General features: G+C 43.0%; 2 protein-coding genes across 2 annotated transcripts; one reads left to right on the plus strand and one right to left on the minus strand.

Moving 5' to 3' along the window:
- Positions 1–62,486: 62,486 nt before the first annotated feature.
- LOC115074896 (protein unc-13 homolog A-like) lies at positions 62,487–84,792 on the minus strand. The gene is made up of 7 exons (XM_029574855.1): positions 84,672–84,792; positions 84,044–84,096; positions 83,309–83,338; positions 76,438–76,537; positions 65,083–65,200; positions 64,079–64,202; positions 62,487–62,573 (listed from the first exon to the last, which is right to left on the minus strand). The coding sequence occupies exons 1-7, from the start codon at positions 84,758–84,760 to the stop codon at positions 62,542–62,544; spliced, it is 546 nt and encodes a 181-aa protein (XP_029430715.1). The 5' UTR covers positions 84,761–84,792; the 3' UTR covers positions 62,487–62,541.
- A 60,389-nt stretch (positions 84,793–145,181) lies between these two features.
- On the plus strand, positions 145,182–485,678 carry WDR72 (WD repeat domain 72). The gene is made up of 20 exons (XM_029574500.1): positions 145,182–145,287; positions 186,997–187,161; positions 201,912–202,018; positions 221,920–221,998; positions 236,946–237,117; positions 238,494–238,570; positions 241,500–241,619; positions 242,776–242,921; positions 249,822–249,918; positions 256,189–256,330; positions 261,358–261,579; positions 269,416–269,636; positions 289,199–289,394; positions 317,154–317,359; positions 367,334–367,524; positions 375,782–375,873; positions 382,155–382,237; positions 383,047–383,236; positions 470,959–471,063; positions 485,090–485,678. The coding sequence occupies exons 2-20, from the start codon at positions 187,009–187,011 to the stop codon at positions 485,143–485,145; spliced, it is 2,655 nt and encodes an 884-aa protein (XP_029430360.1). The 5' UTR covers positions 145,182–145,287; positions 186,997–187,008; the 3' UTR covers positions 485,146–485,678.
- The last annotated feature ends 19,646 nt before the right edge of the window (positions 485,679–505,324 follow it).

Below are 505,324 nucleotides of genomic sequence, written 5' to 3' on the forward strand. Positions count from 1 at the left end.
ATTGTCAATATCCCCAACAGAGAAGCTCCTGGGTCCCCCGTTGACCCAGTTCTGAGTCCCTACATTGTTATGCGTGTCCACAGAAAGTGTAAATTGAAACTGGGCGGTGTTTTTTGGACCTGGAGCCCTTCCCTTCTCTGGAAATTGGGCAGACAGCAGTTCTTCACAGAAATAATAGTCAAAACTGTAACGGCAATCAGACAAAATCTTAAGACCTGATTCCAAACAGTTCCTGACATTTGCCAACCTTCGCTGGAAAAGACAGTTAATCTCTGAAATCAAATCAGAGTTTTGTCCTAACACTATAAGGTCCCTTAAATCTGCAGTATTTATTTGGTTCAGTAATTGTTCTAGAACATTAAAAAGTGTTCGTAATTAGTCCAACCAGACACACTATGAAAAACCTGGTCACCGGGAGTAGTGTTAGACTTACACATGATCCTAGTATTAACAGCAAAAAGGACACGTATTCTTTTTGTCACTTTCTGAATATGTCTTAACACTCTAGAAAACAATCATTAATCCCAACCCCAATAAAATGTTACAATTACATAATAGGGATGTGAATCGTGTCCTCGATCGTCTTAACGATCGATTTCGGCTGGGAGGGGGAGGGAATCGTATTGTTGCCGTTAGGGGGGGTAAAATATCGTGAAAAATCGTTAAAAATCGTGAAAAATCGAAAAATCGAAAAACCGGCACATTAAAACCCCCTAAAACCCACCCCCGACCCTTTAAATTAAATCCCCCACCCTCCCGAACCCCCCCCCCAAATAACTTAAATAACCTGCGGGTCCAGCGGCGGTCCGGAACGGCAGCGGTCCGGAACGGGCTCCTGCTCTGAATCTTGTCGTCTTCAGCCGGCGCCATTTTCCAAAATGGCGCCGAAAAATGGCGGCGGCCATAGACGAAAAAGATTGGACGGCAGGAGGTCCTTCCGGACCCCCGCTGGACTTTTGGCAAGTCTCGTGGGGGTCAGGAGGCCCCCCACAAGCTGGCCAAAAGTTCCTGGAGGTCCAGCGGGGGTCAGGGAGCGATTTCCCGCTGCGAATCGTTTTCGTACGGAAAATGGCGCCGGCAGGAGATCGACTGCAGGAGGTCGTTCAGCGAGGCGCCGGAACCCTCGCTGAACGACCTCCTGCAGTCGATCTCCTGCCGGCGCCATTTTCCGTACGAAAACGATTCGCGGCAGGAAATCGCTCCCTGACCCCCGCTGGACCTCCAGGAACTTTTGGCCAGCTTGTGGGGGGCCTCCTGACCCCCACGAGACTTGCCAAAAGTCCAGCGGGGGTCCGGAAGGACCTCCTGCCGTCCAATCTTTTTCGTCTATGGCCGCCGCCATTTTTCGGCGCCATTTTGGAAAATGGCGCCGGCTGAAGACGACAAGATTCAGAGCAGGAGCCCGTTCCGGACCGCTGCCGTTCCGGACCACCGCTGGACCCGCAGGTTATTTAAGTTATTTGGGGGGGGGTTCGGGAGGGTGGGGGATTTAATTTAAAGGGTCGGGGGTGGGTTTTAGGGGGTTTTAGTGTGCCGGCTCACGATTCTAACGATTTATAACGATAAATCGTTAGAATCTGTATTGTATTGTGTTCCATAACGGTTTAAGACGATATTAAAATTATCGGACGATAATTTTAATCGTCCTAAAACGATTCACATCCCTATTACATAATATGTATATAATCCTGTCGTAAGATGCCATATGTACGCAGTGGCCGTATGGGGTTATATTATGTCATAATGTCATTATTATTATGTCATAATAAACAATATTGCAAAAGCAAAACTAAGTTTACTCTCCCTTGCCTTTCCCCCTTGCCCTCTACTCTCCCGGTCTCCCCCGCCCCTTCTCCTTCTCTCCCCTGAAAGGAACCTTGGAAACAATTTAAATTATCTCTCTGCCTGCATAGTTTTTATTTTTAAGAAATTGTTGTATATTGTCCTCGTTACCTCCCGTTCATTATAGTTCCTATTCGTATTTCGCACTGCTGCACTATCCTTTCCAGCTGCTCTCGCCCCTTCCACCCACTCTCCCCTGCTCTCGCCTGCTCCCCCTCATCCCCTACCGTGTTCATTGTATTTTCTGCCTTTCCAAGTTGTTTGTAAACCGGCCTGATGTGCTCCACGAATGTCGGTATATTAAAAGTGTAAAATAAACAAATAAACAAATAAATAAATACATAAATATATGGATAATGAATCAGCAAAAATAATTAATATAAAAAATGAACAAAATATCACAGAAAGCCTTATATAAATCAATATAGATAAATAGGATTATATTAATACAGTAAGAAATAAAGATATTATTATACAATGAACACTTCCCTCATAAATCTTCCTTCTACAAGCCATGCCCTTAGGAAGGCTGTGAGGCCGGGGATCCCAAAAGAACCAGCTGTTTTGCTCTTTGCTCTTTTAGATCATTCAAAGAAAATGGACCAATGCAATTCCTTCTTATATATCTTATTTTTCTCTGACTTTAGTCCAGTGCCTATAAGTTAAGTGTTTCAATCTGCACTTTAACAAAAGGTCTACAAACAGGAAGGTATTTCAGTACTAGTCTTTGATCTTCCCAGTTAAGAGAGACACCAAATGTCTTTTGAGGTAATTTTAACTCATTATCAGCTCAATGGTGAAAGGAAGTTTCAGGAATGAAGGGGGAAACAAAGATGGTGATAGTGTCATTACAATTCTTGTACTTAAATTATGGGTAATATATATATTGATTCACAATCAATTATTGGGGCCTGTTCTGATCCATTTCTCTCTTCACTTTAGAAAGTCTTCCAGGGATCTAGCTAGCTGCCTAAAATTATCTTCTCACATGGGGGTACTTTTCACCCGCAGACTTTAGCCTGAATTTTCAGAAGGGATTTATGTGTATAAATTTCCTTTGAAAATTTGTGGATGTGCATCCAACTGGCACCAATATCTACTTACAAAAATTACACCTGACTCAGGCACCGCTGTGACTTTGTGCATATACACTTACGTGTGCACTTTCACAAATCTAAAGTTTGTACATAAGGTTCTGTCCCCGCCCCAATTCCACCCTTAAAACACTTCCTTATAGCGTATGTAATAAAATTGCTTTTTTTGTATACTTTAAGGTACACATCCCCATAGGCAATTTCCAAAACGTCATGTACATGCATAAAACTGATTTAGGAATATAAATCCTCTTGAAAATTACTCCCTTAGGGCTTGATTTTAAAAAGCACTTTCACTCTTAACATTCGGTTTTATACATGTAAATGCACTCTACCCGTATAAGTGGGCTTTTGAAAATTGCTACAATATATGCTGTTGAACTGAGATGGCTTTTTAAAATTGCTATGACAGTATGTTACACTTACGTGTTTAACTCCTTTTAAAATTACCTCATGTCTATTGATATATCACACCTTTCCCCTGCCAACGGGCTGTATAATATTACATTGTCTTCCATGCATGCATTGGTGAGTGAGGGATACAACTCTTTCTTTTCCTTTTACTCCCTCTTTGTGTGCCAGTGATATTAACAGGCCATTGGGATTGCACTCTCTTCACCTTATGCAGGTCGGTATCCTTCTGTTTTGCTGAGTAATTACAGAAGCAAAAATGCAAACACTGAGATTCTGATTTGAGGGTGCTAGTGCTTTCCATGTAAGGTGTTTTCATTGGCGTATTCCTATCTTTTCTTCCATCTCCCTATTGTGGCTTATGCAATATAAAATGCAAGTCTATGAGGGCTTATGGATCCCTATACAACAGCAGCTTTGATGTGGGTACCTTTGTTTTGGGTGTGCCTTACATCTTAAAATCTCTGCTTTCCTTTCCACAGTGAGCTCAAATGATCTCCAGCCCAGCTGTTCTGTCATGAATTCCATACATAACAAATAGCTGAACATAAAATTATGCTTCATAGTGCAAATTCTGGTCAAAACTATTACAAACTTCTGAAAATGTTTCTACATAGAGATAAAAGAAAACAGCCCTGTCAGAATTCTGTCAAACATGCAAATTAATAATCTATAAAAAAAAATCCAAAAAGTAAAACTGGTATTATAATAGACCTTCAATGTGCAACAAATTCTGATTATTATAGTTTTTCGGGTTGGAGGAAAGGCCTGGCAATTTCCATTTGCACCATTAAGCTTCCAGCTCTGTTGGAACAGGGGCTTGGATCTAGCACTAATAGTCTTCATTTGCAGCTATATGGGTTTTTTTTTTTAAATCTTATTTTAAATCCCCTCCCCCCACTAATTTCAACAACAGTTCTCAGCTAGATGCCATGCAATCATGGGCCCTAAATCTGGTCACTGGGTGTCACTATCGTGTGATGAGTGGGATTCTCTGCAGCTATGAGCATGATTGATCCTAAAGGGGTACACGCCAGCTGCCTGCCTGATTGCAAAAGAAAATATGGCTGCAGTCTCTAGCTCTCAAGAATGCTCCGAATATTCCTTTGGGGTACTATCAACTAGGGGTGGTACCTCAAAAAGATATCATTACATTTTGACTATTGTTTCCAGGGTGGGCCATTCTGTGTCCACTCCCAGACAGTTTTTTGTTTTGTTTAATAAAAAAAGCACACACATGTAGAACCCACCCCTAACCCTTCCCCTTTATTAAACAATTCAACCCAGACCACACAAGCCCCCATCAACCCACTCTCACCAAAACGTCACTGGTGGTCTGACTTTCCACTCTTAGTGCCAATGAGTAGCTCCTGTCAGATGATGGGGCAAAGGGCAGCTGGTACCATTTTGAATAATGGCAACCATCAGGCCCAGGAGGTTAGTCTAGCCGGGGGCTGTGAACATCAGGGACATTTTGGTGAGTCTAGGGCTTAGAAACATAGAAACATAGAAATGACGGCAGAAGAAGACCAAACGGCCCATCCAGTCTGCCCAGCAAGCTTCACACATTTTTTTTTCTCATACTTATCCGTTTCTCTTAGCTCTTTGGTTCTATTTCCCTTCCACCCCCACCATTGATGTAGAGAGCAGTGATGGAGCTGCATCCAAGTGAAATATCAAGCTTGATTAGTTAGGGGTAGTAATCGCCGCAATAAGCAAGCTACACCCATGCTTATTTGTTTTACTAAGACTATGTTATTCAGCCCTTATTGGTTGTTTTTCTTCTCCCCTGCCGTTGAAGCAGAGAGCTATGCTGGATATGCGTGAAGTATCAGTTTTTCTTCTCTCCTGCCGTTGAAGCAGAGAGCTATGCTGGATATGCGTGACGTATCAGTTTTTCTTCTCCCCTGCCGTTGAAGCAGAGAACTGTGCTGGATATGCGTGAAGTATCAGTTTTTCTTCTCCCCTGCCATTGAAGCAGAGAGCTGTGCTGGATATGCGTGAAGTATCAGTTTTTCTTCTCCCCTGCCGTTGAAGCAGAGAGCTGTGCTGGATATGCATTGAAAGTGAAGTATCAGGCTTATTTGGTTTGGGGTAGTAACCGCCGTAACAAGCCAGCTACTCCCCGCTTTGTGAGTGCAAATCCTTTTTTCCACAATTCCTCTTGCTGTTGAAGCTTAGAGCGATGTTGGAGTCACAGTAGCCATGTGTATGTTTATTGAATAAGGGTATTATCTCCATGCAGTAGCCGTCATTCTGGCGAGCCACCCACTCTTCATTGACGGCCTCTTGACTTTATGGATCCACAGTGTTTCCACAGTTAGGAGCATTGACAAGGGTAGTTGAGGTTAAATAGTTTAATAAGGGGGAAGGGTTGGGGGCTCTACATGCGTTTTTGCTTTTTTTATTATTATTATTAAATGGTGCATTTAAAAAAAAATGTTTTGAGGGGTTTTTTTCTCTCATTTAAGATGCACAAAATGCAATGAAATAGGAAATATCATCCATATTTCTTATTCCGTTGCAAACGAATGCCCACCCCCATGATCAACTAGGCACCTAATATATAGGGGTTTACCATTCTCTGGAAATACCTACAGTACCTGAATATAATGTGCTTTGAAGTGCCGAAAAGTGGAATATAAAACAAACAAATAAATAAATCATGTGGTTAACTTATCCCTGCCTGAAATGTCCCCAGTATGCCCCTTTCTTACTAAGCAAAATCTTAGCCAGATAAGCAAGGGGGATATTAAAAACTTCCCACATAGCCGGATAACTTTTGAGTTATCCATCCAGCTAAATGGCTTTGAATATTGAACTCACTATATTTTGAGTGCATAAGTCATGGTTAATGCGCACAAAACATGATTTAGGAGTACAAACCATGGGCCGGATTTTATAAATTATCGCGATCGCGTACTTTTGTTTGCACACCAGGCGCGAACAAGAGTACGCGGGATTTTAATAGATACGTGCGTAGTCGCGCGTATCCATTAAAATCCGGGGTCGGCGCGCGCAAGGCTGCCCAAAATCGGCAGCCTGCACGCGCCGAGCCGCGCAGCCTGCCTCCGTTCCCTCCGAGGCCCCCCCCCCCCGCACCTTCCCTTCCCTAACCCACCCCCCGGCCCTATCTAAACCCCCCCTACCTTTCTCGGCAAAGTTACGCCTGCTGGAAGCAGGCGTAACTTTGTGCGTGCCGGCTGGCTGCCCTGCTCCGAGTTCCGGTCCTGGGGGCTGGTCCGGAGGCCGCGGCCACGCCGCCAAAATGCCCCCGGGCCGAAACCATGCCATTGGTGCCGCCCCCGAAATGCCACATCATGCGCAACATGCCACCGAAACGCCGCGACACGCCCCCCCGACATGCCCCGGGATTTACGCGCGTCCCGGGGCTTGCGCGCGCCGCCGAGCCTATGCAAAATAGGCTTGGCGCGCGCAGGGGGGGTTTGGGGTAGGTTTTCGGGGGGTACGCGCGTACCCCTTTGAAAATCTACCCGCATGTGTGCAGACATCACGAGTTCTGCACATAAAAGTTGTACTCCTGAAAGTTTGGAAAAAAACATGTTAGGAGCACAACATGAACTGGGGCAGAAAAAAGTCGTCCACACAAAGGGGCAGATTTTTAAAAAGTACGCCCGCGCGTACTTTTGTTCACACACCAGGCATGAACAAGAGTACGCCGGATTTTAATAGATACGTGCATAGCCGCGCGTATCCTTTAAAATCCGGGGTCGGCGTGTGCAAGGCTGTGCAAAATCGGCAGCCGAGCCACACAGCCTGCCTCCGTTCCCTCCGAGCCACTCCGAAATCAGAGCGGCCTCGGAGGGAACTTTCCTTCCAACCCCCCCCCCCCCCCCCGCACCTTCCCAGCCCTATCTAAACCCCCCTACCTTTATTGCAAAAGTTATGCCTGCCTGAGGCAGGCGTAACTCGCGCGCACCGGCTGGCCGCCCAGTGCGTGATTCCCCAGCCCGGGAGCAGTTTCGGAGGCCTCGCCATGCCCCCGAAACGCCCCGGGCTGGAACCATGCCCGTGGCCCCACACCCGGATGACGTGCTGCTGCAACACACCCCCGACACGCCCCCCCCCCCCCAGGAAAGCCCCGGGACTTATGCGTGTCCCGGGGCTTGCGCACGCCGCCGAGCCTATTCAACATAGGCTCGGTGCACGCAGGGGGAGCTTGGGGCAGGTTTTCGGGGGTACGCAAGTATCTTACATGCGTACCCCTTTGAAAATCTGCCCCAAAATGAGTTAGGAGTGTAAACTGGCTAATAAAGTTGTATGCAAAAACACACATCATATTTAATGTGCATAAACACCAAATACAAAACCCTGACACCACAAACTCAGGTTCTATGCCATAGACTAACACTAGCCCTGGAAACTTTATTCCTCAGAGCAGGAGTTAAATTTCCAGAATTAATAAAAGCAGGTGATGCAGTATCCTCTCCACCGAGGATACATCTCCAGGGGCATCTGCCAAGAAGGGAAGGGTTAAGACAGCTATTGTAGTTTATGATTCAGTCATTAGGAATATAGACAGCTGGGTGACTGGTGGATATGAGAATTGCTTGGTAACTTGCCTGCCTGGTGCAAAAGCAAGTTTGCTTACCATAAATATATATCCTAGAGGAAAGGCGAGACAGGGAGATATGATAAAGACATTTCAATATCTCAAAGGTTTCCATGCACAAGAGGCAAGCCTCTTTTTGTGGAAAAGGCTCTAGAAAGAGGGGTCATGGGATGAGGGTGAGGAGCAGACTCAGGAGTAATCTAAGAAAATACTTTACAGAAAGGATGGTGGATATGTGGAATGTCCTCCAAATGGAAAGGTGAAGAAAAAAATGACATCTGAATTCAAGAAAGCATGGGAAAAATACAGGGAATCTCTAAGAAAGTGATATGAATTATAAAGCCATTGTGATCTTTAAATGGAATGACGGTATATAAACAAACAAATAAATAAATAAATAAAGCAAAATTTAATTGGGCAAATGGGCAGCCTAGCTAGATCATATGGTCTTTTTCTGCCATTATGTTTCTATGTTAATAAAGCAGCTGACTTATTTTCCATTTTATTAATGTGTCTAAGATTTTATTTATTATGAAGTGCATTTAAAAAAAAAAAAATGCTGAGCACCTGACCTATTTACAGTTCAGGTAAATATTTGCCAAAATGTGGCAGTCTAGATTTAGGATGCCTAGATCTGAGCACTTAAACTTAAGCCAGCTAGCAATGAAAATCTTGGGATGTAAATTTATCTTCAACAGCAACATTCAGAACTCAGCACTGGAGCAGGAAGGAGATAAGCACTCCTCCCCCTCCTGATTCTGGGCTGAAGGGTAAGATAGGCTACAGGTTGGGAAGGAAGTTGGGGGTAAGAAGAGGGCTCAGAGTTAAGGGATTTAAAAAAATAATCTTTGGAAGACATGATCAAACTTTCAGATGATAATTTTTAAACATCAGGGCTATAAGGGGAAGGACTAGGAGCAAGATTGGGTGGTCAGGAAGCTCTGTGCCAGCCAGATTTAGGTCTAGTGCTGAAAAGTAGAAAAGGAAGAGTAGCCTAGTGGTTAGAACAGCAGGCTGTGAATCAGGGAAGATAGAATTCAAATCCTGATGACACTCCTTGTGACCTTGAGCAAGTCATATCACCTTCCAGGGCCTGATTTACTAAGCGTGGTTCCCATAGACATGAGAATGGGAAAAATGCCTTGGTGAATCAGGCACAGATTGCAAGCCCTCTGGTGGCAGAGACCCAACTTGAATTTAATCTGCTTTGAAGGGACTAACTGGTCAGAAAAGGTAGAATATAAATAAAAAAATAAAATCATGCCATTTTTTCCTAAAGCCATCCCTTTTTTTAATACTTTAATTTAGGATTCTTTTCGAAATTAGACACCTACATTTAGGTGATTAGCTTGAGGAAATTTTCTAAGAGGCTAATTTTGGCACATTACTCCTTTGAAAATGGATTCTTGTGTATTTGCTAGTTGAGGGTTAAAGGAAGTTGAGTTAGTCATGGTTGTACATGTTACAATTAGTGTGGAATTTGTAGCCACTTCTCTTCAGATGTCTCCAAGGTAATTGCAATATTCAAACTGTGAAAGGAGAGTTGGGTATCTTGAGTTCTTCCATCCTCCACAACTCACCTCTTAGAAAGAGGGAGGGTGGTAAAATGCCTTGGAGGTTAAAGGTATCACATCAAGATTTATTTTTAAGATCCCAGTCAGATACCTCTTGAGATTAAACACTATTGAGAAATTAAAGTGCAAATTCCCCCTCTTTACTGTGTTACTGTGAGACTGCACCTTGAATTCTGTGTACAATTCTGGTCGCTGCATCTCAAAAAAGATATAGTTGCGATGCATCGTCATCGCCACCACTTGTTTCTGGCCCTGTAGTTTTGGAGGTGAGGGAAGGGGAGGCAGAATCATGCCAGACAAAATGCAGACACCCAAAAGCAGCAGGGGGACAGAAGTCTCGACTAACACTTAGCGTTGACAAGGTAGCGCAGTCACTGTTTGCTTCTGATTCAGATGAGGAATCTTCTTGTGTGGGATTCTCATCAGAAACGGAAGAAGTAATAGCTGACGAATCTTCGGTAGAATCAGTTAGTCCTGTCTTAGCCTCCACAAATGTGCAGCAGGGGAGAGATGAAAGTGATAATGAGGAGGAGGAAGAGCAGTCAGCACAGGCACAGAGGGTGACTGAGGCCCCCACTGGCATTGCTTCTCAGGGTGCACCCACTACCTCAGCTCCAGTGCCAGCATCCAGCCTCAAGGTGTTAGAGAGGGGAGGATCACGAAAGACATCTGCGATCTGGAGACACTTTAAAGTGACGGAAGACCCGCGTTATGCTTGGTGTAAATACTGTGCCAGGGATATTAGCAGAGGCAAGCAAATGGGACATCTATCTAATTTTGGCATGAACCATCATATGAAGAGGCAACACCCAAAAAGATTACTGCCATCTGGGGATGGTGGCAGTTCCAGTCAGGGGACCCCTTCCAACCAATGTGCAGTGGTAGGAAAGCAGTAGAGTCAGCCCACACCATCATCCCCTTCTAGCAGTCAGGTGGCAGGCCAGCAACCCCCTGACATGTGGCAGAAGCGACAATCCACCATGGAGGAAATGGGGTGGAGTGCGGTAACGCTATCCCGAGATAGGAGGCAGGCAGCCTCAAAAGTTGTAACCAGGACCATTGGGGAAATGATTGCCCTTGATGACCAGCCCTTGCAGTTAGTGGAGAATGTGGGTTTCAAGCATTTTTTGAAGGTCGTACTTCCAAATTACAAAATCCCCTGCAGAACCACATTTAGTAGAAAGATCATCCCCAGCCTGTACAAGCAGTGTCGCAGTCGCATGCAAGCACTGCTAGCTAAGGCAGAGGGAAGAGTGCATTTCACCTGCAATATCTGGACCGGCATGAATGCTGCACACTCTTACCTCTCTCTGACAGCACACTGGTGGGACATGGCTGAGGCAGGGGCAGCCAGCAGCTCTATTACTGAAGAAGTATCAGGGTGGAGGTGGGCTTTACTGCACACCCACCTGACGGACCAGGCCCATACCGCAGCCAATATTCTAGCATGCATCAGACAGATGCTGGAGGGCTGGCAACTACACCAGCGAGACAGGAAAACGCAGGCAGGGTTCTTTGTCACAGACAATGGTGCAAACATGGGTAAGGCAATAACCGATGGGCGCTTTAAGAACATCCAATGTTTTGCACACACTCTGCACCTGGTAGTGAAGTCCAATGACAAAGAGAATGAATACCTGCATAGGTTAATACAGAAGTGCAGGAACAGAGCAGCACATTTCCACAGAAGTGTCAAGGCGGGGCAGGTTCTCCGACAAAAGCAGACTGATTTGGATATGCCTCACAAGCGTCTCATTCAAGACATTGCCACCTGGTGGAATTCCACCTTTATGATGCTGGAGAGGTTACTGGAGCTGCAGACACCCCTTCATGAACTTTCTGGCACAATGGACATAGGTGTGCAGAATCCCTTAGGGCATCATGATTGGTTAGTCATGAGTCAGCTGGTAAAAATCCTGCAGCCCTTCAAGGATGTCATGGAGGAGCTGAGTTCCAGAAGTGCCACCTTGGCTTACATCATCCCTATAGTTAATTTCCTGGATGAACATTTGGAGGCCTTTAAACGGGAAGAAGGAATGACAGTTGAGGTGCTGCATTGTCTGGACGTTTTGCAGCAGCAGGTGAAAGACAGATTAAGGCCTTTAACAGACAACCGCACATACATGCTCGCCTCAATCTGTGATCCCCGTGTGAAACGGAAACTCGCCCTACAGTCCAATTGTCTGTCATTTGTGAAGGAGCTGCTGTTAGCAAAAGTCCGTGAACAGGAGCACCATAGGCGGAGACAGATTAGGCTTGAAGCAGAGGTGGAAACAGCAGGCACGTCAGAGAGTTGTGCTGCTAGCCCAAGCAGGAGCAGCACTGTGTCAGCGACAGATAGTACCTCCTCCTCCACGTCAGAACGCCCAAAGCATGTTGCCCATAAAGATTCATCAATTGTGCAACGGGCGAGAGAGAAAGCAGCTGGCATGAGTGACTCTGAGCCCGCCCAAGCAAAGGAGACACTAGCACAGCTGTCAGTGACACGGTATCTCTCAGAGTCGATAGAGAAAATGCAGACAGATCCACTGGCATATTGGGCACACAAGTCCACTGTCTGGCCACACCTAGCCAAAGTGGCTCAGCGATATCTGTCATGTCCACCAACCAGTGTGCCCAGTGAACGTGTCTTTTCAATGACAGGGGATATCATGAGCCCTTACCGCTCAAGGCTGGCACCAGAGTTGATGGAAATGCTAGTGTTTTTGAAAGTAAACCTGCCTTTGCTTGGGTTTCCAAATTTTCCCTGTGAATGGCAAGATGAATAAAAGCAATTCAAAGCCTTGCAGCAGCTCCAACTGCCTCCTATGCTCCAGATAATATAAGTACTGAAGCACATGTTCCTGACCTCAAATGCTGTGCCTGACCATCCACTGTCCAGGCCTTATGTTCCTACAAGTGTTTGACCTCGATTGCTGTGCCTGTCAGTCCAGGCCTTATGTTCCTAGGTGGGATTGACTTCTGTCCTCGACTGCTTTGTCTGTCTGTCCAGGCCTTATGTCCAGTCCTAATGGCTGAACCCTCGTTGCAAAGGGAAACCTCAGTCTCTGGCAATTAAAACTAGTATTCCTTCACAGCATTAATCCTTAAATAAAACAAAGAGTTTTTTTTAGTTTCAGGGCAGAGAAGAGAACTTCCTTCGTCTTGCTTATTAAGTCATGATCTGTTTGCAAATGATTTAATCTGAACAATTTGAACCATTATACACTCTAGTGGCCAATCCATTCCAAGCGAGTCCTTTCCTGCTCTTGGGAAAGGGAACTCTCCCGGTGTTGCAGCCTATCTCTTATGACCTGTTGACCCATGTTGAACCGCTGTTCACATGGCACCCTGATCCCTGTCGCCACGCTTTGAAGGCTCGTGCTCCACTCTAGGGGCCAACCCATTCTAAGGAAGTCCTTTCCTGCTCTTGGGAAAGGGAACTCTCCCCGGTGTTGCAGCCTATCTCTTAGGACCTGTTGACCCATGTTGAACCGCTGTTCACATGGCACCCTGCTCCCTGTTGCCACGCTTTGAAGGCTCGTGCTCCACTCTAGGGGCCAACCCATTCCAAGGAAGTCCTTTCCTGCTTTTGGGAAAGGGAACTCTCCCCGGTGTTGCAGCCTATCTCTTAGGACCTGTTGACCCATGTTTAACCGCTGTTTAAGGGCGAACCCATTCTAGGGAGCCCTTTCCTGCTCATAGGAAAGGGAACTCTCCCCAGGTGTAGCCTGCCTGTTTCTACCCTCTGACCTATGTTGCACCGCTGTTCACATTCACCCTCCTCTGTTCTCTTATATATTCTCCCCAGGTGTAGCCTGCCTGTTTCTACCCTCTGACCCATGTTGAACCGCTGTTCCATTTTGAAATCAGCCTCTTTCTATGCAAAGCTGTACTCTGACTGCTTTCCAGCCTACCTATCTTTTGTCAAGGATATTCTCACACTACAGTCCTTGGGAATCCCGGGTGTAGCCAGCCTGATTTTAAAAGACCAGCGAGAGCCCACTGGACCCCAATGGAAACCCCCCACTTTAGGGGCGAACCCATTCTAGGGAGCCCTTTCCTGCTCATAGGAAAGGGAACTCTCCCTGGGTGTAGCCTGCCTGTTTCTACCCTCTGACCTATGTTGCACCGCTGTTCACATTCACCCTCCTCTGTCTCGGCCTTGAAAACTCTTGTTTGTATATCAGCTACATCCACCAGATTGTAAAAGACCAGCGAGAGCTCACTGGACACCAATGGAAAAACCCCACTCTAGGGGCGAACCCATTCTAGGGAGCCCTTTCCTGCTCATAGGAAAGGGAACTCTCCCCAGGGCTCTTGTTTGAATATTTGCTACTACCACCACAATCGGCACCCGCAGATGCTCCACTCCACCCAGGCATAGTTCATCATGTTTCAGGTCCCAGCACTCATGTTAGACTCCCTGGTCCCTTTTTCAAGATGGGTTGGGTGCACAGCATGGACAGTTGACAGTCCCACCACATGCTGAGCCTCGTTTTGTCTTGCCTCCTTGTCTTTCCCTTATCAAACCACAGGGAACTGACTACCTTGGCTCTGCCAGCCTGTCTTGCCCCTATCAACTTTCTGCCACTCTGCCTTGCTGCCAATCACCAGATGACTCAATCAACTCCTTGTGGTGTTATTGCCACTATCATGGTTCTTCAGTGTGGTTATGCTTGCTATGTTCCCCCTTCATTGTGCTGTAGGATGTCAATGCCACTTGTTTTACCGCTTTGCCTGTCATGCTGCCTTCGAGGGTTCATGCATCTGTTATCAGTGCTCTCTATTGAAGCTGTGGTGTGTTTTTGACACTCTTGCTGCACTCTTGCCACTTCTGGTACCCCTTTGCACCTTTACAGTGCCTTAGGCTATTCATGCCACTTTGGTGCCACTTTGCCATAGTCTAAGTACCTTGGAGCTCTTTTGTTGTTGTGATGATTGCTCCCCAGAAGTTTCATGAAAATTGATAATAAAACCCCAATTCTGCAGCCAAAAATAGGCTGGAAATCCTTCCCCCATTGACTTTAATGGGAACCGGAAAACAAATTCACATATCAACGTATCGGGGGCGCCATAGGTCCGAATGCAACGGAAATGACCCCCGACGAATACGTATCATGAATGCAACGAAAATGTTTTGGCCACACATCCCTACAATACAAAACAATTTTTGCAAGAAACTTAACTACATCTCTGAGAAGTGCAATAAAGCTTTCTGCCAATAATAGCCATGTTAAAATGAGAAATGTAATGAGTACTATTTTCCTAACTTATATGCATGCAATTAATATGGGCTATTATTGTATGTTAGTTTTTAAAATTTATATACCACTAATTTCCAAACAAATGGCTCAATGCGGTTTACAATAGTACATCCATATAAACAATCATAATGAAATGTAAACATCTTATAAAATATAAACATTAAAACTAATTAAATGTTTTCATAAAATAAAGTCTTCAATTTTTTTCTAAAAAGCTTCACATCCCTTTCCAATCACAACTTTAATGGCAATCCATAGTGTAGGTGCAACATTTGAGAAAGCCCTATTGCATGACATTTGTGACTTAGATTCTTGCACGGGAGGAATCGCCAACAAATTATCTGAATTTGAGCTTAGTTGCTTTAAGGGAATGCATTTTTTAAATATATTTGCTAAAGAGCAGAGTTCTCCTAAACTTAGCTTAAAAACAATTAGTACTTTATATTGAGTACACGATTTTACAGGCAACCAATGTAATTGGTATGAAACTGGACTAATCTGGCCAGTACATTTGAGACCCTTCAAAATCCATGCTGCTGTATGCTGAATTAACTGTAATGCTCTTATACTTGAGCTAAACAACAAAAACACTATTACAGTAATCTATTTGATTAAACAAGATTGCCTATACAATTGACCGAAAAAGACTCAGTTAAATATTTTAGTGGCATCAGCATTTTAAGATTAAAAAAGCATTTTTAACAATCTGTCTTAGGTGCAGTTTAAAAGTTAATTGCGAGTCTAGCATCACCCCTAGATTCCTGGCCTCAGTTACCAAAAGTTAGAGTTACATATACCATTTCCTGAGCAATACATTTCTTCCCTATCCAAAGCAAAGAGTTTGGGGGTTTTTTTTAATATGCAATGCTAAGTGATTATTACCAAGCCATGCAATAATTGTCCATTTCATCACAGTTTAGTACAACAGCACAAGAAAAGGAAAACAGAATTATTTCATAGAATACTTGCACAAATTTCTATACTATACTGCACACATAAGAACATTTTTTAGTATATAATCCACAAAAGCTTAGAGGGAACATTGATTATGATCCTGGCTATTGCTCTCTTTCCCACAGATCTACATCAGCACTGAATTAGGACTGTTAGCCATAGTGAATCAGAGTTGAATGCCTTGCCTCTCATGCTGCCTTCAAGGGTTCATGCTAATGTTCTTGGTGCCCTCTCTTAAAGCCTTTGAGTGCTCTTCCTACCACTGCTGCTTCTTTGTTCCTCTCATGGTGTCTGTAATGTATGTGGACTATTGCTGCTGTGATGACGATGATGCAGCCTATGGGATGAACACCATAGGCTAGGCTGGAGAGAGTCTGAACTAGGGCTTCACCTATAACAGTCCCTCTCCTCGCAGGTTGAGCCCTTGAATTCTGGGGTCAGCAGGACTTAGGCGCTAGCTTCTACAGGAATAATGTAGGCATAGATCCAGGGCCAGACAAGGGTCAAAGGCAGGTGGATAGCAAGGAGGGTCAGAGTTCAGGCAAGGGGTCAGAATCAGGCAGCAAGAGTAGTCAGTATCCAGGCAAAGGTCAAATTCAAGAGTCAGTCTGCAGGGAAGACAAGGAAGGACTGGAAGCAGGACAGGTAAGAAGGCAAGTGGAGCTCGATAAGATGAGACAATGCAGGCTGGAGAGACGAGGCAAGGCAGGAAGCAGGACACAGAAACCAGGAATGCAGGAGAAGCAACAGCCATTGCACCAGGAATGCAGGAGAAGCAACAGCCATTGCACCAGGAATGCAGGAGACCCTTTGCTGAGGTGAAGTGAGGTAGTCCAGACATCCCTTATATAGGGCTAAGGCCGCTGATGTCATCTATGGGCACTGCAGCCTTTCACGCCACGGGCCCTTCAAAGATGATGTTGTCGGGCGTGCACGGCTATGGGGGTTGGCCAGAAGAGGCTGTCATGGTGGCATCCTGCCATGTGTGCGAGGGTCAGTGGCATCCCACAGTGGATGTGAGGCCCAGCTGATAGCAATATCAGGGGTGAGTGCACTGGCTTGCAGAGATGACCCACAAGCCGCCAAACATAACAGTGCCTTGGAGAATGCCTGCCACTGCTGGTGCCCTGCCTTAGGCTATTCATGCAACTTTTGGTGTCACTTTGCCAAAGTCTAGTACCTTAGAGTTCCCCCCCCCCACCCCCCACTTCTGATGAGGTCTTCCCACAAGTTTAAATTAGAGAACCTCAGTTTAGGAGCCCCAGGTAGGCTGCAGTGCTTCCCTCATTAACTTTAATGGTAAAAGAATGAATGAATAAAATGAACAAGAGATTTTTTTTCTCATTTGAAACTAATGAACCAAATGGAGGTATTTGTGACCTGGCTTGGCCATTGTCGGAGACAAGATGCTGGGCTCAATGGACCTTGGACTGACCCAGCATGGCAATTCTTATGTTCATACTATGAGAAATGATGTGTCTGCCTCTTGAGAAAAGTGCCACACAGGACTAGCTGAACAGTAGTTTGAGAAAGGCAGATGCAAATATTGTAATATTTTACTTTACAGAGCACTAAAAGATTGTCAAACTTAACGGCATGAAGGCCTTATATAGCATTAATATTGCAAACTAAACATCACTGTAAGCACACACTTCAGTTGTAGTGTAATTCTACTTTTGAGAGATGGCTGTGGAGGGATATAATAGAGGTCTTTAAGATCATGAGAGGTCTTGAACAAGTAGAAGTTAGTGTAGCTGGGTTCAAAAAAGGTTTGGATAAGTTCTTGGAGGAGTAGTCCATTAATGGCTATTAATCAAGTTTACTTAGGGAATAGCCACTGCTATTAATTGCATCAGTAGCAAGGGATCTTCTTAGTGTTTGGGTAATTGCCAGGTTCTTGTGGCCTGGTTTGGCCTCTGTTGGAAACAGGATGCTGGGCTTGATGGACCCTTGGTCTGACCCAGCATGGCAATTTCTTATGTCCTTAATCATTTTCCTGAACATTTACAAAACAGATTCTCCATTTCTTCCTTTTACCACAGATCCTTAATAACTGTACTAGTCAACACAGAGCATAAACATTCATAAAGAAAAACAAAAGAAATGCCATATGCATTTTTTGAACTATCATCATCTACCTTTTTTTCTGACAATCTTTTGATGGGCCACTGATAGCTAAATAAAAAAAAAATGACAATATCTCTTTCCAGATAAATTATATAACACAGACGTTTACTGACCTTTGCTTACATATAGCAGTTGAGTTGACCTAGAACGTCTCCTTCAGCTACACATAGAAAATCAATCTTTGTCACATACAAGAGAAAAAAGGCAGTAAAAAAATCAATGACCAAAACCAACAGGATGATTAATCTAACTTTATTAGACAGATCAATTGTAATTTTTTTTATTACGGTATGCTTTTTCAACACAATGAAAGATATTTGTCTTGTTGCTGAAATAAAACTAATGCAAAAAGTAGGAATTGGGAGTACTGAAGAAAAATGGGTACCATGCTAAGACTTGCATCGCAAACTACTATTGAAACATTTTAATTACTGTAGTTTGAATGCTTTGTTTCTTATATTTTTGAGTGCTGTCAAAATTGCAATACAGTAGAATTACGTTTCATTTCCAGTTCTAGGAAAATATTACAAGCACAATATTGTACACCAAGGAACATAATTCATATTTTGTTATTTTAAGTTCTATTTAATGAACCAGTCTACATTTGCTGCTTTACAGAGAAACATAGAATATGATTGTTAAGATTCGCAAACACAGGTAGGCCCCACAAGCCACAGTACTCACCCCCAGTGCTGGTCAAACATCCACGCCACCATGTGTCTCCTGTTGGCCCCAACGCAGCTTAGCCCCAGTGAGGCAGGAATGCCACTGTATCCAGGATCCCACGCCACCACGCCACCATACCCAGCCTTCCCATAGGCACGCACACGCATGTGCGTACAGTGGCAGGAATCCCTGAGCGACACCTCCAGATGACATCAGCCTTGGACTATTTAAGCCAAGGCCCCACATCAGTTCCTCACCTCAGCAACAAGTCTCCTGCTTTGCAGTATGTGTTGCCAGCATTACAGAGATCCTGCGACTTCGGTTTGCCTTCTCCAGCCTTGCCTTGCCTTATTCTATAGAGATGTGAATCGTGTCCTCGATCGTCTTAACGATCGATTTCGTCTGGGAGGGGGAGGGAATCGTATTGTTGCCGTTTGGGTGGGTAAAGTATCGTGAAAATAGTTAAAATCGTGAGCCGGCACACTAAAACCCACTAAAACCCACCCCGACCCTTTAAATTAAATCCCCCACCCTCCCGAACCCCCCCCCCCAAATGCTTTAAATTACCTGGGGATCCAGCGGCGGTCCGGAAAGGCGGCGGTCCGAAACGGCCTCCTGCTATTGAATCGTGTTGTCTTCAGCCGGCGCCATTTTGCAAAATGGCCACCGCAAAATGGCGGCGGCCATAGACCAACACGATTCGACTGCAGGAGGTCGTTCCAGACCCCCGCTGGACTTTTGGCAAGTCTTGTGGGGGTCAGGAGGCCCCCCCAAGCTGGCCAAAAGTTCCTGGGGGTCCAGCGGGGGTCTGGGAGCGATTTCCTGCCGCAAATCGTTTTCCGTATGGAAAATGGCGCCGGCAGGAGATCGCTCCCAGACCCCCGCTGGACCCCCAGGAACTTTTGGCCAGCTTGGGGGGGCCTCCTGACCCCCACAAGACTTGCCAAAAGTCCAGCGGGGTCTGGAACGACCTCCTGCAGTCGAATCGTGTTGGTCTATGGCCGCCGCCATTTTGCGGCGGCCATTTTGCAAAATGGCGCCGGCTGAAGACAACACGATTCAATAGCAGGAGGCCGTTTCGGACCGCCGCTCTACCCAGGGTAATTTAAGGCATTTGGGGGGGGGTTCGGGAGGGGGGGGGATTTAATTTAAAGGGTCGGGGGTGGGTTTTAGGGGGTTTTAGTGTGCCGGTTTTCCTGCCCTCCCCCTTCCCCTGATTTAGCTACGGACCACCGCTGGACCCCAGGGTAATTTAAGGCATTTGGGGGGGGGTTCGGGAGGGTGGGGGATTTAATTTAAAGGGTCGGGGGTGGGTTTTAGGGGGTTTTAGTGTGCCGGTTTTCCTGCCCTCCCCCTTCCCCCGATTTACGATTTTTTGACGATAAATCGGGGGAATTGGTATTGTATCGTGGCCCTAATGGTTTTTGACGATTTAAAATATATCGGACGATATTTTAAATCGTCAAAAACCGATTCACATCCCTATATTCTACTCTCCTTGTCTTCTCTGGCTTCTTTCATCCAGTCCACCTAATCTCCAGCTTTTTCTCATCCATCTCATCCAGTGTCTTCATTTTTTCTTCATATTCCAATTCTTGACCTTCTGCTTGGACCTGCCGACATTTTGTCTGCCTCCTAGACCCGAGCACACCTGTTAACAGCCTGCCCCAACCTTGACTTGTCTCTGACTGTGTCTGCTTGCTGCATGTCCTAACCTTGGTGTGCTTTTGGACTCTTGCTCTTGTCTCTGCCCTAGGGACCTGCTTAAGATCTGCTGGCCACCAGGGACTCAACCTGCAGGAGAGGCAGCTAGTATAGGTGAAGCTCCATTCTGTTGGGCTACATGGCGTGGCCTGGTAGGTTCATCTACAAGGCTGTATCAACTACACCACAGCACCAAGGGCTCATGCTAACCTTTACAATGATAGCAGACAAGGACCACCTGCCCAAATTACTACCTGTTGCAATGTCATATACCCTAAGGCTTTCCTTCATTTATTTGAAATCAAGGATTATCTGTGCTTATGATTTTTTTTTTTTTTGGCTTTCATCATTTCCACTGTGAGGCTAATCCATGCATCTACCATCCTCTGTAAGGAGTAATATTTTATGATTTTACTGTTAAAGCTACCCCCATGTAGTCTCCTATGATGACATCTTGTTCTAGAAAATCCTATCTTTGGAAAAGATATGTTTTGTTTGCATTATTATAACCTTGCAGTCAGAGCCAGATTTAGAGAGACAGGTGCCCAGGGTTCCAAATTCTGAACATGCCCAAACAATAGGTCTCCCCTGCTGCTCTCTGACTTCCAGGGGCAAAACTCCCTCATCCCAGTCTTCTGCTTTTGGGAGTTATAATCTTAAATTTGGCCCTGCTTGAGGTATTTGGATGTGTCTATCGTATTTCCTCCCTTTTCTTCCCTGGAGTATTCATATTTAGGTCTTTTAATCTGACAGGACTTCTATTTTAGGCCGAGCACAATTGGATAGTCTTTTTCTGGTCCTCCTCCACTCTGTCTATATCCTGTTGTAGTAAGGATTCCAGAATTGAGCGTAATACTCCAAATGAGTTCTCATTAATGTTCTGTATTAGTTATGCCTCTTGCTATGCATCGTATTTTCACATTGTCTCTGGCCACCACCATGAGACACTGTTTTGTTACCTGGAGATAATCAGAAATCATCACTCCAAGACCTCTCTACTGACTGGTGCACAACAATATCTTACCTTCCACACCTTGGATTTCTTCATCCCAAAATGCATGACATAGCACTTTTTGCATATAAATCTTAATTGCCAACGATGGAGTGCTTTTTAAAATAGCTTAGATCACTCCTCATTTAGACAACTACCTCAGGAGTCCATTTGGTTGCAGGTCTTAGTGTCATCTACAAGTGGATCAACTTTTTCTACTAACCTCTCTGCAACATCCCTCACAAAAATATTAAACAGAACTGCCCCACAACAAATCCCTGAGACAAACTGATGATAACCCATCCTTTCTTCTAGGGGTTGAAATCATAGTTGGACAAATCCTTTTGAATATTGCCCTCAAGTTCAGGACTTAGCCAGACAAGTTATCCGGATATGTTTTAGGCAAATAAGTCATTATTCAAACTAAAACTTTGACTTTGAGTTATATGTGGAAGTTTTGAAATATTGGGAAGCCATATTTCCAAAATCATTACTTTTTTCCTTCAAGGATTCAGATTCTGAATGACTTTTAAATGAAAGACGTTCTTATTTCCATCATATATTTGCAGACCATTAGGTTTTGTCTGTGACTAAGCTAAATGAGAAGAGAGGGGAGGGGCTGGGGGGAGGGACATAAGGGTCAAGTAAGCTGTAGGCTCAAGTTCTTGTTTGTTAGCTTTTGTCTGCATATGCTTGAACATTTCTCTGACTGATACAATTGACTTGTCATTTGCTGAAAATTAATAAAACAGATTTAAATATAAAAAAAAGAAAAAAAAAGTGGTGTTCCAGACAGCATGAATATCAGCTATGTTTAGTCAAATAATTCTAAATGTCTTCAGAGCAGGATTAAAGTTATCTAGGAGCTATATTCAGATTATATAGCTGGTTAAGTAGCTGAATTACAAAAAAGAAAACACAGTATAATCTACCAGGGCTGTCGTCAGAATAATACTCTGGGATTATAATACTTTGGCCTAGCAATGCTGGACGTCACAAAGAGTTGATTGTTTGTCCCAAGTTCCCAGATACCATGAGGGATGGGGAGAAGGTAGATGGGGTAGGAGGGTTTGGCAAAGGTTTGCAAGAGGGTGAGCTTAAGGAGAAGGTCTGGAATCAAAATTTATTTTCGGAAATTTTTTTTTTGGGTGGGAGGGGCCTCAGGCACTATGGCTCCATATTATTTTTTCATTTGTAAGTGGGCTGGGGGATCAGCATGCCAAACTCATTAGGATTTTTTTCCTAGTTCAGTTACTTAACCAGCTATATAATTTGACTATAGATGGTTCAGCATAAACAGGCCGATACAGAAAGAAACGCGGGAGACCGGGCAAGCGCCCGCTCTCCCAGTGCGCGTTCAGGCCAGTGCCCTGGGTGCACGATCCAGTAAAGAAAAATATGCTAATTAGGGCCCACGGTAAAAGGAGGCGCTAGGGACACTAGCGCGTCCCTAGCACCTCCTTTTTGACAGGAGCGGTGGCTGTCAGTCGGTTTGACAGCAGATGCTCAATTTTTCCGGCGTCGGTTCTCGAGCCTGCTGACAGCCACGGGTTCGGAAACTGGATGCCGGCAAAATTGAGCATCTGGTTTTCAACCCACGAGCCGTGGGCTGATTTTAAATTTTTTTATAATTATTTTTTACTTTTGGGACCTCCGACTTAATATCTGCCAGCACTTTCCCAGTGCTGGCAGAAATTAATGCCTACCTTTGGGTAGGCGCTAATTTCTGAAAGTAAAATGTGCGGGTGCAACTGGGTATATAATGAAGCATTTGGACCTGCCCTTCTTAGTGCTGTAGAATGCATTAACTGACTAATTTCTGTGTGCATGAGCCTCATTATCTTTTTACAGACATGCAAAGGCATTTTTGTGGCATCCATTCTCAATAGAAAGAGGAAGGGAAACCACACACTGAGCATGCTCAGAATGGGATATCAGAACAGCATAAACACAAGAAGCCAAAGTGCTCACCTATATTTTCATCTCCACATCCTCTCATTTACATACTCTCTGAAAAAATGTATTCACTCCACCTCTACAGAAATCAATGGGAAATCTCCCAGCTCTCATAGACATGGGAAAAATAAATTCTGCTAATTACAGTCAGAAACTCAATAGATAATGCATAAGCAACTGCTGGCATGCAAGGCCAGTATATGTTTCAAATGAAAAAATAAACATGTTTCCAGTTACATAATCTTTCTTCTGCATCCTTCACTCACAGCTGTTCTTTCCAGGAAGGGGCAATATTCATGGAACACCAGTCATACACCTTTCCCTTACATATACTAGGCAGTCCTTTGTCCCTGAATTGGTGTCATTACCTCGCAATCCTCTTCCATAGAGGCCAGCAAGGTTAGCATCACTGGTTACTGGAGCCTTATCTATCACAAACAAAGGGTTCTACCACTGCATCACCTACATCCACAGCAGTTATGTCATAATACAGGATGTTCTGTATTCATCCATTTCACTCCAGTAAGCAACTTCAACATCCCAGCCATCAAACATACTGGATGGTATGTTGCCTTTCACGTTAGGCTGCCCTGCATATCTCCTGCTGTCACTGCTTTGAGCAGGGATGCATGCCCATACTCATCAATGTAATCATACCATATTCCATACTGCAACAGACCAAGGGTACATCAAGGGTACATCAAGCCCAGCATCCTGTGTCCAAGAGTGGCCAATCCAATTCACAAGTACCTGGCATGTACTCAGACATTAAATAGATCCCAGGCTACTATTCCTTATAGATTAATAGCAGTTTATGGACTTCTCTCTCTAGGAACTTATCCAAACCTTTTTCAAAACCAGTTACACTAACTCTGTAATCACATTCTCTGGCAATGAATTCCAGAGCTTAACTATGCGTTGAGTGAAAAATAATTTTCTCCGATTTGTTTTAAACGAGCTACTTGCTAACTTCATGAAGTGCCCCCTAGTCCTACTATTTGAGAGAGTAAATAACTGATTTACATTAACCTGTTCAAGTCCTTTCATGATTTTGTAGATCTCTATCATATCCCCCCTGAGCCTTCTCTTTTCCAAGCTGAACAGCCTTAACCTCTTTAGTCTTTCCTCATAGGGCAGCCATTCCATGCCCCTTATTTTGGTTGCCCTTCTCTGTACTTTCTCCAGTGCAAGTACATCTTTTTTGAGATGCGACGACCAGAATTGCACACAGAACTCAAGGTGCAGTCTCACCATGGAGCGATACAGAGGCATTATGACATTTTCCGTTTTATTCACCATTCCCTTTCTAATAATTCCCAACATTCTGTTTGCTTTTTTAACTGCCGCAGCACACTGAGCCGACGATTTCAATGTGTTATCTACTATGACACCTACAGGCCGATACAGTAAAGTTCGCGGGAGAGCGGGCAAGCACCCGCTCTCCCGGCGCGCACACAGGCAAGTCTCCTGTGCGTGACACAGTAAAACAAAATATTTAAATTAGGGCCCGTGGTAAAAAAAAGGCGCTAGGGACACTAGTGCGTCCCTAGCACCTCTTTTTGGACAGGAGCGGTGGCTGTCAATGGGTTTGACAGCCGATGCTCAATTTTGCCGGCGTCGGTTCTCGAGCCCGCTGACAGCCACGGGTTCAGAAACCGTACGCCGGCAAAATTGAGCATCTGGTTTTCAACCCGCGAGCCGTGGGCTGATTTTAAATTTTTTTTTTTTATTTTTAACTTTTTGGACCTCCGACTTAATATCGCCATGATATTAAGTCAGAGGGTGCACAGAAAAGCAGTTTTTACTGCTTTTCTGTTGTGCACTTCCCTGGCGCCGGCAGAAATTAATGCATACCTTTGGGTAGGCGCTAATTTCTTAAAGTAAAATGTGTGGCTTGGCTGCACATTTTACTTACTGTATCACACGGGAATGACTAATAGGGCCATCAACATGCATTTACATGTTGCAGGTGCTATTAGTCTGGGGGGGGGGGGGGGGGGGGGGGGTGGACACGCGTTTTCAATGCGCTATTACCCCTTACTGAATAAGGGGTAAAGCTAGCGCGTCGAAAACACGCGTCCAAATGCGGGTTAACAGTGTGCACTGTACTGTATCGGCCTGCTAGATCTCTTTACATCATATAACTATAGCATGGGTTATTTTTCCCTCTATGCATGGGTTATTTTTCCCTCTATAGCATGGGTTATTTTTCCCTCTATGCATCACCTTGCACTTGTCCACGTTAAATTTCATTTGCATGTAGTCTCCCATGGGAAATAATGAGAGCTATGGGGGTAAAAGGAAGATCAGCCAGACTTACCTTTGCTCTGAGCAGGGAGTAGGAATAATAAGGGTAGAGGATCTGGGAAGCTGTGTACCTAAGATGAGTAAATAAGCCCTTGGGAGACAGAGGCAGACAGTTGCCTAAGCATGGAAACCATAAGCTGGCTCTGCCACCTATACACTCCAAACAGTTTTTTGGTTTGTTTGTTTTTTTTAATTTGGAAGCCTTATAAATAACTTTTGGGTGCTTTGAGAGCACACTGAATAGTGCCCAAGTATCCCCTTTTATGACAAGAGATATTGGGAAAAGCCTAAATATTTGGTAGAGTTGTACAAGAACACAAAAAAATGAACAAAATGACATTCATTTTCCTGACTGTGCAGCCACCAGCACCAGCCTGGACCCTCTGCTGCAAAAATTAAACGTCCCTGTGCCTGCCCAGGATGCACTTACCCCACCTTCATTTATAGTCTACTTTTTGGCACTTTCAAAGTAGGTATTTCCCTATCCCTGGAGGGCTTACATTCTAATTGCCTGATTCAGGGAGGCTTTTCTCCCATTCTGGGCCTATGGAAAAATGCCTTTGATGAATGAGGCCTCGGAGGGTGAAGTACCTTGCCTAAGGTCACAAGGAGCGGCAGTGGGATTGAACTCTGGTTTCCCTGCTTTGTACCTGATGCTCTAACCACCAGGCTAATCCTCCACGCAATCACTGCTCTTTTAGGTCTAAAAGTGATTGGAGTGATCTGCAGTTGCTAGCACCCCACCAGGTCAGCATTTTAAAATGGTGCTCGCTATACATCAAAATGGCACTGGCCTGAGGGCCAGCCAATGCCGTTTCAAAACAGTGACCTGGCAGGACAGCATCTACTGGGGATCAACTCCTGACCCATTTGGACTTTAAAGAAGTTACCGGGATTGCACCCTGCTGCTAAATCAGCACAGAAAGGGCTTTGTGAAGGGTGGGTGGGAGGGAGAGACGGGGCACAGATTTAAGCCGAGTTATTTAAAATCGGGGAGAGGAAGGCCAGTGGCAACCATCACGATTTTATTTTTAAACCATAATTGGAGGGGTTGGGGGGGGGGGGGGGGGCGGGGCGATGCCCTGGCAGGGAAGGATTTTTACCATTGTGGTAGGAGGTTGGAGAATTGGGCCATAGGCCTGCACAGTAATTTTATTTCCCCCCCCCCATACACTCGCCTCCCTCTGTTTCCCTTTCTGATTAATTATGAATTCTCCACCATACAACCACCTGCAGCCTCACTTAACCCCCCCCCCCCCCCCCCCCCCCTTTCTTTGGCCCCTTCCACACTTTCTTCCTTTTCTATCATCACAGAGCAGGAAACTGCCTATCCTCTCTTTTCCCCCAAAACTCACTATATGCTCCTCTGACCCTATCTCCTCTCTTAGCTCTTCATTTCTACCTCTCCTGCGACCGCCCCCTCCATCTGTTCACATCCTCAATTGCCCACTTGCTGTGATTGCGCCACTCCTTAAAAAAAAAAAAAGGAATCCTCGCTTGACCGGCAGGCCTAAAGTCATCCAGCTACCTTAGCAGATACATCTGAAAACCGGCTAAACTATGCCCCAGAACATCCCGGGAATGCCTCTTTTCAACCTGGCTATATTTTAACCAGATAACAACATACCCAGATAAAATTTAGCAAGATATGTGCCCAAAATATTAGAAAGTAGGCAATTAGCTGGACAACATGATTTATTTAAAGACGTGCTTTTGCAGATTGTTAATCTATCGCTAGAGCAAGGAGAGGCCCCCGCAGTCTTAAAAGATGCAGCTCTGTCCTCTGGTTCCATCTTATTATTGGCCCGTATCAAACTTGTCTTCGTTGAGGAAGGCTATAGAAAAGGCTGTGCTCCAGCAATTAGATGAGTTTTACTGAAGATGATAAAATGTATAATAAGGAGCAATTTGGCTTCCAGAAGCATTATAGTACTGAGACACTATTATTGTCTTTGCTTGATGATGTTTTTTTTTTTTTAGATCAAACTAAGACTGGAACATTGATCCGATTGGACATCATAGCTGCCTTTGACAATATTTGCCATAAACGGCTGTTAGCTAGACTGAATGCTTTTGACATTGGTCCTTCAGTGGTTTTCTTCTTTTCTAAGTCAGAGAATGCAGCAAGTTTCCTTCAAATTAGATGTATCCTAGTGGTTTTCAAATGAGGTTGGAATCCCTCAGGGGTCAGCCCTTTCTAATTTATAGTGTATATTATTATTTATTAACTTTTATTTACCGACATTCGTGATGTGTTTCACGAATGTCGGTAAATAAAAGTTAATAAATAATAATAATAAAATAATATGCAACTGCTAGGTTCTCTTTCGGCCTCATTGGGTCTGTGTTACAAAATTTATGCAAATTCTGTGCAATTTTTTATTCCAAGTAGAGAGTGTGGTGTGATCCCGACCAATATTTTATGTAGTTATTTGGAAAATATTCACAGCTGGTTACTTAAGAATAAAATGGTTTTTGAATACAGATAAAATGAGCTTTATATGGGTTTGTGGCAATAGTTTGCCAATATCAATTCAAAAAGTGATAGCAGGAAATATTATACAGAAAATAAAAGAGGAATCACGTAATCTAGGGGTTATCCTAAATTTAAATTCATCAATAAGAAGCCAAGGGAAGAAGGTAGACTGCTTAGCTTTTAAGCTTAAATTAATTCGTCATTTAACAAAATTTTACTAACTGAAGGGTTCTGATCAGTTGTTTAAACCAGTGGTTCTCAACCTTTTTTCTTTCGGGACACACTTGACAGATGGTTCTCACATGCATGACACACTGACCCATGATCGTCACGGGGCTAGATGTAAAAGTACAGTTTGCATCCACGGGAACCCCCCCTACCCACAATAATGGATGTAAAAGCAGAATTATGACATTCCCCCTACGACTCACCCTACAAAAAAGATATTCTGGTTCTGGTGTTATCTCAGTAACAGCAACTCAAACTCCTTCTACTTCCAGGCTCAATAGCCCTACTTATGAAAAGACAGCAGTTTACCACCAATGCATGTCCTCTTGAGAAAACACAACAAATAAGACTGATACAAATGCTTACATGCTAGTAAAATATCTCATCTCGGTAACAGACACAGAACTGACCTAACATACTCCCAGGATCTGTAGTAATGCACATAAACTAATCCACACACAGTTACACCTGTATTATGGAATAAACTCAAACAGAGACAACCCTATCTATGAAAAGGCAACACTTCAAATATTAAATCAGGCCCTAAAAACCAATATACCTCTTATTAGGAAAACAGAACTAGCAAGCAGGCCCTAAAAACCATACACACACACAGGCTCCCCACTCCCGTGTTCTACTTACATATATGAGCTTCTCACTCTCATAATCACTTTCTCTGTCTCACACACACACACACACACACACACACTCACCAGTCTCTCACTCCCATGCTTGTTCTCTCCACATGCACAGGCTTCTCATTCCCATAATCACTTTCTTTCTCTCTCTCACACACACACACAAACACACACCAGTCACCTGACCTCTCTCATGCATACACACACACACACACACGCACAGGCTTCCCACTCCCATATTCTCTTTCAGATATACAGGCTTCTCCCTCCCATGCTGTGTCTCACACACACCCAGGTTTCTCACTCCCATGCTCACTCTTCACATGCACAGGCTTCTCATTCCCATAATCACTTTCTCTCTGTTACACACACATCAGTCTCTCTCTCATTTCCATGCTCGCTCTCCACGTGCACAGGCTTCTCATTCCCTGAATCACATTCTCTCTCTCACATTCACACACATCAGTCTCTTTCTCTCACACACACCGTCATCTTACCAACCAGTCTCTCTCTCTCATGCATGCACACACACACAGGCTTCCCACTCCCATGCTCTCTCTCACATAATCAGGCTTCTCACTCCCATGCTTTCTTTCACACAACCCCCACCCACCCACAACACCAGGCTTCTTACGCCCATGCTTTCTCACATACCCAGATTTCTCACTTCCATGCTTTTTCTCCCTCTCAAACACACACACCAGTCACCTCCCTGACTAAGGTCTCACACTCTCACATACACATCAGTCATCTCCCTGAGCAGTCACTTTCATTGTCTCTCCCATATACACACACACATCAGCTCTCTGACCAGTTTCTCTCAATCACACACATGCTGGCTGGCTGCTTCTCTCTCTTACTTCCTCTTCCCCCCAGGCACAAATGGTAGCTGCAGCAGCCTCCTCCTCCAGCCCCCGCAGGCCAAGAAAGAAGAATCCCATCGGCCGCGGGAGGCTCATGCTGCTGTCTCCTTTCCTGTTTACCAGCTGCTTCGATTGCTCGGGGGCCGATGCTGCTGCCACCACTGCTATTTTTTCACGCGGCACTGCTCTTTCTTCTTCCTGCTCACCGCATATCACTTCCTGTTCTGGGTCACGCGGGGGAGGGGGGGGTGCGGGAAGAAGAAAAGGCAAGCCGCAGGTGTCACTGCTTCTTCTACCACCACTGCCGTTCCCACTGGGCTTGAACGTACTGATAGTCCGGCGGCAATGGCAGCAGTAAAGCAAGAGCAGCGGGAGAGACCAGGAGCACGCGACACACCTGCCGGTGCTTGGTGACACGCTGGTGTGTCGCGACACACCGGTTGAGAAGTGCTGGTTTAAACTATTGGGTTGAGTCATCTTGACTACTGTAATTCTCTTTATATAGGTCTACCTAAATATTTACAAGTCTTGCAGTTACTGTAGTTCTGAACTCAGCAATACGGTTCATTTTTTACCTTTTTGGGGGTGTAAATGTGAAACCATTTATGAAGAGTTTACACTGGTTGCCAATTGCTGAGAGGCTACAATTTAAGATATTTTTCAGTAATGCATAAGATTATTTTTGTGGAAACCCATTATTTAAAGCAAAAATATTCATGATTATTTTCTGCACGCCAACTTCATTCACCAGTCATAAAAATAATTAACAGTACCAAGTTTTAAAGATTATTCACGCCAGATAGCGTGGAAGAGAGCTCTTTCTTTGACCGCACTATCCCTGTGGAACAGTCTGCCTTTGGAATTATGAATGGAGGCGGACTATATAAAATTTAGGAAGAAAGTTAAGGCATTACTGGTTCCACAGGCACTCAGACTGACAGAGTAACAGTGTTCATAAATATTGTTTTTGATTTGTTTTGGTTTTATATTTAAATGCCTTGATATTGTATGTTTTGAACTTTAGATTTTTATGTTTTACCTATTTTATTGTATTGCGTATGTGCAATTGTAACCTGTGTTGTGGAATCGAGGAATAAAAGGCTTGCAAAATAAATAAAACTCACAAGTTACCTGGCTAAATGTCTTTGGATATTGGTCCCAAGGTTCTTTTGATGTAATTCGACCATTGCACTATAAGATTTCTTACTCCTCACTTCCAATTTAGGTCCACAAATACCCAAGGTCAAGGTGCTTCTCTTGGGAATTCAGCTAGAAAAAGCTTTGCTAAAAATAGTGAAGAAACATTTTCTCTGGTTGTCCTGTTGATGCGATTGCAAGAACACTGAACCACTTATGGTTTGCAATCATTTAAAAGGAGTTCACTGAGCGCGGGGCTCAAACCATAGTCTGAAGATAGCAATCGTTTGCAAGTGGCAGAAGCAAATAGGAGGAGAAAGCATTTTAAACGCACATTAAAAAAAAATACATCAACTGTCTTTCAAAATGCTATGGCATATCCTCCCGCTTACAAAATCTAGACAGCTACATGGCTTCCATCAAACTGAACTCCTGCCCTTACCTGTGAATGAAATCAAAGCATACAGCAAGAAGCCTTGATGTTCTTGGGTTCTATCCTTGAAAACATATGGAGATCTGCCTCAGATCCACCTCCAGCTGAAAAAGCTTTAGTTATTAGTTAACCTTCACTAAGACTGATTTAACTTCTAAAAGCTTCTCTCTCTCCTTTGACATTAGGGGGTCCTATTACTGATATTAGAATTATGACTTTCAAGGCCACGAAAATACTTTTGGATTTGGATACATGGATTTTTTTATTTCCAGAACATTAAATTGAATTTAACTCCTGCTCTTGCATCTGCATTTGAATTTATTGATGCTATGGTATTTATGGGCCTAGCCATGGGCCAGGGAGAAAGGCACTGCTGTACACCATATGAATCAGACTAAATTTTAATGATCTCCCTATTGATTCCTCATGAGGAACAATCCTTTCAACAGAAGGAGCACGAGAAGTACAGCTCACTTTCTCCTCTTGTTCATATCACCGTCGGCACCCTTTCCGTTAATAAATAAAAGGTAAGGGATTACTTGCATGGTGTGGCGAATTATCCATTGTTGATGAGTCAACGTGGAACAAGCGCACAGTAACAGAATGCATCAGTGTATCATAAATATTACAAGAATTCCATTCTTGTTCAAAGTAAATAGTTAAAAGCCTTGAAAATAGCTGCATGAAAAAAAACTGTATCAGTCGGATTTGAAAAAAAACAAGAAATTAACAGACAGGGAGGGTAATTTTGATGCTGCTCATGGGGCTGCATGCTCATTTTCAAAAGGAACGGTCTCACAGAGTTTTCTGAGAGTACATTCCTAGCTGCATGGAAGCAGGCAGAGTCAGGGCATGAAAACACACACAGACTTTTTTTTCCCTGGTACAGGTGGCTAATTTTCAAAGCGCATTTTTACATGGCTAAACATGCATCTACCTGCGTAAAAACCTGACTAGTGCCCCCCCCCCCAACCTGAAAGAGTAAAAAAGATGTGCACAAGAGTGGTCACCTCGAAAGACATCTGCTGTCTGTCCACTAAATCAAAAAAACAACTATTCTTCCACAACTTTGATGTATGTTCTGATGTTACCTGCCCAGAGCTACAGATGGAGCAGGATATAAATCTTTTAAAACAAATACAGAAAACTTACAACACTCACCTCCCTCTCGCTGAAGAATGATCAACGGCAAGAATCTGAATCATAATCTTACTCACAGAAGCCTTAATAAACTGTCTATTACACAGCAGTAAGAGGGATGTGCAGGGAAAACTTTTTTTTTTATTCATTTCTGCTGGGTTTTCTTATTCACATTTTGGGTTGTTTAATATTTATTTCAGTTTATTTTCAAACCCCAGCACCAAAACAGCTAAGTTACCTCCCCCTTTCTCCAGGCCATCTCTATAAGCCTCCCCCATCTGCACCCCCCCCCCCCCCCCCCCCAAGAGGTCTCTTGCTTCTTTCCTGGGGTCTACAAAAGTAGAAACGAGCGGCAACAATAACCCTGTCGCTCCTGCCCCAATGGATCTTGGTTTTAAAATTGGTGCCAGCTGGCCCAGAGACCATTGCCATTTTGTTGTATTAGCCTGCATTGTACAACTAAAATAGCTCTGGCCTCAGAACCAGCCCATGCCATTTTCATACCAGGACCTAGCAGGGATGGAATGAATGAGGACTACTCCTGCCTCTTTCTGCTACACAGACACCAGGAAAGGAGTGAGATGGAAGAGCTTGTGGAGAAGGTGGAGGGGCTTAATTTTTCTGTATTGGCAGTTCTCAGAGGGGAGGGGGATTGGCCTTGTTGACTGTCCAAAATGAAAATCAATGGAAAATGGCGCGGGAAAATGACATGCCCAAGAGGATAAAAAAATTATAAAATCCCCACGGGCCATCGGCAGTGAAGGGAAGGACAGCCGGCAGGCCACCGGCAGCCAAAGAATGGAGGAGACCCAGCTGGCCATCGGCAGCAAAGAATGGAAGAGGTCCAGGGGGCCTCCAGCAGAATCAAACCCACCGGCGGCTAAAGAAAGGAGGAGGCCCAGGTATACGTGAAAACCTTTTGGATTTGTTTAAATAATACGCTCATAGAGCCTTGGATCTCCCTTATTACTTTGTACTAAGGTCTAAGGTAATCTTGCCTGTTTTTCCTTATTGATTTTGAAAATGTAATTTTGTTTTTGTTACTTATGACCCTTATTTCAGTGATAAGTTATATTGCTGTCTAAAAGTTTGGAAACTTAATAAAATATAAATTAAAAAAAAATTATTTTATTAGTTTGTTTTTACTGTTATGATGTTTTATATTCTTTGATTTTATTATTTTGAGGAATAGAATTTCTATTTTTCCATTTTTGCGCTGCATATTGATTGGTTTATTGCGGTTTCCAGTTCAGTTTTTATTTACATTTTTCTGTTTATACTTTATGGTCTCTTTATTCTGTATTTGCGGAGGACCTGCATGTGTGACTGAGATGAGGTATTCTGCTAGCATGTCATTTCTGTGTAGGGATCTATAGCAGCCTGGATTGTTGTTTTCCTAATAAGATGTATATTGGTATAATATTTGCATCGTTGTCTTTACTGTTTGAGTGCTGGCAGTTAGTTCTCTTTTTGGTATTGGAGATTTACTATATTATAACTGTAATTCAGTTTATTCTGGCCTGAGGGCAAAGACCACATCCACATTACAATAATACCATAGGTACTCCGTGTGTTTATTGCAGGGTTGTGATATTTTTATCTGAGAAGACTATACTTTCAATTACCTTTTTCATGTAAAATTGGTTATTTTAAATGCTTATTTTTTTTAATGGGGTGTGGTGAGGGTGGGTATGGGGGTGTGGGCACAAGGCTGTAAAATTCACCATGGTGCTACATGCCCTTGCAGCGCCCCAGAGAGAGTTTGCCATACATAGACCTCCACCATTCACCCATCTTCCACATCTGCAGGGGAGAATGCTGGGGGAAAGGTGGGAGGCAGGGCTGAGGGCTTCTGGGAGTGTGGCAGGGCTGCCAGCTTCCTAGACACATTATCCTCTGGGAACTCTGACCCCTGCTTTCCCCCTTCTGCAGCATTTCAAATCACCAAAAGGGCCAGACTACAAAGAGACCCCCCCCCCTGCCCATCTTGATGCCTTAACCTGTGCCTCTGGGAGGGGAGGGGGGGGGGGGCGCATCATCACATCCCTTGCCTCAGGTTGCACTGATGGCACAGTTCGAACAGATCTTAAACATCACAGTTGGTCTTTACAGTTCATAGTCCTTTATCTGTGCAAGGGTCTCTTTCTTCCAAAGGGAAACACTCACCCTTGCAGGGCGTGGATACATGAGGTTACCAAGTGGATACATGAGGTTACCAAGTGGACAGAGTATCCTTGTGTGGGCAGGAAAAACCCCTCCAAGTAGTAAGAAAAATGGTAACACAGTCTCTGTACAGAGTTCCAATTTATCTGTTCCTCAGAACTTGTTCAATTTGGACTTACTCTCAGTTCTCCAAATGTCCCTCTCAAATCCTTAGATGGGAAGAATCCACTTAGAAACACACAGCTCTCAATATTCCTTCTGTCAGGGTAAGAAGAGGTCAGCAAAAAAAAAAAAAACAACCTCTTCCTCCCAGCATTTTCAACCAAAAGTCTCTTCCCAAAACTGAGTCAAAAACATCAGAAGTTCTCTACAGCAGGTCTCCACCATACCTCTGTCCTTCAAGAGGGTGCAGAAAGGCCGGCCTTCCCTGTCCTAGGCTCCCCAGAGAAAGGTTTCCCCATGACCTCTTTTCAGGCAACACCCAAGGGTTTTTTAGGCTTCTTACTACAAATTTCAGCAAAACCAAATACAATTCGGGATGCATACTCTACCAGCCAAGAGAGTAGACTGTAAGAGCAGATACCCAACTTCCTTCAAGGACATGAGACTGGCATGCCTGAGCCCCAAAAGGTAGGCCAAAAAATCCCAAAATGGCAAAGCTTCAACACCTTCTCTAATTTCCAAACTTAGGCCTGGATTTATCAAAATGCGGTAAGTATCGCAGCAATAACACATGCGATAGCAAAATGGGCGTGTCTATGTTAATGAAGGCCAGTTCTTCTTCGCAAAGAGAAGTTTCGCATATCGCGGTACTTATCGCAATGTGCGAAGTAGCTTCGCACATAGCGAAGTGACTTCGCCATCAGCGAAGTAGTTTCACGCATAGCGAAGTGACTTCACGATCAGCGAAATGTCATCGCATTGAGCGAAACGTCGTTGCGTTTCGCGATAATGTTTCCAGTATAAAAGCACACTTCCTGCACCTTCCCCTTTGAGGGTGTGTTAGTAGTTGGAGGTGTAGGAGAGGAGTGCAGTTTATTGGAGAGTGTTTCATCGATTACTGAGTGAGTTGTACTATTCCTTTGTTGTCCCTTGTGTCCCTGAACCTTTTGTCTTCTGTCATATTTGTTGGAGTGCAAGTGGTGTTTGTTCGGTCTGTCTATTTGTGTGGAGGAGTGGTGGAGTGGAGGAGGAATGGTGGAGGAGTGGTGGAGTGGTGGAGGAGTGAAGGAATGGAGGAGTGGTGGAGGAGTGGTGGGAGAGCAGAGCGGAGGGGGCATGGAAGAGAATGGAGCGTGAGAGAAGTGGAAAGAGAGGTGAGAAGAGGAGTGAGGATAGTAGAGGGAGGAGGTGGCAGGGGAATGAGAAGTAGGAGTAGAAGTAGGGCCAGGGCTAGCAGCAGGGACAGGCAGGAGGAAAGGGATAGGAGGGTGGGGGAAGGGGTTAGTCAGGTAAGAGCGGTGGGAGGAAGGGAAGAAGTCAGAGACACAGGAGAGAGAGGGGAAGGGATAGGCCAGGGCAGGATGAGTTTGGGGGGGGGGGGGGATGAAGGGAAGGGAGATGAGAGCGGGACGGAGAGTGAGGGCAGGGAAGACACCCCTCTGGGACTGGAAGTGGCACCCCCCTCACACAGCCAGCCAGCACCACGCATGAGACTGCGGGACATTCGCTTTAGCAGCCAGGAGAACGAGCTGCTGATAGCCAGTGTGCTGGAGCACTATGCGTACCTGTTTGGAAACAGAGCAGTGAAGACCAGCAAGGCAGCCAAGGTCCAGCTCTGGAAAGTTATAGCTGACACCATCACCCGGCACAGTGGCATACCACGCACATGGGAGCAGGTATCACACAGATATCGTGATGTCATCATTCGAGACCCCATCATCCCTGGAAATTGAAATCATCCTCAATAAACTTAAACCATCTTCTCACCCACTGGACATTATTCCTTCCAAACTATTACTATCGACTCCCAACACCATCTCCAAAGCATTAGCAAACATCATTAATTGTTCTTTAACCCAAGGAAAGGTCCCAGAACAACTGAAAATAGCCATTCTTAAACCATTACTAAAAAAACCTAACTTGCCAACAACAGACCCTGCTAACTTCCACCCGATAGCCAACCTGCCTCTAATCTCAAGAGTAATGGAGAGATTTGTCAACAAACAACTGTCTGATTACCTAGAGGAGAATAACATCCTCTCCCCCTCACAGTTTGGATTCAGGAAATCACAAAACACAGAAGCTCTATTAACTTCACTATCTGACACTATCCTCCTCAACCTTGAAAGAAAACAATCGTACCTCCTCGCTCTTCTTGATTTATCCGCCGCATTTGACACCGTAAATCATGAAATCCTCCTCGAGCGGCTTTCGGACATAGGAATCCAAGGAGAAGCTCATAGTTGGTTTCAATCATTCCTAGAAAATAGATACTACAAAGTCAAGATAAATAATGTAGAATCACCTCCTATCAAATCAATCAGAGGAGTACCTCAAGGTTCTTCACTCTCCCCTACCCTTTTTAACATCTACCTGCTTCCGCTCTGCCACCTACTCTCCAGCCTCAAGCTAAAACACTATATCTTCGCCGACGACATTCAGATACTTCTTCCCATCACAGAATCTCTCCAAAAAACCTGGGCGCATTGGAACAATTGCCTACTATCCATCAATTCCTTGTTATCCTGCCTCAACCTGATACTCAACACAAATAAAACAGAAATCCTCATCATCTCGCCCGACGAAAACCTCACACTCTTCAACGTCCAAAGCTCAACACAATCCATAAATCCACCTATCAACCACTCACTTTCAGTCAGAGACTTAGGGGTGCGCTTTGACAATCAATTCAACCTTAAATCTTTCATCCACAACACAACTAAGGAATGTTACTTCAAATTACAAGTATTAAAAAATCTTAAACCACTCCTTCACTTCTATGACTTCCGCTTAGTAGTCCAGTCTTTAATATTGTCCAAGTTAGACTACTGCAATTCCCTCCTGTTAGGCCTTCCGCTATCATCCATAAAACCTTTACAGATGGTACAAAACGCCGCGGCGAGGCTACTCACCAACTCCAACAGAAGAGACCACATCACTCCAATTCTGCACTACCTTCACAGGCTTCCAATAAAAGCTAGAATCACCTTCAAGACACTATCAATGATCCACAAAGATATTATGGGAATCGCCCACCTAAATCTTACCTCACAACTCCGCCTTCACACATCAAAAAGACCTATCTGATATAACTACAAAGGTTCTCTACACACTCCCCCGATTAAAACCTCGCTAGCCAAACGAGCACTCTCCACAGCCGGACCCACCCTTTGGAACTCACTTCCGCCAGATCTTCGACTCGAAACTTGCCATTTAACCTTTAAGAAAAACCTTAAAACATGGCTCTTCCGGCAAGCCTTTCTGGAATCGCAGGAACACTTCGACACAGGACAAAGAACAAAATAGCGCAATATAAAGTCCACCGCCAACCTAATACCCTCAGGACCATCAGGACCTATTGATTGTTTAAAGTAACCCTACACGTTCTCTGTTCAATACTATGTTTATTGTTTAATGTAACGACCTTATTGATTGTTTAATGTAATGCTACACGTTCTCTGTTCAATACTATGTTTATTGTTTAATGTAACGCCCCCCTGGCGATAGTTGTGTTATATGGAAACCGACTTGATTTGACATATATATATATCAAGAAAGTCGGTATATAAAAACCCTAAATAAATAAATAAATAAATAAATAAATGTCAAGGCCCAGCTGAAAGGAAAAATTGCCACACGCAGGAAGTACCAGCAGCAGACAAGTGGAGGGACAGCTTGTCCAACTGTAATAACACAAATGGAGCAGAGGTTGCTGGATCAGCTGGGCCCGGACGTGTTTGAAGGTTTGGAGCCACGGCTGGACACCTCACAAGTCGTGGCTGGTAAGTTTCCATGGTCCATAAAGGCCCACCCAGCAATTCTACACACCTACTGTGACAAACACTATGTGTTTTTGCCATTCACATGGAATGACCCAAACACAATAGTGGACGCCACACAGAAATGCCATTAGATGATCACTCTGTAATCTCACAAAGTGGTCCTCTGATGGCAAACAGCTTGACAGCTTGTTACGCCATATATACTTATGATGTTTTTATTTTCTATTCTGTTTCCACAGCTCGCCTTCAGGAACACCCGGGTCCCAGCCAGGAATTGCCAGGACCCAGCTGGCAAGGGCCATCTGTCAGCCAGCCCATCCCTCTCATGCAGCGTCACTTACAGCTCGATGCAGAGACACAGATGGAGCAGGAGGAGCTGATACCCTCACAGGAGTCCCCACCATTCACCGGCCTGAATGTCTCCATGGATATCGACACCTTCATGCAGGACACAGCTGGATGGAGAGGAAGAACCAGCAGCCCTACGCACTCCTCAGGCAGTGAGGGGATGCCAGTGTTGAGGCCCCATGGGATATCAACCCCATCTAGCCAGCCAACACTGAAATACCCCCCCCCCTGCAACCCCCCTGCAGCACCACCGGCAGCACCACTTACCCCTGCAGCACCACCGCCAGCATCACCGGCTGCACCCCCTACAGCACCACCTGAAGCTCCACCGGCAGCAGCACTGGATCGGCCCATGACAACCTCGCAGGGCCTGCGCTTGGGAGCAGAAATCCGATACCTGTGTCAGGTAATGCAGAGACAGAACAGGATCCTGCAGCATGGGATAGCTTCCAGTTCCCAGGATGTGAGCACCATAGCCTCTGCCGTCACCACCATGACCAACGTACTCAGCCACATCCTGGAGCGCATGCCCTATCAGGCATCGGAATCCTCCTCACTGGTGTCAACCCCCCACAGCAGTCCAGGACGGGGACGAGGCTGCAGGGGTCGGCCCTCCAAAACAATGCCGCCTCCAAGAGGCAAGGGCCCATGTGGCAAAGGGCCTTAAAGTTGATCCCATGGTCAAATAACCCCTTTCCTCCAGTTACTCTGTGTGGGCCCTTCACAGAGTTCCTGTGCCGTGGAGATGGAAGGAAATGGATGCGCGTGGGCCCTTCACAGAGTTCCTGTGCCGTCGAGATGGAAGGAAATGGATGCGCGTGGGCCCTTCACAGAGTTCCTGTGCCGTCGAGATGGAAGGAAACGAATCATCGTGCGCTAACCTCTTCTCATCTGCTCTAAGATCTGGCTGCCTGCTGCGGGGTGTCTCCTCCTGGGCCTCCTGCTCCCATGCTGCTGTGTCTTCACCTGCTCCATCACTGCTGCTGCTGGACCTTGTGCTTGTTCTCCTGCTGGCTGGTTGCTGGAACTCTGCTACCCTGGCTCTCTGGCTGTCCTCTTTCAGTGCACTCTTTCAACATGGACAGTCTGGGTCCTTTGCCTTTAATCACATTGTACAGCATCATAACCTTATCTCTTACCATCAGTACTGTAGCAGGGGTGCCACTTCCAGTTTCTACATGTCCTTTGTGTAACCATTATTCTGCTATATGTCTACACTGCTATGCCTGTATATGTAATTCTGCTGTTTCCATATATATTATGTACAGGTTCATAATGACAGTGCTGTTCAGTGAACAGGAATTATTGTAAGATGTGTCATCACATGTCCTTGCAGATTTTGATTACCTAAGACATTGCCGTGTATGTCAGCAGTTGAATACTACAATCTGTTAATAAAATGCACACAGCTTTAGTAACGTTTCATCATGTGTTTATGCTGTGCTTGTGGTTCATGATTGTTAAGGGTTGCACATGGTCGACATAATGCTTATGGGGCTTTCAAGCTCCTGTGTCACACTGCTGTGTACATAAAATGCCAACACTTCATATAGTGTGCAGTCACCTGCTGGGTGTCCAAGGCAATTATAAAGGACTGTCAAGGAGGGTACTCTATACAATGTGTAAGGTTGTAAATGTAAAATACAAGGGTATGTCACACATGTAGGTAATAGTGAGTGCTAGTAAGAAGGCATGCTGTGTGTCACACTGCATTGCGAGCTTTGTACACTGCCAGACACAGTGTGACAAACAGGGTGCATAGAAAAATATATACCTTGCTAGTGGTAGTACATGGCAGGTTCAATGAGTCAAACCTTCTATTTAAAAGCAAGCCAATTGTGCTGTCCATACCTTTTGGCCATGGGAGTGTGCCATCTCACTGTTCGTATGACAGTGGAATTTACAGCACATGAACTCTCTGTCAACGATCCAGTACACAAAGGGGTAGATTTTCAAAGGGGTACGCGCGTACCCCCCGAAAACCTACCCCAAACCCCCCTGCGCGTGCCGAGCCTATTTTGCATAGGCTCGGCGGCGCGCACAAGCCCCGGGACGCATGTAATTCCCGGGGCTTGCATGGAGGGGCGTGTCGGGGGCGTGCCGCGAGTGACGCGGCGTTTCGGGGGCGGGCAGCGAGTGACACGGCGTTTTGGGGGCGGCGCCGCGGGGCATGGTTTCGGCCTGGAGGCGTTCTGGGGGCTGGTCCGGAGGCCACGGCCACGCCCCCGGACCGGAACTCAGAGTGCGGCAACCGGCCCAGCGCGCGCAAAGTTACGCCTGCTGGAAGCAGGCGTAACTTTGCCGACAAAGGTAGGGGGGAGGTTTAGATAGGGCCGGGGGGGGGGGGGGGGGGGGTGTTAGGTAGGGGAAGGTGGGGGGAGGGCGAAGGAAAGTTCCCTCCCAGGCCACTCCGATTTCGGAGCGGCCTCGGAGGGAATGGAGGCAGGCTGCGCAGTTCGGAGTGCGCAGGCTGCCGATTTTGGGCCCTAGCCTTTGCCCTCATATGTTCACATAGTGAGGGCAAAGGTAGCGCCGGCGCCATTTTGAATACTGGCAATATGGCCCGAGTGCAGGAGGTCGCTCCCGGACCCCCGCTGGACTTTTGGGCAAGTCTTGTGGGGGTCAGGAGGCCCCCCCAAGCTGGCCAAAAATCCCTGGGGGTCCAGCGGGGGTCCGGGAGCAATCTCCTGCACTCGTGCCGTAGGGTGCCAGGAACCAAAATGGCGCCGATAGCCTTGCCCTTACTATGTCACAGGGGCTACCGGTGCCATTGATCAGCCCCTGTCACATGGTAGGAGCACAAGATGGCACCGGCCATCCAGTGCTCCTACTATGTGACAGGATCCGGCCAATGGCACGGATACCCTGTCACAAGGTAAGGGTAAAGGACGGCCCAGTAGCCGGAGGACGGTCCGGAGCGGGATATCGCGGGAGATCGCTCCCGGGACCCCCACTGGACCACCAGGTACCTGTAAAAATGTTTTGGGGGAGGGGGGTGGTCGGGAGGGGGCGGGGGGAAGCTAAGGGGCTACTTTTAAAGAGTCGGGGTGGGTTTTTTGTTTATCGGCTGGGCAGCCGAAACTCGGCCAGAGTCGGGCTACCCTTGTGTCTCCACTTCAATAAAGGAATTTTATAAGACTTTTGGCATCTATCCCCTTTTTTCATCCTGACTGCTATTATAGATCGCCTTCCTTTGTGTTTTTTGGGTCCTTCAGATTTCCCACTAGGCAGGGTAGGCACCTTGTGTCTGTAGGATACCATGCATCTTTAAGGCAGTGGGTCCCTTTGGGAGCAATTCACCCAGAATAATAAGGAGGAAGCTCGCATTGATTGCAGTGCATCTTTGGAAAAGAAACCCCCTCTTGTCCTGATGCTGCAGTTTTCAAAGGGACACTCCCTTGGGGGTGTGTCAGAGGTAAATCCAGCCCTGCCAATTCTAATTTGTTGATCAAGACTGTCATATTAATACATATACCTTGTTTTCAGCTGATGCCAAGAGGCAGAAAAAGATGAAGCAACTTGCCCAAGGCCACAGACTCAATTGCAGAAGGGATTCCTGAACTCACATCTTAGGGACTTTGAAATCTTAGCCCACTGTGTTTACCACTAGAATATTTCTCCTCGCTAAGAGCAGTGGGTGAGTGAAAAAGAAGTGCTTCTAGGAATTACTGCCAGTTTTGCACCAAGAAAGCCAACTCTGGAGTGGATTTCCTGATAAAACTGTTTTCCTGTTAGAAATACGACAAATGATGTGCCACATGTTCAGAGTGAAAGTCATCCAACATTTTAGAAGCCCCACGCCAAAGAACTTATCGGGCAGCTCAAAAAAATAAAAAGATATTTTAAAAACTCATCGGATTTTTCTTGTGTGTCAAATACATAGTGAAAAGTATTCATTAAAGCAATAAGTGTGCCATAATGATTTATCTGTCCAAGTATAAATTACATTAAGGTTTCTGCAGCACAGCATGTACTGTACATTGTCGACATCAGGCATCAGATTATTAAAACCAAAGTTGATGCAAGTTGAGTCTGAAACACATTATTCAATTCTGCTTTGAAGTTTCTAAATGAGCTTTGCTTTTGAGAGGGCAATTTTCAAACAAACTCAGAGGACTAAAGCATCCGCAGACTTTTGCCTGAATTTTTAAAGCCAACTTGCGTAAAAATCCATTTTGACAATTTGTGGGTTGCACCAGGGCAGGCGTAACGTTTTGCATGTACATTTATGCACATAGTATCAAAAATGGAAAATATACATGGAAATATTTCCCCACACCAATTTTGTCCCCCTGGAATGCCCAAGCACAGGGAAAAGTCCACATGTAAGTGCACTTTTCCTCCACACAACCCCCTGGGTAATTTTCAAAATACGGACTCAATCTGCGCCAGATTTTGCAGCAGGACATAGAATGTTTGGTCAGATCCTCCCTCCCTTCTCTGTGGGTAGTCTAAATTCTTTGCAGATTATGACTGCCAAAGAGAAAAGGATTCTGACCAAAGCTGATGGACTCTTTCCTGCGTGAAGAGTGTGCCGTCTTCTGTCTGCTTAAAGACACCCTCAGCTCTTCTATATAGTCACAACTATTTGATAGGAGATTTTTTAACTAGCACCCAGAAGTACTCACATTTATTCTAAGCTAGGAATGTGCATAGAAATAATGGGGTAGATTTTTAAACTTGTGCGCCCTTCCCAGCGCACACACATGAACGCGGCTATTTTATAACTCGCACATGTTATAAAATATGAGGGGCACGCACATGTGCACACAGCCCGCGACTTGCGCAGGGGGTACATTTTTAATTTACACGCGGTGACATGATGGTCCCTTTTCCCAGTTCCCTACCCATACTCCCTCCCTCTTCTCCTCTCCTCCTACCTTTTTTTTGTTTTGTTGCTTACTGCTCCATTGCAGCAGAAGCAACTTGGCCGCGCCAGCTGACTGCTGGTGTGTGCTTCCCCCGGCACAGTGGCAAATGGCTGCTGTACTGGCCGCCGCCAGCCCTGCCCCTCCCCACCCCCCTTTCTCTGGGCCTGGCACTTCAGTGCGGAACAGGGGTTATTCGTGTGGCCAGGCCTCTTTGAAAATGCACACAGTGCGCACAAGGCCCTGCCTCACGCGTAACCCCCGTGTTTTACGCACGTGGCTTATTAAAAATTCAGCCAAATGTGTTTCATTTCCGTAAGCAGGTGGGGGAGGGTCACAAAACTGTCTTTTATTAGTAGGACTCGGAGATGGTAGGACTGGTGAATGTGTTTCACATTCCCAGTGGGAAGTGTTCAGAGTTTAACAAAAAACTACAGACCCCTCGCAAACAGAGTTCCTTTTCTTCTTCTGAACGAGATATTCTTCAAGCCTCTCTAAGGCAGAGGTTGTTCTTTTGTCCTGCCTCTTGACCTGGGAAGGTGACTGGGGCCAGCAGTCAGGATGGCCAGCCTTTCAGAATTTGAGAGATTTGGCTTTGGGGGGGGGGGGGGGATCCAAATGGACCTCTGATACTTAACGAAGAACAGGGGTGGGTATAAAGGAAAAGAAAGGTGTTTCCCTACTTCTCAGTTGTCTGGGGAGATTTCATCAGTTGAGAAAAGAGTGGTGTTTCCTAGCTGAAGTCAGGAGGAGGAGGATTGCCAAGTTTGGGGAAAAGCCATCCTAGAGTTGCTGTCAGAGGAAAGCATCAAAGGCTCATCTGTCTTTAAGGAGGAGCTCCCAGTTCCAATCTACCGTTACTTAGCCAGATAAGTCAAAAAGATAAAAAACAAAAACATAATATTTAGCAGAGTAAGCAGCACTTTTTGAGACTTATCCAGCTATCTTACCTAGGCCTAGATTTATCATTTTGCTATAAAATTTGTGAAAAAAAGTGCCTGTGATTTGGGCTGCTGCTAAGAGAGAGAGAGAGAGAGAGAGAGAGAGAGAGAGACTCTTATATGGCTCTCATGAAAGTAAACAATTTATATAACTGTATGAGGGGCAATTAGTAACTTGTGGTGAGGTTTTGGGGGGCAGTTTTACATGCACATTCAGAGGTACAAACAGTACAATAGACATCAGTGAAGATTTTATGTGATTTGGAGTAATGAAAAGTACACAAAGATGAGATAAGTACATTGTACTCTCGACCTAGCGTGATAGCAGCTAGGTAGAGTGCATCAAGCTAGGTCGAGAGTACATTGTAGAAATCTCATCTTTGTGTACCTTTCATCACTCTAAATCACATAAAATCTTTACTGATGTTAACTGTGCTGTTCATACCTCTGACTGTGCATGTAAAACTGCCCCCCCAAATCCTAGCTCACCACCAAAACCTCACCCCAAGTTCAGAATAGCCCCTCTTATAGTGGTATAAAAAGTTGACCAATATGTGTGCCTCCCCAGAAGCTGGTGCTCTCTCTGTTTCTCTCTCATCTCCCTGCCCGATATGGGATTTAAAATATTTATCGCAAATCCCAGTTCATCTGTAACACACAGCTAACGCAGGCATAACGCCAGGAAAAAAAAAGTGTCATTATTTCCGGCATTAAATCCCACGATAGTGTGTTATGTTATCAAACACAACATTAAGCACCCTTCATTTTCATTTATTCTGCCCAAACTCCTCCTAAACCCCTCCCACTTGACTACATTTTTAAAATTCGCATACACATTTCGCAATGCATTATCACATGCATTATGGCACTAACACAATTTGAAAAATGACCCCCCTAGCTGGATAAGTAGTGACTTTTTATTTTTTTAACTTATTTATCAAAGTTAATTCTATATTAGCACATAACTATACATATGCATGAATGCTATAGAGTAGATCTATGCGCATTTTATAACCCGTGCATATATGATACATGAGGGTTATAAAATACATGGGTAGATCTGTTTACAGCCACATATGCATATATATGGGCTTGTGCACAGTTCTTTAAAAGTTATCCTCCCTAGATCTTGACAAACTTGTCTCCCCTCTGTTCAGGAAAACTCCGGGAACATGGGAGCTGCAAAGGCTCATGACCTCCCACATGAAACTCCGCTACAGAGAAGTTGGGGCAAGGGCTACATTTTATTTTGGAAGGGGAAGGGGTTTATTTGGGTTTCAGTTTGCATAATATTTATCTTGGTTCACTTAATTTACTGAACCAAAATAAATATTAAATTGCCTCCACCCAACACCCTGAACCATACTAACTGGCTCCATTTTTTTTTTCAGGACAGGTAGATCCAGTTCTGGTTTTATCCCACTTACTGCATGGATTTGAAGTTCTGATGCCCCTATTGCTTTCTCTATGAAAAGCAAGACTACAAGTCCATGCCATGCCATGGCTCCTAGTTTGAAAAGGGTGACAACCAGCTTGGAGGCCGAAGCTGATTTTTCATAGAGCCTCCAGCTGAAGAGCCCTAGTCTGTCGAGTCTTGGTGCCTATGGAAATCATTCCCTCTCCCTTATTTTGGTTGCCTTTCGCTATACCTTTTGCATTTCAGAAAGAGAGAACTTTTCCTTCCAAAAGGAAAAGCAGAAGGCCGAGTTGCTTCCAGAAAATATACTTAAAACATTTTAATGAGGAATAAAGAGGGCAATTTTCAAACAACTGTACCCGGATAGTTAAGCAGTTACCTGGCTACGATCCTCATCTGAAAACTCCGCTCCCTCCCTTCAGGTAAAAGTGCCCATGGGACAGCAAGAATGTAACGTTTTCCTTTGAAAATGTGGCCAGCACGCACAACAAAAGCAGGTGGAAAGTGTGCACTGGAGATTTGATAAAACAATCTCCACGTGGACATTCTCTCTCCCATCCACGCTGTCCTCACTCCCGGAGGGTGAAAGTTCATGTGCTGCTCATAGCATGCATGCTTCTACCTTCATTGGGGGAAGGGAAGCAATAATCAAAATGCATTCTGATGTGGGTAAATGCATGTTTACTTGCATAAAAAAAGCTTTGATTATGTCCCATATCAAGTCTCTTCCCCTCACTTGCCACTTCATTCACACATTTAGAAAATTAAATACCATTTTCTTTAATGACTTGAGCACAGGTACATTTCATCCCTTTTTAAATACTTAAAATAAAATATACAAACACAAAATAAAATGTATGTGCAACTTATTTATAGTAATAATCACAAATATTGTGCGAGAAAATAAGACTGTAGACACTTGCCAATTCTTGTTTCAATCCTTTTCTTTTCAATTAATACATTGTATATACCAAATCTCAGCAAACATGACATTCCTGTTTTACAAGGTTTACCAGCAAATATCACTTATTTATGACAGATTCCCTCCAGGGAGAAATGAGTGTTGCAAATGTATCACATGCATGAGCAGAGACAGTAGATTTAGTTGTCACCTACCATTCAAATATCACGGTAAAGGGAACATATAGATATATGCCATCTAAAAATAATCTTCTAGGAAAAGAAGTTGATAGTGCAGCCTCAAAGAGAGGAATATAAGAAAGAGAATGAATGATGCCTTTGCATTCCAGTGTGGGGCATTACCACTCTAGCTGATTGGGTCCCGTCTGGAACCTCTGATAGAAATCCTCAATAGTAAAGCTTGCAAACTTTTAGCAACAAGGTAAAACCGTAACATACCATCCATTATTCTAATTTTGCCTGCGCGGACTATAACATTCTCGAATGTTCTCGGTTCTATGGCATTTGTAGTTTTTTTCTGGCATTTAAATTGTGACTCCCACAGGTACATGATTCAAACCAAAAAGAATATAAACCAAGCGGGATAGATGGGTCAAATGCCCTCATAAGTATTCCGTACAGGACCTTGTTTTCCAGCAGAGACAGCTACCTCTAATCCTAGCAGACTGCAAACTAGTCTTAGATTTTATATATTTATAGCTTTTCTATACCGACATTCGTTTGCACATCACATCGGTTTACAGTGAAACAAGTGGAAAAATCAAAACATATAAATAGCATAAGATAAGAAATTACATCTCAAAAATTTCAAACTTTTCAAAATTTCAGGGTAGTTAAGGTAAGATAACCAAATAATGCTAATAAATCTGCTTCTTAGACCAAACGTATGCAAATACAACTCATGACTATTCGTTACAGAGATTTTGAAAACCAGACCTGTTTGTAGTCTTAAAGAACTGGAGACGGCCAGCCCTACATTATAGTAAAGGAACACCATGGCTCACCGCTGCTGTAGGGCATGGCCACCCCACAAAAGGCCGAGTCCAGATCTTAGTGCGGCACAATGCAAATGCTGTTATTTGCTAAGGAGCAGATCTGGGGGCATTTCCCGGAGTTTTATATTCTTTTTATTGAGCATTTATGCAGCATTTTGAACCCACAGAACTCAAAACAAAAATGGAATTGCATGCCAGAGTCAGGATAATACTTAAGCCAAGCTAAACCAGGAAAGCCAAAACATGCAGGGGGGCTTGACGTGAATGAGAGGGATGAGAAGGATGAGCTGTATAATTCTGCAAAGCCAGATGATAAGAAGCAGGTGCAATGAGGAGATGAGGAGAAAGAGAGGTCAATGCCGCAGATAAATAAAGGAGCAGACTGAAGAGGCAGCACAAAGGGAGTAGGGCGGAAGAGGCGGAGCGGTACAAGCAAGGGAAGAGGATGTGGAAGGGAAAGCTGCACTGGATAAAATGAAGTCATATGGAAGCAGCATGGAGTAGGAGGAGGAGGTCATTTCTGCTTAACATACAGTGGAATAGCAATTCAGCTGAGAATTAAAGAAGGGGTACAAAACCAGAACAACTGAAGACAAATCAGAATCAAGGAGAATGGGAAAGAAGCATGGGAAAGTGGGTGATCAGTGAGCAACAAGACAAAAGGGAGCATGGGAAGCCGCAAGACATCCGACACGGACAGCAGAGAGAAGACCGCATATGTGAGCGCGCAGGCAAGAGCAGAAGAGAGATGAGAAGAAAACGAGAGAGCAAAGTCACGGTGATATACAGAAAATGGAGAAAAAACAGCCACAATGGTAAAAGTGAGGGACACAATAAAAAAAGAAAAGAGTAGGGCAAAGCAGAAAGCAGAAGTGAAAACACAAAACACAAACAGGTTCTCCAAGCTGAAAACCTAGACAGACAGAGGGTGCAAACAATGGTGCGCCTTCAGATACCAAGCCCAAAATTCTTACTTCAGCACAAACCATGACCTAGACTTTATGCATGGGATGCCACCAGTGGTTCGTTTTATTACCTTATGCCTTTTTCTGTCACACTGAGAAACGAGCTCTTTGGGGATGCAGCGCACAATTTGTCTTGTTGAGAACAAGGCACACCTTGCAAAGATGCCCAGCTGTCATCGCCTCTGCTATCAGCATCTTGATTTCTCACAACACTGTCTGCTGAAAAGCATAATCAAAATCATAAGACAGGTTTTGCAAATAAAATACAATCATACAACTATAGGAGTATCATCTTAAAAAGTTACCACTGCAATACAGTACAAATTCAATTACTGACGCAAACTGCAAATCTGAGCAGCAGAGAAACAAATATAAAGCCACTTAGACACATCCAATGAGGATGAATGTCAAAACATTCCATTGATTTTTGGTAACATAGAATTTTTTCTTTTGCAGCGATTCTCAATTAATACAATCTATTTCGGGATCTTTGTTTTCAGTTTTTATTTTATTTTTCCTGGGAATTTCAATATTATTACAAAAAAAAAAAATCAGAGGAAAATGACTTCCCATTAATTTGCCTCCTTTCTTGCTATAACAAAGTGATTTTTTCACTGATTTTTTTTTTTTTTTAACATAGCATTGAAATTCCCGGGATAAATAAAATAAAACTGAAGATCCTGAAATATATTGAAGAGACCCACTGGGAAAAAAAACCCCAAAACTATCTGCACAGTGGAGTCCAGATTCTTCCCCCACTGCCCTAGGCAAGTTGCAATAAATTCTTTACAAAAGGGGAAAATCTCTGAGGGTCATTTCATGTCAATTATACCAACCTAGATCAGGGAAGACCATTTGTGGCACAGGCCCTTGCCCGCTTATTAACAACAAATAAGTACATTCTAGCACAAGGATAAGTGCACTTGGATATTTTGAAATAAAAGTCATTGCTCATTAGGGGGTCTGCAGACATAAGAAAAGAAATAGGAAACACCAACAATATTTCCTATTTTGTTTCATTTCATGGGTTGAAAAAAAGATGACAGAAAAAAAAATAATGGGTGGCCAGTGATATTATTCGAAATGGCGTTGGCCAGCCCTTTGCCCCATTATGTGATAGGGGCTTCCCAATGGCGCCAGTTACCCCGGTCACAAAATGGGGCAAAGGGCAGCTAGTGCCATTTTGAATAATGGCAGCCACTGGGCTGGGAATGGGAGGTCATTCCTGGGCTCCCTCTAGAGTGCCAGGGAAAGTTTGGTGACTCCTGGAGGGGCTGGGGAGGATTGCTGAAAATTTTAATAAAACAAAAGGCTGAGGTGGGTTCTGGGTTACTTAAGTTTTTTTTTTTTGTTTTTTTTTAAATGAAAAAAAAAAAGAAGAGGCACCAATGTTTTTTTGGCTACTGCCTCTATTGCTCATCCTAGGCTTGGTGTTTTTCTCATTTTGTGTCTATGGGAAAATTGCTTAGTACATCTTTATGAGCAAAGAATTCCATTATAACCATTTTGTAGTATAGTTTACTCATTTTCAAATCATGACTTTCAATATTTTTACTACTACTGAAACAACATTTAAAGCTTCTAGTTACTCATTATACTGATGAAAAGAAACTAATTAGCAAATGGTACATTTTTCCAAAACATGGATTTTTCGGGGTTATTCAAGCTAACCTGCACATTAAAATGGGATTTAATGTGCTATGCAAAATATTTTATCAAGGGCAGACTAAAAAAATTTCCATCGGTAGCCTGCCTTCAATATCAATACTGAAATTTAAAAACAAAAAATTGTAAGGTCCATGCCAGCTGTGGTAATGGACCTACAGTGAAAGAGCCAATGGCTCAAGGGACCCCATCCCACCTATCTCATGGAGGAGAGCTGAAAGAGCCAAATGGCCCAATGAAACCCTACCCCATTGAAGCACATGCACAGGGAAAAAAAAAAAAACAGTGAAAGAGCTCAGCTGGTGCCAATTTTTGGGGGTCTGTCATGCCAACTGGTCCCATCAGCTGTGCACCCAGGCGAGGCTTGAGAAAGGAAAGGAGGGAGGCGTTAAGTCTATCCAGTCATCAGCATCTTTAGCTTTGCTTCAAGGGGTGTACATTAATATGTTGGGTGGGGGGGGAGGAGGTTGAGGAAGGGAAGGAGGGAGGGGGTCCATCAAGTCATCAGCACCATTAGCTTTGCTTCAGGTGTACTACATTAATACATGGGGGGCAGGGGGGATGTCTTGCCTTGCTTATTAAGGCCTTGGGTGTAATTTTCAATAGTCCTGGTTGTGTGCAAAGTGCACAGGCTACTTTTGCCAGTGTGGATTGCAGTTCTCATATGGAAACAACCCATGTTGTATCCTTTTGAAAATAAATAAATCCCATGCATGTGCCTTAAAATCATATTCATACTTTGCACCTGCTATATGGGTGTGGGTGACCGAGTGGGAGCAAAACTTCATGCCACCAAGTTTGTACACCAGATTGATGGTATATAAATAAAATAAAAATAAATTTAAAAAAAAATTCACACTTTTAGAAATTCCATACACGTGTGCTATTTTTCTACCCAACCTAATCCCATCTACCGGAATGTCTCCTTTTAGGGGCTGAATCATTAAAGCATAATAATTTGGCTGTTACGAAGTCAGTTAATACTGAATACCTCGAAAACTGAGGTCTGGGAGTTGGATGGGTGTTTTTTTATCCAATGTGTACAATACAGTTTAACAATGGAAGGGGTATGGAGAAAGTGATTCTACAAGCGAAAAGTTTAGGTGTAGTTTTGAAACTGCTTTTTTGATGGAAGCTGTTGTAAACCAAACCTGTAAGAAAGCTTATTTACAATTGAAGAGAATTCATAAGCTGAAGCCTTACCTTCATAATGACGCAGTAAAACTATTAGTATTGTCTTTAGTACTGGGAAATTTATATTATTGCAATGGGCTGTTGGCAGGTTTACCAAGGTGTTTAGTGAATAAACTGCAATTGTATTCAGAACATGGCGGCACGTCATATATGTTGCAAAACAAGGAAGGATGGAATATCCCCACTATTAGCATTATTGCACTGGTTGCCTATGGCAGAAAAAGCAAAGTTTAAAATGATATTTTGGAATAATCTGCCAGCAGTGATTCACAGTGAGTGTAAAAATCTGAAATTTCAGAAGATGGTTAAGGAGGAAAACATCTGTTAATACCAATAATTTTTATTTTTGTATTTTTATGTTTAGTTCATTTATTTTATTTTTTATTACCTTTATTTTGTAATGGTTATTTGCTGCTATTTGCACTATATTAAAGTGTTTATTGTGTTAGAGGGTTTTGTATTTTTCTATTACATAATAAAGATTGTATTGCATTTTTTAAATTATGAATGTGATACTGTGAGAGCTGCTTTTTTGGTTTTTTTTTTAAACAAATTATAGTATATTACTCTTTTAAATAAATAAAATAACCCATGCTGCAGTGAACATGAGTTACTGTGCCATTTTTAGTGAATTGGCCCCATTGGAAATAATAGGGACAGAGGGAATTAACCGCAGTAACCTGTGTTAATTGCCCCTTAATGCAGCTAAGAGCACATGTGCTAGGGTAGCCAGGTGTACTTTTAGGTGCATTTGAGGAGACCAGTTTTCAGTCAAGCCATTTTTTTCCTGGGTAAATGGCTTTGAAAACTGCTCTCTAATTGCATAGCATGCTATTTTCAGTGTGTACAAAATGAACTTTAATGTGCAAATTAAACTATATTGCATAGCCCACTTCATTATCCTAATCTGAGCCTCCCACTTTTACAATGAAGCATCACCTGCCTTTAAGGACCCAGGGAACTGAAGATCCAACCCCAAGATCAAACCAAGGACCTTCTGTATGACAGGGTACAGCACTTACCACCTGGGCCACTGAATTAGCCTGCACTTTTCTTGTTTATGTATTATTACATTTCAAAGTAATAAGTATTTCTCTCATTGCCCCATTCAGCTACAGAATATTCTAGATAATAGGGATATAATGGTACCAGATGTGCCTCCTGTTGACACAGGTGTTGCTTGAGGTGTTGGGCAAGGAGAGACACCAATGTAAATAGGAATGTAAACTCTGCCACCTTCTTTCCTGTTAATCTGCTATTTTCCTTCCCTCTCTCTTGAAACCACTACCCTCCCCATCCACCTTCACCCTGTGAAACCTCCCTACAATCTGCTTTCCTAGGCTTTTTCTTATTTGTATCACGTTATGGTTTTTCCTTTGTTTGTTAAATATTGTATGCAAGCATATTGGTTTTCCTTACCAAGAGGGACTCTTGTATTATTTTGAAAATTTAATAAAATAGAAGGGAGGTGGAAGGGTGTGAGATGAATACCAAAGACAGATGCAGTGACAGGAATCCCTTTTACATAATTCTTTCCAACATTCCTTATGTTGGAAAGCATAAAAAGCAATTATCCGTCAAAGAAACAAATTAGGACATGAACTGCCTCATTCCTATGCTGAATTTCAGGAGTGCTAGTGATTGTTGACTTCAATAAAATGCAGTGCCACAGTGACCTCTAGAGGAGTCAAATATTGAAAGAGACTGTAACAAGATCTCTCCCTATTTTGCAAAATTCCTCTAATTACTAATTGCTCCTGGTTTTCTATATTGAATGAGACTTTCAGGCTTCCCACGAATAGTCTTAAACAGCCAAGAGCACTTACAAATATTATTCCGCGAGTAGGAGGTGAAATTAAAACAAAAGACGTCAAGTGCCACCTGGTTTGAACTCATGGACTGCACATCATGTTATTGCAGCTTGGAAAAACAAATTCTCGAGGCTATTTTTTAAAAAGCACGCTTAATAAGTTATCAGGGATATTCAGCGGGATAAATGTCCCGCTGGATATTCGTGAATAAAGTAATCTAGATTAACCTTCCTGGATAACTTTGGAAACATAACTGACTATGTTTGAATAACATCAGTTAGATGTTAAAGTTATCCGGGTATGTGTATCCAGATAACTAAGCTTAAGCGTGCAAAAAATAATGGGGGGAGTATAAACAAGTGGGCTTAATGGTCCTGTTCCCTACCCCCATCCAAGTGTGGCAAATATAGGGCCTGCCAACTTGATCCCCACCCCTCACCAAGGCTCCCAAAGTTTGAAAAACTGTTTATAAAGGGAGCGGCGGATCTCTGCCCCCCTTGTCCTCATCCCGCAATTTAGCAAACAGACTTAGCTCTGGCCCATTCCTCTTCCATCCTCCCCTCCCTTCACGTGCATTGGCCTTCACTCAGGGATGCGACTATTTCATAACCTGTGCGCATGTTATAAAATAGCCAAGCTGTGCGCGCTTGTGCGCCAAATTTTAAGTGGGTGTGCGCATATACGTTCAAATGCCACGTCTGGCATGTAAATTGGGGAATTTAAAAGGGGTGTGCATCGTCACTATTCCCAGTTTTACCAGTTCATCCCCAGTTAGCCTAGTTAAGAGAGAGGCCCTCCAAATCCCCCTATTTTAATAACCCCTATTTAATTTCATACACCCCAGTAATTTCACCCCCCCAGTATGCCCTGACCTTTAAAACCCCTCAGACCTGCCTAGTTTTCTTTCTGTTTTAACTTACACGGCATCCATAGCAGAAGCAATGTTATGTGGCAGGGGCCCTCGGCGTGCGCTGGTTCGTGTACGCATTTATGAGCACATCTCAGGTTCACGCCCTGAAATGCCCACTCCGGGAGATATGCGCGCATCCAGGCGGCTGTTATAAAATCGGCTTGGCGCACGCAAGCTCGACATATTCGCGCATCCCCCCATCGATGCACACACCAGGCTTTTAGAAAATCACCTTTGTGTGTACATCTTGTGAAACAAAAGTAAAATTACAAATATTCACAGGGACTGGTGGAGGGAGAAAAACAAAGGAGATAAAACAAAAAATGACAATATTAAAAGTGATGGAAAGAAAAGAAATTGATTGGCCATGCGCTCGCTCGCACTGCCAGGTCCCCAAGCCTGCCTAGGACATGTCCATGCGGTGAGGAACTTATCTGGAGATGTGCTCAGAGTAGATGTTGCTACTGTACCAATCAGTGCTTCATCCATAGTCCCAGCCTGCAGGAACTGCAGTAACTTTCAAAAAGTGCCGCTAGCTTTAAATGAGTTTTTATAAATACTGCGAGGTTGACATTAAAAGGGTTCGCCTGGGTAACTAAATTCTCTGGACAAAATCTGAGATTTGAATATTCCCCACCCCTGCTGGCCAGCTAAATTTTGCCAGATAACATTTCCTGCTCAAAACGTAGCCAGATAAACAGGCAGATACAATACCGTGTTATGGCTGCAGCGCATGGCTCATCCTGCAACCGGACATGTGTTTTGGATACACATCCATAACCCCCGATGCCAAACAGGGGTTAGCACGTCCAAAATGTGCATCCAATCGCGCACATAGGTAATAGCACTCATCCCATGCAAATGCATGTTGATAAGGCTATTATCTATTCTCCCCAATGCCAAAAAAAAAAAAAAAAATGTGCACCTGTTGCGCACATTTTTACTTGCCAAAATTAACGCCTGCCTGGAGTTGGCGTTCATTTTGGAGGAGCCCAACGGTGAACAGAAAGCAGAAAATACTGCTTTTCTGTATTTCCTAGACTTAATATCGTGGCGATATTAAGTCAGAAGAACTGAAAAAATTTGAAATGTCCCAAAAACAATTAAAAAAAAAAAAAAAAAAAAAAAGAGTGTGCCAGTGCTCAGGTTAGGAAAAGGGCCACAATTAACAAGCGTCCATTTTCCTGACCTGTGCACAGGTCAGGAAAACAGATGTTCTAAAAGAGAGCATCCGTTTTCCTAAGCGGCTGACAGCCACCTCTCCCGGGCGCCCGCTGCAGAGGAGGCTCTAGGGGCATGCAATTTCCCCTAGCGCCTCCTTTTTACCATGGCAGCCTATTTGCATTTTGCATTGGGTGCCCTGGAAAGGTGGATCGGCACTCATTAAGGGAGCGGGTGCTCAATCATGAGTGGCCGTTTAATGCGTGCCGATATTGCATCGGCCTGAAAAAGGAGGTGGTGATGGAGGCTTTCCGGGAGTGTGGCCAAATTTTTAGACGGTGAGAACTGTTCAGCACTACCTTGCTAAAGTTAGCTGGGTATATCTAGTCAGGAAAATATATATTCTAAAGTTAACTGGGTAAATTTAGCCAGCCATAGTCAAAGGAACCCTTATCTGGCTATGTCCTGTGGTAAAATCAGAGTATAGTTACCCAAGTAACTTTCCATCTCACCATCCCATTGAACATGTACCTCCGTGTGCCCAAAAACTCCTACAGCCATTTGTAGGGAGAAAAAAAATCTAACAGGATTCACATAAACAGACACTTTGTCAACAACAAAAAAAACAAAAACCCAAAGCAATCACACAATCAGATTCTCAATCATCTGCAGTTCCATGTATCCAGAAATTCCATGTGCGCAACTATTCTTTCAAAGAAGCAATATAGACTTATTGAAAAATGGCACACTGATACCCCTCATAGAACAAATAACTCATGGAACAGCATGTTCTCAAATACTATATTTATCGTAAAGCACTGATGCTAATATTAGATCTTGGCTGCCTGCTGTTCACCCTTTTGTAGAGCTTTATATAATATATTGCTAGGATGGGTTGGCTCAAGGCAGTCTGCTGCCTGAGTCGAGAGATGAGATAGTGCCACCCCCCTCCCCTCTCCAAGGGCCAAAGGTATGGGTCTCCCTTGGAGTCTTACCTGGGTGGGGGTGCAGGGGTCCCTTGGAGTCTGACTTTTTTGGTGTTTTGAAATGCTGAAGGAAGAGAAGAGGCAGAAGGCAGGGTTCCCAGTGTTGAGGCAGATAGAGTGTCAGGAACAATGTTTTTAGGAAGTTGGAAACCCTGCTGCACTTCCAAGAAACCTACTACCCGTCGCTCCCCTTCCCTAGCATCTTCCTCCTGGGGGAGTGGGAGAGGGTGAATGGTGGTGTATATGTCTGGCAAACTCTCTCCCACTCATACCACCCCAATACAATCTTAGGAACGTATACATAAGATGCATGAGTCAGACGAACTGAACCAAATCACTGTGAACCTGGAAGATGTAGTAGGCCAGATTGTCAAACTAAAGAGTAGCAAATCACCTGGACCAGATGGTATGCATCCTAGGGTACTGAAGGAACTAAAAAATGAAATTTCTGATCTATTAGTTAAAATTTGTAACCTAAAATCATCCATTGTATCTGAAGACTGGAGGGTGGCCAATGTAACCCCAATATTTAAAAAGGGCTCCAGGGGTGATCCGGGAAACTATAGACTAGTGAGCCTGACTTCAGTGCCAGGAAAAATAGTGGCAACTATTCTAAAAATCAAAATCATAGAGCATATAGAAAGGCATGGTATAATGGAACACAGTCAACATGGATTTACTCATGGGAAGTCTTGCCTAACCAATCTGCTTCATTTTTTTGCTACTGCTCAAACCTATGCTAATTCAACCCCTTTTTGTGTTTATTTTGATTTAATTAAAATGCATCTCTGATGGTGGCCTGTGGCTCAGTGGCAGTGCTATGCACTACTCTGTGATTGGAACTGCGTTTGATCCCTGGCTCTTGTCTTCAAATCCGCAGGAAGTTGTGATTAAAGGCTCATGGCGCCATATCCCATCCTAAAAATTGCATCTCTGAAGCCATGGACCTGCCAAGCAAACTTTACCCTTTCCAAACTTAGAATATCTCCTCAGAAACACAATGGCAAACTCTCTCCAACTGCTCCAACTTAGAGCAGCTGAAAGACACTGGCGTAAACACCCCTCCCCTGCCACAAAGACCGTTTATTACCAACTCATGCATGCATATAGAAACGCCATTCAAACAACCAAAAAAGAATACTATGCCAAGAAAATTCACCACCTCCAATTCAACCCGAAAGCACTATTCACCCTAGTCTCAAATCTGACCAAACCCAACGTGTCTTCACCCCAAGTCCCCATCACACAGACCCGATGTAATGAAATCGCCTTCTTCTTTAAAAACAAAATATCCAACATCACTGCCAAGTTTACCCCCAATACCAAAAATTCCCACAACACCAACAACATAATCCCTCCTACCCCACCTACACACACCCTCCTTTCTTCCTTTGAACCCTCCTCATCTCTAGAAATAGAGAACATTTTAAAAAAGATGAGACCTTCCTCCCACCCCTCGGAAACCATACCTACTAAACTACTACTCGCTATCCCTAAAACAATAGCCACTCCACTCTCCAAAATCGTGAACTGTTCCCTGGAACATGGCCTGGTCCCGAACTCCCTCAAACAAGCTGTGGTCAAACCCATTCTAAAAAAACCCTCCCTTGATCCCTCCAACCTATCCAACCTCCGTCCTATCTCCAATCTCCCTTTCCTCTCCAAAGTCATGGAGAAATTAGTAAACCACCGTCTCTCTGACCACCTATAACAATCCAACATTCTCCCACCTACACAATATGGATTCCGAAAACACCTCAGTACTGAATCCCTACTTCTTTCCCTTACTGATACCCTCATCAAAGGAATGGATGCCGGCAACTCCTATCTCATTGCCATGCTGGACATCTCCGCTGCCTTTGACACCGTAAATCATAACATCCTCATCAACACCCTCATTAGTATAGGAATCTCAGGTACTGCTCTTTCTTGGATTAAGTCCTTCCTCCAAAACCGTACCTGCACAGTCCTCACTGACAACTTTACATCCCCCCCTGTCAATCTCGACTGTGGCGTTCCTCAAGGTTCCTCCCTTTCCTCCACCTTATTTAACATTTACATGCTCCCCCTTACAAACCTCCTCTCCAACCTTGGTATTACACACTTCATCTACGCGGATGATGTGCAAATCCTCATCCCCTTCACAAACTCTGCACTCATCGCAATCCAAAAATGGAACACTATTCTCACCTCCATAAACCAGCTCCTCACTGACATGCACCTAGCCCTCAACCCACAAAAAACCGAACTCCTCCTCATCTCCTCTAAACATGCATCCATACCCATTCCCTCCACTCTCCATTCCCCCAATTTGCTTTCTAACACAAGAAACCTTGGTATCATACTTGATAACCAACTTACCTTCAAACCATACATCAAATCCATCCTTAGCAGTTGCTATTTCAAACTTCAAACCCTCAAAAAACTCAAACCCCTTCTCTACTTCTCTGACTTCCGTACTGTACTCCAATCCTTAATTTTCTCTAAAATTGACTACTGTAACTCTCTCCTTCTTGGACTCCCTGCCACCCACATCAAACCTCTCCAACTCCTTCAAAACGCTACCGCTCGTATCCTCACTATGTAAAAAAAAAAAGACCACATTACCCCCCACCCTCATTGATCTCCACTGGCTTCCCATTCACTCACGAATTATTTACAAGACGCTTACCCTCATCCACAAAAGTATCACCAACGAGCATTACAACTGGCTAAACCCACCTTTCCTTCCTCGTACCTCCACTAGACCTACCCGTTCATCACTCCAAGCAACCCTTATTCCTCCTTCCATAAAATCCACAAGACTCATTTCCACCACCAATAGAGCCCTTTCCCTTGCAGGCCCCTCCCTTTGGAATTCAATGCCTCTTCACCTACGCACAGAAACCTCCACTCCCACTTTCAAAAAGAATCTCAAAACCTGGCTCTTCCTCCAAGCATACCCCCAATCCTTTTCACCACCTACTAACATTCTCACCCAACCTTCATCTCTCACCAATACCCCCCTAAAATCATTTAATCCCCTCCAGGATCCACACCCTACACTTAACCCCCTTTCCCTCTAAGAACTTCAAACACTTCATTCAACCCTTACTTTAAAATAATGTGTCTGTTTTTATCTGCACTTATATAATTCCATATATAACCAGTGTACATACCATCTGCTCCTCAAATCCATGTATATATCTTATCCTTATGTATCTGTTCTCACCCTCCCCCACCCCCCCTTGTTGTATCTATCCCTCCTTCCCCAAGTTATTTAATTATCTGCTTTGTTACTGTGTTACATATTGTTCTTTGTAAAGGCCTCGCCTATATATTCCTTGTTATAAGTTACTTGTAAACCGGCACGATGTGCAAACGGTTGCCGGTATATAAAATAAAATAAATAAATAAAAAATAAATAAATGATGTCAAAACAATTGACTTGCAAAGCATTAACAGTCTACATCCTACCTCCAAAATAATTCACAGAACATCTCAATTAGATCCACATCAATCCCCCCACCCCCTTAGAGTGCTGCAAGGATCCGTACTCTAACCCTCCCTCTGCAACATCTAAAATGATCCCACGAAGCAAGCTCAGAGCCCACCAGATCGCCTGCCCCTCATATGCAGATGACAATGAACTTGTGATTCCCAACCTCTGCCAAAGAAATTAACAACCTGAATGAGTGTATCAATATCATTGCCAGGTACTTGTAACCTAGATTGGCCACTGTTGGAAACAGGACGCTGGGCTTGATGACCCCCTCGGTCTGACTCAGTATGGCAACTATGTATGTTCTCATCTTCTTAATTGGAGAACTGGTTGCTGGAAAAATATGGCCACACATTTATTACATTTCAGTTATGAAGATTAGACAATTTTCAGTTTTTAAAAGCCATTAATTCACTTTTAAAACCTATCAGTAAAACTGAGTGGGAACCCACCCAGCCTCCAGCATGTTTATTGCTGCTATCTGTGCTGGGAGATCATCATTGCTGTTTACAAGACTTGGGGAGAGAGATTTTTACAGAGGGGTTCCTCTTGAAGCTGAGCTCCCCCCACAGGGGAGCCTGGACTCTCAGAAAGGTGTTTGTGTGATTAGAACAGGGCAATTAGGATCTACAGTTTGAAATGTGAGCTTCTGGGTGCAAACAACAGGAATTTCCAGTCCAGGCTTTACATATAGAGAATATGTAATAAAGAGGATGGTGCTGAGCTGCGGTGACATCACAAGATTGCATATGCTGCTATTCTGGAATAAGCCCTCATTGTGGTAACACAAGCCACTAAAGGGCAAACATGCCTGCCCAGCTGAAAGCAGAGAAAAGCTGCCCATGGATTTATGACTGATCAAGCGCAGAAAATCTTTTAAATCTAAGCTGAAAACATTTCTGTTTGGTCAGACATATCTATGAATGCGGTCCGTTTACTGGGCTCTCGGATTTCATTTTTTTTTTTATGTCTGCTGTGATGTTTGCATGTTCTTATTATGTATGTTGTGTTTGTAAACCACCTTGGACCTCGGTACAGGTGGCATATAAATAATCAAACTGGCATTTTTCTCCACTTTTGGCTTGGCGCAAAAATTGCTCCCATCTTGCCCTAATTTTTTTCTCACTGAAAATAAGCAGGGTATTTTCATCATTCCATCTAGAGCAATTTTTTTCCTCACAGAATAAAACTTGGATACTTTGGCTTCCGTGTTCTCAGAGAATTCAAAAATTAAGATCCAGGGGGAAAAAAATGTTTGTGAATAAACCTTTAAGGCAGAGCTATGACAAAAAACAACAAAAAAAAAAAAAAAAACGACCAGGCCAAACATCATTTTTCAAGCTCTGGAAGGTAAGAGAGTTAAACACAGCTCTTCCAAGAAAACAGATCATCTCTTCCTTATATTTACAATGGTACATTCACCCTGGATGGCTATGCCAAAGTTTTGTAGCAGTAATTAGAGGACACAATCCAATAATGCTTTTTGGCAACCCATATTTCCAGGCCAGCAGGATTTATGACCAAGCACAGGGAAAGGCATGGACCAAACATCAATAGTTCAGTTTTTCCATCCACCCCAGAGAAAACACACACAGAAAAACCTGCAATTAAAGCAGCCTCCAAAATCAAGGTAAAAATAAAGTTCTTTTCCTTTGTGCTTTAAGGATTGTTTCTGTTTGCAGAGTTTAAGAGAAGCTAGGGTCAAACACAGAAGTTCCCCCTAAGCCACAAAGTGAAAAGAGATCGGAGATCAACTCTGGTCTACACCTTGCAATAGGAAGGAAGTTGGTTAGACTGGATGGGCTCTGGGACCTTCATCTGTCATCATATTCTACGTTTTTTGCTTCATCAGAATGAAATATCAAAAAGCAAACTGCAAAGTAGAGAAAATTATTAACAAGCGCAGAGAAAATGTGCCTAAGGACACAGTATTTGTGTGTCATACAAAGGGACTGAATTCTTAAACGAGGCAGCTAAATTTAAGAAATTTTCAATAGAATATAGGACCCTAAATTTCCAGACGAAATGTCACCTAAATTTAGATGTCTAAAATTAGGGGTCTAAAGGTAGAGCTGCAAGTCATTTACCTAGATTTAGGATCCTAAGCTCGGTGCCCAGATCCAAAAATCAGGGCTAAGTGCCCATCATTATTTTCCCTGTCTTACTCCGCCCCCTTTGTCACCCACTATTTTAGGAGCTCAGTCCTAGGCAATTTTTAAAGGGGTAGATTTTAATGCCTAACTCCTTTGAAATTTGACTCAAAACCAGCAAGTAAAAAGCTGCCCCTAATGTCCTCCTTAACAAAAAAACAATACAGTGAGTTCATCCTAAATTCAAGAAGTCAGAAAGTACTGACCCTATGTTACTTCCTTCCAGGAAATGAGAGTGAGAGACTTTGACACAACTTGCCATTATTCTTCAACATAATAATACTGCGGGTTTCCTGCAAGAAAATACCATGTCAGAATGCATGACAGGTGATATATGCTTCATAGATTCCAAGGTCACTGCTCCTCCGAAAAAAGGAAGCAGACACCAATAAACAAGAGAGATGAAAAGCCAGGGGAAAGCACATTTAATGGCTTAGTTCAGTGGTTCTCAACCCTGTCCTGGGGACCCCCCCTAGCCAGTCGGGTTTTCAGGATATCCACAATGAATATGCATGAGAGAAAATTTGCATGTTGTGGAGGCAGTGTATGCAAATTTTCTCTCATGCATATTCATTGTGGATATCCTGAAAACCCGACTGGCTGGGGGGGTCCCCAGGACAGGGTTGAGAACCACTGGCTTAGTTAGATCTGGGTCTCCGGCACGAACCTTCAAATGAAATGTCTAAAATATGCCTCAGAAAACATGGCTCCTTACTTTTACCTTTTTGCATTTTCTCTTAAGCATGCAGATAAAAAGACAAAAAGGTAAAATAAGGAACCGTGTCTTCTGTTGCACATATTAGGCATTTTTATAGGATACAAAAAAGAAAAGAAAGCCATAAATGTAACCCCCACCTGTGTGAGCAGAGTGCCAGTCTCTCGGGAAGGTTTCGGAGGGAATGTGGAGGGTGTGGCGGGCTGGGGGCTAAATGGACATGCAGCTATCCATAGCTGGAAGTCTCATTTACTGAGGATCTCCTCAGGATCTCTTCTGACTGCGATATTCTTGCCTTACCCCATGATTACCAGAAATACAGGACTTACCCTCAAAGTATATTTCAAACAAACCCAATGTTGCGTGCCGGTTTCACCAGAGAATAAGAATTAGATCAAGATTCACAGGTTTGCACAACTAGGCCCAGGGAGTTGCAAGAGCTTCAGACGAGATTAAAGGTGTAAGCACTTCCACAAAATGTGTTGCACTCTTCTCCTTAGTTAGGAAAACAATTGACAACACCTCCACTCCCCAGAACAGGTCCTTGGGCTGCTCCTACTTGAAGGCACACCACTCCTTAGTTGATTCTCCATGGGGAGAACTGCCTAGCAGCTTGAGGCTTTACTCTTAAGCCCCTGCAGGGCCCTCTCCATTGAGAGACTACCCTGGGCTGAACCCACTCCCTGGATGGGGCCCCGCCACAAATCCTCAGCAAGACCTCATGCACCCTACTTTATACCACGTGGCACACTTCCTCCACCGGATCTTATGCTGCAACCTTTTTTTTTTTTTTAAAGGGAAACCTCCCACATAGAACAACCACCGCTTCCTGACACAGTCAAATGCACTGTGCAAATTCACCAGAATGCACGCCATCTAGTGGACATTCACTGCACCACACGATTAAACTTCAGCATGAGAAGGCAAGGTTTGCTTTTTTTTTTCTGCAATTTAGTCACACTTTATAGAAGCATCTGGGGCACTCTTCCCCCACCCAGAATGGTTTCAGGATCTCTTTGGTGATCGAAAAAGGCTCCCTGGCGGGAGACCCGTGTATAGCTACTACAATACCACGCAACTTACCAGACAACAACGCAAAATACACATCTAATAAAATTTCATGTGTCGTCAGTGCTTTTATTGTATTGATCTCATTTCCTCTTCTGATGATTTCAGAGTGTAAAGGCCACCATTCACCAGTACCTTCCTATTGGAAACAAAAACAATCTTCTTAATTTGTTACCTTTTACAGTATTGTACAATTATTTGGCGAGTTATTAGTACAGTGTTTTACATTTTGTAATGCAGACTGTTAATGGAGAAGTAAGGAACAGAGAAAAGAAACAGGTTTCCTTTTATACCTGTTGAAACTGAAGATTTTTTTTCCTTTGGCAAAAACTGGTGTTCCTTGAGATTCCTGGAGGCACAAACTATATTTAAATATAGCCAGGTAGGTTTCTTAGTTATCCAGTCATGTGCTGCCAGATAACATGCTACTTAAACAGATATCCAGCTAAGTAGTGCTTTCATGAGCAAAAACGGATCAGCAGGCCAATCCCTTCCCTCCTCCCAAAACATAATGCAAAGGTACTGTCGGGCCATGCTATGCTCCCCCCCAACCTTTTTAAAGCCTTCAGAGGTGTCCGGCATTGTATGCTGTCTCCACCTCTTCCCCCACCCACCCGGCAAAGATGATTCATGGCACTGGCCCCTCCTGTCCCCCGATCCTCCCCATTCCCTCCCCCCAGATATCTTATTTATCTCTGCCAGGAGCAAGGGACCCTCTGCCCCATTCCTGGCACCTCCAGCTAAGTTAGCAGGATAACTCAACCCCTCTCCAGAACACCCCTTTTTTATCTGGCTAATTTATAGCCAGATAACTACTTATCTGGTCATAATTTAGCCAGATAAGTGGCTAAAGAAGCCTATTTAGCTATTTAGACTGGGTTTTTTTTAGATATCCGTCTTAATTGCTTTTGAATATGGACCTCCATATTTCTTTCAAGGGTATAATATGAAAGGCATAAACATGAGCGATGTGGTCAAAGCAATAGCAGAATATAATTTGACTCAAGGAGTCAGCTTACATCTATTGCATGCTGCACAGTTTGAAGGGGAATGGAGATGGTGCCTAGCAGAGTATCACGGAGCCAACCTTTCCTCCACAGCTCTACAGAAAGGCAGCTTTCAGTATCCTGGATTTCACTGCAAAGAGAAAGCATACCAATTAACGTCTAGTAGAATCAAAATACTTTCACCACTCAAGTGCCTGCACTCGCTCTCTTCACAAATGGCAGCCTCGTTAAGATCTAGGACACCAGATTGTTCTGCTCTAGCCTGCTTAATGGCTTTATTACATTAAAAAAAAAAAGTTAACACATATTTCCCTTGGTGAAACAGATGTGTTTGAAAGTTTTAATTTCAAATTGTTCACTTCTTTGCATCTTGCTAAAACATACGCAGGCACATCAGAAACTATTTTTTTCCTGCACTAACTACTGAAAAAAATATATGCAAAATTATTAGAAATAGCAAAGAATCTTGTCTGACTCTAATCCAGTCTTCTGAATTGGAATCAGAACTAAGCGCGTGGATTTCCCAAGCTTTTCTCCGATGATGACCTGCTGGCTATAACCTGTCAGTCTATCAGAAAGATTTTACCAGATCCCTGCCTGCGTAATCAACATGTGAAAAGGACAAGCGGTACGGGAAGGATTCACTAAAAGGTGTTTTCCATGCAGATTACATAATGGTATCATCATTGAGAAGCGGGTTTTCAGAAAGTTTAAAAATCAGCTAAACTTTAGCAGTTAGCCAGCTGACTCCGTCCCGTTTTAAAACCAGAGCTGGATGACCAGCCAACTTCAACCGGCTAAGTATGCAAGGCACACAAGTTTAGCTTGTTAAAAGATAACAATAATAATTCTGGGGGGCCCTGGAGGTGGGGGTTAGGTCAGGGGAGGAGGCGGCTAAACAGCACTGATTTTCCCTGCCAACCGACAAACTTAACTTTAGCAAATCAAAGGCAATAGCAGTCAACACTCAAGAAACCACTCCCGCTACCGGGATCACTTCTTTCATTTTTTATGAAGCATTTGTTGCCCTCATTATCTTTCCATTCTAAATCATAAAGCAAACACACACACACACGTTATCATTCTATTTTATTTATATAGTTTACATCACTAATTTAAAAAACAGTGGTTCCCCACCCCTTCTACCAAAGATTAAAAACCAAAAATGTAAGTGCCCGAGACCCTTTTCCCCCTAGCTGACATTATAAAAAAGCAAGTGCTGGGCCAGCACAAGCCTCATTCCCGATCCCCTTCTAAACAGTGATAAAACCCAGCTTATTGTCGGGAACCCTTGAAGGTCTCCCCTAAGCTGAGTCAGGAGGATGAGGGGAGACCTTTGGGGGGGACACTTGGGTTTTTATTAATTTCTGAAAGAGGATCAGGAAGGGAGTTTGGGGTGGCCTAGCACATACTTTATTTTAAAAATGTCATGTGGAAAGGGAATGTCAAGGGCACCACCATCTACTTTTGTTTTTCGTTTTGTTTTTTTTTTTCTTAATGTTTGCTGGGAAATGAGTTGAGAGGATGGGTAGGGGGGAAAAATCACAGGCTTGGTTTGGGTTTTAATTTTTTAGGATTTAATTGGTGACAGCTGTTTTTGTTTTTAATTATTCATGTTTGGTCAGCCACTTCAAAGAGTTTAACATTCAGATCCCATAGGTTTTCCCTGTCCTCAGAGGGTTAACAGTTAAAGTTTGTACCTGAGGCAGTGGAGGGTGACACTTGTCCAAGGTTGCAAGGAGTGTGAGTGGGATTTCAACCCTGGCTCACAGCCCGCTGCTCTAATCATTCGGCTACTACTCCACTCCTTTCAGTGCCAACCGACTAGAGGATCGATTTATTAACACATGTTGTTAGTGAATCACCCCATCACACATAATAGGAGCCATGGTAAATAACGTGTATTAATGAACTTTGCAGGTTACTAGACAGACCCCTAAGTTTGCTAAATCTAGCCGAGCCACTTTAGTAGCTCACCTCTGGACCATTTCCACTCTGTCTATCCTTCCAAAGGTAAGGAGTCCAGAATGGAATCCAATACTCCTATTGATGTCTAACAGCATCCTCTCACCTCCCTCTTTTCCACTAGCTACATCTTAGGGATGTGAATCGTTTTTTGACGATTTAAAATATCGTCCGATATATTTTAAATCGTCAAAAATCGTTAGGGCCACGATACAATACCAATTCCCCCGATTTATCGTCAAAAAATCGTAAATCGAGTTCACTCCATTTTCTCAACAGCCGCGGCGTTTTTTGATGAGAAAATGGAGTGAACTCGAATAACATGCTAGAAGACAAAGGCTTAGCGTGAAATTTGACGGCACATTAAAGAAAGTATTCAAAGGCATTTAAACCGGAGGCTTGCATAGTGAGCGGTGTGGAGTAAAAAAAGTGGAAGTGAAATCGTAAATTAAACTGCAAGGTTGTGTATATATATATTGGTTGGAAGAATCTGGATAAATTATACTAAACGGGGTGAACAGAGGAATTTATGAGATTGTTTAATGTACTAACACTCATATGTGCAACAGAGAGGTTCCCTATATTGAAAACGAACAAGAAAAGATTTAGTAACGATCCCCTGAGGAAACCATCCGGGTGAAACAAGAGCTTCTCGTCGGGAGCTTTAAATAGAGAACACAGGAAAGGGAGTTTTAAGCATGAAAAGAAGAAACCAAACAAGGAATGAAGTAAAATGTATAGTGCTGGTGTTTGTGTATTATAAATGTTATCTGAATAATGGATTAAATAGCCTAGATTTGAATACAAATTGATTATTATAGTATAATAAATAAATACATGTGATACATGAATTATTTTAATATGTTAGTAATAGGCATTATGTTGTATTAGAGATAGGTGCAATATTATTGGTGCAATATTACCATTTTGTGTGTGAATGTGGTATGAGTGATGAGTGTTGGTGGAATTTTAAATGTTTAGGATCTTAAATTATAAAAAGTGAATCAAATGATAAATAAAGATTGATGTTGAAATATATACAGGTATATGGTTGAAATCCCAGCACACCATATCCAGCAACTGTTCCCAATCCAGTTCTCTAGTCTCCCAGTCTTGGCCACACATACACACTTGTAGCAGATGTGCATTAGTAGGATTTTGGATGTCCACCATGAAACTCAAGAGTTGTGGTTTCATATAGTGGCACACGATTGCTACGGCAAAATTGATGACAAACCAAGAGTCATGCCCAGACTAAAAGGCACATGTTAAAAGCTCTTTGTGCACTAAAGCCGGGAGATACGCATAGAAGTTGGACCGGCACATACTGCGTGTATTTTAAATAGTATGTGAGTACGCATGCATCTCCCAGTATGTGCACAAAAATGTTTTTCTGCAGAAAAAAAAAAAAAAAGAGGTGAGGCATGGGTACGGTATGGGCGATCCTAGATTTCTCAATGAAATCTGCGTGTAAGTGCGCGCCAGGCTCCCCTACCGCGTAAATTTACTTCTGCTATGGATGGCGTGTAAGTCCTGAAACAAAAAAATCTAAAGAGGTTAGAGGGATTTTAAGGGTTGAGTCTAGCAGGGTAAAAGGTAAGCTAGTTAACTAGGGGGGTTATGAAGTCTTATTCTTTACCTGGGCAATTGGGAACAAACTGGGGAAACTGGTAATTGCTTTGGCACAAGCGTGTCTACTAAAATCCCCTGCTTATGCATTAGAGGCAGCAGTTGAGCGCACAAATGCACGTCCATATAAAATTGTGTACACGTACAGCCTATTTTATACCATGCGCGATATATGCGCCGTATAATATGGCCGCATCCTTTGACACGATCCAGCACACCCGTGTACATGTGCGCACGTGCGGATGTTTCAAAATTACCGTCCCTGTGTCCATCTGGAGGCCGTTCTTAAAATTCACGAAGGCACACACAAGCGTGAGACACAAATCAAATAATCTTGCTTTCTTCAATATAGATTACCCACCAAGTTAGGAGTAATTAATAATTTAGAATAATATACCAATTAAGCCATATTTTAGAGGATGACTAATTTTAGTCTAGTTGCTGGTCATTCATAAAGTAAAATAAGTCACCTAGTTATTAATTTAAAACCATAAGTTTAAAAGACACCAAACAAATAATGTAAAAACACTAGTAAAAATTGTAAAACTTTTAAATGGGGAAGAGTCAACATGGTTTTAGCAAGGGGAAGACTTATCTTACCAATCTTTTAGATTTTTTGAAGGTGTAAACAAACATGTAAATAAAAGTGAGCTAGTTAGTATATTTGTATTTTTAGAAGGCATTTGACAAATATCCCCCATGAGCTCAGGAAATGACTAAGTGATGGGATAGGAAGCAGTGTTCTATTATGGACTGGTAACTGGTTAAGAAGCTGGAAACAGAGGGTAGGAATAAATGGTCAGTTTTCCAAATGGAGAAAGGCTGTTGGTGGACTACCACAGAGATCACTACTGGGACCTATGCTGTTTGTCATAAATTGCTTATGCCTACTATAGTAATTCATGGTAGAGATGCTTGCTGTCTAAGCTTCTTTAATTGTTATTATCTGGACTGGAAGGAACAATACCTGTGAGGGGAGCTCCCACCTCACTCATGTTCATGTGTTTGTTTTTTTATGTTGTTCTAAAGTCTGTTCACCTCTACAGAATGTAAGGGGGTGGGACTGCCTATGGGAGAGAAAAATGTAAGCAATTAGTATCTTTTTCTGCATTTGTCCTAGCATGCACCAGAAACAAATGTATGCCAGTGTTTGTTTATACTGTTCTTACCTAATGATTTAAATTATACTTTTAAAAAACTAGCAAAAAGTGCCTGGAATTGCTTGTATGTCTATACCGGAGGGGCCTATGCTTGTGTGTATGGGTGGGTGCCTGCCTGTGGGTCTCTGTCTGTGACTGCATATGCCTGTACATGTGTCTGCCTATCCTTGGAAATGTAATGACAGAACATCACAGACAGAGCATTTTTTGGAACACTACCTGGTGCCCACCAGCATCTTGCAAGCATGTCAACAATGGCCTATCGCAGGCCATTGTTGATGTCTTCGACCTGGATGTTGGCAGCTGGAGATAATGTCAGAAGCACAGGGAAAGTAGTGCGGGCTTCAGCTTCCATCAGTTAAAGGAGTAGCAGCAAGGCAGGAAGAGGAGGAGCATCGCCTAGCTAGAATAACTGTGCACTGACAGCCCAAATATAGAGCCCCGTGCGGCCGCCATGCACCAGCGGCAAAGAGGAGACCTCTTTGCCGCTGGTGCATGGCGGCCGCACGGACCTCATCCCACCGGCCGCAGTGGACCTCATCCCACCGGCAGTGAAGACGAGGAGAGGCCTGTCTCTTCAGTTCGCCCAGCAGTGCAGAAGCTGCACATCTGCACCGTCGGGTGAACTGAACCCGTCTGTCTGTCATTGCTGCAGGCCTCAGTATTAAAATCTTGCGAGGGCAGCACTTTCTCCTGCTGATCTCACAATACATGAGATCAGAATGGAGAAATTGCTACACCTGCAAATTTTTTATACCACAGGGCCTGGAGAAGAGGAGCAGCAGGCTTCTGGAGGGACAATGGATCGACAGTGAAGGGGGTGAGAGAGAGAATGAATATGAATGAGGGTCTGTCTGAGGGTCTCTGTGCGCGAGGAGAATGAATGGGTGCATGCCTGGAGAATCTGTGTATGGGTACTATTTGATGTGTCTGTTTTGAAATATTTTATGGATACTTGGAATATTTTTATGAGCTGTAATTATTTGATGTTATTCTTTTTGCTAATTCTGTTTAATTATTCTTTATATTGGTATGGCTGCTGCTTTGGTTCTCTCGCTGTGGAGTATACTTGCCACTGTAACATCCCTCCCCCGCTCGCAGAGTTCTAAAGGGGTCTCCTTCCACCACCACCGCCCACCCCCACTTACAGGGACCTGCCCCTTGGTGTTGATTAGTGCTGGTAATGTAGCCTCTTTAAAAATAAGTTTGCGCCCACCCCTCCCTGATCTATACAATCTAGATAGATAGATGATCTAGAAAAGGGAACAACAAGTGAGGTGATCAAATTTGTCGATGACACAAAATTATTCATATTTGTTAAAATGGCAGCAGACTGCGAGTAACTGCAGAAGGATCTTGTGAGACTAGGATACTGGGAAACAATGGCAGACAAAATATAATATGGAAAAGTGCAAAGAGATTCGTATAGGGAAAAATAATCCCAATTATATATACACAATAGGGATGTGAATCGGGCTTCGGACTATTGAAAATATCGTCGATATTTTCAAAATCGTCAGAAATCGGGGGCTCCCCCAAAACGATAGGAAAACCCCATGATATTGATCGTGGGGGTTCTCTTATCATTTTGGGGGAGCCATCTTTAAAAATGGCCAGTGCCATTTTTAAAGATGGCGCTGGCCATCCAGTGCTCCCTCCATGTGACAGGGGCCGGCCAATGGCACGGATACCCTGTCACATGGTAAGGGCAAAGGCCATCGGCGCCATTTTGATTAGTGGCAGCCGACGGCCTGAGAGCGGGAGATCACTCCCGGGACCCCCACTGGACCACCAGGTTCCTGTAAAATGTTTTGGGGGGGTCGTGAGGGTGGGGGAAGCAAAGGGATTAGTTTTAAAGGGTCGGGGTAGATTTTTTGTTTATCGGCTCGGGCGCAGCCGATAAACAAAACCGCGATCGGGCCCAATGGAAAAAACCCCACATGTGAATCAGAACCGAAATCCAAACCGATTCCAGTTCCGATTCACATCTCTAATACACAATGCTGGGTTCTGTATTGGGAGTCATCACTCAGGAAAAGGACCCTGGAGTCCTTGTGGACAATACATTGAAATCCTCAGCTCGTTGCATATTGGAGGTCAAAAAATCAAATAGGAATGATCCAAAAAGGAATGGAGAAAAAAATGGAAAATGTATTACTTCTGCATCGAGCCATGGCCCCTTGAGTATTGTGTGCAGTTCTGGCTGACCCATCTTAAGAAAGACGTAGCACAACTAGAAAAGGTGCAGAGAATGGAATCTCTCTCCAATGTTGAAAGGCTGTCCAGGTGATGGCTCTTCAGGTGGAAAACAAACAGATGAGAGGGGACATTATAGAAGAATATAAAATCATGAGCGAGGTGGAATGGGTAAATAAAGGATGGTTATTTACATTTTCAAATAAAACCAAAGCAAGGAAATTCTCATGACACTAATAACCAGCAGATTCAAAAAAGATCATAGAAAGTTCAGTGTACTATCAAGCTGTGGCATCTGTTGCCATAGAAGGTGATCAAGGCAACTTGCATAGTAGGGTTTAAAAGAGGTATGGACAAGTTCCTGGAAGAAAAGTCCATAACATATTCTTAGCCAGTTAGACTAAAGAGAACTATCCTTGGGTGTGAGTAACAGAAATTAATCTACGTTATGGTATCTGCCAGGTACTTGCAACCTGGATTGGCCACTGTTGGAGACAGGATGCTGGGCTCCATGGACCTTGGTCTGACCCAGTATGGCAATTCTTAGGTACTTAGACATATTAAGGGAGTGCAGAGAGTTAATAGATAATCAAGAGAGAAAATAAAACAGGGAAGCAGGCAGGAACAAGATACGTTTTATGTGTTTTATTTCTTTTTATTGCTAGGAACAAGTTATATTGGAAAGGTGCAGATGTTCACATATACTTTATTCATTGTAAAGTTATAATCCTTGCATAATTCTCAACTGCAAAGGAAATAGGAAAGTAAATAAAAGGAGTAAGAGCACAAATAGGACATTGTGGTTTCTAAAGAAGTATCTGAAAAGGTGAGGGAAAAAAGGGTGGTATTCAAACAAGAGATCACAGAAAGGCGGGATAGAGAAATGTAAATCTCTCCAAAGTATCAATGCACAGGAGGTGGGCCTCTTTCAAGAGCAGGTTGACTCAGGAGTCGTCTAAAGAAATATTTCTTTACAAAGAGGGTGGAAGATGCATGGAAAAAAGTCTCTCCATGGAGGTGGTGGAGACAAAGACAATATCTGACCTCAAAAAAGCAAGGGATAAAACACAGAGGATCTCTGAGGGAGTGGTAGGGATTGTCGAGCTGAGCAGTTGGTGTGGATGGGCGGACGAGATAGCTCATATGTTCTTTTTTTTTTTTTGCTCTCATATTTCTAAGTAAGGTGGAGGCTGTGTGGCAGGGGCGGGGGTGGGGGGGGTGTAACAAGGGAAAGGAGGATGAAGAGAACATGGAGTGGACAGGACTAGTGGCAAAACAATGATCCCTTGGGCCCTTTGCAAGTTTTCATTTTGGGCTCCCCAAGACAACAGACGTCCCTTTCTGCCATACCCGCCCATGCCCAATGCTCTTAGTCTCCCCCATCACCACCTCACCCCAACTAGTGCTCTGATCTCTCTTCCCCCCTTTCTCCTGCTAGGGACCTTGCAACAAGTGCATTTCTCTCTCTCTTTCTCCCTCCCACACACTTCCTCCCCATTATTCTCATTCTTCTTGCCTCCTGCTCAATGTTTTCAATCTAGATTTTCTTTTTTTAGGGTGTAAAACATGCGGACAAAGGCGAGCCGGTTGATATAGTGTATTTGGATTTTCAGAAGGCATTTGACAGACAGTCGCTCATGAGAGACTCCTCAGGAAATCGGGAGATCATGGGATTAAAGGCAGTGCCCTCTTGTGGATTGGTAACTAGATAAGACAGGAAATAGGACTAAATGGTCAGTTTTCCAAACTGGAGAAAAGGTCCTTAGCGGGGTGTCCCAGGGATCCATTTTGGGACCTATGCCTTTTAGCATATTCATAAATGATCTTGAGAAAGGAATGAAAGAGGTAACCAAATTTGCAGATGACACAAAATTATTTTGAGTCCTTAAAACGGCAGCAGATTGTAAAGAACTGTAGAAGGACCTTGTGAGACTAGGAGACTGAACAAGTGCAAAGTAATGCATGTAGGAAAAAATAATCTCAACTAAGGTACAGGATACTGGATTCCATGTTAGGAGTCACCACCCAGGAAAAGGACCTCGCAATCCTCGTGGACAATACCTTGAAATCTTCGGCTCCATGTGCGGCAGTGGTCAAAATGGCAAATTGAATGTTAGGAATCTTTTGGAAAGGAATAAAGAACAAAACTGAGATCATAATGCTTTCTTTAGATCCATAGTATGACCGCACCTTAAATATTGCGTGCAATTCTGGTCGCCACACCTACAAAAAGACATAGCAGACGTAGAAAAGGTACAGAGAAGGGCGACAAAAATGATGAAGGGGATGGAAAAACTCTCATATGGAGAATAGTTACACAAATTAGGGCTCTTTAGTGTGGAAAAGAGATGACATGTATAAAATTATGAGTTGGGTGGAACAGATGAATAGGGAACTGTCATTTACCCTGTCAAACACCACTAGTACTAAGGGATACTTATTACTTCCCAAAACTAGCAACTGGCAGATTTAAACCAAATTGTAAGTAAGTTTTCATTCATCAGACAATCAAGCTACAGAATCTCTTGCAGAGGACTTTGCCAAGGCAAGTAACATAGGATTGGGCAAGTTCCTGAAGGAAATATCCATAAATAGTTATTAGCTACTGGTAGACAGGAAAGCCAGAGCTTATCCTTAGAAGTGAGAAACAAGAAACAGATCAGCTACTGGGCATCTGAGGGATACTCGTGATCTGGCCACTGTTGGAGACAGAATGCTGGGCTCGATGGACCTCACCCCAGTGCTTTCACCCTTCTCCAGCTCTGTGCTTTTACCACCCTCTTTCCCAGCCCAGTGCTCTCATCTCTCTGCCTCCCACTTCCCCTCCAACTGCGCTCCCCTCTCGCCATTCCATATTTTCACCCCTCAGCAGCCCAATGCTCCCCCCCTCTCTCTACTTCCACCCGCCATTCCATATTTTCACCCCTCAGCAGCCCAATGCTCCCCCCCCATCTCTACTTCCACCCAGTGCTCTCCTCCTGCAAGCTGGAAGAAGCCCCGCCGGGCCGCACCGACCGACTCCTCCTGCTTCTCGCTAGAATCAATCAGTTACAGGAGGTGGGGAAGCAGAAACTCAGCAGGCCTCTCTCTCTCACCTTCAATGCCTGCGTGAGACACAGGAAACAAGAGAAGAGACTGTGGGGGAGGAAACCTGAGATTATGATGCTCTTCCTGCCTGCTTTTCAGATGGCCTCCTATATGAGCCGGCTATCACCTCAGGCCTAGTGGGGGGGTCCCCTTCACTGTGGGGCTCCCTGCCCCACACATATCCATAATCACCTTTCATCCTACCTTACCCCTACATCCCTCCCCATCCAGCCACACATACTATCCTCCCAGTTTCAGACAAAATCCACCCTCACATAGCCCCCATTCCTCCATCCTCATACAGCAACTGCAAGACAAAAAAAAAAACAAACAAAAAAACCACCTAGAGCCTCTGTAATACACACATGCAGGTCATGGAGTCATAAAACATGCTCTTTGAAGCTGCCGTGCAATTCTACACTTGTTTTATATAGGGAGAGATGACTGCCGCCCTTAATCTCATTTTTTTTCCTGATAATTCTTTTTGATCTTAGGATACCATTTCATCTTGTTTGCACTACCATGGGATAGAAACAGGACTGAATCAACTGACCTGGAAAAAAAAAAATGGAGTTGTCAACCTTAAGAATCTGGCTAGAAGAAATGCTGCTCTAAATTCCTCTGTGGTATTCTGCCTGCCAAAATGCTGCCCTATGAAAGCACAACCATTTAATGGCAAAGTTGATTTTCTTTATTGAAATATATTGGAAAGATCAGGATTTCATAAAAATGTTCATTCCCCTTTTAAACACGGCATAGTCTGTGCTTTAAAAAAAAAAAAAAAAAAAAGACAGCCTACAGTACACATGAGAAAACAGCAGATGGCACCACAGCAGGCTTACAAGAGGGTTTGCAGAAAATGAATCAATCATCAGCACCGTTTCTTCCTGTTAATGAACCTACTTTATTTAATAAGTTTTTTATGCCACTAATACAAAAAAAGTATGCACAGAGTGGAGATCTGCATAATAAAACATAGCACATAACATTAAAAGTACATAAAATAGCAACCTGACAATAATCTATACCAACTATGTCAATACTAAAATAGCAAGTGCTAAGACAACATACTAAAACAACCATTCCTAAAATGAATTATAAAAAATATAAGGTATCATAGTATAAGCAACAAATATAAACAATTAGAGAAGATGACAGACATAAGTCTAACCCATGCAATATGTCCACAACTTATCATAAAAATGCAAGTAACTGTACCTGGCATAACTTATCTAAAGTGACAATTACAACATAATTTCAGTGCAGTATTAACAATGACTTTCAACAAAAAGTTGAAATGCAAAATAATTCCAAACAGAATGTTACTTACAATATATAATCTTGTTCCCATCGAGGCTTACTTCCACCTCTGGTTACAGTTGTACTTTTCAGATTGTGAACTTTCAGAACTATGTATGTGTTGTACGTGTCTAGGAGCAACATAAAAACAGTTAATAAAATGAACTCCCTATTCAACAACAGTAATTAAATATTCACTCTAACAATGCAGCTTTTAAAATCAAATTTTGCCAGTGACAAGAATACAGCTGAGCTCCAGGGATCTGTATCAAAACTTTTTCTGTAAGCATGTGTCACCCTCGCCCAGGGACTTTGTGCACGTCAACCAGTAGCAACAGACCGGTCTGAAACAGCAGTTCAGATTTGTCTGTTGTATAAACTCCCACTATGCAGCCAATAGAAACCTACACAAAAAAAAGTCTGAATGGAGTCAAAGGGTTTAAGTTTTAATTGTATTTCAAAACAAGTGCAAATGCTCAGCTTGTTACGGTGCTGACTATTAAGACACCACAGATGCCTATAGGCAGATAATTTAAATGGGTCTGCCCTTGAGTTTCCTACTGCCTAGAAGAGAGGACAGAAAAAGGGTGTAACAGAGACACTGAAATTCCTCAGGAGTTATATTTGACTCTTGTGCATTATTTATATTTCAGTGGAAAAGAAGTTCTAGAACAAGAGGTCACAAAAAGAAACTGAGGGAGCAAAATTCAGGCCCAACATTAGAAAATATTTATTCACAGAAAGGGTAGTAGAAAGTCTCCACTGAAGGTACCATAATTCAAGGAGAAAAAAAAATAGGAGAGCGTGAGAGAGAGACCCTTTATGAGGCTTTCATAGTAGTCAACTATTTATATCAGTACAGGAGGGCCAGCTAGTAATGCAAGGTGAGATTTGGGGGTCAGTTTTACATGCACAGTGAGACGTACGAACAGCACAGTACACCTCAGTGAAGATTTGACATTATTTGGAGTGAGGAAAGTCAATCTTCACTGAGGTGTACTGAGCTGTTCGTACGTCTCACTGTGCATGTAAAACTGGCTCCAAAACCCTCGACCACCACCAAAACCTCACCTCTAGTTACTAGCTGGCCCTCCTATAGCAGTATAAATAATTGATGGCTATGTGTGCCACCCCAGAGGCTCTCTCTCTCTCTCTCTCTACTCCACTCTCCTCTCCCTGCCTGAAAATGCCCAAAACAGAATTTGCGATAAATATCGCAAGTTCTGTTTCAGGCATATTGCACAGCTTAATGCCAGAAAAAAAGGGGTAGTTATTTCTGACGTTAAAACATATGCAATAGCGTAACACATGCTATTGAGCGCTGCGATAATGCCCCTCATTTTCATTGATCCTGCCCAAACCCCTCCCGAATCCCACCCCTTTGAATAATTTTTAAAAATATGCATTCGCGCCGTGCAATGTGATATTTATCACATGCGTTATCGCTGGTGTTAGGGCCCTAACACCCACAATAACACCATAATGCATTTCGATTAATGACCCTGTTAGTAAGGTCTTTGGGGTATGTCAGCCACAACTGCATTATAGTAGTAACAACATAGCAATGAGAGGATATTCACAAGTGCTATATTTCAGACTATTCTCTAATAGAGATGAGAATCGGAACCGGAATCGGTTCCGATTCACATGTGGGGGGGGGTTTTTTCATCGGGCCTGATCGCGGTTTTGTTTATCGGCTGCGCCCGAGCCGATAAACAAAAAACCCACCCCAACCCTTTAAAACTAATCCCTTTGCTTCCCCCACCCTCCCGACCCCCCAAAAAACATTTTACAGGTACCTGGTGGTCCAGTGGGGGTCCTGGAAGCGATCTCCCGCTCTCAGGCCATCGGCTGCCACTAATAAAAATGGCGCTGATGGCCTTTACCCTTACCATGTGACAGGGTATCCGTGCCATTGGCCGGCCCCTGTCACATGGAGGGAGCACTGGATGGCCGGCGCCATCTTTAAAAATGGTGCGGGCGGTTTATCCTGCCCTCCCCCAAAATGATAAGAGAACCCCACGATCAATATCGTGGGGTTTTCCTATAGTTTCGGGGGAGCCCCCGATTTTGAAAATATCGATGATATTTTCAGTCGTCTGAAGCCCGATTCACATCCCTATTCTCTAACCTCCTACCAGTCCCTTGCAATCGACCACTGATAATTTTATTGTGACCCTGGAAAACATTTCCTCTAAATATCTAAAATCCTGACTAAGCAGAAGGCACATATCTGGTTTTCAGATAGCAAGAGTGTATTTGATCATTAGGCATTTTCTAGTAGCTTCAGATAGTGTGAGACCCTAGTCTAATGAAGATCTGCATGACCTTAAAAGATCAGGATGTTAAAATGGAAGTGGAATAAATGTGAGGATAAATCAGTTAACTCTCTGCCATGAACACTATTAAGAAGGAATTCTTTTCATTTTAGCTAGCTATTTACAAAAATCACCCAAGGAAGCTTTTTAAAGATATGAATGATTTACTAAAGTCTGTCTCAACCAGATCTGTTTCAGCAGGTCCTACTAATCCTAGATTACAACTTATTTGCAAAGTGTTTTCATGATAACATTGAAACTAGACATGTGAATCAGAACCGGAATCTGATCGGTTCCGGTTCCGATTCAAAATCTTAAAATTTTTATCATCCGGCTCGATTTTTTTTTTGTTATCGGCTGCGCCCGATCCGATAACAAAAAAACCATCCCCCACCCTCCCGAACTCCCAAAAATGGTGCCGGTGATCCAGTGCTCCTACCATGTGACAGGGGCCGGCCAATGGCACGGATACCCTGTCACATGGTAAGGGCAAAGGGCCATCGGCGCCATTTTTGTTAGTGGCAGCCGATGGCCTGAGCACGGGAGATCGCTCTCCGTGCCCCCACTGGACCACCAGGTAATTTTAAAAGGTTTGGGGGGGGGGGGGGTCGGGGGGGGTTTATCGGGCCATCGGCGCCATTTGTTTTAGTGGCAGACGAAATGGCGCCGATGGCTCGAGAACGAGAGATCACGCCGGGACCCCCCACTGGACCAACAGGTAATTTAAAACATTTTGGGGGGTTTGGGAGGGTGGGGGATTTGTTTTAAAGGGTCGGGTAGGGGTTGTTTTGGTGTGCCGGTTTTCCCGCCCTCCCCCCTCCCCCGATTTTTCACGATAAATCGGGGGAATTTCTATTGTATCGCGACTAACGATTTTTGATGATTTAAAAAATATGTTTGACTTTTTATCATGCAAGAACCTATTAGTCCTATTTCAGTCAGTTTTAAACCAAACTATAATACAGAATCCTCTCTGACAGTAATACATAATGACCTGAGGAAAGAGCTCTATAGAAGCCAATTTCACTTGACTTCACAGCAGCCTTTAATATTCTCAACTAGAGGATTCTATCAGACCATCTAAATGACCCAGGGATTGAGGACTGAGCATATGTCTAGTTTAAGTCATTTCTCCATGAAAGGGAGAAACATGAGAGGTTAGGGAATAGCTAACTGGTCCCCTTGGAAACTTATTTGCAGTGTTCCATGGGAATTTGTAGTATCCCCAGGTCTTTCAATGTTTATGAAGTTATTACATAGCCTTAATATTGACTACCATATGCAAGCAGATGATGTCCAGCTGGTGACTCCATTGAACCCAAAACAAGAAGCAGCTGACAAACATTTGCTTAGCTAAAATCATAGGATGGTCCTCTCAGCACAAACTTAAGTTGCATCCACGAAAGACTGAGGGTTACCAAGCTTTTAATTTAAACACTTTGTCCAGCCCTCTTTCTGGATGGTGTGTCTTTCCAGATAGGCTTAGAGGTGAAGAGCCTTGGTGCAATTTTAGGTTTGTCTGGAAGACCAAAACTATGGCTGTAGCCAAAATGGCCCTTTTGCATCCACCAACTGCATCCATTCCTGTCTACCACCAACCTAGTTACAGTGGTCTACGCCTAGGTCTTTTCCCCAGCTAGTCTACTGTAACTCTTTACATGTTGGTTTTCCCACAGAAGCACATCTCTAGGCACCAGTTTCTACAAAACTCAGCTGCTTTGCTTGTTTCCAACTATCACCTCAGGGATCATATTACACCTATTCATTCTAGAGCCAGATTTAAGATGCTTCTTTTTGCATTTGAAGAATTCAATAGGCCTGCACTTGTCCCATGAAAATTAGTTGCAAGTCCCATCACCAAAGGAAGGGAAACACTAATCAACATTAGAAATTAAGCCTTTTCATGTGCTGTGCCTCGTCACTGGAGTCTATTCCCAAGAGAGACTTGCCTAGTTTCCAAACGTACCATTTTCAGGAAACTGTTAAGGCCTGGTTTTTTCCTATGATCTATAGCTAGGATCCTGCTTTGTGCTCTCGTCTTTGATATGGTGTTCGTTAATCTATTGAGCCTAATTATTTCAGTATTAATTCTTTGTAGTCTCATATTTCTTAGTAAGGGTGTGCAGGCCACAAGGTTTCACGTTGTGTTTTGTGGCATTTGGGGGCAAATTTCCATTTTGTGCAAGTTTTCTTCCGATTTTTTTTCATTGTTTTAGGTTTCGGATATAGTGCACACTATTAGGAACTAATGCACACTAGTCAAAAATAGTGCGCAATAAAAATGATAGGAAGAAAAAACCCACAAAATGTCATGTTTTTTCTATCATTTTGTTTTAAAAACAACATGAAACCGCATACACGTTGTCATTGTCTATGTCAGTGGTTCTCAAATCTGTCTTGGAGAACCTCCAGCCCATTAGGTTTTTCAGGATATTCACAATGAATATGCATGAGAAATTTCCATGCACTGCCTCCATAACATGCTAATTTTATTTCATGCATATTCATCGTGGATATCCAGAAAACCTGACTAGCTGGGGGTCCTCCAGTCTATGTTGTTTCAAATAAATGCCCATTTCTTAGAGGCAGAACTGTCACTAGGGATTTTAACTCTCAGGACAAGGCAGGAAGGATATTTGCATCCTCCCCCCCCCCCCCCAACCCCACTCTGATCTGTGTTCCTCCTCTCTCCCTCTGCCCCTCCATTCTGATCTCATCCTGTTTTACTCTTGCATCTCTCCTCCCTCAATTTGGATAGTAGGAGAACAGCAGCATTTTCCCTGACTTTTCATCCACTGCTGGTTTACTGTCTACACTTGCATTTCAGTCATTTTTCTGACCCCCCCCCCAAAAGCTCTGCACCATGGGTGGCTGCCCATCTCACCCACCCCTAGATACCGCTCCTCCTAGGTGGCTTGTATATAAGCGATTAACATACTACTATTTATTTAAGCTGTTTTATTCTGTGTTTTTGTTTGGACTATTTTGAATTATTCACTTTTTTTTTTATCTATGATGTTATGCTCCTTTTGGATTTGTTCATATTTATTTACTGGGCTCTGCTCTGAGCTTTGGAAGTGCAGATTATAAGATTAAATGAATGACTAAGAGAAGCCTGTGATAGTAAAACAGCAGCTAAGGAACTCTGGGAAGGGATTTTTTTTAGTTATTAACATTGCATAATTAAAACTATCCTTCAATTCATTATTTACATTGTCATTCATAACACCAAACTCACTGCAGCTCTTGTATTAAGTATATGAGGATGTTGTTTTAAAAGGAACAGTCAGGTAAGGCCCTGGAGAGAATGGGCTCATTTTGTAGTGTTAGAAACAGCACGGCCGCCGTAAACATTACTAATTGACTGCATTAAAAAAAAAACATGTGCAGTTATGTTTTTAGAAATGTAGTTTCTTTGTCAAAGAATGGCAATTTTTTTCTCTCTCTTCCGTCGTGCTCACTGTGACACTCGGGACCACACCGCACCGAACTGTTATAAAACAGTTCTGAGCTGGGTCTTCAGCCAAGGTGGGATGTGCAAAGGAGGGGGAACAATAATGGAGCCAGTAAAAATGTTGATTTCTCAGCTATCTAGATTTTAACAATCATAGGAAGAGCAATATCGAAGGAGTCATGGCCAAAAAAAAACCAAACCAGAGATATCAGTTGGCCGAGGCTAAGAAGTAAAGATTTTCTCTGTTTCCTGTGAATGGAAAAAAAAGGCCTAAATGTCACTAGCTTTGCTTTAAAGCTCATAACCTTTTGAGTAGATTAAAAAGTCACTGGTACAGTTATCCTGGATCTTCTGCAGATACTTATTTTGAGATCTGTTACTGAGGTGTCAAGTATGCAGTCTGATAGAGAACACTGACAAAATAATATTTATTCATTCCCATGTGAAATCGGGGATAGCTTGTTTTTCCCTGTATTAACAGTAAAGGAAATTCATGACTTCAGCTTCTTCTAGACTAATGATTCTATAAGTAGTAAGAAGGCTTCTCCAAGGAACTCTATCTCCTTCTAGGCAACAGCAGACTCTCAAAAATATTTTGAAATAAAAATGAAATGTATCTAGTTATGTCCTTGACCTCATTCTCTTAGAGATCAAGGACATAAAAAAACAATTTAATGAGGAAACAGCTAGGAGGGATGATAAGTTGACTCCAAATGCTTTGTTATACTTTCAGGTTACTGCTAGTATGTGGAGTTATTATCTAAAATTAATAATACCAGTAGGGAGAGGAGACTGATTGAAAATATGGAGGCTTAGAAATTTCCTTATTGGTTAAGCAACTTATTTCAAAATGTGTCTACCAACTAAACCACAAATAAACATGCAGCACTAATGCTTCAGCAGATCGAAAACATGTTCCCTTTAGAGAAAGCTTTTCATTATTTTAATGCAGTCTACATAATAAGATTTAAACTCAAGATACTGCTGCATTTACTGCAAGCTTTATTCATCTCTTGAGTTGGCACATGCCAATATAGGCTGCTGGCACATATTAATAATATTTAAACAAACATATTGAAAGCAAAAAGGTGACACAAAGTACCAAACGTCAGAAATGGAGACAGGCTTACCTGTTGCCTTATGTAGCTTTCCTTCTTTCACTTGTTGAAAAACAAACAACAAAAACATTTAATTAAAATTAGATTTGATTGCTTAATCTTAATTACTTAAGCATCTACAACAAGATACTACCCTTCAGCTATTAAAGGACATCATTTATTAATCTTTTTTTCCTTATAGACACAGATTGGAAAGAAAGTCATTTGTAAATAGACCCATAAGTTTGCAGCACATTAAAGCAATATTATTTAGGCTGCTCAGGCAAATTTCTTGGCTCTATTCATTTTACTTTTATATCTGGGTCTCCTTAATGGCCAAATACGTTTTATTTCAAATTGTGCATCTTTTTGTTATACTCAGAATGCTGCTTTTTTTGACTCCTTCCTCTGTTTGTGTTATGGTACTCTCCTACGGCACTATACATGTATCAGTGTAAGGTCTGCATGAAGTTCTGCCTAAGAAGAAAATCAGCCCAGTTCACTACAGCTGGTTACAATGCAACCAATTTGGAAAAAGGGGCTTTGAAATTAAACCACTAAGTTTCTCCTCAGCAATTAAATACAGCGCAAATCAGAATATGGCAGTCTTAATGATTTACTTAGTTGTAATTGCCAGTGGTGGTTACCTAAATATGTATTTTTTTAGTAATTCTACTTGAAAACAGATCTCCATTAGTAAAACGTCTAAGTACTTAGTAAAAACAAAAACAATAAATTAATCAAAATAAACAATAACCCTGTGCTCACCCATACATGTGGCACAGTTCATTGATTCCACCTTCTCTGGCCAGGCATGTGACCTAAGAAAAATAATATCTGGAAAGCTAGCATCCGCTTATTTGATTTATTAATATTAAATACTTAATGATCCTAAGAAGGGTGGTAAAAGCATCTGATTAGCTGCTGACTTTACTATCATTTAACAAGCACATTCGCTAATATAACAACCCTTCTAATCCTTCTGCTAGAGTCAGGGTCTCTGTCTGGCTTAACAGTAAATTTTGGCTATATGTTTTAAACGGTTTAAAAAGCTATGCTTTCTTCTCCTTAAAATAAAAACTTTGCTAAAGTTTTAACTTCCATAGGCATCTGCAGTTCACCCTCTTAATTCTGTAACTACTAAATGCCACTTAAAAGTAATACAGCTTCTTACCTCCTTGGATAATTTCGCTTTTGCTGGCAAGAAATAAGCTATAGAACAAGACGTTGCACTTCCAGTGCTCGCACAAAAATTTGCATCTCTCCCAGTGTTCTGTATTCGATTGCACTTTACTATGCTAACTACAAGAAGGGATGCAATCCTTCGAAAGCAGGCACAAGCATTTTAGCAAGCTCTGCGTTACACCCTTTATCAAAAGCTGAATTTAACTCATACCTTTCACACAGAGCAGAACCATGGCAGAGGACGTGTGTATGTGTGTTTTTCCCAGCTTGCTGAAGACGGTCAAACTTCAACAGATGCATACATTCACCCCGTCTCTCTGTCCACGCTCAGCACGAGCACTCTTCTCCGGGAATGTAATGGTTCCGCCGGCATAAAATTATCCAGACCTCCCCTTTAAAACTCCCCTTTCAGAGACTGTACCTGTGTGAGATCATTGGAGAGCTCCAGTCTGCCGAGGAGAGAGAAGGGGCGAGGTTAAAAAGTAGCGCTTTAAAAATCCAAACTACTGCTTGCACCTAGAAAGCAGCCCCTGGGCTGGCAGAGGATTACTGGCTTGTAGGAGTCGGTGGTTCCACCCCCCCCCCCCCCCCCGGTTGTTGTTTGTCTTTTGTTGTCCACTCTTATTGTTTTCTGCAGAAGCGCTTAAGGCTTGACAGAAAAACTGCAAAACTATAACATGATAGTATATCTTTATGATCAGAAAAAAAATGGGCTTTTATGGGGAAGATAAGATTGCGAAGGGGTTTTCATTATGTATATATTTTTTCATGATATCAAATGTTTAGCATAATTTTCTGAATATCATAGTTCTAGATACCTATTTTGGCCGGATTTAGACATAGGCAATATTGGTACCTGCCTCGGATGCTGAAGGTGTCCAAAAACTGAGATTCCCTCTGCGCCTCTCTGCTTTCCAGGGGGAGACGAAGAAGCCCTGATTTCTATATTTCTCTCTCATTTTCTCTACAGGTGTACACATACATACAGGTCATTAAAGGTAAGGGTATTTATTCATCTGGGGACTATATACTAAGCATTAAAATCATTCATTAACATGGGGGTTATAATAAGCAGCGCGAGCTTGTCTTGCGCTGCTGCAGGTAACATAGGCACAAGGGTCAGGGAGCTTAGAGAGGGTGGGGGATGCAGAGGCAGGCATTGGCAATGGCATTAATTTTGAATTGCTGCCTTGCCATTGGCTGCTGGGGATATGAGACCAGGTTGTGGGGGGGCGGGGGGGAGCGTTGGCAGTTGGGCAGAAACAGCGAAGCAAGCGGCAGAATTCTGCTTCTTGCTTGGTTGTCCTTCCTGTTTTTTGCCGGTCGGTTTTTACTCTTTTTAGCCGCGTGAGCGTCGTTTCGTGATTGCCGTCATGAAGAGAGTGAGGGCCAGGCAAGCAGCGGGCTCCACTGGGATGCCCCCGTCCCGATCGCGTCGGGCTGCTGGTAGCGAGGCCGCGGTCACGGGCCCGGACCTGCCACCCAGCCGGGACCCAGTAAGTTTAATTAGACCCGGCGATCTATATACTCCTGCGGCCGGCGCGGTCGGTGCGGCCCCTGCCCTCCCAGTGCGCATCATCCCCCGAGCATGCCCCTCCCCCCCATCAAGTCCGGCGAGAGCGGCCCTGAACCGGATGATTTTTAGGCACCGCTGATTCTCTTACCGGCGCCGCGCTCGTCATCCGCTTCCTCCTGCGGGGAGGCGGCCCAAGTGTTGGCCCCCATTGGCCTCGGCACGGAGGTGGAGCACATGTCCGGTGCCATTACAAATTTGCCAGCGCCACGGGAAGCTGCTGCCCGGTCGGGCGACCCGATCCTGGAGGGAGTTGATGGGGCCTCCCTGCGGGGCGACCCAGGCCCAAAAAAGCGTGGCACAACTTGTGCGAGGCGCAGGCCAGTCCCCCCTTGCGAGGCTCCCTCAGCGCGAGGGAACAAGAAGGATCGGAGGAGCAGCTCTTAAGCACTGCTGCCGGAGAGAGAGACGCAGGCTTCAGACATAAGGAGAGGGGAACTAAAGACAAGCACCCAGACAGGAACCCTTTAGAGCAGGGCCACCAGGGCAGCAGGCCACGGGATGGGGCACCTGGTGCAGGGCAACAGCCTCCCAGCTGAGGCACCCCCCGCCCAAACAGGGCTCAGCTGAGGACTACAGAGGGCAGGAGCGTTGCATCCCAGTCGCTCTAGTGGCAGATCTCATTAAACATTATATGGGACAGGGGTCGGGCGGGCTGCGCAGGCCAGTGGGTGATATAGGCGGGAGCGTTGAGAGCATTGGAGGGTGGCCTCATATGGACAGCGAATCCCCGGGGGAAGCTTTTTTCCAGGGCGAGGATTGGGTCCGAGGGGTCCCTCCAGGTCACCGCAGAGCACAGAACACCACGATGGGAGCTGCCAGGGGCTATAGGCGAGAAGGGAACTTATTAGCTGGTAAACAAGGAGCATACGGTGCAGCAAGATTTCTTTCAGGTGTTAAAGATGTGTGGTCCCAGGGTCATCGCGGCAAGAGGCATGGAGAGACCGGGAGTGTGAGGCGAGGAGGGAATTGTCCAGGCCGGGAACGATGGAAGCACAGTGATCGGTAGAGGAACTCCAGAGCAGAGACGCATCAGGAATCAGGAAGAGCGGCGCTTCGGGCGTCGGAACAGGTGCGCCGTAAAGCATTCGTGGATGTATTTAAGTTGCTGGAATGGAGGAGAGGAAGGAGAAAGACAAAAAGAAGGCTAAGAAGAAGAATAGAAGTGAGGGAACGGGTCCAAAAATATCAAAGAATATTGTGAACTGGGTCAGGGGTTTTTTACGACTCGCCAGCGTCGTTAGTCATTTTGATGCCACGCAGTACGGAGCATTTCTGTCCTATGTGGACAGCATTTTAGGAGCATTCCAAGATTATGATGGTTGGGCGTGGCTCAACTATAATGAAAAATTTAGAGATAAAATGGCCGGAAATAAGTTTATGTCGTGGGGAATCCAAGACATTCATCTGTGGTTAACACAGATGACCAACAAGGGCATCGGGACTAGCAAAAGCGGGGATCCAAGTGGGGTAGGGCGCGGCAGCACAGTAGTGTCCTCGGGCGGGGGAGTGAAGGGTAGTTCCTTTCAAGGTTCAGGATTTAACCCAAAGACTGAACATGGTGGTCAGGTCTTGGGGAACGGGTCGGACATCTGCTGGAGGTTCAACAAGCTTACGTGCTTGTTCCCTGAATGCAAGTTCAGGCATGCAGGTGTGTACCCGGCTACCAAATGTACCCAAGGACACAGTACTGCCCTTACCAAGGGCAGCAAATTGTGAAGAATTGTACCACAAGGTAGAGTCACCTATCGTGCTCTCTGCTTTGTTGATGGGTTTGCAGGGTTATCCTAATTCAAAGGTGGCTACATTGCTGAGGGAGGGGTTTAACGAAGGGTTCATCATCCCTTATATGGGTCCGAGTTCAGGGGGGAGAGCAAAAAATGCAAGGTCGGCTTATAGAATGGCTGAAGTAGTACGAGAAAAGTTGAGGGCAGAAATCTTAAAGGGAGGATCGCGGGGCCTTTTGAGGCTCGGCCTTTTGACAGGATGCATCTGTCACCATTAGTTGTCGTACTGAAGAAGGTTCTGGGCAAGTTCCGTTTGATTCTGAATTTATCGTACCCAGAAGGCTCATCGGTGAACGATTTTATTCCACGACGGGAATGCACGGTACAATACGCTTCGTTTGATGAGGCTATTGCCTTGGTGCAAGATGCAGGGGCAGGAGCATTGTTAGCCAAGACGGATATCAAATCAGCGTTTCGATTGTTACCCATACATCTGCAATGTTTCCCTTTATTGGGGTTTTATTTTGAAGATGGTTACTTCATTGATCGTTGTTTGCCCATGGGCTGCGCGGTTTTGTGCACTTTCTTCGAGGCCTTTAGCACCTTCCTTCAATGGGCTACAATGAAGTTTAACGAGTGCTCGAGCATGTTACATTACTTAGACGATTTCTTGTTCGTAGGGGAAAGCGAATCTAGCATATGCCAGCATCAGTTGACAGGTTTCTTGAAGGTAGCTAAGTCTTTAGGAGTGCCTATAGCTCAGGATAAGACTGAAGGGCCGGTCACCAGGCTAACTTTTTTGGGCATCGAATTAGATTCCATAGACATGGTGTCGCGTTTGCCAGCTGAGAAAGTAAGTCAGCTACAGGAAGTAGTGCGAACGGTCCGGGGTTCGAAAAAAGTGACCTTAAGGCAGATGCAATTGTTAATCGGTTCACTGAATTTTGCCTGCCGAGTTATACCGACGGGTCACATGTTTATCCGTCGGCTGTCAGCCCGGACCGTGGAGGTACAGGCAGGACATCATTTCATCCGTGTCACTCGGGCCGTGAAGGATGAATTGGCTGTATGGGAAAGAGTTCTAGATTCATTTAATGGGGTTTGTCTGATGCAAGAAGCAGAAGTCTCTAATGAGGATTTAGAGTTATATTCCGATGCAGCAGGAGCATGCGGCTTCGGTTTATATTTCCGAGGGAGGTGGTGTGCGGAAGTATGGCCGGAGGGATGGGTCAAAGAGGGGTTCACAAGAAACATCACATTCTTGGAGCTTTTTCCTATCATAGTAGCCTTGACGATTTGGGGGAAGGAGCTGCAGAATAAAAAACTGGTATGGTGGTGCGACAACTTAGGAGTGGTTCAGGTGATTAACAGGCAGGCCGCAAAATGTTTACAGGTATCTAGGCTGCTCAGGGAAATGGTTTTCTATGCTTACACTGGAATGTGACTATATGAGCGAGACACGTGCCGGGAAACTTGAATTTGATTGCCGATGCTCTTTCTCATTTCAAGTGGGACGTCTTCAGGGCCGAGGCTCCTCAAGCGCGTTTGCGAGGAGAGGTCTTCCCAGAGAACCTGTGACAGCTCAGCAGGACGACACCTGGGACTTGATATGACAATCATTGGCACCGGCTACGTGGAAAGCGTATCTGTCAGGTAGAGGAGCGGTTGTTCGTTTCTTGCAGACATTGGGGTGGGAAGGTGGGGAAGTAAGGGAGGGAGAGGTAGTTCAGTTTATTTTGGGGCCAAAGGGGTGGGTTACACGTTAGGGTCGGTGCGATGCCAATTGGCTGGCTTCGCCTTTTTTCAGAAACTGAGAGGTTGGAGAGATCCGCTGAATAGTTTTATGGTTTGGCGAGTCTTGAGAGGCTGGGGTAGAGGTTATGCTCAAAAGGGAGACCAGCGAAAACCTATCAGATACCAGGACCTAATAAAATTAGCGGAACAGTTGGAGGTAGTGTGTCAGTCCCAGTACGAAGTTCTGTTGTTCCGTTTAGCCTTCGCACTGGCATTCTTTGGTGCCCTGCGGGTGAGCGAAATAGTGGCCAAATACAGGACACAGGGTGACGGGCATGGTTTGCGGGCGCAAGACATTTGGGTATACGAACGTCTAGTCAAGTTGCGCATTAGGAAATCCAAAACGGATCAATTTGGCAGAGGTGGTTGGATTTCATTGGTGCATGCGCGAGATGCGGTGGTGTGTCCTGTGCAGTGTGTGCAGAATTTTGTAAGAGTATGGGCAGCAAGCAAGGGATTCTTTATAGTTCATGAGAATGGTTTGCCGCTAAGCATCTTTCAATTTGCTCAAGTGTTGCAATGGGCGGTAGAAGGGTTAGGGTGGGACACAGAGAGGTACTCGACACACTCGTTTAGGATCGGGGCAGCGACTACGGCGGCAGAGTTGGGTTGGTCCTCGAACAGGATTCAAATGCTCGGCCGTTGGAAGTCCGCGGTGTTCCGGTCATACGTACGGAAATAAGGAGATATAGGGGAGCAGCGAGCCATTACGCTTCACTAATACAGTGCTTTGCCTTGCAAACATTGACGGGGTGGATTCTATTCGAGAATGTGCTTGGGTCGTGGGCCATTCTTACGTTCATCGAGCATGGCGGCGGGCCACTAAGAGGCCTTATGGCGAAAACCTGAACCTGAATACCAGCCAATGGATCGTGCGATGGTTCGGCAAAGGGGGCATGGTGTGGGGGGGAATTGCTTTCTTTCCTCCGGGGGTGCACCACGGATTTTGATCATCCATTTAGGGGAAATGATATTGGAAAAATGTCTTGTTGCAAATTAGTGGCAATTATGCAGAAGGATTTGGGGCAAATCATGATAGATATGCGAAAGTGGGATGGTCTGATATTATAATTCGCATCAAGCATTGCCAGAGCCTTTATGGCACAACGGGGTAAAAAAGTTGAATCGACAAATTGGAAAATGGTTGGTTCAACAAAGGGGGTTTTTGGATTCAGCATGTTTGGTCATGGGAGGGGTTAGGAGGGTTCATTTTAGGTGATGGGGTGCACCTTTCGGATATTGGAATGGACTTATTCAATAATTCCCTGGAGGAAGGATTAGAGCAGCAATCTCGTTAGGAAGGGCCGCAGTGGGGGGAACAAAGGCAAAGGGTTTGCCTTTGTTTGTGGTGGAAAACCCAAGCCCTAAGTTGGAATGTTGTGTATTCAATTGTGAAGGTCATTGGAGGGGGGAGGGGAAATGCCCGTGTAGTTTGGGGCTGCTTACCCTCGCTGGTGCCATAGCGGCATAAGCTATGGGGGAGGGGGAGGGTCGAAGTAGACTTACCATTGGGACGCGGTGGTAAGCGAAGAGGAGCACAATGGAGGATGGAATGGGGGATTGCTGTTTTGATTGTTTGTATTAACAAGTTGCAGGCTCATAAGAACATAAGAAAATGCCATACTGGGTCAGACCAAGGGTCCATCAAGCCCAGCATCCTGTTTCCAACAGTGGCCAATCCAGGCCATAAGAACCTGGCAAGTACCCAAAAACTAAGTCTATTCCATGTAACCATTGCTAATGGCAGTGGCTATTCTCTAAGTGAACTTAATAGCAGGTAATGGACTTCTCCTCCAAGAACTTATCCAATCCTTTTTTAAACACAGCTATACTAACTGCACGAACCACATTCTCTGGCAACAAATTCCAGAGTTTAATTGTGCGTTGAGTAAAAAAGAACTTTCTCCGATTAGTTTTAAATGTGCCCCATGCTAACTTCATGGAGTGTCCCCTAGTCTTTCTACTATCCGAAAGAGTAAATAACAGATTCACATCTACCCGTTCTAGACCTCTCATGATTTTAAACATCTCTATCATATTCCCCCCTCAGTCGTCTCTTCTCCAAGCTGAAAAGTCCTAACCTCTTTAGTCTTTCCTCATAAGGGAGTTGTTCCATTCCCCTTATCATTTTGGTAGCCCTTCTCTGTACCTTCTCCATCGCCCTTCTCTGTACCTTCTCCATCGCCCTTCTCTGTACCTTCTCCATCGCAGTTATGTTTTAATAAACTGCGGCCTCGTTTTAAGCCATAAGGTTGTTATGTGTTTTGTGAAAGGGGGGAAAGAGGGCTTTAGAGCAGCGAGCTGCTGTCTTGCTTCCCTATGTTATAGTAAGCAGTGCGAGCTTGTCTTGCGCTGCTGCAGGTAGCATGGGCACAAGGGGCAGGGAGCTTAGAGAGGGCGGGGGGATGCGGAGGAGGGCATTGGCAACGGTAACAATTTTGAATTGCTGCCTTGCCATTGGCTGCTAGGGATATGAGACCAGGTTGTGGGGGGGGGGGGGGGGGGGGGGAGCATTGGCAGCTGGGCAGAAACAGTGAAGCAAGCGGCAGAATTCTGCTTCCCTCCCTCCCGCCCTCGAAAAACAATGTTGGAGGATTAATATTTTGCAGATATTTGTCGCAGTTTAGCGGCGGAAAACCCGAGCCCTAAGTTGGAATGTTTTGTATTCAATTGTGAAGGACAATGGAGGGGGGGAAATGCCCGTGTAGTTTGGGGCTGCTACACGGGAAGGCCTAAAGAGGAAGGGGGGGCCGATGCTTACCCTCGCTGGTGCCGTGGCGGGGTAAGCTATGGGGGGGGGGGGTCGAAGTAGACTTACCATTGGGACATGGTGGTAAGTGAAGAGGATGGCATGGGGGATTGCTGTTTTGATTGTTTGTATTAACAAGTTGCGGGCTCGCGTTATGTTTTTAATAAACTACGGCCTCGTTTTAAGCCATAAGGTTGTTATGTGTTTTGTGAAAGGGGGGAAAGAGGGCTTTAGAGCAGCGAGCTACTGTCTTGCTTCCCTATGTTACTTGCCGATTTTAAAGTCTGATGTACTAAAGGGTGAAAAACTTTTCTGCCTTGGACATTAACAGTAGGTTTTTCCACCAGCCTTATTTGCAGGGTTTGTGCTAGCTTTTTTGCTGCCCCACCCCCCATTCATTCATTCTCTGTCCCAGCCCACCAAAAATATGTCCAGCTCCCTTCAGTGATAGAAACTTTAAAAACTGACCGCTGCCGCCACCACCACCACCACCTTATAGCCTTGCACAACACCCTCTGCCCCATTCAACACACATACACAGTTAAGAGTTATGCATTTATATTTTACATGTAAAATATCAAAGTACAGTATTCTGAGGTAAGAATATTACTTACATTATGTTTATATGCACTGCTGAGATGCCAGCCAGAAATCCCTAAAAAAGATACTTGGAACCCATATGGTATTAGGCCTATTGTGATGTGTGTTGGGTGTGGGCTTGACCCTCTGAAAGCCCAAATACACTAATACACTTCCTATTAGGAGAATACCTCCACTCAGTCACACATGCAGAACATATACAGACTCTCAACAAATACAGAACAGAGCAACCATAAAGCAGAAATACAAATGCACAGACAAAAACTGAACTGGAAAGCACAAGAAGGCAGACACTCTATGCAGTGCAACAATGAAAAAACAGAACCATTACCATTTCTCAAACATCAAACAATAAAATCAAGAAATAAAATAAATACATAATCATAATTCTAAAAACATACAAATAATATTATTGAAAAACTTATTGAATAAAAGATCAAATAATTAAAAACTCATATAGAAGTTTTTTAAATGTCCCAAACAGCAGACACATCAAATAACACCTGAAAATAAAACTAAAAAGGATTTTAAAAATTCACGTTCTCCATACCTGGGAACTTTTGATTTCCAGTCACCCTGAGATTGTTGTGGATTAGTGAGAGTGGGATGCACAAATTGTCTCCTCTCTTTCTATATTTATACTCACATACACACAAGCTCATACACACATACGCTCCTTCAGAGAAACCCCAAGGCATCTCCAGATCTTCTTTGGTTGGGATCTACCAGCAGTCCCAGCCCCTCATCTTCATTTCAGCTACTGGCAGGTTGGAATCCACCTGAGGCCCCCATTCTCTCTCGCTCATACACACACAACCCAGGCAGCTTCCATTCTCTCTCTCTCACACACACACGCGGCACCCGAGGACTGCCGGCTCCTCCGGATGACATCATCTCGCCTGGCCTACTTAAGGCCAGAATGTGCATCTGTTTTGTTTACTTCTGTAAATAAAACAGACGCACATTCTTTACACACAGCATTGCTAATGCCTATTATTGCCTTTCATTGGAGTCTGCAGGGTGCAAGCTGAATCCTTTTAACTGTGGTTAAAAAATGGATTTCCATGCATTTTACTCTCTTCCTTGAGGCTGTCTCGACTTTATTACCAAATTTGGAGCTTCAGGGTGACAGCCAACACCCAAAAAAGTTGCTTTTCGTTGTACTTTGTGGTCTTTTGTTAGGTCATCACACTGAACATAAGCATGTGCGAAAGTCTGCTGCTACTTTGTATCTCCACGGCAGGCGTCAAAGGGCCAAGTGCCGGTGGGTTTTCCCTTTCAAACTTGGGTGCAACGTCTGTGGGTAAAAATAAAACCCCACGGACATTGCCCTCATAGTGGGGAGTCTGAAAACTGCCCCCTAAAAAGTCCAAATATTTTACCCATTTTGGACCTGATTCATCAATGTATTTTCCATTGACACAAAATGTAATTGTAATGACTAAAAGATAAGCAGGGAAGGATAGCAACATTAATGACTCCATCTCTTTGTGTCTAGGGAAAAAAAAAATGGGCATGATATTCTGATGTGTCTTAAGTCTCCCATTACGGGCTGGTTAAGAATCTGTCATATACATGCTGTGTAATAATGGGGTCCAGTAACCTGCAAGTTAGCAAATGAACTCTTGTCCTAGAGGCCAATGAAGAGATGTGAAAAAAGCAGTTATCACCCCACAGTGAGGTGTCCATGTGCTTAACCACAAGGGTGGGCAAGCCTGGTCTTCGAGTCCTGCAAGCCAGTTGGAATTTTAGGATATCCCTAATGAATATGCATGAAATAGATTTGCATACAACAGAGATCTCTCTCATGCATATTCATTAAGGATATCCTGAAAAACCTGACTGGTTTACATCCCTCGAGGACCCGAATTGCCCACCCCTGCACTAACAGCACTATTTACATACCTACTTTTACCTTTGCGAGTTTACCCACAAAACCCGTGCAAAATGACGCAAGACACCTCATTATCTATTAGTGCAAAGTTAGTAGTGCACAAACTGCTTTGCCAGACTGGGTCAGACAAAAAGTCCATCAAGCCCAATATCCTGTTTCCAATCCAGGTGACAAGTATCTGGCAGGATCCCAAAAGGTCGATAGACTCCTTGCTGCTTATCCCAGGGCTAAGAAAAGTTGTTTGCACCTTGGAGGTGTAGTTTGCAAGAAATCCATAGGTAAAGTAGATTCGGCCTTTACCATCTGGGATGATTTACATATCATTAACATCTCCTGATAGCTAAGCAGAGTTCAGTTTAGTACATTGACCTCACAGAGTATAAAACGTTAGGCAGAGCAGGAAGTCCAGTCCTGCCAGAGAAACTGTAGGAATGGCAGAAGAGTGTGATCTAGACAAAATATAAGGAGAGCAATGTGCATTGAGCCTTAGGCAAAGGCCTCGATTTTATTAGGAGTGTGCAGGAGAAATTTTATCTTATCATTTTTGTTTCATTTTGCTTTATTTACAATAAATAATGGCGGATTACGACATAGTCACCAAATAAAATACAAATTACACAAGGTCATCTTTTTTTTTTTTAATGGTTTAGTTCATTTTGTTGGTGCTATCATGAAAGCTGGAATCATCTGAAGAGACCAACTCTGGAGCAGGGCAGGACCACAGGGTGGAACAAGGTTGGGCTTCTGCCTAGCCAGTCCCCTCCCCCACAGCTTGAGCCCTTGGGTTTTGGAGGCCACTAGGAGTTGGCTGCAGCGGCTGGACACTGGACTAGGCTGGGAGCTGGAACTAAGTGCAGATACAGGCAGGACCGGATCCTGAACTGCAACAGAGTGCAAGTGCAGGCAGGATTGGGTAGAGAGCTGGAGCTTGAGTGCAGGTACAGACAGGACTGACTACTGAACTGGAATGGAATGCAGGTGCAGACAGGGCCGGTGCTTCCATTAGGCAAACTAGGCGGTCACCTTGAGTGCCAACATTTTGGAGGAAGTAAAGGCTTGCCAGGGCAAGGTGCAGAGTGGTGCTATGCCAGGGCCAGTACTACCAGAGAGGGTTTTGCTGGAGCCACTGCCACCAGGAGGAGGGAGCACTGGGCTAGAGCTGCCACCAATAGGTAAGTTGGAGGACAGGGATGCATAGCCCTAGGTTTGCCCACGCTGCCAAATACTCTTGCACCGGCCCTGGGTGCAGACACTACTGGATTCTGAACTGGAGCTGAGTGTAGGCAGAAATGGATTGGATACTGAACTTGAACTGAGTGCAAGTGCAAGCAAGACTGGGTGGTGAAATGGAGCTGACTGAAGGTATAGACCAGACTGGACTAGACTCAGACAGGCCTGGACTGGAAAACCTTTAACAGAGGCATCTGTTCCGGTGGAGGCTTGAAGGCACGGGTAATGCAGCAGAGATTTTATCTGCCGACCCGCAGATTGAAACAAATGTCAGGAAAAAGTGAAGGTAATCTACAATTATCCCCAGAGCTGCACGGACAATCACACTAATGCCAGCAAAACCGGTCTCCAGCCATGCGCTTTAATTTAATTCCTGCCCTGACCCAGGCACTAAAAAACCCATGACCAAAAGGCCGCACTAATTGATGCGTAGCTCCCTTCATAGAGCATGACTAGTTAATTTACCTCATTTGCATGCTTTAGCGCTAAACCAGCTATTTGTTTTTAAGCAAGTTTCTGCATGTGTTTTTCCCTTGCCGAATACGTTATTACATACGTGCGCAGGAAAACGCCTGCAGGTACGCGCACAAATCCACAGCAGCTTTAGTGCTGCTTATTACATCAGCCCCGATGCGACTCATTCTGGAGGGGCTCTGGCAGCCCACATGCAACAGCCAAGGTAACAAACAGAGCCAGCGACACACATCATACCGGCTTCTTCCTTCTCTTGCACGTGTAAATATTGAGGGAACTGGCCCATTGTGTCGACTTCATGTGTGTCTCTCTTTGTTTTAAAATTTGGAGGAGAGACTGGTGGGCTTCTCAATGGTTCCCTAGCTCTTCTTTTTTCCATCCAGGTCCTCTCTGTGGCGTGAAAAGGTTGGGGAAATTGATCTATGCAGTATATTTATGTGAGTGAATGGTTGTTTGTGAGCAGAGTGGCTGGCAGGATTGCTGCTGTGTTGAAGTGTGCCCTGGGTGGTCAGGTGTGAGGGAAGATCCCTTTCAAAGTCACGGCTGGCCAGGGAGGCATTTTGTCCAGGGCCAGCTGGATGGAAGTGGGGGAAGTTCGCCTCCAGTGATGATGCAGCCGCCGCCCAGGACTCTACCTCTGAATTAGCCTTGCTTGGGAGCAGAAGTGCAGAAGCTTGCTGGCGTCCTCAGACCTAAAGACCTGGGCGGGCAACCACCCACCCCGCTCCTCAGCCTTAGTGGAGGTTATTAATGGACGTTTTATGATAATGACTCTGCCTGCATGCCAAATATGTTTAAAGCCATGGCAGCAATATTTTATCTTCTTTTTTTTTTTTTTTTTTTTTACCAAATATCTCTTGATTATCAACTTTTACAACCATTGCTACTCTTTTTTTTTTTTTTCTCCTGCCACTATTTACTCTCAAATTAAGAACTACATATGAGCTCATGAATTTATCTCTTCCTTTTACGGAGAGAAAATAAGCCAGGGGAAGTTGCAAGTCTAGGTACAAAACAGCTGATGGGGTAGCCTATCTGCTATATCAGCGGTTCTCAACCAGTGGCCGTGAGGGCTGGAAGAGGAGGGAGCTGTTTTTACAGCTAGTTGTTCGGTGGGGGGAGGGGGGGAGAGTGAGTGAGTGAGCATATGTGTTTGTGATCGTGTGTGTGCGTGAGACAACATGTATGTAAGTGTGTGATAGAGAACCTGTATGTGTAAGTGAGAGAGAGCATGTGTATGTATGATTAAGTGCCCGTGTGTATAAAAGAAAGAGACCATGTGTGTGATTGAGAGTCTGTGTGAGAGAGAGAGGAGAAAGTTGCAAGCTACCCCCCCCCCCCCCCCTCCTAATTCACAACAATCTCAGGGCACATTTCCAGGTATGGAGAACAGAGCATATTTTAATCCTTATTATTATTGGATATGCCATTCATCAGCTGTTTTGAAATAATCTGTTCTTTGTATTAGTATGATTTTACAGTTATGGATTTTATATTTCGTGCTTTATTTTATGAGGACTGGTGATTTCTCTTTTTCCTTTCTTGCACTGCATACAGTCTCTCTGGCTTGGTGCAGTTTCTAGTTCAGTTTTGGTCTGCATGTTTCTATTTATTTATTTATTTATTTTTAATTTTTATATACCGAGGTTCTTATAGAGACTATAAATCACTCCGGTTTACATATAACGATAAACTGCCCAACAGAGATAAGGGGGCTTTACATAGAACAGTGGTACATATGGAACATTATAACTGGATGACAATTTAACATAATGATAATAAATAATATAGAATAGTTTTACTTGTAATTAATAAAATTATGTAATATAAACTGTATAATTTAAATATTTAACTTGGATATAGTGACATATTAACCATGCCAAATATAAATAATAAGATAAAATGAATTTTGAACTTAGAAATTGTAGTCCAGTTGCAGAGGAAAATATAAATAAGATTAATTTTTAGAACTCAAAGATTGTTGTCCAGTTGCAGAGACCTGAAGGTAGGACTTGGTATGGTGACCATAATTAGGGGATACTTCTTATTTGGAAGACTTTCCGTCTTGGTAGGATTGTGAGTCTGGGAAGGCTTGTTGGAAAAGAAGAGTCTTTAGCCTTTTTTTGAACTTTATGGTCTCTTTATTCTTTGTTAGGTGAGGGTCTGCACATGTGATTCAGGTGAGGTATTTCTGCTGGCGTGTAGTTTCTGGGTAGGGCTTGTTCTGTTTTCCTAACAGAAGTATTGGAGTTTTAAGGCCTGGTGTAATATTTTCCGTGTTGCCTTTTCTTAGGTAAGGTAGTTACTGTTTGAGTGCTGGAAGTTGGTGCTATTCTGGTGTGGGAGGTTTACTATTTATGTAATTTCTATTCAGAAAGAATACTTATCTTTCCCTTGTGTCATTCTTAACAATAAAAGTAATACGGGGCCTTTTTTTTTTTTTATTTCCATTGTAATTTGTAATGAGCAGTGTGTCACACGTGAGCCTTGTCCGTCAGGTGTGTCACGATAGGACAAAAGTTGAGAACCACTGGGCTAGAATATAAAACGACCCCTCCCCCTTTACATTAGTTGGCTCAGTAAGATAGAAATCCCTTGGTGCGGTCAACAGCAGCAGTGTCAAGCAGGACGCTTCTTCCCTTGGAGTCCACACATCGGCAGGACGCTTCTTCCTCGTCCCCTGGGAGGCTCAGTAGGATGCCGCTTTCCCCCTTCCCTGCTGGCCCCTGGAATTGGTAGATTAGCAGGGGTTCTTCCTCTGACCCCTGCCTGATCAGGCAATTATGCCAGCAGAGTGCGAGAAGAACACTTTTGGAAAGCACAGACGACTGGATCAGGCTAGGCTGTAGACTAACCATCTGGGCCAATATGGTAACCGGGCAATAATCCAAACACATCAGTATACAGAGTAGACCAGTGCCAGATTCTTCCTGCCTCCGAGATTATTGTGCAAATGACACCGGTGTTAAACTTTGCTCCACCCTCAAACCAAACCTGCAAAGTTTATTGTGTTTATTATTTTATTAATTTGAAGTTTATCTAGTTCCACCTATGTAAATAATCCAATTGTACAGCTAAGCATGAGAAACAAACTGTTAAAATGCCCTCCTCTTAGAATTTGACCCAATTTGTAATTCATTTAGGGATTTGATTCACCCAAATTTGAGACTGAAGAATGTATGGACAAAAGTTATCTGCATAGTGTAGCAAATAAAATTATATACAACCTTTGTTAAAAGGCCTGGGGAGGGTGGGAAGGTAACTGCTAGTACAATGGTGACTTGCTAGCCAGCCAGAGACCTGGTAGCCACCTTCCTCTATTTATGCCCCTAGTGGAGGGCATTAATGGAACTTGTATAATGATGACTCTGCCTGAGTGTCAAATATGTTTAGAGCCATGATAGCATTTTTTTTCTTTTTACCAAATATCTCTTGCATTTCAGCTTTTACAACTATTGCTACAATTGCTTCCAGCCTTGGGATCGCCAAGAGTCACTAGCGCTGCTTGGGTAGCCCATTTGGGGAAGGGAGTGTGGGAAGCAAAAGACCATAACAAAAAAAAAAAATAAATCTTGCAATGCCCCTTCAGGAGCCATTTTATCCCCTGCTTGGAATCACACAATGCAGTATGAACTTTATAATATGTCACCAACATCTGGAATTGGGCAGAGGTAGCCCACTGAGCACGCTCCCACCATTATTTCAGCTCATGCTAAGGACAAGGAACAGAAAACTATTGCCCACATTTCAGTCATGTCAGTGACTCATTTAAATATGGTCCAAAGCAGTTGAGGGGCCCAATTCCATAGGAAAAAATAACATTAGAACTCTTGTCATTCTTGATGGACTCTTGTCATTCTTGATGGACTTGCGGACGTCTGTTTTCTACAAACGCCCACAAGTCCATCAAGACAGCATAGCCTGAATGCGCTCAGTGTGTTTCCTCTGCTCTCCTGCCCTAACATCCTTTAATGTCCACTCACACCCACCATGTCCTGTTCTTTCAGCATCACCTCTCCACGCACAGTGACCAAGACCATATCTAGGCAGTAAACACAGCGGTTGTTGTTTCTCTCTAGAAATACCAACTCCCTTCTCGCCTAGGTCCAGGAAGGGCTGCCCCTTACACCTTTCTGAAGGGGGTAGGATTTGGTTTCCCATGATGTTTGGCAGATCCTGCACAGTCTTTTAGGGCTTGATTTTCAAGGCGACTTGCATACATAAAACCATGCACATAATAATGCATGCAAACTTTTATGCATATTGAGAAGAAGCGTTCCAGAGGGGTGAAGTTGTGCATACGTTTTGATTAAAAAAAAATATATATGCATGTAAGTTACCCTGCAGAAGTTACTCCCTGCTTCTGTCAGTTAATTTTACACATACTCAACCAATTACTCTAGGATTTTCAAAGCAAACTTATGTGCATCAAGGTTGCTTTAAAAATACTCAGAAAAGTCTTTACTGCTATGCGGGTTGTTATCAAAGTTATCCTCCCTAAGGCATGTTAAAAGCTTTTGGTTTTATAAAATTCCATTCCCACATGCTATGTGTTAACCTGTATTAAGTTGCTAAAGCTTATCGTTCCTTATTTTTGGCATATTCAGTTTTAGTAATAAGCGGAGCGTGATCATCCAGCAATTAAGGAGGGTAATTGTCAGCAGCCAGCAGATAGATAAAGTCCCAGCAGACTGTAGCCCGAATTTTCAAAGTGGACATGCATGTTTGCCTGTGTCCCTAGTACAAGTGAACACACATGCAAGAAAGTACTATATATATATCTTGCTGCATGTACATTTATATGCATACTTTCAAAAAGCAAAAGTATGTGCATAAAAGCTTTCTCCACCCCCGACTCGTCCCGCTGGAACACCCATCATGAGTGTGGAAAAAGGACTGCATGTAATCAAGTTGCTGGTGTACGTTTCCCTGCTCTGCCCCTCGGATAATTTTCAAAAGCTAATTTCACACATAAACCAGTGTTTGTGCACATAAATCCGTTTTTGAAATTACCCCCCTCTGGTGCAATAATTTGAACCAAATAGGTTTCACACTTGACAAAACATATTGCTCTCCTGTACGTTAACCCCATAAATGTCTCCTTAAATATTCTGGGTCAAGCATACCTATCAGGTTTTGAGCCTCTGCTACTGCAAACCACACATTTTGTATAGTTCAGGCTTGATTTATTAAGAAAGGTAACATAACACGGCATCCAGGTTTAAACATAAGAACTACCTTTATGTCCATTAACATTTGTACAAAAAGGGTTTTTGGTACAAGCATCTATATACAAGTCCCATATGCATTACATGCAGCAGGTCCAGTTCAGATTCAGAATTTTCAGGTTAGGAAGTCAATATTCAGACAGCTTACTTAACCAACGAGTATTCACAGAATCTCCTAGGTTCACTGCACCCGCTCAACAGCTCTCAAATTGCCAGGAACAAAGTGTTATTCACATCAATCCTTTTTGTAATCCCTGAGGGCTATCCTGCTCCTCAGGGGTGGGGTTGCAGGTATTACCTAGGACCTGCTGCAAACCTCATCTGGGTTGCTCAGATTCAGTTTATCAGAGCCTCCCATCCCAGACATCTGCAGAATAAAATCTAGCCAAAGATTTTTTTGCCCTTGCAGTACCCTTAACTAGGGTTGCCAACTGGCTCCAGATTTCCAGGACAGAATGAACAAGTCCTGGTTTTACCTCACTGCATGCAGGGACTTGTAGTTCTGACTTACCTATGCTTTCCTTAAGAAAACCAAAACTACAAGACCCTGCATGCTGAGGGGTAAAACCAGGGCTGGATTAACCTGGCCTGAAAATTGAGCCAGTTGGCAACCTTACCCTTAACTCTTGAATTGGAAATACCTATAGTACCTGCATGTAATCTGCTTTGATGTACAGTGTGAAGTGCCAAAATTCTAAATAAAATTGGATAAACTAAGAAATTCTTAAAGCAATTGTGAAGTTTATTTTTTTTGGCATGTGTCACATTAGTCATATTTAGAGGTGGAAGGAAACATGAGGGGTGTCATGGTTGAAGATCTTTAAATACCTCCGTTTCTTTAATAGCACTTGGGTCTAATGTTTTGGATTGTCTATGGTCCTCCGCCTGCCAGAAGTCTCCAAAGAGCTGATAATAAGCCAGGGTTGCTCTCATTCCGAATTTCTTCTGTTAGTTTGTAGCTCAGCGCCGAAGAAAAGCCCGAGGTCAGCCTAGGGTCTATCCATTGCAACAGGAAGTAATTTGGCCAGACTAGATGGGCTCACCGGTGCTTATCTAGAGTCGTGTTCTGTTTCTTTGTTTAATGTTGGTATAACAGAGGGGATGGGGAGAGGGTTTGTTTAATATGATTCATTGTTCTGTTTACTTTATTCAAGATCGACAAATTATCTTTCAGAGCAAGCACAGTGCAGCGGATTAAACAATGTTTTTGTACTCTGTGTAGAAGGCTGAGCTATTCTCCAAAGTAAAGTTGGGGAAAAGAGAACCTAATGTGTTGTGTGTTAGCTAATAGGGAACATTATTTGCAGAATGCAAAGGGCAAGCCAAGAGATGATGTGCTCTTCATGTGCAGTTTCATTCACTCCTGGCACTGAAGCCTCAAGCCAGCTCAGCCAAGGGTTATGCAGTACATTTAACTGCTACGTGGTCTATGTTTAATCTACAAATTATACAGAAAACACTCGTTTTTCCTTTTATTTTAGTACAGCTAGCTTTAAAATGTTAAGTCCCAAGTTAAGTACCCACAGTACAGATTAACAGGATAGTATGGATTTGTATTGCTAAAAAACAGAGGTCACATTTCAGAGCTTTTAGATCTCTAACTTTGAGTCAGGCGTCTAAATTGATCTCTTTGAAAACTGACTAGGGCTAAATGCCTACATTGAGGGGTCTATTTTCACTAAGCACCTAAATTTAAGTCCCTAAAATGTGGATGTCTAAGGTGGGAAGTCTCAATTTCTGGATGTCCAAAGTAATAAAGTATATAATCTAACTACAAACTGATATCATTAATATTTATGGTGGCTACTCTTGTTTTGGCACTGGAGGACCAGGTCTGCCAGCCCAGTTTGGCTTAAAAAATGCACATTGTTCTTATCAGGAAGCCTTTATTTTTCCCAGGATGCTGTTAATGAGATAAGCCCTCAGAATGAAAATTGTGTGGTGAGAGACAGGATCTGCTTCTTGTTGCAGGCTGCCCTTTGGAAACAGTGGGAAACTTGACCTTTTACCTCTCTGCTGGGAGCTGCAGCTGCAGTGACTACAGGAAGGAGAAGCAGGTGACCTGATGGCTTTTTAGTATTCCATCCGTCATTAGAGAGAGAACTGATAAGGAAGGACTGGATTAAATATCTATATTAACGCAGGGGACTAAGGGGTGATAACTAGAGTGAGATGTGAGAGAGCTTGGTCATAGACATTCAGCAGCTGGCACTGACGGGCTTCTCTGAGCAGCGGTTTCTCCCTTACCTCCATCCTCTACATACCAAAACCTGTTCTTTAAAGTTAATTTTTGAAGGCAAACACTGGTTTCTGAGGGTTTTTTTTAGCATATGGGTTCCTTGTCTTACTAATCCTAGTATATGCTTTGTAATTCTTTCCTTTTACCAGTTTTCCATGAAGCTTTTATCTCGTTCACATATGGGGGAAAAAGCCTTAGGAGGTAGTATTCAAAGGAATTACGCATGTAAATGTAGCATAATAGCATAGAAATTTTCAAAAGCCATTTACCCTCTTAAAGTGCCCTGACAGTTTAATGGCATATAGTGTAGCAATTTTCAAAAGCTCACATACAATGCATAAAGGGCATTTACATGTGTAAAACCCGGTTTTAAGCATGTGAATCCTTTTGAAAATGATCCCCTCTGTGAATTGGCCTGTTTATGTATTACGTTGCCAACACATGTATATTAGCTCAGTGAAGAAATAGTGCAGTTACATTGGGTTTAAATAGCGCAGTCATTGAGATCTTAGGCTGCCTTCATATTAGCGGTGTGAATGGAATTTTTTTTTATGTTTGTTTAGTGTTTTATTTTGTTTCATTTATTAAAAAATTAAATAAGCAGCAAAGAGAAATGACAAAAAACAAAACAAAACAAAAAACAAGGACAAAAACTGAAGGAAATGAAAAGGCCCCAGTGCTACTGAATTTTAAAAAATTACCCTCCGCAGATGTCTCTTAACCCATCTGTGGGGGTTCCAGTTTTTCAAATCGGCCAGGAGCAATCCCCTGATGCTCCTGTTTCACTGGGGCCCTTTTTCAGAATGGCACTGGCTGGCCCTGAGGCAGGTGGCATTTTGCTGTAATGCCATGTGCTGTATGGCCGTAAAACAGAATAGCACCTACCTCCGGGTCGACTGGTGTCATTTTGAAAACAGGATTTGGTGGGACAGAAGCAACTGGGGATAGCATCTACCCGATTTGGACTACTGCAACCCTGTGATGGGGTAAAAGACAATCCTGGTTGTGGGGGGAGGAGGTGAAGGTTTTTAAATACTGGCTTTACTGGGTTTTTTGCTTTTTTTTTTTTTTTTTCTTTTTGAAATGAACAGAATCAAAAAAGAAAACTTGGATTTCAGCAGATATATTTTATTTTGTTTTATAAAATAATGAAACAAACCTTTTTTTTCTCAATATTGTTTTTCATTTTGTTACAAAAAGAGTGCATACCCCTGCTGCATACAGTATGCCTTTGCAGCTCTGTAACAGGGAAGGTGGTTTGACAGAGGTGATGGGACAGTAAAAGGGCCTCTCCACTGTAAAGTTTTACTGTCTCCTCCCCTCTGTCAATCCCTCCCCTCCTCCCCTTCCCTTTGCTGAGCTCTAAGGGTATATGCAGGCAGCCTATGTCCTAGATGACTCTGTACTATTTAAATCCAGTGTAACTGTGTGCTCTTTTCTTCATTGACCTGTCACAGATGTGGGTAAATGCGCACAGACAGGGCTTAGGCATGCGCTTTTGCCCATATTTCATGTCATTTTCATTTTATTAAAATTTATTAAACGCCCTACACAAACAAGGTCTGGGCGATTTACAAAAAACATACATAATAATAAAAAAAGATAAAAAGAATTCACTTGACAAACATTGTCATTAACAAATATCATTAGGTTTCGTAGAAAGCATACCATTCACGCATGTTCAAAGAAATTCCATCAAGATGTTACAAGAATGGAAATATACCATATATCATTCCTTGGGATAGGAATCAATCTAGACGTTACAGAATTGGAACTAGGTTAATACGTCAAGCCTTACAGTGAGCCTCAGAACTTAATAAAGTTTTCACATTTCTCAAAAATACTAAAAGCGCGATGGAGTAAAGAATCTTTCAACAGCCTTTTAAACTTTTTTACATTGTCCAGAGAACGTAATTCAAATGGGATGAGATTCCATAAAGATGGAGCAACAATTGAAAAGGAGGTCTCTCTTGTGAAAAATAAACGTGCTTGTCGCACGGAGGGAACATCTCAGGTGGGCAGTTTTATAAAAATTACCCTCCCTAAGAACTTGAATGCCCATATCATATTTCCTCTTTCTCTCCTCCACATGTTTCGGGCCTTTTGCAGCAAAATCTGCACTATTCTGTTAGCACTTTTCGAGATCAAACTCTACTCGGTTTATATCTTTTTGGAAATACACTATGACCTGCAGAACGTGACACAATATTCCTAATGAGATTTCACTAATGACTTCTACAGAGGTATTAGGGCCGCCTTTTTTTTTTTTTCTACTGGTTATGCCTCTCCCTCGAGCCTGGCCAATGCTAGGCTGAATAGAAACAAAAACAAATGGGGTAGACTAGATCCTTATCTGTTGTCATTTTCCATGTTTCCCGTAAGTTTCAATGAATACAGCAGGCCTATCTCTAATAGAAGAGAAGTTTTCTTTTTTTTTTTACTTTAGCTTCCAGATTTTAAGTCAATAGCAGCTGCTGTCAGTTGGAATACATGTCTGCTCAGTTGTTATTTATGCTGGTTCTGATGCAAAAAGCATCATATAAAAAAAAAAAATTAAAAGTATTGTGGGCAGCTCTTTTCCTTCCTTCATGTTTCCCTATTGCACATCGCAAAAGTAATACACAATGGGGGTAATTTTCAAAAGGAGTTACACATGCAAATTTAACTACTATTATAGCAATTTTCAAAATCCATTTATGCGAGTAAAGTGCCCTTATGCAAGTAGATCCTATGGACAATTCAATGGCATATATTGTAGAAATTTTGAAAAGCCCACTTATTTGAGTAAAGTACATTTATTCAAGAAAAACTCAGTTTTACTCAAGTAAATGCTTTTTAAAATCAGGCCCTATGTGCAATCATGGAGCGCTGTGACTTTTCAGTTTCAAATGGGATCTAGGCATGGGTGAAGGCATGACAATGCCTTCACCCATGTGAAGTTTCAGTTCTGTCCTTGACTGGCAAACCAGATTATGCCTGATTAATGGGTGAAAACTCTGCAAGGCAGGCCCTTTGTTCATTATTTGTCATTGCAGTTGGTTTGTTAAATGTCAGACATGGTTTGTAAGTACAAATGGTGAGATAACAGGTTAGCAACACACCCTCTTAACTAACAGAGTCTCGGTCCGCTTTCCGAGTGTTTATTTTGGTATGAGAACACTTGTCTGGCTTTAGGAATGATACAGCAGATCAAGAATGCTGGATTGCACTGTATCAGAATGTGTGCGTCCTGGTAACTGCATTCTGCTATGATTAAGGGTGGAGATAAAGCACAATTCCCGTGCCCCCTTCCCCCCACCAAAATAAAAAATCTGAAATAGCAACAGCAATGGTAATGGTTCTACCACTAATATTCAGAAAGCATCTGAAAATGTTTTAGAATCTTAACTCTTCTGAAACAAATGGCAGAATACACAAACTTGCCTTTTAGCATTCCCCAAAATAACTATTGGATAAGTGCATTTGTTGGATTGGATAACATTGTCCCAAAGTTTAACTGTAGTTACAGAACATAAATATGCAAACAAGTAGAGAGAACATGCAAATGCATGGTTTCAGGAATGCTTTTCAATAGTGATTTCTAAAAAAAAGGGTGGTGCGAGTCTTACATTACATTTTGGGTGCATGCTCTGTCTCACTGTCAGGCTGATACAGTACAGTGCACTCCGGCGGAGCGCACTCTTAACCAGCGTTTGGACGGGCATTTTTGATGTGCTAGCTTCACCCCTTATTCAGTAAGGGCTCAAAAATGCGCGTCAAACCCCCTCCCCCCCCCCCCCCTGAAACTAATAGCGCCCACAACATGCAAATGCATGTTGATGGCCCTATTAGTTATTCCCGCACGATTCACTAAGTAAAATGTGCAGCCAAGCCGCACATTTTACTTTCAGAAATTAGCGCCTACCCAAAAGTAGGCGTTAATTTCTGCTGGCACCAGGAAAGTGCACAGAAAAGTAGTAAAAACTGCTTTTCTGTGCACCCTCTAACTTAATATCATAGCAATATTAAGCTGGAGGTCCTAAGTAAAAAATAATTAAAAAAAAAAAATTTATATTTAAGCCCGCGGCTCGCGGGTTGAAAACCAGACGCTCAATTTTGACGGTGTCCGGTTTCCGAACCCATGGCTGTCAGCGGGTTTGAGAACCAATGCCGGCAAAATTGAGCGTTGGCTGTCAAACTCGCTGACAGCCACTGCTCTTTTTACCGCGGGTCCTCATTTAAATACTGAATCGCGTGCACAAGAGAGTGGCCTGTGCGCGCGCCAGGATAGTGGGCGCTTGCCCGCTCTCCCGTGACTTTTACTGAATCAGCCTGAAAGTTAGAACATATTTAATCCTTAGGGGTAGATTTTCAAAGGGATACGCACATAAGAAACATGCGTACCCCCCGAAAACCTACCCCAAACCCCCCCTGCATGCGCTGAGCCTATTTTGCATAGGCTCGGCGGCGCGCGCAAGCCCCGGGACGAGCGTAAGTCCCGGGGCTTTGCAAAGGGGGCGTGTCGGGGGCATGTCAGGTGGGCGGCACAAATTTCAGGGCGGGGTAGGAGGCATGTCGGGGCGTGGTGCCGGCCCGGGGGCATGGTTGAGGCCTCTGGACCAGCCTCCGGGTTGCGTGATGGCGCACCAGCAGCATGCTGGCGCGCGCAGATTTACACCTGTTTTCGGCAGGTGTAAATCTGCCAACAAAGGTAGGGGGGGGTTTAGATAGGGCCAGGGGGGTCGGTTAGGTAGGGGAAGGGAGGGGAAGGGGAGGGGAGGTGGAAGGAAAGTTCCCTCCACTGGCCGCTCTGATTTCGGAGCAGCCTTGGAGGGAACAGGCAGCGCGCGCCGGGCTCGGCACGCGCAGATTGCACAAATGTGCACCCCCTTGCTCGCGCCGACCCCGGATTTTATAAGATACGCGCTGCTACACACGTATCTTATAAAATCCAGCGTACTTTTGTTCGCGCCTGGTGCACAAACAAAAGTACGCGCGCGCATAAATTTATAAAATCTACCCCTTAGTGTCCTGGTTACAAAGAAAAGAAAAATCTTCTGCAAGAGATTTTATTTATGACCATATTTAGGTGTCTTGAAAATTTGCCCCAGTGCCCTCAATTGTGTTGGAGAGAGACATAGGTTCTCTGCTGGTTGGTGCAGGGGTGAGTGTGCGTAGCTGCAGGGATGTGTGAATATGTTGGGAGAAGGTGTGTGTGTAGGGGGAGGGTTGACAAGGTATAGGTGTCTGTGTGTGTGTGTGTATGGGGAGGTCTGAATGACAGATGAGAATGAGAATGTGTGTGGGAGAGGTGTTAAATGTGTAGTGGGGGTGTAAATAGTGCATGTGGATGAAGGGTTGGTATGTTGTACATGGGAGGCAGGTATATGTTTGGGAGTTTATTTGAGGGTGTATATTTAGGTAGGGGGTGAGTGGCTGTGGGGGTGTATAGATGTGTGTTTGTGATTTGAAAATTGTAGGAGGTGGTGGTTTGGAAAACTTGTTTTGGTGCCATTTTTTGTCAGCTGCTTCACTTATTTTTCCTTGTCTCTGTCTGCCTGTGTTGCTCTGAGTGAAAACTTTGGAAGGGAGAAGCAGAGTGGTTTTGGAATGGCACACGCATCACCATGCTGCAGCCTGTTAACTGTTTCTCATAGATGTTTCTGGTTTTTAAATCCATCTGAGATAGTCCTTTTTTTTTTTTCTGCATACCATATTTGCATTCATTTTTGGAGAATTATTGTACCTATGGAAAGACAGACAGACAGAGACAAATTTCTTTTACAAAATTCTTTCCAACATTCCATAATGTTGGAAAGCATAAAAATATGTTTTTCAAAAAGAAGTTTGCATTTGTAATAGGCTGAACCGTCAAGTGTATTTGCACGAGACGTTTGCAAGCAAGGAGGTTCATTTCATTAATACACTAGATTGTGTTCCTCGGTTACTGTACCAGCTTAGAAATACAGACAATAGGCAGCAAACCAGGAACTAGAAAACTGGCAATCGCCAGGCTTTTCTCTAACCGCAAGACAGCTCCTCCTAGACGATAAATTGTTGCATTCCTAAAATAGAGTTCTGTACCTATTGAAACTACACCAGATATGCAGGCACGATGTAATCAATTGCTTTATTGAGCCAGCAATTCAGGCTCACAGACACCTTGATAAATGTTGGAACAGATGATTAGAACTACCACAGATCTAAAAGGAGCATTCTTTTCTGACATTTGCAGGTATTAGTTAAAATGCCTGGGGAAACTAAACTCTAAGCAGTGTAAGCAGGTTTAGGGGTGCAGGGATCTGTCTGCTACAAGACACTGCCAGCTGCTCTCCCACTTTGTGATCCTAAGTCAGGAAAAGACAATGTGTATTCTCCTGCCTCTAACATCCTGGCCACTAAGCACCAGTTTTCCCTAAAGAACGTTCTGTATCATGGGTGATTTCACACATGCCATAAACCTTAGCCTGCTTATTATATTCACACTTATGGCTAACTTACCCTGTGTCCAGGTGATATCTATGTTCACCTCTGAAGCAGGCTCCAACTGGAGAGCTGGAGAATGTGGGCAGGGGAGAGGCTTGCTTCCTGGGCTTGGTACTGGTAGAGCAGGCAGATGGTCCTGGAAGGAGATGGGCTTCTGGCTCTGGTACATGTCAGGCTGTCTGGCGCTGGCTCTCGCCCGATTCCGTGCTACTCTCTGCACCTGAGCAAGGGTCTCCACTCTCCGGTCTCCTTCCCCGGTCTCTTAGCCACACCTGGTCTTCTTCCCCTTGATAGCAGAGAGTGCTGGCCTGCTTCTGGCTCCCCTTTCACTTACAGGGTTGCTTTGTCACAGGTTCTCGCTTTCTCAGCCTTCAGGGGGTCTTTCACTTGCAGGATTGACCTCAGGGTTTTTTCTTAAACTTTGCCCCCTGCCTTATACTTTACAGCCGATGAATATGCATAATCTCATGTATAACCACGTGTTAGCTGGAGGGTCTTTTGCCATGTTACAGGTCTTCTTTCCCCTCCCCATTTCTTGGGGGGGGGGGGGGGGGAACTGTCATGTCTGTATGCCAAGCAGTCTGTCAGAGTGCTTTTCTCTGTCTCCAACTGCCTCCCCTCTCTCTTCCAAGGGTGGGGGTCTTAGTTACCTCTGGACTCTGCTTGGCTCATCATTGATTCCAGCTTATGGGCTTAAGTTGTTGTCTCTCTGTCTGTTTTGCTCCTATTGACACAGGAACATGCAAACAGGCATATCTTGATATGGTATCCTTCAGTGTATCAGGGCAAGGCCTCTTGTTTCCACTAAGACAGTGCTGATTTAATGTTCACCTGGGTAAATTCTTTCTCTTGCTGTGACAGCATTTGGGGCCTGTATACTTCTTTGGCTATTATGATTCATTTTTGGTGATTCAGTGGTAAAACATGAGATATCTCCCTACAGCAGCAGTACTTTCAAATTATCCCTTTTCACCAGTATGCACACTTGTGTTTGAGATAAACACCACTTGTAATTTATATATTTATTTATTTCATTGTATTCATAGCCCACGCCCTCCGAGGCTTGGTGTGGGTAACAACAATACAAACATAAAAATTTAAAATAAAATACAATACAATGGATAAAATAATAAAAATAAAGACTATAATAATAGGAAACCTAAATAAAATGAAATGAGAGAGAGAATTTAACAAATTAAAATAAAACTAAAAAATAAAATGAATAATATGGTATGTGAATTATAAAATAGAATAAGAACTGGTTATGGTGGATTATTGAGCATCGGGGAATGCATGTAGGAACAAATAGTGTTTATCGGCCTTTTTAAAGGCTTTCTTGTCGCTAGTGAAGCTTAAGTCTGGAGGGATGGAGTTCCATAAAATGGGGCCTGCTATGGAGAAGGCTCATTCTCTGGTAGAGACCAATCTTGTAGTTTTTGGCGAAGGAATTTGCAAAAGTCATTTATTTTTAATCCCAAGATTTCTGCATGGTGTGTAAATGTGTAGTGATGCAGAAAGCCAGGAGGTGTTGTTGCTGTAGATGAGGCTATGAATAGTTGATAAGGTTTTATATTGGTTATGCCATTTTATGGGGAGCCAATGGAGTTTATAAAGAGTGGGATTATGTGATCATAGATCCTATTATTGGAAAGCAGTCTGGCGGCTGAATTTTGTATGAGTTGTAGTGGTTTAATAGTGGATTGTGGGAGACCTAAAAAGAGCGAATTGCAGTAGTTCAAGCTAGTGAAAATAAGGGATTGGAGAATGGTACGAAAGTGAGTCAAGTCTAATATAGGATTTATGTGTTTTAATGATTTGATTTTGTGGAACGATGATTTCTGCAGGGTTTTGATATGTATGGTTAAGCTTAGTTTGGAGTCTAGTATGATACCTAGGTTATGTACTTCTTTCACGATATTAATGGTGCCGTTGTCATGTTGAATATGGGTGGGAATGTCATTGAATGGAAGGGTGCCTAGGATGAGAATTTCAGTCTTTGATACATTTAAACTTTATTGTGTGTTACCCATCTCTTTATAAAATTAATACCAGAAATTTGTGTATCTGTCCAGCTTTGTTTAGTGGGAAAGTAGAATTGAATGTTGTCAGCGTACATTCTGTATCACCTAGAGTAGGTAGGTAGGAGTTGACAAACAGGGGTTAGATATATGTTAAACAAGATGGCAGAGAGAGATGATCCTTGTGAGACTCTTGTATTCGATGTGAAAGGCATGGAGTGTGTTTTATTGACAAATATTTGTTGCATTCTGTTAGTTAGATAAGAGAACCAGTTATGGATGGACTGACCTGAAATTCCAAAGTTTGAAAGACAGGTAAGGAGTATGTTGTGGTTTATTGTGTTGAAGGCCGTGGATAGAGCTAGAAAAACCAGGGAGGCAGATTTTATAAATTAGCGCGAGCACGTACTTTTGTTCACGCACCAGGCGTGAACAAAAGTACGCTGGATTTTATAAGATACGCGCGTAGCCGTGCATATCTTATAAAATCCGGGGTCGGCGCGCACAAGGGGGTGCACATTTGTGCAACCTGCGCACGCTGGGCCCGGTGCGCGATGCCTGTTCCGTCCGAGGCTGCTCCGAAATCGGAGCGGCCTCGGAGGGAACTTTCTTTCCACCCCCCCGCACCTTCCCCTCCCTTCCCCTACCTAACCCACCCCCCGGCCCTATCTAAACCCCCCCTACCTTTTGTTGGCAGATTTAATTTAAATTTTGCATGGCTTGCGTTATCACCTGGATCTGCATTAATATGGCTGTTGATGCAAAACTTTAATTATACTTGTAGACATGTAGTTAAAGATTTTGTGCAAAAATGAATGCTAATGTACAGTTTTGCTGGGCCCAATATTTAATGATATCCAGTTATCTAAGTTATCTGAATACAACATATCCATATAACTTAGAAGGAATATTCAGTGGCATGGCTATTCGGCTGAATATAACAGGGTAAGAATAAGTTCTAGTTAGCCGGATAAGTTATATTCAGATAACTTTAGACCCGCTATCAAGCAGGTCTAACTTATTTTGTTAACTTAACCAGTTAAGGCTGAATATAGGCCCTTATCCAATGAGGATAACTGGATGAATTGCCTTGCCTCAATCCACTCATTGCTGCTCCCAAGATATCCGGCATCTATTTACTATTAGCCAAATAAATACTTAACCAGCTAAGTGGTGGCTGCTGAACGCAGTCTGATATTCAGTGGCGGCCGCTTAGCCAGATAAGTCCCTATTTATCTGACTAAACAGCGCAAACTCTCGTCCCTAATATGTAGAATTGTAGCACTTGAATGTACTATTCACGGAGGGGGAAAAGACTTGTGAATAGCATGTTAAATGCACTGCAACTATGTCATTAAAACACACACTAATGCAGACTTTTAGCATGCTTTAGAAAACAGGCTCTTATGTTTGTTTGGGGTGTGATGACTTAAAGTGCAAAACCAAAACAAGATTCCCCCAGTGAATAAACAAATATACCCAAGCCCAAAAAGTCACTGGAACAAAAGGTTTCATGATTAACAAAAGGGAAAACCTCAGACAGTCCGCTGACAACAATAGTCACTTGAAAAGTATAGTGCGACAGAGTTTTTGATTCCCACAGATTTTGTGTTGAATCTGAAGATGTGTGAGCAATTGAAAGTCAAACTTTATTTAGGAGAATTTTCAGCCTGGTCCGATTATGCCCTAATTTTCAGATTTTCCCCCATACCCACTGAGAAAATGCATTGCTGTTATCTCTTGCTTTGCATTTCCTGCCTAAGTAAGGGAAGGGAGGGGAGAGTAGGTTAGCACCAGCAGGAATGATGGACAGAGCAGTGACACAGAGGCAGGGATGAGGGGGCAAGGCTGGAAGGTGTCAGCACGGAGATGGGATGGAGGCTCCAAGGTTGGGAGGCATAATGAAGCTGTGGGGTTTGGCAATAGCAGTGTGAGGCTGGGAGGGAGCAGGTTGGGAGATGTGTGTGGGGGAGGGGGAATGAAAAGAGATGGAACTCAACCATGAGCAAGGGCACTGAGACAGAGGGTGTGTGTGTGTGTGTGTGTGTAGGTAGGTAGGTTGCAAATAAAGGCACTGGAGCTGAAGCTTAATAGCAGCTACACATGTAAGGAGGAAACAGCATCAGACTAGAGGCGGGGTAAGGGTACATGTGAGAAAAAAAAAGCAGAGGGATCAGTGAGAGAACGGAAAAGAGTGAAACACTGATTGGGAAGCAAAGGTGCCGCTTTCTTTAAAAGAGGTTTGCTGATTTGATTCGACAAATGCTCTCAGTTTTTCCTATTTGTTGCATTGTTTGTGAACTTCTTTTTACAAGAGGCTTTCAAATTTCTAGTTGTACTCACTAATATAGCAAATTACTGTACTATCAATGCCACCTAGTGGTGTAACATAGAAACATAGAAATGACGGCAGAAGAAGACCAAACGGCCCATCAAGTCTGCCCAGCAAGCTACGCACTTTATCCATTTTTTTTCCCTTTTTCTCTCTCCCACCTGTTACTATTGGCTTCCAGTACCCTCCAGCCCTAATTCCCCTCGACCCAATTTAGAGAGCAGCTCTGTATCTGCATCCAAGTGACATCCAGCTCAATTAGGGGTAGCAACCGCAGTAACACGCAGGCCACCCCCTTGCCCCATACTCTTACCCACCCCTGTTTTTATTTTTTTGTTTTGTTTTATTTATTTATTTATTTATTTATTTATTTATTTGGAAATAGCAGCCCTCCATCCTTCCGCTCCGTGAAGGTGGAACACCAACTACTGGCCACTGGCATCCCGCTCCGTGAATGCCTCTGTGGCTACTGCCGCTCCGTGCAGTGTTTGAATGCCTCTGTGGCTACTGCCGCTCCGTGCAGTGTTTGAATGCCTCCACTTTATTCACGCCTTCTAGACTTGATGGATCCACAGTGTAACATATGCTTATCTGGTAAGCACAACCTCCACAGACATCCCCTGCATAAAATCTCTCTCCTTGTAGTAAAATGACTTATTGTCATCATTTCTTTGCATCAGGGTATAGCAGGCCATTTCTTACTCTGACAAATAAATAAGATTCCTAACTGCCATTCTGTATCAGGTCTGCGCTTTTCTAGCTGAAAGCACCACTGCAACATAATAAATCAGTATTGAAGACGTGGCTCGAGTATAAGAATAGCCATCTATTGCGCAGAATTTGGCAATATGCAAAATACAGAGAGCCCTATTAGTGGTTCTAATTTTTAAATGTTTTCCTGTTTAGTTGTATTATTACAAAAACACTGGTGACTCATATATTTTCTATTATATTTACATTCCTAAAAAGCAAAATAGACCTTTGGTACATGCATGGTATTTGACCTATGGCATGCTGGGTGTGGGCTTGGCCCTCAGAAAGCCATGAATAAACTGAATTACAATTACAACATACCTAAACAGCACTAACTACCAGTACTTAAGCAGTAATAATCCTATCTTTGGAAAAGTAACACTACAAATACTGAACCAGGTCCTAAAACACCAATATACTTCCTATTAGAAAACTAGAACAATACAGGTTGTTATAGATACTTACACAGAAACTACATGCTAGCACAATACCTCACCTCAGTCACAAGGCACAACACAGACAGTCCCCAAATATAATGAGGCGATAAAGTTTAAATTAAACATGCAGACAAAAAGTAAACTGGAAACCACAAGAAGCTAGACACTGTATGCAGTGCAAAAATAGAAAAACAGAAACATCACTATTCCTCACAAAAAATCAAACAATAAAATGAAGAAATAAAAATCATCAATCATAATATTAAAACCAAAGTAATACAAATAATAAATGAAAACAACATTTAATGGTTAAAAACTCATAAAACTTTTCAAATGCTAATAAAATATTTCAAAACAGCAGATACATCAAACAGTACACAATAATTAAAACTAGTAAGGATAAACAAATTCCACAGCTTTCGATACCTGGGAATTTTTTATTTACAGATGCCCTGAGATTATCGTGCATTAGCAAAGGGAGTGCCTATGGATGTGGCCATATTGGCCATAGGCTAGCTATGGCTCTATTCAGCTTCCTTTTCTTCAGTTCTTCAGTTCCAGTGTCTTCGTTCTTCAGGTTCAGTATCTTCAGTTTCTCGTCTCCTGGTTACCTGCCTGTTCTCTTCATCCTCCTGCCCTATCTGTCCCTCCTTCCCTTCACATGGCTACCCGACACTGAACTTGGCTTGATTTCTGGATTCTCTTGACCACTGCCTGCCACTGACATCTGCCCGATCCCAGATTTCATCTATCTTACGTCATTTCTGTCCCAGCGACCTGGACGGATATCTCCACCTTCAGCAGAGGCTAACACCTAAGACCTGCTGACCCCAGCACCAAAGACTCAACCCGAGGGGGAACTTGAGCTGGAAAAAAGCAAAGCTCCAGTTGGGCCTTTGCCTCATCCTGGTCCGCCTGCCAGCGGTGGGGACCTGCAGGGTTCCTTCCTGCAGGGTTCTTCCCTGCAGGTTGTACCAACTCTACCTCAGTCCAAGAGTCCACGAACTCAACATTAAAAGTAGAAATGAAGCAAAATAAATGAAAAAAGTAAACAAAATGAAAAACAAATTAAAGTGTTTCCCATGCATATCTCTATTAAAGAGTTATTGTTTGCATAATATCATATTTTGTTTGTGGTGTTGATGCATTAGTATATATATAATCTGACCAAATTGTCAAAAGTTATCTGCTTATTAGAAGCAAACTTCCTGACCTCCAGTACTTATTGTGGAGATTAACAGGCTTTTAAGCTTTAGTATTTTGTGTTATAGTTTTTCTTCCCTATTTTTACATTCAGAACCCCATTAATCTCCTTCTAAGTCATGTTTTCTCATGTACAATTGTGCTCATAAATTTACATACCTCTGGCAGAATTTGTTAGATATGTGGCATTTTAAGAAAACAGTGATCAGACAAAACACATCTGTTATTTTTAATGTGTTTTAAATTAAACTATTATGCATCACAGAATAGCATAATCATTAAACAAACCATAGGAATAAAATGGTCCTGTTCAAAAGTTTGCAAACCCTTAGTTATTAATATTTATTTATTTTATTTATTAATGGTTTTTATATACCGCTCATCATTTGGAACATCTGATCAGTTTACAGTAAAACAGCAAAATTCAGCAACAAGCTTTACAAGTAATTTAGTGAGTAACAACGTAGGCAGTAGGAAGAAGGAGGAGAATAAGAAGAGCGAGGTGAAACGGTAGAAAGAAGGCGATAACTAACTCCGAACTATATACAAATATTTACAGCTGGTAAATGGCAAAGTGTGAGTTGTGAGTGTCACCACCCCCCATTCAACTTATGGCTTCCTGATATTCAGTCACCACCTCTCCTTCCCTCGCCACCCCCTGCCCCCTTGTACAGTTCCTACCCCACCCCACCTCCCCTATGCGCTTCATCCCCCACCCCCGCGCTACCCCCCACTTTGTCGTCTCTTGTATATAATTAATTATGTCCAACTTGGTTAACCATATGTAATCTCATTTAATAACTGTGGCACCCGTTGGCTCTACAGTAAAGTTGTCACCTTTTAACTTTCTATCCTTCCTCCATCTATCATTGTAATTTCCTTTCTCAGTTGTCTGTAAACCGACATGATGTTTTTTTTTTTACGAATGCCGGTATATAAAAGTTATAAATAAAAATAAATAAAATAAAATAATTACAAATTCAAGGGGGGTGGGGGAGGGAGTTAGGTGAAGGCTTGCCTGAAGAGCCAGGTTTTGAGGTTTTGTTTAAATTTTTTGTAGCATGATTCTTGACGTAGGGTATGAGGCACGTTGTTCCATAGAGAAGGGCCAGCAATGGATAGGGCTCGGTTTGCAGTGGACTTCAGTCTAGTTATTTTGTAAGAAGGGGTGTGAAGTGTAGCTGCATGTTGTTTTCTGAGTGGTCTACCGGATTCTTGGAAGTAGAGGTGTTCCTTGAACCATTGCATGTCATTGTTGTAGAAAGATTTATGAATGAGGGTGAGTGTTTTATATTGTATCTGTGAGGATATGGGAAGCCAGTGCAAATGATTGAGAACCGGGGTGATGTGTTGGTTCTTGAGTGCATTAGTAAGGATACGTGCAGCTGCGTTTTGTAGGATCTGTAAGGGCTGGATTGTGCTTTTTGGGAGGCCTAGTAAATGCATTGCAGTAATCGATTTTTGTTAGAATGATGGCCTGTAGTATGGTGCAAAAGTCACTGAGGTGTAGAAGGGGTTTGAGTTTTTTTAGTGTGTGTAACTTGTAAAAGCCCTCTTTAATGGTAGCGTTAATGAAATTTTTTAGATTAAAGTGAGTGTCAAGGATCACACCGAGACTGCGGACGTGCGAGGAGAATGGAGTAGGTGGTATAGATGGGGTAGGTGAAGTACGTGGAGTGTTACTGATGGGTAGAGGGTTGTTGGAGATGGTGTTAGGGGAGAAAGCGAGTAGCTCTGTTTTTACTGTGTTGAGGGCGAGAAAGTTGTCAGTGAGCAAGGAGTTGATGGAGGGGAGTGCAGATTCCCAGGTCTTGAGGGCATTCGATGGTGTGTCAGTGATAGGGATGAGAATCTGGATATCATCGGCGTATATAAAATGTGGAAAACCAAGGTTAGACAGGAGATGGCATAGAGGGAGGAGATATATATTAAATAAAGTGGAGGACAGAGAGGAGCCTTGGGGAACGCCTTGAGCTAAATTATATAATTTAGATTCATGATTTCCTATTTTTACTTTGTATTAACGGGTACTGAGAAAGGAATGAAACCAGAGGAGGGCGGACCCTGTGACCCCGATTTCCTGAAGGTGTTTGAGTAGTATATTGTGATTAACCATGTCAAAGGCGGAAGAGATGTCAAGTAGTGCAAGGATATAGGAATGACCTTTGTCTAGGGCTTTCAGGATGTAGTCAGATAGCGAGGAGAGGAGGGTTTCCGTACTATGTAGTTTCCGGAAGCCGTATTGGGAGGGAAAGAGGATGTGGTTGTCATTCAAGTAGTCCGTTAATTGGCGATTGACAATTTTTTCAACGATTTTGGCTAGGAATGGGAGGTTGGAGATGGGGCGAAAGTTAGCAGGTTCAGTAGGGTCAAGGGAGGGTTTTTTGAGGATGGGCTTGACAATGGCTTGTTTTAATTGGTTTGGGACATGTCCAATCGATAAGGATCTGTTGAGTATGAGGGAGATGGGTTTGGAGATTGTGTTTGGGATGGTGAGGAGGCTTTTTGTGGGAATGAGATCCGATGGGTGAATAGCAGGTTTGAACTTTTTCAGGATTGACTCGATTTCCATTTCGGTAGTGTTCGTAAGTGAGGCTTGGGGCAGGTGTAGGCCAAAGCTAATGGGTATTGTGGTCGGGAAAGATATCGGTAGTCAGAACAGTGTCGGTGTTAGCAGGGGGTAGGTTAGTGGGGGTGCATTTTAGAGATGTGAATCGTGTGGCCATACGTCATATGGCGCCGGCCATATGACGTATGGCCGGCGCCATTTTCCGTACGGAAAAACGATTCGACTGCAGGAGGTCGTTCCGGACCCCCGCTGGACTTTTGGCAAGTCTTGTGGGGGTCAGGAGGCCCCCCCAAGCTGGCCAAAAGTCCCTGGGGGTCCAGCGGGGGTCCGGGAGCGATCTCCTACGCTCCTGACGTCGGGGGACAAAAAAACAAAATGGCACCGTCCTGTCATATGACAGGTCAAAGGTAGCGCCGGCGCCATTTTGTTTCTACAACGCACGGAGGTCCGAGATCCGAGAGTAAAAGATCACACCGGGACCCTTCCTCTGGACCCCAGGTAATTTAAGGCATTTTGGGGGGGTTCGGGAGGGTGGGGGATTTATTTTAAAGGGTCGGGGTGGGTTTTAGGGTTGTTTTAGTGTGCCGGTTTTCCCGCCCTCCCCCTTCCCCTCCCCCTTCCCCCGATTTATGATTTTTTGACGATAAATCGGGGGAATTGTTATTGTATCGCGGCTCTAACGATTTTTGATGATTTAAAATATATCGGACGATATTTTAAATCATCAAAAAATGATTCACATCCCTAGTGCATTTAGTAGGTAGGGTTACTTGAGTAGTGGAGGGGGGTGGGGGTGTCTGAGAGGAAGAGAAGAGTGGGTGAGAAGGGAAACGTGACTTAATGTTCTGGATTTTGTCATTGAAGTAAAGAGCGAGCTTTTCACAAGTGGTCTGGTTGTCATTGTCAGGGACAGATGGGGTGTGTGTTTTGGTTAGGCTAGTGGCAAAGTCAAAGAGGACGTGCGCATTGAATTGGTATTGGTGAATTCTCTGTGCATAGAAGTCTCTTTTCATTTTATTGGCAGCTTCTCGGTAGGTGGTGAGGAGGGCTCGATATTTTGTGAGATGTAGGGTGGAAGGATTTTGGCGCCAGTTTTTTTCACTTTTGCGAAGGGTGAGTTTCAGATTCTTTAGTTCAGAAGTGTACCAGAGTTTCTTTTTGTGTTTCGCTGGGTGGATGGTACGTGATAGGAGGGGGCAAAGGTGCTCAGCTATGGTATTAGTTATGACGTACCATGAGGAGAGGGCAGTGTCTGCGTTGGTGAGGTCTAATCTGGAAAGTTCCATAGCGAAGGCCGGTATCAGGTCGTCACTTTTGCAAGGTTTGTGGTAGACGATGTTTTTTTTGGTTGGGGGGATGTTATTGTTGTTTATTACAGAACAACTGCTTTCAATGAGATGGTGGTCAGACCAGGGGATGAGAGTGCAGGTGGGTGGTTCAGTGAGGATGAGGGAGTTGGTGAAGATAAGGTCGAGGGTGTGGCCTGCCTTGTGAGTGGGGACTGTGACAGTTTGAAGGAAGCCTAATGCTGCCATGGAGTTAATTAGGGTGACACAAGAGGCTGAAGGGGGAGTGGAGTCAATGTGGAGATTGAAATCTCCAAGGATAATTGCAGGATGGTTGATGTTGATGTTTTTGGTGATGAATTCGATGATGGAGGAAGGGTTGTTTTCAAGAATTCCTGGAGGGGCATAAATAAGGCATATTTGGAGGTAGGGGGTTATTCTAGATTTGAATAATCCGATCTCCAGTTTGTGAGGAGAGGGGGTTGGGAGGTGACTTAATTGGAGACTCTTGTTTGCCGCGAGCAGGATGCCACCTCCACATTTTTTAGGGCGCGGAATGCAGAAGATGTCATATTGGTCAGTGGGGAGTTGGTTAATCAGGACAGAGTCGGAAGACTTTAGCCAAGCCTCCATGATGGCACAGATGTTGGGTCGGTCTTCAGTGAGGATGTCATTTAGTAGTATAGTTTTTTAACGGTAGATTGAGCATTAAGGAGTAGGATAGCAAAGGTGGTGAGGCCGATGAGTTGGGTGAATGGGGTGGTGATTATGGGGATTAGGGATCTGTAGGGGTGCGGTGGCAAAGGAGGTTTAGGATGGGAGGAAGGATTAAGGTGTTTAAGAATGAGGATGGGGTAAGAAGGCATGGTGAGTGTATGTTGGGGGGTGTATAAAGGTGGGAAAAAGAGAGCGGGTGGTGGTGTGTGTGGAGAGGGACAGGCTTAAGGTGAAGGGGTGAGATGGGGAGTAGAGCGTTGCTGAGAGGTGTGAGAAGTAGGAGGGAAGTGATATTAAGGTTATGGGAGAAAAAAGGGGGGATGGCCAGCAGATGGGGGGGGGGGGGGTCGAGGGTAGAAGTATTTATTGGTAATAACTCTGCTGGGAGGAAGGGTCTGCAGAGAGTGTATTGCCTCCTTTTGCATCAATGACGGCTTTCAGTTTTTTATGATAGTTGTGAATGAGGCCCTTTATTTGCTCATGTGGTAAAGCTGCCCATTCCTCTTGGCAAAAAGCCTCCAGATCCTGTAAATTCTTTGGTTGACTAGCATGAACTGCATGTTTGAATTCTCCCCAAAGTGGCTCAATGATGATGAGGTCAGGAGACTGTGATGGCCACTCCAGAACCTTCACTTTCTTCTGCTGCTGCCACTGAAGGGTTGACTTGGCCTTATGTTTCGGATCATTGTCATGTTGAAAAGTCCAAGTGCGCCCCATATGTAGCTACCTAGCTGATGAGTGCAACTTCTCCTCCATTATTTTCTGATAAGATGCTGCATTTACCCTGCCATCAATTTTGACTAAATTCCCTATACTGCTGTAGCTCACACCCCCCAAAAAAAAAACCACCTCCATGCTTCACAGTAGGGATGGTGTGCTTCTCTTTATAGTGTTTATAGTTCTGACCATAAAAAATTTTGGTCTTATCACTTCAAATGTGTTTGTTCTCAGATGTTTTGAGGCTTCTCTAGATGCTGTTTGGCATATTTCAAGTAGGCTGTTTTGTGGCATTAAGAACATAAGAAATTGCCATGCTGGGTCAGACCAAGAGTCCATCAAGCCCAGCATCCTGTTTCCAACAGAGGCCAAACCAGGCCACAAGAACCTGGCAATTACCCAAACACTAAGAAGATCCCATGTTACTGATGCAATTAACAGCAGTGTCTATTCCCTAAGGGGCAGATTTTAAAAGCCCTGCGCGCGTAAATCCAGCTGGATTTACGCGCACAGGGGACTCGTGCGCCGGTGCGCCTATGATGCATAGGCCGCCGGCGCGCGCAAAGCCCCGGGACGCAATGCCTTTTTTCTGGCAACTCTACCATGCAGCCCATTTTTGTTCAAGTATCTCCTTATTGTGCATGCTGAAACACCCACACCACTTTGTTTCAGAGAAGCCTGTATTTCAGTTGAAGTTGCTTGTGGGTTTTTCTTTGCATCCTGACAAACTTTCCTGGCAGTTTATTTCTTGGTCTTGCTGACCGTGACTTGATGTTAACAGAACACATAGTTTTCTACTTCTTGATATTTTCCCACCTTGCTCTCCCACCTTGTTCTCCCACCTTGTTTCCCCCTCCCAAACTCTTTCCACATATATTCCCTTTTCTCATGTTAATAGTTAATTGTTAGACATATCTAATTGTTAGACATATCTTCACATGTTAAGAGTGAATAAATAGACTCCTTTGTTTAAGTGCTTTACCTAAAAACACGAAGTTCTCCCACATATTATATCTGCCTACCCTCTTAGATTTATCTCTGTTAGACATTAAACTATTGTAAAGCTTGTTGTTATGTTATGTTACACTGTGAACCGAGGTGATGTTTCCAACGTGCCCCGGTATATAAAAATCCTTAAATAAATAAATAAATAAATAAGAGTTTGATCAGTAGTGATTGGCATTTTCAAATCTTTGGATATCTTTTCATATCCTTTTCCTGATTTATATAGTTAAACTACTTTTACTCATAGATCCTTTGACTGTTCTTTTGCTTTCCCCATGCTTCAGTAACCACCAAAGACAGAGCATCCCTGGATGAAATACACAAGGATTTCTCAAGAGCTAAAAAGCTCATTGACTAGTTATACACAGATACTAATTACAATCCAATAAGGCACAGGTGTGGATACCTACCCTTCATTACCATCTCAACGTGCATGTGTCAACTTGAGTGTATATTATCAGCCCAAACATTCAAGGGTATATAAACTTTTAAACAAGACCATTTTATTATTTCACTTATTGCTATGGTTTGTTTAATGATTGTGCTATTCTATGATACATTAATTTAATTTGAAACACATTAAAAATAACAGACATGTTTTGTCTGATCACTCATGTTTTCTTAAAATGCTGCACATCTTACAAATTCTGCCAGGGGTATGTAAACTTATGAGCATAACTGTATTTCCAAAAATATGATTTATTATTCTATGTTCAGGAATGCTAGTCTAGTTACCTTGGGAGAATAGACTCATTAGCTGCAGACTGATTCATGTGTTACCTAATATCAGCTGAAGGTGGTAATTCTTCAAGAGTTATTACTTTCCCATTTTGGTTCACACAGTCATAGGCTCCATGACCTTTTGTTCTAATGGCAACCAATAAGCAGTCCAGAATGTCTATTGCAGGAAAAATTAGCACTGTTTATTAATAAGGGATGAGGAGGCAGGAACTAGCTTAGGAAAGATACAGATATTCCATTTGTGTTAACAGGTAGCAAACTTGTATTAACGCATGTTCCACACTAAAACTATTATCCTGTATCCTTTCATGTATTTCATAATCAGGTCCAGAAGCCTAGCTAGTTCAGTGTACAACAATATTAAAAATACATCAAAATATACATATCCTTCACTAATGCAATCACCTTGCATGTATCACCAACATTATGAAACTTGAGAATAAGCTCAGTGAAACAGAAATTTTTTCTTTCCACTGTGGGTCTTGATAATGCTTTTAAGTGATTACTATGCAACAAATAATGAGAGGCCTATGCATTAAAGATTAGCATGGATTAAAAAATGTGCTACACACTAGTCAGAAGAATTTAGTGGGTACTCACTAAAATGAGTGTGTACCTGCATGTAAATGAAAGAAAATCATAAATAAATTAGAGTTTAGCAAATGATCAAGAAATATCATGGTGTGTTCTCCTTCATCAACTAGTGTGCGCTTGCTAAGACCGAAGTTGAGTCCTGATTGCCGAGGCCCAGGCCTAGGTCGGTCTGATGACTGGGCCTAGCTAAAGCTAGGTCCTAGTTGCCCAGGCTTAGTTCCTAGGCTAGAGACTGATGCGGGGGCCCAGCTGAAATCGGATCCCAGTTGCTGAGGCCCAAGCATAGGCCTGATGCTGGGGCCTCTCATGAGGCCATATCCTGGTCACTGAGGCCCAGGCCAGGGCTCAGCCAAGGCTAGGTCATGGTAGCCAAGGCCCAGGCATTAGGTGGCAGCCCAACTGAAGCTGGGTCCTGGTCACCTAGGTCTAGGCCTGGTGCCAGGGCCCAGGTCGAGGCTGGTTCTCAGTTGCCTGGGCCTGATATCACTGAAGTGTGTCCTCTTGGCAGAGGATGTACTTGCCGAAACACCTGCTCTCAAGACTCTGGGCCTAGGCCTTGGGCCTGGACCCCAGCAATGTAATTTGGTCTTGGCCGGACCTTGACATTGGGCCCAGGCATAGCCTTTGGACCTAGGCCTGATCCTTGGCAACTGGGAATTTTTGTGGGTTTAAGGGTCAATATAAATATCATACTGCTTCCAAGGCTTGCCTTGTACCTGAAGAAGAGACAATTAAGAAATGGATGGTGTGTATAGCTCTTAACATGCTGTGCTACAAGCTAGAAATCTCAATGTATGGTTCTTTTTTCTTTTCGGTATATCATCTCAAAAAGATAATCCCATGAAGCAGAATTTCACTTCGAAACACGGCACATGTCGGGATTGTTGGGATTATAAAAAAAAAGCTACATTTCAAAGGTAAGTTGATTATGATTTTTATTTGCAAAAAAACTTAAAAAAAAAATACAGTCATAGGACCAATGATTATTTATAAAGCAAAGAAGGTCTGAGACCGGTAGTGCTGCTTAGTATGATGGTCCACAAGTTATTGGTTATTTTCTAATTATAATGAGTCTACACTTTTGGATATTGGTTGTGTTAGAGCAGATATTTCATTGACCCCTGAGAATGTTATATAAATACACAAAATTCATTTTTTTCCATGTGCACCTCTAGTCCCTCCTCCTCATGCTGGCAGCAGCTAGGTACACTGCATGGGGACACAGTGTTTGCAGCTTCCGAGTCCCACGAGAGCTCTTAGCCATGCAGCTGACTCGGAGTTCTTTTGAGTTTTGCGCAGGAAGCCATGGCCCGTGCCTCCCAGTTAAATCACTTATTGCAATAGCTGGGCTGGAAGGGAAAAATAAAAATGGACTCTCTTGTCCCCCTACCCCCCCCCCCCCCCCCCCAGATAATTGCAAACGAAGGCTCAAGGCATCTTGAAGCAGTTAGGGCAGATTAAATGTGAGCTGGAAGCACAAAGAAGCAGAAAGAATTTGACAGGGAAAGAAAGTGATGTAATATCCTCCCTCTCCTTGCCCCCCTCTTTTCCCCATAATAGAGTATGAGCCTTGTTTTCCCTTGCTTGCCTGCATCTCAAAATAATGCCAGCGCTGTACTATTATGAGGAAAAGAAGAAAAGTGAAGTACTACCTTTTGAATTTTAATTTCTGAATTTAACCTGAGGAGAAATGATTCCTCATTCTATTTATCACATACCAGCTTGCTATAATCAAAGCAGTGACTTAATCTGCAGCACCCCTGAATACTTAGACATATGTTCAATGCTGGGCATGCCTCTAGTTTATCTTTGTTGGACAATAGCTTTGCTGACAAGAAATGCTGCATTTTTCATCAATATTTCATCATATTATACATAAGATAATGCTATAAATCCTTCGCCTTTGACAACCTTACCCTGATGTAATTTAAGTTAATGCTATTTTATTTCTTAGCATGTTGACATCTGTCAACTATACTGTTAGCGACTAATTGCTGTTGTACTTCCCTGCAGCCTGCTCTGATTTCTAATTACGTTTATAGAAAACGTTAGAGTTGTTTGTCTTTCTGACTGCCTTGGGAAGCGAGAGGCCCTTGATAAACTTGAAAAAAAAGAGTAGCTAGGCAGCTTTTCCATTAATAGACAAGGCAGATATGGGAGCGGTGAATGCATGCCGCATCCAGTCTTAATTGAACTAAAAAGTTCCTGCGAAGCCAGAACCAGAACTAGCAGGGCCATAGACTTGGAAGTGAAATTATTCAGTAGATTACACTTTTCCTTAGGGGAAGGAACTCTCTTAGAAAACTAGATAAACAAAGCTTCCTGCATAGAAAGACCAAAATGCAATTTTACATTGCCTGTGAGGGATGTAATGATTTTGTGACCAGTGAACAAAGGATCAGGTTAAAACAATTTTTATAATAGCTGCTGTTCATTATGGGTGAAAGGGAGAAGCGGGCCAAATGAAGTTTCAGATCCCCTCTTGATCAAGTCCATGTCCCAACAGAAAATTCAAATCTACAACTGCAGGTTGTTTCTCAATGAATAAAGCATTTAAGGCTATATTTTTAAAGGGGATAATTTAAAAACTGTCTGCATTAGTGCAAAATCTGGCAGTACTTTCTACCTGCAAACGTTATGCTATGAACATAAGAACATAAGAACATGCCATACTGGGTCAGACCAAGGGTCCATCAAGCCCAGCATCCTGTTTCCAACAGTGGCCAATCCAGGCCATAAGAACCTGGCAAGTACCCAAAAACTAAGTCTATTCCATGTTACCATTGCTAATGGCAGTGGCTATTCTCTAAGTGAACTTAATAGCAGGTAATGGACTTCTCCTCCAATAACTTATCCAATCCTTTTTTAAACACAGCTATACTAACTGCACTAACCACATCCTCTGGCATCAAAATCCAGAGTTTAATTGTGCGTTGAGTGAAAAAGAACATTCTCCGATTAGTTTTAAATGTGCCACACGCTAACTTCATGGAGTGCCCTCTAGTCTTTCTATTATCCGAAAGAGTAAATAACAGATTCACATCTACCCTTTCTAGACCTCTCATGATTTTAAACACCTCTATCATATCCCACCTCAGCCGTCTCTTCTCCAAGCTGAAAAGTCCTAACGATTTAGTCTTTCCTCATAGGGGAACTGTTCCATTCCCCTTATCATTTTGGTAGCCCTTCTCTGTACTTTCTCCATCGCAATTATATCTTTTTTGAGATTTGGCGACCAGAATTGTACACAGTATTCAAGGTGCGGTCTCACCATGGAGCGATACAGAGGCATTATGACATTTTACGTTTTATTCACCATTCCCTTTCTAATAATTCCCAACATTCTGTTTGCTTTTTTGACTGCCGCAGCACACTGAACCGACAGTTTCAATGTGTTATCCGCTATGACGCCTGACGCCTAGATCTCTTTCTTGGGTTGTTTATTTATTTATTTGGAGATTTTTTTATATTTTTTTATATAGCACCTAATATGTAACCTAACATTGTGTAATTATAGCATGGGTTATTTTTCCCTATATGCATCACCTTGCACTTATCCACATTAAATTTCATCTGCTATTTTGGTGCCCAATTTTCTAATCTCACAAGGTCTTCCTGCAATTTATCACAATCTGCTTGTGATTTAACTACTCTGAACAATTTTGTATCATCTGCAAATTTGATTATTTCACTCGTCGTATCTCTTTCCAGATCATTTATAAATATATTGAAAAGTAAGGGTCCCAATACAGATCCCTGAGGCACTCCACTGTCCTCTCCCTTCCACTGAGAAAATTGTCCATTTAATCCTACTCTCTGTTTCCTGTCTTTTAGCCAGTTTGCAATCCACGAAAGGACATCGCCACCTATCCCATGACTTTTTACTTTTCCTAGAAGCCTCTCATGAGGAACTTTGTCAAATACCTTCTGAAAATCCAAGTATACTACATCTACCGGTTCACCTTTATCGACATGTTTATTAACTCCTTCAAAAAAGTGAAGCAGATTTGTGAGGCAAGACTTGCCCTGGGTAAAGCCATGCTGACTTTGTTCCATTAAACCATGTCTTTCTATATGTTCTGTGATTTTGATGTTTAGAACACTTTCCACTATTTTTCCTGGCACTGAAGTCAGGCTATCCGGTCTGTAGTTTCCCAGATCGCCCCTGGAGCCCTTTTTAAATATTGGGGTTACATTAGCTATCCTCCAGTCTTCAGGTACAATGGATGATTTTAATGATACGTAACAGATAAACTTATCCAGGGTATTTAATGGCTTGTCCACGCTGGATAATTGTAGGATTATTGTTCGGCTGCCCTCCAGTTATCTGGCTAGATTAGTCAGATAATACTGAAAGTCAGGATTTTCTGGCTAACTTAGCTGGGTAATGGTACTCCAGCCTAGAATGTTCCCTGACCACCATGCACAGAGACTCTACAGGGATTTCATCTACAAATGTATCATGATAGTGTAACCCTTGCTCGGGGGGGTGGCAGGGGTTACTGTTTCCCCTAGGGCCATAAAAATATTTGTTAGTCGGGGCTGCTCTTGCCGTCCTTCCCCTTCTTTCTGCACCTCCTACTCTTTCTGTGGGGGTGAAAGGAAATCCTTTGTGGCCCAGGTGATGAAGTTTCTCCTGCTGTGTGGTATCTCTGTGGTGAGGGATTCTCTTCAGGGGCAAGCAGGCTGGACTCAGATTGGGTGTTCAAATAAAAGTTTCCTGATTATTTCCAAAATGGCAGTCACTGTCCCACAAACATTCCAAATTGCAAATTGTATTTTTCTTAAACTTTTTATTGCTTTTGCTTGTTCATGTTTATTTTACTTCTATTTTTAGTTATTATCTCCAATAATTTTTCTTTGGTAACTTGTGAACCGTTTTGGTCAATATCCAATGTGAAAGACGGTATAGAAATGTTTTTAAATAAATAAATAAATAAATCTTTTGGCACTGCTAGAGGAGAGAAGTGGTACCACAGCTGCAGGCTCCAACTTAGACCTGGCAGGGCAGTGATGCTCCAGCACTTAGAAGAATTTTGCACCAGAGGCAGTTGCCTACATTGCCTATGCCTATGCCTATGCCTAAATCTTAGCCTGGAGGGATGTATTGATGATGTGAACTTTAAATGCAGCTTCCAGTTTGCTGGCTGCTTATAACAAGAGAAAAAGCAGTTTCAGATAGCTGGAAGTTTTCTTTTAGTTATCTGAAAAAGTACTTATCCAGCAGTACTGACAAATAGCTGTTTGTTATTTTGTAGCTAAGGAAAAGAAGGTAATTTTTAGATATTTCCTGATTTTTGTTTTATTTAAAGCCAGATGAACACTATACATTATTAGTACTGATCTAAATAAATTGGATAATTTTTTCATCAGATTTGCTGTGAATTTATTCAGAGTAGAGAGGGAATTTTCTTTTAATTTGGTGAAGATCATCTAGCTCACATAGATCATGGATCTCCCAAGCATAACCAATCTGGACTGTGGAGAAGTTCATCTAAAGGAACTAACAAATCACATAGTTGGATCTTTTAATTGAGGGCCAAACCTACACTCATTACGTGAGATTAAACTAATAATTTATGCTAAAATTCTGACCAGAATTTAGAAGGCATTTAGAAAAACAATTTTTAAAATGTTCTTAAAGTGAAGCAAACAGAGATATGGGGCAGGGTAGTGGTTTTCTGTTATCATATACCAAAAGCTAATTTTCTTAATTTTTCAATGCTAATACATTTTTCTTTCATTATAATGCCATGTACTTCTGTTTCCTATAGAGTATGAGACTCTAAATGTTTTATGTAAATGTACATGTACTGATTCTGTTTTTTGACATGCAATATTGTGGGCCCAATTTTTAAAGTTAGCTGGGTATGTAACTTAGATATAACTCATCTGGCTAACTCATCGCTCTTATCCTGTTGTGATCCTGCCCGCGAGGAGCGTGGGCAGGCTCTTACCTTCTCACAGCCAGTCGGGCTGCTGACGCTGCTGCTTCTTTCTCCCTGAATCAGCTGGGGCTGTCCCCGCAGCTGCTGCCATGCGGTCGGCTCCTCTGGTCCTGCCTTCCCCCGACGTGCTGCTGCAATCCCGGGCCCTTCAGTCAGCAGGCCGTCTCTGCTGGTGCCTGCTACAGCCCGGGTCCTTGCCTGGCTGGGAAGCTGTCCCTGCCAGTGCCTGCAGCCTGCTACAGCTCTCTACTCTGCCTGCAGTTTTACCTCTCCTCCTGGGGCTGTCTTCATGGCATGGAGCCGTTCCTGCAGTCAGCCCTTCTCCTGCTTCAGTCCTTGCAGCTGGGAGCTGCTCCACTGATCTGCCTTCACCTAGCTCCAGCCCAGGGCTGCTCCACTGCTTCCCTGGCTCTCCACGTGGCTGAGGACGCCACCAGCTTCCAGCTCTTCAATCCAGCTTCCTAGGGCGCGAGCGCGCCTCTCTCATCTGTTCTTCAAGGGCCAGCCAGGTTGTGGCCCCTGCTGGCTCCTCCCTGGGCGTTTGTCCACCTCAGCTCTACAAAGGGATTTTACGTTTCAGTCTGTCTTTGCCTTCGCAAGGAGTTGGTCACTCCTGAGACCCTCGTTCAGGAGCTGCCTTGAGTTCCAGCCTTCTGCAAGGTCTAAGTGTTCCATGTTTCCAGTTGTTCCAGTCCTGATGTTCCAGTGTTCCAGTCCTGATGTTTGCTTGGTTCCTGTTCCTGCCTTGAGGTCTGATTCCTAATCCGGTATCCATGATCCAGTCCAGATATTACAAGCCTGTACCTTGATCCTGAAACTCGCCTGAAAGCTAAGTACTTTGCTTCTGAATCTCTTGAAAGAGATCACCTTGATCCAGTGTCCTCCAATGTCCTGGTACCTCGCGGCAAGCCACTCCATGGCCCGTGACCAGCCCTCGGGGCGGGCTGATTAGGGCCATCTGTGATGCAAGCCATGTACCTCGTTTCTAAGTCCCTGAGAAGTCCTTGTTCCTGATCCTGTTTCCTGCCTTGGCTGCCGGTGTGCAGCAATCCTGCCTTGGCTGCCGGTGCGCAGCAACCAGCTTCTTCCCTGTTACCTTGATGTCGGTGCCAGATCCAGTTCCTGATCCAGTCCATGTGTTCTGCCCTTCGTCTTGTCTGGCTCCTGAGCCTTCTGGTCCTGTTGTGCCCTGGAGTGGCCAACAGGTGGGATTCGTCCCTGTGCTTTGGAGCTTCCCTTCCTGCCAGCTGACGGGGCTTCGGATGTTAGTATCCCAGCATCGGAGTTCGCTTCGCCTGGATCTCTCCTGCATTCTCCTGTTCTCAGCGTGGCCCGCGACCAGCCTTCCTGGGCTGAGTAGGGCGCGCATGGGACAGGGTGGTCCGTGACTCAGTCCCGCGGGTGGTCTGAGTAGGGCGCCCTGAGGGACAGTGCCCATGTCTTCCTTCAGCCCTTGTTCCTGAGTCTACATCTGCACCCTCAGTACCTCACTTCTGAACCTACCTCAGCATCTTCCGTACCTCGCCTTTGAATCTACCTCCGCACCTTCAGTACCTTGCTTCTGAGTCTACGTCAGCACACCCAGTATCTTGTCTCTGAGTCTTCGTCTGCACTTCCAGTATCTTGTTTCTGAGTCTACGTCTGCACTCCCAGTACCTTGCCTCTGAGTCTACGTCTGCACTCCCAGTACCTTGCTTCTGAGTCTACGTCTGCACTCCCAGTACACTGCTTCTGAGTCTACGTCTGCACTTCCAGTACCCTGTTCCTGAGTCTCGTCTGAATCTATGTTCCAGCCTTCGCTGTCCTGGCCTCTGTCTGGCCTGCCGCTTCATGCCGTACCCTGCGGCAGGTCTGAAAGGGCTGGGAACGGTCGGAGGACTGTTCATAAGACCAACATTGCGTTGTTGGGTCTTCCGAAGCATGCAGGTCCGGAGGAGGGCCTGTCGCCTGGTCATCACTCCAGTCTTGCTTCTGCCCTACCCATGCTTGGGCATGCCACGCCTCCCGCATGCCCCTCTGGGGTCGAGCCGCGGTCCAAGGACACACCTCTCTCAGGAAGTGGGATCGCTCTCCTAGCGCTCCACAACATATCCAGTTCAGTATACCATACTAAATTGTAACTTAACTTTTAAAATGAAACAGTGGGATACAAATAGTGCATATTCATAATAATACATCATATATTAAGCCGAATATTGTTTCTTCATAAATTTAGTGCAATGATAGTCTAACACAGGGGTTCTCTAAACAAGAGAGATCAGGTTTTCATTATGTGTAAATTAACCTTGTTTTTAGATTACATGTATGCAACTGCATCTGATATATATTCATTGTGGATATTCTGATAACCAGTCTTATTTGCTATCCTTGCTAATAAAGCCTGATCTAACACAATAATGCTTTTCCATATAAAACAAACACTTCCAAAACTTAGCTCACTGAGACCAACTTTTGACCCAATTACATGCTAACCCTTATATCATGCCAATATTAATCTGTTTCCTACTATTGGATAGACCAAAATTATCACCCACTATGGATCACTGAGCATCAGGGCTGGTGCTTCCATTAGGTGAACTAGGCAGTTGCCGAAGAAAGGAAGAAGAGAGGGCCATGGGTGAAGCCCATCCCACCCATGGCTGAAGAGAGAAAAGAAAGCTATGGGTGGAGCCCATCCCACCCGTGGCTGAAGATAGGAAGGTCTGTGAGGGCATCCCACATGCAGCAGAAGACAATGGGGAGAGGCCTGGAACAAGAGAGCAATGGACGGGGGATGAAGGAGGAAGAGGCTGCTGCTGCTGCGCATGTGCTTGTGGGGGAAGGAGGAGAGTGAATGAAATAGTATATGGGTATGATTGAAAACATGTATGTTTGCAAGTATGTGTGGAGAAATTATGAATGAGTGTGACTGAGAGCAGATATGTTTATGATTCAAAGCATGTGTGGAGAGAGCATATTTGTGAGAGCATGTGTGCATGTAATTTGAAAGCATGTGTGGAGAGAGATGTGAATGTTCATGTGTGTGTGTGTGTGTTATTGAAAACGTTATGTTTGTTACATTGTAACCCACCCCAAACTAGGGAGGGGCGGGATATAAATACTTTTAAATAAATAAAAGAGCATGTATCTGTGGGTGAGAGAGAGAAAGGGAGGAGAAAGTTTGTGTGCAGCAAAACTATTCCATCCACCGCTAATCCATGACAATCTCAGGGCATCTGGAAATAAAAAATTCCTAGGTATGAAGAGAGGGTAATTAGTTTTAATTATTGCTTTGTCTGTTTATTTGATGTGTCTGATGTATTGGTATTTGAAAAATTAGTATGAGTTTTTATTTTTGGACGTTATTCTATTCGTCAGCTGTTTTGAAATATTTATTTTTATTAGGCTGATTTTGCTGTTATGATTAATGATTTATAATTCTTGATTTTTTTTTATATTGTATGGTAGTGATTCTGTTTTTCTATTGTTGTATTGTATACAGAGCCTGGTTTTTTTGTGGTATCACTTTTTTGTTTGCACATTTCTGTTTATTTTTTATGATTCTTTATTTTTTATTTGGTGAGAGTTTGTCTGTGTTCTGCATATGTGACAGAAGTAAGGTATTCTGCTAGCAGGTTGTTTCTGAATAGGGGTCTATAGCAGCCTGGCTTGTTCTATTTTCCTAATAGGAGGTGTATTGGTGTTTTAGGGCCTGATATAATTTTTGCAGCGTTGCCTTATGGGCTCCAATTTCTTCTTTTTAGGGTTTTCTGGTTGGCACCACATCAGTGCATATAAGATACATGCAAGTACTAATTTTATCTCAAAATACTATACTTTGTCATTTTTAATGTAAAATCTATTATTATAAATGCAATATTTTTAAAATTTTGTATCTGTGGAGGGTGCAACTGGTAGGGGAATGAAAAGTACCTGGTACCAGGTGGGGGGGGATGAGCGCTATGGTTCACTTAGGGCACCTAACACCCTTGCACTAGCCCTGCTGGGCATTTGGTCAGTCAAATCACAATACAGGCTGATATGTTCCAGCCCTTTTATCTAGTGCTATACAGTCAAATGGCATCTGGACGATTTCCCTTTGCCGGAGCCCCAAGAACAGGGAACCTAGAGAGGAAAGGAAACTGAAAGCTCATTCAGCAGGGCAGGAGAAATGAGGGAGGGAAAGAAGTTGATATGTGGAAGGACGAGGAGAGAGGAGGGGGGTAAAGGACTGAGAGAAAATGAGAGAAGAAAATCTATGAATCAGGGATGGATAGAAATGATGACAGAAAAGGACCAACCCAGCAAGCACAGTGCAGGTTACCTCCATGTTTGTCAGTTTCCCAGACGGTAAGAATCAGGGCCCTCGTTGGATGCCGTTTGAATCCAGTTTCCCTTTACCTTTGCCGTGGAAGTAGAGTGCAATGGATCTGTTTAATGTTTGTGCGCTTGCCAGGTACGTGCAGCCTGGCTTGGCTTCTGTTGGAAACAGGATGCTGGGCTTGATGGACCCTCGGTCTGACCCCTTATGGCAACTTCTTATGTTCTTAATGATTTACAGAAATAGTGGATTTTGTCCATAAAAGTTTGTTGAATCAAGTCTGTGAAGTGTTTCCTTGAAGGTTTATTTAATCAGCTGTGAGCTTTTTCCAGCCAATTTCATGCATTTCAGATCGCCTAATCTGCCATGGACCCTAAAGATATTTCCTCTATTTTATCCCATCCCAAACTATAGCCTTTCCAATTTTAAAGATCTTCTATATGATTTAGGATTCTTTTTGCCATAATCCTGTCTATGGGTTAGTACCATATTTTAGGCAGTGTGTGTCCAGAGCAAAGAGGAGCTGCAGATTAACTAGTGCTACCTTGAGTTATAGATCCGGCAGGGCTTGATTGATTGGTTATTACTCCTGCCCAGCAGACCCAGATGCTGGCTTGGACTAAGAGTGGAGTTGGGGGTGGGGTGGGGAGGAAAGAGAAAGGGAACCCTGGGACTGATGTGGAGATGGGGTTTGGAGCTTGGAGTGGAGCTAATTCCACAGCCCCTTTTGGATCTCCAGATGGGGATGTTATGCTGGAATGTATGTGCCAGAAGGGCTATGTTAGTATTTTTGGGGGATGTAAGAGATTTGTGTTAGGGGGTGGGGGAGATGAAACTCCAGTAGGGGCTAGTGCCCCTTTCCCATGAGGAGAGCACTGGCAGGCACATTTCCTACCTAAACCTTATGGGTAAAGTTAATTACAGCTCTTGAGGTGGTGTTGACATTCCAAACATTAACGCTGATCATAGTGTTTATCATAGTCCCATTCCATCAGCCTCTACACTCCCCCCACCCCATTAGTACCCCCTCTTGGCCTACCCCATATCAGAATGTGAAGGTCTAGAAGGCAGGAAGGAGACACGGGCTGCCTTAGCCTGCTGGCACCACAATCCATAATGATGCCAGCTTACATTATGCTACCCTTAACCCCACTCTTGGGGCTGCATGGGCTTTTTAATGATATGATTCAGATGAGCATTCTGTGGAACCATTTAGCAGCAAATGTGCCATGAGTCAAATTATGCTCCAAGGATGCTACAACATTTGCCTATAGAGATCTAGATTTGTCTTGACTGAAAGAAAAGAAGTAAAGCTTGTGGAAATGTGGCAATGTTATTCTTCCTCATTGAATGTCTTTTTTCCATTTTATTTATTTATTTTACTTTAACATAACACATTGGAAACTTCCATGTTACTCTTTAAAATGTGAGTCACATTCACAAGTGACCTCATCAGGCAACCCTTCCCTTCCACTTGCACCTTATGTATTTCAAGGTATTTTTGCCTCGTAGGCATGCAGTACAATAAACTCTTTTACCAACAGACAGCCAAGCTGAAATACTAAACATTTTGGCTAATAACATGGACTGTTGCAATACATTCTCTAATAGGTAAGAATTATTCTAAAAGAATAACAGCCACATTGGATTTTATGTGGGCTATGTAAACTTGGGCATCTTTCAGACCCTGTTTAGAAATTCTGCTAAGAACAAAGAAAAACAATGAAAACAACCCCAGCAATCTATTTTAATTTAACACACCTTACTAAATAATCATGTCCTTTGCAGTAGGCAGATCATAAACTCATGATGGAAGTCTAACATCCTTGAGATATTAGGGCATGGAAATTATGCACACATCTAAAATACCTAGGGGGCTTATGAAGCATAGATTTGCCTTTTAGAAGGGAAAAAATTAGTGATGGAGATTCATTAGTTTAAATGGAATCTCTCTCTATTTTCTCTTTTTCCATTAATAATATTCTTCTGATTCTAAGTTATTTGAGGTCGGCATTATTTTGTCTTGCATTACCCAGAGCCTGCGACATGATTAAGTGAAATGTAACTGGTCTCTTCCTTAGTATTGGGAGTGGGATGAGGTGAATAGCCAGGCAGCGGCAGAGGGATCAAGTTCCAGCCGACCTGGAGGGAGAGAGAGAAAGCAAATCTGAATCGAGACCTGGGTTATACAGGTCAAAGGAAAGTTGCAAGCAGACTTGAAAGTAGAGAGGGGAGGGATGGGCAGAAGTAGAAGGAGGGACTATGGTCAGGGAAAGGGATGATGATAGACAACCTGAGCAAAGGGACAGCCCAGGCAGGGGGAGAGGGAGGTGCAGGCCAGATGTTAATAATTACTGAAGCTTGAATAAGTATGCAAGCAGAACACTCTTAATATTCCTGGCATGTCACCTACACTTGCAGCGAGGAACTTGACTGGCAACTTGTTACCCCGCAGTGGTAAGAATCTAATTTTTACCCTTTTTAATTATCACTTTTGGAATGTACCTCTCTCATGCTATAGACATTCTTTGACCTTCTAAATTTGTTTGTTGCCTTCAAAGTCAGTCTCTGGATGTCACTAGGAAAACAACATGAAATACACAGTGGAAACTGTTACCTAGTACAGCATATGAAGATTTTGCTGATGCAGAATGTCATCATTATTGCTTTGCTGGTTATATAAAGTGTTAGTCATGTGATTTATTCTGTTCCCTTTCCATGCAAAAGTGTTTAATTCCACGGTTTTGTGGTGACGAGGGAAGTAATCAGAAGTCAGGTTCACACTCATGCCTCTTTTCTTTTTTGGGCAGGGAAATGAGTCCCTTTGCCTTCTGTTACTGGATAATGGGGACCAGTTGTTGCTATAGCTCTGTGGCCTTAGGTAGAGGGGGATGAGTATGCAAAGTTTGGTCTTTACTCGGAATATCCTGATGCCCATCTTGAACCTTAGATTATCTGTAGGAAAACCTGATGATTTTTCATTTTGTTTACAACTACCCCTGCTAGTAACCTGCTTGGTGTCTACTTAGGTTATGCATCATATTAGAAAATGAATATATTTGTATAATTATCTGTTTTTCTACATATATATACATATATATGACAGCATTGAGGATTATTATTTATGATGTCACTGACTAATTAAAACAGGATATTTTAGTACTGTACCTGATGCTTTCACTGTTGGCCTTATTTTATGCATCCTTTAGATCCTGCTTTGCACCCGGCTGTCTGTCCCTGATATTAGCCCTGTGCTGTCTCTAGTAAACAAAGGATTGGCGACTTATATTGCAGTCCTTACTGGTCAAAGATTTAGTCGGACATTACTTTTACTTCCAAAGGAATCGAGTAATATAGAATGGACAAAGCAATACTTAATATTTTAATTAATATAGTGCTATCAGCTGCTCAACATGCAAAGATTTTAATGTGGAAAACAGAAAGCATTAGAACTATTCACCACGTGTGAATGCAGAGAAATACTTCTTTTCACCTAAGTTTCGCTTCATACTCATAGAAGCGATGCATATAATATCATCATTTAACGTTATTTTCTGCAAATTCTTGAAAATTCACCACAGTTTGCTACCCCATTTCTCTTAGACATCATCTAAGAGGCGAGTTCCTACCCCCATGCCGACTTGTAGGTATTAGTTTGGGAGGGTCAGGAGGGGAGGAGAAAGGGAGATAGGAGGTTGCTTTTGCTTTAAAACACAGAGAAACAAGAACAACATCACTGGTTGACCAGTAAGACAGCCACGATAGTTGTAGCCATATTCCCTCTCTCACTGAGCCTTCACACACCACGTCTGTTATTTTGTCCTATTTTCAAAAAGGTATCTTCTATTATGTCTTTTTAAATCATATTTTAAATATAAAGCCCTCATTTATAAACCAGTATCCCACTGAGAATTAAAGATAGAAGAAAGTCAGAGCTTCCACTCCCTGAGTCAGCTTGGCCTAGGGAGTGATGCGGAGACAGCATTCACAGCCCCTTTGGTGGAGAGCAGGAGTCATGGTCTTTGTTGAAGGGTTACACCTGGAGTCAGGGCCCATGACTGCAAGGTTCTGAAAGTAGCTCTGGTGTATGGCTGCTGGTCCAGGAATGACCAGACTAATTAAGTTGGAGGCAGAGGACCATAAAATGGGAAAAATGCCCAGATAGTTGTGAATGAACACCCATGGCACCAGATGCCAACCCTTGTTCCAAATGAGCTGGAAATACAAGAAATAGATTGAAACTGATGGGTCAAAAAATAGAAAGAACAGCCTTTTGAACTCGGCAGTGTGTGGTATGGCTCTGGAGCCTGAAGTTGAAGTCACCTGTCCAACAGCAATGGTAAAGCTTGGTGGTGAAGATGAGAACGGTGATGGAATTCCAAAGGGCATGGGATAAACACTGCGGATCCTTGCATGCTAGAGGATGGAAATGGAAAATGGGATGTAACCTATGTTAACTTTAGGTGTAACACTTCAGCATGGGGACAGAGCAGCACTTACTACCAAAAACAACTTGCTGGATGGACTTAATGGACCATTTGGTCTTTATATGCCGTCATTTACTGTTACTATGATCTGTATTGGCCGTGAGTGGAACTGATTGGAGTCTGATACTTCCCTCCAGCCCTCAGGCCTCTGAGGATTTCTCTGTTCTCCAAGTATGCCACCTGGAGAATGAGGGAATCAAAGAAAGGCAAGAAAATATGGGGATAAAAGTAATAGTAGAACAAGTTCTTTGTTAAATCAACAAAAAAATGTAAAAGGAAACTGACAATGTAGTTGGATTGAGCTAATATTTAGCAAAATGAAAGCTTGTGTAGCTATTACTTCCCTTCCACCACACATACCTGCACATATATTTTTCCTCTCCAGTATACCTTATCTCCTACTCTGAAAGTGAACTCGCTACTTAAAAACTGCCAGGGTCCAGCTATTGCCTGAGGGAAAACCATATCGATCTCGTGAAGCACTCATTGTCCTTATTAATGTACCTATTCTACCTACTTTGTTGGCATTTAACTACTTTGAATAAAGATGTGATGTAGTTTCTTGGAAGTGCTGAGACACCAGAGTGTACCCTATGTACCACATACACAACAAAGACAGTGTGCAATATTTACACTATAAACATCAGTGTCCCAGATTAAAAAAAAAAAAAAAGACAGCAATGAATATGCTAGCAGGTAAAAAAAAAAAAAAAAGCAAAACATTGATGCAGGAGAAAAAAGTACATTTTTATTAGGTCTTTATAATTTGGTAGTTGCAGATTAGTAGATAGGCTATTGGCCAAAAAAAGGGATTGCTAAATATGAGATGGAAGGACAATTAATGTTTTTTTTTTTGTTTTCTGCCCCTTGTGTGTCTGGTCTCATCTTTGTTTACTCTTTTAGCATTGCTGTACCTAATGTAGTGTAACCAAAACACTTCCTCTTGGGTCAGCTGATTTTCATGTTCGATAAGCTGATGGTGACTTGAGGGAGCTGTATCCAAACCACCTCCTCTCTATAGAATATTGTGTTTATTATTATATTACTTTATTTTGTTTTTGTATATAACTGCTGGTTGATAACACATCTCACCCATCTTAAAAAGCCTACACTGGCTTCCCGTCAAATTCAGAATACTATTCAAAGTGCTCTCAGTAACCCACAAGGCAATACACAACCTGGCACCACTCGAGCTCACATTCCCTCTCCAACTCCACACATCTTCCAGACCAGTGAGACAAGCCTACAAAAACAACCTTCAAATTCCACCGATGAAGTCAGCATTAAGTAAAAGAGCTTTCTCCACAGCTGGGCCTAAACTCTGGAACTCTCTCCCATCAGAGCTCAGATCACTGCAATGCTCCACTACATTTAAAAAAAGGCTCAAGACTTGGTTATTCAACCAAGCTTTCCCATAACATCAACCTGCGAAATATCCCTGCCAATATCCCCTCAGTGGTAACACGCTAGAGAACTATATAGATCTTCTCTAGAAATCACATGATCTTTGGCAGTCTATTATCTTTGGCAGTCTATCATTAAAACCCAGCCTCTAGCCTATATTAGGCACCGCTCATGTTAATTATGTTATTACCCCCATATATCTTAATCCAAGTTAATTCGACCTGTTCATTGTAAGACATTTACTTGTCATTGTTGTTATTGTTTAAAATGTAAACCGAATTGATCAATAATTTTGTTATTGGAAAGTCGGTATAGAAAAATGCTAAATAAAATAAATAAATAAACACATTTAAGTGAAAACTTTTTTGGGGGTTTTTTTTTAAGTGCATGCAGAAGTTGTTGGACTTATTCAGACATTTTTAGAGTCCAGTAATTCTTTCTAAATAATAAGAGCTGGATTTAAGATATGAATGGAAAAGATATCACTACCCTGCCTCCCACTTACAGGCCGATGCAATATCCACTTGGGAAAAATGGGCGCTCATGAATGAGTGCCTGCTTTCCTAATGTGAGCCCATCCACCTCTCTCGGGCGTGTGATGCAGTAGCCTAATGAGCTGCAGCGATAAAATGAGGTTGTCCCTAGCGCTTCCTTGGCATCGGGCACCCAGGAGAAGTGGCTGTGCATGGGTTAGGAAAATAGACATTCAATTTGCGAGCGTCCATTTTCCTAACCTGTGGCTGTGAGTTAGGAAAACGAATGCTCAAGCGTCTGTTTTCCTAGCCTGACTGCTGTCAAGACTTTTTTTTTTTTTTTCATGCTGCTGCTTTCTGTGGTTCCTCTGACTTAATATCGCCACAATATTAAGTTGGAGAAACCACAGAAAAGCAGTATTTTTCTGCTTTACTGTTAAACGTTTGGGACTCCTCAAGACTTAACGCCTGCTCCGATTATTTTTTACGTAAGGGGATACTAGCTAATAGTCGCATCGCCATGGCATTTACATGTAATGAGCGCTAGTAGCTATGCACATTTTGGATGCGCTGATCCCCTTATTGTATCAGGGGTTACGGACGCACGTTAACCTGTGTGCTAGCCTGAGCGCACAGTATTGCATCGGCCTACTAATGTACATTCAAAGTTGGCTGCCTGTGCTAGCACAATGGTTCGTTTTGCAAGAGGCAAAAGTAATAAATTGGTGCCAACTGTGTAATTATTTGCATTTATTTTTATTTATTTTTACAGGCGGTCTAATCCTCCCATTTTGGTCTGAATCTAAAGATTTTTGAGTCCGCAGTGGGGATCTTAAGAAAAGAAACCAAAGAGCATTAAGAGAGTCTGACACATCCCCCCCCTCCCCCCATAGATACAGAATAGGAGAAAAGCCTCCGTGACCCATGTAATACTGCTGCAATGAGTTATGTCCTCGAGCCTCTTTTCTGGCTAAGATCAAGTATAAGGTTGCTGCTCTGACAGTCACTTTTGGGCCATTTGTCCAAGCCTGAAAAACTGTTGAATATTTATTTATTTATTTGCGTTTATTCATTGCTTGACAAGAAAACTCTAAGTGATGTACAAAACATAACAATAAGCGGAGAGGGGCGCCAGGTGCTAATGTCCCACCACTCGACCCCACATTTGTCAAAATAGAGCAGATTAAAATTCCTGTTAAAAAACAAAACAAAACAAGGTAAAGGCCCTTTCAGCTGTGGTGATTATAGAAGATGATACCCAATCTGAAAAATGATGACACCCAACATTGCCTCAGGTCTATTGTGGCCCCCTCACGGCCTCCCTTCACACCACCAAACCACGTCACGCGTATTGCGTAAATTATATCACAGGAGCAGAAGCTAGCACAAAGACTTTAACAAACAACGTTTTATTGTCATCCAGCACAAGTGAACTGTGAATGGGGTGTGGTGGTCTATAACCTGTGGATTAAAAGCTTGGATTTGGGTGGGTGGGGGAAGCTCTGATAAACCCTGCCATCTCTAATCGTTGACCCACAAAGTAAAGAGAGGGTATCTTGGCGCATTTACAAGCTAGCCATCCTGAATTCTTTAGAGATGAACATTTTCACTGCTTTGTTTTACTTTAACTGAAATCCAGGTCAAGATGGTGCGAAATCTCCCTGTCCCATTATCCACATTTTACCTGAATGAAAAGAATGCAGAGAAACTGGGGAGGGGAAGCCATCAGGCCTAGCTGGAGGGGAAGAGCTGTCAGTGGTAGATGCAGCTAGTTCCAGCCGCCACGGGATTGTGGGTGACGTGCACTGGCAGCCAGGTCACAGAAAAGAAGATAAAGGCACTTCCCAGGGCAGGGCAGGGGAGGAATGGAAGTAGAAGGGAGGATCTGGTGAAAGAGGGAAGGGAGCAGGCAGGGAGAAAGAGAGGAAGGGGTAAGGTGAGAGTGATCACTGTTTAAATATGCAAGCAAAGCTCTCTCGTGATTATTATTCATAGCATGCAAGAACTACCTACAAATAGGTGCTCAGTGGCAGCTTATTAACCTGCAAAGGTGGGGCAGAATCTTGTCTGCTCTGATAGTATTGCATTCTTGTTATCTTTTTCTTATATTTTGCTTTACTGTAATTGTTAATTGATTACTAGAAAATGATTTGTCTTATCTATGTGTCTCAACAAGTTTGTAATCTCCATGGAGCAGGGATTGTGTCTTATATACTGTATATCTATACACCACTGCATACTCCTTATAGTGCTACAGAAATATGTTGTAGTAGAATAGACAGGTTTTAATTAACCCTCTGAATTTCTTTGTTATACTTTTAGCAGTTTACCTTTGCAAGCTGATTAGAAATGCAAATTGAAGCATCACACACTGTGAGTGTTCAAAATATCAGCTTTCCTATTTCTTGCCTTTTTGCGCCATTTTTAGGGTCTTATCTGAAGATACCTGTTTGTTTTTTGGTTTTTATTTTGTATTAACAAATTGATGTCTTATATCTGTATACAGGTTTGGAATAAAAGCTGTATACTTTTTGTTTCAACCACCTCCTCCCCCACTCAGGAGTCTGAGTCTCCTCTAAAAGTATCTTGCATGAAGTTTGCAGGGAGATTTTAAGGACTAGCACAGCATTCCAGTTTTCTTACGTAAGTAATTACGTAACCAGAGGAAAAGTAATTATTTTCCCCTGGTTTATATAGGCCCAGAGTTGCAACTGCAAGCGAATCTGCATTATTTCCTGGATGCATCATCAGTATTCTGTACATTAGTCCTGTGCAGACCTTACATCTTTTGCCTCATCAAAAATATGAAGAAACAGTGTTTATCCCCCATTATCTGCTCTTAGGGGTAGATTTTAAGACCTGCGTGCGCACTGTGCGCACACATGGACACGCGATTTTATAACATGTGTGCGCAAGTGCGCACATATTATAAAATCGGGGGTCGACGCGCGCAAGGGGATGCACAATTGTGCACCTTGTGCACACCAAGCCCATGCTGAGCCGTGCTGCCTTCCTCCGTTCCCTACCCCTCACCCTATCTTCCCTTCCCCTAACTCCCCCGCCCCTCCCCCCAGCCCTGAGTTAAACTCCTCCAAAAAAAATTTGGCACAAGTCGGCAGTCGGCCGGCACACGATCCCCCGGCACAGTGGCAAATGGCCACTGTGCCAGGAGCCTCTGACCCCGCTCCCTCCCCGCCCCTTTTTGAAAGGCCCAGGACTTAGACGCATCCCGGGGCTTTACGCACGTCGCCGGGCCTTTTAAAAATAGGCCCGGCACGTAACATTTTGAAAATCCAGCCCTTAGTGCCTCGATCAGAGTATCTTTGTCATTGAATCTTCATTTTTCAATAGGGATGCAATAGGTATTTAAGGTGCAAAAATACCCCGTAGTTGTCAGTGCCCAGATATTTCATATATACAGAACACACAATAAATACTGGCACAGCATTTATCCTGTACTGACTAAGGTGCCAAGAAAAAAATACTGTGCAAACATCATAGACCATCATAGACCATATGTGCTGCTCAATGACATTGCTACACACAGAAAAGCAAAGGTGGCTACAGTTTTTCAGCTGTAATAGAGTGGAGGGCAAACAGAGATGACTAAACATGAGCTAAAAGAGAGGTTGCATGTCTTCATTGTCTTTGATCCCAGCCTTGTTTATTCTTTCAACAATAATGTATGCAATGTAGTGTAATCAAAACATTTCCTGCTTGGTGATCTGGATTTCTGCTAAATGAGTTGAAGGTGACTCAGAGGAGACAGACATACCAAAGCTACATTCGGCTGCTGTAATGTTCTGATTTTAGTCAGCAATCCACGGATTCCCGCAGGAAACCTCAGCACTTTCTGGGAGCTGCGGACAGGTTCGTACAGCAATCTGGTTACCTTTAGCATTTGTTTGTTATACCCGTAGGTATGTTTAACACACGCTTGCTTTTATCCAGTAATTTGCACTAACATTTAAAGTCCTTGAAAAATTCTGTAAATTATTGATAACTGATTTGCAACTTCAAAATCCTGAATTTTCCTTTTGAAAATATCATTTGGAAGTCCATGTGGTTTTCTAACAATATCCTGATTTTGAAACAGTAATTACAATGAAAGTCTTATTCAGAAGAATTTGTGGCTTTCCTAAACTTTTGATTATATTGTTGAAACATTCTTAATATTAGCATTCAAGAGCCTCAAGAATGTTTAAGGTTAAGTAATTTGAATTTAACTTTTCTGTTCAGCTTTAACTTATGCTTCATGCGGGACTTTTCATGCTGTTCTAGTTGTTTTCCAATGTAACCATGCATATAATTAGAATGGTTTATCATACTGGGGACAATTATCAAATAGCCTGTGGTATTGCAAGCGATGTGAGCACTTTTGTATGCATGTACCCTCTTGTAGCTAATAGCGGATGTGCATGGGAAAAGTTTTTCGTTCTTTTTTTTTTTAAATGTTTTCTTTTGATTTGGCATTTTTTTTTAAATTCTGTTTTAACACCAAATTAAAAATATATATATATATATTCTTCAGGATCTCCAGAGTAACATTTTTTACCCACTCCTGGGCTTTTTCCTATTCCCCCCACCCTCTCATGATGTCTCTTACACCTACCATGGGGTTCTGCAATGTCAGAACAGGGTAGTAGCATTGCTGGGTCCTATTTTCAAAATGGCGCTGGCTGGTCCTGAGGCTGTGACAGACTGTGGACCTTTACTAGTTGCCCAGAAAACTGCCCATATGATGTGCAAAAGACAGGAGGAGAAACTCAGCAGACCGGCCAAGAGACTCTGCTGCTCCGTGAGAGAAATCTGGAGAAAAAGGGGAATAATGGGGCGGGAAGCTCCTTGTTGGCCCAGGGAGAGAGCGAGAAGATGATGCGGGCAGGTGGCAACCAGGCTAAATAGGTTTGCAGGTTGCCAGTCCAACCCTGCATGCCCCTCTCCTCCCAGTTGAGAGGGCTGGCAGAGGAGTCCATTAGATGTCCAGCCACCCCATGTCATCTGCCTGACCCTACCTATCACATTGGAGGATGAGGGGTAAGGAACCTGATGGTGACTATGTTCTGGGGTGGGCCCTGGGCCAGGTCCTGCAGTTGTGTTCTAGCTATGTATTGAGGCCCAACAACTTAACCATTATGGAATACTGCATTTATCCTATAATGCCCTCTTTTTTTTTTTTTCTTCCATATGTTGCAAGCCACATGTTTGCTTCCACCGAATTAAAATGTTAAAATGACTCAGTCTTTTTTGGGGTCCTATCTGGATAACAAGCCATATATAAATCCAGTCATTATTTATTGCAATGCCATGATAGAAAATCAACCCGTGTATACTTTGTCCTTGTGCAGAAGTTTCAAAGGGAGTGTACGTGCCTGCACGTAAAATGTATGCATGGACCTGGGCCCAATTCAGATGGTTTGAAAATTGGCCCCTTAAAATTTCCAAATTAATACTTGCAATTTGTCATGCAGGTGCAGACTGGACTCCAGGTGCACCTCCGCAGGAGTAGGGCAGGACCACAGAGCAAGGCTTGGGTTTATTTTCTGCCTAGCCAGGTCCTGCCCCTGCAGGTTGAGCCCTTGGGTTCTGGGAGTCGGTAAGGCTTAGCTTCTTCTACAGAACATCATGGTAGGACAGGCTGGATGAGGCAGGACAGGATGGATGAAACTGGAGGGGCTGGACCAGGCAGGCAGGCACCATCAGGAACTGAGATCAGGTACAGGTTGGACATTGGGGCAAAGACAGGCTTGAAGCTGAGGATTGGATACTGGAGCAGGATGGACAGACACTAGGCTGGAAATGAGGACTAGATACTGGTCACAGGCTAGGACAGGATGCAGGCTCAGGCTGTGGAGTGGATACAGGCTCAAGCAGGGGATTGGATATAGTGTACAAGCTGAACCAGAGGTAAGGGCAAAGACTGGCAAACCAACAAGAAATTGGACAGGGTGGTGCAAGACAGGAGAATGACTTGACTAGCCAGAACAGGCAACAATGAACAGGGAAGCAGAAAAGGGCACAAGGCTGGATATGAGAACCTAGCAGGCCTGGAGGCCATAAGGTAAGGCCCAGAGGCCCAGGGGGCCAGAGAGCAAAGCAAGGAAGCCTGGGAGACCAGAGAGCAAAGCAAGGAGGCCTGGGTAGGCCACAAGGCAAGGCAGGAGGCCTGGGTAGGCTGCTAGTAAAGACAAGAATGAGAGAACAAGGTGACCAGGTCAGTATACCAAGGTGACTCGATGAAGCGACAACTAGGTAATGACAAGACTGAGGGTTGGGTGAGGTGAAACCAGTGAGGAGGTCCTTGGCAAGGCTATAGGAAAGGTTCACTGGTAGAGAGAAGACTGTGCCACAGGCTGAACCTTGGTACAGAGAGCCGGTGTAATAAGTGAAACCGTGACACCACTCTACAGAATATTTTCTATTTCTACTCTATTGGCATGCCCCCGAACCCTTACAATGTCCAGATGAGAAGCTGTTCTGACTGCAAGTGGAAGCCAGTCCAAGTTTTCTGAGTCCTGATGAGTTGCAGATTCTGAATTGCAGATTGTTTCCCAGACTGTGTCAGCAACAATTTTTGTGATGGCAATTTCCAAAATTTTAGGGCCTCATTTACTATGCATTCTTCCTATAAACACAGAATGGGAGAAAAGCTTAATAAATTGCCATGCTGGGTCAGACCAAGGGTCCATCAAGCCCAGCATCCTGTTTCCAACAGAGGCCAAACCAGGCCACAAGAACCTGGCAATTACCCAAACACTAAGAAGATCCCATACTACTGATGCAATTAATAGCAGTGGCTATTCCCTAAATAAACCTAATTAATAGCAGTTAATGGACTTCTCCTCCAAGAACTTATCCAAACCTTTTTTGAACCCAGCTACACTAACTGCACTAACCACATCCTCTGGCAACAAATTTCAGAGCTTTATTGTGTGTTGAGTGAAAAATAATTTTCTCCGATTAGTCTTAAATGTGCTACTTGCTAACTTCATGGAGTGCCCCCTAGTCCTTCTGTTATCCGAAAGTGTAAATAACCGATTCACATCTACTCATTCAAGACCTCATCATCTTAAAGACCTCTATCATATCCCCCCTCAGCCGTCTCTTCTCCAAGCTGACAGCCCTAACCTCTTCAGCCTTTCCTCATAGGGGAGCTGTTCCATCCCCTTTATCATTTTGGTTGCGCTTCTCTGTACCTTCTCCATCGCAACTACATCTTTTTTGAGATGCGGTGACCAGAATTGTACACAGTATTCAAGGTGCGGTCTCACCATGGAGTGATATAGAGGCATTATGACATTTTCCATTTTATTAACCGTTCCCTTCCTAATAATTCCTAACATTCTGTTTGCTTTTTTGACTGCTACAGCACACTGAGCCGACGATTTTAAAGTATTATCCACTATGATGCCTAGATCTTTTTCCTGGGTGGTAGCTCCTAGGTTTGGAAGGATGAGGAACTAAATCCAAATAAATCTCATATATATTCATTGATTCTCTGTACCTTCTCCATCGCAACTATATCATAAAATATATATATATATATATAAATAAATAAATGATTCTCTTCTGGACTATAATTGTTTAATATGTTGTTTAATATGCATCCTGTTATTCCTTTTTCACAATTGTTAAAAGAAGTACTATTTGAATCTTGTAAACCGTTATGATGGCTTCTCCGAATGACAGTATATAAAACTCAACAAATAAATAAATAAATTGATCCTAGATCCTACTATGCATACCTCCATCACCTAGAGACTAATGGGCTAATTATAAAAGCCCTACGTGTGCCTATACTGGGAGATACGCTCATGGCTGGGCCATGCACATGCTGTGGGCCTTTTCAAAGGTCTGCAGCCACACACGTATCTCCTGGTACATGCGGAAGAACAAGAGGAGACAAAAGGGGCGAGCCCTTGGGGGGAGAGAGAGAGATAAATCTTTTGGGAATCTTTCGGGAACAGATTTTAGTAGCCTTCTAAGGTGTAGAGTTCCCAGATAGCTTCATATCCTTGATAGACCTGGTTGGCAATTTTCAGAAAACGTTACGCCCACAAATTTTATTTTGCAAGTTTGCTTACACTAATACGCAGGCATAAAGGTATTCACGGACTTTATTCCTCCTTTTTCTGTGGGCGGCAGCAAAGGGGGAAGTAAAGGTACATGCATCGATTTGAAAATATCCTCCACGAATGTACTTTACCCCAATGACTTTTTAAATGTGGCTATAAGTGCGCACATTGTGAAGTCCACATGCCTTTTAACTACTTTCAGGAGGGCAATTTTCACACAGGACTATTTTGCTAGGGTGAGTAAGGGCTTAACCAGGTAACTACCTTTGAAATTCATTCTCCTCCTGCCCTCCTGCCTCGAAAATTAGTTCTTAGAACCAAGGGGTTCATAAGTAAAAACTACTCGTGCCCATTTCTAACTGTGACCCATGGAGATGTCAGAAAATGATGTGACCCATGTAGATGTCAGGAAATGATCCATGGAGATGTCAGAAAATGATGGGGAAGGCAATAAATATATGATTCCATTTTTTCTTCCATGCTTTAATAATGATGCAGTTCACTCACAGGAAACGGAATTGCTAAGATAAAATTGCCCTAACAATAAAGAATTTCCGATGTCTTGATTCTATCTTCCTCTTTTCATCTTGCTCCCAGCATTCCTTTCTTTATTTATTTTTCCCCATTCCCTCTTCCTTCTCTACCCTCAACTAGATGATGCTTGTAGGCAATGAAAACATCTCTGCTGGCCAATAACCGTAAGGGAGGCTTCCTCAGAGGTCGAGTGTCCCCTAGAGCAAACCCACACATGGGAACCCACCCAGCCAGTTTGAATTTTCAGGATATCCAGAATTATTGATTGATTGTTTAACTGATGGACACTTAAGGGCGGATTTTAAAAGCACTGCTCACGTAAATCCGCCCGGATTTACGCGAGCAGGGCCTTGCGCGCCGGCGTGCCTATTTTCCATAGGCCGCCGGCGCGAGCAGAGCCCCGGGACGCATGTAGGTCCCAGGGTTTTTGGAAGGGGGCGTGTTGGGGGCGGGGTCGGACGACGCTGCATTTTGGGGGCGGGACGCGGTGTTTCGGGGGCGGGCCCGGGGGCGTGGTTTCGGCCCGGGGCGTTCCAGGGGCGTGGCCGCACCCTCCAGAACCGACCCCGGGTCGGGTCTCGGCGCACCAGCAGCCCGCTGGCGTGCGTGAATTTTCATCTCCCTCCGGGAGGCGTAAATCCAAGGATAAAGGTGGGGGGGGGGGTTTAGATAGGTGGGTTAGGTAGAGGAAGGGAGGGGAAGGTGAGGGGAGGGCGAAAGAGAGTTCCCTCCTAGGCCGCTCCGATTTTGGAGCGGCCTCGGAGGGAATGGAGGCAGGCTGCGCGGCTCGGCGCACGCCGGCTGCCCAAAATCGGCAGCCTTGCGCGCGCCGATCCAGGATTTTAGAGGATACGCGCGGCTACGTGGGTATCTTATAAAATCCAGCATACTTTTGTTTGCGCCTGCTGCACAAACAAAAGTACGCAATCGCGTAGTTTTTAAAAATCTACCCCTTAATATTCCGCCTTTTGCCAAAAATTGCCCCAAAGCAGATTACAATCCAATTTAAAACAGATTTACATTTCTAGTACTGTAACAGTTATGAGGTCACTTGCACCTCTTCATCAGGTTCAGGTTCTGGCTTACTTATGGGCCTATACAGTAAAAGTCACAGGAGAGCGGGCGAACGCCTGCTCTCCCGACGCGCGCACAGGCCACTCTCCTGTGCGCGCGATTCTGTATTCAAATGAGGGTCCGCGGCAAAAGGAGGCACTAGGGACACTAGCGCGTCCCTAGCGCCTCTTTTTGGACAGGCGTCAGTTCTCAAACCCGCTGACAGCGGGTTTGAGAACTGACGCCGGCAAAATTGAGCATTCGGTTTTCAACCCGCAAGCCGCGGGCCGATTTCAAATTTTTTTTAAAACTTTTTTAAACTTTTGGGACCTCTGACTTAATTTCGCTACGATATTAAGTCGGAGGGTGCACAGAAAAGCAGTAAAAACTGCTTTTCTGTGCACATTCCCGGTGCCCGGAGAAATTAACGCCTACCTTTGAGTAGGTGCTAATTTCTGAAAGTAAAATGTGCGGCTTGGCTGCACATTTTGCTTTCTGAATTGCGCGGGAATACCTCATAGGGTCATCAACATGCATTTGCATGTTGCGGGCACTATTAGGTTCAGGGGGGGTTGGACATGCATTTTCTATGTGCTATTACCCCTTACTGAATAACAGGTAAAGCTAGCGCGTCGAAAACAGGCTTCCAATCGCGGGTTATCAGTGCGCTCCGCCTGAGCGCACTGTACTATATCGGCCTGTTAAAGGTTAATTTTAAAAGACGCGCCAATTTTATAACATTCACGCGTTGATGTATGCATGTTATAAAATTGGCTACCTGTGCAGACATGCACGCCCGATTTTATATCAGCGCGTGCAGACTCGTGTGCACAAGGGGGGGATTTTTCTTAGAAGGGCACGGCGATGTGATAGGGCATTTCCCCAGTTCCCTCCCAGTCTGCTCCAATAAAGGAGGGGACTGGTAGAGAACTTCCTTAACCCCCTACCTACCCTGTCTCCCTTTTCCCCCTCTCTGCCCCAACCTCTAAAATTCCTGTAACTACTTTTATTTTTAAAAACTTACCTGCTCTCCCGAGCAGTAGTAAGGTGCATGGGCCGGCCAGCTGCCGGCTCGTGTTTCAGCGGGACAGCACCTAATATTGCTCCCCCAGCTCGCCCTTTTTGTCTCCTCCGGTTCTTCCGCGTGTACCAGGAGATACGCCTGTGGCTGCAGACCTTTGAAAAGGCTCACAGCGTGTGCATGGCCCAGCCATGAGCGTATCTCCCAGTATAGGCACACGTAGGGCTTTTATAATTAGCCCGCTACTCTCTAGGTGATGGTATGCATATAGTAGGATCTAGGTTCAATGAATATATATGAGATTTATTTGGATTTAGTTCCTCATCCTTCCAAACCTGTGATCAAGATGAGTTACAATTCAGATTCAGTATGTAGGTCCCTGCCCCAGAGAAGCACTACAATCTAAATTGGTACCTGGTACAGTGGAGGGCAAAGAGACTTGCTGAATATCATAAGGAGCATCAGTGAGAGAAACAGGATTTTGAACCCTGGCTTCCTTGATTATCAACTTACTGCTGCAACCACTAGGCCACTTGTAGTCAAACCCATCTCATATATATTTAATTGAGGATATTCTGAAAATGAGACTGGCCCAGTGGATCCCAAGGAGAATCAGGCTGAGAGCCTCTTCCCTAAGGTATACAGCAGGAAGGTGCATTCATTTGAAACAAAAGTGTACAACATGATGAATGCTCCCATTTTTGTTTTATTTCAAACTAAAAAATTATTTAAAAAAAACAAAAAAGTATTCATTTTTCTTTTAGCTTTTTGCTAATAGTGCACCTTTTTTGCAAATAGAGCGCACAGTTTGCTAACAGAGTGCAGTTTCCCCAAAAAGAAACACTAAAAAACCACCAAAACAAAAACAACAAAGAAAAAAAATCAAAGCAAACAAACAAATGAGTATGCATATTCCTAGTATGCAGCCCTCAGCTCTCCCCAGAGTACAATCACATCAATATGCCCAAATCCCCCTGCTCTGGTAGTCAGGAGAGTCATTCAGAATGTCTGCGTCATTGGACAGCGCTGACACCAATTCATGGAATCAGACTACCAATGTTTTATTTTATATAGATTTTTAGAGCTTTCAACGGAAGCTTGTTTAACCATTTCAGCTCTCTAAAGAGTCTGTTTCTCCCTGGATTTTTTAAAAATTTATAATGGGGGGAGGGGGGGGGAGGGGCTTCACCCAGATATGATTATAGAAAAATGCAGCATCTTCTAGTACAAATAATAGGAGACTAATATTTTACTTAGTAGTCAATTCTTTACTCCCAGAAAAAAATAACAAACGCAAGTACAAAACTTGAAGAAATGTAGCATTGCTGCTTAAGCTTTGATCCATGATGCAGATGGAGAATTTCTAGCGATCAAAAGGCTCACTGCAGCAAGCTTTCTTCTTCCCTGCTCCATGAAATTAAATGAAGATAGAGAGCTGTTTTTATTAATATCAATGAATTGTTTACGCTGTTCACACAGGGCATTCAGAGATGCAGAGATCGGTCCGGTCCTGTGCTTTTGGTACATGTGTTCTGAGCTACTGCTCCTGCTGTTTTGCAGCCCCATTTTCTACTTCAGGCACAACATAAACTATTTTAATTAATATTGTGTCACCAAAAGGGATTGAAGTGGCCAATTGAATTCTGCCAAGATAGAGTCTTTTGATGAAAACATATCTTTATTGATTGTAGAAGAAGAAAATCATTCTTAAAATGAAATCCAGAGAAAAATCATATCCCTCAGAGAAAATTTCTGAGTGGCAGGCTGAGATTAACATCATAAAATTGAATTTGTGCTGCAAACCTTTGATGTAATCAGCAGCTGGGAGATGGTATTGCCCTTGCTCTGCTCTCTTTGATTGTGGTGAATTATTTGTGTGGAATGAAATAAATGTTCCTTGTGTCATTCCTTCAAGACATACAAACAAGGTGCTGCTGGATATCTCTTTCCAGTTAAACCAGAATGGCTGGGTGTACATAGGAATGTGGGTATTTACCCCCCAACAAGTGGTGATTTTCAGCCAAGTCATGCCAATTTGCCGATCGGGAACTGTTTGTCATTGGCCTGGAACATTTTTTGAATGCCCTTGCTTTTCTCATTGTAGATGGAGTAAAAAAAGATGGAGGCTGGTGCTGGCCCTGACCATATTTTTATTATTATTTTACTTTATTTTTAGAAAATTACCACTGACCTCTACTGATTAGTTCTGGCATATCTCCACATGGAGATGAATGTGTTCTCTTGTCTCATGTGAGAAGCTTTGCTTTCGGCTGTATAAATCTTAAATATGGAGATAGGGAAAGAGAAAACTGCTGCTCCAAGGCTCATTTTTGAACTTAGTTATATGGTGTGGCAGTGTTAGAATAGATAGGTCAGTGTTAGGTAGGTAATTAAGAAAACGATATCTCATGTGATTTTGCACAGGGCGCACCTTGTGATGGGCAGGTGATCTATTCATGATGTCACGTTTATCTTCCATTGCTCATGTGAGAGAGTCAAACCTATTTAAACATTTCAAAATAATCCAAGTTTGGTAGCAAAAGATTGACTCCAGCTCATGCATGTGATTTGTTGGACTTGTCGCCTTCAGCTGAGGTGTCGTGTTTGATTTTTCCATTAGGGCTCCAGTGTGTTCTTGGGATTCTGGATGGGGGAGGGGGTGGTTAAAAAGAATTTTAGCTAGAAAAATATTGATAAGCTACAACATACATGAATTTTATTAGAGAAGTTAGCTCTTTCCAGTGACGTAGATGGTTTAGTTTAAGTATATAATAAATGTGAATAGGATCTCCATTTATAAATGTTGTCATTTCAATATGATTCTATTAAAAACAAAAATAACTTTTAAGTCTAATTGAGTAAATTTTGATATGGTTTACTATTATGTATCATTTCTTCTAGCAAGATCAGTTCTTTAAGATATTTTTTTTAATATTTTGGAACTATATATTTTAGAAAAATATCTGGAAAATATGATAAGAAATAACAGTAAATAGAGGAGTTTCATATAATTCTCTTCAAAATGATGACATGGAAAGCATTAAATTAGCATCTCAAAATTGACTATCCTCATACACTGAGGAAATGTTTTTCATGAAGAGGATCATATCCTGTCTTTGCTAAGTGGAAAAACCTAGAGAACTAATTGGATTATAGATTTATCAAGCTCAAAGGTATATGAAAGGCTTCTAAGCTGGAGATTTACCATTAATCAATCATTATTAAGATCTTGATTAGCCAATGAGAAGCAATGGGAGAGTTATTTTTTTCTTTCTTTTTAATTCTGGCACTAGGAGCAAGCAGAACTGTGGCTGACAGCTTTGTTTCTTTGTTTGTTTTTTTAACCTATAAAAGTCAATGGTAAATAAGAGAAATACAGGGCTGTACTACCAAAGTTTCTGGGTGTGATGTAAAACAGTAAGGGGTATCCAAGCAAAGCACTACTAAAATCTAGTTAGAGAATTCAAAACAGAGGCTGAATTGCAAGGGACGTGGGGTAGAGAAGAAGTATTATGGACGCTCCTAAAAAAAAGGAAGAAATTGCCTCCATTTTTACTGGTGTCATCTACAGGCCTCTGACTCAAAAAGAAGAACTAGACAGAAAGCTGATCAAAGCCATCCAAAAGGTGGGAAAGAAGGGAGAAGTGCTGCTCGTTGGAGATTTTAATCTTCTGGATGTGGATTGGAGCATCCCTTCTGCTGAATCAAAAAGTAGAGAGATAGTGGTTGCCCTTCGAGGAGCTCTACTCAAACAAATGGTAATGGAACCCATGAGAGAAGGTGTAATACTCAATCTGGTGCTCACTCATGGGGATAATGTCTCTGATGTTTGGGTAAGGGTTCACCTGAGCACCAGTGATCATCAGACGGTATGGTTCAATATTTTCAATAGGATACAGAGAATTTTCACAAAGACCTGACATGAATTTCACAAATATGGACTTTGTCAAAATGGGGTCATACCTGGAGGAAAAACTGGAAGACTGGGAGAAAATGTGTGAGGTGGAACAACAAATCTATATGTTTAGAAAAGTAAACAAGAGTAAGAGGAAAAATAAACCTAACTGGTTCTCAAAGGAGGTGGCTTAAAAATCAAAGGCAAAAAGAACAGTGTTCAAGAAGTACAAATGATCCACAAAAAGGAACACAGGGAAGAATATCTGTTAAAACTGAGAGAGACAAAGAAAGAAATCAGGAAAGCAAAAGATCAAGCGGAAGAAAGGATTGCTAAAGAGATAAAGCAGGCTGTTAGCCTCACCTACAAAGGAATACCAAGCTGGAATCCCTGAAATTTACCACAGGATGGGGTAGGCGAAACTCCGTTTACAGAATAGAATGTATGGGAAGAGATAGGTAAACTAAAAGTGGACAAGGCCATGGGGCCGAATGAGGCAAATCCTAGGACACTGAGGGAACTCAGAGATGTGCTGGTGGGTTCGCTGAAGGGCCTCTTCAATAGATCCCTGGAAATGGAAGTGGGGCCATGGGATTGGAGAAGAGCGGTTGTGGTCCCATTTCACAAGAATGGTAGCAGAGAGGAGGCCGGAAGATACAGGCCACTTAGCCTTACCTCGGTGGTGGGAGGGAAAATTAATGGAGACTCTGCTAAAGGACAGGATAAAAAAGAATTTCAGACCTTATAAGTGATGAAAAGGAATTGATTTGAACAATGCAGCTAGCAGAGACTGCAGTGTACAAATCAATTCCTGATGTTAGAATTTTCATCACTTATAAGGTCTAAAATTCTTTAATGATGTCAATTTTACAATGAATATCTCTGAATGTGTCTGTAACACCCACCCTAACCCCAGCCTACTTCCTGAAAACTCACCCCGAATCAAAGTTCCCCCTTACAATGGTTCATATATTGAGTGTCAGGCTGAGCCTTATAAAAAGTCTCTCATGTCCACCCATAACATATGCATGCTGGCTAAGGAAAATTAGAGGTTATGTCCTGGCCCCCCCCCCCCCACCTCTGGAATGCCCTGTTCCTTTTCCACCTACTTTTTCTTCCTGGCTATTTAAAATTCATGTAGTTCCCTTGTGGCACACTTAAATGTGTATGTGGCCATTTTTGTGCGCCATTTTTTAAGATGGCGCCGGCCATCCATTGCTCCTACCATGTGACAGGGACCGACCAATGGCACCGGTAGCCCCTGTCACATGGTAAGGGCAAAGAGCCACTGGCACCATTTTGATTAATGGCAGCTGACGGCCCGAGAGGGGGAGATCACTCCTGGGACTCCCGCTGGACTACCAGGGATGTTCGGCAAGTTTTGGGGGGGGGGGGGGGGTCGGGCAAGTCTTGGGGGGTCAGGAGGGTGGGGGGGTTGCAATTAATTAAATTTTGAAGGGTTGGGGTGAGTTTGTTTTTTTTTGTAATGTGCCCTTTCTCCCCCCCAAAAAAACAATAAGAAAACTACACGGAATTTCTTGGGTTTTCCTATCGTTTCCTCAGCCCCCCGAAATGCAACGAAATAGGAAATATCATCTTTATTTCCTATTTCGTTGCAAATGAATACACATCCCTAATGATTACAGTATATGATGCATGCCTTATACATTAAGGGGCGGATTTTCAGCGCCCTGCTCGCCGGTAAGCCTATTTTACATAGGCCTACCGGCGCGCGCAGACCCCGGGACTCGCGTACGTCCCGGGGTTTTCGGAGGGGGGCGTGTCGGGGGCGTGTCGGGGGCGGGCCCGGTTGACGCGGCGTTTCGGGGGCGTGTCGGCCGCGTTTTGGGGGCGGGTACGGGGCGTGGCTACGGCCCGGGGGCGTGGCCGCGCCCTCCGTACCCGCCCCCAGGTCGCGGCCCGGCGCGCAGCAGGCCCGCTGGCGCGCGGGGATTTACGTCTCCCTCCGGGAGGCGTAAATCCCCCGACAAAGGTAAGGGGGGGGTGTAGACAGGGCCGGGTGGGTGGGTTAGGTAGGGGAAGGGAGGGTAAGGTGAGGGGAGGGCAAAGGAAAGTTCCCTCCGAGGCCGCTCCGATTTCGGAGCGGCCTTGGAGGGAACGGGGGGAGGCAGCGCGGCTCGGCGCGCGCAGGCTATACAAAATCGATAGCCTTGCGCGCGCCGATCCAGGATTTTAGTGGATACGCGCGGCTCCGCGCGTATCTACTAAAATCCAGCGTACTTTTGCTTGAGTCTGATGCGCAAGCAAAAGTAGGCTGTTCGCGCGCCTCTTAAAATCTACCCCCAATTGTGATTTGTTGTTTGCACCACTTTCCTTTCAAGCCTCAGAAGATTGATTTGTGTCCTTCCTTATTCTGGACATATGAGACACATATGTTCTATTCTGAGACTTATACTAGCTCCTCATTCCATGTTTCATGATATACTGAGGTTTGCTTTCCATCGAGAATGCAGTCTCAGAGATATTTTGGTATCCTCGGCTCTTCTGTCTCTATTGATTCATCTTGCTCAGCTTCTTTTTTGGGTCATAATTGTCAAGCTTGTTCTTGTTCCCTTTGGCAAAGTTTTATCATCCTAATAATCATTATCCTGATCGTCTTAACTATGAAACTGAATGATCTGCCCCTTTTTTAAAAACTTTCTTTAGATTGATTTGTTGCTCTATGCTGTGATCCAGTATTGTAACTATGTAGATATAGGTCCTTTTAAGTCTAGGTTGAAAATAGTTTTTGTATATTTGTGAATCTTCTGAAGGAAAATTTAAAAACAATTTTTCAGATTGTTTATAGCTTTTGTTCTGTATTTCATTTCTTTATATTTTTGGGATGTAGGTGGTTGTTTGGTTCCCTCTATGATCATGTGGTTTTTGGCAGTTTTTAAAATTTCCTGGAGTTAAAAGGACTTCACGTTTCTATCTTTGGCAGGGCCCCTGTGGTTATTTGTTTGGTTTACTGTATTTCAAACTATCTGCACATGGTTTGAGGTTCTGTTAAATTTGTTGCTTTGTTGGTCTTTTGGTACATGTAGTTTTATCAGTTCTGAAAACTGTTTGTATTTTAGGTTTATTTGTCCCTCCTGATATAGCATTTCTGGCAAAACATGGTCTGTTGGGGGGACTGCAAAGTGTTCTTGTGGATTACAAATTTGCTAAGTAGGATTAAAGAGAATTAAAAATGTTATTGGTTGGTCTTGGACTGGTTTTGTAATATTTTTTCTCACACCTTTTTGCCATATTTTTGGGTATTTCATAAACACATCTAGTCCCTACTTTCTCATGCTATCATGATGTTATGATGTTATGTCTGAATCTGCACGGTTCTTATACTCACGATGACGGAATGAACACATCTTTTCCTTCCTGGACATTATGGACATTACAACAATAATGTAATGTCCATATTGCTTATATTACTTCAGTTATATGTTCCAAGTTGTGTTCTAAGTTGATCTTAGTTGTTTCATAATTGATTGTACTTTATTTTAGATTATCCGTTTATTATATACGATATGTTCCTTGTAAACCGCCTCCCCGGCGATAGTTATCTCTGTTAAATGTGAACCGGAGTGATATGTATTGTATACAGGAACTTCCGGTATATAAAAACCAAAAATAAATAAATAAATAAATGATGTTCTGTAGTTGGATATTTCTGGGGAAAAGGGCTTTGGACAAGGTTACCCAATCCGTTATCATCCGTTATCAGTTTTTATAATTGCCTCCCTTCTAGGTGATGATGCTTTTAGTACCAGAAGGTGAAAGGAGACTGCTCCCAGCTTTCACAGATATATTGGCCGTTATTTTTAATTGTCATAAATGTGTAATTGTGTTTCCAGTGCTCTTATAAAATTCTTTAACAATGTAAGATTTTTTAATTCAGAGTGCAAGAAACATACATGTGTAGAGGAATTGCTGGATAATTTAGTATATTACTCAGATTGCAATGAAATATCTGTTCCATACAAATTACAGGGAAGTGCTCATTTAGGGGTAGATTTTAAAAACATACGCGCGTGCCTCTATGTGCGTGTGCTACCTGGTGCGCGCGCATGTTATAAAATCTGGGCCTGTGCGCGCCGGGGGGGGGGGGGTAGATTTGGCTAATTTATGCGCAGCGACAAGATCGGGGCCTCCCCCAGTTTCCTCCCAGTCCGCTCCTTAATTGGAGCGGACTGGGAGAGAACTTTCCTACCCCCCTACCTACCTGCCCTCCCTCCCTCTTCTCCTCTTCTCCCCGATCCCTTAAAATGGCCTACCTTTTTTTTTCTCTTTATTTCAGAGCTTACGCCAGCTCCTGAGCTAGCATAAGTTGCGCATGCCGGCACAGCAGCAAATGGCCGCTGTACCGGCTGCCTCCAGCTCCGCCCCTCCTTCCCCACCGTCTCACCCCTTTTGTGAGGCCTGGCTCTTTTGCGCGTAACAAGGGTTATGCGCGCAACTGGGCCCCTTCTAAAATGCGCGTGGCGCATGCAAGGCCCGGCCTCATGCGTAACCCCTGGATTTTACGCGAGAGGGGGGTTTGAAAATTTGGGTGATATTTAGTATTAGACTATTGATATCAGATTTCTGGTACCAATTCTGTACTTTTGGAAAGCCACATTTATCCTAAGTATGAGTTACAGGAAGACAGAGAATTTAGAAATTTTGGACTGGGGTTACCCAAATTGATTTTGACCCTCTAGAGCCAAATAATTAAAAATATTCAGGGTTTGCTAAAATATCATAGAAGGAGATATTCAGAAAATATTCAGTCCACAAAAATCATTTCTCACAGGCTGAAAAAAAGATATTTGGAGGATAAAGAAGAAGCTACAATAGGTGCTTCATTTAAACCCTCTACTCCGGCTATAGACTTGCACACAGACATCAGTTTAACCAAGTACAGATGTGCCATTTATTGATCTCTGAAAGCCCTCAGACATAAATATATTTATTCACACTTGAAGAATGTGTTAGTCACTCCAGGTATCATGCAACTCCTGTCCCTATGAAAATGATTTTGACAATTGTAAACCTTTTTATGTTTGGAAGAAAAGAAGGAAAGTTCTCTGCAACAAACCATTTTCTTTTACTCTATCACATTATGCCCCAAAAAAGGTTTAGCATTCTCCTTTATGGTTAAAAACTGATTAAAGTTTGCTGTACAAATGCTGGTTTTAAGCCACTGCCTGCCTATTGTTGTAGTTTCCATTTTTTAAAAACCCTCTTTGGCCTATCGTAATGACTAAAATCTTATCTACTACATGCACACCATTTCTCATCAAAACCTACATTTAATTTTCTTATGCATCCACATCTTTACTCCCGCTCTGTCTCTCACATATGTTCACTTTTTTGCTTTATTCATGGCAGCATCTCACATGCCGCGCCCTAGGGATGTGCAGAGGGACAGCATATGTCGCATTCGGTATTCGTATTCGTCGGGGGCAGATACGTTGCATTCTGCAAGGGGGACCCCTGATACGTTCATGCGTTCATTCTTATTCGTTTCCTGGCTAAAATTGAATTAACTTCAACCCCCCACCCTCCTGAACCCCCCAAGACTTACCAAAACTCCCTGGTGGTCCAGCGGGGGGTCCGGGAGCCATCTCCTGCACTCACACCGTTGGCTGCCGGTATTCAAAATGGCACCGATAGCCTTTGACCTTACTATGTCACAGGGGCTACCGGTGCCATTGGACGGCCCTTAGGGGTGCCTAAGGGAAGGAAGCAGGCCACTGCGCCTAAGGGAAGGAAGTAGGCCACTGTCCGTGCGCCTAAGGGAAGGAAGCAGGCCACTGTCTGTGCAGGCCACTGTCCGTGCAGGCCACTGTCTGTGGTCCTGCACAGCTCCTACTTCCTTCCCTTAGGTGCCGGTGTGCGCCTCTCTACAGGATTTAAAGGGCCAGCCACAGGAAGTGTGGCTGACTCCACCTAGGAGTGGATTTCCTGCCTAGCCCTATAAAGGGCTGTCTTCACAGTACGTCTTCGCCTTGCATCGGAGTTACTTCACTCTGGAGGCTCCTGCCTGCCAGAGCTCCGTCAGGTCTTTTTCGTGGAGCTCCTCTTCATTTCGTTTTGTCTCGTCATGTCAAGTTATGTTTGTGCCTGAGGTCCCTGTCCAGGTGTCCTGGTGTCTCGTCTTGATCTTCTGCTTCCTGATGTCCCAAGTTCCTTGGTGTCCTGCCCTTCTTGGTGTTTGCTTCAGCGCTCCTGAGCCTTCTGATACCTGTCAGGCCATGCTCTCTCGGATGACGTCTTTCCCGAGTGTGGAGTAGCCTACAGGTGGACTGATGTCCTGTGCTCCTGAGCCGTCATGTCCTGCCAGCCTTTGCGGAGCTCAGGACGACTTATGACTCCGTCGTCGAAGTTCTGCCTCGGCTGGATTCTTCCCTGCGCTCGTCCCGTTCTCGGCGTGGTCCATGACCAGCCTCCTCGGGCTGCGTAGGGTGCGCAGTGGGACAGGGTGGTCCGCGACCAGTCCCGTGGGTGGACTGTGTAGGGCGCCCTGGGAGACAGTGCCAATGTCCTTCCGCCCAGCTTCTCGTCTCGTCTGGACTTCGTCAAGTTCCTCGTCTCATCCTGGATGCCATTGCATCAATCTTAGAATCATGTTCACGTCTTGTTTTGGATGTCGTCGCATCGACCTTGGTCCGGGATGCCGTCGCATCGACCATTGGTCCGTGATGTCTTCGCATCAACCTTGGTGTCATGTCTTCAGCTACCTTGGTGTCATGTTTTGTGCCAGCCCTCGTCTCTGATGCTGTCCACATCAGCCTGGGCATCATGTCTTCGTCTGCAATGCTGTAGCATCGATCTTGGTGTCATGTCTTCGTGTCAAGGCCCTTCTGCCCTCGACCTCAGGCCAGGCCTGCTGCTCCATGCCGATCCAAGCAGCAGGTCCGAAAGGGCTCAGAATGGTAGGAGGACCATTCACATTCCAACATCTTCATGTTGTTGGCCTTGGGAGCTTGCAGGCCTGGCAGAGGGTAAGCCCGTCAGCCATGATGGAACACGCCGTCAACCCTCGGTTCGGTCCTAGATCCGTCTGGGGTCGGACTGAGGGCCAAGGGCACACTAAACACCCCCTTTCTTGACAGTCTCCATGAGGAGCGGTGTTAAATTCAACACAGACTCTGTGGTTTAGAATTAGCCCTAAATTGAGAAGGAGGAAGGAGTGTTTCTCTGGTGTTGCCTGTCAAAACCGAGACAGTGAAAGACTAAATCAGCTTGTCTCATGAGAGGTTTGGATTTAATCAGGGCCGGTGCATCCCATTAGGTGAACTAGGTGGTCGCCTAGGGTACCAACCATTAGGGGATGCCAAAGAGGCTCAATTGGCTGCAAGCAGTGCTCATCCTGTTCACGGCTGAGAAAGCACACACACGGCGGGCCACGTGGCGTCTCAGCGAATAAGGTCGGGGCGGGGAGGGTGGGCGCAAAGCCGAAGGTTCGCCTAGGGCGCCTATTACTCTTGCACCAGCCCTGGATTTAATATGTCAAGACTTTCTTTGTTCTTCATCTGTAACACTTGGTACTGGAATCTGCAGAGTGTGAGAAAAGGAGTGGTGTAGTAAATCCGAGAATAAGGTAGCCTGCCTTTTGAAAGTAACTGAGTGGAAAAAAGAATTGGATCAAATTAATTTACAGTTATCACAATTCTGAAATCTGAGGTCCCACTAATGACTAATCTAGGAAATAAGATTAAGCTCGTTTCTGCTGACTTTACAATGATTTGGTTGGAAGATAGTACATCAGTGCCTTGGGCGCAGATGAAGTAAATATACAAAGGCTTTCAAACATACCGACTGTGCCCAAAATGTCCCAAAATGCAGAGAAATGCCAGTGTTTCAGGCTTTTATGCCCTCACAGCCTGTTGTGAAAGCATTTACAAAATGGCCAATGCTTTAATAAGGAAAAAATCATATCCTTTTTACAAAATGTACAATTTTACTAGTGAATAATGAATATGACTGTTAAAATTTGACTTTAGAAGCTGTGAATATAGCAAGAAAAGAAAAGAAAGGGGCAGATGTAACAAAGTGCACTAACTTTAGCATGGCTTTTAACTTGCATTTTAATGTATATTTTTCTGCACAAACTTAACCCTGGTATGTATTAAGATTTTTATCTGTAAAAAGAATATGTGCTAAAACATGGTATAAAATCTGTGCTACATGCAAATTCCAATGTTAATGAAGTTATTATATATTACTCTTCCTTGGCGTGGGACCTACTACCATAAGGAAATTGCTGGGCAGAATGGATGGACCTTTTGGTCTTTATCTGCCATCATTACTATGTTACTATGTATGTTACTCTGTGTAGGGAACCCTTGGTTTCCCTAACCAAAAGGAGTGTACCAAATTACTGAGGAGGGTTTTTGCCTAAATAAGTGTGAATTCTTGCCCTGTAAACCCTGTAAACTGATAGGTTTGGGTTTTGCACCCCCATGTGGGAATATGCAGATGGTGTGTGCTAGCCGTTTATCATCCCTAGGTACATGTCCTCCTCATGGATTTTTAGTTAGATTTTCAAGCAGTCAGGAGCTTGCTGCTTCCTGCTGGGTAATTTTTTTTTCTAATTTATGGGAAAGGTGTAAGGCAGTTCCCATTTAGGGGTCGGCCTCCCGTTGACTCATCTATCTGCCTTTGTTTGGACTCTTTTAAGCCAATTTTTGAAATGTCCCTTTTATTGCAGTGAATTGGGACATCCCTGTATTCAAGGCTGGATGTGGGCTAATGAAGACCTGCTTGAGATATGTCTCCTAAGGAGCATACATAGTGACCAGAAGAATATTTCTTCATTAACTGGTTTGAGTCATCTCTTATGTTGGAGGCATGGAGGTTTTATTCCATCCTTCCTGCTTCTTGGTTGAGCCCATGGGTGCTGAAGCTAGCAGGTATTAGGCGAGAGTCTACAACTGGATGGCAGTCAATGGCTCAAGGCAGGCAGCAGAAAGGGAAGAATGGAATCCAAATAAGGGTCGAGGCAGACGGCAAACAGGCAGAGACAATGTACGGGCAAGGTCAGGGCAGACAGCAATCCAAACAGAGACAGAATCTGGGCAGAGGTTGGGGCAGGTGGCTGTCCAAGCAGAAAACAGAGTCCAGGTCGAGCACGAGAAGATAGCCCAAGTAAGCAAGGAGAGAGCAGGATAAGGCAAGGAAGAGATGAAAGGAAGGCAAGGATTAGGGATATGGCAGGAGAACCAAAGAGAGAGAGTACAAGAGCAGTTTTGGAACTGGAATGAGGAGGAGATGAGGCGGGTATTTGAACGAGGCAGGGCTGGAGCAAGGCATGTTCTGCAACATGGCAGTAACTAACACTAATGAAGCAAAGGGGACCTGCTGCTAAGGCAAAGTCTTGGTGTCTGATTGAGGCTTAAATGGCCCAGCCAACCTGACGTCATTGGGGAGCATCGCTGGAGGTTTCCTGCTTCAAGGCTTTTAAGGAGCAGCAGCACATGTGCTGCTGCTCCTTAAAAGCAGCACAGGGTGGCAGGAGGGGAATCGTGATATGGTGGCATTCTGAGGCCTGTTCTGGCTGAAGGTAAAGTGTGCTGGCTGAGGGATGGCTACCACGACCAGTGCGATGTTACACCAGCTTCCAGCACATGCCTCTCCTTATGCTTGTTTTTTAAGTACTTTTTTGTATTAGAGTGGATTTTCAGTATACCTCACATTTTTAGTGCAGCTTTTTTTTTTCATTGAACATGCCTTCTTTTTTACTCTTGGTCTGTACACATGGCATTAGCTTACTGAATTCTCCGGTACCACGGGTTTTATGCACATGAGTAAATTAAAACACATGCTAAAAATTAGCTCTGATGTTAGCGCAGATTTATTACATCTACCTCAAAAGGGTGCAAATAATTGAGATAAATGTGCATTATGACCAGCTTTCAGCATTGGATATGCTTTCATTTGAATAAAAAAGTAAAACAAGAAAGAGGCTAAATATGGTTGGGGGATTCAGAATAAAATTAAAAGCAGCTTTATAGTATATAACACCACCTAATCCAGGGCTTCCCAAACCTGTCCTGGGAACCCCACTGCCCGCCAAGTTTTCAGGCTAGCCACGATGAATATGCATGAGATAAATTTGCATATCATGGAGATTCAGTATATTGAAAATTATCTCATGCATATTCATCGTGGCTATCCTGAAAACCCGACTGCCTGAGGGGTACCCAGGACAGGTTTGGGAAGCTCTGACCTCTTCAATCTGATTTGAAGAACTTATTGTAATATCTTTCATACTCCACATAGATATGCTGCATTAATTCAGCTATTGCTAAAGTGTCATTTGAAAGCTTAAAAACAACAGTCATTGCATTTCTTATAAGCTGGCTGCAGGTTAAGTCATTTCCTAGCATTACAACTGAGCTTCACTATTGCTCGGGTTTAGTCCATGAAAGAGTTACGTATGCCGACGTGAGCAGAATTGATAAAGAGCATGTGAAGACAAGCTATAGGACGTGCTGTCTGGATTGCCTTGAGCAGTATTTGACTTTGCAAAGAGAGAGTCTGCCTTTTAGAAAGAACAAAATGGACTAAAAGAAATTGCTGCTAAACCAGATGACATTTTGTATTAGGGCCAAATTCATAGAGACTGTACTGCAATATGTGGTGACCACCAGATACATATCAAGAACCTACTCTAGAAGTGGGGAGGCATTTGATGTAAAGACAGGAGAACTATCAAATCTGCAGATGCACAGGATTAAAAAAAAAAAAAAATTACACAATTTCCATTTCTAAACATCATTAGATTTGTAATGCTGCTTCTTTTAATTTTTTTGTCAATATGACAAATCCCAGAATGTTCAAAAGCAAGAGTTAAAAAAAAAAAAGATGATTACAGGACTGATTGAAAGTGACGTAGAAACATGACAGCAGAAAAAGACCATTACGGCCTATTCAGTCTGCCCATCGAATGTGGGCCCACGGTGCTGATCTTCTTTCAGATCAGGTGATCATCTTAAAATGATCTTGATCTGGGAAGTGTTTTGCATACAAGGTGATGGATGGCCTTTTTTTTTTTTAATGAAGTTCTTGACTGGAATAATCACAAGAAAAGCTTATTTTATTGTACTAGATCACTGCTTTTTTTGCCTCGTGTTGGCTGCTTTATTTGCTTCAGTGTTTTATTTTGCCATCTTCGCTGTCTAGAGCTTGGAGAGGAGGATCCGCTGACTCGATGACGTGGCTGTAAATAAGGAATGCTGAAGTATTGAAGCATAACATATAGCTCAGGAACTCCTCTGGTAAATAACTAAAAAGAAAGAATGCCATCTAGAGGAGAAGGAAACATGGATACTGACCCACTGTTGACATGCACTCTTGCTTTGTTTTCACTGAGCATCAGGGCTAAAGGAATCTTCTTTAACGTATTTTTAGCACCGTCTCACTTAGTTTCATCTAACTGAAACAATCAGTGTTAGACAAAATGTTTCAAATAAGGACCTTAGCCTTAAAATAGCCTTAAGACTTATAAATATCACTGCACATGATGACTATTTGCATTAATAAAAAATAAATAAAAGTCTTACAGGTGAGGGAGTCAAGATGTTTGTGAATCAAGTGCTTCAATCTGCAACCGAGAGCATGATCTCAAGCTTATAGACAGAGTCTGTGCAGAATCAATGCAGAAGCAGATCTTGAATTCAGATCTTAAGAAAAATCCCAGGAGGTGACTTCAAGGCACGCCTTTACTGCTGGCGATGTGATCTTGGGTCAATCGCTATCTCCATGCGTCTCCAAGAACCATTTGAAAATAAGCCATTTATCTTAATCTGACTTTTGTGGTAAAAAAAAAAATTACAAATATAGGTATGCATGCATATAGATATAAACACCATTATTGTTATGTCTCACGCTGTATATACGGTACGTCTACATAATTAGGATTCTTCTTAACTTGTGAGGAGGCCCCTAGATGATTGTGCTGTTTCATTATACATTTGTGTTAATTGATTTTGGGGAAACCAACCCATGATCCCATTCCTAGTGTCCTGCAGATCATTAAACTTGATTAGGTCATCTCTCCTTCTGTTCTGTTAGAAATATGAATCTTAACTTTTTTGTAATTTAATTCTTATCCTTGGTTCGATACGAAGAGAGGCTTGTCAGGGTGTACCAATGTCTGTGTATGTGTTGCAGTTTATTTCTTTTTGTTTATCCCCCTACCCTTAAGACTTTAAAAAGACTAGACCTAGTTTAACCAAACTTGATAGGAAGCTAGATTGTTGGGGAGGCAAGGGAAGAGGAATTGTACCATTTTCGTTTTCAGACTTGGGGGCGCTTCTACAGGGCACAGGACAGGAGACAGACAAATTTTGGAATTTTGCCATGAATTGGGACAAGAACCGAGGCTGGAAAGAATATTGCTTAAAATATATATTTGCATTTTGGAAGTATTACTTCCAAGCAGTGGGCAGTGGGGCAGCATTCCTCTCAGCAAGGATACATTTTGACTCAGAAGGCTGCCTTGAAAATATATGCTAGCAGGGACAGCATACAGGGATGGTAACTTTTGAAATGGTGAGCAGACGCACATGTGTGCACGTGTGGCCTGCGCCCAGGGATGCGATCATTTTACAACATATGTGCATATATGCGCACGTATGTTATAAAATAGCCTGACTGTGTGCATGTGTGCTTGCAATTTGAAGTGGACACATGCATATCGGGTAGATTTTAAAAGCGCACATGTACACCCGATTGTATAACTTGCGCACACAGGCACACATAGGTTATAAAATCAGGGGTCGGCGCGCGCAAGGGGATGCAAAATTGTGCACCTTGCGAGTGCCGAGCCGCGCTGCCTTCTCCTGTTCCCTCCCCCCTAATCTGACCTTCCCACCCCTTCCCCTAACCTTTCCTCCCCTTAGCCCTACTCTAACTCCCTCTCAAAATTTTTATTTTACCTTTTGTGTGCACTGGCAGCCTGCTGGCATGAGATCCTCCAACACAGCGGAAATGGCCACTCTGTCGGAGGCCTCTGGCCCCGCCCCACTCCCAGACCGGCCCTTTTGTAAAGCCCCGGGACTTACATGTGTCCCGGGGCTTTACACGCATCGCTGGACCTTTTTAAAATACGCCCGGCACACGTAGATCTGGTGACGCGCGTAAATCTTTTAAAATCCGGCCCTATGTATGCAATCGCCGCTTCTACCATGTAAGGGGGGGGAATTTTAAAAGACACACGCCGACGCCATTACCAGTTTTTCCAATTTGTTCCCAGTAAGGAATAGGACTTCCAAATCCCTTTAGTTTAATAACCTCTCTTCTCCCCATTAGCCCCAACACTTAAAACCCCGCTGATCTGTCTATTTATCTTTATTTTATAACTTGCACATCATCCATAGCAGAAGAAAAGTTACGCAGCAGGGGACCCCCGGCATGCGCCTGAGTGCGTTAGTATTTATGCGCTAGTTTCAAGTTAAAATCCAGGACTGTTTAGCCAATTCCCTGTCCCTTTTTTTGAATTTTTCATTTGAGTGCATAGTGGCAAGAACGCACATATCCAGGCGGCCTTTAAAATCCGCCCAATAAGCGCCCGCCCAACTTTTGGCGCACGCTGGGCCTTTAAAATTCACCTTTATGGGGACTGTACACTAAAGCTTGGGGTGAACAGATATAGTGTGCCGTGCACAGACAGCTTAGCATGCATGTGAAACTGTTTCCCCTTTATGTTAGCTCAACCTTGATGCACTGACTAGCACATACTTGCATGCAAATTAAGTATAACCCAACTTGAGATACATAAAATATAAACAGATACTGATGATAAAAAAAAAAATCCTAACCTTTTCTCTGGCTATTGGGTTTGTGAAAAGGTCATCGTGCAATTGTAGTGGACTGTGCTTGTGGTGATTTCTCTACTGGACAGTGACCTTCCCTTCAGTGGTTTCCTATCATAGACACCAATTGGCTGGCAACTGTCATCTTAGCTGAACCCAACCTCTGGACAAACAACTAAGTCACAAAAGGCCAAATTGTATTTAAATGTGAAAATAAGAGTTTCTTCCACAAAAAATAAAACACAGGCTCAACAGTAAAGTATATAGCAGCACACAAAGAAAGACAGCAGCATTTCAATCTCCTTAAAGTTAACAGTTCATCTCCTGGCAAGTTATTTTTAATAGCATGTCCTTCACTTACTCCCTTCAGAAAGCTGAAATGAATGAAGTAATGTGCAATAGCTCTGCCTTCTTTACTCCAGTCCCTATGATGCTCCCAAGGACTCTTCAAAAAGAAGATGGGCCTTAAGCACAGGAGTAGGTTATGTTATGATAATCTCTTTCATACTGGAATAGCTCTGGATTCATAGACAGATCAATTTTACAATGTAAGCTAAACCCCACTTCCCTTAGCTGCATCACCTTATATAATCATGGTCAGAGCTGACATCATCAACTCTGAAGGGTAAAACTTCCTACTGCATGAACAAATGGGGATTATTCTCTATGGGTAGAGATTAAGGTCATTTATCCATATTGACCTGAGTGTCACACTTTTGGGGCCAGGGTCACATAACCACATTACTTGCAAATTAGTTTATAGTGGGCATGTACCAAATAGCATGGTTTGCTGCCCTCCATTTACTGTTTAATGCATGCCCGCTAAGATCTAAAATTTAGACCAGGTGTTAGATATGTGCATGTTTATGTGCATGTTTTCTCTTGACATTTCCCATGCTAACCTGCCTGATTTGAAAGGGCCAATTAGCATGGGAGAGTTCATGCCTCCCTCATTAATACTGGTCTTCCCCCTAAAAACTTAGCCGGATAAGTTGGGAGCAGGTGGGGTGAGGGGTGACCCTGGGTGGAGCACACTTATCCAGCTAGTTAGACAGTGTCACACTGATGTTTGACTGAAGAGTGGACCTAAAATTAGCTGGATAACCTTATCTGGCTTATTTCTATATTCCTGGGTATATTCAGTGGCATGCCCATATCACTGAGTTTCCCAGCATGGGGTGGATTTATCAAAATGCGGTAAGTACCGCATGCGATAGCAAAAGGGGCGTGTTTTATGCTAATATAGCATTTATCGCAATTTGCGCTATCATGGCCCATAGGTAGGTATTTGTATCCCTTGGTAGGCCCACCTAGTAACTCGAGGTGGGGATTAGGTAAGAGTGTACGGGGTTAGGGGCCACTTTGACATTCTATGTGATACCTACGAACAGAACAGTGGTCTCTTGTGAAGATTTGCTGGCCTTCGGAGTGAGGAAACTCACTCCAAGATGAGATTTGGGCAAGGTTCTCTCAAACTAGCTTGATGTTACCCAGGTAAAGAGTCCATCAGGGGTTAAGGCCCACCAACGCTGCCGGCAATCATGTTTTCCACATTATCGCCCACAGCACTTCAGGAAATAACACCACCTCTTTCCGTGGCACTATGGGGGTGATAGTGTGCGGTGTGGCCGGCTGCCCACTATCAGCCCCCAACCCTTTTTTTGCAACTTATCAATCTGCTATAAATATAGCAGAATGATGAATCTAGGGGTAAGTTAGGTGTCTCAGTTTAGGAGACAGCTTTATTTGAATATTAGATCATAGTGTTTTGTAGAAATAAGAATGGGGGCCATGTACAACTTGCCTTCCCAAGTTTGTGTAACCTCTCCTATTCATGAGGGTCACCTTTGAAGGCTGCAGAGGTGGTAAGTGACCTGCTGCAGCCCTGGGAGCAGTCTACCAGGGATTGCCAAATGGGGACCAGAAATCTTCTGAGAGACCCAAGGGGAGACTTACCAAATAACTCAATGTCCACAAGAAGGTTGGTTCCAAAAAGAGAGAAGAATTTATTTTCCAAATTCAAAACAGAATCTTCAAGTTTCATAAGCAAATAGTAATCTCTGGATTTGGTTCAAGTAGACCAAGTCAAAAGCAGTTAAAAATCTTACAGTAGGAAATTGCTTAGTCAATGAAACACAAGAACAGTTTTTGCCCCCAAGGTCTTCGGGGTAGCATCATCTCAAATAGTACAAATTCTTCTTAAGGTCTTCAGCTTGGGCTTCCCCAGCATGGTCACAAATCCCTGAGCTCTAGGGATGAGTTCCTTCTGGCTGTCTGTCTGTGATAAGCAATAGACTTCTACCATACCGCACCTCTCTCTAGGGTAGACAGCTTGGACTGTCACTACTCTTTCTCTCTATCTTCTCAGCTCATATCTGATCTGCAGTGCCTCTTCTCCCAAAACCCATCCCTTTTGGGGGAATGCACCTCCTATATTAATCATCTCTAACTACACCATCCTATCACTCAAACTTAGCTGATGCCTTATCTAAGCCCCCTCCTTACCTCTCCTTAAAGGGAAGGATACTTGCATAATGCAAGAGCTTTGCAGGCACAAAGCTCTCTGACCTGCTACCAAACTTGGGAGAGCAAGAACCCTCCTGAAAAACTTCAAAGTGACCCTAGGCAGGGTTTCATTTGTATATTTCAAAATAGATTTATCTCAGAAGAAAAGTCTCAGTTAATTTTAGTGTCCAGTTGAGAACTAGATATAAGGTCTCCACTATTTTGCCTGGGTTTCAGGTATTTTTATGAAGAGAATGTCTCAGTATAAGTAGGACAAGGGGGTATCCTGTCAAAGGCTGTGCGGCTTCATAGACAATGTAGCAGAAAAATCATTGGTGCAGAAAACTTTTCAGGCTATTGAATGCTAGGACGATATGCATTAAGCCAGGGGTCGAATACTGTGTCATAGAGGATTAAGCATCTGCATCAGAGTTCATGCGATCATATTTCAGGGAAGAAAGAAATCATAGGACAGTGAGAAACTAATATATTATTTCTAAATGATTGCATTTCAGAAAAGTGGTAAACCTTGTAAATAGTAAATTAAATAGCAACAATGTATGTTGGCTTGTGGGCCTGAAGGATGCTTGAGCATTCAGTTACATCTGCTGTAGTAAATTCTAACTGGATACTGGTAGACAGCATGTACTGCCCTACTCCTACAGCATTTTATGTTATCCTGGTCATGTCGTTCAGAGTGTGGAACAATGAGATACAATTACATTTGAGTTAATATGTATAATTTTATCTCACTGTGAAGGCTCACCGCCCGTGCTGCCCTGGGTGCCGCTCCGCTGCCTCCAGCTCAGGCCCCTCGCGAGTCCTGGATATCCCTGGAGTCCCTCAGTCGCACAGGACTCCCTTGGTTCAGGTCTCCGCAGGCCCTGGTTTTGCGGGGCTTCTGGGTTCTCTTTGAATGGAGTGGGGTTGAAGCAGTCCCCCAACCCCCAAAGATAACACAGAGAGAAAGAGGTTCCTCAAAGCAATTTTATAAAGCAGAGTAGCTGAATCTGTTACATTGGCTCCGTCCCCTCAGGAGCTGAACAAATGACCCTGCCCCCGCTCTCCAGCAGTCTAACCCCTTGACACAGGTGCTGGAGCAAAGGCACTGTTTGAGCCCCCCCGGCTCTCCAGTCCACCCGCAAACACACCTACCCTAACTTCCCTTAGGGTACAGGTTCTCTGTTTCCCTTTCCAGGCTAGGCTGTACCCCTGAGACAGCTGGAGGATTCCTCTCCCCCGGAACCTACCTCCATTTCCTCCTCCCCTCTTGCTTCCTGGCACTGGCTTTTTCTGGCCACTGCCGCTACCTAGGCACGCCCCCTTCCTCTAACTCCCCAGGCTCACCTGTGTGACTCATTAGTGTCAGAGTCTGACACCTGCTCACCTCCAGGCTCTCCCTACAGGTCAGGTGGTGGTTCTAGGAACCTGGGATTTGTAGTTCTCGCCTTCACCTGCTCCTCCTGCTGGCTGGCTCTAGTATTACTAGCCGCCATATGGTATCTTATCCATTCCTGCCTCCGGCAGCGCTGCACTCCATCACACTCACATAAGGGTTTTTATTGTTGAATAAAATATGAAGAGCAAAATAAGAATCTTATAGTTTATCATCAATGCAGATGTGAGAATGTTTTGGCAGCAGCACAGTGCAGGCCTGTAAATGTCTTGACATTCAGGAGCCAAGCCTTCTCCTGAGCATGGAAGAAGGGTTGGTTTTGTTTTCTGTAGGTTTTTTTTTTTTTATCATGCATACATTTTGTTCTACATATTTACCTGCTCTCAGGGATACCGGGGTCTGGAATGTTTATACTTCTCAGTAGTTTACTTTGCATCATATTTTCTGAATGATCCAGTAATGAGGAAAAGGATTGTGCACATAATCTGAATTCAAGCCCGGAAAGAGGATATTGCAATATTTGAGTATGATGAAAATTCATCATACCATTTATTCAAGTTTGAAGCCATAATAACACTAATGCTAATAATAATGAAAATAGGTGCAGTTTCTGGCTACTAGCCAACAACATTTTTGTTAAACTCTGAATATTCTCAATCACTGACAGTTTATCATGGTGCAATTGATCACCAACTAAGTTAAGAAGCAGGAAACAAAAAAAGAATCAAGAAGTTAAAAGATGATGGTCAAATTATGTTAAACTGTAATGTATGTTCAGAGAGATTCTATCCCATAAGTTTCATAATTGCTTTCAATCACATTAGCCCAACTCTCAGAAAAAAGGACCATTATTAAAATAACCTCATTTTGCTTTGCAAATGCTATGCAGATATTGGTTCAAATATATAATTATAGGACCCAGTATTGTAACTGTTATGTAAGGGGTGTTTAGTGTACCCTTGGGCCTCAGCCCGACCCCAGATGAATTCAGGACCGAACCGAGGGTTGACGGCGTGTTCCAGGGTTGCAAGCTCCCAAGGCCAACAACATGTGAATGGTCCTCCAACCATTCCGAGCCCTTTCTGACCTGCTGCTTGGATCGGCATGGAGCAGCAGGCCTGGCCTGAGGTCGAGGGCAGATGGAGGCATTGACACAAAGACATGACACCAAGATTGATGTGATGGCATCACAGACAAGGGTTAAAGCGAAGACATGACACCAGGGCTCATGCAACGGCATCAGAGACGAGGAACTTGAAGAAGTCCAGACGAGACGAGAAGCTGGGAAGGAAGACATTGGCACTGTCTCTCAGGGTGCCCTACACAGCCCACCTTCATGGGCGGGCCCAATAGGCTGGTCACGGACCACCCTGTCCCACTGCGCACCCTGTCCCACTGCGCACCCTATTTAGCCCGAGGAGGCTGGTCATGGACCACACTGAGAATGGGACGAGCGCAGGGAAGAATCCAGTCAAAGTGGGACTCCAACGACGAAGCCAGATGTCGCCCGAAGCACCACAAGGGCTGGCAGGACATGACGGCTCAGGAGCACAGGACACCAGTCCACTGCCGGCATCTCCCATGATGAAGCTGCGTCACCCGGAGATCCACAGCCGGCAGAACAGAAGGCTCCAGAGCACTGACAACACAGGAGCAAACCACCAAGGAAGCAGGAACATCAGGAAGCGGAGGATCAAGATGAGACACCAGGACACCTGGACGAGGACCTCAGGCACGAAGACATGATTCAAGACACAGATGAGACGAGGAGCTCCACGAAGAAGACAAAGGCCTGTCGGAGCACTGGACAGCAGGAGCTTCCAGAGACGAAGTAACTCTGATGCAAGGCAAGGTTGACTGGAAGTTGAAGTCCTTTTATAGGGCTGCAGACCGGCGACTCCCTGGGAGGAGTTTGGATGGCCCACACCTAGCTGGCCCTATAACTACAGAGGAGTGCTACGGGCCAGCCCCTAGGGAGAAGGGCTTGGCTCAAGCCAGGAAGTCCATGTAAACACAAGCAACCTCAGGCAGGCCCCAAGGACATTGAGGATTCCCAGGCCCTGGAGCAAATCCTGGATAGTTCATAGGCGAGACCCCGGCTTCGGTGTGGCCTTCAGGAAGAGGTAAGGAGCCTCCCGTAGCACCGCTACAGGAGGGTTCATAACAGCAACTTCTAAATATGTCTGTTTTATTTTTCATTGTGATGCTATTCATTCTTGCTCAATCAGACACAGAACTGTGTTTTGTTGAAAGCAATTATGAACTTTATGGGATAGAGTCTCTGAATATATATTTATTGGGGGACTTTGTCAGATTCTTCTGAAAATATAAATGCACTATATCAACTGGCTCACCTTTATCTACATGTTTGTTTATAACTTCAAAAAAATCTAAAATTTGTAAGGCAAGCCCTCCCTTAGCAAAAACTATATTGACTCTTCCCTCATTAAACAATACAAACAAAAACACCAAAGTGTTCTCCTTAAACAAATTTTTAAAATAAATGCACTCCAGAACCTGATATCAACCATCGGATTGCAACTCTAATATAAACTAGTGGAGGAAAAAGACCTCAGAATACTGGCAAGTATCATCCATTTAAAGGGCTCGCTCTGTTCCAATCATTGGTCTAAAAAACCTCCAAACAACCTTTATTTCTGAAAACTCATTTGTGTCTGTATATTTAATGTCTTTTTTCTTTTTTTTATTTGTATGCATAGAAAATTATGTGCAGGACCACCAGCAGTTCGTGTAAAACTGTCAATTTTCTAAGCAAACTGAAGCAGTTCCCCGCGAACAAGCAATGATATTTAACTTGAACTTTGTAAAAGTGAATTTAGCTGAATCACTCATGCGTAGCTTGCTGCAATATTAATCTCAATTCCTCACATTTCCTGTGAATAAAATGCCGACATTGGCCAGCGTTTCGCCAACAGGCTTCATCAGGGCATTGCGGTCTCAGAGGAAAAATCAGAACATCATCTAAAAGAATTTTTCCAAAAATTAAAGAAATGTATTGTGAACATTAAAAGCCTTAACACTGCTGCAAGTCCTCCTCATACTCACTCTTAATAAATACCTCCAGCGGTTCCATCTTGTACTGGAGCACACGGCTCTCAACTCTTCTTTGAAGGACAAAAACGCCGGTGCATGAGCATTACATTTAAACCCTTCCCTCATTAAATCATGTCTATCTATGCGGTCAGTATGAACCTATGTTCCATTATTAGCTGTATATAAAAAAGTTTAAATACATTTTTTAAGAATGGCTTCTACCACTTTGCTCAGCACCAACCTCAGGCTCACCTGTCTATAGTTTCCCAGATCACCTCTGGAGCTTTGTTTGAAAATCGATGTTAAGTTGGTCACCCTTTACTCTTGTAAGGGATAATTAGTTTTACATGGTTGATCTTATATTAAATCTGTAAATATGATCCAAGTTCATGTAAAAGAGCAGAATGTCTACATCTTTCTTGTGGTGGATAATTTTTATTATAGCAGCATATAATATACAATGGTTTTATAATTCAGTAGATAGTGTTTAAGAGTTATGAAAGCACTTGTGTCTAGCCCAGAGTTAACTTGCACATCTCGAATACATTACCAAGTAACTTACTCACTTAAAGTAGTAAATTAGCCAGTTAATCTTATGCTGATTAGGAGTGCATGAAAACATCTCAAGGACAGTCTCAGGCTCCCTCACTCTCCACTGCAACCGAGTCATCCCTCTGGAGAACCAGGCAAGGCTCCTGTCTCTGGCACAGAGGCAGATAGCTGGATCTCCAGCAAATGATCCATTAATACCATGAGGCAGCGATGGACTCAGTTTAGAGAAGCCTCTGAAAGTTGTACAGGCAAAGGACAGGAGCGAAGATTGCCTTGGCTTACAAAGGCTTGGGCTAAGATGAGATCAGCAAGTACTCTCAAAGTTAATGGAGCTGAGTTGAGCTCAGTCTGAAGTCTTGTGTGAGGCTTTATGTCTTGAGAAAAGTCTTAGGTGTCAAATTCAAAATCCAAGTCCAAAGTCTTTTCTTCATTAGGACTTTATGCATATGTATAGGATCCAAAAGTGAATATTGTTTGGAGATTATCACAGTCCACTGACATAGGATTGGTGGGCTTCTGATATGACTTCTTCTTAGCTGGTACATTTGGAAGACATTTGGTGAACAATACTGGGCCTAATAACTGGATATAAAGTTTAAGGCCATAAGCTCAGCTAGTTTGCATCCAGACTGGCAGTACCAGTAAAATTGGAAGATGATGACAGATTGCTCGATATGGAGAACAATAGCAGCTTCTTCTCCTCAGTGAAGTTCACTAGCATTCACATTAAAACTACAGAAACCATCTTGACTTCCATCTTATGTTGCTTAGGCCTTTATTCAGTTTGGTTCAGTTGCACACTCCTGTTTAAGGTGACTGGTTTATTCCTACAGTCTTCTGGAACTATGGCTGTTTCAAATGGTAGATTACAGATTTCTAGTACTAAGTAATTTCATGTTTGCGTTCATTCAGAACTGTGGGGTGAATGCCATCCACTGCCAGTGATTTGTTACTCTTTAGTTTGTCAATATAATCTATTACATCTATTACTATCTCAAAGATTTGCTTTAGTTGCTGAAAATCATCACTTGTGTGGATATGTTTCCAACATCCTCCTCATGAAAAACTGAGGCAAAGAATTCATTCAGTTTTTCTGTTTCCTTATCCTTTGTGAGTACACCTTTTACTCCTCGGTCATTTAGTGGCTCAACTGACTTACTCCGTCTTTTTGCTTTGAATGTACTTGAAAATGGGAGATCCTCAAGGAGGATCCTCAAGCTTGAGAGGCATCTAAATCATTCCCTTTGAAAACTGACTCAGGTTGAGTACCTACATTTAGCAGCATATTGTCACTAGATTTAGGTACCTGAAAAGAACGTGGCTACAGGGATGAAATTGACGTGGGGATAAAAGTTAAATCTTAGTTTTGATTGTTATTATATCAGCTTCGGCAGAGTCTAGATAACAGATTTAGATTAGGAATAGAATAAACTGGGCAAGAATACCTGGTTATGTCTCTTGCACCTGAAGCCTATAAGGGGTAGGCCTCATGAAGAATAGTAAAGAGACTTTTCATATAAGACTTTCACAGTAAGCAATAAATGATTTTCAGTCAAACTGGGATCTTTGACAAGGACTAATATGTACAACAGTGGAAATAAGCCAGCACCTTACAAAGACTGCAAAGGCTTGGGTCAAAACTGGAGGTGAAAGACATTGAATTTCAGTTTTGTAGCAGACACATCTGCAATGTGGAAAACTTCAAGGGCTGGACTATCAAGGTATGACATATCAGTAAAGGCCTTGACACATGCCTAAAGTCATTCTGCCAATTGACATGGGGAAGTAATGTGTGATACATCATCCCCACCTCACATATCCAGTGATAGAAAGTTCATCAAAACCACACTGACAACCAACCAATTGCAGAGGAATGGACCAAATACTACTTATAAGCTACCAAAATAGCCAAGCCTATAGACTAAACCGCTATAAAAAGAGAGATTTGAGAGCAAGCTTTGGAAGTCCAGACCCAATGCCCCCAGCACCAAAGAGAAGACCAGACTAGAAGCTTCTCTGAGGGACTCGGAGGAAACTACCACTGGCTATGGTGCAGGAGTACAGTCCAGAAGGGTAAGATTTAGAGGGGGGTTAGACAGGTTTTCAGATATATATAGTTGTAAGTGTGAGACACACTAACCACTCTGATAAGCAATGTAAGCAATAGTAAATCAAGTTAAGCAATACTTAAGAGTCTTTGAGTCTATGCCAATGTGTTTGTTTACTGCCTGGTAGTAGGTGCACACTGCTTGTTGTCTTATTTTCAATGGGCTACCCACAGGGCACAACTTTATATACTTATTACACATTTATGTAAGTGCCCCAGCCTTCCTCCATTGTCATAACTGTCCCATAACGACATTTTCAGCAACTAACTTAGGGGGCCTATTTTCTAAAGTTCAGTATTTCTACCATGGAGGAAACCAGCAGGGGATTTACTAAACTGGTATCAAACACTGGTTTAAAGAATTTGGTGGTGCTTTTCCACACTTAAGTTTGGGCATTCCTATCCATAGCAATGTGCTTTGAAGATTCCTCCCTATCCTGGGGCTGCCAAGGATTAAAGAGAACTGCACAGACCCAGAAAAGCCCCCACCCCAGCAAAGTGTTTCCAAAAACTTCCTGAGGGCCTAGTGGGACTCGCCTTTCCCAAGTCCCCTCTGCTGCCCTTTTCATATTAGAGAGGAGTAAAGGCGTGCCTGGGGTCAGCTGGCACAATTTAGAAAAATGGTGCCAGAAAAGCAGGAGTGAATGGTGGTGACTTCTCTTGCCACTGGACTCCTGCTCAGGATCTGGTGTAAGTGATCATAAAGATCTGAGTGAAATGGGGGGAACTTCAGGCTGAAGATCCAGGAAGGTCTTCTCAAGCTGCAGATGGACTGGGGAAACTGGTAGACTAATTGGTAAAGCTTGATATTACCAGTATGCATGTTATAAAATCCCCTGACTTACACATGTAAAAGCCAACTTACAGGGGAGTAAAATCATCTAATTGATATTAGTAAAATGTACTCGCGTATGCTTTTAAAATTAAAATATAAATACGTGAGTATATCATTTGCACATGATCATTTTGCTAAATTGCAACTTATCCGGCTAAGTGCCTTTGTCACTACTTAGATAGACAAATTTGAACTTATCCAGATAAGTAGCAGCACTTATCCAGCCATATTCCGTTTTATTAGCTAAGTAGCAGCAGGCACTACGAAGCCAAATAAGTCTGAAAAGCGCCACTTCTCTAATTCTGGATAAGTCCGAATTTGCATGGCTCGTGGTTTTTCCAGGCACGAGCATTTATGTGCGCACATGTATTTTATAACCTGAGAAATATCGTTTCGGCACAAGTTATAAAATGCAGCAGCAACTTTGTGTACGCGCGTAAATGGGCGCACGCGAACGGTTTTGAAAGTTATCCTCCCTGGTTCCTACATTTGGCGAAGACTCTGACTACATTTAGGAATCTATTTGAGGAGATGGAAAATGTTTTGAGAAATGGCACCTCTGCCTTTTGCTTACGTTCTAGACAGTAACTATTCCAGAGGAATGTTTTCAATATGTCATGTTTGAGATTCATCATCTGCTGGTGTGTCTCTAATGTTTCAGCCTGCACTGTGCTAATTCTGTCCTCCATCTCTCAAATCTACTTAGTTTGCCCATGAAGTCATTTGAAGAAAGGATCAATTTTAGCTGCCTTCTGATCGAATTTAGAGTCCATAAAAGCTGTTAATTTGCCTGTTGTCATCTTTTGCATTGCGAGTACTTACTGTGTGTACTATCTTTTCTGTCTCTTCCACCTATGCTGTGGGATTACTTTCCCTGCTCTCATAATTTTTAAGATATTCATATCTGTTTTACCTAAACATATTAGTTATTTCGAAGCAATGAAACACTAAGGAGTGAATTTTCACATGAGTTATGTGTGTAAAAGTATCATATGGCGATTTTTAAGAGCCCATTTATGTGCGCAAAATCTTTTGAGAATTCAGTGAAATTTCAAAGGAGTTACACACATAAAAGTAGAAATTTTCAAAAACCATTTATGCATGTAAAGTCCATTTATGCATGTAAACACTGTTTTATGCACATAAATCAGTTTGAAAATTACCTTCTATGTTCTTGAGTGACTTAATCTACATTCTTACTAAAAAAAAAAAATGTATAATGGCAACTGTTAAATATTTCAGATCTGTTCATCTACAATATGTGAGAGTTAGTATCTATGTTAGCCCTGGGATTTTTTTTACAGGTTTTTTCAAACCAGTAAGAATTATCTGAAAGTGTTGTTGGATATGAGCATCAGAGACCACACAGGTCCCACCTACATGATCCAATCTCAGGATAATTCTTAGATTGGTCCTGCAGGAGGAACTACAAACTACTAATACATCAGAAATAGTTGAAATCTCCATTTACCAACCTCCATGATTGTTGTTATGTGATTGTCACTAACTGGTTGTTTTACTACATATAAGTATTAGATGTGGAGAGACCTATGTACTAATCTTCATGCACCAAATGCACACATCTAACATACTTTAAATGTGTGTGCTACCTAACTTCCAATGAATTACCATGTTGGCATGCCTCCAAAAAAAGGGTTCTACATTGTTGACATCTAAGTGCACTAAGACTTAATGTACTACCATATACTAAAATTATAATATCCATAAAAATGAGGTTTAGCATGTTGTTGCAAACAGAACTTCCTATATGCTAAAGTGATTTAAGGCAGGTGCTACGAAGTGCCTGCTTTTTGATGCTCTGAGTTTAACTTCAATTTTGGTGGTGAAATTAAGCTATCAGAGCAATAGTGCTTTTGCCAGCTGCAGTTCATAATTGACTGCATGATAGCATTACAGAAGGATTCCTTTCTTAGACAAATCTTTGTGGGCAGGAGAGTGTACAGGAAACAAAGGGTATGTGTGGGTGGTTGAATTTTTAAGGAGTGTTTAGGCAGAGGACAGAGAGAAAAAAATAGATGTGAAGGGTGACATAGAGGAAGTGAAGAAGGAAGGAAAGAGGAGAGGGATAGTCAGCCTCAAGGCAGCACATCTTTCATCATCCACAGGTACTGCTTGAAGTCACGGGCCATTTTGGCCCTATTTTAAAATATTAGGGATGTGAATCGTTTTAGGACGATTAAAATTATCGTCCGATAATTTTAATATCGTCTTAAACCGTTATGGAACACAATACAATAGAGATTCTAACGATTTATCGTTATAAATCGTTAGAATCGTGAGCCGGCACACTAAAACCCCCTAAAACCCACCCCCGACCCTTTAAATTAAATCCCCCACCCTCCCGAACCCCCCCCAAATGACTTAAATAACCTGCGGGTCCAGCGGCAGTCCGGAACGGCAGCGGTCCGGAACGGGCTCCTGCTCCTGAATCTTGTTGTCTTCAGCCGGCGCCATTTTCCAAAATGGCGCCGAAAAATGGCGGCGGCCATAGACGAACACGATTGGACGGCAGGAGGTCCTTCCGGACCCCCGCTGGACTTTTGGCAAGTCTCGTGGGGGTCAGGAGGCCCCCCACAAGCTGGCCAAAAGTTCCTGGAGGTCCAGCGGGGTCAGGGAGCGATTTCCCGCCGCAAATCGTTTTCGTACGGAAAATGGCGCCGGCAGGAGATCGACTGCAGGAGGTTGTTCAGCGAGGCGCCAGAACCCTCGCTGAACGACCTCCTGCAGTCGATCTCCTGCCGGCGCCATTTTCCGTACGAAAACGATTCGCGGCGGGAAATCGCTCCCTGACCCCCGCTGGACCTCCAGGAACTTTTGGCCAGCTTGTGGGGGGCCTCCTGACCCCCACGAGACTTGCCAAAAGTCCAGCGGGGGTCCGGAAGGACCTCCTGCCGTCCAATCGTGTTCGTCTATGGCCGCCGCCATTTTTCGGCGCCATTTTGGAAAATGGCGCCGGCTGAAGACAACAAGATTCAGGAGCAGGAGCCCGTTCCGGACCGCTGCCGTTCCGGACCGCCGCTGGACCCGCAGGTTATTTAAGTCATTTGGGGGGGGTTCGGGAGGGTGGGGGATTTAATTTAAAGGGTCGGGGGGGGGTTTTTTAGGGGGTTTTAATGTGCCGGTTTTGCGATTTTTTCACGATTTTTCACGATTTTTCACGATTTTTCACGATATTTTACCCCCCCAAACGGCAACAATACGATTCCCTCCCCCTCCCAGCCGAAATCGATCGTTAAGACGATCGAGGACACGATTCACATCCCTATAAAATATTGATCCTCATACAGCTAGGTCTTATGCCATACCTGATAGGGATATGCATTCATTTAAAACAAGCGATTCAAATATAACGAATGACTTGTTTGGTTTGGTTTGAAGTGACCAAACTGAAAGTTGAGTAATTCCAAAAATATCAGAACATTTTCAGATATTTTTGGTTTCACAGATAATGCAGTTAATAAATTTCACATACTATTTTCCAAAAGGTTGAATCCTCTGTCACACTCAGCTCATTTATCTAAGAATCCCTTCCATCTCAGAACATTGGTGAAAAGTTCACCAATTTTTTCCCATTTTTCCAGCTTGCCCAAACTAGTAACATTAAAATACAGTAAAGAACAAAATATAAAACTAAAATAGAATGCAATCAGAAAAAAAGAATATACCTTAAATCAAAACAATGAACATTACAGTAATTACATATTAGCTATCAGTAGTCTGTAGCAAATAATAGAAATATTAAAACATTCTTTCCTCCTAAGCAACATAATACACAATAAATTTAACATACCAAAAATACTATTAAACAAAACAAACCACAGTACCATAAACTTAGCATGACACACAATACAGGGGTAGCAAAGCAGCCTTCCTCAGCATAACATGCAAGAGGCAGCTTGAATGCTGTTGAGGAGGAAGTATGTCCAAAAACCAGGAAGAAGGATTTAACACATTTGTTAAGCCAATTGGGGGCCTATGTACTAAGAGTGTGCTAAGCTTAGTACATTTTTTTTCTTACATTACTATTATTATCATCATCATTTGTATACCACATACAAGATGCACACACTACACAGCTCTGTACAGAGTCACATAACAGAGAGCCTGTCACAACTGAGGGTCTAGATAGGGCTGGGGAACTCTCACAGGGGCAGCACAGGACTTCAAGGGAAGGCAGAAAGGATCTTCCACCTTGTCTAGCCACCTCCCCCGCAGGTTGAGCCCTTGGGTTCTGGCAGCCAGCAGGTTTTAGTCTGAAACTGGAACTTGGAGACAAGGGCTGGACACTGAGGTGCAGGGTAGGACTGGATACTGAGGCAGGGCAGGGCTGGATTACTAAGGCAGGGAAGGACTGGAGACAAGGATATTGGCCTTGGTAGGCATGACAAGACCAGACATTGACAGGACTAAAAAGGCAGACTAGAGCAGAACTTAGACAAGGCAAAAAAAGGGTAGGAACAGACAAGGTCAATACAGAAGTTTGAAGGCAGCAAGGCTAAAGGCCCGAAGTAGGCCACAGACTAGGGTCTAGGGTACTAGAAGGATTGGAGGACACAAGGCAAGGTAAGACCTAAATGGACCACAAGGTAAGGAGTAAGACACAGGAAGGCTCAGAGGCCACAGGACTAAGCAAAGCAAAGCTGGAAGGCCCATAGGTCTCAGAATAAGACAAGGTAGAACAGGGCTAAGCAGGGAGCTGAGTACACTCAATGATAAGGCATTAGGTATTGCAAGAGGCAGGGCTAAAAAAGGCCAAGCCCTGCTGAGTCATGAGCCCATGGAGACTATGGCTGGATCGAGAACAGGTGTAGCTCCATGGGGACCTCTGGTAGCAGGGAGGCAACATAGCAGGCTGGATCCTAACAGAGTTTCTACCCCTAGGAGTTTACAGTCTAACCAAGACAGATAGACAAGACACAGAGGCAAAAAAAGAGGATTAAAGACTAACTTTCAAAGATCTGTGCATGGTCCCATATATGTGCATTTATGGACATGCGATGATCTACTATAGTATTTTATAATCTGTGTGTATCTGGTCCTCACATATATATAAAATATGCATATATCCACCACCCAACATACATGCTTATGTTTCAATACATGGGAATAATTGCAATGCATTTAAAGTGCACAGTTTACCTATTTTATAAACATGCTTACATATATTTTGCACACACACAAAAAATAACTTGTTCATGTACACCTCCGATTTACATGTGGAAGAAGCATTTTAAAATATGTGTGCATATTTGAAATTACTGACACCTCCATCGGTTCACCCAGTCAGTCTTCAGTTTATCTCGACTCTCTTAGAACTTCATTCTGAACTCTCCCCAGTTCACCCAGACCTCCCACCCAAAAATAACACAGATCAGAAGAGTCTGATATGAATTGTGCTAGTTAATTAGCAGGTGTAAACTTGCACCCTTAGAATACCCCTAAACTGCCCCTTTTTGCACAGGTAGATGTGCACACAAAACCAAAAATATGTGCACACTTTTAATCTTTATAAAATAGCAAATTTCCATCCCTGTTAAATGTAACTTTGATTCTTCTGTTTATTACTTGTTTAAAAAAGTTTATTTTCTGTTACAGTCCCCCTGTTCGATGTAAACCGACCTGATATGATATTTTACCATGAAGGTCGGTATAGAAAAATACTAAATAAATAAATAAATAAATGTATGCAAATACAAATTACTTGCACACATAACTCCACTGAAAATTAAGGCCCCGGGTTTCAAAAACATTTACTCATTTAAAACTGGGTTTAAGCCCACTTTACCCATGTAAGTGGGCTTTTGAAAATTACTACAGTATGTGCCATTGAATTGTTAATCGATCTTAACCGCATTAAGTGCACTTAATGCGAGTAAATGGCTTTTATGTGTACATGCGGAACTCCTTTGAAATTCACCTGTTTCTCATTAGAGTTAAAACAGTAAGGTCATGATAGGGAAGAATTAAACCAAGTAGCTTTTCTGTAAATTAAGTGATGAAGGGGCAGTTTTTATTGAGTGATACTGCAAGGAATTAGGCATTTTAATAGCCTACATAAGGAGAATTAGCCTATTGGAATAGGTGGGAAATAGAAATTAGCATGTCAGGCCTTAATTCTTTAACAAAAATGTAACATTTCAGAAAAATCTTGCAGGGAGCACTGGACACTTCTTTTAAATGCTCTCTTAGTGCCAGGGGAGAAACCAGTGAAAGGGAGACAACAAATTCATATAGAGAACTTAACATTTCACGCTTTAATCCTTTAACAGAAACAAACTTTTCTTAGTACACGTGCGCTATGCATAGGGACTTTTGTTTTTCAGTTTAGTTTTCCCTGGGAATTTCAATGTTATAACAAAATATATCAGTGGAAAGATGAATTTGTTAGAACAAGGAGGAGAAAAATCATTGGAAAAGTTATTTTTTCACTGATTTATTTTTTTATTGTTAAATACGCACAACATTTTTTATCACACTCTTCTTAGCGCACTGTTTGTACATAGGCACGGTACTAGGCCAATGCTGGCGCTAGTGGAAGCATCTTCCATATAATTATTTTAAAATAATTTACGTATTACTGACTGCTAATAATAATACTGGGTACAGTGATATGGACAGACCAAAATAAAGCATGAGCTACCAGGACATTCATCAGAAAACCAATCTCAAGGCACAAAGATCTTTATTCAGTTTGAAAACTAACGTTTAAAATGTAATTGCTGGTTTCAGGTTTTGCTCACTATGAAGACCACAGTTCAGGCCGTGGTACTATGGTCGGAACAAGCACCCTCCCACAGCATCACCGCTATAATGATCACAGATGATCAGCAAACCATTGTCACGGGGAGTCAAGAGGGACAGATATGTCTATGGAATCTTTCAGGAGAATTAAAGGTGCGTTGCCGTTTTTAATATAAAAACCAAGCTGTGAATAACTAAGCATTTTGTTTTACATGGCTTGACATACTACATATAGCATTGTTACAGTGTGACCTGTCCCTGTTTATGCATTCCTGGAAAGAAATACGACGAGTGAGGTAATCAAATTTGCAGATGATACAAAATTATTCAGAATAGTTAAATCACAAGCAGATTGTGATAAATTGCAAGAAGACCTTGTGAGACTGGAAAATTGGGCATCCAAATGGCAGATGAAATTTAATGTGGATAAGTGCAAGGTGATGCCTATAGGGAAAAATAACCCATGCTATAGTTAAACAATGTTAGGTTCCATATTAGGTGCTACCACCCAAGAAAGAGATCTAGGCGTCATAGTGGATAACACATTGAAATCGTCGGTTCACTGTGCTGCAGTAGTCAAAAAAGCAAACAGAATGTTGGGAATTATTAGAAAGGGAATGGTGAATAAAACAGAAAATGTCATAATGCCTCTGTATCGCTCCATGGTGAGACTGCACCTTGAATACTGTGTACAATTCTGGTCGCCGAATCTCAAAAAAGATATAATTGTGATGGAGAAGGTACAGAGAAGGGCTACCAAAATGATAAGGGGAATGGAACTGCTCCCCTATGAGGAAAGATTAAAGAGGTTAGGACATTTCAGCTTGGAGAAGAGACGGCTGAGGGGGGGATATGATAGAGGTGTTTAAAATCATGAGAGGTCTAGAACGGGTAGATGTGAATCGGTTATTTACTCTTTTGGATAATAGAAAGACTAGAGGGCACTCCATGAAGTTAGCATGTGGTACATTTAAAACTAATCGGAGAAAGTTCTTTTTCACTCAACGCACAATTAAACTCTGGAATTTGTTGCCAGAGGATGTGGTTAGTGCAGTTAGTATAGCTGTGTTTAAAAAAGGATTGGATAAGTTCTTGGAGGAGAAGTCCATTACCTGCTATTAATTAAGTTGACTTAGAAAATAGCCACTGCTATTACTAGCAACAGTAACATGGAATAGACTTAGTTTTTGGGTACTTGCCAGGTTCTTATGGCCTGGATTGGCCACTGTTGGAAACAGGATGCTGGGCTGGATGGACCCTTGGTCTGACCCAGTATGGCATGTTCTTATGTTCTTATGTTCTATAGTAAATTCCCTGGGCACCAAGGCCTTGATTCTGCAAAATATGGAAGCGTTCACAAATACCATGCCAATGAGTCAATCTATGCAGGAAAGAACCAAATATCCCCCCAATAAGCCTGGATATCTTTTCGGTGGCATTAAAAACAATGCTGTGCTGAAATATCTCCAGCTATTTGATCATTTAGGTGGCTCAAGGATTTTGCAGAATTAAGATAAAAATCATGTGCTCCTAAACATGCAGATATTGTATATTGTGCTATCAACTATCCATACAATACTCAAATACAGAAATCTGTTCATTTGGGCAACAGTTTTCAAAATATCCTGTAGATTCATCAAAAAGTCTTAAAAATGCTTGTGCTAAGTAAAAGAGGTGTGTGTAGGGAGTTACTGCTTTGCATGTTTACTACACAGGGTGAGAGAGAGACTATGTACAAGGGCCTTGTAGTAGTTAGTTATTTATATCTCTATAGGAGGCCCACATAGTAACTCAAGGTGAGGATTAAGTAGTAGTGTAGGGGTTAGGGGCCACTTTTACATGCAGAGTGAGACATACGAACAGACCAGTACACTCTTGTGAAGATTTAGTGTCTTTCAGAGTGAGTAAGCTCACACAACAATGAGATTTGTGCAATGGTCTCTCAACCTAACTTGATGGTCTCTATACTTGGGTTAGCAAGTAGCACATTTAAAACAAATCGGAGACAAGTCTTTATCACTCAATGCACAATTGAGCTCTGGAATTCATTGCTGGAGGATGTGGTTAGAGCCGTTAGTGTAGCTGGATTTAAAAAAGGTTTGAACAAATTCTTGCAGAAGTACATAAACTGCTTTTAATCAAGTTGACAAAGAAGTAAAATTTAAGACCCGCACACGCACATTGATGTACGATTTAATAACATACATGTGTATGTGCGTACATGTTATAAAATTGGCTATTCCGTGCGAACATGTGCACATGATTTTATATTGACGTGTGCAAATGCAGTCTCAAGCACGTAAGTGGGGTGAATATTAGTCAGTACGTGCAACAAAGCAATAGACATTTTCCCCAATTCGCCTCAGTAAAGGAGTGGATTTCCTAAACCCCTTAGCTAACTTGCCTGCCATTTACCCTATTAGCCCCGAGCCTTAACAAACCCCTGATTAGCCTACAAATTTTTATTTTATTACTTATATGCAATTCATAGCAGTAATAAAGTAATGTGGAAGGGGTCCTGGCATGTGCTTGTGCCCGTAACTAACTTGTGCGCTGACTTCATGGTGCAGGCCCTGCCCCATTTACAGAAAACTTTTTTTATGCACTTACTGAGAGATACACTATTGGACTTGGGCCTTTTAAAATCCACACAGCACGCGCGGGTCCTAGTCATGCGCGTATTTCCCAGTTCTGGTGCACTCAAGCCTTTGAAAATCGACCAGTTAGGGAATAGCCACTGCTATTGCTGGCATTAGTAGCATAGGATCTATTTAATGTTTGACTTGCCAGGTTGGAAACAGGATGCTAAACTTGATGACCCTTGGTCTGAACCCAGTATGGCAACTTCTTAAGAGTACTATGAGAAAGCCACATAGTTCTAGTTGTCCTGATATTTAGGACCAATTGAGTAGAAAGCATCCAACTTTTTATACAAATCAAACATTCCTGGATTTGGGTCAAAGTAGAAGCCAAATCAGTAAAAATGGGAAGAAATAGTTGTATATCATCCACATATATTTTAAAATAAGGAGAATGCTGTTCCAACAGCTGAGCCAAGGAGTAAAGATAAATATTAAATAATGTGGCTGAAAGAATGGATCCCTGAGGGACCCCAACCATGAACTCATGCCATTTGGATTCTTGCTGATCAACTTTTATTTGAAACTTCCTGTTATTTCAGAAAGAGGAAAACCATTCAATAACCTTTTCCCCAATAGCTATATCATCCAAACCACGCTTTGGTAAGTATTGTGAAACAGTATCAAATGCTGATGATAAATGTAAAAATATGGCAATCACTGGTTGCTTTCCATCCATTTCCCAAAGCAGAACATTAGTCACCGAGACCAAAAGAGCCTCAGTGCTGTTTCTTGTTTGAAACCCACACCGATGACAGTTAAGGACTTTCTGATCCTGTAAATTCCTAGTTAGTTGTTTTAAATCCAGCTTTTCTAAAACTTTACCTAGAACTGGTAAATTTGAAACATGTCAAAAGTTAGTACAGGGATCGCAAGGATCTTGCCCTGTTTTTGAGCTGGACGAATAATAGCCCTTTTAAAGGCCGTAGGGAAAAACACCTTCCAGAAATGATCTGTTCACAATGCTAACAATAGCTCTTAAAAACATGTTCTTTTCCAGCTATTAAAGACCCTACTGGGCATGGATCAAGTACACAAAAAGATTTTCTTAGGGCATATAAAGTATTTTCAACTTCAATTGAGGAAACCTCAGTCAAAGGCCTGCCACTTAATTCCTGCATTTGTTTCACTGTCATTGCTTATTTAGAGACGATGGCTATTTAACTGAAGCAAAGAGAGCTGTTACCTTAATTGAAAAATAATTTGCAAATAACTGGCAATCTGGAACATTTTGTCTACTTATAGACAAAGGTACTTTATTTAATGATCTAACTAGATGAAGGAATGTAAGAGATCTATTTGGATTAGCTTTTAATTGTTTCAAGTAGTAGTCTCTCTCTTTTTTTATCTTGCCTGATTCAAAACTTGCTCTGTATACCTTCCTTGCTTGATGGAATTGAATTGCATATTCCTGGTGAATTATTTAAAAAATATATGGATGAAGTTTTTCAGTTTTCTACAGAAAAATCTTTTCCTTTATCAAACTCTTATTATAAGCCAGATAAGAAGAGAGTAACTGGTACTCAAGACGCTCCTATTGATGTTTTGGTGTCGATGGTTCTGATGTTTCCCTTTTACTTCAAATTTGAAATCATTTTTGTGATTTCCTTTTCTGTTTCTCTCTGATAAAGAGTTGTTCATTCAGCAATATTTTAAATATATGAGCAGGGCTGGTACAAAGGGATTAGGCGGCCTAGGCACCTTCTGCCTTGTGCCGCCCCTCCCCCCTCTCTGATCGTGCCGACATCTCCCGCCCGGCCCACGGTCACAGCCCTGACTCCTCCCTCCAGGGGCGGGGACCACATGCTGCCGCTCCCCTGCCCCCCATTTAATAAAATAACCCTTCCACCCTCCTGAACTCCCCCCCAAGACTCACAGAAACCCCTGGTGGTCCAGCAGGGGGCCAGGGAGCGATCTGCTGCTCCCGAGCCATCAGCTGCCGCTAACCAAAATGGCACTGGTGGCCTTTAGCCCCTACCATGTGACAGGGGCTACTGGTGCCATTGGCTGGCCCCTGATTTTATAACAGGCATGCATATACACGCGTATGTTATAAAATTGCCACGTCCATGTGCACATGTGCTCCTGCTCGCAGGTCTTAAAATACACCTTTTTTTTGTTTCCTTGGATTGATACTTGAAAATCCTTGTTATATATCATGTATTTTGATTAAAACTCAATAAATAAATATTTTTAAAAATTGCATACTCTTGTTTTATTCTTCTGCCATTTGTGTTCAGCCCAACACATAGCTTGCTTACTAGCAATTAAACTCAAGACAAACAAAGTAACTAAGCCATTTAGTCTTTTAGTTTGTTTAAACACGTAGGTGTTAGGGATGTGCAGAAGGAAATGATACGTTGCTATTCGGTATTCGTTGCGCCGGGACCCAAATCCGTTGCATCCGTTTTCATAGGGGGAAACCCTATTCATCCATTAGTTACATTCGGTATTCGTTTTCCATTAAAGTTGGAAAAACAAAAAAAAAACAAAACATCCTAACCCTTGAAATTTAATTAACTACAACCCCCCCACCCTCCTGACCTCCTCAAGACTTGCCAAATGTCCCTGGTGGTCCAGAAGGGGTCCGGGAGTGATCTCCTGCACTTGGGCTGTCGGCTGCCAGTAATCAAAATGGCGCTGATGGCCCTTTGCCCTTACTATGTCATAGGGGCCGACCAATGGCACCGGTAGCCCCTGTGACATAGTAAGGGCAAAGGGCTGTCGGCTGCCAGTAATCAAAATGGTGCCAATGGCCCTTTGCCCTTACTATGTCACAGGGGCTACCGGTGCCATTGGTCGGCCCCTGTCACATGGTAGGAGCAATGGACGGCCGGTGCCATCTTGTGCACCTCCCATGTGACAGGGGCCGACCAATAGCACCGGTAGCCCCTGTGACATAGTAAGGGCAAAGACTATCGGTGCCATTTTGAATACTGGCAGCCGACGGCCCAAGTGCAGGAGATCACTCCCAGACCCCTTCTGGACCACGAGGGACTTTTGGCAAGTCTTGGGGGGGTCATGAGGGTGGGGGTAAATTCGATAATGATACGTTGCATTCGTGGGGGTTCGCAATACATTTCGCGAACCCATGAATGCAATGAATAGGGACCTATCCATTGCAAATTGCGCATACATTCCAAATGAATGCACATCCCTAATAGGTATAACATCATCTAAAGTCATAAAGCGGTATTAAAAGAATCAACTAAAGTATCTATTGTTTCAGTAATAACTGAATTCGCTTTCAAAGCCTGTTGGGAACAAAATTCCTCAAAGTTTAGAGGTTTACACTGCATCTTCCATGCATTAAAATCAACTTTAATGAACTGATAATTACAACCAAAAGCTAAATAAATAATGATCAGACCATAGAATAACTTCATTCTTTAAATTTTGAATCAACTCAGACCCACTAAATTCTTCAGGGACAATTAAGGTCTAATACATGGCCAACCTTATGTCTAGCACAAGAGATTTCTTAAGAAAGTTGCAAAGTGCTCAATAATAACTCCAAGTCCTCAAACAAATGTCTTGTGTACTATCAATATGAATACTAAAATCTCCTTTAACCACAGCTTTATGTTAATAAAGCTTCTTCTGCGACCGCCGCGATTGCCTCTTCGCCGCGATTGACTGCAGCCCAGGCCTGCGCAGCCGGCGCTGAAGCCCATCGGGGCAAGGCCCAACTTAAAATAAAGCACTCACCACCGGGGCTCCAGCGACGGCCACGCGGCTCACCCGATCGTCCCTCAGCTCCGCCCACCTAGGAGAAGCAGCCTACCAGCGAGCACAGACACGTCAGCAGCAGAGGTAAGCGGGGGATTTAAATCCCTGCCGCTCCTCCCGGCGTCCTCTTCTTCTGCGACCGCCGCGATTGCCTCTTCGCCGCGATTGACTGCAGCCCAGGCCTGCGCAGCCGGCGCTGAAGCCCATCGGGGCAAGGCCCAACTTAAAATAAAGCACTCACCACCGGGGCTCCAGCGACGGCCACGCGGCTCACCCGATCGTCCCTCAGCTCCGCCCACCCAGGAGAAGCAGCCTACCAGCGAGCACAGACACGTCAGCAGCAGAGGTAAGCGGGGGATTTAAATCCCTGCCGCTCCTCCCGGCGTCCTCTTCTTCTGCGACCGCCGCGATTGCCTCTTCGCCGCGATTGACTGCAGCCCAGGCCTGCGCAGCCGGCGCTGAAGCCCATCGGGGCAAGGCCCAACTTAAAATAAAGCACTCACCACCGGGGCTCCAGCGACGGCCACGCGGCTCACCCGATCGTCCCTCAGCTCCGCCCACCCAGGAGAAGCAGCCTACCAGCGAGCACAGACACGTCAGCAGCAGAGGTAAGCGGGGGATTTAAATCCCTGCCGCTCCTCCCGGCGTCCTCTTCTTCTGCGACCGCCGCGATTGCCTCTTCGCCGCGATTGACTGCAGCCCAGGCCTGCGCAGCCGGCGCTGAAGCCCATCGGGGCAAGGCCCAACTTAAAATAAAGCACTCACCACCGGGGCTCCAGCGACGGCCACGCGGCTCACCCGATCGTCCCTCAGCTCCGCCCACCCAGGAGAAGCAGCCTACCAGCGAGCACAGACACGTCAGCAGCAGAGGTAAGCGGGGGATTTAAATCCCTGCCGCTCCTCCCGGCGTCGCGCGCCGGGCGTCGCGCGCCGAAGGAGCGCGACAAAGGGGCCTGCCCCTTTGTCTCGCCCCTTAGTTGCAGCCCCGAAGGAGCCCCGATCCCTACCCCCGGAATGACCACAGACAAACCTCTGCTTAATTAACGCTTCCCATTAACGGATTTCGCAGCCCTGTTTGCAACACTCCGCCTTCCAATAAAAAGAAAAAAGAAAAGGAACAAACAGTCCCGCCTCCTGCTGATACTTTAGAATTCTTACAGCCTCTCCTCTCTCCCAAACTAACTCGCATCCATCTCATTATAGACAGCATCTACTCCCAGCTTGAGCTACTAAGATTTTTTTCTCCCTGGCTTCTCTTTCAATAACTCCCAGAAGGAATGCAAAACCAATACATCCCTATCAGACACCACCGTCTCCTTCACAACATGTCACCTGTGCAAGAACTACCAATTAGAAATCCCAGATCTCTCATTCCAATCATGATCACTCCTCTAACACAGTTCCTAGGGCTAACTATGCTCTCAGTAACACTGGTCAATGCACAATCTCTGACAAAAAAGACGCATATCCTCAATGACTATCTCTTGGACTGTAACCCTGATATCTGCGCCATTACAGAAACTTGGCTAAAAAACTCAGACATTGCTCTAATTAACCAACTACCCACTCACAAATACGATTTCTTCTCAATCCCCAGACACAAAAAAAGAGGGGGTGGCCTGCTCCTAGCCACAAAGAAAGAATTCAGACTAACACTTCATCCTATCAAGTTAAAATCTACAATTGAACTTGGATTTTTTAAATCGAATCACTTTCAAATTCTACTAGTCTACGCTCCCCCAGGAATCCTGGAAGCAGACTCCTCACCCCTTATAGAAACCATCGTGAAACACATCAACACAGATTTTCCTACCATAATTTTGGGAGATTTTAACTTACACTTTGATGCCTCTCCACACTCATCCAATTGTGAAGCATTCCTCACCGCCCTTAACGCTATGGGATTCACCCAGATTATCAACAATCCAACTCACAGAGCAGGACACACATTGGATCTTATTTTCATTAATGCTAATTTCCTCTGCTCTATTGATCCTACATGTACCCCCATTCCCTGGTCAGACCATTTCCTGATAACTACAACCCTATCCACCAAGATACAATCTTCCACTGATCAACACCTCTCCACCATTTACTTCAGGAAATCTTGTGCTTCAGAAATTCTCAGCGAGCAGCTCACCAAGGAACTCACAAACCTAGACACATCTAACCCCAATTCAGCTGTGCTATCCTGGCATAAGATCACGGAAAGGGTAGCAAACAATCTTTGCCCATCAACCTCGAAATTAATCAACCCAGCAAAAAAAGGTAACCAACCTTGGTTCACCAGCGAACTCAAACGGATAAAACAAGATCTACGCCACAAAGAAAACAGATGGCGCAAAGTCCCTTCACCGTCTAATCTTTCATCATACAAAGGAACTTTACATTTTTACAGATCATCCATCCTAAAATCAAAAAAACAATACTACGCTAATAAAATCCATGACCTACAATATGATGCAAAGGCTTTATTTTCATATGTATCACAAATCACAAAGCCAATTCCTCCATCAATACCAGATGATCATGCTCAATCCAAGGCAAATGAGTTAGCCCTGTTCTTTCAGCAGAAAATTTCAAACACTATAGCACTTCTTCCAACTAAGACCAACCCTCCTGATTCAAGCTCCTCCAACCACATACTCAAGGATACTAAATTCGACAACTTTGAATTAACTTCCACTAAAGAAATCGAAACCATTTTAAAAAGGCAGAAACCATCCAGCCACCCAACAGATAACATACCCTCCAAATTATTGCTACTCATCCCAGACACAATCTCAAAACCTCTGACTAACATCATAAATTGCTGCCTAACTCAAGGTCTGTACCCAGATAGCCTAAAAAATGCTTCCCTTAAACCCCTCTTGAAAAAACACAATTTAGACCCTAGCATTCTTGCTAATTTCCGTCCAATCTCTAATCTTCCATTCCTAGCCAAAATTACAGAAAAAGTAGTCAATACCCAGCTATCAGATTACTTAGAAGAACACAATATTCTTTCCCCTTCCCAATATGGTTTCCGCAAATCACGCAATACAGAAACCCTGCTCATCTCACTAACAGACCATATTATTATGGGAATGGACAAAGGACACTCATTTCTTCTAATCCTTCTAGACATTTCAGCAGCCTTCGACACGGTCAACCACACCATCCTCCTGGATCGTTTATCTGATATTGGCATAACTGGCTCAGTCTTCAGCTGGTTCAAGTCCTTCCTTGATAACAGAAGCTTCAGGGTCAGGATCAACAACAAAGAATCACCATCGACAAATTCTTCTCTTGGCGTGCCTCAAGGATCCTCCCTTTCTCCCACCCTTTTCAATATTTACCTCCTCCCCCTTTGTCATCTGTTAACAAGTCTCAATCTCATCCATTACATCTATGCTGACGATGTTCAGATTCTGCTCCCCATTACAGAATCCATTACTAAAGCTCTCTCACTTTGGAAAACTTGCCTTCAATCTATAAACAATCTCCTCAATAATCTAAATTTGGTCCTCAACTCCGCTAAGACTGAATTACTATTTATCTCTTCCAACCCAGACATCCATCCTCCACAAACCCATCACAGTCTCCAACTCACCCATACTCAAGTAAGAGATCTGGGAGTAATTCTAGACAACCGCCTTAATCTAAAGACTATGATCAATTCGACTACCAAAGATTGTTTCCACAGACTACAGGTGTTGAGAAGACTCAAACCTCTCCTATATCTCCACGACTTTAGAACTGTTCTGCAATCCCTAATATTTTCAAAAATAGATTATTGCAGCGCTCTTCTCACTGGCCTACCCAGCTCAACCACCAAACCTCTTCAAATGATACAGAATGCTGCTGCCAGAATTTTAACCAGTACCAACCGAAGAGATCATATTACACCAATTCTCCGAAACCTTCACTGGTTACCAGTCTACTACAGAGTCCTTCACAAATCTCTCACCCTGATACACAAGTCCATCCATAACTATTTTCATCTTGACCTTGAATTTCCCCTCAAACTCCATACATCCAACAGACCGATTAGAGAAATCCACAAAGGAGAGTTACAACCCCCTCCAACCAAAACCATTCGCCTAGTTTCGACCAGGGTCCGAGCCTTTTCTCTAGCAGGTCCAAACATTTGGAATAGCCTTCCTGCAGAACTCAGGTTGGAATCATGCCTACTAACTTTTAAAAAAAAACTTAAGACTTGGCTGTTCCGACTAGCCTTCTTGGATCCTTCAGACACACAATAATCTACCATCCTACTCACGAGCCATGGAACCATGCCTTCTTTGTGAGATGCCTCTTATCCAATACCTCCGCAATTAAACTATCTTATGACTTTTGATTTTAAGTTATGGCCCTACTCGGGCCTTTTTTACTCTATTTACTTCCAAAGCTGTAAAGCCTCCAAGTTTATAGTCCTTGTTCAATGTAACTTTCTTGCTCTCTTTCTGATTATAACTTATTGTTCTGTTTTTTGTTACAAGTTTCTATCCCTCGTTCGATGTAAACCGATCTGATATGGTATTCAACCATGAAGCTCGGTATAGAAAAATGTGAAATAAATAAATAAATAAATTTAATAATAAAGATATAAAATAATCACCTAATGATGTTAAATCTGTCCCACTCAATCCCAGATATATTAAAATAAACATCCAATCACCAAGCTTAAAAATCACATTTTCACAGCCTTGTACTGTTTTGGGGGGAAGCAATTGCAAGCCTAAATTCACTTTATAAATGCAAACCACCCCTTCCCCACATTTCACTTCTCTTTCTTGATGGAAATATTTATTACTTGGAGGACATAAAGCATTAAGCAAGATAATGTCAGAACTGCATTGAATGTGTATACTTTACCCACATATTTAAAATATATATATATGCGTGAAAGTAAAATAGGACTTACCTGCATAAGTCCCAATTTACGGGCGTAAGTTGGTTTATTTTATAATATGTGTCTGTCAATGAAATTACCTGTTGTTGCATCCGTCGGTCGCAGATGGCTGTGACTGCTCTGCCTTACCTCTTTTTCTCCCCTTTCTCTCTCTTTGGGCAAGATGGCTGTCTCCGGTGCCGAGTGCCTCAGCGTTTCCATACCAGCATGGGCATCCTCATCTGCCATGGTCACTCCCGTGGTTTATTTTTTTGTTTCCAAAATGAATGGATGGTGCTTCTGAAAATAAACCTCCAATTTTTTTTCATTTGTTTTTGGATTCATTATATCTGTAAAGCAAAAAAAAGGTCCCTTTTTTTTTCTCTGTGAGACCGAATATAGTCGTGGTGGGAATGAACACAAAAGTAGGAGGACAATGAAGGTGAAGCAGTTACTCAACTAGCCTATCCCAGCATGACTTCCTCATTTATTTTTTAACCTGAGACTGAAAGCAAAATGTAACTTTGAACAGTCACCTGTTGGATTTCCGAGAGATGCTGATTCTGAAGCTATTTCTGAGATTGGGAAAAAAGTTTAGAAAAACATTAAAATAGAAGAAAAGGTGGGCTCTTGACTCTTTTTTTGGAAAATAAGCAAACAATACATTGAGAAAGAACAAAAGAATATCAGGAAAAATCAAAGTCATCACTAATTAAAATTTAATTATGGAAACAAAAATAAGATTGGTGAAAACCATTTGACTAGTGCTCAGCTATCCTTCTAGTGCTCATTTTGAACAAGGGCTAACTGACTCTCAACCATCTGGAGAGAATTTAAAACAGGTAATTCCCTAGTCAACATTGTCTAATAATGTCAAAAAGAAGATGGGGCAGAAGTCAGCATGACTCCTTCCTAAATGCTACTGCAGCTGAGATCCAAAATAGTACCGGCTGGCTTCTCATGTTCCTTTGCCCTCACTGGTGCCATCAGGGGTTGGGGGAATGAAATTGCTTGTGCTAGCCAACCATTCACTTTAAGCTGGTTCATATGGAGGGATTTTAGATATATCTTGTGGGGGTAGCCTGATCAGTTTTCATCTTTGCTATAGAGGCTAATTTTAGTAAGCATGCAAAAAAAAAATAGTGCATCACCTGTTTAAAGCCATTTTTGTGTGCACGCAAAACCTTATTTTTTTTCATGAGTTTTTATGCATACCTCCCAAATTAGTACTTGTGGAAATAATGAATTGAGATTTAAACATAGTAACAAGTAGATGAGGGGTGGCCAGCTTTGTTTTTCAGGATATTCATAATAAACATACAAATAGATCTCATGCATATTCATTATGGATATCTTGAAAACCAGGCCAGGTATGTTCAGCAGGAGACATGTTTGTGTACGTCTAGCTAAATTTCTGGGAAAAGTTATGTATGATATTTTTGCTATTTGCCAGCTCTCTGAATATTGACCTTTCAGTTCTTAGCTAGAATATCTATCCTAAATTTTCAAGAGCAAGAAAAATATCTGAGTTTATGCTTGACCAATGAAGAATAAAACAGAAAATATCTTATTGTCTCTGTATCAAGCCAAGGAATGACCACACCATTACTGTGTGCAGTTCTGGTTGCCCCATCTCAAGAAAGACATAGAGTAACTGAAAAAAGGTGCAGAAGAAGATGGCATAAATAGTAAAGAGGATGGCACATCTCTGCTGTGATGAGAGGCTACTCAGGTTAAGGCTCTTCAGCTTGGAAAAGAGGCAGATGAGAGGGGACATGATGGGAATTTCTAAATTCATGAATGGAGCGGAACGGGTAAATAAAGGACAGTTATTTACCTTTTCAAATAATACTAAAACACGGGGACACTACCAACCAGCAGATTCAAAGAAATCATATAAAGCACCTTTTCACTTAGCTTACCATCAAGCTGTGGAATCTGTTGCCAGTGGATGTGATCAAGGTAGCTAGCATTGTGGGGTTTAAAAGAGGTCTGAATACGTTTCTGGAGGAAAAGTCCATAACACATTATCAGCCAGGTGGACTAAAGAAAACTATTGCTATCCCTGGGAATGAGTATAACAGGAGTTAGTTCTACATTGTGGGATCTGCCAGGTACTTATGACTTGGATTGGCCTCTGTCGGAAGCAGGATGCTGCTGGGCTCGAAGGACCTTGGTCTGACCCAGCATGGCAATTCTTATATTTTTATGTCATGCAGAAGCCTTTCATGAACTTGTTTGATCTCAGAGGTTTTTCATTAGTCCTTATAGAATGGAGGTCTGTTCTATAGAATGGCCTTTGATTTACGAGTTTTTTGCTAGACCATACACCACCAAATGTTATTTTATTGTTTTGTGTTGGGTTTTTATTAGATATAGTCATCAATGATCTGCAATTGTTTTGTTATGATTTTTTTTTTTAAACCTGTCTCGAGCTTCTGGGAAGGCAGGTAAATTGAAAATAAACAAATACATAAATACTGAGGTTAGACAAATGGATCTGCCTCCTCCTCCTCGCCCACAATGTTGTGCAGTGGGACTTCATCTACTTATTTATTTATTTATTTATTTATTGTTTTTGTTATACCGAGTTTCATGACAGGCATCACATCAACCCGGTTTACAATTAACAAAGTGTGTAAAACATAACATAACGTAAAACAATGTTCTCAAAAAGAACCTTGAACTTTAAATAACGTGAATCAGATAAAGGAATTGAGAAAGTTACAATAAATCAGGGAAATCAACTAGGAACTGGAAAAAGGGGAGAGATTGCACAGAGCAATATTTACATTTCAGTCTATTAATGTAATAGATTAGCATAGTGAGTAAATAAGAATATGTGAGAAACTGTGGCAATACCTCACTATGGAACGGAACATAAATAACCAAATGCATAAATACGACAGTGGTATGATAAAAGTTCAGCAGGTATTGAAGATTGTCAGTTTAAGGTTGGTTGAATTGTATTTGGTCCAGTTATTGGATAAGAGTTTGTGCTATTTAATGGAGGTATTATTCAAGGCTTGGAAATGCTTTTTTGAAAAGCCAAGTTTTTAGTCTTTTCCTAAATGTTAGAGAGCATGGCTCCTGTCTCAGATCTGGTGGGATAGAGTTCCAGAGAGTTGGACCTGCTGAAGAGAAGGCTCTGAGACTCAGAGTTGCTCTGAGACTCAGAGTTGCTTGGAGCCTCCCCCTGTTTGCGAGGACAAGTTGAAAAGAGCTGCTCATTCTTGAGTGCTTAATGCATGGTGGGGCATACACCATCAGGTCACATGGTCTTGCCCACTCTCATTTGTATTTCAAGCACCTCCTCCTCCTCTGCAATTATTTCACGTTTATAAATGTAATTTCTCACCTTAGATCTGTCATCTTCCCTTTCTGCAAAAACAGATCAAAGATCTTATTTAAGACTCCTGCCTTTTGCCAGTCCTCCCCATCACAAGCCCCTCTTTAGTTGTTCATGGCTCCATTGTATATTTTAAAGAAGGTTTTATCTCCTCTTTTTATTGACTGGGCAATTTTTTCATTCATTTGGGTCTTTTAATTGTCCTCCTTCCTCTGCCTATGTTCTTATTTTGTATGTTTTAAATGTTAGCCTCTTTGCGCTTAAAGATTACAGATGGCTAATTTTCAACAAAATATGTTCATTTCTTTGCTAGATTTCATCTAGAGCAATCCTCTTTGGTCACACCTCTTCAGTAACCTGTTTGGCAAAAGCAAGAGACTTTGCAAAACAACCATTTGTGGTTAGTGGTACAGAAAATGGGTATGTATATCTCGCATTTGGAATACTCTGCAGAAAATAAAACATTTATGATTGTTTAGTGCAGTAGAGATTACATCATGGTAAAGAATTTTAATATCCTGCAACTTTAGGGATCTGTTTTCTAAAAGGGTTTCTACCCCTTTTCTGCTGACACAATTTCATTGAAAATATTTTTCATTGAAAATAGTAATCTTAGGCTATTTAAATTTTGGACAAAAGCAACAATAATAAAGAGTTAGTAAAAGCTTGCAAGTCAGTTTCTGGCACAATTCTCAAACTGCAGTGCACATCTTTTTCCCAAAGATTTAATGGAAACAAAACTTCCATAGCAAAAATACCGCTGCACGGGCACATATGTATGGGCGTATGCTGGCTCACGCCCAGAGACGCTGCCATTATATATAACATACGCACATATATGCGTGTATGATGTAAAATTGGCTGTGTGCATGTACATGTGTGTACAAATTTATATGGACGTGCACATGTGCATGCAAATGCCGACTCTACCGTGTAATTGGAGGGATTTTATTAGATACATGTGTCGACGCAATGGCCCTTTTTCCTAGTATGCTTCCAGTTCGCCCAGTTAACAGATCGGATTTCCTAACACCCCCCCCCTTGTGTTTAGCATCCTTTTTACCCTTTTAACCCCGACCCTTAAAACCTCACTGACTCGCTTAGTTTTTTTAAATTTTCTTACACGCTGTCCATAGCAGAAGAAAAGCTACATGGTAGGGGACCCTGGTGCGTGTAAATATGCGCACATTTCAAGGTAACGTCCCAGAATGCCCATGCCCCACCCATGCTTCAGCCAGACCACATCCCACCCCTCTTATAAACTTTTTGATTTGTGCACGTACCAGGAGATACGTGTATACTTGCGTGCTTTTTAAAATCTGCACAGTGTGCACCAGCCCGAGACATACATGTATTTCCCAGCTTTGATGCACGTAGGACTTTTAAAATCCACCTTAAAATGTGTAAATAGCAAAGTGAAACTTTTTCCTGTTCCTTGAATTTAACATTTCCAAGTTGCAATTTTGTAAGTTTTTCTTGCCACTATTTTCTGTATGGATTCCCCCCTCCCCCCTTCTCTGAAAATGTAGGAAATTAAATCCTTGGCCTTGAGAAGTAGTATTTTAAAAGTGTGCCAGTAAACTGTACTGTAAGCTATTTTGGGCTCTTTTTTGTCCTATTGCTTCCCCAAGTGTTAATCTGTCCCTAAGGGATCAATGTATTAAAAGTGCAATAATCTGAGTATGTTACCATTGACAGCTTACCAAAATTATTATGGGGAAAAAACCCATCTGATATTCTGCTATGTACCATACTAATGAGATGGAATATCATTGTGTAGTATTTTAACCATATTACTGTGTGGTATCATACTTCCCAAGTGAAATCTCTCTTACACAATAAAAATGCATATGCATCATGATTTGACTAAGTGAAACCTGCAAAGTATTGCTGCAAACAACATCCCTTCTATACAATTATATAAGACAGACTTTCTCAGCTAGTTGCTATTAATGCTTTGAGGTTCAAAGGTAGAATCCCCTCCCCACACACACACACACACCTCAGCCCTCAAGATGGAGCTGCAAAGCCCCCAGTGATCAAGTTTTGGACCTCTGCCCATCAAGCTCAGCACCCCTAAGCCAAACTCATACCCTGACTAGGAAGCCTCCCCCTCTGCCCCAAGCTAGACCTGGACCTCTCCCTCCAGCCCCATTCTTCCCCCTGCCCCAATCACTCCCTATCAAGGAAGAATCCAATCCCATAAGCCAGGCCTCCCTGAACCCTTTCTCATCTCTATGGAATGAGTGTCTACATTTTGAATGGTCTCAATTTTTACCTGTAGGAGGGACATGAAAGCCCTTCTGCCAGCACTTCTGCAGCAGTGGATTGATGCCTATAGGGATGCTTCATCACTAGTGAGGGAGGTGGAGGGCTGTGAGGAAGCTCAGGAAAGGAGGGAGTGGAATTCGGCCCAAGGGGATCTTCCTGGAAGGGTTTTTTTTGGAGGTGTGGGTCTTGATTAGGAGGGGTTGGGTCTGGCTCTGACTTTCTATTCTATTCTAGTCTTGGGTCCTATTCCCCCATAAGGGAACCCAAAGATAAAATAGATCTACACAGCATAGTATTACACATACAAAAATAATATAACTAACCCTCAAATGTCCTGGGGGAATGCAAGGGCTTGATGGAATAGTCCAGGTCTGGCTCAGGGGTGGAAGTGCAGGAGTTAATTAGCGGGGGACACCACTTCACAGGGGATGGGGGATGAAATCCCCAGGCTACACGTTTTATACTAGTATGCATGCTTTTTTGCACCCTTTTTAAGGTTTTTTTTTTAACAGATGCTGAAGAGGCTTCTTTTTTAGCACATCCCACATTAAGTGGGATTTTAGCATGCATGTTAAGTGTTTGGGTCATGCTAATGCTTGCAGAAAGTTTACTGCTTATGCCTTTTCATGTCAGCACTCATGGTCACAATGTATTTGATTTATTTTATAAATTAATTTGTTGTTTATATTCAACAGCTTTTGTGCTTGCTTTGTTTTGGGGGATTTAGTTGGACAAAGAGGAAAACATACTTAGATATTGTTATCTTGCCTTCTCAAACTGTGTGAGTTATATTTAAGAACTGTGTTAATTAAGTGAAATTGCACACATTTTAAATGACTGAGACAAATGCAATGTGTTGCATTTCAAAATGTGAAATCTGTACAATTTTGGGATAAATGTACAACTAGTAATTGGCTGGGATGGTGATGTATGTTTCATCTAAAACAGTTACTTTAATGACTAACCTTTAAAAAAAAGGAAACCAATTTATCAATCGAGTGTGGAATCAATCAAAGAGGTGAGGTCATCTGTTTGGAGGGGGTGGTTGAGGGGGAAACAGTGAGGGTGATGGCTATTTTACTTTCTAACTGCCTTTGAAATGGATCCAGAAAGATGGAAGACCATCAACTCTCGCCTCTCTCATGCCCTGGCTGCCAGATGTAAGAAATTGTGATAACATTTGTCATGGGGGTAGGGACATAAGAAGGTCTTCTAAATAATCAGTGCTGCTTTCAGCTTTGGGCAGTAATGTCCTTTAATAATCAGCATGGTATCCCCTATTCTCAGTCTGTATTCTAAACAAATGTATTTGCCATATACAGTATATAATATGAAATATGTGTATGGGAATTGTGTATTGGTGTCACATCTGGTTGTCAAAGGTATTGTTGAGGAAGGAAACAGTGTAATAAAGAGCTACATTTAACTTTGGGCATTACTGTCCCCCCCCCCCCCCCCAAGGGAGTAATATATTTCTCCAATACAATGAGAAATAAAATATGCATTATGGGATAATTTTGTAAACGTGAATAAGAGCATGTTCACTGTTGCCCAATTAGTTAATTTATTTTCATTCATGTAATCTTGTCTTGATGAGATTCATAAATGTATTACAAGACTTTCACTGGATAGGATTTCACAGGAAAATCTAATTTTTATCCTAGAGTGCTATAAGACTGTGTGTTCTAGCACAATTCCTGAAAAATGATGAGGGTGGTTTACAACTTGATGACATTAATGGCAGGGCATTCAATTCTTTTGTTAAATGTACAAATAGTGTAAAGTATATAAAGTCTACAGTGCCAGCCATGGACCAATGTGACCTATGTGTAATTATGGGATGCTCTGTATCCATTACCATTTACTTTTACAATAGGTGGCAATTGGCAGCATCTATCCAACATGCATAGGCCAGATGAGGACCCAACTGGTGACAGTTATGAGGCCTTTCTTCTACTGAACAAGGCCCTTACTGCAGATTTGATCATGTCTTGCCAGATTGTTGTGGGAGACCAGGGATGTTCTAAAAAAACAACAAAAAAACAAAACAAAACAATGGTGGCAACGGGACAGCATAGCACTCGGCACAATGCCCCTCTGCCAGGCACCTGCCCCAGAAGAAAATCATTGGTGGCAGTGTGAGAGGGGCAACATGCCCCTCTATGCTCTCCCGTCTCCCTGGATCCCCTCACTCACCCACTCATTAAGGTAACGGGAGGAGGAGCTGGGTGGCTTTGCAGCACCTCCTGTGCCTCTTTTATCTCCTCCCCTGCCAGGCCAAATGTTGTGCTTTCAGCCATGTGGTTCAAAGCATGACATTCAGGCCCAGCAGGTGTGGAGAAGGAGGTGCCAGAGGCGCTGTAGAGTTGTTCATCTTTTCCTCCCTTACCTTAATGAGTGGGTGGTAAGAGGATCTGGAAGGTACAGAAGGAGTGACTTGGTGATAGGGTGGAGGGGAGGGGAAAGAACTGAATTGGGGATGGGGGATAGGAAAGAAATGAGGGAGGGAGGGAATGACCTGGGGATTGCAAGGAGAGGATAGGACAGGAGGAGGGAGTGAATGGACCAGGGGGAAAGGAAGGACTAAGTGAACTGGAGATGAGGGCAGGGGAAGGAGTGAACTGGGAATTGGGGGGGGGGGGGGAGGAGGGACAGATTGAGAATTGAGGGCAGGGGAGGGAATGAACCAGGGTTTGTGAGGGGGAGGGAACCAGGATGAGTTAGAGGATCAGGTGGGGAGAGGAAGTGAAGAGAGAGAACAAGGGGTCAAGTTTGCCTTGGAAGGGGGAATAGGGGAAAAAGAGGTGGGGGAGGCTGTGGCTTCCTTCCTTCCCTCCCCACTCCCACCCCGACTGTCATCCATAGTCATCCCTCTTTACTCCTCCTCTTCCTCATCCCAGTCTTTTATACTTCTCTTCCATCTCCAATACACCATTGCTTCCCACCTTCCAATCCCTGATTCTCCTGACCCATCTTCTCTTCCCTCTTCCATCCTTTATCTCTCTACTCCTCCTACCTAAGATTCCTCCTTCATATCCTTCTTCTGCATCTCCTCTCTTTCTGCTTCCAATTTCCTTCTCTTCCTTCCTCCCAGCCCTAATCACTAAAATCCCTTTTTCCTCTAATAAAGAACCAAATTAACTGGACACAGAAATGTCAGAAAATGACTTTATTTTTATAATGTTAAAAAAATGCATCTTTGAAATTGCAAATATATGCAAAATTATGAAAATATGCCTTAGAATGTGTTACCTTTTGCCTCGGAATCTTGAAAATTCTGCTAAAGGAAATGGGGGCTCTGCATATAAGCAGAAATTATTTCTGTGAAATTCAGACATGAAAAAAATATTGCAGTATAAATCTCCATGGGACAAAATGAATATTCCCCAGTGAGCACAAATATCTTTTTTGTGGCAAAAGATAAAATGCCAAGTCTCAAATATGTTTTGTTAGGGATGGCATAGAGTCCAACAGGATAAGAATCCTGCAGTAGACAATGCATACATGTACGATGGGGAAGAGTACATCAGTAGGGGTATACTATCATCCACCTGGATAAAATAATTAGATGGAGGATGAAATTAGGGAAACTATAAAATTTGGCAGCAAAATAATAATGGGAGATATCAATTACCCCAATATTGATTGGATAAATATAACATCAGGATATGCTAGGGAGATCAAATCCCTGGATGGAATAAATGATTATTTCATGGAGCAGTTGGTTCAGGAACTGATGAGAGGGAGATCCATTTTAGATCTAATTCTTAGTGGAATCCAGGTTTAGTGTGAAAGGTAATGGTGGTGGGGCTGCTCAGCAACAGTGATCGTAGTGCGATCAGATTTGAAGAATGTGCAGCAGGTTGGACATTGTTTAAAAATGCCATCTTAGAAGCCCAGACCAGATGTATTTAATGCATTACAGAAGGTGGAAGGAAGGCCAAATGACTGCCAGCATGGTTAAAAGGTGAGGTGAAATATGCTCTTTTAGCCAAAATATCCTATTTAAAAAATAGTAAAAAGGATCCATCTGAAGAAAATAGGAAAAAGCATAAGCATTGGCAAGTTAAATGTAAAACATTGGTAAGACAGGCTAAGAGAATATGAAAAGAAGCTGGCAGTAGAGGCAAAACATCATAATTAAAACTTTTTAAAATATATCTGAAGCAGGAAACCTGTGAGGCAGTTGGTTGAACCATAAGATGATAGAGGGGTTAAAGGGGCACACAGAGAGATAAAACCATCTCAAACACACTAAATGAATTATTTGCTTCCATGTTTACTAATGAGGATGTTGGGGAGATACCCATTCTGGAAATGGTTTCCAAGGGTGATGATTCAGATGAACTGAACCAAATCACAGTGAACCTGGAAGATGTAGTAGGGCAGATTGACAAACTGAAGAGTAGCAAATTACCCAGACCAGATAATATATATCACAGGACTTTGAAAGAACTCAAAAATGAAATTTCAGATCTATTACTAGTAATTAGTAACCTATCGTTGAAATTGTTCATTGTACCTGAAGACTGGAGGGTAGCCAATATAACCCTGATATTTAGAAAGGGCTCTAGGGTTATCTGGGAAACTATAGACCAATGATCCTGACTTCAGTGCTGGGAAAAATTGTGGAAACTATTCTAAAGAACAAGAACATATACATAGACGAGTTTTAATGGAAAACACTTAGCATGGATTTACCCAAGTCTTGCCTTACAGAACTGCTACATTTTTTTGAAAGGTCTAATAAACATATGGATAAAGGTGATCTGGTAGCTGTACAGGGGGATTTTAAAAGCCCGGCACACACAAATCCTGGGAAATATGCATATAACTGGGCCGCGCGCGCCATGAGCGCATTTTCAAAATGGCCCGGCCACACGTGTATCTCTCGGTACACCTGGAAGTGCTGGGTTTCTGAAAAGGGGCAGGGGCCAGAAAAGGGTCAACTGGGACAGCGCCACTGTCCCAGTGAAGTATGTGTCAGCAGCCGGCTGGCGCACGGAACTTATTTCTGCTCAGGAGAGCAGGTAAGTTCCGAAAAAACAAAAATTAGGTTAGTTAGTGTGGGTTTAAGGGTCGGGGTGGAGAGGGGAAAAGGGAGGAAGGTAGAGATGTATATCGCCCGAACCATTTGGTTCTGTCTTCGTTTTTGGCCCGCCGCGGTAAATTTCATTTTTCCCGTAGTTCGGGCTTTTTTTTTCAGGAGACCTGAAATTTCAGGTTAGTGCACACTAACCCGAAAAACAAATGTTTCCAAAATTTTGGAAAAATCCCGTTCGTTTTTCAGGTTCCCGAAACAGGACAAATTAGGCAATTTCATTGAAATTGCCTAATTCGTCCAAAACAAATGCACATTCCTAAAGGAAGGATAGCTAGGGGGTTAGGGAACTGGGCAAAGGACCAATTGCATTGTCACATGTTTTTAACAAAATCCCCCCCCCCTTGTGCGTGTGAGTTGGCACCCGCACGCACATGCATGTACCAATATAAAATCTGGCACGCATGTGCGTGCTGGTAGCCGATTTTATAATAAGTGCACATTGCCGTGTGCATGTTATAAAATCATTGCATCCATGTGCGTGCAACGGGAATCACGCACAGATGGATGTCTGCATGCCGCATTAAAAATTTACCCTTTAGTAGTGTTTAAGGATTTTCAGAAGGCATTTGGCAAAGTCCCCCATGAGAGATCTCTTAGAAAATTATCAAGTCATGGAATAGGAGGCAATGTGAATTACAAACTGGTAAAAAGGTAGGAAAGAGTAGGGCTAAATGTCTCTTTTTCTCAGTGGAGAAAGGTAAACAGTAGAATGCCTCAGAAATCTGTATTGGGACTGGTGCTTTTTAATAGATTTATAAATGATCTGGAAAAGGAACAATGAGTGAGGTGATCAAATTTGCAGATGACACAAAATTATTCAGAGTTGGTAAATCACAAGCAGATTGTAATAAATTTCAGGAAGACCTTGTGAGACTGGAAGACTGGGGATCCAAATGGCAGATGAAATTTAATATAGACACGTGCAAAGTGATGCACATAGGGAAAAGAAACCCACACAGGAAAAATATCTAGGCATCTCAGTGGACAATACATTGAAATCCTTGACTCACTGTGCCGCAGCGGTCAAAAAAGCAAATAGGTGACTTCCAGTTTTCCACTGATCTGAGCAGGAGGCGATTCCCTTGCACTCCCATCTATAATTGATTTTTCTTCTATCCTGGTGTTCATCAGAGCTCCTTTCTTTTTACCATGTCACAGTCTAAAAAATCAGGCAGTTGTTCTATACCTTCGATGTAGGCCGAAGTATCCTGCAAAAAGAACAAAATATGCCAGAAGATACTGGCTGACTTTGCACCTTGTGCTGAGGAGTCAGCCTCTGAGGAGACCAAACCACCAGAAAATGAGGTGGGTGACAACATGGCATATATCTCCCAACTTATGGAGCATTTTGCGGACAAAATTTCGAAGAAATCAGATGCCCGACTCAGTATTATCATTGAAAAAGTTGCCACTGTGGTTCAGTTGGTGCAGAACAATGCTAATAGAACTGGGGAGGCTGAGCACCGGATTTCTGAGGCTGAAATGTCACTTACCTCAATTAGCGCTAAGGTGGATCATCTGGATTGCTTAACAGCCACATTCACAGACAAGATTGATGATCTTGAAAACAGATCACATCATCGTAACATCAGAATAGTTGCTTTACCTGATAAAACTGAAGGTACAGACACGGTTCTTTTTTTTTTTTTTTTTCAAAATGGCTGCCTGGAGTTCTGGATTTCCCTTGCCCTAAAGGCATAGTGAAACTCGACAGAGCTCACAGATCTTTGGCGCCTATACCGGATAAGGGATTTTGCCTGCGATCTGTCATCTTCAAAGTTCATAATTTTGAGGATAAGCAGAAAATCTTAAATGCAGCAAGGGAGGTGGGATCGCTTCACTTTCACTGCATTAAAATTATATTTCCTGCTTTTTCAATGGAGTTACAGAAAAAGCGCCAGGAATTTGTTGGTGTGAAGAAAGAGCTACAACACCTAAATTTGAAGTATGCAATGACGTACCCAGCTAAGATGAAGATTTTTGTAGATGCCAAACCCTTAATATTTGATACTGTAGCAGCTGTGGAAAAATATGTCCAGACCTATTGTGGGGAAATGGCTGCTGAGGATTGACTGTGTTTCTTTCTTATAACCTCTGCTCGCGAATACACCTCTGAAATGGATGGGGGTTTTTGGGCTATTATTGCACTCTGCTTCGAATGACTGCTTGTTGCTTTCTTCCCGGTGAGCCTTCCTGGTTCCAAAACCTGGGTCCACTACAACGTTTGAGTGGTCTCTCTTTCTTTTTCTTTCTCCTGGTTTTATTCTGTGCACATGCCTTGCTGAGCAGGTGTATTCTGATCTGTCCTGCTACAGTATGGAGGAGGAATACTGGAAACTGCAGTGGTAAATCTTTATTTTTGTTGAGATATTCAAGGGAATTTTTCATGGCTGTCCAGCCTGACCCTGGGGAAGAGTGGATATTCCTGGAATTTCATTTGCTCTCACCACTTATGAGAATTTTCTATTTTTCTGGACTTCAGCTAAGCACTCTAAACTTCTTCTCCTGGACTCTGGTCTTTTGGACCTCCGACTCTCTGCATGGGCTGAAATGGATCAGGAACATAGACACTTCCCCATCTATGGGAATGCTCAACTTTCTGGTTGCACCTTCGCCAAAGAATTTAGAGAGTGGTGACAAATGGGTCTTTTCAATATTGCCCAACTTTGGGATGAAAATGGTCTTTTAACTTTTAGTGATTTACAGGAGGAGTTTGAAATACCGGCTCATGCGCTTATTAAGTACTTGTAGTTAGGAGAGGCGCTGGTAGGCCACTTCAATATCTCTGAGGCTTTGCGGGCCCTGAATAAAATGGAGATCTATTTGACAGACCCAGATGCGTCCCTCAGGGTGTAATGGCAATATATTGGGGTATTTTGCTTGGTAAATAATATGGGGTGATGACTCCCACTAATCTGATTGATCAGTGGAATATGGATCTTAATACCAAATATGATTCTAAAGTATCAAAATGTGTTTGGGAGGGGGTCATCATAGCTCTATATGCACTAAACGTACAGAACTTATGGTTAGGTTGCTACATAGAACCTATTGCACCCCGGTATTTTACTATGCTATACATTTATTTCCAGATAACAGATGTTGGAGGGGATGCAGGGAAATATGTACATACTATCATATGTGGTGGCAGTGCCAGGGAGTTCACTTTTTCTGCCAGCTTGACACACAAGAAATAGCTGAGATATTGGGTTTTCAGGTTCAAATACTGAAATTTACAGGTCTCCTTGGGAGATGGGCTGGGTCATCGATCCTGGCAAAATTCAGGCCACTAGTGGGTCAGCTTTTACTGGCGGCCCGATTCACAATCACCACTTTTTGGAAGAGTAATCCCCACGTTGATCACTGGTGCCTTCAGGTGCGGAAGTGGTGGACCTTGAGTGTCTACGATATGCACTTCAGAATGAAAGTTTTAAGTATGAGAAGATATGGGGTATTTATCTGTCCAGCAAGTCTGTGTATAATATCTCTCTCTCATTCTAGTACTGTATAGAACCAGAGGACACTGTTTGCTGTTAGTTCAATATTTATTGTATGCCAACAAAACTTTAAAATAAAGAGTTCTAAAAAAAAAAAAGCAAACAGAAGTTAGGATTTATCAGGAAAGGAATTATGAATAAAATGGTTATTGGCAAAATACCTTTATATCGCTCCGTGGTGAGAATGCACCTTGAGGACTGTGTGCAGTTCTGATTGCAGCATCTCAAAAAATATATAGTTGCACGGGAAAAGATACAGAGAAGGGTGACTAAAATGATAAAGGGACTGGAACAGAGGAAAGGCTAAAGAGATTAGGGCTATTCAGCTTGGAGAAGAGACAGCTGAGGGGGGATATGATAGAGATCTATAAATTCTTAAGAGGACTAGAACAGGTAAGTGTGGATCAGTTATTAATATTTACTCTTTCAGATAATAGAAGGACTAGAGGGCACTCCATGTAGTTAGCAAGTAGCACATTTAAAACAAATCAGAGAAAATTATTTTTCACTTAATGCAGAATTAACTCTGGAATTCATTGCTGGAGGATGTGCTTAAGGCATTTAGCATAGCTGGATTTAAAAAAGGTTTGGACCAGTTTCTGGAGAAGAAGTTCATAAACTAATGTAATAGGGGTACCCCCCCCCAAAAAAAAAAAAAAAAAAAGGAAAACAATTGTTTACCTAGGTCCTGGAACCTGGTTATAAGTCCCAGAAGCACTGGAAAGCAGGCTGATGTTGTGGGGAGCAGTAAGGGATTAGTAGCACTACCCAACTTTGTAAACAGCTCAGAATTCATAAAAGGAAAGCTGCTACCTAGGGAGCCAAGATGGCTTGGGTGCTTTCAGCCCAGTGGCATCATTACAGAGAGACAGTTTAGAATTTGCAGAGAGCTGAGCTGCAGTGCCACAGAGAGGGAGCACTATGCTAGTGCTTCTCTCCCAAAGAAAAAAAATGTGCTCAAGATACAAAATACAATCAAATACACAATGGAGGATTGTTTGAATAGTGCCTAATTATTTAAGAAGCAGCAAAGGTAAGGTTTAGCATAGGTAAATGTAATTGTAACGATAGCTGACTGCAGTAAATCAGTGTCAGCATTGATAGTTTTGATGAATGAAAAGGGTAAATATTTATGGAGATTGCTTATGACAGAAAGTGAACATTCCAGGGAGAAAACACATGAGACTCCCAGAAACTCCTCTTCCAAAGGAAAGCTTTAAGTGGAACCATTTACTCTGAGTCATCTAGTGTATTCTAAACTGGAAACATTTCTACTGGTTTTGGAGAAATTCTGAAAAAGGAATTTCTTTGGCAAAAGGGCTCAGGAGAGAACGTGGACTGAGAAAAAGATTGAATGATATTAGTGAGTACTAACCAGTGAATTTTTAAAAATGGAGTACAGTAAATCTAAAACACTTTCGGCACCTAAACAGAAAAGTGGATGATATTTCCTCAGAGAAAGAGAGAGAAAGAAGGGGAGCATAAGTACCTAAGTGAGATGAGATCCCATAATCAAGATATAAATCAGTCATACACTATTGTTCCTGATCAGCTTTAATTATGGAAAATACAATTCTCCTTTGTTTTCTATAGTTAGCTGTATTAGTTCAATAAGCTGTGATAGACATAACATTTTAGGGAACACAAATAGTAGCCAGAATAACTGTTGGAGCCAGGGAGTCAGATTTTCTTATTGATTTTTGTAAAGTTAGGTAGTAGGTGCGGAGTGACAAGAGTCAAGAGGAGTTGCCCATGCACCCAAGCAGCATACTCAAAGAATGCCAGACAAATTCAAAGAAGAGAAAAAGCTAAGGGGCCGATTTTAAATTTTGCGCACATGGGGTACATTTGTGCGCACTACCCGGCGCACACAAATGTAAACCTGATTTTATAACATGCGCACGCTGCCACAAGCATGTTATAAAATCCGGGGTTGGCGCGCGCAAGGGGGTGCACACTTGTGTATCTTGCGTGCGCCAAGCCCTAGGGGAGGCCCGATGGCTTTCCCCGTTCCCTCCAAGGCCACTCCGAAATCGGAGCGGCCTTGGAGGGAACTTTTTTTTTGGTCCCCCCCACCTTTCCCTCCCTTCCCTTATCTAACCACCCCCCAGCCCTACCTAAATCCCCCCCCCCCAACTTGTTTCGTAGAGTTATGCCTGCCTGCAGGCATAACTTGCGCACGCCGGCTCGCTAGGCCCTGACACAGGCCATTATGTCGGGGCACTCGGCCACACCCACGGACATGCTCCCAGACTGGCCACGCCCATGGCCCCGCCCCTGGACCGCCCATTTTTCGCAGCCCCGGGACATACACACATCCCGGGGCTTGAGCGCACTGCCGAGCCTATGCAAATAGGCTCAGCATGCGCAGGGGTAAGTTTTTCGGGGGTTACGCATGTATCTTATGCGCGAAACCTTTGAAAATCTACACCTAAGTGTACACACCAGAGAAACACACAGGCCTATGTGCAAATGACAACTGAGGACAGTGAAAGAAAAAGAAAAAAAATAGGAAAGTAAAACACACAAAGAGAGAGAGATAGACAGTAAAAAGAAAAGATATAAAAGAGAAACATACTTACCAAGGAAAGCTCTTGAAGACAGCATACACACTCTCTTGCAACCTAGGGAGACATAAATATAACACAAAGAATCAATTCCTAGAGTTACATTAAAGAGACAAACATAAAGTGAAACAAAAGTTGCAACTAACAGAATGTATACTTACCTAACTGTGATATTTGATAGAATCCTGGAACTCCAGAGTTCTTTACTCTGAGTTCTAGGAGTTGTAGGGTCTAGGGCAAAAGAAGGAAAAATTATAGAGTTTATTGTTATGTCTGCATTGAAAAAGTATTGTATTAATAGTAGTATTTGTTCAAAACATATGACCTTTTTACATAAAATTATTTATTTAGATGGTGCCGGCCATCCATTGCTCCTATCATGTGACAGAGGCCAGCCAATGGCACCGATAGCTCCTGTCACATGGTAAGGGCAAAGGGCCATCGGTGCCATTTTGATTACTGGCAGCCAATGGCCCGAGAGCAGGAGATAGCTCCCAGGACCCCTGCTGGACCACCAGGGACTTTCGGTAAGTTGGAACTTGCATGCATACTTTCTGATTCTGAAAAGTATTTGTGTAATAGAGAGTATAGATGAGCTTCGTTTTTTTCTACCGGGTCGTTTTTTGAGTTGGATGCTTTGAGCTAAAGTTCGTTTTTCCTCGGTTAGCCTTTGACCTACTATGTCACAGGGGCTACCGGTGCCATTGGTCAGCCCCTGTCACATGGCCATCGGCACCATCTTGTACTCCTACCATGTGACAGGGGCTGACCAATGGCACTGGTAGCCCCTGTGACATAGTAATGGCAAAGGCTATCGGTGCCATTTTGATTATTGGCAGCCGATGGCCCAAGAGCAGGAGATCGCTCCCAGGACCCCTGCTGGACCACTAGGGACTTTCGGTAAGTCTTGGGGGGTCAGTCGGGCAAGTCTTAGGGGGTCAGGAAGGTGGGGGGTTGCAATTAATTAAATTTGAAGGGTTGGGTTTTTTTTGGGGGGGGGGTTACAACCCCCTTTGTAATTTGGGGTGGGTTTCGGGCTTCGTTTCAGGAAGGTAGATGAAATAAAATCAGCGGACCGATAACGAAGGCAGAACCAAAAGGTTCAGCTGAATCACATCTCTATAAGAGATGTGCATTTGTTTATGACGGATTAGGCAATTTCAATTAAATTGCCTAATTCGTCGTGGTAGGGGACCCCGCCCCCGAAACAGATTTTCCCCGAACTATGAGAAAAATGTGTTTTTTGGGTTTGTACGGGGGGGGGGGGGCACATTTTATTTTTTTAAATAAAAAAACATCCCAAGCATTAAAATTTACAATAATACATTAAATACAACCCCCCACCATCCCGATCCCTCCCCAAGATTTACTAACATCCCTGGTGGTCCAGCGGGGTGCATCCATTGCTCCTACTATGTGACAGGGGCTGACCAATGGCACCGGTAGCCCCTGTGACATAGTATGGGCAAAGGCTATCGACGCCAATTTGATTACTGGCAGCTGACAGTGAGATCGCTCCCAGACCCCTGCTGGACCACAGGAGTGTCCCCCAAGACTTGCCAAAAGTCCCTGGTGGTCCAGCGGGGGACCGGGAGCGATCTCCTGCACTCGGGCCGTCGGCTGCCAGTAATCAAAATGGCACCGATAGCCTTTGCCCATACTATGTCACAGGGGCTACCGGTGCCATTGGTCAGCCCCTGTCACGTGGTAGGAGCAATGGATGGCGCCGATGGCCATGTGACAGGGGCTGACCAATGGCACCGGTAGCCCCTGTGACATAGTAGGTCAAAGGCTAACCGAGGAAAAATGAACTTTATCCTAAAGCGTCCGACTCAAAAAAAAAATGAAGCTCATCTCTACTCTCTATTATTTGACAAAGTTCCTCATGAGAGGCTTCTAGGAAAAGTAAAAAGTCATGGGATAGGTGGCGATGTCCTTTCGTGGATTGCAAACTGGCTAAAAGACAGGAAACAGAGAGTAGGATTAAATGGACAATTTTCTCAGTGGAAGGGAGTGGACAGTGGAGTGCCTCAGGGATCTGTATTGGGACCCTTACTTTTCAATATATTTATAAATGATCTGGAAAGAAATATGACGAGTGAGATAATCAAATTTGCAGATGACACAAAATTGTTCGGAGTAGTTAAAGCACAAGCAGATTGTGATAAATTGCAGGAAGACCTTGTGAGGCTGGAAAATTGGGCATCCAAATGGCAGATGAAATTTAATGTGGATAAGTGCAAGGTAATGCATATAGGGAAAAATAACCCATGCTATAATTACACAATGTTAGGTTCCATATTAGGTGCTACAACCCAAGAAAGAGATCTAGGTGTCATAATGGATAACACATTGAAATCGTCGGTTCAGTGTGCTGCGGCAGTCAAAAAAGCAAACAGAATGTTGGGACTTATTAGAAAGGGAATGGTGAATAAAACGGAAAATGTCATAATGCCTCTGTATCGCTCCATGGTGAGACCACACCTTGAATACTGTGTACAGTTCTGGTCGCCGCATCTCAAAAAAGATATAATTGCGATGGAGAAGGTACAGAGAAGGGCTACCAAAATGATAAGGGGAATGGAACAGCTTCCCTACGAGGAAAGACTAAAGAGGTTAGGACTTTTCAGCTTGGAGAAGAGACGACTGAGGGGGGATATGATAGAGGTGTTTAAAATCATGAGAGGTCTAGAACGGGTAGATGTGAATCGGTTATTTACTCTTTCAGATAGTAGAAAGACTAGGGGGCACTCCATGAAGTTAGCATGGGGCACATTTAAAACTAATCGGAGAAAGTTCTTTTTTACTCAACACACAATTAAACTCTGGAATTTGTTACCAGGGGATGTGGTCAGTGCACTTAGTATAGCTGTGTTTAAAAAAGGATTGGATAAGTTCTTGGAGGAGAAGTCCATTACCTGCTATTAAGTTCACTTAGAGAATAGCCACTGCCATTAGCAACAGTAACATGGAATAGGCTTAGTTTTTGGGTACTTGCCAGGTTGTTATGACCTGGATTGGCCACTGTTGGAAACAGGATGCTGGGCTTGATGGACCCTTGGTCTGACCCAGTATGGCATTTTCTTATGTTCTTATGTTCTTATTACACATATACTTTTCAGAATCAGAAAGTATGCACGCAAGTTCCAACTCTGCCCCCTCTTTCTGTCAGGAAATACCTCTCTCCATTTCACACGTAAGGATGTGTAACGTGAATTACATGTGTACTTTTATGGACACTGAGTTCGGGTCAGTTTTAGAACAGTCATTACACACTTAGGGGGTCATTTTCAAAGGAGTTACGCATGTAAATGTGACATACTATCGTAGCAATTTTCAAAAGCTATTTACTCATGTAAAGTGCACTTACTTGAGTAAATCCTATGGACAATTCAATGGCATATATTGTAGCAATTTTGAAAAGCCCACTTACTTGAGTAAAGTGTATTTACTCGAGCAAAAACCAGTAAATGCTTTTTAAAATCAGGCCCATACAGCCATGTTTTATACACATAAATGGCTTTGAAAATCAGGCTCTAAAAGGTTATTATAACCTTTAAAAACTCCACAGTTTTTTCAATTAATTGAGCAGAAAATTTGCTTGCCTCCTTGCATGGTTTGCTGGTTTTGTAGTTCCAAACCTAGAAAGAGGAACAGAAATATATTTTATTCTTTTGGACATGGTCTCTTACCCTTGCAAAAAAGATAGCCTTTTTGAGATTTTTGTTCTATTAGATGTGTCTTACATGCTGATCAGCTATACAGTTTGGGGCGGATTTTAAGAGCCCTGCTCACCTAAATCCGCCCAAATCCGGGCGGATTTAGGCGAGCAGGGCCCTGCGCGCCGGTGAGCCTATTTTACATAGGCCTACCGGCGCGCGCAGAGCCCCGGGACTCGCGTAAGTTCCGGGGTTTTCTGAGGGGGGCGTGTCGGGGGCGGGCCCGAACTGTGCGGCGTTTTTGGGGCGTGTCGGGAGCGTTCCGGGGGTGGGCCGGGGGCGTGGCTACGGCCCGGGGCGGTCTGGGGGTGTGGCCGCGCCCTCCGGACCCGCCCCCAGGTCGCGTCCCGGCGCGCTAGCGGCCCGCTGGCACGCAGGGATTTACGTCTCCCTCCGGGAGGCGTAAATCCCCCGACAAAGGTAAGGGGGGGGGTTTAGACAGGGCCGGGCGGGTGGGTTAGGTAGGGGAAGGGAGGGGAAGGTGAGGGGAGGGCAAAAGAAAGTTCCCTCCGAGGCCGCTCCGATTTCGGAGCGGCCTCGGAGGGAACGGGGGTAGGCTGCGCGGCTCAGCGCATGCCGGCTATACAGAATCCATAGCCTTGCGCGCGCCGATCCAGGATTTTAGCGGCTACGCGCGTATCTACTAAAATCCCGCGTACTTTTGCTGGCGCCTGATGCGCCAGCAAAAGTACGCCAAATCGCGCGGTTTGAAAATCTACCCCTTTGAGCTCTTCTTCACCGGGAAGCTCTACTTTCCCTTGCGGTGATATCAAACTGAGCATGCTCACTAGCTCCAAAATATCACTAAAGGAAAGCAGAAAGGCAGGTGAAGGATGCCGGGGGGGGGGGGGGGGGGGGTGTCAGTAAATTGACAGAATTGGATGCTACTCCGTGGGCTCTGCCCTTCTACATAATTTAATGGGTATTAAATAGAGCTCTTACCTTAAAGATCCCAAGTGGCAATTGAGGGGGGCCTCCAATCTCTCAGAGGGAAAATTTCAAAGCCATTTATATGGATAAATTGATGGTTTGAAAATTGCCTAGTTTAAATGTATTCAAAGGTTCATGCACTGTTTCTCAATGACGGTAACTTTCAAACTGGCATGCGGGTGCTCTTTGGTGCATGCATACACAGCCATTTTATAACAGGCACGCCTATATGCATGCCTGTTCTAAAATAGCCGGACCCCGTACATATGTGCACCCAGTTTTAGGTGGGCATTCACCTATGTGCGTAAATCCCACGTCTACCGCATAGGTTGGGGAATTATAAAAGGGCTGCACATCCACGCCATTTCCAGTTTCACCAGTTTGTCCACCAATTCACCCAGTTTAGGTCCTCCAAACCCGATTTGATAGTCTGCACTCCCCCTAGTTACCCCAGACCCTTAAATCACCACCTCAGTTATGGCTAGTTTATCATTTTTTTTTAACTTACACCTCTTCCACAGCAGAAGTAAATGTACGTACCACTGAACCTGCGCATGCACCCAGGCGCGTGAGTATTTAGGGGCACATCTCTTGGTCACACCCCAAAATGCCTATGCCCTGCCCAGACTATGCCCGCACCCTGTTCCTTTTTCAAAACGTTTGAGATGTGCATGCCCTGGGAGATACGCATGGATCTGGGCGGCTTTTACAATGTGGTCGGCGCACGCCAGCCCAACTTGTGTGTGTATCCCCCGATTGGTGCGGGCACCAGGCTTTTAAAATTCACCTTAATACTGTCAGCTGTATTTTCTGGGAGGCATTCCAGAGGGTGTGTTTGGGGCAGAAAGTAAAAGTACACATAAAAGGTGAATTTTCAAAAGGAGTCACACATGTAAATGTAACTATTATCATAGTAATTTTCAAAAGCCATTTACGCAAGTAAAGTGCCCTTGTGCGAGCAAATCCTATGGACAATTCAATGGCATACATTGTAGCAATTCTCAAAAGCCCACTTACTCAAGTAAAGTGCATTTCCTTGAGTAAAACCTGGCTTTTCATATGTAAATGCTTTTTGAAATCAGGCCTATAGATTGCACTTTCAAATGCATGTGCATAGTTTTCCAGCAAACGTACCCATGCCAGTTTTCAAAGGGAAAATACATAATATGCACTTTCCCAAAGTTGGCGCAATATCTGCTGGTAAAACGTACCTGTGAACTTTGCTCCAGTTTGAAAATTGCCTACTCTTTCTCTGGTTAGGTATTAAAGCTCTTTAAAAACTTATATTCTACAGGACACAAATTTCTGATTTTTTTTCCCCGAAGTAAAGCTCTTCCTCACATTATTAAGGTATATGAGGCCTTTTTATTGCTGCAAAGTTTTGCCGCAGGTGTTCATTGGAGTAATACAGTTAATTTCCTGTATAACTACTATATAATAAAGTATTTTCTTTCTTGTGTTTAAACTAGTAGTTAATTTTCTATCGCTGATACATTACACTTTGAAAGTAAAATTGAATTTAGTGCTTGTATTTTTCAAATGGTATACATTTTCAATGGGGATGTAAGAAATAGTGAGAAAAAAATATATATAGTATTTTATTTTTACATATTTGAGGTTTTGGTACATTTGAAACAGGTCATGCCAATTTGTCTTGCACAGGAATAGCTGGATGGTGTGCTATTTTAATGATAGAAAACTAAATCTGCCTCATGGTGGCGCTGTTTATTCTTAACACAGAATATCATGCCTGTGTCTCTCAAGAACTAGAAGCCCGATGCGGCAAAACTGCATTTATATGTGTTTCTGCATGTGCCGTTTGAGTTCCGTGAAATGAGCCATTTGCAGGAGGAGGTAGTTCCAAGGAATGATAGTTATGGTGACACATTGACAAGCCGTAATGGCGGTATACCTACAATTTGTTGTAGACTTAAGCTCGGCCTTAAAAAGTAAGGCTTACTGCTTGGCAGCAGGGTGTAATTACCAAAACAAAGAGAAACAGATACCGTATGTCATTCCCTGGTAACGACCTCAACATTTTCTTGCCCAGTTATCTGTAACAAAAAGCCACGTAAATGGTCAGACAGCACTTAAATAGAGCACTACAGAAAGACCCTGCCCCCCCCCCACCACCACCACCACCACACAGATACAACAGCAACTTGGTGTCACAAACTTATTCCAACCAATTGACTAGAAATGACAGGGAATAATGTGAGGTTATCTTTGGCAGGGAGATGTGTGTATGGAATATCACCAGTGGACAGTGCATTGAGAATGCGATGCTTCCTTATAGGCATACATCAATCTCTGTAAGTATTGTGCCTTTTTATTTAGTCATTTTTTTCCAGCATTTCAATATTTTACACTCTGTGTCACCTTTGATACCCATTCTTTATAGAAATGTATGACATTGCTCTTTGTTTCAAGTCAGCATTGGGTTTAGCAGCTTTAATTGTTCATTCATTTAACAAACTTTACTGCTAATAGAAACATGCTTACTTCCAAAGGTTTATGTGCTTATTGGGAAAATACATTTTAAAACAAATCCAGCCTGATTACACTTGCTTTTCTGTTTAGTGCAAAGTAGAGCATTCTGTCTTACTTCAAAGCACCACCTTACAAGAGCCCTCCCCCCCCCAAAAAAAAATTGCCCCCCCCTGACTACTCCTTCCCTTCCTTTCCCTCCCCCTCCCTGTCCCCTAGTTGAATACCCATGCCCTCCCATCCGTAGCCCATGAGTGGGGATCGGTGGACTGCCCCTGTTCCCCTTATGCGATTATTCACTTTTTATGTTTTAGTTCTATCTGTTGACAATGTTGTGTATCCATTGTTTTCTATTAATAAAAATTGTCAATTATAAAAAAAAAAGCACCACCTTACATCATTATATCCTAATGCCATATCTGTATTAATAAGCTCAGCTAATGAGGACCAGTCTTTTATATACTCTGCACATGAAACTGAACTTGTATAACTAAATTTGTATTGTTTTTCCAGAGGTCTTAGTTTTAGCATTACATGTACACACATGTACATGTAATGGAATCATTTGATTTGTGTCTAGGAGCTGAAACAGTAAATTCAGAAGGAGAAGAACATGAGTAGTCAAAAGCTTTATTTGAAAAATTAAAAAAAAGTAATCAGATTACTAGACAATCTGGTAAGCAGATACATTTTGGTTTAATTGTAACTGCAAAATGCTAAAATAATTTCCCTCCTCACTTACTTTCAAAATAAAATGTTATAGTTGTAAGAAAAAAAAATCAGACTGACCACTTTATTTTTCTTCCATAGACCCTTGCACAAAACAAAGCGTCATTGTAAAATTTCACTCCGGGCTCAATTATTCAAATTTGGTGCTTAGAAAATGTGTGGGGACAAGTTTTCAGCTGCTTTAGCGAATAAAAACATCCAGCTTCCCATGCTAATGCAACCGTTTGCTCAGGGGGTCAATGCCTGATAATCTATGGGTTCTTTAGAACGTGGTTGATCAGGTGATGTCGTGGCTTGTTTTTTGTTTACCAGCAAAGTATTTGCAGGCTGCTCCACAGGTGCAACATGAGTGTAGGATTTAATTATCTGTGCTGACCATAGTAGGGTCTACTCCAACATTCCAGTTCACAGTTCACCTTTGCCTCTAGGATGGGTTTAACGTGGAGCATTGGGATCACAAGTCTCAATCTAACAAATCATTGATACATCTTATTCAGATATGCTACTTAGAGCAAAGCTCTGGGATTTTAAAGTGTGTAGCTTCTCCCCATCTTATCTAAGGGAAGTATCTTCTGACTCATTCTCTACCGAATGCTTCTATTTCTTAAAATGTTCTTCCTAGTGAATCCTTCTTTTGACACCATATAGAAGGGTTTTATATTCTCCTTATTGACTGGAAACTCTCATAGATGGGATTCCATACTTCTCCCAAGAGCTCATGGCTTCACCAGGAATTTGGCATCCTCTTTCCAGCCATTTTTTCCAGTGAGTTCTCTGACTTTCAGGACAGCTCTATTCATTGCGTTGCCTTGAGTCTTCTTGCAGGGGCAATTGTTCAATGGAATAAATAAACAAATAAATAAATAAGCCTCTTTTATATAATAAACCTGCTTCACCCATTGAGCTCCAGTTCATGAATGACTGAACTGAACACATTTCCTTCTACAGTATGCTCACAATACCACTAAGGCTGAAAACAATGTTTCTGAGACATTCCGAGTGCTATAAAAGTCCTCATGTCTGAATCCTCAGGACTTTGTTCCTCTTCCAGTCATAAATACAGTCCATTAGAGCATCCTATGCTAATCACTATATCAGATTTCTGAATCTCTTCCCTTCTATAGCAAGATTTAATTTCTTACTGATTCACTAATTAGGTAAAATGGTAATTCCTTGCATCCTTATTCAGTTAATGCTGCCTCTCCTTCAATTAATACCACCTTCCTTGATTCTTCTCAGTGAGGGACTTGCTGTCTTCACTGTTATGTCAAAGCCTGTGTTTGTCTGTACTTTTGGTTCTTCTGTCAATCTTGACTAGATTGTAAGCTCCAAGAAGCAAAGATTCTAGTATATGTGTCTGCAAAGTGTGCGGACACCCGGCAGAGCTAAACAAATAATCATAAACTTCACCAATTCGAGATGGCCCCACCCTCCTGCCTTCCCTTAAGCCTTCCCAGCCCCCTACCCCCAACCACACTTATCCCTTATATATGGGACTGCAATGCAGAAAGGGGTAGAAGCAATCCTCAGTCATTTAGATCCCACCAGCTCCCAGTTAAAAATATGGCATCAGCTTCAAGGCCAGCCGGCATTTTTAAAACCAGGAGCTGGTGGATGAGGAGCAACTGGGGATTGCTGTAGCTCTTTTCTACGTTAGAGAACCATGTGGAAGAAGCGTCTCGGGGGTGGGGTGGAACAATTTCTTATTGCTTTTTTCTGTTTTTGAGGAGAGGTTAATTTAATATATATTTTAGTTCAGCAAATGCAACAAAATGAAATAAAACATTTTAACCAACCAAAACCTGATTGAGCTACCTTCCAATAATGAAAGCAAAGAAACAAAACAATATTTTTTCCATGCACATATATCAATAGAGTAGCACTGGTGGGGGTACCATATGTTACGGTCGTGGACCCTTGGATCAGTTGAGATGGTAAATGGAATCCTGTGGGAACCCACAGGAGGCGTCACAGCCAGGAGGCAGCGCTGAAGAGACTCTGAAGAGGCTTCACCACTGGAAGCCTGAGGTCACCCCAAGAGGGGCCCGTAGGGACCCGGACCTCTTGAACTTAGGTGGGACCCTATGCGATCAAGGATCCAGGAGGTGGCCGAATAGATGGACGAAGGGCGGCTGGACCCAGGTAACTGAAGAGTCTTCACCTTCGGAAGCCCGCGGCTTCCCTGGGAGGAGCCCATGAGAGCCCAAGCCACTGGGACTTAGGAGAAGCCTCTGGGCCAGCAAGTACTGGATACCTGAGGTGGTGGAAGAAGCCGAAGTCGGAGTCCAAGAGCGAAGCTGGGTCAGAAGCCAGAAGTCAGAGATCCAAACCAAAGCCAGGGATGAAAGCTGAAGACAGAGTCGTGGGACGAAGGGAGCTGGGTCTGAAGCCAGGAATCAGAAGTCAATGCCAAAACCAGGAGCAGAAGCTGAGAACGTAACCAGAAGACGAAGCCGAGTCAGATGTCAGAAGTCAGAAGTCTAAACCAAACCTGAAGCAGAGCCGAAGACGAAGTCAAGAACAAGCCAGGTCAGGAGCCAGAAGAGAGGATGATCAGGACACACTGCAGCAACTAATAACTCAGGGAAACTGAGGAACCTCGCTGCAAGGCAAAGGCTTGACCAAGCTGCAGGGTTTAAATACCCTGCAGCATGTGATGTCATCTGGAGGCCATCCCTTTGATTTCCCGTGCTGGCCCCTTTAAGAGCAGAGCCCCCGCACACCCGTGCACCTAGGGGGTGGGGCCCAGCACGTCGGGTCGGTGGCATCTCCCTCGCGAAGGGAGAGCCACGGTGGCTGCCATGTCGGGCCTGGACGGCCGAAGATGAGTCCGTGCAGGCCGGGACAGCCCTGAGGTAGGAGGAGGGACTGGGGCACAGCCCAGTCTCATAACAGTACCCCCCCTCCTATGCCCCCTCCCTGGAGGCCTGGATCTACCTGGATGATTTATTTAAATTAAATTTATTTAAATTAAATAAATAAGTGGAACTGACAAAGGAGGGATTTGTCCAGGATATGGGAAAAGGGCTCCCAGGAGTTCTCCTCCGGGCCATACCCCTCCCACAAGAGGAGGTACTCCCACCGGCGACGGTGGAACCGGACGTCCTTTACTGTATAGGTGATGTTGGTTTCGACCTCAGGGATGGTAGGTTCCAGAGGTTTACCATGAAAGGTGGAGAGCACCACAGGTTTAAGCAGTGACACATGGAACACGTTGTGGATTCTCAGGGTAGACGGCAGCAGTAACCGGTAGGAGACTGCCCCTACTCGCTCCACTACCGGGAATGGACCAATGTACCTGGGGGCTAGGCGCATAGAGGGAGTCCATAGGTGGATGTTCCTGATACTCAGCCATACTTTCTGCCCTGGGAGGAAGGAAGGAGCAGGTCATCGTGACCCGTCAGCATATCTTTTAGCCTTGGCCGCCATCAGACGAAGCTTCTCCTGGGTAGCGTTCCAGAGGTTGTGCAACTGTCATGCCGTGAGTTGGACTGCCAGATATGGAACCGTCAAAGGCAATGGCAGGGGAGGTCTTAGGGTCTTCCCATAGACCAGCTGGAACGGGGAGTGGTTGGTCGCAGAGTGCTTGTGATGATTATAAGAGAACTCTGCCCATGGTAGCAAGGAGACCCAATCATCCTGGAGGTCCCCCACGAAGGACCGGAGGAATGCTTTTAAAGTCCTATTGGTGTATTCAGCTTGCCCATTGGCCTGGGTATGGAAGGCAGTTGTTAAGTCAAGCTGCACGCCAAACTTCCTGCAAAGGGCCTTCCAGTATTTTGCAGTAAACTGTGGACCACAATCAGAGGTTATGTGCAAAGGAATGCCATGGAGGCGGAAGATGTGTTGCATAAAGAGGGTAGCTAGTTCTGGTGCCGAAGGCAATTTAGCGAGAGGCACGAAGTGAGCCATCTTCGAGAAGCAGTCAACCATGACCCAAATTACTGTCTTCCCATCTGAAACTGGCAAATCCACAATAAAGTCGGTGGAAATATGGGTCCAGGGCTCGGTAGGTATGGGCAGTGGCTGCAGAAGCCCCCAGGGGCATCCGTGCAAGGGTTTCTGCCAGGCACAGGTAGGACATGACTGGACATAGAGTCGGTCATCCCTCTTGAGCTGTGGCCACCAATAGAATTCAGACTGAAGGTCCAGAGTCCTGGCTATTCCTGGATGTCCAGCGGTCAAGGAGTCATGCACCCACGCAAAGACTCTCCGGCGGGAACGAGAGGGCACCACAGTCTTCCCCACGGGAGCCACCTCGGATGCCGCCAGAAGAACCTTGGCCGGGTCCAGGATGTACTGAGGTGGGTTGGTGATATCTTCTGTCTCTGTCGTGCGGGAGGGAACATCCGCTCGAACGTTCTTAGAGGCTGGTTGGTAACGGAGGAGAAAATTAAAATGGCTGAAGAAAAGCGACCAGCACGCCTGCCGGGGATTAAGGCGCTGGGCGTGACACAAATACTCCAAGTTTTTATGGTCTGTGTAAATGATTACTGGGTGTTGGGCCCCCTCCAACCACTGCTGCCACTCCTCGAATGCAAGTTTGATGGCCAGTAGCTCTTTATTGCCTATTCCGTAGTTCCTTTCGGCGGGGGAGAACTTGCGGGAGTAGTAGGAACACGGCAGGGTTTTACCTCCATTGGACAGCTGGCTTAGAACGTCCCCGACTGCTACGTCAGAGGCGTCGACCTCCACAATGAACTGGTGTTGCAGGTCAAGGTGGCAGAGGCAGGTGTCCTGGAGGAATGCTTCCTTCAATTCTTGGAAGGCTCGTAGGGCCGTCGGTGGCCAGTGCTTAGCGTCAGCGCCCTTTCTGGTAAGGGCCATCAGTGGAGCTACCATCTGGGAATAGTGTGGAATAAATTAGAGATGTGTATCGTTTTTCGCCCGAAGTAGGAAATTCAACGAAATTTCCTACTTCGTTGGCATTTCGTTGTCCCCGAAACCCGAAATGAATTTTCCCCGACTTTCGGGGAAAATTCGATTTTCGGGTTTGCCTGGGGAGAGGGGCACAAATTTTTTTTTTTAAATAAAAAAAACACCCCAAACCACCCCAAACATTTAAATTAGCTAATACCCCCCCCCCCCTCCGATCCCGATCCCGATCCCTATCCCTCCCTAACACTTACGAAGATCCCTGGTGGTCCAGCGGGGTCCCGGCCTCCATTTTCCCTCCGTGCCCTCCATGCCAGTGCAAGCCGCGCGCCTCAAAATGGTGCTGAATAGTGAATAGCCCGAACTACCATGTCACAGGGGCTTTCGGCGCTATTGGTCAGCCCCTGTCACATGGCCATCGGCGCCATCTTGTGCTCCTATCATGTGACAGGAGCTGACCAATGGCGCCGAAAGCCTCTGTGACATAGTATGGGCAAAGGCTATCGGCGCCATTTTGGTTACTGGCAGCCGAAAACGAAATCGCTCCCGGACCCCTGCTGGACCCCCAGGGATTATTGGCAAGCCTTGGGGGGGTCAGGAGCCCCCTCCTGACCCCCCAAGGCTTGCCAATAATCCCTGGGGATCCAGCAGGGGTCCGGGAGCGATTTCGTTTTCGGCTGCCAGTAACCAAAATGGCGCCGATAGCCTTTGCCCATACTATGTCACAGAGGCTTTCGGCGCCATTGGTCAGCTCCTGTCACATGATAGGAGCACAAGATGGCGCCGATGGCCATGTGACAGGGGCTGGCCAATAGCGCCGAAAGCCCCTGTGACATGGTAGTTCGGGCTATTCGGAGGCGCGCGGCTTGCACTGGCACGGAGGGCACGGAGGGCAAATAGAAGCCGGGACCCCGCTGGACCACCAGGGATCTTCGTAAGTCTTGGGGAGGGATCGGGATGGGGGGGGGGGTTGTATATGTATGCTTTAAAACGTTTTTAAGTGCTTGGGGTGGGTTTTTTTTTAGCTTCGATTACTGATTCGTTTTTCGGCCCCGTTTTCGGGTTTCCTCGTTTCGTTTTTCGGAAAAACGAAACGAGAAAACCCGAAATGTACCACGAAGTACTCGAACCGAAAAACGACCCAGTAGAAAAAAACGAAGCACATCTCTAGAATAAATTGCCGGTAAAAGTTGCAAACCCCAGGAACCATTGGAGTGCCTTTACTCCCAGTGGTTGTGGCCAATCTTTGATTGCCACGACCTTCACACGTCACCTAGATAGAATTTTAGATAGTGCTGGGGAGGAGCCGGCTTTCGTGGTACATGTGGGCACCAAGCCATAGGAAAATGTGGGAGGGAGGTTCTGGAAGCCAAATTTAGGCTCTTAGGTAGAAAGCTTAAATCCAGAACCTCCAGGGTAGCATTCTCTGAAATGCTCCCTGTTCCACGCGCAGGTCACCAGAGGCAGGCAGTGCTCCGGAGTCTCAATGCTTGGATGAGACGATGGTTCAAGGAAGAGGGATTCAGTTTTGTTGGGAACTGGGGAACCTTTTGGGGAAGGGGGAGTCTCTTCCGAAGGGATGGGCTCCACCTTAACCAGAGTGGAACCAGATTGCTGGCGCTAACCTTTAAAAATGAGATAGAGCAGCTTTTAAACTAGAACAAAGGGGAAAGCCGACAGTCGCTCAGCAGCGCATGGTTCGGAGAGAGGTATCTTCAAAGGATACTAATGATGCTTTAGAATTAGGGCATCCCGACAGTGAGGTTCCAATAATAAGAAAAGTAGTCCAAGTGCCTGTAACTAAAAACTCACCTGAGCTAAAAAATTCTAACATCCCTATCAATTAAAAAGCAGAATGAAAATACAAACAAAAAACCAGCTTTGAAATGTTTGTATGCTAATGCCAGAAGTCTAAGAAGTAAGATGGGAGAATTAGAATGTATAGCAGTGAATGATGACATAGACTTAATTGGCATCTCAGAGACATGGTGGAAGGAGGATAACCAATGGGACAGTGCTATACCGGGGTACAAATTATATCGCAATGACAGAGAGGAGCACCCTGGAGGCGGTGTGGCGCTTTATGTCCGGGATGGCATAGAGTCCAACAGGATAAACATCCTGCATGAGACAAAATGCAAAATTGAATATTTATGGGTAGAAATCCCTTGTGTGTCGGGGAAGACTATAGTGATAGGAGTATACTACCGTCTACCTGGTCAAGATGGTGAGACGGACAGTGAAATGCTAAGAGAAATTAGGGAAGCTAACCAAATTGGTAGTGCGGTAATAATGGGAGACTTCAATTACCCAAATATTGACTGGGTAAATGTATCATCAGGACACGCTAGAAAGATAACATTCCTGGATGGAATAAATGATAGCTTTATGGAGCAATTGGCTCAGGAACTGACGAGAGAGGGAGCAATTTTAGATCTAATTCTCAGTGGAGCACAGGACTTGGTGAGAGAGGTAACGGTGGTGGGGCCGCTTGGCAATAGTGATCATAATATGGTCAAATTTGAATTAATGACTGGAAGAGGAACAGTATGCAAATCTACGGCTCTCGTGCTAAACTTCAAAAGGGAAACTTTGATAAAATGAAAAAAAATTGTTAGAAAAAAACTGAAAGGAGCAGCTACAAAAATAAAAAATGTGCAAGAGGCGAGGTCATTGTTAAAAAATACCATTCTAGAAGCACAGTCCAGATGTATTCCACACATTAAGAAAGGTGGAAAGAAGGCAAAACGATTACCGGCATGGTTAAAAGGGGAGGTGAAAGAAGCTATTTTAGCCAAAAGATCTTCATTCAAAAATTGGAAGAAGGATCCAACAGAAGAAAATAGGATAATACATAAACGTTGGCAAGTTAAATGTAAGACATTGATAAGACAGGCTAAGAGAGAATTTGAAAAGAAGTTGGCCGTAGAGGCAAAAATTCACAGTAAAAACTTTTAAAAATATATCCGAAGCAGAAAGCCTATGATGGAGTGAGTTGGACCGTTAGATGATCGAGGGGTTTAAAGGGGCACTTAGAGAAGATAACGCCATCGTGGAAAGAATAAATGATTTCTTTGCTTCGGTGTTTACTGAAGAGGATGTTGGGGAGGTACCTTACTAGGTTGTACGCCCTCACGGAGATCCAGTTTTGTGAAGACCTTGACCCCTTGTAGCCTGTCCAGAAGTTCTGGGATCAGAGGCAACGGGTACCGATCCCGCCAGGTAATGCTGTTCAAGCCACGGTAGTCTATGCAGGGTCAAAGGGACCCGTCCTTCTTCGCCACAAAGAAGAAGCCTGCTCCAGCCGGGGGACTTGGATGAACGAATGAACCCTCGGTCCAGGATCTCCCGGATGTATGCAGACATGGCTTGTGTCTCGGGAAGGGACAATGGGTAGACCCGTCCTCATGGTGGCGTGGTACCCGAGAGCAAGTTGATTGCACAGTCGAAAGGGCTGTGCTCCGGAGGATCTCTGCTCTCTCCTTGGAAAAGACATTGCTGTAGTCCTGATAGTGGGGCGGCAATGCCAATGATGTCATCTGGAGAGGTATCTGTGGTCGCGGAACAGCTGTCAAGCAAGAGGTGAAGCACGAAGGCCCCCAGGACGTCACCTGGATGGTTTCCCAACAGATTAAGGGAGAGTGCTTCCGCAGCCAAGGTAGTCCCAGAATGACCGGGTGCATAGATCTCTCCAGGATGAGGAATGAAATCTCCTCTACATGCAAGATACCAGTGCGTAGCATGAGAGGCCTGGTACGAGTATCGATGGTCCCTGGAAGAAGTCTCCCCTTAATAGAGGACACACGGAGTGGGGGTTGTTTGGGTTGAACTGCAATCTGGAGTTTCTGGGCCAAGTCCTTGAGAATGAAGTTTCCCCCAGCTCCTGAGTCAATCAGGGCTAGCATCTTGAACTCTCCTTCGGGAAGGAGTAAGGTCGCCGGGACAGTGCACGGGGAGACAGAAGTGGTATGACCTAGGGTTAGCTCCCCGGATGGCCCTAGGTCCGAGCGATTCCTGGACACTCGCTACAGTGGGCAAGGAAATGGCCCTTGCCAGCACAATACAGGCACAGGCCCAGGGACCGACGTCTTCTCCTTTCCTCCTGAGAGATAGGCCCCTGGCCCACCTGCATGGGCTCAGGATCTGAAGCTCCCGGCGAAGCAGAGGGAGAGTACCCGCTTCAGGAAGAAGTGATTGCGGCGCTCCCGGGTCTGTGAGCAGGCCTCCTCTCTCAGAACCGGCGTTGGATCCAGCAGTCCACATGGCCCGCAAGATCAATGAGATCGTTCAAGTCATCCGGGAGATCTCTGGCTGCCAACTCGTCTTGAAGCCTTGGGGAGAGGCTTTCCAGAAAGATGCTGTGCAGGCTGTCGCTTCCCCAGTTCAATTCGGCGGGTCAGAAGCCAGAAGTCATAGATTCAAACCAAAGCCAGGGATGAAAGCTGAAGACGGAGTCGTGGGATGGAGCCGGGTCGGAAGCCAGGAGTCAGAAGTCAATGCCAAAACCAGGAGCGGAAGCTGAGAATCTAACCAGAAGACGAAGCCAAGTCAGATGCCAGAAGTCAGAAGTCTAAACCAAACCAGGAGCGGAACCGAAGACAAAGTCAAGAACAAGCCAGGTCAGGAGCCAGAAGACAGGACGATCAGGCACACTGCAGCAACTAATAACTCAGGGAAACTGAGGAACCTCATTGCAAGGCAAAGGCTTGACCAAGCTGCAGGGTTTAAATACCTTGCAGCGTGTGATGTCATCTGGAGGTCATCCCTTTGATTTCCCGCGCTGGCCCCTTTAAAAACAGAGCCCCCCTCGCGCGCACTCCTAGGCGGCGGGGCCCAGCGTGTCAGGTCGGCGGCATCTCCTTCGCGAAGGGAGAGCCGCGGTGGCAGCCATGTTGGGCCTGGATAGCTGAAGATGAGTCTGCGCGGGCCGGGCTGGCCCTGAGGTAGGAGGAGGGACTGGGGCACGGCCCGGTCCCATAACACCATAATACCTGCAGAGTCTCTTAAAGCCCATATTTTATTATCATACTGAGCCTCACTCCAGGCCAAAGACAGACCTGCTTGTACTGAACACTTTCAGGACTCATAAAAGGAAGTAATGACTGATCACAAGATAGTGTCAACAGCTATTTTAAAGCGATATCACCCCTATTCTTGACCAATTATTATTATTATTTTTATCATCATGACATCATACAGAGACACAGGAAGGGTAATTTTCAAAGCAATTTCCTTGGGTGAAATAGTGCTTTACCTGTAGACAGTGCCAGATTTATGATTCTGCCTCCCCTAGGCACTGTGGGCACTGTCATCCTCTCACCCTCCCATACTAGGACAGCAGAGCAGAAGGTCTAAGGCGTAGCCTTCTTTGCTCTGCTGTATCTGCTCCATGCTCACCTCCTTCCTTCATATCCCTGAATGACAGGAAGAGATAGACTGGATTAAGAAGCAGAGTGGCTTCTCTTTGCGCCCTGCTATGTGCTCTGGCTTCACCCCTCCTATCCCATTAAAATAAACATAGAAACATAGAAATGACGGCAGAAGAAGACCAAACGGCCCATCCAGTCTGCCCAGTAAGCTTTGCACTTTTTAATTTTATTTTTTCTCATACTTCTGTTAGTCTTGGCTCTTAGTAACCTTTTGGTTCTATTTCCCTTCCACCCCCACCATTAATGTAGAGAGCAGTATTGGAACTGCATCTAAGGGGTAGATTTTAAAAAGCATTTACTCGAGCAAAACTGGTTTTTGCTCGAGTAAATACACTTTACTCAAGTAAGTGGGCTTTTCAAAATTGCTACAATATATGCCATTGAATTGTCCATAGGATTTACTCAAGTAAGTGCACTTTACTCGAGTAAATAGCTTTTGAAAATTGCTACGATAGTATGTCACATTTACATGCGTAACTCCTTTGAAAATGACCCCCTAAGTGAATATCTAGCTTAATTAGTTAGGGGTAGTAACCGCCACAATATGCAAGCTACACTCATGCTTATTTGTTTACCCAGACTATGTAATTTAGTCCTTGTTGGTTGTTGTCTGTATATAGATCCACTTTTCTTCATTCCCCCTGCCGTTGAAAGCAGAGAGCTTTGCTGGATAGCATGAAGTATCGGACTTTCTCCTCTGCCGTTGAAGCAGAGAGCTATGCTGGATATGCGTGAATTATCGGTCTTTCTCCCCTGCCGTTGAAGCAGAGAGCTATGCTGGATATGCGTGAATTATCGGTCTTTCTCCCCTGCCGTTGAAGCAGAGAGCTATGCTGGATATGCGTGAATTATCGGTCTTTCTCCCCTGCCGTTGAAGCAGAGAGCTATGCTGGATATGCGTGAATTATCGGTCTTTCTCCTCTGCCGTTGAAGCAGAGAGCTATGCTGGACATGCGTGAATTATCGGTCTTTCTCCCCTGCCATTGAAGCAGAGAGCTATGCTGGATATGCGTGAATTATCAGTCTTTCTCCCTTGCCGTTGAAGCAGAGAGCTATGCTGGATATGCGTGAATTATCGGTCTTTCTCCCCTGCCGTTGAAGCAGAGAGGTAGTGATATTTTACACTAGTGAATGAAATATTCGTGGAACTTGAGCTGCCACAATGGAGAGTCTTCATTCAAGACTTAACATGCTGCATCTCTGATCTCTTCAGGTGAAATAAAAAATGCTTCCTCTTCATGAATGACTTATAGTACATATGTGTCCACCATTACTCCCAGCTCAATTTTCCAATGTAAGACCTAATTCATTTAGGCTCTTTTACATTCTGTATCTATATGAAACGTCCTTGGTGAATTAGACAGACCCATTATTGTTACAAGAGTAACTGTTTTCACTGGCTGTAAATCTATGGGGGTTTCGGTCTTCTTAATAATTCCAAAATGCACTGGAGAAGTGGAAACCCAGTATTGAGGAACTTTTCCTTCGCTTCCTTCTTCACTCCTTAAAGTCATTGGATCTTCTCCATGGCTTGATTCTTTTTCCAGCAGTTACTCATGTGTTTGTGTTTGGCTATTTACTTGGCATACATTACTTAAAATGACCCTTATTTGAATGATGTGTGAATTTAATAACAATTTGTGTCATCGTTTGGAAGACACACAGAGGTCCTGCTGTATTAAAGTTAAAATGACCACAGGCAAACTCATGTACATGGCCGGAAGGAGTGGAGAGAATGAGACAGGATTTAAGGAAGCTGGAAGAGTGGTCGAAGATATGGCAGCTGAGATTCAATGCCAAGAAGTGCAGAGTCATGCATATGGGGAGTGGAAATCCGAATGAACTGTATTTGATGGGGTGAGAAAGGCTGATGTGCACGGAGCAGGAGAGAGACCTTGGGGTGATGATTTCTAACGATCTGAAGTTGGCAAAACAATGTGACAAGGCAATAGCTAAAGCCAGAAGAATGCTGGGCTGCATAAAGAGAGGAATATCGAGTAGGAAAAGGGAAGTGATTATCCCCTTGTACAGGTCCTTGGTGAGGCCTCACCTGGAGTACTGTGTCAGTTCTGGAGACCGTATCTCCAAAAAGACAGAGACAAGATGGAGGCAGTCCAGAGAAGGGCGACCAAAAAGGTAGAAGGTCTTCATCGAATGACTTATGAGGAGAGATTGAAGAATCTAAATATGTACACCCTGGAGGAAAGGAGGAGCAGAAGTGATATGATACAGACTTTCAGATACTTGAAAGGTTTTAATGATCCAAAGACAATGACAAACCTTTTCCGTCGGAAAAATATCAGCAGAACCAGGGGTCACGATTTGAAGCTCCAGGGAGGAAGACTCAGAACCAATGTCAGGAAGTATTTCTTCACGGAGAGGGTGGTGGATGCTTGGAATGCCCTTCCGGAGGAAGTGGTGAAGACCAGAACTGTGAAGGACTTCAAAGGGGCGTGGGATAAACACTGTGGATCCATAAAGTCTAGAGGACATGAATGAATGTGGAAAAAGATTTGCATTCACAAAAAAGCAGGGAGTAGCTTGTTTGTTACGGCGGTTACTACACCAAACCAAATAAGCCTGATACTTCACTTTCAATGCATATCCAGCATAGCTCTCTGCTTTAACGGCAGGGGAGAAAGACTGATGCTTCACACACATCCAGCATAGCTCTCTGCTTTAATGGCAGGGGAGAAAGACTGATGCTTCACACATATCCAGCATGGCTCTCTGCTTCAACGGCAGGGGAGAAATGCTGATGCTTCACTTTCAATGCATGTCCAGCATAACTCTCTGCTTCAACGGCAGGGGGAATGAAGAAAAGAGGATCTATATACAGACAACAACCAAAAAGGACTGAATTACATAGTCTGGGAAAACAAATAAGCATGTGGGTAGCTTGCTTATTGCGGCGGTTACTACCCCTAACTAATTAAGCTAAATATTTCACATAGATGCAGTTCCAACACTGCTCTCTGCATTAATGGTGGGGGTGGAAGGGAAATAGAACCAAAAGGTTACTAAGAGCCAAGATTAACAGATAAGTATGAGAAAAATATGTGCATAGCTTGCTGGGCAGACTGGATGGGCCATTTGGTCTTCTTCTGCCGTCATTTCTATGTTTCTATGGTGGCATTTCCCTGTGCCATAGCACACATAAATAATTCAAAGTTGAATTGCACAGCTCAGCCATAGCAAACATTATATTTCAAAAGTTCTGCTATGGGAAAACAGGTTGAGATCCACATTCTAACCTCTCTCATAGTGCTGGGAAAAGGTCCTGCATGAGACATATGCAAGTAGAACCTTTTTTTTTTTTTTAAGTGTTTGCTGTGTAGTCTTGCATGATGGTTGTCATACAAACCTTTTTGAAAGGTCTTTTTGACCTCATGAGGCCTCCCTTCATAAGAAAAGAATGGTTTGGACTTACTGAAATATTTATGAAGTTGACTCAGGATCACGAATAGGGGACAAACTTTGAATCCCTAGTTGCCATCACACAAGTTCATGTTGGGCATAAGTGCATGGTGCTTTGTGCACTGCAGTTATGAGCACACACTGATGCAATCCCATCCTCTTGTGTAAGTAGATTTTACATAATTTCACAATAGCACATAAATGTTTAAGATTTGTTAATCAAGTTTAATTGATAATTTGCAGGCAGACACCTAAATGTCACTTTGAATAATTTTTTTTTTCTGCTGACATTTGTTCTTTTGTTTTAATTCCACTGTGACAGTATTACCATTGCTCATTCCGAATGACAGGGGATGGCTGGCTCCTGTGTTGTGGACAGTATCAAGATGTGCTTATTATTGATGCAAAGACTTTGGAGGTTCTTCATACATTGAAGTCTCAGTCTTCAGATTGGGTCAGTTGCATGTGCATTGTTCATTCCACAAGGATTCAAGGTATGAACTCCAGAAACCATTCACAATAGTAGAATATTGTTTTGGGGATAGAAATAAAACCAAAGATGTAAACTGTCCATCTGGCTTATCTATTGCACAGTTTGAGCCTCAAAGGAGGAAATTTTGAAATGCTTGCCTAGTTGCATGGTATGTGTGCATTTTTCTAGCATGCATCTTGCAGTTAATGTTCAAAAGGAAGCCTACTGGGGCATTTCCCCAGTAGCTACCAAAGAGCATGTCCATACAAAAGGCACATGTCCTTTGCAATTACTATTTGTGTGGATGGCTGATCTGAGACAAAATAGTGGACATACATTTGGAAATCAAATGTATATGCTCGGTTTTTCAACCCCCTGCCTCTAATTCCCCTTAGGAATGCCTGTTTTTAAACCGACTAAAATTACATAAACTGTGAAATTCTGTGTTTATTTTTATCTGGTCAGAGGAGGGAACATTTTGAACAAGCAAGTCAATTTACCCAGATAAATGGCTCTACAAATTATTCTCAAAAGGACTGGAAATATTTCCATTCTTACAGCATTCTGTTTGCAAGAAAAAGCAAGACTTATACAATATTCTACCTCACTCTGTATTTATAGTGATCAGTACAGTTGTCACTGGCACAGATTTTCCCTCTTAATAATGCATGAGAAATTTACTTTGAATGTGTATTCCCAGTATGTTGTATCACAGCACAAGCTGTTTCAGGCTTTAACAGCCTTCTGCTTACAGATGTTAAGTGACATTTTGCTTGACACTGCGGAAAACACTGCAACTATCATTTTCAAAGCAACCTGTTTTAACAAGACAGTTTTCTTTTAAGCAGCACATTTGTAATCCTTGTCCAAATGAAGGAATGGCATAGTTGACTAATAAACTTTAATGACTGCCAGATTTGATGACTCTAGGAAGAACAAAATGGCAGATGGATACATTTCTCTGTCTTTCTTATATCTCCTTTCAACATTATAGACCAAGTCTCCAATTAAGTGCCTTTGGAACAGCACCCAAAAAAGTAACCAGTTTCCTGATTAAAGGAGTAAAAAAGACCTAGAAATGTTCTGCATGTCCCCTGTCAGTATCTAGAAGCCTAGAAAATATTTATAGCTTTACAGATTGCAAATTTGCAGAAAGTAGGAGGCACTGGTGCTTCAACTCTAATATGGTCAATTCACTTTGCAATCACTTTTTCCTTGCTTATAATAGATTGACATGTAAAACTGACATATCAATTAAACATATTTTTGATGAATGCAATTACTGATGCATTCTTTTTCTAACCTACCAAAGATGCACAGAGGAGGAATCCAATACCTTGTGCCAGACTAATTAATCAAATAATGTGCATTATACAAATCTTTTGCTTCCTTTTACAGAAGATTCACTGGTAGCAATATCAATCACCGGAGATCTCAATGTCTGGGATTTATCATCATCAGTAAATAGCATACAGGTCAGTTTGTTCAAAATGGGAAACAGTTTAAAATGACTGCATATTATTTTAAACCTAAATGGTTGTGTGCATTTGTTGAGAGAGAGAGACTCTTTATAAGGCCTTCCTAGTAGTCAACTATTTATATCACTATAGGAAGGCTAGCTAGTAACTTGAAGTGAGGTTTTGGTGGTAGTATAGGGTTTTGGGGCCAGTTTTACATGCAGAGTGAGACGTAGGAACAGCACAGTAGACTGTGGTAGAGAGTCCATCACGCTATGGCGAGAGAACATTGTAGAAATCTCATCTTTGTGTGACTATTCTCACTCCAAATGATGTCAAATCTTCACTGAGGTGTACTGTGCTGTTCCTACGTCTCACTCTGCATGTAAAATTGGCCCCAAACCCTCCTCCACCACCAAAGCCTCACCTCAAGTTACTAGCTGGCCCTCCTATAGCAGTATAAATAGTTGACTACTATGTGTGCCACCCCAGAGATGCTCTCAATCTCTCTCACCTCTCGTTTTCATTAATCCTGCCCAAACCCCTCCCTGTGATGAATATCTCACGTGCTATGGCGTTATCACAGGTGTTAACGCCATAACATACTTTGACGAATGATCCTGTTAGCTGGTTAACTCATCTCCTCCCAGTTACACCCCCGGAATGCCTTTAACTCAGTACCTGATTCACTTGGGGCTAGATTTTAACAGCCCTGCGCGTGTAAATCCTCCTGGATTTACGTGCGCAGGGCACTCGTGTGCCGGTGCGCCTATTTTGCATAGGCCACCGGCGCGCGCAAAGCCCCGGGACGCGCGTAAGTCCTGGGGCTTCGTAAAAGGGGTGGGAGGGGGCCTGTCCGAGAGGGCGGTCCCGAGTCCCCCGGCACTGCGGCCTACGCCTGCTTCAAGCAGGCATAACTTGTCCAACAAAGGTAGGGGGGGGGGGTTAGGTAGGGGAAGGGAGGGGAAGGTGGGGGCACGCGGAAGGAAAATTCTCTCCGAGGCCGCTCCGATTTCGGAGTGGCCTCGGAGGGATCGGAGGCAGGCTGCGCAGCTCGGAGCATGCAGGCTGCCGATTTTGCGCAGCCTTGTGCACGCCGACCCCGGAATTTATAAGATACGCGTGGCTACGCGCTTATCTTATAAAATCCGGCGTACTTTTTAAAGATCTACCTCTAAGGGTTTTCCCCAAAGATGCAAAATGAGAGAAAAGCCTTAATGAATCTAGCCCTTAGCAGGCTAAATTATAGCCCCCTAACTTATTAGAGGGCTAGAATTTATCCAGATATGTGCCCAAATATTAATTTAGCTGGCTAACTTCTGAGTTAGCTAGCTAACTGCTTTTGAATACAGGTCTCTTGATTTTTATCCCAATGAAAGATTATCAAGCAAAGGTTCACAAGTAGCACAGTTGTCAGTTGGCCACCATATGTCCAGTGATTCAGCATCAAGTGAAGTCATTGCCTGGGCAAAAAGTGAAACCTCTAAAATATTATCAGCAATTCTTTGCGACTTTTTTCTGTCTGCATGGTGAAGAAAACTCAAACAAAATTTTCTTACTTTTTGTTATTTGTTATTTTTGAGGGGGGATATTGGCAGTTAAAGTTAACTAAAGCTCTTATGATTGAACCACTCTCATTATTATGGATGTAAGTAAACAGGGGCACTGTGCCTACTGATTCTTGCTGGGACCTGATGTGTACATTACAGGGATATGGGTGTAAAGCAGGACTATGTATTGGGCAACTGAAGAACGAACACTAATGAGATTTTTCAGACTTGGAATAGGGATATTATAAAAGCTAACAGGGCTTTGAGTTCAGTTGGGAGGTTTGATTACCTATACATTCAAATTGAAGAAACTAAAATTGCTACTAGTGACTTGCAAAATTAATTTTATCCTTTAAATTACAAAGTCTTTATTATTATTGCAGCTTCTAATACATGAAAGCATAATGCATTCAAATTAGGACTTAAGGAGTTTGTTTTATTTAATATAATGTGATTGCCAAGTTAGTCCACTGCTCATTTTGGGCTAGATTTTAAAAGCCCTGCGCGTGTAAATCCTCCCGGTCCGGGGCGGGTCCGGGGGCGTGGCAACGGTTCAGGGGCGGGCCGGGAGGGTGGTCCCGAGTCCCCTGGCACTGCGGCCTGTGCTGGGGGATGCAAGGCGGCGTGCGCAAGTTACGCCTGCTTGAAGCAGGCGTAACTTGCCCAACAAAGGTAGGGGGGGGGGGGGATTTAGGTAGGACCAGGGAGTGGGTTAGGCAAGGGAAGGGAGGGGAAGAGGGGGGATGTGGAAGGAAAGTTCCCTTCGAGGCCGCCCCAATTTTGGAGCGGCCTCGGAGGGAACAGAGGCAGGCTGCACGGCTTGGCGCATGCAGGCTGCCGATTTTGCGCAGCCTTGCCGACGCAGGATTTTATAAGATACGCATGGCTACGCGCGTATCTTATAAAATACGGCGTACTTTTTAAAGATCTACCTCTTTGTTTAGACCTAACTCGAAATCTAGCCATGAATCACAATTTGCTCTCTCTTTTTTTTTTTTTTTATCCTTCTTTTGAAATAAAAAGTCTCTATTTTTCTTCCCCCTTTCTGCTCTGGGCAAATGTCCTACTTAACCTTCAGTAGGAAGGTCCAGTGCTTTTAGATCTAAACAAAATCTGAACTTTGGAATTTTTAGTTTTGTTCTAGTGGTGTGTGATGAGTGCCCTTTGTTCTAGCTGATCCTTCTACTGACTTAGTCTGATGCTTTCCAAAGTCAGTCTTCCCCCATGCAGACAAACCATCTGGCCATGTTTCCAATTCTTGCTTTTTTCCAAGGCACTCTAGAGTTTTGTTCAGGCAACAGTAACATCTTTCCATCAAATGTTTAACAGATAATATTTGCCTGTATCCCTGCTATCTAGTTGGCCTGATGTTTGCAAGTTTTTATTTGCATGTGTAGGAGAAGCGAAATGTCTACGAAACAGAATGTAAATCGTTGGACCTCAGAAAATGCCAAGCCATCCATTTCTGCAGATATACCGAAAGACTTTTATTAGTCATTTGCTCTGACTGTTGGAAGGTATGTCCCCTTTAGCCGTTGCTTACCCTAAAGAATAGCTGGCACTCATTAACAGTTTCTAGAACTGAGTTACAGTGCTGCTTCCGTTTCTCAGCAAAAATACAGTGAAGTGCAAGGAATTTATAGTCTTGCTTCAGTGTTACTAACCATCTGAACGCCAATGAATCGCCACTAGGCATTTCACCAGTTGCAAAAAAAAGCCCTCATTTTTCATCTTCTAAATTGCTGGGAAGAGATGACAGCATGCTGAGACCTTTTGTGTCATTCTGCTTTATTGTCATTTTTTCAAAAACATTTCCAGTGGCTTATCTAATTGCCTGAATCGGGCTTTTATTTGCGCAGATAATCTTCCCCTCACCCTGATACATAGACTTGGAAAAAAGTTTGGCCTGCTGCTATGGGTGTGCATGGTAAAAAAAAAAACAAAACAACAACTTTATTTTGGGGGTTTTTTTTTTGCTTTGTTTGCTAATTATGTTTTTAATTTCATGTCTGTGTTTTAGCATGCTGTAAAACTATTGAGCACACTTTAAATCACAGAAACAAAACAAAACAAAATTGTTTTGGGTTTTTTGTGTCATTTTGAGAAATGACACAAACTGAAGCAACGAATGTTGTGATTTCCCTGTCATTTAAAAGTAACTGCACAAGTGCATCCATTGTATTTGTTTAGTTCATATGTTGATGCAGACTTTTTTGTGTATTGGATTTAATTTTATGAAACATTATTTAAGGGTTCTCTCCTGCAGATAATTTCCACTGTCTACAGAAGTCCCTTTGAGTTCTGGATTTCTTCCAGGTTTCATTTTTAAAGCAGAAGGCTGCTGTGTAACTGGCATCCTGTGATTAACATTGGCAGGGCTCTGTGAAACCGTAAGCTGACTTCTTCAACAGGGCCTTACAATTTAATTTAATAATACCCTGGGGCCCAATTCATAACTTTTGGTTTTCCCCCATTTTTTTAGGCATTGAAATCCTCTGTATTTGTAGAAAAAAATTGAATAGGGCTTTGAGTGAATAAGCTTGCATCATAAATATTAAAACAACAATCAAAATAGCAAACATAACAATGTAAAAATGTTCAAGTGTTATGTTTGGGGGTACAGTTGGCTTAATTTACTGATTTTTCCTTTCTTCTTATCATTTCTGGTTTTAGGTCTTTGATTATTGTGATTTCTCCTTGTTGTGCACAGAAGCAAGCAGTAGTGGTCAGTCCTTTGCTGGTGGAGAGTTTCTAGCTCCAAATAGACTCATCGTGTGGACAGAGAGCGGCCATGGTTCTATCTACCAGCTGCTTAACAGGTGGGCTCAGATGGAAGCCGTGGGCTTTTTTCAAAATTGAATTTTTCCCATTCTGTGCCTCTGGAAAAACAAAATTGTTTATTAAATAAGACTCAGTGGTTGAAAAATCCAGGTACAGGATGAACTGTTGGGAGGTTTATTAAAGATGAGCCCTATCTGTCACACATGATCACAACCCAGAACAAAGCCATTTTGGCACCAAAAGATGCAGCCTGTTTGGTAGCTTTTTAGTCTTTGTTTAACACAGTAGGGGGTGAAAGAATAAGATTAACCATGTAGAACTTGAGCAGCTGGCCCTAGGATTTCAAATAAGAAACCACTTGTAATTAGGAGGTGCACAGAAAATATTTTCAGTTCGGTTCGTAATTTCAGTGCAGTTGCCATTTTTAGTATTTTGTTTGGTTTAATAATTTCTCAACAGACTGCTATTGTAATGAAAATCAAAGAGGTTTACAACTTAAAATAACAGGGAATATATATTTTGTTCATTTTGGTTCCCAAATTCATTCATTGAATTTTGTAATATTGTTTCATTCATTTATGTTAAAGTCACTGGGAGAAGCAATGCATCTTATTTTGCACTCTCTCCAAGTTTCATGAAACTTGCAGGTGGGCATCACTAGCAGAGGGGACAGCAATGCAACACACCAAGCGTGGGGAAAAATAACACCAACAGTGACATGAACAGACTGACACTCTGAGAGAGAAAGCAGCACAGTGAAATCAATACCCTGACACCCCAAAATATGAGCATAGAGCAGCAACAGTGACAGAGGAGAGGGTATGACTGCAAGAACAGTGCTGTCAACTCCCCAAGACACTGGGTGTGGGGCAAGGCAACAAGAAGAGTTGCATCAACTTCCCCAGGGACAAACTGCAGAGTGATGCAGCAAGAAGTGTGGCAGCGATACAGCAAGGCCCTTAACCAAGAGAGAGGAAGAGCAGGAGGGGAGCAGTCCAGGTAGCAAAGGTGGCCTGACAATAGGGATGTGCATTCGTTCGCAACGAAATAGGAAATAGAGACGATATTTTCTATTTCGTCACGGTTCGGGGAGCGACAAAACGATAAGAAAACCCACAAAATTTCATGTGGTTTTCTTATCATTTTTGGGGAGGGGAGAAAGGGCACATTAAAAAAAAAACAACCCCAAACCCACCCCAACCCTTCAAATTTAATTAATTGCAACCTCCACCCTTCCAACCCCCCAAGACTTGCCCACCCCCCCCCCCCCCCTCCGAGACTTGCCGAATGTCCCTGGAGGTCCAGAGGGGTCCCGGGCATGATCTCCCCCTCTCAGGCCATCGGCTGTCACTAATCAAAATGGCACCGATGGCCCTTTGCCCTTACCGTGTGACAGGGGCTATCGGTGCCATTGGTCAACCCCTGTCACATGGGAGAAGCAATGGATGGCCATGCCATTTTTTAAGATGGTGCTGGCCATCCATTGCTACTACCATATGAAAGAGGCTGGACAATGGCACTGATAGCCCTGTCACATGGTAAGGGTAAAGGGCCATCGGCGCCATTTTGATTAGTGGCAACTGATGGCCTGAGAGGGGGACATTGCTCCCAAGACCCCGCTGGACCACCAGGGACTTTCAATAAGTCTTGGGGGGGGGGGGGGTCGGGCAAGTCTTCGGGGGGGGGGGGGGGGGGGGGTTGCAATTAATTAAATTTGAAGGGCTGGGTGGGTTTGGGTTTTTTTTTTTAATCTGAAGGCTTGGGGCAGGTTTAGGGCATCGTTTCGGGGGCAGACGAAATAAAATCAGCCCGAACTGCAGGAAAACAAATTTCCCGCTGTGGGTCAATAACACATCTCTACCTGACAATACAGCAAGGCACTGAACCAGAAGAGAAGCAAGGCATAAGGAGCAAGCCAAGTAGTTGCAGGAAAAGTGACAACTGGCAACAGTACAGCAAAGTAATGAGGTAAACAAATATGAGCATTATTTCATTGTAGCTGTGCACTTAGTCCTCAAGCCACTCAAATGGAAATTCAAGGAAACCCAGCAGAGGGAGCTTTATTTTAAGGAAGTAACAAAAACCCAGATGACCAGCCTCTGTCACATTCAAAAAAACAACTCAGAAACAAGTGACAAATAAAATCTTATAATTATTCAACTTCTTATTGTTTCAAAAACATTCAGCACAAAAAAATATTGAATTGTTGGCATCAGAAACAGGTGCAACCCTGTCCACTCATTAAGTAGGGCAAAGCATCATATGTTATCAGCTGCTAACTCATTAAGTCCTAAAGAGTTCTTTTACATTTTTTAAAATTTCACCTAAAATCTTCCTTCATCAATGGCATGCATTTGAATATATCTGAGTTACCTTAAGGAAGACCAAATTTTCCACCAACTTTGATGCCAGCCATGAACAGTTTATCACTAATGGTGGTTAAACTCAAGGAGAGCCTTACTGAAGGAACTTCACATTGAGATTCCACTTATGGTGTTTCTTGTATGTATGGTTCCCTGATTTGTCTGTTAAGATATACCGTACAAAAGTCAGTTTTGGACATTTATAGTCATGAACAGAAGGCATTCTGATTGGTGGGTAGAAAAGGAAATGCTGAGCCACCTTGTCCAGGTCATACAAGAGCACAGACTTGTGTGTCCAGTATGCTAATAGGTCTATGCTGACGATCTTGATGAGCTTTCTAAGGTACCACTTGACTGCAATTTATGTATGGGGCTTGTTTGCTAGGGGGAATTCTGGTCTCTGTTGCCAACTACTGAAGCTATAATCTGTAGCAGGAGAACCTGATATGTGGGGGCCACAGGGATTAGGATGATGTCTTTCATGCTTTTGCTGCTGCTTTGAGTAGAGGATGGAGTCCCCAAACTAGCATCAGCTCCCTCTGATACTAACAGGTTAAGAACATAAGAACATAAGAAATTGCCATGCTAGGTCAGACCATGGGTCCATCAAGCCCAGCATCCTATTTCCAACAGAGGCCAAACCAGGCCACAAGAACCTGGCAATTACCCAAACACTAAGATGATCCCATGCTACTGATGCAATTAATAGCAGTGGCTATTCCCTAAGTAAACTTGATTAATAGCCATTAATGGACTTCTCCTCCAAGAACTTATCCAAACCTTTTTTGAACCCAGCTACACTAACTGCACTAATCACATCCTCTGGCAACAAATTCCAGAGCTTTATTGTCCATTGAGTGAAAAAGAATTTTCTCCGATTAATCTTAAATGTGCTACTTGCTAACTTCATGGAATGCCCCCTAGTCCTTCTATTATTCGAAAGTGTAAATAACCGATTCACATCTACTCATTCAAGACCTCTCATTATCTTAAAGACCTTTTTCATATCCCCCCTCAGCTGTCTCTTCTCCAAGCTGAAGAGCCCTAACCTCTTCAGCCTTTCCTCATAGGGGAGCTGTTGCATCCCCTTTATTATTTTGGTAGCCCTTCTCTGTACATTTTCCATCACAACTATATCTTTTTTTAGATGGGGCGACCAGAATTGTACACAGTAGGTGTGGTCTCACCATGGAGCGATATATTTATTTATTTATTTTTGGTTTTTATATACCGGAAGTTCCTGTATAATATACATATCACTCCGGTTCACAGATAACAGAGATAACTATCGCCGGGATGGCGGTTTTCATGGAACATAGTAAATATAAAAAAACATAGATATAGAGGCATTATGACATTTTCCGTTTTATTAACCATTCCCTTCCTAATATTTCCTAACATTCTGTTTGCTTTTTTGACTGCTGCAGCACACTGAGCAAATGATGGAGCCTACCAGTGTTTGAAAGATGATTCTATGCTTTCCCTCTACTGATGGCCTTTCAAAGGTCAATGTATTCTGCAAAATGCTGAGTCTCCAGAATTGTAAAATGCATCCACATCTCTGATATCTTATGGGAAAACCTCTCAGGATCCTTTAGTGCTGCTGCTTAGGCTGGGGTCGAGGGTGGAACAGGAAATAAAAGGACAAGGGCATCTCTCATGCCTTTGACTGCCTACTTGACTGCTACTACTCATCTAATAACTATTTTATTTATTTATTTATTTATTTATAAGTTTTATAGACCGTCATTCAGAATATACCATCATCACGGTTTACATAAATAAATAATTAATTTAAAACATTTAATGAAATAAAACTAAATGCAATCTTAATCAATAAAACAGTTATCACAAAATAAAATAGAAATAAAACTAGATGCTCCAAACCCCCCTCAGCTACTAGATTTTAATATCCCTTTCCTCTAATTCTTTAAATCCTTCATATGATTCATCTGAATCTGAAACAAGGAGAGCTATGCTGACTTTAACTAATGTCCTCTTAATCTTCTCCGACTTCTGCTGCCACTCTCCACTGAGTCTGCCTTCTTATGCCCTTGCATAATGCCAACAATGGAAAAAGAAGCAGATAACTGCTGTTCCAGCTCCATAGTTAACCATGCATCTCTAGCAAGTTTTCCCCTCTTAAAAAATTCCCTTTTGAGCCGGGTAAGAGGGCTTCTGGATCTCATACTCTGCCTCTCATCATCGCCACTGCTATATATGCTGGCCCCAGATCTTTCTGGAGGAGTCCCTTTTACTCTCTTACTTCCATGTTTGCCTATTGTTGCCAATGACATGATAGAATTTATTAAAACAGACCACTAGTGAGTAGGGACTCTTTGTATTACAATGTTTGGTACACCCTAGCATAGACACACACAGATATCAAACCAGTCAGTCACTTTTGCTCTCAAACAGAGAAAGTGAGTGAACTGATGATGTTTGCTAAGTGACTATTTACACTAACTGCCCAATATTCAGTGCCACTTAGCCAGGGCCAACAGGAGTATAGGTAGACCAGGTGATTCAATGACAGAGTTGGAGGTCAAGATGGCATTTTTGAATGGAGTGGCAGTGAGACGAGACACAGACAAGGTACAGATGTGAGAGAACAAGAGAGAGAGAGCGAGATCACATGATGCTGTGATGTCACCGCCTATGAACTTATCAGATTAAGTGGAAGCATTTGAATATTTGGCCACATTGAACAGCTGCTGTTTAGCTGGATAAATATTTATCCAGCTAAATAGTTATCTGTCTAAATGGTGGGTAGGATGTGGACATTCAGGGGCATGGCTACTTATCCAGCGATATTCAGACTTATCCAGTTAAGTTACCTGGGTAAGTTTGACCTGTTATTAGGGATGTGAATCGTTTATCTGACGATTGAAAATATCGTCCGATATTTTCAATCTCGTCAGATATTTGGGGGGGGGGGGGGATCCCTGATATCGATAGGAAACTCCATGATTAATTTTGTGGGTTTTCTTATCATTAGGGGGGGCGGGGCGGGAAGAAAGGGCACTTAAAAGTAAACCAAAAACACAACCTGACCCTTTAAAATTAGTTCTTTAGTATCCCCCCAAACCCCCCCCCAAAACATTTTTAAGTACCTGGTGGTCCAGTAGGGGTCCCGGGAGCGTTCTCCTGCACTCGGGCCGTCGGCTGCCACTAATCAAAATGGTGCCGATGGCCCTTTGCCCTTTGCCCAAGAGCACTGGATGGCCCACGCCATTTTTAAAGATGGCTCTGGCCGTCCATTGCTCCTACCATGTGACAGGGGCTGGCCGATGGCACGGATACCCTGTCACATGCTAAGGGCAAAGGGCCATCGGCACCATTTTGTTTACTGGCAGCCAACAGCCCAAGCGTGGGAGAATGCTCCCGGGACCCCCACTGGACCACCAGGTACTTAAAATTTTTTTGGGGAGGGGTTGGGGGGGTCTGGAGGGTTGGGGGATACTAACAAACTAATGTTAAAGGGTTGGCTGTATTTTTGGGTTATCGGCTCGGCGCAGCCGATAAAAAAAAAAACCCAATGATTGGACCGCGGGAAAAATAATTTCCCGATGGTCCACGAATCCGATACCAGAACCGATTCTGGTTCCAATTCACATCTGTTATGAATAAGGTCAAAAGTTAGCTGGATAAATGTATCTGGCTATCTCTAAGTTATATGGGTATATTCAGTGGTATGACTGCACTGCTGAATATCCAGCTAATTTTCTTAGCTGGATAATATATGAATATGAACCTCTAAGAAAAAGTCTAGTGAAAACGTCATACACAAAAAATTTTCACTGGCACACTATTTTACAGAGAAACAGGAGACTGTCCCTAAGTCACTGCAGGGTACATGCTGCAAGAATCAGACCATCTTTCTGTCTTTATCTTTCCTGTGTAACAATATTAGCAATAATGGTAGATTTACCCTGATGGTACACATTTGTAACTTTCTCACTGCATGGTAGCTGCCCAAATCACAGCTAGGCATAGCATCGGCGAGTTACTCTAACAGCACATTTTGCTTTCTCCTGTAAACGCTTTTGTTATTATTTTTTTTACTTTAAGATTTGAAGCAAGGAGCTTCAGAATCTCTGCCTTCTCTCTTTGAAATCTAACATAAGAAGGACTGAACAGAATATCACTGCTCAAACTACTCTTAGTTTTATTTTCATCTAAAACAATTATGAAATCATGATCTGCACATGTCAGCTGGGATAGGCTAGTTGAAAAAATACTGAAATATAACTGTTCCTGCTCCTTCCTTGTCTCATCTCCAGAAGGCTCTGTTCTGTATGATTTCAAATCCAAAAAATATATTGGTTTGCTTCCACCATAAATTTTAATAGAACTAAATCAAATGAGCAGAAAAGGATTCAGATATTTTTGAGGACTGATCCAAACCTAACTAATAAACGACTGATTTGTCATGTTTTTCCATTTGGAGTGAAAAAAATGCATAACCCTATATGTAATTAACGCAACAACTTTTGACTGGGAGAATCTAATACTTTACAGTTTTGTTTTACTAAGATGAATATTCAAAGTTTGATTTTCTTTTCTTTTATGCAGTGGGCTTTCTAAAAGCATTTATCCTGCTGATGGAGGGATGCTTAAAGAAACTGTTACTCCTCAGTTACTCTGCTTCACCAATGTGACCAAAAATAAGGTAACATGAGAGTAATAATGAAGTATTCAAAACAGTGATTTGTATGTGGATGCATTTTTCATCTAGGTAACAAAAATAAGTCATAAATATTTAAGCACCAAATATTTGAAATCATTTTGGTTGTAATGATACACAAAATCTAATATATATATTTTTTTACTTTTCTGTATTTATATTTTTTTAAACTAAGATATATTTAAAATGGTTTAACATTTGAAGCTGGAAAATGGTCCTGTGTTGCAACTGTAATTATAATTTTTTAAAGTGTTTATAGAACTTTGCACAAAAGGGTTACATTTTAAAAATGCTAGCACACCAATATCAGGAGAGACATGCGTGGCCATGTGTGTATCTCCTGGTATGCGTGGAAGATAAAAAGGGGTGGGCCGGGTTTTGGGGGGCAGAGGCAGCCGGGAAAGCATGTCCCGGCAGCTGGCTGGCCCTCGCAACTTACTACTGCTTGGGATAGCAGGTAAGCTTAAAGGCAAAAAAAAAAAAGTAAGATAGAGGGGTTTTAGAGTTCGGGGTGGAGAAGGGAAAAGGGAGGCAGGGTAGGTAGGGGGTTAAGGAAATTCCCTCCCAGTCCGCTCCTTTATTGGAGTGAACTGGGAGAGACCTAGGGAAAGCCTCTATCACTTCTCCGCACGATTTTTACAAAATCCCCTTCCCCCTTTGTGTGTGTGAGTCAGCACCCGCGCGCACATGTGCGCGCAAATATAAAATCAGGCATGCATGTGTGTGCAGGTAGTAGATTTTAAAACATGAGCACGTTGGTGCACGCATGTAATAAAATCGGCGCGTCCATGTGCGTGCATCAGAACCGCGCGCACATAGACACTTGCGTGGTTGTTTTAAAATTTACCTTAAAATGCTTAACAGGTACCATTTTTTGCAATGACATTAAGGGAGGTTTCATCCCTCTTGTGCCACATTCAAGAGTTTGTTTTTTTTCTAGGGATCCAAAACAAAGGTGCCTACACTTGGCCACGTATCTTGGCCTCATGTATAGTTCTGTTCTTTGTTATTATGTGCAGACCTCTTTTAAATTATAAAGAGTGCATTTAGGAAATTATAAACAAGTAAATGACTGAATTGCATGTACAACTCAAGTAATTGCTCAAAATTTTACTTTGTTCAGTTTTGGAACTATAGCCCTTCTTGTATAAAAGGAGGCGATCGAGTTGCTTTCACATACTTGCTGAATTGTCAGGCTAAAATTAGATTTATATGCCCAAAATTATATCACAAAAAAAACCATGAAGGTGGAAAGCTATGGGTGTAGTCCATTTGTAGAGAATTAGTTGACACATAAACTAATGGCTTTCCTATTATGTGTTGGCATCTTGCAAGATCCATAAAGATCCTGAGCATCATAGTTTAATTTCTCTGTACAGTGAATATGTAAAATGTTGTTTTGACCAATCAACTGCACAGAAATCATGGAGCAACTATAGATAGACCTCCTCATGTTAAAATGATGACTTTTATCTTCATATAAGAGGCACTATAAGATAAGTAATTGCAATCATTGCATACTGTGAGCTGGCCTCTGCACCATAAACATTCCTCAGAGAAGTTGCAATAAGGAGATGGGCTAAGGAAAGCAGTGAAGAGGATCCTGAGGAATGAAATGGGATGTCTTTTGTGTTGTTGAGCTGGAACATTAAGTAGCAAGTTTCTAGTAGTTGCAGATTGTCTGATATTACTTAATTTTAATTAAATTTAGTATTTCTGTTCCACCTTTCGCGGCAGAGCGGATTACAGTATGATTATTAGATCAAAAGCTGAGGGATTACATTACAAAGGCTGTTTCAAGGCAAGTTGCAGAGTGGGAGGTTGGGTCAAAAGTTAGGGGGGTTACATTACCGTGAAGTAGATTATATTGAGGTACATTGCATTGAGGTAGATTAAGCTAGAAGTTAGAGGAGTTTTACAGTAATGACATTATATTTCAGTGCAAATAGGGCGTTACGTTGCTGGCAAATTGCATGCAATGTAATATATACATAAATCAAGGTCTTTATGTAGGTCAACGTTTTGAGTATCTTTGTATCCAGGTTATTGAGTGTTGTAGTTTTTATGTGATTAACCACAGGTAATCAGGAGAATACGTGTTAAAGTGCATCAGTCTGTTAGGTAAACAGCCATGTTTTTAGTTAGTGCTGGACGTCCAAATAGTCGGTCATTCTTTGCAGGTCAGGTGGAGTGCATCCCATAAATCTGGTGCTCTGGACCTCTGAATGCTCTGGACCTATTTATTGTGGTATGCAGGGGTTTTTTTTGTTTTGTTTGTTTTTATTTCATTGATGAATTGGTTTGGTTTCATTTTATATCTAAAGTATTTGTTGTGTCTATTTTTTGAGTGAATTCTATTTTTCAATAGTGTACACTAAAAACTGGCTGCCAGTCCCACCAACTAAAGGGTAGATTTTAAAAATTTGCAGGCTCTACCCGGCACACACACGGACACGCGTTTTTATAACATGTGCGCACCGGCGTGCAAGGAGGTGCACATTTGTGCAACCTGCATGCGCTGACACCCGTGGCCTTCCACAGTTCCCTCTCAGTCTACTCTAATTTAGGAGTGGCCTAGGAGGGAACTTCCCTACCCCCTATACTACCCCCTATACTAACCTTCCTACCCCTTCCCCTAACCTTCCCGCCCCTAGCCCTATCTTAACCCTCCCCAAAATCCTTGTCTTACCATTTGTCCCTGCCTCAGATAATCTTCACTGATGTCTACTGTGCTGTTTGTACCTCTGACTGTGCATGTAAAACTGCCCCCTAAAGCCTACCCCACCACCAATACCTAACCATGAGTTCATAATGCCCCCTTTTACAGCGGTATAAAAAGTTAACTTATATGTGTGCCTCCACAGGGGCTCGCTCTCCCCTCTCCCTTCCCCTTCTCTCCTCTCTCCCTTCTCTCTTCCTGGACTGCAATTTGCAATAAAAACATTTTCGGCCAGTAATGCATAACTAACGCAGGCACAACACAGTGAAAAAAGGTGTAGTTATTTCCGGCGTTAAAACCTGCATTGCTGTGTGTTACTCTATCAGACGCCACGCTAACTGACCCTCATTTCCATTTACTCCACCCAAAGTCCTCCCACTTGAATACAAATTTAAAATTTGCATATGCATTTTGCGTTGCGGTATTTATCTCATGCGTTATGGCGTTATTGCCTGTGTTAGGGCCCTAACACGATTTGATAAATGACCCTCCAAGTTTACACTATAGAATATTTTTATACTTAAGCAGGCCGATGCAATATCAGCTTGCATAAAACGGGCACTCATGACTGAGCACCCGCTCTCCCAGCACGTGCCCAGCCATCTCTCCTGGGCGCCCGATGCATTATGTAAATAAAGAGTCGCACTAAAAAGGAGGTGCTAGGGAGAATTGTGCATCCCTAGCGCCTCCTTGGCATCAGGCGTGCAGAAGAGATGGCTGTCAGTGCGGGCTTAGAAAATGGATGCTCAATACGAGCGTCCATTTTTCCCCGCCATCAGCACAAGATACCAGCAAAAGATACATGGCCTAGATGGTTTGTCTTGTGTGTCTATATTGGACGCCTTGAATTTTTTTTTCAAGACTTTTATTTTAACTTCAATTTTTCTTTTACCAGTGAGCCCTTGAGCGTGGCATAGCCTTTACACCAAACCCAGGCTGGCATAAAATTTGCTGCTTTGTAATGGACGCATTGGCCGCGCGATACATTTTTTGAATCGCAGGGATTTGCTAATAGCCTCATCTACATGGAATTTACATGTGATGAGCACTATTAGCTAAGCGCTCGACTGGTCGCGCGTTTTGGATGCGCTAATCCCCGTATTGCATCTGGGGTTATGGATGCACATCTAAAATGCTCATCCAATCACGTGTTAAACCGTGCTGCAGCACATGGTATTGCATTGGCCTGAGGGAGGCTTACAGTAATATATTATATTTTTTTTTAACTGAAAACCTTTTTACTGTGCATTCGTAGAGTAGAGCATAATGCAATTAGGTAGGAAAATTTTATAATAGCCCATGAAGGGCTGAAGTCCACATAGAGAAAGTTCATACAGGCTTCAGCCCGAATTTTCAAAGTGGACTTGTGTGTGAAAAATTAGTGGGTGTATGTGAAACCCAGTGTGGCATAAGCATGTACATCTAGTCCTGCTTGGGAACAAGTGCAAATGTGTACGCATACATTTAAGTGTATACTTTCGAAAATTGAAACGTGCACATAAATGTTTTCTTCTTCCCAACTGAATGCCTCTTTCTAATACAAAGGCATTTTCATGTGGGTGGACATATTTACCTACATAAAAATCTTTGAAAATTGTGGTCGGTATTGTTTAGGGATGTTCGCTCCAAGTTTGCCCAAGTAAAGGCTCCCGACTTCCTAACCCCCCTAGCTAGGTAGCATCCCTTATACCCTATTAGCCCTGACCCTTCAAACCCTGCTGACTAGCTCTGATTTTTTTATTTTAAAACTGACACGATATCCATAGCAGACGTTACGTGGTAGGGGAACCTGGCACGCATTTGTGCACATAAATACTTATGAGTATACCTCAGGTTACAGATCCAGAATGCCCAAGCCCAGCCACTTTTTTGACTTCCTGATTTGTCTGCATACCAGGAGATACACAAGTACTCATGCACCTTTTAAAATCCGCACTGCGCACGCCTGCCTAAAACACGTGTGTATCTCCTGGCTTTTAAAATCTACCTGTAAGGGCCTAATTGTAGGCAACAGAATGAGAATTAGAAGCCAAGATGTCAAATTTTGATCCTTTATTGGAAACTTGGAATCTTAAAACCGCCCGACTCAGGCCAAGTTTCGCCCTCTGTCTAAGGGCTGCATCAGGGGCTCTTTTGTATCATATAACATTCATGTAAATGCAGATGGAGTACAAAAAAATGAATCATTTCTGTTCAGACCCGTGAAGATACCTGTTCGTGAGTGAAGCAATCTATCACATGCAGCTCATGTGAAATCTAGTGGAAAATGATTTTTGTGACCCAATGGGTACATGTTTAAAGCGACATCTGCAAGGAGACCATTGATGCATTTTTTTGTACTCCATCTGCATTTACATGAATGTTATATGATACAAAAGAGCCCCTGATGCAGCCCTTAGACAGAGGGCGAAACTCGGCCTGAGTCGGGCGGTTTTAAGATTCCAAGTTTCCAATAAAGGATCAAAATTTGACATCTTGGCTTCTAATTCTCATTCTGTTGCCTCCACGGCGTTGGTAGACAGCCTTCCTTGTTGCTTTCTCAACCCATCACTGCTGAGGGCCTAATTGTAGAAAGTATTTACATGCTAAATTGGGTTTTAAATGTGTAAATGCACTTTACGTGTGTAAGTGGGCTTTTGAAAATTGCTACAGTATCTGCCATTGAATTGTCATAGGATATTCATTTGTAAGTGCACTTTACGTGTGTAAATGGATTTTTAAAATTGCTGATTTACATTTACATGTGTAAATACTTTTAAAATTACCTCCTTATTTTTTGTACTCTCAAAGAGCCTTATAAACACATTTAAAGGTACATTTTAAAAGCCTTGCATGCGCAAAAATGGCCAAATAAATAAATAAATGTATGCGCATAAGTGGCCTGAGCGAATTTTAAATAGCCAGGAAGGACGCACGTACATCGATGTACGGGTGCCCAGAAAATGTGGGTGGAAAAGGGGCAGGGGCAATCCAGAGGCTACATGTGCACTGACACATGTAGCCTCTAATTTTCCTCATCCACTGCTCCTTGTTAGGCACAGGAGTCAGGAGAACATGGGAGAGAGAGAGAGAAAGAGAGTGAGAGAGAGAGAGACGCTTTATAGGGCTCAGTCTGATACACTACTTATGGACCATTGTACGGGGGCACTTTGATTCAGGGTGAGTTTTTGGGAGGTGGGTCGGGGTTAGGGTGAGTGGTGTTACAGACACATTCAGAGGTATCCATTGTAAAATTCACATCATTAAAGAATTTTAGTCTCTCTTTCTCTCTCTCTCTCTCTCCCTCTCCCTCTCTCCCCTCCCCCCCGGCCCCACGTTGGACTCCTGTGCCTAACAAGTAGCAAAGTGGTGTGTATGAGAGTATTTTATAACCTACATGCATAGGTTATAAAATAGCCCATATTTTTGTGCGTGACGAGATACACATGTTTATGAGCACACGTGCGGCCCTTTTAAAATCTTTCTTATAGAATTTATAAACACCTATGAATAGAAGCCCTACTTTTGACATATTCTTTTGTTTTATTGCTATACAGAGTTTTTCATATGTCATGGGCTTTCTGAATGAAAGAAAAGAACCTTTTTATAAGATTCTTTTCTCTGGAGATGCATCTGGAAGAATTAGCTTGTGGCATATCCCTGATGTCCCCATGTCTAAGTTTGATGGTTCCCCAAAAGGTAAGAAAATTGATTTCATTTTTGCAATTTGTAGTAAGTCATTCTATTTTATTCTTAAAAAAAAACCAAACAAAAAAAAAAAACCACTTTATAAACCTCTCTATTTCATTTGAGAGGTTTGAAAGGAGAGACCATGACAGCTTCTGGATCTTACATCACTCTCTCTATATCTATCTATCTATCTATCTATCTAGGATTATAGGTATCCATAAGTTTAGTAGGTATAATCCACCTAGTGTCCAGTACCTGAAATATTTGCTATACCTGGAATGATCTACCTTGACCCAGATAGTAATATAACATAGTGGCAGAAAAAGATCCATTGGCCTACCAAGCTTGCCAGTTATCTCTGGGTAGACTGGCTGGGCCGGTGGGTGATTTTCTGCCAATATGTGCTTGCATATAATTGTCCTCAAGATTATTAGGCATAACCTATCTAGTAAGAATCCTCCCTTCCCGTCCTAAAAAAAAAAACCAAAACAAAAAAACATTGATCTAGTGTCTAGAACCTGATAGCTGTCATACCTGGAATGATTTTCCTCAAAACAAGCAAGAGCTTTACTGTAACAAATAGAATTGTGTCTTAGCTGTGCAATGGACTTTCTTAAAGGGATTCCCCTCTAAACTCTTCCCAGCATAGCAATAGGGATAGGACATGGCTGTAAGGATTCTCTTCAGCAGTATGAGTGCACAGGGGCTTTAGCTTACTTACACTATGTAGTTACAAAAAGGTAACATCCATTTTCTGCCATGCACTGAGCATATTTGAGTCTGTGCAAAGAGCAATATTCAAAGCCATTTACCCAGGTGAATAGAGATTTTACCTGGGTAAATTGGCCTCTGAAAATTGCATCCTCTGCCCTGCTAGACTGGTATGATGGACAGAGAACAATGTGTGATGATAAATGGAACTTACTCTGAAGAGAGAGCGGTGTTAAGTGGAGTGCACAAGGAACGGTGTTGGGACCGGTCCTGTTCAATATCTATGTGAGCGACATAACGGACGAAATAGAAGGTAAGGCTTGTCTGTTTGCGGATGACACTAAGATCTGCAACAGAGTGGACACACCAGAAGGAGTGGAGAGAATAAGACGGGATTTAAGGAAACTGGAAGAGTGGTCAAAGATATGGCAGCTGAGACTCAATGCCAAGAAGTGCAGAGTCATGCATATGGGGTGTGGAAATCCGAAAGAACTGTATTTGATAGAGGGCGAAGGGCTGATGTGCATGGAGCAGGAGAGAGACGTTGGGGTGATAGTGTCTAACGATCTGAAGTCGGCGAAACAATTATAAATAAATAAATAAAATGTGACAAGGCAATAGCTAAAGCCAGAAGAATGCTGGGCTGCATAGAGAGAGGAATATCGAGTAAGAAAAGAGAAGTGATTATCCCCTTGTACAGGTCCTTGGTGAGGCCTCACCTGGAGTACTGTGCTCAGTTCTGGAGACCGTATCTCCGAAGGGACACGGACAGGATGGAGGCTGTCCAGAGAAGAGCGACCAGAAAGGTGGAGGGTCTTCATCGAATGACTTATGAGGCGAGATTGAAGAATCTAAATATGTACACCCTGGAGGTAAGGAGGAGCAGAGGTGATATGATATAGACTTTCAGATACTTGAAAGGTTTTAATGATCCAAAGATAACGACAAACCTTTTCCGTTGGAAAAAAAATCAGCAGAACCAGGGGTCACGATTTAAAACTCCAGGGAAGAAGACTCAGAACCAATGTCAGGAAGTATTTCTTTACGGAGAGGGTGGTGGATGCCTGGAATGCCCTTCCGGAGGAACTGGTGAAGACCAGAACTGTGAAGGACTTCAAAGGGGCATGGGATAAACACTGTGGATCCATAAAGTCTAGAGGATGTGAACGAAGAGTGGGTGGCTCGTGGGAATGACGGCTACTACCTGGAGATAATATATCCTTATTCAATAAACATACACATGGTTAATGCGACTCCAACATTGCTGTAAACTTCAACAGCAAGAGGAAATGTGGAAAAAAGGATTTGCATTCACAAATAAAGCGGGGTGTAGCTTGCTTGTTATGGCGGTTACTACCCCAAACAAATAAGCCTGATACTTCACTTTCAATGCATACCCAGCATAGCTCTCTGCTTCAACGGCAGGGGAGAAAGACTGATACTTCATACATATCCAGCAGAGCTCTCTGCTTTAACGGCAGGGGAGAAAGACTGATACCTCATTTTCAATACATATCCAGCATAGCTCTCTGCTTCAACAGCAGGGGGGATGAAGAAAAGTGGATCTATATACAGACAACAACCAACAAGGACTGAATTACATAGTCTGGGTAAACAAATAAGCATGGGTGTAGCTTGCTTATTGCGGCGGTTACTACCCCTAACTAATTAAGCTAGATATTTCACTTAGATGCAGTTCCAACACTGCTCTCTATACTAATGGCGGGGGTGGAAGGGAAATAGAACCAAAAGGTTACTAAGGGCCAAGAGTAACAGATAAGTATGAGAAAAGAAAAAGTGTGAAAACTTGCTGGGCAGACTGGATAGGCCGTTTGGTCTTCTTCTGCTGTCATTTCTATGTTTCTATGTGATGTTCCATAGTGCACACATTTTAGCCAGTTTAGAACATGGGATTCCTGGGTTGGGGGAGGGATGGATGAGGTACGATCTTTCATTCTAGGAAGTAAAACAGCATATATATATGCTGTTTTATATGTATATATATATATATATATATATATATATGTATATTTTATATATATACAAGCCGTTAAGCCCGTTAAAACGGGCTACATTACATTTTTTTTTCAGTCCATTTTCTAACACAGCACCCTTCTACACTTTTTCTCCCTCTCTCCCCCTTCCCCTCGTTCACTCCTCCCCTTCCCTCCACTCAGTCTTACTCACCCTCTGTCTCCTACTACTTCCTTCCCCTCACTCTCACCTCCCCTCCCCTCAGTCACTCCCACCTCTCTCCCCTTCCCTCAGTCACTCCCCACCCTCTCTCAATCCCATCCCCTCCCCCTCAGCCCTCCTCTACTCCCTTTTTCTCTGCTCCACAACATCTTACCCTTCCACTTACTCACATCCCTGTCTCTCACCTCTCCCTCATTCTCCCTCTCCCCCTTCCACTTACTCACATCCCTGTCTCTCACCTCTCCCTCATTCTCCCTCTCCCCTCACTCTTCCCCACCCCCTACCTCCCTCCCACACACTCACCCACTCCTCACTCCCTCTCACTCAGTCCCTCCCCCTCCCCCTCCCTCACTCTCACTCAGTCCCTCCCTCCCTCTCACTCAGTCCCTCCCTCCCCCTCCCTCTCTCCCCCTCCCTCCCTCTCACTCAGTCCCTCCCTCAGTCCCTCCCTCCCACTCAGTCCCTCCCCCTCACTCAATCCCTCCCTCCCACTCAGTCCCTCCCTCTCACTCAGTCACTCCCTCCCTCCCTCCCTCCCACTCAGTCCGTCCCTCCCTCTCTCTCTCTCCTCCCTCCCTCTCTCTCTCTCCTCCCTCCCTCGCTACCTGCTGCCGCCGCCGCCGCCCGCTGCCGCCGCCGCTGCCACCCGACGCCGCCATGTTGGTTTTTTTTTTCTGCCGCTGCCACCCGATGCCGCCGCCGCCGCTCCCACTCGACGCCGCCATGTTGTTTTTTTTTCTGATGCTGGCTGAGACCGACGTGCTCGCCCGCACATGCGCGGTAGAGCTGCTCTCTACTGCGCATTTGCGGCACGTCGGTCAACCTTCATTTATTAGGTTGAGATATATATATATATATATATATATATATGGAATTTCCACTCCTTGGCTTGCTGCTCAAATTGTAGGTACAAAGCACACAGGGACTCTTAGTGCAGTAGCTAATTTTCTTTAAAGAGAATACTTGGGTAGCTTCTCATTGAAAATGAGCTGCAAGAACATGCTGTAAGAACATGCTGTAAAAATACCTGTGTATTTTGCCACTATGTAGGCTTTTTGAAAAATTCTCCCTTAATGAGCACTAGAAGTATGGGGTCAACTATCCCGACAGCACGCTGTAGGGTTGATGCCTGATTTTCCAACCAGAAATCTTGGTATTTCAATGTACCTTTGACAAAGCAGAGTCTCCATTATTCATCCAAATGAGCAGCTCTTCCTATTAATCTATCCCAAGGCTTCCCAAACCTCTCCTGGTGTCCTCATAGCCAGCTGGGTTTCCACAGTAAATGTGCAAGAGATAAATATCCGTACATTGAAGATAGAATATATCCAAATTTATCCCATGCATATTCATTCTAGAGATCCTGAAAACATGGCTATCACAAGAGAAGGTTTGGGAAGCTCTTCTCTGTCTTAATGGTTTCCAAACTCAGTTCCTTAGCCAGATCTCTTTTTTTCAAGATACACACAATGAATATCCATGATATGCATTTGCCTACATTTGGTCTAAGAACTAGATTAATTTAAATATTTTATTTACTATGAAGATAAACATTCTGTTCTGTTATAAGCATGATGATTGGGTATCATATTTCAATACATTTAAAACAGAGAACAGCAGTGTTTATAAAAGATAATCTCGGCCCTCCTTTTGAGAAAGTTTTGCAACAGGCACAAGATGGATAAAAAAAAGGTCTTTGAAAATATTCTTAAGAGAGACATGAAGCTTCCAATTGGACATGTCCATACAGTATTATTCTTCATGTTTGTTTGTGTATCTTTTCGGAGTCCCACTGTGTGCATTCTGTGAAAGTGGACACTTCACGTGTATAATGATGACTGTTGGCATTTTTGTAGAGATTTGAACTAGAAGAATGGTAAATACTACATGTTCAGAAAGCCTCTGTTTCAAAATGGCTGCCAAAAACAGAATATGGGAGAGGAGTGTGTGTGTGTGTGGGGGGGGGGGGGGCAGGGTTTCTTCACTACTTATATATTCTCTTCAAAAATACAATAACATGGGTGAGGGAAAAATGTGTAAAATGCTAACTTCCTATCTTCTATGGTACCTTCATATTTGAAACCTGCAAAAGACATTTTCATCCACAAAATGTTGTTCTATTTTTTCAGAGATTCCAATAGCTGTAACTTTGACTCTCCAGGACAGCTTTAATAGATATAATTCCACTTTGCAAGGCATCATTGGTCATCTTTATTCAGCTGTTACTTCCTCTCTATACATACCCAACCTTGATAAACTTGTGTGTGGCTGTGAAGATGGGAAGATAGTTATAACAATTGCTTTGCACGCTATAAGAGCAAGACTTCTAGAAGACTGTTCTTTACTGAAAGGTAAGGTTACAGTTCTGTTGAACTTTTCCCGTGCAAGTTTAAAATACAGTGTTTTAATTGATTTAAATCAAAATGTAAAGAGGATATTAAATAGGTAATTTGAACATTATTTATTCATCAGTGCCCTTCTCTTTTGCCCTATTTATTCTATGGGGACCGGCAGAGTCCTTTAAACAGAAACTTGCTTAAAGCTTATTGTAACTTAATGAATAGAAACTATTCTTATGGGTCTATGTGCTAAATGGTATTAGAATAATTAATGCAGGCATTAGCTAACGCCCACGTACATAATATGTGTATGTAAATTAGTATTACTGCTGATTCCCTTAAAGGCACATGCGAATAACCGAATATTAAAAAATGCAAATGGTCTCATTATTGTTCTGAATACTTATGAATCTTAACATGGCCCTAGTAATGCTGAAAGGTTTCTACATCTCAGGTGGTAGTTAACTTTAGCAATCGTAGTAGGCTTTGTCAACTTGTGCCTTCCTGGCTTCATCTCCCCTCCCAGCTGAAAGAGAGCATATGCCCTCCTGAAATAGAAACTATATATATATATATATATACCCTTAATATCCTCAACTCCCTCAAAAGGGATCTGGGCCTTATACCCCCCCCCCCCCTCCTTTGAATATCAATAGGGCCTTCTTGGCCCCCTTGAAAAAAACAACCTGAATATCAATGGGTGCCATCTGAGCCCTCATTGCCCCACCTTTTAAAGATATCTGGATCCTGCAGGCTCTTACACCTTGAGAACTGCATCAGAATCTTTGCTTGCAATTGGGAGCTGGTTTCCTTTTCGTTGGCAGCAGCATCAAAATCAAAAGTGGTACTTAAGTGGTACCTGCAGATGGGAAAGCCCAGCAGGATGGTCCTGGGCAGTTGCCTTCTTGCTCTCCTCTTCTTATTCTCTCTCTCTTTCTCCTCTCCTCTCCGAAATACTTGCTGCAGCATTTCCTGCTGCAATAACTAAATGCCTCCATTTCCTCCCCCACTCCCACCCCTCTTGCCCCAACAAACTGCCTCTAGCAAGTAGGTGGTTTTCATAGCTTGTTTAATCAGTGCTTAATGCATGGCCTGCAGTAGGTGATACATTTTAAGAATTAGCACATGGGTTAGTGACTTAACTTCAGTGTGCTAATTATTCATTTGCATACCCTTTTGCTGCTGTTTACCATCTGCACACTAATGCGTTAGTGGATGCCTTAACATATACGCTAGGCTTAATGTATACATTGCAACTTGTCATACACTCTAAAATGGTTTAACGTATGTACTGTTAGTGACCTTAGGTGAATTGATCCCTACTGGAGTCTTCCTCTTACTACACTTCACAAGTTAAAGCAGACATGATCCCATTGGAGTTACAAAATGAAAGAAAGCATGGTAAAAAGGTAAAACATTATAGTAATATTCAAAACCCCATCAAACTTAAGAATGATCAGAAAGTAGAGTTAGCCGAAAAAGCTCAAAACCTAGGAGTAATAATTGACATGGAACTCAGCCTTAAGCAACACATATCGCTAAAAGTTAAAGAAGGCTACGCCAAACTTATGGTCCTCAGGAGACTAAAACCCTTACTAACCCAAGCACACTTTAGAATAGTCCTACAGGCACTTATATTTGCTAGCACAGATTACTGTAACATACTATTCCTGGGATTACCGTATTCAACAATAAGACCTCTACAAATCTTACAAAACTCTGCTGCCAGAATACTTACTGGTAAAACCAAAAGAGATCACATCACTCAAACACTTGCCGAATTACACTGGCTACCAATAGAACAAAGAGTACAATATAAATCACTCTGCATGATTCACAAACTAATCAACGAAGAAAAACCTGACTGGTTAAACACAACACTACGCTTACATGTCCCCCAGAGAAATCTTAGATCAGCCAATAAAGCCCTTCTAACCATCCCTTCGGTCAAGACAGCTAGACTGACCCAAGTAAGAGAGCGAGCACTATCCTTAGCCTGTCCAATATTATGGAACACAATGGCACTCGAAAAAGATTACAGAGAGATCTAAAACTCTTAAAAAAAAGTTTAAAAACTTGGCTTTTCAAAAATGCATTTTCAGTGAGAATGGAGAATAAGAAATATAAATGAACAGGCAAATGAACTTCAACACACAGCACAAAAGTCACCAGATGCATATTTGCATATTTTCTTATTTTCTCCTGCTTAACTACTAAGATTAAAGAAATTCAGTATAAAGTACAATAATTATATGGTTACTCTAGTAACCATATAAATGGACAAGATCGATGTCACTTTTCCTTTAACTTATATTATTAAAACATGTAACCAAAACGCTATTGGCACTTTGTTAAATATTTTTACCCAAACATGAATGTATGTGCCTCTCTGTAAACCGTTGTGATGGTACACGACTAAACGACGGTATAGAAAAGTTTTAAAATAAATAAATAAATATGGTAAAACTCATATTTTAAACTGTATTGCCAACCGTGTTTCAAGATTCTTTTTCCTAGAAAAAAATGTTTTGACACAGGAAATTATTGACCTAGCAGTCTGTGCTAATTCTGGTCAGAAAATGAGACTGCTTTGCCACTTTGGTATATTCCAAATATGAAGACAGCGTATTAAACTAAGGCAGCTTGAGCGGTGAAAATGAAGCCAAAATCTCCACAGTGCCCAACATGGACTCTGAATCATTAGAAATATACAACACAATATGGGATAGATTTTCAAAAAGCGCGATTTGGCGTACTTTTGTTGGCGCATCAGGCGCCAACAAAAGTACGCTGGATTTTAGTAGATACGCGCGTAGCCGCTAAAATCCTGGATCGGCGCGCGCAAGGCTACCGATTCCGTATAGCCGGCGCGCGCCGAGCCGTGCAGCCTACCTCCGTTCCCTCCGAGGCCGCTCCGAAATCGGAGCGGCCTCGGAGAGAACTTTCTTTTGCCCTCCCCTCACCTTCCCCTCCCTTCCCCTACCTAACCCACCCCCCCGGCCCTGTCTAAACCCCCCCCTTACCTTTGTCGAGGGATTTACGCCTCCCGGAGGGAGACGTAAATCCCCGCGCGCCAGTGGGCCGCTAGCGCGCCGGGACGCAACCTGGGGGCGGGTCCAGAGGGTGCGGCCATGCCCCCAGACCGCCCCGGGCCGTAACCACGCCCCCGGACCCGCCCCCGAAACGCTACGTCCCGCCCCGAAAACACCGCGCGGATTGGGCCCACCCCCGACACGCCCCTGACACGCCCCCCTCGGAAAACCCCGGGACTTAAGTGAGTCCCGGGGCTCTGCGCGCGCCGGTAGGCCTATTGAACATAGGCGCACCGGCGCACAGGGCCCTGCTCGCGTAAATCTGGGCGGATTTACGCGAGCAGGGCTCTTAAAATCCGCCCCTATATTTTCAGATTTATTTGGCTCCTACATAAAACTTGATTTTTTAAGTAAAAATTTTATGGTTCATTTTATTAAGGGGACATTTTCAGTTATCTAGTCTAGCCTATATCCCATAGAAAGTGCACTGAAAACAAAGCCCTTTGTTTATTCACAAATCAGTATGGGTGTGGTGATTATAAGCGTTCTCATATGGCTTTGCTTAGATGCATCAAACTTTATCTCTAGGGGCCTCCTCTAAGGGTGAAAGGTATTTCATCCCCTATGCTCCTTATATCCTTGATTGTGCTGGGAATAACAAGAGTGCCAGTTTTCACCAATTGTGATGATGGTTTATAAGTATGTTGATACCTCTCCACTGGGAAGTGAACTGAGACTACCAACTCATTTTGCATGGAACAAATTTCAGATTTTAATGAGTTTCAGTGACAGTTACTACTAACCTAAGTCTTCTTTGAAATGTTATGTTAGAGGTACAAGGCTTTGTATCCCTGCACCAAACTAGTAGTAGAGGCACACCTAATCAGTCTGAGTTTCACAATAGCCAATGAATGTGCATTGGAGCCATGGATATCTATCTCATATATATTCATTATGGACAGGGCGGATGCAAAGGTATTTGGCGCCTTGCGTGAACCTACGGTTATGCTACCACCATCCCTAATTTACCTATTGGTGGCAGTGGCTCCAGCATAGAGCTCCCTTTTTCTGATGGCATTGATGGCTGGATCACAGCACTCATCTGGGCCTTGCGCTGGAGGAAGTTTTGCATCCCCAAACTTTAGGAAACTGCCTAGCTTTCATAGTGGAAGCATCGTCCCTGATTATGGATATCCTGAAAATTAGATTGGGTAGATGTGCCTCCATGTCATGGTTGGGAACCACTGTTACCAGATTATTGAAGTCAGTAAGCACGTCTAACAGTCAAAAGTTCCCTTAGTAGACAGCTTGAAGCTTATGGATCTCATTAAAGTATTTTGCCATATTTTACAGTTTTAATAATTGAGATTCTTTATCTTTTGTTAGCCCTTTATAGTCAATATTTGATATAATTAGTGTAATCTATTATAAGAAGTGATTTTATTGTTATAATTTTTGCTGATAGAATAATTTTGTGGGACCTAATCACTAATACTTGGGCTAACATTTAATATTTGTGCCAAAATTTGACTCTGTAATACACACACACTATTAGTAGGCACATCAACCTTAAAAATTTAGCTTGAATGCCCTGGATTGCAAAATTCCCCATGCAAACCAGTCCAAAGTGAAAAGGCTAGTTGGCACAGGGGATTTTATTCTCCCCAGCACTGAAGGCAACGCCTCATCCCCATGAAAGAACAATAGGGGTGGCATGCCTTGAATGGTCGGTTTTCATAGTGGAAAAAGGTAAACAGTGGAGTGCCTCAGGAATCTGTATTTGGACCGGTGCTTTTTAATATATTTATAAATGATCTGGAAAGGGGTACAATGAGTGAGGTGATCAAATCTGCCAATCAAGCAGATTGTAATAAATTGCAGGAGGACCTTGCGAGACTGGAAGATTGGGCTTCCAAATGGCACATGAAATTTAACGTGGACAAGTGGAAAGTGATGCATATAGGGAAAATAACCTTTGCTGTAGTTACACAATGTTAGGTTCTGTCTTAGGAGTTACCACCCAGGAAAGAGAGCTAGGTGTTATAGTGGATAATACATTGAAATCGTCAGCTCAGTGTGATGTGGCAGACAAAAAAGCAAACAGAATGTTAGGAATTATTAGGAAGGGAATGACAAATAAAACAGTGGATGTCATAATGCCTCTGTATTGCTCCATGGTGAGACCACATCTTGAATACTGTGTGCAATTCTGGTTGCCACATCTCAAAAAAGATACAGTTGCACTGGAGAAAGTGCAGAGAAGGGCGACCAAAATAAGAGGCATGGAATGGCTCCATTATGAGGAAAGGCTAAAGAAGTTAGGGCTGTTTAGTTTGGAGACGAGATACCTGAGGGGGGATATGATAGAGATCTACAAAATCATGAAAGGACTTGAACAGGTTAATGTAAATTGGTTATTTACTCTCTCAGATAATAAAAGGACTAGGACACACTCCATGAAGTTAGCAAATAGCTCATTTAAAACAAATTGAAGAAAATTCTTTTTCACTCAGCTTATAGTTAAGCTCTGGAATTCATTGCCAGAGAATGTGGTTATGGTAGTTAGTGTAACTGGTTTTTAAAAAAGGTTTGGATTTGTTCCTAGAGGAAAAATCCATAAACTGCTATTAATTAATAAGTAATAGCTTGAGATCTATTTAATATTTGGATACTTGCCAGGTACTTGTGACTTGGATTGGCCACTGTTGGAAACAGGATACTGGGCTTGATGGATCCTTGGTCTGACCCAGTATAGCATATATTATGTTCTTATGGCCAGCATGGCCTTATCACCTCCTTGTACACATATCCTACTCTCCTCGATATTAGTTAAGGACTTAGAGACTCAATCACATCCACTCCCCTCCCTCTGACACAAATTAAAGAGAGTCTCATCAGAAGGGTTAGAACGTTTGGGAGAAAAGAAGGGGGATTAGACCCCCATGTCCCTTGACTTGTGTTTGGGGGCTTGGGGTGGAATTTTGAGGCCACTCTGTTTACTTTTTCTTAATGTTGGGGGGGGGGGGGGCGGGAATTGGCCATGCTAATGACTTCATCTGGCACTTGGGGCTGGAGGGGGAGGCCATGTGTTCTTGTATCGAGGTTGAAGGATGAATCTGGCCATGAAGTCTTTTGTTTTTGTATGTGTGTGGGGGGGGGGGGGGGGGAGGAGAAGAGGGAGTGGGAGTGGGATTGGGCCATGCTGGTCTCTTGTTCTTGAAAATATGTGCCTATGCCAGCGGAGAAGAGGAAAGAGGCTCAGACTTGTATGTGTATGGGTGATGAGGTTGTTTGAGGAGAAATTAAATCTCCTGTGTAATCATCTCAAAATTAGTAGCTGGTTAGGATGGAGAATTTTGAGATGCAACATGCATGCTAAATGTTGACACTTGGTCCAATGCAGATGTTAATTTTCAGGCTTTAGTGGACCCATGATAGATAGATAGAGAAGAACATATCACACTATTTCTTGCGTGCTGGATACATCCCAATTTGCATATGACATTCCCTCATGTTGACATCCTCTGACCCTGGTTTAGCATGCACTGCTAGGGCCTTACTCTATAGCCCACCATTCAACTTTCCCATTAAACAGTCTTAATGTGCACACTAACCTTTCATGCATTGGCCCTATATGCTGTTTGCAACAGCCATAACACGTAAGGCTAAATTTTAGATCATCTTTCTTTAAGAGCCCAGAGGCACAACTGAAACCTAGCAGTGAACAACACTATCAATTATTAAAACTGCATTTTCTTTAACAAAGATATGCAAGAAAAGAAACTATGAGAAAAGAAACATGATTTGTGTTCCCATTGACCTTTAGAATAAACTCCTCTGGGTTCTTCCCAGAAGCTGAAATAAAATTCTAGTCGATTGAGATACATTTCCAAGGGGAGGAATGTCTGGATCTTCAGAACAACCAGTACTTGAGAAACAAAAGAAATGCTAGCTTCATTCATACAGACAAACCTTCAAATCAGTGGAACAGGAGGGAAAAAGTGAAAACATCAGACCTGAACATTTCACAAACTATATGGTGGGAAATCTGCATCCCCTAGAGGAAATAGAAAAGATTGTAACAGCTATTACCAACATCCAGGGATTCATCAAACCCAAATATATTAAATCAATAGGGATGTCTATATGTTTGAAACAAAATAGGAAATGTCAACATTATTTTCTAGCTCATTTCATTGAATTTTCAAAATGGAACAAAACAAAAACCAAGGAAATTGATTTGGTTTTCTTTTTGTTTCATTTTGAAAAAAAAAAAATTAGGGAAAAAAAATAACATCCATCGCAAGCCCATGGCCTACCTTGGGGATCCCCGTGTGGCCTGCCCGAGGCTTCCCCAGAGCTTGTCTGGAGTCTCCCCAGGGCCTTCCTGGGGCCTTGTCCAAGACCTCCCCACGGCTTCCTTGGTTCCGTCCTTGGGTCCTCCCTCCAAAAAAATAAGTGGTCCATGACCCATGATCTTCCTGTGGCCTCCAACCACCCCACTCAGTAAAAAAGGTACTGGCCCCTCCTAGCCCCCCATCCTGCCCGGGAGCCACCCCAGCCCCCACTCACCCCATCCATGAGGGTCTTGGGCAGTAAAAGGGACAGGAGGAATGCCTACTCTCCTCCTGCCCCTCAGCCATGGTGTCATCTACCATGAGACCGGCGCCAAGGTGACTGAAACGGCACCGGTCTCAGGGCATGCCAGCGCCATTTTCTTGTGCAGTTGCTTAATAAATTCAAATGCCAGAATCTGACTTTACGTTAAAAATGAGTTCTACTGGTCACTGACGCCGTTACTTTTTAAAAATTTCAGGTTCACTGCCGCACAGAGTTTTTGAGGGCCATAATAGATGTGTCACTTGTTTACTTTACCCACACACTAAATCCGACCAATTTGATCCAAACTGGCTTGTATCGGGTTGCCAGGATTCTTCTGTGATCCTCTGGGATGTGTTTACTGGAGAAATTTTACAAACCTTTATGTTCCAGTCTGGTCCAATTGTGAAATTACTAGTGCCACCCGAAGACAACAAAGTGAGTAATATGGCAAATAACATCCATTTTATCTTTTTACATTCATTTAAAAATGTCAGTTTTTATCCAGATGTGCCTTAAATCAGTAGTCTTACGTCAAGTAGATCTGCTGGGGGCAAGTCTAGAAAATCTGTACAACAGTCGTATGTTAGTCGGATATTTTTGAGCTAATAATTTTGGGATAGATATTCAGCGCTACTGAATAAGTTTTGATTTATCCTTCTATGTGGCGGTGGGAGAATATCTGCCCAGGATCAGCGGCTGCAGCTTAGCTGGATAGCTACTTATCTGGTCAAATAATTAGCCGGCTAAGTGGAGGGTGGGACAGAGGCATAACTGGAAAGTTCAGTGAGATGGATAACTTATCCGACAAACTCTGGTCACGCTGGAGGCCTGCACTAAAGTTAGCCAGATAAAATTAGCCGGCTAACTTTTAGATAGCCAGGTATATCCAGCAGCACAGCTGTGCCGCTGAATATCCCAGCTAAATTAGATGGATAAGATTATCCAGCTAACTAGCTCAGCCAGATAGCGGCTAAATATTACCCTCTTTGTTCTTTGCTAAGATAATAGGAGGATAACTTTCAAACAATGGAATACAATAGCATATATGCACCTATATAGCCATGTGTAGTTTTATCATAGTATTTGATAAGCTGGTCCATCAAGCCAAGCATCCTGTTTGGCCTCTGATGGAAACAGGATGCTTGGCTTGATGGACCCTTGGTCTGACCAGCATGGCAATTTCTTATGTTCTTATGGATGTATCCCATACACACTATCCTTGTTGCTGACTTTATTTTCTCCCTTCCCATACAACCGTTCATCCTCCTTTCCCTCCTCTCAGCCCACCTACAGCCCCTTGTAATTCCCCTCCCTTAGTCCCCTCCCTCCTCCCTCAATGCACCACCTTCCCATGTCCCCACCCCCGACAGATCCTTCAGTTCTAAATACTTGGTCTCGCATACGATGTCTATCTCTCACAATCACATTTATCTTGTAAACTTAACTATTATGTCTTGATTTATATAACCACACAAATGTATATTTTGTAAATAGATCCTTGCCATCTGTGCAATTCCTCTTTCCCCCTTCCCCCCTCCTCCTCCCCCCAATCTTTCCCTCCTGCTTCCGCACCCAAACATTTCTCCCAATGTTATCTATATTTACCAATAACTACTAGCTAAGTTTCTATATTAAGCCTCGTTTCTAATTTTTGTAGTTTTATTCATTGTTCTCTTATAAGTGCTATGTAAAGCTCTTGTTGCTGATTTTTGAAGATCTATTGTAAACCGATCTGATGTTTCTTTACGAAGTTCAGTATATAAAAGCCACAAATAAATAAATAAATAAATACATAATAAAATACACGTATCTTTACCCTGCAACATACACACATATGTAGGCTTATGCACGAATACATGCAGTGCATTGAAACCATATTACATACCGTATTTTTCGCTCCATAAGACGCACCTGACCATAAGACGCACCTAGGATTCAGAGGGGGAAAATAAAAAAAAAAAATAAAAAATTTGTGCTAAACCGGCTCTGCGTCTGGGCGTCTTATGGAGCAAATTAGGGGAGTGCATAGCTTTTTTTTTTTTCTCCCCATTTTGTTTTCGGGTCTGGGGAGGGCCATTTCGGTCCACTCCCCAGATCAGAAAACTTTTCTTTCTCTGGGAACCCCATCCCAACCCTTTAAATTAACAACCCCCACCCTCCTGATCCCCCCAAGACCTGCCGACTTAATTTACCCCAACCCCCCCCCCTCCTGACCCCCCCAAGACCTGCTGACTTAATTTACCACAACCCCCCCCAAGACCTGCCGACTTAATTTACCGCAACCCCCACCCTCCTGACCCCCCCCCCAAGACCTGCCGACTTAATTTACCGCAACCCCCCACCCTCCTGACCCCCCCCAAGACCTGCCAAACGTCCCTGGGGGTCCAGGAGCGGTCCGGGAACGATCTCCTGGGCGTGGGCCATCGGCTGCCAGTAATCAAAATGGCGCCGACGGCCCATTGCCCTCACTATGTCACTGAGACCAACCAATAGCAGCGGTCGGTCCCAGTGACATAGTGAGGGCAAAGGGCTGTCGGCGCCATTTTGATTACTGGCAGCCGACGGCCCCACACCCAGGAGATCGTTCTCGGACCCCCGCTGGACCACCAGGGACGTTTGGCAGGTCTTGGGGGGGGGGGGGTTTGCGGTAAATTAAGTCGGCAGGTCTTGGGGGGGGTCAGGAGGGTTGCGGTAAATTAAGTCGGCAGGTCGGGGGGGTCAGGAGGGTGGGGGGTTGCGGTAAATTAAGTCGGCAGGTCTTGGGGGGGTCAGGAGAGGGGGGGTGCGGTAAACTAAGTCGGCAGGTCTTGGGAGGGTCAGGAGGGTGTGGGGTTGCGGTAAACTAAGTCGGCAGGTCTTGGGGAGTCAGGAGGGTGGGGGGTTGTTAGATTTTTGTGGTTTTTTTTTTATATTCGCTCCATAAGACGCACATACATATTCCCCCCACTTTTGGGGGAAAAAAGTGCGTCTTATGGAGCGAAAAATACGGTATATCAATGCATTGAATGTGCATGCTTTTCCTGTCTTGTTTTAAAATATACATGCATATCGTTTACATGGAAAAACAAAGCAGGACTTGTCTATATTGGGATTTATGCACAAAAGTTGGCCAGTTTTAAAAGCCAGTTTTACCAGTTAGACTAGCAGTTCACCCAGACCTTTTCCAGGTCATTGAGACCTTCCTGCTTCTTCAGCCTGAATCCCCACCCCAGTTCCCCCAAAACTCCCACCAGGTCAGTACTATACAATAAAGATGTTTAATGTCATGCCAGATAATTAGTAAGTGTAAAAATATGCAAGCAAGTCTGCAAATGTTCGTGTTTAAAATTGTAGCTTGTGTTAATGTTGGCCTCGCCCCGGAATGCCCCAGACTGCACCTTTTTTTACATGCATAGATGTGCGCAAGAAAGTGAGGAGCTGAGGGAGACAGAGAGGTACATTGATGAGACATTCAGGGACATAGTAGCCAAGTCCCAAATCCAGTCTGGCAGCCCCAGTGCTGCCTTGGATCAGAAAGGTCTCCCAGTAGGAGAACATCACCCTACAGGTCCTGTAGCAAGGACCTGCTCTCCAGGTGATGTATTGTCCTCTCACTCTGAGGACAAGTCTCCCATGGCTACTGCCCAGGAGGGAAGGATTAGGCCGGCCATCATAGCTGGTGATTCGATTATTAGAAATGTAGATAGCAGGGTGGCTGGTGGACGTGAGGACCACCTGTTAACTTGCCTGCCTGGTGAGAAGGTGGCAGACCTCATGCATCACCTAGATAGGATTATAGATAGTACTGGGGAGGAGCCGGCTGTCATGGTACATGTGGGCACTAACGACATAGGAAAATGTGGGAGAGAGGTTCTGGAAGCCAAATTTAGGATTTTAGGTAGGAAGCTAAAATCCAGAACATCTAGAGTGGCATTCTCTGAAATGCTTCCTATTCCACGTGCAGGTCCCCAGAGGCAGGCAGAACTCCAGAGTTTCAATGTGTGGATGAGACGATGGTGCAGGGAAGAGGGATTCAGCTTTGTAAGGAACTGGGGAAACATTTGGGGAAAGGGGAGACTTTTCCGAAAGGATGGGCTCCACCTTAACCAGAGTGGAACCAAGCTCCTGGCACTAACTTTCAAAAAGCAGATAGAGCAGCTTTTAAACTAGAACAAGGGGGAAAGCCAACAGTCACTCAGCAGTTCATGGTTCGGAGAAATGTATCCTTGAAGGATACTAATGAAACAGGAGAGTTAAGGCATCCCAACAGAGAGGTTCCATTAAAAGCAAACATAGTCCATATGCCTATATGTAAAAAAAATCACCAAAACTAATGATTTCCGAATTATTCCAAACAACTGAAAAGCAGGTTGCTAAAACAAACAAAAAACACACTTTGAAATGCCTGTATGCCAATGCCAGAAGTCTAAGAAGTAAGATGGGAGAGTTAGAGTGTATAGCAGCAAATGATGAGATTGATATAATTGGTATCACAGAGACTTGGTGGAAGGAGGATAACCAATGGGACAGTGCTATATCAGGGTACAAATTATGTCACAATGATAGGGAGGATCAACTTGGCGGGGGTGTGGCACTTTATGTCCGGGAGGGTATAGAGTCCAACAGGATAAAGATCATACAATAGACTAAATGCTCAGTAGAATCTATATGGGTAGAAATCCCATGTGTGTTGGGTAAGAGTAAAGTGATAGGAGTATACTACTGTCCACCTGGACAAAATGGTCAGACAGATGATGAAATGCTAAGAGAAATCAGGGAAGCAAACCAATTTGGCAGTGCAATAATAATGGGAGATTTCAATTACCCCAATATTGACTGGGTAAATGTAACATCAGAACTTGCTAGAGACATAAAGTTCCTGGATGTAATAAATGATTGCTTCATGGAGCAATTGTTTCAGGAACCAACAAGAGAGGGAGCTATTTTAGATTGAATTCTTAGTGGAACGCAGGATTTGGTGAGAGAGGTAACAGTGGTGGGGCCACTTGGCAACAGTGATCATAACATGATCAAATTTAAACTAATAACTGGAAGGGGGACAATAAGTAAATCTGCAGCTCTAACACTAAACTTTCTAAAGGGAAACTTTGATAAAATGAGGAAAGTAGAAATAAACTGAAAGGTGCAGCTGCAAAGGTTAAAAGTGTTCAACAGGCTTGGACATTGTTTAAAAATACAATCCTAGAGGTGCAGTCCATATGTATTCCACACATTAAGAAAGGTGGAAGGAAGGAAAAACGATTACCGTCATGGTTAAAAGGTGAGGTGAAAGAGGCTATTTTATCCAAAAAAAATCCTTCAAAAATTGGAAGAAGGATCCATCTGAAGAAAATAGGATAAAACATAAGCATTGTCAAGTTAAGTGTAAAACATTGATAAGACAGGCGAAGAAAGAATTTGAAATGAAGTTGGCCATAGAGCAAAAACTCATAATAAAAACTTTTTAAAATATATCCAAAGCAAGAAACCGGTGAGGGAGTTGACTGGACCATTAGATGACCAAGGGGTTAAAGGGGCTCTTAGGGAAGATAAGGCCGTTGCAGAAAGACTAAATGAATTCTTTGCTTCCGTGTTTACTAATGAAGATGTTGGGGAGATACCAGTTCCGGAGATAGTTTTCAGGAGTATGAGTCAGATGAACTGAACGAAATCACTGTAAACCTGGAAGATATAGTAGGCCAGATTGACAAACTAAAGAGTAGCAAAATACCTGGACCGGATGGTATGCATCCTAGGGTTCTGAAGGAACTAAAAAATGAAATTTCTGATCTATTAGTTAAAATTTGTAACCTATCATTAAAATCATCCATTGTACCTGAAGATTGGAGGGTGGCCAATGTAACCCAAATATTTAAAAAAGGCTCCAGGGGCGATCCAGGTAACTATAGACCAGTGAGCCTGACTTCAGTGCCGGGAAAAATAGTGGAAACTATTCTCAAGATCAAAATCGTAGAGCATATAGAAAGACATGATTTAATGGAACACAGTCAACATGGATTTACCCAAGGGAAGTCTTGCCTAACAAATCTGCTTCAGTTTTTTGAAGGGGTTAATAAACATGTGGATAAAGGTGAACCGGTAGGTGTAGTGTATTTGGATTTTCAGAAGGCATATGACAAAGTCCCTCATGAGAGACTTCTACGAAAACTAAAAAGTCATGGGATAGGAGGCGATATCCTTTTGTGGATTACAAACTGGTTAAAAGACAGGAAACAGAGAGTAGGATTAAATGGTCAATTTTCTCAGTGGAAAAGGGTAAACAGTGGAGTGCCTCAGGGATCTGTACTTGGACTGGTGCTTTTCAATATATATATATAAATGATCTGGAAAGGAATACGATGAGTGAGGTTATCAAATTTGCGGATGATACAAAATTATTCAGAGTAGTTAAATAACAAACGGACTGTGATACATTACAGGAGGACCTTGCAAGACTGGAAGATTGGGCATTAAAATGGCAGATGAAATTTAATATGGACAAGTAAAAGGTGTTGCATATAGGGAAAAATAACCCTTGCTGTAGTTACAGGATGTTAGGTTTCATATTAGGAGCTACCACCCAGGAAAAAGATCTAGGCATCATAGTGGATAATACTTTAAAATTGTCGGCTCAGTGTGCTGCAGCAGTCAAAAAAGTAAACAGAATGTTAGGAATTATTAGGAAGGGAATGGTTAATAAAACGGAAAATGTCATAATGCCTCTATATTGCTCCATGGTGAGACCACACCTTGAATACTGTGCACAATTCTGGTCGCCGCATCTCAAATAAGATATAGTTGCAATGGAGAAGGTACAGAGAAGGGCAACCAAAATGATAAAGGGGATGGAACAGCTCCCCTATGAGGAAAGGCTGAAGAGGTTAGGGCTGTTCAGCTTGGAGAAGAGACGGCTGAGGGGGGATATGATAGAGGTCTTTAAGATCATGAGAGGTCTTGAACGAGTAGATGTGACTCGGTTATTTACACTTTCGAATAATAGAAGGACTAAGGGGCATTTCATGAAGTTAGCAAGTAGCACATTTAAGACTAATCGGAGAAAATTCTTTTTCACTCAATGCACAATAAAGCTCTGGAATTTGTTGCCAGAGAATGTGGTTAGTGCAGTTAGTGTAGCTGGGTTCAAAAAAGGTTTGGATAAGTTCTTGGAGGAGAAGTCCATTGACGCTATTAATCAAGTTTACTTAGGGAATAGCCACTGCTATTAATTGTATCAGTAGCATGGGATCTTCTTAGTGTTTGGGTAATTGCCAGGTTCTTGTGGCCTGGTTTGGCCTCTGTTGGAAACAGGATGCTGGGCTTGATGAACCCTTGGTCTGACCCAGCATGGCAATTTCTTATGTTCTTATGCGCGAATTTCTATTTTATAAAATATGGAATACTCAAGCAGAGACTACTTACGCGCGTACATGCTCATTTTTGCATGCGTAATGTTTTGAACATTTCAAAGTTACTTCATAAGTCACTGGGATGTTGTCAACCAGGGAGCTGGAGAGAGGGCTGCAGTGGCTGTTCTCTCTAAAGATCCAGGAGAGCAGAGTGGCTTGTTGCTTTTTTTTCTCTTCACATGAGAAAATGTGTATGGAAAGCGGCCCAGCATGGATGTGCAGGCGCCATGAGTAACCGGGCTCCTGCTACATCCGTGGGGGCGCTGCCACCGCCATGCTGAGGCCAGGCTTACCAAATGGCGGAGGGGGCGATCCCTTCTTCCCCCTCCTCTCCAGCAACAGCTGCGTCCGGCTGGCGCCATGTGCGGTGCTCCTGCCCGTCGAGTCGGGGCATGCGACTTTTGACATTGCTCCCCCCATTGGGTACAATGACATCATCAATGACATCTAACACCAGGCCACGTGATTGACCGATGGGGTGACGCAATGAAGTCAACCAAGGGGTCCGGCCTCTTCTTCCTTGGTCCCGGCGTGGCATGATTCTGCTGAGGGAGTGCCTTTTCCTCTTGGCCACAGCACTTCCTGTGTCTCTTCATGGTCAATCTGCTGCTTTTATTTAAATTGAAGCTCTGCCTTTCTTCAGGCCGTCGGGAACTCCTTAGGTTCCCACGGCTGCCTTTAAATGCCTTTCTTGCCTCATGGCTATGTGTCGCTTTCGGTTTTAAATACGGCCGCCAGCAGCAGGAGGCTCCCTCTTCCTTTTGAAAACATCGTGTCTCTCCCTCAGCATTGTGGCTGTTAGCCACTTTTATTATAGCGCAGCCTGGTGCTGCTGACTGCAGGTGTCATGCTGCTCCTCTGCATGGGCTTAAAAAAACAACCCAAAACTCAGGGCACTGTCTCAGGCATTCCTAGCCCCAGCACATTGTCGGGTCACTTCTTCTGGGCTTCCTTAAGCCACAGAACCAACAGGCAGGTTAATAATTATTTTAATTTTTCCCCATTTAAAATGTTATAAGGAATACTGCATGTTACCCTGATCCCTTTGTTCTCCTGCCCTCCTGCCCTCTGGCATTTCTGACCGGAGAGGAGCTGGAGGCCAATGGGTAAGGCGGCTGGGCCACCTCGAGGAGCTAGGGCGGGTGCAGGGAGGTCTGGGAGGGGTGCGGAAAAAGGTAGGGAAGACTCTGAAAGTCTTATCCTGTGAAGCAGGAGGGCCAGGGAGCAAAGGCACCGGGGAGAGGCAGCGGCGATTCTAGTGCTCTCAGTGCTGGGATGCCGCAGCCCACACCTGGCGCAGTTGGGTACCGGGTGGTTCTCCAACCTGAGACTGTCCTGCCATGCCTTCCTCCTCCAGCTGGAAGCAGGTGCACAAACCTCGGTCGGCTGCGTGGAACATGCCTCGGCACTTCTCGTGAGCCCTGCGTTAGGAGTGTGCGTTGCCTAAGGGAGGAGCTGTGGGTCAGACCCCCCATCCTGACCAGCTTCCTGCCCGTCTTCCGAATGCTTCCATGGAGGTCCAGCTCGTGGCACAGCCTGTACAGGAGGCTAAATGACAGTGGTTGCTCACCAAGGGATCCAGATGGTTTTGTGCATTGTTGGGGGAATAGGCCTTTTGACTTTGATTCCCGATCCATGCAGAAAGGGGCCTCGATACTCCCCAACTGCTGTCTGCTCTTCTCCGGTGTTTAGTTTTGCAACTCCCTAACTAGTTCTTCAGCAAGGGATGGTTAGTCAGTGAGTACACCTCAGGTGCATCCCGGTCTGGATGCTTTTACTTTTCATGGATAGGATTTCCTAGGGGTGAGAATCCTTTATTCAGGCACAGTCCTTGACCTTATCCCATGCTCCTAGAGCAGTGGCGCAGTTGGAAACCTTGCCTGGATCTTTTAGGGATGGAAGGACACTGGTGGCTATATGTTCTTTCCAGGGGCAATACATCTGTGTACAGTCCCATCCTTCTTGCATAAGGTGGTCGCAGAGTTTCATTTGAATCAGTCCATTTCCTTTCTGTCCCTGAAGGTCCCCTGTGTCCCTTGGATGCTGAGAGACTTGTCGTGCATTATCCCTGACATTATGGATTTAATGTCACTGAGTAGTAACACTGCCCACTGTCACGGTGCCTGGCTGTGCACTAATGTGTGTGGCGTGTACACAGAGAAGCTGCTTGTTTGTAAGCACAAAAGAGGCAGACTCCCTGGGCACTTGACTGCACAGACCCACCTAATAGTTAGGTTCAGTCTGTTAAAACTACCCACTGCCCACTGTCACAGTGCCTGACTGTGCACTATTGTGTGTGGCATGTACACAGAGAAGCTGCTTGTTTGTAAGCACAAAAGAGGCAGACTCCCTGGGCACTTGACTGCACAGACCCACCTAATAGTTAGGTTCAGTCTGTTAAAACTACCCACTGCCCACTGTCACAGTGCCTGACTGTGCACTATTGTGTGTGGCATGTACACAGAGAAGCTGCTTGTTTGTAAGCACAAAAGAGGCAGACTCCCTGGGCACTTGACTGCACAGACCCACCTAATAGTTAGGTTCAGTCTGTTAAAACTACCCACTGCCCACTGTCACAGTGCCTGACTGTGCACTATTGTGTGTGGCGTGCACACAGAAGCTGCTTGCTTGTAAGCACGAAAGAGGCAGACTCCCTGGGCACTTGACTGCACAGACACACCCAATAGTTAGGTTCAGTCTGTTAAACTGCCCAGTGAAGCCCAGTGCACAGAGAGACTAAGTAATTTGAATTTTAAAAAATCAGTTTAAAAAAGCTGGAATTTTTGTCACTCCAGAAAAATGGATGAAATTGAAAATAATATATCTCTCCAAGCCAGCCCAACACCCTAAATGGTGGTCAGTGCTAGCTGACCTAGCACAGCTTCTCTTCTCAGTCAGAGATCACCAAAATAAACAGCTTGAAAGAAACAGGACTAACTGCCTGGCCCTAGCACTGCAGCAAAACAAAGAATAATTAGCTTTTTCTTTCCTTAACTAGCTTAACTAGCCTATCTCTCAGTGCAGCCTTCTCTTACACCCAGCCCACCTCTCCACAGCATCGCTGGAAATAAGTGCGTGGCTCCTTGTGCTGATGTTTATATAGTGCTGGCTCATCAGTAAAATCGACAGAGAGCACTGAATGACAGCGCGATTGGCTGCATTCAGTGCATGTCACAAAATGTCAGCGCGGATACGCTGCATTCCGGTATCCATGCCAACTTGTCCGACCCTTTCCTGTGAGTCACTGTGACTCACAGGAAAGGGTCAGACAGGTCAGCATGGATACCGGAATGTAGGGCATGGGCGCTGCCATTTTGTGAAAATCATAGGTAGCTAGTAGCTAATGGGGGCGAAGAAAAGCGCGCGCCGCTGGGCACACCGAATTAAACAGATAATAAGTTAAATACGTGGGGAGTCGCGATGCGTTTCGCCTCCCCACGTATTTAACAGATAGGACAAATTACGTTGCGGATCGCCAATACGTCGAAAACGGATGCACACCCCTACAGTGTGCTGGGATGGAGGTCTGGGTGAAATGGGGAGGAGTTCAGGTAGAAGAACCAGGATGATCTGGCAGAGGACTGGATGAACTGGTGGAGAGATCGTAAAAGTGCTAATTTCAATATGCTGACTTGCGCATGTAAATCGGGTTTCACACAAACAAGTCCTGCTTTATTTTATGGATGAAAAATCAACCAATAACATGAAATAGAATACAAATGCTAATATTTTCCCCCCATATTTCCCTTCCCCTACATCCATAAAGACTTGAATATACATATCACCACTGAGGGACTGACGTCTGGTTCTGATATGCCTAGTCCCAAAGGAAACACATGGATGTACTCTAGGCCTCCCCCAGTACCCCTCCTAGCCCTCCCACTGAAACATCAGCAGACAAACAGACATGCTTTAGCCAACAAAAATATTTTATAAAGAATTCATGGTAAGACTCCTAGCCCTGTGGGAAATACTGTTCAAATATGGCTCCCACACCTTCAGAAATCTAGATTTCCTGCTTTATTTTAACACACAAAGTATATGCACAGATATTTTTAAAAGTGGTAAGAAAAGTACATGTGTTCGATGCCTTGAAATAATTGCTTTCAATGTGTTTGCATGTGTTCAGCATACAAGCGCCTGTATGTTGTGACTTATAAAATACTATTATAGATCTCTGCACAGCCATATTATTTGCATATATTCGACTATGCGGAGTTGTCCGAAAGTTACCCTTTAAGGATCTTTAAGAGGCAAATGTAACATTGTGCACATAATTTACACCAGTTTTCAATGTGGACCTACGCACAAGAGTCCACTTCAGAAAAAGGTCCAGGCAAAACCGTTATTCCTGCTATTTTGTGCTAAGGGTTTTAAAATCAAAAAAGTGTGCTCATAAATCTCAACCCTGCCCTGACTCCATCCCCTGAAATGCCTCTCCACTGTGAACACCGTGTATATGTGCATAATTTTACGCATGCCTCATCTGCACAAGTGTGTTTTCTGTGGGTAGAGCACTACTTTGCCCACAGAAGTTTTATTAGTGCATAGGCTTATTAGTGCAAGTTGCTAGAGCACAAAAAGAACTTCTAAGATGGGACTTTAAAAAGATTCATAATATCAAATGGAAGAAAAATCTGACATACCCTGGGGTACCACAGTCCTCTGTGAAAGCCGAGGTGGCTCATCTGAAATTTCCAGCCCTCTAAAGCTGCCTTCAGAGAGGCTTCAGTAGACTCCTTGGCCTTTAGTTTCACCAATCTATCAGGCATCCAATAAGGAAGAGACTCCTGAGGGTATCCAAATTGAAAGGTTGGAAAATATTATCATCCAATTACAAATCAAATCAATAGCAGCGTATTTTAATGATTAACCTCTGTTAACATTACACAGTTCATAAACATGTTAGATATCTCAGAGCCCATCATCTATTATTTATAATCAGAGCAAAGTTCATGCAGAGTACAAATGACTTCATTCATGTAATCCATTTGTTAAGATTCATGCTGCTCAGGCAGCGCTCGCATGGTTCCAGCCCATTGCTGAATCTCAGGGGTTTTTTTTTTTGTTTGTTTCTCTACAGCAAACTTCTAAACCCTGGTTTTCTTTCTCTCCCTTCTTTTCCCATATAGCAATAATTCTTGCACCAGACTGTCACTTTCACAGGTCCTCACAGTGACGGATTTAGACACAAACTACCTAAACTACAATTTAGGAGCTACAAAATATTTTAGAAAATACTAAATTTCATGTTTTACAATTTTTGGTAATGATATGGGACCTCTTAAACTTAACATAGCTAAGGGCCTCAGCATGTCTTATAGAACATAGAAATGATGGCAGAAAAGGACCAAGTGGTCCATCCAGTCTGAGTGCCCAGCAAGTTTATGGTAGTATCTGGCGTGCCATGTAGGCTACCCCCTTCCTTATCAGTTTCTCAGACCATAAAAATCAGGGCCCTTGTTGGTTACTGTTTGAATCCAGGTCCCTGCTTTGCTTGCTGTTAAAGCAGAGAGCAGTGTTGGAGTTGCATCAAAGTAACAGGCTTATTGGTTAAGGGTGCTAACTGCCACATCAGCAAGTTGCCCTCATGCACTCTTTTCTTCATTTTCATCCTCCATCCTTTAGGGATCCACAGTGTTTATCCCATGCCCCTTTGAATTCTTTCACAAATTTTGTCTGCACCACCTCCTCCAGAAGGGCATTCCAGGCATCTACCACCTTCTCTGTGAAGGAATATTTCCTGACATTGGTTCTGAGTTGTCCTCCCTGGAATTTCATTTCATGACCTCTAGTTCTACTGATTTCTTTCCAGTGGAAAAAGTTTGTTGAATGTGCATCACTAAAACCTTTCAGTTATCTGAAGATCTGTATCATATCTACCCTGCACCTCCTCTCTTCCAGGGTGTACATATTCAGATCCTTCAGCCTGTCTTCGTAGGTCTTTTCATGCAGACCGCACACCATTTTGGACACTCTTCTGTGGACTGCCTCCATCCTTTCTTTGTCCCTCTTGAGATATGGTCTCCAAAATTGAACACAGTATTCCAAGTGAGGCCTCACCAAGGACTTGTGCAAGGGCATCATCACCTCCTTTTTCTTACTGGTTGTTCCTCTCTCTCTGTGTAGCCCAGCATTCTTCTGGCTTTAGCTATCGCCTTGTCACATTACTTCGCCATCTTCAGATCTCCAGACACTTATACCCCAAGATCCCTTTCTTGGTCCATTCATATCAGTTTTTCACCCCCAATCGCTTACAGCTCTTTTGGATTGCTGCACCCCAAATATATGACTCTGCACTTCTTGGCATTGAATCCCAGCTGCCAAATCTTTGACCACTCCTCCAACTTTCTTAAATCCCTTTTCATTCTCTCTGCTACTTAAGGCATACCCACTCTATTGCAGTCTTAATCTGGCCTCAAGTACCTACCCTTCAACCTTTTCTGCAGAGCTGCACTAACAGTTGAATTCATTCTGACAGCTATCCTGCTACTATTCAGTCACTTTTACAACATCTGTTTCATTTCTTCTTGTGCATAGTGGAAGGCTCCCTTCTTTCATGATTCAACAGCTATGCCCAAGATTGTTTTCTGATAGGCGCCTTCTTCTTGGCACTCTTCAGTCCTTCTTTAGCTACTGAATCTACACCAAAGTAAACCAGGATCATTTTGACTACCTCCTCTGACCTATTCATAAACATAGACCTGGATAGTTAGAAAGTTGTCCATAAGGGCCTTATTTACTGAAACATTTTTCCTATTGTGCATCATGTGTTACAGTTGTGGACCCTTGGGCCGGTTGGGACAGAGGATGGTATGCTATGGATGACTACAGCAAGCGTCCCAGTCGGGAGGCGGCTCAGAAAAGAGTCAGGGAAAGTTTCGTCGCTGGAAGTCTGAGGGCCCCCTCGGAGTCCTATGCGACCAAGGACCCTAGGCAGTGGCTGAAGAGACAGACGACGGTTGGGTCCGGGCGGTTGGAGAGTCTTCACCCGGGAAGCCGGTACTCCCCCAGGAGGAGCCCGTAGGAGTCCGGCCGCTGAGACTTAGGAGATTCACCCTGGAAGCCGAAGCTCCCCCCAGGAGGAGCCTGTAGGGGCCCACCCGCTGGGACTTAGGCGAATCTTCTGGGCCAGGTCGCTCTGAGTACCTGAGGTGCGGAGGAAGCCGAGGGCGGAGTCCAGGAACGAAGCCGGGTCGGAGGCCGGGAGTCAGTGATCCAAACCAAAGCCAGGGATGAAGCAGGAGACGGAGTCAAGAACGGAGCCGGAGTCAGAACCAGAAGTCAGAAGTGAAGCCAAGCCAGGGACTGAAGCTGGAGACGAAGTCATGGGACGAAGCCAGGTCGAAAGCCAAAGGTCAGAAGTAGATACCAGAACCAGGGGACGGAGGCAGGAGACGAGTCAGGAGGCAAGCCGGGTCGAAGACAGGAAGCAATCACCAATAGGCAGCAACTAGCAGTCAGGAAACCTGATGAACCTCATTGCAAGGCACTGGAGTAGTCTGGATGCAGGGTACTTATACCCTGAGGGCGTCTGATGTCACCTATGGCAGGACTGAGGTTTTCCCCGCGCTGGCCCCTTTAAATGGAGCTCCTCCCCGCGCGCGTCAGGGGGCAGGGCCAGCCGCGCAGGACCGTCGGCATCTCTCCCGTGGAGGGAGAGACACGCTGGAGGGCCTGCAGGCCCGAGGAACCCCCAAATGGCCTGGGCCGTCCCTGAGGTAGCTGGAGGGACCGGGGCACGGCCCGGGACCGTAACATCATGTGTGTGTGTGTGGACAGGGCTTATTAAATCAGGCCCTATGTTATGGGCAGGTTGGTGACATTCTGCAAATTGAGACAAGCTGAAAAGAATTGAATGAGATCCCGGAATGGATATCTCCATTATGATCTGCCAGGTAATTCTAAGTGGCCTGGATTAGCCATTATCAGAGACGGGATGAGCCCTTGGCCTAAACCACCATGGCACTTCTTATCTTCTTAATTGATGCTGGCCATGCAGCTCATTTGTTCTTCTGCAGTCCTTGATGTTGAGTACTAAAAACTGTCCTTGTTTAAGTAATATTTTTTAAAGACTTCATTTATCTCCTTTCCCCTTCTGAAAGTTAACCTCAGTATTGTTTTGTGACCAGTCACTGAGGTACTGATGTCATCTTCCCTTGATTCCAGTGCTTTGCCTGACTAGCATGTCTAAACCCTGCTGATCCAATCAGACAGGAGATTTCATTGTTCAGCACCTGTGTCCTGAGCCACCTTTATCTTTATCTTTATTCAGAATTTATTAATCACCTATTACCTGGTTGCTAGGAAATTTACAATTTAAAAAATACATAAAATGTAAGATAGAATTGTTAAAGCATACCATGACATAGATTAAAACATACATAAGTTAGAACAGAGGTTCCCAAACCTGTCCTGGGGGACCCCCAGCTGGGTGGGTTTTCAGGATATCCAAAATGAATATGGATGAGATAGGTTTGCATACACTGCCTCAATTGCATGGAAATTTATCTCATGCATATTCATTGCAGAGATCCTGAAAACCTAACCAGCTGGGAGTCCACCAGGACAAGATTGAGAACAAGTGAGTTAGAATATAAAATGATTAAAACACAAGTTTGTATATAATAAAAAAAAATTATGCCATAAGACATCTTCCACACCACACCAATAAAAAAACTCTATGAATTAATATTCAATCAACTGCCTATTTAAATGCCAGTTGTTAAAATTCACAAGCAACATAAACAAGAACATTGTCCATAATTTGCCATTATGAGATGAAATCCAGTCAATCCCTCACCTGCTTGAAAAACAAAAGTTTATTTACAAATTGTACAGTTAAAAAGAGTGACTATAGTCTGCTAATGAAACTGCATAATTTATTTATTTATTTTATTTAACATTTTTATATACCGACATTCGTTAATAACATCACATCGGTTACATTAAACAAAAAAATGCAGCCACAAAGGCTTTACAGTGTAACTGATTAAGAAACTGGGGGAAGGGAGAAACAATAAACAGGAGCTACTGAGTGGGGGACTAAAAAATATATATATATAATATATAGTCCAGTCAATTAAATGCCTGCCTAAAAAGGAATATTTGATTGGGGTCTACCTAATCAAAAGTATACTGAACTGAGGATAAGACCATCCCTTGTCCTCAGTATTTACCATTTGTGATCTGCAGTATAATGTAATTCCTCTGGTAAACTCATAGAAACATAGAAATGATGGCAGAAAAGTCCAAATGAGCTGCCCAGCAAGCTTATGCCAGTATCTGCTGCACTGCGCAGGTTACCCCCATGCTTATCAGTTTCCCAGACCGTAAAAGTCAGGGCCCTCGGATGCTGTTTGAATCCAGTTTCCCTTAACCCTTACCGTAGAAGCAGAGGGTAATATTGGAGTTGCATCAAAAGTATCAGGCTTAGTGATTAAGGGTAGTAAAAGCCACATAAGCAAGTTACCCCCATGTTTATTTGTTTCCCAAACCGTAAAAGTCAGGGACCTCATTAGTTGCTGTCAGAATCCAATTCCCCTTTTCCCAGTGCCATTGAAGCAGAGATCAATGATGGAGTTGCATTAACAGTATCAAGGCTTATTTGTTAAGGGTAGCAGCTGCCACACCAAGTTACCCCCGGTTACCCCCATGCACTCTTTTCTTTATCAATTCTCTAGCCTTTAGGGATCCACAGTGTTTATCCCATGCCCCTTTGAATTCCTTCACTATTTTCCTCTTCACCACCTCCTCCAGAAGGGCATTCTAGGCATTCACTTGAAGAAATATTTCCTGATATTGGTTCTGAGTCATCCTCCCTGGAATTTTATTTCATGACCCTAGTTCTATTGAGTTCTTTCCAACAGAAAAGGTTTGACGATTGTGCATCATTAAAATTTTTCAGGTGTCTGAAGGTCTATATCATATCTCCCCTGAACCTCCTCTCTTCCAGGGTATGCATATTCAGATCCATCAGCCTCTTCTCATAAGTCTTCCGAAGCTGACCCCTCACCATTTTGGTCACCTCGCTTTACTTCTTTGGCAATCCTTTCTTCTGCCTGACTTTTTGCTTTCTTGATTTCTTTCTTCGTCTCCCTCAGTTTCACTAGATATCCTTCCTTGTGTTCCTCTTTTTGGTATCTTTATATTTTTTGAATGCTGTTCATTTTGCCTTTATTTTATCAGTCACTTCCTTTGAGAACCAGATCGGTTTCTTATTTCTCTTACTTTTGTTTACTTTTCTAGCATATAGATTAGTTACCTTTGTAATTGCTCTTTTTATTTTGGCTCACTGATATTTCACCACTCTCATTTTCTCAGAGTCTTCTAGTTCTACTTCCAGGTACATCCCCATTTCGTCAGTCGTATTTTTGAAATTCAAAATTCGGGTCTTTGTGTTACCCCTCAATATCCTATTTGCAATATCAAACCATATTGTTTGATGATCACTGGTGCTCAGGTGTGCACCTACCCGTTTATTAGAGACACTTGTGATTTTGAAGAAAAATTGAACATTTTTAGTTGTTGGATCAATCAAACATAGCAATGATACACATTCTTGTAAAGCATCACCAGCATTTATGACACTGCAAATCAGTTGGTATCCAATGATAAGTCATTCTATAAAAAATGAACCCTTCAGCTTGCTTATATGAGGTTCTCTGACTTATAGTTTATAGTGAGCTTTCTGGATAATAAAAATAACCCTATTGTTACACATTCTTTTAAATGCGTAAAGGATATTCTTTCAAGAGCTGATATAATTAGAGAACATATGTATAAATATTCACCTCTGAAAGAAGCATCCTGAGTTTAGATTTTCTCATCTGTTGCTTAAAAAACTAAACTTTTTGTCAATTTTCATTGGCCTATTGTACTACTATTGAATGTCTGCAAGCTAGTGAACATTTAAAGGGGCTGACTGTCCGTAATCCAGCACTACAACCCAGGAATAAGCAGTTTAGGAATCACTATTCTATGTTTTTATGTGAGTAAAAAGGTTATCCCTCTTATATGGAATACATTGCAATAAAGTCACATATCCACCAGATATTTACTTTGGGGACTTGCAGAATAAAAATGAGTAGCCTGCAAAAAAAAAAACAAAACCCCATAATATTTTTCTTTTGGCAGTATAAACCTTTTAAAATTTTATTTACCTGAATAAATATACATGGACAAATGGTAAGAGGCACACAAAAGTATTGAATAAGCACACGTTCTAAACCTGTGAACAGTTACGTCATTATCAAAACTTCAAACTTGGGCCTGGATTTATCAAAATGCGATAAGTATAGCATGCGATAGCAAAAGGGGTGTGGTTTTTGCTAATAGACAGTTTATTGCAATTTGTGCTAATTACCTATGCAAAGAGTGCAAATATTTTCAGACCTGTTGTGTTTCCTACATACAATATGAGAGAGAGAGAGAGAGTGAGAGAGAGAGAGACTAGCCATGATGTCCTCTCCCTAGATAGGTATTTGTATCCCTATGGGAGGCCCACCTAGTAACTCAAGGTGAGGTTTAGGTATTAGTGTAGGGGGTTAGGGTCACTTTGACATTCAACATGAGACATACGAACAGAACAGTGGTCTCTTGTGAAGATATGATGACCTTTGGAGTGAGTAAAATCACTCCAAGATGATATTTGTGCAAGGTTCTCTCAACCTAGCTTGATGAACACTACCTGGATAACATCAAGCTAGGTGGAAAGAATATTGCACAAATATCATCTTGGAGTGATTTTACTTGCTCCAAAGGTCATCAAATCTTCACAAGAGACCACTGTTCTGTTCGTACTCCTCACGTTGAATGTCAAAGTGGCCCCTAACCCCCTACACTAATACCTAAACCTCACCTCGAGTTACTAGGTGGGCCTCACATAGGGATACAAATACCTATCTAGGGAGAGGACATTATGGCTACTCTCTCTCTCTCTCTCTCTCTCATATCAAAACAGGCCTTTCAGGAGATATCATAAAATGCACCATACCTGGCCACCACTGGAATTAAGTCTGTACAATAGCACTTTGCAGACTGGCAAGCCCACCCTTAACTCCTCTTTTTCAAATTTGCATCGCACCATACAATATGGTGCTATCACATACATTAACGGGGCTTTTTGCTTGCAAAAACACCTTAACGCATTTTGATAAATGACCCCCTTGTTTACTTTTCATTCATGCATTTTACATAGCTATGCATAATTAATGAGAGGTTAAGGTAATTTTTCAAAGATTTTAAAATATTTATAAAGGTAATTGAATTATGAAGCTTTATGAAAGATACACTGATATAGTTAGTTTAGAAGATGTGATAATTGGTATTACTGGTCACAAGTTTCAAACTTGTGCTAATTAATCCCCTTCTATATGACTGTTGTTTGAAGCTAACTGTACTTGCCTGGCTATATTGCATTTGTTACATCAGTTAATGTAAATATTCCTACCTATTCTGTACCAGAAATGTGTAAGTTTCCTTTGGAGAGAAGTCATGTTGATCTTTTCAAATAGCTTTGGGCTACAGAATGGATGTCAAAACAGCATTTTCAATGGAACCTGACATTAACCTGAGTTTATTTTGTGTGTGTGTGTGTGTGTTCTTTTGTAGTCAAAGCTTCACCAAAGCATTTGCTGTGTATGCAGTGATCATTCTGTCGCTCTTCTGCATCTCCAGCAGCGATTATGTCTCTTGCATGCCAGGAAGCATCTTTTTCCTGTAAAGATGATAAAATGGCACCCTGTTGAAGATGTTCTAATTGTAGGGTGTGACGATGACTCTGTTTATGTCTGGGAAATTGAAACAGGTAATGATGCATTTTTACTTCTCGATTGTGATAATTCCTCACTAATATTCTTTTAATACAAAGTTATACATGGTTTTGTATTCGTTCAGTTTCTATGTTATATTGTAAAGCGCAATGCTGAATTATTGTTTTAATGTAAACCGAGGTGATGTTACTTACGTACCCCGGTATATAAAAATCTGCAAATAAATAAATAAATAAATAATGGTTTAAGTAAATACATATATATATAATATGGTCCAGATGATATATTATCGGAAAAGAAATTTAAAAATTGTTCAGAAGAAGTGCAACAATGGCTAGGCAGCCAGAAATTAGTATTCAATGTGAAAAAGGCTGTGGTTTTAAGAGTATGTCAACACAGTGGGAAAGATGATAGACAAGAAATATATTTCGGCAGAGACTATTCCTATTGTGCAAGAAGTCTGCAATTTAGGGATAATCCTAGATTCTAGATTAACAAAGAAATCACAGATACAAAAGGTGGCTAAAGCAGCGTTTGCTAGGTTATGTTTGGTTCAGCAGTTAAACCTTTTTTGGTCTGTATTGGATTTTAGGACTATGGTCTAGTCTTTGGTAAGCAGTAAAAACAGATTATTGCAATGCTTTGTACGTAGGGTTAACTCAGAAATTATTAAGGGTACTGCAGTTTGTTTTGAATGGGACATCTAGGGTACTTACAGGAACCTTGTATCATGAACATAGAACCCCAGTTCTACAGTATTTACCTTGGTTGCCAGTGGCTGAAAGAATACAGTTTAAAATATTAGTAGTCTTGTTCAAAGCATTGCATGTAGAGGAGTATCCATTATCAAATTTGATGCAGACTTATCGTAATCTTCACACCTTATGTTCTATAGATCAAAATCTATTAAGGGAACCAAGTTTTAAAGATTATGTGTATCCAGAAATGCAAACTAGAGCTTTTTTGATAATGGGACAAAAATGTGGAACAAAATAAATATTGGTAGATTTTAAAAGGTTGCGCACGGGCATAATGTGCGTGCACTACCCGGCACACGCACATGTACACCCAATTTTATAACTTGCAGGCGTACGCAAGTTATAAAATCGGAGAGCAGCACGCACAAGGGGCTGCACAATTGTGCACCTTGCATGCGCCGATCCACGCTACCTTCCCCCGTTCCCTCCCAGGCCGCTCCAAAATTGTAGCTGCCTCAGAGGGAACTTCCCTACCCCTCACCCCACCTTCCCTTCCCTTCCCCTACTTCCCCGCCCTTTCCCCCCTACCTTTTTTTTTTCTTTTTTCTATTTCAAAACTTACTTCAGCCCTGGGGCTGAAGTAAGTTGCGCGTGTTGGCTGTCTGCTGGCGCGCGATCCCAAGCACAACAGCAAATGGCCACTGTGCCTGGAGCTTCTGGCCCCGCTGTGCCCCCGGACTGGCCTCGCCCCCCTCTCCCTCTCCTTTTTTGCAAGCCCCGGGGCTTTATGCACGTGCTGATCTCTGATTTTATAACTTGCGCACGCCTGCAAGTTATTAAATTGGGTGTACATGTGCGCACGCCGGGTAGTACGTGCACATGTATGCCCGTGCGCAACCTTTTAAAATCTACCCCTGTTGCGGCAATGAAGACACATCAGGCAGGATTCATGGCAAAAAGAGCTGAACACTCCCGTGGGTCCCCCCTTTTATTGTACATACATCCATAGCATACAGATGTGCCATCACATCATTGGCTCTCTTAGCCATAGCATACAGACGTGTCATTAGACCATTGGCTCAGGAGGTGTGTACAGATCATTTCATTGGCTGCTGAAGCCTATACCATATATGTGTCTGTCTTCTGCTTGCAGCTGATTACGTGGCAGCCAGGTATCCTCTCCTTAGGCAGTGGGGTTTAATTATAAGCTAAAGCTTTAAGATGTGCTAGTCTTGCTGCACTCAGTGCAAAGGTCAGAGATAAGGAAGTGAAGATGTATTGAAATCGCTGAGTCAGCATGGTTTGCTAGCCACTGCCTCAGCTGATTCGCTACATCTCCTCCTTTCTGTTTTAATTTAAGCAGCATACAAAATATCTTTGTATCCAGGCTGAAAGCGAGGTTTCAGTATGGATATGAGATTGGGTATGCACTGAATGCAGCAGCACAGGCAAATAAGTAAGACAATTACAATTATTATAATAGGAATCACCTTTTTGAGACCAGAAATATCAGGAAGCCAGGACCATAGCCAGTCCCAGGGATAAATTGGTGTTTTGTCTGAGAGTGGTGCATCAGCAACCATGGTCTCCATCTGCTCTATGGTATGTGTGAGATTTGCTTTATAATCTGATATGTATACACAGCAATGAGATCCAATTAATGCACAAACACCGCCTTTAGCAGCCAAGATGGTGTCTATAGCTTAGCAGTTTTGTAGTACTACCTCTCTAATCTGAGAAACTTCTGTTGTGAGTAGTTTTAATGCATAGACTGTCTGATTAAATAGAGCAGTCGTCCAGTTAGCTAGGATGTGCAAGTCTCTGTAATTCATAGCTGTTCCCATTGGGGGAAACAGGCTCCTAGATATCTGAGTTTCTGGATACTTATCTATAGGACTCTTGATCGCCTCCCTTTTGTTACGGAGTCTTGCTTTAGGTAAATCTTTGACTGTGTAGTATGAGGGGAGGATGTAGCCTAGAGTGCATCTGCCTCTCCACCTGGGGGGAATGTGCTTATATGCTCTACGCCCGCATAACATCCAAACGTTCCCTATCTGGTTAGTGGACCAGTCACGGGTCTGTTTAACTTGTTGTATCATTTGGGCTGCATAATTACAAAGGTTAAATTGCCTGTCTGAGAATCGTTCTCTCTTTTCACACCTTTTTGGTTCTCCCACTGAACATCCTGAGATCAGCCAATTGCACATATAGTGGGTAAAGGTATGCAAGTATTCCGTGATATTTGTTGGGTATGCTTTTACATCATAGTATGATCTGTTCATGATTTCTTGTAATACAATTGTTCGGCTACAATATGGATATTTCCCCACCTGAAGCCCCTTACCATCCCCTGGATCATATTCTCAACACAGTGCAGCAGTCTCTTGAATACGGCTACCGATGGGTAGTATGGTATTACCAACTGGAGAGTTAACAAGATAACCTCCCTGCCAAGGGTAAGTAGTCCATCCTGAAAGATTAAATGGTACGGCGTGCATCAGTAGTCCTCCGCGGGTGTGGGTCGGCATGTGCATGCAGATCCAACAGTCTGTTCAATTCAACAGGTGCTATAATTTCTGCGTATTGGTGATGTACATGTTGTTCCTCCATAGTCCTTGTTCAGAAATCGCCACGGCAGGAGAGAGAATGCAAGATAAGAAGATGCACATCACAATTGTCAATGAATTGGCATTCAAGCAAGAAAATGCAGCAAGCAAAAAGTTCTCTGGAGTTTTTTCAAGTCCTTGCTGTTCCAAAAGCTGTGTAGATTGGCTGGATAATGCTTTGATTTGTCCCAGGTCACCTGGTGCTGCTTGTTGTGGGGAGCTCGGTCTCTGTCCTTCTGAGGGTTGTGGAGGCTCAGGGTGAAGTTTGGGTTCGGGTTCTGTAGACCTTGATGCCATGCCATCTTTCCAAGGCTTTACAGAGCGGATAGGAACCCAAAGTGGACATGTGGAAGCAAGCACTGCAGCATATCCCCATCCCCATGTTAACAAAGGGACCATGCTAGACAGGGTTAGGTAACATTCTATACAAAACGGATGGCTGTGGGTGACTAACCCTTGTCCCATAATGATTATCCACGGCTGTGGTCTGATTTGAATTTGATATATTTAGATGATTTAAAGTAAACAATACTTTGTTCAGCCAGTCCTGCTTAGGGGGAATTCCAGGGGCAATCCCTGCTTTTTATTTGTGTTTGTCAAGGGCATTCTTTAGGGTGTGGTTGGCTCACTCCACAATGGCTTGTCCTGTGGAGTTGTAGGGAATGCCAAATACGTGTTTAATGTTCCATTGTTGACAAAATTCAGCAAAGGAATGGCTGCTGTAAGCAGAGCCATTATCAGTTTTCAGAACAGAGGGTAATCCCATTATCGAGAATGTTTTTTATACAGTGATTAATTTTCATTCAGTAAATTAGCATAAATGCAAATTAATCATTTAAAGGAAAAGTCATTTGCAGTAGGCTGAACCACAAACAACAAGTATTTCAGACATTACATTAAACATATGTTACACAAGACTGACACATATTCATCCATCCTGCAAATATTCATTCATAGTCTTCTTGACATCAAGACAGACAACAGATAACACATAATTTGAACTCAAAATTCATATCAAAAAGTATCAAAAACAAAATTAGATCAAAGATCAAAAACCAAAAGGTGTTAGAAAAATGTTTGAAAAATAAAAGTTCAGAATTCTGTATAAAAATTAGAAAAAGAAAATAAAACTGAAGTTTCTTTAAGACAGGAGGACTGTAGACCTGAAAAATAAAAACTAGTATACAACAGAATTATTAAAATAGCAATATAGTGCATATGATAGGATAGCATAGTGCCTCCTGGTGGATGCACCATCATCACTTTATAGATTGCAACCAGGAACAATAAATTCAATCAATAATACTCTGAGCTTAAATTCAATGTGGAATATCAGAATACAATATCAATTAATTATTAGAATAGGAATTTAAACACGCTGTTCACTCAGCTCTGTCTGCTACACGCTAAAGCAACTGTTACTACTATTAAATGTCTTTGTCAGTAACCTCAGTTCAGTATTAAAGAAGTTTGAAAGTATTAAAATAGTTCAGTATTGAAGGTTGAGGGAAAAGAGGTTTGGATCAGCAGGAGATCTGATCTGTCTCGTGCCCCCCTTTGAAAGCTGCAACGCACAGTTGGGGCAGATAATTCAGGAAGGAAAGTTATGAAGTATATATTGTGATAAAGAAATGTATCATAGATATAACAGATACATAAATTAGGGAGAGAAACTGCAGTACTAAGTCCAGGTTTTTCTTTTCATAAGTTCTCCCTCCCCCCCCCCCCCCCCCCCCCCCCATGAGTGGCAACCAAGAGTTAACAACAGAAAGACAGAGTGAGAGGAAGGGCTAGTGTAGGAATGCAGAACAGCATTTCTCAAGAGAAAATAAACAGAGGAGAGAACTCCATTCAATGAATCAATCCTTCAAGTCTAGAGGAACTGGAAAGTGGCACTGTATAACATTAACTTAGTTAAACTAAAATCCTTATACAAGAAATGTACCAGCAAGTGATAACATAACTAGATAACATCAACCAGAGACAATAAGACTGGCAAGGATTTGCTGATCTCTTGTAAACAGATTCAATCTTAACTTACTTTGTCCTAAAATGAGTACTGCAGTAAAAATGCAAATTATGTGCACTGGCAATGCAAGCAATAGCTACAAAAATAAATCTCAGAGTAAGGGATCATCCTAAATCTGGTCCTATTTAACTTTGTCAAAGGGGACCATTTCACATTGAGTTTACACAGTGTCCTGTCCCAGTTTCACTATAGTTACAATGTAAGGCTCTGCATACACTGGATCTTTCTCTGATGGGTGGGGGAACACTGCCTGTGGGGAAATGTGCTCTAAATATGCAGGCTTCCTGCAACAGAATAGCAAGGCCCATGATAAACATTCCTTCCAGGTTTGCTTTGTCTGCTCAGTCACTTGGTTTATTCTGGTTTGCAACAGGTCATTGTACTGTCTCATTAGATCATTTCTCTCATGTTGGTACTGTTTTTGTTTGTAACGCCAATGTGATATCAGGACTGCGGCTTTACCAGAAACAGGAAACTTCTTAAAGGCCTTGGTCACACAGCGAGTGATCGCTGGAAAGGCAGTGGCAGGCGTCCCCATTGCTTGCTCTTCCAGCGTTGCAAATTGTCCCACCCCGTAAAGTTGGTCAGGGAAATATGCTCCTCCCAAGGCAGTACCAGCCATGAGGGCTTCCCTTTGATATGCTGAATCCCAGACCACATACTGAGCAGGGGTAAGGATCATACGGGACAGATCTTTCCAATCCTGGGAAATGAATTTATAGCTATTCGCAATTTCCGTTAACATCCCACGAGTATAGGTGGAATGAATGCCTGTTTCTGTGATGCTCTTTTGAAGTTCCCTTAAAATAGTATAAGGTAGTGCTGACCACTGATACTGAATCTCACCCTGGGCATTAGGCACCTCCATGATGGGAAATGCTTGAATACTTTCGAATAATTCCTCCCCTGTGAGATTTCCATTCACCTGTTCTAGATGAAACCCCATGCTGACCGCAGCACATAAATCGTTACAGGGAGCAGCAGTTTGAGATGGTAATTTACCTGGACAAATCGGTGATGCAGAATCAACGACTGTAGCAGGCAATGGCAGCTGGGGGTACAGGGAGCTGGTGGTTGGTGGGGAAGGGGCTTGTGGGTAAGGTGGAGGGAGGCTAGCTTCTTTGATTTCAGTGTCTTTAGTTTCCTGGGGTTTTTCCTCTGAGGTGGACGCAGAGGAAGCCACGGGAGCCGTGGTAGAGGACAGTGATGTCCCCAGATATTCTATCACTTCTGTGCATTTTTGCCAGAGTAACAATTGCCGTATGGGAGCATGTGGAGGCGCATGGAGACTGTTGCCTATCTTAATCCAGTCCTGGATGTACCAGCCTCTGGATACCATGGACACTGGCAGGCTATTTCACCTATCAATTTTTCTAAGTCCCCTATTCTGACTTGTGCTATTTCTCCCCTGGTGATGAAATAATGATTCTTTATTATTTTTTGCAGCTTTTTTGCATGACACGTCTGCTGAGCTGACAATTCACCTCCCATATTCACGAATGTTGGAAGCAAACTTGCTGAAATATACTTACGATTGCGGGAGTGGGTCTGCTGCTGCGGTGCGCATCTAGGCTGTTCCAGCCAAGTGAGCAGGGGCCATCACATCGGGGTCACCAGATGTTGCCGCAATGAAGACACATTAGGCAGGATTAATGGCAAAAAGGGCTGAACACTCCTGTGGGTCCCCCTTTTATTGTACATACATCCATAGCATACAGATGTGCCATCACATCATTGGCTCTCTTAGCCATAGCATACAGACATGTCATTAGACCATTGGCTCAGGAGGTGCGTACAGATCATTTCATTGGCTGCTGAAGCCTATACCATATATGTGTCTGTCTTCTGCCTGCAGCTGATTATGTGGCAGCCAGATATCCTCTCCTTAGGCAGTGGGGGTTAATAATAAGCTAAAGCTTTAAGATATGCTAGTCTTGCTGCACTCAGTGCAAAGGTCAGAGATAAGGAAGTGAAGATGTATTGAAATCGCTGAGTCAGCATGGTTTGCCAGCCACTGCCTCAGCTGATTCCCTACAAACCCCTATTTATTTTGTTCCACATTTTTGTCCCATTATCAAAAAAAGCTCGTTTGCATTTCTTGATACACATAATCTTTAAAACTTGGTCCCTTAATAGATTTTGATCTATAGAACATAAGGTGGTTTTAAAATAGGCCCATTACACGTGTAAATCCTCCGGCACCGAGAAAGTGTACAGAAAAGCAGAAAAAACTGCCTTTCTGTACACCCTCCAATTAATATCATAGCAATATTAAGTCGGGGGCACCAAAAGTAAAAAAAAAATAAAAAAATGTAAAATCTACCCACGGCCCACGGGTTGGAAGATGGACGCTCAATTTAGCCGGTGTCCGTTTTCCAAACTCGTGGCTGTCAGCGGGTTTGAGAACCGACGCCGGTAAAATTGAGCGTCAGCTGTCAAACCCGCTGACAGCCACCGCTTCTGTCAAAAAGGAGGTGCTAGGGACGCGCTAGTGTCCCTAGCGCCTCCTTTTACTGTGGGCCCTCATTTCCATAAATTTATTTACTGGATCGTGCGCTCAGGAGAGCAGGCGCTTGCCCGCTCTCCCGTGAAGTTTTCTGTATTGGCCCATAGGTAAGCCTACTCTCAGACTTCTGCTGTTCAAGGATTGGCAAAGGGAGTTGAAAGGGACAGCAGAATGTGCCACCAGGTGTGGGGTAGAGAGAAGGGAATGCCAGAAGATGGGCGAGAGGAACGATGATGCTTCAAAGAGGTGAGGTAGTGGGTTAGGGAAGACGATGATACTAAGGAGTGAGGTTGAGAGAAGGTGATGCCAGGGGATGGAAGGAAAGGGAACAGAAGGTGATGACAAGAAGTGGGAGAGATGGAATATTATGATGATATTTGTGGGGAAGAGGAGTGGAGAAAGAGGGAAGGTGATGATGCCAGGGGGTGAGACAGAGGGAAGATGATGATGATGGTGATGTTGATGCCAGGAAGTGAGAGAGAAGGCAGGTGATTCCAGGGGGTGGAGGGAAAGAGAAGGTGATTGGCATGGGGGGGGGGGGGGGGGGGGAGAAAGAGGGAAGATAATGATGATGCCAGGGGTGAAGGACAGAGTGGAGGGAGAGGGATGGTGATGATGCCAGGGGGTGGAGGCAGAGGGAAGTTGATGATACCAGATGCAGAGAGATGGAAGGTTAGGATGCTGGGGAGTGAAGGGATAGGGAAGGTCATGATGATGTAGGTGGGTAGGGGGAAGAGGTGGTGGAAAGTGATGATAATGCCTGGGGGTGGGGGAGAGAGATGGAGGGAAAGGGAAGATGATAGCAGGGAGTGGGGGAGAGGAGTAGAGGGAAAAGCATGATGATAATAGTGGGGGAGGTGCAGAAGATAGGGAGGGAGAGGGAAGGTGATGATTCCAGGGAGTGAGAGAGAGGGTAGAGGGAAAGTGAAGATAGTAAAGAAGATGCTGGGGTGAGAAGAAGAGGTGGAGGGAGAGAGGGAATGTGATGATGATGCCAGGGAATGGGAAAGGTAGAAGGAAAGGGAAGATTGTGATGATGATGATGGTGTTGCCAGGGATGAGAAGGTAGAGAGAGAAGGGGAATGAAATTCTAGAGGGTGAGGATGGATGGAGGGAGAGAGAAGGTCATGTTGATGGTGGGGTAGAAGGAGAGGGATGGTGATGATAATATGAGGGGAGGGGAAGAGATGATGGGAGAGAGAAGATAATGACGATGATGCCAGCGGGTGGGGGGTGGGGGAAGGGAAGAATATGATGATAGCAGGGGAGAGGGGTTATTATGATGGATGGGGAAAGAGGGAGGGGAGAAGGTGATGGTGCAAAGGGATGGGGGCAAGGAAAGAGAAGAGAAAGTGGTTGGTGTGCCACAAGAAAGTGAACCCTGTGCTAGGTATGCCGAGAAACAAAAACAGTTGGGAAGAACTGATGCAGAACATAAGTGACCACCGATAAACAAGGTTCTACTAAATTGTTCTATGACGGTCACCTGGTATGTATGAAGGCCTGTCTACATTAAATTTTTTGACAATTTGTAATTGCCACTTATAGCTAGTTTTGGTTGTAGCAAGCGCATGTATAATCCACATTAGTTATTTACAGCTCATACTTCATGGCTTGAATTCTATGTTATTTTATAAGTGAAGTGGGTGACTTGTTTTTGTATGCCTACAGCTCTTTTTCCCTCCCATACATTTAGCATGCCTCTCCCCCTATTCATTCAAGAGTCCTCTCCTCTATCCACTTTCTGCTCCTGCTCTAAAATCCCATTTCTTGATATTGGCCTTCTTTTAAACTCCTCGGACCAAATCTTTCTCATGGTCCTGTGTATTCATTGTTTGAGATGTCTGTGTACATTCTGTACACCTTGTGAAGGGTGCTTCATAAACACACAAATATCTTTTTTTGTAGGCACAGAATGGGAAAAGGTTATTTCCGATCAAGTCTTTCTGACTGTAAGAGGGTATTACAATCATAATGCAACACAATAGCTTAACTCAGATCCTGCCAAGTAACTGATTAGCTAATACTGCAGTGCAGAGAATACAGTAGGATATTTCTGGAAGTGATAAATAAACACATAATTTATCTACTTTAATTATTAACAAGAGAGAAATTTACAACCTTACCAGCTTCAAATTATATCATTAAATTCTGCCTTCTTCAGCACACTCACAGACTCAGCAGCCTTTTCAGTTAATTGATGATCAGTAATAATGGAAGATAATTAATTGCAAAACTCACAAATGTGTAGTCAGGAAAACTAAAGCTGAGTATGTCTGTCTAAACTGTGGTAACACAGGTGATTCAGTGTGGTTGCTGTTGATTCATAGTGGAAGAAAGTGTAGTTGTTTGTACTTTTGACAGGCTACTAGTTTTGTCCTAGATGTTTTAATGGTGTTGAATTGCAGTCAGTGAAATATGTTGTGCACTGTACACTTCTGTATCAAAGCCTCGGTGAAGCAGGACTCTAAGTGCTGACTTGTACAAACAGATCATCTCAACCATTGTCATACTTGCATTGCCATAAGCTGGGAAATGTTACAATATGCCATGGCTACATGCACAAAATATTATAGAGAATTTCCATTAATACCCCATAACAATCTGCATTACCAAGGTTTTGTGTAATGCTAGTGTTGGTTTTCACAGATGTTTGTACCAAGGGAAATACCAGTTTTTAGGTGCATTTCTTTAAGTATTAAAAAGTGCCTATGAGCATTATGGTGTCTGTCTGTTTGTATGCATGTATGAAGGCCGCGCTCCATGGATAGATATGGATGAAATTTGACAGGAGAGACACTTACTGAGGGATCTATTTATGTAAGATTTTTTTCCCATTCTGTGTCTATGGGAAAAATGCTTTGTAAACAAAGCCCTAAGAGGTAGAATTTAAAAGCGTTGCTCACGCAAAAACGGCCACATACACAAGTATACGGGCCACATGCAAGCAACGCAGATTTTAAGAATCTGCAAAGTATGAGTGCATAAGGAGGTGGAAAAGGGGCGGGGCAAGGGTGTTTCTAAGACTTAGGAGAGTAACTCCGAATTTTAAAAAAGCTGACCATGGTGCAAGTCCCTATGTTATCCGCTTAACTTTGCTGCAGGTCCTGAAGAGGAACAAGTCTAGAGATCTTGAGTTTTAGGGCTTTCAGCACAGCATGAAGGTTTGGGGTCAAGTGGGGGCTTATAACATGAAGAACCAGAGGAGTCTTGAAGACCTCATTATCAACTGGACAAACTGGTGGATTAATTGGATAAACTAGTTTTTCCTTGAGCGAGCATGTTTTAAAAGCTGCCTGCTTACATGCGTAAAAACCACTAAAGCTCTAGCGAAATATGCCAAGGACATTTACTCAAGCCACCTCTTAAGATTACATGCACATATAGCTGTGGCAGGGGGATTTTAAATGATACGCATGAACTTGCCTGCACAATATAAAATTGCAGTGTAACACTGCTTGCACGCCGATACATGCATTTATGGGTGCACACGCATTCCTTTTAAAATTAGCCAATATGAATCTATCTGGTCTAACAAATTTCAGCCAAATCTGACCATGGACAGTGGCCCTGATTGATGTTTATCAAAAGAAAAAGAGACAATAGCAGATAGGGATATGCATAGACAAAGAGGTAGATTTCCAAACAGTTACACGCATATGATACGTGTGTAACCCCTGAAAAGCTGCTCCAAGCTGCCCCTGCATGTGCCGAGCCTATCTTGCATAGGCTCGGCGGTGCGTACAAGCCCCGGGATTTTATTTATTTATTTATTTATTTTTAGATTTTTATATACCGGTGTTCCTATATGAAATAAAGATCACATCGGTTTACATTGAAACAGAACATGAAAATTGCCAAAAGGCATTACATAGAACAAGGTTATGAAACTTGGAACAGTGTAGATAAGTTCAAAATTTAACAATAACGTTGTAACATTGATGACCAAAAGATAAAGGAGAAAAAAAAAAAAAAAGACTTAAACAATTAAGTTGACAGGTCTTATTGAGCATAAAAATTATAACGTATAAGTGAGAAAGTCTCAAGTGTCCTGCAGCAAGAGATTAGATACCGAAGTAGGTAGTGGTATGGAAAATGGGGGTTTGTGAAGAAGATATGTTCTTGCTGGTTGGAGGGGAAAAAATGATGATCATGGTCCTGGAAAAACTTGGTTAAAGAGCCAGGTTTTAAGTTTTTTTTTGAATGAAGAGTGGCAGAACTCAAGCCGAATGTCTGGTGGGAGCGCATTCCATTGAATGGGGCCTGCTGTAGATATGGCACGTTTATGATGCGAGGATTTTGTTGAAGGTACATAGAGTGTGCCTTTATATGCTCCTCTGATGGGTCTAGAGGAGGAGTGAGGGCGTAGTTGGTTACATAATTGAAGAGGAGAGATATTGTGAATGGATTTATGAATTACGGTGAGTACTTTATATAGGATCCTTTGCTTTATAGGCAGCCAGTGGAGGAGCTTGAGAATGGGGGTGATGTGATCTCTTTTATTCGTATTGGTAAGGATTCTGGCTGCAGAGTTCTGTAGCATTTGGAGGGGTTTGATGGATGAATATGGAAGGCCAAAGAGAAGCGAATTGCAATAGTCGACTTTTGATAGAATAATGGCTTGTAGGACCATCCGAAAATCGTTGAAATAAAGAAGAGGCTTCAATTTTTTTAAGACTTGTAACTTATAAAAACAGTCTTTGGTGGTTGTGCTTATGAATTTTTTAAAATTGAGCTGATTGTCTAGCATGATACCTAGATCTCGAACATGTGGTGAGTGATTTAATATGGGAGTGGATGAGTTGAGTAGGTCAGCTGGGTTTAGAAGTTTGATGTTGATGTCTTGATTGATGATTAGGATCTCAGTTTTGTTGTTGTTAAGAATGAGGCAAAGGCTGGAGAGAAGATGATTGATCTGTTGCAAACAATTGTTCCAGTGAGCCAAGGTTTTTTGTAAGGATTCTGAGATTGGGATGAGTATCTGGATGTCATCCGCGTAGAGATAGTGAGTTAGGTTTAGTTTAGTAAGTAGATGACATAGAGGTAAGAGGTAAATGTTGAAGAGGGTAGGGGAAAGGGAGGAACCCTGAGGGACCCCCCGCACATGTTCCGGAGCTTCGATAAAGGGGCAGGAAGCGGGTGGGTCCGGGGGCATGGCGGCGGTCTGGGGGCGGATCCGGGGGTCAGGGGCAGTCCAGGGGAGTGGCAGAGGTTCAGGGGCGGTCCGGGGGCGGTCCTGAGTCCTCCGGCACAGCAGCCTGTGTCGGGGATGACGAGCCGGTGAGCGCAAGTTACGCCTGCCTCGGGCAGGCATAACTTCGGAAACAAAAGGTAATGGGGGGATTTAGTTAGGGCTAGGGGTGGGCTAGATAGGGGAAGGGAGGGGAAGGTGGGGGGGAATCGCAAAAAAAGTTCCCTCCAAGGCCACTGCAATTTCGGAGCGGCCTTGGAGGGAACGGGGAAAGCCATCGGGGCTCTCCTTGGGCTCGGCGGGCGCAAGGTGCACAAGTGTGCACCCCCTTGTGCGCGCCAACCCCAGATTTTATAACATGTGCGTGGCTGCGCACGCATGTTATAAAATCGGGCGTAGATTTGTTCATGCCGGGTTGCGCGAACAAATCTACGCCTGCGCATAAGTTTAAAAACCTGGCCCAAAATGTTCAACGCACAATAAAGCACTGGAATTTGTTGCCAGAGGATGTGGTTAGTGCAGTTAGTGTAGCTGGGTTCAAAAAAGGTTTAGATGGGTTCTTGGAGGAGAAGACCATTAACAGCTATTAATCAAGTTTATTTAGGGAATAGCCACTGCTATTAATTGCATCAGTGGCATGGGTAATTGTTACTGATACAATTACCCATGCTACTGATGGTTAATTGGGTGGGTAATTGCCCAGGTTCTTGTGGCCTGGTTTGGCCTCTGTTGGAAACAAGATGCTGGGCTTGATGGACCCTTGGTCTGACCCAGCATAGCAATTTCTTATGTTCTTAAGTTCTTATAATTTCAGTTGATTTGCTTCCATGATTTGCTCGATTCAAACAAAAAACATGTTTTCATTTGTGTCTTTTGTTTATTATTTCCCATTAAAATCAATGGACAAAACAAGGCATCCTATCTTGAACTCAAAAACTGGGGTTTTCTGTTTCAAGTTTGGTGGAACTTTCAGGCAGACATCATCAGTAGAAAGAAGAATACTCAAAGAGTGCAGCTAAATGGCACCAATAACGGCATGAATAGCCCAAGCCACCATGACAGGACAAAGTAGACCAAATAGAGGCATCAATAACTCAAGGTAACTGTGAAGAGCAAAGCAGAACCAAGAGTGGCAAGAACACTTCAAATCCTGGAGCCCAAACAGAGGCATCATAACCTAAGGCACTGTGAGATGGGCAAAGCAAAAATGCAGAGCAAGGCAGCAAGAAGAGTGACATCAACACCCTGAGCCATGGTTACAAAGAGAAGTGAAAGAGGCTATTTTAGCAAAATGAACTTTCAAAAGTTGGAAAAAGGATTCATCTGAAGAAAACAGGAAAAAGCATAAGCATTGACAAGTTAGATGTAAAATATTGATAATGCAGGCAAAAAGAGAATTTGAAAAGAAATTGGCTGAAAAGGCAAAAACTCATAACAAGAACTTTTAAAAATATATCTAAATAAAGAAAAACCAGTGAGAGAGTCAATTAGATGATCCAGGGTAAAAAGGACAGTTAGGGAAGACAAGGCCATAGTGGAAAGACAAAATGAATTCTTTACTGAAGAGGATTTTGAGGCGATTCCCATGCTAGAAACAGCATTTAATGGTGATTCGGTAGAACTGAAACAAATCATGCTGAACCTGGAATATATAAAAAGGCAGATTGACAAACTAAAGAGTAACAAATCACCTGGACTCCCCAGAGTTCTGAAAGAACTCAAAAATTAAATTACAGATCTATTTCTAGTAATTTGTAACCTATCATTTAAATTGTCTGTTGTACCTGAATATTGAAGGGTGGCCAATGTAACACAGATTTTTAAAAAGGGATTCAAGAATGATTGGCATTTAGCCAGATATCTAAAATTGTCTTCTGTATGTTCAGTTTTACAAGCTTGTTGTGGGAGAGGTGGTAATGGGGGTCATCATGATTGTTGAGTTTAATTATCAAAATCTCGGGGGTGGTAGCCTATGTGATTGAACGATAATAGGGGGTAGAAGAGGGAAGGGTGTAAGGCTGAAGGTTTAGCTACAGTGCCTACTACCTTTGCACCAGTCCCAGGAACAGCCAAGAACTTCCAACAACATATGGATTTCAGTGGATCTGATCTGCATGGTGTCTGAATTTTCTAAATACCTGTAAATAAATACCAGCGCGGGAGTACCCTCTCCAGCCAGCTGAAACTCACTGAGAGCCTCACAATGCCAGAAGGCATTAGCTGTTCTGACAGTGGCACCAGCAGTGAGCAATGAATGACACTGGGGGCATTGTTGCACAGATTCAGGGCATGGGCCTTTTTTTGCACGTCTTGTAACACCTCCATCTGTTTATGACATTTCCAGCTTTCTTTCAGTAGAACTGGAAATGTTTGATTGTAGAAAGTTATTGATTTCTGGTTCCTTCAAATCAGATTATCTCCCCAAGAAAATCATTTAAAAAAAGCTTTATTTCATAGTATGATAGCACTCATGATCATGGTTCCAACACCTCAGATCATGTAATAAAAGCCTGAATGAAAACCAGAGTCCCTAAGACATATATAAATAGCTATATCTTATTGTATGGGAGGAGGTAGAAGGAATAAGTAGAAACCAGTTCTCTGAGGAAGTACAGTAAAAGCTCTTAAAGTTCCCCTCAGTGCAACATCAGTAAAATACAGACAAGATGGATGAAAAAGTCAAAGTGATTTATAATTTTGTTTGTACTTGAGTTGATTATCATCGATATGATTAGGCATTCTAATCAACATTTTAGCAACAATGTTGATTTATATACTCTGTCTAAAAAATGTTTACTATCATTAATTCTTATAATTTTAGAGTTCTTCTAGACATATATAGTTCTGCACAAATAAGAATAAGATAAGCCCTACTCTGTGAATCTTACAATCTAGTCATGACTCACAGACAAGGGACTTCAGAAAATGTATCTGACATAGTAAACATGTATAAAGGGGGCTGCACTGGTGCCTGGTGTAGGTAGCACATGGATTGGGTCAGATGGGGATATCGTAAGCCAGTTGAAGGACAGGCAGAGCTCAGTGCTTTCCTCCTGCTGTTCCTCCTTCAGGTCTGGAGAGTTAAACGTCTAGGTTCTCCCCCAAGTTGTGCCCCAGAGAGCTTCTACAAGCTGGCTGGTGATTTCTCCTGGACTTCTTCTACCAGGACTATAGAAGTTGTGGGATTAGCTGGTGCTTCTCTTTCTGTTGATGACCTGTGGAAGAAAGAGAGTAGACATCTAAGTATACTAGATGTACTCATAGGTAATAAGGAATTCTGAAGAAATATTCCAACTTCAAAGGATCTTCCTACCCAGAGGGCACAGTTGTCCATGCTACCCCTCCACCTCCCTGCTGCCTCCCCTCCTCTCGCTCCCCTAGGGGGATTCAGAGCAGGCATTAGGACATGCTTTTATTTCATCCTGGGGTGGGCTGTAGGAACACTGACTCTCAGAGGGGAGAGTATTTATTAACAAAGGGCAGGCCTGGGGTGGGGGTGGGGGTCTGTGACTAGGGAGGTTATTTTACAAAATATTACTTTTTGGGGGGAAATGGCTGCCTCCAGGGGCAATGAAGGAGTGGGTGGGACAGAGGGTTCTCTAGAGACCTCTGGAGTCTTCTTTTTGGCTTCAGAAAATTGTGAATGTTATTTGCAAATAGTATGCACTGTTTTCAAATAGCTTGAGTGGGCCAAAGCCCCGTGCATGGAGCCCACAAATAACTGTGTTGCATGCTTGGCGGCCCAACTGAGTCCGACCCATGGTGCGGTTTCCCTTCCTTCTGCCACCCGGTGCGACAGTGGCATGGCCGGGGGGGGGGGGGGGGGGGGGAAGGGTAGGAGGAGTGGTCGCGGGAGGATAACTTCGTGGCTCCCTTTAAAGGACCATGACCAAGAAGCATCCGGTATCTTCCTTTCCTGGCCAGCAGGGGGAGGGGGAGCAGCGGTCGTGAGCTGATGATGTCATGGCCCATTTTATCCATGTTTGTTGATATTCCATTGTATTAAGAATGTATGCCTGTATGGTTATGGGTTAATTAGAAGTGATGGGGGTGGTAGGAGCAAGGGGAGTGGGAGGGATGTAGATGGGACAACACTACAATCACTGCTGCTAGAGTTATTGCACTATTTTCTGAATCTAAAATGAAAAAACTCAAATCTTAAAAAAACAAAAAACAACCCCCCCCCCCCCCCCCCCCCCCCCGGAAACAAAAAACACCCAAATGGAATGACACAAACTACTAAACAACATTTTTTTTTTTGTGCACATACCTACAAATTAGTGAAAAAGGAATGCCAAAAAGTTTATTGAAATACCTTGTTCTGTACTCGTGTATTTTTTAAATGGATTTTCTTCCAGACTGATGTCATAACATGAGATAATATATTATGCTTTCGTGCAACCATAACTCACATTCTGAAACTCAGCTTGATTGTCCTTATCTTTGCAAGTGAAAACACAGAGTGCATCCATGTCATATACTAAAAATATACATTGGCATCAGCCGCCTTTAAGGCAAGTGTTAATATCCAGAGTGAAATAGTCTGAGTGATCAAATGAGACAGAACATTAAGAAAATTACTTTGTTTTTCACTCACTGAAGTTTTGCTGCTGATAACATGAAGGGCTCACAAATTACACATGAAAGGCTTGGATGAATGAATATAAGTGAAGTTTATAATCGAATACTGCAGTCTATTGTCTACATGTCAAAGACTGAAGGTTTTACCTACATACATGTTGCAGTAAACCTACATTAAAATAAACTATTGCACGTAAAAAGTACGTGTATTCTTTCTGCACGTTGGTGATAGAATATGAATGCTCTTCCTGAACCCTCCCAGATCTTCGGCTGCTCTCTAGCTTCTTGAGAACGATTCAGCTTGCTCTCCTTGGTTTATACCTATGTAGTAGAATGTATCCAACAAAGTAGGGTATCTCTTTGGCTATGGCTATATGTATCTCATCAACAGCATATGCCTTTGTGTGCTTTGGCACAGATCTGAAAATCAATACTTTGAATTTAATCCTAATTGTAAAAATAAGCACTGTCTGCAATTAAACATGTGTACCACTTAATTGTAGATTTGACAAAGAGATTATTAATTTTCTATCCATACTACTTTGTTTCCTGAGCAGTTGGTATCTTATCTTTAAAAAGGTCAGTGGATAAGGATTATATGCCTCTTTTTTTGTTCTTGCTTGTGGGAGCATATGGCAGAAATATATTTTCAGACTGATTCTTACATGGTCCTTTGTAAACATTAGCAGAAGGCCCTGCTCCTTTTTGTGTTTATACACAGTTGTCCTGCTCTGTCCTGTATGTGCAAGGAGCACCAAAAATAGCAGTATAAGTAAGCGTGATTTGTGTTTTTGAAAGTTCTGTTACTGTGCTCAGCGATGGCTGATTACGCCGAGACCAAAGGCCAAGTTTGTTTCAGGGGAAAGTAGGGGCATGATAAGTAGAAAAACTGTACAGAAAGAAGAAGGAAAGGGAAATGCACCTAGTAGTGGGAAAGGATGTTGCACCGCAGGTCTCCTATCTGAAAGTGCTAAATTTAAGGATCAAACAAGCATCCCTCGGTGTTTTGGGTTTTTTTGCACAAGTTTGTGCTCGCAGGATTCTTTGTCTATGCGATTTATTTCCTCAGAGAAGTTGCCGGAAATGAAATCCTTGACCACAAGGCATACACTCTTTCACAACAGTGTAAAGGAACTGACCTGGAGCCTTTCCGAACTGCTTTTGCCCAGCACCTAAATGTGATTTTATTATTTTGCAAAAATGGGAATTATTTCCTTCAGTTTAAGTGATTAGGAAAGGAAGCCAGACATTGATAAACCCTAGAATGTCACATTGGTAGTTAAACTCTTATGACCACTTAGTTTACAATTTTTGTTTTGTATTTTTATATTTTTCATATCATTATTTTGCATTTTTACTGATTGTTACCTTAATCTAAACATATCTTTTTAATATAATAATTATGTATATGAATTTTATTTACAGTAATGGTCTCTTGCCTAGACTGATTATAATTTTTTAAAACTTTTTACATTTATTTCACAATTTTTTTCTTCTAATTTTCAAGTGTACCTAGAATTGTTAATTCTCATAAGATATCTATATTTCTTTTCCTATACAAGGTAGCATTCTAATTTATATATTTTAATGAAACTTCCCAAAGCGTGACAACTTAAACCTGGTGATTAATTCTGTATCTATGTTTTAAGTATCTGCAGAAGGTGGCCATCATTTTTTATCACTGTGACTGTGACCCCCTTTTGTTCTTGCAAATTTTCTGTGATATACAGCTCCCATCAATGTTCCTCTCCCTGTTTCTTACTCTTTCTCTCTCTGTCTTTCTCCAGGTCATTGGTCAGAATTAGATTTGAGTGAGCTAGTATGGCCCATCTGATAAATCCTGCAGTTGCTTTTTATATGCTGGAGGCTATGTTATAGCTAGGGTCAAGGTCACAGTGGTCACTGCCTTTTTAAATGCATTCTGTATAGCCTAAAGCTTTAGCCTGATTCAGAGCTCTGTTGTGGATTTATTAATGCACCTAGTAATCTTCTTTTGCAGATGCACTGCCTATGTGTGATATTAAAAGTTCCCTTTTCAGCAATGTGAAATATACTCTAATAGAATGTATGTAAAAGCAAAAGTTATATTTAATCTACGTCAGGTTGAATTTTATGATATATTTAGTTAGTTGAGTATGCTAACTCTAGGATCAAATCCCTGACCAAAGATTCAGTAACTGTGAAATGGATTTATTAGAAAGCAGGTACTAGGTTGATCTCTATAGAGTACATGTGAGTAAGACAATGAACTTCTATACTCTAATTGATAATAAATGTCAAATGATACTTCTCAGATGCACCAGGTTCTGTAAGAGATACTATTTGATTTGGCTGTCATTCATGTGAATATTGACCACTGATTTCAAGGCTTGAAATAATGAAACTGTGCAACATAATTTCATTGCCTAATGAAAGAAGCACCCACAAAAAAAAAAATAAACCTCATTATAACACTGACATCTGTATGGTTTCTAAATACGGTAGATGATTCCATTGTAGTGATCAGAGAAATTACCACAATGGAAGAGAAGATTCAGATTATTTTCTTAAATCATCCTTCTTTTAAAATCATTTGACTTTATAATTGTCGATTCATCAATAATATTTTAACCCTCTCCCCCATACTAATGTCTGTTATAGAACTTTTCAGCAACTCTCCAAAGCATCACGATCTGATCATAGCACCAATCTGGCATTAGCAAATTATACTGTGAATAAACCAATTACTGCCATGAAATGACCTATTTTAAGTTCGAGCTCTAAAGAATATTTATGCTATTATATTCCATAAATGTACTGTCTCTGTGCTTAGCATATTTAACACCTACTCTAAAAATACAACTAATGTACTTGCAGTATTTTGTAATTGTTTTTGGGGTTCTGTGAGAAACCAAGATATCATTTATACAAATATCAACAAATATGCAGCCAAATAAAATCTTGAGGTTTGTTTGTTTCAGATGTATATTTGATGGCTCTTATCGTATCTGAAAGGAGGATGTCATATCATCAAGCATTAATTGAGGGCTGCAAGACCTATTTCTCATCCAAGGGGAGTTCTTAATGTTAAAAAAAATACTCTTGATTTAGACCTTTTGTACATGAGAGGCTGCAGTTTGCCCTTCAACATTAATAGTCAGGTCAGAAACCATGTGGCTGGAGGTCTTGGCTTTTGTCATGCTTGGTAAGATAGGGTCTATTAAAGGAATAGATAGGAATTCCTGTTGAGGAGAGAAGGAGTAGGAACTGGAGGGAGAGGAGAGGAGGGGCTGGATACACAACCAATATAAGGTAAAAAAAATTTAAGTGGACAAAGATACACTATTTTGCTATAGGATCATTCATGGTTACTATATGTACAGCTTGTACTATTTATGTTTCGAGTGACAGTATTAGGAGACTATTAGTGTATTTTATGTACTAAGCATTTTTCTCAGAAATACAAAATGACTAAAACTGTTTAGTATTTCAGGCTCATAGTTTGTGTTTATTTTAATTTTAATTTAATTCAGTGCTACAACACCCCTTTATTGTAGAATTTACTCTCTTAAGATTATCAGATCTCCTGTGCAGAGAAAAATGATAAGAGATCTGAGTTGGGTTTTTTTAATTGAGTCACATCTGACTACAAATTTACATTTTTCCCAATTTTCTTATTACAAATTCAAAAAGAGCATACAGGTCATGCACTGTGATTTATAACTGAGTCATTGTAAGTAAAACAACAGCATTATGCGTGTTTTCACATTTTATTACAAGCAACATGCAACTTTTATAGGGTTCTGGTGAAAAAGGATCCACTAGCGTTCTGAAAGTTTATGCAAAATATCTGTGGGTATAGATTTTTTTGGTGGGCTGATAATAGAGAGTTCTGGAGTAAAAACTGGTGTGATAAAAGACCAACAAAAGCTGTTCTCATACATGAGCTTTCTGAAAAAGTGGCCTGACTAGTCTTGAAAGCTCCTGGACTATGACATCTTTTGTTGCTTTTTTAAAAGGTATCACAACCTAAAAACAATGGGGTACATTTTAAAAATTTGCACGATCGCGTACTTTTGTTCGCGCACTAGGCACGAACAAAAGTACGCTGGATTTTATAAGATACGCGCGTGGCCGCGCGTATCTTATAAAATCCGGGGTCGGCGCGCGCAAGGGGGTGCACATTTGTGCAACCTGCGCGTGCCGAGCCCAGCGCGCACTGCCTGTTCCCTCCGAGGCCGCTCCGATTTCGGAGCGGCCTCGGAGGGAACTTTCCTTCGCCCTCCCCCCACCTTCCCCTCCCTTCCCCTACCTAACCCAGCCCCCCCAGCCCTATCTAACCCCCCTTACCTTTGTTGGCAGATTTACACCTGCTAAAAGCAGGTGTAAATCTGCGCGTGCCAGCGGGCTGCTGGCGCGCTGTCACCCGACCCGAGGGCTGGTCCAGAGGCCTCGACCACGCCCCTGGGCCTGCGCCACGCCCACGGGCCCGCCCCGAAACGCCGGGGCCCGCCCTGAAACGCCATGTCGTTTAGGGAACGCCCCCGACACGCCCCCTCCCCGCCCCTTTTACAAAGCCCTGGGACTTGCGCGCGCCGGCGGCCTATGCAAAATAGGCGCGCCGGCGCGTGAAGGTCCTGTGCGCGTAAATCCGGCCGGATTTACGCGTGCAGGGCATTTAAAATCCGCCCCAATCTTTGTTGGTCTAATACAGTATCTCACAGCCTCCAAAATATCCTTTCTATACAATGGAGCTCTTTTGAAAAATAAGGGCCATACAATTTTTTTTCTTTAGGAAATAGTTTTAAGTGTGTACAGTGAGGATTTTATTTTAATAACAAATATCATTGCATTATATCCAAGTATTGTCTACATTAGGGCCTTTTTTCTCCCATTCTCTGTCTATTGGAGGGAAAAAGCTAAGTTAAGTTCTAATTACCTAAAGAGGAGGTAAGAGCATGTTGCTTATCAGCTTTTTCCTATGAAAGGACCTATGAGATCTTGGAAACTCATGCAGAACATCATCTATTGGTAGAGTTGCCAATTCACACCAGTTCGCCTGTACAGGTAGATCCAGACCTGGTTTTGCCCTACTGCATGAATGGAGCTGTAGTTCTGATTGTCCCATTGATTTCTCTTCGACAGTTGGAACTATAATTCCATGCATGCCATGGGGCAAAAGCAGGACCAGATCAGCCTGTTTAGTCGACTTGGACTGTTGGCAACCCTTCTTTAAGATCATTCTTTTTTTTTTAAATTTATACTTTATTAATTTTCCATGATTTTAAACATAGGTAAAGGTAACAATATATTGATCATGTGATTATAATTTCACAAAGATTATATCATAACACATATAATTATTACATAATCAACCATAATAAGGGGGGAACAAAACTCATAATAATTACACAGCATATTAGAAAACCATTATGCTACCATATTTTTACATGGAGTTAGAAGAGTAATTATTCTTTATGGACCATTTTCATTACCATTACCCTGATTTCTATCTGACAAAAAGGTTTCTAATTGGAGGGGATCCGAAAAACTAAACTTTTTCCCTTGATAGTTAATCATACAATGACAAGGATATTTAAAAAAGAAACTTGCACCCAGTGCAACTAATTTACCTTTCAGGGAAAGAAAGTGTCTCCGTCTTACGTGCGTAGAGCTAGAGACATCAGGAAATATCAAGATCCTCTGTCCACAAAATGCTATATCCTTGTTCTTAAAAAAAGCAGCAAAGATTGTATCTTTATCCAATTTCTGGACAAAAGTTACAAAGAGTGTTGACCTATTATGTATAACATCCACTGTCTCCTCTAGGAAGGTAGACACTCCCAGGGTTTCAATATCAGTCTGATCTACATTTTGTATATTATCCTTGTTCCCCTTTCTAGTTTTATCCAAATAAAAGATCTTAGATAACTGAGGTATACTATCTTCCGTATATAATAATACATATTTTAAGTATTTTTTAAACATTTCAAATGGAGATAGTAACCTAGTCTTTGGGAAATTTATAATACATAGATTTATCTTTCTTAACATGTTTTCAATGGTTTCCAGTTCTTTATGGATAGCCAAGCTATCCCTAATATGGATACCCTCTGTATCTTGTAATAATTGAACTTTCCCAGACAATATTCCTGATGTTTTCTCCAAATCAACAATCCTTTTATCCTGCTCATCAATTTTTATTATATTCGAATTTACAATTGAAGTTAAGGAGGCATTTATTTGCGAAACATTCGAGTCTAGCTTAGATATCATCCTCCATAAATCTACCATAGACACACTCTTGGGAATTTCTACAGGCTGTTGAAATAGCCTGTTTTCTCCCATAAGCATTTCATCTTTATCCTTCACAGATTCTTGTATAGATGTTAACAAACCTTCTTGGCTAGTGGTTTTGGAATTCACCAATTGCATCCCAGGAGGAGACTTTAGAATCTGTGAATTAATATTATCAAACAATGGATTTACAGGAGGTTGAGGGGGTAATGTTGGTCCCTCACCAGGACTGAGGGATACAGAAAGAATTGCTCCCTCATGTCCTCACTTGACATTCCAATCTGTTGTGAGACATGATTGTCCATCGGGCCCCAAATTGAAATTGGAGATGACGTACAAATCTTTGCCTTTCTCTTCCTTCCCATCATATAGGTTGAAAGAGATAGCAAATGTTAGCAATTCAATTATCCCAGCTGTTTAAATATAGGAAAGAACATTAATTTTTTAACAAATAAATTAAATAATACCTGACAAAGCCGCACGCCCCTTCGGCATGTGCGGCTTAGACAGCACGCCGGCGGCAGCTGCATGCTGCACTGCCTTAGATTTTAAATGGCAGTCGGCCGCTGATGATGTCACCCGGCTCCGCCCACCTAGATGAACTCACCAGCTCCAGCTGGTTCGTGGCGAGTCAGTCCTGCACAGGGTATGCCCGACGGGATGTTAACAAGCAGCTGGGCGGCTGGACTCTCCTCTCTCCTCCTCATGAGTCCCCCACTTCTCAGTCGCACTGCCTTCGATCTTAAATGGCAGTCGGCCGCTGATGATGTCACCCGGCTCTGCCTACCTAGATGAGCTCACCAGCTCCAGCTGGTTCGCGGCGAGTCAGTCCTGCACAGGGTATCCCCGATGGGATGTTAACAAGCAGCTGGGCGGCTGGACTCTCCTCTCTCCTCCTCATGAGTCCCCCACTTCTCAGTCGCACTGCCTTCGATCTTAAATGGCAGTCGGCCGCTGATGATGTCACCCGGCTCTGCCTACCTAGATGAGCTCACCAGCTCCAGCTGGTTCACGGCGAGTCAGTCCTGCACAGGGTATCCCCGATGGGATGTTAACAAGCAGCTGGGCGGCTGGACTCTACTCTCTCCTCTTCGTGAGTCCCCCACTTCTCAATCGCACTGCCTTCGATTTTAAATGGCAGTCGGCCACTGATGATGTCACCTGGTTCCGCCCACCTAGATGAGCTTACCAGCTCCAGCTGGTTCACGGCGAGTCAGTCCTGCACAGGGTATCCCCGACGGGATGTTAACAAGCAGCTGGGCGGCTGGAGTCTCCTCTCTCCTCCTCATGAGTCCCTCCCACTTTAAGATCATTCTGGTGCTAGCCCATGAAAAAGTACCATAGCCTGCAAAGAACTCAGTTTTTGTCAGGGCCAACATGTTCACCAGACCTCTGCACATCAGAATGTATGGAATTGAATGAAATGTAAGAACATAAGAACATAAGAATTTGCCATGCTGGGTCAGACCAAGGGTCCATCAAGCCCAGCATCCTGTTTCCAACAGAGGCCAAATCAGGCCACAAGAACCTGGCAATTACCCAAACACTAAAAAGATCCCATGCCACTGATGCAATTAATAGCAGTGGCTATTCCCTAAGTAAATTTGATTAATAGCCGTTAATGGACTTCTCCTCCAAGAACTTATCCAGTCCTTTTTTGAACCCAGCTACACTAACTGCACTAACCACATCCTCTGGCAACAAATTCCAGAGCTTAACTGTGCGTTGAGTGAATAAAAATGTTCTCCGATTAGTCTTAAATGTGCTACTTGCTAACTTCATGGAATGCAACCTAGTCCTTCTATTATTCGAAAGTGTAAATAACCGAGTCACATCTACTCGTTCAAGACCTCTCATGATATTAAAGACCTCTATCATATCCCCCCTCAGCTGTCTCTTCTCCAAGCTGAACAGCCCTAACCTCTTCAGCCTTTCCTCATAGGGGAGCTGTTCCACCCCCGTATGTAGCGAGGAGCATACATCATGTGGGCCTGATTCGCTCTGTGTTTCGCTTTCACTACGACCTCTATCCAACAAAATTCCTGAGCTGCTGAATAACCACCTATCAAGAGATTGCCAAAGATATTCCACCTTCTGCAGGGATCATCATTTGTTCCAGGGAAATTTACTCCTGCATATTTTGCAGAATCGCAGTCTAATTATATATCATAATAATGGATGTATTTTATTGTATTGGCAAGTTACCAAGACAATTTGAAAGAAATCTTTAAAATATATACTATTCACAATGTAATTCTATGAGTTTACATAATATTGTTTCAATATAGTCCTGAAAGTCCTCAGAGACTAGAGATGTGAATCGTGTCCTCGATCGTCTTAACGATCGATTTCGGCTGGGAGGGGGAGGGAATCGTATTGTTGCCATTTGGGTGTGTAAACTATCGTGAAAATCGTTAAAATCGTGAGCCGGCACACTAAAACCCCCTAAAACCCACCCCCGACCCTTTAAATTAAATCCCCCACCCTCCCGAACCCCCCCCCCCCCAAATGCTTTAAATTACCTGGGGATCCAGCGGTGGTCCAGAACGGCAGCGATCCGGAACGGCCTCCTCAATTGAATCCTGTTGTCTTCAGCCGGCGCCATTTTCCAAAATGGCTGCCGCAAAATGGCGGCGGCGATAGACGAAAACGATTCGACGCAGGTCATTCCGGACCCCCGCTGGACTTTTGGCAAGTCTTGTGGGGGTCAGGAGGCCCCCCCAAGCTGGCCAAAAGTTCCTGGGAGTCCAGCGGGGTTCCGGGAGCGATTTCTTGCCACGAATCGTTTTCCGTACGGAAAATGGTGCCGGCAGGAGATCGACTGCAGGAGGTTGTTCAGCGGCGGTCCGGAACCCCCGCTGAACGACCTCCTGCAGTCGATCTCCTGCCGGCGCCATTTTCCGTACGGAAAACGATTTGCGGCAAGAAATCGCTCCCGGAACCCCGCTGGACTCCCAGGAACTTTTGGCCAGCTTGGGGGGGCCTCCTGACCCCCACAAGACTTGCCAAAAGTCCAGCGGGGGTCCGGAACGACCTCCTGCGTCGAATCGTTTTCATCTATGGCCGCCGCCATCTTGCGGCGGCCATTTTGGAGAATGGCGCCGGCTGAAGACAACAGGATTCAATTGAGGGGGCCGTTCCGGACCGCCGCCGTTCTGGACCACCGCTGGATCCCCAGGTAATTTAAAGCATTTGGGGGGGTTCGGGAGGGTGGGGGATTTAATTTAAAGGGTCGGGGGTGGGTTTTAGGGGGTTTTAGTGTGCCGGTTTTCCTGCCCTCCCCCTTCCCCCGATTTACGATTTTTTAACGATAAATCGGGGGAATTGGTATTGTATCGTGGCCCTAACGATTTTTGATGATTTAAAATATATCGGACGATATTTTAAATCGTCAAAAAACGATTCACATCCCTATCAGAGACTAATTCCTGACCTCCATATGAATGAAAAGAAGGGAAGAAAATCATTATTGAACAGGTGCCCAGTTAAAGGGAATATTTTACCCATTTCTATGTACACCTGCAACTCTGGAATTCCTTAACGCTCTCTTGTTTTTCTATAGATAATTTTCAGCTTTCTGGAAAAAAAATGTAAAACTTGGCTCTTTGCAGCAAACCTTGATCAATCTCATTTTTGTCTGTTTTGTCTGTTTATATTGTGCTGTGATTATGTTTTGTTGTGAGCTGCTTTGTAGCCTTCTGCGAGAGGAAGTCTAAAAATGTGAAATAAATACGGAACATTTTTTGTTTCACATTAAAAATGAATAGGCTTGAGAAAAAGGAGTATATAAAATAATGCTGCATTTATCTTATGAAGCTTAGATGGCTAATAATCTCTGTACTTTGTATACGGAATAAAATTATAACTTAAAAGTAAGAAAGTACTCTTGAATGTTCTTTCTTCACAGGTACTTTGGAACGACATGAAACAGGAGAAATGGCAAAAGCTATTCTAACATCTTATGAAGATTCCCATGCCTTAATGGCGGATTCTGTTCTTTCTTTCTCTCAAGATGTACAAAAAATTAAAAGCCCAAATTACAAGGCGTCAAGTTCCTACAAACTTGGTACACTGTCATACAGTCTTTCACATCCAGAAAAGGCTTCTGACAAGGTAAACAAGTCCTTATTCCTAAATAAATTTAAAGAGCCTGAGTTTGTATCCAATTGCCTGATGTGCCTTTTGGAAAATGATGTTTTAAAATGCAGTATGTCAAGCACCACCTTTGTGCAGAGAATATTTAGAAGCTGCTACACATGTTCCCACTATACAGTTTGTATTTCAATGTTCACTTTTGTGCCAAATGTACTCCCTCCTCCTCTCCCAAAATGCTGATATAGAATGAGAATAACCCTTTAATGCAGCTGTAGTTAGGGTCATGGGATCACTCAGTACCCATGTCAAGTAATTGCTAAAGCTGATCAGTGTATAGCAGTTACATTTTTCAGTTTTTAGTGTTTGACGTTGTCCTTTGTTGAGAAAGCTGAAAGGCTAGCAATGTAACATACTGTGTTTCTGATGATGTGGCACTGCCCACTTAAAAGCTGTGGATAAGTAGGTACATCACAGTTGACTCCCATAACCTACAGCAGATCTAGTGAGATTACAGGAGCTGGCACTGGGATCCACAAAGGTTGTTCAGTAGGGCTTAAAGTTAAACAAGAAAATGTGTGAATATTGCATGATGACCAATTTTCCTCTCTGGTACAGATATTTGCATATTGCTATGACTATTAACCAATGACATTATATCAACCAATAGCAGGGCAGTTTTGAAAATGCTCATTGCATGCTCTGAGCTCCCTGAGACTTCAACTGAGCTTAACTGGGTCTGTTTCACTGTGGGAGAGAGAAAGACACAGGGATTTCAAGCAGGAGGTCATGAAGGTGCTCTACTATCTATGCTTCAAAAGTTATTGGAGGGGGGTGACATTCACAGACATGCTGATTTAATAAGGCCAGTAACGTGGAGGGAAACCAGATTAAAAATGGGCAACTGCAAATCTCACAGATCAGGTAAAATAAAAAAATCTTAAGTGCATATCTAAGTTTCATATATATTTTTAAGTTTGGTCTACATATGCTAAAACGTCCTGCAAAAATATAATCACTCATCTGCAGTGAATTATATTGTGAATATTATAATCCGAAATACCATCTATTTTATTAGAAATTATGATGTGTCCATATTAGTTTAGTAACACATTGGCAACACAATAAAAATATCTTAGCAATATGCTAAGGAAATAAAAGCAACATACAAATGGCATACTAATATCATGGTAAGAACATGGAAGTGTCACACTAAGAACATACTAGTGATATGCATTATGACAAGAACATTCAAGTAACATGTTAAGAATACAGCAATATGTAATGAAGATGCAACCTTTGCTCTGGCTTTAGCAGTTCCATATATATAGTTAACTCCCTCTTGGGTTACAGGTCCCTAATACAGGGGTCACAGAGTCCCAAGGCCGCACTCACTCCCAGATCTCTCACTCTTTTCATGAATTCTTTGCAGTAGCACCCAGGAAGCCAAGGTCCAGCTGGCAGGGAGAAGGACTAGCATCAGGGGCCCTAAGCTCTTGGGGATGGGAACTTTCACAGTCTCTCACTACCACACTTCCAATGGTACTCATGTAGAAAGCTTTCTTCCATCAGGTTCTCAAAAAGGAGGGTTCAGAAATCAGGCAATAAACTGGGAGCGGTATTCAAACAAAAAATATTTACTGCAACTTAAAGAATAAAATCCAAATAAGAATGGCAGAAATCATCATCATTAAAAAAAACATAAAATAACTTCCAGTATTACCGTCTCTTTGTTGATCTCCAAAATGGAATCTGTGTTTTTTTCTCAGTGATAGGGGAAAAAGATGAATACTGCTTCTCAAGATGGGCTAGGAAGGTGACGGCCAAATTAATTTCTCCCCTCAAAAAAATATGGATAAACCGCAATCAGTTCTCTTTGGCCCAATAAATCTTTGAGTACTGCAAACCCACAGGACGGGTAGACAGACATGCAGTCTCAATCCTGCTCCTTCCAGAAAGGGGAGCTTCCCTTCCAAGCTGGACAGGTCACAAAAATAACAGGCCCAGTTTTCTGTAAGACAAAAAAAATCCCTCCTCTTTGCTTCTCTCCAACAGGAAAAACCCCTCTTGATCCATGAGGGCACAAAAATAGGATTTCTCCCTGTTATCCCAAACTTTGTAGGATGTGGGGCATGCTGGGGGTCACCAGCAAACAGCTCCAAACCTCCCAAAATCAATACAACAGCCAAACAGAGAATTTGCATGTGCTCAAACCAGTTTATAAAAGGGAGCTTGACCAATGCCAAAACAAGGAGGATGGCCAGCACCTGAGGAGGATCTAAAAATGCAAAGATCTCCCAGCAGATGGAGACAGGGAAAATGTTTGGTAAGGGTGCGACTTTGGTAAGTGTTAGCTTTCCTAGAAACACTGGCAATCATTGACTTTCTAGTTTTACAATGACCGTTGTTTTCAACAGCACACCATTTCTTCAATGAATCTGTTACTCTGAGACCCAGACTCTCCTAACCGGGTCATTCACTGACATGCATTAGTGGTGGGAAGAAAAAAAAATGTTGTTTTGTTTTCATTTCAATTTTGGGGGTGGTTTTTCCCACAAATTTCATTTTGTTTAATGTTTATTTCATAGCTCTTAAAGAAAATGAAATAAACATTTAAATAATTAAAAAAAAACAAAACAAAATAGAAACAGAGCTTCCTGATGCCTCCTGCCTCCACCACTCACCCCTCCCACCTGAAAAAATGCCAGGGCCAGTATCCTCCCTGGTACCAAGGCAGGGTCCTGACACCGGACCCAGGCCCAATGCAGGGCCTGATGCCATCTGATCAGCTATCCATTAAAGAACCCTTAACCATCAGAGTATCTTAAACCAAGAGTTACACTGTCTTACTTCTAGCTCTATTACTTCCTCTGACATTGACTCTAAATTAGCCATAGTACTTTTAGAAACACTGTTTGTAATTAGCCTTGATAATCTCATAAACAATTACTTTCAATTGGGCCTGTCAGTACATAGAACATATCCAGTCAACTTATTGGAATGACTGTTTCTTTTCCACCGCTCTGTATATCCCTGCATTCCTTATTAATGATGCATCTTTTGCTGATGCCCACTTCTTTATTGTGACCCCTCTGACCCTTGGGTACTACTGTGCATATGCTCTGTGCTCTTTAAGTCTAGTTCTGTGTCTACCTTAGCACACCATCTTTATTCACTCTTTGGCGTCTTTTCTTTCTCTCTGTGCACTTGGTGTATAATTTTGTTTATAGTTGAGGTGAAGGCAGTCAAGGTACTGAGTCTTAACAACAGCACGCTACAATATGCAGGCCAAGTTCTGCACTTTAATGCATTCTACAGAAACTGACTCAAAATGAAAAAACCTGACAACATATGAGGGCCAGGTTAGGAGATTAACCACTAATGGCCTGATTTACTTTGTTTTCCCTTCCTGTGTCTATGGGGAACAAAAGTTCAGTAAATTAGGCCCCAAACAATCAGTCCAGATGGATCATGAACAAAAAAGATGGTTGGAAAGCAGGATCAGTCATGATACAGATAGTCCAGGGTAGTAAACACAGAATCCAAAAGGTTTGAATCAGAAATTCAGAATAGGTTGAGGAGAACAGTTGTTTTCACAACACGTCTTTCAGGAAGATGTGTGAGCATGGATGGGCATCCAAGAGTGTGAGCCCCTGTGTCGTGACTCAACGGACACAATCCCAAGCAAGTGCATCCAGGCATGGGCTGGCTGAAACAGGAAATTCTCCTGAGTTGGCATAAGAACACTCTTGTCTTGGAACAGGAACACTTGAAAGTCCAACACACTCCAGGAAATGAGAACCAGCAACCTATGCTGGTCTCTTGGGGTAGCCCTCCAGCTACTCAAAAGACCTTTTGGACTGCTGCTTGGAAGTGGTTTGAGCATGAGGACAGATGGAGGCTGAGGACTCTGAAGATGACTCTGGAAATGTAGGCAAGACACTGAAAACTCGCACATTATGAAGGCTCAGGACTTGAAATAAGATGGAGGCTTAGGACTTGGAAACATGATGAAGGCTCTGAGAGAGTCCAGTGCTGCTGCTTGCCCTACATAACTCCAGGGCTGGCTGCAGACCACACCAATAGAGGCGTAGACAATGGATTCAAAGACTTGGAACAAGAACTCCGAAGACCAGGGATAGAACTCAGGAACTTGGAACTCAGATTCAGACTCAGACTTTAAAACCAAGGAAGAACTTCCAAAGACTTGAACCAGCAATGAAGACTCTAAAGAATCTAGACAAGACGAAGGCTTGGAACCAGTAACAAGGCAAGGACTTGGATTCAGGAGCAAGGTAAAGACTTGGATTCAGGATCAAGATGAAGAGAACACAGGAACCAGGAGATCAGAAACATGAGGACCTTGAAAGCACTAGCAGACATTTGCGAAGGCCCTGAAGAACTGACTGAAGAGCCCTTTTATAGGACTGCAGGAAGGACGTCATCAGGAGGGGCCATTGCCATTGGCCTCTTCCCACCGTGGTCCCTTTAAATCTTAAGCAGAGGCGCGCATGAGTGCCTAGGAGAACACCAACAGGAGAGGAAGCTGGTGGTGGTCCGGTGGTGATGGCAGTATCTCCACCACATGGAACAGGTGGTGTCAAGACCGCACAGAAAGGCAGAGGCAACGTTTCCAGGCCATGCAGGAGCAAAGCGGCCCAGCAGAGTTGGAGGTACACAGGCTGCAAAGAAGATAGTAGAGTGATGGCTCACAGCTGCATGGCAGACTGGCAGCGTCTCTCCAGCTGCATAGCTCACGGAGGCATGGATGCACAGGAAAAAAGAACCTGCAGCACAGGTAGAGACAGAAGGTGAGTAAGGCTGCTCATGGGGCCTCCCACGAGTGGAATCGCAACAGAAGAATAGTCCTTCCAATGAGATTTTGACTTTAGTAGACCAACAGAAGCAATGGCGAATAGCAGATATTCTAATTTAAGTACAATGAGGGCTGCTGTATATGCTTCATTAGTAATCACTGGAATGACAGCTCCCAGTGCAGGAGGCCAGTACAGACGCATCTTTGGGGTTTTTGTTCCTTCATTTTTGGCTCAGGTCCCCAACTCTAGCAACAGAGCAGCAGTTAGAGGGCCTGCAGGCATTACCAGTCCATGATCTGTTGCACCTTTAAGGAAGCTAACTTAAATGTGAATAACTACATCCCTTGGGCTAGACATGTAAAAGTTTAAGGCCATCAAAGTGTTTGTTCACTTTTGGCAGGTAATTATTAACCTCCCTCCCATGGCCACACATACACACACACACACACACACACACACACATAGTCTCAGCCCCATCAAAATTCAGGAATGCCTGGGCTGGGTGGAAGCCTGCCCTTCAGAAGCTACAGTGATTACCACTTCTATAAAGCAGTTGCCTTACCTATAGAAGGAGCATGACAAACAGCAGAGACAGACCAGGGAGAGAGTGAAGAGGAGGGAAATAGAGTGTTTCCCAAAAAATTAAGGGTTTTATAATCATTGCCATGATGGCCCACATAGGATTGGGTAAGGAATGGGATCAGAGGGCTGGCCACAGTACCCACCCATTTTAATCTTGGGACCACCTTACCACTCCCTCCCCTCAGATTCAGTTCTGGCTACACCCCTGGAAAAGGATTACAAATTTCCACATTTCTGGTTCAAATCTGAGTTCTTCCATTGTGTCCCCTCTCTTTTCCTACATTTACACTTGTGCTTCCTGGACTCCTTCATTCTCACTCTGTTTGTGTCCCCATGATGTGCCAGCTTTGCTTTCAGTCTCTCCAGTATTCCCACTTTGCAATTCTGTATCTTCCCTCTCTTCTTCTTCTTCTCACATTGCAGCAATTTATTTATTTTATTTCATTTTTTTTAATGCTGTTCTCTCTGGTATATGGTGCCAAAATTTGGTCATTTTCAGGCAATCCACAGGCAGCTCCTTGTCAAGCCATGGAGCTTCCTGTAGGCACCTGCAAATCACAAACTAGAATTTGCAACTTTGCAGCATTTCCTTTCACTGAATCAAAGCTCACAAACAGAGTGAATAGAAAGTTATTTTTTTTCTTAACAGCTAGAAATTTTGCAAAAAAAAAAAAAATCCCTTGCTGCCATGTATTTGGGGGATCACAGGGACGCTGGATTGCCCCTTCTAAAATTATTTTATGAGAGCAGAGGATCATACATGATGAAACAAAAGTTGGCAAAAAGGCACTGAATGACAAATCGGCTGTGTTTCACTGGTCTTATTCCACCTTGTGCAAAACCTTACCGCTACTTTTCATGAAGGATTTCTTTTAGACATGAATCTCTTTTGTTAGGTTTTGTTTTTCTACCAAGATGTTCATTCTGATTTTACAAAATAGATTATTGCATCACCGGACTTTTAATCTACACTACACTTGTGCTTGAGTGGTGTGTGTGTGTCGGGGGGGGGGGGGGGAGCGAGGGGTTAGCTTCTTGCCTGGTGAATTCATTGTATGTGTCTTTGACCTTTGACCGACCTCACTCCAGTGTCTAAAGATCTTTTAGCTGACATTTACTGAAAAGTTTTATTAGAGCATTGTGCTACTGAGCGAGCATCTTGCAGGGCAGATGGTGTACAACAGGCCAGTGCCCCAAAATCTGAACCGCTCATATATTACCTCCCAAGAATGACTCTGCGAGGTTTATATTCCCCTAAATGAAAAACAAGATAAAGCCTAGCAAACTTACTTTGCTGAACTATGGAAATCAATGTGCTAGTAAATTACTAATAACAAAATAAATTTAAAAGCTTAAAGAAAGTTAAATTGTCAGATGAAACATGCATATATTGCAGATTTTTGGTTGACAATATATTTATTTATTTGTTCTTGTATTCCTCAGTTTCTTGATGGCATCGTTCAAAGTGGTTAATTAATTAGGAAATTAGTTATACTGATCAGAATTATCTTCTGCAAACAGTGCAAGGGTTTTTGTTGGAAGGCCATGTGCTCAGTGCTGAAGCATGCATGGTACCATGTCTCTGTGTATCTCTATTGCAAGATGATTGCTGTTGAGTTATTCTTGGTGTAAAGAAGTCTTTGGAAATGTACAGTGGTATGGTGTCTTAATTTGCATGCGGAGCTTGAAATGCCAGGTGTCCACCACAAGGAATTCTGGCTCCCGTCCCCATGGAAAGAACTCTTGTGAGGCCTTTCTCAGGACCCCTGGGAGCTACGAAGCTACAGGAGTATTGAAACTTCATTAAGAAACTTTCCTATCAAATTTCAGCCAAGTTCTTGCAAGAGGAGAGCCCCAGATAGGTGTGTACAACTGGACAGATTTTGTGCTTTATAAATGCTAGATCTGAATAGTATATATTTTGTCAATATGTATTGATATTTTATTTTCAAATGGTGTCTGAACTCATTTTCTCATCTTTGTAATTCTCTTTTTCTTATCAATGAGGTGCCTGGTGGAGAAATGCTAAGCATACAACCAAGCTCTTATAATGAGGGTCATGATAAAACAGTGCATGCAATGTGATTTGGAGTGAGCAAACCACACTTTTGTGTATACCACAATCCATTTCATTAGGCACAGCCCTGCTTTTGGATACAGCAAGATCTGGAATGCTTGCAAGGTGACGCATCTGGATTTCCATAATGCTGTGAAAACAACTCAGCGTATCGCAGGCTAACTTCAAAGGCTGCCTCGTACTGAGACATTTGTTATCGTGTAAATCAGAAATACAAAAGAAGAATGCTTTGATTTCATGGTACTGTGGCCATTTTAATTCCTTTATTTTAGTGCACGTGCCAGTGGGAGTGCCAGTAACAGAAGGGCCACTGTTCCTGCCTCGTGTGACAAATGCAGTTGACACAAAGATTCATATTAATGTTGTCAAGTTCCCTTGACGTATTTAAACAGATTTTAATTATTTTCAATGTCAGAATCCATGAACTATACAGCTTAATAGATCTTCAAAGCAAGCTTACTTAATGTGCGAATGTAAAACCTCTCATAAAAATCTAACTTTTATTTTGGCCTCAGTCATTGACATGGGGTATTCATCAAGTTAGCGATTTGTGTGGCAAAGTGCCATTTGAATAGTGTATTGTTAGAATACTTATGGTCCACTTGACAAGGACTCGTGCTGTAAATAGTGCAATTTGACTCCAGCTGTTAGAGTGGCTTTGACAGCAGCCAAATAGAATGGATGCTTTACTGCATCAGAGAAAAATCAATATTGGGTTTTTGCTCATAGTAACCTAATTTTTTTTTTCAGATTTATACAAGACCATGTAGAGTTTATAGGCTGGGACTTACATATTATTTTAAAGTGACTTGAACTTAATTTCAAAATCAAAATGTATGTGTTGGGGACAAATAAATAGATTCAAAATCTAAGAGGTTAATGCTTCCAGTACTGCTATTCATTTGATAAGAAATGCAATTCAATAGTGTTTGAAAGCTTTGTGATCTCTATATTCAAGGATAAGCATATATTAGGAAACTGGGCTTATGACATACAGTATATTCTCTAAGGGGTCAGTTTACCCATTTTGAGGCCAGAAAGGAAACTGACAGATAAAAATATTTGCTATTCATAGCTGGAACAGAGGCTGTGCAGGAAGCCAAATAAGGACATACAAGGAAAAAAGTGGTCGTTAAATTAAATACTTTCGGCCCACCTTGTTTTGTGTCATAGACTGCATTAGCTGATTCATTCTACTATGCATAAGGCTTATAGGGCCTTATTTTCTAAATGTATCGCACACAGTAAGGGACGTTTCGCACGCGAAATGTCCCTTTTCGCGTGCGATACAAAAATGGGAGCGGGAAGAGGAGGAGTCAGGGCGTCACCGGGGTTGACTCCCCGAAGCCGCCGCAGACGACGAAGAGGTAAGGCCCTTTTCGTGTCCTATTTCACTCCCAACAGCTACACCTCGTATGGTGGCGCTATTGGGTGCGAAACCGGCAGCGATCGCACCACGATGGTGCGATCGCTGCCGGCTAGCGCAGGGCCCACCCCCCCCATTTCGGCCCCCCGCCCCTCATTTCCTTAAGTATCGCAGGCCTGCGATACTTTAGAAAATGAGGCCCATAGTCCTTTATTAGACATGGAAACTTGCTCGGGTGAGATCTGTCCACTGTAGAAAAAGGTACGGAAACTAGATTGAGCATGCTTAGTCAGTGTGATCTAAAAGCAAGAAGCCCAAAAAATGCTTGCCCACAATTCTATCTTCATAACATCTCATTTGCATATTATTTGAAACAATTATTCATCCCAGTTCCATAGGAATCAATAGGAATAGCTCCAGCATTTTCACACCTGAAAAAAATGTATATTACAGTCAGATAAGAAACTACCAATGTCTTAGCAAGCTGCGGGCATGCAAGACCAGCAAGGGTCCAAATAAAAGAAATATTCCCATCTATTCAATCTTAATTCTGCATCCTTCACTCACAGTTGTTTTATCTATGACAGAGGAAGGATTAGAAGTAGAAAGCAGCCTAGTAATGAAAACTACAGAAAGGTTCTGCCTACTATCTTTATTCAGGTCTTTGCAAATAAGTTTTCGAGACTTTGAAAATACACTGATTAGCAGCTGAATATCCAATTTTATAGCAAAACCTAAATATCCTCTTGCTCAGAAAACTTAGCTTTCAACTGATGTTTACTAGGGATGTGAATCGTTTTTCAACGATTAAAATTATCGTCCGATAATGTTTATATCGTCTTAAATCGTTGTAGAACACGATACAATAGAAATTCTAACGATTTATCGTTAAAAATCGTTAAATCGTGTTAGTGCGCACTAACTCCCCGTTAGTGCGCACTAACTCGATTTAGTGCGCACTAACTGAAAATGATACAAATAAACACTTTCCAGGTCACTGAAGGTCAGTTAGGAATGAATATGTGTTCCTATTGGCTGGCTGCCCTCTTATCTATTGATGTTACCAAGGTTACCACTGAGGTGATGGTTGGGGGGATGGGAAATGGAACTGGAAACTAACGAACACCAACAGAAAATGAAACAAAGTGTTCACACTTCCCAGGTCAGTAAAGGTCACTTAGGAATGAATATGTATGTATGTATTCCTATTGGCTGGCTGTGCTCTTATCTATTGATGTTACCAATATGGTTGGGGGGATGTGAAATAGAAACAGTTGGAAGCTTGACAAAAAAAGTAATGTAATGATCAGCACTCACGTGCCTAGAACTTGTTTGTTTATTATTTTTGTTAGCAGGCACCTGAAATGCTAGTGCATGTTGAATTTGCCAATCACTGTGCATTTTAGAAAGGTGGTCCTGGCTGGAACTGTACACAGTTCAAATATATGTAATTGATTGTTGGTAAGTGTATTTTTTAAGTAGCCACACTGGCACCAGTATGTTTACTTTTCCTCCTACTTAACTCACTAGCTCAGCTTTGTAAGAAGGGCTTCTCTGCTTGTGTGTTGTTTTTGTTTGGTGTGAGGAGAGCAGAAACATCAGATCTTTATTCAATCTACTACAGTCATCTCTTACAGTGCCCTATCCCTATTAATACCAGGAGTGTTGTGATCTTCCTGCACACAGTGCCCTAACCCTGATACCAGTCTGAGACAGCTCCCTCCCTGCATTACTAGTGAGAGGCTGGCTTCACAGACAGGGGGGAGCTGCCTGACCCTCACTCCTGACTTCCCCCATGTCCCAGCTAGTGAATGGTGTGTGGGTGAGGGGGGGGGGGGAGGATGGTGAAGTCTGAGACAGCTCCCTCCCTGCATTACTAGTGAGAGGCTGGCTTCACAGACAGGGGGGAGCTGCCTGACCCTCACTCCTGACTTCCCCCATGTCCCAGCTAGTGAATGGTGTGTGGGTGAGGGGGGGGGGGAGGATGGTGAAGTCTGAGACAGCTCCCTCCCTGCATTACTAGTGAGAGGCTGGCTTCACAGACAGGGGGGAGCTGCCTGACCCTCACTCCTGACTTCCCCCATGTCCCAGCTAGTGAATGGTGTGTGGGTGAGGGGGGGGGGAGGATGGTGAAGTCTGAGACAGCTCCCTCCCTGCATTACTAGTGAGAGGCTGGCTTCACAGACAGGGGGGAGCTGCCTGACCCTCACTCCTGACTTCCCCCATGTCCCAGCTAGTGAATGGTGTGTGGGTGAGGGGGGGGGGGGTGGATGGTGAAGTCTGAGACAGCTCCCTCCCTGCATTACTAGTGAGAGGCTGGCTTCACAGACAGGGGGGAGCTGCCTGACCCTCACTCCTGACTTCCCCCATGTCCCAGCTAGTGAATGGTGTGTGGGTGAGGGGGGGGGGGGGTGGATGGTGAAGTCTGAGACAGCTCCCTCCCTGCATTACTAGTGAGAGGCTGGCTTCACAGACAGGGGGGAGCTGCCTGACCCTCACTCCTGACTTCCCCCATGTCCCAGCTAGTGAATGGTGTGTGGGTGAGGGGGGGGGAGGATGGTGAAGTCTGAGACAGCTCCCTCCCTGCATTACTAGTGAGAGGCTGGCTTCACAGACAGGGGGGAGCTGCCTGACCCTCACTCCTGACTTCCCCCATGTCCCAGCTAGTGAATGGTGTGTGGGGGAGGGGGGGGTGGGGGAGGATGGTGAAGTCTGAGACAGCTCCCTCCCTGCATTACTAGTGAGAGGCTGGCTTCACAGACAGGGGGGAGCTGCCTGACCCTCACTCCTGACTTCCCCCATGTCCCAGCTAGTGAATGGTGTGTGGGTGGGGGGGGGGGGGGAGGATGGTGAAGTCTGAGACAGCTCCCTCCCTGCATTACTAGTGAGAGGCTGGCTTCGCTAGACAGGGGGGAGCTGCCTGACCCTCACTCCTGACTTCCCCCATGTCCCAGCTAGTGAATGGTGTGTGGGTGAGGGGGGGGGGGAGGATGGTGAAGTCTGAGACAGCTTCCTCCCTGCATTACTAGTGAGAGGCTGGCTTCACAGACAGGGGGGAGCTGCCTGACCCTCACTCCTGACTTCCCCCATGTCCCAGCTAGTGAATGGTGTGTGGGTGAGGGGGGGGGGGTGGGAGGATGGTGAGTCTGAGACAGCTCCCTCCCTGCATTACTAGTGAGAGGCTGGCTTCACAGACAGGGGGGAGCTGCCTGACCCTCACTCCTGACTTCCCCCATGTCCCAGCTAGTGAATGGTGTGTGGGTGAGGGGGGGGGGGAGGATGGTGAAGTCTGAGACAGCTCCCTCCCTGCATTACTAGTGAGAGGCTGGCTTCACAGACAGGGGGGAGCTGCCTGACCCTCACTCCTGACTTCCCCCATGTCCCAGCTAGTGAATGGTGTGTGGGTGAGGGGGGGGGGTGGATGGTGAAGTCTGAGACAGCTCCCTCCCTGCATTACTAGTGAGAGGCTAGCTTCACAGACAGGGGGGAGCTGCCTGACCCTCACTCCTGACTTCCCCCATGTCCCAGCTAGTGAATGGTGTGTGGGTGAGGGGGGGAGGGGGAGGATGGTGAAGTCTGAGACAGCTCCCTCCCTGCATTACTAGTGAGAGGCTGGCTTCACAGACAGGGGGGAGCTGCCTGACCCTCACTCCTGACTTCCCCCATGTCCCAGCTAGTGAATGGTGTGTGGGTGAGGGGGGGGGGGAGGATGGTGAAGTCTGAGACAGCTCCCTCCCTGCATTACTAGTGAGAGGCTGGCTTCACAGACAGGGGGGAGCTGCCTGACCCTCACTCCTCCTGGGTATTGTGATCTTCCTGCACACAGTGCCCTATCCCTGATACCAGGGGTGTTGTGATCTTCCTGCATGCAGTGCCCTATCCCTATTAATACCAGGAGTGTTGTGATCTTCCTGCATGCAGTGCCCTATCCCTATTAATACCAGGAGTGTTGTGATCTTCCTGCATGCAGTGCCCTATCCCTGATATCGGGATGTGTGCAAGAAGATCACAACACCCCCGGTATCAGGAATAGGGCACTGTGTGCAGGAAGATCACAACACCCCCAGTATCAGGAATAGGGCACTGTGTGCAGGAAGATCACAACACCCCTGGTATTAGGGATAGGGCACTGTGTGCAGGAAGATCACAACACTCCTGGTATTAATAGGGATAGGGCACTGTGTGCAGGAAGATCACAATACCCCTGGTATCAGGGTTAGGGCACAAGTTCTAGTCACATTGACTGATCACATTACTTGTTTTGTCAAGCTACCAACTGTTTCCATTTCCCATCCCCCATATACTGTCAGTAGGAAACTTGGTAACATGAATAAATAAGAGGGCAGCCAATAGGAATACATATTCATTCCTAAACTGACCTTAACTGACCTGAAAAGTGTCAAATTGTATCATTTTCAGTTAGTGCGCACTAACTCCCAGTTAGTGCGCACTAACTCGATTAGTTAGTGCGCACTAATCGGAAAAAAAACGATTTTTAACGATTTTTTAACTAAAAAATCGTGCCTAAGACGATTTTCTTGCCCTGCCACACGATTTCTATCGTTAAGACGATATGGAAAACGATTCACATCCCTAATGTTTACCTCCTGGAAACCAAAGCAGTAAATAATAATCAACCCCTAAATGATGCACGTTTTAAAAAATTATTCTGGTTCATGTTTTACTATCTATTTACCGTCTCCCTTGCTTTCCTCAATAAGTAGTCAGTCCCTGCATTTGTTGGCAGTGTCTATAGCACTCCATCTGTAATGTCTGTGTAAGCTTCCTAAAAGCACTATCTTGCTGGTGACAAATGATTGTCCAGCGGTGTTAAATGACACCAAAGTCCAGTGATACCTTTCTGGTAGTAAAGGTTACCTCTGCTCATCAGGCTAATCCAGTCCTGGTTTCACTCCATTGTATGCATGGATTTAAGAATATAAGAAGTTCCATACTGAGTCAGATCAATGGTTCATTGAATCCAGGATCCTGTCTTCAACAGTAGCAAATCACTTGGAATTTCTCTGCAGAAATACGAGATGCAACATCTGCCTATCTAATAATTGTTAATGAGTCTCTTCCAGAAAATTATCAAAACCATTTTTAAATTCAGCTATATTACTTGCCTTGAATACATTTTCAAGCAACAAATTCCGCCCCAGTCCTATTATTAGTTGAAAGAGTACATAACTGTTACTTGTTAACCTGATCCATACCACTCGTGATTGTATAAACCTCTATCATATCCCATCTCAGTCATCTCCTCTTAATCCGTTTAGCCTTTTTTGCCCTAACCTGTTTAGGCTGTTTATCCTAGTACTAGGACTAGGGGACTCTACACAAAGCTAATAGTTGGCACATTTAAAACAAATTGGAGAAAGTATTTTTCACTCAGCGCACAATTAAACTATGGAATTTTTTATGAAAGCTGTTAGTGTAATTGGATTTAAAATGAGTTTCGACAAGTTCTGGGAGGAAAAGTCCATAATCACTTACAAGGGGGAATACTTACAAACACCCAACAAGGGCACAATAGATGTGCATGACTCACTTTATATGTCCTTCACAACTACACAACACTACACAGTCCATCACTCCCACAGTTACCTATCCAGCAGCACTCCATTTTGAGGATCCAGACTACACATGTATGCATATTATAGGCTCTGCTTTAATATATGGGCATTATGGCAGGACTCAGGAAACTTGGCTACCACATCCATCGTAAGTTGTAATGTAAAGAAAGTAGTGAATGATGTGTATATGTAGTTACTTGTGTACTGACTATATATTCTAGTGTTGCCCCATGCTATGAGTTGTCATTGTGGGTGTGTTACACATGCTAATGTAGACATGTTTCGGTGACGGTATATTACATTGATTAGTGGAAGAAAGAAAGAGAACTTTATATTATAAGTACGCTATACCCAGCTGTCTTGATGAAAAACAGCAGCAGAAACCTTTACAATGGAGTAAGATCTGAGATAAAGCGCAGGGCAGGATCAGATATAAGCTTAATTTAATAATGAAAATCAAATTTATCTGGCACTAAAATGCACTGTGCAGTTTCACCTGTGGCCTGATTTGTGCTCAAGCTGAGCAAGCAAAGTCATATGCTGGCTACTGTAGTCCCTAGCTACATCCCGTACATGCCTTGGAGCCAGGCTAATCGTTCAGGCCACTTACTACACCCTAGATGATATTTCAAAAAGATCTTTATGGAATTTCTTGCTACATTTGGACATTCTTAAGTATCACCATTCTACTCCAGGTCATAAGGAATAGGTGAATGAGTCCTGATTTTGTTCCTGTTTCAAATATTTTTTATATTTAATGCAATCTGATAATACTGCCTGACCTGTTTCTTATAATCTGCTGCTCTTACAGACTGATATTTTTACTCCATTTGGGAATTTTGTTTTCAGAATCTTTAATAAATAGAATTTATTCTAGACACAACTTTCCTTGATTAAGTAACTTTGAGGTCCATATTCAGTAAGCTGGCTAAGCAGTCCTTAAGTTGGCAGCATAACTTAGCTGGATAATGTTAAATGTTGGTGTTATCTGGATAGCTTTGCTCCACATTTTAACACCCCTGGACCACCCCCCAACTTATCCAGGTAATTTATTAGTTGGCTAATGACTTAGTTGGAATAATTTGATGGTCAAACAGATAGGAATGTCATAACCCCAGAGTTTGTCTGACTACGTACCAACTTAAACAATCAAGAGCTACCGCTCTGTCGCTCTGCAATTCAATAAACCTTTGAATGAATGGTATGTGTGTTGTGAATTAATTTTAATAAAGTAAATGCCTACACTGTCTGTGGTGAAAACATTTTTTTCATGTGTGTAAATTTTTTTAAAAAATGTTTTATGGAGTCAGAGAAAGGTTTCATACATAGTGTAGGTGCCCCGCACCTACACTATGTATGAAAACAGACTTCCCGAATTTAGGTTGGTGTGTCCATCTTCTTGTACGTACAAGAAGATGGACACACCAACCTAAATTCGGGAAGTCTGTTTTTTACCTTTTATTGACATTCTCATTGAGCACAAGGGAGTAACCTTTGCGGTCACGCATTTAAAAATAGCTTTGCCACGGAAGAGTTCTTCATGTGTTGCTAGGGACAACACAAGTTCATATAGAAAATTTTCAAAAAATAATTATTAAAAGTTTACCGAGGAGGAGGAGGAAGGTTGATGATTATAAGCTCACCTTACGGAGGTGCGGGGCACCTACACTATGTATGAAACCTTTCTCTGACTCCATAAAACATTTTTTAAAAAAATTTACACACATGAAAAAAATGTTTTCACCACAGACAGTGTAGGCATTTACTTTATTAAAATTAATTCACAACACACATACCATTCATTCAAAGGTTTATTGAATTGCAGAGCGACAGAGCGGTAGCTCTTGATTGTTTTTGTTTAACATAGCAGTTCGCTACAAAGGTGTAACTTTTGATATACTTTACGTACCAACTTAGCCAGACAAACCCCTTTGAATATAGACCTCTTTATTAATATGCTGTAGATCTCTTTACACTTTCTTGGATATGACTTTATGCAGTGATGTTAAATTTGCATTAGAGAAGCTAAAGCTGGTCTTTTACATTAACTGATGATTACAAGGAAGTTAAATGCCTTTTCATTAACAGCCCTTTAATGATATAATGTTGGTTCTTCTGTACCTAAGTACAGTCTGTATCAAGAACTTCATGACACTTCGAAAAATGTTTTGTTACAGAGATGCAAAAATAGTGCATCATTTAATCCATAGCAAGACATGTCATAGGCCTAAGGGATTTTGTTAGGAATAGGCATTCATTCAAAACAAATAAGAAATCCAAACTGAAAAAGCCCTTTTTTGGTTTGTTTCATTTTAAATGAATCCCTGGAGGCAGCAAAACACCTGTCAATTTTTGAGGGAAATAGTTCACACTATTTCCGAATAATATGTACTAACTGCAAATAGCATGCACTATTCAGAAATAGTATACACTATTTCCAGATAACTGAGCCAGGATATTCAGCGGCATGGCTGCACCTCTGAATAGAACCAGTTATCTGAAAGTTAGTTGAATAAATTTAGCCAGCTAACTTTAGGACAGGTGTATGGACCTACCAGAGTCAGCTGGATAAGTTATCCGACTAACTCAACTCCTCCCTGATCTACCCATTCCCTGCCCCTGAGTTATCTGGCTAAAGTGACTTATCCAGCTAAGTGGCACCTGTGGACCATAGCTGGATATTCAGTGGTGACACTTAGCCAGATAAGTCCTTTTTGAATATTGGACTCAAGGCTTTTTGTGATAACCTTAAAGTCTGTGATAGAACAGAAGGGAGCAAGAGCTCCTGAAGTTATAAAGGACCTATTTGATACACTTATTTATAAGTTATCTGTAACAATTTGAATTTAACTCACCATACACTGGAAGCTCCTTCAGAACTGGTATCCCATAATTCCTGGGTTTTGCTCTGATGAGGATCCTATCTGCTGTATTCTGAAGGAGCTGCAAGCATTGCAAAGAATTCTGGCAGTCCATGATATAAAGAGTTACAGTAATCCAACCTGCTTGTCACTAAAGTGTGAATTACTGTCGACAGCTCTTTTCTATTCAAATATGATCTTAGCTGTCTAATTTTCCATAAACAGTTAAACATTCACTTTACTACTTACAAGATCTGTACCATTCTGTAGTGACATGGTAAACTTATCATCCAATAAGACTCCCAGGTTTTTGTACCATTTTCTTTGGGTGCAACTCTTCACTATCAATAAAAAGATGGTTAACTCAATCATTATTCCACCTACTGATCCACAATAACATTTTTGGGGGGTTCAACATATTATCGCTCAACCACTCTGTCACATCCCCTAAGCAGGCACTGAACAACAATTATTACCTCAGTCTGATCTTTGATCATGCTACATATACATAACTGCATGCCATCTGCATACAGACGACTCTAGATATCATGTCATTGGACAATACTCTCTAGTGGTGCATAATACACATTAAACAGCATCAGCAAGAATATTGAACTCTGTGGAATGCTGTAAGCAAGGCTTTGACATTTGGAAGTAGCATTACCTCAACACACACTACTTGTACTATCAGATATGAATAACCTCAGCCAATCTAATACAGAGCCTCCTTTCCTAATAGTTTTTAACCTGGCAAGCAAATGGTTATGGTTGATCGTATCAAATGTGGCTGACAGTCGAAAGAATAAACAGGGTGTCTTTACCCTTGTCTTCTGCATACAAATATTATTAACCATTGTCAGCATTGGTGACTCTGTCCTAGAGCCCTGTCTGTACCCCGATTGCTCTGTATGGATTATTGATAACTCATCAATAAAACCTATCAAGAAACAGTCTGTTTCACAATTTTTCTCAGAATTGATAAGTTGGACACCAGGCAAAATTCTGCAAGGCACTAGAATCCAGTCCATTTATTTATTTATTTATTTAGAATTGGTCAAATAATAGCTTGCATCGCAACAGGGGAAAATAACCCTCTTGAAAACTTGCATTGACAATAGCCAGCAGCCAAAGCTCAATCCCTTTACTCTCTCCCTTCAACACTCCAGATGGAATTGGATGCAAAGTGGTTGCAAACCTTCTCCCCCTTCTACTTCTGCCACTTACCTAAATGCCATCCATGTTCCCTGATGCATTTCTAATGCCTTTATATTTGGTAAGATGTAATTGTCCATCTAAATCTGTCACAACCCCCTTACATATCAATTCTATTTTTTTAAATAAAATAAAAAGATTAACGTTCCCACATGTCAAATTATCTAGATGTATCTCCACTGATCTCCTTTGCATCCCTGTAAACTTATTGACAATTGAAAAAAAAAGTTTTATTTGGCAGTCTTGAGCTGAAATGAATTAATTAGTAAAATATGTCCTTTCTGCCAATTTTATTGCCTCCCTATACTGAGTAAGAAATTTCCTGCAGATTATTAGATACTGACCTACATTTACACCATTTCCTTTCCTCTTGGCAGGTTTGGCATTTCAGTAGCTGTAAACCTTTATGAAACTATTTAACCTCACCCAAGAATTTTTCTCAGGTGTTAAAGTGTCATAAATAGACCAGCAATAACCCATTCCAAATATTGACCATGTCATCAATTTTTGATACATTCATCTGAGTTTCAGAATCTGCCAATACCTCTAATAAGGTTTCTGAAGTTAAAATTTTACTATACCTCTTGGCTATTTGAACTACTGTTGATGTTGACCTACTTAACTGATATATAAAGGAAATTTAACTAGATAATGATCAGACCATGACATGGGAAATATCAAAACACGCTCTCCGTATTATTTGATGTTCCCTTTACTTAAAAACCCCATCGAATGAATGACCTTTGATATGAGTTGAAGCTTTTACCAACAGTTCCAAACCCAAATCTTCAAGATGAACTAAAAATTCCATTGCTGCTTTATCCATATTAGCAATTTTCACAAACACACCACAGTTTCAAAAATCAAGAAGTTATACAAGCAGCCAAGTCTCTTCAAATATGCTATTATTTTTTATTGTTATTGTTATAATTCCATAAAAAATGTAGAAATAAGCATTCATAATTGTAGGTAAAAATCTCATAGGGATACCATAAGAAACCACTGATTTTTAATCATTGCCCAAAAAACCCTCTTATTATTGAAAGTCACTCATCAGATGTCTATTGAATCTTATAACTTGCATCTTATTTTCTTTTATATCAAGTGTGAACTTAAACCTATCACTTATCTTTTCATAAAACTGAACTACAACATCCAGCCCTATATTCATTGTACCTCAACATACAGCAGGGCTGGTGCTTCCATTAGGCAAACTAGGTGGTCACCAAGAGCACCAAAATTTTGGGGGTGGAAAAATCCCATAGGGGGAAAGCCAAAACTGCCAAAGAAGAGAGTACTGTTCTGGAGCTGCTGCCAAAAGGTACATTTGGGATGGGAAGTGCATGACCAAAGGTTTACCTAGTAGAGATGTGAATCGTGTGATCGATCGTCTTAACAATCGATTTCGGCTGGGAGGGGGAGGGAATCGGATCGTCGCAGTTTGGGTTTTTTAAATATCGTGTAAATCATGTAAATCGAAAACCGGCACACTAAAACATCCCTAAAACCCACCCCAACCCTTTAAAATAAATCCCCCACCCTCCCGAACCCCCCCAAAATGCCTTAAATTACCTGGGGTCCAAAGGAAGGGTCCCGGTGTGATCTTTTACTCTCGGACCTCGGACCTCCGTGCGTTGTAGAAACAAAATGGCGCCGGCGCTACCTTTGACCTGTCATATGACAGGTCAAAGGTAGCGCCGGCGCCATTTTGTTTTTTTGTCCCCCGACGTCAGGAGCGTAGGAGATCGCTCCCGGACCCCCGCTGGACCCCCAGGGACTTTTGGCCAGCTTGGGGGGGCCTCCTGACCCCCACAAGACTTGCCAAAAGTCCAGCAGGGGTCCGGAACAACCTCCTGCAGTCGAATCGTTTTTCCATATGGAAAAACGATTCGCTGGAGGAGATCGCTCCCGGACCCCCGCTGGACCCCCAGGGACTTTTGGCCAGCTTGGGGGGGCCTCCTGACCCCCACAAGACTTGCCAAAAGTCCAGCGGGGGTCCAGAACGACCTCCTGCAGTCGATTAAGTCCCTGGGGGTCCAGCGGGGGTCCGGGAGCGATCTCCTACTCTCCTGACGTCGGGGGACAAAAAAACAAAATGGCGCTGGCCTGTCATATGACAGGTCAAAGGTAGCGCCGGCGCCATTTTGTTTCAACAACGCATGGAGGTCCAAGGTCCGAGAGTAAAAGATCACACCGGGACCCTTCCTCTGGACCCCAGGTAATTTAAGGCATTTTGGGGCGGTTCGGGAGGGTGGGGGATTTATTTTAAAGGGTCGGGGTGGGTTTTAGGGTTGTTTTAGTGTGCCGGTTTTTCCACCCTCCCCCTTCCCCTCCCCCTTCCCCCGATTTACGATTTTTTGACGATAAATCGGGGGAATTGTTATTGTATCGCGGCTCTAACGATTTTTGACGATTTAAAATATATCGGACGATATTTTAAATCGTCAAAAAACGATTCACATCCCTATTACCTAGGATGCAAATACTCTTGGACTGGCCCTGACATACAGCTATATTTACAAACCTGACACAGCTGTGTCACAGTAATCCCATCACCTGCTTTTCTTGACATCCACCACTTCTCCCTCCCTGCACTGCATCACACCATCAGACTGTTAGTTGTCACAACCATTGGAATTGCAGGGTAAGTCTGAGGCTTCCCCTTACACTTAACTATTGGAGCAATGGGACTGATGGAGTAGCTCAAAGAGAGACTGATCATCAGCCACCATCTTGGACATGCCCCTAAAGTCGCAGCAACAGATTTTTGGTCTCTTAAGCCTCTGAGCTGGGTTCAATCCACCATCTTACATTGTTTTTTGAACTCACAGAGCTGATGTCAATACCACAAAAAAAAAAAAAAAAACAACCCAACATCAGGACTCTTATTTTATGTTCCTCTAGGTGGCATCAAATGCATTTGAAGTCTTCATTGGCCATATGTTGGTGTTTTTGCCACTTAACTGGAATACACTTTTTGGCCAAAAGGAAGGTTTTCATAGTAGCAATTGTACATATTTACCACCAACAGAGAGAAGAGACATATCATCAAATAGTAAAATTCTGGTTTTACTGGTATAGCTAACTCTGTTTCCCAGTTTAGGAAACTTACAATATTGCTCCAGAGACTGAATACTTCTGTCAAACTTTCTTTTTCATTTAGTACAAGTTTCAGATTCTACTAATTTTACTCTAAATGCTCCTTTGGGGAAAACAGCTCTTCAAGAAATTTATATTGCATTCTTATTAATACAATATTTTCTGTAATCATATTGAGATGATTGAAAGCATTAATAAATAGGGATGTGAATCGTTTTAGGACGATTAAAATTATCGTCCGATAATTTTAATATCGTCTTAAACCGTTATGGAACACAATACAATACAGATTCTAACGATTTATCGTTATAAATCGTTAGAATCGTGAGCCGGCACACTAAAACCCCCTAAAACCCACCCCCGACCCTTTAAATTAAATCCCCCACCCTCCCGAACCCCCCCCCCCCCAATAACTTAAATAACCTGCGGGTCCAGCGGCGGTCCGGAACGGCAGCGGTCCGGAACGGGCTCCTGCTCCTGAATCTTGTCGTCTTCAGCCGGCGCCATTTCCAAAATGGCGCCGAAAAATGGTGGCGGCCATAGACGAAAAAGATTGGACGGCAGGAGGTCCTTCCGGACCCCCGCTGGACTTTTGGCAAGTCTCGTGGGGGTCAGGAGGCCCCCCACAAGCTGGCCAAAAGTTCCTGGAGGTCCAGCGGGGGTCAGGGAGCGATTTCCCGCCGCGAATCGTTTTCGTACGGAAAATGGCGCCGGCAGGAGATCGACTGCAGGAGGTCGTTCAGCGAGGGTTCCGGCGCCTCGCTGAACGACCTCCTGCAGTCGATCTCCTGCAGGGTCGGGGGTGGGTTTTAGGGGGTTTTAATGTGCCGGTTTTTCGATTTTTCGATTTTTAACGACCCGCAGGTTATTTAAGTTATTTGGGGGGGGTTCGGGAGGGTGGGGGATTTAATTTAAAGGGTCGGGGGTGGGTTTTAGGGGGTTTTAATGTGCCGGTTTTTCGATTCTAACGATTTATAACGATTTATAACGATTTTTCGATTTTTCGATTTTTAACGATTTTTAACGATTTTTCACGATATTTTACCCCCCCAAACGGCAACAATACGATTCCCTCCCCCTCCCAGCCGAAATCGATCGTTAAGACGATCGAGGACACGATTCACATCCCTATTAATAAATGGCTTAATGATCAATTGCATGTCTCTTTTTGTTTACCATTTATTTAGTTTCTCAATAGGTTCTGTAAGGCCTTCATATTGTTCTAATACTTCTCTAAATCCTGATATTGAGGTTCTGTTTTGCTCATCGGGGATTAAAATCTCTTTAATAGATTCAGATATTGCCTCCTTCAAATTCACCCTATCAAATGAAAACATACAATATCTGGTCTAAAGTTATTCAAACAAGTCACTCTGCGGGTACCTCATACTTCCCTCATATTTCTTGGAATGGTCTCTCACACCCTTCTTTTTGTATTCAGTGTGACATTAAGGGAATACCTTTCTCTCTCCACCTCTCAAGGACTTCACATTGAATTTCAAATTCCCTTTAAGTGGAAGTAGCTATGCTTTAATTTCTAACATAAGAATTGTATGGGTATTATCTCTGATAGTAAGGGAGAGTTTGGCCGTATTTACATGAAGTATATATTTTTGCTGTAAAGGTCTGCTAGTTGCCTTTCAGTTTTGTGGGGTAAAATGGGCTGTATTATATAACCAATAAGAAAGATTTCTAAGATTATAGGTCAGGTTGTAAATTCTTAGGTCATGGAGGCCTAACATTCCCATCCCAACACCTTGATTCTATCACTGCATTGATTCCTCTTAGATTCCATATATCCATTATAGGTTGTTATTTGTCATAATAAGGATTCTGATTGAAATACAGACATTCATTTTTTGAAGACTTGTTGGCATGAATGGTTCATTTCTTTTTCTAATGAAATTGCTAATGATGCCCATTTCTGTAACAGTTGTTTTGTCTTAGTAATCAGAAGAGTAGATTATCTTTGTACAGGCAATTAAGATACCTGGGGATAATTATTCCTAAGTATTTAATGGATTCACTAGCCCATTTTAAGGGGATATCACCCTCCCACATATCTTGAACTACAACTCCTAAAGGTAGTGACTCATACATCCCAAATTTTAATCAAGAAAAACAGCTGGATCTAGATATCATAGTTATAGGTTGGTTCACTGAGATTTTTTTGATCCATTACACATATTAAAATATTGGTGAAAGCTGCTAAATTGAAGGTTCCCAACCCCACGTAAATTTGTCTTATTCTATTGTGTTTTTTTCTAATGTGCTTTAACAGTGCTTTCAAAAATAAGAGGAATAAGGAAGGATAAAGTGGGCATCTCTACCTTGTACTTCGATGCAATTTAAATTCTTTGGAGATTTCACAAATTTACTTTTATAAATGCTCTGAGATCACTAAGGAGTGCTCCCAAGACCTTCAAGAAGGATCTATGGAGGCCCCAAGTTTGTACTATCTGAAATAGTTATCTCCAGTTCACTCTGTCAAAGGTTTTTTCTGCTTAAAAAGCCTATCAATATTGATGGAACGTTATGCTACTTTCAGTATGCCACTGATGCTACAAGAGAAAGTATTTTGGACAAACCCAACTTTTCTTTTTACCCCAAATTTGTTCATATACCATTGTCTCAATGAAGAAATTACAAACTTAATTTAATTGGATGCGGTTGATAGGGGTGAATGTGCAGGGAAAAGAATCTGTCTGTACTGACTTATTCAATCTCTCTGGACTGTTGGGGCGTTTACCACCCTGTCTCCTTAGTGCGAGAAACTGCCTTGGTTCCAGCATTACTTTTCTCCTGACTAATAAAACCATTGGGCTTCAGCCGTGCCCCTCCGATGATGTCAGTTGTGTGGGGGGAAGGGGTCAAGAGCCAGCGGTTGCTACCACGAAGAGGCTTGTTCTGGGAAAAGAGCCTGCCTGTACTGAGTTATTTAATCTTTCTGGACTATCGGAGTTTTCACTACCCTACATCCTTAGTGAGAGAAACTGCCCTGGTTCCAGTATTACCTTCCCACTGGCTAATCCATTGTCAGGCTTCAGCCCTGCCTCCCACTGATGTCAGCTAGGCAGGGGGGGAGGGTCAAGAGCCAGCGGTCAATGTTGGAAGTGCCACACGCACCATCCTTCAAGCACAATGAGGAGCAATGAGCTGGAAATTTTACAAATGCCAGAAATTTTACCAATGCATCCATCTAAATACTCATATTATTGTTCTATTTCTGTTATCATGAATCAAGGGGAAAATGGCAACCTCCATAGCATTGGCCACCTGCGGAGAACTCGTCGGTCATCTTGCCTAATTTCTACTCAATACTCCAGTACGGTCTCCCTCTCGTATCCGACAGATGTTTCAGTAATGATGATAAATGCTCTGGCTTTTAGAAAAAATGTACATATTATTCATGATTTAATTAACAAAAACAAACCTGATTTCTTTTGCATTACAGAATCCTGGCTTTTAAATTCTGATTTTGTTTTTCTTAACCAAATTAGTCCCCTTAGATATCTAATTGCTTCCCAACCAAGGAAGAGAGGGTAAGGCAGTGCTCTGTTGATCATTTACAGGGAGCATTGGAAGATGGCCGTTGAGGACCTGGGTGGCGATTTGCCTTATGAAATGCTAGTTCTTCATTCGAACAAATTTAGTTTATGCCTTGTATATTGTCCTCCTGCCCCATTGCATCAAGATCTCTCCCCCTTTTTTGAACAGTTGATTTCCTCCAAGGCTAATCTGAATAATATGATTTTCCTTGGAGATTTCAATTTACATATTGATCTTGATCCTATTCCAGCACACTGTTCTTTGTTTCTTGACATCCTAACTTCTCTAGGATGGGAACAACTTATCCAAGAAACGACTCATGAGCATGGTCATATCCTGGACCTTGTATCTCTTAATCAAGCCTATAACACTATTCAGTCAGTCCCATGGTCCAACCATTCCCTTATTAGTTTTCATGGCCCACTTTCCAAAGCAGCTCATATATTTGATATTTTTTCCTGTGACCCTGTTCTTTGCAGGGGCCATATTTATTTTAGCAGGAATTTTCAGATCTGATAAGAATCAGCTCTTTTAATCTAGATGATAATGATTCTGGAGTTTTCAGTTTAGAATCCATATTATCTAACACATTTGATAAAATTGCTCCATTTCGGATGAAACATAAGCCCCAGTCAAAATTTCTTCCATGGGTGACTCCTGCAGTTCAGGCATACAGACAGTGGCTTTGTATAAGTGAGCGTAAGTGGCATAAACTATGAAATGATGATTCATTAGCTCACTACAAGTCATTATTGAAATCTTAGCATTCCCTGATAAATGAGACCAAATGAGAATATTTCTCTAACCGCATTAGAGAAATTGGCTACAACCCCAAAGAACAGTTAGAATTGTGAAGAAATTGACAACCAATCCAAACAGCTTAACTACAAAATCTACCCCTGCAAAATCTATATTGATTGTGAGGTCTTCATATATCATTTTAAATCTAAGATTCAAAGACCACTTCTGGTTTTGCAGCAGTTCCTTCCTGGTATTTAAATGAGAACATCGATCACACTTCCACGTGGAATGAGTTTCAGTTCCTCCATTACTGAGATAACCCAAAACATTTTAAAATTAAATTCTTCATACTGCTCATTGAATCCTTGTAGTTTACCAATTCTTAAAACTAAAGACATCTTTGCACCAGTTCTGTGTGACTTGGTCAACCTATCTTTATCTCAAGGTAAACTTCCAACTGTATTGAAGAGAGCTACTGTAAGACCTCTTTTAAAAAAAAGCTGTGGCAGTGATCTGTCTAATCTTAACAATTATTGACCAATTTCCTCTTTGCCTTTTGGCAAAACTGATTGAAACCCTGGTCTTGATAGAGATTTCATTGAAGATTAATAGGTTCTTGACCCCCACCAGCTCGGGTTTAGAACATCTCACAGTACTGAATTGTTAATATTATCTTTGCTAGATACTTTGCGAAGAGGTCTTGACGCAAGCAACAGCTATCTTTTAGTTTCCCTACACATCTCCACAGCCTTTGACACAGTTGACCATTCCATCTTACTGTACTATTTGAAAGAATGCGGTATAGCTGGTTGTTTTGCACTGCTTCAGCTCTTTTCTTTTTCAACATACTCAGCACGTCAAGTTCAACAATCATTGTTCAAACTGGTCTGATATCATTACAGGGGTTCCACAAGGCTTGGCTTCATCAGCAATGCTTTTCAACCTTTATTTAGCTCCGCTATGTAAAAGTCTTGCCAGCCCATGCAATAGATATAAACTCTATGCTAATGATATCCAGTTCTTTATTTGTGTCCATCCATCTTGGTCAGAAACAGTTGTCAACCATCCAGAAATGGCTCTTTTACAATAAACTGGTGCTAAATATTTGCAAAACTCAATTTTTACTAATTCAGAGACTTCATTCTAAAGTTCAGCATACAACCATTACATCAGAGAATATGAGCTTTCCTGTGAGCCCCAATATAAAATATTTAGATATACTTCTTGACTCCTCTTTAACATTACATCTGCAAGTCAAATCAGTTACTAAATTGGGTTTCTACAAGCTACGAGTACTATGTGGCCTAAAACATCTGCTGGAGAAGTCTGACTTCTGGATGATTGTGCAGGCTTGTATTCTCCCCTTATTGATTATTGCTATTCCATCTACTTCGGTCTCCCTACAAAGACGCTGAAACCGATGCAGTTACTCTTGAATGCAGTGGCTTGTTGCGGTTCTGGCCGCGAGCACCGCGACCAGACCCTTACCTCTGTGTTTCTGGACCTGTTCCCGCTTTCACTGGCCTACTTCCTGTCCTGTTTGGCGGCGTCCCGGCGAGGGCCGCACCGCCAGGAAGCCTTCCATGGATGCCCTGCTCTAGGCGCACGCGCGCGCCACTTAGGCGCTTTTCTAGGCTGTTTCCCACCAGTGGTGATGCCGCCCAATTCCTGACATCAGACGCCGCGGCCTTGATAAGCCGGCCGCGGCCACCCAGTCTTTGCCTTGCAACGGGCTTACCTACCGGATCCCTGTTGCGCTGTGCCCCGGAGCGTCCTGCTTTGCTAATCGCTCCGTTCCTGCTTGCCTGCTACAGTACCTGCTTGGTTCCTGCTTGCCTGCTACAGTGCCTGCTTGGTTCCTGCCTGCCTGCTACAGTACCTGCTTGGTTCCTGCTTGCCTGCTACAGTGCCTGCTTGGTTCCTGCCTGCCTGCTACAGTACCTGCTTGGTTCCTGCTTGCCTGCTACAGTGCCTGCTTGGTTCCTGCCTGCCTGCTACAGTACCTGCTTGGTTCCTGCTTGCCTGCTACAGTGCCTGCTTGGTTCCTGCCTGCCTGCTATAGTACCTGCCTGGTTCCTGTTTACCTGCTACAGTTCCTGCCTGGTTCCAGTTCTCGAGTCTTGCTACAGTTCCTGCCTGGTTCCAGTACCCGATTCTTGCTACAGTTCCTGCCTGGTTCCAGAACCCGAGCCCCGTTACAGTACTGACTACTGTCATAGTCTGGTTCCTTTTCCCAGTCCTGATCCACTACTGCCTAAGTCCCAGCGGCCGGGCCCCTACGGGCTCCTCCCAGGGGGGCTTCAGCTTCCAAGGGTGAAGCCACCTAAGTCCCAGCGGTTGGGCTCCTACGGGCTCCTCCCGGGGGAGTACCAGCTTCCAAGGTGAAGAGCACCTCTACGTCCAGCCTGAACATCTGCCTCCTGGCCTGTGGTATACTAGAGACTTTTGAATACCTTTCCCAGTCTCCTGCAGGTCGGCCCAAGGGTCCACTAAACTGACATTCCCTAACATGGCTTGCTTAATATCTGGTAACAAGTGCAAGGACCATATTACACCAGTTTTAATTGACCTTCACTGGTTACCAAATATCCAACGGATACAGCATAAGATTGGCACTATAGTTTTCAGATTGATTTCTTCCTTAGCGTCTCCTTGGTGCAATGCACTGCTACATGTGTATTGCCCTTCTGGTCAGCTGAACTCTTCCCAGAGAGGTCTCTTGGATATTCCATCACTACAACATGCTTGGCTCAATGCGACAAGGGATTGTTCCTTTTCAGTTGCAGCCCCTATTTTCTGGAACTCTTTGCCTGTCAGACAGTTTAAAAGCATTTAAGGCTTTGCTAAAGACACTTTTGTTTAAGCAGACCTACTATTAATCTTGCCTGTCAATTCAATGTTTAAAAGCAGACTAACACGTAATATTTGATACAGAGATTTATGTTTTATGTTTCATTGTTTTGTGAGTCTCAACTTTTATGCTTGTTCTTTTGTACATCACTTGGATTTCGTTAAGCGATTCACAAATTTTAATAAAAAAAAGAAAGGGCAAGCCCCAGAGCAGGAAATTTAGTATCTTCCCCAAAATATTTAAGAAATTGCCATGCCATGCTGGGTCAGACCAAGGGTCCATCAAGCCCAGCCGTAACCTTTTCTTTTTTAAGGGAAAACCATAGAGGATTTTGCTGTATCATTGGATTTGCTTACATCTGAAGTAGGTCTTTCAGATCTGCTTCAGATTTTGTGGATATTTCTTTTGAATTTTGGAAATTCATTGGATTTCCACTGGCAGATCTGGGTGAAATTCAAAATGTATAAACTCAAACCAATCAGAAATCTGTCTTGGTTGAGTTTGGCTGCAACTTGTTTGCATGCTTCAGTTAACGGGCACGGGTGGGTGCAAGTTTAGGATGGCCATAGATTAATCAAGATATACGTCTTTGTTTTAATTTCTAAGTTACTGTAGTTTGAAGTCTTAAATAGTTATTTCTTTCACAGAAAAAAGGAGTCATTTTGTTATTATTTAGACTGTGATAAATTGTGTACTGCCACAAATGGATGTTACTTTCTAGGTCAATTTGCACTTCTGCAAACATTTCATACTACATGTAGGTAGTTTATACAAGACTTGTACTTGAGATTTCTATTGTAAATCCACTGTTGATCTGTTGGTCTGACATTGCTTTGGAAAGTGACCTTACTAGTCCCAATGGCTTGAACCTTAAAACATCTGTTAGCCCAGAGAAAGTATCACCCGATGTTGGTTTTCTTTCAATAAGCCTTGTTTCTGGCAGGCTAACTTGATACTCTTTCACATTCTGATCTTCTGTTAAATAATAAATATACAGGAAATGCAGAAATCTGTTATGTTCTGTTTTGCTGTATGATGTACTTTCTTAATCAGCAGCATTAACGCACAACTATTCCACAGCACAGATCATTATCAATCCTGTTGAAATCATTTGAATAATGAAAGCATATCTCTCCTTAAATATGTTTGTCAAGTTGCCTCATCCATATGATTTTAAAATCATATTTTTAGTTTTGAAAAGAAAAAAGAAAATTCTACTAGGTTTCAGTCTCCCAGAAGGAAATGCTCCATTGGTTACTGAGGACACCATTGTTTGCTGAAATACCAGAAAACAAAATTGTGATGTCATCAGTTATTCAACACTTTTTCTTCTGAAACCATGACACAATATTTCAGTTTCAACTGTGAAGGAGTTTTTACACTGTAAAATGATAAAGAATAGTAATGCATTATTTTAACTCAAAATGTTATTTAAAAGAAACAGTAAGAAACATATTTTCAGAATGCCCATAATATACTGTGCGGTTAGGGGTAGATTTTCAAAGGGTTACGTGCATAACCCCCGAAAACCTACCCCTCCGCGGCCGAGCAAGCCCCGGGATGTGCGTATGTCCCAGGCTTTCAAAAATGGGCGGATTGGGGGCAGGGCCGGGGACGGCGGTCCGTGGGTGGGGCCGAAGCATGGAGGCTGTCCAGAGGCGGGGCTGGGGGCGTTCCCAAGTCCTCCGGCACATCGGCCTTGCCGTAGATTCATGCACTGGCAGCCAGCCGGCGTAACTCCATCAAATAAGGTAAGGGGGGATTTAGGTAGGGCCGGGGGGGGGGGGTTTAGATAGGGGAAGGGAGGGAAAGGTGGAGGGGATAAAAAAAAAATTCCCTCCAAGGCCTCTCCGAGGGCTTTGGAGGGAACGTGGAAAGCCATCGGAGCTCCCCTTGGGCTCGGCGTGCGCAAGGTGCACAAGTGTGCACCCCCTTGTACGCACCGACCCCAGATTTTATAACATGCGTGCTGCAGCGCACGCATGTTATAAAATCAGGTGTACATTCGTGCGTGCCTGGTAGCACGCACAAATGTACCTCCCACGCGTAAAATTTAAAATCGGCCCCTTTATATTTTGGCTCCTCAGAGAGAAATGCACTTAGAGATATGTGTTGGATATGAACTTAACTGGGGAATCCACCGCAATGTAACTGCTTTTAAAACTCCTACATCTCACAACTTAGATAACTTATTTGGGATTATAAGTGTGCAAATTTTGTTTTGGTTTGCTTAGAAAGCAAACCAAAACAAATGTAAATTGAGAATTTTTTTTTAAACAAGACAATTATATTTTTGAAGAATTTTATAACATAGTAAATATGTTTGCAAATATAAGTTTTATCTATTTTTTTTCAACACATTCATGAAAAGAGGAGTAGCCTGGTAATTAAAGCAGCAGGCTGAGAACCAGGGAAACTAGTGTTCAAACCCTGCTGATGTTCCTTGTAACCTTAAGCAAGTCACTTCTTCCCTCCATTGCCTCAGGTACTAATTTAAGGGGTCATTTACTAAATGTTTTCTCCCATTTTATGTCTAAGAGAAAAATACTTAGTAATTAGTAGAGGTGTGCAGTTGTTTGCAATGAAATAGGAAAAAGCCGAAATTTCCTATTTCGTTGCATTTTGGGAAGAAAAAAACGATAGGAAACCCCCTAACATTTTTTTCCCCAAGAACTGCACATCTAACAACAACAAACAAAGCCCCCACTCCAATCCTTCAAATTTAGCTAAATGTAAAGCCCCCCACCCTCCCAATCCCCCCCCCTGGTGGTCCAGCGGGGGGGCGCGATCTCCAGCTCCCGGGGGCCATCAGCTGCCAGTATTTAAAATGGTGCCAGCGGCCCTTTGCCCTTACCATGTGACAGGGGCTACCGGTGCCTTTGGCTGGCCCCTGTCACATGGTAGGAGCATTCAAAATGGTGCTTGCAGCCCTTTGCCCTTACCATGTGACAGGGGCTACTGGTGCTATTGGCCAGCCCCTGTCACATGGTAAGGGTATAGGACTACCAGTGCCATTTTGAATACTAGCAGCTGACAGCCCACAGGAGCTGGAGATCGCTCTGAGCTCCTGGGCCCCTCACTGGACCACCAGGGATATTGAGTGAGTCTTGGGGGGATCGGGAGGGTGAGGGGGCTTTACATTTAGTTAAATTTGAAGGACTGGGGTAGGGGGGTTCATTTTTTTTAAACAAAATACAAATTTCTGATTCGGGGGTGGACCGAAATGGCCCACCTCTGAACCAAAAAATGAAGCAGCACAAAATTGTTCTTTATGCACATCACTAGTAAATAGGCCCCGAAGATTTTACTCGGGGACAGGAACAAACTTACAATACCTGAATATAATTCACCTTGATCTACCAATGAGAACATGTGAGCTAAATCTAAAATAAAAAAGAATGAAAAGTTGACTTTTTAATCATTCTTATTTTGAGATAGGTCCTTCCAGACATTTACCATCGATGGGCAAATCTGAAAATATGTGTTCTGCAGATAGCATCTTTGATGCGGTAACTCAGTGAGATGAAATGAAAGGATGGCTATCTACTTTAAAGACTATGTTCTTTCCTACTTCCTATTCTAACCTGTGCAACCCAAGGGAGAAGCCAGGAAACAACACCAGGCACCCCTTCCATTATCAGGAGGATTAAATCCAGTACATGACTGAAGGACAAATCAGGGAAAGATATCAACATAACACATAAGCCCTGTGGTGCCTTTATTAAGAAAGTGGTATTTAGCTGGTTAATTTGTGAGTTACTCTCGCTAAATGCAGACTTTTGAATATTTTGGCATCTATCTGCTATATTTCTGCTGGATAATGACTGAAGGACAAATCAGGGAAAGATATCAACATAACACATAAGCCCTGTGGTGCCTTTATTAAGAAAGTGGTATTTAGCTGGTTAATTTGTGGTTAATTTGTGAGTTACTCTCGCTAAATGCAGACTTTTGAATATTTTGGCATCTATCTGCTATATTTCTGCTGGATAATGAAAGGATGTTCTGGGAGTGTTCCTGAGTGAAGTTAAGTTAGCCAGATAAGTCATCCAACTAACTCCAATATTCAAAGTTAGCTGGCTAACTTACCCCTAGATTCATCAAAATGCTATAATATTGCTTGTGGTAAGAGAAAGGAGTGTGCTTTGCACCCACAATATTTGTATTTCATAGCTTTTGAAGGGGAGAGAGAGAGAGAGAAAGAGAGAGGAGACTATTTATAAGGGTCTTATAGTAGTCAACTATTTTATATCTCTATAGGAGAGCCAGTTTATAGCTCGATGTGAGGTGTTGGTAGTGGTTTAAGGGCCAGTTTTACATGCAGAGTGGGACCTACGAACAGCACAGTACACCTCTGTGAAGATTTAATGTCATTTGGAGTGAGGAAAGTCTCACAAACATGAGATTTCTACAACGTTCTCTCACCCTAGCTTGGACTCTATAACAGGGTATAATCAAGCTAGGTCAATATAACATAGAGAGAGAGAGACTAAAATTCTTTAATGATGTCAATTTTACCATGAATGCCTCTGAATGTATTTGTAACAACCCCCTAACCCCAACCTACCTCCCGAAAACCCACCCCAATTCAAAGTGCCCCTCTACAGTGATACATATATATATGGAGTGTCAGAGGGGCTCTTATAGAGGTTCTCTTTCACTCTCTCTCTCTCTCTCTCTGTTACGGCTGTGGCTGCTGTGCTACCGCCTCACCACCAGGGGTCCCTCTAGTGCTGACTTTCCTGACAGGCCCAGTCCATCTCCTATGTCCACTCTATGCTCTGGGTGTGCCCTCTTAACCCTGCCTGACAGTTGCCTCGGGGCTTCGGCATCGAGCTCACCTGGGCTCCCTGCTCTAGCCTGCCTTGCGCGGCCTTCGGGCCTACCCTTGCCTTGCCTTGCGCGGCCTTCGGGCCTATCCTTGCCTTGCCTTGCGCGGCCTTCGGGCCTATCCTTGCCTTGCCTTGCTTGCGCGCCTTCGGGCCTATCCTTGCCTTGCCTTGCCTTGCGCGGCCTTCGGGCCTATCCTTGCCTTACCTTGCCTTGCGCGGCCTTCGGGCCTATCCTTGCCTTGCCTTGCCTTGTCTTGCGTGGCCTTCGGGCCTATCCTTGCCTTGCCTTGCCTTGCGTGGCCTTCGGGCCTATCCTTGCCTTGTCTTGCCTTGCGTGGCCTTCGGGCCTTTCCTTTCCTTGCCTTGCCTAGTGCGGCCTTTTGGCCTTCTTCCTTGATTTCCATACCTGGCCTACGGGCCTTCCGTGTGTGTGTGTGTGCCTACGGGCCTTCTGACCTGCCTTGCCCCGCTATTGGTGTGTGGCCTACGGGCCTTCCGTGTGTGTGTGTGTGGCCTACGGGCCTTCTGACCTGCCTTGCCCCGCTATTGGTGTGGGGCCTACGGGCCTTCCGTGTGTGTGTGTGTGGCCTACGGGCCCTTCTGACCTGCCTTGCCCCGCTATTGGTGTGTGGCCTACGGGCCCTCCGTGTGTGTGTGTGTGTGGCCTACGGGCCTTCTGACCTGCCCTGCCCTGCTTACTGTGCCCTGACCCAGCCTGGACCCAGACACTGCTGACTGCCGCCTGCCCTGACCCAGCCTGTACTTGACACTGCCACTTGCCGCCTGCCCTGACCCAGCCTGTACTTAGACACTGCCACTTGCCGCCTGCCCTGACCCAGCCTGAACCCAGACTCTGATTCTTGCTGCCTGCCCTGACCCAGCCTGGTACCTGACTCTGTTCGAGCTTCCTGTCTCTCTCCACCTGGAGCCACCCTGCTGGGTGGTGTGCACGACTCCTGTCCGGAGTCCAAGCGTAACACTCTCTCCCTCCTCTCATGTTGCCTGTGCAAAATTTGTGGTTACCACGTCAGTCTTGGAAACACCCATGACCTGCCTCCTTATTCTGTGATATATGTGACCATTTTTGCATGAGCAACACTTTTAAAATCTACCTCAATGTGTCTTATGTTTTGATATATACAAAATATATTCCTTTAATGGTTATTACACTGGCAGGTGCTCTTTTAAGCTGAGCCCACTACCTATGATGTATTATGACTCTATTTTTTTTGAGTAGAGTACCTGATGGGCATGAGAAGATGTTCATTCTGTATGCAGCCATAATGTAGTCATGGGGAAAAGAAAAATATACCTATGGCCACCAGAGTCATGCACAACCTCAAAGGATTGGAGGAACTTGTTGGTCCTGATACAGCATATCTGATGAGGGGGGGGGGGGGGGGGGGGAGAGAAATGTTTACTAGGACTGAGGTTAGCTAGAAATAGAACTTCCTTCTTCCAGGCTTGAAATCTCTTCATAGTTTGAAATATGGATTGATCCAAGAGATTAAAAAAAACATCCTTGGGCTAGTTGATCTGCTGTTTGTACTTCTCCACATGTACAGAAAAAGCAAACTCTGCCACCCAAAATCACACTCTGCTCCACTACATGCTCGGCTTCATTTTGAGTAAGCTGCCTGTGCCTAGTAGGGATGAACATGGAAACAATGTTTTGTTTCATTTTCTCTTTTTTTGTTGTTGCTCTGATGTTTATTTTGGTTTGGTTGATTTACTTGAAATGAAAAGAGAAGAAAAAAAAAAAAACCAAAAGGAAAGGAAGGGGTTGGATTCACTCTCTCCCCCAGTGCTGCTGAAATTTTAAAAAATGGAAGCAGCCCCTTCCCCACTGCCCCTTGGCCTTCCTCTGTCGCCCCATCTTCTCCAGGACTCCTTTTAACCTATCTGTAGGTCAGAAGAAGTTGAAACGGGGCAGATCCCCAGTTGCTCCTGGATACTATTTTCAAAATGGCGTCAGCCGGCCCTGAGGCCTGTGCTACACTGTTCTACATCCATACTCCAGAGGTCTATACACCAGAATGCTGTCAGCATCAAGACCAGCTGGCACCATTTTGAAAAATGAAACACAGCAAAGCAGAGGCAACCAAGGATGGCGATAGTTGTTTTGCTGCCTTGCATGAACAATTGGGGCGGATTTTCAAAGGGTTACACGCGTATATTACGCGTATAACCCCGAAAACCCGCTCCTGTGCGCATCAAGCCTATTTTGCATAGGCCTGGCGACGCTTACAAGCCCCGGGATGTGCGTATGTCCCGGGGCTTGAAAAAATGGGCGGGGAGTGGGTGGGTCGGGGGCGGGCTGGGGACCGGACCGAGGCCTCCGGCACAGTGGCCGTGCCGGGGGCTCACGCGCTGGCACTTGGCAGGCATGCGCAACCTACACCTGCCCAGAGGTAGGCGCAACTTCACCAACAAAGGTCGGGGGGGTTAGATAGGGCTGGGGGGCAGGTTAGGTAGGAGAAGGGAGGGGAAGGTGGGGGGGGTGGAAGGAAAGCTCCCTCCGAGGCTGCTCTGATTTAGGAGCTGCCTCGTATGGGACAGGAAAAGCCATCGGGGCTCCCCTAGGGCTCGGCGCGCGCAAGGTGCCCAAATGTGCGCGCCAACCCCGGATTTTATAACATGTGTGCGTGTTATAAAATCGGGCGTAGATTTAAAAATCTGGCCCTTATTGTGCTGCCTTCTCCTCGCTCTGATTTTGTTTAACACTTAGTGGTAGATTTTAAGAACTTGCTGCGCGGGCGTCCATGTGCACGCGCTACCTGGCGCACACACATGGATGCCCGATTTTATAACATGCACGCGCAGGTGCATGCATGTTATAAAATAGGGGGTCTGCGCACGCAAGGGGGTGCACACTAGTGCATCTTGTGCGCGCCGATGCCCACGGCCTTCACCCGTTCCCTCCTAGGCCATTCCAATTTAGGAGCGGCCTGTGAGGGAACTTCCCTTCCCCCTACTCTATCCTTTCTACCCCTTCTCCTAAACTTACCACCCCCCTAGCCCTATTCTAACCCCCCCAATTCTTTTAACTTACTGTTTGTGCCTGCCTTGGGGCAGGCGCAGGTTGCCCGCGCTGGCACCCTGCCGGCAAGCGATTCCCTGGCACAGCTGCAAATCCTCTGGTTTTACGCGCGTAGGTGTTTTAAAATCTACCCCTTAATTTGTATTGTTTTTCCAGTAACCAGCACACAATAAAAACAGTTTGTCTCTTTTAATCTCTTTGTTTCTTACTCTTTCTTATCACACACAATTAAAAATCGTATACATTTATAATAGATTGTACATGAAAAAGCACATTCAATTTAGTCTTCTGAGGTAAAAATATTACTTACAACAACATGTATATTATATTTATATGTAGTGCTATAGTGCCAACCAGAAAACCCTATAAAAAAGTAGAAAGAGCACTTGAAACATATGCTGGTGTGGGCTTGGCCCTCTGAAAGCAATGAGTAGACTGAATTGTAGTCACAATATATAGTAAAACTACCATACCAAAAAAGCACTAACTGCCAGCATGCAAGTAGAAATAACCCTACCTATGGAAAGGCAACATTACACCAGGCCCTAAAACACCAACATACCTCCTATTAGGAAAACAGAATAAGTCAGACTGCTATAGATCCCTACACAGGAGCTACCCTTACTAAATAGAGAATAAAGAGACCATAAAGTATAAATAGAAAATTGCAGACAAAAACTGAACTAGAAACTGCAACAAAGCAGACTGCAGTGCAGCAATGAAAAAAACAGAATCATCATCATGTCTCTTAAAATAAAATCAAGAAATATAAAATATCAATCATAATAGTAAACCATACTAATGAATAAATATTTCAAAACAACTGACAGGACATCCAATAATTAAAAAGTCATATAAAATTATTAAACATTTTCCAAATACCAATAAACTATTTCAAAATAGCAGACACCTCAAATAATACCAAATAACTAACTTATGTGGCCTGGAAATGACTGGGGATCACTCCTACTCCATTCTGACTTTTAAGCAACACATGTAGAGGGTAAGATGTGCCTGAGGAGGGTGAGGAAATAGGGGAAGGCCCATGGGCTAGGTTTAATATTTTTATTTCAACTTTGCCAAGGGGGGGAGGGGTGGTTTGGTGGTGGTCATTTTGGGAGACCAGGCCAGAGCTGCATTCCAAAATGAAAAAAAAAAAAAAAAACAAAAAACCCCCCAATGAATTTCATTGGGATTTTCTTTTCATTTTGTCTTGAAATGACACATAAGGAAACAGTGCATCATTGTGTTTTTCATATTGCTTCAAAATAAATACACAGCCCTGCTGCCTAGCAACAATGCACACAGGTATTTTTTGTGCCCACACAAATTATAGTGAATTTTAAACATTGTCAGGCTGATTCAGTAAAGTCCACGAACGCCTGCTTTCCCGGCGCACGATTCACTATTCAAATTAGGTCCGGTGGTTGATCCGGGTAAAAGGAGGCGCTAGGGACACTAGTGAGTCCCTAGTGCCTCCTTTTTGACAGGAGCGGCGGCTGTCAGCAGGTTTGACAGCCGAATCTCAATTTTGCCAGCGTCGGTTCTTGAGCCCGCTGACAGCCACGGGCTCGGAAACCGGACGCCGGCAAAATTGAGCATCCGGTTTTCGACCCGACTTCCAAATTTTTTTTTTTAATTTTTTTTTTTTTTTTAACTTATTTTACTCTTCGGGACCTCAGACTTAATATCGCCATGATATTAAGTCGGAGAGTGCACAGAAAAGCAGTTTTTCTGTTTCGCGCAGGAATACCTAATAGGGCCATCAACATGCATTTGCATGTTGAGGGTGCTATTAGGTTCGGCGGGTTGGACGCGCATTTTCCGCCCCTTACTGAATAAGGGGTAAGGGAAAACGTGCGTCCAATGGCAGGTATCAGCCTGTGTGTGAGGAGTGCTTCACTCCCTCACTAAGAAGACTACCCCTTGACTTTGTAAAGAGTTAACATCTAGCATGTTGTAGGCCATCACCTCAGGTGGTTAGTATTGGTCAAGCTCTCCCTATAAAACCTGGGCTGAGCCTATGCCGAGTGTGATTGCTTCAGTTTTGGAAAGTAAGGAGGAAATGTGTCCCCAACTTCAGGCCCCATAGCCTCTTCCAGAGAGGATAGCACGTTGCCTTGCTTGCCAGTGCCCCAAGGGCCTGTAAGAAGAACTGCCCTGCAAGAGAAGAGAGTGTTTTGTGTCTTTTTGGAGAGATCTTGTGTTTTTTGATTTGTTCCAGCTCAGGAAGGAAGTCACTCCTGCCTGAAGAGAATAGAATAGGGTTCTGTTTTGCCCTGCTCCAATGGTTGCGTGCAGTTTTTGCAGTTGCCCAGAAGGGAGAAGTGAGAGTGAAGAAGTATTTTGTGTTTTCCAGTTTTGTTGGGAGGAGACCTTTTTGTCACCAATTTCCTGCCCACCTGTAGCACAGAAGAGTTTCGTATTATGGAAGTATTTGTACATTGTCCCTGAAGTCCAGCGTTAAGATCATAAGAAATTGTTGTACTGGGTCAGCCCAAGGATCTGCCCATAGGAACACCTCCTTTTTTTTATGTGGGTAAAAGTACTTGTGCTTTGAAATACCTGCATGGTTGTTTTTTTTTTATTACCAAAAGTACCCATGTAAGTCCCTAAGTTACACGGGTAGATCCTTTGAAAATTTACTCTGCTGTGTACACTAATACCAGATCTGGAGACAAAGAGGATATTATATATAAGCAGGCTATAGAGAGCCATTTGGAGCCATTCTGTATTTTACGAGTCACAACAGCATTTATTTGCATTACACTAGGAAACAAATATCTGTGTTACATCCCGCTTTTCTGGTCAAAATTCAGCAGTGTATTTTTAACCTTTTCAACAGAGCCAATGTGTTTACAATAGCCCTTTGTTCAGTGTGTGAGCTTTGTTAGTAGGATTGCTTAATGCTTAGCATAATGATTTAGCATAATTAGGATATATAGATCATAAATGTGTTAGGAGACATCAAATCATGTCATCACCTGAATATGACTGCATCATTTTAATGTGGCTCATACAGTTAATTTGAAATACCCAACAGCAAGGCATTTTGTGAGTATAAATAGAGGATATAATTTAATCACTTTGCCATAGCCATAGCCTATGTACATATCATTTCCCCATTGATTCCCTGTACATATTTTTTCCTCATGTATCTGTTCTCACCCCCCCCCCCCCCCCCTCCTTTGTCGCAATCACCCCCACCCCTCCCTCCCTTAGTTATCAACTTATTTACTCTGTTACTATTGTTTGTTACACACTGTTCCTTGTAAAGGCTTTGCCTATATATTTTTTGGTTTGTAAGTTATCTGTAAACCGGCACGATGTGCAAACGGCTGTCGGTATATAAAATTAAATAAATAAATAAATAAATAAATAAATAAATAAAAAATCTCTGTTGCTAGCACATCCAGGACATGCAGAGCACCTGGTTTAAACCTTATTAGACATTGCTCATATTCCTTAAAATACTTTTGTTTTGGATAGACTGTAAGCAGTAAAGTAGGGATGGCCAGCTCCAGTCCTCAAGAGCCACAAACAGGTCTGACTTTCAGGATATTTGCAATGAATATGCAAGGGATAGATTTCCATGCACTGCCTCCATTGTATACCAACAGTTCAGAGGAATGTTCATTACGGATATTCAAAAGTATGTGTATAATTCCAAACTGCACCCTCAAGAATGTTTCCTCATATTATGGGGAAAATTATGTGCATAGAAGTCCAGTGTATATACACATAGGACAGGCACTTTTCAAATAGCCCATTTCTGTGAGGAAAGTACTATTTTACCCATGGAAATGGCTTTTAAAATAATCTTACTGTGCACTCATAGCCAGTGTGTAGCAAATTTATGCTATGTGATTGCGGGCTATACCTTTTGGATTTTTGTAACATTGTATTATAATGTGTTGTTTATTCTTTAGTTAGCTGATGATTCACCCAACTTCATTTTGATCTCCAGGGGTTGAAAAGTGGAAGAGAAACATGCATAGCGGCTGTGCTAAAAGCAGATATACAAAAACAAAGGTTAACAAAAAAAAATATATATATAAGGTGATACTTTTTTATTAGACTATATTTACTCTTGCTTGAGACCAGTGTAAGTCTAGGCTGGAGAACTGATTCACTCCCAGTTGCACAGTTCCCATTCATTTTTAAGGAAGCAATGCAGACTCTTTGTAACCTTTGTTATACTTAAGGAAAGACAGGCAATCTAGCTGCAAGAAGTCATCTGAGCATAGAACATAAGAGGTGCCCTGATGAGGCAGATCAATGGTCCATCATCCTGACCAATGGTTCACCGAGCCCAGCATCCTGTTTCCTAAAGCAGCCAATCTGGGTCACTTGGAAGAACCTTTTCTTTTTATTCTATCACAAGAGAAATTTAACAACTGTTCGTATTCTGAAACACTACAAAAAGTGTCTTGTGCAAAAGCTGCTCTACTACGGGCCAATGCAACTTTTTCAACTAAGGCTCACGATGCTGGGCTAGCCCAGTACCTAAGTAGCAGTGCTATGCACTGCCACACAGAGGACCTTGGTTTGGTTCCCCTGGCTGACTGTGGGGATGCTGTGGAGCATTCATAGCCCCTGGAAGGAGGCAGTCTTAGTTGTTCCAAATGGCCAGACTTAGGGTTTCTAACTGCAGAGTTCCAGAAAATATATCTCCCAGCCAAAAACGTGTTACTGCGATAAGTGGAATAAGTGAATTGGGAGGGGAAATATACTAGGGTAAAAAGCTTTAGGCTCTTACAGGTATGGGCTCATGGTGCCACCATAACCTGCTTCTGCACTTAAAGGACTTAATCTAATCAAAATGGATTGCATCAGTCATTTTAGAGGTAATTTTATAACTGCCTGTATTTGTGCAAAGTTTGGGCAGTTGCCCACAGATTTTACACTAATTTTCAAATGTGTAAATGTGGGCTCATAGTGCCACTAAACATTGCTTCTAGGCTGAACTGAAAGTTCTTGTATCAGCTGGACAAAAAAAAAAAGAATCATAACACACAAACAGATCGATACTCTAAGGCCGCGGTAGAAACAGTGCGGCAGTGTCAGGCGCACCCTCGTTCCCCGCACGCACAGTTCTCTTCACCTACCACTCGATACTCTCTTCAAATTGCATGCAAATGCATGCCGCAGCTGTGAAGCCTTAGGCAAGCGTTAGGCCCGCACAACCCATTTTACTGTATAGAGCGCCTATACAGTATCCTGGGTTCGCGGGCCTAACGCTTCCCGGCCGCGCTGGTATCTGTCATTTCAAATGTCATTTCAAATGACATTTGAAATGACAGGTACCAGGAAGTGGACAGTTATGTTCCCCGATGCTCAGCAAACTTTCCCCCAGCCCCCGCTTACCTGCCCTGGCCCCGTCCGGTCTCCAGTGCAGCCCCAGTCCTGTCCCCTCCTCCCGAAGCAAAAAAAAAACCGAAAAAGTAGCAAGGCTCGGGCCTGCTACGGTATTCCCTTCTCCCTTCTCCTCTCCTCCCGATTTCGGCGCTCAAGGCGGCCGGGTGGGCGTGCATTCATCCAGGCAGAGGGAGCCAGCGGCGAAAGCGGCCTCCGGCTCCCTCTGCCTGGATGAATGCACGGCCCCCGCCGGCAGTGAATGAATGCCCGTGCGATTTCGGCGCTCAAGGCGTGATGTCACGACGCTTGACGTCACAGCATGTGACTGCCTTGAGCGCCGAAATCGCACGGGCATTCATTCACTGCCGGCGGGGGCCTTGCATTTATCCAGGCAGAGGGAGCCGGAGGCGCTTTCGCCGCCGGCTCCCTCTGCTGGATGAATGCACGCCCACCCGGCCGCCTTGAGCGCCGAAATCGGGAGGAGAGGAGAAGGGAGAAGGGACTACCGTAGCAGGCCCAAGCCTTGCTACTTTTTCGGGTTTGTTTTTTTTTTGCTTCGGGAGGAGGGGACAGGACTGGGGCTGCACCGGAGACCGGACGGGGCCTTGAGCGCCGAAATCGCACGGGCATTCATTCACTGCCGGCGGGGGCCGTGCATTCATCCAGGCAGAGGGAGCCGGAGGCTTTCGCCGCCGGCTCCCTCTGCCTGGATGAATGCACGCCCACCCGGCCGCGGCCTGGATCGAACACGCGCCCACCCGCCCGCCGGCTCCCACCACCGCCTGGATCCAACGCGCGCCCACCCGCTCGCCGGCTCCCGCCGCCGCCTGGAATGAACGGGCGCCCCATCCGCCCGCCGGCTCCCGCCGCCACCATCGATGACCGCATGCCTGGGGGATTCGGAAAGTGACAGGTATTTATACATATATATAAACAACTTACGCTGCAATGTTTTTTACACTTTACGGTTTTTACCCCCATTTTTTACACTTTATTCCTGTTTTTAATTTTCGAAACACCACACTAACACCACACTAACACCAAGTAGAGGGTAGGCGGTAAACTAACAGGTTAAGAACGCGGCAAAATAGCGGGTTACAAAGGAGATAATCTGAGCTGCTGCGGCGAATAGCCAATTCCTTCATTATACAGCTAATTCGTTCATTTACATATCATATACATGCTGCGTGCGGAAAGGGTTATGCGTCTGTTTTAAGAAGCGCTAAGGGCGCGTGAAACTGGAGACTGTATCGCTGGATCGCCTTACGCGTCCGAATTGTGCGCTCCCAGCACGTTACAGACGGGAAATCTTCAACCGCACATTACAGTATTGACCTGAAACTGCTTTATATACTCTAACAACTAGAAATATAGATGTTTCAAAATAAAGTTTGTGAACTAATGTGATTTTTTTTGCAAGGAATTTGATACATAATTCCAAAGAATAATCCCAAAATCTGAAAATTTGATTGAATTAAAATTGGACTGATATTTGTTTGGTTCAAGTTCAAACTCAAATTAATTTATATGGATGAAGGGAGCTTCATTTATAGCAAGCACAGCATATCATTATCCTAATCTAAACCTAATTTTCCTTACTGTCTAGTGTCTACCTCTCTTTTAATTCATTTGCAACTCACACCCTCACACTGCATGGCACACGAATCCCCCAGCCTGCAAATCCTGTCCTGCACCTCTCGCCTTTTCAGATATACTGCATGCTTCCATACATCTATGAATTCCCTGGACCATAGGGTATCGGAAGATGCATACTGTGTTGTGGACACTGCTACATTAGCAAGTATTATAATATTCACCCAGACTGAGCTACACAGTAGGGTGCAATGATTTTTTATTTGCTGAATTCAGTAAAACGTCCTTCTGCCATAAGTTGTTTCTAAACCCTGAATTTGGGTGATTTGAGCCCTTTGTGAATTCAAGGGACAAAAATCCAATTCACTGTCATTTTTTTAAAAATAGCTTCTGTAATCAAAGATTAAAGATAGGGATTATAGTTATTTTCTATGTTCAAACTGCACTCTCAAGTGGGATATTTTGTTGGGCTGTCTACCAATATTTTATACTCATAAACCAATTTGAAACCTGAAACACTATTTCATTATCTTTATATTCTAAGCTTATGGTGTCTGCAAAAATAGTGTCCATCTGTTCAACCGAGATTGCACCAGAGAGTGGTCAGAGAGACATAGCTGTTAAAGGTCAAAGGAACCTCTTGACCCCATGATGCTTGCCAAAGCAATTGGAGCATAGGGACTGATATACAGTTAGATACAGCTTGCTAAAGCGGTCTCCACTTTAATTGGTAATTATAGCAGGAATACACAGTAAAGTCATTGCAGAAAGAAAACAAAAAGTATCCAATATAGTAATTTATTACCAGTCAGTGGGTTTCACACACTAGGTTGTTTTACCCCTGCAGTGGTCAGAGAAAGCAAAAAGGTACTCTAACACTTAACTGAAAATGGATGCCCTGCTGCTCTCAGAGATGCATGGTGGTCAAATGATTGCCTGTGCCATTAGCTTGGTAATGTTTTCTCTATTGTAAACTCAGCTCCCCATTTTCTTCCTGTGCATCAGCTGCAGATTGAAGGCTTTCTCGTTTGTCTTCTATTTGCACTGCCAATCATCAAGCTGCTGTCCACCAGGCAGGCAATTTTTTTTTTTTTTACTATTGACAACCATCTCAACAAACCCAGGGCTCTGAGGATTTAGACCTGAATGGCCAGCACTTTCATTTACAGTTTGTCAGAAGGCATCATTTGTATATTTCTTCAGATTATGTCCTGACTATATCACAGATGTCATCAAATAGTTTTTGTGAGAATAGAGTGCTTCTAATATCTACCCGTATGTGTGGGTGTAAATTGATTTGCTTCTGTATAAAAATTTACACAGTGTGTGTATGTTGTGTATGTACATATATATACGGTAAATCAGTTTCGAGAGTATGTGTGTGTATATGTATATACACTATAAACTATTTTGCTTTATAAAAAAAATTAACACATTTGTTAGGCCGAGAAAAGTAGAGGTACCGTACAGCAAAATCTGCTCTATCTTTTTTCATTTCTTTAATCAATGAAAAAACTCTTTCTCTTCTTTTTTTTTTTTTTTTTGTTAAGTAGAAAGATATTGTAGCATTATTGCTTTCTGGCACAGAGGACAAAACTCCCTCGGAGAAAAATAAATTAGCTTTGTTTGCAGACCCAAAATGTAGCACGGTTTTCCTGTCTATGATTACTGACAGCTGAAACAGTGAGGGTCTTCCACTGGAGGAACAGAGGGAGAGAGAGAGGGGAAAGATTTTTTTTTTTGTTTTTTTTTTACCATTCTTCCTTTTGTTTGGTTAATGGTCTCATCTGGTGTTCTCAAAGTCTCCAACCTAAATAATAAGTACTTTTGCTAATTATATTTCCTCCAGGACACTGATAATGCAGGACAATACAGCTTGTTTCATTCTTTCTTGGTGCCATATATTTTTTTAATATGATATATTCATAGGGAGGGCAATTTTATAATTGTATATGTTGCAGGAAAGTCTGTGCATACTTTTTTTTTTGCACAGATTTTACTCCAGATTTTCAAAGCACTTTCATTCTTTGGATTGGGCATGAAGTCACCTGCAGAAGGTGAACTCACAAAAACATGCGCCTTAAGTCCCACATCCTCCTCTCACTCTCACCCCAAATCTTTCTGCTTTGTCGTAGGTAAACTTGTTGGATATGCAAATAGAAGATAGGCTCTGAGGAATTTTTGTAAGGATTTTGTAGTGGTCATCTTTTTGAAGAAGCTTTCGGTAACAGCTTTTGTGTGAAATCTTTCATGCAAATGATGACATTCATTCAAAAGAAAATCTCCCATTCTACTACTGTAGTGTCTATGGAAAAGGGGGAAAATAAGAATAATGGCACATTCTTGCAAAAGTAATGTGAAATTAATTACACACCTTTTTCTGAGATTGTAGAGAAACATTTGAAGATGGAAGGAATCTTTTTTCATGAACTATTCTATTTTTCTTAAATTTTGCTGGGGTGAGATAAGTAGAGATCCGCATTGTTTTGTCAGCTTAGGCCATATGGGAATTTTGTTTTTCCCAAGGATCATTTTTTCCATAGGTCCTGATTTTTGTGTTAGTGTGTGCTAACTATAGGGGTTATTTTCCAACTCATGTTATGGCCTTAGAGGTAGATTTTAAAAACATACGCTGCGCGCGTACTTTTGTTCACGCACCAGGTGCGAACAAAAGTACAACTGGATTTTCTAGATCGCACCGTAGCCGCGCGTATCTTATAAAATCCGGGGTCAGTGCGCGCAAGGGGGGAGCGGCCTCCGGGCAGTTAGTAACTTACGCGCGCCAGGCCCCGACACAGGCTGCTGTGTCGAGGCACTCGGCCATGCCCCCGGACAGCCCCAACGCCCCCCGGACATGCCCCCCAATCCCTAACGTGCCCCTGGCCACGCCCCCGACCGCCCCTTTTTGCAAGCCCCCAGGACTTCATGCATCCTGGGGCTTGCGCACGCCGCCGAGCCTATGCAAAATAGGCTTGGCGCGTGCAGGGGGTGTTTGGGGTAGGTTTTCGGGGGGTACGCACGTATCTTACACACGTGCCCCTTTGAAAATCTACCCCTTAATGTTTGTGAAAAGCACCATACTGCAATGTTAATCTGGAGGGAGGGAGAGAGAGAGCGAGAGAAAGTGAAACTGAGACTAGCTGTAAGGCCCTTCTAGTAGTTAGGTATTTATACCTCTATATGAGGCCCACACAAAGATGAGATTTGTGCAATGTTCTCTCAACCTAGCTTGATGGACGCTCAAGCTAGGTTGAGAGAACATTGTATAAATCTCATCTTTGTGTGAGTTTTCTCACTCCAAAGGTCATCAAATCTTCACAAGTGTGTACTGTTCTGTTTGTATGTCTCACTCTGCATGTCAAAATGGCCCCTAACCCCTACATTACTACCTAAACCTCACCTCGAGTTACTAGATGGGCCTCCTATAGAGATATAAATAGCTAACTACTAGAAGGGGGCCTTTAGCTACTCTCTCTCTCATGACAGAATTTACAAACAACATATCCATCTTGAGATACATATTTTGATGAGGACTTGCCTGGTGACTGAGTGATAAGTACTATGCACTGCCATGACAAGGATGTGGCTATAAGTCTTGGATTAGGCTTCGCTCCCCAGATTTGGTCAGTGCTAGAGAAGCAATGGATGTAAGTATTCACAGCTCCAGGAGGGAAGAATGTAAACCTTCACTTCAGTATTGATACCTATTGGTCAAAATTTAGGGTCACATTAGCCAGATTCTGGAAGGAGCAACAGTTTGTGGTCCTTTTTGCCCAGAACCATCATTGTAACTGATTCACTTTCCCTCTCTGAAACACCTCCTTATATTGACTCAAATAACACTACCCCTAGAAGATTTCTCTCACACCATTGTTTCAATGAATATACCAAATCCCCTTAATAAACCTTTGCCAGAGTAATCCATCACCTTAACCCACAAGTAGAGGTTAAGTGACATTCCTGAACATTTCTTCCAGGATCAAACCTCTGGTGACCAGGTTACAAAGAAAGGAAAGGGTGAGGTTGCCACCCCTCCCAAAGTCACTGCAATAAAAATTTCCCCTTCCCACATATAGCCTTCCCCATTCCCCCACTTTCCCTGTACTCCTCTTAACCCACCCATGTACATGGGTTATAGAAGAGAAATATAGATCAGGATCGATCCCAAATTGCTTCTTCCATGCCTAGACCCATTTTCAAAATGGCACCATCCCCCTCTGATGCCAGTACAGTTCTGTTATGTGTCGTATGTTGTATTGCTGTACAACAAAATGGCACCAGCCTCAGGGCCCCACAAAGTAATCATTTGCACAGGGCAGCAGAACAGAAAGCACTGATCCTGGGACCAGTTGGCATGCACAGTCACCAAGTTGCTCTTATCTAGTCTGACACCATTGACTTTATTGTGGTCATCCCTCCTTTGACCCTATCATCACCCTGTGTATCTATCCTAAGCATGCTTGAATTCAAGATTTTCAATACAAGCAGTCAAAAACTACTGAAACCTACCACACAGAGACCAAAAACCATTAGTACAATGGTAATGGTGACATTTTTTATTGTACTGTAAAAATGAAGATCAACATAAAAGTTATATAGGTGAATAACCTCTTTATATTATATTTTGACATCCCTGAGCTAACTTTTGAGAGCTCTACTTCCTTCAGTGTACAGTACAGCAAAATGAGTAGGTTAATGCAAAGGCAGAATGAAAGCTTGAATATTCAAGTAAAACACAGGTTGTATCACGAGGAGCTGTAAAGTAAAAGGGTGAGGGAAGGTGGAAAAAGAGAGGGCTGCCTTAGCTGAGTGGTGAGAAATCTGACTGAGAGACAGCAGGATTATACAGGAGAAATTGAGAAATGCTCAGGAATTCTTGTGAAAAAATAATGCTAAATCAATTGGCCATGGATTGTACAGTATATTTGTATTAGCGGGTGAAAGGTGAAAGCAATGTAGAAGGAGGGGCAAACATGTCATGTTTCCTCCATCCGGCTTTTGGTGTGAAATGTTTTCACACATCTTTTTTTTTTGCAAGGACCTGCACTTCTTAACTAACTGTCAAGTCAGACTCTTGTCCGTTTTTGTAAGTCAGATTAATCAGCTCTTTTCTCCATACTGTTCCTACTGATGTGCAGTGCTGTACTGTCATGATGCATTTAATAAATAAATCTCTTGTTTTTCTGTATAAATGAACTAAAGGTCATATTATTTTTTTACCTAAGTCTGATGCTTTCTACTGTTATTTTCAAAGGAGCAGAAATCTTATCTAAGATTTAGATTAGATAATTTCATAGTCTCTTATAGAGAGATTATCTTTGATTAATCCTGATAACTATGGCGTTTTCTTTCAATTAGCTTCTGAGATTGAAAGATGTCTCAGGTAAAAACTGATTGAATCTAAATTATTGAAGCTTTTTTCTTTTTTTGTAATGTTCCGTGGATTATCATTTGCTATTTGGGTAAACTTTTCCTTCTAGAGTACGTCTCATTCTTTCCATCTTCCCTAATAGACCGGTACTCAATTATAAATACAGACACCCATATTTTCTTTGCCACCTCTAACACTACTTTGGAAAAAGCGACCCTTTCAGATGTGGTGACCAGGTTTCCCCCCTTTCTTTTTATCTTTAATGATATGAGGAAAGGGTGCTCCTGAGAAAGGACAATTGTTTGGAAGGTAAATCAGGAAACAAGGAATTGCTGAGCATTGCAGATCAAAGATGGAATATGGAAAATTACAAACAAGGATGGGTTCCTCCATTCCTGGCATCTCTAACAATATCTTATGGTTTCAGTCCACAGCTATCATCCATTGCCCAAAGCCCGTTTACAATCCTGCCAGTAAAGACAAAATGGACCAGCAAAAGCTTCCATGTGCTTCTGTTTGATCTGGAAAAACTTCTGGAGTATCTATTATCGTCTCCAGTCCATGGCTTGAAGTCAACAAATTCCTTTCACAGCTATGGACACACGTAAAATTGGGCCAAAGCTTCCTCAACAGAGAAAGAACACTTTGTTAAAAAGAAATAAAAACAGCCAGCTCTTTGGTATCAAATGGATTGGACAAGCGAAAAATGCTTCTGAGCTTTCCATTTTCCAAAGAGAGCAATGCAGCGATGGTCTCTGGAAGAAGGTGGTGGCATCAAAAGGCATAAAAACCGAAGAGTTACAAAAAATGGCTCACCATCAGCCAGCCCCAAAAATAGATATTAATGTGATCAGCGATGCGGCAAAGCTGATCTTGTAATGTCTCTTGCCATGGGGTGTCGATAAAGAACTGGACGATCTCTGCATTAAATACTTAGATATCCTAAAGCTTCAATGTCCAGTGTCTTTTGGACTTGTATCTAAATGAGAAACATGTATCATTGATGCTACCTGGATGGAACTCATGCAAATGATGCTGCTGCAGAAGAGACACATAGTACATAATTTGTTTTCCAAAAAAGTGGATGGGACTTGTCAACTAAGTACATCAATGCCATCCAGAGCCAGACTGGAGGAATAAATTCTGAAAATGGTATGGATGGAGCAGAAAACTACTCACCATATTTATTGGGCAAGATTTTCTTTGTCAGTAGAACAATTAAAATGCCTGCAGATTCACAACAGACCAGTAAACCTAACAGGTAAGAATATTTTCACTATTTTTTTTTTCAATTTAAAATGTGAGAAAATAAAAATAAACAAATCCCTTTCAGGCATATTTAGTAAAGTCTGCAGGAGAGCGGACAAACACAAATTAGGTGGTGCGGTAGAAACAGGCAAAAGGAGGCGCTAGGGACACTAGCGCATCCATAGCGCCTCCTTTTAGCCCAGAGCGGTGGCTATCAGCGGGTTTGACAGGCCGACGCTCAATTTTGCCAGCATTGGTTCTCGAGCCCACTGACAGCCATGGGATCGGAAACCTGATGCCCGGCAAAATTGAGCGTCTGGTTTTTTGGCCCGACAGCCGCCAGCCCATTTAAACTTTTTTTTTCTTTTTTTTTTTTTAACTTTTTTTACACTTCGGGACCTCATACTTAATATCGCCATGATATTAAGTCGGAGGGTGCACAGAAAAGCAGTTTTACTGCTTTTCTGTGCACTTTCCCCGGTGTCGGCAAGAAACTAGCGCCTACCGTTGGGTAGTCGCTAATTTCTTAAGTAAAATGTGCAGCTTGGCTGCACAGTTTACCTTCTGTATCGCGCGGGCATACCTAATAGGGCCATCAACATGTTGATGGCCCTATTAGGCCAATACAGTACAGTGCACTCCGTCGAAGTGCACTGTACTGTATCGGCCTGTTTCTTAGCAAACGCAAGAGTGCGGTTAAGCTCTAAGTAAGCATTCTTCCATTCACCTAGATAGAAGCTAAATAAACTGGAAAAATAGGATTATAGTGATGTTAACACAAACTCATATGTTTTGTGAATATTTGAGACCCTTATGCTATACTGTGTTGTGTGATATCATGGAATCAGCTCTGGAAATTGCTTCTGTATTGAGCTACACTTTTTTATGATTGATATACAAAATATCGGTCTATAAAACAATATACATAAATAAATAAATTGTATTATTTCCTTGCATATAATTTGAAATTCCCATTTGAAATTAAAAGCAGAATATTCATTCTGTGTTGACCTATTCACTCTCTTATCAAAAATAAGTGCCCAGGGCTGGCCTGGTAGCTCTAGCTCAGGAGCCATGCTGCAAACTGCTATGCACAGCACCTGGGTTCAATTCTAGGGTCATGTCTTCTGCTCCCTGGGACTGTCTGGGGCAGGGATTGCTGCAAAGGCAGCACTCACATCCTCTGTGAGATGGGAGTGCCAGTCATCACACAGCACTGACACCTAGTGGCCAAATTTAAGGCTCATGATTGTAAGGCTCCAGAAGGTCGGGAGGGGATACAAAATATTTGAAAAATATTCCATGGTAGTTGCGAACAAAGGGTCACTGCTCCAGAACTCAGCTCTGGTTCTGACTAGACTGGAAGCCCAAAGGAGCAGGAAGAAACAGGTGGGCAAAAGCAATAGAGTACAACTGATAAAGATAAATATCCAGTTTGATCAACTGATTAAAAATGGTTTGGTTTATATTAAAAAAAAAAAAAAGCCCACAGTTGTAAATGTGCATCAAGAGGTAAATGAGTCAGTATTACTCTTATTCATGAAAACCAAATACCATTAATTATCTTGTTAATTTATCAAATATTCCCTTTTAAATAATATATTGCAAAGATTCATATCATTAGGGATGTGCAGACCAAAAGTTTAAGTTCATAAGTCCATAAGTCGAAAGGGGGGGTCATTTGCAGTCAATATGGACATATGGAGAATTCCATAAGTTGAGTCTATGTCCATATGTGCAAATACAAATTTAAACCCCTCACCCGCCTTAATCCCCCCCCCCCCCAAGACTTACCAAAACCCCCTGGTGGTCCAGCGGGGTCAGGACGCCATTTCTGAACTCCTTTGCAAGGAGCACGTGACGTCGGCGTCACGTCGGAGTGACGCGGATGTCACGTGATTCCCCACGCGTCCGCTCCCGGACCCTCACGGAACTTTTGGCCAGCTTGGGGAGTTTTGGTAAGTCTTGGGGGGGGGATATTAGGGGGTGAGGGTTTTAAATTTTTATTAGATCAACAGTTTGCGATTTCCAACGTCTTCAACATAGCTATGTTGATAAGTGGAAAATTCTGATCGTTTACGCCTCATCACTTTTTTAAGTTAAAAAAAAAATTGCGTTTTCCATTTAAGTTCAAAAGACTGCACACCCCTAATATTCATATAATTGTACTTTTCGATTTATGGCCCTCTGTTCACTAAAGAGTTTTTTAACACATATAATTGTGCAATTAAGAGAATAATTTGAACTATCCTGCATGTTAGTTGGCAAAATATGCAATATAAGTTACACCAGTTTTCAAAGAGTAAAATTATACATATAAATCCTTGAAAATCATCCCCATCAAAAACTATGTGGACCACAGTTAGTTGCCAAGAGAATTTACGTGCATGCTTTTTAAAATTAGGAACGTAGTATGCTTAAATATCCAACTGCACCCATCCCTGTGAAAACATCTCCTCTGTAAAAGCTACACCTATATAGTGTGTATGCATATAATTTTATGGCATGTATTAGTTTTGCAATTTCTTTCTAAAGGGTTAATTTCTGTGAGTAAAGTGTTACTTTACCTATAGAAGTCCCTTTGAAACTTACCCTGTCTATGATTTCATTAATGTGTGCTATTGGTTAAAACACATACATGTGTTAACCTTAACAATAAAAAATGGTCTTAATGCATGAAGGATATTAATGAGCTGTGCCACATGTAAATTTATGCAAAGGAGATCATTAATATTAAAACAAGTTACAGCAAATTGGTGTTAAAATGTTGTTATGTGTTAACCACCCTTAACTAACCAACAAAAACTTCACTGGGAGGAGTATTTAAGTTTTTGCACTAGCCACTGCCTACAGGGAAACTGTGTTCTCAGTCCCTCATTTTCCCTCTCCCCCCAATAAGAAATCAAGGCTTCTCCATGACAATGACCACCTTGGCAAGTACTCAAGCAACTGCTTCCCAGCTATTAATCATGCACTCTCACTCTCTTCCCTCTGGTTCCTGTGGGGCCAAGCCATCTACCTCCCATATCTATCCCCTATGAGGTCTTCTTCCACAGTATTGGAAGGAAAGGACTGCTCTTCTGTCTTGTCTTGTTGACACTGACAGGCTTATGATCTCATGCACTCTTTTGTCCGATATGATCATGCCATAGTCCCAGTGGGGAAGGATCCAGGATTGCTCCCTCCTGCCCATAACTTTCTGGAAAAATACCTTCATGGGGATGAGGAAGGGAGTGGTGGGTTCGGGTGCACTAGGACCTCAAGAGACAGGGGGAGCTCAGTCCGGAGAGTGCCTTGACTCCAGGAATGGGATAGGTAGGAGGTTTGCCCAAATGGTCATTTCTTCTTCAATTCAGTGGAGGAATTGACCCAGAAGGTTTTTTGAACTGATTCAGGGAATGGGGGGGGGGGGGGGAGTATCCCTACCTGTCATGCATATCTGTTACCTGGCAGTAACATTAGTCCACTACTGGCAGCAGTCATATATCCATAAGAACATAAGATATTCCATTCTGAATCAAACCAAAGCCCACCAAGCTGAGCATCCTGCCTCCAACAGTGGCCAGTCCAGTTCACCAGTTGATCTATTTCTTGATGCTCACTCCCAGGAATAAGCAATATCTTTCCCAAGTCTATCTGGCTAATAAGCGTTTCCTCCAGGAACATTGTCCAAACCCTTTTGAAACCTTGCTATGCTAGATGCCTTGACCAGCAACAAACTCCACAGCTTGATTGTGCGTTAATTGAAGAAATACTTTTCTGATTTATTTTAAATATACTACCTGTTAGATCCAGTTTTAAAGCCAAATTTACTAAAGGCTTAACGCCCTTTAGTGAATTGGGTATCAAAACTAGAGATGTGAATCGTGTCCTCGATCGTCTTAACGATCGATTTCGGCTGGGAGGTGGAGGGAATCGTATTGTTGCCGTTTGGGGGGTAAAATATCGTGAAAAATCGTGAAAAATCGTGAAAAATTCGAAAAAAAAAACGTAAAATCGCAAAAACCGGCACATTAAAACCCCTAAAACCCACCCCCGACCCTTTAAATTAAATCCCCACCCAAATGACTTAAATAACCTGCGGGTCCAGTGGCGGTCCGGAACGGCAGCGGTCCGGAACGGGCTCCTGCTACTGAATCTTGTTGTCTTCAGCCGGCGCCATTTTCCAAAATGGCGCCGAAAAATGGCGGCGGCCATAGACGAACACGATTGGACGGCAGGAGGTCCTTCCGGACCCCCGCTGGACTTTTGGCAAGTCTTGTGGGGGTCAGGAGGCCCCCCCCAAGCTGGCCAAAAGTTCCTGGAGGTCCAGCGGGGGTCAGGGAGCGATTTCCCGCCGCGAATCGTTTTCGTACGGAAAATGGCGCCGGCAGGAGATCGACTGCAGGAGGTCGTTCAGCGAGGGTTCCGGCGCCTCGCTGAACGACCTCCTGCAGTCGATCTCCTGCCGGCGCCATTTTCCGTACGAAAACGATTCGCGGCGGGAAATCGCTCCCTGACCCCCGCTGGACCTCCAGGAACTTTTGGCCAGCTTGGGGGGGCCTCCTGACCCCCACAAGACTTGCCAAAAGTCCAGCGAGGGTCCGGAAGGACCTCCTGCCGTCCAATCGTGTTCGTCTATGGCCGCCACCATTTTTCGGTGCCATTTTGGAAAATGGCGCCGGCTGAAGACAACAAGATTCAGTAGCAGGAGCCCGTTCCGGACCGCTGCCGTTCCGGACCGCCGCTGGACCCGCAGGTTATTTAAGTCATTGGGGGGGGGGGTTCGGGAGGGTGGGGGATTTAATTTAAAGGGTCAGGGGTGGGTTTTAGGGGGTTTTAGTGTGCCGGCTCACGATTCTAACGATTTATAACGATAAATCGTTAGAATCTCTATTGTATTGTGTTCCATAACGGTTTAAGACGATATTAAAATTATCGGACGATAATTTGAATCGTCCTAAAACGATTCACATCCCTAATCAAAACTATGGCTTAGTAAATAGGCCCCCTGTATCAGTGGCAATAATCCAGTCCACTGAGTCTGGTGAAAGAGAGAGGGAGAATTTTTATGCATATCAAATGATTCTTGAGATTTCTAAGCATTATAGTTCTCTGCATAATAAAATGTATTCTAAACATGATATTAAGGGCTATATTTATAATGAATTAAGTAATGGCCTAAACCTAGAGATTATTTATTTATTTAAAAGATTTGTTGTCTGCACTCTACATGTTTAAGAGTTGTTGTTGATGTAATGATCTGCCTTCTATTTCTCTCTGTCTTTCTAAAAAATATAGAATACATTTCCTTCTTCCCTTTTCGACACAAAAGCTGACAGACACTATTTTTACAGTAGAAAATTAAACTACCATGATAGCCCCCCCTAGAATGCTCTGCATGCATGTTTATGAAAAGCCTTTGTTGCCAAGACACCAGATCCATGGCCCCTGCAGTAGACTGTAACCAAATCCACTCACAGGAACACAATGGGCACAGGAGAGTTATGGGAAATAAAAATTAAATTAGAAAACCTTTTTCTACAAATCCATCCTTCACTTTCATCTAATAAAAGTGGAGGACAAACCTTCTCTAATGTCACTCACATAGCCTAAAGTAGGACCAGCAGTGCAAAGAGCAAAAGCACAGAACTGAAATATTTATTTTTAAAAAAATATCATCCCACTAAACATGTACATTTTGCATCCATGTCAATATAAAAAAAGTGAGCACTCAGACAGCCAAATGAAAGGTGACTACAAATTATTAATTGTTAGAGAAACTGGGTTATTTGTTTTGGTTTTGGATATCTTTGGTCGGCTCCTTTCACAATGTCCTATAAAGTGCATTCTTCAAACAGCAGCTCAGAGCAGATGCTCATAACCATTTTGATGGAACAGATAACCAGGCACTCCAAAAAATATAATCACAATAACATATTTATCCAGCCCAAAGGAAACCAGTGATTTGATTCCTGGAACATTGTTTTCCTTTGGGTATAAGAAATATATGTAACACTTCCCCCCCCCTGCTTGTACAGGGGCTTGAGAAGACCTAGGCAGAGATACCTGGAACATTTGTTTTGCTGTGATTATTCATGGTAATTTTGGATTATTGTATGCATGTATATTTTGTTTTATTGTAGGTGAATTGTATGATGTTTAAATGGATTATTATGATTTTATGATATTATCTATGTTTTAAATTGTAAACTGTCTAGATATTTGCTTGGATGAGTGGTATATCTAGTTTAATATACATAAACCTAAACAAACCAGAGACTGCTGAGCAATTTCCAACTTGGAGCAACATCTGGAAACTAGATTCTGCTAATGGTGGACAGTAGGGATGTGAATCGTGTCCTCGATCGTCTTAACGATCGATTTCGGCTGGGAGGGGGAGGGAATCGTATTGTTGCCGTTTGGGGGGGTAAAATATCGTGAAAAATCAAAAAAACGTAAAATCGCAAAACCGGCACATTAAAACCCCCTAAAACCCACCCCCGACCCTTTAAATTAAATCCCCCACCCTCCCGAACCCCCCCCCAAATGACTTAAATAACCTGCGGGTCCAGCGGCGGTCCGGAACGGCAGCGGTCCGGAACGGGCTCCTGCTACTGAATCTTGTTGTCTTCAGCCGGCGCCATTTTCCAAAATGGCGCCGAAAAATGGCGGCGGCCATAGACGAACACGATTGGACGGCAGGAGGTCCTTCCGGACCCCCGCTGGACTTTTGGCAAGTCTTGTGGGGGTCAGGAGGCCCCCCCCAAGCTGGCCAAAAGTTCCTGGAGGTCCAGCGGGGGTCAGGGAGCGATTTCCCGCCGCGAATCGTTTTCGTACGGAAAATGGCGCCGGCAGGAGATCGACTGCAGGAGGTCGTTCAGGGAGGCGCCGGAACCCTCGCTGAACGGCCTCCTGCAGTCGATCTCCTGCCGGCGCCATTTTCCGTACGAAAACGATTTGCGGCGGGAAATCGCTCCCTGACCCCTGCTGGACCTCCAGGAACTTTTGGCCAGCTTGGGGGGGGCCTCCTGACCCCCACAAGACTTGCCAAAAGTCCAGCGGGGGTCCAGAAGGACCTCCTGCCGTCCAATCGTGTTCGTCTATGGCCGCCGCCATTTTTCGGCGCCATTTTGGAAAATGGCGCCGGCTGAAGACAACAAGATTCAGTAGCAGGAGCCCGTTCCGGACCGCTGCCGTTCCGGACCGCCGCTGGACCCGCAGGTTATTTAAGTCATTGGGGGGGGGGGGTTCGGGAGGGTGGGGGATTTAATTTAAAGGGTCGGGGGTGGGTTTTAGGGGGTTTTAGTGTGCCGGCTCACGATTCTAACGATTTATAACGATAAATCGTTAGAATCTCTATTGTATTGTGTTCCATAACGGTTTAAGACGATATTAAAATTATCGGACGATAATTTTAATCGTCCTAAAACGATTCACATCCCTAGTGGACAGGCTAACCTGTAAGGCACAGGGGATCATGCTTAGTTATTACAAAAAAAGACAGTCCACACTTTGAAGGTTGTGTTCCAAAATCAAAAAGAATTTTACTGAAAGTAAAAGTAGGCAGTCCAGCACTACAGAATGCAGAAAAATAGTTCAGAAATGCAAAATTCAGCTTCTTAAACGAACTGAATAGAATATTAAATGCACATCAACTTCTAACTCTTCTAAAAGCACCTATAGCAAACAAGAAAGTCCTCTTCTTCCACTCAAAACAAATCTCAAGTATCTTGACGCTGGATGCAGTCAGGATAATTTCCTCTTCCTGAAAACTGGGGTCAGAGCATTCCTGGAGCTTCACGCTCACAAGAACAGGAAAGAGCTCCCCTCACCAGACAGATGATAATGGCAATTGTCCCTTCCGTTCTTGGAGGCCTGAAGAGAATAGCCCCTTCCATGGCTGCCTCTCCTACATGCCCCGGAGGATGTCTCCAACAACTCCTTCCAGTGACTCTGACAGCCAACCCACCTTTTAGGGAGTGGACCCTCATTATCACTCAAAATAGCAATGCCTCCCACAGAACCTCCCATTTCTCTAAAGGAGGGCCTAGCTAGCCCTAAATATACTATGATGATCATCGATATATTTTGGGAGTGCATTTTATCTGCCACAATTGTTGTTTGCTTGTTTGGGGCCTCAGGTATTTTACTAGAGCACCTAATATTATTTCCTTCCTTGTGGCTATTTTTCTATATTACTGAAGCAGGTGATATGAACACATTTGCTGCTATTATAAACAGTCTTCTTGAAGTTTGCTCCCTCTTTATAAAATATTGTTTGCCTTTAGTCATCAGAAGTTGGAGCCTGTGCGGAGCAAAGGAAAAAGCTTTGAGAATTTTACCACCTCCCTCCCTGCTTTTTATGGCCTATCACAAAACGGTGAGTACTGCAGAAACTTCTAGAACATAAATGCCATGCTGGGTCAGACCAAGGTCACTGAGCCCAGCCACCTGTCTCTGACAGTGGCCAGTCCAGGTTACAGGTACCCTACCAATCCCAAAACGTAGAGATATGTTCATGTTGCTCTCTCCCAGGGATAGCAAAGGCTTTCCATAGTCTACCTGGCTAGTAATGTATTATGAATTTTTCCTCTAGGAATTTCTCCAAATCTCTTCTAAATTCCACTATGTTAGTCCACCCCCTCTAGGTTTTCAGTTTCAAAACTGGAAAGGTAAAGACGTTATGTACTTAAAAAAAATAAATGTTGTTTATTCCTGTGCTAACAAAATACAGACACCAGCATTGGGTTTCTCAAGGCACAACATGATTTACCCTCACTGAGCGCCATTGCTTCCATATGGAAACAATGATTTCTGGACAACACATTTCAATGTGAATTCCCTTAGCTTGAAGCCATTGAGGCCAATGTAGTAAACCACAGGATTTTCCACTGCTTATTGGTTTCTTTGTTGTGGATGCAAATTAGCTCTGCCCTGACGCCACCCCCCCAGAACGCCTTTTTTTTTTTTTGTATGGGCACGAAAGCATATGTGGAATAAAACCGTGTGCATACTTTTTGTTTCCAGAGACTGGAAATTCTCTAACAAGCCATTTACACACCTACAAATGTCTTTTAGGTGTGCAAATGGCTTTGCAAATTTGTCTCATTAACTGCAATGCCATTTCTGCTTTTTGCTTATGTTGTTAAATTTGTCTTCTTAACCTTCCTCACCTATTACTACCTTTTCCTTCTCTAAAAAGCCCCTTATTAATAATTTCTCCTTGCTCCTTTCATTTCTTTTGTTTTAAGTGTCAATCAGCTGTCAAATATCTTACAATTTTCCCCATTTGCACAGTGGTTCTGCTATAGCTGAACAATAAATGATTTGAAATAAATAAATAACTTTATTATTTCCTGGATTCTTATATTCTTTTTTCGCCAGTGCAAGAATGCCTATTGTCGAGGCTGCGTCCATCCGTTTGCCTATCCTTTCATCCATACACGTTACAATTCAGCAGTTGCCACTAGAGATGTGAATCGTGTCCTCGATCGTCTTAATGATCGATTTCGGCTGGGAGGGGGAGGGAATCGTATTGTTGCCGTTTGGGTGTGAAAACTATCGAGAAAATCGTTAAAATCGTGAGCCGACACACTAAAACCCCCTAAAACCCACCCCCGACCCTTTAAATTAAATCCCCCACCCTCCCGAACCCCCCCCAAATGCTTTAAATTACCTGGGGATCCAGCGGTGGTCCAGAACGGCGGCGGTCCGGAACGGCCCCCTCAATTGAATCCTGTTGTCTTCAGCCGGCGCCATTTTGCAAAATGGCCGCCACAAAATGGCGGCGGCCATAGACAAAAACGATTCGACGCAGGAGGTCGTTCCGGACCCCCGCTGGACTTTTGGCAAGTCTTGTGGGGGTCAGGAGGCCCCCCCAAGCTGGCCAAAAGTTTCTGGGAGTCCAGCGGGGTTCAGGAAGCGATTTCTTGCCGCGAATCGTTTTCCGTACGGAAAATGGCGCCGGCAGGAGATCGACTGCAGGAGGTCGTTCAGCGGGGGTTCCGGACCGCCGCTGAACGACCTCCTGCAGTCGATCTCCTGCCGGCGCCATTTTCCGTACGGAAAATGATTCGTGGCAAGAAATCGCTTCCTGAACCCCGCTGGACTCCCAGGAACTTTTGGCCAGCTTGGGGGGGCCTCCTGACCCCCACAAGACTTGCCAAAAGTCCAGCGGGGGTCCGGAACGACCTCCTGCGTCGAATCATTTTTGTCTATGGCTGCCGCCATTTTGCGGCGGCCATTTTGCAAAATGGCGCCGGCTGAAGACAACAGGATTCAATTGAGGGGGCCGTTCCGGACCGCCGCCGTTCTGGACCACCGCTGGATCCCCAGGTAATTTAAAGCATTTGGGGGGGGGTTCGGGAGGGTGGGGGATTTAATTTAAAGGGTCGGGGGTGGGTTTTAGGGGGTTTTAGTGTGCCGGTTTTCCTGCCCTCCCCTTCCCCCGATTTACGATTTTTTAACGATAAATCGGGGGAATTGGTATTGTATCGTGGCCCTAACGATTTTTGACGATTTAAAATATATCGGACGATATTTTAAATCGTCAAAAAACGATTCACATCCCTAGTTGCCACATGGATCTGTCTGAAATTCAGCGCAGAGGATGGAGGCTAAAAGTTGTCAGGGAATTATTATTTTCATTTGAACCAGTGAAAAATTACAATTGCTTGACAACTTTTACTGTCCATTCCGCCCCCCCCCCCTCCCGGGCTCGGGTGTGCTGTCCTGTCTGCCGGCAGTCACTGGTTCGTCTCTCTGACGTTTTGCTGGCTTCTCTCTGTACCCTGCAGCCCCTTTATGGGCCTGTGTACCCCTCCACATGCCTGATCTTAATGGCCATGGCTGAGAATCGGCCATGGCGCTCGTTGCATATCCCCTGCTCTGAAAACAACTGTGCTGCTCACCTCGCCAAATCACCAGCTGTCAAACGAGAAGGGAAGGCAACCGATGGCCATCTCAGGCTCCCCAATGTATCTGTATTACCTGAGCAAGGTTGTGGTGAGGGGGGGATTTGGTGCGCCGTGTTTGAAATGCATGTTGGGCCAGCAAAGAGTAGAGCGGCAGGTTCCAGAGTACCTTCTCTTCGTGATTGCAAGACTTTTCCATGAAAATTCACGTTACCTGCCGGGCGTCTGACCGCCCAATGCGGGAGTGAGGCGGGGGAGCAGGACCTTTAAATCTGGCCTGTGACATTGTCAATTGGCGCCTGTCTCATGATATGAGCCCACGCGTGGGGGGGGGGGGGGTTGTCCCAGCCTGCAAGCCTGCCCTGCCCAACCCCCCCACCTCAATCCTTACAAAGGAGGGGGAGGAGGAGGTGGTCCCGGCCCGTGGCCTTGACATTAATGTTGGGCCACCAGGCATTCCAGCGCGTGCCCTCATAACTAAAGGAGATTAAGATATCCAAGTCCAAAAATGAAACTACACTTAAGAAACATATTTATATATTTATTTATTTTGATTTATGTTCCACCTTTCAGCCACTTTAAAACTCACTGAGGAATAAAGTTAATTGACTTGGCTCATAATAGGTAGAAGAAACCTTGTTGAATTTCATCAGATATTTGCAAGGAAATTTTAGAAAAAACAAGGCCCCAAGTTGCAAAACTCTGGGCCTCATCAGGAGGAATTGCTTTGTCTGGGAAAACCCTAACCTTACATTGAAGAAATAACTCATCTCTATGTTTGAAAAATAATTTCAAAAGCCTGACTCTATTAGGTTTGAGAGGTATCATCACAATCAAGGTAGCAGGTTTGGCTAATTCCTTATCTGATGTTTCTAAAAATGTAGTTAGATCCAAACTGTCTTCAGTTATAGCAGAACAATTTTGTAAGGCCATAATTAGGGATGTGAATAGTTTTTCAACGATTTAGATTATCGTCCCGATAAGGTTTAAATCGTCATTAATCAGAAAAGAGTGCGATACAATAGATATTCCCCCAATTTATTGTGAAAAATCGTTTTTTTTTGTTAGTGCACACTAATCGGAAAAACCGATTTTGTTTTACTAAAAAATCATGCCAAACACGATTTTCTTCTCCTGCCAGATGATTTTGATCGTTAAGACAATCGGGCACACGATTCACATCCCTAGCCACAATATCTTGCTTCTTGGTCAAGAGAAGATAAAAAGCCTTAACCACTGGAGGAAGGCTTGATCTAGAACTTTTAGAATTTCCTTCAAATACCTTCTAAACATCTCAAGCGGAGACATAAAAAGAAGTTGTGGAAAATTAATGAAACAGATTTCTACACCATGTAACATTCTCTAAATTCTTTATAATCCAACAATACTCGGTGGATTATAAAGTATTGTCCTTGTAAGAGCATCTTGCAGATTTCATACCCACTGATATTGAGACTCAGCGTTAGTCAGATGTTCTTCCATATTTTGCTTGAAGGATTCCAATGAGACCATTTTATTTTCTAAAAAACATATTTGTCCATAACCAGGACAGACTGGACCATCACAACATCACTGAGACCCTCACTTGCTCTCCAGATCTCCTCAAGCGTGAACCCAGCAAGAATCTCTAAACTAAATTCAAGCCCTCCCCTTGTATAATATATTGATGTACCTGAGTTCCAGTTGGGCTTCTTCCATTTCCAGCTAAATTGTTTCCCTGAAGAACTCCCAGGACTCTGGATTACACTGCTTTGGAGCTTCCAGAAGATGTTCCTCCAGCCATGCTCTCCACTCTGCCCATGGCAGCATTGCTCTTGCCGATGTCACCTACTGGCTATGGGGCACCCAAGGCTGCAGTGTCATGAACAGTTGCAGAATCTCCTGGAAGTATTCTCACGTCAGGGCTCAATGAAACACTATGGAGAAGTCCATTACTTGCTATTAAGTCCATTACCTGCTATTAAGTTCACTTAGAGAATAGCCACTGCCATTAGCAATGGTAACATGGAATAGACTTAGTTTTTGGGTACTTTCCAGGTTCTTATGGCCTGGATTGGCCACTGTTGGAAACAGGATGCTGGGCTTGATGGACCCTTGGTCTGACCCAGTTATTGGACAAGTCTAATATTTAGACACAGTATGGCATTTTCTTATGTTCTTATGGCCAGGAAGAGATGGGAGCCCATCTTCCCATCCCCTCAAACTCAACTGCTCAATCCCCAAACCTTCCAACGCTGGCTGTACAAACGAGTCCATGGTTCTGAAGTCGAGGAATCCCTCGGAGGTAAGGGCTGCATTCCCAACCTCCCTTTCCCTTTCCGCATTGTCTGCAAAGGCAAGTAATTTAGAGAGAGAGAATCACGGACTCGGATACCAGCAATCACAGCCACTATGCAGTTGTCATCTTGGAATCTCTGTTGGAAGAATTTATTTTATTTATTTTTATTTATTTTATTTTTTTTGCAACCTATTGCTTCTCTTCACTGACCATAAACTGATTGTACTGTACACCCTGTTAGGCAACTTGGTGGATGGAGCTATGATCATAATCATGAATATTTTCATAAATTGTAGTTTATTTCAAAGTTGCATTTATGCGCAAGCAAAAAGGAAAATAACAAGATAAAGTGTATATTACAAAAGAAATTGTAAAAATTATGGACCATAACAGGAAGCCAAAATAATACAACTTTAGAAAGAATGGTTGTGTACCTATCCTATGTTATAAAAATCATTGCCAAGTATATTAAATTTAGATTTCAGGAAAGGTTAAAAAAATATTTGCTTGTTTGTTTGTTTTTATGCTATTAATTTGTCTGCTTTTGATGCAGTACCAAGTTTTAATCTGAGGTAGTCTAATGTATTTAGGAATGATGTTTTTGGGGGTTTTAGTTTTGCAAGATGTGCAGAACTCAACAGGGGCTTCAAACTACTGGTAGAACCGACCTCCCGCTATTGCTGGTAGTTATTATGTAGCACAGTTGTTTTGGATTCTCTGTGGCATGTAAAATTAAAATCCTCAAAAATATCAGCACTGGGGATCTTGTCAGGTACTTGTGACCCAGATTGGCCAATGTTGGAAGCAGGATGATGGGCTTGATGGACCCTTGGCCCGATCAGTATGGCAATTCATATGTTCTTGTTCATTTGAGATGATCCTATAAAGAAGGTATAGATTTAAAAGTGTGCAAGTTCCTAATTGGTCACTTGTAGTATAATCTATGGCTTCCTTGCACTCAGTGCAATAAATGTATATGCTGGTGCTCACTACTGACCCCCAGGCCCTGATGACTTTTATTCTTTGATATACTATTAGGAGACCTGAAGAAAATGTGATGCACCTAGAAACATGGACCAAGGATCATAAAGCCCTTTCTGCCCTCTCAATTTGCCTCCTTTTTTTTTTTTTTTTTAAAGGAATAGACCACTGAAAATCTTTGGCTTTCTTGTCACTGGTTTTAAGTTTAGGATGTTGAGGACAAGAAAAGGAAATCATTTGTATTAAAACTGGATTTAGAGAAAGAAGTGCAGATATGTGAGCATGGGATGCATTAGGGAGGTGAAGCCGAACCATATAATACAATAAAGGTGCTGGGATCCCCCTGAGGCAATAATAATGTTAGCTGCAATGAATCTATCATATTTAGAGTATAGTTTATCAGTATAATTGTGTGATCTCCTTCTTTCACTGTCGATTACTCTATTTGACTATACTTGTATGAATCAAAACTGCTTTGTACATCCACAGACAGAAATAGATTTCGTTTTCATGACACCGAGCATGCTTCCCTGGTAAAGCTCATTTCGTGTTGGAGAGACCAATCAGTCGAGGTAAGGTACAGGACATGTTGTTTGCAATAATGCAATTACTGAAAGTGATGACACATGGCCACTGTGTAATTTTTCATTTCAGCCATATAAGTTGACAGGAAGTGATTGAAAGTCAAAACTTATAACTTTTGTACATCTTCTGTCTTTGTGATGTTTGTCTGAGAATGCTTTATGCACCTCATGAGAAGGATGTATTCTTTTATAAGCCAATTGGTGATACAAACCACTTCCGATGTGATTGTATTAAGGTCTTAGATGTAGCTAAGATGTACCATTTAAAATGTCCATAAGCTTATTGCACTCTTTTTATGAATTAAAATGAGAATTGATATTTGTCTGCCAAAATGTGAATAAAAAGGGAGCCACTTGCACAGATGCACTAAGCTGTGTAATTCACATCACAGCCATCACAATAAATCAAAATCCAGTTTAAAATTGCTACTGAAAACATAAATAGGTATGTATTTGCCAAGTTCAACTTGTGTGTTTCCTTTCATGTGTAGTCAGTTAAAGCATCAGAATTTAGTATATGGAATCAGTACCAACATTTGAAAACAGTCATCTCTATTAGAAATTCAACAGTTGAATTGCTTAGAGTATATAACCAATTAGAATATTAATCCACTAGCCCATTGCAGAGACATTCAGTTGTGGATTCAAAGTGAAATTGTAATTTTATGATGAAATACGTTTAGCTGGAAACTAATGTTTTTACCTTTGATTCTCAATGCACAAAATGTTTGACAAAAGCCTAATCCTAAGTATAAAATTATATCTGCAGAATGATCTCATCTATGTCCCCATACCAGGTGATTGAGGCAGTGCAAGCTGTTCTGCTGGCAGAAGTTCAAAGAAGAACAAAAACCTTGAGGAGAACATCAATCAGCAGTCAACCAGATCCCATGGTAAAGAAAAGGAAGAGTGAGGTACATCCTCTGCCAGAGCCTGAAAAGACAGAGGAGTTGGAGTTACAATGCATTAAGGACAGTCCTGTTAAGAGTAAGTGCACAATTTATAGGCCTTCTCTCTCATAACTTCGCCTTGTTCTTAGAACATGTTAAGAATAGCAGTTTTCAATATATTAGTCCTGGAACAGACTACTGCCTCTGTTTCTGATTTACCCTATGATCAGTTTTCACTTACCAATGTCACACTTTCACACTTTTTTCAAGGATTTCTATTATTCTAGCACTGGTTTCAAGTATTTTCTAGGGCTGATTCATAGTATTTTCTCAGCCAGTATGCAGCCACAAATCTCAACAATAATTATCAAAAACTTCAAAACCAACTAATGAGATATATTTCTGAGATAACCTGCTGCATCTCTGCTGCTGGAATAGTACATTTTTCTCTGTATTTGCACATATAGTGTTATGTGATGCAGACTTGCCTAAGGTATTTAGGTGTTTGATCTTTGCAATAAATTTGAGCTAAAAGTTTTATGTGTGAGTTAGTGAAAATGAAGTGTGCATGTTAAAACTCTATGTGGTGTGCATTGTGTTTTATTGTCTGTACATTATTAATTAATTAATTGTTGTATGTGTTTGATTTATATTTCACCTTTCATACACTTCAAACGCCTCACTAGCACAACCATGATAGTAGTGGTAAGGACTTGGTAGAGGAAGAATAAGAGCTTATGGATGTGATGCCTCTCAGGGGAGGTGGGGAGGAAGAGAAGGTATTTTTTGGGGGGGGGGTGAATGCCTCTTGGGGGCTAATGAGATGCCTTTCAGTGGGGGTGTTCCTTCTATAACAGAAAGAATAGTGTTTAAGGGCTACAGTTTGGGGGGGGGCACTTTTGGTTTAACAGATTCAGGGAGCGAGGGAATCCTCCACGCTAACTGTCCTTTTCACTTTGGAACATTCACCACGGACATTTTGGGGGCTGGCAAAAACTGAACTCCTGTTTTCTGAGGCAGATGATACATTTTTGGGCTATAGCAAGCCCACAGAAAATAGGTGAGCAGACTGCAGAGCATTACATATTGTTTCTCATGGGCCCAGTAAAGCCTCATTTACATATGATGGACACTCATTTACATGTGAGGGCATGATAATTTTGGCACAACCTTGTTATCATCTTAAGGTACTGTCTTAACATGCATGTGGGGGGTTTACCGCACAGCTGGCTTTTCTTAGCATGCAAAAGGGCCCTAAATATGCACGTTAAACTTTATTGCATAGACACCTTTATCAAAAACTAGCATGTATATATAGTCATGCTTTGTGTTGACAGTGGAACACATTTTTTTAGAATTTCTTTGAGAAAATTATATATTTTTGGAAATGAAACAAAAGTAGTCAGTTGCTTGAAATTAATGTTGATGTTAATGCACAGTAATTATTTTAATGTTCTTCTACGCCCATATGTTCTTCTCATTTGTTGAGGCCTCAACTGTTTGAGCTAATCATATCAGCAACAGTTAGGTGTGGCCAGGTTGCTGATCACCTGTTTTCCCTGATATCTGCAAGGTTAGCTTCACGAGTAACTGCTCGTTATTATATCTGATCTCATGACTTGTTTCTTGTTACAAGCAAGCTATGGAAAATGGCATATTTATTCTCAGAATGTATAGTCTTTATTTTAAGCAATTACATTAGCTATATATATTAGTGGGTATCTTTGTTCTACTATATTCTACGCATTAAAAGTTCTTCAAATTAACTAAATAAGTCCTTAATAATGTTTCCACATTTTTCTAGCCTAAAGTATGTGCACTAAAAATGCCAGTGTGGTCGGTATCAGGTTTTTTTTTTGTGTGGGCTACAGAGAGGAATAAAATAGCATGCATCCTTTCAAAAATGGCAACTACATGTGCTGTTTTCCTCCACTGACCTTAATGTCCTTCCTTTCCTCCCTCTGGAAATGTCACTTTTTAACCGAGCTAAAATTATGCACACTATGGAAACTTATATTATGTTTTACTGGGCAGAGGAGGGCAATTTACTTGGTTAGATTGCTATCTGCCCAGATAAATGGCTTTGATAATTGTTCTGTAAAAGGTAGCTTTTCATTGCCTGCCTAGTTGCAAGGTGTGTACGCACCTTGTAGCTAATTTTTAAATTGAAACTACCTGGGTTGTTTCCCTTTGACAATTTGAGGTAGCTTCTTGTAAACATGAAATTCTCAGGATATTTTAGGGGGGCCAATGTGATCTTATTTTTGATCCAGATCCATGCTTGGATGCACAATCATGTACCTGGCCTGGAAAGTAGACTATATAAGTAGAGCATCTTGCACCATCTGTGACTTTACAATTTTCAGACTAAAAGTATGATTCCATATATAGTGGCTGAAACATATGAAAGACTTATTGAGAAATGGGGGCAATTTTGAGTAGCCCATGTAGTTGCAAAGTACATGGGTACAGCACTTTAACTATGCATTCTTTGTAGCTAACTTTCCAAGGGACATTATTTGGATATCTTCTCTTTAAAAATTACATATCATAAAGTTGGTGTGAGCTATGGAGAGGCGAGGTAAAATATGTATACATTTGAAAATGCCAAGTACACATACTGTTTTGTTCCTCCACCCTAAAAATACGTAAGGAACATAAGAACATAAGAAATTGCCATGCTGGGACAGACCAAGGGTCCATCAAGCCCAGCATCCTGTTTCCAACAGAGGCCAAAAACCAGGCCACAAGAACCTGGCAATTACCCAAACACTAAGAAGAACCCATGCTACTGATGCAATTAATAGCAGTGGCTATTCCCTAAGTATAATTGATTAATAGCCATTAATGGACTTCTCCTCCAAGAACTTATCCAAACCTTTTTTGAACCCAGCTACACTAACTGCACTAACTACCTTCTCTGGCAACAAATTCCAGAGCTTTATTGTGCGTTGAGTGAAAGAATTTTCTCCGATTAGTCTTAAATGTGTTACTTGCTAACTTAATGGAATGCCCCCTAGTCCTTCTATTATTCGAAAGTGTAAATAACCGAGTCACATCTACTCGTTCAAGACCTCTCATGATCTTAAAGACCTCTATCATATCCCCCCTCAGCCGTCTCTTCTCCAAGCTGAACAGTTCTAATCTCTTCAGCCTTTCCTCATAGGGGAGCTGTTCCATCCCCTTTATCATTTTGGTTGCCCTTCTCTGTACCTTCTCCATCGCAACTATATCTTTTTTGAGATGCGGCGACCAGAATTGTACACAGTATTCAAGGTGCGGTCTCACCATGGAGCAATACAGAGGCATTATGACATTTTCCGTTCTATTAACCATTCCCTTCCTAATAATTCCTAACATTCTATTTGCTTTTTTGACTGCTGCAGCACACTGAGCCGACGATTTTAAAGTATTATCCACTATGATGCCTAGATCTTTTTCCTGGGTGGTAGCTCCTAACATGGAACCTAACATCGTGTAACTACAGCAAGGGTTATTTTTCCCTATGTGCATCACCTTGCACTTGTCCACATTAAATTTCATCTGCCATTTGGATGCCCAATCTTCCAGTCTTGCAAGGTCCTCCTGTAATGTATCACAGTCTGCCTGTGATTTAACTACTCTGAATAATTTTGTATCAGTCTGAATAATTTTGTGCTGCTAATAGCATGACTAATTGTGTCTGCCAGGGTTGTGACTCCCAAGGCCTGATTAGGAGATATGCTAGCAAAACAAGTCAGATGGGTTCCAACTGGAAATGCATCAAAGTTTCTTATGCCAATTATGTCCACCTTTCCCTCAGGTTAAGCCCTCACTTGCTGGTGGCTAGCAAAGCTTAGTAGTAGGCCCTAAACCATGACCTACGAAGATCAAATTAGCAGATATGAAGAAGTGAGAAATATGCTGGAGTCAATACAGCAAGATAAAATCTGGAAGCAGGACTCCAATGAGAGGGCCAGAAAATGAGAACCAAGGTCTGGCAACCTGCCACCTGATAGCCTGGAAATTATATATGTCCAGACAGAACAAGATGGCCAGCAGCAGAAAGTCTAGACCTAGGAGCTGGGAGAACTGACCAGATAGTCTCCAAAGCTTCAGAGGTCTGTGTTGGTAGGAGGACATAACTGCCTATCAAGACCTCACAATATTACAATCCTGATGTATACTTTTTAGGCACTCTGAGAAGGACAGTTTGCAGTAGGGCTATGCTGCCAAATTTTTTTCAGTTTTTTTTTGTTTTGTTTTTTTTTATTATTATTAAATTTGGTTAATTAAATGGTTTATTTGGGGTTTCATTTTTTTTTTTGTTTGGTTCATTTGTAAAACAAAAAAAAAGCATTAAACAAATAAATTCCCAAAACAAAAAAATCCTAACCCACCTCCCAAAAAAATATGGGATTCTGTCAAACCTGACAGGTCAAAAAACTAACCTGAGCAAGGCCTCTGGCACTGATGGCTTGGGCCCAGTGCAGAGGCTTAGCACAGGACTGGGCCTGGTACCAAAGCCTAGCCTTGGGCCAGTTCAGACTGGACCTGGTGCTAAGGGCTAGGCTCGATGCCAAGGCTTAGCCCCAGTGCCAAGACTTAGCTCAGGCTGGGCTTAGTGCTGAGGCCTAGCCCCAGCAAGACCCAATGCTGGAACCAGGCCTTAATGCAAAGCGCCAGACCAGGGCAGGGCCTTGGCCTCAAGGCCAGAATCAGGCCTTAGTGCCGGACCCTAGCATTAGGACCAGGCTTCAGTGCCAGTGCCAGGCCAAGCCTCAGCTAGGTCTGAGGTTAATCCGCAGAACTGGGCTGGACCAGGACTGGGCTACAGGGTAGGACCAACCCAGGGCTAGGCTGCAGTGCATGAACTAGGCCTCAGCACTGGGTCTGGGATTGGACTTAGGACTCAACTGTGAACACTGCCCAGCAGTAGGCTGAGGTGCTGGGCCCAGCTGGTAGCTAGGCCATGGCACTGGGCCCGGCCGGGGACTAGATCAAGGCACCAGACCTGGCATTTAGGTAGGTTGTCGCACAAGGCTATTAGAGGCCCATTTTTTAAAATTCAAAATGAAACAAATACAAAAATACTTGAAAAGTTTTGGTATTTTTGTCCAAAGCTATTTTCGTTTGTTCCATTTGGAAAGAACTGAAAATTGCCTCATTTGTTGCATTCGTTAAAAATGAATGCATATCCCTAGTTTTCAGGCAGATGAATTTTCCCAAGTAAATCAGCATTTATCTGAAAATTGTCCTCATAATTAGCAAGCAATTGTTAAATGCTTCAATAAAGTATAACAAGTGGGGAAATTGGTTTTAATTTCATTATTTATTTCATTGTGGGAGGAATATAGTTTCATTTCATTTTTTCTTTTTATGTTTTGTTTTGATTTTTCCTTTTAGTGCACACTAGATGTTTTTAACGCGCAGTAAAACGATTTCATTTTAATGCTTAAACCATCTACTACACATTAAAACCATTTAATGCACACTAAGGGGTACATTTTAAAACATAGCGCACGCGCATACATTTGTTCGCGCACCAGGCGTGAACAAAAGTACGCCGGATTTTATAAGATACGCGCGTAGCCGCGCGTATCTTATAAAATCCAGGGTCAGCGCGCGCATGGGGGTGCACATTTGTGCAACTTGCACATGCCGAGCCCTGCACGCGGTGCCCATTCCCTCCGCCTCCCCCCACCTTCCCCTCCCTTCCCCTACCTAACCCCCCCCCCGGCCCTATCTAAACCCCCCCTACCTTTGTTGCACAAGTTATGCCTGCTCGAAGCAGGCATAACTTTGCGTGCGCTGGGCCGGCTGCCGCGCGCCATGTTCCAGTCCGGGGGCTGGTCTGGAGGCCACGGCCACGCCCCCGGAAAGCCCCTGGGCTGAAACCACGCCCACAGCACCGCCCCCAGATGACATGCCGACCGCGTCACGCCCCCCAATACGCCCACCCCAAGAAAGCCCCGTGACTTACGTGCGTCCCGGGGCTTTGCGCGTGCCGGAAGCCTATGCAATATAGGCTCGGCTCACGCAGGGGCATTTTAAAAGGCTTACGCGCGTACCTTATGCTCGTAACCCTTTTAAAATCTGGCCCTAAATGTTTGTAGCACACGCTAAGGTTAGTGTGTGTTAAAAAAAAAAACCAATATACCAAGGACTAAAACAAAAATATGAAATTAACCTAAATTTTTCTTTTGTTTTTGTTTCATTTTCAAAATGGCACAAAATGAAAAACAAAAATGTCACTGTTTCTGTATGATTTTCAAGCAAAAGCATATGCCTAATGTAAAGTCAGTGGTGTGAAAACAGATGCAAGATTGAATTAAAAATCAGGAAGGGAGATGAGGTGACTACATTTAGGGAGTTGAGTTGAGATTTTAGGGAGCTTGGGTCCTGGAATATTGTTCCTTTTTCTTTCTACTTAATCCAATTCTACCTTCTTTCATTTATATCTCTTCCTCCAATAGTCTGTTCTCTTATTCTTGGTAAACATGATCACGCAAACCTTGTCAGTTCTGTCTTAAATAATAGTTTTCTGACTAAAATAAGACTTTACCATAGGGTTCAGCTGCCATTAATGCACAGCCCTTAACATTTTTATTTATTTTTACTTGATAAGCTCATATTTTACTGCAAGTTTTACAGCAGATGCACTCTGTAAATGAGACAGCTTATAAATCATACTATTAAGTTTAGATACTATAAAATTTAATGTAGCCCATGATTCCTAGTTTAATAAAAGTGTTAACAGTTTTACTCTTAAGTGAATAAATTTACTTGAGAACTTATCATTGGAACATCATTTTTTTGTCTAGAATTTTGAGACTGTCCTTGCCAATTGATGTAAACTCTTCAATTAAATAAATTGCTTTTTGTTGAAACCCAGATTCTGCTTATAAAAATGTCACCATGAAATTAATAGTTCGATTTGTGGCCTTTCATATTGAAATATGGGGTTTAAGTTTGTTTCAAAATGGTGGCTTGAAAATGAAGAAGCGATGCATTTAAAGTGATAGTGCTAACTAGAGTAATAAGCTTGCTTGCTTGCTTCTTGGCTCTAAAGCTTTCTCTTTTTGGTTGTATTCCAAGGTCTTTTTTTGTTAAATTATATATATTTTTCTGAGATTATTCATATGTTTTGATATTAAAGGTAATCTATTATTGCAGTCATAGTCCATAGTCTCAAACATTCCTCCTTCCAAGAAGTCCATGTTTCAGTTCCCATATTTTGGAATGATGGGTCTATTGGGTTCTTCTGAGGATTAGCACAGCAGTACCCTAACTTACTTAGATACAAAGCAGTAAGTGTGTGAAAGAAGGTGAAGCTTTGAAAAATGTTAAACCTTAGGATCTTTTCAGGAACGAGATAAAAATCAGAAAGGACAAGGGGACATGTTGCATATTTTTGTGTGTTTTAATTTCTGGCGAATTATCTATTGTGTTTTCTCTTAATAATGCTAAATCACAATAATGTTTTATTTGCAGAATTAACCAGAATAATGAAGTAATACCTTTAGTTAACATGATCAAAACAAGACAGCATCAGAGTGCCAAACAGCAGAATGAAACCCTTATTTTTCCTCAGAGTAACACGTGGAAAACCAATAGTAAAAGACTGATACCTACCATTAAGTGAATGCAGCACAGATGGCACACCAGTGTAAAACCTGTATTACTGAGTGACAATTCTGTTGGCCTCACATGCACAAAAAGCACATAGCAGCCATGCTGTCATGAGCATGCACTACAAGCAGAACATGATTTCATACATACATCCATACACATGTATACATAAAGCCATTTAAACATTCAGAAGTACATAAGACTTGCCATACTGGATCAGACCAAAGGTCCATCAAGCCCAGTATCCTGTTTCCAAAAGTGACCAAGCCAGGTCACAAGTACCTGGCAGGATCCCAAGGGGTAGATAGATTCCAAGCTGCTTGCTTATGCCTGGGATAAGCAGTGGATTTCTGCAATTCTACCTTAATAATGGTTAAAGTTCCTCCAGGAACTTGTCCAAACCTTTTTTAACCCAACTACACTAACAGGTTTTACCACATTCTCTGGCAACGAATTCCAGAGTTTAATTATGCATTGAGAAAAAAAATATTTTCTCTTTATTAGTTTTAAATGTACCATCTAGTTACTTCAATATGTGTGTCCCCTAGTCTTTGTACTTTTTGAAAGAGTAAACAACAGATTAAAGTTTACTTGCTCCACTCCACTCATTATTTTATAGACCTCTATCATATCTCCCCTCAGTTGTCTCTTCTAAAAAGTTGAAGAGTCCTAACCTCATTAGCCTTTCTTCATAGGGGAATCGTTCCATCCCCTTTATCATTTTGGTTACCCTTCTCTGTACCTTTTTTGTATCTTTTAATTTAATTTATTTCTTACATACCGCCATACCAGCTCCAAGGACCTGTCCATGATGGGGGAAAAAAGACCTTCAGCAGCCTGCTGTACACCACTCACCTGTGCTGCTTCCCTGGAAAGAGGCAGCACAGGTTCTACTGTAGCCATTGGACTGGTATGCTGGAAGCAGAAGGAAGAATGTGCTGGCTACTAGGGATGTGCAGAGGGACGCCATACGTTGCATTCATGATTCGGATTCGTCGGGGAGCAGATACGTTGCATTCGGCAGTATGGCGCCCTGATGCGTTAATATGGCGATTTCTATTCGTATCCCAGCTAAAATTAAAATTAACTACAACCCCCACCCTCCTGACCCCCCAAAGACTTACCAAAACTCCCTGGTGGTCCAGCGGGGAGTCCGGGAGCCATCCCCCGCACTCTCACACCATCGGTGCCGGTTTCATCATGGCGCCGATAGCCTTTGTCACAGGGGTTACAGGTGCCATTGGTCAGCCCCTGTCACATGGTCATTGGCGCCATCTTGTGCTCCTACCATGTGACAGGGGCTGACCAATGGCACCAGTAGCCCCTGTGACATAATATGGGCAAAGGCTATCGGCGCCATTTTGAGTACTGGCATCGGACGGCCGGAGTGCAGGAGGTCGCTCCGGGACCCCCGTTGGACCCTCAGGGACTTTTGGCCAGCTTGGGGGGGCCTCCTGACCCCCACAAGACTTGCCAAAAGTCCACCATGGGTCCGGGAGCGACCTCCTGCACGCCGGCCGTCCGATGCCAGTACTCAAAATGGCGCCGATAGCCTTTGCCCATATTATATCACAGGGGCTACCGGTGCCATTGGTCAGCCCCTGTCACATGGTAGGAGCACAAGATGGCGCCGATGACCATTTGACAGGGGCTGACCAATGGCACCGGTAGCCCCTGTGACAAAGGCTATCGGTGCCATGATGAAACAGGCACCGATGGTGTGAATGCGGGGGATGGCTCCCAGACCCCCCGCTGGACCACCAGGGAGTTTTGGTAAGTCTTGGGAGGGTGGGGGGTTTGTTTAAATTTTTATTTAGGTGGCCGTATAATTCGGCGAAGATTCGTGTATTCGTGGGGAATCGCGATACGTTTCACTTCCCCACGAATACTACGAATAGTGCAATATACATTGCGGATCGCCAATATGGTGAAAACAAATGCACACCCCTACTGGCTACTCCAAAACTAGCCTGACAACAAAAGCAAAGGAAACTCTATCCAGCAACTGATAATAGCACATGCAGGTTATTTACATGCTACAGTATTTTAATGTGTAAGCACAGTGCAGTGGTTCACAACCCAGTCCTCAGGACACAGCCAATCAGCCAGATTTTCAGGATATAGACAATGAATATGCATGAGATAGAGTGGGTTGAGAAACACTGGTACAAAATCTCAAGAAATGTAGGTACTGTCCTCCCTCCCTGCTACCCTCTCCCCCCAACACACACACACACACATATATATCTTACAATCTAAGGTCAAATATTTAAAATTGAGAAGAGAGTAAATACAGAGATGAACAGAAGGACCTTCCAGAGTATCTCCTCTGGGTCCTAATATTTACCCTGGAGCAAATGTTGGAGGAAAGGATGCAGCCTTGGAGCCCTGATGATGAGAGGCATGCAGGTTCACCAGCTTCTATTTTCAAGATAAGTCAGGCAATGAAAAAAAAATAATACATGGTGGTCATGGCATGAGAGTCAGTATTGGACTGCAAAGACAGCACAGTAGAGGAATTTAAAGGGTTTACGTCTATTTCACACAGCTGATATAGGTGATAAGATAAAGGATTTCTATGAAAGGTTGTGGTGTGACCTAAAGTAACTTTCTCTTTACTTGGCCTGTGTAAAATGCATTTCAGTTTGATGGGCATGCATGTGGCTATAAGAGCGATGCTCCTACTTTATTACTATTGTAGCCCCTGCCATCCGGGCACAGCACAGGGGCTCACTGGGAAGGTGAAGGGCCAGAGCAAGCCCAATAACTTCTTCCCACATAAGGGAGGGGAGGTCAGTTTTTCCAAGGCCCTTAGGGTTTCTCTATTCTGGGGTTCTTCTGCACAACAGCCCAGTCAAAGTCACAAAACATCACGCTGCATAGCAAAGTTGCTGTCCAAAATAAAATTATTTACTGGTCACCGATGGCAGGAGAAATACAATTCACAGCAGCATATAAAGAGTTAGTGCAGCACACAATCCAGAAAAAATAAAGTCTAAAAGCACAAAAGATGCTGTAGTCTCTCACATTTGCAGAATAGTAGACTTAATGGGCAGGTAAGCTCTGTGGGGAAAGAATCTTCCTCTTGGCTCTCCCCTAGTCTCTGGATGCAGCTCTTTCTCCTTCTCTCTGGAATTTCTCACGTCTCAAAATCAGATGACCTTCTGGCTGATTCTTTTTGGTCAGTCAGCAACCCCTCAGGACCTTTCTCTGAACTCCCACAAAGGACAAGCTCTTTTTTTTCCTCTCCAAATCTCTGAAGTACTCTTTGGACAAATATGGAATAGGAACTTACACCTCTTCCTTAAGTCTTTACCACCAGCTACCGGTCATGCCTTAAAGAACCCAAGAATCGTCCTCTCACTCCTGGATACCCAGTCCTGGGAGAGTGACCTAGGGTCCCAGTCACTCTCTCAGGACAGGATACTCCTTCAAGCACACCCCTTGGAGAGATGCACCCACCAGCAGCTTTCTGTGGAGAACGGCACCCTAAAACTCCACCTGTGCTCGCTCATTTGAAATCCAAAGAAACGCACTTATGAATTGAGACACTTTAGTATGTGTTTGACAGATCATGCTGTCTATGGAGTTTTTTGTGATTGTAATCTTTTGTATGTAGGCAAAACAACAAGATCATTTAAGGCTGGATTTTCAAAAGGTTACGTGCGCCGGGCCTATTTTCAAAAGGCCAAGCAACTCGCGTAAAGCCCCAGGACGCGTGTAAGTCCCGGGGCTTTACAAAAGGGGCAGGGAGTGGGCGGGGCGGAGTGGTCCGGGGCGGGGCCAGAGGCCTCTGAAACACAACGGCCATTGCCGCTATGTCGAGGGATCGCGTGCCAGCAGCCAGTCCAATGGCTACAGAGAACCACTCACCTGTGCTGCCTCTTTCCAGGGAAGCAGCACAGGTGAGTGGTGTACAGCAGGCTGCTGAAGGTCTTTTTTCCCCATTATGGACAGGTTGAATGAAAAGATACAAAAAAGGTACAGAGAAGGGTAACCAAAATGATAAAGGGGATGGAACGATTCCCCTATGAAGAAAGGCTAAAGAGGTTAGGACTCTTCAACTTTTTAGAAGAGACGGCTGAGGAGAGATATGATGCATGCGCATGTTATAAAACTGGGCGCACATGTGCGCGCACATGTAGGCCGCTCGCACATGTCATAAAATCTACCTCTTAAAGCGCATGTACTAGAGCCCAAGAGCTGTATAAGAACACAGAAAAAGGAAACTCCAATTGTTCTGCATTGTATGGATAAAAAAACTTGAATTTTCATCATTATTTTTTTTGGGTAATAGATAGGGTTAAATGTGATGGAGGAGGCAGAGATCGCCGCTTTTTGACCCAACTTGAGCAGAAGTGGATAGTTCATTTAAACACGGTTCAGCCTCATGGATTAAATTCAGCTCTAGAGTAGTTTTCTTTCTATGCTAGGAATTAGCACAAGCAGATCAGTGGCGTATTTTAAATTATTAATCAAGTGATTTTGTTTTCTTGGAAACACTTAAGATTGGGATATGGTGTTTAATTGTTGACCATTGGGTTTGTCTTGAATTAAACACCATATCCCATTCTTAAGTGTTTCCAAGAAAACAAAATCACTTGATTAATAATTTAAAATACGCCACTTTTTTTAAAAGGGTTACGCGCGTAATCCTTTAAAACCCCTCCTGCACGCACCGAGCCTATTTTGCATAGGTCCAGCGACACGCGCAAGCCCCAGGACGCACATATGTCCTGAGGCTTGAGAAAGGGGGCGGGGAGTGGGCGGGTGCGCGGTCTGGGGGCAGGGCGGGGACGGGACCGAGGCCTCTGGCACAGGCAGGCGTAAATAGAAAAATAAAGGTAGAGGGGGAGATTTAGGTAGGGCTAGGGGGCGGGTTAGATAGGGGAAGGGAGGGGAAGGTGGGGGGGAGCGGAGGGAATGGGGAAAGCCATCAGGAAGTGTGCACTTCCTTGCGCGTGCCGACCACGGATTTTATAACATGCGCGCGGCTGTGCGTGCATGTTATAAAATTGGGCGCAGATTTGTGTGCGCCGGGTTGCGCGCACAAATCTATGCCCACGCTTACATACGAAAATCTATCCCAGTGTGTAATTGTGCATGGATGGGGATTTTTTCAAGTTTCATTGAGAGCAGATGCTCCATTTTGAAATTGCTGACTAGTGAACTTGTAAGTATTTTGCATGTAACCATTCTTATTATATTGTTGTAACATTTCTGTCCTCTTACGAGTATTTTGTTCAGTTGTAGCCCTAATGTGGGTAGTCTGATGTGATCACATTGAGAGCAGAAGCTCTGCTGTAAAACTGCTGCCTTCACTATAAATTGTAAACATGCAATTTTCATGCCATAATTTAGTGGACCTTTGTATTATTGTCATCTTCTCATAATGGTTAGAATCAGATGTAGCCCTAATGCAGCTGTGAGGCGAAACGCTGGCCAACATCGTGGTTTTTCATTGTAAGCAGTGGTTTTATTTCAGTGAGAGCAGTGTGAAATAAGAGCTCAATGCAATGAACTGAGCTTTACACTAGCTGACGTTGTAGTGAGACCAAGGATCTAATGCAATGGACTGAACTGTATACTGGCTGAATTTTTTCTTCAAAGAATTGAAATCTGGACAGGAGATTTTTTTTTTTGTTTTCTGGTAGGACAGTTTAACATTTGCCAAAAGCCTGTCTTATTGATCAGACTATAAAAACATGGCTATAAGAGCACAAATGTAGTCATATGGTTAAATTCTGGCTTACTGATTGTTTCAGTTCAAATGGTCTAGTGGTTAGGATTTCTGGCTTTTAGCTAGATGGCCTGGATTCTGTTACATGGAAATGTGACAGAAACTTTAATTTTGGTCATTGAATAAAATCGACAGTGTATTAGACTTTATTTATAATTCAAATTTTGTATCGACAATAAAAAGTTTTTAATCACATAGACCAATGATTGTACAATTTATGAGTTTTGTCTGCAGGATTCCTTGCATACTCTTTGATGTTTTTTCTTGCAAGTCAGCATTTGGATAAACAATTTATTGAAGTGATTAGTATGTAAAGATTTCATTATGTGCCACGGGCATTGTGTATCTTTACATGCCTTTGCTTTTCTGTATATATGTATACACAATCAGAGAGAGATACATAGTTTATATATGTACATAAGGGTAAGTCAATAAATAAGACACTGTTCTTAAATTCACCTTATTCATCGACACCCTATTAATATTATATATATATTCACACATACATCTGCATTCATAGATAAATATATAGATATACATTATAAATATAGATATATACACATACAAGTATAGAGACATATATATAAATGTGTGTGTGTGATTGTATGTATATAGAAAGAGATTTGTGTATACATACACGCACTCAGAGTGGGAAAGACATATAGATGGATACATGTATCCTTCTATAGCTATATTGCATCTAATGTATGTAATGGATTAATTCATAGACACTAACAAAAACAAAAATCAATACATCACCAGCAAAGAAACAAATGCATTATGAAGGTTTTATTATCATATACTGAGACAAATATATCATTTTAGTCTTTTGTCCCCAGCAGTTCTGTCTTCCCATTATTTATTACCATGGGTACAGTATACATCCTGATGATGAATATAGGTTAATACCTTCAAACTGCAGGTATAAATTTTTTGCTACCACATACAGAGTATCTCAGAGCTTGGTTTTATTTCTACTGTATCAAGCAAGTCCTGGTACAATAAACATTGCTGGAATAATGGCACTGATAGACAATGTAGAGTTCTGAGCAGTTTCCCATTTGCAATCATACTCAATTACTAAACTGTGGAGTTGAGCATTTCCAGGAATATAAAATGTTGTTGCTTTGTCAGATGCAAATAATAAAATAAAATATGTTGCAATCTTTTAAAAGAAAATTGTTCAGTGAAAAAATCAGCCAGAGTGTTCATACAACAATAGATTTTTTTTTTTTTTTTAGTTATTTTGCTTTTCGGTCACTTTTTGGATTCTTTCTCTAGAGCAAGGTGTCCCAAACCTGTCCTGGTGACTCTACAGCCAATCACATTTTCAACATATCCACAAGATTGACTTTTTAAAGGAGTTGCGTGCATAAAAGTAGCATACATTGTAGCAATTTTCAGAAGCCCATTTGTGAGCATGAAGTCCATTTATGCAAGTAAAACCTTTTGAAAAGTCAGCCCTATGGAGTGAATTTTCAAAGGAATTACACTGGATCACCAATGTATGCAAATGTATCTCAAGCATATCCATTGTGGATATCCTGAAAATCCAACTGGCAGTGGAGTTAACAAGACAGGTATGGGAAGCCCTGTGGTAGAGCAAATGTTTTCAACCCAGTCCTTGAGTACCCCCTAGCCAGTCTGGTTTTCAGGATATCTACAATGAATAGACCTGAGATACATTAATTGTGGATTTCCTGAAAATCAGACTGGCTAGGGGGTACTCAAAGACTGGGATGAGAAACCCCTTCTAGAGGACTAATTAATTCTCTTTAATATTACCTCCATAACCAAAGCAAAAAAAAAGGTGACACAACCTTCACCATTACACTTCTCTGAAGTCTAGTCTTCTTATGCACAGTATATTATCTAATAGGGATGTGAATCATTTTTTAACGATTAAAATTATCGTCCGATAATTTTAATATCATCTTAAATCGTTATAGAACACGATACAATAGAAATTCTAACGATTTATCGTTAAAAATCGTTAAATCGTGTTAGTGCGCACTAACTCGAGTTAGTGCGCACTAACTGAAAATGATACAAATTGACACTTTCCAGGTCAGTAAAGGTCAGTTAGGAATGAATATGTGTTCCTATTGGCTGGCTGCCCTCTTATCTATTGATGTTAACCAGGTTCCCACTGAGGTGATGGTTGGGGGGATGGGAAATGGAAATGGAAACTCAGGAACACTAACAGAAAATGATACAAATTATTGACACTTTCCAGGTCAGTAAAGGTCAGTTAGGAATGAATATGTATTCCTATTGGCTGGCTGCCCTCTTATCTATTGATGTTACCAAGGTTCCAACTGAGGTGATGGTTGGGGGGATGGGAAATGAAAACTGTTGGTAGTTGACAAAAAAAGTAATGTGATCAGTCAATATGACTAGAACCTGTGCCCTATTCCTGATACCAGGGGTGTTGTGATCTTCCTGCACTCAGTGCCCTATCCCTGATACCAGTCTGAGACAGCTCCCTCCCTGCATTACTAGTGAGAGGCTGGCTTCACAGACAGGGGGGAGCTGCCTGACCCTCACTCCTGACTTCTCCCCATGTCCCAGCTAGTGAATGGTGTGTGGGTGAGGGGGGGGAGGATGGTGAAGTCTGAGACAGCTCCCTCCCTGCATTACTAGTGAGAGGCTGGCTTCACAGACAGGGGGGAGCTGCCTGACCCTCACTCCTGACTTCCCCCATGTCCCAGCTAGTGAATGGTGTGTGGGTGAGGGGGGGGGGGAGGATGGTGAAGTCTGAGACAGCTCCCTCCCTGCATTACTAGTGAGAGGCTGGCTTCACAGACAGGAAGGAGCTGCCTGACCCTCACTCCTGACTTCCCCCATGTCCCAGCTAGTGAATGGTGTGTGGGTGAGGGGGGGGGAGGATGGTGAAGTCTGAGACAGCTCCCTCCCTGCATTACTAGTGAGAGGCTGGCTTCACAGACAGGGGGGAGCTGCCTGACCCTCACTCCTGACTTCCCCCATGTCCCAGCTAGTGAATGGTGTGTGGGTGAGGGGGGGGGGGAGGATGGTGAAGTCTGAGACAGCTCCCGCCCTGCATTACTAGTGAGAGGCTGGCTTCACAGACAGGGGGGAGCTGCCTGACCCTCACTCCTGACTTCCCCCATGTCCCAGCTAGTGAATGGTGTGTGGGTGAGGGGGGGGAGGAGGATGGTGAAGTCTGAGACAGCTCCCTCCCTGCATTACTAGTGAGAGGCTGGCTTCACAGACAGGGGGGAGCTGCCTGACCCTCACTCCTGACTTCCCCCATGTCCCAGCTAGTGAATGGTGTGTGGGTGAGGGGGGGGGAGGATGGTGAAGTCTGAGACAGCTCCCTCCCTGCATTACTAGTGAGAGGCTGGCTTCACAGACAGGGGGGAGCTGCCTGACCCTCACTCCTGACTTCCCCCATGCCCCAGCTAGTGAATGGTGTGTGGGTGAGGGGGGGGGGAGGATGGTGAAGTCTGAGACAGCTCTCTCCCTGCATTACTAGTGAGAGGCTGGCTTCACAGACAGGGGGGAGCTGCCTGACCCTCACTCCTCGGGGGTATTGTGATCTTCCTGCACACAGTGCCCTATCCCTGATACCAGGGGTGTTGTGATCTTCCTGCATGCAGTGCCCTATCCCTATTAATACCAGGAGTGTTGTGATCTTCCTGCACGCAGTGCCCTATCCCTAATACCAGGGGTGTTGTGATCTTCCTGCACACAGTGCCCTATTCCTGATACCAGGAGTGTTGTGATCTTCCTGCATGCAGTGCCCTATCCCTGATACCGGGATGTGTGCAAGAAGATCCCAACACCCTCGGTATCAGGAATAGGGCACTGTGTGCAGGAAGATCACAACACCCCTGGTATTAGGGATAGGGCACTGTGTGCAGGAAGATCACAACACTCCTGGTATTAATAGGGATAGGGCACTGTGTACATGAAGATCACAACACCCCTGGTGCCAGGGATAGGGCACTGTGTGCAGGAAGATCACAACACCCCTGGTGTCAGGGTTAGGGCACTGTGTGCAGGAAGATCACAACACTCCTGGTATTAATAGGGATAGGGCACTGTGTGCAGGAAGATCACAACACCCCTGGTGCCAGGGTTAGGGCACTGTGTGCAGGAAGATCACAACACTCCTGGTATTAATAGGGATAGGGCACTGTGTGCAGGAAGATCACAACACCCCTGGTGCCAGGGTTAGGGCACTGTGTGCAGGAAGATCACAACACTCCTGGTATTAATAGGGATAGGGCACTGTGTGCAGGAAGATCCCAACACCCCTGGTGCCAGGGTTAGGGCACTGTGTGCAGGAAGATCACAACACCCCTGGTATTAGGGATAGGGCACTGTGTGCAGGAAGATCACAACACTCCTGGTATTAATAGGGATAGGGCACTGTGTACATGAAGATCACAACACCCCTGGTGCCAGGGATAGGGCACTGTGTGCAGGAAGATCACAACACTCCTGGTATTAATAGGGATAGGGCACTGTGTGCAGGAAGATCACAACACCCCTGGTGCCAGGGTTAGGGCACTGTGTGCAGGAAGATCACACACTCCTGGTATTAATAGGGATAGGGCACTGTGTGCAGGAAGATCACAACACCCCTGGTGCCAGGGTTAGGGCACTGTGTGCAGGAAGATCACAACACCCCTGGTGCCAGGGTTAGGGCACTGTGTGCAGGAAGATCACAACACTCCTGGTATTAATAGGGATAGGGCACTGTGTGCAGGAAGATCACAATACCCCTGGTATCAGGGTTAGGGCACAAGTTCTAGTCACATTGACTGATCACATTACTTGTTTTGTCAAGCTACCAACTGTTTCCATTTTCCATCCCCCATATACTGTCAGTGGGAAGCTTGGTAACATGAATAAATAAGAGGGCAGCCAATAGGAATACATATTCATTCCTAAACTGACCTTAACTGACCTGAAAAGTGTCAAATTGTATCATTTTCAGGTAGTGCGCACTAACTCCCAGTTAGTGCGCACTAACTCGAGTTAGTGCGCACTAATCGGAAAAAACAATTTTTAACGATTTTTTAACTAAAAAATCGTGCCTAACACGATTTTCTTGCCCTGCCACACGATTTCTATCGTTAAGACGATATGGAAAACGATTCACATCTCTATTATCTAAGGATTTTTCTGAAGGACACATACAGAGGCTCAAATAGTCTCCTTGATCCTCATGAAAAGCCACAAATTGATAGTTCATCTTCTTGTAAAGTTTCAAGCATTTTGCATGTTGCCAATCATGTTCAGGATGACGGTCTTTGAAACAGGTTTAAATGGCTTTATAACTGGAATTGGTGCTGAATATGTCAAATCATGGACTATTTCTTTATGGTGTTTTTTGTGGAACACATGACCTTATCTGAAATGTTTACTTAAAAGTACAGCATTTTCTTAACTGTAAAATGTTAGTTTTCATGCAAAAGTTAAACTAAATTGTTGTGCTGCTCCATTTATAATGAATAATATGCTTGATTATTCTTATTTAATGTTGGATTTACAAATATTTTGTATTTGTAAATGTTCAAATTTAGAATAAGACAGGAACATTGGAGGTCAGCTTTCTGTATAATGACAGGTTTGAATATATATAAAGGAAGATTTGTTGTATGGCCTTACCTACTTTGGATGAAATTGAATAAATATGAGAGGTCACTTATATGCTGCTGAACCACAAAGGGCTTTTCCCATTTTCTGTCTATAGGAAACATTTTTAGTATATCAGGGTTTTAATGTTATTGTAAAGTTTAACGAAATGAAAAAAGAAACTTCTAATGATGTTTAGGAAGAAGTGTAGCAGATTTTTATTGGTGATATGCAGAAAGTGATATAATTATAAGCATATTATATGGTTGCACATTAAGGGGCAGATTTTAAAAGGTATGCGCGCAGGGTACATTTGTGCGTGCAATCCAGCACTCACAAATGTACGCCCGAAATCGGAGTGGCCTCGGAGGAAACTTCCTTCTTCCCCCACCTTCCCCCCCCCCCTTCCCCTACCTGTCTCGCCCCCCAGCCCGAAACCCCCCCATACCTTTGTTGTGGAAGTTACACCTGCCAGCCGAGTGCCGGCGCGCGATCCCCTGGCACAGTGGCAAAGGGCCGCTGTGCCGGAGTCCTCGGCCATGCCTCCCGGACTGCTCCGGACCGCCTCGCCATGCCCCCGGGCTGTCTGCCCCACCCACGTCCCGCCCATTCAGAAAAGCCCTGGGACATACGTGCGTCCCGGGGCTTTATGCACGCCGCCGGGCTTTTTGAAAATAGGCTCGGCATGCTTAACCCCCCTACGTGCGTAAGGCTTTGAAAATCTGCCCCTAATTCTTGATGCCAGATGATGAAATCAAGGCAGGTTTAAATGCACTGGGGTCCAGGGCTGAAACTAAGAAGTGGCCCCAGCCAAGGGCAGGTACGCTGAAACTCTGCCTCAGTGCCATCACTCAGCTTTGCAAAGAGGGCTATAAAATTTGCATATGAATAACAAATGAAATTTATATCATAAACAAATCAATGCTCTAATTACAAGTGATAAAGAACGCCAACTGTGTGCATATGGAAAGTTATAATCATATTGCACCAAAAACAAAAAAACACGTGAGATCAATTCCATGTAACCATTAGCAATGGTTACATGGAATAGACTTAGTTTTTGGGTACTTGCCAGGTTCTTATGGCCTGGATTGGCCACTGTTGGAAACAGGATGCTGGGCTTGATGGACCCTTGGTCTGACCCAGTATGGCATTTTCTTATGTTCTTATGTTCTTAATTCAGATATTCAAAGAATAAAGTATGTGAAATATCTGTGCAATGTAAATATAACCAACCAGTCAGCTCTACTCAGTCGGCTGAAGATGAATATACAATCTCTCCTGGATCTTCACAGTAATGGTAACTCTTCCCAGCTAGAGGTAAGTATGAAGACAGTCCTTATATTTCCACAGTGATGGTGCATCCCACAGATCGGTCACTATTACTTCCCTCCACATGGACCAAGATTCCTTCCCCCTACATGGATCATGTTTCACCTAAGATCTGTCTCAGAGGTACCGCTACATACAAACTTATATGATAAGACATTTACCCGAAGCACATGCAAAATGCTCTTAAGCTGTAAAAGAAGAGAACCAACAAAGAGCAAAACTCCTGAAATCATTGTGGAGATACAAGGACTGTCTTCATACTTACCTCTAGTCAGGGCGAGTTATCATCAGTGTGAAGGTCAAGAAGAGAAGGTGGTTGGAGGTTGTATGAATGCATCCTTTTTCGCTTGTCATGAGAGCATTGATTTGTTCATGTTTTAAATTTCATTTGTTACTTGTATGCAAATATTTCAGGACTTGTGAATCATAGGGCTCTTATACATTTCATAAAAAATATTTGTCCACATCCTATTAATTGTGCCCACTATATTTAATTGTAATGTTGAGCTGTTTTCATTTAGCCAGAGCACAATATTCAGCACAAACTGGCTAAGTGTAGTCACAAATTAGGGGCCTAAATCTGACCACACACATTTTTGCATATTCTGCCTCATATTTAGCGAGTTAACTGTGGTTGAAAATCCAGATAAAGCAAACTGGGTAAAGTTACCAGGTTATCTTTGGCTGCTCTGCTGCTGAATAAGTCTATTTCTCATGAATATGAACATATTGTATGGCTATAGGTAAGAAAGAAGCTATTAATAGAGTGCTGTATGGAATTTGTGAATTTGTATAATTATACAATTGAATGATTTTTCTACTTTGAGTACAAATGTGCTAATTTGAGTTCTATATGAGTGGTTCTAAAGCATTCCTAGCCAGTCATGTTTTCAGGATACCCAATATGAGCAAGTATTTAGATCGGGGTGGGCAGTTCTGGTCCTCGAGGGTCGCCAACCGGTCACGTTTCCAGGATATCCCTAATGAGTATGTATGAGAATAGATTTGCATCCACACTGCCTCAGTTGTATGAAAATATGTCTCAAGCATATATATTAGGGATATCCTGAAACACTCAACTGGTTGGACCAGAATAGTCCACCCCTGCATTAGATATGTTTACATATAACAGAGGCAGTGCATGCAAATATATTTTATTCAATATTCATTGTGATTGTTTGAAAGATACCCTGGATGGAGGTCTCAGGGTCCAGTTTGAGAACCACTGATCTACATGAATATAAAATCATAGTAACAGAGTAGATGATAGCAGATTTAAAGAAACAAGTGGCCTAGTCACTCTACCCAGTAATTCTGGTTAATACTGATCAGGATATATCCCAGTTTGACAGCTTAAAGAATATCAATTTTTGTTATATGAATATGGATATCTTATTTAATTTTGAATATGCTGCTTATACAGAATATTCAGATCTGAAATGTTTTTCTTCACAAAACCTGACAATGTTTATTCTTAATTTTCTTTGTGGAATTCTGAATTTTCTTGCATTTTGCTTCTAAGAAAGAGTTTTATCTATAATTCCTTTCCTGTGATTATTTAAAAAGATGGCACCATTTGATGGAATTATAGAACTGGAAAATTCTCAGCAAAACTGACTATGCATTCAGTTTTGTGCCCACTACTTCTATAGTTGCATGCATTTGTTAAAAGGTTCACTACAAGAAAGAAGCCCATATAGAACTGATGTCTATTTTGCATTCCCCAGTGGACAAGTCCAGTTGAAGAATATTGTTCACCTTGACAAGCAGGCTATAAACATTATAGAATGGAACATATTAATTATGCATGTTAGTCAAAATGAGTTTGAAGATAGTATAGGTCTTTTTGTGACTGGCATAGAGGAAGCAAATAAATACTGTTAATGCAGACACATTTTTCATATATGTTCTTAAAACTGCTCAACAACATGTAAAGATGTATGTACATCACTCTGGAAATTTTTATTGTAAAAACTAGAAGGTGATTAACACATTTTTATAAATAAAAAAAATAAAAAAGAAAATTTTAAATGCGGCATGTGGGCGTCCATGTGCACATGGTTCCTGGCGCAAGCACATGGACACGCCGATTTTATAAAATGGTAAAACTTTCCTCTTTGAGGGTAATTTTCCATAGTGCGTATAACTCAGCATATGCCTGCATAAGTAGGTGCACCTAAAGTTACGCATGTATTTTATAAACTTTGCAACAGAAGCCACACAGTTATAAAATACTTTCTATCACCGCCCCAAGAGTATGCATGTATGTTTCAATACACACACATTTTTAGTGCAGGATTATGCATAGATTATACAAATTATATAGATTATATATTTTATAAAAGTACATGCATATATTGAACATATTAAATAATTGCATCTAATAATCTTTAGTTTATGTGCAGACGCAGATATTTTATAAAGCTAACTGATCTACATACGTATCTTACTTATGAAAACACTTGTGCAAGTACTTCCAAGCACCAGTTCATCAAGATCTACACCATTTAACCCAGACCTTCATCTGTTCACCCACACCTTCCACTGCTTGCTTCAGATTCCCCACCCAAAAATTATAGAGAAGAGAAGTCAGAATTAATTCCCCTGACTAGATTAGCAGGTGTAAAAGCATGTGCGCATGTTTGATGAGATATGCATGCACTCTGTAAAATACTTAAATGTGCACACACTTCCAAACTCCACCTGAAATGCTCTTGAAATGCCCTCTTTTTACGTGCATGCTTCTCCGCACAATAGCATTAGTATGCACATACTACTGCCTTGAAAATTTGCAGCGAGCATAACTTTCAAACTGCTGTGAGCGGCAGCATACACGCCATGCACAGTATGTGGCCATGTGCATATTTGCTGTAGTGTTTTATAATATGCGCATATATGTACACATTTTATAAAATATGCATAATCCTGTGCAACAAATGCACGTACATAGTCTTACACACGAATAAATGCAAAGCATTGAAACTATGTATATCAATGGTTTGAAAGTGCGCACTTTACCCACCTATTTAAATATATATTTGCATATATATTACGCATGAAAGTAATCTAGGACTTACTTGCATACATTCTGACTTACATGTGTAAGTCAGTCAGTTTTAAAAATGTATTTACCACAAATCAGTATTTCTAAGTGGTTCCCAAAATTAGTCTATCAGTTTCCCCGTTCTTCTCCAGGTCATTGAGATCCTCCTAATTCTTCAGGTGGACTCTCCCCAGTCCACCCCGACCTTCCAACCTGCAAATAAGCAAGCCTGATATCAATTAAGCCAGATTATTAGCAGGTTTACAAATATGCGAGTAAATTGGAAAATGTATGTGTGTAAGTGTTTTTTAAAATATCAACTTGTGCACGTAACTGTCAACCCCTCCCTAGAATGCCCTTAGGTCACCCCTGTTTTACGTGCATATATGTGCATGTGAAAGCAAAACTACATGCATATTTTTGACTTTTATAAAATATGGGATACCAGAGAAGAGGCTCCCAAATGCTCTATTTTACATGCACAGCCCTCACATAAGTCTTTGAAAATTTCCTTCATGCATCTCTTAAAGTGCTGTGTACATAAGGCATACAATGTACATATCCTAATAAACAGAATTATTTTAGAAAGTTAGTAAAAGCCATAAGTAACAGAAAGCTGATAATGAAGCTAAAAAAAAAAACAAAACCCATGGTGCATAGATTTTTTAACAAGTCCAATATTTATTTGTATTTTCATTTTCAAATTGAACAGTGCTGACACATAGATGATTTCTTCATTCTGTTTGGAGAGGAAATTGCTAAGGAGGTGATCCACACGAGGCCAGCACTGCATGTGATAGCTTAGTACTGGTCTGTAAAACAGGCAGCTGCTTTTTTGGCACTCTGGAAAGGATTGTCAGGAGTCAGATGCAATGGACAATAAAGATTAAGTGCACATTTACACTTGAAAGTGTGCTCCTATTCAACAGTTTGCTAATGACTGTTATGAGTTGAAGAACAGCAGATGATGACAGGCAGCTCTTCTCCTCACGCTAAATTAGGAGCAAGCTACCAACCGGTGCGCAGGTGGCTAAGAGCACCCACCACCAATTTTTTTTTTCTTTTTTGTAGTTCTGAAGGCTCAGGTTTTAATCCCCTATTCAGCCGCTTCCTGAGAGGCTCACAGGACAGCCTCTTCTGGAAGATTCTATATCGAAGCAGCACTGTTGTTACTTTTCTGCCTCCTGATGTTTTCAAACAAAGCAAAGGTCAACTAGAACCCTTGTGCTAAGAGGGCTGAAGGATTAGGTGCCGTGGATGATGTGGATAGATGCTGCAGGTTTGGTGTATGTGTACATGTGCATGTGTGTGTGTCTCTGAGGAGGGTAAGTGTGAGGGGGTTATGTGTATGTCTGAGTGTGAAGGTATGTGTTTCAAAATGAAAAGCATGCACCAGGTAAAAATTGTAGATGGATGTTTATGTTATCAAGAACTATTTTCATCTTTGTTTTTATGAAGAAAATGTCAATGCAAAGAAAAAAAAAAGCACTCTGTCAAGATGGAAGAAAGGAAGCTATATCAGAAGTGTTTCTAAACTTAAAATCATGCATTCGTATTATTTAACAGGCACAATCATTCTCAACAAGGTGTCTCATGATCACTGTTCATAGCAGTTCAATAAACATTACAGTAAGAACCGTATTTAACTCTCCTTGAAATTCCATTTGCATTTCAATTGCACGTGAATAAACTGGAATGCATTCCAAACTCATTTGATGGACAGTTAAATGCAGGCTATCCCATAAACCCTTACCAGATAAATTAGCATTTAATCACTCTCTCTTTTTTCTCAATTGCATGGTTTTACTGAGTTAGGGCTATTCCAGGTTCCACTGCTGCTGTATTGCGTTGTGTGAGAGGAAGAAATGGTAACGTCTCTTGATCTGTGCAAATATTTCTGTCATTGCATCATTCTTTAGCTCATGGCAGCATGGGATGAATACCTTTCACTAGGCACGGGATGTTATCTTGAATAGCCTAATGGGAGAGGAATACATACAGATTAAGACTCATTAATATAACTCTCTTTCTCTCTACCTCCTCCCTCTAGCAAAAGGAATCTCAGGTCATCATCTATAAATTACCTGTTCTGGAATGTTTTTGAATTGCAATCCCCAAATTTTAGATAGATTTATATTCCACTTTTCACAGCACTTCAAAGTGGATTGCATTCAGGTACTGTAGGTATTTCCCTATCCCCAGAGGGCTTACAATCTAAGTTTGTACCGGAGGCAATGGAGGGTAAAGTCACTTGCCCAAGGTCACAAGGAGCAACAGTGGGACTTGAATGCTGGTCTCCTGGTTCATAGCCCACTACTCTAACCTCTAGGCTACTCCACTCCTTGAAAGGAGTTTGTTTTAATTGTATCCATTTTAGATGTCATAAATTTAATGAAACTATTTGCTGCTCCTTGTCTTTAAGAAGAACCGAAATCTAGAGTCCTCTCTCCCTCATGCTGATTAGTTGGGCTCAATGCAATGGAGACTGAAAACTATCAGCCAGGAATGAGGCGAATTATGGGAGGGGCTTCAGATGCTCATCTTCACTTTACCTTGACAAGGTTGACCTTCCCACGTATGCAATTCTGCTAGACTAACCATACAAAAGAGAGAGCAGAATTTGATTTCCTAGCAGGCTGCTTGACCTGTAGTGATATGCCACTGCATCCAGCCCTCCGACACCCATAGAGATCACTGGTTTAACAAAAAGCCTGGGGGTGGGACCAGTGGGAGATTCAAAGGGGGAAAAACGTGTTCTGTCTTCCCCCTTTGCCTCTGCCTTCCATTCTGGCTGCTGTTTTGTCCGCACCCCTGTTGTTGCTATTTGGATATGTGGAAAAGTAAGGTGTGTTTGTTGAAGTTAGCATACCCATAGGCAATGTAATATTGCTGTGAACGTAGAGTGGTGCATTGTAATGGTGGCAGGCAAGATGGATTAAACATGTTACAGCAAGTGTACTGTATGTCGTAGCAGGCTGCTGAAGCTCGAAAGATAATAAATGGAAAGAGATCTAGGTGTCATAGTGGATAACACATTGAAATCGTCGGTACAGTGTGCTGCGGCAGTCAAAAAAGCAAACAGAATGTTGGGAATTATTAGAAAGGGAATGGTGAATAAAACGGAAAATGTGATAATGCCTCTGTATCGCTCCATGGTGAGACTGCACCTTGAATACTGTGTACAATTCTGGTCGCCGCATCTCAAAAAAGATATAATTGTGATGGAGAAGGTACAGAAAAGAGCTACCAAAATAATAAGGGGAATGGAACAACTCCCCTATGAGGAAAGACTAAAGAGGTTAGGACTTTTCAGCTTGGAGAAGAGACGACTGAGGGGGGATATGATAGAGGTGTTTAAAATCATGAGAGGTCTAGAACGGGTAGATGTGAATCGGTTATTTACTCTTTCCGATAGTAGAAAGACTAGGGGACACTCCATGAAGTTAGAATGGGGCACATTTAAAACTAATCGGAGAAAGTTCTTTTTTACTCAACGCACAATTAAACTCTGGAATTTGTTGCCAAAGGATGTGGTTCGTGCAGTTAGTATAGCTGTGTTTAAAAAAGGATTGGATAAGTTCTTGGAGGAGAAGTCCATTACCTGCTATTAGGTTCACTTAGAGAATAGCCACTGCCATTAGCAATGGTTACATGGAATAGACTTAGTTTTTGGGTACTTGCCAGGTTCTTATGGCCTGGATTGGCCACTGTTGGAAACAGGATGCTGGGCTTGATGGACCCTTGGTCTGACCCAGTATGGCATGTTCTTATGTTCTTATGGCTCATATTATTTCCTAGCCTGTCCTAAATTGTTCGGGGTGGCCCAGGTCTGGCCAGATCCAGTAGTGCAGGCCTGGTTGATGCCCGATATAACCACAGCCTACAACTAAGTGGCTAGCCATGTTGCTAGAGTGCAGTGACAAACAAAAAAAGTAGCCCTGGGAGTGAAATTATGAATGAGGGCTAGCTGTTTGCAGAGGTCTCAAGTCTTGCATGGTTAGTGGCTTGGTACTCCCATGGCTAGAAGGGGGAGAGTGGGGAAAAGAAAGAGGGTACAGGCAGGTTTGATTCCCCATGTCAAGTTATCTAATAAAGTTGCAGCCATTTATCCAAAATGGTTTTACTGTATTATGTGCTTTGTGAGAGTGAAGGAAGGACAGCGAGGGGGCATTGGAGGCTAGGTCACTACTACCCCCTGTAACTATTTTCAAAGTGTCCTGCAAGCTGAAAGATATCCAGAAGCCATTAGGTAACCTCTACAAAGTCAGGAAAGAAAAAAGGAAAAAAAGAAAAATACAGTAAGAAAAAGCAGAGAGAATGGTTTTCAAGATCATGAGAAAAGTAACTGTTTGTGCTGGCATTCAAAACTATGCTTGGAGGTTCCACAGTTTTGGACCCTAAGGACTGGACTATGCAACTACATTTATTCAGCAAAACCTTATTTATTGTGTTCAGAATGATTCTTTGTGCAAATATCCATGTCACTTTCATCCCACAGGCATTGTACACCGATAAACTGTAAGGCCCTAAGAAAATTACCAAACATTTTCTTCTCTTGTTTTGGAACAAAAAAAAAATGAATGTGGGCCAGCATGAAAGATATCTGGAGCAGTTCTTTAGAAACTTATATCTCTGCTCAATTTTTCGCACACGTTCGTGTCGTAGAATAGAGGCCACCATGAATTATGCCTGTTGCATTTTCTATATCGATTGTATGCTGCAACTAAACCCTCTATTTCTCTTAAAAGAGAAGTGCTGGCTAGGTTTTAGATCATGCCAGATTGGAGAAGTTAATGTTGACAATGAAGATCAATAAATCTTTATGTTGACTAAAAACCAGAATCTATTTTTGTATTGTTATGTAAGTTAAGTGGGTACTGCTTTTCATCTGTTTTTGCAGGAATGCATTTGCTTTTTGACAGTGCAGAGAATGATCCCAGTTCAAAAAGGCTGTTTAGCACAGTGCATTTGTGCTAGGGGCATAATCACAGGATTAATGTTACATAATTAGTTTGCACCTATGAAAAGACTATGAAAACCTGCAGCTTTCTTCAGGCCGAATGTTCTAATAGCTACAAAGATCAACTTCATTTATAAAATAAGTTAAGGTGTACTGGTGCAGTAGCTCAACATTCACGCTTTGATGACTCACTTATTTTGAATACTATAAATAGATATTTTTCTTTTAGGAAAACTACAGAAATTAAGCATATTAAGAGGCCAAATTCAGAAAAGCAGAGAATAGATAACTTATATGGTTAGCTTTTGCCAAATAAGTTATCAGTGATATTCAGCAAGATAAACATTAGGGATGTGCATTTGTTTGAAACAAATGAATAAAATGCAACAAATGAGACCATTTATATTTCATTCATGGATCCCCAAAATGATTGGAGGGTGCTCATGAATTTAAACAAACATTTCTGTTTCATTTGTTTGATCCTCATTCAATTCTTTGGCCCATTGAAAAATACTGGAGGGAGACTATAGCAACTAATCGATGCCTGTGTGAGGTAGCAGCTAAGCCGAAGTTGAGGCTGGAGAAAAAAGCAAGCAGACAGGATGGAGGACCAATGAAGGTGAAACATTTTTTCAACTAGCCTTTAGCTGTCATCTAGATCAACTGAGGCTGATGTCAATCTATATTTATCTGAGGGTTCACTTCCCAAACCACTTAATAAAACAGTGGTCAAACCTCTTTTAAAAAAGACAATCTAGACCCTGTCAGACCTTAACAACTTTAGACCTATCTCCTTACTTTCTTTTCTGAGCAAACTCATTGAAACTAGTGTCCATATCCAATTGATGGATTTCATGGAGTCTAAGCAAATTCTGGAATCCCATCAGTTTGGATTCAGAAAATTCTTTTTTTTTAAATTTAATCTTTATTGATTTTTAATTATTTACAAATCATTTATCTTTGTATTGGAACATAGTGTATTATATCAGGATCCAAAAGGTATTATCTTATACTCTGAGACACAAACAACTTCAATCTCTAGTATTTCCCGATATTTTAACACTCATTAGACCCCAATCTGTGGGGGGTGAGGTACCTGCAAACTTAAGGAGATTACAACAAATAAATGAAATTTTCAACAATAAGAAAAAACGACCAGATTAGACAGCACTCTTTCTAAGACATCTCTAAGTACTACTTATAAGTAGTAATGCTTTTTTTGCTTCCACAAAGCTTCTCAGCTGATCGGGATGAAAAAAGATATAACTATTATTTTCATATTTTAATACAATACGCATTTGCACAGGAACCTAAGGATATAGGAGGCTCCCAGTGCTAATACGTCCGGTTTCAATGCTAGAAAATTCTTCCGTTTGGTTTGTGTCGCCTTCATAAGGTCGGGAAATATTCTGATCCAAGATCCCATAAAGGTTTCATTAATTTTCTTAAAATATGCTCTCATAATTATTCCCAAATCATTTTCATTAAAAAATGATATTAACAGCATCGTTCTCTCAGTGATCTCAAACCCAGAGGACTCGAGAAAGTCAGTTAAATTTTCCTTAACATTTTGAGGCATTTGTATCTGTTTTGATTGTACTTTCCAAACTGGCAGAAAATAAAACTTTTCTAGGGGTGGAGTCTTCTCAGGGGCAATATCTATTGTCTCGTGGAAATAAAGATTTAAAGTAACTTTTGGAATTTCTCCAATTACCCTAGGAAAGTTTATAATCCTTAAGTTTAAATGCCTCGAGTTCTCTATATTTTCAATTCTTCTGTTAGCTGCACCACAGTCCTGAATTATATAAGCTTGGACCTCTTTAATTTGTTTTACATCATTTTCAAAACTCATAAACTTTTCTATTGTCTCTATTTTATGTCCCTCAAAGTTCTTGTTCAAGGTTTCTAGCTGTTGAGACTTAGTATTAATCTTCACCAAGCAGTATGCAAGAGACTTTGCTAAAGCAGAAGTTAGATTCCACAGTGAAGGGGCTCCTGCTCTGGGCTTACTCCTTCCATCTCTCTGCAGCCCACTCCCAGGTTATTCTCTCCATTGTTCATGGAGGTTTGTGCGAGTATTTCCATAGAAGCAGCCCCCTCAGTTTGGATGGATCAAATTTCCTCTTGGGAACCACTATTCAGATGCGGCGTCGATGTTCCTCACACTGCCGGAGGTAGTCTGATGTTGGGGGGGGGGGGCTGAGGGATAATTCTTCCGAGGTGGGGTCTCATTCTCCTCCCTGTGACCCGACAGCCGGACATCCAGCTCCTTTTTTGCTGTTTGTGCGATACACTGTGCGATTGTTTTCTGACCTGCTGGCTGCGCAGGCATAGAGGGGTAAGTCCTGAGCTTCCCCTTGCATTTCAGAGGCATTTTTTCAGAGAAATTCCACTTAATCAAAAACAGAATGCCGGAGCAGCTTTACAGTGTTACCGCTCTGGTCGCCATCTTGACTCCACCCCCGGATTCAGAAAATTCTTAAGTGCCGAATTGCTAATTCTATCTTTAAATGACTCACTTAGAAGAGGTCTCGACTCAGGCCATAGTTACATCTTGGTGTCATTAGATATCATGGCTGTATTTGACACCATTGATCATGTCATCTTACTACAACGTCTTCGTGAATGTGGCATTTCTGGAACGGTTATACAGTGGTTTTCTTCCTTTGTGTCTCATCGATATCAGAGTGTTGAGTTTAATAATAGGGATGTGAATCGGGTGCTCGATCGTTCCCACTTTTGGGATAGTCTGGCCACGGGAAAAAATCATTTTCCCGTGTTTCCCTGGTTTTTTTTTTTAGTGAAAAATCATTTTTCGGGTTAGCGCATGCTAACGGGAGTTAGCGCGCACTAACAAAAATAGCAAAAAAGTAACAAAAATAAACGGGTTTTTGTTAGTGCGCACTAACATGAGTTAGTGCGCGCTAACTCCCTGTTACGATTCCTGCCCGCGGAGCTAATCTCCGCGAGCAGGCCTCTCACCTCAGCCGCCGCCTGCATGCCCCGCAGCAGGGAGTGCCACCAACAGAAGCCTCTTCAGGTGGCAGGATGTGGCCGACTCCATCCTCCGCGGCCTGGGGGCCGCACCCATCTTTGGCCCTGCGTGGCAGGGCTGGACAGCTGGGAACCTTCCCTCGTGGCCGATGCCACTCCAGCTCCCCGACGCTCTTCCTGGGGACCTCAGACGGCAGGGAGCCATCCTTGCCGCTGCCAGGGACTTCAACCGGCAGGGAGGCTGTCTCCGCCAGTGCCTGCAGCCAGCCTGCCTTCCCTGCGTCGGTGTCAGTGTGCAGGGGATGCCGCTGACCATGATCCTGCTTCTCTTCCTGCTTCAGCCTTCCTTATGTGCCGGCGCGCGCCTCTTCACTCTATTTAAAGGGCCAGCCACAGGAAGTGCTGCTGGCTCCATCTGATGACAGTTTCCTACTTCAGCCCTATAAAAGGGCCTTGCTTCAGTTCTTCCAGGCCTTCGGATTGGGTTCCACAGTTGTCTGTGTCTTCTGACCGGTCCAAGTCCTCCGTGGTCTCTTTCTGCTTTGACGGCTTCATCTCCATGTCACTGATGTCTTTCGTCCAGATCTTCAGTCGTCTCCAAGTTCCAGATGTCCATCGTCCAGGTCTTCAGTTGTCTCCATGTTCCAGATGTTCTTCATCCAGATGTCTTCGTGTCCCCGGTGCTTGGTGTTCTGGTCTTCTGTTGTCTCGATGTTCCTGATGTCTTTTCCTTCGTCGCTGCCTCCATGCCTTTGTTCCCCGATGTCCACCTTCCTGGCATACCGCTGTCATGGTCCGTGACCAGTCCCACGGGTGGGCTGTGTAGGGCACCTCATGGTACAAGGCCATCCTCATCTCCACAAAGCAACCCTCCGGAAGACCTTATGCTTCAGTCTGTTGTTTTTAATTCTTGAGAATCGAATCCTGCTTCAGAGTTGTCCCGGTCTTCAGAGCCTATTGCAACCTGCATTAGTCCATGTAAAGTCTCTGTTTGAACTTGCCCTGAGTCCAGCATGATCCGTGACCAGTCCTGCGGGGGGCTGTGTAGGGCGCGCCCCAGTGCAGGTCTTTGCAGTTGTTTTGTCATGTTCCGATATCAGCTTCCACTATTCCTCCTGGAGTACTGCCTTGAGCCCAGCATGGTCCGCGTAGGGCATGATGTGTCGCAGACTTGCCCAGCTCAAGATCCTGCTTCAGCCCTCATCTACAGTGTCTTGCTTCAGCCCTCACCTACAATGTCTCGCTTCAGCCCTCATCTACGATGTCTCGCTTTAGCCCTCGTCCATGATGTCTTTGCTCCAGTCTTCGTCAGTGGTGTCTTGCTTCAGTCCTCATCTATGATGTTTTTCCTCCAGTCTTCGTCTACAGTGTCTTCACCTCAGTCCTTGTTTACAGTGTCTTCGCTTCAGCCCTAGTCCAAAGTCTTCTGTGTTCCAAGGACTCCGTCTGCCCTCATCCTCTGTCCGGCCTGCCACCCACTGCCGTACCCAGCGGCAGGTCCGAAAGGGCTTGGAACAGTTGGAGGACTGTTCATCAATCAACATTGCATTGTTGGTCATCCTGGGGCATGCAGGTCTGGTTGAGGGTCAGACCTTGTATCCTAGTCCTTGCTTCAGCCTTGTCCTGCTTTCGTTACCCATGCTTGCACCAGCTCACCTCCCGTGGTATGGCTTGGGGCTGCTCCCTGGGTCATGCCGTGGCCCAAGGGCTCACATCACCAGCTTTAGAGATGACCGCGCTCCGTGCCTCGGAGTGTAACAGCTGCTGGAGGTCGTACTCGTAACAGGACCTGAAGGCCACCGTGCCCTCGGGTCATAACGGGATCCGAAGACCCCAAGCCCTTGGTCCCTACAGCTGCCAGAGGTCGTGCTTGTAACACTCCCGTTAGCATGCACTAACCCGAAAAACAATTTTTACAAAAAATCGGGGGTAAAATTGATCGTTTCTTTCTTTTAACCGATTTCTAACAAATTTAGAAATATCGTACAATATTTCAATTCGTTAGAAAAATGATTCACATCCCTATTTAATAATAAGTCTTCTCAATGGGCCGAAGTTTACAATCAGACTGCCTCAAGGTTCAGCACTTTCAGCTATGCTTTTTATCATGTATCTCAGACCTTTGTGCAAAGTGTTAGCCAAGTTGTGTGAAGGTTATAAACTGTACATGGATGACATTCAGTTCTTTGTGTGGGTGCGTCCTTCATGGACAGAAACAGTTGATTTAGTGAACTTATGTGTAGCAACCATTAAACGATGGTTATTCTTCAACAAGCTATCGCTAAATCTATCTAAAACACAATGGGGTAGATTTTTTAAAAATGCGCGTTCGCGTACTTTTGTTGGCGCACTAGTCGCAAACAAAAGTACGCTGGATTTTAGTAGATACGCACATAGCTGCGTGTATCTGCTAAAATCCAGGATCGGCGCGCGCAACGCTGCCGATTTTGGGCAGCCGGCGCGCGCTGAGCCGCGCAGCCTGCCTCCATTCCCTCCGAGGCCGCTCCGAAATTGGAGCGGCCTCGGAGGGAACTCTCTTTCGCCCTCCCCTCACCTTCCCCTCCCTTCCTCTACCTAACCCACCCCCCCGGGCCCTATCTAAACCCCCCCCCCCCCACCTTTGTCCGCGGATTTACGCCTCCCGGAGGGAGAAGAAAATCCGCGCGCGCCAGCGGGCCGCTGGCGCGCTGAGACACAACCCGGGGGCAGTTCCGGAGGGCGCAGCCATGCCCCCGGACCGCCCCGGGCCGAAACCTCGCCCCCGGGCCCGCCCCGAAACACCGCGTCCCGCTCCCAAAATGCCGCGTCGATCGGCCCCGCCCCCGACACGCCCCCGACAAAAAACCCCGGGACTTACGCGAGTCCCGGGGCTCTGCGCACACCGGCAGGCCTATGGAAAATAGGCGCGCCGGTGCACAAGGCCCTGCTCGCGTAAATCCAGGCGGATTTACGTGAGCAGGGCTTTTAAAATCCGCCCCAATGTTTGTTGATCTAGTGCCCTTTGTGTAAGATCTTTCACAATTTTATTGTAATCGACAACATTTCTTTTTCACTGATGTCATCTATTCATAACGTGGGTGTCTTAGTTAACCCCGCTTTATCCTTTTGTCCATTTGTTAAAAATAGAATTAAGGCAGGATTTTTCAAAGTTCGAGTGCTATGTGGCCTTAAACACTTGCTAGAGAAAGCAGATTTTCGAACAGTGGTGCAAGCTTCCATTCTACCCTTAGTAGACTATTGTAATTCTATGCTCTTTGGGCTTCTGGCAGTAAAACGTAGACCCTTCCAACTTCTGTTGAATGCCGCGGCATGACTTATCACCAGCACGAGGAAACACGAGCACATCACCCCAGTGCTCTTCGAGTTACACTGGCTTCCGATTGCAGAATGCATTAAATATAAGATTGCAACCATCACCTTCAATTTGATTTCCTCTGACACTTCACCTTGGAACAGTGCATTACTATTGCTCTACTGTCCATCTCTTTGCCTCTGTTCTACTGGGGTCTGCTAGATGTGGCCTCACCATTGCATGCCGAGCTCAGTGTTACTAGAGATTGTGCCTTTTCTGTGGCTGCCCCTGTTATCTGGAATTTCTTTCCTGAAGCTCTACATATGGCAGACAGCACTAAGTCCTTTAAGACTCTGGTAAAAACATCTAATCAGACAAGTATTTTATTAAGTCCGCAGAAGTTTCCCGTGCATTCAGTTTTATTGTTGCTGTGAATTTTGATATTTAGTGTATCTCACGGAAATATTTTGATTGTTTCTATGTACATCACCCAAGAAATTCAAATAAAGATAAAGATATCCTCTCACTGAAAGGTCTGAGCATGTACTAAGAACTCCATTTCTCTGGATTTCACAGGGAAAGTTTGTCTTTTCAGAAGCTCACTTTAGAGTCAAAGAAAAGCTTTGAAGAAAAATGAAGAATTATGGTATTGGCAAACATTTATTTCTTATCTTCACTGCTGCAGTCACAGTGCTTTCACTGTGAGAGAGAGACAGAGGCACTGCTTTCTGTCTGTTCACTGAGGCAGGGTAGTGAACTAGTGATACAGAAGCAGTGAACATGTATTTCATTTATTCTGTATTTATATTTTGACTTTCAAGTGCTTCAAAGTAGATTATATTCAGGTCAGTAGATATTTCTCTGTCCCTAGAGGGCTTATAATCTAGGGCCTGATTTACTATGGGAAAAATACTTAGTAAATGAGGCCCTACATGTGTTCCTGAGGCAATGGAGAGTGAAGTTACTTGCCCAGGGTTTCACTGCAATCTCCAGGCAGATTGCAGTGAAAAAAAACACAACCTTGCTAGCCATCACAATTTTCTTTCTGACCGTTTTTTTTATTTGTGTGCAAAAGGAGTTAGTCAGCAGTACACACACACACACACACACACACTGTGTGTATGTTTGTGTGTGTGTATGTGTGAGAGACATTTTTGCACATATGAGGGCCAGTGCAATACAGTAGGGATGTGAATCGTGTCCTCGATCGTCTTAACGATCGATTTCGGCTGGGAGGGGGAGGGAATCGTATTGTTGCCATTTGGGGGGGTAAAATATCGTGAAAAATCGTTAAAAATCGAAAAATCGAAAAACCGGCACATTAAAACCCACCCCCGACCCTTTAAATTAAATCCCCCACCCTCCCGAACCCCATCCCTCGCCGGAACATCGTTAAAAATCGAAAAATCGAAAAATCGAAAAACCGGCACACTAAAACCCCCTAAAACCCACCCCCGACCCTTTAAATTAAATCCCCCACCCTCCCGAACCCCCCCCCAAATAACTTAAATAACCTGCGGGTCCAGTGGCGGTCCGGAACGGGCTCCTGCTCCTGAATCTTGTCGTCTTCAGCCGGCGCCATTTTCCAAAATGGCGCCGAAAAATGGCGGCGGCCATAGACGAAAAAGATTGGACGGCAGGAGGTCCTTCCGGGACCCCCACTGGACTTTGGCAAGTCTCGTGGGGGTCAGGAGGCCCCCCATAAGCTGGCCAAAAGTTCCTGGAGGTCCAGCGGGGGTCAGGGAGCGATTTCCCGCCGCGAATCGTTTTCGTACGGAAAATGGCGCCGGCAGGAGATCGACTGCAGGAGGTCATTCAGCGAGGCGCCGGAACCCTCGCTGAATCGACCTCCTGCAGTCGATCTCCTGCCGGCGCCATTTTCCGTACGAAAACGATTCGCGGCGGGAAATCGCTCCCTGACCCCGCTGGACCTCCAGGAACTTTTGGCCAGCTTGTTGGGGGCCTCCTGACCCCCACGAGACTTGCCAAAAGTCCAGCGGGGGTCCGGAAGGACCCTCCTGCCGTCCAATCTTTTTCGTCTATGGCCGCCGCCATTTTTCGGCGCCATTTGGAAAATGGCGCGGCTGAAGACGACAAGAATCAGGAGCAGGAGCCCGTTCCGGACCGCTGCCGTTCCGGACCGCCGCTGGACCCGCAGGTTATTTAAGTTATTTGGGGGGGGGGGGGGGGGGTTGGGGGGGGGGGGGGATTTAATTTAAAGGGTCGGGGGTGGTTTTAGGGGGTTTTAGTGTGCCGGCTCACGATTCTAACGATTTATAACGATAAATCGTTAGAATCTGTATTGTATTGTGTTCCATAATGGTTTAAGACGATATAAAATTATCGGACGATAATTTTAATCGTCCTAAAACGATTCACATCCCCTACAATACAGTACACTCAGCCAAGTGCACTGTTTAACCCGCAGTTTGACATGGGTTGTATAGGCGCAGCCATAGCCCCTTATGTTGTAAGGGGAAGTAGCACCTCCACTAACCGCATCCAACATGCCGCGAAACTAATAGCGCTCATCACATGCAAATGCATGTTGAGGAGACTATTATTTAGTCACCCCCAAATGCAAGAAAAACACAACCTTGCTAGCCATCACAATTTTCTTTCTGACCGTTTTTTTATTTGTGTGCAAAAGGAGTTAGTCAGCTCAGAAATTAATGTCTGTCCAGAGCAGGTGTTAATTTCTGAGCACCCCAAAAAGGTGTACAGAAAAGCAGAAAATACTGCTTTTCCTCTACATCCTCTGACAATATCGTGGCGATATTAAGTTGGAGGAACGAAAGATTTAAAAAAAAAAAATTTAAGTGTCGGCAGTAAGGTTCAGGAAACGGATGCTCATTTAACCAGTGTTTGTTTTCTGAACCCATGGCTCTGTGCTGATTAGGAAAATGATAAATTCGGCATCTGTTTTCTTAACCGGCAGTCAGCTGACCTCTCCTGGGTGCCCGCTGTCAAGGAGGTGCTAGGAACGTGCAATCAACCCTAGTGCCTTCTTGACAGTGTGACCACTAGTTTAGTTTAGCCTTGTTTTATTGTAACTGCATTGATTCTCTTCACTTGTTCAAGGTTCAAAGTTATTACACCCCTTGTTATTTGTAAACCAGCATGATGTGATTGTATCATGAATGCCCGGTATAGAAAACTCTAAATAAATAAATAAATAAATATTGCATGGTGCCCCTGTATGCTGTTGTCTTGTCTTTTAATTTGCGCCTACAATTAACTTCAGAAGCAGACTGCAATGAACACCAGCGTGAGCCTTGTCTGTTCCTTCTCGGTCTCAGTTTGTGTGTATGCACAAGGAGTCAACACACATACACAGTATATAAGAGACATTTTGCACACACTATAAGACTTACTAGATGAAGTATTATACTGTACAATTGTAGTACACTAAATAGACATAGTCAGCCAGTAGACAATGTATATTACTGACAACATTCTAATTTCTGCCTGCTAAGTAGTGCCATTCTTCTTGCTGCATTACTTTGCATCTACCATTTGTGATTTTAATCACCAGTGCCACTTCTGCTGTGGTTCTTCCTGTACTCCAGCTATCTTTGAAGATCGTTTCAAATTCACTTCCCTTATGTTATTTATTGTCTCTTGGTCTTATACCGATAATCCAATGCTTTGCACACTTTCTGTGCCACTCATGGATCCATATGCCCTTCATGCCTGTCTTGATACCGCTTTTCCCATCTTGCTGCCTTGCATTTTTTATGCTACTCTTCCTGCCTCAGCCTTCACAGTGTATCTTGGGGTATTGCTGCCACTTCTTTTTCTTCGCTACTCTGTAGCTTCAATTTGTGATTTTAATCACCAGCACTGCTACTGCAGCTGTTGCTCCTGCTCCAAATTACTTTTGCTGCCTTTGAGTGGTTCCCGTTTTGCTCTGGCTATCTTCCAGATTCTTTCCAAATTCCCTTCCCTTACAGTACTGACTCTTGGTCATTCCCTGGTAATCCAATGCTTTACCCAGACCTTACCCAGTTATCTTTAATAGTTTTTATGCCCCTCTTGGACTTTTTCTTCAAACTTCCTTCACATACAGTTCTTACTGACTATTGGTCTAATCCGATATTTAACCTCCAGTGGATTATACCACAGCAAAAGGCAGATGCAGTGGAAGTGCAACACCCAAAACCAGTACCGCACTCCTCCATTATTACTGCTTCTCAGGTAGTAGAAGCAGAATTTGCAAAAACTGATTCAGAAGATGAATTGTATCCTGGATTCCCTGAATCACAGGATATCAAACAGAGAGTGCCTAAATAGAATTTGGGGCCTCTAGTCAGTAGCATCTTAGCTTCCAGTAAGGACGTGAAAGAGACATGATACTGACATGGCTGAGATTATACATAGCAAAAGGGATGACCAACTGCAAGCCTGTACTGCTAACCCGTTCTCCTAAGGATGCCATACGGAAATAACATGAAGCCTTCTCCAGGGATTTTCTCTGGCTTCTCCCTTCCCTACATTTTTGTATCAATTTGGTTGATGCCCCTTGCCCCTCATTTGGAGCCTTGGGATGTTCTTGCCCCTGTGTGTGGCTGCTTTGTTCCTCTCATAGTACTTTGGGGTATTCATGACATTCTTTCTGCTCCTTTGACTCTCTATCAATGCCCTGGTGTTTTTGTTTTCACTCTTGGTGCTTTTTTCCCCCCTTCATGGTGCCTTAAATTGTTCATTGCACACGAGGTTCCACTTTGCCATTCTCGTGCTGCCCTGGGGGGGGGGGGGGGGATTTCATGCAACTGCCATTGGTGCCCTTTGCCCCCCTTTTGGAGCATAAAGGTGTTTTGGCCTGCTACTGCTGGTACCATTTCACATCATTATGGGTCCTTGGGATATTCATGACACTTTTGGTGCAATGTTGTCATAGTCTTGATGGACTGGAGTGTCCTTCATCCTTCTGCTCATGTCTATTCACAAGTTTCATTAGAAATTATTAAAAAACCCCAGTTTGGAAAACCAAAATAGGCTGCATGGCTTCCCCAATTGACTTTAATGGGAAACAAATTAATAAATTGTATTTTATTTAAATCATTTATAATCTGCTTATAGTTGTTGCATCCATCACTGCTCGATGCCCTCATTCTGCCCTCCGGGTCTGAGGGACAGCTGGCTACCACGGCGTCTCCATGCCGTCTCCCTCCAGCATCCCCGGACTGGCTCAACGCTGCAACTCCACCATCTTGCCCTGATGTGTAGGGCATGCGCGCGCGTCCCGACTCTTGTACCAACAAGGGCGCGAACCTCAGGGGCGTCCCCCTGAGATGACGTCATCTGCTTCCAATATTTAAAGGTCTTTGAAAATGCTAACAAACCGAGTTAGCAAGGGAAGGGATAAGGTTATGGACAAGGTTTCCCTATCCAAGCTACTCTGCCTCCTTGGACTTACCAGAGGTACCCGCTCCTCGGGGGCCTCGCTCTTTTCTTTATTTTCAGATTATAGATAGGAACCGGTACTCGTTCCTCGAAGGCCCATGTTCCTGGACACTCTGAAGATTCTCTACTGCCTGGAAGCTATCACTGCTACAAACAAATGTGAGTTACCATCGCTCTCTCAGAGCTTTCCCAGGAACCAGGTGCTCTCTCCTCAAGAGCCTAATCCTTTCCAGGTCCTGAGCTTACTTGAGACCTTATGTGAGTTTTGTCATCTAGTTCTATTCATGAACTCTGCCTACTCACTTTCTACAGTTTCTCAACAGCTCAGCCATCCTGGGATTGTTGTTCCAGTACCTGAGGGACTACAGCCCTGCCGGGCATATCAGCTCACTACTGCCACCTCTGGTGGTTTCTAATAACCTGTTTAATAAAATAACTATGTGGGTCTGTCTCCATACTCTAGCCTAGCCGGTGGTCCCTCTCGGGGTATCCTCCCGGGGCGTAGTCATCTGCCATCGGCCTAGGGATCCACCCACAACTATATCAGATTCATTACAGATTGCTACTCCTTAGCAAGACGATATCTGAGATACTACAAGATTGCTGTCTCCTCTCTCGCCAGGAGCCCGCTACACAGACCCTTCTCTACAGATTGCTCCTCCTATCTGACTGCTCCTCCCATCAAGCATCTTCTCCATAACAGATTGCTAACTCGGGCAGCAGATATACATCAATTTGCTAACTCCCTAGCAAATCGCTAACAATAGTGAAAGAATAGTACTAAACAGTTAATCTGAAATGAGCCAAACAAATAATTGCAACCTATGAAACTGGTTACATTCAAATGATATAGCCAGTTAAGTGCTGCAAAGAAATAAAAAAAAAATTGCTGGCAAGCCTGCAGACCCAGTCCCCTACCTTCTACCCCACTAAATGCCCAGTGCATTGTGCCTGATCCCCCGTCCTCTCACAGCCCCCCAAAAGATGAACATAAATTGCAGGCCTATGGAACCTAGAAGCATCCCCAACTCCTCTCCCCCCCCCCATTTACTCAATACATAGCTGCTCCTGCCCCCTCCTCAACCTCCCTGCTCCTCTCCCTCCACCATTCTCCAGCAATGTTTCCAGCATTGCTTGTCAAATCAGTGCTGGAAGCTGTCAGGAGCATTTATAATTGTATCATGATCTTGGCAGGCAGGGAAGTTGCCAAGTGTACCAGAAAGGTGTAGGATGGGGTTGCAGGCATGAAGGGGGGATGGGGTTTGTCGAGAAGGCAGGAACAGCTATGTATTGAGATAGCACAGAGAGCGGGTGAGTCCTGACTGCTCCTAGGGTGTGAGGGCCTGAAACCTTATGTCCATCTTTCAGGGGTTTGGTGGGGGTGAAAGGCATTAGGCTCATGAACTCGATACTAGTTTCAGGCATTTTAGTGGGGGTTGAAGGATGGAGGCCTGACCCTGAAAGTCCACTGACTTTTATTATTTCTGTTGGTTCTTAAGTAGCTCTATATTGAGTATAGCCCGATTAAGGTAAAATCCAAGCTACAAGTACCCAGATTATTTTACACCTGCTCTGAAGCATGTCCAGACTTATCTAACTACCTAATTAGTTATTTGGGAATGGAGTTTACTTCACCCCAGAATTCCTGCAGAATGCCTCCAATTTATCTAGATACAATTTACCTGATTAAAGGAGCCTAGATATTCCAACTCAGATTTGTTCTGGCTAATGTTGCCAGCAAGTAGCACAAGAGTATTTCTATCATGAACTTTCAGGAGACAATACTATTACCTTTCCTTGCCCATGATGCATTAATTAAGCAGTAGGATAAGTCCATGCATTTATTGAGACTTAGTGAATTCATGGAGTGATAAGCCAGTTCTTTTTCTACTCGAGAAGTAAAATAATGATTAGAAGCATTATGAACTACAATAGTTTGTTGCACACATGTAATGGCTAAATTAGAGAAAAGCAGGTTTTAAGATTAGTATGACTATTTTTAATGGATATTGGTCAATCAGGTTGCTCCATTTTTCCCTAAGGTTCTAATATAATTTTTGTCATTCATGTTAATGTTGAATACAGTGGATATTAATGTTGAAGTACTGACCTTCTGAACTGATTAGGTTAAGGAAAACATGTTAAGACTGATCAGTTCTTTAAAACAGAGTCAATATTTCTAGAAAAAGGCAATTCAATATTTATCTCTAGTCTCTAAACTCTAGGAGAAATACAGACATGATAGCTGAGAGATACAAGACCCTCCTCCCCTCATGTTACGCTGTCCTTAATGCTGGCTTGAAAGACCTATATCTTCACTAATGAATTAATTCGATCACAGTATTCACCTCTGTCTTGTGTTTGTACTGCAAATAATATATGGCAGTTTGTATCATATAAGGCAGTGTACACACTGCGCTTTCTTGCTGCTTAAACATCAAGCAAGTTTCACTATGTACTACACATGTAATTTGTTTAGAAAAAGAAAACTAATTTTTGTCACGATAGAGCATTTTTATATATTGTGTCTTTAGTAATTCTAGTAGTTTCACAAAAAAGTACAATATGAGGTTTTGTTATTAATTCAGGGCTTCTGAATCCTGACTTGTTGACTCCATAGCCAATAAGATATCAATCATGAATGTGTATAAGACACATTTGCATACATTGAAGACCTAGAATGTTCTGAATGTGGATACTTGGATTGAGGGGGGTTGGTGCTCCCTGTGGGGGGAAGCTCTGCAAGTCCCCACCAATGGCAAGCAGAGATGGTGGAAGCAGAAGCCCAACTGGAGCTTCGCCAATACCAGCCCACGTTCCCCTTAGGTTGAGCCCTCAGGTGCCAGGGCTGGCTGGTCTTAGGTGGGGGCCTCTGTGATGATGGAAATCCAGGCAGGTGGGAAGCACTGCAGGCCAGCATGCTGAGGGAGCAGCAGGAGGACAGGCCAGGGTCAGGTGGAGAGCAGGGTAGGTAGAGCACTAATAACATTGGTATCCAGTAGGGATGTGAATCGGGCTTCGGACGATTGAAAATATCGTTGGTTATTTTCAAAATCGTCAGAAATCAGGGGCTCCCCAAAACGATAGGAAAACCCCACGAAATTGTTGGTGGGGGTTCTCTTATCATTTTGGGGGAGGGCGGGAAAAACGGCACACAAAAATAACCCCTAAACTCACCCCGACCCTTTAAAACTAATCCCTTAGCTTCCCCCACCCTCCTGACCCCCCCAAAAACTTTTTACAGGTACCTGGTGGTCCAGTCGGGGTCCCGGGAGCGATCTCCCGCTCCCGGGCCATCGGCTGCCACTAATCAAAATGGCGCCGATGGCCCTTTGCCCTTCCATGTGACAGGGTATCCGTGCCATTGGCTGGTCCCTGTCACATGGAGGGAGCACTGGATGGGCAGCGCCATCTTTAAAAATGGCATGGGCCATCCAGTGCTCCTACCATGTGACAGGGGCCGGTCAATGGCACGGATACCCTGTCACATGGTAAGGGCAAAGGCCATCGGCGCCATTTTTATTAGTGGCAACCGACGGCCCGTGAGCGGGAGATCGCTCCCGGGACCCCCACTGGACCACCAGGTACCTGTAAAAAGTTTTTGGGGGGATCGGGAGGGTGGGGGAAGCTAAGGAATTAGTTTTAAAGGGTCAGGGGTGGGTTTTTTGTTTATCGGCTCGGGCGCAGCCGATAAACAAAACCGCGATCGGGCCAGACGAAAAAAAAAAACACGATGTGAATCGGAACCGGAATCAGAACCGATTCCGGTTCCAATTCACATCTCTAGTATCCAGGCAGTGGTCGAAGGCAGGCAGAGAGGAATCAAGGTCGGTGTCCAGGCAGTGGTCGGTGGCAGGCGGAGTTCAAACAGTGTTAAGAGTCCAGTCCAGGGTCAAAGCCAAAAAATCACTCCACGGATGATGATGAAGAGAAGGAAGATAAGGACACAGGAACACAAAGAGATGCTAGGTACAGATGAGGGGAAAACTGACCACAGACGAAGAGATCCAAACACAACCAGACTACAGGAACCACAGGCAGCAGACACAGACACAGTAAACCACAGTGAAGGCAGGAACCAGGAAATGAAACAGGAACATAGGCAATACACTACTCCTGGAGGAGTCGACCCATTGCCAAGGCACTGGAGGAGCCTGTGGGGTAACTTTATATAGGACTCAGCCTGTGATGTCATCAGAGGGTGCCGCCTTGCCGATCCCGCACTGACCCTTTAAATGTGTGGGAATTGGCAAAATGCATGCCTAGGGAGGCAGAAGAGACAGCTTCTGGGAAGGCGGTCCAGGCCCTGATGTTCCAGCGCTGTCCTGCCCCATCAGGGAGAGGACAGCTGGAGCGGCGAGGTGTGGCTTCCTACCACGCTCAGAAGAGGATGCCATGTGGACCATGCTGGAAACAGCAGGGGAGACATGGCATCAGGAGGCCTCACAACCAGGCCCTGCTGGCAGGCAGGAATGGTGGGCCGCAGGATAGGCCCATGGTCCACTGAATGAAACAGTACCCCTCCTTTAAACCAGAGGGTTTAGATTTCCTGGGATATGTGGCATGAAATTCCTTCAGGAGATTTTTATCTAGAATATTGGAAGCAGGTACCCAGATATTCTCCTCAGGGCCATAACTCTCCCAGGAGATATACTCCCATTTCTTGCCTTTATGACAGTCATTGAAGATCTCCTTTACCTGATAGGTAGCATCATCCGTGGAGGAGATTTCTTACAGTTTGAGTGGTCTCTGGGAGGGCCACAAGAGAATTAGTGGTTTCAGGAGAGAGACATAGAAGATGTTGTGGACCCCTAAGAAAGTAGGTAGATGTAGCTGATAGGTCATGGCACCAATTTGCCTGAGGACTGGAAAAAGCCCAGTGTATCTGGGAGTAAGGTGCATAGATGTTAACCAAAGCCGAATGTGGTGGGTGCTAAGCCAGACCTTGTCCCCTGGCTTGAATTGTGGTGCGGCCCTCCGATGAGCGTCAGACGTTTCCTTGGAATGATTGGCTGCTTTTTGTATCATCTCTGTGGTATGTACCCAGAGTTCCTAGAGTTCTAGAGCCATTAGTTGGGCCGCAGGCGACGGAATTGTGATGGAAATCGGTAATGGAGGTAGCAATTGTCTACCCTACATAATTTGGAAGAGTGAGGACCCTGTGGCTGCATAGACATGGGAGTTGTGGGAGAACTCTGCCCAGGACAGAAGGAAGGCCCAATTATTCTGCTGATTGTTGATATAGGCTCTGAGGAAACTCTTTAAGGTATGGTTGGTCCATTCAGCCTGACCATTGGCTTGTGGGTGGTACGCCTTTGTGAAGACTAGTGAGAAACATAAAAAATAGCCATACTGGGTCAGACCAAGAGTCCATCAAGCCTAGCATCCTGTTTCCAACACTGGCCAATCCAAGCTCAAGTACCTGGCAAGTACCCAAAACCTAAGTATATCCCATGCTACTGATGCTAGTAATAGCAGTAGTTATTTTCTAAGTCAACTCGATTAATAGCAGGTAATGGACTTCTCCTCCAAGAACTTATCCGAACTTTTTTTTAGACCCAGCTACACTAACTGCACTAACCACATCCCCTGGTAACAAATTCTAGAGTTTAATTTTGCGTTGAGTGAAAAAGAATTTTCTCTGATTAGTTTCAAATGTGCTACATGCTAACTTCATGGAGTGCCCCCTAGTCCTTCTATTATCCAAAAGAGTAAATAACCGATTCACACTTACCCATTCTAGACCTCTCATTGATTTTAACTCACTTCTATCTTATCCCCCCCCCCTCCCCCAGCTGTTCTCTTCTCGAAGCAGCCCTAGCCTCTTTAGTATTCCTTACAGGGGAACTGTTCCATCCCCTTTATCATTTTGGTCACTCTTCTCTGTTCCTTCTCTATCACAACTATATCTTTTTTGAGATGTGGCAACCAGAATTGTACACAGTATTCAAGGTGCAGTCTCACCATGCAGCGATACAGAGGCATTATGATATTTTCCGTTTTATTCACCATTCCCTTCCTAATAATTTCCTAACATTCTGTTTGCTTTTTTGATTGCACACAGCCACACTGAACTGACAATTTTCTTGGGTGGTAGCTCCTAATATGGAACCTAACATCGTGTAACTACAGCATAGGTTATTTTTCCCTATATGCTTCACGTTGCACTTATCTACATTAAATTTCATATGCCATTTGGATGCCCAATTTTCCAGTCTCACAAGGTTCTCCTGTAATTTATCACAATCCGCTTGTGATTTAATTACTCTGAATAATTTTGTATCATCTACAAATCTGATTACTAGGGATGTGCAGACAAAACATTTTCGTTGATAAGTTGATAAGTTGAAGTTGAGGGTCGATTTCGTTCAATATGGACATATGGAGAATTCCATAAGTTGAGGGTCTGTCCCAGACATTCACCGGTTCCCTAAATAAAAATTAACCCTCTCACCCTCCTTAATCCCCCCCCCCAAGACTTACCAAAACTCCCTGGTGGTCCAGCAGGGAGTTAGGAATCCATCCCTGCACTCGTCTGCGATTTTCCTCATGGCGCCGATAGCTGTCACGGGGGGCTGCGTGCCATTGGTCAGCCCCTGTCACATGGTCACCGGCCGGCCATCTTGTACTCCTACCACGTGACAGGTAGGTCATGTGGCAGGAGGTCGCTCCGGGACCCCCGTTGGACCCAACGGAACTTTTGGCCAGCTTGGGGGAGTCAGGAGGCCCCCCCCAAGCTGGCCAAAAGTTCCGGTTGGGTCCAACGGGGGTACCGGAGCAGAGGCGCGGAGGCGCGGAGAGCACGTGACGTCGGCGTCACTCGATTGACGCCGACTTCACGTGCTCCTCGCAAAGGAATACAGGGATGGCTTCCTGACTCCCCGCTGGACCACCAGGGAGTTTTGGTAAGTCTTGGGGGGGTCAGGAGGGTGGGGGGTTTAAGTGTTTATTTAGGTTCAACGTATTCAACATAGCTATGTTGAATACGTTGGAACTCACGATGCGTTTCTCCTCAACCTTTTTTTTCTCTTTTAAAAATATAAGTTGCGTTTTACATATGCGTTCAAAACGAATGCACACCCCTACTGATTACCTCACTCATCGTATTCCTTTTCAGATCATTTACAAATATATTGAAAAGCACGTGTCTCTACCCAGCCATGTTCCAACTTAAGATGTTCTGACTGTGTCATATGGGTTTCTTAAAGGAACACTACATTAGCCCCCAATTTTTTTAGGATGATGTTGTGTTTTTGTTCGCTTGATGGGATTAGACAGACCCCTGACATTTAGGGATGCAAACTTGATGCACATCTTGATATTCAGTCACCACCTCTCCTTCCCTCGCCACCCCCCCCCCCCCTTGTACAGTTCCTACCCCACCCCACCTCCCCTATGCGCTTCATCCCCCACCCCCGCGCTACCCCCCACTTTGTCGTCTCTTGTATATAATTAACTATGTCCAACTTGGTTAACCATATGTAATCTCATTTAATAACTGTGGCGCCCGTTGGCTCTACAGTAAAGTTGTCACCTTTTAACTTTCTATCCTTCCTCCATCTATCTTTGTAATTTCCTTTCTCAGTTGTCTGTAAACCGACATGATGTTTTTTTTACGAATGCCGGTATATAAAAGTTATAAATAAATAAATAAATAAAAAAAAGGTTTCTTGTGTTGAATTTTTTAAAATTTTTAAAAAGTGATTATATTTCACACCATTGATTTAATAAAATACACAACAGATTTTTTGAGCATCTCCAGTGCAGGCAGATCCAGGAAGCGGGAGGTCTAGCTCAGGAATCAAACCCAGCACTGCCACTGAGTCAGCCCAGGTTATTTGACATTAGTTCAGTGCATTTAATGTACACTTATGTCTGACTCTTAGCAACAGGTGACTTATTTTTCCCAGTTGGCAAAAGAGGTGCAATGGTATTAATTATTCTGGTTCCTTGGGGCCAGCAGTGCTGTCATTAGAAACACTTAGGACTTGCCAACGAATACAGGTGTCCAAAAGAGTTTCATTTAATCATTAAAAATGTATAATCATTTTCCAGTACTAATGACATCTTTGTAAAAGTCTACTTAAATTATTTAAACGGATAGTCTGTGCATCAGAATGTCACTCTGTAGCCTCTTGAGATATTTTTTTCTTTTGCATTAAATAGCATTTTCATGTTGCTTGGCGTTGTCTTTCCAAAACGTCTTCGGGAACACATTAATGCCTAAGTGAACAGTAAGTACACAGGGACCCCTTGATTCTCTGCTCTTGAACTGTATCAGAGCATTCCTGGCATCTTGCATTTTCAAGAGATGAGCAATAGACTATAAAACCTACTGCAATATAGAAGCCATTAAAAACCTGGTTTATTGAATTCTGTTATCTAATACTGCCAGAAATAAATTAATAGCTGTTATCGTTGTGGTGCTTTTTTTGTTCCCACGGAAAAAAATACCGTGGCATATTTTTTTTGACTTTGTGATTGGTGCACATTTCAAGGGCATAAATTAATCTTCTAAAGATCCCAGGGAATATCTTTTCTGGACACCTCACTGATACATCAAGTTGGCCATGTTAGCAATCTAATCACAAACCTGTAATTCAGCAGACAACAATTTCTTATTGTGAGCTGCATAGCAGCTTTTTACTATCATTTAGGTCAGCCCAAGATTGCTGATGCGCCATATGTTTCAGGCCAGGATGATGGATGGGATCCTCTGATGCCCAGCCCTAAGTGATTGCGAAGATTGAAGACACACAGTTCACTTAAGCTTGCTTACTATAACATCAAGTAATCAGTGTGATAGGGAAAACCGTGCTCTTTATGTCACACTGCCCAACTTTCAGCAGGGACATCATGTCAGAAAAACAATCTAAGAACATTTCCACATGACAATCCAGTTACTAGAACAGGCATTTAGCAGCTAAGTCCATCCAAAGAATTATAGCCTAAAAAATACAAACGCATCTCTAAAAAATGTATTTAAAAAATACCAGATCTAGATTTCATTCTTGAAGGTAATGTGCAAGAAAATAAAATCTGCGTATGAAAAAATGCTGTATGTTACTATTTTTCATGCTTGTGGAATAGTGAGTTCTCATTTAAATGGGTCTAAAATGTATTGTGACAGATTCATTAAAGGGAAATATGTTAGCGACAGGTTCCAGCAGGCTGTTGTTTTTTTCCAGGATTATTATTGAGAAAAAAAGACAATTCAGGAAGCTGCTCATGAAAGGAGATAAACCAGCCCCAGGGAGGAACATGCTATTAATTTAAAATGCTGCTTCTCAACCTTTTGATTTCAGGGCACCCTTTCAAGTTTACTTCATCCTCACAGCACACTAAACCAAATTTGTATTTTCCTTACAAATTATAAATAACTAGTGCACCCTTTTCTGCCACTTCCTACAATTCTCTCTCTAACCTGCCCCCATGATCCTGTTTCTTGCTCTCCTCTCCAATTCTATCTCCCCACCCAGTGCACAACCTCACCCCTGCCGTTGTGATCCTCTCTCAGTCCCCTCACCTCTGCGATCTTCCTTTAACACCCACATCTGATCTTCACTCTCTTTTGCATATCCCTAGTCTCCCCACTTGCATTCCTCTTTCATCCTCTCTCTCTCTTCCACTCTTGTACAGATAATCCATGCCCCCTTCTTCTGGCCATCAAGAAGAGAGTGGCACTTCTTACCCAGGGCTGCTTCCTCTGCCAGCTGGCTTCCCTCTGAAGTTTGAATACATGGTGCCAGCAGATCCCAGAAGATTGCCAGGTATAGTCAGTGGGCGGAAGAGGTAGATGCAGATAAGAAGCACCATTCTACTGCTATAGCTTCACATTTCTATAGCTTGGTATACACAACTCTGTACAGATACATAAAAGAGATAATGCATGCTCTCTGGAGCTTACAATCTCTTTGGGACACAAACAAGATAAGCAAGACTCCAGCTGCTGCTTAGAGGGATGGAAGAAGATAGGCCAGTGCAGCATATAAAGGATTTTGTCCTGGAACACTGGGTGTGAAGCACTGGTCTAAAAGGCTCACAATTAGAGTGTGTAGAATGATTCCTGGGGAAGAGGGTGAGCTGGAACTCCACAGCACCTGCACACAGGTGTCCCAAATCCTAGTCAAGGACCTAGAAAAACTTTCACCAGAGGAATTTTCAGATCTGTAAAGAGGAAAAGTGTCAAACGCTGCCGTGAAACCTCTGAAATAAAGTTTGTGTAAAGCTGTTTAAGGTAAAGGTTTTGGAAAGGCTAGGCAACATAGTCACCTAAACATATCAATTTTGGATTTGTTGTTTTTGTCTAGATTAGGTGACAGCTGAGGAGGTTAAGGCTTGTTCCATTAGCTGGTGTGCATTATGAACATTAAAGGGCCACACTTCTAGGGTAGACACCCCATATTTTCAGATCATCATACCATTATGATATTTTGTGTATATTCACGAGTTTGTGCACCACTTTGATCCAATTGATAGCCAGAAAGGATGGCCTTTTACTCAAAATAATCACAGCATTTTATTTGAGTTTCGAATACATCTATTCAAATTAATTGAAATGCTTTTTATGGAAAGCTATATGACAGCTACCCTCTTCTGTAGTTCATTTTTGCAGGCCACTTTTAATTTTGATACAGACATTAGTACCATGGTATACACCAGTCAGCTGTGCCATTCCTAATCAGATCCCTAAACTTAACAGCACGGAGGAGGGAATTTTACCTTGCAGCTTGTATGGTTTTAGGAGTGAGTCTCAGCACTCCTCAAGGTGAAAAAGTAGAAAAATTTCTGAAACTCTATTAATCTCCTTCTATACAAGATTTGATAAGGAATTGATAATTAATCTTACTAAAAAAGAAAGTTACTAATCTATACTGGAAATTGGATTCATTTTTTTCATGATTTATTGTGACCGTATCAGCAATGCCAAAAGAGATTTATCTCCTTAAGAGGGCTCTTCCAAGGTTAATATAGAAACAGTTTTCTTTCCAACTAAATTCATAGTGATTTCTCAAAATAATAAATATTTGTTCGTTTTTTGTTTTTTTTTATTGTGAAACTTTGTTTTGAGGCGGTAAAAAATTGATGGCATTACAGATAAAACTCTGACTAATAGAAGGATGGCTCTTTAGCTTTATACGAAGTATCATCTATTATCATTCTATCCCAGTTCTGAATCTAAAGTTGTATCAGTGGTTGGGCTTTGATTTTTTATATTTTTGGTGATAAGCTTGTTACATTTGGTGATAAGCTTGTTACACTCAGGCAGTTCCAGGTTAAAGCACCTTAAGCTGTAACCCATATTCTTTCTGTATTATGTTACAATTACTTCCTGCCTTTACCTTCTTCCAGCTATCAAGCATCCAAGTTTTTACTCCTTGTTAAATGTAACTTTGCCTTATTCACCTCTATTGTTATCTACTTTATGTTTTGCTTCAGTTATACCCTTGTTATATGTAAACCGATCCGATATGGTTATTACTATGAAGGTCAGTATAAAAAAAAGTGTTAAATAAATAAATACATTCAATTATCAATGAATAATATCTGTGCTCACTGTTATGATATCTTGCATTCGGAAATTGTGAGCGGGCTTATGCTTTTGCCTTAGAATCGGGGAGTTCTTGGAAATAGTTGGATGGAAACCATTTTCTTTAACTGAGGATTACATTTTTTATGGAATCGATTATATTACTTTTCTGAAAATGAATAAAAAGAAGGGGAAGATACACTTTCAACTATAGCTATCGTACATTTTGAAAAGTATTTTTTGTTATCAAACAATAGCTAAAGTTTGACCCAGGGATGGTAACTTTCAAACTCGAGTGCGGGCGTCCATGTGCACGCGGTTGCCACGCATGTTATAAAATCCGCTACCTATGTGAATATACGCACACGATTTTATATCTGTGCGCACACATGCGCACAAATGCCGAATCGCACACGTAAGTGGGGGGGGATTTTACAACCGCATGGTGACGTAATCAACCCTATTCCCTGTTCCCTCCCAGTCCGCTCCAGTAAAGGAACGGACTGGGAGGGACCACCTACCCTAGATTTTTTTGTTTTAAAACTTACCTGCCCTACGGAGTAGCAGCAGCAACTTGCGTGGGCCGCTCAGCTTCAGTGGGACAGTGCCTAATAGCGCATCCAGATCTGATATTCAAGACAACATCTGCACTGTATTGCTGATGGTTGGTTCTGCCATTGTGCTTTCTATTTTTAACATATTTTGACGAAAACTCATATATTTCAAAAAGAAATATCTGAATAGTACAACAGAATAGATGCATTTAGATGATTGTACACTATTGGATTGTTCCCACATCTTTTTTTTTATTTTTTAAATTATAGTCATGGCTCCACAAGCAATCATCCCCGTTACAACAAGCAGAACCTATGATAAGATTGACTGTGATGCTGTAATTTCAGTCACTGCAGCTAACGATAAAGCATTTTACTAGTCAAATCCATTGTCCCTTTTCCTAACCTTATAAAATAGTGTAAAGATGCTAGATATGTTAAACACATTGGACTGCTGGGAAAGCTAAGAGTGTGCATCGGAAAGTGGCAGAATACAGACTAAGGTGTAACCTCAATCTGTGCTGTAATAAAGTAGCTGTTCATCTGTGGTCAGAGATCATCATGAAAAGACCTTGAGTTCCTTCACTTTATTTTGCAGAAAGGCCATCAGACAGCTTTGCATCATCTAACTCTATCAATCAAGGACCTCAACCACTGCTTTCTGCTGAAAGCTTTCCTGTTTGGCTCTTTTTTTTTCATAGACAGCTCAATAACTTGTCTGTGGAGCTGTGATAAATGTAGCGTGTGCTCCTAAACTGTCTCTTTAACATTGTGCTGCATTTCAGCTTGCAATGCTTCTAGCTAATTGTTTGCCTCAAATATGTTTTATTTATCTGTAGTGATTATTCACTGCTTGGCATAATGCCAATTAAGTACCTTACTAAGGGGGTCATTTTCAAAAGCGATCGCATGCGAAAAGTCCCTATTCGTGTGTGATCACTAAATGGGGGCGGAGTCAGCCCCAGAAGAGGAGAAGTCGGGGCGGCACCGGGGCCGACGCTGCGGTGACATCGCTGGCGGCGAAAGGTAAGCACCCTTATTGCTGCCAGTTTTGTGCCGAATAACTACACCTTTTATGGCATAGTTATTCGGTGCGAAAGCCGGCAGCCAGCGCACTGCAGTGGTGCGATGGCTGCCGGCTTTCGCAGGCTCGCCCCCACCCCCCGTTACTGCCGGATTTTCTAAGGACTGCGATCTTAGAAAATCCAGGCCTAAACTGGCAAAAAATTTGGTTTATAGTATTGGCACCCGGGTAGGTTGTGCATAAGCAAAACAAATGTTTGGTCTTAATGCTCTTTGAAAACAGTGGATGTCAGCAGCAGCTGCAAATGCCAGCTTTCTGGTCACCCACCCCTGCCCCTGTGACCGAGCTTAAGTTCTAACTGAAATGTGCTTGGTGTGTTCTTAACTCAGTCAGGGCCCTTACGATATTATCTCATAGGTATCCATTTCCAAAAGGGAACCTGTTGATGGTAGAGCCTATAGACCACTGGTTAGTCTTTTGAAACATCTCGGAAGAAGACTATTCTGTCATCTTTCCTTTAGTAATATTTTTTATTTTCCTTTTAGGAGGTGAACTTGTATTGGGGTTTTTTTTGGGGGGGGGGTTTGTTACTTAATGCACAAAAGGTTTTTACGTGCATAAAATCAATTTTATGTGGGTAAGGGTAACTGTATGTGTGCTTTTGGCATAGAAATATTTAAACAAAAAAAGATGATGCAAAATTAACAAAAAAAGAATGAAATTAAACCAAATGACCTGAATATATTGTTTCTCATACGCACTCCTAATTTCTACATAGTTTTGAGAATAAGGACATAGGTGCCTTTATGCCAGTGTTTTACTCCTCTCTGATTTTTGTGTCCTCCTGCTAACAAGGAGCAAATTCTGAGATGGTGCATACTATAGACCATGTAATACTTAAGGGGGAAATATAGAGGATTGATATCAGCTATCTATCAATATATAATAAATGTCTATAACTCTCTTAACAAGCAGGTGTTTCAAAGGTGAGAAAAAGACATGAGAGCTATTTTATCAACAGAGAAATAGAGATTTGGGAGAAGCACAAAAAGGTTTCTGTGGCAGTCTCTGCAAAGGAGTTATATAGATATCAAACACCTACTAGACTAAAGCACATGAACAATTGCATCTGTGAGGAATGTTGGAGGAAACATGAGCAGCACGAAAGTGGGTGAGAATGTCCAAAAGTGAAAACGTTTTGGAAAATGGTTCAACTTGTGATATGCAAAATTGCAAGTATCTACCTTCCACTAGATCTTAGCCTATTTTTATTATATACATGGCTAGATGTTCCACTTTTGAAATATCACTGATGTATTACAGTAGCTAAACCAAAGGAAACAGAAACCATCTATAGAACAAGCCCTACAGATTTCCCAAATGGTGTCAGCAAGCCTGTCGGAGTGCCTTGCAATGAACGGTCAATTCATACATTCACCTTTGGAAAAAAGTCTATTTTCCAAGAGTTCATTGTTAAAAATGCAAATTAAAATAATGTCTGTGTAGACAACTAGTCTATTTATGCAGAAGTTGAGCAACAAGCCCAATACGGCCAGTATTTTGCAACTGATGCTTCCTCAGGAGCTATATTGTATCATATAAAAGTGATTCAATTTGAAGAAAAGTAGACTGTAGTAATTCAGTTTCTGGACAAGGTGCCTCAAATTATCATCATTTTTCCAGAGGTGGATGAATGAATTGACTGGTAGCCAGTGCAAGACTCTAACTTTGCTAGATCCCTTCCTCATGATTTCCACACCTTTCCAGGTGTCTAACCTGTAGCAGAATTTGGTATCATCAACAAAAAGACAACCATTTTCCTGATAGTCCTTCCAAAGTATCATTTATTTTATTTATTTATTTATTTATTTATTTACAATTCACTTTTATCCCCACCCTCCAGAGTTTGAGGTGGGGTACAATAAAAACACATTTAATAACATAGAGACAAACTAAAAACACATTAGTATATCAGAAATTGGGAACCAAGATAAGCTCATTAATAAAATGATACTAAATATTAAACTTGGTTAAGAACTATTAGGGATGGCAGAGATGACTCACCTATCAAGTTGTTCAGTCATTCAGTAGATCTTTAAAGACAACTGAAAAGAGGAAGGCTTTTAAAGCCTTCCTAAATTCTTTATGGGTTTCAATATTGTGTAGCTGTAAAGGAAGTGAATTCTAAAGGGAGGGTTCCTTTCTCTAGTAGAGTCAGGTCTGGTGTGTCTAGGGGATGGAATCTGTTGGCTGGACGATCAAAGAGAGCAACTGGGGCTGTATAACTTTAAGGAAGCGTTAATCCAGGGGGATGTTCCATTGTGGAGCAAGTTGTGTATGATGGCAGCTAGGGATGTGAATCGGGCTTCTGATGATTGAAAATATCATACGATATTTTCTAAATTGTCAGAAATCGGGGGCTCCCCGAAACCGATAGGAAAACCCCACAAAATTGTTTGTGGGGGTTCTCTTATCGTTTTGGGGGAGGGCGGAAAACGGCACACAAAAATAACCCCTAAACCCACCCCGACCCCTAAACCCACCCCGACCCTTTAAAACCCTTAGCTTCTCTCACCCTCCCGACCCCCCAAAAAACTTTTTACAGGTACCTGGTGGTCCAGTGGGGGTCCCGGGAGCGATCTCCCGCTCCCGGGCCGTCGGCAGCCACTAATAAAAATGGCGCCGATGGCCTTTGCCCTTACCATGTGACAGGGTATCCGTGCCATTGGCCGGCCCCTGTCACATGGTAGGAGCACTGGATGGCCCACGCCATTTTTAAAGCTGGCACCATTTTTAAAGATGGCGCCGGCCATCCAGTGCTCCCTCCATGTGACAGGGGCCGGCCAATGGCACAGATACCTTGTCACATGGTAAGGGCAAAGGGCCATCGGCGCCATTTTGATTAGTGGCAGCCAACGGCCCGGGAGCGGGAGATCGCTCCCGGGACCCCCACTGGACCACCAGGTACCTGTAAAAAGTTTTTTGGGGGGTCTGGAGGGTGGGGAAGCTAAGGGACTGGTTTTAAAGGGTTGGGGTGGGTTTTTTGTTTATCGGCTCGGGCGCAGCCGTTAAAAAAAAACCCCCGATCGGGCTGGACAAAACAAAAACCACGATGTGAATCGGAACCGGAATCAGAACCGATTCAGGTTCCGATTCACATCTCTAATGGCAGCTATCTTGAACTGTATGCACTGTTTAGTCAGAAACCAATGCAGTTGAAATAATACTGGGGTAATGTTATCCTGGAGCTTTGTACCTGTTAGATGAGCAGCGGAATTCTGCATAACTTATAAAAATGTTAAAAAGAAGTGGTCGGGAATCCACTGGATTTCAGAAGCTGCACTTATCCTCTGTTTTAGCAGCAAGCTCTGACTAACCACACTGACTAACCACACAAGCTCTGACTAACCAGTCTGTAGTTCCCAGCCTCCTCCTAATTCCAGTTTTGAGATGAGGGACCACATCTGCCTGTCTCTAATCGTCTAGAACTACTTGATTTGCACATATATGTAACTACAGCAAATGGATCAATTTTACATTTTTTTTAAACTTCATTTTTTGGGGTTTAGAAGTAAAGCTGCACTGTTTATAACACTCAGGCGGTTACAGTAAAAAATGCGGGACAGCGGGCGAGCGCCCGCTCTCCCGGCACACGCACAGGACACTCTCCTGTGCGCGCGATACAGTAAGTTAATTTATTTAAATTAGGCCCGATGGTAAAAAGAGGCGCTAGGGACACTAGCGCGTCCCTAGCGCCTCTTTTTGGACAGGAGCGGCGGCTGTCAGCGGGTTTGACAGCCAACGCTCAATTTTGCCGGCATCGGTTCTCGAGCCTGCTGACAGCCACAGGCTCGGAAACCGCGCACCGGCAAAATTGAGCATCCGGTTTTTGGCCCGACAGCCGCCGGCCGAATTCAAAATTTTTTTTATTTACGTTTTTTTACTCTTTGGGACCTCCGACTGCTTTTCTGTGCACTTTCCTGGTGCTGGAAGAAATTAGCGCCAACCCAAAGGTCGGCGCTAATTTCTGAAAGTAAAATGTGTGGCTTGGCTGCACATTTTACTTAGTGAATCGCGTGCGAATACCTAATAGGGCCCTCAACATGCATTTGCATGTTGAGGGCCCTATTAGGTGTCGAGGGTTGGACGCGCGTTTTCCTCCCCTTACTGAATAAGGGATAAGGGGTAAGGGAAAACGCGCGTCCAATTGCAGGCTAACAGTGCGCTCTGTTGGAGCGCACTGTACTGTATCGGCCTGACTGTGAGGTAGATCTTAAATAAGTACGCGCACACGTGCTTTTGTTCGCGCAACTGGCGCGAACAAAAGTACGCCGGATTTTATAAGATACGTGCGTAGCTGCGCGTATCTTATAAAATCCGGGGTCGGCGCATGCAAGGCTGCACAAAATTGGCAGCCTGCGTGTGCCGAGCCGCACAGCCTGCCTCCATTCCCTCCGAGGCCCCCCACCTTCCCCTCCCTTCCCCTATCTACCCCACCCCCCAGCCCTACCTAAATCCCCCCCCCCCACCTTTGTTGTGCAAGTTACGCCTGCTTGAAGCAGGCGTAACTTGCGCGCGCCACCATGGCATCCCCCGGCACAGGCCGCAGTGCCAGGGGACTCGGGACCGCTCTCTCAGCCCTCCCCCGAACCGTCACCACACCCCCGGACCCGCCCCGGACTGCCCCATGACCCCGGACATGCCCCGGACACGCCCCCTCCCGCTCCTTTTACGAAGCCCCGGGACTTACGCGCGTCCCGGGGCTTTGCGCGCGCCGGCGGCCTATGGAAAATAGGTGCACCGGCGCGCGAGTGCCCTGCACGCATAAATCCAGCAGGATTTACGTGTGCAGGGCTTTTAAAATCTAGCCCTAAGATTAGCCCATCTTGTTGTGCTCCATTAACACTTTGAAACTCTAACTAATGGATACAATGTGGCCTGCTAGAGCTCTAATTTGTGTAAACAAAATCCTGGAAAATGCTAAAACAACAAGGGGTATCACCAAAATTGCTGAAACAAATATAGTATCCTATTATGATTATTATCTTAAAACTTCTTTTCAGAAATGTTTCTTTGCTATTATACCAACTTTAATAGTTTTCTGTTAAGGAAACCATAGAGAAAATTAGATTACAGCAAAGCTGAATGCATTAACTTAACATAATGTAGTAGGATGGGCAGAGATAAAATTTAAGCCTGGGAACCTTGGTTTCATAACTCTGTGGGCCTCATTAATCAATTATTTTATTTTCATTCTTTGCTTATAGGAAAAACATCTTATGATGTGTTGCATGAAATATGCAATATTCTAAGTTGATGGTATATTTAGTATTTCTGATTAGACTCTATATATGACTGAATGCACTACTGAAAACCTATAAAAGAAGGCATCTTACCACTGTGCTGCTAGTTTGTTTCTTGCCGGGCTGGCTACTTTACAAAGTGCCTTTTAGCCTTGCTTGTTGAGTCTTGAAACTCTCCTTTCATCATGGTTGCAATCTTTTGGTTCTTCCTTAATCACCACTACTGTTCAAAGTCAAGATTAGCCACCTATGGCACTGAGCACCTGCCCAAACTGAAAAACCTGAAACCTTATAGTCCATTTCTCTGATGATTCTTATAGATTAAGTGCATCAAAATGTGATGGTAACTTATTCCTGTTCCTAGGCTTTCTTTGCAGACTCCTGTGGTTTGATTCAGCTCAGTCTTTAAATTCCCTTGATTTTATACACCAACAATCTTTCTTAGACAAGATTTTGTAATGACTAAACTGAGTATGCATTGCTTACAGTAATTTTCTATACATAAAGTTTAAACATTAGCGTGGGGAAAACTGTACATCATAAGACTAATCTGGAATTGCCTATATAATATAATTAGGATTTTTATCTTTAAGTGTTTATAAAGTGTAAGTTCAGGTGTTTATTTTCCAGTTAATTGGGGGTCTTTAAAGGTACAAACATTGGTGTTTATTCAAGCTTTTGTGGTACAAATACTCTTCCAGAGCATCTCTTCCATTTGTATGAAATATATACATTTCTACAGCTGAAGAGTCTTCAGTGCTGAAAAGGCTGAAAAACAGAGTGGAGGATCCAAGGCAGGCAAGAGAAAGGATGAAAGGAAGTGGTGTTTTTCCTGTGTTCTGTTTATCCGAAAAACACCTTTTATTTCTGTGTTGCAGAGATTTATTGATATTTATTGGTTAAAAACAAAAATTAGAAGCCTTTATATATATAGTATACCAACATATCAATTAACAATCAAGGTGTCTGTTTCCAGAAATTTAAATTTTATGTCTCATATACAGGCCTATCCTGTAAAGTGCGGCCGCGTTTACCCTGCTCCTAAGCCGCTTTTAACTCACGTTCCGGCCGCGTTAGCCCTTCCTGCGATCCCGAATCCCCTTTAACCTACTCCTACCGCGTCCTAAATTCCCCGGGTAACCCCTTCCGCCCGCGGCATGTATATTGCATGCAAACAAGCGAATTAGCTCGATATTGCATGCAAACGAGCCAATTAGCTATTCCCCTAGCATCCCGTAACCCGCGCCCCGACTAACGCTACCTTTCCCTGCCGTTTTGTCGCGCGTTTAACCTGCAAACTTACCGCCTACCCTGACCCAGGCGGTAGAGGCATGGGTAAGGGTAGGTGGCAAGCTTTCCCCCAGCCCCCGCTCACCTGCCCCGGCCGCGATCATGGGTGCCGGTCTCCGTGGCAGCCCCAGTCCTCTCCCCTCCTCCCGAAGCCAAAAAAAAAAAAAGCTTTTTTTTTTTTTTGGCTTCGGGAGGAGGGGAGAGGACTGGGGCTGCCACGGAGACTGCTTTCCCCTGTGCAAGTAAGTTGTTTCGCCGCTTGTCTCTTCTCCCCCCTCCCGGAGCAGGGCGCGAAAAGCTGCCTTGCTCCGGGAGGGGGGGGGGGGAGAGATGACAGCGGTGAATCCAAAAAATAAGCGAAAAAAACTTAAAAGCTAAAAGTAAGTTGCTTCGCCACTGTCATCTCTTCTCCCCCCCTCCCGGAGCAGGGCGCGAAAAGCAGCCTTGCTCCGGGAGGGGGGGGAGAGATGACAGCGGCGAATCCAAAAAATAAGCGAAAAAAACTTAAAAGCTAAAAGTAAGTTGCTTCGCTACTGTCATCTCTTCTCCCCCCCTCCCGGAGCAGGGCGCGAAAAGCAGCCTTGCTCCGGGAGGGGGGGAGAGAGATGACAGCGGCGAAGCTTTCCCCAGCCCGGACGCCGGCAAAAAACTTACTTTTTTGCAGCCAGCCATGAGCAGGAACACGATCTGGCCTGCCTTAGCTCCTCCCGACAAGATGGCCGCCTGCACGGGGAAAGCGTGCAATTGGCCGCTCAAGACGTGATGTCGTGACGTCACGTCTTCAGCGGCCAATTGCACGCTTTCCCCGTGCAGGCGGCCATCTTGTCGGGAGGAGCTAAGGCAGGCCAGATCGTGTTCCTGCTCATGGCTGGCTGCAAAAAAGTACGTTTTTTGCCGGCGTCCGGGCTGGGGGAAAGCTTCACCGTTGCTAGTGTCGCCCCTCCTCCCGGAGCAAGGCGGCTTTTCCGCCCTGCTCCGAGAGGAGGGGGGACACTGAAAAGTCGTTTCGCCGCTGTCTTCGCCGTTGCTTCGCCGCTGTCTTCGCCGCTGTCAGTGTCCCTCCTCCTCCCGGAGCAAGGCGGCTTTTCGCGCCCTGCTCCGAGAGGAGGGGGGACACTGACAAGTCGTTTCGTCGTTGTTTCTGCGCTGTCGCCGCCGTTGCTTCCTGGTATCTGTCATTTCAAATGACATTTGAAATGACAGATACCAGCGTGGCCTGAAGCCTTAGGCCAGCGCACCCAGGATCCTGTATAGGCGCTCTATCCAGTATCCTGGGTTGCGCGGGCCTAAGGCTTTTCGGACGTGGCTTACATTTACATATAATTAGGCTTCAGGATCGAGCGGTAGGTGAGCTGCACTGTGCGGGCGGTAACCGCGGGTGCCGTAGGCACTAACGCAGCTCTTCCTACCGCTCGGTACTGGATAGGCCTGATAATATGGGGTGCCCTAGACCATCCGTCCCATCCGCTCATACATTAATTAACACACTATTGCACAGGTCACCGCTGTATTATCACATGATAGTGCCTGAGCAAACAGCAAGTACAAGAACTCATCACCCCCCCGTCCCCCCAAAATAAAATCTGCCACTCTTCAGCATTGTATCCTACCTATAGGCATCCTGCACAGGGCAACCAGCACAGCCAGCAAGGAGCTCACACCCAGAGAAACCGCCCCCCTGTCACCTGAGTATGACATCATCGAAGAATGGGCAGCTCTAACAACTCTACAAAGATCCCAAGCTCAGGTATCCTACATCCCCAGACACACAAACCAATCACCAAAGTGAAAGAGCAAGCAGTAAAATAGAAAACATTCAAACAAACTAGAGTAGAAAGGAGGGGGAAAGCCTTAGATGGCAAAAGGAGGAGGGTGTCTACTTTCTGAATCTCCCCTATTTGCTTGATCCCTGCCTCTCTGAGCCAACCAGTGGGAAAGTTATCATACATGGAGCAAGGGGAAAACCACCCACTCCTCCTCCTCCATTCCGTGCCCCCCCCCCCCCGACTAACCATTTGCTCTCCCCCTCACCCCACCCCCTCTGCTGCCAATGGCTTATACAGTGGAGGAAAGGGAAAGGGACCAAGTTGAGGGCAGTGAGAAACTGAGGCCAGGGACCCACATTATCTTAGGCAGCCCAGGACCAACCCTGGCTACCATTCCATATGCACAAACAAATCTGGAAGGAAACAGAATGTTTTTATGATCTCAGTGACCGTTTGCTCATGGCATATTTTATTTAGGTTTTGTTTTGTTGGTAAAATCCTCTATAAAAAGGGTTGAATTACTGCACCCTTTACATTACATTTTCACTAGTCTGAAACCAAATCTGGTCTGAGTAGGAATACTAAAGTGGATGAAAATGAAAATAAATAGTGCTGGTATGACATGTATCCACTAGATTGAGAGATCAGGAAAAAAAAGTTTGTTTAAAATACCCCAGAAATATTGAATTCTTGACTGTACTAGATCTCTCTCTCTCTCTCTCTCTCTCTCTCCTTAATCTGACTTTTTTTTCCCCTTTAAAACTTAACATAATTTTTAAGAGCTGTGTGAAAGATCACCCTGTCAGAAAAACTGGCCAGAGCCTATTCTCTGGCACATTCTCTCTCCAGCACTGACACCAAGTGCACTACAGAAACATCCCGTTCTCACATTCAGCCCAAGGAAGAGGAAAGTTTATTTGATGCATTGGGGGAGGGGCAGAGCACAGCCCATTATTCACCCAAAGAGCTGATCAGAAAGAAAAAAAAAAACCTGCACCAGGAGGGTTGCTTATAACAACGAATGGCTTTGGACTCAAGGTAATACGAAGCCATGTCAAAGATAGCCTGCCAAAACTAAGGTTAAAACAATATGCTTTTATTTTAGTTTCAACATAGTAAAATGGCTTTTTTTCTCTATCAATATATGGTAAGAGCACTGGAAATTAAAACCAAACTCTTGTTTCTAGTTTTTTCCTCAGACTTTGTACAAATACCTGCTATAATAATGTCTGACATATTATTTTATTATCCCCTTTCAAATTTTATCCATTTTTGATTCCAAGAGCCAACTCTTTCATGGCAGCATTTAAGTGGAATACATTTGGATCCAAACTGGCTAAGCAATAATTTAATCAACTTTTGACTCTTAATAGCTAGGCTTTAATAAATGCAAGTATTTTCCTCATCTAGCACAGTGTACAAATGAGTGCCACAGTTTGTGAAGGAAATATATTATGCCCAGAGAGGACTGTACTCTATTTAGTGGCTAGAAAGCAACTACGGTAAATAGTAGACTATGCCAGGAACAGAGCTATAAAGCAGTTTGTATAAAAAAACCTTCTATAAATAACACTTCACTTTTACATGACACAGAACATTTACTAGTGTGTTTTGTATACTATATAACACTTAAATGTCATAGTATCTAAAAAGCTATGTTCAGGAAGCTCATTAGTTGAGCTGTCAGTGCCTGTATATCTGCCATCAGCATCTGGTGAAACGACTGCCGCTGACCCTGCCAGATTTGGGTCGTGAGGTCAGCAGGTCTCATTTATTATTCAAAATTGCATTCTGACCTTTTATAAGCTAGGTCAAAGGATTTTGTGTTCTAGCTGACTGAATTTTTATGGTGAAATTGGCATCTTGCACGAATAATATAATTACCTTTCCTTCCATTTGTCTCACCTCAAAGTTTTATACCTTTAGTGCACTGCATTGTTCGAAATTGTTGCCTCTGTGATGACCAACATGTTGTGCTCTGATTACATTTTGTCACCCTGGTTTAAAAATAATTAAATGACATACAAAGTACATTCAGGTGTTAAAAATTTTCTACAAGTACCTTCACTAATCAGGTGACAGTCCTCTGTCTTCAAAGCTATGGGGAATAAATATCTCCTGTCCTCATAAACTAAGAAAAGCCAAGGAGATTTTGCAGTAGGAGATTTAGTTTCTGAAAGTAACGGAGCTCGCGGTGTTTATCGGTAACACAGCATACGTTTTCATGGCAACAAAATAACAATTGCTTACAGTTTCTTGTTAAATTTCACTATGTGCCAAGCAATATTAAATCAGGGACAAGTTGTTATGGCATGACCATGATCTTTTCAGGGAAGTATTCGCAGATACACCCGTTTTCTGACTGGCTATAAGGTGTTCATCATCAAGAACACACGCATTTTATATAAAACAGTAAAATGAACATATATCTTGTAATTAGTTTTCAGACTTTTTGAAGGCAATTTTCTTTAGCCCATGTGGCTACAAAATCCTTGCATACTTCTTCCCATGGACCTTGCAGTTAATTGGAAAAGGAAACTGCAGGTCATTTATCGGTTGCCTTCAAGGTAGCTGGGGATTTGCACCTGCAGAGAATGGCTGCAAAAACAAGGGACATTTCAATTTGAAAATCAAATCAGTGCTCCTTGAGGTCCATATTTAGCCACTGTGCAGCTTGGCAAGTTAACTGGATAAAATTACCTGACTAACTTAGCCTCTGTATTCGATGGTGCAGCTGTAGCGCTAAACGTATCCAGCTCTCCTAAACTTAGCTGGATAATATTATCAGGCTAAACTTTAGGACAGGTCTATGGAATGACCAGACTTAGCCACATAACATATCTGGCTAACTCGGCGCCTCCCAGTTACATTTCTCAGAACACCACTGACTGATTTGGCTACATCTTAAAAAGTTGTCCAGTTAGAATTTAGCCAGATAAGTGCCCAAATATTTATTTAGCCGGATAACTTCTGAGTTATCCAGCTAAATGCTTCTGAATATGGACCTTATGGTTTTCATAACTTGCCCTTTCTCGACCCTCATCTCTCCCTCCCCACTCCTCAGAACACCTGCGCTGAATCCCGCTAACACATAGGTTGCTGTGGAAGCCTGCACATACTTTTTGGTCAGACTGAATGAAGTTTTCAAACAGGTCAATCCACCCTAAATAAAGCCTTTGAAAATTGTCCTCTTGAGGCTTTCTGCATATAAAGACTGTAAACGGGGAGGGTAACTTTAAAATGAGTATGCACGTATGTAGACGCAAGCACATATACACTGGAATTTTACATCATAAGAACGTAAGAAGTAGTCAGACCAAGGGTCCATTTAACCTAGTATCCCATCTCCAACAGTGGCCAATCCAAGTCACAAATACCTGGCAAGTACTCAAACATTAAAAAGATCCCATGCTACTAATGCTGGCAATAAGCAGTGGCTATTCCCTATTGATAATAGCAGTCTATGGACTTCTCCTCCAGGAACTTATCTAAACCTTTTTTAAACCCAGCTACATTGGCTTCCTTAACCGCCTCCTCTGGCAATGAATTCCAGAGCTTAATTGTGCGTTGAGTGAAAAATAATTTTTTCCTATTAGTTTAAATGTGGTATTTGCTATGGATGTGCAGAGCAAAAGTTTATGTCCATATGTCCAAAGGGGGTCCCATTTGCGGTCAATATGGACATAAACAGAATTCAATGAGTTGGGTATATGTCCATATGTGCAAAATAAAATTTTAAACCCCTCACCCTCCTAATCCCCCCCCCCCCAGACTTACCACAAACTCCCTGGTGGTCCCAGCGGGGTCAGGACGCCATTTCTGACCAACTTTGCAAGGAGCACGTGACGTCGGCGTCACGTCGGAGTGACGCGGCGTCACGTGATTCCCCGCGGGGTTCGCTTCCGGGATCCTCGTTCGGCCCAAAGGGAACTTTTGGCCAGCTTGGGGGGGCTTCCTGACCCCCGCAAGCTGGCCAAAAGTTCCTTTTGGGCCGAACGGGCTGTTCCGGCGCGACCCCACGGGGAATCACGTGACGCCGCGTCACTCGACGTGGCGCCGACATCACGTGATTCCCCGCGGGGTCGCGCCGGAACAGCCCGTTCGGCCCAAAAGGAACTTTTGGCCAGCTTGGGGGGGCCTCCTGACCCCCCCAAGCTGGCCAAAAGTTCCTTTTGGGCCGAACGAGGATCCCGGAAGCGACCCCGTGGGGAATCACGTGACGTCGGCGCCACGTCGAGTGACGCGGCTTCACGTGATTCCCCGCGGGGTCGCTTCCGGGATCCTCATTCGGCCCAAAAGGAACTTTTGGCCAGCTTGGGGGGGTCAGGAGGCCCCCCCAAGCTGGCCAAAAGTTCCTTTTGGGCCGAACGGGCTGTTCCGGCGCGACCCCCGCGGGGAATCACGTGACGCCGCGTCACTCGACGTGGCGCCGACGTCACGTGCTCCTCGCAGAGGATGCAGAAATGGCGTCTCCTCACTCCTCGCTAGTTCACCAGGGATTTGGGGTAAGTCTGTGGGGGGGTAGTAAGGAAGGTGAGGGGGTTTTAACTTTTAATTTTGGATCAAACAATCGCGATTTCCAACATATCCAACATAGCTATGTTGGATATGTTGGAATCCGATCGTTTATGTCTCATCACTTTTTTAAGTAAAAAAAAAAATATGCGTAGCGTTTTTTCATATGCCGGTCAATACGAATGCACACCCCCTAGTATTTGCTAACTTCATGGAATGCCCCTAATCCTTGTATTATCCGAAGTAATAACCATTCACCATTACCTGTTCAAGTACCTTTGATGATTTTGTAGAACTTTGCCAGATCCTTCTCGCTGTCTGTTTTCCAAGCTGAACAGCATTAACCTCTTTAGCCTTCCCTCATAGGGGAGCCATTCAATGCCCTTTATCATTTGGTCACTCTTCTCTGTACTTTTTTAGTGCACTTATAACTTTTTTGCGACCGAATTGCACATAGTATTCAAGGTGTGGTCTAACCATTGAGTGATATAGAGGCATTATGACATCCTCCATTTTATTTGCCATTCCCTTCCTAATAATTCCTGTTTTCTTTTTTGACTGCCACAGCACACTGAGCCAACAATTTCAATGTAATATCATCCATGCATGTATTATATAAAATACACCTAGTGTGAGTTTGTGTTCTCCTAATTTTAAGCATTTACAGAAGCATCTTAGGAATTGTTGGCTTTCACATGCGCAAGTGAGGTAATTTTATAACATGTGCATGTGAAGGAAATGAACAGTTTAACCAGTTTGGCCACTAGTTTGCCCAGTTTATCTGTAGGTCATCAAGATCTCCCTGGTTCTTTATACTGCACTCCCCCCAGTTTACCTAGAGCCCTCATGCAGTCTGTATTTGACTATAAATTTACTTATAGTCAAATACAGAATATAGAATTTATTGTTTCAAATTGTTATATGTAAAGCCTGTTGCTGAATTTACCATTTCCCTGTAAACCGATTAGATGTTCCAAATGATTATCGGTATATAAAAAACCACAAATAAATAAGCAAGCAAACAAACAAATAAATAAATAAATAGTTTTATTCGGAATTACACCTGATAATAACGCTGTGCACCTTCCTGTCTGCACTCCCGAACACACCATCTATGACCCTACAAATTGACACTGGACACTTTCATTTGCATCAATAAGGGCACAGCTTTTATTAATCTCTAGCACATATCAATACGTCCCTAGTACCTGAGCCCTGCTACTCGTTCACTCAACATTTCATGCCACTGCCCCCTCCAACTGGCTGTCCCTCCATCTGGCTGTCCGTCGTATTTACCAAGTAAGACAGCCCTCCTCGAGACCACTGTGACCTTGCACAGCCATGCATGGTGATTGCATTCATATTCCCAACTTCAGGACCTGGTGATGAAACCCGTTTCTGGGATTGTCTCCACAACCTTCTCAAATTATCCTTCCCCCCCCCCCCCCCCCCGGCTTGGATACACCGTTGCAATAAAGAGCAACCTGCAACAACATACATGGTAATATACACTTACTAACATAGTTTTAGCTAAATGTTGTCCCGTCAAACATCCCCTTCCTCACCCTCCCCAATCGGGAAATTGAACCTTATATCTTCTCCAATTACTGCCTGCTATCCCCCTCTTTCTTTCTTTTTTTTATTATTAAGGATGGGTGGGTGATGTGCAAGAGGCCTACCAGTAGCATTCACAGCTTTAGATAGGCCAGCCGACGTCATCGAAGGGAGCCCTTCGTGCATGCCTCTTGCCTCCTCCCTTCGCCCTCCTTGTCTTTACGCTTAATCTACGGAGGAAGCCGTACTCTATTCGGGTAGTTGGGATGGAGCAGCACGGGACTGGCACCCCATTATGCTCAGGCTCCGTACATTCCATCCCGGGCCCTCATATATAGCAGAAGTAAATATGTGCAGGGAAGAGCCACATGCATACTGCTTTTACAGGATATAAAATCGTTCTTATGCATGTATATGTTGGCCCCTCCCTGGAACGCCCCTGACCTGCCTCTATGTCACCCCTTTTTTTTTTTCCAAGATGAAAGATTTTTGCGCATTGGTACTTGCACATATATGTGTGATGTTTGTAAAATCTCCCTAGAGTGAATAAGTGCATAATGCTTTCAAAATTCACCCTTAAGGCTCTATTTTCAGCTTTCTGCAAGTCAAGTTTTATGACAAAATCTATTTGAAACAGTGCCCTGAGAGTTTTATATAAGAATAGCTACTGGTACTTACCATATAATGCAACTTCATTTACAACATGCCCTTTATGTAGAGTATTTTTGTATCATTATAATTTGATGCAATTAAAAATGTATGACTATTTTGAACACTAATTTGAGCATATTGCAAAAAAGACAATTCTAATGAATTTGTTGATTTTAGCATGAAAATTCCTTGTTTGCTTTGATACAATCTAAAAATATAACATCTTAGATCTGCAATGAGCAGCCAAAAAGAATTCACAGCCATCTTCATAGAGCTCTCAGAACAGAATTGGCTGTGATGAGCAAGACAGTGCTCACTGTTTTCATGTCCGACCATAAGTTTGCTTTGAAAATCCACAGATAATTGACCAAGTATCTGGACATACTTATCTGTATAAAGTTACACTTGCTCATCGGAGGACAAAACGTGTGCATGCACACTTACATGGCACATTCTTTTTAAAAATAGAAAATATGCGTGCATGTGCCAGCTCTGCCCCAGCTCTGACCCCACTCACCTACCCCCAGAATACCTCTGGTCAGATCATGTAAAAGTGCACTGAAAACCAGGTTACGCATGCCCGTTTACATACACAGAGCCTCGGACAATTTGATATTAGCAATTTACGCACATAAAACTAAGTATTTTGTGAGAAAATAGCTTTAAAAATGATCTCCTAACACTTATTCGAATTATGTGCATTACCTTAGAGTAGCACATTTTAGTGAATCAAGTGCATTGTGTGCAGTGCTAATTTTTAAAGAGGTACTTACTGTTAACAAATGTTTCAAGGGAGGCAGTTGGAAATGTGTATCATGGACATGGGAAATTAAAATTGTATGTATATATATCCTTTCATGGACAAACCAGTTTAATCCATTACCTTTAGAAAATGAATCCTTATATATCCAGGTACAATCCTTGTCAAATATCTAGACATCATCACTTGCACTGGATTACAAGTAACATAATAAAGAGGAAATTGATCAAAAATTAAGCAGGCTAATATAGGAAGCTTAATTTAACTCTGCCAGCCTTGTGTGATATAAAACAGTGATCTGTTGGGTTTAAATAAGATTAAGGAGTTGTGTAATATGCAATTATTTAGTTTTCGTTTTAAAAAGTAAGATGGTTGGGCTCAGTAGGACCCTTATTTGCATTTACCTCTTTATAATTGGATTGGGAACTGTTTAAACATCTTTGAGTTGAAGCTTATAAGAAGATGATCCTAGATGTTTTTCAAAGCTTAAGACAGCAGGCAGACAACGTGATCGGGTCAAGACTAGTACTAAAACCTTAATCCTACTTTTTCATCAACTAGCACTACTGCCGAGTCTTTAACCGCATCAGTACTAAATGTGTTTCAGATCTTACATCTTGCATTTGTTGTCAAATTTTAGCATTCATTTCAGCTTTACTCTGCTTTTTGATGGTGATCCTGAAGGCAATCTATGCTGTGTTTGGTTGGGCTTCAGTGCAAATTAATGTCCTAGCATCCTTTTAATATTTTTAAAGACATTAATCCCATGCTTGCTGATATGCATCTTCTGTTAAAGGGATTTTAGCAGTCAGGCTTTTCCTCATTAACAGCCCGATACTGTAAAACCGCGGGAGAGCGGACGAACGCCCGCTCTCCCGGCGCACGCACCGACCCTTCGCCGGTGCGAGCTATCCAGTATGCTCCAGCATGCAAATTAGGCAACGCGGTGCAAACGAGGGAAAGGAGGCGCTAGGGACACTAGCGCGTCCCCTAGCGCCTCCTTTTGGCCTGGAGCGGCGGCTGTCAGCGGGTTTGACAGCCGACGTCAATTTTGCCGGCGTCGGTTCTCGAGCCCGCTGACAGCCACGGGCTCGGAACCGGGGGGGGGGGAACGCCGGCAAAATTGAGCGGTCCGGTTTTCGGCCCGACAGCCGCGGGCCGAATTCAAATTATTTATTTTTTTTTACTTTTTTTACTTTTGGGGACCTCCGACTTAATATCGCTATGATATTAGTCGGAGGGTGCACAGAAAAGCAGCTTTTACTGCTTTTCTGTGCAACTTTCCTGGCGCCGAGAAGAAATTAGCGCCGACCTTTGGGTCGGCGCTAATTTCTTAGAGTAAAATGTGCGGCTTGGCTGCACATTTTACTTACTGGATCCCGCATCGCATACCTAATAGGGCCATCAACATGCATTTGCATGTTGAGGGCGCGCTATTAGGTGCCGCGGGGTGGGCCGCGTGTTTTCTCCCCCTTACTGAATAAGGGGTGTAAGGGAAAAACACGCGTCCAGAGCAGGCTGACAGTGCGCTCCGACGGAGCACACTTTACTGTATCGACCTGTAAGTATTGCAAAATGTCATGGAAAAAGTGATGAGGACTTTGCAAATGCACATACATTGTTAAGATATGCACATACATTGTTATGATATGTTAATATTTATTAAAGTTAAATGAGATTATTTTAAATATATTTGCAGTATGTTGGCTGTTTGCTATTTTTGACCGAATGAGCAAACGTTTCTCAATATTTTAATCAGTGACAGTTACACAATTACTACTTTGCTCATAATCAATAAGTTTAAAAATTTAAAGGTTATATGTTTCCAAGAATTTGAACTTGCAGTTTGTGCATGGTAATACCTGTGTGACATCCCACTTTTTGTTTTGCTTTTTTGGGGGGTGATATTCCAATTTGTCCTAATGACATAGGGTCACCAGCAGGAACACACTCATAGTTAATGCTCAACTGCTCAAACCTGTCAAGCAGCCTAGCGCGTCCCAGCTGTGCCCCTTGATATTTTCTGATTGCACCTAGTCCTCTCTCTCTCTCTCTCTCTCTCTCTCTCTCTCTGTGAACAGTTCTCTGGACTTAGATTCGTCAAGCTCTGCCGCTTTAAAAACTCAGGCAGGCAGACATCCTAGGATATGCCATTATAAGCTGCTGCCAGGGGATCTTCTAAGAGATAAATGGAATCTGTGTGAAGTAAATTAGTGTGAACCAGTCAATCTGTGTGTCAGCCTAGAGCCACATCCATGGGTAACTAGCTTGCTGACTGAAAGTCCACTGTCTTCTGCCAATCGCGAATCTGAGCCACCAAGAAGCAGTCTCATAAGACATTTGCTTCCATCGGAGACTGGAACTGGTACCAGTTGATAAGTAACTGAAATTGTATTCTGTACCACATGGACTACATTCAAATAGGGGGCTGAAAAACTTTTAAAGTTAAATATCACCTTAGCAGTAGAAAACAGAGAAGAAATGTTTAGGAATGAGGATTTCCAACATTGTGCTACAGCCAATCAAGGGATCTCTACCAGGTACAGGTGTGTGAGGTGGGTGAGGGACGCTGTCAGGGAATTTGAAGAATCCCTGCTAATAAGGGGTGTTCTGTTAATTGTGGGGAGAGCGGGATGCTCCATTCAGAAGAACATTTTCCTCTTTGCTAATCTGCCTTCTAAATGAATTATTTACGCAGAGCAATTTTCAAAAACCCACTCAGAGGCTAAAATAACTGGGTAACTTTACCTGGTTAGCTTTCTCTTGATCTTTATCTGTATCTAACCAGCTAGATTTTCAGGTGAAAATCTGCCTAGTTTTGTAATTTGTAAGGCTATATTTAGGATAGCTATTTGTGTGACTAGAGTTATGCTTCACAGTTAGCCAGTTAACCCTGAAAATCCAGGTTGACCAGATAAATCAAAACTCACCCCGGAATTTCTTTTGGTCCAGCCCTTTTTTCACTAGTTAAATTTTAAAGTATACAAATTAAGGTACATAAATTAGTAGTGGGTGGAGAAGATTTTTCCCAGTTAGATTTTTCTGGCTTATGTTAGAAGTTAGCCAGATAATCAATTGAAAATTCATCTGTGTGGCAATGCTCTTTAGTAGGGGTGAGCATTCATTTGAAACAAATGGTTAAAATACAACAAATTAGTCCATATTCATTTAATTCGTGGTGCCCTCAAATGAATGGAGGAGTCCCACAAATGAAGATTCTCAGGCTCATTTCTTTGTTTTTCTTTCAAATCTATGGCTCATTGAAGTCTATGGTTCAGCTCTAAGTAATTAAACAGATACAGGTAACTTAGCAACCAACAGCCTTGTCAGAGCTTAGTCAGCACAAGTTGGCAAGGAAACCACACAGAAGGCAAACCATAGTGAAGCATCTTTCTAATCCAGCCTATAGCTACTATCTGGATTACGTGATACTGACCCACTTCCAATTTAAAATCTGAGTATTTGCAAGTAGTTCTGTACTTCCTCCCTAGCAGTTTATAGGGAAGGACATATTTAAAAGCTCTGTGAGTTTTAAAAAAAGCTTATACACTTTTTGATTTGGCATTGGTTTTTGGAAGCTTCTGATCTTCTCTGTGCTGCAGTAGGGGTGTGCATTCATTCCCTATGAATTGGTAATCCGCAAGGTATAGGGCCATATTCAGTGTATTCGTGGGGAAGCGAAATGTATCGCGATTCCCCATGAATACAATGAATCTTTGCCGAATTATTTGGCTGCCTAAAGGAGCCAATTTAAACAAACCCCCCACCCTCCTGACCCCCCGAAGACTTACCAAAACTCCCTGGTAGTCCAGTGGGGGGTCTGGGTAAGGGCAAAGGCTATCGGTCATCCATTGCTCCTACCATGTGACAGGGGTTGACCAATGGCACCGGTAGCCCCTGTGACATAGTAGGTCAAAGGCTATTGGTGCCATTTTGAATTCCGGCAGCCGAGGGTGTGAGTGCAGGAGATGGTTCCCGGACCCCCCCCCCCCCCCCCCGCAGGACCACCAGGGAGTTTTGGTAAGTCTTGGTGGGTCAGAAGGGTGGGGGGGTTGTAGTTAATTTAATTTTAGCCAGGAATGAATAAGAAATTAACATATAAACGTATTGGGGGCTCCCTTGCTGAATGGCAGTGTATCTGCCCCCCCCCCCCCCGACAAATACAAATCCTGAATGCAACGTATGGCATCCCTCTGCACATCCCTATGCTGCAGTGATCTTAAACACTCACTGTGTCAGAAAGAGAGGCAGTGCACTGCTGCTGATTCTGAATTTTTTCTTCACTAGGAGAGGGTCAGGGTGATAGACAGTGTGAAAATTGCAGTTGTAGACAACATCGTAGTAATTTTTTTTGTCTCTGGCTGTCTGTGAGGTGAGAACTACACACTCAGAGACTGAAGAAAATAATCTTACCAGGCTCCAGCCTTTTAGGTTCTGTTAGTGTTTAACAGCTTTTTTGTGTGTAGTGTTAGCAGTAGGGATGTGAATCGTTTTAGGACGATTAAAATTATCGTCCGATAATTTTAATATCGTCTTAAACCGTTATGGAACACAATACAATAGAGATTCTAACGATTTATCGTTATAAATCGTTAGAATCGTGAGCCGGCACACTAAAACCCCCTAAAACCCACCCCCGACCCTTTAAATTAAATCCCCCACCCTCCCGAACCCCCCCCCCAATGACTTAAATAACCTGCGGGTCCAGCGGCGGTCCGGAACGGCAGCGGTCCGGAACGGGCTCCTGCTACTGAATCTTGTTGTCTTCAGCCGGCGCCATTTTCCAAAATGGCGCCGAAAAATGGCGGCGGCCATAGACAAACACGATTGGACGGCAGGAGGTCCTTCCGGACCCCCGCTGGACTTTTGGCAAGTCTTGTGGGGGTCAGGAGGCCCCCCCCAAGCTGGCCAAAAGTTCCTGGAGGTCCAGCGGGGGTCAGGGAGCGATTTCCCGCCGCGAATCGTTTTCGTACGGAAAATGGCGCCGGCAGGAGATCGACTGCAGGAGGTCGTTCAGCGAGGGTTCCGGCGCCTCGCTGAACGACCTCCTGCAGTCGATCTCCTGCTGGCGCCATTTTCCGTACGAAAACGATTCGCGGCGGGAAATCGCTCCCTGACCCCCGCTGGACCTCCAGGAACTTTTGGCCAGCTTGGGGGGGGCCTCCTGACCCCCACAAGACTTGCCAAAAGTCCAGCGGGGGTCTGGAAGGACCTCCTGCCGTCCAATCGTGTTCGTCTATGGCCGCCGCCATTTTTCGGCGCCATTTTGGAAAATGGCGCCGGCTGAAGACAACAAGATTCAGTAGCAGGAGCCCGTTCCGGACCGCTGCCGTTCCGGACCGCCGCTGGACCCGCAGGTTATTTAAGTCATTTGGGGGGGGTTCGGGAGGGTGGGGGATTTAATTTAAAGGGTCGGGGGTGGGTTTTAGGGGGTTTTAATGTGCCGGTTTTGCGATTTTACGTTTTTTTGATTTTTCACGATTTTTCACGATATTTTACCCCCCCAAACGGCAACAATACGATTCCCTCCCCCTCCCAGCCGAAATCGATCGTTAAGACGATCGAGGACACGATTCACATCCCTAGTTAGCAGTAGCGCACACAGCACAGCACATATACACTGTATGTGTGTTTGTGCATGTTTATATGTGTGACAGACAGTTCTCTATATAGTGAGTGGTACTGTGAGTGGGGGATCAGTTACAGTATTAAATAAATTAATTTGCAATATCCAAACCCCCTGTAGGCGGCAGTGCACTTCAACAAATTCCATCATGTCAAGAAAAGGGAGAGAAAATATTGGCAGCTTTGGCAGGGGTAGAGGAAGTGATGCAGATCCAGCCCAGTCTATATATAGTATCAGTGATTAAAAAAAAAAAAAAAGGCACTATTCCTGCCCGCAAACTGAAAACAGACATTTTGTGGCAGCAGTGGAAGGTAGCTCAAGGCAAAAGAAATTGAAAGTTGGAGAGCATGTGCCACTGCCACCTGTTCCTCTCCCTCTTGTTTTGGAGCAGAGGGAAAAGGCTGGAGAGCTATCCAAGGCAGACAGAAGCAACTGAAGGGCATGAAGTTGGGCAACAAAACTGCAACAGCTAAAATCAGCTTGTTATGCTGGTGGACCCTTGGCCGAGGGAGTGATGATGCTACCTGTGGGAAGAAGCCTTACAGGTCCCCACCGTCAGTAGGTGAGGCTGATGGAAAGCACAGACCCCACTGGAGCTTCACCACTACCAGCCCACATTCCTCTTAGGTTGAGCCCTCGGGTGCTGAGGCCAGCTGGACTTATGTGGGGCCTCTGCAGAGATGGATGTCCAGGCAGAAGAAGAGACACATTGGTGTAGGCCGAGGTCAGGCACAGAAACCACAGAAAAGCAGTATTTTCTGCTTTTCTATTCAAGGCTTGAGGCACCTCAAGACTTAACATCAGCATTAATTTTTGAGGTTTAAAACGTATGTTGGGTCACGGTGATTTTTTACATTGGAGTACTAGTTAATAGCCTCATCAACAGGGCATTTACATGTGATGAGCGTTCTTAGCTATGCACTGGTTTGGACGTGCTGATCCCCTTATTGCATCAGGGGTTAAGGACACGCGTCCAAAACACATGTCCAACTGCAGGTTAACCTGTGCACTAGCCTGAGTGCACAATATTGCATCAGCCTACTTGTGTGGCAGGTTAACCAGCTTCTTAATCAGATATCTTCAATAGATATCTGGTTAAGTAGCACTGTCAAAATTTGAAAAAATGTAAAAGTGACTTGCAGGCCAATTCTCTCCCTCCCCCCTCCCCCCCCACAATATAATATATAGCCCTGCAGTGCACTTTCCTACCCTAAAATCCCTCCTAAAAGAAATGTGTAGGGGATCTACGGGTCAGACCCCCCTCACCCATCCCTTCCCAGTTTCTGTTTAATTTAATCGGGCATCCCTGTAGACCCTCCCATCTACCTGAAGTTTTAATATTCCAGGCCACAAACACCCACCCACCACTAAAATCTAAAAAAACCCCCCAAAAAAACCTTGCCCAGGAGCGAGGTATGAACTTACCCACTCTCAGTGCTCCAGCACTGGGAATGTAAACTGTGGGTTTCTTATGCTTTCAGTGCTGGAAGCGTAAACTGTGGGTAGTTTATGCTTCCAGTGCTGCTTCCGACACTCCATTATTTACCTCTTTCCATTGGGAAAACTGACCATTTAGTCCTACATCTTGTTTCCTATCTTTTAGCCAGTTACCAATCTACATTAAAACATTCTCCAATTTTATGACTTTAGGGGGTCATTTGTAAAGCTTATCACGTGCGAAAAGTCCCTTTTTGCGTGTGATAGCTTGCTAGGGGGAGGAGTCAGAGAGGACTCTGAGATGTCTTCGCTGGCGGCGATAAGGTAAGCCATGTTATCATCACCAGTAGCGCGCCCAATAGCACCCAATAGCACGGTGGTGCTATTGGGTGCGAAAGTCGGCAGCGATATCACTGCGGTGGTGTGATGGCTGCCGGCTTTTGCAGGCCTGTCCCCCTTTGCCCTCCCTGCCCCCCATTTTCGTTGGATTCACCATTCTTCGTTAGAATGGTGAATCCAGGCCTTAGTTTGCTAAGGATTTGCTTTTGAGGGACTTTGTTAAATGACTTCTGAAAATCTAAATACACTTCATCAACTGGCTCACCTTTGTCCACATGCTTGTTCACACTTTCAAAGAATTCTAATAGATTAGTAAGACTTGAGCTACCTTTGCTAAATTCATGCTGGCTCTTCCTCATTAAACCATTTTCATCCATATGTTTAGTAATTTTGTTGTAAACAATAGCTCTACATTTTATCCAGAACTGATGTCAGGCTCACAGGCCTATAGAAACTTGGGTTACTCTGGAGTCCTTTTTGAAATTTGACATCAGATTGGTTATCCTCTAGTGTCTAGTCCATAGGTACAGAGCAGATTAGAATGATAAGTAACAGATTACTAATAGCAGGTCTGCAATTTCATATTTGAGTTCCTCTGGAACCTTGGGATGAATACCAGAATCCAATGATTTACACTAATTAGTTTATCAATTTGATCTAACATCAAGTTTCACATTGATTTGTTTCACTGCCTCGAATCATCACCTACAAAGAATGGTTTTGGTATATATAGGTCTCAACATCCTCCCCAATGAAGAATGAAGCAAAGAATTAATTTAGTTTTTCTGCTATAGCCTTATTCTCCCTCAGTGCCTCTTTCATTCCTTGGTCATCTACTGGCCAACTAATCCCACTGTTTTTAATGTGATTGAAAAAGCTTTTATTATTCATTTTTATTGCATTGGTGTCTCCACAAATTCTTTCTTCAACTGCTTAATTAGTGTTTTATATTTAACTTGCTAGTGCTTATACACCTTATTTTTCTCATTATATCTTACTTTCCATTATCTAAAGGGTGCATTTTTGGCTTTAATAACCTTTTTTGCAGCATCATTTAGCCATTGTGGCAAATGCATGCTCTTCTTTTGACCTTTTTTAATTTGTTGAATGCATTTCGTATGGGCTTTCAAAATGATACTTTTTAACAGTCTCCCACCTCATGTAGACCCTTGTAACTTCTCCTTTTAGTCTTCTACTAACTAGTTTAATCATTTTATTATAGTCACCCTTATTAAAGTCGTAGGTTACCACAGTAGTTTTATTTCTTCATCTCCCTCCAGTGATAATCTCAAATTTGACAGCATTATTTATCTATCTATTTATTTATGTATTTATTTATTTATTTATTTATTTTAAAGATTTATGACCCGCTCACTACAAATTTCTGAGATCAGCAGCTCTACCACCATTACTCTTTGAGAAGATCCTACATTTCACTGAAAACCTCATCTAAAATAGGAGCCCCCTTTCATTAATTCTATTGCTCCATGAAGCAATCATTATGGTGTCTAGGAACTTAACTTCCCTGACATGCTCTGATGAAGCATTCACTCAGTCTGTACTGCATTGTGCATAACTGAAATCTCCCATTGTTGTTGTGTTTACACATTTGATAGCCTTATCTAATCTCCATTTATGTTTTATACCATTCTTGTCAGGTGGATGTTAGTAAACCTCCACTGCTATACTCCTCCCCATCCACATGAAATTGCTATCCATAAAGATTCGAGGGAGTAAATTGCTTCCTGCAGAATTTGTATCCAACTCAAACTCTGTGGAAACCTTAACATATAAAGCCACATCATCATCACTTCTATGTGCTCTGTCATTTCAATATACTTTGTACTTTAATATCACAGTGTCCAATTAGTTGTCTTGTTTCGACTAGGTCTCTGAGATGCAAGCTGCGTCAATATCTTTATCTAGTGCCATACACTTTAGCTCTCCTATTTTATTATTTAGACTTCCTGCATTTGCATGCAGTCCACCTAAACTCATGTTTTATGCTTTTTCACAACCTGCTTACTAGCAAGTGGTCCACATAATTTGGAATCTGCTTTTTCTACATCCTCACTATCAGGACACTCTGATTTCCCCTTTCTAATGTATTCTTTGTTGATTTCCTGCTCCATACAATGCACTCCTGAGCCATATTCAGGGAGGGTCATTTTCAGACAGCTAGTTTTGTGAGTAAATCATAATGTTAACCATGTAAATGATATTGAAAATTTTACTTCAAGCCAATGTGTATACCTGAATTTCCCACTGATCTCCAACTTAAGTCAAGGCTCACATTTCTTGTGCATTTTGGGGCAATTTTGAAACAGCCTAATTAGCTACAAAGTCTGCAGGAACTTTCTACTAATGAGCTTTGTAGCTAACTTTTAAAATTGCCTACAAAGTCTATGGATATAAAGATTCATGAAATTTGCAAATGCTTTTTTTGTCTGGGTACAGTTTATGTGGCCGATCCCCTGCTTGTGCTTTTTACCTCATCCAGAGGTGCTACAGGTTCCAGTCAGGTGGGGTGCATGTTAGGGATGTGAATCGTTTTAGGACGATTAAAATTATCGTCCGATAATTTTAATATCGTCTTAAACCGTTATGGAACACAATACAATACAGATTCTAACGATTTATCGTTATAAATCGTTAGAATCGTGAGCCGGCACACTAAAACCCGCCAAAAACCCACCCCCGACCCTTTAAATTAAATCCCCCACCCTCCCGAACCCCCCCCCCCCCAATAACTTAAATAACCTGCGGGTCCAGCGGCGGTCCGGAACGGCAGCGGTCGGAACGGGCTCCTGCTCCTGAATCTTGTCGTCTTCAGCCGGCGCCATTTTCCAAAATGGCGCCGAAAAATGGCGGCGGCCATAGACGAAAAAGATTGGACGGCAGGAGGTCCTTCCGGACCCCCGCTGGACTTTTGGCAAGTCTCGTGGGGGTCAGGAGGCCCCCCACAAGCTGGCCAAAAGTTCCTGGAGGTCCAGCGGGGTCAGGGAGCGATTTCTCCCGCCGCGAATCGTTTTCGTACGGAAAATGGCGCCGGCAGGAGATCGACTGCAGGAGGTCGTTCAGCGATGGTTCCGGCGCCTCGCTGAACGACCTCCTGCAGTCGATCTCCTGCCGGCGCCATTTTCCGTACGAAAACGATTCGCGGTGGGAAATCGCTCCCTGACCCCCGCTGGACCTCCAGGAACTTTTGGCCAGCTTGTGGGGGGCCTCCTGACCCCCACGAGACTTGCCAAAAGTCCAGCAGGGGTCCGGAAGGACCTCCTGCCGTCCAATCTTTTTCGTCTATGGCCGCTGCCATTTTTCGGCGCCATTTTGGAAAATGGCGCTGGCTGAAGACGACAAGATTCAGGAGCAGGAGCCCGTTCCGGACCGCTGCCGTTCCGGACCGCCGCTGACCCGCAGGTTATTTAAGTTATTTGGGGGGGGGGTTCGGGAGGGTGGGGGATTTAATTTAAAGGGTCGGGGGTGGGTTTTAGGGGGTTTTAATGTGCCGGTTTTTCGATTTTTCGATTTTTCGATTTTTAACGATTTTTAACGATTTTTCACGATATTTTACCCCCCCAAACGGCAACAATACGATTCCCTCCCCCTCCCAGCCGAAATCGATCGTTAAGACGATCGAGGACACGATTCACATCCCTAGTGCATGTTATCTTCCTGGGCCCTGGCACAGTCACTTGCTCTTTCATACACAAACTCACATTCCATCTGGATGATGGCCGCCGAGGAATGACATTTAAAAGAGTTGCTCGTGTTGAAAGGCCAAATTATACAAGTATCTGTGCCGAGCATGAGCAACTCTTATTTTAAAACGGCTCAATTACACATGTGATCAACCCAGTGCATGGGAAAAAGGGGTAGAGTCAGGGCGTGTCAGGGGCATTCTGGCGCAGAGTCAATTTTTACACATGTAAATCCAGCAATTTTTACACATGTAAATCCAGCAATTGCAAGGCACAGCGGGCTGTTAGTCATGTATCTTTACTTCTGTGCTTGATGAGATGTAAGTCTGCAAAATCTTGTTTTAAGCCAGAAAACACTGGGTGAGGGGTCTGGGTAAACAGGGGAGAGTGAATAACCAGAGGGGTCTGAATGACCTTCAGAGAGATTGGGCAAACTGGAGGACTATTTGGCAAAGCTGGGAATGTCCTTCATGCGAGCATGTTTTAAAATCCACTTTCCTGCACATGTTAAAGCCAACACATTTCTAAGGAAGATACGCAAATTATGTTTGCTTGAGTAACTGCTTAAAATTAGGAGCACACATACCGGTACGTGCAACAGGCATATTTTAAATCAAATGCACACAATTGCTTGCATGATTTAAAATTCTTGCATATAAGCATATATGGGCACCCATGTGCTCATTTTAAAGTTAATGTCCCAGTGTGCAAGGGTCCAAATTAGAAGCAAGGATGCAGAAATTACTAAAAGGGTTAAGTAGCAATCAACCCAATCATTCAGCAAAGGCAAATAAAAAAATAAAAATAACCAGAGTCCTGAATGATGTTAAAAACAGTTTACTTCAACTTGAAAATGAGTATCTAGGCCAAAATTGAAAAAATGAAAAATAGCACAAAAATTATGTGATGAAAATCATAGTTTCCTTCTCAATTCTAGATCTCCTTACATGTCTCCTTTCTCCTGTACCACCATTCATGTTCAGGAACCCCTCTCCTTGAAGTGTAGGGTAACTGGAGTATAGTTCCAGAATGCATGGGTCAAAAATTAGAAAAAGATCCCCAAGCTCAAAAATCTAACAAAGTCTAACTGGTCAAAAACTTTCAAACTGTAACCCAAAGCTCCAAAAAGCCGCAGGCCTCTTGAGTTTTCCGGTCAAGAGTCCCAAATTCATCTCACCCTTGCTGTATGTTTCGCTCAGGCAAAAAGTCTTTGGTTGGACCCTTTCAGGATCCTGGGAGGATGCCCTTCTCTTTATACTAAATCAAACTTCTCAAAAAAAATCTTCTCTTCAACTCTACTCAAATCCCAACTATTGATCATGAGAGGTCTTGAATGAGTAGATGTGACTCGGTTATTTACACTTTCGAATAATAGAAGGACTAGGGGGCATTCCATGAAGTTAACAAGTAGCACATTTAAGACTAATTGGAGAAAATTCTTTTTCACTCAATGCACAATAAAGCTCTGGAATTTGTTGCCAGAGGATATGGTTAGTGCAGTTAGTGTAGCTGGGTTCAAAAAAGGTTTGGATAAGTTCTTGGAGGAGAAGTCCATTGACGGCTATTAATCAAGTTTACTTAGGGAATAGCCACTGCTATTAATTGCATCAGTAGCATGGGGTCTTCTTAGTGTTTGGGTAATTGCCAGGTTCTTGTGGCCTGGTTTGGCCTCTGTTGGAAACAGGATGCTGGGCTTGATGGACCCTTGATGTGACCCAGCATGGCAATTTCTTATGTTCTTAAGTCGCCCAAGGATGAGGCAAAGACCCAACAGCTAAGTTCCTACTCTTTTTCCTCCTCTCTCCAACCCACTCCTTTCCCACTCTTTAGTCAACAACCCACTGAATCACTGAGCATGCTCCAGGAGATTTTGTATCTCACTGAAGACTTTCCCCCAAAAGGGTGGCGTTATGGGAAGGGTTGGATTCTCAAAAACCAAAAATCCCTTCCCACTGCCCATTGTTTGAAAAAATTACTTGGGAGCAAATGTTAGTGATTGGCAAAGTCCCATCACATTTATATGGGAAATAGTGTATGTAGTTTTGAAAACACATGCCTTTATTTCTGATTTCTGACACCTCCTATAAATGCGGTTAAAAATACACACATTTCGAAACACACATCCCCTCACCCCAACATTTGCTTGGGGTGAGGGGATAGTTTTCAACTGGCATTCCACCCAGGTAAATAGGTTTCTACACATGCATATGTCTTTGAAAATGATCCATCCCTAAGACATGCATTCTGTGTATCACTTATGTTTGCATAAACTATTGTGGGGATTCAAAAGGGCCTTGAAGGATATGTGAATTCCCCCAGTCCCCTACTAATTGTCATTAAAAGTCTCTTGTGGCCTTAGTGACCCTCTTACCTGCATCGCTGTGATCCTCGCAAGCTGAAAAAAATCAAAGTTAGAACCTTGTGCCAAACCTCACCTCCTTCCTTCCCTGCCCCCTTGCCACCCAAGTCACAGAAAATGCAAACAGTCCTCACCGCTGAGTTCTCAAAGCTTAATCAATAGGTGTGCGGTTCTTCCAGGGCAGGAACAAGTTAGGCACTGATTTTTAGCAGTTAAGCACCTAATTGGTGCCTAAATCTAGGCAAATGAATAGCAGTCCTACATATATGCCCCTAAGTTAGGATGCCTAGGAGTGCCTATTTTCTGTTGAAAACTTAGGTTCAATACAGCAGCTTAAAAATATAAAATATATAACTAAATAAATTTAAGATACAAAGATACATAACCATCAGTCCTAATCATAAACCCAGCAAAAAAGCCTGTCTTTAGCCTTTTTCTGAAAAGCTGAATAATTATTCTCTCGATTCAGATAAAATAGAATATAATTTTCAGTGTCAGGACATACCAGTAAAAAGCCCTCTTTCTAGTCTCCATCAGTTTATTCTCTGACAAAGACAGTACAACTAATAGAGACTGTTGAGAGGATCTCATTGCATGTGCCAGTTGGAAGTCTTGAAATAACCCTCTCAAATAGTTTGGGCCCTCTTGATTCAACAGTTTAAAAACAATGCATGAACTGTATTCAAGGATCTATTGGCAGCCAATGCAATTCCCTTAGAAGAGATGTAACCTGCTCCCATGCTTTTCCCTTACAAGAAGCCAGGCTACCGCATCCTGAAAGAGCTGCAACTGATGAATTACCTTTTGAAGTAGTCCAACATGCAGACAGTTATAGTAATCAATCCAACTGATTACTAATGAATAAAGCAATGTAGTTACATTTTAAAGTCCCCCATGTGTATGCTGTCAGCCAGTTCTCGGATTTTCAAAGGGATACACTTCAGGGAGTTTCCCTTTCAAACTTTGGTTGCAGGTTCAAAGTACCCCCGGCCTGCAAATAATTTGAGATTTTAAAAATTGCCCCCATAATGCTTACTTATTGTAAAGAAACCTTGGTGGTATGCAGGAGTAGTAGCCTAGCGGTTAGAGCAGCAGACTGAGATCCCTGAGGAGCCAGGCTTCAAATCTTGCTGACTCTTCTTGTGACCTTGACCAACTTACTTCACCATCTGTTGTCTCAGGTACAAATTTAGGCCTAGATTCATCAAAATGCAATAATTATATTGCATGGATAATGCCCATGATAAGGAAAAAGGGCGTGGCTATGATAATTCAAGATTTACTGCAATGTGCACTATATTAGTGCTTTGCAGAGGTACTTTATCACGCTGTGTGTTAAAGTTTTTGCACCCCGCGATATTTGTACTTCGCAACTTGCAAAGTGCTCAGACAGGCATTTCTCACTTTTGGGCAGAGAGAGAGAGAGAAAAAAAAACCTCTTTATAATGCTCTCATAGTAGTCAACTCTTTATACCACTATAGCAGGGTCACGTAGTAACTCAAAGAGAGGTTTTGGTGTTGGTCCAGGGTTTGGGAGGCAGTTTTACATGCACAATGAGACGTACGAACAGAATAGCGTACATCAGTGAAGATTTGACATGATTTAGAGTGAGGAAAGTCACGCAAAGATGAGATTTGTACAATGGACTCTCTACCAGGGTACTAGAACATAAGAACATAAGACGTGCCATACTGGGTCAGATGAATGGTCCATCAAGCCCAGTATTCTGTTTCCAACAGTGGCCAATCCAAGTCACAAGTACCTGGCATGTACCCAAACATTAGATAAATCACAAGCTACTATTGCTTATTAATTACCGTAATACTATCAAGCTAGGATGAGAGAACATGGTAGAAATCTCATCTTTGTATGACTTTCCTCACTGCAAATCATGTCAAATCTTCACTGATGTGTACTGTGCTGTTCGAACGTCTCACTGTGCATGTAAAACTGGCCCCAAAAGCCTAGACCATCACCAAAACCTCACCTCGAGTTACTAGCTGGCCCTCCTATAGTGGTGTAAAGAATTGACTACTATTTGTGCCACCCAAGAGGCTCTTTCTCTCTCTCTCTACCTACTCTACTCCACTCTACTCCTCTCTCCCCGCCTGAAAATTCTCAAAATGGAATTTGCAATATTATCGCAAATTCTGTTTCGGGCACATCGCACAGCTGAATGCCAGGAAAAGAGATATAGTTATTTCTGGCATTAAAAGCATGTGATAGCATGTGTTATGCTATCGCGTGGTGCGATAATGCCCCACATTTTCATTTATCCTGCCCAAACCCCTCCCCAATCAAGCTCCTTTGAATACATTTTAAAAATTTGCATTTGCACCATGTGTTGCAATATTTATTGTGGGCATTAGGGCCCTAACGCCCACAATAACACCATAATGCATTTTAATAAATGACCCTGTTTGATTTTAAGCACTGTGGGTATGAGGAAATACAGTACCTGAATGTAACTTGCCTTGAGCTACCAATGATAAACAATATAATGAATATAATTATTTATAAAAATATGTTAGAATTAGCATAAGTTTAAATCCTCTGGATAGTAATACTTGCATTTTGGAACTGTCCTATGTTTTTTTTAGAAATAAATTTGCATTAATAATACATTAAACTTCAATGTTGATTTTGCTATATTTTCCTATTTAAAATATCAGACTAACATACATTATGATATGATTTATTTAGATATATGGGACCCATAGTTATGCAGTTTACAGTTCAGATTTCAAAAATAAGCTGCTAGAGTATTTCCTTCTGAGGTTGACTTGGTTCTTAAATGGAAGAAAGGCAGTCTTATCAAATAAAATAAACTAACATTTGTTTTGCTCCTGAAAGGGTGATTTGAGAGGGCTATCTCTGAGGCCAGGCTAGTTTGTTGGTTGTGAAGAAATAGTTAATTAAAGCACAATGAGAGTGTACTCATCAGATTTGTAGAAATAGTCAAGGCTCTTGAAATTCTAAGATATCTTAAAAGTTGACCAGTATGTTAAAGATCAGTATTAAGTTTCATTTTTGCCTTTGGCTCAGTTTAAAAGAAATCATATGACTTCCAAGAATCCGGTTGTATTAGCATATATGAGATAGAACTATAATGCCAATCAGTTGGAAAATATTTTGAAAACAAACCTATTGGTATGTAAGTTTAGGGGTGATAATGCATTTAATTGAGTGTAATGGCTCAAAAGAGCTGAGCTGGCATTTACTCTGCATTGTTTTGTAAGCTGCGCTGCTCTTATTATGAGATATTTTATATTAAAGGATTAAAGATTTTTCTCTTACTGTCTGTTGGTATTCAGTGTTTACAAGCATCCCCTACATTCCTGAGTTTTTTTCATATTTATGCAGTAAAATCTATTTTTAATTTCTTAGGGATACTTCGCTACATCACAGTTTATAAAATAGTATTATTAAAGGCTGGCCTAGTGGTAGTGATTCATGTGAATGACCTAGATTCTATCCTGGGTTAGATTTTCTGCAGCCTGGGTGGGCCAGGGTGGGATATGCTGTGAAGGCAATGTTCACAACCTCAGGGTGGGGAACATGGTGGTGATAACTATTGGTCGGACTCAGCATCCACATTATATGAGGAACCATGCTTTGTGGCCCCCCAGCTAAAGGCAGGCATTGCAATGGCCAGATCAGGTTGGAACAGCAAGGGGAATATGAAATAGGAAATGCAAACTTTAGGTGTCCATGAATGAATGCTTATGGCACAATAGCCTGAGAGACGGCAGTCCCAATTGAGCAGGAAGCCCAAAAGAAACAGAAGGAAACTGCCAGGCAAAAAACTGAATAACTTCAGCTTCTTCCCAGCTGTAGATTTGTTAACTAAATTGCATGTCACTTAGGTCCACTGTGCAGTAAATTTTCAAAGGCTTAGTCATACTTATGCTGGAGAAGAATCTGGTTAAATGGGACTTTCAGCCATCTAATTTTACGTGTGTACTTTTACAATGCACAGGCTTTTAGCCACAGTAGACACTGGTAGGGATGTGAATCGTTTTAGGACGATTAAAATTATCGTCCGATAATTTTAATATCGTCTTAAACCGTTATGGAACACAATACAATACAGATTCTAACGATTTATCGTTATAAATCGTTAGAATCGTGAGCCGGCACACTAAAACCCCCTAAAACCCACCCCCGACCCTTTAAATTAAATCCCCCACCCTCCCGAACCCCCCCCCAAATAACTTAAATAACCTGCGGGTCCAGCGGCGGTCCGGAACGGCAGCGGTCCGGAACGGGCTCCTGCTCCTGCATCTTGTCGTCTTCGGCCGGCGCCATTTTCCAAAATGGCGCCGAAAAATGGCGGGCGGCCATAGACGAAAAAAGATTGGACGGCAGGAGGTCCTTCCGGACCCCCGCTGGACTTTTGGCAAGTCTCGTGGGGGTCAGGAGGCCCCCCACAAGCTGGCCAAAAGTTCCTGGAGGTCCAGCGGGGGTCAGGGAGCGATTTCCCGCCGCGAATCGTTTTCGTACGGAAAATGGCGCCGGCAGGAGATCGACTGCAGGAGGTCGTTCAGCGAGGCGCCGGAACCCTCGCTGAACGACCTCCTGCAGTCGATCTCCTGCCGGCGCCATTTTCCGTACGAAAACGATTCGCGGCGGGAAATCGCTCCCTGACCCCCGCTGGACCTCCAGGAACTTTTGGCCAGCTTGTGGGGGGCCTCCTGACCCCCACGAGACTTGCCAAAAAGTCCAGCGGGGGTCCGGAAGGACCTCCTGCCGTCCAATCTTTTTCGTCTATGGCCGCCGCCATTTTTCGGCGCCATTTTGGAAAATGGCGCCGGCCGAAGACGACAAGATGCAGGAGCAGGAGCCCGTTCCGGACCGCTGCCGTTCCGGACCGCCGCTGGACCCGCAGGTTATTTAAGTTATTTGGGGGTGGGGGATTTAATTTAAAGGGTCGGGGGTGGGTTTTAGGGGGTTTTAATGTGCCGGTTTTTCGATTTTTCGATTTTTCGATTTTTTAACGATTTTCACGATTTTTCACGATATTTTACCCCCCCAAACGGCAACAATACGATTCCCTCCCCCTCCCAGCCGAAATCGATCGTTAAGACGATCGAGGACACGATTCACATCCCTAGACACTGGTGTTCCAGGTGGAGGTGCAGAGATTATAGCTTGGTCAAGTGAGAAAACTACATGCTCACGTTTAAAAAAAAAAAAAAAAAAAAAAATCTGTTTCTTAAAGCCGTCATTTGAGGCAACACAAGATAATGTCTGTGCACGCGTTGCCTGTTAGGCACCTTACTGGACATGTACTGTTTTATTGTAATCTTTTTTTATAATTGATGACTCATGCTCTCATTATTGAGAGGCCTATTACACTGAAGAGGATGTTTTTCTTTCTGAATGTATTACAAAGTTTTGTCCTTTATCATTGTTTCTTTATAGCTCCTGTCAGTGTGGTCAAGCATGACAACTGCTCAAAATCGGCAAGTTTCCAAGAGATGGAGGATGTGCCTGATAAATGCGTGTGTGAGGAGTCTGAAGGTACAGGTGGGAGTCATTTCATGACAGTCACTAAGTGTAATATGATAAATTTGACATAGCTTTTTGGAAACCTATAAAATAAGTAACTTAGGGCCTGATTTATAAAGCTTTTTCTCCCACCATGTGCCTATGGGAGAAAACCTTTTATAAAATCAGGCCCCATACTAGTAAGACATTTTCTTTTCAGCAGCTGCAGTGCCAAATTAATGGTCACCACCAGGGGTCATATGGTAGAGTGATTCTGCTTTTTCATCAAGAATTCAACTCCTGAAATGGAGAAAGGCTTTACGGCCAAAATAAAGAATGCTGACACTGGTACTTCATTATAATTGGTTTTGGAATAAAATGCTGGTTAATACACGGACAGATTCTGACCTTTTTTTTGGGACTGCACAGAGTTTTGAAAAAATTGGAATGACAGTATCTGGTTAACTAAAAAAGTAAAAGTTCAAATACTGTGGCTCTGAAAAAAAGGCAAACTGATAGCGTCGGATAGCAATTAGTGTTCAAGTCAGCCCAATGCACAGTAGCTATTAAAATAGATTTTGAACTCCAAAGTGGCAAATCCCAATTGCAGCATTATTTATAAATCAAAGCTTCCAGTTGCTATGAGATGCATTATCGTGTCACTGTTGATGAATTTTAAAAAGATCCTGAAGTAAGAAGTGATAAATGCACAACAATGTTACAGGGACGGCGGTATCGCCTGGCAGCTTGTCAGTGACTGTTAGATATCATTGTTAGCATTTTCTAGTCATTTCCACTGTAGTATTTAGCAGTATGGAGTGGGGAGATTTTGAATAGCCCACATTATTTGCAATTCACCCTTGTAGCCCACGCACACTGCATTCAACTTTCAAAGGGAGACAGCTCGTGTTGTTGCCATTTGAAAATTTGAATGTTCAAAGTGTGCCTGCGAAAGCCATGCATGCTCTTGACATCTTCTATTGGCATGGGCAGCCAAGAGGTGGTCAGAGAGCACGCGGACATTTGAAAATGTCAAGTAAGAGCACTTTTTCCCCGCTGACTGAAGCACTCCCAGGGGAATCCTTCATTTTAACCTAGCATGAAGCACATGGTATAGAAGGCCACATATACTTTAAGCCAGGCAGAATAGGGCAATTTCAGCCAAGCCATTTCACCCAGGTAAATAGCTTTGAAAATCATCCTCTCAATTACCTAGCAGTTGGGAGTGCGGCATGCGCTTTGGCGACCTTAATTTTTCTTTTTGGTTACCTGCATCCTGCTACCATGCTCCAGTTTTATGCACACGAAACTGCCATGAGGACTCTTCACTTAGCCACACCGCAGCTTTTCTATGGAAACACAGACCACAACCAACCATGGCAAAGCCCCATAATGCGCCAAAAACCACCAAGAAGATATTATGGGGGCAATATTCATAAGATTTAACATTGGCAAATCTATTTATTTATTTATTTTTATTTGACATATTTTATAGCCCGTTATCCCCAGATAAGATTGATGCAGAGAACATCAGTACATACACAGTCAATAAAAACAGTATACATTAAAAACAATAATATATAATAAAATATCAACAATAAGCAATATTAAAATAAAATGTCTTTGCTTGCTTTCTGAATAGCTTGATGTCTCTTATTCCCCGCATATCCGCTGGCAACCCATTCCATAATACTGGGGCAATAGAAGAAAAATTATTTGCTTGTGTCAACTTTAATTTATAATTCTGCAACGGCAGAACAACAAGCAAGTTAGTGTCCTGCGATCTCAGGGCTCATGTGGGAACATATTTTTGCAAAGTGTTGGCTAAAATGCAAGGATTTTCCCCATATATCAATTTTGTACATGCACTGCTATTTTAAGTTGTACTCTTTGGGCTACAGGGAGCCAGTGGAATCCTGTCAACACTGGAGTAATGTGACCTTTTCTACTGATGCCACTTAAGATTTGTGCAGCAGTGTGTTGTACGAGCTGAACTGCCTGCATATATTTTTTAGGCAAGCCAATGTACAAGCTATTGCAATAATTATTTGCCCAAATAGCAAGGTATGAACTATTGTGCAAAACAGGCTAGCTGTTAATCAGTGTTAATACTTTTAATTTGCAAAAGGCCTTTCACACTATTTGTTTTAACTGGGGCAAAAAAGTCAATTTGGAATGAATTATAAACCCCAAATTAAGTGCTTCAGTACATAGATTTAGTGTAACTCCAGAATAACAGATCGTTGTTCCCATATCCAGCAGTGCAGATTTCCCTACCCATAACATGGATGTCTTTTGCACATTCAGGGACAGATAATTATTTCATAGCCATTGTCAGTATCTTTCATATTGCTTTGGAATTTTTCCACTGGCACTTTCCCATATGTACAGGGGATAAAGAACTGGATATCATCCACAAAGATGTAGAAAACTACACCCATTGAATGGAAAAGAGTGTAAATTGGGACCAAGTAAATATTAACAATAACTGAAGATTAACAAGAGCTCTGTAAAATGTCTACAGCCATCTTTTTCCAACTGGAACAAGAGTTAGTAGTTTGAACCCTATACTGTCTGTCTTGCAAATATGAGGTAAACCATGACAGTACAGTGCCATCAAGGCCCATGTCAGCCATACTTTTCAATAATAATCCATGATGCAAAGTATCAAATGCTGCCTTTAAATCCAAATGGATTAAGACTCCTGCCATTCCCTGATCCAGCTCACAGTAGGATTTCTGTCCCATGATGTTTTCTAAACCCAAACTGTTGGTCATCAGTTATTTTATTTGTTTCTAAATACTCTTCTAATTGAGCAAGCAAACATTTTTCAGTTATTTTACTAAGGGTTGGGATATTACAGATTGGTTCATAATTTGAGACCACCTGATGTTTAAGAGCCAAATTGTTTTATACCGGTCCTATAGTCACTTTCTTCAAAGAAGTTGGTAGAAGACGCTCAGCTAAGGCTTTATTTATTATACTCTGTACAAATTTAAATTAAACTTCTTTTAAAGTTCTCACATGGGCAAATGGACACGGTTCTAATACTGAGAATATAAAATGTAGATTATTATTGATGTCACACCTAAAAGTGAAACTTGTTGCAAAACAGACCATCTATTACCACAACTTTCCAAAGCTATAGAAGGTGCCTGAGCGAATAGAATATACTACATTTGTGACTGGATCTTTACTATTTTTCCTCAAAAAATTGAGCTAGTGCCTCACAAGTCTGGTTTTGTGATTAACCAATTTACTGTTTGAAATTACTCAGCAGGTTTGGATAGAGATTTTTCCATTCTTGTTAGAACCAGATTCCTCATTCTCTCCAAACAACTCTTTTTATACATATCCAGGTGCAAACGATATCAATCCTTTAAATCCTTTTGCTCTTTTTCCTCCTCTATTTTCTTTCTGTCCTTCCCAAACTGCGCTTCTGTTCCTTCAAATCTGCTGAATACCATGGTTTACCTCTACATACACAGCAAGAACAGATTTCTCTAACTGGAGCTAACGTTTCATAGATATCGTATAAGGTCTTATCAAAGAGATCTACAGATTTGGTGACATCCATATCTTCTATGGATTGCATCCATTAGAATTAATTACTTCAGAAGCAAAAACAGATGGAACTACCACTGGTCTGACCTCTTTTTTTAACTTTTTTATCCAAACAGCATTTCAGATAATTTTGATCATTATCTGAAATAAAATTAAGTCATGATCCGATCATAAACATTCTCTTGATTCTGTGTGATGGCCTCAGTTGACGAGACACTGTGGATTAGGTGATCTAGATTATGTGTTGACTCTTTAATTCTCTGGACACAATCAATCAAGAATAAATAATTTTAAAAATCCTTAGTGAGAACAGATTCCGCATCATCTGTATGAATATTATGTGAATATCATATTCATATATGACACATCCCCCCTATGACTGCTCACATATTACAGGACTGCTACTTGATTATAAAATCGCTAGTTATGTTAGATTCATTATTTTAAATGTTATATCGTATTCTGATCAATGTTATTTATATTTATATTTATATTTATTATATGTTCACTTATATTAATCTTAACCAAATCCCAGTTCATACTTCCTGTTCTCTGTAAGACACACACATATGTTATGTCATCCCAAAGTTACTTGTAAACCGAAGTGATTAGTAACATTGTTACTAGAACTGCGGTATATAAAAAAATGTTAAATAAATAAATAAATAAATATTAGTCACCAAATAATAATATCTTTTGAAATGCATATGCAGTGTTGCAATCCAGCCAGAAAGCTCAGAATTGTTTGATGAATTACTGCCAGGAGGCACATGTACCAAACAAATAATCCACATAGACCCCTTAATTACTAAGGCCTCGGTCAGAGCTTTAACATCAACTTGTACTCTAGTAGCACCTATATATGGCTAACCACCTCCCTCCACCCTTGTTTGTCAGAACCGTATTCCCCCTTGTGCGTGCCGCGCACACATGCATGCATGGATTACAAAATCCGGCGTGCGTGTACAAGCGGCCCAACAATTTTATAACATGTGCACTCATGTTATAAAATCGGCGCGTACATGTGTGCATGCCAGGAAGCGGGCGCACCTTTCAAAATCTACCCATTTATGCACAATCTATGTAAAAGTGTGCAAGATTGGGTTACATGCAGACCTTTATGCAAACTGAGACCCAGCTCATTTTATATCAGCCCTTTATGCACATAGATGGCTTTCAAAATTAAGCTAATATAAGGCAATTTTCATACTGCTTGTGGTGCATGCAAGTCCACGGGTTCTTTGCACTTTCTACCCATGACCCTGCAAGCACATTTTCAATAACAACGTCCCGCAGAGTTTCCCTAAAAAAATGGGTAGCAAACTCTCTGTGTGTATTTTTCTACCCTCATACTTTGCACCTTGTATAACATAAGATTGAGCTGATGTTGAAAAATAATGCCTACTATATAATTCTCTTTCCACTGCAATGATCTTACATTCATGTTTCCCACTCATATCATTTCCCACATTAAAAAGTACATTATTATTATTTCCAAGGTTACTGGTAACTTCTACTACCCGGGGAGGCAGATTTTATAAATTTGCACGAGCGCGTACTTTTGTTCGTGCACCAGGCACGAACAAAAGTACGCTGGATTTTATAAGATACGCGCGTAGCCATGCGTATCTTATAAAATCCGGGGTCGGCACGCACAAGGTGGTGTACATTTGTGCAACCTGCGCGCGCCGAGCCCGGCGCGCACTGCCTGTTCCCTCCAAGGCCGCTCTGAAATCGGAGCGGCCTCAGAGGGAACTTTCTTTCCACCCCCCCACACCTTCCCCTCCCTTCTTCTAACTAACTCACCCCCCCGGCCCTATCTAAAAATCCCCTACCTTTTGTTGGCAGATTTATGCCTGCTGAAAGCAGACGTAAATCTGTGCGCGCCAGCGGGCTGCTGGCGCACCATCACCCAACCCGGGGGCTGGTCCGGAGGCCTTGACCACGCCCCCGAGCCGGCACCACGCCCCTGGTCTCGCCCCGAACCGCCCCTGACCCCGGACACGCCCCGGACATGCCACCTCCCCGCCCCTCTTACGAAGCCCCGGGACTTACGCACGTCCCGGGGCTGTGCGCGCACCGGTGGCCTATGCAAAATAGGCGCGCCGGCGCACAAGGGCCCTGCACGCGTAAATCCGGCCAGATTTACGCGCGCAGGGCATTTAAAATCTGGCCCACTGATTCCAGTAAGAGGCTCACCAAAGGGCAAGCCTTTTCACAGGTCCTTAGGCAACAGTCCACCAGGTGGAGGCCTGCCTAGAGGCCTCCTTTTTATGGGGCGTACTGGTTACTCTTGATGATGTCACACAGCCTCCCTGGCAGTGCTCAGCTCATCAACAGGTTAAGATGCAAAATGAAGGTTTTTCTTCCATGAAGTGCTTAGTGCAGTGTGCAAAGACATCAGTTCAGCATAGCATAGCAGGAGGTTCGGTACAGTCCTTGATGCACCTAGAGGCCTCCTCTTTATGGGCATGCTGGCGACTCTTGATGATGTCACACAGCCTCCCTGAAATATGTGTTTACCTTCAATAATATACTCTCCATATTCAGGGAAATGTATGTTCCCTGAGAAACACACAAAAATATGGGCAGGATTAGCTTTCCATTGCTAACTTTGCCATGGTGGTAGCCTGAGTGGTGTGAAATCAAATATAGTCCAATAAATAAAGTAAGTAACTATCCCATTAAAGCTACCAGCACACAACTACAACTGCTAATCTGTGTGCAGAATGTTTTGGAGAAAATTGATGTGCATACTTTTTTTTTTAAATTTCAGTTTTAACTGATGTAGTACTATACTGAAATAATAAGGAAACATTGTATCAAATTTCCACAAGAAAAAAAGGGGGGAACCCCATCCAAGTAACACATACCCTAACACAACCTCAAGCCCAAAAGCATAGGGGAGGGTAAATTATTATAAATGGCTGGACTGAATACAACCAAATAAAGATTAGTTTCCACACTTCAAAAGAGCAATGTTTACACGGGCACATACCTTGTATTCCTTGGGAGAAATCTTGTATATAACAGTTGTCTCACTAAGAAAGCTTTTTGAAAGGATCTGGATCATGAAAAAAATCAACTTCTTCCCCGTTGCACTGCAATACACTTACAGTATTCAGGTAAAAAACCTCAAAATATGGTCTTGTGTCCTAAGCTTTCAAAAAGCCTTCCTGAGTAAACTTGAATCAGGAAATATCAATCCTCTCATCAAAAAACCATGGAAGATCTATTTTTGGAATTTAAAAAAAAAAAAAAAAAGCTTCGTTATCAACAATCTATCCAATTCTAATGCAAAGGACACCATGTGCATTCTTTTGAAAACCTCCCCAGCTCTGCCCCCAGTAAAGCACTGTTTTACCCAAGGAAATGATTTTGAAAATTACCCTCAGATAAGAAGGTAATTTTTAGGGGGACTTCAGTGGGTAAAGTAATGCTTTTCACACAACACCACTTAGCCAGACAAATTGTGACTTATCTGGCTAAGTGGCAGCGTTCCAATATTCGAACGTGTTCAGCGGCCGCCACTTAGTCAGATAACTGTTTGTCTGGCTAAACAGTTATCTGGCTAAGTGGAGAGGGGGATGGGAGCCTTCTGAGGAGGAACTACTTATCCAGCTAACTTAACCAATAAATGGTGATATTCAGACATAATTGGCTTAAGTTAGTCGGATAAGTGGGACCTGCTATTGATAAACTTATCCGGCTAACTCAAGCTTATCCGGATATATTCAGCGGCACAGCTGTGCTGCTGAATATCCCAGCTAAATTAGCCAGATATCTTTATCTGGTTAACTTATTAGCCAGATATTCTCTGGAAATCTACCTCCTTGAAATTGTTCTTTAGAAAATTGTGAGGCGCATGTAAAGTTATGCACACACACACACACACACACACACACACACACACACTGCACACTTTTATATGGACATAGGTGAGAGGAGTTCTTGGGGGTGGGTATGAGTAGGGCTGGGACTTAGGCTCATAATTTTGATTTTAAAAAGTATGCACGTAAATCCTCTCAGCAAAACTATGTAACCTAAACAGGTGTAATTTTGTGCATGCAGGTTTGCAGGGATAAATTTCAAAGAAGACTTGCATGCATAAGTCTGCTTGGAAAATTAGTGTAACTTATGCACATATTTACCAGCTAAATTATGCGTGATTTTATATTACCCCCGTAATGTGTCATAAATGATAACACGTTTGTCATATGGGTCATTAACTAAAGAGTTAAATATCACTTTTTTTTCTCTCCTGTTATATTGCTCTGCTGAATTATCTGGTGTACGAGTACCCTCTTGTTTCTTTGTGTACTGGTCCAGGTATCATATTTTTGATTCATCCTCTCTGTGGCCTGTCAGCTTAGTTAAGAGATTTCCAATCTTCCAGCCTGTGCTGACAGGGGGCAGCTGCAAAGAGCCCCCTGATCTTTCCCCAAGGAAAGTTGCTGAGATTTCATTCTCGGTGAAAGGGTGCAGTCTGAAGTCCATGTCAGGTCCCCTATGTCTTCTCAGAACCCCAGATAGGACCCTTGGCTCTGGGATTGGATTTCAATGCACTGCACACCGTGAAGATTCCAGGGAGCTAAAAGCTGTCACATCACTGATTTAGCTCAGTTCACCATATTTCCTTTTTCTTTATTTTAAATATAGAAATAGGCCATAGCACTTGAAATCAATCAATCCTAAGTTTGTGGGGTTTGTCTTCAAGCCATCATATTGTCTTTTTTTTTTTTAGATGAAAAGAAATATTGTTTTGGATAATATAAGAAGGAAGACTGAGAGGACTATGATACTCAAACAACTGTTAATAAAGCAGCTGATAAAGTCTGGTTTTGGTCATGCTGAGCCCGCTGTACCTTTCAAAAACAGCACAAAGGCATGCACTCACGCCAGTGCTTGATCTGTCTTAGGCAAATAACAACTTAAGGGGGATTTTAAGTTTTTACTTTATGTGTACATGTTTAGGATATCTGAGATCAACGCTGCTTTATCTTTTTTTTTCCCCTCTGAAAGTGGTACTAATATGGAACCATATATAGGAGACTTTAAATAAATATTGGTATATAAGGTAGAACCTTTAACATGGCAATGGTCTACTAGCACATGAAAGAGGCTGACATTGTACATATATGTATGTACATATATACATTCACACACACACACAAACACATACACACACACACACACACACACACACAATGACTATAAGGGGGAAAAGCATGATTAAAATGCCTCTGACTTTACAAACCGAGAACAGGCTTCTGCAAAACTGCTTTGATTTCATTGGCTGTAAACAATGAATTACTCTGGTTTTTCTCTTTGTCTATTCCTGCATCTTAAAACATCTTGCCTTATACGTCGGAAAACCTCTAGAGGTTTCACTACTGGTCTCACTGCTTTCCACTGAGAATTTGTGGCTTGGTTGTCATGGCGACACTGTATTTCTCCAAGAATTGTTCATATTGATCCGTGGACAGGCGTAAATGGCCAGACAAGTGTGAGGAGGAAAGGGGGAGGGCGGCACTAGAAGATGACCAGGGGTTATGGGTTGGAAATAAGCTCATAGTAGACATTTAGGTAAAGAGAAAAGAAACCATTTTGTTTTGTTTCTGGACTTCTTTCTGGGTTTTTTTTGTTTTGTTTTGGTTTTTTTTTTTTTGCACTTTGTGCCATTGTCTTCTTTCACTATAGACTGAAAGAAACTTGTTAGTCACTTGTCATGTCAGATCTTTGGTGCTTGTCCTGACACAGCTGTCAGGCTTGCAGCTCTGTGCAGTTCAGGGACGCACAACAAAGAGCCAGCAGCATGAATTATTTATTGCTCCTCATCGGGATGAAATTCTGTGATAAGAAATTAAGACACTTCTGACAGAAATGATGTTAAAAAAAGAGATTTTTGTGAAAAGATGTATTACTTTCAACTTCTTCTTTCTTATGGAATCAGGACATGAACATAGGAGCCTAAAATGTAGCTGGCAATTTTTGATTTGGCATTTATGGGAGTTTTTTTAACCACTGGAAATGGACATGAAAAATGAGTACCTGCGTTGATGACGAATCGACAGTATATATTGCATATGCTTTGATTTTTTTACTTAACTAATAGTCCTAATTGCACCTGCTTCTATTGAGGGCTAATCATGCATAAATAAAGTTAGATATTCTTGTGAGGGTAACCAATGGCAATAGCTCTCACTGTCCAACTGGAGATTTTTTTTTTAGAATGGAATATTTAAATTTAAAAAGAGTGAATACTGTATGTGTTTATTTCAAATACCTGTTTCCCTCACCTTTCCTCCACCCCTGCCCATCTTTGTACCTCTCCTTTTGGTATCTTTCTCTGCTTGTCTAATCCCCTTCGTGTTTCTCCCCAATTAAGCTTCCTTTCTTGTTTCTTCTCCTAACCTGTCTTCTCTTTGGGAGCCTCTTCATTATCTGTTCCCTTCTCTCATTCACCCCATTCTCTCCTAATTGCACTTCCCATTTGATGCTTTTGTCTAATTTGTCTAATATGTCTCAATTGTCTGTTACAAGTCTGGTTCTTCCCGCCCCCATCCTTCCTGCCCCATGTCCTTTTTCTTCTTGTTATAATATTTCAAGATTTATTGCCCTCAACCACCAGATATGGTAAAAAAAAAAAAAAATTCTAGAAGAATCAATATCAGACGTTCACAAAGACAATAAGATATTTTAATCATGTAATTTTACTAAGGAGTCCAAGGGCACACTTAAATGATTGGTCTTACTATGTTCACACTTCCTCTATTTCCATAAGCCCACTACTTTCCAAGGTTCTCCAAGGCCCTGAATATTGTTCTTACAATCTTTTAATATTAACAGTAAAATGCATACTTGGACAATGAATGAGGTTCCAACAAAACTTTACTGATAATTGATCTTAAACTGAAGTGAATAACAATTTCTGAGTCCTTCTTCAAACCATAACCCTTTACATAATCCTCTTTGAATAAATCTGTAAAGATGGTTCAATCTGATCTTTCATTCCTTATCCCATCCTGATTTTAAGGGCAGTTTTGGAGTGTCTTCCCAAAATGGTGGACATCATTCTTGAATTAGTCCTAGTTAGATAATTCAAGTTCCATTTCTCATACCTTGATTCAAATGTCTTGAATAGGCTTCTTCCTTCTTATCCAACCTCCTCCTAGATTATCCTGATGATCATAGAGTGGTTAGCTTAACACTGAATGGGGGCCACAATTCTCCTTTCTTCCTACTCCTGCTCCTCCTCTTCCCAGAAGTGAATGAAGATCCATTCCCATGGCTGGACCTTTGAAGGGTCGTTGGATCTCTCTGAGTGAGAGGTTCCTCTGGAAACTCATTCCCAGTGATGGTAACTAAATGCCCTTGGCCACAGGGAACTTAGTGGGCTGGCACAAAGAAAAGCCAGTCTTCGACATCCAAAGAGAAAAGAAGGAAAGGTGTACAAACGTTTCCTTCAAAACAATTCCAAAAGTGAGGAAATACTATTCCCTAAAATTGGGAAGAAGGTAACCATTTTCCCTATCTAACCCAGACCTTAACTCATAAGGCCCAAGTGACTTCTTCCCAAGAAAATAACAGGAACAGGAACAGAACCATTCTGCTGCTACAAAATTCACACCCTCTCCAGATGTTTTCCTCTTGTATATCAGTAAGAAGCATCCAACACAGTACCTCATATGTGGGAGCAGTAAATCACTTGGAATGCTTTGTCTCTACTTATCCTAATGGTATGTTCTTCTGCTGGACAGATTGGATGGGCCATAAGGTCCTTTTCTGCCGTCACTTCTATGTTTCTATGTTTCTAGTAGGGCTCATCCACAATCATGATACATTAAAAGGCATTTCACTTTTCATCTAAGTCATGAAGCTAGAGAAATGTAAAAATAGAAAAATAGAAGTTCCCTGGAAAATCCTTATCGGACTCCATAAAGTTAAGGGGCAAGAGAAGTCCCATCTTTGCACTGAATATAAGAGAAGAGTTAGATTCTTAAGGTTGTCTATAGTGGTACAGTTTAGTTCGTCAATCGAAAACAGCATTTGATTAGATTCTCTGCCAGTTTGATACCTTATGTTGGACAGAAATAAAAGTTACCCCAAGATATTGTACATGAGTTTTCAGTGCCATACAGGAAGCAAAAAATGAATCTAGGTGGTTTTGAAAAAATCATGTACACCATCTCTGGATAATTCTTCTGTTGATCCAATAAAAAATATTACAACCTGCAAAGAATCAAGTTCTCTCCAAGACCAATATGACTACTAGAATTCTGCATTACAGAAGGTTACTGTGGTTGTGATCCATCTTGTCAATGAAAGTACTTTGAACAAAAATAGATTAAGTTTCTGTTTTTTTGAAAAGAAAATGTTTTGACCGAGTAGTTTCCTCCTCTTGCTTTGGGCTTCCAGCTCAACTCTAATCTGAGCCAGGATCTGATGTCATGACCGTTAACTCACACCTTCTCAGGGATTTTTCCCCCTATTTTCCTAATTTCAATAATCATAGTATCAGTTCTCTGCCTTGCTATCATGGGACCTAAATCTATCCATGAGATGTCATCCTTGAATATTGTCCAAATAATATATGTAGCACTATAGAAGTAAGGGACTGTACTTGTATCAATTTAGGAACAAAACTAAAGTAGCTTGATAGAGCAAGGCATCATTTTAATGTAAATCTAATATCAAAGTAGGTAAGAGAAGCAGGGACCCCTGACATAGACCATGCTTCACCAGATTGGTTGCATCAGGAGGGACAGTACAAAGTAACAGAGTTTCAAGATATGGCTTTCTTAATTTAAAGACATCATCTTAATTGCAGCTCTAGGTATTCAGTATTGTCCATAACTTCCTCTACTCCCACGGGGGGATCTGAGGGTGCCTCTGCAGCATCCCCAGCCCCGGTCAACCCATGGAGTAGAAGACCTGATTCAATCCAGTCCAGTTCCTTCTATATGGAAGTGGACATCACTGCCATAGAGCCACAAGGCCATCCTAAACATTCTTTCTTTAGAAGGATTTTCTAACCCTTTATCTAAGGGCAGCATCTGATAAAGATAGGTTCCTATAGCAGACAGATTCAATAGGGATGTGATTTGTTTGAAATGAATAAGGAATCTTAATCCCAAATGGCCATGTTTAAGTTGGTTCATTTCAAATGAAACAAAGCTGTACTGATTCTAACCCTCCCCTCAAAAATTGTGGGGTGTTTTCATTTCAGCAAATAAAAGAAAATGCAGCCCCTGTTACACTCTTACCTTTTAACCCTTCCCCTCCCTACTAATATTCCAGCACCGAGGCTGGGGCCAACCCAACTGAGATGAGTCAAATCCAGCTGGGGTCTCCCTGAGTCTGTCCAATCCCTTCCCAGTCCCCACAAATGAATTAGGGCCAGAAACCTTCCGGTCCCCCACCTAACCTTTCTGTGGGGTCTGTTATGAAAAAAGAGACAGGAGTGATCCTCACTTGCTCCTGCTCCTGTTGGAGTCTCTTTAAAAATGGTGCCTTCTGGTCCTGAGACTGGCACCAAAGTGATGTCAAAATGTCGCTGGCTTCAAGGTTGGCAGGCACCATTTTTTTAAGAGACTCCTCCAGGAGCAGAAGTGACTAGGGATCATTCCTGTCCCTTTCTTCATGCTAGACCCCAGAGTGGGGTCAGGGCGGGTACTGCACAATTTATAAAATACCAACTAGTTCTGCTCTGCAAGTACCTGTGTACATTGAAGTCCATGCAAATATTTGCAATGCATTGAACACGCGTCCTTTCTCTATCTGTTATATAAATACACACATATATATTTTATGTGCAAAAAAATATATACACATTAACATTACCTTGAGACAGGTATTTTATTAATTTATGCCCCTTTTCCATTTTGAAACTGCTTGTACATGTACTTGAATTCACCTGTTTGCCAATACCTCTGCCAGTTCACCTAGACCCACTAGCACTTAACCCTGAATGCCCCCAGTTCACTCAGACCTCCCACCCACAAATTACAAACAGACAAGTGTGGTTTAACCTGCGCTGGTAGACTAGCAGGTGTAAAATTGTATGAATATGTTGGCTAATATATATGCATAATAACAACTTCCACGAATAGTTCTTGACCCTGCCCTAGAATGCCCCTTGACTGCCTCTTTTTTTGCGTTGGTAAACTGTGCACGCGAAACCAAACATCCGCATGTACTTTTGATGTTTCTAAAATAGCATGCATGCGAATACAGGTTACTTACGCACTTATATGCTATTTTTCCAGGCAGAATCCTTTTGAAAGTTTACTCAAGAATGTACAACAAAGCATAAAAACACATTAGCCCTGTAAGGACACAGATACATAAATAACATCGAAGAACCATTTAAAGATTCAGTACACTGTGGACCATTCCAATTAAGAACATACCATATTGTTAAAAATGCATCCTTACCAAAAAGGGAACTGACCAAATTACTGACTTTGTTATTGTGTGTTGTTTTTGTTTTTTTTTTTAGATGACATGAAACATAATCCCTGGATGTCAAAAGTGTGCTTTTGCAAGGTGTGTTAAGAAGCCGCATGCCAAAATGGAAGATGCCCTTAAAAGTTGAGAAATGTAAAGCTTACAATATGGTTACTACTTCAGTGCTATGATACAGCATACTTCAATTTCAACTTTCACTAAGGACTTTCATAAATAAACTTGCAGCTTTCGTGATTTGCTCACTTTGGTATTTAATGAAGACCATGCAGTAGAGCAAGAAATATTAACGTAGTAGTGCCAAGTAAAAGCATGTCAGAATAGATGTTTTGAGAGAATCTTTATTCACCATTGAATGAAAGCTGTGTATTACTGGCAATTTCTCATATGTCTGGTCATGCTTTTATTCCTCCTGCACTATTGTGTCTGGGGCTGCCCGACATACTTGTATTATCTATTTCTTATGTAATGTGTTTGATGTTTTCTGAGATGTTTTAATTCTATCACAAGTAGACATGTGTGAACAATTGTAAGTTGTACTAAAATGTTTTGGGGGTTTTTTTGGATGAAAAATGTTGCTAATCAAATGTACATAATAAGTAAATAAATCTACCAGAAGTTCAGCCTACTCCAAATTTGATGAAATTTTGCAACTCTTCCCAACTGTGATAGTGAAACTCACTGGATTTGGGGAAAGTTCGCAAAATTTGTTGTTTTTTTTTAAATCCAGATTGGACCTGGAATGTGATGACATCTACTTGGGTTTTCAAAACCCTGCAGGAAATGATCCAAATTCACTTTAGATTTCTTCAGAACAGTTCGACAATCTTTCAGAGTTTTCCATGGTTATCAGAAATGTTGGATGAAGCTGTTGTTGAAGAAAGTTACACATCAGATCATTATTTATTATTATCATTATTATAATGCTTTGCATAGTGCACACCAGATGTACGCAGTGCTTTATAGAAACATATGGCAGCTCTTCAGTGAGTAAAGCACTGCTTTTACCTACAAGAATGGCCCTTTAGAAAACTGTTTGACCAATGAGCACGTAAAATTACACTCACATTACACTTTACATGCAAGGAGTCCAGCATTTGTATGCATAAGCGGACACGTGGAGATAAATGCTAGTATTTTGTAAACTGTCCAGTGGGAGCTGTAGAGGCTATAAAATGACATTTCTCTGCTCCAAAAGTATGTGCAGATGTTTCCAATGCAAAAGAATGCAATACTTTTCTAACCATTTTATTAGCATATGCGTGTATAATTTACATACAAACTTATCATGACAATATGCAAATAAATATTAAGGGGTAAATTTTAAAAACTCTGCATGCGCCAACGCTGGGCGAATATGTGCATCTCTTGGGCCTGCGCGTGCTGTGCAGATTTTTTTAAACGCCTGAGTATGCATGTATATCCCAGTACACAAACAAAAACTTTTTGGGAAAAAAAGGGCGGGCTTGGGCGTGGTCTGGGTGCAGTATGGGCGTTCCCGGATTTTAGCATTAAAACAAGTGCACACTGGGGTCCCTATCTATGTATCTTTATTTTGGCTATGGACAGCATGTAACTAGTATAATAAAAAAAAAATGAGGCTGGTTAGCGAGGATTGAAGGATAGGGGCTAAAAAGGTAAAAGGGAGGCAACTTAACTAGGGGAGAGTTAGGAAGTTCTAGCCTTTACCTGGGGGCGAACTGGAAATGGACTGGGGAAGCTGGTAATTGCGTTAGCGCACATATGTAATACTATTCCCCCACTTATGCAATAGATCCGGCACTGGTGCGCACATGCGCGCACCCATATAAAATTGTGTGTGCATGTACTTACGTACTGCCAGTTTTATACCATGCAGGCATATGTTACAAAAAGGCCACGTCCATTCGTGCGAACAAGCATACACGCATACACATACGCCCGCGTAGCTGTCTGAAAGTTACTGTTCCAGAATTAAACATGGAGGCAGGTGTTTTATAAAGTGGGCACATATAATTGTTTTGAAAATACTTGCATGCATACTTGGAATCAGCAGTTTCCTCCACCAGTTCACCCAGTCCTTCTCCAGTTCACCTAGACCCTCTAGCACTTCACCCTAAAGCCCCACCAGTTTACCCAGACCTCCCACCCAAAAACATGCAGTCAACAGACAAATCTGATTTCACTTATGCGAGCCAATTAGCAGGTGTAATAGTGTATGAATAATTTTAGTAATGTATTCACGTATATCTCTTACAAAATGGCATGTACTTCTGAACCCGTCCCTAGAACGCCCCTAGACCATCTCCTCTCCCCTGTAAAATGTATGTGCAAAACTATAAATCCGCACGTATATTTGATGTTTGCAAATTAACCCCCTTTAAAATTCACTCCATGGGGAGAGTCATTCCAGGGGGTGATACAGGGGCACGGTTGGGACTTATACTTTTTTATTTTAAAAAGTATGCAAGTAAATTTTGTCAATAAAATTACATGCACCAAATAGGTGTAATTGTGTGCACAGGGATGGTAACTTTTAAACAGGCGCACATATACAGGTGTGTGGGCATGTGGCAATTTTATATCCTGCACACACATATGTATGCATGTTGTAAAATGGCCCTGGTACGTGTATGTGTGCTCCTAATTTTACAAGCGTGCGAGCATAGCCGTGTGATATTGGCTTTGAGCCATGCAAGCGAGGAAATTCTATGACAGGCGCACGTCCACACCATGGCTGGCTTCACCAGTTCTTCCACCAGTTTGCCCAGCCTACAGCCAGATCTTCCAAACCCCCCCCCCCCCCCCCAGTTCTTTAGCCTGCACTCCCCCCAGTTATCTGAGTCCCCTCAAACACTTCATAGATTCCTGGAAATAGAGACTTACATCTCCTCTATAGCACTCAGATATACCTGGGCCCATGCCTGAGCGTGCAGGTACTTGCACACACCCACACACCTTGGCCACGCCCATCCACCCACCCACCCACATTCTACCCCATTGTTTCCTGATGCAAACGATCATGCATTGGGACTTGTACATGCATGTGGGTGGCTTATAAAATCGGGTGGACACGCGCATGTGCTACTACATGTGCTACTACATGTGCGCCCGTCTCTCAATTTTGGCATGCGCCCAGCTTTTAAAATTCACATCCTAGTTTTGCCAGGCTCATTTTCAACGCAGACTTATGCGTGTAAGTTTGCTTTGGTAATTGGTGTAACTTCATACATATTTGCTAGCTAGCTAAAGTACGATGTTACAAAATTATCCCAAAATTTACTGTCCCTGCTTCTATTAGCTTACCATCTGGTCAGACAGCCAGGACACTCAATGAAAAACAATTAAGAGGACAATGTAGTTCAATGAAGAATTGTGATTGATTATCATTATTTGTGATGTTGATGCTGTAAATATTTAAGGAGAATTCTGGTTATAGATGTTATTATTTATTAGTTGATTCTTATTTAGTATAATATTACATTGAATATTTACACCAGCCTGCTTACAAAACATGTAAATTCTGAAAGATTATATAGGTTTCAAATAAAATAGTTGATCTGAAAAATCAGCCTTTCAAAAAAAGTGCTTTAGTACACATTGGCCTTGATTCACAAAGGCTTTTCTTCCCTTTTCTGTCTCCCGCTCCCCCTCACTAGTTCTTTTATCAGTTTCATTGTAAAGCCCTGTTGGCTACTTTTTGTTCCATGGAAACCGATGTGATGTTTTCTTAACGAATGTCGGTATACAAAAAAATTTAAATAAATAAATAACTAATAATAAATAAGGGGGAAAAAAGGTAGATCAGGCCGAGTCAGTTGCAGTTAACCTGATACACTTCCCTTAAACAAGGAAATATGTTTTCTGTGTGTGCAAAATATTTCACACAAACATTCTTAGTGCACAAAGTGCAACCATATCTATGTTAAAATCATGGAAACCATTGTTAGAAATGTGGACCACAACCCTCCAAAATATCAATTATCATCGAAGAAAGATTATGTAAGAGAGAAATGGAGAGAGAACGTAATTGTCTTGGACTTTAATTTGTAATAAGCAGATCTGAATCAGAACCAACAGAAAAAAAAAACAACAGTTCAAGATTAAATAGAAATAATAGTAAGCCCAAAGGGGTGGATTTTAAGAGCCCTGCTTGCGTAAATCTGCCTGGATTTACGCGAGCAGGGCCTTGCGCGCCGGTGCGCCTATGTTCCATAGGCCTACCGGCGTGCGCAGAGCCCCGGGACTCGTGTAAGTCCCGGGGTTTTTCGAGGGGGGCGTGTCGGGGGCGTGTCGGGGCGTGTCGGATCGGCGCAGCGTTTTGGGGGCGGGACGCGGTGTTTCGGGGGCGGGCCCGGGGGCATGGTTTCGGCCCGGGCGGTCCGGGGGCATGGCCGCGCCCTCCGGAACCGCCCCCAGTTGCGTCTCGGCGCGCTAGCGGCCCGCTGGCGCGTGGGGATTTACTTCTCCCTCCAGGAGGCGTAAATCCCCCGACAAAGGTGGGGGGGGGGTCGTCTAGATAGGGCTGGGGGGGTGGGTTAGATAGAGGAAGGGAGGGGAAGGTGAGGGGAGGGCGAAAGAGAGTTCCCTCCCCTTGGAGGGAACGGTGGCAGGCTGCGCGGCTCGGCACGCGCCGGCTACACGAAATCGGCAGCCTTGCGCGTGCCGATCCAGGATTTTAGCGGATACGCGCGGCTACGCGCGTATCTACTAAAATCCAGCGTACTTTTGTTGGCGCCTGATGCGCCAACAAAAGTACGCGAAGGCGCGCTTTTTTAAAATCTACCCCAAAGAGTTTACATACTTGGTAAGAAAATAATTCAGGAATTGGTCCTGACTATAGCCTTTACGAAAGCAGGTAGGAAACATATCACTGATCTTAGCACTAGCCTATATTAGGGATGTGAATCGTGTCCTCGATCGTCTTAACGATCGATTTCGGCTGGGAGGGGGAGGGAATCGTATTGTTGCCGTTTGGGGGGGTAAAATATCGTGAAAAATCGTGAAAAATCGTTAAAAAATCGAAAAATCGAAAAATCGAAAAACCGGCACATTAAAACCCCCTAAAACCCACCCCCGACCCTTTAAATTAAATCCCCCACCCCCAAATAACTTAAATAACCTGCGGGTCCAGCGGCGGTCCGGAACGGCAGCGGTCCGGAACGGGCTCCTGCTCCTGCATCTTGTCGTCTTCGGCCGGCGCCATTTTCCAAAATGGCGCCGAAAAATGGCGGCGGCCATAGACAAAAAAGATTGGACGGCAGGAGGTCCTTCCGGACCCCCGCTGGACTTTTGGCAAGTCTCGTGGGGGTCAGGAGGCCCCCCACAAGCTGGCCAAAGTTCCTGGAGGTCCAGCGGGGGTCAGGGAGCGATTTCCCGCCGCGAATCGTTTTCGTACGGAAAATGGCGCCGGCAGGAGATCGACTGCAGGAGGTCGTTCAGCGAGGCGCCGGAACCCTCGCTGAACGACCTCCTGCAGTCGATCTCCTGCCGGCGCCATTTTCCGTACGAAAACGATTCGCGGCGGGAAATCGCTCCCTGACCCCCGCTGGACCTCCAGGAACTTTTGGCCAGCTTGTGGGGGGCCTCCTGACCCCCACGAGACTTGCCAAAAGTCCAGCGGGGGTCCGGAAGGACCTCCTGCCGTCCAATCTTTTTCGTCTATGGCCGCCGCCATTTTTCGGCGCCATTTTGGAAAATGGCGCCGGCCGAAGACGACAAGATGCAGGAGCAGGAGCCCGTTCCGGACCGCTGCCGTTCCGGACCGCCGCTGGACCCGCAGGTTATTTAAGTTATTTGGGGGGGTTCGGGAGGGTGGGGGGTTTAATTTAAAGGGTCGGGGGTGGGTTTTTGGGGGGTTTTAGTGTGCCGGCTCACGATTCTAACGATTTATAACGATAAATCGTTAGAATCTGTATTGTATTGTGTTCCATAACGGTTTAAGACGATATTAAAATTATCGGACGATAATTTTAATCGTCCTAAAACGATTCACATCCCTAGCCTATATTAATGTAACCTGGGGCTGCTAACTACTTACCACCACCCCTGCCTTCTCCCAGGGTGGCAGATCCTGTTGTTGCCAGGGCTGGATTTAGGCACAGGCCTTGGGTGTCACATTCTGAAGGAGGCCAAAGACTTGGACTCTTCCTGCCGCACTCTGCTTTCCAGGAAGGAGGGGAACCCCCTTTACCTTAGATCCTCTGCCTATAGGAGCCATCATCTTAAATCCAGCCCTGCTGCTTAGGATAGAAGCTGTCTGGGAAGCCTAAGAGGGAACTGGTGTGGCATGAAATGGGCCCGGAGAGGAAACAGAGGCAGACCTAATCATTTCCCCTCTGGAGTGTTGCAGAGGGGAGCAGTGTACAAAGGAACACGAGGGAAAAGAAGCAAACAAGGGAGCAGAACAGTTCAGCGGACACAGAGGAAAGGGAGAGACAAAGCCAGTTTCTGAGGAGAAAAAAGCTCTCTTTTAGAATTGCTGAAAGAAATACTATAGGCTCCCAAATGTATGTGAATTTTCAGCTGAAAACTTATCACTCAAGTTTGGTTGAAAATAGGCACCTAATTTAGGAGATCAGCTTTTTTTTGAATATCTGACCCCTTAGATAAAAGTATGCATATCGTAGACATATCCAGTTACTTGTACCCTCGTACGGGACAGCCGATTCTCATTTTACCCATGGAAAGGGCTTTTATTATGGCCATCCCCATGAGTATCATGAAGACCAATTGCCTTTAGTAGGTAAAAGTGATGAGGTAAAACACTGGTTTCAAGGAATATAATAATCCTTTACTAAACTTTTCTTCTATCACTGCAGTATCATTACATATGCCTATAGCCATTTAAAAAAGGTAGTCTTTATCTCTCTATGGCTATTATTTGTTCTTCCAAGAAGGATTAATATATAATTGTCACTAAGTTCACCTAGGAGTCCCAGAAAGTCCTTTATAGTACGGGCTGCAAAGGGTCCTTTGAAAACCTTGTACAGTCCAAAAACCAGTGCAGCCCTTGATTTGCTTACTTGTAAATGCAGTGTTATACTCCTTTCCTAGGGCTTTATCACATTTTTGTTGCTATAAGTCAGAAAACATTCATGTTTTCAAGTTTTTGGATGCCTTATAAATTAATGAATCTCCTTTTTGTCTCGTTCTTTTCCTTTTAAAAGAAAAGGTTTGAGTGTAGTTACTGCCTCTTAAACTGAGGCAAAAACCTAGATTAAGGCCATTTAATCAAAAAAAGAACAATGGTGATGGCACATTGCATACCATTTTGATCGTGGCACGCAATATGACTCTCACACACGTTTGGTTCAATATACAGTGTTTTAGAGCTATGTCAGTGGTGTGTTTCTTCATATTTTCTTTAACTTTCCACATTTTATTTGTATTTTTTAGAAGACGTAGGGTCCACTGGCCTGTTGAGTCTGTCAGGTGGGCGGCATTGACTTTTACATGTTAGAAATTCCTACTGCTCATGAATGTGAGTCAACAGAATTTGCAGGAAAAGTAACCCATCAGCCTGTCTCACAAGCCTTGACAGTCGACATGCATTTATTCAGCTTTGTGCTACCCGATGATATTTAGACAATGTGAAATGTAACAGAAAGGTAATTACAGAAACTTGGCTTTTATACGTAATCTCATAGAAATTCTCCTAGTTGGCATGATTTCTGTCTTTTTTTTTTTTTAATCTTCAAAGCTTAGTATTAATATTTCTACTGGCCCTCTTTAAACTCAATTCCTTTTAGTTGTTGGTTTGGGATTGTAGACTTCCTGCCATGTAGATGGCAGCAACACTCAAGGCTTGGAAATCAGCTTACCTTTTGTTTTCTCTGCACACACTGCTCTGAAAAATGCTGGTCTTATGTGAAGGGAAACAAGTGACCTACAGTTTTAAAACAAAGAGTTTTGAAAATATCTGATTACTTGTTCAGTTTAAATTGTAAAATTGGTCACCTTTGAAGTGCTTTTCACAATGTCTAAACAGCTGTCCTATTATAGAATAAATACATCACAAGGAATGCACATAAAGCCATCCTGCTACTTGATGCAGTGCTTATATATAACTCACCTTTGTTAATGAAATGATCATTACCTTTTATAATACAGCATGCTACAGACATGAATCCTTTTCCAGATCTCTTTCTATGTATGTAGGGATGTTCAATCTGATATCCATAGATTTTGCCAAGATATATTAGATGTTTGACTGTGGATCCCATAGAAATCCATGGCAGACTATAATCATTACAAAAATAAACAACTAAACCAACCCGCTGGCTAAGTGACAGGTGTTGTCCACTGCCATGCAGAAAACCTGGGTTCAAATCCCAGGCTAGGCTTCTGCTCCCTCAGGCCAACCAGAGTTGAGGATACTGTGGAGACGGCATTCATAAACCCTGTGGTGAGCGAATCTCAGCTAAATGGTGAAAGTGAGTGATCAGACTTAAGGTTCATGTTAGCTGGGTTCATGAGGAAGCTGTAGTCCATGGCTCCTGGGGGGAAATCTGCCATTGTGATGGCTGGGCTGAGCTGGGAGGTGGGATGTAGTAAAAGTAGGAGAAAAACACCTGGGTAGTTGCTATTGTTCAACTGAGTGCCAATTCTGATCCAGCTTAGAAGGATCAGAAGGAAACTGCTGAATCCAAAAAATCTGTATGCAAATGGCTGGTGGCTAGCAGATTTTACATGAGTTTATCAATTGGAGATTAGAAATCTATTTTCACATAGGACGCAATGGGGTCTATTTACTAACAATATATATTATCACTTATTGCTGTGTGTATCACAGTTTAGTAAATAGGCCCCGATGTTCCCATAGGGCCAGATTTTCATATCTATGCCCGATTTTATAACATGCGCGCGCAGCCACGCGCATGTTATAAAATCCGGGGTCGGTGCGCGCAAGAGGGTGCACATTTGCGCGCACCGAGCCCTAGGGGAGCCCCGATGGCTTTCTGCGTTCCCTCTGAGGCCACTCCGAACTTTCCTTCCGCCCCCCCCCCCCACCTTTCCCTCCCTTCCCCTATCTAACCTGCCCCCCCAGCCCTACCTAAATACCCCTCCTTACCTTTATTTTTTTATTTATGCTTGCCTCTGGGCAGGCGTCATTTGCGCGCCGAGTGCTGGGGGTCACGCGCCGAGTGCCGGCGAGCAACCCCCAGCACAGCCGCTGTGTTGGAGGCCTCGGTCCTGCCCCCGGACCGCCCCACCCCGCCCCTTTTTTCAAGCCCCGGGACATACGCACGTCCCGGGGCTTCTGCGCATCACCGGGCCTATGCAAAATAGGCTCGGCGCGCGCAGGAGGGGGTTTAAAAGTGTTACACACGTATCCCTTTTAAAATCCGCCCCATATTCTTTTGATCTTCAGAGTTACTCAGCCCAAAAAGAGATATTTATCACCCCCTCTACCTTCCACACAGATCTGTCCACCAAAAGCCATATACCTAAATACATAATTGCCTTGTATATGATTCCTACAGCTTTTAACAATGAATATATTTACTCCAGTATAGTTTAGGCTAGAGTACTACCATAGTCGTGCAGCTCCTGCTGCTTCCAAAGGGAGCAATTTTGGCACTTCTTAAACTTGTTTACAAATTTATGACGCTAAGAACTCTAGAATCAACAAACTTATTTTTACTTTTTCATGTAACAATATATAATAAATATGAGCAACTCTACCCTGTTGTTAAACAGTGGCTAAATTTTCCCATGCAGAAGTTGCTTTTAAAGGATATAGGAACATAATATTTTCCATACTGGCTCAGACCAAAGGTCCACCAAACCCAGTATCCTGTTTCCTACAGAGGCCAATCCAGGTCACAAACACCTGACAGGATCCCAAAAGGTAAATCATAGGGATAAGCAGTGGATTTCTCCAAGTCCACCTTAATAATGGTTTATGGACTTTTTAAACCTAGCTACACTAGCAGCTTCTACCACTTCCTCTGGCAATGAATTCTAGAACTTAATTATGTGTTAAATAAAAAAATATGTTATTCTATTTATTTTAAATGTACTACTTAGTAACTTCATTGCATGTCCCCTAGTCTTTGTTCTTTTTGAAATAGTAAACAACTGATTTGTGTTTACCTATTCCATTCCACTCATTATTTTATAGATCTTTATCATATATCCCCTCAGTCATCTCTTCTGCAAGCTGAAGAGCCCTAACCTTTTTTGCCTTTCATCATAGGGGAATCAATGATCATTCCATCCCTTTTATCATTTTGGTTGCCCATTTCTGGATCTTTTCTAATTCTGCTGTATATTTTTTGAAATGCAGTAACCAGAATTGCACACAAAAGCCATGCAGCAATAGAGAGGCATTATGATGTTCTCCGTTTTATTCCCCATTCTTTTCCTAATAATTCCTAGCATTCTGTTTGCTTTCTTGGCTTCTGCCACACACTAAGCAGAGGATTTCAGCATATTATCCATGATAATGCCTAGATCCTTTTCCTGAGTGATGACTCCTAGTGTGGAATCCTGCATTGTGTGGCTATAATTTAGATTGCTCTTCCCTAAGTGCATCACTTTGCACTTGTCCACATTAAATATCATCTGCCATTTGCATACCCAGTCTCCCAGTCTTGCAAGGTCCTCTTGCAATTTCTCACAATCCTCTTGTGATTTAACAACTTTGAATAATGTTATGTCATCTGCAAATTTGATCACTTCACTCATTGTTCCCATTTCCAGGTCATTTATAAATATGTTAAAAAGCAGTGGTCCCTGGGGCACTCCACTATTCACCTTTCTCCATCGGGAAAATTTGCCATTTAGCCCTACTCTCTGTTTTCTATCCTTTAACCATTTCTCAGTCCACAATAGGACATTGCCTGCTATCCCATGACTTTTTAATTTCTTCAAAAGTCTCTCATGAGGGAGTTTTTCAAACGCTTTCTGGAAATCCAGATACACTATGGGGTAGATTTTATAATGCGCGTGCACTTCCCGGCACGCAGACATGGATGTGCCAGCACATGCATGTTACAAAATCCATGGGCCGTGAGCACATGCGCGCTGGATTTTATAATCTGTGGGCGTATGTGCGGGCGATGCGCATGGGGGGGGGGGGGGGGGGGGGACTTTTGCAATTTCCGTGCGGCGCTGCATTCTGGCCTTCCTCAGTTCCCTCCCAGTCTGCTCCAATTAAGAAGCGGACTTGGAGGGAACTTCCCTACCCTCCTACCTAACCTCACTTCCCCTTCCCCTCTCCTCCCCACCCCGTAAACCCTACCTTTTTCTTTTTCTTTGTTTCACAACTTACTTCAGGCTCCCGACCTGAAGTAAGGTGCACGTGCCGGCAGCCAGGTCTTCGAGACAGCAATCAATGGCGCTGTCCAGGTCCGCCCACCCCTTCAAAGAAGCCCAGCACTTGTGCATGTACCGGGCTTTACGCGCGTGGCCAGGCCCCTTCGAAAATTTGCTCAGTGTGCGCAAGGCCCGGTCACGCGCATAAAGCCTGGAATTTATGCACGTGGGGGCTTTTAAAATCCAGCTGTATATTTACTGACTCACTTTCATCCACATGTTTATTTACACCTTCAAAAAAAAGTGTAGTAGATTGGTGAGGCAAGACATCCCATGTTGGCTTTATCCCATTAAATTATGATTATGCTCAGTAATTTTGTTCTTTTTCATAGTTTCTACTATTTTGCTTTCCCATGAGGGATTACATGTATACATGTATACCGGCATGATGTGCTTCACGAATGTCGGTAAATAAAAGTTAATAAATAAATAAATAAATAAATAAAAATACTCTAAAACATTTTTTAATATAAGCTAAAACTATTCTCAACCTAGCCAAGGGTTTTAGCAGAATCCTCTGTGCACAATTTCTGAAGAATCTTTTATAATGTAAATATAACAACATGCATCACATTACACATAAAACAAAATTGCTAAGTAATTTTATAACTTCCACATAGTAGGAAAGTATGTATGCACATTGTACAGAGAAACTTTACTGAGGATTTTCAAAGTGAACTTGTGAGCCCAAATTTACTTCAAATATCATGGGTAAGTGGCCAGGTATGCATAGAGATCACTTGCAAAAACTACATCTGCTCTTTGGCAAGCACAGTTTGTGCACATACAATGAAATGCCTACTTTTGAAAATTCAAAGGTAAGCGTGTACGTGCTGATTCTGCTATAACTCTGCCCCCCCTCCCCCCCCCCCCCCCCCCGAGTGCCTCTGCATTATTTGCATAAACTTTTGCATAAAATCAGATCACATGCATAATTTTTTATGGAAACAGAGCCCAGCTGATTCAGGTTTTACTTATTTTATTTAGGAATATTTGATATGCCTCTTTTTCCCAAAGTTGGTCTCAAGGAAAATTGCAATACCTTTAAAAGAATGGAGGCTTTAGAGCAGCTTACAATACGATCTGAATCTACAATTAACGTAGCATTGGGATCCAGCACAGGAAAACCCTGTCACATGGAGGGAGCACTGGATGGCCGGCGCCATTTTTAAAGATGGTGCTGGCCATCCAGTGCTCTCTCCATGTGACAGGGGCCGGCCAATGGCACGGATACCCTGTCACATGGTAGGGGCAAAGGCCATTGGCGCCATTTTGATTAGTGGCAGCCGACGGCCTGGGAGCGGGAGATCACTCCCGGGACCCCCACTGGACCACCAGGTACCTGTAAAAAAATTTTTGGGGGGTCAGGAGGGTAGGGGAAGCAAAGGGATTCGTTTTAAAGGGTCGGGGTGGGTTAGGGGTTATTTTTGTGTGCCGTTTTTCCCGCCCTCCCCCAAAATGATGAGAACCCCTACGATCAATATCGTGGGATTTTCCTATCGTTTCGGGGGAGCCCCCAATTTCTGACGATTTTGAAAATATCAACGATATTTTCAATCGTCCGAAGCCCGATTCACATCCCTAGTTATGATTCATAACAATATCCGTATACAAAATAATATAAATTAATAATAAGACACAGCCAGAATGGATTCACCCAAGGGAAGTCTTGCCTCAAAAATCTGCTACAATTTTTTGAAAGGATTAATAACATGTGGATTAAGGTGAACCAGTAGATGTGGTGTATTTGTATTTTCATGAGAGGCTTCTAAGAAAACTAAAAGACATGGGATAGGAGGTGATGTCCTTTGGTGGATTGCAAAACTGGTTAAAAGACAGGAAACAGAAAGAAGAATTAAATGGTCAGTTTTCTCAGTTGAAAAAGGTAAACAGTTGAGTGCCTTAGGGATCCGTACTTGGACCAGTTCTTTTAATATATTTATAAATGATCTTAAAGGAATACGATGAGTGAGGTGATCAAATTTGCAGATGACACAAAATTATTCAGAGTAGTTAAGTCACAAGCGGATTGTGGCAAATTTTAAGAGGACCTTGCAAGACTGGAAGATTGGACATCCAGATGGCAGATGAAATCTAATGGACAAATGCAAGGTGATGCATATAAGGAAAAATAACCCATGCTGTAGTTACATGATGTTAGGTTCCATATTAGGAGCTACCACCCAGGAAAAATATCTAGGCATCATAGTGGATAGGATAATACATTGAATTGTCGGCTTAGTGTGCTATGGCAGTCAAAGCAAACAGAATGTTAGAAATTATTAGGATGGGAATGATGAATAAAACAGAGAATATCATGATGCCTCTATTGCTCTATGGTGAGACTGCACCTTGAATACTGTGTACAATTCTGGTTGTCGCATCTCAAACAAGATATAGTTATACTGGGGAAGGGTCAGAGAAGAGCAACCAAAATGATAAAAGGAATGGAAAGACTCCCCTATGAGGAAAGGCTAAAAAGGATAGGCTGTTCAGCTGAAGAAGAGATGGCTGACGGGGGGGGGGGGATATGTTAGAATTCTATAAATCATGAAAGGACTTGAAACTGATAAATGCGAACTGATTATTTACTCTTTCAGATAATACAAGGACTCGTGAAGTTAGTAAGTAGCATATTTGAAACAATTCAGAGAAAATTCATACTAACGCACAATTATGTTTTAGAATTCATTACCAAAGGATGTGGTTAAGGCAGTTAATGTAGCTGGGTTTAAAAAGGTTTGGATAAATTCCTGGAGGAGAAGTTCATAAACTGCTATTAATCAAGTTAAGTTAGGGAATAGCCACTGCTTTAGTAGCATGGGATCTATTTAGTGTTTGGGTACTTGCCAGGTACTTGTAAACTGGATTGGCCATTGTTGAAAACAGGATTCTGGGCTTGATGGACCTTCGGTCTGACCCAGTATGGCAACTTTGTAAGTTCTTTTCTTCTCATTTGACTGAAGATGCTAATAAAGCTGGCAGTAAGACTTTAAGCAGAAAATTGAGACATAGGAACCAATGTACTAAGGAGTAAATATTCCAAGGGATCTAGCTAACTAAGGGGTGGATTTATCAAATTGCGGTAAGTACCGTATGTGATAGCAAAAGGGGTGTGTTTTATGCTAATATAGCATTTATCACAATTTGTACTAATTACCTGTGTGAAGAGCTAAGTTAGTGCAAATTGGAATACCATTTCAGATTCTGTGATAAGTGCCAGACCTGTTGTATTTCCTGCATTCAACCACTGGGGGGCCATTTTTAATATGTGTGTGTGTGTGTGTGTGTGTGTGTGTGTGTGTGTGTGTGTGTGTGTGAGTGAGAGAGAGAGAGAGCGAGAGTGAGTGAGCCTGGCCATAATATCATAGCCCCTAGGTAGGTATTTGTATCCCTATGGTAGGGCCACCTAGTAACTCGAGGTGGGGATTAGGTAAGAGTGTAGGGGGTTAGGGGCCACTTTGACATTCTACGTGATACCTACGAACAGAACAGTGGTCTCTTGTGAAGATTTGCTGGCCTTCGGAGTCAGGAAACTCACTCCAAGATGAGATTTGGGCAAGGTTCTCTCAACCTAGGCGATCAAGCTAGGTTGAGAGAACCTTGCTCAAATCTCATCTTGGAGTGAGTTTCCTGACTCCGAAGGCCAGCAAATCTTCACAAGAGACCACTGTTCTGTTCGTAGGTATCACGTAGAATGTCAAAGTGGCCCCTAACCCCCTACACTCTTACCTAATCCCCACCTCGAGTTACTAGGTGGCCCTACCATAGGGATACAAATACCTACCTATGGGCTATGATATTATGGCCAGGCTCGCTCACTCTCGCTCTCTTTCACACACACATTAAAATGGTCCCCCAGTGTTGAATACAACAGGTCCTGGCACTTAGCACAGATTCTGAAATGGTATCACAATTGTGCTAACTTAGCTCTTTGCACAGGTAATTAGCATAAACACACCCCTTTTGCTATCGCATGCGGTACTTACTGCATTTTGATAAATCCAGGCCTAAGGACATTTAGCTAGATCAAAGCCTTTGATGAATTACTGGGCTAATTGGCTAACCTCAGTCCTCCTAAATTTCACTAGGGTGGCTAAAGCTTAGTTGATAAAATTCTGAGCAGGCCCGGGATTGGGATTGACTTTCAATGCTAGCCACCCAACTTGGCTGCCCAAATCTGGACGCTGGCAGTAGCAGGCCTAAATGTGTCCTACAGAAGCTAAAAGAGGGATCTCCAGCCCCTTCCTCCCACCTCGTAAATGTTGTGCAGAGAGTTTCCAACTCCACTGCAAGAACCCCCATCCCTCCTGTCTCCAAGTAAATGTTCTCAGAGCAACTATAAATCCCAAGCCAAGAGGAGGTAAGGGTCCCTTCTCCTTCTGGCTTGGAATGCAGAATGTTTGGGGCATTGTGGGGGGTAAAATGGGTTAGGAGGATGGGAGTCAATTGTTGCAGCCAAGAATTATTGGGTGGGGGTTGGGGGAGATCTTGCTGGGTCTGGCAGCCTCCTTCTGCTATACTTGGACTTTGGGGCTGATTTTCAGAGCTAGCCAGTTTAAATTCAGGTAGGTCCTGTTGAGTGTCCTGAATCTAGCCAGCTAGATTTAGAACATTTTCAGCTTAAAATCTAGCTAGTTAAGTTCAGCTGAAAGTTTTCCTAAAGATTTAACTCCTAAAATTAGCCAGTTAATTTGTCTGCTCGGCATATCTTGGAAAATAGACCTTGAAGCATTTTTTTCCCATAGAAATAAAATGAGACAAACCCTTCAGTTCATCAGGCCCATAATGACCAAAGAGGAAAGTATTTGAGCAGGACAGACACATAAGAACATAAGCACATAAGGACAATTGAGAAAATATACAGTTGACCATCATTACTAGATAACCATAAGGATAAATATTAGGGAGGCAATCAGGAGGTTATATTTTGCACAATGTAGAATGTAATTTTGGGGGACTGGCATTAGTGTATAGCAGTGTTTAAATCTTCAGGATATTATGTAACAATTTATTCATCTATTGTGCACGTATTCTTTTTCATATTCTCATGCTTCCAACTGCTGTCTGAACTGGCTCCCATAAAACAGAGGCAACAAACCAATGTATTGAGCATATATGACTTTTGCGAGTTAATCACCCTTAGGAGGGTTCACCTGCTGCTGTTGCTGCTGCTGCTGCCTGGTGACGAGTAGCCACTAGAAGACTGCAGTAAGCAAGAAGCTTAACCAATAGGGATGCAGTAAGGAGCTTCCAATGAGCAATAGCTATGCAAAACCCTCCCTAATCTAAACATTTCTTCTTGTTGATGGAAGGCATGCTGGGCGTCTTTAATACATTCAGAATTCATAGTACCCGAGTTAAGGTACCACAAACAGTAAAACTGAGGAGAAGAGACTGCTTATTATTAAACAGTGTCACTGGGATCTGGCAGTGCTAGGGCTCTCTCTTTTCCAGGATGTATTTACACTGGTCCAAATAAAGCAAAATAAACTCAGTTGTTGAAATGATAGTGGAGTATTTTTTATTTAATTCATAGGAATCTTTTTATTCAACCTACATTTAATGCACACAAAATTAACTTACCTGGAAGGATATTACTATCACACTACAAATATTCTATCTAATGATAAAATATATATAGTTGTAATTATAGCGCATTAGATACAGAGAGGGCAATAATAGCCATTTCCATGGGTTAAAATACTGTTTTATTATCACTCACCCTCTACATGGGTAAAAGAGTGTGCATATGTCAATAACATATGTACTTTTACCTATGTTTTGTACGAGTTTCTGGAACTGGATTCTATCCGCCTTATATCACATACACGAGATTTTCAAGAAAGCACTAAAAACTCATCTATTTCAAAAGCATTTCAAACATTTGATAAAAGAATAAATTCAGCACTGACTGGATTCATAGTTTCTGTTACAATTTGACAGTTTTTCCCTTCCTATCCTCCCCTCCTCCATTTCTCCATTCTCCTCCCTCCCCTTCCTTTTCCTCTTAATTTATATTTCATTACGAACCTTGCGCTGAATTACGGCACTTATGTTAAGTTTTGTTTGTGTATGATACTTAATGTTATTTTGTGTTCATTATTTTATTGTATTTTAATTCTTATATTAGTTATCCTACATTGTGTTTGTTTTGCTGTAAACCGTTTTGATCAAATACTATTTTTAAAGGCAGTATACAAACAATTTTTAGATAAATAAATAAATAACATAGCAGAAAAGCAACTCCACACACAGTTTTGGATAGTCAAGATATGTGCATGTTTTGCTTTGAAAAAGTAACTGCACAAAAAGCGGGAGCACATGTGTGCAGGTACTTTAAGGAAGGCAATAATCAAAGCAAAACTACCTGGGCAGTTTTACTTTGATTATTACAGCAAACCCTGTGGGTAAAAATTAAAACTGCCTACAGGATTTGCCAGTCCATAGGTAGTTTGACTGCCTATCTACTCCAAAGTGATATACATGCTTCAAGACATTCTCAAATTTCTCATAAATTTGTTGGTTGCAATGGCTTTATATTTTGACATCAAACATATGATATTCAGGGCCCCTAGTTTATTGCGATTTAGCGGCCATGGCAAGGGTAGAAAAATCCACACCTTACTGCAGAATTGTTTAGTCCCTGCTAAATCATGAGGAACCAGAAGTTTAGTTGAAACAAAGGATGAGGTACATCCCTTCCTCTTTTCCTGTGCCGCCCCCCCCCCCCCCCCCCAAATAGGCTAATCTTGGTATGTATTTGATTTTGTATATTTATGTACATCACCTAGAGCTTAGATAGATGACATAAATATTGTAAATAAATAAATCCCACTGCCAATAGAGGTTAGCAGGAAGAGGTGAGCAGGAGTATCTCAGGTTGCTTTGTCCTCCTCTGCCACTGGAAAAGAATTGTGCTGCTGTGACTCATGTGGTCCAAAGCATGAATCTCTTGACAGCAAATAATAAATACAGCCAGAGTAACTGTTGCTCTCCTCCTTCTATTTCCCCCAATCAGCCATGGTGGAGATTCACCAGGTGGTGTGAATTTGAAGGGTAAGAAGATTGGCATGGAGTTAGATAGAGGGGAATGAGAGAGAGAATCAGCAGAGGGAGTATGGAAAGAGAGAGCACTATGGGGGAAAGGGGTTAGAGAAGCAACAGGCAGAGACGAGTGAGAGATGAATTTGGAAACAACAGGGACAGCTTTTGAACTTTGATGGCAGGGAACCTGGACACCATGAGGGTAGAATCCAACTTGGTGCTGAGAAATGTCAAAACCATGGTTGGCAGCTTTAATTTGTCAGCAGCCAGCAGTACCTCAAGGGTGTGTACAAGACTTTGAAAGCTCTTGATGAAAAGGGCAGAGCACACACTCAAGTCACCGGGAACAATGAAGAGAAAGTTGTCTAGCTAGTGAACTATGCTTGTCAAACTCAAGCTTCAAGACAGCTCCCAGTGCAAGAAGATGCTGAAGGCCTCAAAGTAAGCACATGAGATGGAGCATCCCATTGGCATGCACTTATTGAAATTGAATGCAGTGTCAAATGAAAAAGCTAGAAGAAGGAAGCTATCTGGGAGCACGGGGAGGAGCTGGAAGGCAAACTCTATGTCAGCCTTTGCCATGAGAGCACCTTTTCCACACTCTCTAAGAAGGTCTAATGCAGTATTGAATGACACATTCTGCACCATGAAATTGTTGACCAATCTGCCAGCCAGGTAGATAAGTTGATCAACCTATGCTTGCCCAGCTCTTTCTTTGGAACCATCCGCAAGGGTGAATGCTTAATGCTAGGAAAAGGTGGGTATAGGAATGGGCCTGCTATCCTACCCAATCTTAGTTCTGCGGTCAACTTTTCCCTCACTAGAGGAGCAAACAGAAGGCATGTTTTTGCAGAGTGGTGATGGAAAGATCCTGCTAAGGTACTCTAAAGCCCTCCTTAAAGCCTTCCAACAGTGTAGTGGAGGCTTGCCGATCGGGATTGAACCTTAAGCTACTCAACAGTAAGGGCCACTACACCGGGGTTGGAGCCCTAACTAATGTTATTTGCCCCTTCCACCATAACCCTTCTTGGGGCATCTGGTGCCTGGGTGACCCATGATGCAGGTGGTTCAGGTCTACTTGTACTTGTAATCTTGTGCCAAGCAACCCCCCTTTGTTGTATCATTAGCATGCCTCTGAAGTATTAGTCCCTGAGAATCCCTGACCTTGTGCATTGCTTTGGTCTGAAAATGGACGGTTGCTTTCAGGCACATCCGAGTTTCTTCTGGTCATGTTTGTGAACCACAATTCTACAACGTGGAAACCCCAAGCCATGGTTAGAGTATCTGCTATTCATTCTCTGAACTGCTCATCATAGTTGAGCCAGGCAAAACCCTCAATCTCTGAATGACCATTGACAATAGTGTCCAAGTACAACCACATGGCCATATGCTGCAAGGCATCAGCCTTTCCAACTATTGATGCCAGTCGAGCGAAGGAACGGACCCAGTTATTGATGTTCCTAACCACTGTTTTCCCACCTGCTGGTGCTAATGCCACCTGTGCACTTTCCAGGAGCTAACTCCCTTTCTGCGGCCCTCCAGCCGACTGAAAATATCAACATATTTCCTGCATCTAATACAGCAGCGGAGGGAATGTGGGACACCCTGCCACAACAGTTTAGTGGTGCTCAGGGCAGGAAAAGCCTGCACTATCTGTGACAGAGATAACAGCACCCTACAGCACAGGGAGCAGGAGCAAAAGGGGGCAGATTAAGCCAACGTCCCCCAGTCCAGCCTCCCCATGCCACAGGATCAGCTCCCTGGCCCACCCCACTGATTTAAAGCCCCCAATGTGGAAAGTAAGTGCCATTCCAACTTGTTTGGTCCTCAATGGGGCCTTCCCTTAATGCTCCGATTTGGCTTGCTCCCCCTTCTTCCTGTCTTGCGCTCGTGGCATCACAGCACCAATGCGTAATGTTGT

Source organism: Rhinatrema bivittatum, chromosome 13 (genome assembly GCF_901001135.1).
Source record: "Rhinatrema bivittatum chromosome 13, aRhiBiv1.1, whole genome shotgun sequence".
Classification (NCBI taxonomy): domain Eukaryota; kingdom Metazoa; phylum Chordata; class Amphibia; order Gymnophiona; family Rhinatrematidae; genus Rhinatrema; species Rhinatrema bivittatum.

What these genes read in the sequence shown, in the direction of transcription:
- WDR72 (XM_029574500.1), top strand. Translation starts at nt 187,009, where the DNA reads ATGAAGACCACAGTTCAGGCCGTGGTACTATGGTCGGAACAAGCACCC. An exon ending in ATCTTTCAGGAGAATTAAAG is followed by an intron (nt 187,162 to 201,911) that starts GTGCGTTGCCGT and finishes TTTCTTTGCTAG; the next exon opens with ATTTCATCTAGAGCAATCCT. An exon ending in CATCAGTAAATAGCATACAG is followed by an intron (nt 238,571 to 241,499) that starts GTCAGTTTGTTC and finishes TTGCATGTGTAG; the next exon opens with GAGAAGCGAAATGTCTACGA.
- LOC115074896 (XM_029574855.1), bottom strand. Translation starts at nt 84,760, where the DNA reads ATGCATCTGTTGAAGTTTGACCGTCTTCAGCAAGCTGGGAAAAACACA. An exon ending in GAACTGTGCCACATGTATGG is followed by an intron (nt 83,339 to 84,043) that starts GTGAGCACAGGG and finishes TTTTTCAACAAG; the next exon opens with TGAAAGAAGGAAAGCTACAT. An exon ending in GTATTTTGCGTTGTTGTCTG is followed by an intron (nt 62,574 to 64,078) that starts GTAAGTTGCGTG and finishes ATTTTCTTGCAG; the next exon opens with GAAACCCGCAGTATTATTAT.